General features: G+C 38.9%; 4 protein-coding genes across 11 annotated transcripts; 2 read left to right on the forward strand and 2 right to left on the reverse strand.

The window, feature by feature from the left end:
• The first annotated feature begins 23,631 nt into the window (after positions 1-23,631).
• On the forward strand, positions 23,632-120,027 carry HHIP (hedgehog interacting protein). Of its 3 annotated transcripts, none has more exons than XM_081232938.1 (14): positions 23,632-24,483; positions 30,197-30,389; positions 36,291-36,447; positions 37,155-37,356; positions 81,826-81,977; positions 82,345-82,518; positions 83,361-83,504; positions 87,497-87,618; positions 89,883-90,006; positions 90,960-91,090; positions 94,976-95,057; positions 109,096-109,244; positions 113,069-113,197; positions 114,016-120,027. In XM_081232938.1, exons 1-14 carry the CDS (start codon positions 24,205-24,207, stop codon positions 114,024-114,026), a joined length of 2,049 nt encoding a protein of 682 aa, XP_081089064.1. In that variant the 5' UTR covers positions 23,632-24,204; the 3' UTR covers positions 114,027-120,027. The 3 variants fall into 3 exon arrangements, with proteins under 3 accessions (XP_081089064.1, XP_081089065.1, XP_081089063.1); XM_081232939.1 differs by having other exon boundaries at positions 113,069-113,193; XM_081232937.1 differs by having other exon boundaries at positions 113,069-120,027.
• A 23,861-nt stretch (positions 120,028-143,888) lies between these two features.
• On the reverse strand, positions 143,889-369,037 carry ANAPC10 (anaphase promoting complex subunit 10). Of its 4 annotated transcripts, none has more exons than XM_081232972.1 (5): positions 363,437-363,520; positions 361,666-361,792; positions 349,190-349,280; positions 334,675-334,795; positions 143,889-144,079 (listed from the first exon to the last, which is right to left on the reverse strand). In XM_081232972.1, exons 2-5 carry the CDS (start codon positions 361,778-361,780, stop codon positions 144,056-144,058), a joined length of 351 nt encoding a protein of 116 aa, XP_081089098.1. In that variant the 5' UTR covers positions 361,781-361,792; positions 363,437-363,520; the 3' UTR covers positions 143,889-144,055. The 4 variants fall into 4 exon arrangements, with proteins under 4 accessions (XP_081089098.1, XP_081089096.1, XP_081089099.1 ...); XM_081232970.1 differs by lacking the exons at positions 143,889-144,079; positions 363,437-363,520 and adding exons at positions 283,235-283,594; positions 364,179-369,037; XM_081232973.1 differs by lacking the exon at positions 143,889-144,079 and adding an exon at positions 283,239-283,594 and having other exon boundaries at positions 363,437-363,533.
• ABCE1 (ATP binding cassette subfamily E member 1) lies at positions 363,637-394,058 on the forward strand. Of its 2 annotated transcripts, none has more exons than XM_081232956.1 (18): positions 363,637-363,779; positions 369,050-369,183; positions 370,188-370,273; positions 373,114-373,211; positions 374,215-374,332; positions 374,695-374,832; positions 374,993-375,062; positions 375,281-375,377; positions 376,302-376,391; positions 381,505-381,626; positions 384,242-384,463; positions 385,475-385,534; positions 385,634-385,692; positions 386,947-387,057; positions 387,149-387,291; positions 387,407-387,529; positions 389,779-389,890; positions 391,483-394,058. In XM_081232956.1, exons 2-18 carry the CDS (start codon positions 369,081-369,083, stop codon positions 391,528-391,530), a joined length of 1,800 nt encoding a protein of 599 aa, XP_081089082.1. In that variant the 5' UTR covers positions 363,637-363,779; positions 369,050-369,080; the 3' UTR covers positions 391,531-394,058. The 2 variants fall into 2 exon arrangements, with proteins under 2 accessions (XP_081089082.1, XP_081089083.1); XM_081232957.1 differs by having other exon boundaries at positions 369,077-369,183.
• A 1,910-nt stretch (positions 394,059-395,968) lies between these two features.
• On the reverse strand, positions 395,969-437,415 carry OTUD4 (OTU deubiquitinase 4). 2 transcript variants are annotated; one of them, XM_081224718.1, is made up of 21 exons: positions 437,192-437,415; positions 432,957-433,040; positions 430,046-430,096; positions 424,604-424,650; positions 423,830-423,902; positions 422,605-422,686; positions 420,601-420,733; positions 418,029-418,086; positions 417,661-417,778; positions 417,502-417,566; positions 414,931-415,025; positions 413,761-413,861; positions 413,476-413,662; positions 409,233-409,395; positions 406,846-406,969; positions 406,506-406,561; positions 405,925-405,999; positions 404,844-404,979; positions 404,074-404,334; positions 402,418-402,458; positions 395,969-400,978 (listed from the first exon to the last, which is right to left on the reverse strand). In XM_081224718.1, exons 1-21 carry the CDS (start codon positions 437,348-437,350, stop codon positions 399,764-399,766), a joined length of 3,324 nt encoding a protein of 1,107 aa, XP_081080844.1. In that variant the 5' UTR covers positions 437,351-437,415; the 3' UTR covers positions 395,969-399,763. The 2 variants fall into 2 exon arrangements, with proteins under 2 accessions (XP_081080844.1, XP_081080843.1); XM_081224717.1 differs by having other exon boundaries at positions 404,844-404,982.
• Positions 437,416-576,716: the final 139,301 nt, after the last annotated feature.

Genomic DNA, 576,716 nt, shown 5'->3' on the forward strand with positions numbered 1-576,716 from the left:
CTGGTGTCAGGTCAAGATTACAAACTGAGCATATGAATTTATCTCCTCTTGTTCCTCAGATCCCATTAAAAGAAGAATACACCAGTTGAAAGAAGAGGGGTAAGCACAGAGCAGTGAAAAGAACAAGAGGGAGTTTATCAATGGATGAACTGTTTCAACACAGTTCTAGAGGGTGGAAAGTGAGTGGAAGAGTGCAGCTCAATAAAGAAAGCCAGGAAAAAGCACAGCCCAGAAGAAATATGGAGGGGCTGCTGCTAAGGAGGGAGCCATCCTGCCTTTCAGAGATGGGAGGGTGATAGAGTCAGGATGCCAGGTGTGATAAGCAGCAGGGTACCACACAGGGCTGAAAACAGGAGCAGTTATTGAAAGCCTGCTGCCAATTTCCCCATCCATATATTCAGAATACATGGCAGCCAGGTGTTACCCTCTAGGCAAAAAAAAAAAAAAAAAAAAGTAGAAGAAGGGTTTTTTGTGTGTTTTCCAAATAAATTTAACACACTGTCTAGCATAAACAAAAAAAGTAACTGTTGCTGTCCGAGCAGGAGAATGAAAACATTCTGAGAGTCAGGGTTCCCCAGAGTAACGCAGAGGAGGGAAGAAGGCCTGAGTACTGCTCTAGAAACAAAAGCGGGTGGACAGAGAGGAAAGGGCTTGATATAACAAAAGGAAATGTGAATAGAATTCATTAGGATCACTACTCATAATGAAGGGCAAAATCAGAAAAAAAAAAAAACCCTGCCAACTACTTTGTGAGGGTGTAGATTATATGAAGCAGTAGGTCCAAGGAGGCAGAACAACATGATCACTGGCTGACAAGAAGAAACAGAAAAGAAATAAAAACAGTCACCAAGTATAGGTTATATCCTAAAATTTTAAAGAAATTGAATTCGTTATCCAAAATATCACCAAAAAAAAAAAAACAAAAACAAAAAAAAACTAAGACTTCGGCTTCTAGCCAAGATGGAGTAAGAGGGACCATTTAGACCACCCTTCCTGAAACAACTAAACAGTTAATATTATATTATTTTAACAAAGCTGACAAAAAAACTAGACAAAGTTTTCAGGCATTGCACATCAACTCAGTAAGCAGAGGACATTGGTCCCAGAGAGAGAGAAAACAAACAAGGTGAGCCCTGTGACAGTCCCAGCTTACTGCCCAGACATATTTTCCAGGCTGCAGTGCAAAGAAAGGGAATCCAAATAGAACCAGGCAGTAACCTTGAATCGAGCAGAGACACATGGAGTCTAGTGAGGCCAAGAGCCAGAGTTAAAAAAGCAGAGTCATGGGGAAAGACAGCTGTACAGAGAAAGAGCTATGGAGATCCACGGGCAATACCCCCTCAAGTTTTCATATTTAGTAGCATAGGCCTGTGGAGAAATTATCTGAAGAAAGGGAAAGAACCACTTGAAAGGAGCAGATACTCAGAGCTCAGACAGGTCCAATAATAGTTCATGCTCCAAACAGCCAGAGGGAAAACATCATAATTCAAGGAAAATCAGGCAGAGTATTTACAATGGTATCACCTCCATAGTGGAAGAAATTAGTCTTAGATTAAAGGTGGTTCTGGTTTCACCTAACAAGGTTTAACAGGAGGCTTGAAAAGATCAAACTGTTACCAAGTGATTTAACCAAACTTCAGGGCAAAGTTCAAGAATATTTATAAGAATGTAATATTAAGCATCTAACAAAGTAAAAATCACGAGGTTTGGAATTTAATAAAAAAATTATCAGGCTTACAAAGAAATAGGATAAATAAGCCATAATAAGGCAAAAAATCAATGAACAAACACAGTTCCAGAATCAGCATGGATGGTAGAATTGTCGGATTAGGACATTAAAACAGTTATGGTAACTATATTCCATATGTTCAAGAATGTAAGGTACAGACTTGAAAGATTTTTAAAGGACGCAAATCAAACTTTTCAAGATGAAAAATGCAATGATTGAAATAGAAAATACCTGAGATAAGATAGAGCAGATTAGACATTGCAGAATTAAAGATTAGTGAACTTGATGGTATAGAAACTAAAATAAAATGCAGAGAAAATAAAGACTAAAAAAGAAAAAAATTAAGAGAGCTTCAGTGGACTGTGGGAAACTTTCAAGTTGATTAATAGATATGTAATTAGAGTCACCAAAGGAGGTGGGGAGAGGAAATATTAAAGACATAATGGTCAGAAATGTTCCAAATTTGATGAATCTGTAAACCTACAAATCCAAAAAGCTCAACAAACCCCAAGCACAAGAAACATGGAGAAAATTATACCAAAGCATAATAGAATTAAAAGACGTATACACACTGATAAAGGGAAAATTAGACAATCAGAGAAATAAGGCACATTATACACCAAAGAACAAAATAAGAATGATACCAAGTTCTCTTTGGAAAAATACAGTTAAGCCAGTAGAGCAGCATCTTTAAAGTACTAGGGAAACAACAACAGCAGCAACCCTGTCAACCTAAAATTCTATACCCAGCAAAAATGTCTCTCGAAAACAAAGGCAAAAAAAAGATTTTGTCAGACATATCAAAGCTGAATCATCACACTCAGAATCTTAACACAAGACTACAAGAACTGTTAACATATGTTCTTCAGTCAGAAGAAAAATCATACCAGATAGAAATCTGGAGTTACCACTGGGATGACACAGAGGGATTCAGTTGGGTGCTATGCATGTACTTGGTTGTATTACACTGAGGAACACTGAGTTTGAGGACTCCACTGCTTTTAAAATGAGAGGTTAGCAAGCTTCCTGTCTGTCTGAAGGAGAAACATTACCTCTCTCCCTACAGCTGTTCATTACAAACACACTCCCAAGAAATGGCTCAGAACCCTCCATACTGTTTTCAGTAGTGGCTGCACTAAATTGCATTCCTATGAACAGTGCAGCCATGTGGCCAACAGGGTCTTGCTGTTCTGGCCAGGTGTCAGGCCTAAGCCTCTGAGGTGGGAGAGCCAAGTTCAGTACATTGGACCACCAGAGACCTCCAGGACCCACATAATATCAATTGGCAAGAGCTGGCCCAGAGATTTCCATCTCAATGTTAAGACCCAACTCCATTCAATGACCAGCAAGCTCCAGTGCTGGACACTCCATGCCAAACAAGCAAGACAGGAACACAAGCCCACCCACTAGCAGACAGGCTGCTTAAAATAATAAGTTCACAGACATCCCAAAACACACCACTGGATGCGGTCCTGCCCACCAGAAATACAAGATCCAAACTCATTCACCAGAAAACAGGAACCAGTCCCCTCCACCAGGAAGCCTACACAACCCACTGAACCAACTTTACCCACTGGGGGAAGACACCAAAAACAATAGGAACTATGAACCTGCGGCCTAGAAAAAGGAGACCCCAAACACAGTAAGTTAAGCAAAATGAGAAGACAGAGAAATATGCAGCAGGTGAAGGAGCAAGGTAAAAACCCACCAGACCAAACAAATGAAGAGAAAATAGACAGTCTATCTGAAAAAGAATTCAGAGTAATGATAGTAAAGATATCTAAAATCTTGGAAATAGAATTGGAGAAAATACAAGAAACGTTTAACAAGGACCTAGAAGAACTAAAGAGCAAATAAACAATGATGAACAACACAATAAAGGAAATTAAAAATTCCCTAGAAGGAATCAGTAGCAGAATAATTGAGACAAAAGAACGGATAAGTGACCTGCAAGATAAAATAGTGGAAATAACTACTGCACAGCAGAATAAAGGAAAAAGAATGAAAAGAATTGAGGACAGTCCTACAGACCCCTGGGACAACAATGAATGCACCAACATTCAAATTATAGGGATCCCAGAAGAAGAGAAAAAGAAAGGGACTGAGAAAATATTTGAAGAGATTATAGTTGAAAACTTCCCAAATATGGGAAAGGAAATAGTCAGCCAACTCCAGGAAGCACAGAGAATCCCATACAGGATAAATCCAAGGAGAAACATGCCAAGACACATAGTAATCAAACTATCAAAAATTAAATACAAAGAAAAAATCTTAAATGGAACAAGGAAAAAGCAGCAAATAACATACAAGGGAATCCCCATAAGGTTAACAGCTGATCTTTCAGCAGAAACTCTGCAAGCCAGAAGGGAGTGGCAGGACATATTTAAAGTGATGAAATGGGAAAACCTACAACCAAGATTACTCTACCCAGCACGGATCTCATTTAGATTCGATGGAGAAATTAAAACCTTTACAGACAAGCAAAAGCTAAGAGAGTTCAGCATAACAAATCCAGCTTCACAACAAATGCTAAAGGGACTTCTCTAGGCAGGAAACACAAGAGAAGGAAAAGACCTACAAAAAAAACCCCAAACAATTAAGGAATGATAACAGGAACATACATATTGATAATTACCTTAAATGTAAATGGATGAAGTGCTCCAACCAAAAGACATAGACTGGCTGAATGGATACAAAAACAAGACATGTACATATGCTGTCTACAAGAGACCCACTTCAGACCTAGGGTCAAATACAGACTGAAAATGGGGATCAAAAATGATATTCCATGCAAGTGGAAATCAAAAGAAAGCTGGAGTAACAATTCTCATATCAGACAAAATAGACTTTAAAACAAAGACTACTACAAGAGACAAAGAAGGACACTACATAATGATTAAGAGATCAAACCAAGAAGATATAACAATTGTAAATATTTATGCACCCAACGTAGGAGCACCTCAATTCTTATGGCTAACAGCCATAAACAGGGAAATTGACAGTAACACAATCATAGTAGGAGACTTTAACACCCCACATTCACCAATGGACAGATCATCCAAAATGAAAATAAATAAGGAAACATAAGCTTTAAAAGGCACATTAAACAAGACGGACTTAATTGATATTTTTAGGACACTCTATCTATAAACAACAGAATACACTTTCTTCTCAGTGCTCATGGAATATTCTCCAGGATAGATCACATCTTGGGTCACAAATCAAGCCTTGGTAAATTTAAGAAAATTAAAATCGTATCAAGTACCTTTTCCAACCACAACACTATGAGACTAGATATCAATTACAGGAAAAAAACTGTAAAAAATACAAACACATGGAGGCTAAACAACACGCTGCTAAATAACCAAGAGATCACTGAAGAAATCAAAGAGGAAATCAAAAAATACCTAGAAACAAATGACAATGAAAAAACGACAACCCAAAACCTAAGGGATGCAGAAAAAGCAATTCTAAGAAGGAGGTTTATAGCAATTCAATCTGACTTCAAGAAACAACAAACATCTCAAATAAACAAGGTAACCTTACACCTAAAGCAATTAGAGAAAGAAGAACAAAAAAACCCCAAAGTTAGCAGAGGAAAGAAATCATAAAGATCAGATCAGAAATAAATGAAAAGGAAATGAAGGAAATGATAGCAAAGATCAATAAAACTAAAACCTGGTTCTTTGAGAAGATAAAAAAAATTGATAAACCATTAGCCAGACTCATAAAGAAAAAAAAGGGAGAAGACTAAGATCAACAGAATTAGAAACGAAAAAAGAGAAAAAACAATGACACTGCAGAAATACAAAGGATCATGAGAAATTACTACAAGCAACTACATGCAAAAAAAATTGACAACCTGGAAGAAATGGACAAATTCTTCAAAACACACAACCTTCTGGCACTGAACCAGGAAGAAATAGAAAATACAAACAGACCAATCACAAGCACCGAAATGGAAACTGCGATTAAAAATTTTCCAATAAACAAAAGCCCAGGACCAGATGGCTTCAAAGGCAAATTCTATAAAACATTTCGAGAAGAGCTAACACCTTCTCAAACTCGTCCAAAATGTAGCCAAGGGAGGAACATTCTCAAACTCATTCTATGAGGCCACCATCACCCTGATATCAAAACCAGACAAAGGTATCACAAAGAAAAACAACTACAGACCAATATCACTGATGAACATAGAGGCAAAAATCATCACAAAATACTAGGAAACAGAATCCAACAGCACATTTAAAGGATCATACACCATGATCAAGTGGGGTTTATCCCAGGAAGGCAAGGATTCTTCAACATATGCAGGTCAATCAATGTGATACACTATATTAACAAATTGGAGGATAAAAACTATATGATAATTAAATAGATACAGAAAAAGCTTTTGACAAAATTCAACACCCGTTTATGATAAAAACTCTCCAGAAAGTAGGCATAGATGGGACTTACCTCAACATAATAAAGGCCATATATGACAAACCCACAGCTAACATCATTCTCAAGGTGAAAATCTGAAAGCATTTCCACTAAGATCAGGAACCAGAAAAGGTTGCCCACTCTCACCACATTATTCAACATAGTTTTGGAACTTTTAGCCACAGCAGCCAGAGATGAAAAAGAAATAAAAGGAATCCAAATTGGAAAAGAAGAAGTAAAGCTGTCACTGTTTTCAGATGACATGATACTATACATAGAGAATCCTAAAGATGCTACCAGAAAACTACTAGAACTAATCAATGAATTTGGTAAAGTAGCAGGATACAAAATTAATGCACAGAAATCTCTGGCATTCCTGTACACTAATGATGAAAAATCTGAAAATGAAATCAAGAAAACACTCCCATTTACCATTGCAACAAAAAGAATAAAATATCTAGGAATAAACCTACCTAAGGAGACAAAAGACCTGTATGCAGAAAATTATAAGACACTGACGAAAGAAATTAAAGATGATACAAATAGATGGAGAGATATACCATGCTCCTGGATTGGAAGAATCAATATTGTGAAAATGACTATACTACCCAAAGCAATCTACAGATTCAATGCAATCCCTATCAAACTACCAATGGCATTTTTCACAGAACTACAACAAAAATTTCACAATTTTTATGGAAGCACAAAAGACCCCAAATAGCCAAAGCAATACTGAGAAAGAAAAACAGAACTTTTTTTCGTTCTCAGTATTTCGTTCTCAGAGGAATCAGGCTCCCTGACTTCAGACTATACTGCAAAGCTACAGTAATCAAGACAGAATGGTACTGGTAGAAAAACATAAATATAGATCAGTAGAACAGGATAGAATACCCAGAGATAAACCCACCCACATACGGTCACCTTATCTTTGACAAAGGAGGCAAGAATATACAATGGAGAAAAGACAGCCTCTTCAGTAAGTGGTGCTGTGTAAACTGGACAGCTCCATGTAAAATAATGAAATTAGAGCACTCCCTAGCACCGTATACAAAAATAAACTCAAAATGGATTAAAGACCTAAATATAAGGCCAGACACTATAACAGTCTTAGAGGAAAAGATAGGCAGAACACTCTATGACAAATCACAGCAAGATCCTTCTTGACCCACATCCTGGAGAAATGAAAATAAAACCAAAAATAAACTAATGGGTTCTAATGAAACTTAAAATGTTTTGCACAGCAAAGGAAACCGTAAACAACATGAAAAGACAGCCCTCAGAATGGGAGAAAATATTTGCAAACAAAGCAACTGACAAAGGATTAGTCTCCAAAATATACAAGCAGCTCATGCAGCTCAGTATCAAAATAACAAACAACCCTATCCAAAAATGGGCAGAAGATCTAAATAGACATTTCTCCAAAGAAGATATCCTGATTCACAACAAAAACATGAAAGGATGCTCAACATCACTAATCATTAGAGAAAGGCAAATGAAAACTACAATGAGATATCACCTCACACTGGTCAGATTAGCCATCATCAAAAAATCTACAAACAATAAATGCTGGAGAGGGTGTGGAGGAAAGGCAACCCTCTTGCACTGTTGGTGGGAATGTAAATTGATACCGCCACCATGGAGAACATCATAGAGGTTCCTTAAAAAACTAAAACTAGAACTACCATATGACCCAGCAATCCCACTACTGGGCATATACCTTGAGAAAACCATAATTCAAAAAGAAGCATGTACCACAATGTTCATTGCAGCACTATTTATAATAGCCAGGATATGGAATCAACCTAAGTGTCCATTGACAGATGAATGGATAAAGAAGATGTGGCACATATATACAATGAAATATTACTCAGCCATAAAAAGAAATGAAATTGAGTTATTTGTAGTGAGGTGGATGGACCTAGAGTCTGTCATACAGAGCGAAGTAAGTCAGAAAGAGAAAGACAAATACCGTATGCTAGCACATATATATGGAATATAAAAAAAAAATGGTTCTGAAGAACCTAGAGGAAGGACAGGAATAAAGACACAGATGTAGAGAATGGACTTGAGGACACAGGGAGGGGGAAGGGTAAGCTGGGACGAAGTGAGAGAGTGGCATGGACATATATACACTACCAAATGTAAAATAGATAGCTAGTGGGAAGCAGCCGCATAGCACAGGGAGATCAGCTCCCTGCTTTGTGACCACTTAGAGGGGTGGGTTAAGGAGGATGGGAGGGAGACACAAGAGGAAAGATATATGGGGATATAAGTATATGTGTATCTGAGTCACTTTGTCTTACAGCAGAAACGAACACAACAATGTAAAGCAATTATACTCCAATAATTTATTTTTTAAAAACAAAATAAAGAGCTATCAAAGAAAAAAAGAAATCTGGATCTATACAAAGGAAAAAAGAGCACCAGGAATGGTAATTATGTGGGTAAATATAAAAGGCTTTTATTCCTATTTTTACGTTTAAAAAAGAAATATCCATCCAAAGAAAAAATAGAAATACATACTGAGATTTATAATATATGTGGAGCGTATGCACAAAGTCTGGGAGGGGAAAATAAAAGTATATTGTTAAGGTTTTTATACTACACATGAAGTGGTGTAATATCAACTGAAGATACACTATGATAAGCTAAAAATACTCCAACTCTAAAGTAAGCACCAGAAGAGATAAAAGTTATAGCTAATAAGCCAATAACAAAGAAAAGAGGCACGAGGGGACTTCCGGGTAAGATGGCGGAAGAGTAAGACGCGGAGATCACCTTCCTCCCCACGGATACACCAGAAATACAGCTACACGTGGAACAACTCCTACAGAACACCTACTGAATGCTGGCAGAAGACCCCAGACCTCCCAAAAGGCAAGAAACTCCCCACATACCTGGGTAGGGCAAAGCGGAGAGATTCCCGCACAGAGGATCGGTGCCGAGCAGCACTCACCAGCCTGAGAGGCTTGTCTGCTCGCCCACCAGGGCGGGCGGCACTGGAAGCTGAGGCTCGGGCTTCGGTCAGAGCGCAGGGAGAGGACTGGGGCTGGCGGCGAGAACTCAGCCTGAAGGGGGCTAATGTGCCACAGCTAGCCGGCAGGGAGTCCAGGAAAACTCTGGAGCTGCCAAAGAGGCAAGAGACTTTTTCTTCCCTCTTGGTTTCCTGGTGCGCGAGGAGAGGGGATTAAGAGCGCTGCTTAAAGGGGCTCCACAGACGGGCGCGAGTCACGACTGAAAGCGCGGAGCCCAGTGACGGGCGTGGGACGCTGGGGCTGCTGTTGCCGCCGCCAAGAAGCCTGTGTGCGAGCGCAGGTCACTGTCCACACCGCCCTTCCGGGAGCTTGTGCAGCCCGCCACTGCCGGGGTCCCGGGATCCAGGGGCGGCTTCCCTGGGAGAACGCACGGCGCGCCTCGGGCTGGTGCAACGTCACGCCGAACTCTACCGCTGCAGGCTCGCCCCGCACTCCGTGCCCCTCCCTCCCGCCCGGCCTGAGTGAGCCAGAGTCCCCAAAGAGGCTGCTCCTTTAACCCTGTCCTGTCTGAGGGAAGAACAGACGCCCTCCGGCGACCTACACGCAGAGGCGGGGCCAAATCCAAAGCTGAGACCCAGGAGCTGTGAGAACAAAGAAGAGAAAGGGAAACCTCTCCCAGCAGCCTCAGAAGCAGCGGATTAAAGCTCCACAATCAACTTGATGTACCCTGCATCTGTGGAATACATGAATAGACAACAAATCATCCCAAATTGAGGAGCCAGGAGTCAGTGCTGTGCCTCTGAGGTGGGAGAGCCAACTTCAGGACACTGGTCCACAAGAGACCTCCCAGCTCCACATAATATCAAACGGCGAAAATCTTCCAGAGATCTCCATCTCAACAGCAGCACCCAGCTTCACTCAAAGACCAGCAAGCTACAGTGCTGGACACCCTATGCCAAACAACTAGCAAGACAGGAACACAACGCCACCCATTAGCAGAGAGGCGGCCTAAAATCATAAAAAGTCCGCAGACACCCCAAAACACACCACCAGACGTGGACCTGCCCACCAGAAAGACAAGATCCAGCCTCATCCACCAGAACACAGGCACTAGTCCCCTCCACCAGGAAGCCTACACAACCCACTAAACCAACCTTAGCCACTGGGGACAGACACCAAAAACAACGGGAACTACGAACCTGCAGCCTGCAAAAAGGAGACCCCAAACACAGTAACATAAGCAAAATGAGAAGACAGAAAAACACACAGCAGGAGAAGGAGCAAGATAAAAACCCACCAGACCTAACAAATGAATAGGTAATAGGCAGTCTACCTGAAAAACAATTCAGAATAATGATGGTAAAGATGATCCAAGATTCTATTTCCCAGATCCAAAATCTTGGAAAAAGAATAGACAAAATGCAAGAAACAGTTAACAAGGACCTAGAACAACTAAAGATGAATCAAGCATCGATTAAAAACACAATAAATGAAATAAAAAATACTCTAGATGGGATCAATAGCAGAATAACTGAGGCAGAAGAACGGATAAGTGAGGTGGAAGATAAAATAGTGGAAATAACTGCTGCAGAGCAAAATAAAGAAAAAAGAATGAAAAGAACAGAGGACAGTCTCAGAGACCTCCGGGACAACATTAAACGCACCAACATTCGAATTATAGGGGTTCCAGAAGAAGAAGAGAAAAAGAAAGGGACTGAGAAAATATTTGAAGAGATTATAGTTGAAAACTTCCCTAATATGGGAAAGGAAATAGTTAATCAAGTCCAGGAAGCACAGAGAGTCCCATACAGAATAAATCCAAGGAGAAATACGCCAAGACACATATTAATCAAACTGTCAAAAATTAAACACAAAGAAATCATATTAAAAGCAGCAAGGCAAAAACAACAAATAACACACAAGGGAATCCCCATCAGGATAACAGCTGATCTCTCAGCAGAAACTCTACAAGCCAGAAGGGGGTGGCAGGACATAATTAAAGTGATGAAAGACAAAAACCTGCAACCAAGATTACTCTACCCAGCAAGGATCTCATTCAGATTTGATGGAGAAATTAAAACGTTTACAGACAAGCAAAAGCTGAGAGAGTTCAGCACCACCAAACCAGCTTTACAACAAATGCTAAAGGAACTTCTCTAGGCAAGAAACACAACGAAGGAAAAGACCTACAATAACAAACCCAAAACAATTAAGAAAATGGGAATAGGAACATACATATCGATAATTACCTTAAATGTAAATGGACTAAATGCTCCCACCAAAAGACACAGATTGGCTGAATGGATACAAAAACAAGACCCATATATATGCTGTCTACAAGAGACCCACTTCAGACCTAGAGACACATACAGACTGAAAGTAAGGGGATGGAAAAAGATATTCCATGCAAATGGAAACCAAAAGAAAGCTGGAGTAGCAATTCTCATATCAGACAAAATAGACTTTAAAATAAAGACTACTAGAAGAGACAAAGAAGGACACTACATAATGATCAAGGGATCGATCCAAGAAGAAGATATAACAATTGTAAATATTTATGCACCAAACATAGGAGCACCTCAATACATAAGGCAAATACTAACAGCCATAAAAGGAGAAATCGACAGTAACACAATCATAGTAGGGGACTTTAACACCCCACTTTCACCAATGGACAGATCTTCCAAAATGAAAATAAATAAGGAAACACAAGCTTTAAATGATACACTAAACAAGATGGACTTAATTGATATTTATAGGACATTCCATCCAAAAACAACAGAATACACATTTTTCTCAAGTGCTCATGGAACATTCTCCAGGATAGATCATATCTTGGGTCACAAATCAAGCCTTGGTAAATTTAAGAAAATTGAAATTGTATCAAGTATCTTTTCCGACCACAATGCTATGAGACTAGATATCAATTACAGGAAAAGAGCTGTAAAAAATACAAACACATGGAGGCTAAACAATACACTACTTAATAACGAAGTGATCACTGAAGAAATCAAAGAGGAAATTAAAAAATACCTAGAAACAAATGACAATGGAGACACGACGACCCAAAACCTATGGGATGCAGCAAAAGCAGTTCTAAGAGGGAAGTTTATAGCAATACAATCCCACCTTAAGAAACAGGAAACATCTCGAATAAACAACCTAACCTTGCACCTAAAGCAATTAGAGAAAGAAGAACAAAAACATCCCAAAGTTAGCAGAAGGAAAGAAATCATAAAAATCAGATCAGAAATAAATGAAAAAGAAATGAAGGAAACGATAGCAAAGATCAATAAAACTAAAAGCTGGTTCTTTGAGAAGATAAACAAAATTGATAAACCATTAGCCAGACTCATCAAGAAAAGAAGGGAGAAGACTCAAATCAATAGAATTAGAAATGAAAAAGGAGAAGTAACAACTGACACTGCAGAAATACAAAAGATCATGAGAGATTACTATAAGCAACTCTATGCCCATAAAATGGACAACCTGGAAGAGATGGACAAATTCTTAGAAATGCACAACCTGCCAAGACTGAATCAGGAAGAAATAGAAAATATGAATAGACCAATCACAAGCACTGAAATTGAAACTGTGATTTAAAATCTTCCATCAAACAAAAGCCCAGGACCAGATGGCTTCACAGGTGAATTCTATCAAACATTTAGAGAAGAGCTAACACCCATCCTTCTCAAACTCTTCCAAACAATATCAGAGGAAGGAACACTCCCAAACTCATTCTACGAGGCCACCATCACCTTGATACCAAAACCAGGCAAGGATGTCACAAAGAAAGAAAACTACAGGCCAATATCACTGATGAACATAGATGCAAAAATCCTCAACAAAATACTAGCAAACAGAATCCAACAGCACATTAAAAGGATCATACACCATGATCAAGTGGGGTTTATTCCAGGAATGCAAGGATTCTTCAATATACGCAAATCAATCAATGTGATACACCATATTAACAAGTTGAAGGAGAAAAACCATATGATCATCTCAATAGATGCAGAGAAAGCTTTCGACAAAATTCAACACCCATTTATGATAAAAACCCTGCAGAAAGTAGGCATAGAGGGAACTTTCCTCAACATCATAAAGGCCATATATGACAAACCCACAGCCAACATTGTCCTCAATGGTGAAAAACTGAAACCATTTCCACTAAGATCAGGAACAAGACAAGGTTGCCCACTCTCACCACTCTTATTCAACATAGTTTTGGAAGTTTTAGCCACAGCAATCAGAGAAGAAAAGGAAATAAAAGGAATCCAAATTGGAAAAGAAGAAGTAAAGCTGTCACTGTTTTCAGATGACATGATACTATACATAGAGAATCCTAAAGATGCTACCAAAAAACTACTAGAGCTAATCAATGAATTTGGTAAAGTAGCAGGATACAAAATTAATGCACAGAAATCTCTGGCATTCCTGTACACTAATGATGAAAAATCTGAAAATGAAATCAAGAAAACACTCCCATTTACCATTGCAACAAAAAGAATAAAATATCTAGGAATAAACCTACCTAAGGAGACAAAAGACCTGTATGCAGAAAATTATAAGACACTGATGAAAGAAATTAAAGATGATACAAATAGATGGAGAGATATACCATCCTCCTGGATTGGAAGAATCAATATTGTGAAAATGACTCTACTACCCAAAGCAATCTACAGATTCAATGCAATCCCTATCAAACTACCACTGGCATTTTTCACAGAACTAGAACAAAAAATTTCAAAATTTGTTTGGAAAAACAAAAGACCCCGAATAGCCAAAGCAATCTTGCGAACGAAAAACGGAGCTGGAGGAATCAGGCTCCCTGACTTCAGACTATACTACAAAGCTACAGTAATCAAGACAGTGTGGTACTGGCATAAAAACAGAAAGATAGATCAGTGGATCAGGATAGAAAGCCCAGAGATAAACCCACGCACATATGGCCAACTTATCTTTGATAAAGGTGGCAGGAATGTACAGTGGAGAAAGGACAGCCTCTTCAATAAGTGGTGCTGGGAAAACTGGACAGGGACATGTAAAAGTTTGAGATTAGATCATTCCCTAACACCATACACAAAAATAAGCTCAAAATGGATTAAAGACTTAAATGTAAGGCCAGAAACTATCAAACTCTTAGAGGAAAACATAGGTAGAACACTCTATGACATAAATCACAGCAAGATCCTTTTGGACCCACCTCCCAGAGAAATGGAAATAAAAACAAAGATAAACAAATGGGACCTAATGAAACTTCAAAGCTTTTGCACAGCAAAGGAAACCATAAACAAGACCAAAAGACAACCCTCAGAATGGGAGAAAATATTTGCAAATGAAGCAACTGACAAAGGATTAATCTCCAAAATTTATAAACAGCTCATGCAGCTCAATAGCAAAAAAACAAACAACCCAATCCAAAAATGGGCAGAAGACTTAAATAGGCATTTCTCCAAAGAAGATATACAGACTGCCAACAAACACATGAAAGAATGCTCAACATCATTAATCATTAGAGAAATGCAAATCAAAACTACAATGAGATATCATCTCACACCAGTCAGAATGGCCATCATCAAGAAATCTAGAAACAATAAATGCTGGAGAGGGTGTGGAGAAAAGGGAACACTCTTGCACTGCTGGTGGGAATGTGAATTGGTACAGCCACTATGGAGAACAGTATGGAGGTTCCTTAAAAAACTACAAATAGAACTACCATATGACCCAGCAATCCCACTACTAGGCATATACCCTGAGAAAACCATAATTCAAAAAGAGACATGTACCAAAATGTTCATTGCAGCTCTATTCACAATAGCCCGAAGCTGGAAACAACCTAAGTGTCCATCATCGGATGAATGGATAAAGAAGATGTGGCACATATATACAATGGAATATTACTCAGCCATAAAAAGAAACGAAACTGAGCTATTTGTAATGAGGTGGATAGACCTAGAGTCTGTCATACAGAGTGAAGTAAGTCAGAAAGAGAAAGACAAATACCGTATGCTAACACATATATACGGAATTAAAAAAAAAAATGTCATGAAGAACCTAGCGGTAAAACGGGAATAAAGACACAGACCTACTTGAGAATGGACTTGTGGATATGGGGAGGGGGAAGGGTAAGCTGTGACAAAGCGAAAGAGAGGCATGGACATATATACACTACCAAACGTAAGGTAGATAGATAGTGGGAAGCAGCCGCAGAGCACAGGGAGATCAGCTCGGTGCTTTGTGACCGCCTGGAGGGGTGGGATGGCGAGGGTGGGAGGGAGGGAGATGCATGAGGGAAGGGATGTGGGAACAGATGTATATGTATGACTGATTCACTTTGTTATAAAGCAGAAACTAATAAAAATAAATAAAATTTAAAAAAAAAAGAAAAGAATATGGCATAAATTAAATACTCAATCCAAAAGAAGAGCAAACAAATAAAAAGAACAAAAAATAGATGGGACAATTGAAAAAACAACTGGTGATGACCCTTAAACCCAACTGGATCAGTAATCACATCAAATGGAAAGGATCTAAACACCTCAATTAAAAGTCATAGGTTATCACATTGACAAAAATAAGCAAAACCCAACTATATGCTACCTATGATTGATGCACTTTAAATATAAAGACAGAAATAAATCAACAGTAAAAGGATGGGAGAAAATATGTTAACACTAATCAAAAGAAAGAAAGAGTGGTTATATTAATAAGAAAGTAGATTTTGGAGCAAAGATTATTACCAAGGGTAAAAGAAAGACATTTCATAATGACAAAAGGAACAGTTCATGCAGAAGACACAACAGTCCTAAATGCTTATGTGCTCAGTTAACAGAGCTTCAAAATGAAAGGGAAACAAAGACTGAAAGAACTGCAAGAAGAAACAGGACAATCACTAATACATTCAGAACTGTCAATATTTATTCCTCTCTCAATAACTGATAGAACAAGTGACTGAAACTCAATAAAGATGGAAGACTGAACAACACTATCTAACAAATCAACCTAATCAACATTTATAGAACACTCCACCCAACAACAGCAAAATTGTACACAGAATGTTTACCAAGATAGACCATTTTCCTACCCATAAAAACTCTCAAAAAATTTTAAGCGATTATGCTCTCTGACTACAATGGAATTGAATTAGAATCCACAACAGAAAGGCTTTTTAAAAATCCCCAAGCAACTGGACACTTCTAAATAACCTGTTGGTCAAGAAGAACTCAAAGGGGAAATTAGAAAGTACTTTGAACTGATTGAAATTGAAATCACAACGTTTCAGATTTTGTGGGATGTGGCTAAAAGCAGTACTATGGGGGAAATGTATATTGCTAAATGCCTACATTAGAAAAAGAGGAAGGTCCCAAATTAATGACCTTGGGCTCCATTGTAAGAAACTGGCTAAATCAGAGCAAATTAAACCGAAAGTAAGCAGAAAAAAGTAAACAATAAAGATCAGAAGGGCAATCAACTAAATAAAAAACAGAAAAACAGTTGAGAAAATTAATGAAACCAAGAACTGGTTCTTTGAGAAAACCAATAAAATTGATAAACCTACAGCCACATTGATCAGGAAATAAGACAGAAGACACAAACTGTCAATATTAGGAATAAGAGAAGTAACAATACTACAGATTCTATAGAATGAAAGGATAACAAGGCAATATCATGAACAACTTTATGTCAACAGATGAAATGGACAAATTCCTTGAAAAACATAGGCTACTAGAGTTCACAGCTGCCGCTTCTCCAGAGCATTGTTCTTGGCAGAATGGGACCTGTCTACCTGGGGGCTTATGCCTCCCTAGGGGGCAACCTACAAATAATAACCAATACATGGGTTAAAAAAAATCATTCCACCCCACTTCACCGTTGCCTCAAGTTGGGACCAATTCTGTGGTGCAATTCATGCTCTAGAGGCCCCTGTGGGATCAGACTGAAGGTAGTCTCCAGCTTACATCCTTACTTAGCTTTGTTCTCTTGCCTTATCCTGCCTCCCTCACTCTCCTTCCCTGAGACTACTCTTTCAATAAATTACTTGGCCAAGGATCTCTGCCTTGAGCTCTGTTTATTGGCAGCCTGACCTAAGACAAGGCACAGGAGGGAGGCTGGAAGGCAAAATGATGAGAGAAGGGACTTATTCCTTCCTCCTTCCTTGCCATTCCTGTCTGTATCACCCCAGCGATGACCCCTTATCTTATGTTATGAATTAAATTGTGTCCCCCTAATAGATGTTAAAGTCCTAACCCCCAGTACCTCTGAATGTGGCCTTAACTGAAAATAAGGTGTTGGCAGTTGCATGAGTTAAGATGAAGTAGACCTTAATCCAACATGACGGGTGTCCTTATGAAAGGGGGAAATATGGACGCAGAGACAGACATGCTTGGAGGGAATATGATGTGAAGACACAGGGAGAACGCCATCTACAAACCAAGAAAAGAACTCCCGAGCTTACCAGAACTAGGGGAGAAGCCCAGAACAGATTCTCCTTCAGAAGGAGCCAACCCTGCCCATGCTTTGATTTCAGACCTCTGGCCGCCAGAACTGTGAGAGGATACATTTCTGTTGCTTTAAGCCCCTTAGTCTGTGGTACTTTGCTATGGCAGCCCTAGGAAACTAATGCATCCTGTCAGTGGCAGTTGGTTCCAGTCTTGTTTTCTCCCAGCATGCCCATAATCAACTTCATGTCACCATCTGGGAGGTATCCACACCAGCTGGGCAACGACTGCGTCTCCACAGTTCCACCAGGGCTCTTTAGTCAGCTTCTAGGTTTTGGTAACCCCGACTCCCCTTGTTCCCCAATTCCCAGGGATGGGAGCTGCTTCCTGAAGTCGCTATTTTACTTCAATAATCTTTTTTCCCTTTTTCAGTTTCCCAACACCCATTTAACTAATTCCTTATATTTAATTTGCTCTGTGGAAATAGCTACTCTTTATTTAATAATTAATTAATTAATAGAATTTCTTTATTTCTGACAAGACCCCAGAGTGATAACCATTTCATTCCGAGGAAAAGCCAAAGTCTGTAACACAGTTTATAAAATCCTATGCAATGCGGGACGCCGGCTACTTGTCTGCCCTCATTTCTTGTCATTTCCTCTGTCACCTGCTCGGCTCCAGCTGCACTGGTCTCTCTGCTAATCCTTAAACATACCAAGCATGCTTGCTTTATGGCCTTTGACTTGCTGTTCCCTGTGCTTACAGACATTCGCATGCATGTTTGTAAGTGAGCAGAGGCTCACTGCTTCAAGCCTCCATCCAAGTATCTATGCCCCAGTCTCTGCCCGTACCTCAGGAGACTCCTTTCCTGACAATGTACAGTCGCCCCTGGTATCCACAGGGGATTGGTTCCAAGATGCCTGGATACCAAAATCCATAGTATTTGCATATAACACATGCACATCCTCCCACAGACATTACTTATAATACTCAGTATAATGTAAATGCTATATAGTTGCCAGCATGGCAACTTCAAGTTTTGCTTTTTGGAACTTTCTGGACTTTCTTAAAAATATTTTCAATGGCAATTAGTGGAATCCTGGATGCAGAACCTGGAGATACAGAGGGCCAACTATATATAAAATTACTATTTCTCTCAACCCCTGCACACTTTCCCCTTGACCCCCTTTCTCTACAGCACTCATCGTCTTCTGGCCTACTCTAAAGCTACTTGTTATCTGTCTCTCCAGTGGAACACGAGCTCCATGAAAGAAATTTTGCTCTCTGATGTGTCCCCAGCACCCAGAACAGGATCTGGCACCCAGCAGGTGCCAACTTTTGAAAGAAAGACTGAATAACTAGAAAAACCCCTACAAGCAGCCCTACCATTGTCATCAGCATACCTGAACTGTAACCAGTCTTTTGTTTTTAAAGGATGTGTATTTATTCTTTAGCTTTATTGGCTGCTCTTCCTTGGTGGACTCACACTTCGGTAACAATGTCTCCTGAAATTCCTTGGTGAGAGTGCACTTTAAGTGTGTCTTCTCTTCTGTTTAACAATTAAACATTTTTATAATGCAAATGTTTCCTCTATTTAAAACCTTTAAAAAGTATTAATTCAAACAGGATTGGATAGTCAGCAGCATTTATCGAGAGGTTGGCACTATACCATGCTACTGAACGAGACTGTCGAGATTGTACTGGAGTGACCAAGAAGGAAATGCAATTCCTGCCCACATGGAGTTCACAATTGCATGGATATTCAACTCCCAGGATGAAGAAAAAACCTCAATTCCTGTTAACAATGCACAAATGAAAACAAAGAAAATAAGTGTTGATTAGGTGAGAATCAATGGCTGAAACGCCATTCGAACTAAAATCCCTAGAAGTTGAGTGAAAAGCCAGGATTTAAAGAAAGAGACAAAGATCAATGAGGATAAGGTACTTGCAAAAGGAAATGACAAATGCATGAATATAACTTCATTAATTTCCTAGAGTCTATAAACTACCCTATGAGTTTGGCCTGTAGCCTCTCCTTAGTTATCTGTGCTTTCCCTTAAATGTATCATATTCTATTCTGAATTCAATTGTTTCTGTACTTTAATTTTTTTAATTGTAGTTGATTTAGAGTGTTGTTAGGTTTGGGCGTACAGCAAAGTGATTTAGCTATACACAAATATATGTGTATATATATATATTCTTTTTCATATTACTTTCCATTAGAGGTTATTACAAGATATTGAATATAGCTCCCTGTGCTATATAGTAGGTTCTTGTTGTTTATCTATTTCATATATAGTAGTGTGTATCTGTTAATCCCAAATTCCTAATTTATCCCTCCCCCCTTTTCCCCTTTGATAACCACAAATTTGTTTTCTATGTCTGTGAGTCTATTTCTGTTTTGTAAATAAGTTCATTTGTATTATTTTCTAGATTCCACATATAAGTGGTATCATATGATATTTATCTTTCTCTCTGTCTGACTTACTTCACTTAGCATGATCATCTCTAGGTCCATCCCTGTTGCTGCACATGGCATGATTTCATTCTTTTTTCTGTATTTTAGAAGGCAGGGAGGAGTCACTTCATACACTCCTTCCAGCGCATCCTTGGGTCCCAGCTGAAATGTCATTTTCACAGAGAGGCTTTTTCCAGTCACTTAATCTGAAATCGATGTGCCTTGTTATTCTCCATCTTTGCATTTCTTTCATAGCCTTTACCGTAATTATTCAATCATAAGTTTACTTGTGACCTTACTAGATTGTCTTCCTTACTAGATTATTAGCTACCTAGAGGCAGGGTGTTTGTACTACTTTTCATTACTGGGTACACATCGCTTAGCACAGTGGCTGGTGCTTAATATGTTTGTTGAAATAGAATTAAATAGCACATATTTCTGTGAAGTCCAGAAATCCGTATATAAAACCAATTCGAATATCCAAAATAGTTTTATTTTAAACATTTACCAAATTTAAGTTTTACTAACTTCTGATACACAGACATGTATATCTACATGACTGTTTATATATGCATATATACATACGTAATTCACATCTATGGTAATATTTTTAGCTCTACCTATGAAATTAATTTCAATTTGGGTCAAATATTTCATCTTTTGCAAGAAACCTAATTTGTTTATGAAAATCTTGAATCCATCCGAGGTAAGGAATAGAATCCCGGGTAGGACTGGGATATGGGAGTGGGGTGGTCAGACATGCCACTAGCCCATACAGGGTGCATTGGTGCAGATTAGAAAAAGGAGCCACATCATCTGGGCAGACACGGCCATGCACCAATAAACTCAGCTTGGTAAGTGGAGCAGGCCTTCAGCTCCCATTCCCTGACGCAGCTGGATGCCTTGCCCTGGGTGCAACTGGCATGTAGGTGGCAGTCCTAGAGGGGATGGCTCAGTGATGGTGCAAGCAGAAGATGGTGCTCTGGCCACCCTTGTACAGCTCCATTCCTTGCTAGACTGATTTAATTTGTCTGGAGGAGGTTGGTCGGGTAGGGGTCTTTTCTTCTCACCACTTCTGATGATTTAGCTGAAGGAGATCTCCCTGATTGAAAAAGTCCATTTTTCAGGTTCAAGTGTGCAGATGTCCATGCAGCCTCCAAGTGGGCTTTCATGGTTTAATCTTAGGAAATAGCCCAGTGTTGATTCTTCATTCCTAAAAAAAAAATATGCTGTCGATCTGGCTGTAGATGAGCTTTGCAATTTCCCTCTGCAAAAAACGAATCGGAAGTTAGTTCACTTGTATAACACTGGTTAGTGACTATTTGGAAATTCTATCAGTGGCGCTGAAAATAAATGCAGCTAACTCATCAGTGACCCGATTTATGGACTGTCGTGATGAAGAGTAGATGGGATCCATTCTAGCTCCCATGGATCAAGAAGGAACAAGTCTGTCTCATTTCAATAATCGTTCATAAACTCTATATCTTTAACTTAGGGTCACAGTTTATAACATCTGCATAATTTTTTAAAACCAAAATTAATTTACCTTTAAATGTCCTTAGTCTTTAAGTACGAACCATAAGGAAGGCCTGTTCCAAAACTAAGATGAATTCATCACTTGGGGTGGGAGCTCATAGCACTGAAATAGAATTTTTAAAGGATTTTTTTAGTTTGGAAAAACAACATAAAACTGGTGTTTGGGAATAAAGCTTTAGATAGTGGAAAGCAACCTAGATTGGGTCCCTGGTTTTTAAACTACCTAATTAGATGAGATTGTACAAGTGATATAATCTCGATGGGATTCATTTATAGATTTGTTTATTAAATGAGAGTTTAAAGCCTTAAAGTCTTTATAGCTCTATGATTTTCTTTATATTAAAAAGTCTTCAAAGCAGGAAGAATGTCAGATAAAGCACTCTGTGGGATCAGAAGAAGCATTTGTGATCACAAGCATACAGAAGTCTTGTGTATACAACGGCCCCTGGGAGAAACGTCAAGTAAGTCATAGGGGCCCTACAATGAGCTCAGGTCTGGACTGAATATCTCAGCAGATTCTTCTCAGCTATTCCTCTTTTGGGAAAAACCTAGCTCCACTAGTAAATCCGGGCCCAGGAAGAGAAAGGGGTAGAAGCCTTATCTAGCCACTGCGACCACTTTAACAATAATTAGTTTAAATCAGCTATCCACACCCACGGTCACCAACTTTTACATTAGCTTGGTGAAATCTGTGCCTGAAGAATGAAGCAAATCCAAATATGGTGAACGTTCCTCCATTGCCAAAATGAGAAAATGGCCTTATCTCCTCTTCAGAACGCAGCTACCAGAAAGTCAGCTCCCCTGTTAAATACTCAAGTGGGCAGAAAGCACATTTTGTGATGCAGCGCCATAGAGACTCCTCTTGATGTCAACTTGCGGGGATCCAGCCAATGCCAAGTCACCACTCTTGATAAGGCACAAATCACTTTAGAAACACCTTCTTTGCGCAGACTTTGTCTAGCGGGGGTGGGGGGAGCGATTTAACTGATTTAGGTACCCGGGATACGTAGCGCATCCCCCTCATCGACGCCTGCAAACCCACTACTAATTTTTCCTCCAGAGGTGATGCCTCTGTGTTTACACCCCTGCGGAAATCTCCCCGGGATTTTTTTTTTTTTTCATTTAAAATGAATGTTGATTCCAAGGCCAGCTTCTTCTCAGTTCCTCCACCTGGGGCAGGGGACGCGTTCCTGCATTCCCCGGGGAGGCACCAGCGGGGCCCGGCTAAGTTCCAGGGCACAGGTGGGGCCCCCGAACGGAGCGTCCGGGGCCAGCCCGCCCAGGACCCAGGCGAGAGCAACCCTTCCAGGAAGCCCCGACACCCCACCTCACGCACACGCGCTTGTGCCACTCCAAGAGCGCGCGGGACTTAGGCAAGGATGGCTACATCTTCTCGGCACAGTCTTCAAACCACCTCCACGTACTCAGCGGCTTGCAGCATCTGGGCTGCTCCCCCCGCCTCTCAGTCAGACCCCCAGGAGGAAGATTTTTACCGGCTCGAGCTTCACTTTGGAAATCACCGGGGTCTGGGGAGTCCAAGCGGGCCAGGGGAGGGAAAGGGGCCGGAGAGCTCCCTCCCGCCAACTCCAGCCCACACGGCTCATCCTCCCTCCCGGGAGAGGCGCGGACCGGGACCGGGGCAGGGGAGGCCCTGGAAGGGTCCCATCCCTTCTCGCCTCCCGCAGCCCTCTCTTACTCACTTTCTCTCGGCTCCTCAGCGCGGCCGCCTCACGCCCGGGGTCGCACGGAGGGGCTGCGCGAGGAGCGAGCAGCGGGCGGGGAGCCACCGGGCCGCGCCCCAGTCCCAGGCGGGCCGGCCTGGGGCACCAGGGCCGTGCACGCCCCCACCCGGACGGCGCGGCCAAGAGGGCGCGCGGCGTCCCGCGCCCTCCAGGCTGGCTCCTAGGACTCCGCCGGGCCCTCCCCCTCCGCCCGCCGCCGCCGCCGCCGCCGCCCGCGGCCCCTCCCCACCGCACCCCGGAGGCCGCCGGGGCCGCCCCCTCCCCTCCCCCCAACCCGGGCGGGGGCGCGCGAGCAGCGGTGACGTCAAGGGGCGCGCGGTGGCAGCACCTCCCCGCGCGCTAGTTAAAAAGAAGAAGAAAAGAGGGAACGAAACATGAGAGGCTGTGTGAGAAGCTGCAGCCGCCGGCAGAGGAGACCTCAGCATCATCTAGAGCCCAGCGCTGGCCCTGCCTCCGCCTGCCCCGCCGCCGCCGCCGCCGTTTCTGTTCCTGCCACTACTGTCTCACCTAAACAACTCCCGTTACACGGACAAGTGAACCTCTGTGGCCGTCTTCTCCTCTTCTACCTCCTCCTCTTCCAACTCCTTCCCCTCTTCCCACTCCTCAGCCGCAGCAGAAAGCCCCCCACCCAACTGACACTGGCACCACCGCAAACGGTGTCAACCGCACTTTATCTCGGTCCTCGGGCTCCCCTAAGGCATTGGGCCCATCGCCTCGTCTTTTATTTTTTGCCAAGTTGCATCGCTCTGCATCTTCTCGCCCCCGCCACCTCTCTCTGCCTCTCGAGTGTCCTGCCGCCCCGCAGCCTCCTCCTGGAGCTGCGCCCTAGTGCCCCTGCTGGGCAGTGGCCTTCCCCCCCCATCCTCCCGCGCCCAGCCCCTGCCGCGCGGGGCAGGCGATGCTGAAGATGCTCTCTTTTAAGCTGCTGCTGTTAGCCGTGGCTCTGGGCTTCTTTGAAGGAGATGCTAAGTTTGGGGAAAGAAGCGAAGGGAGCGGAGCGAGGAGGAGAAGGTGCCTGAATGGGAACCCTCCGAAGCGCCTGAAAAGGAGAGATAGGCGGATGATGTCCCAGCTGGAGCTGCTGAGTGGGGGAGAGATGCTGTGCGGTGGCTTCTACCCTCGGCTGTCCTGCTGCCTGCGGAGTGACAGCCCCGGGCTGGGGCGTCTGGATAGCAAGGTAGGCACGCACCCGCCTCGCAGCTGCGAGACTGGCATACTGGCTGGGTGGGGTGCCTTGTGTCTCCGGCAATGCTGGTGACTGGAAGAGGGGCGAAACTTCTCTGGGGAGTTCTTTTCGATAACTTTTCTAAAGCGCTAGCGTGATTCGTTGTGTGTTCCTCTGGGGTGCGCAGATACCTCTCCCGCCCCCAAGAGTCTCCGGTCGGGATGCTGTGCAAAACTGCCTGTCTCAGAAAAGAGAAGCTTATGTGGTACCCGCATTCTGGGCTGGGTAAATATTTTATAAGAATCGCGATTAACGGTGTGTTTTGGATCGAATCGGGCATTGGTTGCGGTAAAGCTGTAAATGAAGGTGGCTGTGGTTTCTGGTTTATTTTTCTAGGGTAAAAAGATTTGTGCAGTTTCTCCACGTGCTCGGTTAGAGAGAGGATTGAATCGTAAAGGATGTTGAAGCACGGTTGGTTTATGATCCCCAGCCCCGTCGGGGGGGGGGTGTCTTGCATTACAATAGTTAAAGAGCGAAAAGGAACTCCTGGTACTCCAGTTTAGAACCCCAAAATTGGCGAAAGATTTTGCTGGGGCATGTTTATCACGTAAAACCGAGGCGATTCTCCTCCTGTCACGTTTTGTAACATTATAAATTCGGGTTTTCAATGGTAGTTAGTTGTCTAGGAAGATCTTCTCCAGAAACTTGTTTTAGGGGTAATGGCATTTACATTTTCCCGATGTTAATAAGTTTAAACAAATATGAAAATAGTGTTGGTTGGGTGTAAAGACATGCTTATATTTGAGTTTGCAACATCTTTCTTGCCCTGGGTTGCAGTAATGTGTGTTCTCGACTGCATTCCAAGGAAAGACTCCCGGGGATCTGTCATTAACAATCCCTGCGCGTGAAATAAACAATCAGGTGTCTTTGCCCCCCCTTCCCCCATTTTAGGTTTAATTAAGAATTCCTCTGTTACAGCACTGCAGTTGTCAAGGTCTGAGAGACTCTTGGAAAACTTGTGCTTCAGTCTTGCTGGCCCAGGCATTAAAAAAAAAAAAAAAAAAAAACCCAGGCTGAATCTAATTTTTATGCTCAGTTCACGGTAGATTTCACTCTATTCTCATGTAAACAGCTCCTACGAATCAACATATGTGTCTGGGTGGTATCTCTCACTTTGTTTTGTAACAAAAAGCCATATTGCATCATTTAATTTGCTCAAGTCATGCAAATAGGAAAAAATCAATAGGACAAAAAGGGGTCGACTTATCCTCTTCCCCACTAAACTGCTGCCCACACACAGAGTCCTGTTGCTTATGGCAAAAGAATAACAACAACACCATTGTGTTTGTTAGTTGGTTCACTAATGGGTGAAACTAGAGAACATCATTCTCTTTCAGTCCCCAGCTCTGTCCAAATGTTCATGCCTTTTGAGGGAGCATTTGTCCAACTCCCTCTATTCCCAGCTGAGTGAGAACTGTCTTGCTGCAGGTTTTCAGCTGTAACTCTCTCTTTATTCTTACCACATGCAGCAGTAGTCTGAGATTCAGGGAACAGATATTCCCGCATTTTGTTCCAAACAATGTCATTAAGCTCCTGTGTTGTAATTGAATTAAAGTACAAAATCGCTACATTCACATCAGCTCCAGGGTTTTTACCAGGAGCCGGACGGAACCAGGAAATTGAGAGAAAGGATTCGAAATATTTGGCATTAAGCCTCCCCGTGTGCGATATACGCTATGAATATACCAATGATCCGCAGACCCCTGCAATACTGAACTCTTCCAGGTACAGGAGGAGTGAAAACTTCTTCTTAACTAAATGTAGTGGGGAGCTGGGGGCGGGGGTGGGTGGAGCTGAGACTGAGGGGAGTTATAACCCTTAAGAGAAATTATATAAATTTTTTTAAAGAAATCATTCTTTAGGAATCATTCTGCCACGTTAGCTATCCACATTCCTTTCCATTTTATGTGCTTCCAATCTCCAACAAACCCCTACTCATTTGGAAAATGTGTCTGAATTAAATCTGGTACACTAGACTTTCCTGGTTCCATTACGAGTGGTTTATAAGCCAACAATACTCAAATTGTTCCAATCAGGGATTTGATATAGTTATGCATATGAATTCTTGACCCATGTTAGTTCTCAAGTTTTAATAGTTTTTAAAACATGTTATTTTATAATAAACTTCAGTGTTTCCCTTTTTTCCCCCTAAGCCTTCCTGGCTTATAATATATGTTAGGGTCTTATTTCATAATGTGTGTGCAGGAGAGATGATGGCTATTTGAAAGGGCCCTTTTTTTGTTCATGAAAAAATAAAATTTTCCCCAGAAAGGTTTCTGCAACTTTTCAAGAAACTACAGGAGTAGCTTTTTCCTAAGTGAAGAAACTTCATAGACAAATAGATAGTAGCAAACTGGATAGAATATTGATCATGCTTAGCTGTACGATTAAGTCCAGTTTCCAGGCTAACCCATTTTCTTTAATATGTAATGAACCATTGAATGTAATTGAGTTCAGTTCTTTAGCCATGGTATTATTCTTCTAAGTTATTCTATATTTTCATTTCTTTGTATATTTTCATAGTTTTCTGTACTGTAACAAGATGGTTAACTACTGTTACAAATAAGTACTGCCAATATCTAGGAAGTTATATTGTCTTAGCAATATTTTTGCAGCTCCTAAATACAAGATGCTAAAAGGATCTAATTCCCATTAGCCAAATTGAATCTGCAACCAACTGAAATACCCCCATTTCTAAAACTTAACTTGTAGCCACAGAGGCATAGAAGCTCTCTCTACCTTGGGTGGTTTCACAGCCAAAGCTGTCAAGGAATGGGTGAAAAGTAATTGTTTTCAAGTGTGCCCTTTTACAATCATTTGTTTGCTCTGGCTCTTTCAGGGACAAAGGCTATTGTTGAACACATCCAACTAAACAAATAACTCATCCTGGGGTCCCTTTAACAGCTGCCTTAGTACAATGATCTATTTACATATTAGCCTAAAATTGAAACTGAACTCTTTAATGACATAATCCAGCACTACAGTCCAGAGACGCATGTGTTCTACCCAACAGCTGAACAACCTTGTAGGCATATGAGTTTTAGAAATAACTTTTTGTGTACCAAGTGATCTTAAGGCGTCATCTTAATATACTGTCCCGTATTTTCTCCTTTTGCCCCTCATCGAACCCATGTGGGTGCCTTTTTATCCTCTCTCTTTAGTTACTTGATAAATAAAGGGAAATACAGAAGGTCTCTGTCACCCATTTTACTATTTGTTGATAAACTGTAGTTGTAGGCCACGCTTCACTGTGTATTCCAGGATTTATCTTACCTTCCTTGTATGGGTTTTACTTGCATGTGGCTGAAGATTAGAGGATGACCTGCCAGATGTTATAAATTAGTCAGCCACAGCCACAATCATTACTAGGCACACTGTAATAATGATTCGAAGTTTTACATGATTTCCAAAGTATATTTAGTTTAAACCGCTATAATTTGATGGTTTCGTATATGGCTTTTAAAAATTGAAACAGGATATTAGCTTAAATTTCTTCCTAAGATTGATGACATTGTCAGACATAAAGTTAAGGGCCTGTATAGACACAGACACTTAGGCAAAAAAGAAGAAAAAAATACCCTACACACAGCAGCACTCATCTGTCTAAAACAGCGCTGCAGCTTGGGCTGAGTCAGTTTAATTGACTTCAGTAAGACTATTGGTTCATTGAAACCAAAGCCAGAATGATGGCTCTATCTATCTTCAAATAGGTATTTACACTGCAGACCTCACACAGAGCAAAATGTTACCATCCTGCTGGGTTGGAACAGCATGAAACTTTACAAAGAATAATATTAGACTTGATTTCAGATAATTTATTGAATCCTATTTCTGCACTTTTGATGAGAGATCTTGTGGCCAGGACACATTCCAAAAATTGTAAAAGACAAAATTCTTGAGGCCCTAAAATCAAGCTCTTCCTGGATAGCAGCTGGGAGAGTATATGGGGATCATTTTGTTTCAGCTATAAAAAAATCGAAGCATGCATGTTCTCCATAAAACCAAAGGTAATTACATTCCAGTTTTTCAGCCAGCAAAAGCGGTGGCTTCAGCATCCTGCAGTTGTTTTGTTCTTAGTGGACTGCTGTATGATAAACAAACAGAACAAAGTTGAACAGTATTAATATTGAATAGATCTGGTGAGGTCTGCCAGAGTATGGACAACAAAAGACATTTAAAACATTCTTGGAATGCAAATTCTAAGTGTCTGGTGTATGTTTCCCCTTAGAAAACTTTAACCATTTAAGCTATTGTCATTTAAATAAATTGATAAAAACCAAAATGCAAACATAATTGTGATTAATAATAACTTTTCTGAATATTGTAGATAGTTACGACTCATCATATTTATACACATATATTTTTTTTTTCCAAAACAGGGTAGCTTCTATTGGACTTTTAAAATTTCAGCATGCCTTGTATTCAACAATTTTTTTGAGTTGCTTTGCTCTTTCAGATCCAAATTTTATGATCACTTAGAGTATCTTTATCCTAAAAAATAGAAGCCATATGATTCACTCAATTTACTCAAATTAGAATCTCAACTTAAGAATGAAATATTTGCTTTAAGCAGTGATCTAGAGTTTAAAATGTTAATTTCAGTTCTTAGTTCTAAAGAAATAATTAAGTATAAACCTAGTTATATAAACTGGGAAAACATAAAATTCAATCCCATTATGGTGTTTTTTAACACCATATGGTGTTTTTTAATATGAAAAATCAATGCTTAATTTAGACAGCACTACATTTCACATCTCAAATATTGTGCTGATATTCTATATTTATTAGAGGAGGTCCTGAAGTCAGGTTCTTAAAGTTAGTACTAGACACTGAAACCTATTTTATCTGCAAATTACTAACCTCAATGAATCAGTAACTCTCAAATTAGTCTTATTGATATAAAAACATAATAATACTGTATAAACAAAGATACAAGTATGCCCTTTTTCATTGAAACTCACTAAATACTATACAAACTCACTTTTATTAAACTCTTGTGTTTTTCATGTATATAACATACCTGAGGAACTAGTTAGAAATTTTTTCCTGGCTAAAATACAATGAATAATAAAAATTGGTCTTAAACCTGTTTGACTCAGCTTCAGGTATTATTTTTATAGAACATGAAAGGGCGATATTTCCCCCCACTTTAGAAAACTTTCCCTATGCAATCTGTATATTGAAAATTAATTAAAATGAGAACAATGTAATTCAAGTAATATCTTTGAGAATATCGTTAGGAATTTCAGAAGTGAAATAGATTTTTACCCAAGACACAAATAAGCCATGTCTTAAAAGTTGCTTTACATACCTTTGGATAAAGGTATCTGGAGTTTTAAAGTTAAATTATCAGTCAGTGTATACTTTGAGGCAGAGTAAGGAAAAGGGTAATTGTCATCTAATTTTTCACACCTGAAGGACAGATAAACAGACTTGGATTTGCAAGAGTAAGAAGCATGTCTGTGCATCCCTACCCTTTGCCCTCCCATCCCAACCCAAGAGACTGCACTTGTGTCCTTATAAAGGCATACTGTATTGTGACTTGGTGATTCTTTGCAGACAAAAGCTAAATGACACTTTTCTCTTTCCATGATGACCAAAAAACATAACTAAACCTAACTTCATGGAACTAAAAAGAAGTTTGTTTCTGATTTATGGCTTTCAGATGTTTTCTGTTACCAACAACACAGAATGCAGGAAGTTACTGGAGGAAGTCAAATGTGCACTTTGCTCTCCACATTCTCAGAGCCTGTTCCTCTCACCTGAGACAGAATCCTTGGAAAGAGACCTGGCCCTTCCCCTGCTCTGCAAAGACTATTGCAAAGAATTCTTTTACACTTGCCGAGGCCATGTTCCAGGTAAAAACAGATACATTAAATCAACTCCTGCAGAATAGCTTTCCAAGATACCTGTTCCTAAATGCTTGCTTAGGAGAGTGTAACATGTATCTGCCTTTCACAGTATCTATTTTTACCTCATAATGAACTGTTCCAAACTTGGAACCTTTGATTGCTGCTAAAATTGCTGCTGTCATTTCAGCCTACAAACAATGCATTGTTTTGTTGAAGTGTTTAACATTTCTTGTTAAATGGATAATACAGCTGGTAATCTTGACACACTCTGGATTATCAGCACAAATTTCTTGTTGGTGTCGTTAGTCATCAGCGCTGATATCAAGACAGCTTCCCCTTCTACACAGCTGATACATAAGTGCAGATTGTCCACCGACTTTTAAGGTAGTTCCTTAAATAAAGGCCCCCAAAAGTAACACCTTACAAAGCACTTTCATATATAATGACTAATTTGCTCTTCATAAACCCTGTGAGGTAGATAGGAAAGGTCTGGTCATTTCCATTTGACAGATGAGGAAAACTGAGCCTCAGGAGAAGTTAAAGGCCGTAACCAAACTTGTACTATGAGGAAGTGATAGGCTAAAAGAAGTTCAAGTTCTTATACTTATAATGTCCCAGATATACCTGGTCACTATCATCCTTTGGACCCTAATAAACATATAGGCTCTTGGGCATTGATTAATTTTACCATCAGAAGCTTGTAAACCTTGGTGGTTGTTGCTTTAGGTTGGAAGAATCAACATAGAGGTAGAACCGAATTTAACGAGACCGATTCTGTTTAGTTAGGCAGTGTCACACACAAACAACTCTACTGAAACTAACAGTTTATAAAACTCAATGGCACTGAAGGACAAGACAAGCTTTAAGAACTGTAGGATGCCCTTGGAGAATTTTTTTTAACTGCCATGCACATTTTACTTTTTTCTCTGACCCAGAAAAGTGTAGATTTTTGTATTTTTTATAGAGCTCTCTTAATAGCCTAAGAAAACATTTTGACTAGGGTTGCTTGCTTCCTTTGGTGTACCATAACAAGTATCTAAACCCATTCAATGTGAAAATATTATTATTGTTTTTTTAAACTATAGCCATGTTTCTAAGGCTTTCCTTAAACCAGCTGTTTCTTTCTCTTTATCACATTCCCCAAAGCAAAGTAGAATAGGTCACGGTTGCCTAGATGGCCTGCCGAGAAGCGAGAACAGATTAGGTCCCATAAAGTTTTGCTGCAAATTTCCAGTCTGGAAGGTTTGCCTTTACCACTATAAATTGAAAATGGTATTGACAGTGGACATTTTTAGCTACCTTTATCTACTTGCGATAAATACCACTAGGCTGGATTTAGAGACTCATGTGTAAGGTGCTTCCTATATTTGAAGGTATTTTAGCTTCCAGAACAAACCAAAAAAAGCAATATCCACTGAAAGAGAGAGCACAGCAAACAACTCAGGAGCCAGAGCTGCAGGCACCTCACTCCCCAGATCAACATATGTGGTGACGAATGACAAATTTATTTTTCTACAAAGTTTGTATATATGTAAAACTGCTGAAGTGCATCAAGATGTCAAGTGCTTTTGGTGGCCACCCAGGCTGCCTTGAAAGATAACCAGATGAAAGCTCCACTCCAGTGGTGGCTGGAGCAGCAAGGGTACTTTTCAGGGCCAGGCCAGCAGTCTTTAGCAACGAGCAGAGGGGGCTTCCTCTGCATCCATCAAATGCTAATAATTGCTCTAAATACTTGTCCCAAAAGTGAGCTGTAATAACACACTCTTTGTGTTACTTAGGTTGATCAATTTGTTAGCCAGACTGATCCTTGGCACGTAGGTTACCATTTTCTAAAGTATGATGAATCAGATGATAATCCTCCCCACAGCCCTGGCCCCCAGCAGAGAAGGCTCTTTAGAATTCTAGAACACTCGTTTTTCAGAAATTGCTCAAAATTTGTAATAATTTCACCTTCTTAAGTCTATTTAATGACATGGATTGCCTTTCTCCGGAGTTCAAATTTGTAAAAAACAGCTACTTCGTGATTCTTTTATTTTTATTTTTTTACTATCCTCATTGTTAGCCTCATCTTTCTGCAAATCAAAAACATGAAGAGGAAGGGACCTTAAGGGTTGTAGTTTGCTAAGAGAAGGGAACTGCTGAAAGGGATTGAAAGAGACAAAATAATTCTAGAGACATCTTCCTTTCTTCCCCCACTGCCCAATACGTAAAGAATTAAACACATAAACGGTCTATCCCTTTGCTTCACCCTCTTGGCTTTAAGGAAGTGCCACTCACTTTGGGATACACGTATACCTGAAAGACAGCTCCTCTCTAGAAACTTTAATTCAGAAACATTCATGGTCTGCTTATTTCCACAAAAATGAAAAAAGGAAGTTAAAAATCACTACAGTGAGGATACACTAGAGTTTTATTAATCATAATATTCTCCTGTTGTGACTTTACTTAGGGAGATAAACTCTTAAAACTTCTAAAAAAAGTACCCAAATTTCATTAAAAAAAAAAACCACAGGAACTCTATTCTCAATACCATGGGTCTTTTGCCTGAATTACGAGGAACAGAGGAGATGCTTTGCTGTTCACTAAACGATGACCTAATAACTACCCTCTGTGGAAAGGATAGGAAAGGACATCTCTGGGCCTTGCTTCTCCCTTTATACTTGTTATCATAGTGATTTTTATCACTCTTGGACCATGATATCTCATCTGTAGGTTATGGTAGTGTGAAATATCTGTCTGTGCACAATTAGTTCAATTGATTTAATCCCATTGCTAAAGAGGCCAAGGTCAAGAATTTGATTCCACTGAGTTTCTCGAGTCCACAGCCACTCCTGACTGAGTCAGATATCTTACACGTGTGTCTCATCAGTGCCCAAGAGAGCAAACCAGAGCGGATATATGAATACACCAATGTCTACTCCCTCTGCTAGAAAATGCTCTCTAGTGCAAGCCTTACAGATGGTAGGGTTTTTTCATTTTTTCCTTATCATGATGAACAGCATATATACTGAGGAAAAAATAACTTTTCTGTAGCATACATGCTCAGAGAAAAGCTAGAGCTTAGAAAACTGCACAGAGAATATTTATTTACATGTCAGTATTTTATAGGGTGCTTTGTGGTATAGTGGGACTGGGTTTATGATCCAGGAGAAGAGTTACAGTTCCAAAACATTTGATAAATTATCAGGAGTTATAAAAAAATTACAGCTGCTGGAATCATCAGTGTACTTCCATTGTTAGTGGGCTTCATCATATTATGATGATCCAGGGTGAGCTGCACACCTTCAGTAAAATGCTCTTCAGTGTTTCCTTCCAAACAGAAGGGTACCATTCGGTAAATTATATCTTCCCTGACAATAAATGTTAGCCCCATGTCCTGAAACCAGATCTCTTTGAGTTCTTCACAGGAAAATATATCTTACTCATCCCTGCTTATAAAATCGGGTCATTTAAGGTAAAGTACTAACAAAAGTATTAGATGTTTCCATTCAAAGTAACATCATTGTCAGAAAAATGCCCGGATTTTTTTGCAAAAGTCTTCTGAGTTGGCTCCCTTCTTCCCACTTAGATTGTTCAGTTTGTCCCAATACTGTAAAAAGCTCGGAATAATTCATTGTTAACATTCTGGTTTTGTTTTGTTTTGTTTTGTTTAATTTGCTAAGAGAGCATAGTATCTCTGGAGCGACAGAGTTTATGAATCTGTACTCATTCATCTTCAGATGTTCCATTCGAAAATGATTTCTCATTTCCTCATGTTTGTCCCCAGCTAATAATTCCTTATAAAATGGAATTAGCCACCGGCATTGTTCATTAATTTCCCCTTAAGATGGTATTGGTTTGCAGACTGTAATGCTGGAAAACAGATATTTTTTTAAAAAGCAAACTCAAAATTTCCTCTGAATTGCACTTTGGAATTTTTCTGTGACCCCTGCAGGCAAATAATCACATTAAAACAAAAGTTCTCCTTCACACATTCAGTTATAAATAGATCCGTAGTATGACAGTCTTCCTGCATGCATCAGATTGACATGGAGAACTCCCTGCATGAAGGTAAATATATATAGATATGTAGATATCTATATATCTCTATATATTTATATATAAAACACCTAGCCCCCCAAAACTTCTAGCCCCAAACTGTGAAAAGTCTGATTTAGCAACTCAGTTTTCCTTCTCTTCTTTTTACCTCAAACAGAATTATTTCACACTACCAGGCAGTTTTCATCTGATGCTTAGCCATTAAAGAATGGAGGAGAAAAGTTATCTTTTGCAAACAGTGAATTGCGGAAGATGAGTAAAAGCTGTTGCAGCCGTCATTGCTCTCCCCAATTTCTAATCCCTGGATTTTTTCAAAGAAAGATGGCCTCCTCCCCAGCTGACAGCCTCCTTGCCTCCTTCCCAGTTCTGCCCACCTCCCCAACAACGCACACACACACACTCCCAAGGACATCTGCTTTTACTTGCCAGTTTCCCGAAGACAAGATGTTTCCCAGTAGTTGAGTCAGATATTGGCCTTGAAGAGTTTGTCTCAGAAATTTAGGGGTGATCCATTTCACCCAAAAGTTAGGTCAAAATGTATATTATATTTTAACCATCTGGGACCCACGGATTCCAAGATTAGCTTTAGGTTTGAGGGGACCTAGGTCAAGCTCACAGAAAATCAACTTTTTAGGGTCTTTCATGTTCCATTGATGTGCCTCACTTGGTTGTCCCCAAATTCTTGTTCTTGCAAATCCTTGCAAACTTGCATCCATTATACAACTTCTAAACCTCACCTGAGTTACCAGGTGCCTTTGTTACAAAACTGATTGGGAGTATAATAATCTAATTTGTTAGGTAAAAATCAAGACCTTGAGCATAATTAAAGGTATGAAACCAGAAGCAGGAATTTTGGACATCATATAAAGTCAACTCTGATAGCAACATCATATTTTAATAGCAAAATCATCAGAATATGGAAGTGAATCTGATTAATTAATATGCCCTCCCCCAATAAAAACCTACCTTATTAATTCAAATTGTAAAAGAAATGTCAAAATTTTTTTTGTAATAGGACCTTCTTTCTTATTCAAATTTTTATTTGATAAAAATTCTTACTATGTAAGAAATGAAGAAAAAAAGGTCTTTCACATCCTTTTAAGTCTACTCTGCACTTTTGTTTTGGCTCGTTTTAATATTTTTTTTCATTGAGGGGTAGTGTGTCAGCTATTCTGCTTGAGAATATTGAAAGGATATCTTAAAGAAAATTTTTGTATTATAAAATAATCATTGTCTCCAGTAAGTGAGCAAGAAAAAGGCACCAACACATTTGAATATAGAGCCTCTGTTACTGGCATCAATTCATTGCTTGATCAACGCAGGGAGTCAGTCATTTACTGTAGCATATAATGAATGACCTTGGGATAGTAGCTAATTTATTATTTAATCATATATGAGTGACAATACAATAAGAATTGTAAAATGAGCCAAACTGCCTCCCGATGGTCTATCTCTTTCCTGATCGCAATTTGTTCTTCTTAGGAATAGTACTGTGGGAGAAAAGTGCTGAATAGTAATCAGATGAGCTTGAAAGTACAACATACGGTAGCCAGGGAGGCTTGAACATAGAGTCAACGCAATAACAAGATTAATGCTGTGTTCGTATCAATTCTGTTTCATATGAGCCTTTTAAGACATCCAATACAATATCATTTCACTTTTACTGCAATTTTTAAATTTTGGTTAAAAAAGAAATGGAAATCCCAAGCCAAAAAATATGTTCTTCTTACCTTTTGGTTTTTGTCTATATATTTCCCTAGAATATTCATATAGTTCCTAAAAAATTGTTTACCTATATTTTGTCTTTCAAATGTGCTGTTTTTACCATGACACTAAATATTTCTAAGGCGTCCTTTTACATTTTTAAAGGTTTCCTTCAAACTACTGCTGATGAGTTTTGCTTTTACTATGCAAGAAAAGATGGTGGCTTGTGCTTTCCAGATTTTCCAAGAAAACAAATCAGAGGACCAGCATCTAACTACTTGGACCAGATGGAAGAATATGACAAAGTGGAAGAGATCAGCAGGTTCATAAAGATAAATGTTCTTTAATCTTAAAAAAAAAAAAAAAAAGAAAAAAAAGAAAAAACCCGACAAGTCTTGTGGTTTTAACAATGAGTCAACTGGCTATGCTCATGTCCAGCAGCTATATCCTCCAGATGCTTTTTGTTTTCTTTTTGGTAGTTTGCTTCTCTAAAATCATATTCGCTTAAATACTTTTAATGCTGAGACTACTAATCTTCTGTTATGAGCTTGGCTTCTCTCTGATTCATGGGAATTTTATGAGTATAGTTTTAAACTTGAATTTTATGATAGTTGTTAGCTTATGGCACTGTGGAAACATTCAGCACAATTAGTAGTAGCAAATCAGAGTTTTATAAATAGATCTTAGAACTTTCTCTCTGAGTGCCTTTCTGTAAGGTTTAATTATTGTGAGTAAAGTCAGTTTTAATTAGAGTCACTGAAAGATGAGATAGTGAGCTTGTGAAATTTTAAAATACATATGTGTTTTGATTCTCTCCTTTACTTCCTAATAGAAGGCTTTTTTGGTGTTTTTTTTTTTTTTCATTGAAAAGAACTTAAAAGAATCAGAGTGTGACCTTGGGTTAGCAGCCCTTCATGATTATCAAAACCGTTGATTCCTAGAGGAAATATATTTTGAAAAGGATGCTAAGTGCATCCCTTACCTCCTTCATCTCAAGAAAAGCTTACTGGTTTTCTTTAATTTGTTTAGAAAGCACAAACACAACTGCTTCTGTATTCAGGAGGTTGTGAGTGGGCTGCGCCAGCCCGTCAGCGCCCTGCATAGTGGGGATGGCTCACACCGTCTCTTCATTCTGGAAAAAGAAGGTTACGTGAAGATACTTACCCCTGAAGGAGAAATTTTCAAGGAGCCTTATTTGGACATTCACAAACTTGTTCAAAGTGGAATAAAGGTTGGCTTTTTAAATTTTATTTATCTTTGCTCTGGCTATGTTAATTTTATTTTAGTGTTCTCCTCACTAAAGGTATTTCTTTGTAATAAAAGAAATAATATAGGAGAAAATAAGGAGACAACATAAGGGAACAATAATTATGGCAACTAAATCGGGACAATGACATTAAATTTTTAATGTTATTTGGTGACTATTAAGCAGTGCAATCAGATTGATATTTTTGACATGGTTTCCCTATGTAATTTACATACTTAATTATTGGTTTTATAAAGTATTTGTTTAAATATTGTTTAACAGGCATTAGAATTGTATATCAGCATTTGCTAGCAGAAACAAAGAGGTCTTTGGGTTACTTTGGCAATTGCAAATCATTCTTTTACCGCATCTGTGTTCGAGTCTGTGTCATAAAAAAATGCTATTTATACTGTGATTTCCTTGTACAATATTTTTACAGGTAAGTCAGATATTTTTATCTATAATTAGCCACCTTTATAATATATAAGCACATCTATTGCCTTCTTTCCCACTTCTCCAATTTGAATTCTCATGTTAAAATAATCTAGTAGGTATATAAATAAAGTTATTGTCAAGTTTATTTCACAAGAGAGTAACCCAGTACAGTATTAGCAGTACTAAGCTATAAGGCCAATTGTGGCATTCTAAATTAAGACATTTAACAGCTCATGACTGTTTTAGAATGAAACGAATTAAGTATGATTGGGGAAGAACCGGTTATCTTTTTCTAAACTGGAAAAAAAAAATCAAAGGAGGATTTATACTCTGCTACTCATATCGAAATAAGCCCCTCTTTGCTTTGTTAAGCTCTATTCAAAGGTAAGAACATCAAAACCAGCAGAAACGAATCAGAAAAAAATATAAATCTATTCAACATCTATCTATTCAATATCTACCACATGAAATAATTAGGGTGACTCAGTTAGAGCACAGAGAATACCTATTGTTGGGACCACCCAGCCTCAAGGCCATGTTGCGACAGGATCACCAAGACATACTGCATAGGAGAAGTTTTTTATGGTACTTGTGGTCCTTTAAGGAAAAGGACTTTGGCACCAAGACACAGATCATTTGGAAAAGCTGTTTAAATCAGTAGTTTCAACTTTCTCCCAATCAAATTTTTCATTACAATTCACGGCAAATATTCCAAAGTCTCTTAAAATAAAGCATTAGTGTTTTGCACATCAGAGTTCAATAAATACATTCTGAAATGTGTTCTGAGAACTCGTTGCAAGGGGTACCTCATGAGGAAGGAATAAAGATGCAGCAGCAAGTGCATTACTCACTACAAGTGTTTTACTTGCCTTGAAAGTTAAACATGCTCTCTATAAAATAAAAAATTGGGGAAAGTAAAGTATTTAAAAAATCACCTATCATCCCATCAATTAAAGAATATCACTATTAACATTTTGATATACTTTCTTTCAGTTTTTATATTAAAATTAAATGAATTTTTCCTGACTACAAAAGTAACACAGGTCCATATTAATAAATGTGGAAACAGAAGAAGAACATGTTTTCTTATAGCTTTTTTCCTAAGAAGTGTTAAAATAAAATTGAAATCAAACCATATATACATCTTTTTAGCCTTCTTTTTTCACCTAACAGTATGTCATGAGTATGTTACCGGATTTGGAAACTTTTCTCAAAAACTTAGTTTTTTATCTTTTTTGAGTGTTCCATTTCCTTATTATGAGATATTTAGGAAGACCCCCAGTATTTTCCTTTTATCATTGTAAATAATGTTATTTATCACTCTTGTATATATTATTTAACCTGATCATGGATGATTTCTTTAAAATTCACTGATAGAAAGAGCATTACTGAGTTGAAGGACATATGCCACAATACACATTGCCAATTTGCTCTAAAAGTTAATATATCTTTGGGTATTTGAGAGAATAATACATAGTTTTCAAATACTATTTTACTTAAAATGTTGGTATTAAAAATCTGTGTATGATAAAATGTAGGTGAAAGAAATGGGCTCAGAATACTTGAAAATTTTGTTGTAAGAAGGAAAAAACTGATGTTCTTGTTACTACTTCAATTTAACTGCCTAAAGCATGCCCTGCTTCTAATTAGAGTTACTTCAGGCGCCCTCTTCATTTACACCCATTCATTGGGATATGAATGAAAGTGTGTCTTCTCTGACTTTGAGGCATCTCATCATGCAGTAAAATTATACGAACTCGGTTATGACAGTGCCATGATTCTGCAGTACGTTCTGCAGGCCTCTAGGAATTCTGCAGAACCCGTTTTGGCCTACCTTTCCTAGGAGAGCTGCAGGGCTTCTGGGGCTTCAAATAAACTTCAAAATCCATTCTTCTACATATGTATTGATAGAATACATATTTCTACATTAAAGACATATTTCAAAGTGCATGTTTTGGATTCCCTTAGCATTTGGCACTAGTGATATCAATAAGATAGGAATCTATCACATGGATATTTGAGTGTATACTGATAAGGGAGTAACAAGACCACATCCTTATCACTTCGAGTAGCTTATACAACAACTGGCCTTTATCTCAGTCTCCAAGGAACTCCTGTCACAAGTCACAGATTGGAAGTGTTAGAAGTGGCTACTGTTGGTTTGATGGGGTGGATGCCAACACATTCATGAGTTGATTAGGATTATGCCATTGATTTTTGTGGTATGCCCCGCAGAGACTTCTGAAGGGAAAACATTATCACAGCTACTTCACAGTCATTTTTCAGGCTTCTTGATATGTGAATAGTTAGTTGTTCATGTTAGTGTACAGTTAGTGTATTCTGTGTTTGTCAGTGATCATTTTGCATTAATAATGCAAATAGGAATTTTCATAAATTATTATGCATATCACTTCTCTAGCCTTTTAGTTTTAAAAATCCTAAGAGAGGGAATAAAGCTGCTTTAACAGACCAAAGTATTGATTGCAATTTTCAAACCACAGAATTAATAATGTATATGAAACCCAACCTTGGTACGTTTGAAATAAATACAGGACAAACCACAGTGATGATCCCCCCATGGTATTAATTCATGACCAGTATGAGTATATTAAATCAGACATCAAAAGGAGCTCTTGATTATAAGAGTTTCTGAAAGCTAGTGCTGGCTATAAGGGAATTTGGAATTCCTTTTCTGCTAATTGTCAGTTAAGAATTGACAGGGATATCTGTCACCTGGTTAAGGACTGGCCTTTTTGTGGCAAAAAGCTGGACTTGGTTGATCTCCTTAAATCTCTACCAGCCCTGATTCTGATACCACCAGCAAAGAGCCAGTCATTTGGGGAACTTGGAAAACTCCTCCCTAAATGTGTCCTGACTGAAGCTAAAAATATGGCATCTGGTTTTTATCTAACACCCAGATTATAGGAGATTTCAGTACCCTGTGAGTGTAACTAAGTTTCACCAAGCAAAAGTTTTATGCAAAAATGCAAAGCACCCGCTAAAGAATTGGCGTCTTTATGCTACAGAAAATAAATTATGGAGTTGGATTAATGGAGTGAACTCTATGCCATATGAATTTAAACTGCCATTTTGGAAGAGGTGATTCCATTCACAACAGCTCAAATCCTAGAAGACTGAGCTTTGTGAAATTGCCAAGAGTAAGTCAAAAATAGGTTTTAAAGCTAGATAGTGGTTTGCTAGATCTTTGGTGCTAGTGCATTGTACAAGCTGACCACTCATACTGATGCTATGAAGAATGGCTCAAGTGTCCAACTGGTGAGCAAACTTTAAAATCTTCATTTTGTATGTCTAGTGTCAGGGGGAGGGCATATACCTTGTTTGTTGTTGATGTTGTTTTTCCCAAAGAGGGAAATTCCAAGATCCTGGTGATTTGAAATCTTTAAATTGAGCTTATATCTGAATTACTAGTCAGAACTTCTGGAAGTACTAGAACCAGCCTCATCCACTTGAAGTCCTTGAGGATGATAGACCAGTGGTTTTCAAAAATGGCTGCAGAGTAGACCCACCTGGGAGCTTTAGAAAATTCTACTGCCCAAATTAAATCAGAATATGTACAGTTAGGACTCGGGCGTTGGTACATTTTTAAAGCTTTTACAGGGAATTTCAGAAGCACTGGTCTAGACTGAGCCAGACCCCTGGATCAGTTGAATAAGGAATGAGACACATTTTCTCTGCCCATCCATGGCCAAGTCATACTACTGAAATGACCACTGAGAGCCAATGGTTGGACACCAGTTGCCATTGTCCTGTACCTTCTGTCATTTAACTGACTTACACATATTACTTGTCCACTCTGAGGGAGGAGATGAGTAGTTAACTCTGTCAGCATTGTAAGATTCTTGATAGAAAGTTTCGGAAAATGACACTTAAAAATCTCAACAATTGGGCTTCCCTGGTGGCGCAGTGGTTGAGAGTCCGCCTGCCGATGTAGGGGACACGGGTTCGTGCCCCGGTCCTGGAAGATCCCACATGCCGCGGAGCGGCTGGGCCCGTGAGCCATGGCTGCTGAGCCTGCGCGTCCGGAGCCTGTGCTCCAAAAAAACTCAACAATTCATTCTAATTGGACAATTGCTTTACCTATTACATTTTCCTATTTTTGTTCCTTTTGGGAATTTGATATTCAGCTAGTTGGCAAAACTGTTCTCATTCCTGTTCCTAAAATATGTAGTTTGCTCTTATATCTGAAAACCCTTGTTACACCAGAAGTTACTCTAGTCTAATCTTACCAAACTTCCCCTGACCACCAAGGATCTGAAAGTCAGCCTTAGCTTTGCATGTGTGTGGCAGTTAAGACAAGCCTGCGCCTGTCACCTACAGGGTGGACCCCCCAGGGAAGCCGACACACACCATTCTCTGCACCCCAGTTCTCAGGGGCAGTAAGAGGACCAAGAGGCTCGCACCCGCAGCAGACAGAGCTAAAGACTTGTCGATCATTGGAACAAGTGTGCCTGGGCTCCTGTCCCTCTCTATCTGCTTGGATCCTCATTTCAAAAGATGCTTTTCGAAGCAGTCCTTTTACCGGGGGAGGAGAGGACGTAAGGCTGAAAGCTGCTGATTGTCCGGGTGACTGAGCCCATTGACGCTGGGGCTCTTGAGAGACAGTGGCCCAGGTGCCCAGGAGCCACAAGAGCATGTGGAGGAGGACGCAGTGTGTGCCGGGGCAGGACCCGGCCGGGCAGCCTCTGATTTCACATGCTTGTAAATCACAGGCATAATTATGAGCAGCGAAAGTTTAGTGAATTCCATTGCTCATCATCCCATTGGGATTGATGTCCTACTTTTCTGAAGTTTGTCAGAGACCCTTCCTTTTACATTTTCTTCTGTCTTTAACTGGTGATCTTATGGCAGCCCATGCAATGTTAGCGTATTTTTTTTCAAGTGAAATGAGTCAGAACGTAAATGAGAAGCAATTTACTTTGCAGAACTGATGTTGGAAACATAGCATGCTTGTGTGCACACATGTACACATGTATGTGGCAGTGATTGGGTCCCATATCAAATGCTTCCTCAGGAAAATTGTTAGAGCTCTGCTTTAAAGCATGCTTTAGGTTGAAAGAAAGTGTGTGTTCGGTTGAAAGGAAACAGCAATATATTTAATATATTTGATAAATATTACAATAGAAGAGTCACCATTCTGGAATTTTTTGTATATGTGATATTTTTAAGTTTGTGACCTATCAAACTACTGCATTAGAATTTATTAAATCTCATCTGAAAGAGAATTGCTGTAGTGGTAGAAATAGCCATTAGATAAATTCATTCTAAAAGTGGTAGAAAGTTAAAAAAGTTAAAAACTTTTAAATTCCTTCTTTTGGGGGTAGTTTAAAATTCTGGTTCCAAACCATTAAAATATAGATCCACAAGTAAAATTTTTTACTGTGTTTTTGTTTTTTTATAGATATATCAAGGTAGTAATGATGTGGCATTAAACCCAAATTTATTTTATTGAGTGTTGCTGATCCTACATCAGAATGCCCTGTACTCTGAGATAAATGTTGTTTTCAATTTTTAAATAAGTCTAATCTCATTTTAAATCTAATACAAAAGTCCACAGAGAAATATTTTTTTTGTCCCTTGGTCATGTGAAATAATCTCAGTGTAATTTCATTTGGTTAAGCTAATTTCATTTCTGGTGCTCTTACTTTTTTACTTTGGCATTTGCAATTCTACTGATAAAGCATTTTAATAAATGTCAATGGACACAGATATGGTGTATGCCAGTATAAACTGGTTTAATCTATAAAGTACTCTCCAGCATGCATCATGTTTTTTTTACTGAAGTCGAAACTGCAGTATGCAGGGTCCCTCCAGTTGAGTAAAGAAAGACCTGCTTTCTCCTACATTTTAGGCCCCGTAAGTCACAGCTGAGGTGAGGAAAGCTTTTACATGAATGTCTTTATATTTATCTAAGACTTGAAGGGCAAAGGAAATAGAGCCTATAAATCTCAGAAGTCCTATGGTAATCATTTAAAACAAGTGAAAAACCAAGAAATCTGCACCCTAGAGAAGGTCACTGCCATCTTTCAAAAGCATCTGTCTGGACGTGGCAGCCATCACCTCGCTGTATCTGACTAGAAAGAGAACAGAGAAGGGCTGCTGGTGATACCAGTTGGCACGACTTTCCAGTGGCTCTATTATCTAATGAAAAGGAAATCACAGGTGTCCCAAAACTGCCTCTAAGTAGTAGAAGGTAGCACAGTACTCCCTTTTAGAGACAGTCAATAGCTTTTCTTTCCCAGTACTAAAGATAGTCTTCAAGCCAGCCATGTTGTTAGCAAGAATACAGTAAGTCCCCTACATACGAACGAGTCCTGTTCCGAGAGTGCGTTCACTAAGTCCAATTTGTTCTTAAGTCCAACAGAGTTAGTCTAGGTACCCAAATAACACAAGCGGCTCTATATACTGTACTGTAATTGGTTTATAATACTTTTCACACAAATAACACGTAAAAAACAAACACAAAAAATAAAGAAAACATTTTTAATCTTACAATACAATACCTTGAAAAGTACAGTAGTACAGTACAACAGCTGGCATACAGGGTCTGGTATTGAGTGAACAGGCAAGAAGAGTTATGACTGGAGGAGGGAGAGGAGGTGGGAGAGGACAGAGCTGAAGGGTCGTCAGCAATAGGAGACGGAGGGCAAGCGGCAATTTCACTCACGCCTGACGTTGATGGAACGCCTGTTTGAATCTTTCAAAATTTGCAACTTGAAGGTTCATATGTAGGGGACTTACTGTACTCTAGTCTTCTCTCTTACTAATCATAACCACCATTCTTTTAAGCCCTTACTTTGCCAAGCCATTACATAGAGTACCTCTGTAATCCTTCTGGTAACCCTGTGAGGCAGGTATGCATAACCCATTTCACAGATGAAGAGACTGAGACCCAGAGGTTAAGGAAACTGCCCGAGAGAACACCACAGAGCCAGTAGCAGAGCCGGATTTTCAAGGCAGTTGTCGGACGCCATGCTGTCAACCACGGTGCTGTGCTGCACTGTGCTTTTGATCAGCAGCCCTTGCATAGGAGGAAAGATTGGGTAGCACGTTTAAGAAGCAGAGATGGATGACGGTTGGTGTAGACATGCTCAGTGCTGCTCGTCCTGGCTCGCAGGACAGTGGGGAGGCTGAGGGCCTAGATCTAATGTCAAGCATACAGACTTGGGTGCTAGTCACTGCATTCATGCCACGTGCTGGTTGTTTGACTCTGGACAAGTTATTTAACCTCTAGGCTTGGTTTCTTCATCTGTACAATAGAGATGACAAAAGGTTGCACCTACGACTTTATGTGTACAATCTCACATGAATCCAAAGTACTTTGTAAGCATTAGCTGTTATCAGCATCTATTACACTAACATGAAAAGAAGAGGAAGGAAAGGAAAAGATGCCCAGCCCTCAGAATGACTTACAAGCTCCTGTGGCCACAGTTAACTATAGTCTGTAGTATTTAACAGTCCCCCTCATATGGGATTAGATGACAATTTATGGAAATTCCATGAGAGTGTTAGCATTTGCACCAAAATTATATGGCAGTCTTATGGAAACAAAGTTATACTGATGTATGTACGTGGGTTTACTTCCATTCAAAAAGATAAACCTAGAATATATTTTTTATCAAAATGTATAACTGGAGGAAGAGAACATCTTCATTTTTAGATCGTCACCTCTTGGCATTAGGTGTAGGGCATTGCTACCTACCTCATTATGCAAAGCCCCCCAGGTCTGGAGTTTCTCAGAGCACATGCCTGACGATTAAGCACAAAGCAGCTGACCCATGAGTACAGCAGCAAGCTTCCTCAGCATTTCCTTGCTTTCAGAGTAGTTTTTCTCAACCTGGATATTATAGTAATGTAGGTCTTTTTGTGTGTTTATTTTGGAACATGGTTTGTGTCACTCTGCCATAGAGTTAATAAATTGTAGGATTTGCAAAGGAAATATACTGAGACTGAAAACTAAGACAGCACATATTTTTGCCCACCAGCAACAATTGCTCAAAGCACAGATTTAGAATCTCAGGATTTGGGAGGGGAGCAATTGGGCAAAGTTGCTCTGAAATTAACATGTAATGTCATGATACAAAGAGTGTATTACTCAACAAAATATTTTTGTAAAAGAAGCAGATGAGGTCAGGGAAGAGAGAAGTTTAAAGGAAGGTTTCAGAATTAAACAACATAACAGACATTAGTTAATTTATCATGAAATGTGCTAGAGGTCAGGTGCGAGAATATATAAATGAAATGATCTCAGTTACCTCCCTCACAGACCCCAGGCTGCAGTAGACCCTTTTCCTATCACATCAACCCAGTATTTTACAGAAAGCTTCCTAAATCTGTAAGCATGTTTGCTCCTTGATTTGTCTTCTTAACTAAGACCAATTTTGGGAGTTTGTTTATGTAGCATTTGCCTTTTAACAGACTTCTTTCATCTTTACATTTATATACTAAATATATAGAGAGATTTTTGTATATAATATATAATACTTATGTAAAATAAATATGTGCGTAAATATGTTATCAATTACTATAATACATTTTAATTTATTTGTTGGTAGTATTCGCCAATTGACATTTAGTTTTGTTTTGTTTTGTTTTTGAAGTCTGAAAGTCTGCAATTATGTTGAACTATCATAATATCAAAGTGGCCAGAACTGAGGACATTTTGAAAAACTGGGTCACTTCTAGAAATTAAAATCATCCTTGGAAATGCTATTTATTGAGACCATTCTGTAATGTTTTATAATGAGAAAAGTTCGAGAACATCTTTTTCTAAATCATGTCATTTTCTATCCCAGCTTTTCTTTGTGATACTAGGTGACAATATATATGGCCACAGTGGCTTTCGGGAATTACCATCCAAAAAGAGTAAAATTTGACTCTTTTTCCTAGTGAATTTTCATTTTACTCTATCTGGGCATGTTGTATACAACTAATTTTAAATTCATCCATTTACTCATTTTAAAATGTTGTGCAGTTCCAGAGGCCTAAATTTCAAATCACAGAAAATCTGTAAAAAATAATTATTTGTTTAAGACAAAAAATATGAGCTAATTATTCTATCATACATATATGTAGTAGCACAAAAACAGAAAAAGAGAACATCAATAAATTTGATCTAAACTAATACCATGGTTGCTTGCGGTTGACATTATATTTAATCTGCTTGTAAAACTGAACCCAATAAGCTGAAACTAATATAAAAATAAAGCATGATGACAAAGGATCTTAAAGGTTTATATATTGTCTTGAGAAAAGAATATTCCTTCCAAATATTCAAATATTGAATATTCTGGCTTTCTCTTTAAGAGTAACTAAATTCTGTACTTTAAAAAAAAAAATTCTAATAAGCTGTTTCCAAACCAACCTCTTATCCTAAAGCACCTTTGATCCAAATGGATCACACAGTTAAATAAAATGACATCTGTCCTCAGGCTATTTCTAGATAGGGAAAACACATCTGTTCTAAGAACTCTTAGCCAACAGTTTGAAACTGTTCAGAAGAATTGCTTAAAAAAAGAAAAGACTATGTACAGAGAGCAAAGGGAAGATGCTTGAGGTTGGAAAAAATTAGGAGAGCACTAACCCTTAAGAGGATAAAAAGATAACCGAATTTAATTCCCATTAAATTCTTAGCCTTTCTACGAAAGATTTGGTGATGAGATTCCCACAGTACAAACATCTTTGTGGATGGATGTGAACACACCTGTTCAGGAAAAGGGAAACAAAACTTGAACTGACTCCCTTCCCACACAGGTCACCAAACATCTGTCATAAGTTATCAATTACTGGCCTAGACTGGACTCAAGCCTGTGACCTGAGGTTGAAAAAGCCACGTAGCTCATTCTGTCTCTTACCTAGTCTGTGGTGTTACCCGGTACCACTGGTAAAGCTTCTGTTTAAATCTCCAGGAGTTTGGAAGACCAGGTTGACCCCGTGACATTAATAATATATTTACGCCCAGGGTTTCCACGCGCACTACCCTGGGGCTGATCTTAGTTAGGATTTTGTGACTTGCAGTAATGTAGGCAGCTCCAAAAAGATTTACCCAATAGTTGGCATAGTTCTTTAATTGCATAAGTTCCTTCATTGCAACCTAAAGACAATGTCTTCTTGTCCAAGGAAGGTTGTGTGTGTGTGTGTGTATTTTAAGATTTTGACTTTGATTAAATGTCAATACATATAAAACTTCTGCATAAAAGCAGAGAAACGAAACAAAGAAAGAAAAACAACCAAAAAAGGCTTATGGGCATGACTAACTAGGTGAGCTTCTTCCCTTGTAAGTATTAAAACTTTGGCGACAGCATCAAAATGTCAATGCTTTTGTTCCCTCCTGTGTCTCTTTCCTGTAATATCCCACCTCCGTTGGGTACGTGTGAGAACTAATCTCTGAGTGGCTATGGCGCTCATGCATGGAGTTGGCCAGTGGTTGTGTGATTTGGAGCAATCTGCTTAACCTTCTGTGATACTCTATGTCTTCATCTTCAAAATCAGAGGACTAGGCTAAATGATACCTTAGGTCTTTTCTAGCTCTAAAATTCTGCGAAATAGAAAGCAGTGCAAGTCTCCAACATTTTCCAAAAAAATTATGGTAAAGAGAAGTGGTCAGTGTGGCTCAGGCATTGGCAACTCCACCACTGCCCAGGCTCAGAGAGCACGGGGCTCACTTTGTTTTATTCTGATTTTTTTCCTTTGCACTGATACAGAAACACAGGCAGAGCCCACTGGGCATCCTACCACACTGACAAATAGGTGCACTCACCTTTCCGGAAGGTCACCATCACTCCAGTTAATTTTTAAAAGCTGCATAACTCAGCATGAAGTGAGACTTCAGGTTCCAGTTAATGGAAGCATGATGTCTTTAATGTGTAGGGATAACAGGGTGGTAAGTTTTCAAACCTGGGTTCGAAGGTAAAGATACACCATGACCTTGAAGTGGGCAGTACTTGGTGTGCTGGGGAGGACATACCATGGAGCTGAGTGACAGAAGAGGAGAGTCATCATAGGAGATAAGATTGCAGAGCGCCTATGTGGTGCTGGTGGGGTGGAAGGTGTGCATCAGATGATGCAGGGTCTTACATGCTCTCCTAAGGTCTTTGGCTTTTCCTGTGAGTGAAAGGGGGAATCACTGGAGGATTTTGAACAGAAGACTGACATGGTCTGACTTAAGCCTTTTTTTTTTTTTTAATAAATTTATTTATTTTATTTATTTATTTTTGGCTGCATTGGGTCTTCGTTGCTGTGCGTGGGCTTTCTCTAGCTGCAACGAGCAGTGGCCACTCTTTGTTGCGGTGCGCGGGCCTCTCATTGGTGGTGCAGTGGTTAAGAATCCGCCTGCCAATGCAGGCGACATGGGTTCAAGCCCTGGTCCGGGAAAATCCCACATTGCCGCGGAGCAACTAAGCCCGTACACCACAACTACTGAGCCTGCGCTCTGGAGCCCGCGAGCCACAACTACTGAGCCTGTGAGCGACAACTACTGAAGCTCGCGCGCCTAGAGCCCATGCTCCGCAACAAAGAGAAGCTGCCGCAATGACTTAAGCCCTTTTAAACAAGATCAGTAGCAGCGGTGTAGAGATAGCCGGCGAGGCGGGGCAGGAGTGGAAGGAGGGACGGAGAGAAGAATACTGACTCCTGATACTAGTTCTGCTCTGAAAGTGCTTTGTGCCAACGGGCAAGTCATTGACCACTTGAGCCTCAATTTTTCTCTGTAAAATGAGCGAATCAGTAATAGCTGAGCTTCCTTTCATTTCCAACTGTCAGTGCGTCAACACTTGGAGAAATATTTAGAAATTTACCCTATTAAAGGTAAGCATTTTTACACATGGTGTTTACCGAAGGTATACATTCTTTCCCATAGTTTTAAAGTGCAGATTTTAAAACTCAGTACGTGAGCAACATAGGACATTTAATTGGTTCTGGTGAAAGGTTGTGAATTACAGGAAAATATCAGTTATGGTATTTAATATAAAGAAGGGGGCTCCCTCTATACCGGTCGTAAATGTTAATTCATGAAAATGGTAACCACAACTAAAGACTATCTGTGTACTCACACACACGTTCCTCCTCGGGAAATGTACATTTACATAGAGGAAGGGGGTCAGGTGATTATTTTTTAAAAGGGTAATTATAATTGGATTTAGTATATCAGAGGCCAAAATCCAGGTATCCTTAAGTCAGAGAATATTAAAATAATGATGGAATACAAAACTATGGCCTTCTAATAAGGAGGGTACACAAATATTATTGTAGGGAATTTCTAACTATTTAAATGATAAAATAATGACCTAAAAAATAAAAATAAAATAAATAAAATAAAATAATGACTTGACTTCTAAAATATCCATAATTCACTCTCCAAAGTAGAATATTCCCAGATATAGTCAGTGAGTTTCTTTTTTGTTTATGCCAATGGAACCTTATTTAACTAATCAGTCTTTCATGCTGTAAATTAAGCTGGCAACAAACAAAAAACAACAAAAAAAAATTGGCTCCTTTTCTACCTGCGTGTGAATCTACAAAAGTTAATTTGGTTGTGTACAGAGTAACTAGATGTGAAAAATTGAAAAGGGAAAGAGGGTATGCTCCATCATTTTACTTGCACGTGTAAGGATTTCAGTGCTCTGTGTTTCCTTGAACGAAATCCCATGGTGCCAATTAACCTAACGTATTCCAAAACAATTCTCTGTTTAGAAAGAATAATTTTCATTGTGGGTGTTCCTTGAAATCGTATGCCTCATCCCCTGTTATTACCAAGATGTGTGCTGGGCGATTCAAAGTACCAGCTTCACTTCCATGCACTGCATAGATTAGAGCTGTATCCCACACACAGTGTCAGATAATCTGTTTTAATTTCGTCCAATGCACACATATTTTCACCTTTAGTAATTTTTTTAATGTGGAAAAGCCCTCTCTACCTAATATTAAACCAAATATTTCATGTCAAAATTATCAGAAACACTCAAAGAAGGAGATTTGTTTTAATCGGGAAATCGCTTTTTCTTGCAAAAACTTTGCAATAAGTCAACTTTCCTGGTTTGGTTTAAATAGCATCTTCATTTTTCTTTGAAATACGTGAATACATTTTTCCTCCACTGTGAGAGAAAACTGGACTAGAAAAGACTGAAAAGGATTTAACTAACTTGGTAAATACATTCTCCATTTTATTAGGCTGTGTTGTCTATTTGGATTTCTGGGGTATTTGTTTTAAACCTAATAAATCAATTAACCAGTATTCATTCTAAGATTTAATTTGGTGAATAGAATATATGTGCTTTTCATCAGGGCACACATCATTTTTAAGTCTGAAACCACCACACACAAAGGATTTAATTCCGACAGACATTTGTTCTCAGCATAAATACTTTAAGGCCAATAGTTGTCCCCACTTAATCATGCTTCTTAAAAGTGAATTCCAGAAGACTTGAGGCCCCAAATGACCCCTGGTAAGGTGAGTTGTCAGTAAATTACTTTTATGATGTGCCCTAGGGAAGCAAGTCTGCTAGAAACTTGGTAGGGAGCTGGCCCCCTCTTGCCTGTAGGGGGATGACCTTTAACTTTATCTAACCTTTGCATTTCTAATTCTAAATTTCTAGGAGGCATTTAGTCACATTGTTGGATATCTTATGAAAAAGGAGGCCTCTCCTGTGCCCATAAGATGGTGTTAACCACACATTTGTTGCTAAACTTCCCAATGAAGCATTCCAGGACACCTTTTTATTTCTACAATTGACTTTTAAATACCAAACATTTAATGAGTTGAAATATAAATGAGTTCAAAATGGACTCATAGTTAAATTATGACTGCCTTGGTGACATTTGGGAAACACTGTAGAAAATTTAATCCCTGTAATTTTGCTAATTTGAATTTATCGTGGCACTTGAAAATTTATAAGAGCCATTAAGGATGATTGAAGATATTGCATCAGAATACATTTTTTTCATGATATATTTAGTTATTGAAAACAAGTCTTGTCAATTTTTGTGTTGTCTCCATTATGAGAGAGTTTTTATTGTGCTTTGGGAGGGTAATTACATCAAAATTATCAAATGTAGGAATTTAGATTCAGTTTTAGATGAAAAAAAATATATCCTTCTTTGGCTGTCTTATACTGAAAACATTGGAAAATAATGCTCTTTTACAGGATATAAAATACAAAGTGATCATTAATTTCTTGTTAATGATCAGGGCATAAGTTATGTAGACCCAGATGTCTATGTTTTAGTTCCATGAATGTCTAATTTTTCTTCTTTTCCCATTAGTTTTGGATGACATTGAAGAGACCAGTATTTTTAATTCTTTCCTAAAGCAAAGTACTTCATTACTCAGTTTTATTGTTTATAAGTGTATTATACATACATGTAAGTATGTATGTATATACATACACACATATATAATAGAACACTGGCTGAATGAAATATTGCTAAAGATAAGCTTTTTCCAAAAAATTATACACCTAATTTTTAATTAGACAATGTTTAGGTATTTAAATACATAGACTAAATGTAGAATATTTCTATAATCACTCTGATTTATATGTCAGATTGTAACATAAGCAAAGCCAAGTGGTCTAAGCTTTGCATGTGATGTCAGCCCTTTGAGGAGTCCAGCGATATGCAGTCGTAGAAGCAATTAGTGTAACTTCAGTAGTTTTTTAGTGGCGAAGGAAAGAGATCAGCAAATTCTTTCCTGTAAACCAAAGGTTCTGGCTCAAGAGCGTATATAAACAAGATGTAAGTTTTAAATATAGTTTAAATGCCACCCAGGAGAAAAACTCAGCGGTGAAGAAGTTGTCAAGAGACAGGGAGCAGTCTTTAAATGGTGAAGAAAATTTTAAACTGGTGGGAATACATAGGCACGTGCTTCCAAAAACTTCAGCACAGAAGGTCCTCTTCCTCCTACCCCACCCCAGTTGTTTATCTTTGGATGTGGGAGTAGTAGCAACAGTAAAGTAACAGTCAGGCAGGATGTAGATGTAACTTGTTGATAACCCTAAGAAGAGTTTAGCTGAGAAAATGGCCATCAAACTCACAATTTTGAAATGAATTCGGAAGCAATAGTTAGAATACAATAAATGGCACATTATGACCCTAAAATTCAAACTATCTTAGGCTGTTTGCTTGTTTTAATCCTACCAAAAGCATTTGTTTGTCATCATGTATGCTCCTACTGAGATATGGCTGGGCATTTTTTTCTTTGTGTGTGTGCTTGTCTTTGTTTTGTTTTGTCAAAAATTCTGCGCGGAAGTATCTTGACGGTTTTGACCGTTACAGCCTGTTCTGCTTTATTATTGCCTGGAGACTTGCCGTTCGATTACCATTGAACATGGACCAGAAGACACATTCCTGTGTTAGGTACTGAACAGGGCCCATCTCTGGAACCCGGCCAAAAAACACAGGACCTGGTGTGTGGAAGGTAGTTCCGCAAAGGAGAATCAGGGTGCTCTGACCAAAAGGAATGGATGGTGGGCGGGAAAAGCAATAGAGATCTGAGAAACTCAAGTTAACAAGGGAGAGGAAACAGAAAAAATTATCTAGTACAGGCTATAACGAAAGTCTGAGCTGAGTATGGGAGATTCCAGGGGAAAGAACAGGGAACTCCATCCATCTGAGGATGGTGGCACCTCACGTAAGGAATGACTCTTTAAGGGTATGGGCAGAAAAGAGGGATGAGGCTTCCATGCAGGAAACATCATGAAAGGATTGAGATGGGGCTAGACATGTAAACTGAGGCAAGAGACAGCCCCCATAAAGGGTCTTGTATACTCAGGGATCCTGAGTTTCTTCCTAGAGTAGACAGCAAGGACAGTTCTGGCCAGCCCCCAGGGATGTATTAGGCTCTCGTGTAACCGGCTGCCTTCTTTAGGCTGCTGTGACCACCCTACTTCCCCTTGTAGGGGATCTGGGAGCTTCTCCTTTTCTGGAGGGCAAGGCAGCTCAAGAACTGAATCTAGAAAGAACTTAAAAATGAATGCAAAGGGAGAAGATCCTAGGGAAAACAGAAACTCAATTCCAATGGGCTTAATCAAAAAACAAAACAACTCCCGGCTTTGCTTTCCCCTGTGTTAGCTTTATTCTTTGCCAGGCTTTCTTCCTGTGGCACAGATTGTGGTAGTTCCAGGCTCATGTCCTTCCAGTTTAGCAAATCCAGGGGAACAAGAGCTGCTTTCCCATAAGAGTTCCATCAAACGTTCCCTAAATGATGCTCCAGCCTTAGGACCCACACCCACCCTGAGGCGAGTCATGTGCTACCATGGTTGGCCTCGCCTGGGTCATGTGCCCGTCTCTGGAGCCAGGGGCAGAGATCAGGACAGTCCAAAGCACTACGCCCCAAGTGTGGAAGGGGTAATACCCCAAAGGGAAATAGGAGTACTTTTACCAGAGGAGGAGGGAGTGGATTCTGGGCAGTCTACACAACAGACATCCACTACTCATTGGGCTAAGAAGGCTACTCTGAATCAGAGTCCAGGCTTATAATATTCAATCCTGCCTTCCTTCCTCCCCATGCTTCTGATTACTGGGCTTTCCTCTGGGTCATATTTCAAGGACATTCAAGGGTTGTAAAGCAGCCCAACTAAAGCTTTCTGTTGGTACAAGATACCTAAGTAGGTGGTATTTTCTTATTGTTCACATAATACTAATTTCTTGCTTATGTCTATGTTTATTTTTAAGACACATAGATCAAGATACTTTGGTTTGATATACCAATAAAATATGCATCAGGAAGCATTGCTAAATCAGCAGAAACAATGAGGCCAAAAAGACTAACTTAATAGCTTTTAAATCACAGAAAATGACTCATCTCCAAAACAGGATAGCTGAGGCCCCATAAGAAACACATCTATACACCCCACAGTCCTGTCCTTATTTTGAAAGGCTTTTGTGAAATTTCTATTTCAGTTTCATCCATTAATCATATTTATTAGTGAGTCACTGTAGAGTTTTCATCCAAGCCTGCAAGAATTCCAGAAGCGTGTAGGGACTGCCTTCAAAATGCTTAAATAGAGAATATGAAACATTTGATGATAATGTTTTGTATTTTGGCAACATGTAACTTTGGAATATTTTGCACCCCATGGCTCTAAAGTTCACGTTTTCTTTCCAATGATGTTGAGCTCATTTTGTGCAATTTAATTAATTTTGGTAAACAAGTATGACGTGTTTTAATTTGTCTTTAGTCATAATGGTGTGATTAATGTGCTGTAGACTACTTAAAGAGTAATATTGTCATTCTTTTTTTATATACTCTGAATATTCTCATGAGTCCGTTAGTATGCCTTTGCTAGGTATTTAATAAGCACATTAAAATCTGTTATTGGGCTTCCCTGGTGGCGCAGTGGTTGAGAGTCAGCCTGCTGATGCAGGGGACACGGGTTCGTGCCCCGGTCCGGGAAGATCCCACATGCCACGGAGCAGCTAGGCCCGTGAGCCATGGCCGCTGAGCCTGTGTGTCCAGAGCCTGTGATCTGCAACGAGAGAGGCCACAACAGTAAGAGGCCCACGTACCAGAAAAAAAAAAAAAAAATCTGTTCTTGTTTACTCACTTAAATGAAAGCAAGAGAAAGTTTGAAAAACACAAATCCTGACTACCCAAGAATGTGCATGGTTTTAACGCTAACATTAGGAAAATCTTTAGTTATTTGTTTTCTTATTGAAAGCCTTTGTCATATTTAAACGTGTTCTTCAAATTAATACTAACTACATGCAATAAGCATTCAAAAATTAAAAGTTAATTTCTTTTTAATGAAAAAAACTAGTTTGTCTTATATATCTGAATTTTAAATAGGAATAGTATTACATAAGTATATGACAGACTTTTCTCTGCCTAAAAACATGCCTATGCCCTCATTATCCCTCACTAAAAAAATTAACTTGTTTTCCTTAGCATATATTATACCATTGTCTGTCATATCCACTCTTTCTAAAACCAGTGTTTAATTTGCTTATGTAGAAAGTGGCAATGACTTGACCCTTCTGCTTTATTTCATCACCCTGACCCCTTGTCAGACTTTTCATTCTGCCATTTGATTATGTCAAATGATGGGAAGGTATTTTTCTTTGAAACTGGCTTTTCACCCACAGAAGGTTCAGGTGGAATCCAGCTAGAGGACTGTTACCCAGAGATGGTAATAAAGCTACCTACTGTTTGATCCAAAGGGCGACAGAGTTGTGGAATTCAGCTCAAAGGAATAATCTGTTTTTCGAAGTTCTCTGTGTAGGAACTTACTGAATGTTTTCCCTGTGTTTTATGGATCTGCAAAAATAACATGGCTCTGCTCCACGTGGGGGAGATGGCTATAGGTGTGTCATCCATTCATTGATCGATTCATTCATCGAGTTAATGTTTATTGGATTTCTTCTATTTGAGCCAGGGGAACTGGGGAAAGTCCGGAAATTCTGTCTTTATATGTTGATGGAATACAATGAATTGATTGTAAACATGAAGATAGAGATTTGTAGAATTAGAAGGAGAGAAAGATGGAGGAAATGAGGGCCTTTGGATTTGTATTCCGCGTTTACTTTCGAAGTAAGTTCAAACATCTCCCCATTTACTTATTCACTTTTTTCTTATGAGATATTCCTAATATTGACCTGAAAAATACTAAAATGCATAAAATTTCTATTTATAACAGGGAATGAGGACTTCTTATTAACTGAATACTTTTAAATTTATTTTATTGAAGTATCATTGATTTACAATGTTGTATTAGTTTCTTAACTATATATTTTGATTAATAATTTAAAAGATACATGGTGAAAATGATCAGTTTTCAAAGAATTTACATGAACGTATCACAAAAAACATATAAATAATGCCAAGAACCATTTATTCTTAGATGCAAAATTTGAAATATTGTAGATTTCAGGTCATCATTAGAAGTACCTCAGGTTCATCATCTCTCATCACCCTTTACACGAAACCCTTGAAGCTAGATAAGTTTCAGAATTCAGGGATTTCCTGACTAAGATTTATACTTAGTCAATATGGTTCACATATTACATTTTATCTATTTTATCTAACAACCCTGATGGGGTCTGGGATAGCAGCATGTAAAAAATATATTAATATATATGCAGAAAAATCTGAATATTCAAACTGAGTGGACTAAAGAAAGACTGACTGTAAACTTCTTCCCAACAGTTCAGATCTAGTTTGCGGGCAAATAAATTTTACACAAAACTTATAAAAGAGCTTTTGCTTATCAAAGCTTTTTGGATTTCAGAACTGCCTAGGAGAAATCCTGGACCCCTTAGATCACAGCACTGTGATTTAGCATATCATTTGTCTGGCGGTGAGTTCAACATCGACTTTTAGGGACAGAGCTGGGAAAGCATAATTAAGCAAAAATGGCTTCTGAGCTTCCAAGAAAATATCTGTCACTGAGTGCCATGTGCTTTAGTCAAAAAATCATAAAACTTTCGTAGTCAAGGAACCTTTGGAATCATTCAACCTAGCTCTTTCATTTCACAGTTGAGGAAGCGAGAGCCTGGAAAAACAAAATCATTTGTTTGAATTTGGTTAGCTACATGGAGCCATGTTGACATTGAATTATAATATAAAATTAATCTTCATTAGTTAAAAAGGCTGGTGTTTTGCTGTTAGTTTTCCCAGAATGTTCACGTTTCTGAGTGACAGTGGACAGTGGATTAGAAATACGAAGGACACACAGAGCACCCTAGAGGCTGATTTACTGAGAAGTGGAGCCTGAGAGCAGGATAGGAAAGCAGCACATTTGCAGGGCAGAAAAAAACTTTATACATTCCCTGAAGGCTAGACAGCACGACCAGCAGATTCATGTCAGGGTGGCGATACCTGTCTCTTGTTCAGGTGTTCTTAAAGGAAATGCGGTGTTTCTCCTTGAACGCAAAGTGAAGTTCTACATGGCAGTTCTTGTTGCCAAACTATTCATCTTGGGTTAGATTTATCTCTTTCGAAACATCCCCCAATATCAAAGTGTAAAAAGAGAATTGCATTGTCTTCTCGATATTTCAGTTAAATGGAGTTTCCTAAGGAAAGAGAGACATGGAAGGGCAGCATTAGCGTTGTTGATAATTAGAGTTATCTTCAGGAAAACAATCTCAATGTGTGAAAACAGAATACAGAGGAGATCATTTTTTTAAAGGAGAACATTAAGATGTTAAGAAAATGTTAAAACTGTATTTACAAAAGCAAGGATGTGTGAAATATATTTTTTAAAGATTATCAGTCAGATTTTTACTAGCTTGATTTTTGTTAAAATTCAGATGTCCCTGAGAAAGCTGACTGTTATCCTTACCAGTCTTTTTGGTTTAGTGGGAACAAATTTCAGCTCTTTTCTCAAATGCAGGTTTTGGTGGTGACAAAGCTTGGGAATCTTTGGGTTCAGAGAAGAAGAAATAGTTTTAAAGAGAGAAAAAGAAAGGGAGAACCTGAGAGAGTTTAGACACTGAAAACAAATTTCTGATTTTGTAATCTGTCCCACATTAAAGTAGTAACTTCCAGAATCAAGCTCTATTGTCAGATCATAGGATTTTATGTTCCTGTCCAAGAATTTTGAAACCTTCTTAATTTGCTTAGATGATTGATATGCAATTCAATGTTTCTCACTTTCTTTTTAAAATAAAGAACCTCGGATCAGAATGACCAGAGCAAGTGCTGTTTACTTTAGTCTTAATTTTTGTAGAAGAAATAAAGAATAAGTGTGATTATATTTATGAGGAGTTTAAGTATAAAAGTTGATCCATGGTTAAAAAAACAGGAGCTAATTACATCATTTTCTTTTTGTTTTAGTAATGTTAAAGAATTAACAAAAGATCACTGTGGTTGTAATGGTTGGTGTTTGGAAATTAAGCTTATAGTTAAATAATTGAATTTAAAGCATTAATAAATTATACCAACTTCCTCTACATATGTGGATATTATACCACTGGCGGGCCAGAGTAAAGTGTACTTAAGACATACTATGTGGTAATGACTTAGATTAGGGGTTGGCAAACTACAGACCAAATCTGGCCTGCTACCTGTTTTTATAAATAAAGTTTTATGGGAACATAGCCACACCATTTCTTTATGTAGTATCCATGGCTACCTTTGTGCTACAACTTCAGACTTGAGTAATTGCCACAGAGAGACTACACGGCCCTCAAAGGCTTAAATATTTACTATATGACCCATTAAGAAAAAGTTGGCTGACCCTGGATTTAGGTGGTCAATTAGTTATTCTCAATACACTCCTCTCTTAGAAGTTAAGCTGCTTTCAATCTTTGAAGACACTACATTCATTTACACAATTATGTTTTAACAAAATCAGGGATATCTTGAAAAAACACGTTTCTCTAAATGCACATTTTAACCTTATCTCGAATCCCAATTTTTTTGTGTGGTTTATATTTCCAGGGCTTTGATTTTTTAGGACGTCATTACAAAGAACTATTTTTGAGAGTTCTGTATTTGGAACTAGTGAAAAGAATATGGTATAGGTGTTTTTGATTACATTCTGTAGCTTTCTACTCTAAATGACTTAGGTAGGATTCCCATTAGTCATTGGCACACCTGGGGCTTATATATATACCTCAAATCCCAACCCATTATCTTGACTCCCTGGATACATTGCTGCTTCCTACCATTAACAGTGCAACCTTGCCTATACAGGCACAACTCATTTTGTTTCACTTCGCTTTATTGCGTTTAACAAATAACAGCGTTTTTACAAATTGAAGGTTTGTGGCAGCCCTGCGTGGAGCAGGTCTCTCGGCCGCATTTTTCCAATAGCATTTGCTCACTTCGTGTCTCTCTGTCACATTTTGGTAATGCTTACAATATTTCCAACTTCTTCATTTTGATTATATTTGTTATAGTGATCTGTGATCAGTGATCTTTGATGTTACTTCTACGACTGACTGAAGGCTAAGATATGATGGTTAGCACTCTTTAGCAATAAAATATTTTAAAATTAAGGTATGTACATTGCTGTTTAAGACAGAATGCTATTGCACACTTAATAGATTCTAGTATAGTGTACACATAACTTTTATACACACAGGGAAACCAAAAAAATTGTGTGACTGGCTTTATTGTGATTTTTGCTTTATTGTGGTGGTCTGGAACCGAACCTGCAGTATCTCCGAGGTCTGCCTGTATATAACTGCAGCCTTCTGCCCTATGCAGAATAGCCCAAGAGCACTCTTCGTAAGTCACACCCTTTACTGTAGCACTAACCACCTTTCACTGACATTGTCTCTCCTGAGGGACAGGGACTCTACTGATAACATCTTCCCGTATACCAGACTTTGGTGGCACCATTTGCAGTACAAAGAGCTGATGTTTTCATCTAAAAGTATACTTTCCAAATTTTCTTCCTCCGCACATGCTCAATAATTGAAGTACATATTAAATTAAGCATGACCATTTAATTTATCATCCAAACTGGGATACCTCTGCGAGTGAAAGGAGAGTTTTATTAGAACATAGACCAGAACTGTGTCCAGGCAAACTAGGACATATAGTCACCCTAAGCTTTATAAATTTTAAAATTACCAAATTTCCTTAATTATACCATGGCTGATCATTACCTCACTCATTATCATAAAATAGACATAAAAATGACCTTGATGATGGCAACAAAATAACTAAAAACAAAATATTTTAAAAATTGAGGGAATATCAGTTAACTTGAACTTGATATTTTGTGCCTGATATAAGCAACATGATAACCGAGCCTCCTTCTTTTTCTATTCTACTTCCATAGTATCTTCTCCTCCGTTCAGTCCTCTTCTTTTTTTTTTTTTTTTTTTTGCGGTATGCGGGCCTCTCACTGTTGTGGCCTCTCCCGTTGCGGAGCACAGGCTCCGGACGTGCAGGCTCAGCGACCATGGCTCACGGGCCCAGCCGCTCTGCGGCACGTGGGATCCTCTCGGACCGGGGCATGAACCCGCGTCCCCTGCATCGGCAGGCAGACTCTCAACCACTGCGCCACCAGGGAAGCCCCAGTCCTCTTCTTTTATTGTCACTTTGTCACTATAGACAAAGGCCAATAAAAGAAGAAGGAAAAAAAACAAACAAAAAAATGAAAACGGGAGTAAGAAGGGAGCTGATCAAGGTTTGTGTCCAGGATTTGGAAGCAATATCTTACACAAGCCATCTTGTTTCATTTTTATTCCTTTTTAATCACTTTTTTTTTTAAAGAAAAAGCATAATGGAGCATGCATTGATCTTACAATAAGCTTTACTTAAACAGTAACATGTGAGCACATGGTAAATTATGCAGGTCACTATATTAAGCCAGGACTTTCCAGTCCACCCAGAGTTTCCAGTAAAGTTCTGTTTGACCTTTGTATAAAAGACCACCTTTGCTAGGTGACTTATTTTTGCTGCCCTCTTGGGTGGTCGAATGAGGCAGATTTCCCTGTTGAACAACATACAACCTTCTTTTTGCCAACTGAACATTACACTGGGATGTGGCTTGGAGGAACAGTTTCTCAATACTATAAACAACGGCTTTCTTGGAACAGCTTGTTGCTGAAGCATAAAGAGAGGTTACTCTTGGTTTCGCCTTTGGTAGCATATGAATTGGTTAAGAAATAAGTGTGGCTGAGCCACCAAAGTACAGTGGCCATAATATAATTAAGTTCCGTATCCTCCCTGGAGGCTCAGAGAAGTATTATTATGACACTGAGCTTAAAGAAAAGGAATTTTTTCAGAGCCAAGAAATTAGTGAGAAGCAGTCCTTGGGGAAATGTTGCAAAGTCAAAAAAAAAACTGAAAGAAATCAGTAGAAACAGCATAAAAGTTATTCAAGGAAAAGGGCTTGTTAAAATACAATATTTTGTTATCTTGTGAGCCTGAGTATATTAAGTCATTATCTTTCAAAAAAGTAGTGTTTGGGGGATTAAAGGTGCTATTGGAGTTAGAATGGGGAAGAAATGGAGGATTAAAGATGTGTTTGAAATATTGAAAACAAAGGGAAAATAGGAAATGTTTCTAGAAGGAATTATTGGGAAGCCTTTTGCTCTCTGCTTATCCATAATAAATTGTATTTAGAAATAAAGTTTTTAATAACAACTTAGACTATTAAGGTATAGACTTAATAGAGACTACTAAAAAGTTATTAAAGATGTGAGTGACTCTGAGTGCAAAGAAGAGGACAAAGAAGTGAGAATGTAGAGCTATTTGCTATTTGCTGCCTCGCCCTAAGGCCACAACACTCAGCAAAGCAGCTCATGTAGTTGTCAGAGCTTCCCTAGAAGACCTTAGTCGGGCCTCCGCAGTCACAGGGACAAAAAGTTTCTCAGAATACATATGAAAGCATAAACACTGAAAAGAAAGATACTTAGCCTGGATTTCTTTCCAAATCATTCCTGTTCAAGGCATCACTCTTTATCTTTTAGGCTCCATGACAGATTGGCTTAAGATAAGCGATCAAGTCTTCAGGGCAAGGGTGATTTATTCTTTGCTAATATACCGCAGCTTTGTCACTCTATAGATGGTTATATTCAGTCAGTCCCTTTATCATTCATTGGTTTTGACTGAATAATGTAGCGGGTAATCCTGCTTGTGTCTGTCTGTCTAGGCATCAGCCATCCGTGCAGTAACTCCTTGGATAGCCTAATAATATTCTCTTCATGTGTCCTGCCCAGGAAAGCTACCTTGTCATAAGCATGGCTTTCATAGAAGTAGAGCGTTTTGGGGTGGAGGAGAAGGGCTGCTGCTCACTATAAAGTACAATCCCATGAATGGTACTGGTCAGACACATCAAGGGCCTGAATGTGGAGCAAATCCATCTCTTATACAACCAGTCTTCTACGTAGAAGTAGAAGAGTTTAGAGTAAACATTAGTGCATTGACTGTAAACAAGTACATACTTAATGATTAATTTCTACCAACCTCAAGGAGGATATTTCAGTCTCCTACAAGTAAGAACCAAGAAAATGTATTAGATATGCTCAAGAATCAGTGAGCATCTCCCAGTTCTTTGGCCCTAGATGTGGAGTAGCCCTAGATTAAACTGATGCTTTGATGTCTTCCTTCTTCACACAATCGGGAATTATCTCCCGACCATAAAGGTGCCTAGTAACTTTTTGGAATCTTTTTGCTATTGGTCTATAGGCCACTTCAGCATTATCAAAGTTGAATATGATACCTTATACTCTATTTACATGCACCTTTTAACTTGATAGGGAAAGGGATGTACCGTTTTGAAGTTTCACTCTATTTCAGAGACTTTTTAAGGTACACTTCCTTTTATTCTGGGTGTTATTAATAGTCCTATAATCTGGGTATTTTTATTCCTATTTTATAGGTAAGAAATTCATGTGCAGAAAAGTTAATAATCTTCTCAATGATATATATCTAGAAACTGGCAGAACTAAGATTCAAATTCCTGTCTGTCTGACTCTAGTAACTGTGCAATAACCATCCAAAAACCAACCTGTGAACATTTGAGGAAATTTTGCTCCAGAATCAGCACTGATTTGCAACTCTGCTCTGTCCACTGAGCATTCCATAATAAACTAACACAAAGCTAGACTCAGATCATGTTCCTGCTCCCATCAGCCTCTGTTCCCAAGTATGGGTAAACCCTGGAACATCTTGTTGAAGCAGAAAAAGAAGCTAAGCTTGATTTGGCCCAGAGCAATATGATTGTAAAGGAAGTTTAGTGTGGCTTGCTAGAAGAGTCCGTTTGATGTTGGTTGACAGAATGTCCTTCTGTAGAATTAATTGGAGATTCTTTTTTTGAAGTCCCAAGCAGCCAACAGGTGAAAATGCATTATTCCTGCAAATCTTGGGGAAAAGGCTCACCTGTGGTGAGATAAGGCTTTCCTTATCTTAGATGAATGGGAAGTTTGATTCTTCTGCCAAAACAAATTGGGAGTCTAAATATTAGAACTTATGGAGAAGGGTTATGCCCGTCTGATGTATTTGAAGAAACCTGAAGCTCTTTTGTTCTGTTGTTTCTCCAAGTCCATTTCGCACACCAAAAGACACATGTCATGGGGAGCATGTTAAATGTCAAAGAGACTGTGTCAAGTGGGTAGACATTAATTAACTCTGCCAGATGAAACAGTTGCAGAATGGGAGAAATGAGGAAATGCGTCATCTAAGAAGCTGTATGCAGAAGTGGAAGAGTTGGGAATTCTTTCTCATATACACAAAACTTCTCAATTCTCCTGTGTCTCCTATTCTGTGTAAGTTGTCCTTACTCATAAATTGGATGTGGTTAAAGGCCATAGACATTTTATGGGTTTAAAGTAAGAGCACCAAAACCTATAACTATAAATGTCATTGGCGCACTTATTTCTCCAACAAGTTTGGTATGTTATAAATGTCATCTAAGGCCCATGCCATACCAGTAGGCAGATATCATTTAGGAGCTTCTTTTAGACACTTAAGCCATTTCAATGACAGATAAATATCTTCCAAAGAGTTAGGGTCACAAAAATGAAAAAAATATTTTTATAAGTTGTTGGATTAGGTCATACAGTTTAAGCTTAGTCCATAGCGTTTAAGCCACTCCTGCACACATGCAATTCACAAAGATAGTTTGACTTCAGAGGGCTTTTAGTAATGTATTTTGTTTCATCTAGAAGATGTTCTTTATAACAAACAGGAAACCTCACTAAATATAACCCAAAGTTTAAGCAATGGAAAGGCACATAGATGATGTCGTACATTATAAATATTTTTTGTACTTGCTGGTTTATTTCTAAGGAAATTATGAGAATGACATCATAATGATGACTGACTTTTATTAGTGTTTTTGCTCTGAAGCTCTAAAGCTCTAGACCAGTAGTTATAAAGAAAAACAAATTGTCTGGCATTATCCCTTAATACTTTACCTGATGTTTTCTAGTGAAATTAATTCTAGGAAGTAATTCTAGGACCACTATATTATCATCAGTTCTCTTTTACACATTTATCATGAAAACCAGCATGATAGAAAAGCACACAATTTCTTAAACTCGTAATGGGAAATAATTACCTTGTATTTTTGTCTGAACGACTGCTTGGATAAGTCTACAACTCGAAGAACAATTTTAGAGTAATATTTTATAGACCATTACTAGTTGCAATTAGAGAAAGGCTTTTCATAACCATCCAATGTAAATTTTAGCAATATGCTCCTTTGTTCTACTAATACCAAGTGGAAGTTAACTTTCTATTTTTACTGAGGCTTTACTCTAATACCTTTTCTAGATAAATCCTCTTAAATGATTTATTTGATAAAATTGAGCCTTAGAAGAGCATGGGGCAAAGATATATGTAATACATGAGATGGAGCTATAGGTCTTATAGTCTTTTATTCATACAGCCAACTATTTGAGTGCCTATTAGGTGTCAGCCACTGGGTTGAGTGTTGGGATACAGTCAAAGAATAATCAGATTTGATTTCCATTCAAGATTTCTTCTTTATGGAATAGGGAGCCTGGTAAGTACAATCAACACCACATAATAGGCTAGTGATATGGTGTCCTAGCAATATGTAGAAGGTGCTAGGAAGAAAAAGAGAGAGGCATGCTCTGGGATCAGAGTAGACTGCAGAAGAGCTGGAGCTGGGTCTTAAAAGATCTATAAGTTCTTCCCCAGCAACTAGATGGGGATGGTCTTCCAAGCAGAAGAAATAACCACCTGCAAAGGCATCAGGATGTGAAAACCTAGGTAGCATTGAGATAGCATGGCAGAAGCTGAGGCTGGAAAAAGAGGTTAGGGCTGTCTTGTAAGGGTCTTGTGTTCCCTGTCTAATCCCTTGAACTTATTTTTTAGGTAATGAGAGTCAGAAAGTTTTGTTTTGTTATTGTTTTAAGGAAGCAAAGTTAAATGATCAGACGAGCTTTTTACAAACCTGTGAGTAGGAAGTGGGGTAAGGTTCTTCTTATCATCAGACACAGCCAACAGAAACAAAAACCTCTCATAGCCGAAGCAGAAAAATGAGCTGTCCTTTATCCTGTCCGTGGTTTTCTTACCTCCGTTTAGATTTATATCAGGAAATTACTTGATTCAAAGAAAACTTAGCTTGATCTGTGTTTTCAGCAGCTCAACAGCAAAGGATGGATGCCAAAGGCACTCCAGCACCAGTAAGGGCAGTTCTGTCTCGGGCCATTTCCTGCTTCTAGACTACTCTAGGATCATGTGTGGTATTATACAAAAGAATGTTCCTTGTATATTTGAGAGTTCTCCAGACAATCTCACATGTATCTGTGATAGTCTGCTGTTTATCACACAATGAAAAGATTACCCATTTTCCAATAAAAGAAATGACTTCCTTTATCATTTTTACAGTGATAAAATGTGGGTTTCTGGATACTTGGATTTCTAATATTCACATCAACATGGCCTTACATTTTGGCTATAAGTGTAAGAAAAAAATCCTTAAAAGGTTTTATATTATGCATATTAATTTTGATTGGTAATTTCACATTTCCTGATTCCCACTCTGCAGGCTTATAGGTGTAACATAAAAGGCAATATATTTTGTGTCTGGAAATATTTAAGAAAGAGCAGAACAAGGCGGTTTGTGGATATTGCTGATGTTTGTGTCCATAATTTGGCTGATGAACTGCTGCTTCTGGAAATTTGCTTTTTTAACCATATGATGATTCTTAAAGTATCTATGTAGTTTTTGCTAATGTGTTTGTGTTTTCTTTTTTTATATTCACACGTTATGTATAAATACAAACATTAAGTATCTTTATTTATGTAATTAAATAAGTATGTAGATTTAGTTTTCCTATATAAAGATGGCCTTTTAAAATTGGTTCCTTAATTTGATTTCACATAATTACAAATATACAGTAAAACAAGCAGCTTTACTGCAGATGCCACACATAAGAAAACCAAAGGCCATCAGCAATGCCCTTTCCAAGGTCCTCACCCTGAAAGTCACTTTGTCACACATGCCATCAAATGAGAAACAAATCAAACATTTTACCCAACCGTAGTTTTCCACCTGAAACCATCAAGACAGAAAAGACAGTTTTCCCTATCAAGATGAAAAAAACTATAAGTGCTTAGGAAGAATAATCAAATTATTTCTTTTACAGCTGATCTTATATTGTACATTTTGGTTTGAGGTTATAGCTCTGTTAGAGTAAATGATGAATGAATAAATGATTATTCATCCCTGGATATAATCCTAAACTCTCAATCCTTCCTTACATTTAAGGATAGCACTCTGTTGCCTACTGTCGTGTACATGAACTACAAGCTCCATCCCTCACGATGAGGGAGAAAAAAGCTAATTAGTGAGCAGCTAATATGGACCAGTTGAGTGTTAGTAACTTAAAATTTTTATTGTAGTTTTCATTAAAAAAGGAAACCTGATGAAGTAGAAGTTATAATTCATTTACAATAGAAAAAAAAAAAAAACCTGAAGTTCAAGTGTGTTAAATTACTACCCCAAAGTCAAACAGCTTGTAAGTCACAAAGCAGGGATTCAAACCCAGCTCTCATATTAAAGACCCACCTTTATTTCACTCTATTCATCCATGACCTCAGATCCCTAAAACTCTTCATGGTCAGAGAGCAGGAATGGAAGGGTGTGTGTACTTTTGTACTCTTTCCTTACATTTCCCTTTTCCCAAAGAATTATACCCAATATTAATGAAGTGTCTCTCTGGGAGATGCTATTCTTTCTTTCCTTGGAATTTTCTTCCCTTTCATTGTCTGGCTCTTGAAGTCTCAACTTGAATGCATGTCTTCAGAGAGGCCTTCCCTGACTCCCCTAGTCTAAATTGGATTCCCCCTGATATGCATTCCAATAACACCCTATTCTTTTCTTTTTAGTCCTCTCCAACATTTAATTATGCATTTGTTTGTAGGCTTACTTGTCTAAAGACTCTTCCCCCAACTAGAATGCAATAGCTGGCCGTGGCATATAGTAACATTGGATGACTTTTGGTGAACATCATCTTGTGTCAGGGCCCACTCTACACTCTTTCAATTAACTACCTCCCAACAACTTTTGAGATAGCAAATGTCCCTGTTCTGAAGGTGAGTCAACTGAGTAACTTTCTCATGTAAAAAGCAAACAAGTGGAAGAGGCAAGTTGCAGACATAGGCTGTCTAAACCCCTGGGCCCATCCTCGACACCAACGAATAGGAATGTGATGCCTAATGACCCGGGAGCAACTGGCTCACCATATTTGCCCCCCGATGATTGAGTGGAGTGCTGGAATCTGAGAGCAAAGCTGTGCAGTGAGTGAGGATAAATGGTAACCACGCTATGGATGATGGGGGGGGGGCGCTGGCAGTTGGGAAAGTGGAACCTTTATAAACACTTCATTTGCCCCATGTTTGAGAACCAGGAACTAGTCTCTGCATGGTGATTCTGTGAATGAAAACGGGGCAATTAGTGTGTCATCGGTTTTGTCCACATTGCTACAAATGTTGAATTATAAACATATTAGAAAACTCTGCTCTTTTTCCTGTTTGGCTCTTCCCTCAGTTCACTAAGAACACTAATTCAGGCAATTTGAATATCAGAAGTTTCCTCAAATTTTGCCTTTTGGTCCAAAATTATATTATCCCTAAATATGTAAAGCAAATTTTCCATTATATTAAGAATTATAGGGAACAGAGCTTCTTTTGCACTGAAAATGGTCCTACTGGTGAAACTTCCCTGGGAAAGGTGAACAGCTAGACACTGTCCTCCTTAGAATAAATCTTCATGTATTTGAAGCAAGTTATGTGCACTCAGATTTTTTTCTTTTGTGAACTTAAGGAATACCGGCCCTCCCTTTAGTCCTTCTTCATAAATCCTATTCTGATTTTATAATTACTTTCATATATTTAATCTGGGCTTCAGATTTTTCAGATATCTGTAATATATAGTTCCCACACTTAATGCCATATAGTGTCATGTTTTCCTGATTATAGAAAACATGGAACGGCAAAAATTTATATTTTAAATTGTTACCTAATTTAATATTCAAGATGCATTTTTCCAGAAATATATATTAATTACTTTTATTCAGAATTACTATAAATATGTAATATATCAAGTTTCAAAAAGAGTTGCTTAATTTGGATATCTGAGGCATAGCAAGTGTTTGTTTACTAAATGTTGATTTGTAACTAATGATATTTCGGAGTAAGAATGATTTTTTAATGTAAAAATGAAGGTTTGGAGTGATCGTTTTTTAATGTTGCTCTGTTGCTAGAATTTGATCATTTTGTAAAATAGTGATGAATGAAAATATCAGATTCAAAGAATTTCATTTTACTATTTTGGTAAATTGCAAGTTTAATTGACATCTAAATCATGTAAATGCAAACTCTACTCAGAAAGTAATTTCAAAAGTACCATAATTTTTATATGACCTTGAAGTTGAAGCAATCTATTGCATAACTTTTCAAGAGAAGTCACATAGAGGAAACCTCATATTTTCTTAAATTTATTAGTGCTCCTTGGTGGTCTAAACTCTTGGGGGTTTTTTCAAGGTTTCTTTTCAAAGCAATAATCTTACTTAATTGTTTAATGTTTGTTCTCATATAAGTCAATTTGAGTTCTTTCGAGTAACAATAGGAAATATATAATGGCAAAGAGCAGTGAAACATGACTAGGAAACTCAAGTATCCTAGTGTTGTATTTCTATATAATGATGTGAAGATAATGCTTTTAGCTGCATGACCATCATATTAGCCACACGTCATAAAAAACAAACTTTATAAAAGCAAGAGGTCAAATTCATTTAAAACAATTTTGTACCCTTAGCTAGAGTGACGCATTAATCCTTAATATTGTGATTTTTTTTCTTTCATTGAAAGGACCCTGAATCTTCCATTTTCTGACAGGAGACAAAAGATTTTTCAGACTACAAAGGTATAAATCAGATGAAAATATCAAGGAAACATGCTTTATAGCCTTGGGTTTAATGTTTAAAATAAAATGGTCAGACTTTATGCCACAAAGATTTTAGCTTTAAAGATGGTAAATGAAATCATATGAGTCCCTTTTATTTCTTTAGCTTTCAATATGAAAATTTAATATTTCTAATAATTTCATTAAAATTTTTACTCTTTTTCTTATTTTTTCTTATAAAAGTTAGTAATCCTTACTTCTGTTAGACCTTTATTAATAAACTATGAAAAGTCTTCCCTGGTGGCGCAGTGGTTGAGAGTCCTCCTGCCGATGCAGGGGACACGGGTTTGTGCCCCAGTCCGGGAAGATCCCACATGCCGCGGAGCGGCTGGGCCCGTGAGCCATGGCCGCTGAGCCTGTGCGTCCGGAGCCTGTGCTCCGCAACGGGAGAGGCCACAACAGTGAGAGGCCCACATACCGCAAAAAAAAAAAAAATAAAATAAAAATAATAAACTATGAAAAATTATTTTTCTTTATGACAGACCAAGTCATTTTAAGAAAGATACTTCCAAGCTTTGAGACAATAGAACGACACTTCTTCTTACCCATTAAGTAAAATACAGTTTTGTGGTTTGAAGGAGTTAAGGTATTTTCTAAATCGTCTTACTTGTTCCAGAGGAATTAGTTGCTTTTCTAACAAGGCTTGCCCAATATTTGTCAACTTAATAATTTTTAAAAAATATTTACACTTTAAGAATAATTCTAAGAAGGAATCCTTGAGGGAGTGAGATAAGTAAAAATTGAAACTCCCCAAACATAAACAAATATTTCCTTTATTTGTAGCATAATCAAATCTTTGGGGATATGTATATTTTTAATATTTTTATGTGTATATTTTTTAATGGATGTACATACTCTCACATACTGTTTGAATTTTTAGATGCTTAGGTCATAACTGGATATTCAAATTTGCGTCTAAATTCAGTGTCTTTTATCTGTAATATTGCTCTGAGGTAATTTTCCCAGCTGTTTGCCAATATCAAGAATGCATATTTTTCTATCATAAATCTTGGAAGTGCATTTTTACTTAGAGTTTGTTTTTAGAGGGGAGAAAATATTGTGACTTGCCATCTGTATTATTAGAGAACAAATATTGGGGTTAATTTGTTTCTCCCATTCCTTTTGCTTGTTTACTAAAGAAATCACTTTATGTTTAACTTCAGAGTATAAAAACACTATATATATTTTTAACTGAAAAAAAAAAGTAAGATTCCTACAGTAGCCAAATATGTATGTTTCAATGCTAGGATAAAAATTCAGATTACCTCGAGTCTTGTAAATCATTCATTAATAAGCCACTGGTAACACATACCATCTAAATCTTCTGAAGAGATATAGACAGATCTTTATCAAAACTATGTGGTAAGCCTGGTGCTAAATATAAGTATAACTGTGCCTTTCCATGCCTGCAATTTTCTGAAGTCCAAAAGTTCTTCAGATGGTAGCCGGCAAGATAATACCCCTCTACATAATTTAAATGCATTCCTCATCTGATTCAAATGTAGGGCTACACATTCTCTACTTCAAAATCACATTCCCTTCCAATATCTGACTGTTTTATGGATCAATTGAGTTTGAGGATGGCTCTTACCTCTCTGTCCATTGTAATAGCTGTATCTTCCATTCAAATTGCACATTGGAATTTTGCATTTATTGTCTTCTTCGATTATCTGAGCAACTTTATGAGAGGGAGGAGAGATTTTTACCAAGGAGTTTTCCTTTGCCTTTCTTGCCCCTGAAATAACCAAGTAAACTCCTTGAAAGGATTGTTGAGCGTTCTACTCTATTTTTTGGTGGTATGCTAGTTTTTACGTATAGTTTCATCTAAAATCCAGTAAAAAAAAGTACCTCCTCCTTCATCTTAAATTAATGATTTATTTAATGTTTTGAACCCCGTTTCAATTCACAAAAAGATTTGAGTGCTTCGCATTGAAAGGAATAGGTTTGATAAAATTGTAAAGCAGGAGATAAAAGATAACAGCACAATACTAGTGGGGAAGAGAATAAAAGAGCCTTGAAGGAGAATAGAAATGTCCTACAGTGGTGGTCCAGGGTTTACCAGAGCTAATTGTGCTCACCTCTTCACACACCAGAGTCAGACATCAAGTTGCCAGTTTGAAATTGGCCATGGCAAGAGTATTTACACCATGGAAATGTACATAAGTCAGGATATTTTCCCCAGATAGTCGGTTTATCAGCACATTGCCTTAAGCCTAAATGAACCTTTGTGTTAAAATAACTGATATATAAGCTTCATTTTATTCTCCTGCACAGCTTTGTAAACTTAAGTAAGACTGTTTCAGTACTGCCTCTGTCCGTGAACAATGGGTGCTGATGAGGGAATACGATCTATTTTGCACTTGTTCATATTTTCATTTAGGAAATATTTGGTGAGGTGGTAGAACATAACAGTTTACATTATTTCTCCTCCAATCAGATAATCTCTGCTTTGCCTCTTCTAGTTGCACATTTGGAGCAAGTTACTCAAATCCTCATGCCTCTGTGTCCCTATCCAGAAAATAAAGATAATAATAAAATAGTATTAAACTCTAGAGTTGTTATAAAGTTTAAACAAGATAATGCTTGCAAATTACTTAGCGTGGTTTCTGGCACATAGTACGAGCTCAATACGTGTTACCTTTTATGACAAGGCTTCCACTGTAAGACACTTTGTCTTACTTTGTAAGACACTAGAAATACCAAGAGGAAGTCCCTGCTTTTAAGAAGCTTACAGTCTAGTGGAGAATTGGTCTAGTTCCTAATTTACATATCTGACATTTTGCTGTGACTAATAATGTAGCTGCCCAATATTTTACTCATTTATAATTCAGTCTAAAAATGTGTGTTTTTAAATTTATTTATTTATTTATTTATTTGAAGTGTAGTTGATTTACAATATAGTGTTAACTTAAGGTATACAGCAAAGTGATTCAGTTATATACATATAATTTTTATATCTCTATATATAATATTTTTCAGAGTATTTTCCATTTTAGTTTATTACAAGATATTTGAATACCCTATTTTATACAGGAAATGTGTACTTTTAAAAATCTAAGGTCCAGCAAGTATTAAACCTGTAGGATGCAATAGAAGAGTTTAAGGTAGTTACAGTCTTTTTAAATTATCATTTTAATTCATTTTTAATTACATGAATATTCTTGTAGTTTTTGTCAAACTTTTGTTAATTTGTTTTCAGATACCCTAAGCATACAGCATAAGAGCTTTGCTTTCTTTAAGTGTTGCCAACGTCTCTATACATTTCCTTCCTCAGAAAAGTGCTTAGTGCTAGGATTTTGTTTTTGTTTTGAATTTTATTTATTGTTTTATACAGTAGGTTCTTATTAGTTATCCATTTTATGCATATTAGTGTATCTATGTCAATCCCAATCTCCCAATTCATCCCACCACCACCACCCCCCAACCCCGCTTTCCCCCCTTGGTGTCCATACGTTTGTTCTCTACATCTGTGTCTCTATTTCTGCCTTGCAAACTGGTTTAGGATTTTGTTTTTAAGAAGAGTTTATTATACTTTTTGTAGCTTTAGTATTTTGTAATCATTTCAAATAGATGTTCCACACTGTTTAGTTTTATTGAAACATTGTTTTCTTTTAGAGAAGATGTTTTGGAGAACTGAACTTTGGAACATGACAGATATTATTAACACTTGACATATATTGAGCCAGATAGTCCTTAGTGCTCAAGCCATTCCCTGATACTATATTGGATTCATTGGACAGCATATATTAAAGGTTCTACAGCAGCTATCTGCTGCCTGGAACAATGTAAAAGGAGGGACAAGTCGATACATTCTCTAATGTGCCCCCCTGTATCAAATATCACAGTTCAAATGGTAAAGAGCCTAGGGAAAAATAGAAACATGAATGTTGATTCAATTTGACAAATATAAAGTTTGTATAAAATAAATCATGTACACCCATACATAAATTATTGTGACCATAACAGTTTTTACATATGTAACTGAATGTGTATATACTTTTTTCCCCATAGGCATGAGATGTCAAAAGAATATTAGTACCTGGAATAAGAAGCAGCTGGGAAGCTGTAAATTCTAGAAGATAACCGCTTCTAGTATCTTCCCTCTGTGTAGGTCATAACTTAAACCCTATGTGACTGATTTATTTTGTTTATGCTTGAAAAGAGTGGGGAAGAGAATTGTTGAAGAGGGTACTGTGACTTTGAGATAGCCGGTCTCCATCTAGGATGTCTTTTATCCTCTCATTTGTACTTTTCTAGTCTGTTTTTGCATTTGCTACCTTCAGAAGATAAATTGTACAATCCCAAATGTAGATTTAACATGGACCAATTGCTGCATATCAGAAGTTATACACCCCATAAAACACTTCCTAAAAGCTCTGAATTGCTGGGTATCTCCTAGCAGCTCTCCAAATTCATTTGAAGCAGGACAGACCTCTTTGTCAGGTGGGTATGGTCGAGGTAAGCATGGGTCCTGCCAGCATTTGAAAATTATAAATACTTTCCTAAAGAACTAGAACAGTGGATAAATACAATTAAGCAGAGAAGAGGCCTTAAAGAGACAAGACAATGCCGTGAAGAGCGTTCAGTTATCAGGAAACCAAAAGAGTAATTAGAATAAGTTACAGACTTACTTAAAAGAAAAGTCAAATGTGGAAAAATAGAGGAAATGTTAAAGAAAAGGGGAGAATTAGTACTATGAGTGATAGGTCCTCAGTATATTGTGGCTGGTTTCATGCTCAGAGAACAGTGAAGGTAAGAAAAGCCAAAAGAGTGAGTAATAAAATGGCACAAGATATTTTATAAAAATGTTCATTTCCAAAGTAAAATTTGAATGGCAGGAAGACTACCAAATTATTCCAAATCTAACTTCAACTTCTTCAATAGAGTTGACCATGACCTCCTTCTCCCTAGAAAGGAGGATGGGCTAAAGAACCTCTTGGATTTTTTCTGGAGTGTTTTATGACACCAAATGACAGAGGTGTTTTGTTTTGTTTTCCTCACATCAACCAATTCTCCAGTACCAACTGGGTGTCCAACCACTCAGTTCAATTCTGACACTATCTGGAGTTAGCCCAGACTCCACAGATTATGGGCTCAGTCCTACAAGACTGTCTTCCTTACAGGTACCAGCTACAAACGGGGTGCCCACGCTACCCACATTTCTGCTTCCCACAAGCTCCCCGTCGGGCTCAATAACTCATAGAAAGACTCACAGAACTCAGCAAACTGCTTTACTTACTATTACAGGTTTGTTATAAAAGCTATAACTCTGGAGCAGTTGGATGGAAGAGATGCACAGGGCAAGGTATGGGAGTTAGGGGGATATGGAGCTTCCATGCCCTCTCTGGGCACCTCCAGCACTTCCACGCCCTCCAGCACCTCAATGTGTTGACCAATGTGGGAGCTCTCCAGACTCCATTGTTTAAGGTTTTATGGAGGTTTCTCAGGCAGCTATGATTGATGAAAAATCATGGCCATTGATGATTGAATTCAACCTCCCGTCCGTCACCCCTCACTGGAGGTTGGTGGGTAGGACTGAAAGCTCCAATCCTTCAATCACATTTTTTGGTTCCTCTGGCTACCAGCCCCCATTTTGAAGCTCTCTGGGGGCCCACCAAGAGTCCCTTCATTAGCATAAACTCAGGTAAGGTTGACAGGGCTCATTATGAAGTACAAAAGACACTCCTTTCACTCAGGAAATTCCAATGGTTTTAGGAGCTCTGTGCCAAGATCCAGGGCCAAAGACCAAGTACATTTTTTGGTATAGCACAGACCACATCATGCAGTCCCTCCCATAAACTAAGTCAGGGGCCTCAGGGGATTGACAACTTTCTGAGACCAAATTAGACTTTTGGAACTATTGAAAAGCAATGCTTCTCATCTTTTCCAGGAGTTGTTGGAAAAATGAATCCCCTACAGTGTGTTCCAAAACTTATGAACAAAGCAAAATAACACAGTTTTAGTGAGTTTAAAATCCTCCATTGCATGGAAATGGTTTGGCCACATTGAATTTTACCTTCTTTGCATCCTGTGATTAACACAGGAGTTTTGCTCTTGACGGAATTCATCTATACCCACATGTTAACAGATGGTCTCTGCCTTCTCCTCCTCCATTCTGAAAAGTGCTTTCATTTCACTCTGAAGGGTGTTGGTTGTTCTTGCAATACTCACAGCTGAGGGAGAGCGCTTGCTGTGAAAGCGCTCTCCTTAGGTATCTCTCTCTGTGAATGTACAGGTGAATTTCAGCAGCCTCCTGTTTCAGGGTGCTCACAGCAGGGCATGGCCAAGATGGCTCAAGTCATCAATGCTTTGGATCCTTTAAAAAAATAGATTAAAATAGCCATGTGGTAGGCAGGAAATGCCCCTCCCCCAAAGATGTCCTCATCCTAATCTCCAGAACCTGTGAATATGTTACTTTACATGGCAAAGGGGAATTGAGGTTGCACTGGAATTAAGATTATACTGAATTATCTGGGTGGGTTCAAAGTCATCACAAATTCTTAAAAGTGGAAGGGGGAGCAGAGGTCAAAGTGATGAGGTATGAGAAGGATTCATCCTGCTGTTATTGGCTTTGAAGATAGAGGGAGGAGGACATCAACCAAGGAGTGCCAGATGGCTTCTAGAAGCTGGAAGGGACAGGAAATGGATTCTCCCCTAGAGCCTCCAGATAGAAACACAGCCCTGCAAACACATTTATTTCAGCCCAGTAAGACCCATGTTTGATTCTAACTTACAAATTTTAAAATAATATATTTGGATCGTTTCGAGCCACTAAGTTCATGGTGATTTTTATAGCAGCAAGAGAAAACCAATACACCTGCTATTCTAGCTGAGCTAATAATTCTCAAACAAACCTATTTGTCATTTCTAAACAGCAAAAGATTCCAGTCTAAGAAGCAGAGGTTTGCATGAGGAGGGGCCCACATTGGTCTCCAAGTCCCCTTGTTCCTTTCCTGAGAGTGTGCCAGTGAAACATAGATGTGTAAATGACAATTAATAAATGACAATTAATAATTTATCTGTTATAAAACCAAGATTTTTTTTCTTTTTCTTACCAAGTTTTAGAGTGGAGAAACCTCAGTGATACTATGTCAGAAGTTACCCAGAGTAGGTATTTACTATCCTTAATACTTGTGTTTGGGCCATACATATTTCTAATAGTGTAGCACTGTTTAAATACCCTCACCCCAAATCAGCATCATAAAGAAGTTATCGGAGGAATGAAACAACTGAAACTCACTTTGTTATCTGCTTCCATGGGTAAGTTCCTGGAAGGCAGGAATTGGTTCTCACTGATTGTCTTATCCCTGGTGCCAAGTACAATGCCTAACACCTAGTAGGTATTCAATAAATATTTGTCAAATGGGCTTGCCTCGTGGTGCAGTGGTTGAGAGTCCGCCTGCTGATGCAGGGGACACAGGTTCGTGTCCCGGTCCGGGAAGATCCCACATGCCACGGAGCGGCTGGGCCCGTGAGCCATGGCCACTGAGCCTGCACGTCCGGAGCCTGTGCTCCGCAACGGGAGAGGCCACAACAGTGAGAGGCCCGCATACCGCAAAAAAAAAAAATAAATAAATAAATAAAAATAAAAAAATATATATATATATATATATATGTGTGTGTGTGTGTGTGTGTGTGTGTGTGTGTGTGTGTGTATATATATATATATATATATATATATATATATATATTTGTCGAATGAATGTTAAATACACAATTGTTTTGACAAGGGGGTAACGAGGAATATCTTTAATTTAGCAGTGCATTATTTACTTTAATCTATGTTTCCTTGCTTTCTCTATACCATAAGGCTGTTGTATAGATCACTGAACTTGAAGCCAGTCACTTGCCAAAGGGTAACCTAGCAAACTACGGAAAAATGAGAAATGATGCTCCCAGCTCAGTGTTGCCCAGTCCTGTTTCCTAGAATACACAAGTCAATTGCCAAATATGAAATATGAAGGCACAGGAATGAAAATGTATATATATTAAGGCAAATTTTAAAGAAGTTGGAAGTCAGAAAAAAATTAACTTTAACCACATTGAAAGTATGAACACACCGGAGTGTTTTCTTTAAAATATCATAATGAAAGGCCATGCCCCACAATTTCTCTTAAAAAAGAAAAACATACTTCTTGTTAGAACCACCTTATGATTCTCTGTGTTTTTCAATAGATGCTTCATTTTCTTCAAAGAGGAATATTCGTAGTCAATTGGTTAGAACTTCCATGTGTTCACCAGGGAAGAGTTTATCTCAAAACTATAGGACTAGATCTGATCTTGTACTTACGTGAAAGTCATCAATACTCTTTGTTTTGGGTTTTTGTCTCTTTTCTGCTGACCCTGTGAAATTGTTCCTGAGAGCTGAATGAGAATTAGAACGGCAGTTAACTACTTATTAAAAGTCTCTAAGGAGGGTTTTATGATTTACTCTGAAACATGGGTTAATCTCAAGGTTCCAAAGTGTATAGGGACATTATTTTCAAATCATTCAGCTACCTGATTTTGAGGAGTCATTGGTGCTTGGTGAGGGGCTGTCCAGAAGTTGATGTGGTATTGAGAGGACTGAGCATGGGGAAGACAGGGGCTCATGGTAGCCTACGATGATGCTTGGTTGAGGCTTCAGTCAGTGAGCTTGAAAAAAGAAAGAAAAAAAGCATTACGCAAACAGAGGAAACCCTAAAGTATTGCTTGTAAATTACTTGTTGCCCATTTGGTTCAGGCAGTGAAATACGCTCCCAGAAGCACGATGTGCACACAAAGCTATCGGTATTAGTAATGAAGTACAAAGTATAATGTGAATATTTGGACACATTGCTGCTTCTCACATGACTAAAGACAACACTTTGGACATTGGGTTAACAGTTTTCAAAAGTATGATGTCAGAAGTCAGTGTCTTTTTGAAAGGTGTGGCTCCCCACACCGCGGATCTTCCATTTGCCATTCTACAAATGTGTCTGTCTCCTTTTTAAGACAGGTTGGCTGAACGAATTAAATTCACTAGAGGTTCATTCTCCCCAAATGCTCAGCAGAAACAATTCAGTAATTTGACATTTCTGGAAGGAGGGCATGGTTTCAAATCCATAAAGCTACACATAATGAGGGGAAAGGATGGGAAGGAATAAGAAGACAGTCTAACATTGACACAAGGGCTTTCTGCTGAGCCTGGGAGAGCTGGGCTGCTGGTCCAATCCTGACTCCAGGGGCAACACTCAGGCTGTCAGGCGGCAATGTGCCAGTGAAGACTATGGTTGAAGCAACCACAGAGGGTCTGGAAGCCTCAAATCTAGTAGTGGTTCTGACATTATGGCCTCTGACCCTGGTCCAAAGTTAAACCTTCTTTGGAAAAAAAAAGAAAAAAGCTTTACCCAAACGGAGGAAACTCTAAAGTATTGCTTGTAAATTACTTGTTGCCCATTTGGTTCAGGCAGTGATGTATACTCCCAGAAGCATGATGTGTACACAAAGCTATCGGTATTAGTAACAAAGTACAAAGTATAATGTGAATATTTGGACACATTGCTGCTTCTCACATGACTAAGGAAAACATTTTGGACATACTTCTCCATCTTTATGATTTGTCAGTAACATACTTTAAATGGACAGCATAACTCTGCAGGCTAATTCAAGCTAAACCTCCTGACAGCAGTCATATATCCTTCCTTCCCAATCTCTGAGCATTTAAGAGTTGTGTTATAGGAGATAATTTTAAAAGCTAGTTTCGAGAGACACTCTAGGATATTTACATAGAATGTTAAATTTTTTCATCAATATAGCTATGAAAGTGAGTATTTCTCTGAAATGATTTGAGTCATGAGTCATGTTTCTAAACCACCCAGAACACTATTTCGCACCTGGAAGTTGACTTTAAAAAAATGAAATCACATGTAATGATTACACAAATGTAAATCCTATGACCTGAAAAATTCAGGACATTTTAGAATGACTTTTTTGATTTATATTCTCGTCATTCAGTTGTCTCATTCTGTTGCCATATTTGGCCCTTTAATAAAAGTCAGTGATGCCCCTCTAAATTCATTCGTGTGATAGGTGAATCTTTAACGTAAACGACTGCCTTCTATCACTTGTGGATTTATTTCAATCTCTTTTCCCATCTGTCTCTCTACAGTGCATGAATTCTATGTTCCTAATTCCCAAAAAGCAACTAGCACAGTTTTAAACTATGTTGCTAGCCAGCTCAAGTTGTCTTTCAGATGATTTGATTAAAAACTACAAAAGAACTACTTTCAACAAAAGCTTCTTATAGTGGAACGCAAACATTTGTGAAGTGGGTTTGCAGTACTTACCCTGCATTCACAGCTTTAGAGGGAAATATATGCAGAGAGGAATTAATCACAAACTAAATCCCCCCTAGGCCTCCTTATATATCTATCAAGGAGGTTTACATGTGCAGTGGCTTTTCTACAATCGAATCTTAGTTACACATCCCTGTTTTCAATATCTCACAAGAAAGGCAAGAGATGTTTATTTGCTGAAGATATAAGAAGAAAAACAGCAATGTTGAGTCAGTATTAAAATCATCATAACAAGATAACCCAAAACACCAAGGCTCATTCATAAATACTAGTCATAAAGACTTACCCTTCTGTGAGCTTGTTATTGTGCTTAAAATTAATCATATCGTGATATGCAAATGAAGACGCTGCCTTTTTTGACATTTGAATAATAATTTGGTAGGTCAGGGATATTTGCATCCACTTTATTATTTACACACTCTTAAAGTTTGGATGTTTTCCACTTTGGATGGCATACCTCTGAAAGTAGTTTTTCTCCTATCTGGGAAATAAAACAAACGGTGTTTATTAAAAGTGAACTTTTATGCCTAAAGCTTTAAATTCACAAATCCTTGGAGCACACAAACTACAAACAGTTCTGTGCTTTGTTAGTAACACATGCTATCCTGGGGGACAGAGGCAGAGAGCGCTTCCGTGATTGAGCACAGCCTTGTGAAGAAATGGCAGCATTAGAGACTTTTTTCCCTCTAACACTTCTAAGGAGTAACTTACAGCTTTTTGCCATAAGAATGTTGTGCTGTTGAATGAAACAGCGTGTATAAGGTGATGTCCTAACGGCATTCGCAACATTCAATTTCTGCCACGTTTTTCGCCGTTGTGCATAACTCAGCAGAGTACAGAGGAAGTGCTCCCTGGCTCACCAGAATCTGAACTTGAAGTCTCTGATCTAGATAATTTTAGATACTTTGATTTCATTATAGAAATTCCTAGACTACTTGTGGGATAAAACAAATGCTAAGACCATATTGAGTTTCATCGAGCTGAATTAGCAGAAAATAAAGATAAAATGCCTTTCTATTTAAGCACACGATGATGTTTTAATTGTTACAGCATTTGGCATGCCTAATGTATACAATTCTTGACATTCATACAATAACAAAAGAAGGTTGTTTGGGATTTTTCTTTTATTTCCTAGTGTCTCCTTTCCTCTCTAGGATTTCTCCCACCCCCATCCCAGCCCTGGCTTTTAGCTCTCCTTTCATTTCTCCATTTTTCTATAAGGAAAAAAACTCTAGGCAGCAAAGGGATATATGTAAAAATACCTCATTTCGATGTAGAGAGGCCAAGGCTGCTTATTACCTAGCTATGATGAACAGACCACCACGGTTGTGACAACTGATGTAGATGCCTCCAGGGTAAAACAAAGGTTTACATATTACACAAGCAATTTAACTGTTTTCTAAACAGATTGCCAAGACAGTGGGAGTTGGCAGCCCACACTGTGTTTTAGGTTTTGGAGACTTGGATTAGAAGTCACTGCTGATTATGAACCTTTTTATTTGTCTTCTGTGAACTACAAGCAACCTAGTAACCCAGCAAAGAATTCTTCACAGCACTTAAACTTGTCTTCCTAGCTTCCCCAGATTACATACACAAATCACTTGACAAAAGTGGTGTAAGGGTCCTGCGTATAGATAACCACACAAGACAATTGTCTTGTTCTAACCCTTAAAGAGTTCCGCAAAGTGAAATGTTTTATAATCCTTTTTGTGCAGTAGGCAAGGAAGAAAAGAAAAGAGTTTGGGCAAAGATTATCCAGGAGAAAGAAAGAGACTCTTTTGGGGGTTCCAGTTGAAACACAATAAAGAACATAATTAACTTCACAATTCTTTGTGTTTTTCATTTGACTGCAGGGAGGAGATGAAAGAGGACTGCTAAGCCTTGCATTCCATCCCAATTACAAGAAAAATGGAAAGCTCTATGTGTCTTATACCACCAACCAAGAACGGTGGGCTATGGGGCCTCATGACCATATTCTCAGAGTTGTGGAATACACAGTATCCAGGTACCACTAAAAGACATTTAATCTTATTTTCTCATTATCTCTTTATAATTTTTTGTTTAGAAGTTACAAATAATTAACCATCAGGTGGCAATCATTAAACCCCAATCTCCATCTGGCTTAAAATCCTGTGTGTGTCTTTAAGGAAAATTGCAAAAAATGGTAGCTTTGGCACCTTTCCACAATTCTCTTTCAACTTAAAAGCCTAGAGACTAACGTCATTTTTTCAGTAATTTTTATTGGCTACAGTTTCAGTATGTTTGCTTATTTACATGCCACGTGTTTGCTTCCCCCTTTGTGCCCTATTTACTTTCTGTGGGTTCACCTTACATCTTTCCCAATCATGGTTTGTTTCCTCCCCACCACCTAGAAAAAATCCCCATCAAGTGGATTTGAGAACAGCCAGAGTATTTCTTGAAGTCGCAGAACTCCACAGAAAGCATCTGGGAGGACAGCTGCTCTTCGGTCCTGACAGCTTTCTGTACATCATCCTCGGTGATGGGATGATCACTCTGGATGATATGGAAGAAATGGATGGGTTAAGGTAAAAAAATAAAACAAAGAAACAGATGCCCCTTGATGGTAAAATGTTTTCAGTGAGTTATATCACTTATGTCTTTGAATTATATCACCTCGGTTAAATATTCAAATTTTATTATCAGCATCTGCATTTAAAACATGGAGAGGGGGCTTCCCTGGTGGCACAGTGGTTGAGAGTCCACCTGCCGATGCAGGGGACACGGGTTCGTGCCCCGGGAAAATCCCATATGCCACGGAGCGGCTGGGCTCGTGAGCCATGGCCGCTGAGCCTGCGCGTCCAGAGCCTGTGCTCCGCAACGGAAGAGGCCACAACAGTGAGAGGCCTGCGTAACACATAAAAAAAAAAAAAAAAAAAAAAAAAAAATGAAGAGGAATTCAAATAAATATGCTGTTATAATATTTTTGAAAGTCGCTCTACTGAGATGTCCTGAAACGAGTTCCTGCTGTGGGGTTTGTGCAATAGTTGCCCTGCACATCCCTGCTGCCTTCGACACTCTACCTAATGGACCAACATTGTCCAGCGGAGCTTCCTGGGGGACGTTAAATATGTGGTTTGGCAAAAAAAAAAAAAAAAAAAATCATTTTAGAGGACGGATGCCAAAAGCAGCGCACCACCAATGCTGCAGGCTTCAGCCACCGTCGAGCTGTCTCGGTGCTGCCACGTGTCTGAAGGCAAACTGCCCCTGGTTTCATTTCCCACGATATGGAATTTGGAACTTTAATAATTTTGTGTCAAATGGGGGGCGGGGGGTGGTTTTGTAGCCGTAGGGCAACTTCCCAGCACTGAGTGCAGACGCAATACGTAACAAAAACGGAAAGCACTTACGTTGTCCTCCGATTCCTCAGCGACTTCACAGGTTCCGTGCTCCGTCTGGACGTGGATACTGCCATGTGCCACGTGCCTTATTCCATACCCAAGAGCAACCCGCACTTCAACAGCACCAACCAGCCCCCGGAAGTGTTTGCCCACGGCCTCCACGATCCAGGCAGGTGAGAGCACAAGCCCGTCCTCTCTCCTGCCCTACAGCAGGGCCGGGATTCACAAAGTGGGGAAAGAAAGAGGGTTTCCGGGCGCGGAACAGCCAAGAGTGGTATCCAAGGTTATGCCTCTAAAATTACACCGGTTCATTATCTTACCCAGTATTTTGCCCTCTTTCTTCTATTAATGTGTGAAGCAGATGGAGAAGGCAGATTAGACAAGGCAGAGGACAAGTTCACAGAGAAATATCGCCTTAACATTTTGGAGAGTTATTATTGGATAAACACTGGTGGACAGGTGTCATGATGAAGACTTTAATCTGAGCAATTCAGACTATATTATTCAGATGATAAACTTGGTCTCCTTAAACCGCTCTAAATGTTAATTTCCTTATAAATACATTAAGTGAGGATGGTAATAGCCACCTTGCAAGGATGCTATAATGATTAAATACAGATCTATACGTGAAGAATCCAATAGAGTATCTGACACCCGTGATGGATTTTAAATAAATTATGGTTCTTATTATCATAGCTTCACTTAACCGATGATGACACGGTGTCATTTGGAAGGAATTGAGCTACATGTTAACATTTTTTTACTTGAAAGAAATTACAAATACTGAAGGAATTCAGATTGACTGTTTACTACAATGAACCATAAAGAAAGGACCGCTAAGAAGAATGTAGAATGAGACATTTGGGGTATACTTGAAAAATGCTAAGAATTGTAATATAGCAATTCTATGATGAAAGCTTTATCTAATCTGTGGTCTGTTATTGATACTAAGGGGTATCTGGCCACATTTATTCATTTACTAGTTATTATCGCTATTTAATATTTATTGAATGTGCACTACATGCAAGGTGAGTATTTCTCGAACTTTTTCTTTTTATAATCCCTCCTGCTCTTCATCTCCCTTCCATCAAAGTCCAAGTCTACAGTTCATTTCCTTTTTGGCATCTCAGCAGATCTTAAAATCTGGGCGACAGGGACTACTTAAGGTGGGTTCAGGAAGTGGATGAAACTGTCACATTCCATTCCTAGAGCTCAGAACCGGCAGATACCACCACAAAGCAGCACTTTGAAGTCAAGCAGCCTGAGTCACCACAATCCCACTGGAGCCTTCATGTAACCTTCCCGGGGGGTCCCGACCCTCAGTGTGAAAACACAGGGCGAGGTGCCTTACAGCCCTTACGTGCGGCAGGATGCCTGTGCTGTGGAGTCTTACCTCTTCCCGTGATAGAGGGCTGAACGGTCTGCCTCCCTCCAAGAGTATTTCAAGCAAAGGAGGATTTAATAAAGCAGAAAGGAAACTAAAATCATTATTGGCTAAAAGTAAAGCTGGCTCTTATTAAGCACCTTGGCGCAGAGTAGCAAACCACGTATCATGTGCCCATCATCTGATTGATAACTGTCAGCCACCACTCTGAGGTAGCTGGCATCAGGAACCTCCCCCTGCCTTTTTTTAAAGACTTGAATCTTTAGATCAGTTTTCAGTTCACAGCAAAATGGAGCAGAAAGCACAGAGATTTCCCTGCCTCCTCACATACATAGCCTCCCCCACCCAAGTGGACCATTTGTTACAATTGATGACCCTACACTGACACATCATTACCACTCAAAGACCATAGTTTACATAGGGTTCCCTCCTAGGGTTGTACATCCTATGGGTTTGGACACATGTATAATGACATGGATCCACCCTTATAGTATCATACTGAGAAGTTTCACTGTCTGCGCTCTTTTTTTATATGAGACTAAAGGTTAAAAAGGCCAAGTGGTTCTTGGTGGATTTGATATTCAGTCAGAGCTAGACCTCATGGTCTCCAGCAAGTCCACCTTTGGGAGACCTGGCCAAAGGTCTCTTTGCTCTTTCTTTGTTAGAAACACAGAGCTTTTTTGGTCAGAGTTTCTCCATTTTCAAAAGAAAAGCAGTACAGGGGCTTCCCTGGTGGCGCAGTGGTTGAGAGTCTGCCTGCCGATGCAGGGGACACAGTTTCGTGCCCTGGTCCGGGAAGATCCCACATGCCGCGGAGCAGCTGGGCCCGTGAGCCATGGCCTCTGAGCCTGCGCATCCAGAGCCTGTGCTCCGCAACGGGAGAGGCCACAACAGTGAGAGGCCCGCATACCGCAAAAAAAAAAAAAGCAGTACAGGAAAAATTTCTCACCCTGTATGGACTTGGTTCCACCTTAAGTCACAGCAGGTCTGTGTCAGGATCCCTGCCAGACGTTGTATTCTGCGAATCTTTGAATTAATGAGGACAAGAAAGTGACTGCGGCCACAGAACCACTAACCCACCTTTGGCAGGTCAGGCTACTATGAATAGGATCATTTGGAGCCCACAGGTTTTGTTTCACTGTTGTTGTTGCTTAAATAATTGCTGCATATGACTCTTATGTCTCTTAAGCTCCAGAATCTACTCTCAGATTTTTATTTTAATTTTGTAATTTATTTAATAGCCCCAATGAATTTGTTTTTGTCATTAGTGTATTTTATTGGCCTAAAACAATGATTCTCAATGGGATGATTTTGCCCCCAGAGGACATTTGGCAATATCTAGAAGCATTTTTCGTTTTCACAAATTGGAAGGAGGAGATCATGTTACTGCCATCGAGTGTATGGAGGTCAGAGATGCCGCTAAATATCCTGTAGTGCTCAGAACAAACCCCTCTTCCCCCACAAAAGAGAGAAATATCTGGCCCCAAATGTCAATAATGCCAAGCTTGGGAAACCTAAAAACAGTGCAAGACTGTTTTCCAAATTTGTGAGAACTTCAAAAATGTTATCCAACTTCATTCTTCCCCCAACCCAAACTCCCCATACCTAGTCACTCATTGACTTAAACATTCAACAAATATTGAGCCCCTCTTATATTCGTGGGTGTGAACTAAGGAGTAGAAATACAGTGATAAAGAGGTCGGAAGTGGTTCCTGTTCCCATGGACTTTACAGTCAGTGGCTTAAGTCACAGAAATATTCTGGCCCCAGATTGGGGGCGTGAACACAAAGTCAGAGTCCACGTGAAAGACCTCAGTGGTTGTGGGGATCAGCTTTATTTTATTCCTTGAATTGGAGCGCATGCTTTCCTTCATTAGAGCAGCCCGCACTTTAGAACGTAGTGATTCTATGTAAGAAACACAAAACCAGTACTATAACTATTACAGGTTATCCGTGACTTATGATGGGGTTAAGTCCCAATGAAGCCATTATCAGTTGAAAATACCGTTAAGTCGAAAATGCACTTAATGGTCCTCACCTACCAAGCCTCTTAGCTTAGTCTAGCCCACCTTAAACGTGCTCAGAACACTCACACCGGCCTACAGTTGGGCACAATCTTCTAACACAGAGCCTATTGGATGTTGAATATCTCATGTCATTTATTGAGTACTGTACTGAAAGTGGAAAGCAGAATGGTTGCAGGGATGTGGAATCGGTGTCAGTGTATCGTTGTTTCCCCTCGTGATGGAGTGGCTGACCGGGAGCTGCAGCTGCCACTGCCCAGCATCACAAGAGAGTATGGTACCAAGTCATTAGCCCGGGAAAAGATGAAAATTCACAATTGCAAGTATGGTTTCTACTGAATGTGTACTGCTTCCACAGCATCATAAAGCTGAGTCATCATTAAGTTGGGGACCAAGTGTTCTGTAGCACGTGTTGCAGATGTGAATTGATGGTGCCCCCATTCTTACTCTTATACTCTACCAGTGTATTACACATGTGCTATTCCTTAACAACAGACTCACAAATGTTCTGAGTCAGTGTGCACATTCATAATGGAGGTAGATACCAAGAGAAATTAAGAAATATACTCCAGAGATCATTAAACTTCAGCAGAGTCAGCAAACAGGATGTTTCCTTCGGTGGTTTTTAGAGGTTCCAAACTAAATCGCCCATAGGATCCTTGCCAGCCCACAAAGGATTCCTATGTCAGGAATCTCTGGTCTGAGCTTAGAAGATACCCCGGTTGGAATTCATGGGTATCACCCCCATTTTGTCACAGATGTGCTGTGGATCGACACCCCACTGACATAAACATCAACTTAACAATACTTTGCTCAGACTCCAATGGAAAGAACAGATCATCAGCCAGAATCCTACAGATAATTAAGGGAAAAGATTATGGTAAGTAGAGCATAATTTGTTGATTTGGCTTTAGTTTGGGCTTTGTTTTATTTTAATATATTAATTGAAGAGAAAAGGATTTCTGCAAAATGAGCATTTGGGAAAGCATCAAAATACTGGCCTAACCATGATGAGGGCGTCAATGGCTCACTTTTTAAAGGTCCAGTGACTCTTACAAGCTCTAGGGGTTCCATGTGGGTAATTACCTTTCCCATGGATTGAATGGTGCTCTGTAGGTCCAAAAATTTAATGGACCTTCAAAAGTTAGCAGTTTATATTTTGCTCATCTGAGAATCGAGATGAATACCTTCTATTTATTTAATATATAAGGGAGAACTTGTCTTAACATCTTATATACAGAGGAAAAAAACAAGTGCTGAAGGTAAGAAATTTCTCAATACCCAACATACGAGTCTCAGCAATTAGGAAAATTATAAGTGTTTCAAATAAGAATGTATTTTCTAAAGGTGTTTATTTTAGAGAAAACAAAGTAATAGACTTATAAAAACATGACTTATTTACCCAAGTCATGAAGATGGAATGTTTAGATCTTATTCTTAATAGCATGATTACTAGAGTATTTAGAGATACATATTAAAATATAAAGTTAATATTTTTCAGTGTTTTTGTATATGCTCCTTTTAGAGGAAACAATGTATCAAATATGATTATGATTCAGGGAATATAGTAGATGAAGATTATTAAATTGATTGCTTCTTCTATTTATTCATTCAGTATGGTTATTTACTTAGTACCAGGAATGAAGCAGCTGTGTTGGTTCATGTGGTATTCAGTTATTTTACTTTATTTTTTTTCAGGTATTCATGTATGTGTGTGTGCATCTTATAAAAGCCAAACCAAAGAATAATGTGGTTAGAAAAAAAATCTAATGAGTCACTAGCTTGTGGGAATTTTGGTTATATTTGTAGATTAAATTCTGCAATCACATTAATTGGGGTCCAGCTGAAACTGGTTATAATATTGATGGCCTTACATTTATGTATTAAACACACAGCCACAGAATCCTTTTACAATGTGTATATATATATACACACACACATATATATATGCACATACATGTATAATTTTATTTGTTAACTGTACCTCGATAAATCAGGAAAAAAAACCCAAATAACCACAGCCACAACGCTTACTACCTGCCAGCTCCTGCAGTAAGCACTTTGCAAACTTCAGTCATTTCATTTACAGAGAAACCCTATGTGGTAGGCACTCTTATTGGCCACATTGTACAAATGAGGGAACTGAGACACAGAAAGGTTGACTGTCACACAACGTAAAGTGACAGGATCTGGATTTGAACCTGACTCCAGAGTTCATGATCTTAGTCTTTCAGTTACGCTGCCTCTCAGTATCCTGTTTTTTTAAAACATATCTGTTCTACTCTTTATAATATCGTATTCACCATAATCACATGGGGAGGGGGGAGGACTTTAGAATTACTGTCTTTCCACAGAAGCTTTTGCCTAAAATACTTCCTGTTGATAGTGACTTATTTAAGTACATAATAAGCAATTTTCAGATTAATTTGCAGCTGACTTTATCTTTTCCATTGCAACTGGCATCCCTTTATTCAAGTACATAATAACATGCCTGGAAAGACTGAGATACATGTCTATCCACATGTAATTCTGAAGGAATGACTGAAATAGACTTTGCTAACCACATGACTCTATAAAAAAAACTCTTAAAACATTTTAAATGAAGATATTACTGGACTAAGTGACAGTGTTTTAAAATATGCAACAAATGTGGAGACCTTTTATGTACCATACCTTTATTTTCTTTAAAGCTTGAACATTTATACATTTTATAAAATTTGAGAGGTCTGGCTCAGTTTAGTAGGCATATGCAAAAGCAGTTCTACAAAAAATTCTATATTAAAAAAATTAAGTATTTTTTTAAATATTTTAGTTCTAAAGTCCATGATTTTGCAAAATATCCAGATTCTAATGTCATTGAAAATTTTATACGTCTTGGCAGTTATAATAACAACAAGCATTTGCAGAGCATTTTTATTTCATTCCGCTATGCGTGGAAGCCCTTTACATTATATTTAATTACATTATATTTAAGCAAAAGGGGTAATTATTTTCACTAAATATCTACAACAAGGATCCATCTTATGCATCATGGAACACATTTCAGAGTTAAATTACTGTAATAATTGTGGTGTGGCCTACATTACCTTTCCTTTATGAAAATACATTTCATTTGATCTAATGTTATGTTTTTTTTATTTCCAGAAAGTGAGCCATCACTTTTAGAATTCAAGCCATTCAGTAATGGTCCTTTGGTTGGTGGGTTTGTTTACCGAGGCTGCCAGTCGGAAAGACTCTATGGAAGCTACGTGTTTGGAGATCGTAATGGGTAGGTTTCCTGATACCACAGTTTGATAGATCAAATGACATATCCATTTATAATTGGGCAAACCATCATAAAATATTCAAATGATTGCCTCCCTTTGGAAATCAGGTGTGGGACACACATAAATATTATTATTTACTTTTAGTTCCACCATGTTTGGTGGGATAATTCAAGAACTTCCTAAAAGATGCTTTTTAAACATACTTGATCAAATTCATAAAATAATTTTTAAGAGCAGAGAGGTCTTCAGATAGACATTTCATATTATTTAGAGTCTTCCCTTCATCCTTAACATAAATTTACCATGATCATGAGTAAATTGAAAACTGTGGTTTTACGTGAGTTGTATAAATATTTTAAAAATTATCTGGAAGGCTAAGAAGTTTTGCTTTTGCCAAACTTTTGGGACTTCTGGCAACAGACCTTAATTTGTCTCTATTCATAGGAATGCTACAAAATTAAATTTTAGCCTAAAGTTTAGAGGTCACATTGTGGATAATTATAAGAAACTCTGTGATGAAACCCAAAATAAGAATCTTGTTCCCCAAGTCACTGGCATTCAGGCATATGGCAGAGCTGATATGCTTGGTCGCTGAAAGGAACTGAAAAAGAGTACTGACCCCATGATCTTCCCCCATCCCTCTCTCTGATTAATAGCACAGCATGGAATCTAGTCCTGGAGAGGAAGTATCATTCTCTGGATGAAGGGGAGGGCTTTTCTCAGACTCAGGTACTTTTAGGACCCCATCTCCAAACAAAATATCATCTTAAGTACTTTCTCTTCACATGGGAATTTCGGCATATTCACACACATTATGGGCTATATTACTTTTCCCTTTAGAAGCCAGGTCTGTGGCACAACAATTATTTATTATGAGTTTTATTTTAAACATTTTATTGTGTTTTTTAGGCAAAAGCATATTTTCATCGTAGGTTTCTGGTATGTTTTGTTGTAGGAATTTCTTAACCCTCCAGCAAAGTCCTGTGACCAAGCAATGGCAAGAAAAACCACTCTGTCTTGGCAACGGTGGTTCCTGTAGAGGTTACTTTTCAGGTCACATTTTGGGATTTGGAGAAGACGAATTAGGTACTGTACAAACTATTTCTGTTGTTTCATTCTCAATCTTTGCCCAAGAGGCTCTGTTCTGCTCTGAAAAATAAGTATAACAATCTCATCCTCCATTTGTTGGAAATGTAACCTACAGCAAAGATGACCAATTCAGTATTCTCTTCCAATAAACTTTCTCTGGGGGTCTTTAAATCATATTCCTCCCCCCCCAGAAATATGAAAGTAATAAAGCAGAAAAATGGGAGTCAGGAAAAAAAGAGAATTTTTGAGTCTTGAAGACAGAGAAAATTTTAAATGTCTACTGATATTTTTGATGCAGCTAAGTCATTTGTTTATATTCTCTATCTGAACCTTTGCACTTATTCATGTCTCTTGGAATAAATTAAAATTTGTTGTAATCTGAATCTCACTTTTTTGTGTGTGTGTGGTACGCGGGCCTCTCACTGCTGTGGCCTCTCCCGTTGCGGAGCACAGGCTCCGGATGCACAGGCCCAGCGGCCATGGCTCACGGGCCCAACCGCTCCGCGGCATGTGGGATCCTCCCGGACCAGGCCACGAACCCATGTCCCCTGCATCGGCAGGCGGACTCTCAACCACTGTGCCACCAGGGAAGCCCCTGAATCTCACTTTATCCCTTATTGTTTTGCCCATTGAGGCATGAAATTTGTGCAAGATAATCTGACTTTGTAGGTCTGCTTTCCAACAGAATGGAAATTATCTTCTCATTGATAATCTCCAGGATAACATACAATTTATTTGTTGGTATGTTATCAAAATGTATGCAGCTTAACAAGCAAAAAGAAGTTGATATTGGAATGTTACCAATCAAAGGGTGAAATGCTACCAATTTTAAATTTCAGAGATAAATGTAGTTTTCATAATGATTCCCTTTAAAGAATAATATCTAAACAAACTATGGCTACCATGCTCCTTTAGCCTTGGGGATAAACTTCTAGATATTAAGAAAAGTTGTGCTTCTATCTATATCAGAATTATTAATATTTTTTTAACTTTTTAAATAAATTTATTTATTTATTTATATTTTTGGCTGTGTTGGGTCTTTGTTACTGCATGCGGGCTTTCTCTAGTTGTGGCGAGCAGGGGCTACTCTTCATTGCGGTGTGCAGGCTTCTCATTGCGGTGGCTTCTCCTGTTGCAGAGCGTGGGCTCTAGGCTCGCAGGCTCAGTAGTTGTGGCTTGCGGGCTCTAGAGCGCAGGCTCAGTAGTTATGGTGCACAGGCTTAGTAGCTCCGCGGCATGTGGGATATTCCTGGACCAGGGCTCGAACTCGTGTCCCCTGCACTGGCAGGCAGATTCTTAACAACTGCGCCACCAGGGAAGTCCCTAAATCAGAATTATTTACTCTAAACACGCAGATTTGGTTTTCCTACATCAAACAGAGAATTCTTCAGAAATACATCCATGCCATTCACTTAGGTTACCAAGGGACTCAGACAAGTTTCCTGAAACACAGCACACAGATTTCAAAGCCACAGGAATATAAGGATTCAAAGAAGAGAAGTCCAATCTATCTTTTTCTTGTTCTAGCATTGAAAGCATCTTGCATTTAATTTTCCCTTGAAATTCTCCTACCCCATTCAAATGAACCAGAAGGATACCTTTTCTAGCTTAAATCTTCTGTAATTGTAATTTAAACGTCATTGGCAAACTCTGATTTTAAAATATAAATTAGGGTCACATTGTTTGTGGCAGAGTTAGAGATGAGTATTTAGAATCATTTTGATGAATCATTTTGATTTCCCCAGACCTTACTGCCAGTGACTCACCATCATTCATGCTATTAGCATCACCCCCATTAAAATATCCAAATATCTGTCCACACTTAATACAGTGTTGGGAGGAGAACCAAGAAATGAAGCATATACAGTTCTTACTGTCCAAAAGCCACAACATAGTGTATATTTCATAATTAAAAATAAATATACTTTCACTCTTTAATGCAAAACTCTTTGGTTTTTAATTAAGAGCCATATAAGAAAGTGAGTTAGAGCTTTCATTTTTTGAAACAAAAAGTGTTGAGAGTATTTTTTCTATGTGTGTGTGTGTTTTTAACTATAAAACTAGGATGGGTTTGTTGTAAGGACTAAATGCGGTAAACTCCATAAAGTACTTGAAATAAATATGATATTTTTAACTTACATTCCTTTGCCTTTTAACGTCATTTTTATTTTTTCTGTTGTGTCTGTGTTTTTAATGTAAATCCCATAACATCCTTCCCAGAAGTGAGAAAGCAGTAGGGTGTGCTTAATACACAATAATAAAGTAGAAAAGAGAAATATAGACTAAATCAAGACCTATTTCATGAATAAGAACCAAATATAAAGGTTAAAGCCTTATAAACATATAATCATAAATACAGCTTCTAATGCCCTATTCATGTGATCAGTTCTATATATTGAATTATATGGAAGGAGTGGTAATAAACGAGAGCGGTTCTCTCCTAAGAGGGTACTCCTTCTGTTGTAGTTCATTTTCAGGAACACAGCCTGGCGTCAGGAATCAGAGACATGGAGCTGGGATTGAGCACAAGGGTCTCTCTCTCTCTCTCCCCCCAGCTATTTATTTTAATATATTTTGTTTAAAAAGCTAAATATTAAAAAGGAGTACCCAATGCCATCTGGCCTCAAATTATCAATTAACAGTAACAACTTGGTAACCAAACCTTTGAATCTTGGGTGGAATAAATCAAGATAAAACTTGCCATTCCACACTCATTCTACAACTATTTATTGAGCACCTATTCTGTGCAAAGCTCTGCTCTAGGAGTTGGGGATACAGGAGCAGATAAAGAGGTAACAATCTAAACTGTTTTCATGAAATTTACATCCTAAAGGAGGACAATAAAAATAATTTTTAAAAAATATATTGTAGGGCTTCCCTGGTGGCACAGTGGTTGAGAATCCGCCTGCCAATGCAGGGGAGGATCCCACATGCCATGGAGCGGCTGGGCCCGTGATCCATGGCCGCTGAGCCTGTGCATCCGGAGCCTGTGCTCCGCAACGGGAGAGGCCACAACAGTGAGAGGCCCGCATACCGCAAAAATAAAAAAAAAAAAAAAAAAAAAAAAAAAAATATATATATATATATATATATATATATATATATATATATATATATAGTACATTAGTTGGTAATAAGTGCTTAGGAGGAAAAATCTAGTTGTAAAGAGGGATAGAGATGGCTTGGGACAAGTGTACTTTTAAATAGAACAGTCAAGAAAGATGATATCTAAGCACAGACCTGAAAGGGGAACAATGCATCTAGTGGTGGTCTACTGACAGGAGCCTGAGATAGGACCTGGGACAGACGCTGAGGTGGGAGGAGCCTGGGACACCAGGGGCCTGAGACAGGAGGCTGGGACAGGAACCTGCCTTGCATGTCCAAAGTCAGGAGGTGAGGCTAGAAACATTGCAGATGGGGTCAGAGCAGTAAGGGGGAACATTGTCGGCCACTGTCAGGACTTACCTTTCCTGGGAGAGAGATTAGGTGCCATTGGAGGGTATTGAAACAGAGGAGGGTGATCCAATTTATATGATCTAACTTGCCTTTTAAGGAATCCCTGTGTCTGGTATGTTGAGAATAAACATAGAAGAATAAGAGTAGGAGCAGGGAGATCAGTTAGGAGGCTGTTGCCATCTTCCAGGTGAGAGATTAATATCTGCTCGCACTGGAGTAATAGTGAGATGTGGGGAGAAGTGACCAGAATTTGCATGCACTCAGGCAAGTGATCTTCTGTGGATGTATGAATATATAATATATGTATATTCATACACATACCTACATACACATACATACATATTATATATATATAATAATCTGCTAGGCAAAAGAAGGTAAGACTTTGTAATACTGTGAATTAACATTGTATTTCTCTCTTCATAGGTGAAGTTTACATCCTATCAAGTAGTAAAAGTATGACCCAGACTCACAATGGAAAACTCTACAAAATTGTAGATCCCAAAAGGTGAGTTTTTTTTAATATTCCATTAAGTCAAGTAATATTCTCTTAGTTATTCCAGTGCATTCAAATTAGTGATGGAATTGCAATTAGCCCTCAACAAAGATGAACATTTCCACCCTGTCCATCTGCTAAGTGCTCTCCTGAGAGACCCTCAGTTCCGGTCTCTGAGGCCTAGACTTGAACACCCTGAACTTTAAAGGCCTTATTTCGATCACGTTCATGGCATCTTTGTTGTCATCTGAAAGCAGCATTATATTTGTGGAATCAGGGTCCTCACTTAAATGTCCGAGGAGGAGCCTGATGTATGAGGCAGCGGCTTCCACTCTCTTGTTGGAAGCAATAAACCCTCCTTCCCTTTCGAGAAAACCAGGAACATTCTGGCAGACCTTAGTATGCTTAGTACAACTTTTGTTAGGTAATCAGGATAAGTTATTTTGGCAGCTCAACATTGGAGCCTCATTTTATAACTGGATGCTCACAGCTTCTGTGACTAAACAAATGAAAACTGAAGAAATATTTTGTTATTTATTTCAGCAAAAGGAAGATGTGAATGTTTTAATCCTTTAGAGAATATAATTATCCCTCTCCTGCTCTTCTCTACCCACCCACCCAACTTCAACACACACACAACTTTCAAATTATCTTGAGTCATCATTAGTCAGTTGTTAACTTCATGGATAAAATCAGAACTCTCAGAAGCTGCTAAAATTATATACTGTCAAATAGATATTAGCCATAATTTTAGAAACAATTATTATAGGACTTCAGTATCCTCACAAATACAACTACTGTGGAATGCCAGTAGTGGTCAGACCCTAGCTTCGCCGTGCTGTGAAGTTCTAATTCTTTCTATGCTAACTTAGCTTCATGAGCCCATTTGCAAATTTAAATTCCCAAACTTCAAGTCCCTTTTAGGAGAAAAAATTCCAATAATCTGAAAAGTTTACTAAGAGCATTCATTTAATTCCACTTTAAAAATATTTGTAGGTTATAAATGGTGTATGTTTTTCTGAAAAATTCACTGACTAACAAATGGAGATTTTTGTCCTTTTTCCATACCCTAAAACACTATCTGTCCTGAGAAAAATATAGGTTGACATTGGTGCTGCAGAACCAGAAGAGACCAAAAATGGTCTCTCTGTGATAGAAGGCATCACATACACACCCACTTATCACACAGTGATAATGACAGTTTTCCTTCTCTATTTAACAGTCCACATTTTCTTTCACAGTAAGAGAAGTACCCATCTACACACTGTAAGGGTTCTTTTCTTCCTTGAGTGTGAAACCAGTGTTCTTCTGTGAGAAGCAAAGTAATGAATGAAAAACAAAATATCAGACACTTCGGTGATTGTTGAAGGTGGCAATATTAAGAACAAAAATAAAACCAGTGTTAATTCATAAAATAGCATTCTAACGATTCAGAATGAGGTCTATGATTTCACTCAGATCTATTGCCATTAGTTTCAAAATAGCCATTGTTATTCCATTATATTTGTCAAAGTTGATGTGCTTTTGCAAGCTTTCTGGTCGTGTTATTAATTCTCACTGCTTCTCACAGAAATGTTTCTCTCTTCCTCTGGATTGTTTAGTCTGTTGGTGGTGAGTTGAGGTGAATTTTACACCTTCAGTCCATTATTAGTGTCTAATTACCAGGGCTGCCATAAGGGACCTTGGCTTTGTGATCATGGGGCCTCCTCTCGTAGGGTGGTCTCAGAGTGACATACCTGAAAGGCCTGACTTCTCATTATGGTGCCTGTTTCTGGTGAGTCGTGTCATGCGTGCGGCCAGGGTTAAGATGTGTGTTTGGTTTTCAGAAGGTGGGGGGATTAACAGAGTCCCAGAGACACAGTCCTTGTACACAGGCCCAGGCATACATTTCAAAATTAAACTGAGTATAAGAAAACAAATGTTTTCATAAACATTTGTTGGAAGCCTCATGCTGTTTCGATTTGGATGCCAACGTTTGTTATTATAGTAGTTCTGCCCAGATGAGTGGAAGTTCTATATAAGCAGACACTTTTTAGTATATGTGAACGGGATTATTTTGGAAACACGAGCTAATTACTAACCTAGCTGTGTTCAGGATGTCTGCTTCAGAGCACAACTGTTTTCCTAAAATGTTTGAGGGAGAGATTGAAGAAAGAGCCTCATCAACGGAAAAAAAATAATACACAGACATTTCTTGTTACATCAAAAAACCTAACTCAAATTAAAATCTTAGATTAACTGTATTCTTGTGAAAGAGCCCCAGACTTGTTAGAATAATGTCTTCAGAATGAATTTCAAACATTCAGTTGACTCATGACTCTAAAAGAGAATAACTACAAATCATAAAATTTTTATATTCTGTATTATGTATCATAGAAGTTACATTCCTATACACCATAAGATTTATGTTTTTTCTCTTTTTTTCCTACACACACACACTCACATATAAGAAAAATGAGGGAGTTTTGCAACGATATGTAATATTCTTTGGTCATTTTGACAAAGGCAGACGAGGTCCCAGCATTACCAGCTCAGTCTGTAAGGGCAATCTGGTCTCAGGCCATATGTTACATAATCATTTACATAAGTTTAAAATCATTTATGGTGGGCATCCTTCTCAGAAAAGGATGGCAAGATAACCTGTTATAAAAAACAAATGCCATTGTTTGCAATCAAAAAAAATGAAAATTCTATGAGAATACAACCAGCTTTCTCTATGGCTTCACTAGAACTCAGGAGTTTTTAAAGGAAAAGCAGAAAAGGGAGGAATTTTGCCTCCCTGTTAGAACAGGGATACCTTCAGAAGTGGAAGAGTCTCGTTTCATGGCAGAGTGGAGTTAGGCGAATCAGTACAGTCAATCATTCAGCTTGCTGGGCCACTTTGCTGGGTCCCCCAAAGCCTCAAGTACTGGGTTCTGCATGCCCTGGTCTGGGATGCTCCTTCAGCCAGCAGATGTCAAGGCATTGAGGACAAGAGCTGGACACTCATTTCAGTCTCACTTAGTAGAGCCATCTGAAGCCTGTCAAGATGAGGAAGTCTATCCTGGCAGCATAGGCCGTCACACGGTCTTGTCTCTGAATCTTCCTTAGTGTGGATGCTGCATTGTGTCACCATACTGTGCTCCTTCGCCTGTCAGTAAAGTACAGGTAATCATTCTGCTTCTGCTTCTGCTTCATTTCTGTAGAGCACTGTGAAGATAAGTAAATATTGTATTTAAAGCATATGCAATTCTTTAGTACCATTGGTGCTCATTCCATGCATTCAAGAATTATTTTCAGGTGATCTCTCAACTTTTGAGGTAGTGTTAGTTTCAAAATTGGGGTCAAGGTGTCCACGGAGTTTTAAAGAGCCCTGAGTACCTAGTTTTCGAATATCAAAGTCATGTCTTAGAGGCTTGCTCTTTGTTAAATCTTTTCAGAATCACACAAACGCTCCTGAGGGATGGAGATGAAAGAATTCTAACAGAGTTTTGAACTTTCCAAGCTTTAGTTTTATAGAACACAAATATTTTCACACTATTGAAAAAGATTCTTTAATTTTTGTTTCAGATGGACTTAAACTAAATGACCTTTTCTGACCTGGAAATGTTTCCAGGGTTATTTCTCCAGGAATTCGTAAAATAAAATCATCCTTAAACATGTCGATTTAATTCCTGTGTACCCAGTCTTACTCTATTTTAACACGTTGCTTATCTGTTAACCCCCTAAGTCACACAACCCGTTCCCTTAAGAGGTTTATACATTAACAGTGCAAATTCCCAGCTTCAGAGGTCATCTTGCAGAAATGTCCTGTCCCCAGACTCTTGTGTGACCAACATCAAAAACTGCCTTCCTGTCTCCTCCCTGCCCCTCCTGTGATGACCCCACTTACTGCTCTTTGTTTATTTATTTGTTTATTTAATATCTTCATCCTACTCCTTAGTCTACTGGATGCCGGAGTGTGCTTTTTTTTTTTTTTCTTCTCAAAAATCACTTCATGAGAGGAAATTGGTTCTGTTTATCCTTTGCATATGTCTCAGGGAGCCAGCAGGCAGCTCTGCCATCCTAAAGAAAGCCATGCATAATGGAGAAGGTTTAGCCCAATAAGCCAGTCTAGTCCCAATTCATCAGTCAAAGTTTTATGCAAGTGGCCTCCCTAGGTTGATAAATCCCCACAGTGCCTGTTGACCCAGCTGCCAAGTCCTCTTGCTGCAGGCGGTGTTTTCATGGCCACCCTGACAGTAATACAAACTGTTTAGCAGCTCCATTGACCTTTCAGCTATTAACAGGGACACAGGCTCGACGAGGGACTAGTTTTCAAACATGACAGAATTTCTTAACACTAGAGGTCATGAACAAGTATATGCCCTATAAAAATTCATTCAGCATGGTGGATTTGAAGTCTAAAAGACAAGGAAGCATGGTCCACACTTTTGCTATAACTTTTCTACACTTCCAATAACTATAAAGAGTATACATTTAGGTGCCAGCTTATATTTTATTCTTAATATGCTATAGTTTACGTGGTAGCGTACAATATTTCTAGGGAACAAATCCTTCCTATGCTGTCAGATACCATCTGAAATTTTAAAGATATATTGCAAAAGAATGAGATAAGATCAAAGTCAAAACTTCTAATGACTGGATGAGCATGCATACATAATATATGGTAATGGCCTAAGTGTAACTGGAATTTTATTCATATTTTACCAAGATTTGTGTGTTTCTGTATATACGCACACAAACACCCTTAAACATACTCAGGTATTCCATACAAGGCTATGTAGAGCCATCACCTATTTCAAAACATACAGAAAATTATTATACCATAATTTATGAAAAAATTTTCTCTAAACGACCGTGCTATTTTAAAAGTCTATACTATAAAGCTTCTTATGTTTATATCCTATTTTCTGAAGATGTGACATATGACCACAGCATTCAAGGGAATTTTCTGCTTTATACTAATTATAGTCTTTCTTAAATTATCAATTTTAAATGTTGGAATATCAGTTCCTAGAGTAATTGTACAGATTGCTATGAAAACTTGATTGAATTGCCACTTATAAATGGCATTTGTTAAAAAGGCATAAAATGGAGAATATGAATAATTAAAAATATATTCTTCAAAAAGAGCCTCATTTTGTTAAGAGCCTCTTAAAAGCATTTCTTTTCAATACCCATGTTTCTCCCCCACCTGGGACATGGTGGAAATCTGATATTATTAGACCTTCTGAATATCTTCTACTTTTATTGTGACAGTGTATCATCAGATGTTACAGTTCTCGAGATAAAGGCAGATTTAATCTTGCATAAAACAGCCACACAAATTTGCAAAAATATGGTTTCTAGAGGAAGATATACTTTTTAAAGAAAAAAAAAAACTACCTTAGCATCACTTTTTTACTAATTCATTTTAGTTGAGTTAAAAAAATCTGTTGCTTAACTGACTCGTCTTTGTCAACATTGACAAATGAATCAAAAGGTGTAACATCAAAATTTGGGAATTTGTCATCCTAATAGTCTTTAAAGAGAATTTAAACTGACATTTTTGTGCTATTTTAGAGGACAGAAAATGATTTCAAATTTTACTTCCCATTTAAAACATTTAGTGATATTTAAAATTTCTGCCTTCATAGAATATAAAATTAAAACACTAGTAGATCTACAGTTTTTTAAGTGGGAAAAAGATTTATTTTTTAGATAGCTTCTAAAAGAAAAATACTATAGGCTTTAAGACTTCTGAATTATGTTGTAATCAAAGTGTTACTTAAAATGTCTATTTTCCCAGTCGCAGACATTTCTTATTTAGTGTCTAACATTTTTATCAATTATGGCTTATGAATCAAGTTTTTAAGTTAAAAAAAAATTGGTTTTAGACGTAAAATTCTGAACAGAATGTGGTTCCTTCTTTATATTAGGAAGCAATGGCATTGGCTTTTTATTGTACCCTAATTTTTCAGTTTTTATTGTTCTATCATATCAAAGTACAGTTATACAAGATTAAGTCATGAGATTTAATCAGTCTGCAGGTATCTTTGGCTTGTCTCCTGTGTTCAAGATATTGTATTATGTGCTATGGAGGGAGAATATACATGAGAATTTAGTCCTTTCCTCTAAGGAGCTTATTTTTATCTTAAATCAGGAGATTGCACACATTACCTAAAACATGAACAATATTATCTGAGATAAATATTGCCACTTTGGGACAACAAAATTATGCCAGAACATTGTACATTACAAATTGCCAGATAATGGTCCAGAAGGCAATGGGTAAAACTCACCATGAGTTGGCTTCTTGGTCCAGTCTGCTCTACCAGGGGGGAACAAGGCCTCAGCCTGACTGCTGTACAGGCAGAAGGAACCTTCTCAGTTGACTGTTAAAATGAGAAATAAGTGCCCACAATGAGTTTCCCTCCCCCAGGAGACATTCCTCCAGCTTCACATGGCTCTCTGCAGGTTTCACTCCCTCCTGAGTTCAAAGCCTCACGTCCCTCACCATTTTGGTTTTGTGTGCTTCAATCTCCCCTGAGCAAATCTCTCCTCCAGCTACTGCCCACCTGCTCCCTGGGCTGCCCTCTCCCAAGGTACCAAGTTTTACTTTTGCTAGTGCTTTAGTTACAGAGTTGCATGGATCTCCAGGGGTCTGCCCCAACTCTGTTTTTCCCATAAGCATTATTTTTAGTATGCGATTTTCTAGAATACAAGATTTTTCAGGAACAAGTCCACTGAATTAAAGTGCAAATGCCTATTTTTCTAATAATTGTAGTGGACCAGTTTCTGAATTAAGGACATTGCAAACATAATACAAGAAACACCTAAGGCAATTTAATAAAATTGGACTTTGTCCTTTTTTCCCTAAAAGCAGACAACCTCATCATCCAGTTTCATTAGTCATTTCTCCTAGGTTTTCCTTTTAAGGAAATACATAACTTTTCATTTCCTAATCTTCACCTGGAAATGTATAAACTGAGGTAAGCTGATAAAGCTGAATGAAGGCGATGCACACACCCTTTTAGATACTTGTGTACAGTGGTAGTGATGTTTGGATAGGGAGATTAATAAGGCCTGAAACACAGGTGCCTGGCTCCCTTTTTCCGAAAAATGACCAGTTGAGAAGAAAGCTATGCTAGAAAAGAGTTCCAGATCATCTGGAATTAGCTGTATGAAAACTATTTCATATCTTCGTCCATGTTCTGATCTTCTAAATTTGGGAATACCAAGGTTGGCCCCGTCTCGTGAGCATAAAGTTTAATATGAAATTACTGGAAAGTGTAAGTGGCTTCATTATCTGCTTTCATTCTGGTTGCATCTTTAACCATAGAACAAAATTGAGCAGGTATTTGTGAAAGTTCTAATAATTTCATTAACACTAGGCGGTCCAACTCACAGCTCCACCAAATTGCCACTGCCTTTGTCCTCTTTGAGTTTAGCACCTACTCAATCCCAAACTGCCATATTAAAGCCAGTCGACACTATTTCTGAGTGAGCGTGTGCTCAGCATTTAAATCAGAGACCTCAAAATGAAGGCAACCTTGGTCACAGAGAAAAGAGCCGAGGCCCAGCCCCACTGTTCAGCACATTTCAGAACAGAGAAATGCAGTGGTTTGAGAAATAAGCTAGAGCACTGCCTTTCCCATTCTAAGTTTGAATTCTAGAAATACACAGTACAAATTTAAAATGTTTAATATGACCCATAATGTATACAAGTTCAGAGGTATTCTTGAATTTGTTTTCTTTTCCTTCACTCTATATATGTTACTGAGGACATATGTAAAAAAAATTTTCTAAGCAGCTTACATATGATATAATGTCAAAGAAGGCATTCCTTAAGAATGAAATGAAAGCAAGTAGCTCTTAAAACGTTTAATTTTTTGGTATATCTCAAATGGTACTTGAAAAATATTCTTAGGAAATGTGTGTTGCTATCTCTGCAGCCACGAAGTCCTGTGAGACCAATATTGCATGGTTACACAGAAGCAGATTCCATTTTCTCTGTTCTCCAACCTGGAATAGGATTGTATTATGAATGTATAAGATTCCTCAGAGCAAAATTGAATTTGTATGATGTTTTATCGTTTTACCAGGTACTACAAAATGGTTATATGTAGTCAGAATCCAAAATTCTACTCCTCATGGGTAAACTGACCCTGAAAAGAGAACTGTCAACATAAGTAAGAAGCATTTAGTGAACATCCAGAATGAAGAAAATTATCCAGACTAAAAGAAAAATTAGTTTGTATGTTGACCTTGGAGAAAGGCACTAAAATGAATTATTTAAAAGATGACATAGCACTAATACACTAGTGCTCATTCCTATGCCTCAAGCTATACAAATGGGAGAAATTTCCCATTTTCTTACTTTTTTGAGGCAAAAGTGCTGAGTAATGGTTTAGGAGCAATGAGTGGTTATGGGCTATGGCTTGTATATCGAATGCTTACCGAGTGAGGAAATCCATGAAACCACAGAATCTGTGGTGGCACAGGAAGGCTGCCCCCTCCTGTAGAGGCCGTACTCCATCCAATCACAAGATCCCAGAATATTCTGTACTTGGAAGCTCCTGACCACACTTATTCATGGCCCCATTAAACACTTTTGGCTGGGCATGGCCCTCATTAAGAAAGGGGCCTCTCCGACTTGAACATGCGTGTGAGTCACTTGACAAACTGACTGAAGTGCAGATTCTGATTCTGTACGTCTGGGGAGGGCCTGAGAGTCTGCATTTCAGATGACCTCCTGCTGGGGCTGCTGCTCTGGGACCACACTGAGTGATGAGGATTTCGATTTATCAGTTTTTCTTACCTCATGACAATAGGGAAAAGCATGGAAGAAGAATCATTTTGCAAAGGTTACAGTTGCAAGGGAACACTTTTCCATGTGTCCCAATGTGACTATGGATAAAGGAATAAGGGAATTCCCTGGTGGTGCAGTGGTTAGGACTCCAAGCTCTCACTGCTGAGGGCCTGGGTTCAATCCCTGGTCAGGGAACTAAGATCCCACAAGACAAAAAAAAAAAGAATAAGACGGTTCTTACATCACGTCCTTAATCACCTCAAGCAGACTGCTGTCTATGAGAAGCTATAGAATTAGCACATCTTCTGAACTTTCCAATGAGTCAGGAGTTTTATAAAAGAGTGTTACTAAAAAAAAAAAAAAAAAAAAAAAGATTATTACTCATGATCGACGTACCTTGTTTTACAATAACATGAATTTAAAATCTGAACCCCTAACAAAAATTTCAGAATGAACCCCTTTACTTTTCATAAAGGACACAATAGATCGAGTTCTGTAACACTCACTCCAAAGATCAGGCCTGCTAAGACAGAATTTATCCCTGTGCTTCCGTGCAAATGCACAGAAGACTTCTCATTTATTGCCTGATTCATTCACTTATTAAGTATCATAAAATTAAAACCATTCTTTAATCCCACTACCCAGAGACATTCACTGTTGGCCTTAGCTATTCACAAAAAGTCATCACAGTATAATGTGTGTTATAAATTACTCAGGCTTCTCAACTTCCTCCTTTATTTCAAGAAAGTATCTAAAGCTTTATGCTACTACACAGAACCAGCCAACGTAGGGTTCTAAGAGAACGTCTTACGTTTCTGAAAACAATGTTTTATACGTTAAAAAATGTTGGGCAGTTTTCTACACTATCCCTTTAGTGTTTCATTATTTGTCATATGTAAAGGGGTTAGAAAATGTGTTTTTCTAATTTAAATTAAGTTTGAGAACTATGGGGATAACTGTCAACAAATGGGCACCATATATTCTTTATTAAAAACCTGAATATCCTCTTGGGTAAGTTTTCTATTTTGAAAGCTATCTCAGACTTCATTCAGTAGACCTAAGAGTCCAAAAGTTTAAAAAGTAATTGTTTAAAAGGAGAGCAAGACCATTTACATAATTTTTATTAGGCTTACATTAAGATGCTCAATTTCCCAGTGTAATAAAAATAAGAATAAAAAATGAGTTCATCTATCACAAGTATATACCCTAGATTTTTGTTTAGATCCCATCTAGGTGTGTATATGTAGTAATTAGGAATATACAAGATGGTTTATTTCAAGGTGACAATATTAATAAAGTTCAAATTTACTTGTTTTATTCCCTTTTCTTTCTCCTCATTCCATGTAAAGGAACCTTACTCTTTTCAGTGGAAAGAAAAATGTCCCTAGAACAAAGAATGAGTGGAGAGGAAAGAGATGGTTGGGATCACCAAAAATCTTTGTCAAACTTTAACAAATGTATTACGAGAAAAATGAATGTTGATATGTTAACTTAATTCCCAGCTGGAGGAGAAAGTAATCCCATCTCTTTATGTCATGCTTACTTCTTAGCCTGTTGTTTATTTATTATGATTATAATTAGTGTGAAAATGCTTTATTTAAAATGAATTTAACTATGCCTTGGAAGAATTTTGTAATACAATATTACAAATTTGTAATTACAAATACTTGTAATTAATACAAGTTAATTTAGCCAATAGAGAGAAATACAGTGAGTGTTTTTAGTTTTATGCTTATGATATAAAAGTATAGTGATTCGATTTTAATGATATTCCTCCCCTAAATAGTCCATATATTCCTAATATTGTCACTCAGTAGCATTTTAAGGAAACAAACACCCTTTTAAAATTCCACTCGTTTCATTCATTCATTCATTCAACAGATTTTTAATAAGGATCTTCCTTCCATGTGCTGTACACTCTTCTGGGTCCTGGAAAGACACAAGAGAAGAGAGGGAAATATTTGTCTTCATGGAATTTATATTCCAGATTTGAAAAAAGTTTCTACTATATGCACTCAATTCAATAAACATTTATTGAATGCCTATGGTATTTTCCTACCTCCTATGACTATAAGTAGTTGAGGAGATAAAATACTTTGGTAGCTTAAATATCATCTTTCTATAACATCCCTCAATCGTAAATTAATTGCACCTTCATCTGTATTCCTGTGATACTTCATATGCACCTGTATCATAGCAAAGATCATACTGCCTTATACTTTTATGTCTGCTTGTCTGTCTTCCCCACAGTGGTCTCCATGAAGATCAGGACCCTGTTCTGTTTCTGTCTTATCCCCATGGAGAGCACAGTACCCGGCAGAGCCAATGACTAGACTTGAAGAGGATTGACTATATAGTTTTCGCCCTCAGAAAGCTTTTATTTCAATGGGGAAGGGAAAGGGGAGATAAGATTACTCATTCCTTAAGAGAAGTGAAGTCCTATAGGTGATGGGCTATGTTTTATGTACATTTTCATGTTCAAGGCTCCCCAATAGAATAACAGCGAGAGAGAGGATTTATTTAACATGCTAAGTGAGGAATGTTAGTTGTCCACTTCATAAAAGAAAAAAAAATTATTTTCCTAGGTAATTAAATAAAAATTTAAGGGCATCATAATGTTTGTATATGACAGCCACACAGTTTTATATAAGCTAAACAAGCCCAAGCATGAAGCAGTCACATCCACCGATAGAGAAGCATTTGCTCAACCCTAGGCAAAAAAAAAAAACAACAACTTAGAATTCCCTCCATAATCTGAGTTTCCACACATTTGAATGTTTGGTGAAAATCAGACAAAGTGTCTAATTGGAGGATCATCCGGGAAAAAAGGATCAGATACCCTGCCCTGAAGAACTGAACTTCCACAGAGAATCTCTATTCGTCATACCCCCTTATCTGTTCCCAGTGTCATCACACCCCCCTTATCTGTTCCCAGTGCACATGAATCAATGTGCCTACACTTTGCCTCAAAGAGGCAACATCTTCCAATGGTAGTTGTTTGATCGAAGTCACCTACGTTCTTAATCCACATGGTGTCTTCTCTTCTTTAGATTCATCTGCTCAGGCATGAATCATATCATCAAGTAGCACGTGAGCTATGTGCCTGCCTTTTTTGCATTGCATATAACACGTAACATATTCTTGACACACTCTGTTTCTGGGCCTCTTTTCTTGAATGAATCAGAAAGAGCGTGAACAAGTGAGTAACAAATAGAATTGGGTAAACAGAATCTCAGTTACCTGTAAAATGGAAACAATACCTTGTTTACCGATTATCACTCAGTAAATGGTGGTGGCCTGTGACTCAGAAGAATGTCATGGCTACAGAGAAACTGCTCTTCTGATGGTCACAAATGCCACCATCGTCTCACAAACAAAATAAGAATTTTATATGAGGAAGAAATAGGCAGACTTGGGCTATTCAACAATAAGAAGGCCAAGGTAATGCCCTCACTTTCCTTGGCATATCCGTTTAACATCTTCACCTTATCACGCTCTGCCTTTCCTCTCAGAAAGACTCCCTTGGGGGCACATAGGAAATATTTGATGGTGTGTTCTGAGTGAAAATATGGAATGTCTCAAGTACCTTTCACATAAGCTGACCATTTATAGATTTAGACAAGAGGTTGAATAGATTTAAGGGACTTTTCTGAATTGTCACGTTAGTTGCAAAACAATACTTTCTTTTATTTTATTTCTTTCAGTTTTTATTTTATATTGGAGTACAGTTGATCAACAATGTTATGTTAGTTTCAGGTGTACAGCAAAGTGATTCAGTTATGCATATACGTGTATCTATTTTTTTTCAAATTCTTTTCCTATTTATGTTATTACAGGATATTGAGCAGAGTTCCCTGTGCTATACAGTAGGTCCTTGTTGATTATCTATTTCAAATATAATAGTGTGTACATGTCAACCCCAAACAATGCTTTCAACAGAGAATGGGATGTTATTGGAGAGAGGAGCTAAAGAAGTCATTAGATATTTTAAATATGGTTTTGAGTCATTGTAGAAACAGCCTGAGGTCAAGCTCCAAATTATTATCACTGTTCATATTGCTACAGGGGCATAACAAGATAACCTGTCTCAAGAAAACTGAGTCTGCAGGGCCTAATTATTTGCTTCTCTTGGAAAGCTATATCATTTACCTCTGTGGTGGTTCTGACCTATAATTATCACCTTCTTTGTTATGGTACTTAAGGACTCCAACTGATTTGCCCATTCTCCTGGTGGTGATTTGACTGGTGATGAAGTGTTTACTTACATTCCTTCACTGAAAAGAGCTTTCTCACCACACTGAGGCACAGGTAGCAGTGACTGATAGCAAAGTACTACTGCACATTTTTTCCCAAAGATTAGGTAATGAGCAGGTGTGATCATGATTCCAGCGTGAAACAACTTGAAAGACACCCTCTTATTCAAAAACATTAAGAACTATAACAACCATCTTCTGAAGGCATCTTGCTCCCTCTCTAAATGATGGCAATTGTAGAGCAATTAAAACAAAGTCTATGACTTTTAACATGACAGATAAGATGTCTTTGTTTGCTACTATTAGTATTATTTTTCTTCATAATGGGACAAAATCAAATTATAAAAATATATATGTACATATATACATGTATATATATAAAATCTCTCTATGTAGATCATTCTTCGAATAGAGTTTAAACTTTGAGTCAGTAGTAAACACACACGTGTTATGACGTCCTTTTAAGAACAGTCATTCTGGAAAAGGTATTTCAAAAGAAATGTAAAAATGAAATAAAAAATGATTCCCAAGCTTTTTAGGCTACAACTGTTCATTCTGATGAGTGCCTTCAGCCTCGTGATGTTGCCAGATATGCCAATAACAAGTGAAACCTATCTCAGGTGCTATTCCTAAAAACTTTTGGTGTTTTGAGGGGGGGAAAAAAAGCTTTAAAATGTCTATTCATCTTTATTTTTTAAACTGTAATTGCTAGGTATTCTTAGCTACCAAAATATTGATGTAACGTAATTACATTTTTAATCAATGAATTTTGATCATGATAAAGTTTCTTACCATGCTTGATCTGTTCCCTTTGGTTCAAAACTGGTTAGTTTGTTAGTTTGTTTCCTCATGGGTGTGTATTTTCTCCTCTTAGAAAGTTGTCGACCTTTCTCTCTGAGTGGCGTAAAAGAAAGTTCTCTTTGGAAAGCAAGAGACGTGCTTTGCAAGCTACGAAATCACTAGATTTCATTCCAATATTGATTTGCAACCGAAATGCACTTTTGACGGTTGTCTTTTGATGCAGACCTCTGATGCCTGAGGAATGCAGGGCCACGGTCCAGCCTGCCCAGACCCTGACCTCTGAGTGCTCCCGGCTGTGTCGGAACGGCTACTGCGCGCCCACAGGAAACTGCTGCTGCAGTCCAGGATGGGAAGGGGACTGGTGTAGAGTCGGTTAGTGTTCCTTCTGTTCCGGGGAGATTGGGCCTGCAAGAACTTAACGTTAGTTACTTCTTCTGGAATGACCTAGTGTTCAAAACTGTAGCCGTTTACAATGGTAATGCTCAGTCTGTTTCTGAACTTGCACCTGAAATCGTTGCCATTTTCCTAATGGAAACAGTTCACGTATATAAGTTAATCATAAACATAATCGAGTTCTTTCACAAAGTCACACATGAAAACAGCCCAACTAGATCATCCCTGTGGACTCTCAGTCCTGGGTTTGAGCTTTCACACCAGCCAATGACCTGGTGCTTGCAAAGGCCGTTTCCGAGTGCCAGCACTTTCCAGACACTCCGTAAAGGCCCTCCCTAAATTTGCTGCTTGCTTTCTTGCTGCAACGTGCTAAAAACAGGGGTTTTCAGTGGGTGTTTTTATAGAAAAGGGGAAAATGCAGTTATCTAGAGGCATATGATGAGATTTTTCCATTCTTTTTGCCACTGCCTTATGGACCATCAGGTGTGTGTGCAGCTGCTCAGCAAGCAAATGAGATTCGTCCCAAGGTTATTCTATCCTTTAACTTGCGACTTCCACAGATACATGTAATTGCGTTTAAATTCTACTTGGTGTGAAGTAAGACAATCAGATTAATTTAGATACCTAGAGTTTAAGATGTGTATATTGAAAGTACATTTTCAACAACCAGTATATACATATTACTTGCAAAAGATTTTGATCTCTGCTATTTCAAATATTAACGTATCTCTTGCCAAAGAAAATTCAAGTCCCATATTAATATTTAACAGTAGCCTTAATTCATAAATGCCTTCTTTCTTTATTCTAAACATGTATTTGTTTCAAAAAATTATAACCATACCTTGTTTACCTCATATATTGTCAAATAAAGTAGACATTTAAAGTCACAGAGACAGTATCCATTTTAAATTAAGCTTAAATTGCTTCAGCACTAATAATATTACATGCTTGATTGATATCATGGTTACATATCTAGGAAAAAGCTATCATAACTGAAACTCAACAGAAATTAAGTAATTACATTATTTTTAAAAAATGCTTACATTCTATTGACCCATTCAGTCTCCTTTTTCATTAGTTGGCCAAAAAATGAGAATCAGTGTTTAAATGCAATAATATTCTAATTCCTGATGATATATCTTCCCTCTGCTTCCTTCTATGCTTGACATTATCTATTCTCTCTGCTTTTACGTGGTGTCCATTCTGTCTTATTCCTTACTTATATTTTGCCTAACCTTTTAAGTCACCTCAAATCATCAGATAACAAATATTTATTGAGTGCCTGCTAGTAACAGTATGTTAAACTGAGGGTAAGCATAATTTTGAATCTAGGTGGCTTAATACATACCATAATAGATATTAATAATGATATATGATATAAATGAAAGTTTATAAGCAGGGGTCCCCAATCCCCGGGCCACAGACAGGTACCAGTACCGGTCTGTGGCCTGTTAGGGACCGGGCCACACAGTAGGAGGTGAGCAGCGGGTGAGCAAGTGAAGCTTCATCTGTATTTACAGCCGCTCCACATCACTCGCGTTACCGCCTGAGCTCCGCCTCCTGTCAGATCTAATGCGACAGCATTAGATTCTCATAGGAGCGTGAACCCTACTGTGAACTAACTGTGCATGCGAGGGATGTAGGCTGCACGCTCCTTATGAGAATCTAATGCCTGATGATCTGAGGTGGACCTGAGGGGGTGATGCTAGTGATGGGGAGCGGCTGCAAATACAGATGATCATCAGCAGAGAGGTCTGACTGCACGGAGACCGTAAGAAATCAATTGCTTGTAGACTCATATCAAAACCCTATGAGTGAGTGGCAAATGAAAACAAGCTCAGGGCTCCCACTGATTCTGCATCATGGTGAGTTATATAATTATTTCATTATGTATTACAATGTAATAATAATAGAAATAAAGTGCACAATAAATGTAAGGCACTTGAATCATCCCAAAAACATCCCCCACCCACCCCACCCCCGGTCTGTGGAAAAATTGCCTTCCACGAAACTGGTCCCTGGTGCCAAAAATGTTGGGACGGCTGTCATAAAGTACTTTAATCTTTCCACTCAATCAACTAAATACTTTGAATATATAAGAGAAACCAGAACCATTTTATTAAAGTAATATATTTGTGGTATCTTTGACCCAAGTAAGAACTTTTGACCCAAGTAAGAACTTTATTCATATACTCACATAGTTTGCTCATCTCCCACAAATTTAAAAGACTATTTTGGTCTATTTTCTCCCTGTTCTTTCTTTCCCATATATCAGCCACAGACCCCTGGATTTTGATTAACGCCCTGGAAAAGGTTAAAATAACTCTGTCCCCTAAAAATATAAGGACATGTATTCAAGGAATTTGATTCTGTCTACAGTGGCTGCACACCTCAGATTCATCCTATCAGTAAGAGAAAATTAAGTTATATACCCGGGCTTCCCTGGTGGCGTAGTGGTCGGGAGTCCGCCTGCCGATGCAGGGGACACGGGTTCGTGCCCCGGTCCGGGAGGAGCCCACATGCCGCAGAGCATCTGGGCCCGTGAGCCATGGCAGCTGGCCCTGCGCGTCCGGAGCCTGTGCTCCGCAACGGGAGAGGCCACAACAGTGAGAGGCCCGCGTACCGCCAAAAAAAAAAAAAAAAAAAAAAAGTTATATACCCAATTTTATGTCTCCATCTCATTTTAGCAATAAATCTTTACATTCCCTACCTATATTATAGTGGTAAACATTCTTTTCTGAAGCAGTCCTGCTCTATAGAGCAGCCCTGTAAAGGATTGCTCAGAATGTCTTTCACTGGGCAACTGCACTGACCCCAAGAAGGGGCTTCAGGGTGTAATCAGAAAGGGGCATATGCACTACACCCCCTGGGAACAAGGAAAGGGAGGAATCCAAGGGAATCCACGTGGTGGATCCTCCCTCCAGCCAAAATCAAAAACTGACCATTTCTTTTCTTTTTTTTTAAACTCTAGTTTTGTTTTGTTTTTAATTAATTAATTTACTTATTTATTTTTGGCTGCGTTGGATCTTCGCTGCTGCAGGCGGGCCTTCTCCAGTTGCGGCAAGTGGGGGTCACTCCCTGCCGCGGTGCACGGGCCTCCCATCGTGGTGGCCTCTCCCGTTACGGAGCACAGGCTCCAGGCGCGCAGGCCTCAGCAGTTGTGGCACGTGGGCTTAGCAGCTGTGGCTCGCAGACTCCAGAGTGCAGGCTCAGCAGCTGTGGCGCACGGGCCCAGCTGCTCCACAGCATGTGGGATCCTCCCGGACCAGGGCTCGAACCCATGTTCCCTGCATTGGCAGGCGGATTCTTAACCACTGCACCACAAGGGAAGCCCAAAAAACTGTCCATTTCTTGATGTTACATTGGTGAGGCTCCAGCCACTGGGCCTTTCTCTCTGGCCATGCCCTTCCCACTGTGAGGTCCTACCCCAGAGGGATGGAAACAGAGCGGTACTTGGCAGGCCCTGTGTTGGAGATGCCCTGGGGAAGCAGAGGTTTTAAAGAACTGAAACCCTCGTTTTCCATGAAGTCATTTCTGCAAGGGATTGAAATTGTTTCCCATGATCTGGATGATCCGCTTCTCTCAAAATGTCTCCCACTGTCTGTTGCATTCTGCCCCCAAATAACTAGAAGTCTGAAAGCCTTCTCTCTTTCTACTTATTAACTTTGGGATCATTTGGGGACTGGCTTCCTCCTCCTTTCCCTCCGTTCCCTTACGCGTCAGATATTTATTGGCCTCATACTCAGTGCTGTTTCCGACTTACAGAATGGAGTGTGATTTTATTGCTCTTTTTTTTCTCCCAGCGAAATGTGAGCCAGCGTGTCGCCACGGTGGTGTCTGTGTTAGACCCAACAAGTGCCTCTGTAAAAAAGGATATCTTGGTCCTCAGTGTGAACAAGTGGACAGAAACCTCCGCAGAGAGACCAGGGCAGGTATTCTTGATCAGATCATTGACATGACATCTTATTTGCTGGATCTAACAAGTTACATTGTATAGTTTCTGGGACTGTTTGACTATTCCTTTCCAATGGGCATTTATTTTTTATCCTATCATTAAAAAGAACGACTGTTATCCTGCTACACACTCCTGTGATTTCATTTTCTTTGATTAATTTAAAAGTCATTTCCAGAAATGTGCAGACCCTGTGTGTGTATATAGGCATGTTTGTTCACATATGCACATACGCACACACGCTCACAACCCCCATGAGCGTGGTTGCGTAACAGATGGGTTTTTTAAATATATATTTCCTTGTGCAGAGTAATTTCCCCAGAAATTCCATTGTAAATTGATAACAGAATTTTTATGTCACCGGAAGAGATTATTTGCCTTCCCAGGAATTTTCTGTCTGTAATCACCAAAGTCAACTTCAATGGAGTTTTAAAACATTACTGTGCAATCTGATGGATTGAATTTTAAAAGGCCATATTTTTATATTAAAGGACTATAATATGAGAGAATGTTTCAGAGCTCCCTGATGAATTTCTAAAAGGGCAACTTGATATAAAATTGTAATCTTCATTTTTATCAATGTATCCAATTGCAGAATGTCAACACACTTACCTTTTTATTGGCAGAGAAATCTGGTGACTCTAGCTTAATTTCAAGATGGTTTTCAAATTAAATCATAACGGCAAAGTCTAAAACCAATCTTCCTAAAAGGTCTGCTTTTATTGTATAGTTTATTTAACAATAGGCACTGGGTTTGTGTTACATATTTATATTTTTTATTTTATTTTTATAATATAGACATCACCTAGATGAAACACCTTTGCCCTGTCCTGTAAAATACTAAAGTTACATTTTTCACCAACTTAATTGGAAAGAAGGGAAGTGAGAAAGCAAACAGTCTTTAATGTGCTGAGGATCTAATCTAGCAAAGTATCATTGTGCCAACATGTAATCCTTACCGACGGATGAGAAAGCAAGAAAACAGCCACTCCTTACAAAATTCCAGCATTAAACATTTGTAAAGTGCTTTCCACCATAGCAAGACTGTCAGAGTATATGTGATGAGAATGTTGCAGGTTTCACACTGAATCGCCTCACTGGAAAAGAGTTCACTCGTTTTTAACAAATCTTGCCTGTGTCAGCTGTCACTTGTACCAATTTTTAATATGATCATTCTTGCCAAAGATGACTTTTAATGTATACGTTCCTTCGGAACTCAGTGAAAATCCTCTCTGGTTCATTTATGAATAAATTTCCTGTAAATGTTCTGTTCGGGTTTTTCAAGAAATGCCACATTCTAACTTAAACTGCTAAAAGTCTGGTACACGTTTTTCTTCATGGTTTTTGAGGCCATCCTGCCACGTTTGGATGATAGCAAAATTATCAGGCCTCTTTGCCCCACTGAAAAAACATCGACTCATGACATGTGGGCACCTACTATAGGTTGCCCTTCTCTAAACATCTGTTCCTCCAGAATCTAAACTGTAGAGTAGGACAGATTATACAGCACAGACTGACTTCCCAAACCTGCTCCTTAGCTTTACGAAAAGGAGCCTCCATTTCAAAAATAAACAAAATCTTGTAACTAATATCTGTCTATTGTTTTAAAGCGAGAGATCTGCAAATAAAGCACAGTGAAAACCCACAACATAGAAAGGTTGGTTAAGTACTCTGCTCTTGTCTTCCATATATGATTACTTAAGTTTCAAGTGACCTCATGCCCAATGGAAATGGGTTGACAAATCTTGGTGCAGTGCTTAGTGAACAATAGCCTGCATTAAAAAGTGCATGCATAATTTTGCACAATTTAGATTTCAATTGACAGTCTATTCAAAGAAGTCTCAGGATTAAATGAGCATGGAGACCAAATTGCCCTCTTACCCCAGAAAAGGGGTGGTCCCTTCTAGTCACACGAACACTTCATTGGCCCAACAGTGTGACAAATCTTGCAGTGAACCCTGTACTAGCCCACATCTGTAGGTTAATAGCAGTCTTTTGTCCTCTTTGCTTTCTCTTCGTAGCCCTTTTACTGAATTCCATCACAGAAAGTTTTACAATTAAAAAAAAAAAAAAATGTCCTGACAACCATTTTTGTAAATGGACCTTAACCATCTCATCGTCTCTTATTCAACGTGGGTGACATTCACAAAATGTGAACTTCTTGTGAGGGAGCCAGCTGTCTAAATCTGTCAAATTGTGCAGTTTTATTACACATTCTCCTGTACATAGTTTCACTGAAAACAATAAGGATACTGCTATATATTCAGCCAAATCTGAAAACGCCCAGCATTTCTTCTTACATCTTTAATCTTTCCATCTTTTCCAAAAGAAATGGTGTTCTATTGCCATTTGTTCTCCTATTTAAAAATATCTAGATTAAATTGATCAGACCCAGCTTTTTTTATACAGACCTTTCACAAGTGAAAGAGTTTCAAATGACTTAGAAAAACATATGTACCCCAGGTATCATTGCCTTTTCTATTGTGAGTCATTAGAATAACAGATCAAAATCTTTTAAAAAGAAAATCACAAGATCCAGGGATATTAAACCCCAGCAAAGACAGTCATTGGAGTCATTTCTCTCTGTTCTTAGGAGAGAAGTAAATAGTAATGGCTAATTAATAGCTACCTTTTTAAAACTCAGTGGTCATTTCAAAAAATCCTTTGACCTTTCCTTTCAAGTAGATTTTTTAAATATGTGACTGGAGAATGATCTTAATTCATGATGAGAGGCAAGTAAGCATTGGTTAAGAAGTATGAGCTAGGGAAAAATGATTGTTTCATCACACGAATGGTAACATCTACTCAGTTCAAAAAGCACATAATCAAAATGGAAGAAAATGGAAGTAAATGTCCTTGGTATGGATGCAAATGTGTGAGATAAGATAAAATAAAGAAACAGAAAAATGTAGATTATTATCCCTTTTTCCATTCTAGAGCTTAAGCTTTGGGTATCAATTTAATGTGAAATGCAGTTACGGTAGTTGTAAAGAGTTGGGAAAAAACTTTCTGCCACTGCCTCTGGCAAACTCTTGTTCTGGTTAATAGAACTTTGTTTTCTTGCTAGTTATTTAAGGTAATGAGAAGATAACTGAATTGGCACATCATTAAAGTGGGAAGGGAAGATTTAAGAAACTTGAGTGACGATAAAAAGTGCTTCCATTCATACCTTTCTTCTTGGTATTTCCTTTCAATGTGGCTATTGTAAAATATACCTTGTATTTTATCACAAAGAACACTCAGTAGTTTTCTCAGGTTAACAGACTGTCTCATAAAGAAAGAGCAAAGAAACCTACCTACACATGCAACATATACATACAACCTAAAGAGAAAACATTCTCTTTTCATTTACATACTTCAGGGCAGTCACTTCTTCTCTATTTATTTCTTTGAAAATAATTACATGATAATGTACTAATAATTTTTAACATTTTTGTGATGTTGTTTTTATCTCCAAATCATAAACTATACAAGAAGCCTACTAGGTTTAGGACTTAAGGTTAGATGCTACATCTAGGGACTTTTAAAGAACACATTAATTTAAACTTTTTTAGCTTGGAAACATAAAAGAGAAACCAAACCTAAATTTTTAAGAGGAAACTAAGGTATATCATAGGCATTTGTAGTTGGCTGATCAATAAATTAGAGTTTCTGGGTGTCTCTATAGAACGTTATCTGATATATCTACCTTTCTTTTTCTCTGTTTCTCTGTCTTTTTGCCTCCCCACCCCCATGTATCCCTCTTCCTCTTAACTTCTCTCTTCTCTATTTCTATTGGTTCTGACTAAACAGACATGTCTTCAGTACACCCATAATAAAGATACCCTGGGACAGGTTGCTATTGATTTTGCTGGTTATGATCTTTTCTTTATTTTCCTGAAAACACCTTCTCCTAGTACCACATTTGCTCAGATGCTATATCGTAAAGAACAATAGACAAATATGAACATACTAGACTGACCTATTAAAATCGTTGAAAGAAGTAACAAAAAGCGTAAATGACTCCCAGCCTGGATGTCCCAGCTCAGCTGGGGTTCCATCTTGGATGCTGAAAAGAATATCCCCAGTCAAGAGCACAAGTTAACAGTAGGGAAAGTTAGTAGCTATTTCCTATTCAAGCAACCACCATCTCGGTGGAGTCTATTTTAAATAAGATTATCTGAAATTGATGAGGAAAAAATAAGTAGTTCCTCAATGGAGATTTCAGAATCTTCTTTCCCCACCCTTGAGACTTGAACTTGCAGAGAACTCAGACCAAAGTTCCATGCCCAGAAAATGTACCTATTTCTTTATTACCCACAGGAAGTTAGTGGGCCTGTTAATGTGACTACTGGCAATACATTTAGAAAGTTCTTCATTAGAATATCCTAAAGAAATAGATGTTTGCTCTCTTACTTTCTTTCTCATCATCACACCAACACAAATCAGTCATACCTCTAATAATTAATATGATGACAAAGAAGGTGGGAAACCTAAGAATAGAAGCATTTTGATATTAAAAATATTAAAAACAAAACCGTAAAACCTGCCAAACACTAATCCTAGCCAACTTCAACACTTCTTTCTCTTAAATAGCTACTCATATATAAGTTTTGAAAATTGTCTTAAAATAACTATTTCAGGGAGTATGATGTACTCATGAGAGTGTAAGAAGGTGTTGTGTTGTTTTCTTTTCAATCATAGTTGTTGTTTCCCTAGTGGCTATGAAGAGACTTACTCACTTATCAGGTTAGCTCTTTTCTTCAATTCTTCATTAGTGAGAGCCCAAGATACACCCATCATTTACCTTGCTTTCTTTTGTATAGGTCATCTATAAGTTGGTTGAAAAAAAAATAAAAAATAAATAATGATCCCTTGTATTAACATAAAGCCTTAGACCTAAATCTTATCACTGCTTTTTTAAGCCAGAAGACAGAGAAACATACCAAAAGAAAAAAAAAAGGTACCAACTCAACATGAATTCTAAAGTTACATCTCATGTATATCACAAACACAGACCTCACATTTCAGTCAGGATTTTTTTTTTGCGTATGTAGATTATGTATTACTTAAAATACATATGTACATATGCAAGGAAATTAACAAACATGTTTGGTGAGTTATCTCAATTGACTATAATCTTTTAAGTTAAAAAAATCATTTTTAGCACATAGGATAGAAAAAATGGAACTTTAACAGTAATGGGAAATTCATAATGGCTAAATAGAAAATACGGTTCATCTTCACAGTTAGAAATTAATTGTTGTACGTTTCCCTTTGCACTAAAAAATAACTAGCCAAAAGTTTCCATTCACATGAACACCGTGTGATCAGATTTGGTAGTCTGTGCCCCAAATGTATGTTGGCTATTTCTTTACTTCATATTCTTAAAATCAGAAGCATGATTTTCATAGAATAAATTAGGAGTTCATGTACTGTAGAACCTAATACTATTAACACATTAATACATTCTGTTCATAATACTATTATTGAGAAATCAAATTGACAACCTTATAAGATATCAGGTATTTCCCACATCTCATTATATTCATAGGACATTTTTGGACGTGCATCTCACCAAGAACCATGTGGTAACAAGATAAATGATACTGAGGTACTATGGAATTTTGGGAGCTTAATTGGAGCGACTTTAGCATGTCACTAGGACATGCTAAAGAAGACTATTTAAGAGAAACCCACCTAATTAAAATGAAAAAATTATCAAATCATTATAATTAATAAGCAGAAAACAAATCAATACAGAAACCTCTGTGTCTTTCCTGGTTTTATCTGTGATTGATTTTATCCAGTTTTAAAGTATGGTTAACTTGTTCCTTCTTCTAACACGTTTTGCTTTTCCCAGTTGTTCATTTTCCTTTAGATTGTTGACAGTTTGGGCAATTTGTCCATAACCTTATTCACAGAGGATACCTTGCTTGGATTTCTATTAGTAAGAGGCACAAATAATTAAAGCAGGTACACGTTTAAGGGAGCAGAGTTAATATATGTACTAGTTGGAATTTCTGTAAATGTTCTTCTGAAAAGTAACATGCAAAGTCGTTGGCTCAGATAATCCTTCTAAATTTGAATTAATCTGACTTACTTAACCAAGTTATTATAATATTCAGTACTCTTTGCTTGATCTATTATTCAACCATCCATCCATTCAATAATTCAACAAAGATTTATTGAAGTGCCCAGCACAGTTATGTACTATGGAAAAGGCAAAGATGTTTATAATGGGGGATTGTGAGCCCCATGGGTATGATGAACACATTTGAAGCAAAAGATAATAATCACACCCATCCAGCTCCAATTCAGTTTAACGTCAAAATCCAGCAATAATAGTACAGATGGCCTAAAGTACATCTGTGTGTATCTGTATGTGTGCACACACCCATGTATATATATTTATCTATCTGTACAAACACTACATATGTATACACACTATCAATGTAATATATAATATATGTATAATGCATATAAATTCTAACAAGTGTATTTGTGTTATCTTTAAAATAGAACAATTGTATCTTGAAGTGATAAATGCAGAGAATTGGTTTTTATTGTTGATCTGTGGATTTAATGATTTTTAGGTGAAAAGGATGTTTAAGTGTATAATTTCTTTTCTTAATTTAATATATTTATGTAAATGCATGCCTGAAATTTGGTTAGATTGGCTGTGTTTTGTGTCCTTTAACATGATCAAATGTATTAAACTTTATCTTATGACCTGATGTACATGTGCTATTTTAAAATTCTTTTTTATTTTGGAATTTTTTAAAGTTTTCCCTAAGTATCCATACTGACTATATAAACACTAATTTTTAAATATTCCGTACCCAAACTACTTGTTCAAAATATTCTTGCCTTTTGTCATTTTTCATGTTCTAATTTTTAAAATTACTCCCCAAAATACAGGCCAATGTTAAGGGTCAGCTTCACTGTGTACAAATATTGACTTAAATGTATTCCAAGTTGTAAATGACTTAAATCTGATCCTTTCAAGTAAGTAAGAATTAATAAGTGAAGAATGCAAAAGAGCGGTTGAGAGTCCTAAGTGCCCACATTGAAGGAAAGAAGCACGTAGAAGGGGAGAGACATGAAAAAAGTGATCGCAGATACCACAAAACCTGGTTGACCTTGCCATTTTGCTTCCAGTTAACTATTTGTACAAGGTCAACTATGTTATTTTGAACATAAATTTTTTTTTTTTTTTTTTTGCGGTACGCGGGCCTCTCACTGTTGTGGCCTCTCCCGTTGCGGAGCACAGGCTCCCCGACGTGCAGGCTCAGCAGCCATGGCTAATGGGCCCAGCCGCTCCGCGGCATATGGGATCTTCCCAGACCGGGGCACAAACCCGCGTCCCCTGAATCAGCAGGCGGACTCTCAACCACTGCGCCACCAGGGAAGCCCCCTGAACATGCATTTTAAATCTGCCAACATTCTTTAGAAGAGCAAAATGCTTTCATCTAGATCTCCTTCCTTCCTGAACAAATACGTCTCTTTGACTCATTGAGAGGAAAAGCTGTTTCCCTAGAAGAGATGATTGTTCTAAGAGAATAAAACGTGTTACAGATGCTAATTCACAGAGTCCCTAAACTCAGGTTACTCTCTGGAGTGTTAAGCAAAGTGACACCATGAAAAGTGTCCCTTAGCACATTCCTCAATGGCCCAGGAAGCACCAAAGGTCTCTCTCCCTCAGCGACTGCCTTTCCAGTTCTGAGACTCTGTCCCTGTGGTTTAGCCCTTAATCACAATCTGTTTTCTGTGCGTGCCTAGTGTCTCCGACCAGATTATAAATCTCCTGAGAACATACCTTCTGCTTAGAATCCCTGACAGATCTAGAACAGCTCCTGCCTACTTGCCATAAGGAAAATAATAATATGTATATAACAGCCTAGAGATGGAAGTGGGTTTTTTTCCTGATGCTAATAATCTCTCTGGGTTTCTCCACTGTCCCTTGATTGGCTTCTCAGCTCTGCCATCACCAGTACGATCAATCCCCTGCATTAAATTCCCTTTGTTGTAAACACGAAAGTGGTTTCTGTTTTCTTTTTTTAGATTCTGATTGATACATATGTTAATGAGTGACTTAGACACAGATGAGAAGAGAGAGAACAGGGTGGCATTACAAAGGGACTTGAGGAGATCTCCTTTAGGAGAACACCTTAAGGAACCACTGCCTAGAATCCCAACGTGATTACAGCAAGATGTAGTCAGAGGGATCCTACTGCCAAACCTGATATATAACCCTTCAATTACTTAGGCAGCTACCAATGGAAAAGGCCATTATTCCCACTGTTGTCACTAAGAATTTTCATAATGCACATTTGTACTATTAAACCTATCAGCTTCCAGTTTGTCCAGGAGTCTGACGGCTAATATGAGAGAGAAGTCTATGAACTTGCTTCTTTACACTCATTTTTTTTCTTTTTTAGAATTGTATAGACTAATCTATTATTTCCAATGGAAGAACAACTTAAAATGGCAGCTACATTGAGTATCTCATCAGAAAAAAATACATTTTTTTTCTATATGGAGGTCTAAAAAGTTCTCTCTGGAGATTAAATTCTGCCATCATTCAAAGGAATGAAAGGATAAAAGAAAGAAAAACAATTTGGATGCAATACTTCTTCTATATTTTCATAATTTGATTTATGCTTGATTTCTCTCTAACATTTTCTATGATTAAAACAAACAGAATTTAAAAGGGTAAAGGAGGAGGCCAGGAGAGGCAGAGAGAAGCCTGGGTAGCCCTTGACTATAAAACTCATTCTTCTTGGGACTATGCCCACATTAGAAACTACTTGAGCTCACTCTTGTAATTTAATAAGATGTCATCAGATCCCTCTGACATACTTGTAGCCTTATAATGAAAACTACTTGATGCAAAATCCATGTGCTTCATGTAAAGCAATTTAGATGATCATAGATGCCCTGTTCTATGATCTACAGCTACCAAATGTCATGTACGCCAGGTGTGCCAGCAGGAGCCCTGGGCTACGGCTGTGAGATGTGGATCCTGGGCTTGTTTCTCCAACTAATTAGCTGGACTCAGTTTCCTTATGTGTAAAATGAGAGACAGGTTCTTTCCAGCTGTAACAGGTATTGTTATTAGATATTCCTAATCCCAGGATCCATGTGAGTTGCAGATTGGAAATTGCAAATCTTAGATAGGACTCCATTGCATGAATTTGAGGTGTCTAAATGATTAGAAAAGACACTCTTACTCATTTTTTTTCCAGTCTCCCAGCCTCCTCTCCTCCTGCCCTCTGTGGTGGTTTGTTGCTTTCCCTGATGTGTTCTCCAAATCACCTTTTTCTGTTCCTCCCATCCCAGTATGGTTCATTCTTGAATAATCCTTTCATGTCTCCTGCAGCTCTTGCTCTAAATATCTAAAGCACTCTCTGATCTATGGCCATTATTTTCTTCATGCTGAAGAAGCGCACTGTTAAAGGGTTAATGGGAGGCTGCCATTCCTTCCAGGGCCCTTAATATCTAGTTTTGCAACTGTTAGAAACATAATTGTCCCTTCCATGATCTGTGTTCCCAAGAGGACTGTTGTAGGCACCCTACCTGACTGATAGATACCACATTCTGGGCAGATACAAGAGGGCAAATGCCTGGTAGATGTCATCTAAAAGGCAGACAATTCATGATACAAAAGAAGGAGTAACCATGTGTCCACTAGGGTTGCCCTTACAAATTACCACAGACTGGGTGGCTTAAACAACAGAAATTTATTGTCTCATAATCCTGGAGGCTAGAAGTCTGAAATCAAGGTGCTGGCAGAGTTGGTTCCTTCCAAGGGCTGGGAGGGAAGGACCCCTTCCAAGACTTCTCTCCTTGGCTTGTAGATGGCCGTCTTCTCCCTGTGTCTTCACATAGTCTTCTTTTCATACATGTTTCTGTGTCCAAGTTCCCCCTTTTATATAAGGACACCATTCATATTGGATTAGGACTCACCCTAATGACCTTATTTTAACTCAATTACCTCATATAAGGACACCAGTCATATTGGATTAGAACTCACGCTAACGACCTAATTTTAACTCCATTACCTCTGTAAAGACCTTGTCTCCAACTAAGAACACATTCTGAGGTACAGGGGGTTAGGACTCCAACACAGGCATTTTGAGGGGGGACACAATTCAATCCATAACACTGTGCCTCAGAAATGGCATCAAATGTACTGAGGTCTCATTTTCAGTGTCTAAAGCAGTGCTTTACAAACTTCAGTGTACCTCCCAACACCTGGGGAATTTGCTAAAACCCAGAATCTGATTCAGTAGGTCTGGGGGTGCCTGAGATTCCATATCTCTAACAAACTCCCAAGTGGTGCTAATGCTGGTTCCTGGGCCACATTTTGAAGAGCAAAGATCTAAAGGATGGTTTATAGGCTGTTCTCACTTTAAGGACAGAACAGTAATATTGGAAAAACTTGATGGAAATAATGGCTTTCTGTCACCAAAAAGGAAAAACTGATACGTCCCATACCTTCATATCAGGCTTGTGCTTAGTTGAGTAGAATGTACACAACACAGGGTAAATACTTGTACCTGGCAGTCAGTTATTCTTGTGATGCTGGGGCTGCTTGCTGTTGTTACTCAGCTGCTGTGATTTTCAGCAGTAGCGTCGTAATCACACAAACAAGCACAATATTTTTAGGTACACTGCAATTCATTTATCTGTTCAGAGTAAACTTAAATTGGATTGCTAAAGCAGTATGCACCATAAATAAAATACATGCTAGTTTTAAGCTGTGTAAATTGTGCCAAGATGGTATGTAGTCATAACAAAACTGTGGAAGATTTCGGGCAAGAGAAAACATTTAAAAAGGAAAATATCACTATGAGCAAATAGATTTAAATGAAGATATAACCCTCGACACAATAGCAAATGAATTCTGTGTTGTGTTGAATTTTTTCATAGCTAAAGTTTCAAGCCTTTATCTTAAAACCAGGATATAATCATGTTACTTAGAGTTGTAAACATATCTAGAATTATGTCCAAAATACCTTGGATGCAACTTTTAATGCTGTTCGCTAAAGAACAATACTTACCATCTGATTCCAACATTCATGTAATTTGAGAGCAGGAATCCTCAATGGAACTTTCTGTGATGGAAATGTACTATATCCGCACTGTCCAATATGGTAGCCACGAGCCACATACAGCTATCAAGCTGAGCAACTGAATGTTTAATTTTATTTAATTTTAGTTAAATTTAAATTTCTGTTGCCAATATAAAAATAAGGTGTCTTTTTATATTATACAAAGTAGGTGTCTACTTTAAAAACCAGAGCTAAAGGCAATTCAGAGAGTTCAGTTAAAACGATTTAGCAATGCGTTTGTGTGATAATCCGTTATACATAATTCACAATGAAATGTTTCACATTCCCTTTAACTTTGTTCTGTTTTGATCCTGTAGCTTATTCCAAATAGCATAACATACATACTCTGCTCTAAAATTTTTTACATTGGCCTTTGACAGAAACCAATAAAATTGTTAACTCTAGGTGTATTTTTATAGTACAGTCAAAATCTATTATGCCTATGTGGAAACTACACACTGTGTTCGTGTGTCTGCACGTCTCTGAGTGTAAACAAGTGAAGAAGTAGCACTAGACACATGAAATTTTTGGTAGAGAGAAGTGGTGGTGGCTGACACTTGTCATGTGCCAAACTGTCCTCTGTATTAGAGGAAGTACAGTCAGAGGAACAGAGGGCATAAATTGCCACTCTGTGCCTTAATACTTAGTTCTAGAAAGCTCTCCTGGAAGAGAAGAATTTTGGAGCAATAAGAAACAATATTTGGAGAGAGAAAATCAAATTCATTAGGCTGATCTATAAGACTCCAGCTCTAACAATTTGACCACATGCAACCTGACATCACCATGAGGGGTAAGTGATAAGGTACAGTCAATGGGAATGCCAGAGGTCCAAAGAGAGAGTGAGGAAATCTCTCTCCCTAAGTGGAAGCAGACATAAAAGGCAGAAGATGGTAGTGATTCAACTAAACTAAATGGAAGTAAGAGGGGGTAATAAAATAGTAATAGTAAAATAGTAATAAAATCTAACACTTACATGGTGCTGTGTGCCCGGCACCTATTCCAAGTACTGTCCAAAACTGTGAAGGGTCTGAGTTTTGTTTTGTTTTTTTTAATTTTTATTTCATATTGGAGTATAGTCCATTAACAATGTTGTGTTAGTTTCACTCTACTTAGTGGAGTATAGGTGACTAACAATGTTATGTTAGTTTCAGGTGTTAATTTCACTCTACTTGGTGAAGTAGACAAGTCAGCCTGCAACAATTTCATGAATGCCGGCAGAAGACAGGAGGCTCCTGGTTCAGACAATGCACAGTTTATTATTCACAGCAATAGCCATGATCAGTAACTGGTTCTCTGAGCTCCAGTTCCCACAGGGTGACGCAGAAAGGTCCAGATGGTACCTGCTCGTGCAGTGGGTTGAGTTTCAGAAGAGGAACTTTGCGCTTAGGGTGACCAAATCTTTTATCATAGACAGCAGGCAAACGCACCTGATCTTTGAGTTACAGGGAGAAGCTACATCTATTTTCCAAGGCCGTTTGCTATGCAAGCATCCTTGATAAGATAGTTTAGAACAAAGGCCTTCAGGGCTTCTTCTTACCAGGGGTGCAGAAACACAAAAGGCCCATGGAGAATTGTCACCCAGTGAGCACTTTACATACTGAGTCATAACCATCTCAACGACCATGTAAGGTAGGTACTTTTACACCATTTTACAAATGAAATGGGAAGCCACAGAGTTCCCACAGCTATTAAGCAGTAGAGTAAGGGTTTGAACCCAATAATCTGGCTCTGAAGCATCAGTGTCCAATAGAAAGATTATGTGAGCCACATGCATCGTTTCAAATGTTCTAGTAGCCACGTTAAAAAAGTAAAAAGAAACAAGTGAAACTAACTTTAATAATATATTTTATATATCTCCACATACCCAGAATATGGTCATTTCAATGTGTAATCAGTATATGAATTATTAATGAAATATTAATAAATACATTCCTTTTGTATACTGTCTTTGAAAACCAGTGTGTATACTACACTTACAGCACATCTTCATTCAGACACAAATTTGTTTTAATCCTTTTTCTCTTTTTATTGAAGTATAGTTAATTTACAACATTGTGTTAGTTTCAGGTGTACAGCATTGTACAGTTATACATTTTTTATATATGTATATTCTTTTTCAGATTCTTTTCCATTATAGGTTATTACAAGATATTGAATATAGTTCCCTGTGCTATAAAGTATGTCCTTATACAGTGGTTGCTTATCTGTTTTATGTATAGTATTGTGTATATGTTAATCCCAACCTCCTAATTTATCTGAGATACAAAATTTTTAACGAAAAAACTTGATAGTTGAAAAAGTAGATTCACACACCCAAGGTGTTCCAAACATACTTAAAAGCTTTCCAGTAATCAAGTATCGGATTTTAAAGGTAAGCTAATGAAAAGTAAGCAATTAAATATTCGTTTCTTCCATCACAGCAGCCACATTTCAAGTGCTCAATAACCATCCCTAGCCAGTGGCTTTCATAACGGACTGAATAACTTTAGAGCCTGTGCAATAACCTTTGTGCTCTCCTGCCTCACAAAGAAAGTGCATTACAAATGTACAGAATTTTTATTTAATTCCTTGTTCTTCTATTTCAGTTGTTTAAAGGGATCACCATTGGTTACTGTGATGCCTGCCCTGGAGGGCTGTTGAGAGGAGTAAAGAGAAGGCAGTGCAGGGTGGAGGATCAGACCTCAGGCTCACGGTCAGACAGACAGACCCAGCCTGATGCATGCTCCATCACTTCGTGTCACTTCTCAGCTCTGTGACCATGAACGTGACCTCCTGAAACCCTAATTTCTTCATCTTTAAAGTAGGTCAATAATAGTACCTCTGAGGATTCAATGAGGCCATTCATGTAAATGCCCTGACACAGTGCTGGGCACATAGTTCATGCTAAATAAATGTCAGTCATTATTTGGTAACTGGACCAAATTTAATATGAGAGACCAAAAAAAAAATTTAATTGTACATCATTTCAAGATACCCATTTCAAGATACTTCCTGGAGAGAGGCCCTGCTCACTTAGCCATGCAGCCCAATGTCACCCTCTAGTGCCCAAAACCTTGAACATCAGGCATCACCGACCGAAACCACCAGAACACCGAATATCTGAAAGGAGGATGTGCTTACTTCTTCTAACTCAGATGCTGTGTCTGACCCAGATCACCAATCCCCAGCACTGTTAAGTAGTACCCTGTCTTTCGGGCCAGTGCTTCTCAAACCTTTAATGTCCTTTCTTACCAGGTATCTGGGGAATCTTGGCAAAACCAGTTTATGATTCACTAAGTATGAAGTGTAGCCTGAGAGTCTGCATTTCTAATCAGCTCCCCAGGTCACTCCAAAGTTACTGCCCCCACAGACCCCTCTTTGAGTAGCAAAATTTTAGGAAATTCTATTTATCATTCCAACTCCTCCCAAAGTAACCTCCAAATGGGTAGAATAAGAAATTACAGGATAAGCTAAATGTTGTCTTCTTTTCCCGGTGGGCATGAGCAAGAGGAAAAGCCCTAAATGGATACTGAGGTTGAAATATACCTGAGCTTGAAGGATGGCCTCAAAGAGAGCAACAGCATTCTTCCAGGAAGAGCCTCAGCCAAAGAATATGGGAAAGATGGGCCAATACGGCCATTCTTATATCCCTTTGACCTCATAATGTAACTCAAGGTCGTGTGCTATCCTAACTAGACAACTATGAATTCACAATGACTATGTAAATTAATCTGTGTTCATAGTTTGAGGCCCAAGACAATTTGGACTGGATAATAGCATATTGGTTGGGTTGCAGGACCAGCAGTGAAAACTGAGTCCAACACTCAGCAGTCACTGATCGGTGGTCTTTCCAATGTCATATTCAACAGACACCAGAAGGCTAACATTTGGAAGAAATTATCATCTATAAATATTCATATCTGATAAAATGAGCATAGGGATAACTGCCACATTTTTGCAAACATCAGAGATAACATAGCGAAAGTGTTTTGGAAATGGTGTTTCATGGATGTAAATACAACTTATTAGCAAGCTGATAGACCACACTGGCCTGGTATCTCTTTGGAATAATAGACCACATTGGTGGTTTCTAGTAAAGAGAAAAGGGGAAGGAGGACATGGAGTTTATTGCCATTTGTCTATCTGCTTTTTTTGAAAACAAACTAAGATTCCTATGACCTAATCACTCCACACTTCTAGGTATTTGGGTTGCCTCCCACAATGTGACTACCAAGTTAATAATAATATTTATTTTCATCTTGTTTTCAAACATTTATTTCTGATGATAAGTTTAATACACTACAGTGCAATCGTGCTTTGTTGGTAAGTTTGCTCATTATCTAGCTTGACTCACTACGTTACCAACTTTGGTAAAAAGAAAGTCCACAGGGTTTTTCAAAGGCATGCTGAATATCCAACACAGCAGGTGTGGAGGGTCTATGCATTTACCTCATAAAAAGCATTGTGATATCATTTTGGACATGAACTCACATTTTTTTTACCACTTTCTGTCCCAGCATGGATATATGTGAAGACTGGCCTCTCTGGTCCATTGTTTTACTGTGAGAAATGACTTGATTTGTTTCTTAGAAGTTTGTTTCAAAGTAGTAGTTCACCTCTGCTTGTTTTGACTTAGGAGCTCATAGTGATGTGCTTCCCCTGTTGATTCCCCTACAATATTCAATTTCAAAAAAAGATACATATCAATGTACTATACTGACTGCAAGTGGGAGGGGAGATAGGGAAGTCTGATCACCAGAGTCTGAGAAAAAACAAAAACAAAATAAACCTAGCCCTACATTTCTATAATGGGAGACAAATCAAAGAATGAAGATGGAGGGAGGAAGGGAGAGAGGAGGGACAAATCGAGAGGTTTCCTTCATACACATTCTCTCTTTTCATTACACAATAAAACCTAACATTAGGACCAGGAGACACTGATGTGTCATGGATAGTGTTGAGAACACAACAATCCACCAATCCATTGATAAGTAATTACTGAAGACTTGTCCAGGCCCTGTTGGGAACACAGGTAGAGCTCAGAATGTCTGTGTCTTTCAAACGAGAACTAAATAGCATGGGAGAAATGTCAGCTTAAAAGGAAGAACGGGTAGGGGAGACTTCCTACTGCTGCTGTGTAGTTACTACTACATCCCTTAGAAAGTGGGTGGGTCAAAGGGGAAAGACCATTTCACAAAGGACGTGTTTTAGTTTCACAAAAGGGTTGAGTTGAAGCATCCATTTATCCTGACATTTGGGCATTCATTCAACTTTCAGCTAAACAATGAATGCACACCCACTTTGGGCTAGTGGTACAAGAATAACCAAACCCTGTAGAGAAGAGGATGCGTGGGCTGTGGCAGTATGAGCAGACACTCATGATTGGGGTTGTGGATGTATGGTCTCTAGATGTCACTGAATTTTGGTTTCCAATGGACGCGGAAGCTTATTATTTGGATTAATGATCATGCATGAAGGGAGCTGTGGCCTGTGGAGAGAAAGCCTTGGAACCAAGGCAGCTGGAGTAATGGGTATGGATTGGGGTTAGCTAGTGGCCTTAAGTCACCCCAGGACTTTCCAATGCACTTAACATAAAACCCAAATTCCTTATCAGTGCCTCCAAGACCTTGTATAACTGTCTCCTGCCTACATTTCCAACCTCATTCCTCACTTTGTTTCCAATACTCCAGCCCATCTGGCCTCCGTGACCATGACCAGACCTTTCCCCCATTCAGGTCTTGGTGTTTTCTTCTGTCTGTGTTGCCCTCTTCCAAACTCTTCACATCTTCCTCCTGAGATGGAATTTCTGTGCCCCTCCCCACCCTGTTTAAAGTAGCTCTTGTTCCCAGTCACTCTCTATGCCATCAACCTGTTCATTTCCTTCTTAACTTCTGTTTATCAATGACTAGGCAACAAATCACTCCAAAGCTTAGTGGTATAAAGCAAAAGCAATCATTTTATTATATCTCTAAGTTTCTTTAGGACAGGAAATGAGGAAAGGCTTAGCTGTGTGATTTCTGCTCAGAGGCTCTTGTACAGTTGCAATCAGGAGGTGACTGGAGCTTCCCCAGCAGGCCTGGCTAAACATCACTCTTCTTCCTGTATTCCTCGTGGTCTCTCCACAGAGGCTAGTTTTAGCTTTTTCACAGCATATTGGCCCCAGGGTTGTCCAACTGCTTACATGGTGGCTGGAAATTTGGTTTCCATTGGAAATCAAAATGGAGTGACCTCAAGAGACAGTACATCCACAACCAAAGTCACCAATTTCTGCTCATACTGTCATGGCCCACGTCTCCTTATCTCAGAGATTTGTACCCTATGATTCTCTCCCACCCCGTGAGATTCTCTGCTGGGTTTCCTGAACCCTCTCAACCTTGCATTCTACTTTTTTATCTTCACATTTATTTCCCCTACAAGGAGGTACATTTTCGTATTTCCCCATAGGCCCTACCACTGAGTATATACTTCTCGAGTGAATGACTTGCTAGAACAAACCCATGAAATATGCACCAAATGTTTAGCCCAATCTGCCCATTTAGTAAACTGTAATCTGCCAACTGTGTCCTTCACTGGATAGTTTGATGGGTACTTCTGCCTGAAGTCCTTTGTGCCCAGGACCTTCAATTTATCTGCCCTGATTTCTGAGGTTTGTGAAGTTTGTTTTTTCAAACAGCATTTGAAATTATGAAGACATTCCTGTCATTTCAGCTCTGTGAGCAAAGAAGGGAGGTGGGGGTTGGAGGGGATGAGTTGGGGGCAGGGTGGACCGGGTGGTCGACTGGCTCTTATCATAACTGTTTAGTTTCATTTACATTTCTCTCTGGGTTGCTCAGGTCCGGGGCAGTGTTATTTGATGTTGAACACCTGTCTTCACACAGGGAGAGCTGCGGCTAGACCTGCCAAGAGAGGCATTGACATTTCTTCTCTATAGAATTGTGCGACAGAGCTAAAAGGTGAACACCCATGAGCTCCCATCTGGTTCAGGGGAGTCTGGCTCAAAAGGAGTCACCCCATTGATGATTTCAGAAGTACAGAGTCTCTCCTTGGGCTTTGGTGCTTGCAGCAAAAGCAAGCTTGTCTGTGTACTGAAGCCATTAGAATTTGTTCATTGGCCATTTTTATAGGTCCCAATTAATTCTTTAATGTAACATGAGTGCGAGATGAGTTTTCTTTCTATTGTGCTAAGCTGATTCTCCTAAAGTCCTTGGTCATGTTCAAGCAGAGCTGTATTCAAATGGAAAGTTATGTGGCTCATAGAGATTTGTGTCCTGAGAATGCAGAACAATTCACAGGTTACTGGCTAGTAACAAATATATATGGGGAGCTTGAGAGTGGTGCTTCTCAAACTTTCATGTCCATACTAATTACCTGGACATCTTATAAAATGCAGATTCAGATACAATAGGTCTGGAATGGGGCCTGAGACTCTGCATTTCTAACAAGCTTCTATGTGATGTTGACACCCTGGTCCAAGACCATACATAGTGTAGTAAGAGTCTAGTTTAGACTCCAGATTCTATAGCTCATGCCCAAAGCATGGTCCCCAGACCAGCGGCACCCAGCATCACCTGGGAACTTTTGAAAAATGCAAATTCTCAGCTCTCACCCCAGACCTACTAGATCAGAAATTTCTGCAGTCATGCTCAGCACTAAACGTCTTAATTTCCTCCAGGAAATTCAGATGCATCCTGAAGTCTGAGAAGGAAGGCACTCTCAAGTTTCACTTAGGTGAACTAAAGAATTTTAGCCACTGTCTCCAAAACTAGATCTAACAATCAGCAAGTCTAGAATCAATAAGTTTGGTGTATTTAACACAAATCTAGACTTTAGCACTTAAATTCATTTCAAAAATGTTTCACTCTTATCATCAAGTTGCAACTGCCATATAAAAATCCTCAGCCTTTTTTCACATTTAAAAAGATTAATCCTTTCAACCTTCATTTAAAGATCTTCTGTTTCAATAATATGATCTTTGGCCAAGTTCAAAACCCTGAAAGTCAAGCTCTTAATACCCTGGTATGGACACCAGGCCAGGAGCACCGGAGTTCCTGAAGTCTAGGCACGTCTTTTTTTTTTTTTGCATACGCGGGCCTCTCACTGTTGTGGCCTCTCCTGTTGCAAGAGCACAGCCTCCGGACGCGCAGGCTCAGCGGCCATGGCTCACGGGCCCAGCCGCTCCGCGGCACGTGGGATCTTCCTGGAGGGGCACAAACCCGTGTCCCCTGCATCGGCAGGCGGACTCTCAACCACTGCGCCACCAGGGAAGCCCTAAGCACGTCTTTGAACATTTCCAGTGGCCTTGGGGTTATCCCTAAAGTGAGGAGGATGGATGGCTCGGTAATATGTCAGACTGGAAAAGAGTGGACTCAAGATTCATTTCTTCTATGTGAACGCAGTCAGCCAAATGGAGGACCTCCTGAAATGATTGGCGGTAGGAATTAGACTACCTTCCCAGAAGAGGCTGGAAAAACATCTATGACCTCAGACCTTGAGGCAAAATTTCCAGGGCTGCCAGGACTCTGTTAACTGTCTATCACCTCTGAAAGGGCCAAAGGGCAGGCAGGCTGCCCCTCAGGTCACCAGAGAAGGTAGAACCTGGAGCCTGTCCAGGCCACAAAGCACTGCCCGGGATGCCTGTGAATCAGGCCTAGAGCCTTCGTTACCTGCTCTGGTTTCAACTTTCACAACTGGGACCACTTTGCAATTTCAGTTTTAAGAGTAATCTTGGGGAGAAATACATAAAGCCCAGACTAATACCTTCTCGACTGTAACTATGCTAGTACAAGAATGTACAGCAATTGAAGAAAGCTGACTAATAATATGTTGGCCTCCTATAGCTCTTTTCATCTGAAGACCTCAAAGCACTACCCACATGACCTCACTAATCCTTAAAATAACGTCTGAGAAATATATGGGAAATATTATTGTCTCCATTTCTCAGGCGGAAAAAAGAGGGCATCAGTGAGTTACCCAGGTCTCACTCTGAGCTCATAACTAGGCTCAAGACTGAGAGCCAGTAGAGAGATTTGGGGCATTGAGGGGTCCAGGAAGAAAGGGGGTGGAATATGGCAATCCAGAGAGAAAACAACTTTGGTTGTAAAGTAAGCAACATGAATCATAGAACCAATAAATGTACTAGGAAACAGAAAGGGGGGTGGCTTGGGGAATTTTATGTTGTCATTGTTTTGTTTCACAATACATACTTTTCTATCTCCATGCTTTGCTTGAGTCTTTCCTCGGGTCAATGTAGGTTTGGGAGGGGCAGTGCTGAAGGGAGGTCGTTGCTCTATCTCTCTCCACATTACTCAAGTTCATCTTCTGAAGCTCTGCCCAAAGGTCAGTGGCTAAGCTTCCACTTAAGACGCTGATCCTTAGTTTCCTGATTGTTCCCTTGACTCCAACTTCTTTTTCCCAATACTGTTTTTGTAATCCACATTTTATTTATGCAACAATTGCAAAAATTTCCCAAAGGGGTCATTGAGAATATTATCAAAGTATCTCAGATTTCCTGAACCGTTAAGTGAATATTTAAAACTTTTTTAGAATGGCACAACTGCTTTTTTTCTTTCTTTCTTCCTTCCTTTCTTTCTTCCTTCTTTTCCCTCTTTCTTTCCTTTTCTTTCTTTCTCTCTCTCTCTCTTTCTTTCTCTTTCTCCCCCTCCTCTCTCTCTCTCTCTCTCTCTCTCTCTCTCTCTCTCTCTCTCTCTCTTTCTTTCTTTTTTCCTATTTTAAAATGTCAAAGTCTTCCTGACATGCTTTGGCCATGGAAATGGAAGATATTTTCTCATTAGGTTAATTAATGGCTCTGCTTGGGTGGCATAATTTGGTGTAAGTTTCCTTTTAGAATTCTGTCATAACTAAAAAGGATCTTATTTTTGTTATGTTTTGTGGTGTCTTTAAATTTTTATGACTTCTACTTTGTTTAGTCTGTGTGTAATCCTTCTTTTGAAACCTAATGTCCTAGAAAATTTACAGTTTTCTCTCAAAACTGGCACTTTTTACATTTTACGGTGATTCCTGTTTCTTTGGTTCTCACTAGAACTTCATTTAAGTCCTTAAGGTGTAATTCGCAGCTCAGGGAATTTATGATTACGTCGTCAAAGTAAACTCCCCAAGTGCAATATATTAAACCTGACAAGACGCTGTTCATTAATCTTTGAAATATAGCCAGGGGTGATGTAGTGAAGTGAGGCTTCCAACTCAGAGCTGCTGAAGAACTCGGAGCTGCCCCCCAACATGGGAGGATTCCTTCCTCCTCACTGCCAAGGCTGCCTGGGTGGGGACCGAGAGGGCCAAATGCGCTTCCTTTGCCAACTGTGGTGTTCCCTGTCTCTGCTGGTGTTCCTTCAGCTCTGCAGCTTCTTACCTTCTCATGCATTTGTTCATTCAACAAGTATTTATTAAGAGCTTACTTTGGGTCAGGCACCAGATGGACCTGGAAAGCCTGTAGTAACCAAAACAGAAACAATCCCTTGCTTCATGGGGCTTATAGTTTGAGGTTCTAGCCATAAGCAAAGGTCTCAAGACTCCTTTACTCAATGCCACCAAAGCCATGTGAAACAAACTACATTTTCTGAACAGGCAGCATTTCTTCTCAGCCCCAGGTGTAGTTTTAATGCTAAATAACTCCCGGTATCTGCCAGTGAGATTGCAGTCCAGCCTGATGAGTGCTCTGATAGAGGTTTGCAAGTGGCACTATCAAGGAAGAACAACCAAAGCCACCTTGGGATCAATCAGTGCTTGGTCAGAAAAGCAGAGTCTACATAGACATAGAGGACAGGCTTGTGGTTGCCAAGAGGGAGAGGGGTGAGGGAGAGATGGAGTGGGAGTTTGAGATTAGCAGGTGCAAACTATATACGGAATGGATAAACCACAGGGGCCTATTGTACAGCACAGGGAACTATATTTAATAGCCTGTGATAAACCATAATGGAAAAGAATACGAAAAAGAATGTATATATGTATGTATAACTGAATCACTTTGCTGTACAGCAGAAATTAACACAACATTGTAAATCAACTCTACTTCAATAAAATTAATTTTTTTTTTAAAAAAAAGCAGAGTCTAGCTAATCACTGAACAACAGCACCTCCAGAACAATGGGGGAAATCCGAATAAAAGGCAATACCTCTTAAACACATTGTGGGTCTTCCCCAGACCCTTCTGTTTGTCTCTATAAAACATGGAGGGCTAAATGCCTTGTGGGATTCTGGATTGGATTCTGAAACAGAAATAGGACATGAGTGGAAAAACAGGTGGAATCTATAGGGTCTGGAATTTAGTTAATATTAATATCCCAATATTGATTTCTTAGTTTTGTCTAACATACCATGGCAATGTAGACATTAACACTAGGGAAACAGGGTGAGGGATATTTAGGAAATCTCTGTGTTTTCTAAATATTTAGAAATCTTTTCTATAATTCTAAAACTACTCCGAAATAAAAAGTTTACTTGAAAAATGTTTGCTTATGAAACAGAATCCTTAAAATGAACAAAAAAAAGCTACTTTTGAAAAAAAAAAAAACATAGTAGGTGCGGGAAAAAAAGATACAGCTCCCAATGACAAGCTACAAATTTTTCTTGAAACTAAGGAGAAATAAATCTAGAAACGCCCAACTCAGAAACTGGTATTCTACTAAAGACAATATTCTCATTGGATTTTCTCTTCTTTCTCTCATGCTACAGTGAGTGTGCTCTCACTGGTTTTAAGATCTCCTTTGAAGGCGTATGTGAAAAGGACAAGTGTGCAGAAGAAGAATCATATGTCCCAAGTTAAGGAGGCAAGATTCCTATCATTTTAAGTTTAAACCCTCTGAATTTATAACACTCATTCTTTCAATCATTACCACCTTCCCTAATTCACACACACACACACACTCCAGATCATTGCTGAAAACAGCTAACGTGTCCTTTCCTTTCCTTGTCTGCATGCTCGCTCTTCATTTTCCTGTATTTGCCTGGCTGTATAGAAACTTCCTTTTAAGTAACACAACAAGGATTCATATGTGCAGACTGAAGATCTTTCTGACTTAGAATTACATTCAGGAAGAGTTGGCTTAAAGGGCAAAGACGGGGGGAGGGTAAATTAGGAGTTTGGGATCAACATATACACACTACTACATATAAAACAGATAACCAACAAGGACCTACTGTATAGCACAGGGAACTCTACTCAATATTTTGTAATTACTTATAGGGGAAAAGAATCTGAGAAAGAATAGTTAAATATCTCTATATGTATGACTGAATCACTGTGCTATACACCTGAAACTAACACAATATTGTAAATCAACTACACTTCAATAAAAAAATTGAACAAAAAAAGAACTGTATTAAGATACTTTAAAAAAAGAGCTGGCTTATGGCATCCAATAAGGGATTCTTGCTTTTGTTAGACTTGCGACGCTGTGAGGTCATTACCCAATATGTACAGGACACACTCCCATTTACATTTTTTTCAGGGAGAATTTTTCATTTCAGAATAGAAATGGTGGTGATGAAAGCTCTAATTTTTTTTTTTTTTTTTTAGCTAGCTGCATGCTTAAAAAGATCATGGTTTTGTAAACCACGTGTAAACCTTTGGACAGACTGCTGGCTGCAGTAAGGGACTTCCTCAAAGAGCAGAGGGAGCCTTGGAACATTCAAATGGTGCCTTGTTTAAGATGAAATTTTCTCCCCACCCAGAGAAATGGCTCGTAGAATTAGAATATTAGTGCTGGGAGGATTCCTAGACATCATCTACTATAATTTTATCATATTAAAGATGAGAAAAACAGGCCCGGGGACTCGTGCCTTATCCAAGGCTTTAATGTCTCAGCTGAGCAAAAACCATACACCGGATGCCAGGTCCACCGTTTCCTCCTCTGTGCTTCGCTGGCTCATCATCCTGGGGCCCAAGCTCTCAGGGTTTTACTACGAATCTTCAAAACTTTTGCTTTGTGTTCCATACTTTCTTTGTTTAAATGAAATAACGTGTGCAAAAAGTCATCTGTAAGCTGGGGCGTGCCACACATGTGTCATTTGTAATTGATGCTTTTCTTATTGTCATTATTAGCTACAACGGGCTACGAGATAGACTGGACACATGCACATTCTACAAATTAGGTGCTGGAAAGAAAGGCAGTTTCTACCTGCTGACGATCGGCTTCTGCTCCATCCCTTCTGTTGCCCCTGCTTTCCCATGGGGTCCCATTCTCTTTAAGAATCCGCTTTTTAAAATTCCTTTCCTCCTTTCGCATTTTCATTCTCTCTTTTTTTTAATATATATAAGCCCACAAGGAGGACTCACCGGAGAACAGAGCCCAGGTTTCTAGAAAGGCTCTGCAAATAGGAAGTAAAGCCACATCACACCATTCATCTGCCAAAAGTAATAAACCCAGCCAGCCTCAGCGCCCTCTAGACTTCGTCAGCAACTAAGGAAAGGAAAAAAAAAATGCCAGGCAAAGAATGCCAGGCAAATCAAACCATGGGAAAAATAACACCTTCAAACTCAGGGCAAAATGCTCCTTTCCAATCCTCGCTGTGGATGCTGTATCCGGTATGCTTGGCAGGGTGTGCCGCTCTTGGAACAAGATGCAGAACACAGGTTAGGGAGAAGATTTTGGCCAGAGAGACTGGTTGTTAATTTTTAATTCATGGTTGTAAAGCCTGAGAAATCTCACTATGATTTAGTTTCATTCAACAATCAAAACAAATCCGTATAAGATGGTTCCTTACACAGCTTTAAGAAACACTCCTCTGATTTCCCACAAATCATATAAATTCATTGCTCTTCAAATCAGTGAGTGTGCTGATCATTAATGAGTAGAATAAATGATAAACTCAAGGTTCAACATTCCAATATTTGCCCCAAACCAAAACTGCTGTGGGGATTCCAACCTGGAAAGGCCATTCTTTTTTTTTTTTTTTTTTTTTTTTTTTTGCGGTATGTGGGCCTCTCACTGTTGTGGCCTCTCCCGTTGCGGAGCACAGGCTCCGGACGCACAGGCCCAGCGGCCATGGCTCACGGGCCCTGCCGCTCCGCGGCATGTGGGATCTTCCCAGACCGGGGCACGAACCCGTGTCCCCTGCATCGGCAGGCGGACTCTCAACCACTGCGCCACCAGGGAAGCCCATGGAAAGGCCATTCTTGATTCTTTCCTTTTTTCCAACTTGAATCCACCTGCCTTTTCTCTTTCAAATCACTTAGAAGATCATTTGAAGGCGAGTAAAAAAGTTCACCTTTTTTTTTTTTTTTTTTTTTTGCGGTACACAGGCCTCTCACTGCTGTGGCCTCTCCCGTTGCGGAGCACAGGCTCTGGACGCGCAGGCTCAGCGGCCATGGCTCACGGGCCCATCCCCTCCGCGGTAATTGGGATCCTTCCCGGACCGGGGCACGAACCCGCGTCCCCTGCATCGGCAGGCAGACTCTCAACCACTGCGCCACCAGGGAAGGGAAGCCCCCACTTTCTTAATATCGGCTTGCTTCTTTCCAGTTGACCAAGGGCAGCAACTGAGAGAAAAAAACAGTTATGATGAAGCCCGGAAATATAAGGCTTTGGATTAAAAATCCAATAATCTGGATTTTAATCCTTTCTCTGCCGTGAACTCACTGTGTGGCATCTCTAGGTTCCCAAATCCCTTCTGGGTCCATCGACATTCTGTTTTCATAACAGGGATAATTTCTTCCAGCTCTAATATTCTTATTTTATGATCCCTGAAATTAGATTTCTATCACACAGGCAAAAATATCTTCATAAATGGCTGACACATGGGTGGAGAAAAGCCATGATTATATCTCTAGAGATGGGTTTGATGAGGAAAACCAAAGTTCTAAGAACAGGGGGAAAAAGTCTTCCTGATTAGGACACTTCTGTTTCTATCCATTTCCCATTCACCAAACACTGTCTTTAACTGTTGCTTTCTGTACTCAGCATTTCTTCCAGGAGAGAGTGAAAAGAGCAGAAAACTCAGGTGCAACCAGGGAAGTTTGTTCTACAGTGATTAAAAAATCAGCCAAGGAGATAACCTTTTGGAGTCATTGCTTCACAGTTACTCCTTGTTTTAAAACAGGCTCTATCACGAATTGTTAGAGGAGGGAGCTAGCATGCACTGAGGCACCCTCTGTGTCAGAATGAGTGCTCCGTGGGTAACGTTCATGGACTCATCTATCACAGCACTTAAAGAGAGACAGTGGGGTATACCCCATCTTATAGAGGTAGGAAACTAACGCACAAAGTATAACGACTTGTCCAAAGTCATTTATATGTAATAGATGCTGGAACAGAAATTTAAACCAAATGTGTCTAATTATCAAACCTTTCTTCTACAACATATGAGCTTGTTTACACAGTGCTTTGCCACTTAGAAAAGATTAGCTTACAAGGACCTACTGTACAGCACAGGGAACTATATTCAATATCTTATAATAATCTATAATAGAAAAGAACCTGAAAAAGAATATATATATGCACACATATATATAAAACTGAATCGTTTTGCTGTAAACCTGAAACATTGTAAATCAACTATATTTCAATCTTTTTTAATTTGAAAATTAAAATTTTTTTTAATTTTACAAGAAAAATTTAAAAAAAGATTAGTCTATTAGTGGTACCTAAGTTAAGTTTCCTTTCTTAAGACAAACTGCAGACTGAGTCATGTCATTATAATGCTTTACTTAAACCATCAGGCACCACTTCTGGGATTCCAGGAGTACTAACATAAATTCAAAATAAAAGAGAAAAGAGTATTTCATATTTTACAAGCACAAAAACCAATGGGTGATGGATCGCCCTTGTGAAAGGTCCAACAGATGTTTCCAAAGCCACCCAAGGGATTACCCAGCAGACTGAGAAGACTTTACACTGGCCGTTCTTTCAAGTATTTCCCTACCTCACCCTGGATTCAACCCGGAGAGTTTCAAGGGGTAAAAGTAGCAGGAAACAGCAGCATGGGGGGTAAAAGTAGCAGGAAACAGCAGCATGGCCGGCTGGGTAGTAGGTCAAAGGCATGCCTTGTAGCATGGAGGGGCCACCCGAGTGAAAACCAAAGAACCACCCCTGAGAGCTTTGTTTTCAGTTGTGAGAGGCATTTTGAAGTTCACTGGTTGGGATTAAACTCCCCAAGCATCCTTCATCCCATCCCCCCTCTATTTGTTTACTTCTCACCACCTCCCATACCTGACAAAACCCAAGGCTGTTAGGGGGACCTGGCAGGAGGAGCTTCCAGGTGTCCTGCCCCGAGGGATTAGAAGAGCTCAGGTTTCAACTCGGGACTGTCCCACCCATTTTCCCCTCAGTACTGCACCCATCACTCACCCTGACAGGCACATCTCAGACCTTTGGCTGTCTTCACAGGAGGAGTTTATAAATAAGGGCACCTGTCTGTGAAAGCCAGACATTCATAGGCAGAGCAAGGAGACAATAGATTACATGTTTGGGGAGTTTCTGTGCCTGAACTTTCCCAACAGCTGGATCTGCACTACAGAGGCTTTTGTGAGGTTTTGTGTTACAGGAGAAAGAGAGAAACAGGTTCCTTATCTTAGTATTAGAAACACATCTGCAAACCTGTCACATTCTCCAGCAAGTGAACCAAAGGTAAACATTTCATAGTACTTGGAACTTTACTCCTTCTCTGTTAAGGAAGGTTAAAACATGTTGGTTAAATGAAAAGTTTGGCTGAAACTAGATTCTTCGCCAAACACCAAAGGAGGTTGCAATTTCAAGAATTTTTCTCCTTGGATTTAATCATGAATATTAAGTATTGGTACCCAAGTGCTAGAGTAGCACACTAAAGACCACCCATCAACTTAATTCCAAAGGCTTATTGCATGTAACTCAAGCTCCAGTTATCTGAGAGTAAGTGATGTTATTCGCAACTGCCCATAACAAAAGCCAAAGGTCAAATTATAGCAATTTGACCTTTTCATTTTTCACTGGTTTATTTTTCAGATAGCTGGGAAAATATTTTCCACTTCTATTTGATGACATGATTTCTAAAGCATGTTGACTAGCTTAATTAGCCAGGATCACCCCAAATGCCACTTACAATGAATCATGGGCCCAAAAGGCCCTTATTCAGTGTTAAAATTAAAGCAAAACATAATTTGAACCCAATATTCCACAAGGTTCTAATTCATATAAGCAATGGACTTTCTCTTACAACTGTAGTGTTTGCTACATCCTAGTATCATTCCTTTCATTTCCTTTCATGCATTTTCATTCTATTCAGGCTCCAACACCCCAACTTTCTTCCACCAGTCCCAGCACTGCATCCTCCTCCCTTGCCATTTTAGATGGCAATGAAAGATTCTATCCTTTGTCATTTCAAAGTCCAAAGTGCATTCCTCTTTCTTCCCCAAAACAGGAAACCACAGATGGTTCAGTCGATGATCTGTGACTAAATCATTCCGCAATTGAGACATGATGCCAAAAGAAAAACATTCTTAACGCATTGTTTGCCTGGAAAAATAAACTGCATAACAGGGAGAAATGTAGAGCAAGGTAATCATAGGAACCCAGAGGCATAATCCAGTTAAATCCCTTGACCTGCATCGGATGTTGACATTTCTAATTTCTCTGTTCCAAGAGAACTTTCTGGGACACATTTGCAGCAGTGCTTAAAAGTCCTGTCACTTAGGGCTTCCCTAGTGGTGCAGTGGTTGAGAATCCACCTGCCAATGCAGAGGACACAGGTTTGAGCCCTGGTCCAGGAAGATCCCACATGCCGCAGAGCAACAAAGCCCGTGCGCCACAACTACTGAAGCCTGCATGCTACAACTACTGAAGCTCGTGCCCCTAGAGCCCATGCTCTGCAATAAGAGAAGCCACCACAATCAGAAGCCCATGCACTGCAACGAAGAGCAGCCCCCGCTCGCCACAACTAGAGAAAGCCCACATGCAGCAGCGAAGACCCAACGCAGCCAAAAAGTAATTATTTATTTATTTTTTTAAAAAGTCCTACCACTACTTAGTGGAAGAATTAAATAAAACAGACCTCAGGTAACCTGCTAGATGGAGAGATCTTGGGAAAAAAATAACTCCTCTATCAATAAGTCTTCCCTTAAAAAAAAATCATACTATGTTAGCGTTAGACCTGATTTTAATAAAGTGTCAAGATGCACCAAAATGGGTCATTTTACTCCTCACTGTTCAAATGCATGACATTCAAGCTAAGAAAGACTTGAGTTCAAGCCCTCAGAACTATGGGCGAAATCCACAAAATAGCTTATGGTAATCGCTCTGTTAATCTGCTTTGGTTGACAGTTTTCAAAATGGATTCCACAGAACTAAGAAATAAACCAAATCCATTCCACCTTTCCCTGGTAGAGGGCACTCAACTAGGCACTTAATCCTGCAAAGGCTCAGCAGGAGGGCTCTTTATAAAAGGGATTTCTTTAGTTGGCTAAGGGAAAATATCCTGTCTGAATAAGCAGGTAGATCATTAGTGGCCGGACCCCCCAGATAGCCCCTAAGTTTCTGAGAAAACTTCCTGATGAGTCATGCTGAGAAGGAACACTCCAGAAAGGCTTGGAGCAAAGTACTATTCTCAAGTAAGATCTACAATGCATGCTTGGCCCCAGTGATAGCAAAGGATGTGTCATGACAGCAATCAGTTCCTCAGTGACTTGAAGGGGTAGGCTTGCCCTCTGCCTACTTGGCCGAGGAAACACGAGAGCTGTGATGCACAGGCTCAGAAATAGTGTGTGATTACAGCACACTACAGATAGATGTGTTTCTATGATGTAAGGCCACCAAACACACTTTCCACGTGCCAAGGCCTACTCTAGATTCTACTTTGTCTGTGATTAAATGGAAATGCTATTAGGAAAATGCCTACTAGTTCTTTCTAAACGTCCAGGGCTATTTGGAGGGAAGAAACATTTGCTTCTGGTAAGAAAATTATGACTCCAGACTTCATTAGTTTTATCTTCGATTCCATCTCCTCTCTCTGGGATAAATAATTTACTGGCCAACACTGGTAGATAAATGATCTACCAGTGAACACTTGTGAGGTTTAAATTAATATGTATAAAACACTTTGAAAGGAGTTATGAAAGACAATCCTACCACTCAATATTCAAGAATTATGTTCTGTGCCTTTATCCAAGCTTTCCATTATTTGTTCAGTTTTTGTGGGGTTTTTTGGTTGTTGTTGTTTTTTTGGGTTTTTTTGCTGCATTGAGTCTTTGTTGCTGCATGCAGGCTTTCTCCAGTTGTGGTGAGCAGGGGCTACTCTTCATTGCGGTGTGCTTCTCATTGTGGTGGCTTCTCTTTGTTGCGGAGCACAGGCTCTAAGCACGTGGGCTCAGTAGTTGTGGCTCACGGGCTCTAGAGCACAAGCTCAGTAGTTGTGGTGCACAGGCATTGTTGCTCCATGGCATGTGGAATCTTCCCAGACCAGGGCTCGAACCCATGTCCCCTGCATTGGCAGGTGGATTCTTAATCACTGCACCACCAGGGAAGTCCCTTGTTCAGTTTTTTAAACAAACACCATTGTTTGCAGGTCCAGATTTGATTTCACAAAGAATTTATTTCATAATTTAAACTGAAGTGCTTTTCATAATTTAATTATTAGTATTGCTACATTCAGGAAGGGTTTTTCCATCGCTCTTATGGAAAAGGTTTTTTTTTTTCAGTTTTAAAAACAAGAGAACTTTTTAAACTGGTTTAAAATAAAAGGACTACAGTATTTTCCTAAGAACATGAAATATTTTCGTAATAAAGAGTCATTATTGTTCTATCATTTTATCAGTCATTTGTAATGATTTTCATAGCCACTCAGATGGTTACATGGTCTTCTTTCTGAAAGAAATAAATGAGAAACCATAAATGAACCTGAGACCTGCCATACAAGAAATACTAAAGAGTATACTAAAATGAAATTAAAAGACAAAAGCAGTGGCAAATCTATATGAGAAAAATAAGTGCCAGCAAAGGTAGCGACATAGGTAAAAATAAAAGACCGAATAAATAAGATTTTGTTTATAACTCATATTTTTCCTCCTATCTGATTCAAAAGACAACTGCACCTAATAACAGCACACTAAAATACATGACACAACAACTGTCAAGATTGAAGGGAGATAGACAGTTCAACAGCAGTTGGGGATTTCATACTCCACTTACAATAAGAGATAGGACAACTAGACAAAACGTCAGCAAGTAAATCAAAGACTGGAATAGCATTATAAGCCAACTACACCTAACAGAGATCTATAGAACACTCCACGCAACAACAGGACAATGCACATTCTCCTCAATTGTACATGAAACATTCTCCAGGTGAGACCATATGTTAGGACATAAAATAAGTATCAATAAATTTAAAGGGATTGAAATCATACAAAGTATGTTCTCTGACCAAAACAGAATGAAATGAGAAATCAATAACAGAAGAAAATTGGAAAAATTCACAAGTATGTGAAAATCAAACAACACTTTCTTAAAAAAAACAATGTTTCAAGGAAGAAATCATGGGGAAATTAGAAAATGCTTTGAGATGAATGAATACAGCATACCCAAACTTATGGAAGTAGTTAAAGCAGTTGTTAGAGGGAAATTTATAGCTATAAGTGCCTATATTAAGAAAAAAGAAAGGTCTCAGATCAATAACCCATCCTTCCACCTTTAGAGGAACAAACTAAATGCAAAGAAAGTTTTCCTTTTTTTTTTTTTTTTTGCGGTACGCGGGCCTCTCACTGCTGTGGCCTCTCCCGTTGCGGAGCACAGGCTCCGGACGCGCGGGCTCAGCAGCCATGGCCCACGGGCCCAGCCGCTCTACGGCACGCGGGATCCTCCCGGACCGGGGCACGAACCCATGCCCCCTGCATTGGCAGGCGGACTCTCAACCACTGCGCCACCAGGGAAACCCGGAAGTTTTCCTTTTGATGAAACTAACAAGCTGATCCTAAAATTCATATGGAATTGCAAGAAACTCAAAATAGCCAAAATAATCTTTCAAAAGAACAAAGTTGGAGGATTTATGCTTCCCAATTTCAAATTTACTATAAAGTTACAGTAATCAAGACTTTGTGGTGCTTGCATAAAGATAGACATAGATCAGTCATCTGGAATTGAGAGTCCAAAAATATACCCATACATCTATGGTCAGTTGATTTAGAAAAGGGTGCTAAGACCATTCAATGAGGAAAAGAATAGTCTTTTCAACAAATGGTATACAGAACACAATGAATTCTTACAATTAAACAATAAAAAGACAAATAACCCCATTAAAAATTTAACAAAGTATTTGAATAGATATTTCTCCAAAGAAAATATATAAATGGCCAATAAGCACATGAAAAGATGTGCAACATCATTACTCATTAGAGAAATGCAAATAAAAACCACACGATATCACTTTACAACCACTAGGATGACTATAACAAAAGACTGATAATAGCAAATATTGATGAGGATGTGGAGTATTAAAACCTTCAAACATTGCTAGTGGGTGTTTAAAGTGATGCAGCCTCTGTGGAATACAGTAAGTCCCCTACATACGAACCTTCAAGTTTCGAACCTTCAAAAATGCGAACGTGGGTTCACATGTCCAATCACGTGAGTTAGCTCACGTCTGGAGTACATTGTCACATGCGTATACCCTCTAAAAGTGGCTGTGCTTTTGTGTACTTTGCCATACAGTACTGTATAGAGTACAGTGGTACAGTATTTTTATTTCAAGCCCAGGATGTCTGGAAGCAAGTGCAAAAGCAGCAGTGACGTAGCTGGTACTGCTATACTTTTCAAGGTACTGTACTGTAAAATTAAAAATGTTTTCTTTATTTTTTGCCTTTGTTTTTTATGTATTATTTGTGTGAAAAGAATTATAAACCTATTACAGTACAGTACTATATAGCTGATTGTGTTAGTTGGGTACCTAGGCTAACTCTGTTGGACTTACAAACCAATTGGACTTAAGGATGTGCTCTCAGAACCAAACTCGATTGTATGTAGGGGACTTACTGTATAGTTTGGCACTTCCTCAAAATGTTAAACAAGGACTTAACACGTGACCCAGCAATTTTACTCTTAGATATATGGCTTCAAGAGTGACACCTCTAAGGTCTGTTCTGTACCCTCTTCCCAGGTCTCTCTTGTGGGAATGAGCCCCAGTTAGTTGCCTACAATGGTAGCTTGCTTCCTAACACAAGTTTTCTGTTTCACTTCTCTACTCCTCTACTATTTATCCAGAAAAACACATCAAGCTGTATATAGGTGTATTAGTCTGCTAGGGCTGCCATAACAAACTACCACCGACTAGGTGGCTTAAACAACAAAAATGTATTAGCTCACAGTTCTGAAGGTTAGAAGTCTGAGATCAAAGTGTTGGCAGCATTGGTTTTTCTCTGAGGCCTTGTTCCTTGGCTTGCAGATGGCCATCTCTCTGTACCTCTTCACATTATCTTCCCTCTGTGTCCTAATCTTCTCTTCTTAAAAGGACACCAGTCATGTTGTATTAGGGCCCACCTTAATGGCCTCATTTTAAATTAATTACTTCTTTAAATGTCCTACTCCAAACACAAACACATTCTGAGATACTGGGAGTTACGAATTTGGGGTGTAGGGATTCAACCCATAATAGTAGGTGTCTGTGTACTGTGTCATTTTTTGTCTTTAGAGGCAAAATGCTTTCCAAATAGTAGACTTCCCCACCTTCCTCTCCTCCACAGATTAGCATAATAGGGACTACAGAATAGCATCCTTTCTTTAAAATTTAAGGCTCGGCATTGTAGAGTGGGCTAAGCTTCCTCTCCCAAAAGAACTAAAGGAAAGAGATTGCTAACAAAGGAGAATGAAAATACCACAATAGGAAGAAATCTGTGAGCTTCCTGAGAAACATGACCATGTTCTTGACAAAGAGTCCTACCACAGTCCTAACAGAGAAGGGAATTATGTCCTAGTTTTGAGTCTCCATGAGAAACACCAGCTAGCAGCTCTGGTGGTCCTCACCTCATCGTCCCTGGAGATTTGATATGACAGACTCACTTTGTATATGAAGATTGCATTACACACTCGTTCCTCTGTGACTTAAATGAGGACACTGAGGTCCAGTGAATAATGCTGGGCTCTCTTCATTCTTCAGATGGACAGGGAGAACGTGATTGGCTCTGTATGATGGGAAACTGTGATGATAGAGTGATTTATGAACAGCAGGGCGGATGTGGTTATTATTCATTGTTATGTTAAAAACACACAGAGAAATACACATATGCCACATCACGAGCCAGTGTCATCTGAGCTATTTGGTGATATTGTGATCCAGGACTCAAGAAAACATTTCATTGAGGAGATTGATGGAATGCAGTGATCAAAGAGGCAATGAAATTTGCTTATTTCTGCCTAACAGATGACCTGTTAGCTACAGAGACGATCTCCGCTCAACTCTGCACCTTTTGTGTTCTGCCATAACAGTGCCATCTTTCCTTACCACTGGAATTTATGGCTCTTCTGGGCTTCCTTCCTGTACATATTTCATAACTCAGAAAGCATGCTGAGATACAGATAGCGATTTCTTGGTCAGGAAGCCAAGACAAGTTTGTTTGCTTCCTGCTGCATGGCCACAGGGTCTTTTTTTTTTTTTAATAGAACTTTCTCTGCTCTCCTGATCTTTCCAGATCCATGGCAATCTGGGTCCTGTTTTCTCTTCCCCAGATGCACTTTCTTCAGTTGTTGCCTTTTTTCAATCAATTTCCAGATGTTGTTGCATATTCTTTTTATTTTCAGCACAGTTTGTCCTTCCCTGAACTTCTGCATAGTTCCCTTCTATACCACCTTTGCTCCCCTCCAGATGAATTCCAGAAACCTGCTGCAATTACACCAAATTTAGTTGGCTCTTCCATGCACCACCTGAGGGTGTCCCAGCCCTGAAGGTGAAAGGGATGATCGGTCTGCAGGTGAAGCCCCTTCTGAGTGAATTCCCAGCTGATAGCCAGATGCAGTTGAGGTCCGGGCCCACAATTGTGTAAAGGTCTCTATAGAGAGGAAGAATGTTCACTGGGGCCCTGCTGTCCAAACTGCGGTTTGTTTTAGAACTTCTTTTCTTTTTTTTTAATACTCTCTTTTTGCAAATATCAAACCAGTAAGCCAGAAATGTTTTTTAAATTATCGTTGAACAATATAAAAATTGTAACGAGGTCTTGCCTTTCTGTAATTGTTCTTGCATTTGGCACGATTTGGAAATAAGAGCTTCCACATAAATTAATTTTTTAGACAATTGAAACATGTCTTTAAGTCCCAAATCATTGCAAATCTTAACCATTTTTACATAAATCTTTCTAGACTGCATTACATTTTAGAGTGTGCTGATCAAAATCTAATGTTTCCCTAATGATTCATGGTCAAGGTTATGAATATCAGCAGCCATGCCCTAAGGTTTATGAGCTGTTAGTCTACTTTCCCTTACACCAAGGTTTCTCAAATTGGTGTTGTTGACATTGGACCGGATAATCCTTTGTTGTGGGAATATGGTCCATTCATTGTAGGACGTTTAGCAGCATCTCTGGCCTCTACCCTCTAGATGCCAGTAGCACACACTGTTTCCCCCAGTGGTGAAAACAAATAATGTCTTAAGGACAAAAAAATACACCATTATCAAATATTTTCAACATTGTTCTGGAGGCCCTAGTCAAGTGCAATAGGAAAGGAAAGGAAGGAAAAGGTATGAGGATTGGAAAAGAAGAAAAATACTCTACTTTTATTTGTAGAAAACATGACTATATACATGGAAAATCAAAAACAATCTGCAAACTATGAGAATAAGTGAATTTAAAGTGTCACTAGAAACAAAATCGATATACAAAAATTAATTGTATTGGGCTTCCCTGGTGGCGCAGTGGTTGAGAGTCCGCCTGCCGATGCAGGGGACATGGGTTCGTGCCCCGGTCCGGGAGGATTCCACGTGCCACGGAGCGGCTGGGCCCGTGGGCCATGGCCGCTGGGCCTGCGCGTCTGGAGCCTGTTCTCCGCAACGGGAGAGGCCACAGCAGTGAGAGGCCCGCGTACCACACACACACACACACAAAAATTAATTGTATTTTTAGGACACAACAAACAACTGGTAAGTGAAATTTTTGAAAATACTACATACAATTTTATTCAAAAATCAAATAACTAGAAATGAATCTATCAAAAGATGTGTATGGGGCTTCCCTGGTGGCGCAGTGGTTGAGTCTGCCTGCTGATGCAGGGGACACGGGTTCATGCCCCGGTCCGGGAAGATCCCACATGCCACAGAGCGGCTGGGCCCATGAGCCATGGGCGCTGAGCCTGTGCGTCCAGAGCCTGTGCTCCACAGTGGGAGAGGCCACAACAGTGAGAGGCCCACGTACCGCAAAAAAAAAAAAAAAAAAAGGTGTATGACCATTACACTGAAAACTACAAAATATTAAAGAGAAATTAAAGACCTAAATAAATTGAGAGACACAACATGTCAATAGACTGGAAGAATTCAAGATCATTAATATATTAATTCTCCCCAAATTTATCTATAGATTCAATGAAATCCAAAACCAAATCCCAGCAGGGATCTTTTTTTTTTTGAAATTGACAAATGAATCTAAAATCTATATGGAAATTTAAAGAACTTAGTAAAACAATCTTGAAGTAGAGCAAATTTGGAGGAATAATACTACCAGATTGTAAGACCTAGTATAAAGCTACAGTAATTAAGACAGTGTAACATTGGACAATGGAACAAAAAAACAGAATCACATTTAAACCCACCCATATACAATCAAATGATTTACCCAAAAAATGCCACTGAAATTCTGTAGGGAAAAGATGAAAGTTTTAGTAAATAATGCTGGAGCAATTAGATATCCATATTAAAAAAAAAAAGTAAAGCTTGATGCCTACTTCATTCCATACACCCAAATTAATTTGGTGTTCTTCATGGACAACAATATAAAAAGTAAAAGCATTAAAAAAAACTTTTGAAGAAAATATAGAATATCATCATGACCTTGGAGTAAGCAAAGATTTCTTAAGCAGGATACAAAAGGCACTAACCACAAAAGAAAAAAAATTGTTAAATTATATTTAATTAATCTTAAGCATTTATATTCATCAGAAGACATCAGTAAGAGATGAAAAAACAGATCATAGAGTGGAAGAAGATATCTACAATACAAAAATCCAACAAGGAACTTTTATGCAGAATGTACTTTTAAAAAGCAATTTAAAATTGAGCCAAAAAAAAAAGACCAGATATGTTATAAAAGAAGACACACAAATGGCCAATGAATATGTGAAAAGGTGCCCCAATTCATTACTCATCAGCACAAGCAAATTTAAACCACAAAGAGAGACATCACACATCCAGCAAAATGGCAACATTGAAAAGACTGATAAACCAAGAGTTAACAAGAATGTGGAACAACTGCATTGCTGGTAGAAGTATAAATTAGTAAAACCTCTTTGGAAAACTTGGCAGTATCTCCTAAAGCGAAATTGGTACAGCCACTGTGAAAAAAGGTATGGAGGTTTCTCAAAAAACTAAAAATAGAACTACCATATAACTCAGCAATTCCACTCCTGGGTATATACCTGGAAAAACCAAAAACACTAATTTGAAAAAGATACATGCACCCCAATGTTCATAGCAGCATTATTTACAATTGCCAAAATATGGAATCAATGTAAGTGTCCACCAACAGATGAATGGTTAAAGAACATGTGATATATATACATGAATACTACTCAGCCATAAAAAAATAAAAAATGTTGCCATTAGCAGCAATATGGGTGGACTTGGAGGGCATTATGCTAAGTGAAATAAGTCAGATAGAGAAAGACAAATACTGTATGATATCACTTATATGTGTAATCTAAAAAATACAACAAACTAGTGAATATAACAAAAAAGAAGCAGACTCAGATATAGAGAACAAACTAGTGGCTACCAGTGGGGTGGGAGGGAAGGGCAATATGGGGGGGGAGGGGGAAGTGCAAACTGCTGGGTGTAAGATAGGCTCAAGGATGTATTGTAGAACACGGGGAATGGAACCAATATTTTGTAATACATTTAAGTGAAGTGTAACCTTTAAAAAATAAAAAGTAAAATTTTAAAACCTAAAGCAACAGAGAGCTGATCAGTGGTTGCAAGGTCACAGGAGGTGAAGGAAGGCGATAGGGAAAGATTCTGACATGGCACAAGGAAGTTTTGGAATTCAAAAATAATGGATGTGTTCATTATTTTGATTGTGGTGATGGTTTCATAGGTGTATACATATGCAAAAATATTAAATTACCAATTTTAAATATGTGCAATTTACTATATGTCAATTATACCTCAACAAAGCTTGGCAACAAAGCTATTTTTAAAAGTGCCAAGGTCATGAAAGATAACAAAAGACTGAAGAACTATCACAGTTTGGAAGAGAATAAGGAGACATAACAACTAAGCGCAATGTGACATACTGAGCAGGATCTTGAAACACAACACAAAAAAGGACACCAGTGGAAAACCTGGTAATACTCACGTAAAGTCTATATTTAATTAATACTGTTGTACCAATGTTAATGTCCTAGTTTTGATAATTGTACAGTGGTTATGTAAGATGTTAACATTAAGGGAAACTGGGTGAAATGTATGGGAACTCTATTTTTACAATACTTCTTTACGCCTAAAATCATTTCAAAATAAGAATTTTTTTAAAAAAAATCTATAGATAATTCTCAATAGGACAAAGTTAAAGAACTATTGAAATGGAAAATGTGGCTGAAGAGTTCTAGCACACAGCAAAGAAATAAAATAAAAGGTTTTTTTAATGAAAAAAATTTGAATGACAAGAATAGATTTAAAAGTACCATCATTTGTTTAGTAGTACTTTCAAAAGGAGAGACTAGAGAGATTGTAGGACCGGCAACAAATAAAGTAATAATGGCAAAAAATTTCCTCAGAATTTAACATCATGAGTCCTCAAATAGAAAAAAACAACAGATTGCCAAGCAGAAACAAGTGTTTTAAAATCTATACTTTGAGTACTGGCACTGAAATTCTAGAATATCAAGGATAAATAGAAAATCCTAAAAGCTACCAGAAACACAGATAGTCTAAAATGGAAGGAAAATCAGATTTATACCCAACATCTCAAAAGTAACATAGGAGACTATTTTTTTGCGATACGCGGGCCTCTCACTGTTGTGGCCTCTCCCATTGCAGAGCACAGGCTCCGGACACGCAGGCTCAGCGGCCATGGCTCACGGGCCCAGCCGCTCCGCGGCATGTGGGATCCTCCCGGATCGGGGCACGAACCTGCGTCTCCCGCATCGGCAGGCAGACTCTCAACCACTGCGCCACCAGGGAAGCCCGGAGACTATTTTTTTTAATGGAGTGATACCTTTAAATATCTGAAGAAAGATAACTTTGAACATAAAATTCTATATCCAAAAAAATATATTCAACAGTAAGAAAAAAATAAAAATATGATCACATATAAAAAGATCCTAATGTATACCAGCTGTAATGTAACACAAGTACATGTAAATGATTTTCCCTAGAGTCATTAAGTGCACAGCCTGGTCAGTGTATGTGGTAACCCTGATCCAAGATCCTGGTTGAAAGAACTCTAAATTCAAGTGTAACCACTAGAAGACCAATGTAATAAAATTATGGAACAAAGAAAACTTAATTGCTTCAAAAGAAGGAAAGAACAATATAATTTTTAAATGTGGTTAATAGAAAACAAAAATATCATGGAAGGGTTAAGAGAATTACCCTCCCACTGAAAATAACAAGAAAACTGGACAAAATATATGAAACAACTCTTTTCAGACATTAGGAAACAGGCAGCATTTGCCTATGGTCCTTGGGAAGAGGGAAGCAAATAAGATAAGCCATATGATTTTCTTGGCTTTCTGCCAGGTGGCAGTTTCTAGGCAGCTAAAGGAGGGAACTATACACACCCCTGTATCTTCAGTATTTTAACAGAGTTAAGAGGACAGAGATTATAGTTCAGGAAGGTCAAGGTGACTAGAACTTACAGAGCAGAGTACCAGAGGCAAGGAAACTGTAAAGAGACAGTTCTAAAGATCTGCAAATAGTCCTCTGGAGCAGCAGCCCCTAACCTTTTTGGCACCAGGGACCAGGTATCATGGAAGACAATTTTTCCACAGACTGCGGGGGAGGGGGAATTGTTCAGGTGGTAATGCAAGCGATGGGGAGCAGCAGATGCACCTTCGCTGGCTCACCCGCCGCTCACCTCCTGCCGTGCGGCCTGGATTCTAACAGGCCCAGGGGTTAGGAACCCCTGCTCTGGAGCATTTGGCAGAATACCAATCTCCACATCCATAGGATAAAACTCCTTGAGGCTGGAAGTAGAAAAGCAGTGGGCTGAAGCATTCCCGGAATGGGGCTAGTTGAACAGTCAGAGCAGAAAAACTTCATGATATGAAGAGCATTTAGTAGGGACCTCAGAAAGATCAGACTTTATACTGGGGCTAAACTAGCACTAGAGTAAAGATTCTTCTAAACCGACCTTAGCAAATCTAAAAGAACCAAAAAGAGCAAACAGCACTGCATAACTTCACTGCTTGCTGGAACAAAGTACAATGCTTGTTAAAGGAAGACAGCAAAATCAGGAGCTCAACAATGTAAATTTTAGTGTGTGGAATCCAATAAGAAAATAATCAGGCCCACAAAGAAGCATGAAAATGCCATTACATAGTCAGGAGAAAAATCCATAGATTAAAATTAGAAAAAGAACTGATGAATATGACACAATTATCAGACATTGAGTTATCTATTTTATTTTATATATTTATTTATTTATGTATTTAATTTTTTTTGGCTGTGCTGTGCGGCTTGTGGGATCTTAGTTCCCAAACCAGGGATTGAAGAACCCATGTCCCCTGCAGTGGAACTGCAGAGTCCTAACCACTGGACTGCCAGGGAATTCCCAGACATTGACTTTAAAACACCAATTATTAATATTACAAACACACTCAAAGATTTAAGGGAAAACTAAATATAATGAGAAGAATGAAAGATATAAAAATAACCCAAATGGAACGCTTGGAGATGGAAAATACAACACAAAGGCAAAAAGATTAGTGAACAAAAAAAGAGAAACTACCCAGAATAATGCACAAAGAGAAAACAAATTTTAATGAACAGAGCCTCAGTGACTAGTAGGACAATATCAAGCAGACCAATATACAAATAACTATAGTCTTAGTAGGAGGGGATGTGAAGCAATGCAAAGGCAGAGAAGATATTTGAAGAACTATTAGATGAATATTTTTCAAATTTGATAAAAATTATAAACACAAAAATCCAAGAAGCTCAACAAACATCAAACAAAATAAACATGAAGAAAACCACACCAAACAACATCATATTAGTATTATTGAAAAACAGTGATAAAGAGAAAATCTGAAATGAAACAAGAACATATTACATACAAAGTTACAAAGATAAGAATTTTAACAAACTTCTTGCCAGAAACTACAAAGTTAGAAAACAGTGAAGTGACATATTTAAAGTATATATGTAAAAAACAAAAATGTCAATCTACAGTGCTATACCTAGCAAAAATATATTTCAAAAATGAAGGCAAAATAGACTTTTCAGACAAATAAGAGCTTAGAAAATACATCACCAGCACACTTGCACTAGAAGGAAATCTGTTCCTCAAATGGGAAGAAAATAATACCTAATAAAAATTTGTAACTAAACAAAGGAGTAATCAGCATCAGAAATAGTAAATGTGGGGGTAAAAATGAAAGACAATTTTCTTGACTTTTTCATTTCTTTAAAAGATCATTGACTGCTTACTTATAGTAACAATGATACAGGAACTATTATCTCCATTTTATAGATGAGGAAAGTGAAGCACACAGTGGTTATTTTCCTAAGGTCATACAAGGTGATAGAGCTTGCATTTGAATCCAGACAATCTGCACATTTAGCCTCTACATTAAACAATAAATAAAATATCAAATATATATATGTGTGTGTATACAATGAAATATTATAGACTAACTACATGAAATAAACTTGATCTTCATGTATTAATATGAATGAATATCAAATACATATCATTGAGTAAAATTAGCAAGTTATAGAAGTTATCATACAGTATGATACAATTTATGATAAAAACACATGCAAGCACACAAAAACAATACTGTGAATTTCACAAGGGCATACACATTTATAAAAAATGTTTTTAAAAATCTGATAAAGATCCATTCCAAATTGAAAGTGCTGATCAAAGGGGATCTTAGTTTTATCTATAATGTCTTAAATTTTTAAAAAGGAGAATGTACTCCTTTGTAATGTAATACTTTAAATGTAATACTTATGTAATCAAAATATTTTAAAAATGTAAGTAGGGCACACACATAGAAGGAAAATGTTATATATCAATAGAGAGAACAGAACAGAAGAAAAAAATTAGTATCCATAACAAAGTATTAGCTTGGTAATAGCCACACAAAGGGGATGGTCTATTTTAAGTACACATAATCATGTGCAGTTAATGAAAATATTTTGTATGTGTCCCTTAGGAGGAGCATCATAGAAGAGACAAATAAACTTGAACCGTAGAACAGATAACAGTAACTAGCATTTATATATCATTCTACAGATTAGTATGAGTTTGTGAATATATGTAAAACTCCCTGAGGCTGGAGATACAGGTCATTAGCAAGTCTACTTTTTATTGATAACAGAATGTGTTAGAGGATAATATTTTTATATATTAACATACACTGTTTTTCTCCCTCTGACTTCTCTTTTACCGTATAACCCTCTGCCATTCAGGCAATAAGACTTTACCATAAGACATTAAGAAAACATTGCATACCATTTGCATTAAGAAAACAAACAAACAAACAAAAATGTCAAGTTTCTAGACTTCTAAGTGAAAGCTTTTAAGAACTAAAGGCCTAAATTTTACATCATGAACAACAGATTCAGAAGAATGCATAATCAATCAGAATTCATTTTTTTGCCCCAGGAAAGATAAAAGGTTTGAGGGATGAGGTAGAAAAGAGTTGAAGTGACAGACATTAGACTTCGGTTGTTTCTCTGATAGAGAGCCCTATTGCTCACCCTCCACCTCTACCAACCCTGGGCTGAGTCTTGGGGGAGGAAGAGGAAATAACAGAAGCCTCAGATAGGTTAGGGGGTGAAATATCAGAGGAAAATGTGCCTCAGTCCTTGTGTGGAGCCCAGAGAAGCAACATGTCTTTCAGAGTTGCCTCAACATAGCACAGAGTAACTAAGGCTGGCAAAGCAGGGGAAAATCACAGTAGTTGCTGAGAGACAGGAGAGCTGGACTCCAGAGATAATTGGGTCTATATGAGAAAAACATGACCATGATTACAATGCATTGATGATCAAAGAGCAGATGGGAACAAGGATGTATCAAAGAATCTTACTAAGATGCGACTCTCTTGACTGTAATTTATATAATATATCAGTTAGGTCTTGCTGGAAAAATGCTGCATAACAAACTATCCCAAAACTCAGTGGTTTAAAATAATAACCATTGAGTTAGCTTATGTGTTTGCAGGTCAGCTGGGAGTTTGCTGATCTAGGCTGGTGTGACTGGGCGTAAATTCTGCTTAATATGTCTCTCACACTTTTCCTGGGGCTGGTGGGCTAGTTCAGGCTTTTCCTTCTCATGGTGACAGTGAAGACTCAAGAGTGAGTAAACCCAACTCTACATACAAGTTTCAAGCCTTTGATCACATCACGCTTGCTAATATCCCACTGATTAAAGTTAGTCCCACAGTCAAGGGCAACACAAAGTTACATGACAAGGGAAAGGTGAAGAATGAGGGCCACCAGTTCTGTCTCTATCACGTTCAATCTTAGATGAAACCCCTGGAAGAGGGGAAAGAAAAGCAATGATTTGATTGCAAGGAGATAAAAATTAGTAATTAAAAATAATATCACATTGCTTGCACATCTAGGCTTTTGAATTGAAATTCATATCTGTGACAGTTAGAAATATTACAATTGGGAGATATACAAAATGCAAAGGAAATCCATCATCTCATTCTGACATCAGAATCACATCACTCATAAGGTGTATGTGAGCTGTGCTATAAAAGATGAGGCTAAGTGAAAGCACAAAATTATAAAAATTAGTTTTTGAAATGGCAGAGATTTCTGTAGCTGCATTGACTGAGTGGAGGGGAACGATCCTCTTCAAGAGACCAGAAACTTGTAAACAATAGGAGTCCGCAACAGTTTTTGTTGTTATCTTTCTGTTTTTCCATTTCTCAGAAGGAAACGATGAGAGGAACACTGCTTGCATGAGATACTTACTGGAGGTCAGGAACTGTGCAAAAGGAAGACTATGTGTGGAGATCTGGAATAGAAAATTTGTTCCCAAATAAAAAGCAGAGAGAAGACATAGTGGAAGCAAAGAGAAACCAGTAAAGCTGGAAAAAGAGAAAAGTCACAGGGGGACACATTTAACCCTAACTTCTGTGGCTTTTCTGATGAAGATGTGGTGCTAATAGTTTCAGAGTTAATCAGAGAGCCATGTATCTTAAACCTCAGCTCTAAGCCAGATGAAAACAGACATCGCACTTAAGTGGTGTTTTAGTGGTACAAAGGCTGAAAGGAAAAAAAAAAAAAAAGATTTGCATAGTAATGACTCTATCTTTGCCCTAAAGCTCCACAGTACTTTCAGAGCCCCTAACAACCACCAAATCAGGAATTCAAACCACACCCTGGGAAGGCTGGGCTTCCTTTTGTTAAAAAGAAAAACTGAGGATCTCTGAGGTCAGTTACCCAGGCAGTGAAAATCAAAAGTCCTGACTCCCTTCTAACCACTGGAATATTTGCCATGTGGAACCACACTCACCTATGACACTGCTGCAAGTACCGTGACTAAGATCCATGTCATTTTCTGGGTACTATTTCTACCGAAAGCTTCTGATGTCTCTTCCCTGACATTTTACAAAATAGAGAAAAAGGAGAGGAAAAGTATGCCCTAGAAAAAGCCAAGTGTGAAGAAAAATTGGATTGTTGGCATCCCATTTAGAAGGTTCTACTTACATCCTCAACCCACGTAAGGTTTATTGTTGAACCAACACCATAAAGAGAAGACAGCTTCAGCTTCTATAAACGATGACACCATAAGCAAAAGCATTGAGTTAATGGATAAATACAATAGCTATAATTATTAAACTCCTACTATGGGTCAAGCACAGTACTAAGATCTTTACATGTAAAACTCATAAGGTCCTGACAATAAGTTTATAAATTTGATGCTTTTATTATCACCATTTTATACATGGGAAAGCTGAGGAACAAATTGATTATATAAATTCCCCAAGGTCAACATGATAAGAAAGCAGAAAGCCAAGATTCAATCTTAGTAGTCTGATTCCAGGGCCCATAAGCTTAAACACTATGTATACTGACTCTTAGAGAAGAAATTAGAAATAACACCCCTCTTTCAATAAATTTTCCCATATATATAGAATTGATAAACAACAAGGTCTTACTGTATAGCACAGGGAAGTATATTCAATATCCTGTGATGAACCATAATGGAAAAGAATGTGAAAAAGAATGTATATGTATATACATATATATGTATAACTGAATCACTTTGCTGTACAGCAGAAATTAACACAACATTGTAAATCAACTATACTTCAATAAAATAAATTAAAAATGAACTTTTCCAGAGAATAAAGAACATTTTTCAACTCATTTTATGAGATCAGAATAACCTTTACTCAAAACCTGACAAAGATATAACAAAAAAAAATTACAAGCCAATCTCTCTTGGGAAGATAGAAGCAAAACACAGTATAAAATATTAGCAAATTGACTTCAGAGAATTCTTATAAATAGATAAGAAAAAGGCAATCTGATAGAAAAATGGGATTTCACAAAAGATATCCAAATGGTAAATAAACATATTTTAAAGTGTTCAATGTCATTAGTCATCAGGGAAAGGCAAACTAAAGCCAAAGCATGTCCACTTGAATTACTAAAATTAAAAAGACTGACAATATCAGGAGTTGGTGAGTATGCAAAATAAGAACTCTCAGGCACCACTGATGGGGACCCGAATTGGTACAATCACTTTGAAGAAGAGTCTAGAAGCATCTGCCAAAAGTGAATGTACACATACTCTGTGGCCCAGAAATTCCACTCTGAGGTTTATACTCAATAGAAATTCCTATATGCACAGCAAAAAGACGCAAATAAAAATATTCATAATACCTTTTTCACGAGTCAAAAACTGGAAACAAACTACATATCTATTGACAGGGGAATGGATACATAAACTGTGTTATATTTATGCCAAGGAGTGCTAAGCAGCAGTGAAAATGAACTACTGCTGTTCACAATAGCTTGAAGGAATCTCACAAATTATAATGTTGACCAAAAGAAGCCAGACACAAAAGTGCACCTGTGATTCCATTCAGGTATTGTTTTAAAATAGGCAAAATAGGGACTTCTCTGGTGGCACAGTGGTTAAGAATCCGCCTGCCAAAGCAGCGGACATGGGCTCGAGTCCCGGTCAGGGAAGATCCCACATGTTGCAGAGCAACTAAGCCCGCGCACCACAACTACTGAGCCCGCGTGCCTAGAGCCCGTGCTCCGCAACAAGAGAAGCCACCGCGATGAGAAGCCCACGCGCCGCAATGAAGAGTAGCCCCCGCTCGCCACAACTAGAGAAAGCCCGCACACAGCAACAAAGACCCAATGCAACCAAAAATAAAGTAAATAAATAAATTTATTTTAAAAAAATAGGCAAAACAAATCTACGGTGTTAGAAGTTAGAACAGTGCTTATCTCTGCCAAGAGGTTGTAGTGATTCAGTAAGAGAAGAAGGAGGGTGCTAGGGATGTGGCATTTCTTGACCTGGTCATTGGGTACATGAGAGTGTTCATTCGATGTTTCAAGTGTAGTTTGAGAAGTAGCATCTTGGTGAGAAAGATGGGATAATCAAATTCATGCTATACATTCAGCGTAAGTGGTTCAACCAGATGAGAGAGACATTATGCAGATTCAACTTCAAAATCAACTAAATATTCATTGCTTCATTTATTGCTAAGTCCTGAGAATAAAAAGATGAAAAGAGAAACGTCCTATCAGCAAATTGTTCACAATCTAACTGAAAGAGAGGTATAAAAATAATCTATTTCAGGGCTTCCCTGGTGGCGCCGTGGTTGAGAGTCCACTGCCGATGCAGGGGACACAGGTTCGTGCCCCGGTCCGGGAAGATCCCGCATGCCGCGGAGCAGCTGGTCCCGTGAGCCATGGCCTCTGAGCTTGTGCGTCCGGAGCCTGTGCTCCGCAGCGGGAGAGGCCACAACAGAGAGGGGCCCGCGTACCGCAAAAAAAATAAAAAATAAAAAATAATAATCTATTTCAAAACAAAGTATGCTATCATGGAATTGTACAAATTGTTTTGAGAGTTTCGAGAAGCCAGGGAAGATGCCCAGAAGGTGGCAACACTGAAAACTTATAAGGGCTTTGCAGGTAAAAATGCTGGATTGGGGGTGGGAGTAGTAGAAGGAGGGTGGTTAGGGAGAGGTATTTGGCTCAGAACGGACAGCATTTGCAAAAGAGAACACAGAGAGACAAATACAATTCAAATATGTGAAATCACTGGAACATTAGATCGTGAGGCATGGCTGGAGTTTAAAATGCCAGACAGAGAAAAGTGGGAGGTGAGCCTGAGCAGGTAAGTCTTTTATTCCATCTTGGATGTTTATCCTGCAGGACTTGGGACCTATTGAAGAATTTTTATTTAATCCAATGTGAAGGGTAAGTGGGAGGAAGATATGACCAGAGACTGGAAGATTTAGAAAGGAGGTTTTGCAAACATTCAGACATATGTGCCAGGTTTTACCACAGAAATAAACAATCCGAAATCTCAGTGGCTTACAAAAACAAATATTCATTTCCTCCAAACCTTTGGTGTCTTATAACCACAAACATTTATTTTTTACTCATTGGGTCTGTGGGTCAACTGTGGGTTGATTTGAACTCAGCTGGGCTTGGTTGCAGGCTCCAGGTGGATTCACATGTGCTCCACGGGTCTTTCATTTCAGGACCCAGGATGAAGGAGCAATGGCTTCTCTACACCATGTTCTCCTATGGATGGATGGCAGGAGTACAGACTCGTGGGCAGAAACATGCAACGTCTCCTGAAGCCTCTGCTCAGGGCCAGCACACTCTCTCTTCTGCCCACATTACACTAGCCAAAGTTGCATGGCCAAGCTCAGTGTCTACAGGGCACAGTAGGATTTCTCCACCCATAGGGTGAGGAAGGGGAGAGTAAATATTCGCCAAATTTATTAACTCAACCTACCATACCAGGCTAAAGATTATGAGCACCCAAACTAAGGTAAACAGAGTAGTAATGGACAAGAGGGGATCAGGAAAGCTAGGACCATAGCCAGAGTCTGATGTCACAGCTAGTTGGGCTGGGTGGAGATGGACTGCCACGTGGGGACACTAGCAAACTAAGCCAGAAGCTTTAACTCAGGGAAGGGCCAGATAGAGCTGGGTAGTCAATCGAGAACCATTCACTGATTTGAAAACATTTGGCCAAGATTAGAAATTCAAGGACACGTCTCTCAAAGGGAATTAAAGAAAGAGAAGAATTGAAATGAGGGGCAGGGTACACGGTCAGTGACAATATGGAGCTGAGCTCAGGTCTGTGGCAGTGAGCTTCCTGGGAGCTCTCAAAAGACAGCCCCAGAACATAGAGAGAAGGATAGAATTGAAGCAGGAGAAAAGGGACAGGAGAGACTTTAGGATCCCTCCCGGTTTTCTAGTCTAAGAAAATGGGTAGTTACTGGTGTCACCTGCTGGATTCTGGGTCACAAAAGGAGAGAGGGTTTCAGAGAGAAGACGGTGAGTTCAATTTGGTTTGGTTTTTAGACTGGAGCCATCTAGATGGACATGCCTAGTAGAGAACTGAATATCAAGCTATCGAGGCACCTCCCTTTTGTCTTTTACATTGTTTTCGCATCCCAAAATGCCCCATCTCTCCTCTCTTACCTAGTTTAAGTCTTAAATTTTCATGATCATTTACATTTCCATGTTGCCTTTTTTCTCTGAGCTGCTTGCATTTAGAATCAGCGTGCCTCTGGGAGTTTGGGATTGACATGTACACACTGCTATGTTTAAAATAGATAACCAGGGAATTCTCTGGCGGTCCAGTGGTTAGAACTCTGGGCTCTCACTGCTGAGAGACCAGGTTCAAACCTTGGTTGGGAAACTAAGATTCCACAAGCTGCGAGGCACGTCCAAAAAAAAAAAAAGCCAGAAGCAAGTTAGGGGCCTCCACCTTGTCGCTGCAGCAATATTCTATAAAGCTCCCAAATAAGGACTAGTTAACACTATTTGAACAATTAGAGATGTCCTCAGCTACTCACAGCTCCCATTCACATGAGCAATTTCTCTAAACTGGAAACCATGTTTCATGATTATCTTTGCACTTAGAGACTTAATAGGTGTCCAACAAAGTCCCTATAAATATTTACTTAAAAAATAATAAAATAAAATAGATAACCAACAAGGACCTACTGTATAGCACAGGGAACTCCACTAAATATTCTGCAATAACCTAAATGGGAAAAGAATTTGAAAAAGAATAGATACATGTATATGCATAACTGAATCACTTTGCTGTACACCTGAAACTAACACAACATTGTTAATCAACCCTGCTCCAATATAAAATAAAACATTAAAAAAAAAGAATCAGCATGCCTCATTTAACACTGATCATTTGTGCTATACCCCCCACACACACATTGATCTTGCACCATACACTAAACTATAAACTGCATGAGGATAAGAACCTTACATGTTTTTAATGTCTCCTATGCAACTTAGCATAGTTATAGGCAAAAACCTAAATTTAAAAAAACTTACATGATCTTTTAAAAAAGTAAAAATGCATTGGATGATTAACCACCTCAGTGAAGAATAATAATTAACAACTATTGTCCTAAGTCATGAAGTGGCATCACTGTAAAGATCATTTTAAAAGGTATCTCTATTTATTTGGAGAGTGCCTCATTAATTTTCTTTCAAATAGCACCATTTTTAAACTGTTTCAACATTTAAGATAATTCTTATTCTTTTTAACATCTTTATTGGAGTATAATTGCTTTACAATGTTATGTTAGTTTCTGCTGTATAACAAAGTGAATCAGCTATATGCATACATATATCCCCATATCCCTTCCTTCTTGCATCTCCCTGACACCCTCCCTATCCCACCCCTCTAGGTGGTCACAAAGCACGAGCTGATCTCCTTGTGCCATTCGGCTCCTTCCCACTAGCTATCTATTTTACATTTGGTAGTGTATATATGTCCATGCCACTCTCTCACTTCGTCCCAGCTTACTCTTCCCCTCCCCGTGTGCTCAAGTCCATTCTCTACATCTGTGTCTTTATTCTTGTCCTGCCCCTAGGTTCACCAGAACCATTTTTTTTTTTTAGATTCCATATATATGTGTTAGCATACAGCATTTCTTTTTCTTTTTCTGACTTACTTCACTCTGTATGACAGACTCTAGGTCCATCCACCTCACTACAAATAACTCAATTTCATTTCTTTTTATGGCAGAGTAATATTCCATTGTATATATGTGCCACATCTTTTTTATCCATTCATCTGTCGATGGACATTTAGGTTGGTTCCATGTCCTAGCTATTGTAAATAGTGCTGCAATGAACATTGTGGTATATGACTCTTTTTGAGATAATTCTTATTTTTTAAGCACTTATCTCCTGGGGTACATCGCCATGACTATATATTTGTTCAATAAACATTGTTAAAATTTTAAGCTAGATGTATGTCAAGTGTCAGTGGTTTAAGAATTAAGAATTAGGCCATAATAATCAAGAGTGTAAAGAGTTCACAGTTTAGATGGTCAATTATTTCATGGTTTCTTTCCAAGAAGATACCAATCAAAAAAAAAAAAAAAAGAAAGAAAGAAAGAAGAAGAATACATGTTAAAAATGTAAAAAAAAAAAACAGCGGAAATGCTATTTTCCAATGACATGATTATGATTCTTTACATAAAGTCGCTGTTCAGTTTATAAGAAGACAAGCAAAAGGGCAGTGTGATAAGCTCAGACTAACACCAGTTTTTGTTTTGGAGGCAAGAATGGAAAACAGGTCTTTGACTTCCCGACCAGGGCTCTAGGACCAACTAAGTATAAACTCCGAACTAACTGCTGGATCCCAGTAGGGTAAGAATAAACGATAGAGTTGGGGCAGCTAAAATTAAAGGGAATGTTTTTAAATCTTTTAGTTCCTTTTTTAAAGGTAGGCTGTGTAAAACTTCATTTTGTGAGGTACTCAATGGGGACCTGGAAAACTGCTCTTAGCATTTTAACATAAATTAAAAATCATTTAAGCAGACCTCTATTCAGCTCTTGCCAACTACACATTTATTTTTCTGGTCAAGGAGGCTTTGCTGTTGTAAATGGAGGGGAAATGAAGGCATTAGAGCTTGGGTATATCAGTTTAAAAAAAAGTGAATGTGGATGCTGGATTAACTTTGCTTGTAGTCATGATTCCATTTATCTGGGCAAGGAATTCGTCCCACCCCGACCCCATACAAACTACTCTTGAAAACATTCTCTGAAAACTTAGGTGGCTGTGTAGAACCTGGACTTGCTGCAGGTGTTTCTTAAAAGCTCGTTAGCCCTCTGGAGAGCTATGAAAATAAAACAGCTCCAGACCTAATGAGAGCTCAGTAAGCAAGGCGGTCAGTTGGAAGAGCTAAGTTGGGAGGGAGATGTTTCCACTGCACCTGTATTAAGAGATGGGTGACCTCCAAGGAGCCTGGAAGGTTAGTTCCATTTTGGATAAGCAATCTCAAGAGTGGGGGAATGGGCAATGGGGAAATGAAGGATAAAACATTACTTGCTAATTCTAAACATATGTAGCCTGCACATTGGTGAACTGAGGTTGGCAGAGGGTAAAACAAAATCTCCCTGAACTGCTTTCCTCAGTGACAGCTCGACTTGTTGATTTTTCCACTGGCACCCATTTTCCTAGTTCGGGAACAACAGAGGCCAGTCATTGCTCATGTCTGAATATAACACTTGACATCCATGTTTTCATAGAGAGAAGATCATCTTCTGTGAACCTGCAAAACATCCGTCTCACTCAGGCAGAGACTGGAGAAATTTATATGCCCACAGTCTGGTGGATTCAAAGTCACCACAGACTGTACCTCTCCCTTTCCTTCTTGGCTTCCTACATTTCCCAAAGCACAACCAGTAGCTGAATAGAATATGGCATAATAAGTTTATTCTCCACCCATTTTCCCTTCTTAATAGAATATGGCAGAAGAAAAACGCTGTGACTGTCAAGTCAACAGCTAACTCAGTTGAAGATGGCCCCAAAATGGAGTCAAAATCAATCAGGAGTCTCTTCCATCAGAAGGAGGAAGGGGAGCTGGGGAGGGATGTCGCCAGTTAATTGTCATGGAACTTGAGCATAACACACACCAGGAAGTTGCACGTACTGCAGGAACTGAGAAGACAGAGTACATCCTATCATAACTAATGTGTCCAAAAAGCTTCTTTTTCACCATGTTGAAGCTAGGACTGGCTAGAAAGTAAAGCAAATTTGTGACTATTTTATTAACTCTTTCTTATGGTTCAACTACTTCTTACAGCAAAGTCTTATTCATGAAAAGTAAGCTTGAAGGAAATAAGTTCATTTACTTATCCCCACACTTCTATTGATCTTGCCCCAGTAAGTTGTGAAGAATGCAACTCACTAATTGTAGCCCCATTTAAAATATTATAAACTTTGTCCTCTTTGAAGGTACAGCACTGAGATATTCTTCAACTTGAGCAGTCTACAAACTCCTTAAAGTGTACCATCCATATTCATCTTGATATTTAGCACAATATCTACTAGAGTGTTACTGGATGTATTTCAACTGGTCAACAAATATTTATTGGGCATACAAGTCTAAAATACGCTATCAGTGGGAATTCCCTGGCGGTCCAGTGGTTAGTACTCCACACTCTCACTGCTGAGGGCCCGGGTTCAATCCCTGGTCAGGGAACTAAGATCCCACAAGCCACACAGTGTGGCCAAAATAAAAATAAAAATAAAATAAAATACTTTATTAGTATTACATGAGATATAAAGGTGACTAAGAAATGACCCCTATTCCCAAGATCTTTGTACTGTAGAAGAAGGTGATTAGTGATGTACAAATATTACAATAATGTCAGGTGAAGTAAGAGGAGTATCATGAGAAAAGTACAAAACGTGAAGGAATTTTAAAGAAGGGAGGAAGCATCTCCTTCTGGAGGTATATTTAGAGCCCAACCTAGAGGAAATGATGTTTGAGACAGCCCTGACAGATCAACAGTATTTCAACAGGCAAAACTTTAAGCTGTGTACCAAGTTCTTCACTTTGCCTGAAGGAGAGATTGAGAGAGGTATGGATTCTTCAGCCATTCGTAGGCAAGAGAATGTGGTTTGGCCAGATGGTCATGGATGGAAAAGGAACAAAATTAGAGAATTTGTTATGAAAAGATCTGGAGAAAAGGCCTATGGGCAGACTCCTCAAAATGGCAGAGAATGGAACAATATCTGTGTTCTACTAAATGTTCACCAAACATTCAATGGGAACCTACTTAGGAGAAGCCTACCTAGTCAGGGGGATGAAACCTGTTCTGTGAATTTCAGTCAGGCTCTTTCCCTGGCTACCCTAGGGCTTGACTGGACCCAATAGCAGAGGTGGAAGTGATGCTCGGCTCAGCAATGTGGACTTTCTCACCAGGGGAGATGCAGAAACTGCTACTGCTGAATGCCTGCTTGCCTCAAGGAAACATGAGAAAACTTTTTCGTAATGCATACATATGTATATATACACATGTATATCAGAATATGTATATATTCTCAGAATGATCTGAAACTATTGCATCAATAAAAGATGTATGAAAAATAATATGAAATTATTTTAGAAATAATTGGAAATTTAAGATGTAATGATTCATGTAAATAATATATAGACTGAATAGGAGTATGGACATAGAGAAACATCAAATATTTTGGCTGTAAGATTGAAATGAAAGTTTATCCCAAAACACAGTACTATAGCACTGTACTATACATGAGCAGAAAAAAATGGAGACATGGAAAATAGATGTAGGAGTTCTAACACTTGTCAAATAGGAATTCCAGAAGAAAGAAAGAATGGAAATAATTAAGTTATTAAAAATAAAAGAAGAAAACTACCCAAAGTAATGAAATCATAGATTTTAAAGTTTTAGAAGTAATGAAGAAAAAAATACCTAAATACATTCTGGTGAAATTTCAGAACTCCAAGCATAAAGAACAAATCCTAAAAATGTCCAGAGTAGAATAAGGAGTTGCTCACAAAGAAATAAGAATCAGATTGGTATCCATTTTCTCATCACCAACACTGGATGCTGGAAGCCAATGGCAGGAAATCAGAAAGAAAAAGAAAAAATGCATAGTAAATATAATAGAAAAAATAAATCCAAACATATCATTAATCATAATATAAAAATACAGCAAAACTCAGAGTGAAGAGACAGGAGGCAGGAACCAGCTATATGATGATTATAATAGATATTTGTAAAATAATATGACACAGAAAATTTTACTGCGAAGAACTAGAAAGATAAATACTAGAAAAATAATTCTGTATAGTATTAATATCAGAAAAAACAGGAAGAAGATAAAAATAATTAAGAAGAACATTTATATTGATGTTGGCATAAATTACATTGATACATTTGCAGAATCTACCAATGATGCAAATAGTGTACAGATCAAAACCTATATTTTGGAGTAGGGGGAAGATCCTGAGACTAAATGAACTAAGTACCAACTCAAGAAGCTAAAGAGAGAGAGAAAGATGGGGGGTAGGAGTGGGGAGGAAGAACAAATAATGGAATAACTAAAAAATAAATTAATATATATGAAAGTAATAAACAAAAATAAGTAGATGACTAATCAAATGAAAAGCTAGTTCTCGAGCAATTAAATAAACAGATTTTGTCAAATGTGATAATGATAAAAGAAGGAAGACATATAATTAACCTTAGGATTGAGAAAGAAAGATGTGGGAAAAGATATTAATTATAAGCAAATCAAATACAAATTTATACCAAACAAATTTGAAAATTAGTTGAAATCAATTATTCTGTAGGAAAAACTGAGTAACCAAAATTGACTCATAAAGGAACTGAAATCCTGAAAAGGCTATAAAAGAAATTTAAGAGGAAATAAAAACCTTGAAAAGGGCATAATGCCCAGACAATCTTCTGGGCACATTGTATTAAACCTGCAAAGAACAGATAATTCCTGTATTATTTACACTGTTAAAGAACATAAAAAGAGATGGAAAGTTTTCAGTTCATCCTACAAATATAGTATAACACTGAATCATAAGCATATAAAAATAGAGGGGAGGGCTTCCCTGGTGGCGCAGTGGTTGGGAGGCCGCCTGCCGATGCAGGGGACACGGGTTCGTGCCCCGGTCCGGGAAGATCCCACATGCCGCGGAGCGGCTTGGCCCGTGAGCCATGGCCGCTGAGCCAGCGCGTCCGGAGCCTGTGCTCCGCAACGGGAGAGGCCACAACAGTGAGAGGCCCGCGTACCGCAAAAAAAAAAAAAAAAATAGAGGGGAAAAAACCACCCACAAACAAAACAAGAAACCCAAAGACAAATAGAGGCAAAAATGCCAAATAAAATACTAGGAAATTTAACTCAACACTACATTAAGAGAATTACGTCATGGATTAGTAGTCTTTTTCACAGAAATGCTAGGATAGTTTAACATTAGCCTGTCTTTTACTGTAATTCACTACACTAAGAGCTTAAAAGAGAAAACTTTATCATTCTCTCAGTACATATGAAAAGACATTTGCTAAAATTATCAATTATTCCTGATAAGAAAAGTTTTCTTAAGCAACTTGATAGAAGATACTACCAGAAACTTACATGATGCCTTAGATGAATCATAAAGAGCATTCCCACTAAAGTGAAGGGTTCCGCCACTCTTGTAACTCTTCAGTAGAAACTATCCTACTGCAAGGCTGAAAATCAAGAAAGGAAACAGGAAGACATATGATCCAGGAAACAGGCGATTCAGCACAGGAGAAAGGCAAAGGAGAGCCCCAGAAATACGGTGAAAAAAAAAAATCTAGGCTGACAGCTGTGCAGCAGATCTAGAGAGTAAAGGTAGGAGGTTGAATGGCTACAGGAAGGATAATTCCAAGAAAAAGAAAAGAAGAAACTGATAGAACAGTATTAGAATGTATTGAGAAGACATGGAGACTTCAGGCAGAGTTTTCATGTGAATTAGTAATAGGAATCTAGAAAATTAAGCAAAGAAAAAAATTAGTTAACTATTAACTCTGGAGAGGGAGAGTTATTTAAGAAAAATAGTTGAATTATAGTACACTATATGACTCAGCTGAAAATAATATATGTCATCACAATAATGTAAAATGTAAACTCTGAATATTGATTCAGCCAAAATTGTGATATAACCTGTTTGGGAGAATGGGGTGAGGGGAGGGATTGCTCATATATGAAAGCTAATTCCTTATCTTTCATAATAGGAAGTCAGTAGATAATACCTAAAATTTAAAAAAAAAATAGTAGCATAAGCATGTTATTTAGAAATATTTATATTTAGAAATATAAATGTGAAAACCAGAAGAAGCTCTAAGAATTGATAGTGGTGCCACTGAGGCGTGGCAGCAGTGGAGAGGGATGTGGCCGGGACTGCAGGGTTTTGTTCTAAGTCTTCTAAAATTCATTCACTTATTTAAATATATTACTTTGATTAAAAATTAATGTTAAATTCAGATTTTAAAAAAGAATGACAATACCCAATAAGGATTGGAGAGATGTATATTGTGTACACTCTGTCAGTGTATATACTCTGACACTACAGGGAGAGAATACAGTACAGTAAATTATTATGAGTTTTCTAGAGAGCATGTTGGCAGTAAATATCAAAATTTCAAATGCTCCTATGACTTAGCCCAACAGTTCCTCCTCCTACAAGTGATTTTGAGGAAAACAACAGCGCAAATATGCAAAGATTTACCTGAAAGTATGTTCACAGCATCATTCTTTAAAATATTGGGACACTCTCATTATTCATGTACGTTAATAAGGGAATGATTAAGTAGATTATGTTCTTCCATACGATGGAACACCTGCAGGCTTTTAAAATAATAGTATAAAGCAGTAGTTTTCAAATCATGATTTTGGGAGTCTGCATTAGTTTCCCAGGGCTGCCACAGCAAAGTACCAAAAACCAGGTGGCTTAGAACAACAGAAATATATTGTCTCACGGTTCTATAGACTAGAAATCTTAGATAAAGGTGTCTGCAGGGTTAGTTCCTTCTGAGGGTTGGGAGGGAGAATCTCTTCCATGCTTCTCTCCTAGCTTCTTGTGTTGCTGGCAATCTTCGGTGTTCCTTGGCTTGTAGATGCATCACCCTGATCTCTGCCTTCATCTCCACATGGTGTCCTCTGTGTATGTGTGTGTGTCTCTCTGTGTTCAAATTTTCCTTTTTTATAAGAACACTTGTCATATTGGATTAGAGCCTACCCTAATGACCTCATCTCAACTTAATCATCTGCAAAGTTTATTTTCAAATAGGGTCACATTCACAGGTGCTGGGGGTTAGGACTTCAGCATCTTTGGGGGCGATACAATTTAACCTATGACAGAGTCTTAGGGTTTCTGAGGAGTACCTCAAAAACCACTATAGAGGAACTGTTGTTCCTGCGATGGTGAATACTGCAATTCTCTTGCCCACTTCAACTAGAAACTTTCCATTTTATATAAATTAGTATTCTGAGCGTTCCTATGAAGGAAGGGTCCATGACTTTAAAATATTTAAGAGCCACCAAAATAAAACTATATTTATTTATGTCCTCAATATATTGTTAATTGAGGAAATCAGTTTTCAAGCATGTGAACCTGTTCCCAGTTCTGTAAAATTACAAAAATCCCTATTTATATTTATATCTACAATGCTTATAATATTTAGATTCACATAATTTTTGATATAACATACCCCAAAATATTCACAGTGCCAACAGGCTACAATTTTATGTGTCCTTTAAATTTGTCTTCATACTTTTCTGTATGTCTTTTTTTTTTTACAATGACATATCTTTGGAATAATAAAAGACTATTTTCTCAAGAGAGAAAGAGGTCACGTAACAGCATTTGGTAAATACATGTTGGTAAACTGATTGATATAGTTTTATTCACCTAGCTTGGCTTACAAGAATTTCAAACCAAGATAATTTGGATGGCTGTTCAGTTCTCTCCAAAAGATCAGTTCTTGCCATTCAAACCCAGTTGGAAAAAATTGAGTCTGTAAACCCAAGTGTCTATGGATGGATGAATAGATAAACAAAACATGGCATTTATATATATATATATATATATATATATATATATATATATATATACACACACACACACACAATGAAGTATTGTTCAGCCTTTAAAAAGAAGGAAATTCTGACACATGTTACAACATGGATGAGCCTTGAAGACATTATGCTAAGTGAAATAAGCCAGTCAAAAAAGGGACAAATACTGTATGATCCCACTCATCTGAGGTACTTAGAGCTCAAATTCATAGAGACAGAAAGCAGAATGGTGGTTGCCAGGGGCTGGGGAGAGGGATGAATGGAGAGTTATTGTTTAATGGGTACAGAGCTTCAGTTTTGCAAGATGAAAAATAGCTCTGGAGATGGATGGGGGTGATCGTTGCACAACCATGTAAATGTACTTAATACCACTGAACTGTACTCTTAAAAATGGTAAAATTGAAAATTTTATGCTATGTATATTTTGCCACAATTTTTAAAATAAACAGTAAAAAAACTAAATATAAAAGAAGTTGAATCTTTAAACACTTCGAGGTAGTGTGCACCTATCTGACATTCATTTTAAATTTCTTAAGCTCATTTATTTATTTTTGATTAATGAATTATTATAATCATAATCAACATTTTTATCATGACTATCATCATCAGACAGGTCTAGGACACCAGTTGTATGCCTTACTCTAAAGATGGTTTTTCATTTTATCATACAAGCAGCAGACATATTTTTTGGTGAAAACACTAGAAGAGCACTGAGAAAGTCCTTATTTGGAATCCTTAGATGGACTCACCTAAACTCAACATTCCCTCCCTTCCCCCACCCAGCACCCTCCACCTCCCAGCCAGAAGAAGACTGAAAGAGAGAGATAATCAGAAAAACCACCCAAGAAAAGAAGAAGGGAGAATCAGTTACATATTCAGCAAGGCAGGGAACAAGAAAACGCAAATCTGTTCCAGTTCTCCAGTTTCACCTTAAAGGCATAGAACTGTAGATGCTTGTGAAGAGCTCTTCAAAGCCTAAATTCACAGCCTCTCCACGCGGGAGGTTACCAGCATCTGAAGAAAAACAACCACTACCAGAAAAGCTCCTCTTTGTTTTCATTCTTTGCAGTCCTTCAGGAAACTCTTGATAATGTGAAATGTTATTACTGCAAATGTTGGCCCAGGCAAGTTTACTCTAGAGTCTGACTATCACTGACTGTTCACAAAATAAAATCATTTTTAAAGCCTGCGAGGAGAGCCAAGTGCAAACCACAAATCAGAAAACCACCAAGGCGGGCTGGCCTCACTGCCAGAGTTTAATGTGATCTAATGGGAGGACAACAAGATGTGAGAATTTGATGCTTCATGTAACATTTGGCAATACAAAGGGGTTGGGCCCAACTTCCCCATCCTTAAGCAAACATTTGAAGTAATGTTTTACTTTCTCATCAGTTTTAATTCTGTCAACCAGGGCATAGAGATTCTGCCTGCCCTACTCATTTTAAAAGTGCCGTCTACTTTGGGTGGTTATAGATTTGCTTAATATCAATTCATATAAATTGACGATGGGCAGGTGGGGAAGGGGCCAGGAAAACAGGATGAAGCTATTTAGTGGCAGTGTATCAACTGGAGAGCAGCTCTCTTCTGCATTTGTGATTTATTCCACGGGTGGGAGGGCAGGGGATAAGGTTTATTGAAGAACATTTTTTCACAAGCAAAAACTAACCCCAGTGAGAGAGAGTCAGATCTGGACTGGATCAAGTTGCCCAGTCTCACACCAAATGGGATTGGAACTCATGTGTAGCTCTATTTCCCATCACTCAATTAAAAAAAGAAAGAAAGAGAGAAAGAAAAGCAAAAAAGAAATAAAATGGTAGCAACATTGAAACTCTTGGCACATGGCAAATTAACAACTGATGGATCTATGGAGTAAGAGGGTCAGTCACGAAATCCCATATAAGGCATATAAACGATGAAAAATAAATGAAAGTCACATTTCATGCTGCTCTTATTTCTGTTGCCAGGACAATAGAATGAGAATCAGATCTCTTTCCCTGTTCTTAAGAATAATGCATTCCTAACAATGCCAAACTTTTACTTACATTGTCATTTTATAGCAATTACAACATTGACCCAGTGAAGAAACGTGAAACCCACAGAGTCAAGTTTCTTAATGTAATAGTTTGCTAAGTGAAATGCAACATATCCCAGGATGCAGGAAGAAAAATTAGAACTTGTATTTCTATTGACATTTCATCTAAACAATAAGAAAGTAAGCCTCACTAACAGTTAAAATAAGAATGACAACAGGTATTGTCACTTGGTGCAGATAGAGACAGACGGTCCCGTATCACCCAGGGGCTGTGAGTCTTCCTAAAGGAAGGCTGAGAGTTCAACAGTGCTGAAGGTGTGGCAAAGAGTGCCTCAGCTCAGGGAGGCTGGGCTGCAGTAATAACGATCAAACATGCAACGGCTCAGCACAACAGACGTTTATTTCTAGCTCAGGTAGCCGTTTGGTGATCAGATCAGCAGAATACCTCAAGTCACTTGGGCTCTCAGGTTAATGAAACTCTGCCAACTTCTGCTCAAGGTCAACATGGCCATCTGCACCTCTACCAGCCGGAAGACGGACAGGACATGGAGAATCAGTCCTAGGAATGTTTTTATGGGCCCAACCTAGAAGAGGTACACATTGTTTCAGCTCACCTTCCATTGGCTATAACTTAGTCTCATAGCCATGCCTAACCACAAGAGGTGCCAGGAAATATATTTGGTTATGGGCCCAAGAAGAGGAAAATGGATCCTGACGAACAGCCCAAAGCTTCCACCACAGGTGCCCTCATCCACTCAGTGTATTACAATATATCACAATCTACATGTTCCTCTTACACAGATTTAACCATTTTAATGAAATTTAATCTCATAAAATGAACAGGTGGCTTACAAAGATTCCTACCAAAAGCCACAAATTGAAAATAGTACTACTAATCCAAGCACAAGCCAATAATAAGAAAAGGCCAGACCCGAAGCGTCTTATATTTTTACCTCTTTATCAGCCATAGTCCGAGGTTTAAAAAAAAAAAAAAAGACTATTAAATTACTTCTGAAAAGAAGCAGATCAAAAATTTTCAAAGAAAGTAAGTTTATTTAAAATGCATGTTTACATCCACTTTTATAATAAGGAACCTCAGTATATATATTTACATATATATACATTATACATATATATAATATAACATTGCTTATAAAAATGTGAACATATCATAATTAGCAAAATATTTAAGTAACTGTAAAATAAACTGGAGACAAGCTTCTATAATTTTATCTGCAGTTTAAAGTCATGCTATACCCAATCTCTAACTTTGAAAAAATTTATTAACCTTGTTGATAGATGTTTAGAAGCCTCTTTCAAGATTTGATTAATAACAAAATACAAAAAGCCACATACTATTGAATTCTCCTCATTTTTTCTTTCCCCTGTATTAAAATGGCAAAATAATATATGTATAACAATCTGGCAACAAATAAAGGTATATTCTTTTGTCATATAGAAAAAAATGCTAACGTTTTAAGAAATAAGAATTAAAATGTGTTGTGCAACGTTGGACTTTGATTTATAGATGAATGAAAGTACTGGTGTTTCCACATATCTCAGGTTATGGTACTTGCTAGATCTTTTTCAATAGTTAAATACAATGATTTGTGTGTATGAGTGTATGCATCAGTGCACAGGCACCACAAAAAATATATATACTAGGGAATGTATAGCAGTCATTCAACCAATATTTATTGAGTACCTATACTCTTACACTCATGGAGCTTTCATTAGTGTCAATAGTAAATTTAGCAAAAACATATTTTAAGAGAAAATTGTGTAGTATATCCACTGATGGAGCAGCTACTTTGACTGGAATATTTTAAAAGATTTCTGGGATGAGTTTACTGAGGTAACACAAAGGTATTTGCTTCATAGGCAAGCTACTTCAAAAAAATGCTAACTTTTAGAGAAACTTATGGAGCCTAGAGCTCACAAAAATGGTAAAGGTTTGGGATTTAGTGACTATAATTTCTGAGGAATTTGAGGAGTCTACAGGGGAAGCACAGCATATATGAGAAAATTGAGGGTTATACATATGTTCTAACCATGAAATGTTGAGGTCATTTTAGGAATTCATACCTTGGTCAAAGGGTGCTTGAAGACTCACCAGTCTTTTCTCAGTACCTAGAGCAAAAGTGGTGTCCTTGCCAGCCAAGTCCTGTGAGCCGAAGCTGGGGTTGAGGGCAATACTCTGCCACAGGGACTACAAATGCATGTGAGTCTCCATTCCATGCTGTCAGTGTCCTGCATATGCTTCTTGCAGACCAGCTCCACACAGATCAGTGCTACTTCATTTCAGTTATGTATTCTTCAACTCTGTTTGGTTGTTCTTTATATTTTCTAACTCTTTTTTAAAAACTTCTTGTAACTTCTTGCTCTGTGCATCCATTCTTTTCCTGAGTTCTTGGATCATCTTTACAATCATTACTCTGAACTCTCTCTCAGGTAGATTGCCTTTCACCACTTCACTTAGCTGTTCTTCTGGGGTTTTATCTTGTTCTTTTGTCTGGAACATATTCCTTTGCTGTCTCATTTTGTTTAAATTTCTATTTGTATTTTTATGTATGTAGTAGGTAAGTCATGTTTCTCACGGAGAAGTGGCCCCCTGTAGGTGATGTCCCATGTGTCCCAGCAGTACACTCCCCTCTCATCACCCAAGGGCCAGGGACCATTAGGTCCCAGGGTAGGTTCTGACCTGTTTTTGCAGACTCAGTTCCGCAGGCTGTGGGATCATAGTTTTCTTGCTTCTGGTGTCTGCCCCCTGGTGGGTGAGGCTGGTCTAGGTGCTTGTGTAGGCTTCCCAGTGGGAGGTGCTGGTGCCTGCCCACTGGTGGGTGGAGCTGGGTCTTGGCCCTCTGGTGGGCAGGGCCATGTCAAGGGGCGTGTCTAGAGGTGGCTGAGGGCTCAGGAAGTCTTTAGGCAGCCTGCCTACAGATGGGTGGAGCTGTGTTCCCATTCTGTTGGTTGTTTGGCCTGAGGCATCCCAGCACTGGAGCCTTATAGGCTGTTCAGAGGGGGCAGGTCTTGGTGCTAATGACCCTAGCAAAATGTCTGCCTCTGGCAAGGGTTCATGCAGATGAACACTCCCTGATATGTCTGCCAACAGCGTTTATGATCCCAGAGAGAGCCACAGCTGCCCCCCAACACACACAAACTACCTCCCCAGTAGACCCTCCAAGACCAGCAGGAAGGTCTGGCCCAGGCTCCTACGAAGTCACTGCTTTTGCCCTGGGTCCCAGTGCACACAAGACCTTGTGTGTGCCCTCCAGGAGTGGAGTCTCTGCTTTCCCTCAGTCCCATGGAGCTCCTGCAATCAAGCCCCACTGGCCTTCAAAGCCAAATGCTCTGGGGGCTCCTCATCCCAAAGCCAGACCCCCAGGCTGGGGAGCCTGATGTGGGGCTCAGAACTCTTACTCCTATAGGAGAACTTCTGCGATATAATCATTCTCCAGTTTGTGTGTCGCCCACCTGGAGGATATGGGATTTGATTATATCTCAAGTGCGCCCCTGCTACCATCTTGTTGTGGTTTCTTCCTTGTTTTTGGATATAGAATACCATTTTTGGTAGGTTCCAGTCTTTACTGATGGTTGTTTTGCAGTTAGTTGTGACTCTGGTGTGCTTGTGAAAGGAGGTGAGTGCAAGGTCCCTCTACTCTGCCATCTTGTGCTCCTCCAGATCAATGCTACTTGATTCAACACCTTGTCCAAGCAGGAAGGAAAACAGTGGCAAGCCTAAGAGATACCCTCAAAAGCTACCCAAGCAGGATCAGCTAGCACCAATGGCTATCAAGACATATCTAATTTGTAAGCTACAGGCATATAAGCTATAGCCCTTAGGAATGGATGAGGTCAACCCAAAGACAGGGAGAAAAGCAGAGGTCACAGATGGCAGCCTGTTTTTGGCTGAGCCAATACATGAGTTTTATTTGCTCTGGACAGTGTTTTTAAAAAAACGGTGTTATCTAACTACATGTAAAAATTGGGAGATTTCATTCAACAAAATCAACTTCCAGCTTCTCTTGAAAAAATTAGAAATTATGATAACACCAGACTCATGTTTCCACTTGGCAATAATTAGAGGGAACTCAGAAGCAATGGCTGCCTTTACAATGACCACGTGTCCCTCAGTTAGCCACTGGTCTCACTGGTTTCACTAATTTTATTTACCTGTCTGTTCCCTGTAGGCATCTGAATTTATGACCCTCTGGGTAAAATCATAGAAGAGGTCTAGAAATGGAAGAATTTGCCTCCTGCTACAGCTCCTTATAAGCCAGTATCTTTTCCCCACTAATTAAAGCTTTATTCATCTTTTTATTCTCACAGTACCCTACTCTTCCCTGGGCTCTGCACATAATGGGTATCCCCTAAGCATTTTCTGAAGGGGGTTGTTGGTTTGTTTGTTTGGGTTTGGTGTTTCTTTTTGGCTCCGGATAAGTCAGTGTTTGTATATAATTGTACCTTTTAAAACCTGAATTTGATGTTAATTTACCCAATGGCATGTTCATAGTTCATTCCCCCTGTTCACTGTCATCACCTTAAAAATCTGCTATGATCAGAGTAATAAAACAGTAATGGCCTATTACATGTCTAATTTACTTAAAATTGGAAGATCTTATAGAATCTTTATTACCTCCTGCTGTGAGTAGCAAGAATTTGCATACCCAGACTTAAGTAATATAAGGAGTTCTGTGTCGTGCAAAGAATATAACAAAACCCCCAAAAATTATGAAAAGAAATTTCCTTTTCAGTTGATTGGGCTTTTCCTTAATTTTCCCTACCAGGCTTCGCTTGGAAAGATACTAGAGAAGAACTGAGATCATATGTTTTGATGACTGGAGAGGTAAGGGAGGTAGAAAGGGGAGAAATTTCCATTCTCAAAGAGAACAAAGACTGCTACCTCATAGGCACTATGGCATCAGAATCTGACAAAGTTCCACTGGTCTTGGCAGTAAGTTCTTCTTGCAATTTGGAAATACAAAAGAACTGTATAATCGAGATCATAGAAATGCCAGAGCCACTTGTCTGCACATCCTCAATCACTGTACTTTAATTTTCTCACTTTTTTCCTGCTAACTGAAGAAAGCAAGAAATGAGCTCATATTAGAAATAAGATACAGCAAGTCTGATATGGAAGTTAGGAGATCAATATAAAACTTACAGTCGAAAGTTTCCTCTCACTTTCAAGGGTTTCCTCAAACCAAAAATAATATACATTTTATTTAATCATATTAGCTCATTAATCACATAAAGGCCCGACTGTTGCCACTTCACCTTTCCCAATGGGGCTGAGAAAGTCAATAAACTAATAAAATAAAATGAAGTCTCTGTCAGAATTAAAAAAAAAAAACCTTTATTAATGATTAAGAATAATGTACCCTTGAGATTCAAGTCAATTCCTCCAAAATTTCATTTTAAAAAATCAGGAATGTTAGATGCACCAAACAAACGGGATTTTTTTGCACTCTCTTTTTAAAAATAAGAGAGATTTTAACGAGCTTCCCTGTTCACCTTGATTAAATCAGAATTTTTAAAAAAGTAACCTAGCAGAACTTCAGAAATGTGAAGTTCAAGTTCAACTAATGAAGGGACAAAGACTTTAATTTTAGCTGAATAGTCCTCCCATTTCTGTGTCAGCTTCGCACTCTATTAGATCCTTTGGAACAAAAGGCTCAGACCCTCCCACTGGGAATCTTTAGCTGGAGCCCTGGGCACTATTGTTGATTTTATCCTAAAGGGCTTGGGAACACATTTTATAAACATGAAAACAAAGAGCAAATAAGTGTGAGAAACATGCAGTGAAAGAAGGTCAATGGGAATAGCTCACATGCTGTCAAAGCCCCACAGGATTTCTTTTAAAATGATGTAGGTAGATGCATTTCTGGTTGGTGTGTTTAGTCAGATAGAGGTTTGAAAATGATATTCATTTGTCTCTTTCCTTACATGTGAAAATAATCACAATTTTTCAGGGAAGAATCTCCTGCTGGGTTACCAGCTGCTGGGCTCATCCTCTCACACAACCAAATACCTTATTTTCAGCCTGAGACTCAAGGATGCTTTCTTTGGACAAATCACCATTAGCTTCACGTACAGAAATTCTCCTTTCTAGGGTTACCCAGTGCAAGTGAAACACTGGAATTCCATGACACCTGCAAACATTTCTGCTTTTCTGAGTGGATTTGGCACAGTGAAGCATGGAATCAGAACTAGGAAGCCAGGGACCTACTTGCCAAATGAATGCTACTTCAACATGTCTTCGATGTTATTTTCCTTTTAAGTAAAAATGAATCACGTGATAACACCTCGATGAACTTTGCATGTGCTACAATATAAAAGAGAGGACATTGTTTCTTGGCTTTCGAGTATACGTGAAACATTTTGAACTGGAACAAACAGCTTGAAAATGTATTACATTCACAAATGGCATCTGAATAGAACAGTTGCTTATGTGACTGTGAAAAAGAGAAACCCCATCCACTGATAGAGGGCTGCCAGAAATGGATACTAAGAAACCCAAAAGCTTTCTCAGTTTGAGCTAAGGAATAAAATTAGTCTCCTACAAATCCTACCCCTAATCGAAAGATGAAAATCACCCAGCTTTATTATGCAGACCTTTCCAACTAACCATACGAATAATTCAGCCTAAGAAAGCCACTATTATCCAGCATGGAATCTCTAATATGCAACTGAAAGTTTTCTTAGCATCTCAGAGGAGTTCCACGATTGCATTTTTCATGACGAATGGTGGTTATGACTAACTAAAATTCTACCACAAAATATAAAGTGGGCAGTAGACTAGAAATCTATTGAGTCGTGAAGCATTTGGTAACCAGGAGCCAGACGGAAAAGACACACCCAGTACAAACCTATATCTGTTCCATCATTGACTCAGTACATATTTATTGAGGGCCTACCACATGCTGGGCATCATGCTGGAAGCTGGGTTGTGAACGAGATAGACATGGGTTCTCCTTGCGGAGAGGGAAAAGGGTTTGAGTCTGTCATCCTGGACTTGCCAAGCTATACATGGTAGTGACATCTCAGATGGATGAAGGTGCTATTATCATTGGTGTCAGAATGAGAGAACTCTTAGTTCCATTACTCTCAAGACCAAGCAATTGATGGGGTACAGATAAAAAATTTGTTCAAATCACTTTTATTAGTAAAAAAAAAATTACATGGCATTTGCTATAGACTGAATGTTTGTGTCTCCCCGCCAAATATATATGTTAAATCCCCACCTCTCATAAAGAAGATGTGGTAATATTACAATGGAATACTACTCAGCCATAAAAAAGAATGAGATAATGCCATTTGCAGCAACATGGACGGACCAAGAGATTATCATACTAAGTGAAGTAAGTCTGACAGAGAAAAACAAATATAATATGATATCATTTATATGTGGAATCTAAAACAAATGATCTTATTTCCAAAGCAGAAATAGACTCACAGACATGGAAAACAAACTTATGGTTACCAAAGGGGAAAAGGTAGGGGGAAGGATAAATTAGGAATTTGGTATTAACATATACACATTACTATATATAAAATAGATAAACAATAAGGACCTACTGTTTAGCACAGGGAACTATATTCAATATCTTATAATAGTCTATAATGGAAAAGAAGCTGAAAAAGAATACATATATATAACTAAATCACTTTGCTCTACACCTGAAATTAACACAACACTGTAAATCAACTATACTTCAATTTTATAAAGGTACTGTGGGACTTCCCTGGTGGTCTAGTGGGTAAGACTCCACGCTCCCAATACAGGGGGCCTGGGTTCGATCCCTGGTTGGGGAGCTAGATCCTGCATGTGTGCCGCAACTAAGAGCCCGCGTGCTGCAACTAAGACCTGGTACAGCCAAAATAAATAATTTTTTTTTTTAAAAAAAGGTATTGTGAGTCATGTTTTCAAGTCTTCCAGTAGTATACTATATGTGTTCTTCTATAACTTTCTTTTTTGCACATTATTGTGTTTGAAAATTTCATTCGTGTTTATCCATGATGCTATAGCTTGTTTTCACTGCTGCACAGTGTTCCACTAATGTGAATAAACCACAATGGTGGATATTTAAAAACAAAACCAAAAAACCCTTACCTCCCGAACTGATGGTATTAGGAGGTGGGGCCTTTGAGAGTTAATTAGAATTAGATGAGTTCATGAAGGTGAATCCTTTGTGAATGGGATTAGTGCTCTTAAAAGAGTCTCAAGAGAGCTTTCTTCCTCTCTCTGCTCTCCTCCATGTGAGGATACAAGGAGAAGTCAGCAGTCTGTACCCTGAAGAGGGCTCTCCCCAGAACCCACCCATTCTGGCACCTTGATCTTGGACTTCTAGCCTCCAGAACTGTCTGCAGAACAGTCTGGACTTCAGAGCCCTCCAGAACAGAGAGATAAATGTCTGCTGTTTATAAGCCATAGCTGTGATGTTTTTGTTATAGCAGCCTGAACTAAGGCAGAGTTGATGTGAACTGTTTTTGTTTTGTTTTATTATGTTTTTCTTGTCTTCTCTCCCTGTAGATCAATTATGAATGGATGGGAGTAGGATTAATGTTACCAACCACAGAACACTGACTCTCATTTAGAGGCTTTGGCTCCGAGCTGATCCAGACAGACATCCCTGTCATCATCATCATCATCGTCACTAATCAGGAGGCCTACAGTGCCTACCCTATCAATTTTATTTATTATATCCATGAAACATGTGTTAGTATCACCCAAATGGCACCAGAGACCTGGTCAGAGAACATATCTCAAGATATATCTGCATGTATTGAAGAGCTAATGGATTTGGTATTTTAGAAATTGCACCCAGCCTGGCAAATGCAGATGGGCTGGAGCTGTATGAAAGTGTAATAAAAATCCAATAAAACATTTGAACAAACTCTCACATCTGTGGGCAGATGGGAGGCATTATGTAATATAGGTCATTGCTACAGCAACCTCTAACCCCCATGGCTACTGCTGCTGGGCCAAGGTTGAGTGTAAAGGGCCTCTGTGAGTTTTCTTTCTCTGTCAACATTCAGGGAAATCATTTTTAATCTCTCTAAAATGAACTATTAAAATAGAAAGGCTTTGACCCACACCCATGAAAATGATTCACAAAATACCCCAAATCTTTGACCCAGGACCCAAGGTCTCACTGCTTGTATTTGTTTGTTTTTTGAAAACATAATATTTCCATGAATACACTTTGCTACTTGCCAGATGTTTTTCTCCCTGATAAATGCACTAGTTGGGAATGTTTGAGGTGGGTTCTTCCACGTAGCTTTGGAGAGTGGTCAATCAGTTATACAAACCGCAAAATAGAATGAGAGATAGGTCTGGAATTTTAAAAAGGCTATACTCACCAGACTATGTAAATAATATGAAATTAATACTCAGAAACCCTCATTTTAAAGAGAATTTAATATATGTGTGGGTGTGGTGTGCATAAATTTTAGTGAACTCCAGAGTAACATTAGAATGTCCTCTTTCTGTCTACTGCCTAATCTTCAACTTGATATTCTAGAATGACTTTCTTCCCTGGATGGAAGTTATATCTCCTAGAGTATTAAACATTTAAGGTGAATAAATCTGGAAGGTAGAGGTTAAGGGGAAGTGGGGAATCTATTTCTACAGCATCTGAGTGAAAAACTGTCAAAGAGAACTTAGGAAAGTGTGTCTTAGAGATGGAACATTTACACAAGCTTTAGGGTCAGCTATACTTGGATTCAGCCCTATCACTTTTTTGGTCATGTGACCTAGGACAAGTTCTTCAACCTTTATTACTCAATGTTCTCATCTGTAAAATGAAGATAATAATAGTACCTACTGGGACTTCCCTGGTGGTGAAGTGGTTAAGAATCTACCTGCCAATGCAGGGGACACCGGTTCAATCCCTGGTCCAGGAAGATCCCACATGCCACGGAGCAACTAAGTCCATGCACCACAACTACTGAGCCTGTTCTCTAGAGCCCGTGAGCCACAACTACTGAGCCCGTGCACCACAACTACTGAGCCTGAACTCTAGAGCCCGTGAGGCACAACTACTGAGCCCACACACCACAACTACTGAAGCCCGTGCACCTAGAGCCCATGCTCCACAACAAGAGAAGCCACCGCAGTGAGAAGCCCGCACACTGCAACGAAGAGTAGCCCCTGCTCGCCACAGCTAGAGAAAGCCCACATGCAGTAACAAAGGCCCAATGCAGCCAAAAATAAATAAAATAAATAAATTTATTTAAAAAAAACTACCTACCTCCTAAAACTGTTGTGAGATTTAAATGAATTACTGTATATAAAGCACTTACCACAGTGCCTAGCACATCGGTAAGCACTCAGTAAATGTTAGCAGTAATTATTGTTGTACTTCAGACCAAGGCAAAAAAAATTCAACTAAAAAAATTATTGTTCAACTATCAGAATCCTGAGTCCAAGCAGCAATGCCAGTGAAAATTAATGACCTCAGAATGCTTAGTAAATGTGCCATGAGTCAGTTCTTAAAAATTTTCATTAGAAGCTGGATCGTTTATCACACACTGGGTTTTTCTACACAGTGATGGAAGGGGTCCTAATGTCCAGATACTTCATGAGGTTTGAGAGGCAGGGCATCGTGTGTCCATTTTGTCAATGTGAATCAATGCAGCTCTGCTGTGGGTCTAGAACTGGCAGGGGCAGCAACTGCTTCCTGATGACATGATAGTCTTCTGATTGTGACAGTTTCTTGCTCAGGGTAGTGGGTGGTTTGGTTCTATGGCTGGCAGCTTCCTGATCATAAAAGAGATGACCTCAGTAGTCCACTCTGTAGTGTAGCTTTGGATGTCATACCTGAAAGCTCAACCGAGAGTCTATTTTTTCATCCTACTGATTTCACTGAATACCCTATCGTTAGAGATGGATTTTTGTGTGTTTTTTATAAAAACTGCAAAAGTACGATATCTTAACTACTATAAATATTATAAATTAAGGCTACTGTCTCTTTCCACTTAAACTTCCCCTCAGTGACGTTTGTCTCCAGTGTTGATGGAGTGGCCTTAGGCATTTTGTGGATCTAGCTAAGAAGAAATTGAGTTAGGTACATATTTAGATTGGGTTAACAGACATAGATTGGTATTTGTGATCTCTCCTAATGCCCAGTGTGTGGACTCATCCAGCTTTGTGACATGAGGGGACAGATCCGGAGGTCACATCACAGTCTGAAGGTGTCTTGCACCTTCAACTTGGTGGTGGGAGAGTAACAAAGTTTAAAATTGACAGAGCCAGAGGCTAATCTGTAGAAAACTTTCAAATCTTATAGTTCATATAAAAAAAAGAGATTTGACAGTGGTTTTCTCAGTCTGACAATAGTTCTAAAACTTTACATGGCATTATCAATAATGAGTTGGAAAGATGAAAGACATTTTCTAAACTATCAATAAAACAAAATTTCAGTTACAACAAAAAGATGGAAATATCTTATTCACTCTATAAAAGTGACACTACAAAATTATTATCAAAAAAAGCAAAAATGTAAAAAAACTTTAACGGTGCATTAAGCATTTGGTTAATAAAAATACTGTATCACTTTGCTAGATTTTGTGATGTTTGTGGTAAATGTCAGCTTTTTAGAATTCGTCATTTGTTGTAATTTTCACTATGAATAAATTTTGAGTTTCATACATAATTTTGTATTTGTAAAGTTGTATTTTTTTCCTAAGGAAGCTGCCAATTTTTATATTAAATTCATGCCCCCCAAACAACTAGATCCTTCTCTGTCAGTAATAGATCGATTGCTTAAACTAGCTAAAGTGAATTCTGTTCTCTGCAGTGGAATTCTACATGATTGGGTAATTAATATCAGGTAGGGTTGCATGCAACAAATTTTCAAGGAAATGAACTCTTGGAATTGGTTATCTCACCTGTGTGGGTATGAAAGCCATGACAATCCCATTAACAACAGATGATAAATTATGCTTCCTGAGAATGAATTACCTATCAAATGGAAGCCTTGTATATCAGCTGGCTACTTGAATAACCACTATGGTGAGAATGAGGGATAAAAGAAATGTGGGGTGAGTTGGCTAATTCTAACTGCGTTGGAGAGTTTAAAAAAAGATAAGAGCAAGCTCCATATTTAAAATTCTTAGCTCAGTGCACAGATCAGAGAACTTTTATAATTACCCTAAAATTATGGTTCTCAAAGTACAGCATGATTAAGAAACCCCTAAAGGGCTTGTTTAAAATACAGACTGCTGGGTCCCCAACCCCCAGAGTTTCTGATTGAGTAGATCTAAGATGGAGCCTGAGAATTTGCATTTCTGACAAGTTTCAAGGTGATGCTAATGCTGTTGGTCCAGAAACCACATTTTGAGAATCATTGGCCTAAATGAATGCTTTACCTCTTACCTGTAGGGCAGATATAACTAACTACAGATGCAACAAGTTGCGGAAATACAACTTAAATTCACAGCCTCACTTGGCCTCTTATGTGAAAGCACATTAATTAGGAAAAAGTGGGACACTATGAATTGGAATAAGGGTATTTGAATGGATTTAGATGACTCTGAGTACCCGAACCTCCAAGTCCACTGAGCTTTCCATTCTAGCAAGTGTAGCCTCTCCCAATTCTATCAGATAAATCTGCCATGTTTACGGACCCAATGTTGACTGCATCTGCAGTAATTACCTTGCAAGAAGATGCCAGTTCTCCTTATGCTATACCCTTCCACACCTCATTCAATCCAGACATGAAGTCAGATCCCAGCAGACCCCAGGAGGTAAGCACAAAATCTGACAGAAGAGGAGAAATCTTATACAAAAAAATAGTCTTAAGATTTTGCTAAGTTGTATTAATAAAAACCTAGATAAATTGTTGCAGTCACTGTAGAAAACAGTATGGAGGCGCCTTAAAAAACTGAAAATAGAGCTATCATACAATCCAGAAATCCCACTCCTGGGTATATATCCAGAAAAGATGACCACTCTAACTTGAAAAGACATATGTACCCTAATGTTCACAGCAGCACTGTTTACAATAGTCAAAACACGGAAATAACCCAAGTGCCCATCTACAGATGGGTGGCTTAAGAAGATGTGGTATACATATACAATGGAATATTACTCAGCCATAAAAAAGAATGAAATACTGCCATTTGCAGCAAGATGGATGGATCTGAGAATATTAAATTTAGTAAAGTAAGACAGAGAAAGACAAATATTATATATCACTCATATAATATTTTTATATAGATTCATTTGTATTATCTTGGAATCTAAAAAATAATACAAATGAATCTATAAAAGAAAAAGCAGAAACAGATTCACAGACATGGAAAACAAACTTATGGTTACCAAAGGGGAAAGGGAGGAGGGAAGGGATAAATTAGGAGTATGGGAAAAACAGATACAAACTACTGTACCTAAAATTAATAAGCAACTATATTCAATTATCTTGTAATAACTTCTAATGGAAAATCATCTGAAAAAATATATATATAACTGGATCACTTTTCTGTACACCTGAAACTAATGCAAAATTGGAAATCAACTATACGTCAATAAAAAATAAACCCATTAAATTTTAAAAAGTTAAATAAATACCTAGAGAATTCTGGTAGCGATAGTTGAGGCTGAATTTATCAACACAGATGCTTTTACCAGAGATTCTGGATTCAGTGTCCCAGTTCACAGAGTGGAAGTAATCTAAAGTGTTCACTCATTTGGTTAACTGAAGCTGAACTCAACAGTGGCCTACACTAAATAAAGTTAGGTACTAGAAATTCCTTGATATAAGGTAGAGAAAAGTTTTCAGAGACTTTGGGAGGTAGGGATGTTGAAGAAAATTTAACACGCTTGACTTACCCACCCACAGCTGTGAGCCTTGAAGGGGCTTGGAGGACCTTCTCTTTACCAAAACATTGAAAATCACTGCAGCCTCATTTTTTGCAGGCTGGGGATCAAGGCAGCAGATATTTCCCCAGAAATAGAATCCTGAGTTAAATAAGGATGAGGCCATCCCAGAATAACAAAGACCATGTAGCAGCAGGTAGCAACTAGAGGTAAAGGAGTAGACTAATTACATAAAAAGCAGGACTTTGGGGATAGTCAGAACAGCTTGCCCTATTCTCCGTACCCCTCAGCAAAGTCAAAGAGCCTCTTTGGCTGATAAATGGTGGCCTGACTTGTGTCAGAATGATAGGGAACCAAGGGTGCTGGCCCAATTCCCAGATCTGAAGACCAGAGTCCCACAAATGAGGAAGCCAGGATCACCTGAAGAAGAAAGCTGAGACACGGCCACAGGTCCATACTATAAATATGCCACCTAGGCTGCCCCAAAGGCACTGGCTGATATTCACTAGTACACCTGTGCCCTGGGAAAAGGGAACTACCCAGATCTCTATCTAAAGAATTATTGGGCTCTGGCTCTGGGTAAATCCCAATCCCTGGGATCCTATATTGCTCCTGTGGTCAACTATTAAGAAGGGAAACTTACTGTGGTCAAGTGATACATGGAATTTTGATCCAAAGTCAATCTCTCACTGGGCCCAGTGTGTTCTTGAACACATCTTGTGGTTATGTCCCTATTCCTGTAAGCAGATTTGAAAAAAAAAAAAAATTGACAACTAGAAGAATCCTCACTTAGCTTCCTGACCTGTGGAGTGATGGCTATTATCTGGTAGGAAAGCCAAAAGGAAGCTTCCGGAACCACCAGATCTTTCCACAACAGCAAACCAAAGGTAATACCACATCTCTAAGAGGAATCACAGAGATCAGTGATTAGATATTAGTAATTTATATTCTGCCAATCAGATGAACTCAACAAGATTTGGGACATAGAAGTGAAGCAGAGCCTGCATTCTGTGCTCTGTGCTCTCTGCTGGCAAGCATGATCATGCAGTGCGTGCTGGCCAAGTCCCAGGGGCTAGTCATGAGCTTTGCAGGTGTCAAGAGCCAGGGCAAGGTATCTGTTTTGTTGGTGTGGATCACAGCAGACATGGCATTGATCTGGATCCAGCAGCGACAGCAGTAGCTTTCTGATCGTGACAGTTTCCTGATTATGACGGTTACTTGCTGCAACAACTTTCTGACTCTGGCAATAGGATTCTGGAGCCAGCAGCTCCCTGATCATAGAAGAGGCAGCAGCTCCTTTGCTGGCCCAGTTCTGTGATATGGGGGAGTTGTTTCTTAAAGCACAACCTAGAGGTTTTAGCCTTCTCGATAATTCTAAAGCCATTAAATAATTTCTAATAAATGCCTTTCTGCTTCATAGTTAGAATAGATTCTTTTCCTCAGAAATGAACCCTGACTGATACAGAGCACATGCATGTAAGTTTCTCCAGGGTATATACCCAGGAGTGTAATTATTGGGTCATGGTATATACAGTCGGCCCTCCATATCCGTGGGTTCCACATCCATGGATTCAACTAACCACAGATTGAAAATATCGCCTCCCCCATTCCAGAAAATTCCAAAAAGCAAAACTTGAATTTGTCGCACACCAGCAACTATTTATACAGCTTTTACATGATATTAACAACTATTTATATTGTATTAGGTATTACAAGTAATCTAGAGTTGATTTAAATTATACAGGAAGATGTGCATAGGTTTTATGCAAATACTATGCCATTTTATATAAGGGACTTAAGTGTCCACAGATTTTGGTATCTGCTGGGGTCCTGGAACCAATCTTCACCAGAACCGAGGGACAATTGTATACATTTTAAACTTTACTAGATATTACCAAAATGTTCTCCAGACCATTGTGCCAACTTATGTACCCAACAGAAAATTCCATCAAAATTTGTCATTGTCATTTTAATTTTTGTTAAATTGATGGGTGCAAAAAATTATCTTGTTTTAATTTGCAATTAGTGATTACTGATTTTTTCATATGTTGATTGGTTATTCAAAAGGGAACAAATTCACTGAACTTGTTCATTTTTGTGTTGAATTGCTTATTTCTTTATTGAGTTATGTGAGTCCTTTATATATTATGGTTACTAAATCTTGACTATGGCAAATGTCTTCTATCTAGTGGCATGCCTTTTCATTTTACTAAAGTTATTTTTGCTATACAAAAAAATTTCACATTAAATGTATCAAGCTTTTCCTTCCTTGTTCATGTTTTTTGTGTCTTATCTAAGAAATCCTTTTTTACATATCATACAGATATTTTCCTATGTATTCTTTTAAAGTCTTGAACTTTTTCATGTTTACCTCTGTAATAGGTCTGGAATTTATTTTTGTAGATCTATGAGACAGAAATGTGATTTTATGTTTTGCATGTGGACAACTGATTATTCCAAAACTGTTTGTTAAGTAGCTCGTCCTTACTGAACTAATTTTAATGCTACTTCTGTCCTATTCCAGGGTTCTATATACTCATAGGTCTTTTTCTGGGTCCTCTAGACTTTGATTGCTTATTTTTCAATACTTGCAGCAGTATCACACTGCCTTAATTTTTATAAGCCTTAATATCTGGTAGGGTAAGTTTCACAACATGGTTCTCAAAAATTGTTTTGGCTATTCTAGACACGCAAGAGGCTATAGTTGTGGACTGCAAAAAAAAGGAGAGAGATTAGAGAGTATCACATGACTGACTAACATAAAATACTGCCTTCTAGAATCTATCAATATGTTTTCCCCTGACTAAATTTATTATTTTACATTTTTGACCTTCAACTTAAATAGCTGTCGTTCATACTGGTTAAAAAGTAATAACTACACATAATTCAACAAGTAGATCAGTGGATACTGAAACCCATTTTTAAAACTTATGTTTTCATGACCATACCATTCTGCCTCAAAGAAGAAGCCATATTACAAAATGACGCTTTCAATCTGTTTATCTGAGTCTACTACTTTCCTTCAGTCCCGAAAAGTGTACGTGTATGGACTTGTGCATATCCAATTCTTTCTATTTGCTTTACCTCCAAGGAAACTATTTTAAGAGTAAGTCTGTTTTTCATTTAAATTTAAGAACGATCCCCCTTTATGCAAAGCACTCCATAGAACTGACTCATTTAATGCTCATAACATCCATATGAAGCAGGTATAATAAATATAGTTTTGGTTTTCATCCTCGGTTTCTGTCACAGAGCTCTTAAAACCTTTGTAATTTCCTGAGTGATAAGGGTGATAAGAGCATCTTTTGTTATAATATTTGGGTTTTGTACAGAGTTCCTAAAACTCCTGGAATTTCCTAAGTGGTAGAAGTGTCTTTTGCTGTTAATAACAAGTCCTTTGATCACACCCGAATCTACATACTTAGCCTCAGGATGGGGCTGGTCACCAGAAAGCCTAAGTTACAATGGTCAGCCTCAGCCACCAATCTTTCAGAAGGGGTGGGAGGTGAGCTAGGGCTGGAAATTAAGACCCTATAAAAAACTCTTTAATGAAGAGACTTGATGAGATACCAGGTTGGCAAACCTCAACTCCACAGGGACAGGAGCTCCTGAATTCAGGACCCTTTCAGACCTCACTTATGGACCTCTTCATCTGGCCATCCCTCTGTTTCCTTTATAATAAACTGATAAACATAAGTAAATGTTTACTGGAGTTTTGTGAGCCATCGTAGCATATTATCAAACCTGCAGAGGGGATGGTGGAAACCCTGATTTGTAGCCAAGTCAGACAGAAGTTGTGGGTACCCTAGGGATCCACCATTTGTGACTGGTATCTTAAGTGGGGGCAGTCTTGCTGGACTGAGCCCTTAACCTGTGAAGTCAGTGCAAACTCCAGGCAGTGAGTGTCATAACTGAGTTAAATTGTAGGACACCCAGTAGATGTCCACCGGAGAACTGAGTAGCCTTGTTATGGGAAAAAAAACCCCACACATCTAGGGTCAGAAGTGACCTGTGTGAGACGGTAGAGAAACACTGATTTCCCAGAAGTAGGTACTATTATTTCATGCTCATTATAAAGAAGAGGAAAAGGAGACACAGAGCTTAAGTAACAGGGCCAGGCCCACCCTGTTAATAAATGGCCAGACTGAGGCTTGAATCCAGGCAACGTGGGTTCACTTTCCCTTTGTAACCAGTACAACTCTATAGCCTCTCATTAAACTAATGGTCACAGGAATTCATAGTTACAACTGAAGACGAGTATTTACAAAGAAGGAGGACAAAGAGCTATGAGAATATTTGGGCTTCCCTGGTGGCGCAGTGGTTGAGAGTCTGCCTGCCGATGCAGGGGACACGGGTTCGTGACCCGGTCCGGGAAGATCCCACATGCCGCGGAGCGGCTGGGCCCGTGAGCCATGGCCGCTGAGCCTGCGCGTCCGGAGCCTGTGCTCCACAATGGGAGAGGCCACAGCAGTGAGAGGCCCGCGTATCGCAAAAAAAAAAAAAAAAAAAAAAAGAGCTATGAGAATATTTAACAAGAGGACAGGACCTAATCTGGAGGGAGTGGACAGGTAGTTAGGAAAAGCGGCTTTGAAGAGAAACATTTAAGCTGAAATCTGAAAGATGAGCAGGGTTTACTTCCATGAAAGTTTTTTTCTCTTTTGACAAGAGTGCGGGAACAGTGGAAAGAACCTTCTAGGAAAAGGGTAAATGCAAGAGTACAGTGGTGCCTTTGAGGAAGCCAGTGCAGCTGGAACTCAGACAGAGGCAGAGTGTGGTGTGAGCTGAAATGGGAGTGGGGGCCTAGTGGCCCAGGTCAGACTGGGCACGGGGGCCCTGGCAAGGGATTTGGACTTGATCCTTCACCTCCACCGAGTTTTAAGCCAGAAGCGATATGAACAATTTGTGGTTTGTAAAAGGTGTGTTGAATACATTAAAGAAGGCACAATACTAAAATTTCACTAAGAAAGGAAAATTTTTAGTAAAGAGCTCCCTAAATAATTACCTTTATTAAAATTTATCTGAGGGCTTCCCTGGTGGTGCAGTGGTTGAGAATATGCCTGCTAATGCAGGGGACACGGGTTCGAGCCCTGGTCTGGGAAGGTCCCACATGCCGTGGAGCAACTAGGCCCATGAGCCACAACTACTGAGCCTGCACATCTGGAGCCTGTGCTCCGCAACAAGAGAGGCCATGACAGTGAGAGGCCCGCGCACTGCGATGAAGAGTGGCCCCCGCTTGCCACAACTAGAGAAAGCCCTTGCACAGAAACGAAGACCCAACACAGCCAAAAATAAAAATAAATTAATTAAAAGAAGGCTCAACATTAAAAAAAAAAAATTCTCTGAGAGACTGTAAATGTATCATCAAAATTTAAATTTCACGTGGAACCAGAACAACAGAGAACAAAGAGAACAGCCTTGGGAGAATTCATATCAGACTTTCATCCTAGTTGTCAGATTACTCACTACATGATTCAAGGCAAGTTATGTCATTGCTATGGGTCTCAATGTCCTCATCAGTGAAATAGGAAGAGTGTTTACTTGTAGGCTTTGGTTAGTACAATTTGTCTACCAACAGGAGCCCTCTAAGACTTAGAAATCTGGTTGAATTTGGCCCAGCTCTTCAGCCTGTGACCACTGAAAGCCCTTCCCACAACTTCTTATAATTTTCCATGGCTCACGGCCATAATTCTCTCTACTTTGATATTTCTGCACCCACCAGGCAACCTCAGCAGGTCAATCTGGAGGGAAGCCCAGCCCCTTTGCAGGCTCACCAAGTTTCCTGACCCAGACGTTGCATCAATTTCACAAATGTACTTGAGATTTGGAGGAAAGGGCTCACAGGGAGGGCTGACTACATTGAGCCCCGTGGTCTCCCACCATCTCATTGGTTCTGCCTCCTGTCTGCCTCTTTTCCTAGTCCACTTTTCTCTCCGGTTCAACAATAATGACCAAACCCAAACAAAACAAAACAAAACAAACCCTCTCTCCACTTACTAAGAGTAGTTCCGCCCACCTACATCCTGTCACTGTCTCACCTTACCAGTCATTGAAGTATTTTTCTAGAAAGACAGATTTTTCAGAGGAATTCTGGTGAATTACATTTTCTTAGTGAACTACATGAAAATTTCAAAATCACTAAGTATAGATGGTAGCTGCTATTATCAATATTTTTATTATGATTATTCATTGGTGCAGATATTCTGTTTCTTATTTTAAAAATGCCTTTAATTCTTTAGTATTTAGGTTTAGGAACCATCCTCTTCTCAGAGTCTCTCTGATGCAAACCAGAGGATGAGTGCATTAGTTAGCTTTGTTGCCTAAACAAGGAAACTCAGTTGATAATGGCTTACAAAACAAAGGTTTATTTTTTTCATTGACATTTCACGGGAACCCCAGGTCCACCACAGCTGTGTTTTTGGCAGTGGGTAGGCTGTGGCTCTGCTCTGTGAGTCCTCACATTCTGGAGCCCAGGCTAAAGCAGCAGCCCCTGCATCAGACATGTCAATCTCACAGCAGAGGGGAAAGAAGTCCGGAGTCAAACACACAATGACTCTCAAGCCTTCTGCTTGAACATGACATATGCGATGCCCACTCACATCCTATTGGCTGAAGAAGTCCCACTGCTAAACTCAATGTCAATGAGATAAAGTGGAGAGACTGAACACACAAGTGGATAATGGCCAGACCTATGCAATAAAGCTCTGACCTCCAACCTCGGCAGCAACCAGCCCAGGAAGCCAAACCACAACATTGTAGCAATTGGCTTCACATGGACAGCACTTGGTCAACGACTGCCAGAATATTTTTGCCCCTGCTTCCAACTCAGGATTAACCAGAGAAGCCAAATGTCCTCGCAAACCAATCACATAACTTTCCCCATTTCCGGTGAGCCTGCCTCCAGCTTCTCCCAGCCAACAACCTCAGTCAGCATACCTGAAGCCTTCCCTTTCTTTCACCATAAAATAGCCCTCCTACTCCCCTGCCAGCCCTTGACTCTCTGCCAAATGCAAGTGATGGAGGCTGACTGCCTTGCTATGTAACAAACTCTGAATAAATAGCCTCTGTTTGTTCGTTCTCCTCTGGGTGGTCTTTGCTTATTTCCACAAAATACACCCCTCCTATGGTGGCAGGGGAGGCTGGGAAGGGTTCCTGCGAATCACACGGCAATGAGTGAGGATGAATGAATCATCTTCTTTGAGGAAACGGAGAGTAAATAGAGGGGGGACAATGGCACAGTCCACCGCAGTTTAACCTCTGAATTACAGAGAGTTGCCTTCCTCCTCGGCACATGCACAATTCCATCCAATTGTGAAGCACACTTGAAGGCCAGAATCTCCTAATACTCTCTATTCCACATCTGGTATGTCTAGTCTTTCTTCAGAGACATGGACCAAAACACAAGTTAACGTACATAAGACATAGTGGTAGCTCAGAAATAAGATAACAGTAAGAAACCCTCTTCAGAAAGACAGGGAGATACATAGCAGTCACTTAGCAGGAGCAATGCCACTATCCAGGGCAAAATGTTGCAAAGGCCTCCTCCTCCATGGGGAAGCAGTGTTCCTCGACTCAACACTAGTTCTACTTCCTGGGAGTCATTCTCTGGTCCACTTTCTCCATGGCTCTTGCCTCTGTCCTCCCAGAGGACTTTCTTTTGTCACTATCCTCCTTGACTACATCTGCAGAGGCCACCGGGCAATCTGTCCCCCTTTTGTGGCTGAGCATTGCTAAAGAAAACATTATTCTGACACTGGTTAAAATGGTGAGGAAGAATTTATTTGGGACTATTTCGAGAGTCGTCAAGACTGTTGCAATAGGGGAGAGAAACTGGGCTCAACCTGAATACAGCAAGGACAAGTAGGGACTTACAGTCAATAAACAGAATGAGGGGGGTCAGTGGGTGGAAAATACTAAGAGGAAGACAGCAAGGTAGGGGGATTCATGCTAAACCGACTTAACAGGGTTCTTGCTGAAGGCAAGCCAGGGTGATCAGATATCAAGGGTAGGGGGATGAGGAATTATTTGATCCAGATATTGAGGGCGATCAGATATCAAAAATGGGAGGAATTCTCACTAGAGTTGCGGGTGGGGAGGGGAACCAGTCAAAAAGAGAGGCTCCTAAGGGTCTTGGTCAGCATCCTTCTCAGCCTGCTTTCTGCCTGTAGACATTCAGGGACCCAAAGGTTTGCTTTTATGTCTTGAACAGTCTTTTTTTTTAAATTCAAGCTGGTGGCCCTTTTGACAACCTGTTTGTTTCTGTCTCTGTCTCTCTCTCCCCCCCGCCACACACACCATACTGTTGGCTTTATATTTATTTGATTCCAGTTAGATCCATATGCCAGCGGCCTCACTTACAGTGTTTTGCAAGACCGCCCCCCACCTGCCCTTACCAGCGGTTTGAGCTTACCGATCTTTTATTGGAGAGACATGCCCTTATCTCTTTTCTCTGATCCATTCTGTCCAGTTGAGAGAATTTATTTGCGGGGTGGGAGACGCCATAATACATTTAGAGGTTTTAACAAGGGATGTGGTAGCCATGCCCCTTGGTTTATTCTTTGACCCAAGATTAAGTTTTAATCGGCTGCTGTTACTACTCAAAGCATTTCTAAATTTTATCTTTTTTTTTTTTTTTTTTTTTGCGGCATGCGGGCCTCTCACTGTTGTGGCCTCTCCCGCCGTGGAGCATGGGCTCCGCACGCGCAGGCCCAGTGGCCATGGCTCACGGGCCCAGCTGCTCCGCGGCACACGGGATCCTCCCGGACCGGGGCACGAACCCGTGTCCCCTGCATCAGCAGGCGGACTCCCAACCACTGCGTCACCAGGGAAGCCCGTCTAAATTTTATCTTTTACGGTCAATGGGAGAAACAGTTACATCTTGCAACCCTGCCAGTCTCAACACTTCTAAATTCTCTTTTTCCTCTCATCCCTGGTTGGCCAATTCTTTTCTGAGCCCATTTCTTCTTTACAGTTACTTGTCAAATGTATCTACTAGCAGCCATGGCACTTCAGTGACATTCTGTTTCACCACATCTTAACCGAATGTCATAGGTACATTGAACGTCTGCCTTCAAATTACTGTGGATAGCCATTACAACACTCCTTATCATAGACTGCCATTTTTTTCCCTGTCTTTAATTAAAATTTCCTGGCTACACATTGGCCAGAAGCCAATGCCACAGAAGTAGAGATTGGACTTGAGGACACAGTGGAGGGAGGGGGAAGCTTGGGCAAAGTGAGAGAAGCATCGACATATATACACTACCAGTTGTAAAACAGATAGCTAGCGGGAAGCAGCTGCATAGCACAGGGAGATCAGCTCGGTGCTTTGTGACCACCTAGAGGGGTGGGATAGGCAGGTTGGGAGAGAGACGCAAGAGGGAGGGGATATGGGGATATATGTATGCATATGGCTGATTCACTTTGTTGTGCAACAGAAACTAACACAGCACTGTGAAGCAACTGTACTCCAATAAAGATGTACAAGAAAAAAAAAAAAAGAAGTCAATGCCACTTCTCTTAGGATTTTTGTTAGGCAGCATTTTGTGGTTTGTACCTAGTCAGGTTTGCTATAATAACAAATGATCCCTCAAATCTCTAAAATATAAAATATTTTTATAAAATATTATAAAATAAAGGCATATAAAATAAAGGTTTATTTAGCACTAGTGTTACATGTAGGCTGCAGATAGGTTGTGAGTCTACTCTGAAGACTTCTCATTCTCTGGCCCAGGCTGGAGAAGCAGCCCCTATACAGGATATGCCATCCTCTTGGTACAGGGAAGACCAAGTTATAATTGCTGACCATTTAATGACATTTAGCACATCTGCTCAAGTATAATATGACCAGCCAAAGGAAGTCACGTGGCCAAACCTAATACCAATGGGACAAGGAAGAATACTCCTTGATGAGTGGGAACTTCAGCGTAAAAATGTACTATCTTCTCACAAGGAAAGGAGACTAAATAATTGGAGAAATCAAAAAATGCATCACATTGGTAAAGAAGAGAATTTTTTGAGAAATGTGTTTTCACTCTTGATATTGGCAAACCAAAAGAATTAATAAAAGAGTTAAAAATCACCACTAAAACTTTGATAAGGAGAAGAAGAAAAAGAAAAAAATAGACTCTGTGATTTCCTTTTGCTCTTGATTGCTTTGTTTTCACTCCCTCCCTAGTCATACATAAAGTGTAATATGTCATATGGAATAAAAGAAAAAATGTTCCCTATCAACTCTGCTCACTTTGCATTCCTAAGACTATCAAGACCAGGGGACACTGGGTGGCAATGGAAGTGTAAGATTATAGAGTTCATGTTTTAGGGACATAAGCCTATTCTTCCCTCCTACAACTTATTAACTTTCACCAGCAGACCAGACCAATTCCTGGAACAGCATGCAGATAATAAGGTCCTGTCTACCCTTCAAAAATAAAAGTTCTCAAAGTATAAGTGTAATCTGCCTACAGATCAGTAGCTAAGTGCCCAATTGCCCTCTGTGTTAGTCTTTTCCTATGGTCCAATTTTGGGAGCAGACTCAATCTTCTTGAACAGGGCAGCTGTTAGTTTATATGTGCCTTTGTGCCAAAGAGGGGAAAAAGGTGTCTTCTCAAGGTGGACAAATTAGAAAAAGCACCATTTTTTTTAAAATTCCCCTCTTTCCCACCTGGTGAATTAGTAAAAGATGCTCCTGTGGGAGAGCACATGGCTTAGCTGAAGAAAGTACATTTGTGGGATGAAAAAAATGCACCCCTGGCTCCCAGCAAATGCAGCCCTCAGCCAGGGTTCCAGCTTGGCAAGTGCATCGTGGCTTTGATTGCAACCCCCACTCACCTCCCAGAACAGGCGCCTTTGTTCAGTGCACAAAAACACAATTATGAGTGACAGTCCTGCATTTGACATTAAGCATGGGATGCAAAACTCTCATGTAAAACTTGTCCAAATGAACATTTTCCCCCAATAAATTTCATTCTCAGCTTTTGCAGAGCAGCGTTGACTGGTTTAATTAAACTCCCCACTGACATGAGCTGGTCACTTGCATCCATTCTCTTTTGAGAAAAGGAGCCTTGGGTAACTTAGTGGTGTGGGCACGATAAGACCTTTCTCTTCCATGGAGGTAACATGTCGTGCTTAGAGCCTTCTAATGGAGTTATTTATATGCTTCCTTAATGCAGAAAGAAGCTGGTAAGCTGGGGTTTTTAGGTTTTCTTTTTTTTTCTCTCTCTCTCTTTCATTATTGTTTTGCATTTTCTTCTCCTTTCTGGTTTGATCCTCCATGTTCAGATCTTTACCTTTTCTTGCCAACTGCCAGCAACAGTATACTTGCAAATGTTGCAGGATTTTCTCCAGACACCTGCTTTCAAGGACCACGTGTAGACTTGTCCAGTAAACCACCTCTCATCAGAGAGATTTGCCATATGCTATTATAAAGAAGTAATTCTTCAACCCCTTTGCTTCACACAGCATCATACTCAGCAGGGCAAATGTACAGATTATTTCATGTTTCACAACATTCACAAATGGAGTTTTAACAAAAAATGATCAACAAACTCAGACTATTTACTTTTGGGAGAAGCCAGTGTCAAAGCATTGCAGCAGCCTGAACTGTAATGTGAGTTCTAATTTTTCACATTTGAACAGTATCCACTCTGGCGATGTGTGTGTTCAAAGTGCAGAAAGAGTGGCTGGTGACTTGTTTCTCTTAAAATATACCTCTGCACAGTAGAAGCAGTCATGAATAATCTAGCGCCACTCATCAGAAGCCACACAAAGTATGTAAAATGGAAAATACAAATAAATCAATCAATGTTTGAAAAGTCTGCTCAGTTCCCAGATTTATCAGTGTAATGTGAAAATTTATTTTTTAAATAATACCTTTTTGGAGAAAACTGTTAAAATTAAAGAAATTCATTCATTCACCTAGTGGACTAGAATCAATGTGGTTGGCTATTTCAATGTAACTAAACTGACTTTCTATGGCTTTAATAAGGTAGTTATAAATTCCACTGCACTGTGATCCTTTTTAGGATTCTAAGAGCAACTTAGGTAGAGACGAGCGGTCTCCAGGTCTCGTCCTTCTCAACTTTATTTGGTGTGAAGATAAAAGAGAAGGATGTTTTCACTTACAAGTAACAGAGATCTCAAATCAGACTAGCCAGAATACTAAAAAATAGAAATTATTTCACATATTAAAAGGTCCAGAAATCGGGAGGTCTGTAAGATTGGTTAAGTCAGTGGCTAATGATGTTATCAGTTCTCTCCATCTCTCCACTATCGTTGGCTTTATTCTCAGGCTGGTTACAAGATGACTTAGGCAGATCTGGAGTTTGAGTCCTCATAAAATACAGACGACGATTTTTCTCTTCTGTGGATCTCTCTTAGGAGCAAGAAAATGTGTCCTAGAAGTTTCCCCAGAAGCTTCTACACCTCATTCCTAACCCACCACTGGCAAAAGGAATGGGATTACCCTTCAATAGACCAGACCCACTGTTGGAGCTGGAGAGGCATCAGTTATCCCCCGGCTCATGGCTCCATGGTTTTGGGGGCAATACTTTCACAAAATTGGGTTCTGATAGAAAAGAAGGAAAAAAATGGATGCTGAATAGCTAAATCTGCAAGTAGCTTAATTAATCTTAGTAAAAGTGCCTCTAAAATCTGATTATGAAAACAAAAACTCTATCTTCTCAAGAGGTTGTCTAGTTTCTTCATGAGGTTTAATACTAAAAAGAAAAAAGAGAAAAGAAAAATCCTATAAATTCTTAGAGATGTACTTATCGAGCCTGTCAACCTCAAAACTAAGAAATTGCTCACTCATTATCTTTAGAGTAGATATTATGACTCCTTTTAATTGCTGGATACTCACCACAGAGAAAGCTAAGTGGATTTATGGTCTATATGAACACTTACTGAGAGTCTAAAAAATTATGGATCTTCTCAAAAGATAAGGGAAACATTTCCAGCTTATTGTCATATGCGATTTTTTCTGACACTATATCTACAGACCCACATATTTTTGGATCAACGTGTAAGTAAGTACTCTACAAGTTTTTTAAATAGTCTAACATCTTGCTACTCAAAATATATTCCTTGGATCAGTAGCACCAGTGTCATCTGGGAGGCTGTTTGAAACGCAAATTCTCAGGCGCATCCCCAAACCTACAGAATCTACATCTTAACAAGATTCCCGGGAGAGTCACTGGCACATTAAAGTTTGAGAAACACTACCCCAGGCTGGGCCTAGAGTGGAAGTTACAGTATGTAGCTCTACTAGGGTAAAAAGGGTTTTGCTGAGAGAATTTCCTTTAAGGGTCTTTTATTCCTAAAGGAGATTAAAGTACTATATATATTTGGGCTCAGCTTTGAAGATTTGAGACAAACCCTCCCTTAGTGGGCAAATTCAGAAGAGCCAAAAAAGGAGACAAAGGAGATAGCAATGTTGAAAAGGCAGAAGAAAAGCAAGAATATTTACAGATATCAAGGGAAGAGAATGCTTCAAAACAGACTTCATTAAAAGTTATAGAGAAGTCAAGAAGGGGACATTAAGAATTGATGATTAGATGACTATCTGTGTCTGTAAGAATGCAATACTGGTATAGGGGTGGTATAGGAATTGGATGTTATGGAGACAAACTAGACAAAGTAATAGCAATGCAGAGGTAGTTGTTTAGTGTTTATGAGAACCAGAGCTCCAGAATCAGATTGTCCAAGTTTTAACACTGATTTCGTCCTTTAAAAGCACTGCAACTGGGACTTCCCTGGTGGTGCAATGGTTAAGAATCTGCCTGCCTCAGTGGAACAGGATAGAAAGCCCAATGATAAACCCACACACATATGGGCACCTTATCATTGAAAAAGGAGGCAAGAATATACAATGGAGAAAAGACAGCCTCGTCAATAAGTGGTGCTGGGAAAAATGGACAGCTACATGTAAAACAATGAAATTAGAAAACTTCCTAACACCATACACAAAAATAAACTCAAAATGGATTAAAGACCTAAATGTAAGATCAGACACTATAAAACTCTTAGAGGAAAACATAGGAAGAACATTCTTTGACATAAATCACAGCAAGATCCTTTTTGACAAACCTCCTAGAGAAATGGAAATAAAAACAAAAATAAACAAGTGGGACCTAATGAAACTTCAAAGCTTTTGCACAGCAAAGGAAACCATAAACAAGACAAAAAGACAACGCTCAGAATGGGAGAAAATATTTGCAAATGAAGCAACTGACAAAGGATTAATCTCCAAAATATACAAGCAGCTCATGCAGCTCAAAATCAAAAAAACAAACAACCCAATCCAAAAATGGGCAGAAGATCTAAATAGAAATTTCTCCAAAGAAGATATACAGATTGTCAACAAACACATGAAACAATGCTCAACATCACTAATCATTAGAGAAATGCAAATCAAAACTACAATGAGGTATCACCTCACACCAGTCGGTCAGTCACTACTGGGTCACTACTGGGCATATACCCCAAGAAAACCATAATTCAAAATGAGTCATGTACCACAATGTGTATTGCAGCTCTATTTACAATAGCCAGGACATGGAAGCAACCTAAGTGTCCATCGACAGATGAATGGATAAAGAAGATGTGGCACATATATACAATGAAATATTACTCAGCCATAAAAAGAAATGAAATTGAGTTATTTGTAGTGAGGTGGATGGACTTAGAGTCTGTCATACAGAGTGAAGTAAGGCAGAAAGAGAAAAACAAATACTGTATGCTAACACACATATATGGAATATAAAAAAAAATGGTTCTGATGAACCTAGGGGCAGGAGAGGAATAAAGATGCAGACATAGAGAATGGACTTGAGGATGCAGGGAGGGGGAAGGGTAAGCTGGGACAAAGTGAGAGAGTGGCATGGACATATATACACTACCAAATGTAAAATAGATAGCTAGTGGGAAGCAGCCGCATAGCACAGGGAGATCAGCTTGGTGCTTTGTGACTACCTAGAGTGGTGGGATAGGGAGGGTGGGAAGGAGATGCAAGAGGGAGGAGATCTGGGGATATATGTATACATATAGCGGATTCACTTTTTTATACAGCGGAAACTAGCACAACATTGTAAAACAATTATACTCCAATAAAGATGTCTGAAAAAAAAAAAGAAGAATCTGCCTGCCAATGCAGGGAACACGGTTTCGAGCCCTAGTCCAGGAAGATCCCACATGCCGTGGAGCAACTAAGCCCATGCGCCACAACTACTGAGCCTGTGCTCTAGAGCCCTCGAGCCACCACTTGTGCTGCAACTACTGAAACCTGCGTGCCTAGAGCCCATGCTCTGCAACAAGAGAAGCCACCGCAATGAGAAGCCCGCAAACCGCAATGAACAGTAGCCCCCGCTCACAACAGCTAGAGAAAGCCTGCACACAGAAACGAAGACCCAATGCAGCCAAAAATATATAAAAATTTTTTTTAAAAAAACTTCAATATTACTTTAAAAACAAAACAAATAAACAAAAAACAACACTGCAAGTTTGGGCAAATTGTTTAATCCTTCTGTCCCAATCAAATAAGGATAATACAATAATAACTACATTATAAGTTGTTCTAAAGACAAAGTAAAGACCTTGTCACATAGTAAGTGTTCAATAAATATTAGCTATTATTAAAATCACGAAAAAAAGTTTGAGAAGCACGGCTATAAGGTATATACAGTCACTCCCTTGGCTCCTGGTGCATAGAGGATACATATACAGAATATGAACTCTAGCAACTACAACGTACTATAACCCACATCATTTTAGCTTCGAACTTGAGAAACCAAGAAATGAATATCATGGGCTCAGACAACAAAATTCTTTTTCATCTCTTATCTCTGTTCCATTAATCCAAGTATCAAGATTCCATTTAAACTCACTGACTTATACGTGAAAGATGCCAGAAAAATGCCTGATCCCTTCTTCTGATCACATAAAAGTCTGGACATTTGGACATGGGTTTAATGGTCCACAGTGGGAAGACTAAAAGATCAGAACTTGCTTGGAATCATTTATATAAATGTTGGCACTATTTCCATCAAATATGGACTCAGGGCAATATGGAGGCCAACGCATGGCTGGTGCCCAGTAAAAATTCCCCTATTAATTTTTTTAAGTGATAATAAGGCTAAAGTTACAGACTGAAGTTTGTTGCTACTGTTTGATCATTTGGACAAGTACAGTATGTTCAGAGGTTTATCTACCCCACAGTTAGCACACTCCCCTTCTTGGCATTTCTCTCATTTCCTCGAAAAGCCTTTTCTAGAGAAACTTTAGATCAGAAGCCAAAGAAAATTCAGCTCAATTTGCCCTGCTCCCCATGGAGCTCCCAATGACTGAAGGCTTTCATTCCCTTCTCTCCCACATTAATGCTGGCTGTGCCTTAGCCACTATTGGTGTTTCCCTAGGTTTCATGGTGAGAAAGCAGTGGATTTGCTGGTCTGGTCTAGACTAAGTTAGTAGGCTGCTGTTTCATTTTCATGGGCACTTATTTTGCTTTTCTTTGTTTGATGTTGTAGCTGTTTTGTTTTACTGCACTCTGTTGATGAAAAATACAACCAAATATGAATAAAGGTATGGTCAAATCTACAAGTATAACATCTACAAATATGTAGTCCCCAACACCTTACCTCCCCATGCCCCTTTGCCTTTTATCTGTTCTTTGTCAACTTTTCCCCCCACATCCATGGCTTTTATAATATTTCATTTTTCTCCTACCCTCAGTCCTATCCCTACTGCCTTTCCTCTGAACAATGACCTTGTCTCCTGCTTCATAGAGACATGTGAGGCTTCCAGGTGAGAATTCTTTGGGCTCTGACCCACCCACTCCAATTTCTATACATCCCTATTTAACTTCCTTTCTCCAGTTTCTTCATATCCCATTTTCAGACTCATTCTTTTACCTCTACTCTTGATAGTTTCTGTAGTAGGTTGAATGGCAGCCACCTAAAAAGATATGTCCATGTCCTAATCTCTGGAAGTGTGAATGCTACCTTATTTGAAAAAAAAAGGGTCTTCAAAGATGTGATTAAGTTAAGGACCTTAATATGGAGGTTCCTCAAAAAACTAAAAATAGAGTTGCCATATGATCCAGCAATCCCACTCCTGGGCATATATCTGGAGAAAACTCTAATTTGAAAAGATAACTGCACCCCTATGTTCACAACAGCACTAATTACAATAGCCAAGACATGGAAACAACCTAAATGTCCATCGGCAGATGAATGGATAAAGATGTTGTATGTATATATATATATATATATATACACACACACACACACACACACACACACACATACATGAACATTACTCAGCCATAAAAAGAATGAAATAATGCCATTTGCAGCTACACATATGGACCTAGAGATTATCATACTAAGTGAAGTAAGTCAGAAAGAGAAACACAAATATCATATGATATCACTTATGTGTGGAATCCAAAATATGACACAGATGAACTTATCTAGGAAATGGAAACAGACTCACAGACATAGAGAACAGACTTGTGGTTGCCAAGGGGAAAGGGGGGTCTGGGAGGGAAGGATTGGGAGTTTGGGGTTAGCAGATGCAAACTATTATATATAGGAAGGATAAACAACAAGGTCCTACTGTATAGCACAGGGAACTATATTGAATATCCTGTGATAAACCATAATGGGAAAGAATATGAAAAATAATGTATATATATATGTATAACTGAATCACTTTGCTGTACAGAAGAAATTAACACAACATTGTAAATCAACCATACTTCAATAAAATAAATTTTTTAAAGAGTTAAGGATCTCAAGATGAGGGGATCACCCTGGATTATCCAGGTGGGCCCTAAATTCAATAACAAGTGTCCTTGTAAGTAAAAGGTAGAGGGAGATGTGAAACCAACAGAAGAGAAGACACAAGTGCACAGAGGAGAAGGCAATGTGAAGATGGTGGCAACTACTGGAGTGATGAGGGCACAGCCAAGGAATGCCAAGGAAAGCCTGCAACCACCAGAAGCTATTGATAGAAGAGATGAGGTAGGACTCTCCCCAGGCTCCAGACAGGGGCACCCTGCCAACACCTTGATTTCAGACTTCTGGCTTCCAGAACTAGGAAAGAATAAGTTTCTGTTATTTTATTATTATTATTATTATTGTTGTGCGGTACACGGGCCTCTCACTGTTGTGGCCTCTCCCGTTGCGGAACACAGGCTCCGGATGTGCAGGCTCAGCGGCCATGGCTCACAGGCCCAGCCTCTCCGTGGCACGTGGGATCTTCCCGGACCAGGGCATGAACCGGTGTCCCCTGCATCAGCAGGCGGACTCTCAACCACTGAGCCACCAGGGAAGCCCAAGTTTCTGTTATTTTAAGCCACCAAACTTTTGGTAATTTGTTACAGCACCCACAGGAATCTAATATATATTTTTTGCCAGAGGAAGATCTTGCTGTATCAATTAGTTCTTCTTTCTCCTACATTTTCAATCCTTCTACTGCCTCTTTTCCCTTAGTCATATATCCTTGAAATTTTCTTCTTTCTTAAACAATCTCTTTTTAAAATTTATGTTTTACTCTGTACCCTTTTCTCTTTCAAGGTAAGCACTTCAAAAATTGTCTGCATGCTTCGTTCTCTCTCCATTAGCTCGCTGTCATGTTTCATACTGCTACAGTCTAATTTCTCTACCTACCACTCCACTGAAATGCTCTTGCAAGAGTCACAAACTGCTCAAGCCAATGGACTCTTTTCTACTTTCATCTTACTTGACCTCTTTGTTGTATTTGATACTATTGCTTCCTCCCTTCTTGGAATGTATCCTCTTCGGGAATTCTAAGGTATAACTCTCTCCTAATTCTCTTTCTTCCCTCTGACCATTCCTTCTTAAACTCCTCTGTTGCTCCTGTTTTCCTATCAGGTAAACATTGCTAATTCCCAAAGTTCTTTCCACTCATGGCCTTCTTCTCAGTTATATTCTCTCTGGATAACCTCATCTTCTCTTGTGGTTTTAACTGTCACTCATATGGATGAAAATCTCATCATTTTCTTGACACAGTTCCTTTCCTGGGGCTCAAAGTACATATAGCCAACTGTTTACTGGCTATATGTTAAGGGGTATCTACCTTAACACCCATTAACACCTCAAATTTAATATTCCCTAAATTAAACTCATTGATTCCACCCTCAGAAATTGGTGGAAATGGGAGTTATTGTTGGGAAGCAATTATCCGTGGCATTTTTAGCCACACATCTCAGATTATCTTTTCAAGGATATTAGTACAGCAAATAACCTTAGAAGATAAATGCAGTGCCTCTCGCTGCATCAGAAGGCAGCTAGGCTTCCTAACCAGGAAAATAAAGATAATTTCTCCCTCATGGTCCAAGAATGGGCAGCTTTGCTAGCAGCTCCTTTAAGATTAGGGGGTTCCTTTGTGCAGAGTTCTTCGTCTCTGACAGGCCACTGTATGCTTGGCACTCACTGGGTCTGCTCCACATTGTCCATAATACTTGGGGAATAGAGGAACTGATGCAAACGTGAAGCTTGTACTCCTGCTGTGCCATGAGTAAGCAACTGTCTAACTCAGTTTGATTCATTGTCTCCTTATCGACTGCATTTATGGAAGTGCGGCCAGCCAGCCTAGCAGCAGCAGTAGTCCACCACTTAAAGACTGCTTGACCATGTGATAGCTATACGCCTAGCTAGACAGAGAAGGAGAGAGGAAATGGCCAAGATATTGAATAAAAAGTTTGGCATTGGGTTAACAAAGGCTGGAGCTGGAAATGTTTGGACAGAGTACAAGTCTGAGGGCTTCAACTGGAGCCTGGCCGAGAGCAGAGGTAGCAGAACCTACAGATCTTTGGGTACTTAAATCACTGAGGAAGTCACAAGTTCTCTACCTCAAAGGGCACAGCAGAAATCTATCTACAGGGTGTGACCCACAGATGCCTGACTCACATCCATCAGACTCACTTCCTGTTGCCATAGTGGAGGCTCTCATTATCCAACAAGGTGTACCATTTGTGTTGGGCATAGGCAAACACTCAAGATCAACCAACAATAAACAGAAATGATCTTCCTCTTGTATTAAGGCACTACAGTATTTGCCATCCCCCACCAAAACCTCGGAATCATTTTAAATCCTTCTCTTCCTTTTATCTTCTCTGTTAACCTCCCACATCACATTGATGACCAAGTCCTGTCAATTCTATCTCTGTAACATCTCTCATATATGTCCCTTCATCGTCCTCTCCACTTATGGCTTTAGTTCAAGCTGTCATCACTTTGTACCAGGACTCTTGCTATAGTCATCTAACCCATCCTCTGCCTCAAGTCTTGCTTTCTTCAATTCATTATCCACTCTGCAGCTAAGCTGATCACATCAGCCCCCTGCCTAAAACTCTTTGGGGGTTCCTGACTATCTACAAGATAAACTCTGTGCTGAAATACAGTATACAAAGCCCAACACAATCTGGCTTCTACCTATATCTCTAACCCTCCTACCACACCCCCAAAGACCCCAAGATTGGAACATCTCCCTTTCACACCTCCATGCCTTTGATCATGCTGCTCTTCTGTCCAGAATGCCCTTTCTCTTTGAACATTTCACTCAGCTTCAGGAAATTCTTCAAATGTGACCTCCTCTGTGAAGTTTTCTTGACCCCCTTTCCCCCATGGGTTGGGGCCTTAACTGTAAACTGTACACAATTCAATCATAGATTTGATAGACTTTGTTATGAGTTTCCATGTCTATCCCCCCCCACTAGATTATTAGATAATTAAAGAAAGAATCTGTCTTCTTTCAGTACTTTACACAGTGCTGAACACAGAGGAAGTACTCAAAATATCACTTGCTAAATATGTTAATAGGTGAGTGTATAAAAATGTGAATTCTCTGCTGCCTTAAAGCCATGCTGAGTGTGCTGGAGTGGAACAGAATGAACATAGCACCTCTTCCTATTGCACCAAATTTACACAATGGTAGGTCATTTAAAACATTTTAAATTAAAACAAGCAAGGATTTGTTATGAATCATAGTATAAACATTGCATTAATATTGAAGGTAAAGTATTCAAAGAAAGTTTGAATATGATTTGGATCACTTTGGGCTAGACTTCCCCAGGGCAGACGAATTTAGAGTTCATGTTCATGTATCATTGAGGGTACTTTAGTGTAAAAGTTTCCAAAGTCATGTTAGAGGATTGTATATGTATTGTAAGTACTAAAATTCACAATACAGATATTACTAGCTGTGAGGCAGGGAGTCTGCAAAAGAGGAGTGCCTCACCTAAGCCAGCAAGACAGGAAGGTCTGGATCTGTACCCAAAGTGGATTCCAAGACAATTCTTTACAAAAAAGAAAAAAAGATTCACCATAGAATTCTTTTAAATATCAAATTCTATAGCATTTTAAATATAGCTCAAATTATAACCACATGATCCACCAAATTTCCTAAATGCTAACATTTTTATATCCCCGGATTTCAGATCAAGTTTAGAGTCAGTGATGACAATTCAGAGACCTAAGTTTGTCCTGGAGACTTGGGCTCTGCCTGCACTCTTGCTTCTAAACTGTAGATAATTATCACACAAACTAGGGAAGAAGTTGAGCCCTAAAGTTTCTGAAAATCCCGAATTGAAATAAAGATTAGGTAAATTTTTAAAATGGTTGACCATATTTGTACAGCACAAAATACTTTTAAGAAAAAAATTTTAAGGTTCATCTACTATACAAACTTTTTAAAAGTTCTTTTTGTTATAAGAAAAAATGGCTAAAACAAGTTTAGCTCCACTAGACCAACTATGGGTTCTCTCCTGTCACCTTAGAATCCATTCAGAGATCAATTTATGTGTGAGTGGATGTGGGTATATATTTTCTGTGTGTGTGCGTGTGTCAGTAATTATGAATGTCTAGCAAGTAACATTGCTGCTTTATGACACTTCTTCAACCATCAGTAAATAACTAAGTGGCCACAAGAGTTCAAAAACAAAGCAATCCAAAAACAGAGGGTGGAGGCAGCTGAAAAATTATAAGTTATTCAAAAGACTATCTTGGGTCGATGTAAGAGGAAAATCTGAGAACATTTTCTTAAAAAGAAAAAAAAATAATAAAAGGAAACAGAGCATGGAACTTCAGAGCTCAACTTGTGCCTAATCTCTTTGTGTGGGATTTTTTCATTCCAACACGTATCTCCCAGGACAAGCACAACAGCAATCCCCAAATCATGTTCATCTTCTGAGGATACTATGTAATAAACATGGCCTTCCTTAAGAAGACATGTGAGTCAGGGCAAAACACAGTGTGTACCTCCCATCCTGCAGATCTGAAATGTTTATACAGATAATACCTAGTGGAAATCAACTCTGACGGCCACCTTGCTGGGGAAAAGAAAGGATGCAGATGTAACCAAAGAACATGGGACTTAGGAAATGTGGAAGGAGTAAGGGGACCCTCTATAACTGCTTGCAAATTGTATAGACTTTATGTGTGGCTCATTCTCTTTTTCACTGGGTAGTAAGCACCACCTCCTTTGCCTGCTCTCATTACCTCACTGAGAAAATTCTGGTGCCTGGTCCTCCCAGTGTCAGCCTAAGAACACACCAAATGTCAAGTCCCTGTTAGAGCAACATCAGAAACTATTTTTGCAGCAAATATGGCACGCGAAGGACCCCTCAGATTTCTCTTCCTATTCCATTCTACATGTTTGGGTGACAAAATCTTTTAGAATTAGAGAGGTGCATATAGAGTAGATGACGTTGTCTTTGAAAAGAGTATTTAAATATCTAGAATAACAATCTTTTGTAGTCTGCTTTACCTTCTTTTTATCTTTTTTTAATGCATTTCCAAATATTTCAGAGCCAAAAAGAAGGGAACAAAATTATTAATATTGTGCTCTCCCTTAGAGGAGAGACAAAATACTGATAGAAACCTCCCTTTCCAGCCACTAGGTGTTATAGCAGCCCTTCTGTAGTCTCTGGAAATCCTCTCTATGTGGCATGTATTTGAAGCTGTAAGGTGTAAGTGCTGGAGAAAACCCAGCTCTTTTCTCAGTGAAATGACCTGCTATTCTGTGAAAGGAAAGGAGGTGTTTCTCTGAGACCACCATTACACCTGCTATGCTTTACTGAAATTCAAACCACCCCCCATCCACCCCTCCCCCATCTCTCCACTACTCACACCTCGGAGCTGGCTAGTGAAAACATGATTGGATCAGGTGTGGGGGAAGGGTTAAAATAGAACCATCTTGGTTCCTGGGTAAAAAATTCTTGCCAATGTCTATGGTTTTCTGTGTATAATTGAATTTGTGTCTTACTCTACGACAGAAGTGTGCAAACACTTGTGCTTTAATTGACACACACCAAAAAAAATTTTTTTAAGCTATTTGGCAAGGCATTTTGTTTTTAACATTAGTGCAATGCAGCCTAACAGTGTTCTTACTGTAGTCCTGCCCGAAAATGATTACTTTTCTGTACTTTTCTTAAGACAAATTTATTTTCCCTATATGCTTTTGTTGGCTAGCACCTCTGGCATGACTTGACTGACAATGAGCCAGAAGATCTGAGTTTGGGGAAAATGCACAGCTCTCAAGGCCTGGCACATGGTAGATAAGTGCAGAGCAAACGCTCTGCATTCAAGCAGAGCCCTGTGTGTTGGCCTCATCAGCTCACCAAGGGCAACACAGATATCAGATGGAAAATGATATACTCCACAACCTTCAGGATAGGAATCCAGTAAAAAAAAAAAATTAGCTTTCGATGTTAAAACAATTAAACAATTGCTAAAGCCTCCATTAGCATTATTAACTAAGCAATAGGTCATTATGTTTCCAGTTTTATTGATTTCACATAATTGCTGTCCTATACAAGAGTTGACAAAATTCCCCTCTGATTGTTTGCTTTTTCTCTGTGAAGTAGGAGGGGAGGTGACCAGCTCAAAGTGGGGATGCAAATGGATTATGAAGGTATTTTAATAGCAAATTCTTCAAAGAAAAACATATGTAACATATGCAATCTGCAGTGTCAGTCTGATTAGGTAGGGTACTGGCATTTGAAATTCATCTTTTAATCTAATACTCTAGCATTTAATTATAAGCAATGCACAGAAGACTTAACTACTACATATTCAAGGATATCAAAGATATGTTAAGCATATATCTAGAAAAGAGATCCAAAGATTTCCAGTTCAATTGACAAAAGTGTGCATGGGCATGCACACATACACCCATGAAATGTTTTTTCGTTTGTTTTTGTTTGTTTGTTTTTTGTTTTTATTCCCATTCTAACAAAAAGTTGTCTTTGTCAGAATCTGAGTAGTTACAAGCCTCTTAGATAGGCTCTTCCACCAGAGGGCAGACAGCAGAAGCAAGAAGAGCTACAATTCTGCAGCCTGTGGAAGGAAAACCACATTCACAGAAAGGTAGACAAAATGAAAAGGCAGAGTACTTTGTACCAGATGAAGGAACAAGATAAAACCCCAGAAAACAACTAAACGAAGTGGAGAGAGGCAACCTTACAGAAAAAGAATTCAGAATAATGATACTGAAGATGATCCAGAACCTCAGAAAAAGAATGGAGGCAAAGATCGAGAAGATGCAAGAAATGTTTAACAAAGACCTAGAAGAATTAAAGAACAAACAAACAGAGATGAACAATACAATAACTGAAACGAAAAATACACTAGAAGGAATCAATAGCAGAATAACTGAGGCAGAAGAATGGATAAGTGACCTGGAAGACAGAATGGTGGAATTCAGTGCTGCGGAACAGAATAAAGAAAAAAGAATGAAAAGAAGTGAAGACAGCCTAAGAGACCTCTGGGACAACATTAAATGAAACAACATTAGCATTATAGGGGTCCCAGAAGGAGAAGAGAGAGAGAAGGACCAGAGAAAATATTCGAAGAGTTTATAGTCGAAAACTTCCCTAAAATGGGAAAGGAAATAGCCACCCAAGTTCAGGAAGTGCAGAGAGTCCCAGGCAGGATAAACTCAAGGAGAAACATGCCGAGACACATAGTAATCAAACTATCAAAAATTAAAGACAAAGAAAAATTATTGAAAGCAACAAGGGAAAATGACAAATAACATACAAGGGAGCTCCCATAAGGTTAACAGCTGATCTCTTAGCAGAAACTCTACAGGCCAGAAGGGAGTGGCATGACATATTTAAAGTGATGAAAGGGAAGAACCTACAACCAAGATTATTCTACCCAGCAAGGATCTGATTCAGATCCTTGAATCAATGGAGAAATAAAAAGCTTTACAGACAAGCAAAAGCTAAGAGAATTCAGCACCATCAAACCACCTCTACAACAAATGCTGAAGGAACTTCTCTAAGTGGGAAACACAAGAAAAAAGGACCTACAAAAGCAAAACCATAACAATCAAGAAAATGGTAATAGGAACATACATACCAATAATTACCTTAAACGTGAATGGATTAAATGCTCCAACCAAAAGACACAGGCTCGCTGAATGGATACAAAAACAAGACCCATATATATGCTGTCTACAAGAGACCCACTTCAGACTTAGGGACACATACAGACTGAAAGTAAGGGGATGGAAAAAGATATTCCATGCAAATGGAAATCAAAAGAAAGCTGGAGTAACAATACTCATATCAGATAAAATAGACTTTAAAATAAAGAATGTTACAAGAGACAAGGAAGGACACTACATAATGACCAGAGGATCAATCCAAGAAGAAGATATAACAATTATAAATATATATGCACCCAACGTAAGAGCACCTCAATACATAAGGCAACTGCTAACAGCTATAAAAGAGGAAATCGACAGTAATACAGTAATAGTGGGGGACTTTAACACCTCACTTACACCAATGGACAGATCATCCAGACAGAAAATTAATAAGGAAACATAAGGTTTAAATGACACAATAGACCAGATAGATTTAATTGATATTTATAGGACATTCCATCCAAAAACAGCAGATTACACTTTCCTCTCAAGTACACATGGAACATTCCCCAGGATAGATCATCACATCTTGGGTCACAAATCAAGCCTTGGAAAATTTAAGAAAATTGAAATCATATCAAGCATCTTTTCCAACCACAACGCTATGAGATTAGAAATCAAATACAGGGGAAAAAACATTAAAACCCCAAACACATGGAGGCTAAACAATACGTTACTAAAAAACCAAGAGATCACTGAAGAAATCAAAGAGGAAATCAAAAATACCTAGAGACAAATTACAATGAAAACATGACGATCCAAAACCTATGGGATGCAGCAAAAGCAGTTCTAAGAGGGAAGTTTATAGCAATACAAGCCTACTTCAAGAAACAATAAAAATCTTAAACAAAAAATCTAACCTTACACGTAAAGGAACTACAGATAGAAGAACAAACAAAACCCCAAGTTAGCAGAAGGAAAGAAATCATACAGATCACAGCAGAAATAAATGAAATAGAAACAAAGAAAACAATAGCAAAGATCAATAAAACTAAAAGCTGGTTCTTTGAGAAGATAAACAAAATTGATAAACCTTTAGCCAGACTTATCAAGAAAAAGAGGGAGAGGACTCAAATCAATAAAATTAGAAATGAAAAAGGAGAAGTTACAACAGTCACCACAGAAATACAAAGCATCTTAAGAGACTACTATAAGCAACTGTATGCCAATAAAATGGACAACCTGTAAGAAATGGACAAATTCCTAGAAAGGTATAACCTTCCAAGACTGAACCAGGAAGAAATAGAAAATATGAACAGACCAATCACAAGTAATGAAATTGAAACTGATTAAAAATCTTCCAACAAACAAAAGTCCAGGACCAGATAGCTTCACAGGTGAATTCTATCAAATATTTAGAGAACATTCTAACTTCCATCCTTCTCAAACTCTTCCAAAGAATTGCAGAGGAAGCAACACTCCCAAACTCATTCTATGAGGCCACCATCACCCTGATACCAAAGCCAGATAAAGATACTACAAAAAAAGAAAATTACAGATCAGTAGCACTCATGAATATAGATGCAAAAATCCTCAACAAAATACTAGCAAACAGAATCCAACAACACATTAAAAGGATCATACACCATGATCAAGTGGGATTTATCCCAGGGATGCAAAGATTCTTCAATATATGCAAATCAATCAATGTGATACACCATATTAACAAACTGAAGAATAAAAACCATATGATCTTCTCAATAGATGCAGAAAAGGCTTCTGACAAAATTCAACACCCATTTATGATAAAAACTCTGCAGAAAGTGGGCACAGAGTGTACCTACCTCAACATAATAAAGGTCATATATGACAAACCCACAGCAAACATCATTCTCAATGGTGAAAAACTGAAAGCATTTCCTCTAGGATCAGGAAAAAGACAAGGATGTCCACTCTCACCACTAGTACTCAACATAGTTTTGGAAGTCCTAGCCACGGCAATCAGAGAAGAAAAAGAAATAAAAGGAATATAAACTGGAAAAGAAGAAGTAAAACTGTCACTGTTTGCAGATGACATGATACTACACATAGAGAATCCTAAAGATGCCACCAGAAAACTACTAGAGCTAATCAATGAATTTAGTAAAGTTGTAGGATACAAAATTAATACACAGGAATCTCTTGCATTCCTATACAGTAACAGTGAAAGATCAGAAAGAGAAATTAAGGAAACAATCCCATTCACCATTGCAACGAAAAGAATAAAATACCTAGGAATAAACATACCTAGGTATGTTTACCAAGGAGGTAAAAGTCCTGTACTCAGAAAACTACAAGACACTGATAAGAGAAATCAAAGATGACACAAACAGATGGAGAGATATAACATGTCTTGGACTGGAAGAGTCAATACTGTGAAAATGACTATACTACCCAAAGCAATCTACAGATTCAATGCGATCCCTATCAAATTACCAGTGGCATTTTTTATAGAACTAGAACAAAAGATCTTAAAATTTGTATGGAGACACAAAAGACCCTGAATAGCCAAATCAGTCTTGAGGGAAAAAAACGGAGCTGGAGGAACCAGACTCCTTGACTTCAGACTATACTACAAAGCTACAGTAACCAAGACAATATGGTACTGGCACAAAAACAGAAATATAGATAAATGGAACAGGATAGAAAGCCCAGAGATAAACCCACACACCTACGGTCAACTAATCTATGACAAAGGAGGCAAGGATATACAATGGAGAAAAGACCGTCTCTTCAATAAGTGGTGCTGGGAAAACTGGACAGCTACATGTAAAAGAATGAAATTAGAACACGCCCTAACACCATACACAAAAATAAATTCAAAATGGATTAGAGACCTAAATGTAAGACAAGACACTGTAAAACTCTTAGAGGAAAACATAGGAAGAACACTCTTTGTCATAAATCACAGCAAGATCATTTTTTGATCCACCTCCTAGAGTAATGGAAATAAAAACAAAAATAAACAAATGGGACCTAATGAAACTTAAAAGCTTTTGCAAAGCAAAGGAAACTACAAACAAGATGAAAAGATAACCCTCAGAGTGGGAGAAAATATTTGCAAACGAAGCAACTGACAAAGGATTAACCTCTGAAATATACAAGCAGCTCATGCAGCTCAATATCTAAAAACAAACAACCCAATACAAAAATGGGCAGAAGACCTAAATAGACATTTTTCCAAGGAAGACATACAGATGGCCAAGATGCACATGGAAAGCTACTCAACATCACTAATTAGTAGAGAAATGCAAATCAAAACTACAATGAGGTATCACCTCACACCAGTTAGAATGGGCATCATCAGAAAATCTACAAATAACAAATTCTGGAGAGGGTGTGGAGAAAAGGGAACCCTCTTGCACTGTTGGTGGGAATGTAAATTAATACAGCCACTATGGAGAACAGTATAGAGGTTCCTTAGAAAACTAAAAATAGAATTACCATATGACCCAGCAATCCCACTACTGGGCATATACCCAGAGAAAACCATAATTCAAAAAGACACATGCACCCCAATGTTCACTGCAGCACTATTTACAATAGCCAGGACATGGAAGCAACCTAAATGTCCATCAACAGAGGAATGGATAAAGAAGATGTGGTACATGTATACAATGCAATATTATTCAGCCATAACAAGGAATGAAATTGGGTAATTTGTAGAGATGTGGATGGATCTAAAGACTGTCGTACAGAGTGAAGTAAGTCAGAAAGAGAAAAATAAATGTTGTATATTAACGCATATATGTGGAATCTAGTAAAATGGTACAGATGAACAGTTTGCAGGGCAGAAATAGATACACATATGCAGAGAACAAACGTATGGACATCAAGTGAGGAAAGTGGTGGTGTGGTGTTGGGGTGAACTGGGAGATTGGGATTGACATATATACACTAATATGTATAAAATAGATAACTAGTAAGAACCTGCTGTATAAAAAATAAATAAAATTAAATTAAAAAAAAAGAATCTGAGTAGTTTCATGCAATAGGTGAATGGATCTAACATCTAGTATTTGATTAAGCCTATAGCTAAACCAATAAGGAAGGCAACGATTTATAAAGCTTTTCCAGACCACAACTGTCTGAGAACCGCTAAGTGCTAAAAGTTCTTCCCGGAAAAACATAAACACACACCAAATTTTACACAAAGTTTAAGTGCATTCATAGACCCCCATAAAACATATTACTACAGTTAGCTATTTCTGACTCTGTAACAAACCAACCTAAAGTTAGTAGTTTAAGACAACATGATTTACCTGAAAGTTCTTTGACAACAATTTAGGCTGGACTCAGCTGAGCAGTTCTTCTGGTCTTGTGTGGCTTCCCCACTACCTCTTTGGTGAGCCATAGGTCAATTATGGGCGTTGCTTATGCTTCTGGGTGCTGGCTCTTAGATGTGAGGATGCCTTGGCTCCACTTCATGTGGTTTATCATCCTCAACAAGTTGCCTGGACTTATTCTCATAGTGAAGACAGGTGTCCAAGAGAGAGTTGAAATTGTCAAGGCCTCTTAAAGCCTAATTTCATAATAGGTGCTACTGCTTCATTCTTTTGACCAAAGCAAGTCACAGGCACAGCCCAGATTCAAGGGACTCTTGATGTAAGATGTTATAAAATCATATTGTGAAGGGTATCACTACAAGAAGGGATAGAGAATTGGGACCAATTTTTCCATCAATTTACCATACCGATCATGAAACTAGGTTAATAATTTTCTGCAATGAAAATGAAGTAATAGGGGTTAAAAGAAAAAGCAGATTATTTTTACTGTGATATACAAGTGCAGAAACCAACGACTGTTTGCCATTCCAGGAAGTGTCCTCATGTGAAGTCCAGAGCCAGTAGAATACCTTTTTCCTAGTGGCAAGCAAGAAACTGTCAATGCTTTTCTTTTCTGAAAGGTAATATCTTAGAAAATAAATATGCTCCACATAGCTGAAAGTGCCCACTTTGTTATTAAAACAGGATACCATGCATTTCACATATATTTAGTGGGATGAATGTTAGCAATATTGATAGACTAGTTGAGGAAAGTGACACTGGATATTCTAAATGTCTGTGTCAGTTTTTATGCCCAACTCTACTGAAGTGGTATAGGACTTCATATTTTTCCATAGGTGTCATTTCTTGGGGATCTTATAGTTAACACTGTTTCCCACTAAACCAGAATCCTAGAAAGCAGTATTTCTATAAAGCACAGGAAAATTTCAGGACAACAAAAATTCCAAACAGGAAATATTGAATTCATATTGTACCCTGAGTGCACAACGACTGATCCATTGATTGCTGTAGCATCATCAACAATCAGCTGTCAATATGTTGAATGTGATCATATTCCTACCTACTAGAAAAAAAAGCAAAAAAAATTTTTTTTCTATTTCCTGACTATAGGAAATTCAGTATATAATTGACAATAGTTGATTGAATTTAGCAAAATTTAAGTTCTTTATTCAGATACATTTAGTTTACATCAGACTTTGCCATTACCAAAGGCTATATGTCTAGTTAGAAGAGATCTTCTTTGATACTCCAATGCTCTAATTCTTCTTACATATTTTTTTCTCTTAAATTACAAGAGAATTGGCGTTATGGCAGAATCCACTTAGATGAATCCTCCATCCGGTCCCAACTCCCTCTCTGTAATTCTATATCAGTTTTCTGTTGCTACGGTAACCATTTACCACAATTGTAGTGGTTTAAAACAACACAAATTTATTATCTTAAAGTTCTGGAGGTCAGACATCTGAAATGAGTCTCACTGGGTTAAAATAAGGGTGTCTACAGGCTGCACTCCTTTCTGGAGGCTCCAAGCGAGACTCATTTTCTTGCCTTTTTGAGATTCTCCAGCTTGCTTTTGTTCCTTGGCTCGTGGCATCCTTCCACCTTCAAATCTAGCAAGGGCTGGTTGAGTCTTTCTCACGTTCCACTGCTCTGACTTCTCCTATCTCCCACTTGCACACTTAAGAGCCCTTGGGATTACAACAGACTCACCTACTTTAAGATCAGCTGAATAGGAACTTTAAAATTTGTCTTTTACCTTAATTCCTCTTTGCCCTGTAGCATATTCACAGGTTCTAGAGATAAGGGTATGGACATCTTTGGGGGCCAAATTGTGCCTACACAAAACCAAGGCCATCTCACTTCTTTTTTCAGGCTACCTTAGATATTGATGCCTAATGATATGAGCCAATTCTTCCCAAGAGAGGTTTTGCAGCACATGCCTATGATATCAAGGAGAGTTTCTTTATGACAGCAAATTGTATCTTCCCAATGCAAATTCTAGAAATATCGACTGAAATATCAATCATCACTAAAATGTACAAGAATATATCATGGTTTTTCAATTACAAGAAGGGTCATTTAAAAGAATGTAATTGGATTATTTTATATAAATAAATTACACCCAGAGTCCATTCAATGCATCATGCTTGATTATTGATAGGTTCTTTGATTTACTACAAATCCTCTGCAGGTCCACCGCTTATTTTACACATTCTCTTATCTGTTAAGTGTAGGATAGTAATTGCTGCCTATTTTCAGGTAGGTGATCGATGTCTTGGTTTAATTTTTTTAATTACCAAATAAAAATGAGCAAGATTAGTCTTTGCTCTCAACTTAAAATAAAATGTTACAAAAATGATTCTGCCCACCTGCAAACAAACATGAGGATTATTTATGATCTGTGATCTAATTTTTTATCCCCTTAGAAAACAGCAAGCATAGCCTAGTCCAGTATATAACAAGATACGGTAGGGTGAAGGTAGGAGATCTAAGGCCAGAGATAAAGAAAGAATGAATTAGAAAATAAGAAATGAGAAAAGAAAAAAGATGTAGGAAGAAAAGAGAGCATAGCTATTGTGAATAAATGAAAGAGAGCATTAATTTCCTTGGGATTTAAGCAGTGGTTATATACTGGCTACCTTTTTTTTTCACTAGGTATGACAATTAAAAATATTGGTATAAAATAGCATAATGTGGTATTATGGTATTATTATCATAGGGAAATAGGGGAATAAATTAATTCTGATTCCAAAGTCAGCATTATGTCAGGCAACAACGTTTTTGCTGATATCCCTTTAGAAAAACCATCTATGTCTCCATTAAGAAATATCCACTCAAAAACAATGTGGCAATTTTTAGATATTCCCATTACCAGTAGAAACTTGGGAGGAAAAAACAGTCATGAGCTGCGGCACTAACTATATTTATATAAATCATGGGTGGTCTATATTCAGTGTTTCCTCCTCAATTTATTTCCGATGAAAGAGGAGAATTTTCCATCTAGACTGAACCATTTGAGTTTCCCCAATCATGCCTTCTTGCATTCCACTCTTTTCACCTGGAATATCTTTCCCACTTTTTCTCCAGAATAATTCCTACTCCACCTTAAATTCTGAATTTAGACAGCATTCTGAGAAGCACTCCCTGGTACCACCTCTCCTGCATATTCCTATAATAGAATATAGGAGTATATCACCACATATGGCACACTGTAGTATAAATAACTGTTCAATTGTCTCCCTCACCCCACTCCCCAAATTAGTCTTTCTGCTACTTGAAGGCAAGGTCCCTACTGTTTTCATCATTGTGTTCTTAATGCCTGATACATAGTGAGTAATCAGTACTTGTTAGTTGACTAAATAGGTCAATGGACAATAAATAAATGAAAGAAGAATGGGAGGGATGGAAGAAATCTGGGGGAAAAGATGCTTGACAATGCTTATTCATAGCCCAACCATAAAGGTTTTGTGTGTCTATAAGAGAAGTGCCACTTCTCACCATCTGTGATTTATAAAAAGTGTGCTTTTGACAGATGTTGGCCATCCTCAGCATACTCCATTTTCACAGAATAGCACAGACTATACAGTGCTCTCCTATGTAATCCAAGAGTGATTCCACTCAATCACTAGCAAGCAACCAATGTGACTGTGTGAAAAAGAAACTTTGAGAGACAATTATTTGTTTCTACCAAAGAGATATGGAGTAAGTAGAGATGTAATCTCTCCTGATTTTGATAAGGCATTTTGATTGTTTCACAAAACAAAGTTAAAGACATTTAGAAAAGTTGGCTTGGGGCCATGTGTATATTACAGAAGTGAATGACTGATTTGGGGGTTGCATTCAAAGGGCAATTACTAGTGATACATTATCAATTTGGAGAACACTTCTAAGCTGTGTTTGACAGGGATAATCCCTACATTTCTTACCTTTACTAATGTTCAAAATTAAAAGATTGAATATATGCAGTTGTTTGTATTCTGTTAAAAATAAATTTCAAATGACTTTGATGAAATGGGTAAATTTCTTATAATATGAGGTGACAAATGAAGACAAAATATGTCTACTTAGAAACGAAAATAAATCATTCACATGCAGAATAAAGTACAGTTGACAGGTAAACATTAAGAACAAAAGAAAAACACCTGGGAGTAATGGTCAATACTAGATTTGACTGTGAGCAGAATGAGTTAGCAATAGAATGCCCTAAACTAGTCGTTTTCAACCAGGGATGATTTTACCCCACAAGATGCATTTGGCAATTTGTCTGGAGACATTTTTGACTGTCATGATTGAGGAGGGTGCTACTGGCATCTAGTGGATAGAAACCAGGGATACTATTATACATACTACACACAACAAAATCTCCCCACAACAAAGAATTATCTGGTCCAAATTTTCAATGGTGCTGAAGTTGAGAAAAAATCAAGTATAATAAAAGCATTATGTGATATAAGAATGTATTAAAATGAATGGTAATAGGCATTTAAAATTCCCCTCAACAATACTCTGTATCAAATCCTTATTAGAATATTGTGTCCTGTTTAGGATGTTACCCTTTAGAAAGTGTAGGCTATGAATGACTGGAAATAGACGGTATCATGATTGCCCAAGTCTTGCTCTTCTGCTGATGCAAGGAACATTATGCTATTACTCTGTCTCTCACCTAATAGGATATCTGGAAGTAATTCATGTCTGTTTTGAAGCTCAGTTCTGTGTCTTGGGTTAGCATAAAGAAAATCTAAGATTCCTGGATAAAATGTGCCCATAAATACACTGTCTGATAAACAGACTGAAAAAGAAAGCTGAATAAAGTTTAAGTTGAATGTTCTGGAGAATTAAGCCAGTTCTCAATTATGTGCTAAAAGAAAATCTCTAAAAGTTAGAACACAGAAAAATATCAAATATACGAATACAAATACCACAAAAGTCTAAATGAATGAGCCAAAAATCTTACATTACCAACATCAAACTATCCCAAAAACTTAACATGTTTTAATATGCATTTTATAGTTAGAAATGTGGTAAAAATGAAGAATGAGGGATTCCAAAGCCAAATAAACAAATCTTCAAATCACTTTAGAGTAGACAACGGTTAGAAAAGGGATAAGGTGCTGGAAATGAAGTTAAAAGTGATCATTTTAAAAAGTGGGAAATGACAAGCAAGTTTTTGTGGTGAGAAGAGTTTATTTTCGTGAAGCCACATTGAACAAAATGACACAGTGGAACCGTTTTGTGTGGTCCTGTTCATATTTCCATTGGATAGGCACTGTGCTGATTCTACCATATGCTTTGCAGCCAAATATGACAAAATGTGACTTTAAGCAAAAATATGTATAAAATATTGTTTATTATTTAAATTCCAAAACAAGTATTACATTCAGAATAAGAACCATGTACTAGTTAAGCACTGTAAAACACACCCTAAGAATGTATGGCTATAGCTTCAGTCTAAACGTTTTCTAAATTTTCTTTAAAGAGAAAGTTGAACTTAATATATTATTTAATTCATTAACCTGCTCAATAACACAAATGCACTAAATTCTACTTTGATAATGGATCGTTCAATGACTAAAAGGGCATAATTTGTATTATTTTAATGTAATGCAACTTGGAAATGGAGAAAAATGTAAGAAGGCTTCAGATAAGTCTTTTTACTTCATAGCCAGTAGTTTCAACCTCTTCCACAACAAAATGATTTCCCAGAAATACCAACACAGAATTAAACATTTTCCTTAGTGTTTCCTTACCTAGGTGAGTGGGACAAATGTCAACTCTTGAAATAATTAGGAATTAACCACAGTTGGCATTTTCTAAATCAATGCCTTTCTCAATTCTGAAAAAGTCTCTGCCTTTATCTCTTCATATACGGGAATTGCTAGTTCTCTCTATTCCTCCTATATTTTTTGGAGCTCCTCATGAAGCAAATGTTAGATCTCCTCATTTTAACTTTTAAATTAAAATTAAATTAATTTAAAATTAAAATTCATGTTTTAACCCCTCTTTCTTACTCTTTTCTTTTCTTACCTTTTCCCCCCATTTATCCTCTCTGTGCTGCATTATTGTTACCTTCTCAGATTGATCTTTCAGTTCACTAACTCTTTCTTCAATTGTGTCTAACATACAGCTTAATGTATCCATTGAATTTTGTATTTCCAATGACTATATTTTTCATTTCTAGAAGTTCTCCTAAGTTATCTTTCAAACCTACCCTTTCTTTATTGCTAATATCTTTTTAAAATTTTGTGTTCCTTCTTTTATGCCCTTATTAATTTCTTTTAAAATATTAGTTGATGATTCTTTTTTAATTTTATCACCATTTAAATCATGGAAGAAAAAATTCCAGCCAACTAGTGGATTGTACTGATGTGGGACATTGCCCCCTCACTTCAAATATAAAGTGGTATGCTGAATAAAATAGTACAATCAAACAAAATTTAATAGCTGAGTTATAAATTTAAAAATGAGAAATATGCCGGTGCTAGAAATGAAGAAGGAACTTGAAGAGTAGTGTTATGGGTTGAATTGTGTCCCCCCAAACACTCATACATTGAAGTCCTAACCCACAGTACCTCAGAATGTGATCTGATTTGGAAATAGTTTCATTGAAAATGTAAGTATTTAAGTTAGGATAAGGTCATAACTGGAGTACAGCAGGCCCCCAATCCAATATGACTGGTATCTTTATAAGAAGGAGAAGTTTGGACATAGACACACACACACATGTAAAAAGATATCATGTGAAGATGAAGGCAGAGATTAGGGTGATGCTCTTACACACTGAAGAATACCAAAGATTGCTAGCAAAGCAACCAGAAACTGGGTGAGAAGCACAAAACAGATTTTTCTTCCTAGCCCTCAGAAGGAACCAACCCTGCTGACACTTTGATCTCAGACTTCTAACCTCCAGAACTGTGAGACAATAAATTTTTGCTGTTTAAGCCACCCAATCTGTGGTACTTTGTTACAGCAGCCCTATCAAACTAATACAAGTGGTAAGCTGAAGCCAAAAATATGGGGCTCACTAGGTAATCAGGACTAGTGATGAGTCTTACTATCTAGGAGCTAGAATTTCAAGCCTGGGAAAGAAAAGAAATTCAAGGATAGACCTTTACCCAGGGAGGTAAAACTGAGCTACAGGCATAACATCAGGGATCCAGGAGTGCTTCTTTATAAGTAAAAAAAAAAAAAAACAACTAGAGAAATTCTACTTACTGAGTTAGAGAAGTAAAGTATATCATCCTAGAGCGCTGGGCAGAAAAATAATCTACATCTACAGAGATAATCTTACTTCTTCCTTTCAAATTTGGATGCCTTTTATTCCTTTTTCTTGTTTAATTTCTCTGGCTAGGACATTACTATGTTGAATAGAAGTGGCAAAACCAGGCATGCTTACTTTTTTCCTGATCTTAGAGGAAAATAATTCAGCCTTTCATGATTGAGAATGATGTTTGCTGTGGATTTTTCATATACTATTTTTATTATGTTTTAGGGTAGTTTTGTTCTGTTCCTAGTTTGTTGAATGGTTTCCTCATGAAAGGGTATTGAATTTTGTCAGATGCTTTTTCTGCCTCAATTGAGATGATCATATGGATTTTTTTCCTTCATTCTGTTAATGTGGTGTATTACACTGATTGATTTTCATACGTTAAATTATTCTTGCACTCCAGAAATAATCCCACTTGGTGATGGTGTATAATCCTTTTAATATACTGTTGAATTCAGTTTATTAGTATTTTGTTGACAATTTTTGCATCAGCATTCATAAGATATTGGTCTACATTTTTTTTTTTCTTGTAGTTTCTTTGTCTGGCTTTGTTATCAGGCTAGCTTCATAGAATGAGTTAGGAAGTATTTCTTTCTCATCAATTTTTGGAAAATTTGAGGATTGATATTAGTTCTTATTTAAATGTTTGGTAGAATTCACCAGTGTAGCCACCAGGTCCAGGGCTTCTCTTGTTAGGAAATTTTTGATTAATGATTCAATTTCATTACTAGTTATAGGTCTATTCAGATTTTCTAATTCTTCATGATTCAGTCTTGGTAGGTTTTGTGTTTCTAAGAATTTGTTTGTTTCATCTATGTACCCAATTTGTTGGCATATGATCACTTATAGTACTCTTTTATAATAGTTTTAATCCTATAGTCAGTAGTAATGTTCCCACTTTCATTTCTGATTTTAGTAATTTGAGTCTTCTCTCTTTATTTTTTTTAGTCAATCTATCTAACAGTTTGTCCACTTTGTTGATCATTTTGAAGAACCAACTTTTGGTTTTGTTGATTTTTCTCTATTGATTTTCTAGTTTCAATTTAATTTATGTGTGTTCTACTCTTTATTATTTCCTTCCTTCTTCTAACCTTGAGTTTAGTTTGTTCTTCTTTTTTCTAGTTCCATAAGTTGCAAAGTTAAGGTTATTGATTTAAAATATTTTTTGGGTTTTTAATGTAAGTGTTTATAACCATAAATTTCCCACTTAGCACTGCTTTCACTGCATCCCATAAGTTTTGGTATGCCGTGCTTTCATTTTCATTTGTCGCTGTCTTAGTCTGCTTGGGATGTTGTAATAGAAAATCATGGATTGGGTGGCTTAAACAACTAAAATTTATTTTCTCACAGTTTTGGAGACTGGAGATCAAGTGCCAACAGAGTTGGTGTCTGGTAAGAACTTTCCCTTTGAGTTGCAGACTGCTGCCTTCTTACTGTGTGCTCTCACAAACTCTTCTTGTGCCCGTGGAGAGAGAGAGAGAGAGACAGACAGACAGACAGACAGACAGAGGCAGGCAGAGCTCACTGATGTCTCTTCTTATAAGGACACTAATTCTATTGGATCAGGACCCTATCTTTCTTACCTCATTTAACCTTTGTTGCTTCCTTAGAGGCCCCATCTCCAAATACAGTCACATAGGGATTAGGGCTTCAACATATGAATTTTGAGGGGACACAAACATTCAGTCCATAACATTATGCCCTCAAAATTCATGTCCTTCTCACATGCAAAATACATTCATTCCATATCAAGAGCCCCAAAGTCCAAAACCCAAAGCCTCGCCTGAAAATGATCTAAATCACATATGGGTGAGATTCCAGGTACAGTTCATACTGAGGCAAAATTCCTCTCCAGCTGTAAACCAGACAAGTTGTTCTTCCAAAATATAATGGTGGGACAGGCATAGCATAGACATTCTCATTCCAAAGGAGAGAAATTGGAAGGAAGAAAGGGGCGATGGCTCCCAAGCAAGTTCAAAACCTAGCAAGGCAAATTCCATTAGAGCTTAAGGCCCAAGTATAGTCCTATTTTGTTTGATGGTCTGCCTTCTGGACCCACTGGCAGAAGGTGGCTCTCCCACCTTCTGGACTCACTGGGGCAGTGGACCCATCTCCACAGCTCTACTGGGCAAGGGTCACACCCCTGCAATTCTGCCAGGCAGGAATCTTGTCCCCACAGCTCTGCTGAGCAGAGGCTGCCTGGCCATTGAAACTGAGGCCATGAGCCTGATGATCTCTGAATCACCTTCAGGATCATTCTTCCCTTTTCTTGAAGAATAGCACATGTTCACAGCCAAATAGCCCTACTGTCATTTTCTCTTGAATCTAAGAAGTCCAACAGCCTTCTTTCATTTAGTTCACCCCTGTCCCCTTCAGTTCAAACTGGCAGGGTTTCTGATCCTATAATCCCATAATCTTTTCATTGAGTTGCAGTCCAACCACACACTTGGTGTTCTCCTTACTACATGCTTTTCTCATTTTTTGCAATATGGAGGGGCTGAGAATTTTCCAAATCTTTAAGTTCTGGTTCTGTTTTACTATAAGTGGTCAAGAGGCCCTGGTTTCACCTTCAACATTGTGCTTAGAAATCTCCTCAGCTAAATATCCAATTTCATTGTTCACAATTTCTATCTTCCACAAACTACTAGAGCACAAGTCAGCCAACTTCTTTGTCACTTTATAACAAGGATAGCCTCTTTATCAATTTCCAGTATCCTGTTCTTCATTTCCATCTGAGGCCTTTAACATCTATATTTCTACCAACATTTTCTTTATGATTATTTACATATTCCCTAAGAAGATGGAGGTTTTCTCTCTGGCTCTCCTCTTTGCTTTAAGATCCCTCACCAGAATCCATATGTCTACCAACAGTCCCTTCATGGCAACTGAGGCTTTTTTTTTAGCAGGTATCCCCCCAAATCTGCAGCCTCTACCCATTACCCAGTTCCAAAGCCATTTCCACATTTTCAGGTATTTTTACAGCAGCAACGTACTTCATGGTACCAAAATCTCTCTACTAGGGCAGCTGTAACAAAATACCACAAACTCTGTGGCTCAAGCAACAATTATGTATTTTCTCACAGTTCTGGAAACTCGAAAGATCAAGGTGAGAGCTCTCTTCCTGGCTTGCAGATGGTCACATTCTCAGTGTGTCTTCACATGGCCTTTCCTTGGTGAGGGGAGAGAGAGAGAGAGAGAGAACTCTCTGGTGTCTCTTCTTATAAGGATACTAATCCTATCAGATCAAGGGCCCATACTTACTACACCATTTAACCTTAATTACTTCCTAAGGGTCTCATGTCCAAACACAGCCATACTGGGGGTTAGATTTTCAACAAATTTGAGGGGGACACAAACATTCAGTCTATCATAGTCTCTGAGTACTTTCTAATTTCCCCTGTGATTTTTTTCTTTGATCCATTAGTTGTTTAATTTCCACAAATTTGTGAATTTTCCAGTTTTCATTCTGTGATTGATTTTTAACTTCATTCTGTTGTGGTCAGGGAAGATACTTTGTATGATATATCTTTGGATCTACTGAGAGTTCATTTGTGACCTAATATATGTCTCTCCTGGAAAATATTCATTACATGCTCACTTGAGAAGAATGTGTATTTTGTTGTGATTGAGTAGAGTGTCCTGTATTAGACCTGTTAGATCTAGTTGGTTTATTATGTTGTTCAAGTCCTCTACTTCCTTACTTATATTCTGTCTGGTTGTTCTATCCATTATTGAGCGTCAAATATTGTAGTCTCCAAATATTATTGTAGAAATGTCTCTCCTTTCAATTCTGTCAATTTTTGCTTCATATATTTTGATGGTCCATTATTAGGTGCATAAGTGTTTATAATGGTAATATCTTCTTGCTGTATTGAACCTTTTATTAATATATAATGTCCTCATTTGTCTCTTGTACTTTTCTGATTTAAAGTCTATTTTGTCTGATATTAATATAGCCACCCCTGCTCACTTTTGGTTACTATTTGCATGGAATATCTTTTTCCATTCTTGCACTTTCAATCTATTTGTGTCTTTGGATCTAAAATGAGTCTCGCTTGTAGACAGCATTTAGTTGGATCTGTTTATTAACCCATTCTGCCAATCTCTGTCTTTTGATTGGAGAATTTAATCCATTTACATTTAAAGTAATTGTTGATAAAGAGGGATTTCTGTCATTTTGCTATTTGTTTTCTATATGCCTTGTAACTTTCTTGTCCCTTGTTTCCTGCATTACGGTCTCTTTTGTATTAGTTAATTTTTCTGTAGTAAAAGGTTTTAATTCTCTTCTAATTTCTTTTTATGTATACTCTATAACTATTTTCTTTGTGGTTACCACGATGATTACATTTAACATCCTAAACTTATAACACTAATTTGAATTCACACTGGCTTAACTCCAAAAACATTCAAAAACTCTGCTCACTTATAGCTACATCCCCACCCCTTTCAGTTACTGGTGTCACAAAATTATATCTTTTTACACTGTGTGTCCAAAACTTACACTAATGTTTTGTTTTTTTAAAGGCATTAGCCTTTTGAAATTATGTAGAAAACAAAATGTGGAGTTACAGACAAAAGTTATAACAATACTAGCTTTTACAACAATAAATTTAAAAAATGTATTAGTCTCTTAAATCATGCAGAAGACAAAAAAATGGAGTCATAGACTATTGGTACAGTAATACTAACTTTAATAACTGCCCATATGTTTACCTTTACTAAGATCTTTATTTCTTCATAAAGCTTCAAGTTATTGTCTAGTGTCTTTTTGTTTCAACCTGCAGGGCTCCCTATAGGAGTACTTGCAGGGCAGGTCCAGTGGTAAAGAACTCGCTCAGATTTTGTTTATCTGGGAATGTCTTAATTTCTCCCTCACTTTTCAAGGACAGTTTTGCTGGATATAGGATTCTTTTTTTTTTTTTTTTTTTTTTTTTTTGCGGTACGCGGGCCTCTCACCATTGTGGCCTCTCCCGTTGCGGAGCACAGGCTCTGGACGCGCAGGCTCAGCAGCCATGGCTCACAGGCCCAGCCGCTCCGTGGCATGTGGGATCTTCCCGGACTGGGGCACGAACCCGTGTCCCCTGCATCAGCAGGCGGACTCTCAACCACTGCGCCACCAGGGAAGCCCCTGGATATAGGATTCTTGGGATTCTTAGTTGACAGATTCTTTCTTTTAACACTTGAATATATCCACCTACTGCCTTCCTACCCCCAAATTTTCTGATAATAAATCTGCTGATAATCTTATTGAGGACCACTTGTGTGTGACCATTTGCTTTCCTCTTGCTGCTTTTAAGATTCTCTTTGTCTTTGAATTTTAACAGTTCGATTATAATGATAGCAGTATGGATATCTTTGAATTCATGCTACTTGGATTTCATTGACCTTAGGTTTTTTGTTTTTTGGGTTTTTTTCTGTATGCGGGCCTCTCACTGTGGTGGCCTCTCCTGTTGCGGAGCACAGGCCCTGGATGCACAGGCCCAGCGGCCATGGCTCACAGGCCCAGCCGCTCTGCGGCATGTGGGATCCTCCCAGACCGGGGCACGAACCCACGTCCCCTGCATTGGCAGGCAGACTCTCAACCACTGCGCCACCAGGGAAGCCCAGGTTTGTTTGTTTGTTTGTTTGTTTGTTTGGCTGCATTGGATCTTCGTTGCTGCCTGCAGGGTTTCTTTAGTTGCGGCAAGTGGGGGCTACTCTTTGTTGCGGTGAGCGGGCTCTTCACTGTGGTGGCTTCTCTTGTTGTGGAGCATGGGCTTTAGGCACACAGGCTTCAGTAGTAGCAGCACATGGGCTCAGTAGTTGCGGCGTGCGGGCTCAGAAGTTCTGGTGCATGGGGTCTAGGGCTTGCAGGCTCCAGTAGTTGTGGCACGTCGGCTCAGTAGTTGTGGCTTGTGGGCTCTAGAGCACAGGCTCAGTAGTTGTGGTGCATGGGCTTAGTTGTTCCACGGCATGTGGGATCTTCCCGGACCAGGGATCGAACCCATGTCCCCTGCATTGGCAGGCAGATTCTTAACCACTGCACCACCAGGGAATTCCCAACCTTAGATGTTTATCTTTTTGTCTCTCATCAAATTTTGGAGGTTTCCAGCCATTATTTCTTCAAATAATCTCTCCTTCACTTTCTTTCCTTCTTTTCCTTCTGGTACTCCCACATTGTGTAAGTTGGTCCACTTGATGATGTCCCACAAGTCCCTTAGGCTCTGTTTACTTTTCTTTAATCTTACTTTTTTTTTCTGTTCCTCAGACTTGATAATTCCAATTATCTTATCTTCAAGTTTGCTGAATCTTCCTTCTGCCTGTTGAAATCTGTCTTTGAATCCCTTCAGTGAATTTTTCACTTTGGTTATTGTACTTTTCAGCCCTAGAATTTCTTTTGGGCATCTTTTTAAATTTTCTGTCTCTTTAATGGCATTTCCATTTTGTTCATGAATTGTTCATATGACTTTCCCCACATCTTCCTTTAGTTCTTTGAGTATTTTTACAACAGTGGTTTTTAAAATCTTTGTCTAGTATGTCTATCTTCTTGTCTATCTCAAGGATAGTTTCTGTTTGTTTATTTATTTCCTTTGAATGGGCAATACTTCCCTGTTTTTTTATATTCCTTGAGATTTTCTTTTGTTGAAAAATGGATATTTGAATCTAATAATGTGGTATCTCTTGAAATAAGATTCTCCTCCTTTCTCAAGGGCTTGCTGGTTTATGTTTTTGTCTTATTTTGATTGTTTTAAGCTTGCCCTGAGGTGTAAACTTAAGGTCTTTGCAGGTCTTTTCTGAGCCTGTGCCTTTCCCCGGGCATGTGTAATGACTTTCTAATTTCCTCTGTATATACAGCTGCTTTTGAATGTCCTAGTCTTCAACATCTGACTCCCAAAAAGGGGAAAACAGAAAAACGAAGGAGGGTTAAAAAAAAGGGGGGGGGAGTGCCAACTCACTACCTCCCCTGGAAGTCACTTGAACCAGTGGGGGGAGAGCTTGCAACAATGGAGGGTGGTGGTGCAAATAATAGCTGGCCACCTCTGTGTCTGCACTTCCATGATCAGAAGAAGCAATCGGAACACAGATCTTCAATATTTAGAGGACATAGTCCTCAATGCCTACCTTGGCTCCTGCAAGCTGCATGCAAGCTGCTCCAAGATCAAGTACACAGCTGTCTGCCTTGGCTGGGGAGCTGCTACTGTGCTGAATTGAAATTGATTAAAATTAACTGCAATTTATTGTCAAAGACTTTCCCTGGAAGCTGCAAGCCTTTAACAGACTCCAGAGTTCCAAAATAATTGCATCTGCCAGTGCAATTGTTGTCTGGGTGAGAGGACAGATTTCTGGTGCTTTCTACTCTGCCACCTTCCCAGAATCTTCCTCCCTAGTTAAATATTTTTAAGAAATATAGAGTCTGCAAATATCAACATTGCTGTGAACTGAGGTGTTTTCTTTCTTTTAAAGTAAAAAAAGAAAAAAAGAAAAAGTTAACATAACCACCTGTTTTTACTTGGAAGAAACTCTAGAGTGCAAATTCATTTATACTAAATACTGCATGGTCTGACTTCACATGATTCCTATAAACATACAAATATTATTCCTAATGATGGCAAGATTTTGTGATTCAAAATGTGGACTGAAAGGGGAGAGAAATGAGATCTTTAGGAGAAACTTACATGCATATGAAATCTGGACTCTGAGAGAGCTGAAGTTCACGCTATATCTTGGAACACAAATGGAATGTAATTTACTCCTTCACTTCTTTATTCATTCATTCATTCATTCATTCAATGAATATTTACTGTGTGTCATTATGTCCCAAGCAGTATCCTAGACATTAAATACACAACAGTGAACAAAAGGACAAAGTCCCTTTCTCATAAAACTTACATTCTCACAGACACAAAAATAGTAAACACAACAAGTAAATTAGACACTATTTTCGAAGGCAATGCTCTAGAGAAAATATAAATCAGGGAAAGGGAACAATGAGTATCAGGGTGGGGAAAAGCGCTGCTATTTCTTCTGCAGTGTTTAGGGAAGCCCTCATGGTAGTAAATAATCCTATATATTTGAATTATAGTTAATTCAGTTGGTAGTCAAACCTTCCTTTCAATCAGTTAATATGCAACACCCATATTAGTCTAACTTTCTCCACCTGGAGATACTTTTGATCTTTTTTCCTTATTAAATTAAAATGTTCCAAAATGCTGTGCTTGTGGCTTAGTGGATCAGGCGTGTGATGTACAAAAACCTGAATAAATACCCCTCTACCCCCCACCCCAGAGGTGTATGCAATTATTAGAGTGATTCTTTAAAGGATTTGTTAAAATGCCAATATAGTGTCACAGAAAACACGTCAAATACATTGAAGTTTACTTTATGAAAAAAAAAAGTGTTTAACAAGGGTTTATGGGGTTTTATAAAAACACCTTAACACCTTACAGACCTAAGGGGGAAAAAGCTCTATTTAAGTATCATGCACCAATAGCAGACCACCCAATGCTGATGACTAGAATCCTCAAACAGACCCATCCTTGGGAGCCCATGTGGAGACCATAATTTTATGGTCATTTTAATTGTATTTGGGTTATTACCTCATGCCCCAGCAAACACCTACAGTATTTAATAAAAATGAGTACAGAACGCTGTTCTCGTTGAACTATGTATTAACCAAAGTCATAAACTAAGTATGCTTTACCATAAATTAACTGGGTGTTTAGTGTTTCTTTGCTTTTAAGTTATATTTATTTTTCTTATAACATGGTGTATGCTTCACTATGTACCAAATCAATGTTAATTGACTTAGCATTTAGACACAGTCTCCTATCTCTAGCTCATAGAGCCACAAACACACCTGCCCTGCATATTATAAAGTGATAAATACAGTTAATCAACCCTCCAGATATTCAAAAGAGTGGCTACAAAAATCATTGGGAATTTTTTTTTAATTTAAAAATTTTTTAAATAAAAAATAAATCACTGGGACTGAAAAGCAAACAAACTTTTTCTTTTTTTTTTTTTAAGAACAGGGGGGAAAACACTTAATTTTGTATTTGTCTAGAGTCTAGTTGTAGTACTACTACTTACATCAAAGTTGATTCACATACAAAAAGTTGTGGTCTCCCTCTGCAGAACAAAAGGAAGTATCCTGAAAAACTAAATTCCTTCATTTTATGTTTGTCTAGAGTCTAGAAAACAGATTCTTAATTTTTTGCTTCAGTGCTCTGCAGAAAAAAATTAACAGATGAAGACAACATACAGAATTTAGAATTGATGTTCTTTACCACCACCACTGTCTGACTAGATATTCCAGCAAAATTCCCTTAATTACTAATTTACAGCTTCTTCTATTTCCTTACCTGGTCATTCCATAACCTATTAAATTTAGATTTGTGCACTCCTCCCCCTACAACATCACACTGATGGAATTCTTATTGAAGTCCCCCAGCATTTCCTAATTGCCAAAATTGCTTGTCTCTTTTCAGTCCCAATTGATTTGACTTCTCTGTAACTTCAACCTTATAGAGCAGAGGTCCCCAAACTTTTTGACACCAGGGACCGGTTTCGGGGAAGACACTTTTTCTATGGACTGGGTGGCAGGGGGAGGGGAATAGGGGGATGGTTCAGGCAGTAACGTGAGCGATGGGGAGTGATGGGGAGCAGCAGATGAAGCTTTGCTCACTTGCCTGCTGCTCACCTCCTGCTATGCAGCCTGGTTCCTAATGGGCCATGGACTGGTACCACAACAGGGGTTGGGTATCCCTGTTATTGAGCACTCCTTCCTCCATGAGGAAGCCCTCTCCAACTTGGGTTCCCACACCATCACCATCCTGGATCCCATCCTACAGTCTTGGAGCCACTTCTCAGTCTCCTACGCTGGCTTCTTTTTCTCTGATCATCTTTTAATTACCAGTGATCCTATAACATCCTGGACATTCTTCTCTTTTAACTCTGCAAACGTTCCCTGAGTGATTCTACCAATCTTAGTCTACTGACTATACGGTTACAATTCAAATTGAATGTGTGACATCCCCCTCCTCCAAGAAGTGTTGGAACACTCCTCCCCCAGTGTTTCTAGTCTCAGTAAGAACAGATATTACCTACCAGGTGCTGGCGAGAGAAACTTAGACGTCAGAATTCTCTTTCCTCTACCCTCCATGTAGAGTTACCAGATTTAGCAATTAAAAATACAGGACCCTCAACTAAATTTTAATTTCAATAAACAATGAATAATTTTTTGTATTAATATTTCACAAGTATTGAAATTTCACTGTATTTTATTTGGCAATCCTACCCCTGCATCTAATCAAACATCAAGCTCCTAATTATTTCTCAATAATCAGGAGAAATATTGTCTCAGTGGACAATTTCATGTCCATTTATTTCCCATTGCCATCATCCTAGATTTAGCTGCCATTGTCTCCTGATTAGATCTCTAAAATAACCTCCCAAACAGACTCCCTGAATGCTCCATGACCCATTAACATCTCTACACAGCACAGTAATCTTTTAAAAGACATGAATTATATCATGACATCCTTCTCCTTATTTCCCCTCAACAAATTCCTTACTATTAATACCTCAATATTGGCCTCTGCCTACACCAATAGGCAAAGGCAAGTAGTAGAACCTACTTTTTAGTGATTCTATTAAGTTTATTATGCTTTGGCCACAATTATCTTATTTCAATGCTTCAAACTCTTTTAGAGCCTTCCTGCCTTCACACAGATAATTTCCACCACCCTAGGCTTTATAGATCACTGATAACAGAATTTTTAAAGTAATTTATTGAGGTGAGATTCACATCGAACAAAATTAACCATTTTAAAGTGAACAATTCAGTGGCATTTAGTACATTCACAGTGTTGTCCAGCCTCTACCTCTATATTTTTCCAAAACATTTCCATCACTCCAAAGTAAAACTCTTTAGGGAATTCCCTGGTGGTCCAGTGGTTAGGACTCTGCACTTTCACTGCTGAGGGTGTGGGTTCCCTGGTCCAGAAACTAAGATCCCACAAGCTGTGGGGCTTGGCCAAAAAAACCAAACAAAAAAAGTCAAAGTAAAGCCCGTTACCCAGTAAGGAGTTTCTCCCCTTCCCCCCTCTCCTCATCTCCCAGCATCCATTAAACTGCTCTCTGTCTCTGTAGACTTGCATATTGTAGACAATTCAAATAAATGAAACCATACAATATGTGGCCTTTAGTGTCCAGCTTCTCTCATTTAACATGTTTTAGAGGTTCATTCATGTTGTGGTAAGTATCAGTTCTTCATTCCTTCTTTGTGGCTGAATAATATTCCATTGTATATCTATGCCATGATTTGTTTTTCCATTCATTTGTCAATGAACATCTGGGCTATCTCCATCTTTCGGATATCATGAATAATGCTGCTATGAATGTGCTTGTACATGCACTTGCTTGAATACCTGTTTTTAGTTTCTTTTGGGTATGTATCTAGGCATGGAATTGCAAGTCATATGGTAACTCTGTAGCTTAATTCCTAACTTTTTGAAGAACCACTAAATGGTTTTACACAGCAACTGAACTATTTTACTTTCTTATCAGCAATGTATGAGGGTTCCAATTTCTCCACATCCTCATCAATACTGGTTATTACCTGACATTTTGATTATAGCCATCCTAGTGGGTATGAAGTGGTATCTCATGTGGTTTTGATTTGTATTTCCCAATGAATAATGATTTTGAGCATTCTTTCATATGCTTGATTGCCATTTGTATATCTGTTTTGGTGAAATGTCTGTTCAAGTCCTTTCCCTATTTTTTAAACTGGGTTGTTTATCTTTTTGTTGTTGAGTTATAAGAGTTCTTTATATATTTTGGACAGTAAACCCTTATCAGATATGTACTTTGTCAATGTTTTCTGTCATTCTGTATGTTGTCTTTTCACTTCCTTGATAATGCCCTTTGATGCACAGAAGATTTTATTTTTAATGAAGTCTATTTATCTATTTTTTCTTTTGTTGCTTGTGCTTTTGGTGTCATACCTAAGAATTAGTTGTCAAATTCCTGGTCATGAAGATTTACCCCTACATTTTCTTCCAAGAGTTTTACAGCGTTTAGTTTTTATGTTCAGGTCATTGATCCATTTTAATTTTTATATATTCCTATCTTCTTCCCCATCTCTTCCCACCTCTCCTGTACAGCCCCTGTATATCTTTCAGGGCTCAGCTTAAATGTTACCTTCCCTCTCTCTCACAGTAAATAAGGTCTCCTATTAAATATCCGCATTGCACTGTGTACTTAACTTCTGTCCTCTCTGCTACATTGTAAGTTCCAGAAGATAAGGCTTATGTTTGTCTGATTCACAGCTGCATCCCCATTGCCCAGTAGGGTGTCTGCCATGTATATTCAGAAATGTTTGTGGAATCACCCACTTCCCATAATTTATCTCCAACTCAGGCCTCTTCTCAATCATACTTATTTAATGAATACAAATTTTTTTCCCCTTGCCTCCAAGTCTCTGTCTGAAATAAGCTGTGCTCATTGTCTGCCTATCAACTACTATGTATCCTTCAAAACTTGCTCAAATGTCACCTCTTCTATAAAGATGTATATGACTTCTATAGATATTTATTCACTCCTTGATGGCACCCTGTAGCTATTTCCATAACAGCACTCAACATATTGCATTACGGTTAATCTTTACAGGTCTGGTCCTACACTAGGCTATAAACTCTTCAATGGCAGGGAATAACCACCTTCTAATTTCTTTAGTGCCTCATACAGTGCCAGATACATAGTAGGAACCCAACAGATATTTCTTAAATAAATCAGTGAATGAATATGTGGACAGTGAAAAAACATGAATCAAATTAATAATTATTTTTCTGTGTCCCCGTAAGTGCGAAGACCTGAAAGTTGCCTTAGAATGATGTAGTAATTGCTCAGGAGTCCATCATAATCACCAGGCCCTTTGTGGATCTGCCCTTCAAATTTGCTGTTTAACTACACAGAAATTAAATTCCTGGGTTAATGAGCTTGTAAGACAAGTCAATTACCAGAGTTTTAAAAAAATTTTTAGATGCTTGGTACTGTGCTGGGTACTATGGGACAAAGACAAGAAACATAAGGCATGATCTTTGTCCTTACAATCTAGATTAGCGGAAAAGATGAACTAAAATGAAATAATGAATGAATTATATAACAACTAATGCATAACATAAGAATAGTCTATAACTAAGTACTAATTATCTGACAGTTTAAAGCTATAAATGCAATGGAATTCAGAAATAAACAAATAAGCTTTACTTATGTAAGAAATCGGTATTGCATACCTATTATTATAACAGGCTCTGTGCTAGATGCTGGGAATCTACATAGAAGAAGACATCCCCTTCTTCGTCAAAAGTGCTTTTGAGCATCTGAATAAAATCATGCTCCTCTCTCTAGGAAAATGTTGACATAGCCATTTAGTCAGAAGCACAGGTTAACAATCTGGACTTGCGACTGGCATCTGAAGTGAGGGGCAGTCTTGTGGGCCAGAGCACTTACCTGTGGGGTCTGCACTAACTCCAGGTAGTTAATGTCATAACTGAATTATAGGACACCCAGGTGGGTGTCCAGACAACTGGAAAATTGCTTGGTGTGGAAAACCCACAGGTTTGGTGTCAGAGTGTCTACGTGAGTAGAGGAAACAGTTTTTCCTTTAATAGTTTAATGGTTGGGGCTTCCCTGGTGGCACAGTGGTTGAGAATCTGCCTGCCATTGCAGGGGACATGGGTTCCAGCCCTGGTCTGGGAAGATCCCACATGCTGCGGAGCAACTTGGCCCGTGAGCCACAACTACTGAGCCTGCGCATCTGGAGCCTGTGCTCCGCAACAAGAGAGGCCGCGATAGTGAGAGGCCCGCGCACCGCGATGAAGAGTGGCCGCCGCTCGCTGCAACTAGAGAAAGCCCTCCCGCAGAAACGGAGACCCAACACAGCAAAAATAAATTAATTAATTAATAAACTCCTACCCCCAACATCTTCTAAAAAAAAAAATAGTTTAATGGTTATACTAACATATTGTTCTTTAGGTCAACACTATGCTATTCATCTCTAATAGGGTTGGCTATCTATCTCATAGAATATGTCTAGGAAAATTGTTTTTTCAAATAATTTTTAAGTATATCACTGACAGTGGGGATCTTTGAGTTACTAATGTTATCTTGTGCTGATGACCTCAGACATATATATAAAATGTCCTGAAATAATATTAAGTATTTTCCGAAGTAGGCAGTGGATGATACAAGTAAAGTCTAAGAAAAATCTAATGGTGAGACAGAAAGACTGGAAAGGAGGAGGGTCATGGTAAGGCAACAGGCCTTGATCTAAATGCGAGAGGGCGAGGATTTGAATTCTGGCTGGCAGCAAGGATGCAAGGGAGATATTAAAGAAATTCACATTTTAAAGTTCAGGATTTGACATTTGAAAACAAGAAAGGAGCCGCAGATGCTAGTTATCATGGAAAACAGTCACATCTTGATAAAAGTAAAGAAATTGGGAGGGACATATGATGAACCCAAACTTGGCGATGTTGAACTTTAAGTAGTGACACAACATTTGGAGATTGGAGGCTGGAACTCTGAAAAGAGATTCAAGCTGGAGGCGCATTTGGGTGTCATTAGCAAAATGTTAATTGCTGAAATCAGTAGCATGTACACTCTCTTTGATGGAGAAATTGCAACAATGAAAATCAGAGAAATAGGGGCCACAGAGGGGGAAAGACTTAGAAATAGGCTCTTCTCATACATCTATGCACAATTATTACTGGAAAGCGTGACCACTTTAGTTTAAAAATCACAGCAGGCAACTTTTGTAATGGTTCCTGCTTCTCAGTGATCTCCCATCTCTAGGAATGTCTTATGGCTATAGGGATGGCATCCAGTGTCCATGCTGCAACATGACCCTGCACCTTGGTCATTGATCAAGAGACTAAAAACCTAACTTAAGCAAAAAAATTCTCTTTCTCTCCCCCCACCCTCTCTCTCTCCCCCTCTCCCTCGCCGCCTCACCCCGCTTTCTCTCGCATGTGCACATTTAAAACTTAGAATGGAAAGACATTGCAACTGGGCATAACGCTTACAGTAGAGCCGCACAGAAAAGGTCAACCGGGTCCCATTTCTAAGGTCCCTTAGAAGCTTAATCCCTAAGGTTTGGTTTCCAATACACCAGTCTCTTTCTAACAAATGCTATTACTCCTGTTTCTGCTTTAAGGTACTTGGAGTCAGTTTCCATTGCTGTGAACAAAAGACTCAAGTAATAGCAGTGCCTTAGTCTGTTTGGGATGCTATAACAAAATACCAGAGACTGGGTAGCTTATAAACAACAGAAGTGTATTTCTCATGGATCTGGAGGCTGGAAAGCCTAAGATCAAGATGCCAGCAGATTCAGTGCCTGGTGAAGACCCACTTCCTGGTTCACAGATGGAGGGCTCAGCCCTGGGGACCTAATCATCTCCCAAAGACCTTCCTCCAAACACCATCACATTGGGGATTAGGTTTCAACATATGAATTTGGCAGGGACACAAACACCATAACAACAACAAATACTTAATGACCGTTCCCTCAGTGCTACTCAAACTTTAGTGTGGATATGAATCACTTAGGCATCCTGTTAGCTGTAGTTTCTGATTCATAAGGCCTGAGGTGGAGCCCTGGAATCTGCATTTCTAACCAGCTCCCAGATGATGCCATTAAGGCTGGTCTGAAGACACACTTGAAGTAGCAAAGTACCACATAACGCTAACTCAGTCCTCAAGGAACTCATAGTCTCTGGCAAGGCAGACGAGCCATACACACATGAAATAAATATTTCAGGGTATCACTATACAGCAGAAAGTACCCTGGAGTGATGTGAGCCTTGGTTCTATTTAAACCCGCTGTGTTTAAACTTGCAAATCACTCAATCAAATCGGACCTCAATTTCTGCATCTGTAGATCGAGGGTGACAGGATGACTATCACATCCCTCGCAACCCTTAAATTCTCTCCATGATTAGGGTTGAAATGAATTATACAAACAGGGTGGAATACCAAATTAGACCACTGTCCCTTATATGTGTATAATAAGAAAAGTTATTTCTAATAAAAATATACATTTAATAATTTTTAAAATGTACACAAAATATTGGGTGGAAAAACAGTTTAATAAATAATATATGCAATATTGAATTATTTATACATATGTGTGTGTATATACATGTGTATTTATACACACACACACACACAAACACACACACACACATAGAAAAGCCCGAAGTGTTTAAATTCATTGTTAATTCTAAATTTTCCTCTTTATCCTTTTTCGTATTCTCCCCTAACAGGTATATTTTTATAAGAAACCCCAAGTCCATGACAGATAGTGCTCATCGTTGCCAATCCCTGAGTGTCCCAGCCCTACCCAGCTGCTCCCCATCTCAGCCCTGAGCTGGGAATGGCTCAGTCAGTCCATATGTTAGAAGCTTCCTTCTCATGAGTGAGCAGAATCTGGAAGCAGTTTGTCCAGTGTTCCTGGAGGTGAATTGAGACTCCTGGGAATGAGCTACCATTTGATCTGACTGGCCTTCTGCCCAGCTTCTGGTTTTCACCCTAGCTCCCTGCTGGGATAGGAGCCCAGCCTTGAACCTCAGCCAAAGAAGCTGTAGCCCTCACTCCACTTAATTCTTGCCAGCCCAGGAGACAGACACTGCTAGGGGTATCACCACCACTACCATCCCAACTTCCCCAGCTACTAGATTGTCCGAATTAGCCCAGGGAGACCTCCCAAGACTGCAGCTCAGATAACAGCTCAGATAACAGCAAATTCTCCCCCAGGCCTGAGACATTAGCCTGCCAAAAGCCTTTTACAAATGACTCCTTTACATTCACAAGTAAGCTAGAAACACCGCAACACGTTTTGCAGGTTAATTCACTGTACAGACAAAATAGCAGCTATAGTTTAAGAGGTGAAATGTCTGTGCTATTCAATCACACTGCAATCACCCATTTTAATTTTTATCTGTGCTTATATTATGGATGAATTGCGATCCTATAACTTCTTTGGGACTTGGTTTCCTCATCTGTAAAGTGATTGGACAACCCTTCAATTAAAATTCTAGATAAGTTTCTTTACCAAGCAATTACACTCACTTTTTGGACCTCTTCTGTTTCTCCCATAGTGTTCATACTGCTAAGTATGAGCGATCTCAGACTATTTTGTGGTTAGTTGTACACGTGTGTTTTTCTCCTGTGAGTTCCTTGAAGACAGAGATTTTGTTTTACTTGGTCATGGAGGCTGAGTTTCTTGCATGGTTATCAGCTCACAGTGGGCCTCAGTAAGCATTGACTGAATGGCAAACATTAATATCTAAGGCACAACACAATACCCAAGATACTCCGCACTTGAGCAAAATTTGCAAAATAAGTTTTCTTTATAGTTCTTAACCGTTCCTTACATCCGGAAAATGTCATTTTCAGATAAAATTAGTCATGTTCAACTTCATCAGGGGAACCTTCAGTTCTTTGGGCTCTCTGATAGTTGGAAAATGGAGGGGGGGAGGGGAAGCCATTGTTTTATGGATTAATATAATCCACCTTCTTCAAAAAAGGATTTAGGGCAGTTTGCAACATACAGGAAGAGGCAGGAACTGGCAAGCTTTGCCTTATTGACGCTCTGAAGCCCTGAAGCTACCTCTCCAGAGAGGGAACAAGCCTAAAAGAATTTGGGGGAGGAGGGAAGAACAGAGGCACCAGGAAAGCACCAGAATGTCAAGATAAACGATAAAAGTGTCAGGCTAGGGGTAGAGCTTTAGCTAGGCTGGAATAATTTTCTTCTTGACAGATTTCCTTCAGAGATTCCTTGGGTCACTTGAACATTTTGTAAAACGTGGAACTCTTAGTGTCCCATTTACCCCTCGTCGAGAAATAGTGCTTTGAGAGTCTAGCGGAAGAGATGGTAAAAGATAATTTTCAGAAAAAAGTAAAATCGTAACTCCCAAAGAGCTATGAACATGTGTTAAAGATTTTTTTTTAAACAAATCATAGGATATGAGGGAACCAGGCATATGTTTAACCGTTTAAAGGAAAAGTCAAAACACAAATTTATAAGGTGTAAACTAGTCCCTAGTTTATAGGGACAAAACTCGTTTTTCCATGTGGGAGAGGAAATAAATTAAAAACACTAGTAGATCAGACATAATGTACATATCTATCAGTTACATAAAACTCACAGAGTCGTAAAATAGCTCCATGGCAACGAACCAGGCTAGAATCTGATTACCTAGAAGTGTAGGCTACAGATGAGACATAATTTTCTATTAAAACACAAATTGTTTTCTACTTGACCCTCGGCCCTAACAGATCTTTTAAACCTAACAGATATTCCAGCCATGCTTTGATGAGCAAATTGCTATCATTTCATAATTGAATTCTCTACTGGTATCTGAGATGTTGATATTCCATGGTGCTCATTAAAAAAGAGCCCCATTTTTGACATCAGGGATCCCTGTGTGACAGAGCTGACCTTATGTTTTTAAAATTCTTAAGAACCTGACATTCTGTACTAGACAGTCTCTACCCTGGTGCAGAAATGGGACATGGGGGTTTTCCTTATAAACAAAGCCAAATTATTTTCTCAAAAAGTAATGTTGACTCTGCTCAAATACTCAGGTGAGTATTCAGTTGAGACCCTAGGTTTCTGTATCATGAACACAGAAGATAATTTGGGCCTGAGACATTCTGAAGGCTGTTACCTGTTCCCTGGCTTCATACTTTGCAATAATTTCTTCAGGAGCAGAGAGCAGCATGTCCGATGTACCTGTGGTTCTTCCATAGCTTGAGAGCCAGTCTCGGTGGTGTCTGTGCTCTTTTACATCAGTTGCCCAATTGGTAGAAGCAGTGGTTTCTCCCTGTGAGTTAGACCCTAGATCCAAAGGCAGAAACAGGTTGGGTAGCTGAGCCCTTTAAGGAACCCTCCCCTGACACACGCACGCAGTGGGTCATCCCTGGGCTGTCCTCCTCCATCACCACCCTGCTGGTCTCCCCTTGTTATCCTATCTCGACCCAGGCGCTGAGCAGCCTTTGTTCCCCTATCTGAACTTGTTCTGTGGGTGTATCTCTTCTTTCGGTTTTATCCCCTCGGCTCCCTCCAGGAGCTCCACTCTGTTCCCTGATACCTCAGGCCACTCCCTCTTCTCAGGACTGTTTCTCTTATCTCTTTTCCTGTCAAGACAGCTGGCAGTTTTATTCAGAATCTCAAGACTCCTGTAATCTTGAGCAAGCAACAGGCTGGGAGGAGGGATTAGGATCCCCTTGGCTAAACGGGGAGGAGGGGAATTTCCTCCCGCCCAGGCACTCTTAAAAACCACCAGTTGGCTGCCCTGACCGTAAAAGCAGTTCAGCCTAGCCTTTGGTGAATGTCTGATTTTTTTTTTTTTTTTTAAGTAGAATTGTATCCCCACGGACCCACCCGGGTAGGTTGGCTGTAAAATATACATTCCAATAGCTGAATGAGTTGACCTGTTGTATGGGGTTACTTAGTATTGTTCATTTAAATACTGGAGAATGTCTGTCAAATACAATGGTTTTTGTTATAGCACAGTTGATGTTAAACTGTTCTGACAGTAAATAGGCAACAGGTTCTGCAGCTTCTAAAGGAAAATCCTGGTTTGTGTTAATCAAACCATGTCATCAGCCTGGAGAGGGGCGCATACTCTTACCATTTACTACGCCTTGCAGCGTCCTCCCTGTTTATTTAACAGCTGTATCAAGTTATATATGAATGCCGAATTAGGACAATACCCTGTTTTATACATTTAGAATTGAAATTTTATCCTACCCAGAAGAAACTCAGAATGGACACCAGGATTATAGAACTCAGTTCACAGATTCATCCAAAAGACATTCATTGAGTGCATCACTGTTCTATGAACTGGAGACACACAGATGAGTAAGACATGGTCTCTGTCCTGGGAGAACTTAAGATATAGTGGAGAAGACAGTGCAAATGAATATTACAACATTTTCACAAGGTTGACGTGGCCGTGGGTCACCGTTGTATTCCCGATGTCTAGGATTCCTAAAAACTTATGCATTTGAATAGAAATGAAATTCAGTGGCGGTATTATGACGTATGGTCTTATGGGAGCACTAACAAGGGATCTGATCAGAAAATAAAATCACCATAAAATGTCATTGTTTTGGTTTTTATTTCTGGTATTTTAAAAATCGAAATAATAAAAATAACACAGGTTTATTGTAAAAAAAATCATCCACAATCCCATGACTTCATTATTCTTAACTATTTTGTTTCTGAATAATAAATACCTAAAACCTGCTCATTCTTCAGATAAAATATATCTTGAGAGCTAATTAGGAAAAAAAGGGCTTGCCTAAGCACAGTGGCCTTTGTTTTGTTTAAACTATAAATGATAATAAAGAGTTACTAGAACCCAACTTAGTAAATGACTTGAATCTGTATCATACATAGAGATCATCATATGACTCTAAAGGTGAGGCAGACAACTTCTTACATGGTTGGATATTAGTACAACAAGCGTTCTTTTCAAAGAAGACTTCCATGGACAACACTTTTCCTACATTCATATTCATTATTGGTTCTGTCAGTTCAGCCTAAAGTCTTTCACTGAAGTCATTCATAACCAACCCTTCCCCTCAACAAAGACAAAGGAGTTATAAAATTATCTGCACTTAATAAGTCCATGTATCATTCCAGGTAAGCCATTTAAATGGTTGTTTTACAAAATTTGAAGGATGTATTTGACTCTCAGAAGTCTTTCTTGAACCACATAAAATATTAAAGATCAATGTGAAAATTAAGATTTGTAATTTTCTTTTAATATCAAAAGAAATGAGTGCAAGTCTTTTTTAAAAAGGGCTTCTCAGGGCTTCCCTGGTGGCGCAGTGGTTGAGAGTCCGCCTGCCGATGCAGGGGACACGGGTTCATGCCCCGGTCCGGGAGGATCCCACATGCCGCAGAGCGGCTGGGCCCGTGAGACATGGCCGCTGAGCCTGCGCGTCTGGAGCCTTTGCTCCGCAATGGGAGAGGCCACAGCAGTGAGAGGCCTGCGTACCGCAAAAAAAAAAAGGGGGGCGGGGAAAGGGCTTCTCAGGACTAGCACCTGAAAATTCAACACCAGGTTTTTCTCTATCTTACCTCAGTCTCTGACTTTGGCCAAGTCATCTCTTGTACCTAAGGTTTCTCACCCCAAATGTCATATCAATCACTAGAAGGTGATGAAAACCAAATCATGACTAAGGATTAGAGAGGATAAATAAGTTTATAGTTTTAAGAAAACAATAAGCTACAGATACCAAATTCCTTTAAGACAGCAAAGGCAACACAAATAACTGTGCCTTCAGATTTTTGACCTATAATTTCTTCACTTCTAAAGTGAAGAGTTGAGTTAACTAATCTCTTGGGTCCAATGTGGTTTAAAAGTCTATTACCATGTTATTCTATTACTGTAAGAATTATGTCCAGAAAAGTAAGAAATAAAATAGCAGAGAACAAAATAGTACATCCATAGTAAACATCTCTAAAATGCTTCTAATTTAGCTTCTTCAATAGGAAAGTGAAATCTCAAAGAGGCTTAGATGGTGGTGAAAAGATACTCTGGAAACTTTAGCCTGATTCAGGCCCGAGGTCAAGGAATTAATATACTCAGAACCACAACAAAGTAACCATAGTGGCAGAGGGAATAATTTAGAGTAGATTGGAAAGGAATTTGCTATTTTCTCCACTCTGGTTTTATTCAAAGGCATAGAAAAATTACTTCCAAGGCAATTTTAAAACTTTATTTAATAATGAAGTATCAAAGTAGATACAGCACTAGACATTTCTTTAGGCCATTTATATGTTTCTTTGGGTGGCTGTAGGTTCTCAGCTTCCAGCATATTTGAGGTATGTATTAATGGCTTAGTACAATGAAGAATCTTAATGGCATATTTACTGAAGCACTTAATCTATTCCTTGGGGGTGAAGAGATCAAGTGCATCCTTGTTAAAGCACAGAGAGAGGCTTGGTAGAGGCAGTAGAATGGCTGCTGCAGCCTGGGGTCCATAGACTCACCCTGTGTCTTGTTGATAACCTCAACTTGTCAAAGTTATAATTCGTCACCAGGCATTTTGAATTAGAACCTAAGACATTTCGTCAATACCTGTCAATCCACACCCAGCAAAGAAAGCAATACAGTGTCAAGCGAAGGATTTAATTTAACGAGCTGGCCATAAAGCTGTCACGGGTTGTTTTTTCTCAGCCTCCCTTCTTTCACCACTTCTGAAGCCAAATACAACCAAATACACTGGGTGCAACAGAATCATTCTGAGTTAAGAGAAATCCCCACAGACGTCCCCACTACCCATCTGTATAACCAACTAGAGAAATGGCTGGCCAATAAGGCCCCAGTTTCTTTGACTGTTAAGTAAAGATATTAAACTAAATGGTGTTTAGAGCTAACATTCCATAATTCTATCTCATTTTTTCTTTGGGTAGCTAGTAGTTTGAAGAACCCTGTGTAAAACCAGATTTCCAATTTTTGCCTCAAGGAAATTTGATTTCATTTTTCTAAAATAAAATCTCTACGGTACAAAAAAGCTGAAGGTACCTATTTTAGCTTTGCTCCTTAGGGTGGTATTTAAAGAATGAAACCAGGAATGGCTGCTATTTAAAGAAGCAGTCATAAAAAAAAAAAAGAATAAAAGTTATAATTTAGAATGAAATTGTTCTCAATGAAATAATGCCACATATGAGTGCATCTTCTTTTTAACCTACCTATGTAGGTATAAATACCATGCCAGTGTCCCTATGTTATAAGTGGGCTCACAAAAGAAGGAGCTCTTATAAATGAACTGCTTTCTTTCTTTTCTGATTTTTTTTTTATTGGAGCATAGTTGATTAACAATGTTGTGTTAGTTTCAGGTGCACAGCAAAGTGATTCAGTTATACATATACATGTAACCATTCTTTTTCAAATTCTTTTCCCATTTAGCTTATTACAGAATATTGAGCAGAGTTCCCTGTGCTGTACAGTAGGTCCTTGTTGGTTATCTATTTTAAATACAGTAGTGTGTACATGTCAATCCCAATCTCCCAATCTATCCCTACCCGCCACCATTCCCCCGGTAACCATAAGTTTGTTCTCTAAGTCTGTGAGTCTGTTTCTGTTTTGTAAATGAGCAAATGAACTGCTTTCATTGTAGTTAAGGGTTTTGTTTTGTTTTGTTTTTTAAAGGCTAGTTCTGAAAAGGACCTGGGAATTGAAAAATCACTCCTAGAACTATCTAGAGGAAAATGTAACAAATAAAACTATATTCAGCTTCACTGCTGGACACATAATTACTAATCGTATAATTACTAACCCTGTTATTGCCAGCATTTCCAGTTCAAATGACAGAAAGATTTAAATGTTCTTAAATGGTGACCATGAAACTGAAATGAAATAGAGTGTAAAGACCAGCTTTCCCTATAAACAATGACTTAGAGGACAACACAGTCGATCAATAACTTCTGGATCAGGCAAGGAGAGGTAGTATACAAGAAACCTGGTTTTATAACAAGGGTCTAATGTGGAGATAGAATGACAGATAAAAGAGTGGCTTCTTTAACCAAGTTGAGCTACTTAACTTTTAATCTGCAAAGGACAGTGGAGTTTAGCTAAGTCATACAGAAACAACTGAATGCCTTCTCCATGAAGTGACCTACACTTTGGCTGCAGTAGGATGAAACTAGTTATTTCTAAGTTCCTTCAAGTCTCTTTTTCAATGATTCCTGGAACTTTCAAAGACTTATCCAAATGAAACACATGCCCAGTTTGAAGGCAAATCTACCACAGAAAAAGCTTCCTTTCACACCCAGTTCTATCTCACCTCGGCCAGTTTATCCAAGATTCTGGCCTTTCAGCTTTCTGAGCTCAAATTTTCATTTCAACTACTCCACCTCCTAGAAATACCTAATGGACTATTAAAGAATTGGCAATGAATAAAAGAAATATTTCATAACTGGTATTTTTATTTTGGTTAGAAAAATTCACAGGTTATTTCAATTCACAGCTATAGTCCTTAGCCCATTTTAGAAGAGCAGTTGGGGCTGGAATTTTTTTATTTTTTTATTTAGCTTTTCCCTACTACCTGCAAATCATTAAAAATGTATCCCCAGTTGGATCTATGGTTAACTAACTGTTCTTTGCAAAATCCATCTGTAAAGATTCAGTATAAGACACATTTTGTTTCCCATTTTGCTGTGATCCTAAATTATTTGGTGCCTCTGCTTAGGCTAATCTTGACTTAACTCTCATAAAAATAAACACAATGGTGTTAGAGTTCACAACCTTTGGGCATCACAGTTGCATACTTGGAGCTAACACCGCTCTCGTGGGATGACACAGGAATATCTTGAGCATCAAAGTTCTAGAAAGAAGTGACCCAAAGTGTGTGCAGCCCCACGTGGCTCCCATTAATGAAGGTGTTTACATCTTATAATCTCGAATTAAGAATCTCCCTCTGTATCTGTATCATGAAATGTTCTTTGAAGCTTCCATTTATTATATGCTTACCATCCAGCAGCAATCAGTTAAGTGTTTGTTTAGTGACAAAGGCTTCCCCATACTCCATTCACACTTGATCTTGTACTTCTGAGACCCAGAACAAACACAGGAAAAGAAAGCAAAGTCAGTTAATGGAGGTAGACTGTCATCAACTATTGCTTGTCCCTCAATTAACCCTTATAGTTCTAATGACTCCGTAAAGTTTCAAAAAGTTAATATTAGGGCTTCCCTGGTGGCGCAGTGGTTGAGAGTCAGCCTGCCGATGCAGGAGACACGGGTTCGTGCCCCGGTCCGGGAAGATCCCACATGCCGCGGAGTGGCTGGGCCCGTGAGCCATGGCCGCTGAGCCTGCGCATCCAGAGCCTGTGCTCCGCAATGGGAGAGGCCACAACAGTGAGAGGCCCGTGTACCGCAAAAAAAAAAAAAAGTTAATATTAGATATGAAAACCCAAGAATCCACATTTAAATGGAAGCCTTTCATTGGCAGTTAGTCAAGGAATAAATTAAAATAAGGAAAGAGTGCAAGGTGAGGAGTCAGAAGCCCTGGGTCATTTACTACCAGTGGTTTCAGCTTCATCTGTCTCATGGGGCGACCCACCTTAACTACCTGACGAATTCGCTTTAAACATCTAAATGAGGCAATGGGCATGAATGTGCTTTGTAAACAATAAAGTGCATTACAAAATATTTGAATAATTCACTTTCCTGTTCTATGTACAGAAAATGGAATATATTTTTTAAGAGAAATTTTTATGAAAGAGTTTCAAAAGGACTGTAAGATTTCTAATAAAATTTTCTACTGCTCTCATCAGAAACATAAGGGAAGGGGTAGTAAGGTAGCAGCTGCCCAAGGAATCAGACAATAGAGAGCTCAAAATCTGGCATCAGGGAGAGTACTGAAAATACCTGAGTCTTTCTAAGAAAGTTTGGAGAAAAGAGATTCACAATTTTCCACAAGACCTCATTTTAGTTTAATTGCGAATTTTTAAAACTACAAAACAGCAAAACATTCATGCAAGCAGAGCTCTTTATTGGTCATCCCAGGGCACCTGTCCTTAGACTGGCCCCTTCTTGCATCTTTACAATGTTTTTGGACACCTGTGAAATTCTGAAGGCAAAAGAAAACATCTGCTCACACCCATAATCATGCCTCTGGGTCTTATGAGCCAATGTTTTAATAATTTATTAATAATTATTACAATATCATCATAGGATTTTTTTTAAACTTGCTGCTATGTTGCATTTATTTTATTTTTTAAAGATTTATTTATTATTTACTTATTTTATTTATTTTTGGCTGTGGCGGGTCTTAGCTGCGGCACGCGGGGTCTTTGTTGGGGTGTGCCGGCTCTTCGTTGTGTCACACGGGCTTCTCTCTAGTTGTGGCGTGCAGGTTTTCTCTCTCTAGTTGTGGTGCACAGGCTCCAGGGCGTGTGGGCTGTGTAGTTTGTGGCACGCAGGCTCTAGTTGAGGCGCGTGAGCTCAGTAGTTGCCCTGAGGCGTGTGGGATCTTAGTTCCCCAACCAGGGATTGAACCCGCGTCTCTTGCATTGCAAGGCAGATTCTTTACCACTGGACTGCCACGGGAGTCCTGCATAGGAGGATTTAGATTCGATCACATAGATATCAGTGGTAAATTGGACAGAGGAACTACTATTTTAATTGAGATTATACTTACTCGTTTATGATTTATTGCTAATCCAATGAAGGGCCTCTAAATGTCTAAGTGTCCCAGGCCCAGAATTACTGAAACAGTGCAAAATAAACACAAGCCTCAGTATGAAATAGAAACAATAGTTCAAGAAGAAATTTGGAGATATGTGAGTTTCTCTAAGAAAGCTTGGGGGAATGAGATCCCTTGCTATTTACAAGGCTCTGTTAAAATGAAATCAGTTGATTTCTTTTCAAAGTTATAAAGTCGCAAAAGAGTCATGCAAGCATCTTCTTCGCTAATTAACAGAGAGAAATAGAAGTGAATAATTTTCTCCGTATTTAATCCATCTTTTCTCCTCTCCATCTCTCTATCTCTCCTTCCCTCCTTCCTTTCTTCCTTCTTTCTTTCTCTTTTTCTGAAAAGCAGTGAGCTTAATCTGTAAAGAAATAGGATGTTTCCTATAGCCTGGGCAACTTTTTATATTTTTTAATCTTTGTGTCTCCATCCTGCACCACCCCCTCTCTCCTAACAGTAGTGATGGGGGGAGGGTTTTATTTGATTAGGTCAAAGGTGAGACTCCCAGGACAATATTATCCTTTTAATAGTCTTTGGCATGACAGAAAACATAAAACCAGAGGCCACATACCTGTCTTATCCACACATACCATCAGCATCAATAGGTATTTTACCATGGCCTGAGGCAGTTTATTCTTACAAGTATTCTGCCCTCCAACCACCCCTGTACCCTGATGAACCATTACTTGTCTTTTCCTGTTTCAAATTTTACTGCTTGTAAATAGAAATCAGCTAAATCCTACATTTCATAACAGCTACATCAATCTTTCTGATGCTCAAGTAATATTAAGTTATTGCTATGTGGTTTCCAAACTAGATGATGTAATATAGAACAAAAGAAGCTCTCTCTCTCTGCATGTTTCATATATATTATATATTTGACAGAGAGAGGAGAGCTACTTCAGAATTACTTAGAATATTCAACTTAGCTTTAGTAACTGCGCAATTTAGTAAAACTAATCAACCTGTTCCCTTCATTCTAAAAAGGGGATAAAGCTAAGTATAGGAATATTGTGGGATTAAATACAATAATACATAAAGAATGCTTTAACATAACAACTAGCACAAAGAAAGTGCTCAGTTAATGTTAACTATTTTTAAAAATTAATTAATTAATTAATTAATTAATTAATTAATTAATTAATCAATTTTGGCTGCATTGAGTCTTTGTTGCTGTGCACAGGCTTTCTCTAGTTGCGGTGAGCAGGGGTTACTCTTCGTTGTGGTGTGCGGGCTTCTCATTGCAATGGCTTCTCTTGTTGCAGAGCATGGACTCTAGGCATGTGGGTGTCAGTAGTTGCAGCATGTGGGCTCAGTAGTTGTGGAGCATGGGCTTAGTTGCTCCATGGCATGTGGGATCTTCCCGGACCGGGGATCAAACCCGTGTCCCTTGCATGGGCAGGTGGATTCTTAACCACTGTGCCACCAGGAAAGTCCCATGTTAACTATTTTTAATTTTATGAGGACAAGAGGGAGTCTGCACAAGGAATCAAGTAGAGTACCAGGCCTCAGTAAACATTGGAAAGAACCTGGGTCCCTCTATATGCCAACCCTTCCTTCCTCCTTCCTATTTCAGGGTTAAGAGATGTGAGTGAACAAGATCACTAAACAGTAGCGCTTGTAATCAACATGAACAAGGAAAGTCGGCAGAGGATTTTGTTGCAAAAACACTTAAAAAGGCCTTTTTAGCACAGAAGATGCTCCAGATTTATCCTGTTGTTCTGGATAACACTAGAATTACTCCCCAAGTTGGAAAGAGCATGATCACTGGACATGTTAAAATTTATGGTCAGTCATACCACAGTTTTTTAAAAAATAAATTTATTTATTTATTTATTTTTGGCTGCATTGGGTCTTTGCTGCACGCGAGCTTTCTTTAGTTGTGGCGGGCAGGGGCTACTCTTTGTTGCAGTGTGCGGGCTTCTCACTGCGGTGGCTTCTCTTGTTGCGGAGCATGGGCTCCAGGAATGTGGGCTTCAGTAGTTTTGGCATGTGGGCTCAGTAGCTGTGGCTTGTGGGCTCTAGAGCGCAGGCTCAGTAGTTGTGGCCCACGTGCTTATTTGCTCTGCTGCATCATATGACATTTTTAACAGGCATGAGGAAACAGTCTAATATGGAAATGACTAAATCTTAACAGTAATTGAAGTAACTTACTCTTTAACCTCGTGAGGATGGAAAACTATCTTTTCACTTGACAAATGCACGTGACAATGACAAATGCCCCATGTATCTTCCATTGAACGAAAGAAGATATGGTACAATTTAATTATGGCGATAATTCCTTTTATAATCATTTTTTATTATGAAATGTTTCAGATATATATTTTTAAAAATATAAAGAATATAATAAGTCCCTGGGTATACACTATTCAGCTTAAGAAAGAAAACATTACAAATGTAATTGAACCCCCATAATGATCTCATTTCTCAATTCCTCTTTCCCCTGGGCCCCAAGGTAATCACCATGCTGAATTTGGTGTTATTTATTCACATGGGATGTATTCTCAAGGTTACTTTCTCAGACCAAGATAAAAGAGCTAGTCTTCTATCAATCTTCAGTTAATTATTCCCTTTGTGCCTCTGAGTAGAATTTATGATGTCGCAATGTCTAGTAATATCAGAATTAGGTACCATTTTTTAAATTCAATCAAAAGACGGAAAGTATGCCATTTTAAGGCCACTCAAACTATGAAAAGTAAAGTCAATGATATTTTTTGAAAACTTTATAGATGTGGAAAGAATTCAAGATTCGAGTTTCAGCAATATGGCAGATTATACATTAAAAACCCTCCTGCTATATCAACTGGAAATGCTGGGAAAAGTTACACACACTTTTAAAACAAATGCAAAGCTAAGCTCATAGAAAAGAAAAATATCCAGGTGCCAGGAATAATGAAGCAATTGAAAACTTGACTGACAATGAATAGGTTACCCTGTGCTTGCCTCAATGGTGGGTGGTGAGGAGTGTCTGCAATCTAGGAGTTTGGTTTCTAAGGGAAAGCAGAGGATAGACAATAACTTGGCTCTTGCAAGATGGAGAACTGAAACTAAGATTCCCCACATAAAACTGGAAGTGCTAAACTCTCGGGAGAAAAAAAATCTGTCCACCAGCAAATGAAAACAAAAGACAATAGGGAAACTATCTTACCTGTGCTTGGGCTCTGAGTGGAGAAATACATCTCTTGAGAATTCATAATACGGGCCTGCACAACACAGAGGACTGAATTTATGTCACATGTCGTCTAGGAAGCCACAAGTCAAGAAATTACAAAAGACGAAGTTCTAAGCCAGGGATCCCCTAAGCATACAAAAGTAAACCCCAAGCTATCCTGGCATAATCTTCTTAACCCAGATTGCACAGGAATTTATAGGTAAAGCCTTGCTGAAGATAAGCTCACAATCCAAGATTTAAAAACAAAAGAAAACATATATCTATAGGGAAAACATGTATCTATATCTATCTATCTATCTACACACTATAGGTAGATTCTGTAACCCCAAAACAGCAGATTAAAACCCAAGAAGTTAACACAATAGAAATAGCTGTTAGAGACTACTAAATAATTATAACCAAGAGAATTATCATATAACTAATTAGTCTAAAATTCCCCCAAATTCTGATAACTATTACAAATTCTGCATTCCTTAGCACACATAAAAATGAAAAATGGGTGAAGAGCTGTTAAGGGAAAGGTTAATAACTGCATTCTGAGGAAAGATCAGAGCAAAACCAGAAATATAAACATTGAATTATTTGCCACTGAATTACTTTGAAACCATGTAATAATATAAAGTTGTGAATGCACTTAAGAGTTAGCTACTGTGGGGAAAAATGGTCTCCTTTTGGAAATGTGTAAATTGAGGCTCCTTCCTCAAAAGTACCTGCAAAAACATTGATGTAGAGCAAGAAACTACCTATATAGGATCTGGAGAATATTGGCCTACATATCAAAGCTAACAGGGTAGTTTGAATGTTGGGAGAGGTGGTGGTGAAGAAAAATGTTTAACTCATCTTAATAATTTTCCCTATATGTAACCATTTGTAATGCTTTATAAATTAATGATCAGTATATTCACCATTGTCTCCTTACCTAATTTATTCTTCTGAGGCCCCCATACAGTAGACACCTATATAAACATCTTAGCATGATATCAATATCTGTTTGTTGATTATCTTTAACCTAAACTTAAACTTTCTGCCTAGCCACAGGTAAATAGACAATGAATCTTGTCTATTTTATATTTCCAGTCATTTTTGCCACTTCCTATTTGGCCCATCATCACATCACACCTGGGTTTATCATTTAGTCATTAAATATTTGACTAAAAGCTTACCATGTATCAAGTACCATTGTTCTAGGTGCTACATTATTTAAAAGGTTTCAGAACCTATCTTTACTGCCTCCAGTGCTTCCTGCTCCAGTTGAATATTACTAATTTAATCTTCTTAAAACACATATCACTCACCTATCTGTTCAAAATCCGTCAATGTTCCCCTGAAAGAAGGTACAGGCCAAACCTTTTACTTTGTTTTAAAAAACCCTCCAAAATCTGGCCCAAGAGTATCTTTCTAAAGTTTTCTCTCATCTCTCTCCAAGATGTTTACTTGCAATGGTTTGGGAGGCAATATCTTCCAAAAAAGCTGTATAGATTTCTTCCTAGCAGAGAGTCAAACTGAGTGGGGGAAGAAAAAAACACCCAATTATATTATATTTACAGAAAACATGTAAGAAATATAAGGATATGAATTGGTGGAAAGTTAAGGAATGGAAAAAGATATAACACTCAAATACTATCAAAAGAAAACTAGCATAGCTTTATTAAATCAAACAAAGCAGACCTTATGACCAAAAACATTACTAGCGACAAAGAAGTACACTTCATAATACATGGTTTGATTGATCAGAAAAATACAATAATTCTAAGTGTGTATGTACTTAATAACGCAGCCTCAAAATATATAAAGAGAAAATTGACAGAATTATTAGAAAGAGTAGACAAATGTACAATCATGTGGAAGATATTCATACAACTTTCTTATTAAAGGATAGAATAAGCAGACAAAATAATCAGTAGAATATATAATATCGGACAACACAAATAATAAACCTGACCTAATTGACATATATATGGAGGATTGCACCTAAAAAACTACAGAATAAATATGATTTGTATGAAACATGAATAAAAATTGAGCATACGCTGGGCTATTAAAGCAAGTTTCAATGAATTTCAAAACATGTTCTCCTTCCACAGAGTAATTGTGTTAGAAATCAATGATAAAATAATACTCTGAAAATCCCATTTGAACAGAAAAGTAAGAAATGTACTTCTAAATAACCCATGGACCAAAGAGAAACCTTCTTACAGTAATTGGAAAATATTCTAACTGAAGATAATGGATAATTATGTATTAAAACATATCAAACCAACTAGAGCTGTGCTTGGAGGGAAATTTACCACTCTAGATGCATATTTTAGAGAAGAAGAACGCTGCAAATCATTAATCTAAGTAAACATCTCAAAAACTTAGAAAGATAAGGCAAATTAAGCCCAAGAAAATAGAAGAAAATAATAAAGATCAGAAATTATGAAATGAACAAATATGCACAATAGAGAAGATAAATAAAACTCAAAGTTAATTCTTCAAAAAGACTAACGGAATTGATGTTTCTACTGAGACTGACAAGAGGAAAAATGAGACACCACAAGTAACCAAAAAGTCAGGAATGATGAGAAATCTAACACTACAGATCCTTCAGACAGTCTAAATATCATAAAATGACACTATGAATAATGTTATGCCAACAAATTTGAAAATGTAGATAAAAATGGATAAATTCCCAGGAAAATACAAATTATTAAAACTTAAAAGGAAGTGCAAAAATCTGAATAGTTCTCCATCTATTTAGAATCAGAAATCAAACCTAAAATTATGTCTTCACAGTGAATTTTATAAATAATTTAAGGAATTATTCTAATCTCACACAAACTTTTCCAGAAAACAGAAAAAATTTTAAACTGTCCCGTTCATTTTGTGAAGCCAAAACAATGACAAGGACGGTACAAAAAAGGAATATCACAGGTCAACTCACTCATGATGAAAAAGTCTTAAACTAATTTTTAGCAAATCCAGTGAGTCATAAAAAAGGATAATGCCTATATTAAAGTTGGATTTATTCCAGGAAAGATGGTTGATTTAACAGTAAAAAAATCATCCAATATAATTCAACATACTATAAAATAAAGAAAAAATCTTATGGATATTTCAACAGGTGCTAGAAAATCCTTTTATATACTCAATATTCATTCATGATTTAAAAACGAACAAAAAATTTTGGTAAACTAGAAATTCAAAGGACTAGCATTAATCTTATTAAGAGTTTCTAAAACAAACAAACAAACAAAAACAACCTAAGCAAACATCATACAAAAATGGTGAAATCTTGAAAGCTTTTTCATTGGGATCAGAAACAAGATAAGAATGACTGCTCTCAATGTTTTTAATTTAACATCTCAGACTTCAATACATTACAGGAGGACGTAGCTAGTACAATAAGGAAATAAAATAAATAAAAGGTACAAGGAAAGGAAAAGAAGAAATAAAATAGACATCATTTAGAAATGTAAAAAACATCCAAAAGAATCTACAGAAAATTCTAATTAAGAGGTAAATTAGAAAGTTGCTAGATATAAAGTCAAGATAAAAAATCAATTTTATTTCAATTTACCAAAACAAACTTTAAAAATAAATTATCATCCATAATAGCATCAAAAAATATCAAATTCCTAGAAATAAATCTACAAAAGATGTACAAGATGTCTCCCTAGAAAACTATAAAACATCATTGAAAGAAATTAAAGGCAAATACATGGAGTTTTCTGTAACTTAGAAGACAATATTGTAAAGGTGTAAGTTATCAAATTGATCTATAGATTCAAAGTAATCCCAATAAAAATTCTATCCAGTTTGTGTGTGTGTGTGTGTGTGTCCACACGTGCATGCATGTACCCTGAGAGGCTGAATTTAAAATGTATATAAAAATAATGAAAAATACCAAGAAGAGTTGAGACTGTTAAGGAAGAACAAGAAGAACTTGATATATCTGATATAAAAATATATTACAGAGGAGACCTTCAAGATGGCAGAAGAGTAAGATATGGAGATCACCTTCCTCCCCACAAATACTTCAGAAATTTATCTACATGTGGAACAACTCCTACAGAACACCTACTGAACGCTGGCAGAAGACCTCAGACTTCCCAAAAGGCAAGAAACTCCCCACGTACCTGGGTAGGGCAAAAGAAAAAAGGAAAAACAGAGACAAAAGAATAGGGATGGGACCTGCACCTCTGGGAGGGATCTGGGAAGGAGGAAAAGCTTCCACTCACTAGGAAGACCCTTCACTGGCAGAGACTGCGGGTGGCAGGGGGGGAATCTTCGGAGCCGCAGAGGAGAGTGCAGCAACAGGGGTGTGGAGGGCAAAGTGGAGAGATTCCCGCACAGAGGATCGGTGCCAACCAGCACTCACCAGCCCGAGAGGCTTGTCTGCTCACCCGCCAGGGCGGGCGGGGGCTGGGAGCTGAGGCTCGGGCTTCAGAGGTCAGAACCCAGGGAGAGGACTGAGGTTGGCTGCGTGAACACAGCCTGAAGGGGCTAGTGGGCCACGGCTAGCCAGGAGGGAGTCCAGGAAAAGGTCTGGACCTGCAGAAGAGGCAAGAGACCATTGTTTCGGGGTGTGCGAGGAGATGGGATTCAGAGCACCACTTAAACGAGCTCCAGAGACGGGCGCGAGCTGCGGCTATCAGCGCAGACACCAGAGATGGGCATGAAACGCTAAGGCTGCTGCTGCAGCCATCAAGAAGGCTGCGTGCAAGCACAGGTCACTCTCCACACCTCCCCTCCTGGGAGCCTGTGCAGCCCACCACTGCCACGGTCCAATGATCCAGGGACAACTTCCCCGGGAGAACACACGGCGCCTCAGGCTGCTGCAACGTCATGCTGGCCGCTTCCTCCGCAGGCTCGCTCTGCATGCCGTACCCCTCCCTCCCCCCAGCCCGAGTGAGCCAGAACCCCCTCATCAGCTGCTCCTTTAACCCCGTCGTCTGAGCGAAGAACAGACGCCCTCAGGCGACCTACACACAGAGTCGGGGCCAAATCCAAAGCTGAACCCCAGGAGCCGTAGGAACAAAGAGAAAGGGAAATCTCTCCCAGCAGCCTCAGGAGCAGCAGATTAAATCTCTACAATCCCTGCATCTGTGGAATACCTGAATAGACAAAATATCATCCCAAATTGAGGCAGTGGACTTTGGAAGCAACAATATATATATTTTTTCCTTTTTCTCTTTTTGTGAGTGTGTATGTGTATGCTTGTGTGTGTGATTTTGTCTATATAGCTTTGCTTTTACCATTTGTTTTAGGGTTCTCTCTGTCCTTTTTTTTTTTCTTAATAGCTTTTAGCACTTGTTATCGTTGGTGGATTTGTTTCTTGGTTGGGTTGCTCTCTTCTTGCTTTCTTTTCTTTTTTTTTTTAATTAATTAATTTATTTTTGGCTGTGTTGGGTCATCGTTTCTGTGTGAGGGCTTTCTCTAGTTGTGGCAAGTGGGGGCCACTCTTCATCACAGTGCACGGGTCTCTCACTATCGTGGCCTCTCGTTGCGGAGCACAGGTTCCAGACGCGCAGGCTCAGTAGTTGTGGCTCACAGGCCTAGCTGCTCCACAGCATGTGGGATCTTCCCAGACCAGGGCTTGAACCCATGTCCCCTGTATTAGCAGGCAGATTCTCAACCACTGTGCCACCAGGGAAGTCCTGTTTTTCTTTTTTTTTTAAATTACTTTTTAACTTTTTAAATTTTCAATAATTATTTTTTATTTATTATTTTAATTATTTTCTTTCTTTCTTTCTCCCTTTTCTTCTGAGCCATGTGGCTGACATGGTCTTGGTGCTAGGCCAAGTTCAGGACACTGGTCCACCAAAGACCTCCCAGCTCCATGTAATATCAAATGGTGAAAGCTCTCCCAGAGACCTCCGTCTCAACGCTAACACCCAGCTCCTCTCAACGACCAGCAAGCTACAGTGCTGGACACCCTATGCCAAACAGCTAGCAAGACAGGAACACAACCCCACTCATTAGCAGAGAGGCTACCTAAAATCATAATAAGGTCACAGACACCCCCAAACACACCACCGGATGTGCACCTGCCCACCAGAAAGATCCAGCCTCACCCACCAGAACTCAGGCACTAGCTCCCTCCACCAGGAAGCCTACACAACCCACTGAACCAACCTTACCAACTGGGGGCAGACACCAAAAACAACAGGAACTACGAACCTGCAACCTGTGAAAAGGAGACCCCAAACACAGTAAGTTAAGCAAAATGAGAAGACAGAGAAACACACAGAGGATGAAGAAGCAAGGTTAAAACCCACCAGACCAAACAAATGAAGAGGAAATAGGCATTCAGAGTAATTCAGAGTAATAATAGCAAAGATGATCCAAAATCTTGGAAATACCATGGAGAAAATACAAGAAACGTTTAACAAGGACCTAGAAGAACTAAAGAGCAAACAAACAATGATGAACAACACGATAAATGAAATTTAAAATTCTTTGGAAAAAATCAATAGCAGAATAACTGAGGCAGAAGAAAGGATAAGTGATCTGGAAGACAAAATGGTGGAAATAACTACCACAGAGGAGAATAAAGAAAAAAGAATGAAAAGAATTGGGGACAGTCTCAGAAGCCTCTGGGACAACACTAAACGCACCAACATTCGAATTACAGGGGTACCAGAAGAAGAAGACAAAAAGAAAGGGATTGAGGGCTTCCCTGGTAGCGCAGTGGTTAAGAATCTGCCTGCCAATGCAGGGGACATGGGTTCGAGCCCTGGTCCAGGAAGATCCCACATGCCATGGAGCAACTAAGCCCATGTGCCACAACTACTGAGCCTGTGCTCTAGAGCCCATGTGCCACAACTACTGAGCTCACATGCCACAACTACTGAAGCCCGTGCACCTAGAGCCCATGCTCCACAGTAAGAGAAGCCACCACAATGAGAAGCCCGCACACCACAATGAAGAGTAGTCCCCGCATGCCGCAACCAGAGAAAGCCCGCGCACAGCAACAAAGACCCAATGCAGCCAAAAATAAAAATTAATTAAAAAAATAAATTAAAAAAAAAGAAGAAAGGGACTGAGAAAATATTTGAAAAGATTATAGTTGAAAACTTCCCTAATATGGGAAAGGAAATAGTTAATGAAGACCAGGAAGTGCAGAGAGTCCTATACAGAATAAATACAAGGAGAAACACGCCAAGACACATATTAATCAAACTATCAAAAATTAAATACAAAGAAAAAATATTAAAAGCAGCAAGGGAAAAACAACAAATAACACAAAAGGAATCCCCATAAGGTTAACAGCTGATCTTTCAGTAGAAACTCTGCAAGCCAGAAGGGAGTGGCAGGACATATTTAAAGTGATGAAAGAAAAACCTACAACCAAGATTACTCTACCCAGGAAGGATCTCATTCAGATTCGACAGAGAAATTAAAACCTTTACAGACAAACAAAAGCTAGGAGAATTCAGCACAACCAAAACAGCTTTATAACAAATGCTAAAGGAACTTCTCTAGGCGGGAAACACAAGAGAAGGAAAAGACCTATAAAAACAAACTCGGGCTTCCCTGGTGGCACAGTGGTTAAGAGTCTGCCTGCCAATGCAAGGGACACGGGTTCGATCCCTGGCCCGGGAGGATCCCACATGTTGCGGAGCAACTAAGCCCACGCACCACAACTGCTGAGCCTGTGCTCTGGAGCCTGTGAGCCACAACTACTGAGCCCACATGCCACAGCTACTGAATCCCGTGTGCCTAGAGCCCGTGCTCAGCAACAAGAGAAGCCACAACATGAGAAACCCGCACATCACAAGAGTAGCCCCCACTCGCCGCAACTAGAGAAAGCCCACGCACAGCAACAAAGGCCCAACACAGCTAAATAAATAAATTTTAAAAAAATAAATAAAAAATAAAAACAAACTCAAAACAATTAAGAAAATGGTAACAGGAACATACATATAGATAATAAGCTTGAATGTAAATGGATTAAATGCTCCAACCAAAAGACACAGACTGGCTGAAGGGATACAAAAACAAGACCCATATATATGCTGTCTACAAGAGACCCACTTCTGACCAAGGGACACATACAGACTGTGTGTGAGGGAATGGAGAAAGATATTCCACGCAAATGGAAATCAAAAGAAAGCTGGAGTAGCAATTCTCATATCAGACAAAATAGACTTTAAAATAAAGACTATTGGGACTTCCGGGTAAGATGGCGGAAGAGTAAGACGCGGAGATCACCTTCCTCCCCACGGATACACCAGAAATACAGCTACACGTGGAACAACTCCTACAGAACGCCTACTGAACGCTGGCAGAAGACCCCAGACCTCCCAAAAGGCAAGAAACTCCCCACATACCTGGGTAGGGCAAAGCGGAGAGATTCCCGCACAGAGGATCGGTGCCCAGCGGCACTCACCCGCCCGAGAGGCTTGTCTGCTCGCCCGCCAGGGCGGGCGGCGCTGGAAGCTGAGGCTCGGGCTTCGGTCAGAGCGCAGGGAAAGGACTGGGGCTGGCGGCGAGAACTCAGCCTGAAGGGGGCTAATGTGCCACAGCTAGCCGGCAGGGAGTCCGGGAAAATTCTGGAGCTGCCGAAGAGGCAAGAGACTTTTTCTTCCCTCTTGGTTTCCTGGTGCGCGAGGAGAGGGGATTAAGAGCGCTGCTTAAAGGGGCTCCACAGACGGGCGCGAGTCACGACTGAAAGCGCGGAGCCCAGTGACGGGCGTGGGACGCTGGGGCTGCTGCTGCCGCCGCCAAGAAGCCTATGTGCGAGCGCAGGTCACTGTCCACACCGCCCTTCCGGGAGCCTGTGCAGCCCGCCACTGCCGGGGTCCCGGGATCCAGGGTCGGCTTCCCTGGGAGAACGCACGGCGCGCCTCGGGCTGGTGCAACGTCACGCCGAACTCTGCCGCTGCAGGCTCGCCCCGCACTCCGTGCCCCTCCCTCCCGCCCGGCCTGAGGGAGCCAGAGTCCCCGAAGAGGCTGCTCCTTTAACCCTGTCCTGTCTGAGCGAAGAACAGACGCCCTCCGGCGACCTACACGCAGAGGCGGGGCCAAATCCAAAGCTGGGACCCAGGAGCTGTGAGAACAAAGAAGAGAAAGGGAAACCTCTCCCAGCAGCCTCAGAAGCAGCGGATTAAAGCTCCACAATCAACTTGATGTACCCTGCATCTGTGGAATACATGAATAGACAACAAATCATCCCAAATTGAGGAGCCAGGAGTCGGTGCTGTGCCTCTGAGGTGGGAGAGCCAACTTCAGGACACTGGTCCACAAGAGACCTCCCAGCTCCACATAATATCAAACGGCGAAAATCTTCCAGAGATCTCCATCTCAACACCAGCACCCAGCTTTACTCAACGACCAGCAAGCTACAGTGCTGGACACCCTATGCCAAACAACTAGCAAGACAGAAACACAACGCCACCCATTAGCAGAGAGGTGGCCTAAAATCATAAAAAGTCCGCAGACACCCCAAAACACACCACCAGACGTGGACCTGCCCACCAGAAAGACAAGATCCAGCCTCATTCACCAGAACACAGGCACTAGTACCTTCCACCAGGAAGCCTACACAACCCACTAAACCAACCTTAGCCACTGGGGACAGACACCAAAAACAACGGGAACTACGAACCTGCAGCCTGCAAAAAGGAGACCCCAAACACAGTAACATAAGCAAAATGAGAAGACAGAAAAACACACAGCAGGAGAAGGAACAAGATAAAAACCCACCAGACCTAACAAATGAAGAGGTAATAGGCAGTCTACCTGAAAAAGAATTCAGAATAATGATGGTAAAGATGATCCAAGATTCTATTTCCCAGATCCAAAATCTTGGAAATTGAATAGACAAAATGCAAGAAACAGTTAACAAGGACCTAGAAGAACTAAAGATGAATCAAGCATCGATTAAAAACACAATACATGAAATAAAAAATACTCTAGATGGGATCAATAGCAGAATAACTGAGGCAGAAGAACGGATAAGTGAGGTGGAAGATAAAATAGTGGAAATAACTGCTGCAGAGCAAAATAAAGAAAAAAGAATGAAAAGAACAGAGGACAGTCTCAGAGACCTCTGGGACAACATTAAACGCACCAACATTCGAATTATAGGGGTTCCAGAAGAAGAAGAGAAAAAGAAAGGGACTGAGAAAATATTTGAAGAGATTATAGTTGAAAACTTCCCTAATATGGGAAAGGAAATAGTTAATCAAGTCCAGGAGGCACAGAGAGTCCCATACAGAATAAATCCAAGGAGAAATACGCCAAGACACATATTAATCAAACTGTCAAAAATTAAACACAAAGAAATCATATTAAAAGCAGCAAGGCAAAAACAACAAATAACACACAAGGGAATCCCCATCAGGATAACAGCTGATCTCTCAGCAGAAACTCTACAAGCCAGAAGGGGGTGGCAGGACATAATTAAAGTGATGAAAGACAAAAACCTGCAACCAAGATTACTCTACCCAGCAAGGATCTCATTCAGATTTGATGGAGAAATTAAAACGTTTACAGACAAGCAAAAGCTGAGAGAGTTCAGCACCACCAAACCAGCTTTACAACAAATGCTAAAGGAACTTCTCTAGGCAAGAAACACAACGAAGGAAAAGACCTACAATAACGAACCCAAAACAATTAAGAAAATGGGAATAGGAACATACATATCGATAATTACCTTAAATGTAAATGGACTAAATGCTCCCACCAAAAGATACAGATTGGCTGAATGGATACAAAAACAAGACCCATATATATGCTGTCTACAAGAGACCCACTTCAGACCTAGAGACACATACAGACTGAAAGTAAGGGGATGGAAAAAGATATTCCATGCAAATGGAAACCAAAAGAAAGCTGGAGTAGCAATTCTCATATCAGACAAAATAGACTTTAAAATAAAGACTACTAGAAGAGACAAAGAAGGACACTACATAATGATCAAGGGATCGATCCAAGAAGAAGATATAACAATTGTAAATATTTAGGCACCAAACATAGGAGCACCTCAATACATAAGGCAAATACTAAGAGCCATAAAAGGAGAAATCGACAGTAACACAATCATACTAGGGGACTTTAACACCCCACTTTCACCAATGGACAGATCTTCCAAAATGAAAATAAATAAGGAAACACAAGCTTTAAATGATACATTAAACAAGATGGACTTAATTGATATTTATAGGACATTCCATCCAAAAACAACAGAATACACATTTTTCTCAAGTGCTCATGGAACATTCTCCAGGATAGATCATATCTTGGGTCACAAATCAAGCCTTGGTAAATTTAAGAAAATTGAAATTGTATCAAGTGTCTTTTCTGACCACAACGGTATGAGACTAGATATCAATTACAGGAAAAGAGCTGTAAAAAATACAAACACATGGAGGCTAAACAATACACTACTTAATAACGAAGTGATCACTGAAGAAATCAAAGAGGAAATTAAAAAATACCTAGAAACAAATGACAATGGAGACACGACGACCCAAAACCTATGGGATGCAGCAAAAGCAGTTCTAAGAGGGAAGTTTATAGCAATACAATCCCACCTTAAAAAACAGGAAACATCTCGAATAAACAACCTAACCTTGCACCTAAAGCAATTAGAGAAAGAAGAACAAAAACACCCCAAAGTTAGCAGAAGGAAAGAAATCATAAAAATCAGATCAGAAATAAATGAAAAAGAAATGAAGGAAACGATAGCAAAGATCAATAAAACTAAAAGCTGGTTCTTTGAGAAGATAAACAAAATTGATAAACCATTAGCCAGACTCATCAAGAAAAGAAGGGAGAAGACTCAAATCAATAGAATTAGAAATGAAAAAGGAGAAGTAACAACTGACACTGCAGAAATACAAAAGATCATGAGAGATTACTACAAGCAACTCTATGCCCATAAAATGGACAACCTGGAAGAGATGGACAAATTCTTAGAAATGCACAACCTGCCAAGACTGACTCAGGAAGAAATAGAAAATATGAATAGACCAATCACAAGCACTGAAATTGAAACTGTGATTAAAAATCTTCCATCAAACAAAAGCCCAGGACCAGATGGCTTCACAGGCGAATTCTATCAAACATTTAGAGAAGAGCTAACACCCATCCTTCTCAAACTCTTCCAAACAATATCAGAGGAAGGAACACTCCCAAACTCATTCTACGAGGCCACCATCACCTTGATACCAAAACCAGGCAAGGATGTCACAAAGAAAGAAAACTACAGGCCAATATCACTGATGAACATAGATGCAAAAATCCTCAACAAAATACTAGCAAACAGAATCCAACAGCACATTAAAAGGATCATACACCATGATCAAGTGGGGTTTATTCCAGGAATGCAAGGATTCTTTCATATACGCAAATCAATCAATGTGATACACCATATTAACAAGTTGAAGGAGAAAAACCATATGATCATCTCAATAGATGCAGAGAAAGCTTTTGACAAAATTCAACACCCATTTATGATAAAAACCCTGCAGAAAGTAGGCATAGAGGGAACTTTCCTCAACATCATAAAGGCCATATATGACAAACCCACAGCCAACATTGTCCTCAATGGTGAAAAACTGAAACCATTTCCACTAAGATCAGGAACAAGACAAGGCTGCCCACTCTCACCACTCTTATTCAACATAGTTTTGGAAGTTTTAGCCACAGCAATCAGAGAAGAAAAGGAAATAAAAGGAATCCAAATTGGAAAAGAAGAAGTAAAGCTGTCACTGTTTGCAGATGACATGATACTATACATAGAGAATCCTAAAGATGCTACCGAAAAACTACTAGAACTAATCAATGAATTTGGTAAAGTAGCAGGATACAAAATTAATGTACAGAAATCTCTGGCATTCCTGTACACTAATGATGAAAAATCTGAAAATGAAATCAAGAAAACACTCCCATTTACCATTGCAACAAAAAGAATAAAATATCTAGGAATAAACCTACCTAAGGAGACAAAAGACCTGTATGCAGAAAATTATAAGACACTGATGAAAGAAATTAAAGATGATACAAATAGATGGAGAGATATACCATGCTCCTGGATTGGAAGAATCAATATTGTGAAAATGACTCTACTACCCAAAGCAATCTACAGATTCAATGCAATCCCTATCAAACTACCACTGGCATTTTTCACAGAACTAGAACAAAAAATTTCAAAATTTGTTTGGAAAAACAAAAGACCCCGAATAGCCAAAGCAATCTTGAGAACGAAAAACGGAGCTGGAGGAATCAGGCTCCCTGACTTCCGACTATACTACAAAGCTACAGTAATTAAGACAGTGTGGTACTGGCATAAAAACAGAAAGATAGATCAGTGGATCAGGATAGAAAGCCCAGAGATAAACCCACGCACATATGGCCAACTTATCTTTGATAAAGGAGCCAGGAATGTACAGTGGAGAAAGGACAGCCTCTTCAATAAGTGGTGCTGGGAAAACTGGACAGGGACATGTAAAAGTTTGAGATTAGATCATTCCCTAACACCATACACAAAAATAAGCTCAAAATGGATTAAAGACTTAAATGTAAGGCCAGAAACTATCAAACTCTTAGAGGAAAACATAGGTAGAACACTCTATGACATAAATCACAGCAAGATCCTTTTGGACCCACCTCCTAGAGAAATGGAAATAAAAACAAAGATAAACAAATGGGACCTAATGAAACTTCAAAGCTTTTGCACAGCAAAGGAAACCATAAACAAGACCAAAAGACAACCCTCAGAATGGGAGAAAATATTTGCAAATGAAGCAACTGACAAAGGATTAATCTCCAAAATTTATAAACAGCTCATGCAGCTCAATAGCAAAAAAACAAACAACCCAATCCAAAAATGGGCAGAAGACTTAAATAGGCATTTCTCCAAAGAAGATATACAGACTGCCAACAAACACATGAAAGGATGCTCAACATCATTAATCATTAGAGAAATGCAAATCAAAACTACAATGAGATATCATCTCACACCAGTCAGAATGGCCATCATCAAGAAATCTAGAAACAATAAATGCTGGAGAGGGTGTGGAAAAAAGGGAACACTCTTGCACTGCTGGTGGGAATGTGAATTGGTACAGCCACTATGGAGAACAGTATGGAGGTTCCTTAAAAAACTACAAATAGAACTACCATATGACCCAGCAATCCCACTACTAGGCATATACCCTGAGAAAACCATAATTCCAAAAGAGACATGTACCAAAATGTTCATTGCAGCTCTATTCACAATAGCCCGGAGCTGGAAACAACCTAAGTGTCCATCATCGGATAAATGGATAAAGAAGATGTGGCACATATATACAATGGAATATTACTCAGCCATAAAAAGAAACGAAACTGAGCTATTTGTAATGAGGTGGATAGACCTAGAGTCTGTCATACAGAGTGAAGTAAGTCAGAAAGAGAAAGACAAATACCATATGCTAACACATATATACGGAATTTAAAAAAAAAAAAAGTCATGAAGGACCTAGGGGCAAAACGGGAATAAAGACACAGACCTACTTGAGAATGGACTTGAGGATATGGGGAGGGGGAAGGGTAAGCTGTGACAAAGCGAAAGAGCGGCATGGACATATATACACTACCAAACGTAAGGTAGATAGATAGTGGGAAGCAGCCACAGAGCACAGGGAGATCAGCTCGGTGCTTTGTGACCGCCTGGAGGGGTGGGATGGGGAGGGTGGGAGGGAGGGAGATGCATGAGGGAAGGGATGTGGGAACAGATGTATATGTATGACTGATTCACTTTGTTATAAAGCAGAAACTAATTAAAAAATTAAAAAAAAATAAAATAAAGACTATTACAAGAGACAAATAAGGACACTACATAATGATCAAGGGATCAATCCAAGAAGAAGATATAACAATTGTAAATATTTATGCACCCAACATAGGAGCACCTCAATATATAAGGCAAATGCTAACAGCCATGAAAGGGGAAATCGACAGTAACACAATCATAGTAGGGGACTTTAACACCCCATTTTCACCAATGGACAGATCATCCAAAATGAAAATAAAAAAGGAAAGGCAAGCTTTAAATGATACATTAAACAAGATGGATTTACTTGATATGTATAGGACATTCCATCCAAAAACAACAGAATACACTTTCTTCTCAAGGGCTCATGGAACATTCTCCAGGACAGATCATATCTTGGGTCACAATTCAAGCCTTGTTAAATTCAAGAAAACTGAAATCGTATCAAGTATCTTTTCTGACCACAAAGCTATGAGACTAGATATCAATTACAGGAAAAAATCAGTAAAAAATACAAACACATGGAGGCTAAACAATACACTACTTAATAACCAAGAGATCACTGAAGAAATCAAAGAGGAACTCAAAAAATACCTAGAAACAAATGACAATGAAAACACGACGACCCCAAACCAATGGGATGCAGCAAAAGCAGTTCTAAGAGGGAAGTTTATAGCAGTATAATCCTACTGCAAGAAACGGGAAAAATCTCAAATAAACAATGTACCCTTACACCTAAAGCAATTAGAGAAAGAAGAACAAAACAACCCCAACGTTAGCAGAAGGAAAGAAATCATAAAGATCAGATGAGAAATAAATGAAAAATAAATGAAGGAAACAATAGCAAAGAGCAATAAAACTAAAAGCTGGTTCTTTGAGAAAATAAAATTGATAAACCATTAGCCAGAATCATCAAGAAAAAAAGGGAGAAGACTCAAATCAATAGAATTAGAAATGAAAAAGAAGAAGTAACAACTGACACTGCAGAAATACAAAGGGTCATGAGAGATTACTACAAGCAACTATATGCCAATAAAATGGACAACCTGGAAGAAATGAACACATTCTTAGAAAAGCACAACCTTCCGAAACTGAACCAGGAAGAAAGAGAAAATATAAACAGACCAATCACAAGCACTGAAATTGAGACTGTGATTAAAAATCTTCCAAAAAACAAAAGCCCAGGACCAGATGGCTTCACAGGCAAATTCTATCAAACATTTACAGAAAAGCTAACACCTATCCTTCTCAAACTCCTCCAAAACATAGCAGAGGGAGGAACACTCCCAAACTCATTCCACGAAGCCACCATCACCCTGATACCAAAACCAGACAAAGATGTCACAAAGAAAGAAAACTATAGGCCAATATCACTGATGAACATAGATGCAAAAATCCTCAACAAAATACTAGCAAACAGAATCCAACAGCACATTAAAAGGATCATACACCATGATCAAGTGGGGTTTATCCCAGGAATGCAAGGATTCTTCAATATAGACAAATCAATCAATGTGATACACCATATTAAAAAACTGACAGAGAAAAACCATAGGATCATCTCAATACACACAGAAAAAGCTTTCAGCACCCATTTATGATAAAAACCCTCCAGAAAGTAGGTATAGAGGGAACTTACCTCAACATAATAAAGGCCATAAATGAGAAACCCAGAGCCAACATCATTCTCAAAGGTGAAAAACTGAAACCATTTCCACTAAGATCAGGAACAAGACAAGGTTGCCCACTCTCACCACTATTATTCAACATAGTTTTGGAAGTTTTAGCCACAGCAATCAGAGAAGAAAAAGAAATAAAAGGAATCCAAATCAGAAAAGAAGAAGTAAAGCTGTCACTGTTTGCAGATGACATGATACTACACACAGAGAATCCTAAAGATGCTACCAGAAAACTATTAGAACTGATCAATGAATTTGGTAAAGTATCAGGAAGCAAAATTAATGCACAGAAATCTCTTGCATTCCTATACACTAATGATGAAAAATCTGAAAGAGAAATTAAGGAAACACTCCCATTTACGATTGCAACAAAAAGTATAAAAGACCTAGGAATAAACCTACCTAAGGAGACAAAAGACAGTATGCAGGGGCTTCCCTGGTGGCGCAGTGGTTGAGAATCTGCCTGCCAATGCAGGGGACACGGGTTCGAGCCCCGGTTTGGGGAGATCCCACGTGCCACGGAGCAACTGGGCCTGTGAGCCATAACTACTGATCCTGTGTGTCTGGAGCCTGTGCTCCGCAACAGGAGAGGCCACGACAGTGAGAGGCCCGCGCACTGCAATGAAGAGTGGCCCCCACTCGCCGCAACTAGAGAAAGCCCTCACACAGAAACGAAGACCCAACACTGCCAAAAATAATAATAATAAATAAATTAATTAATTAAAAAAAAAAAGACAGTATGCAGAAAAGTATAAGACACTGATGAAAGAAAGTAAAGATGATACAAACAGATGGAGAGATATACCATGTTATTGGATTGGAAGAATCAACACTGTGAAAATGACTATACTACCCGAAGCAAACTATAGATTCAATGCAATCCCTATCAAACTACCAATGGCATTTTTCACAGGATTAGAACAAAAAAATTCACAATTTGTATGGAAACACAAAAGACCCCAAATAGCAAAAGCAATCTTGAGAAAGAAAAACGGAGCTGGAGGAATCAGGCTCCCTGACTTCAGACTATACTACAAAGCTACAGTAATCAAGACAGTATGGTACTGGCACAAAAACAGAAATATAGATCAGTGGAACAGGATAGAAAGCCCAAAGATAAACCCACACACATATGGTCACCTTATCTTTGACAAAGGAGGCAAGAATACACGATGGAGAAAAGACAGCCTCTTCAATAAGTGGTGCTGGGAAAACTGGACAGCCACACTTAAAAGAATGACATTAGAACACTCCCTAACACCATACACAAAAATAAACTCAAAATGGATTAAAGACCTAAATGTAAGCCCAGACACTATCAAACTCTTAGAGGAAAAGGTAGGCAGAACACTCTATGACATAAACCACAGTAAGATCCTTTTTGACCCACATCCTAGAGAAATGGAAATAAAAACAAAAATAAACAAATGGGACCTAATGAAACTTCAAAGCTTTTGCACAGCAAAGGAAACCATAAACAAGACAAAAAGACAGCCCTCAGAATGGGAGAAAATATTTGCAAATGAAGCAACTGACAAAGGATTAATCTCCAAAATTTACAAGCAGCTCATGCAGCTCAATAGCAATAAAATAAACAACCCAAGCCAAAAATGGGCACAAGACCTAAATAGACAAGAAGATATACAGATTGCCAACAAACAAATGAAAGAATGTTCAACATCATTAATCATTAGAGAAATGGAAATCAAAACTCCAATGAGGTATCACCTCACACCAGTCAGAATTGCCATCATCAAAAAATCTACAAACAATAAATGCTGGAGAGGGTGTGGAGAAAAGGGAACCCTCTTGTACTGTTGGTGGGAATGTAAATTGATACAGCTACTATGGAGAACAGTATGGAGGTTCCTTAAAAAACTAAAAATAGAACTAGCATATGACACAGCAATCCCTCTACTGGGCATATACCCTGAGAAAACCATAATTCAAAAAGAGTCATGTATGACAATATTCATTGCAGCTCTATTTACAATAGCCAGGACATGGAAGCAACCTAGGTGTCCATCAACAGATGAATGGATAAAGGAGATGTGGCACATATATACAATCGAATATCACTCAGCCATAAAAAGAAACGAAATTGAGTTATTTGTAGTGAGGTGGATGGACCTAGAGTGTGTCATACAGAGTGAAGTAAGTCAGAAAGAGGAAAACAAAAACCATATGCTAACACATATATATGGAATCTTAATTTAAAAAAATGGTTCTGAAGAACCTAGGGGCAGGACAGGAATAAAGACACAGACCTACTAGAGAATGGACTTGAGGACACGGGGAGGGGGAAGGGTAAGCTGGGACAAAGTGAGAGAGTGGCAGGGACATATATACACTATCAAATGTAAAATAGATAGCTAGTGGGAAGCAACTGCATAGCACAGGGAGATCAGCTCGGTGCTTTGTGACCACCTAGTGGGGTGGGATAGGGAGGGTGGGAGGGAGACGCAAGAGGGAGGAGATATGGGGATATATGTCTATGTATAGCTGATTCACTTTGTTATAAAGCAGAATCTAACACACCATTGTAAAGCAATTACACTCCAATAAAGATGTTAAAAAATGTATTACAAATCAACAGTAATAAAGAGAGTATGGTTTTGATGCAAGAAAAGACAAATTGGATAGCATAGAGAGCTCAAAAACATACCATACACATATAGACACTTGATTTGAAATAAAGGTGACATTGTAGAGCAATGGGAAATTATGGTCTTCACTGAATGGTGCCGGGTCGATTGGATATCCATATAGGGAAGAAAAAAATTGAAATATAAGTCCTATCATCTAAGGTGGACTGAAGATCTAAATCTACAACAAAGCAAATAAAGCTTTTAGAAGATAATGTAACAGGATATGTTCATAATGCTCAGGTTGCAAAAGACTTCTTACTGGGCTTCCCTGGTGGCGCAGTGGTTGAGAGTCCGCCTGCCGATCCAGGGGACACGGGTTCGTGCCCCGGTCCAGGAGGATCCCACATGCCGCGGAGCAGCTGGGCCCGTGAGCCTGCGCGTCCAGAGCCTGTGCTCCGCAACGGGAGAGGCCACAACAGTGAGAGGCCCGTGTACCGCAAAAAAAAAAAAAAAAGACTTCTTACTGCACCAAAAAACACTTAACATCATGGAAAAGATTAGTAAATCGGTTTACATTAAAAATAAATTCTGTTCATTAAGAGATCCCATCTTTAAGAGAATGAAAAGGCAAACCACAGAGTAGGGGAAAATAGTTACAACATTTATAACTGTCATTGCATTTATAACCAGAATATGTGAAGCACTTTTATAGACCAATAAGGAAAATAAAGACAAAGTTTTTAAATGAGCAAAAGACTAGAATACTTCACAAAAGAGGCTATCCAAATTGACAACAAACATATGAAAATTGGCTTGACCTGATTAGTTATTAGGGAACAGAAAATTAAAACTACAATAAGGTAACACTACATTCACCAAAGTGGATAAAATTTAAAAGATCAACAATCCAAAAGATTGGTGAGTACGGGGAGCAGCAGGGCTCTTACTCCCTACTGTTGACATCTGAATGGATACATACACTTTGGAAAGTGATCAGGCATTACTTACAAACGATGGGCATACGTGTACCCTCTGTGCAAGCTACTATATGGCTCTTATATACATATCTAATGGAAATGCACATATGATATGAGTCAAAAGACAGGCACTAGAATTTCATAACAGCATTATTTTGTAATAGCTTCAAATGGGAAAATACAATAACCAACATCAGTAGAGTGAATAAATAATGGTATATTCCTACAATACGCTACTAGATATATAGCAGTAAAAATGAACAGACTATAGCTACATGCTACAGCAAACATATATTACAAAAATCATGCTGAGTAAAAGGAAACCAATACAAAAGAAAATAATTGCACATTTGTATATACATATGGATATAATGTATATTATTGTACATTAAACATAGGTAAAACTTAGCTACACTCTTTGATTAGGGGTAGAGGGTAATCTTGCAAAGGAGGAAGGGAATAGTGGTTGAGATGTGACATGAAGAGGGCTTCCGAGAAGGTATGTTACCCGCTGGCATGGACATGGATGTCCACTTTGACCTTACTCATTGAGCTAGTGTTTGGTGCATTTCACTGTATATACGTTATGCTACACACACACACACACACACACACACACACACACACTTAAAAAGAAAAAGGCTGGGCTTCCCTGGTGGCGCAGTGGTTGGGAGTCCGCCTGCCCATGCAGGGGACACAGGTTCGTGCCCCAGCCCGTGAAGATCCCACATGCCGCGGAGCGGCTGGACCTGTGAGCCATGGCTGCTGAGCCTGCGTGTCCGGAGCCTGTGCTCCGCAACGGGAGAGGCCACAGCAGTGAGAGGCCCGCGTACCGCAAAAAAGAAAAGAAAAGAAAAGAAAAAGGCTGATAAAATTGGCCAAAGATTACATAGATAGGATTCAAGTGCTCATATAATTCCCATATTACTGAGTCACTTCCTTTTAGCTTGCAAATAATAGAAAATTTCACACACACGCCCCTTCCATTAAAATAATATTTCCTCTTACTATATTCACTAGCTACACAAAAAGCATATGCAAAATGGTTACTATTATTTAAAACAAGAAACTGTGCTTACACTATATTGTTTCTTCATATGATTAGTATATTTCATGATTCAGTTAACATATCTTTAAAAGGGATTATAGTATGAATTAATACTGTTTCAAAGACTTCATTTCTAAAAGAAGTCTTTCTTGTTTTTGAATCCAAAAGTAATTAGATGTAAGACAAGCACAAATTGGACCCAAAGGAATCAAGTTGTATTTCTACTAATGACTTTGTTTAAACACATAACACGCCATATTCCAAGAACTCAAATTTTTTATAATGGTCACTTGAGAGCCTTATTTGGGGCTATGTATGTATGATTTCTGATGGTCTTGCTTACAAGTGGATTTTTCTAAGAATTTCCTTTATTATCTAAACCTCTGGAATGTAAGGAGGGAACCTGGAACAGTGCATCCAAATTGGGTGGACATTTCCATGATTCCACAAGCATCATCCTCTGAGGAATGCCCTTTGGAAAAGCACAGATTTCCACCCAACTGTTTATCCAGGCAAACTTCTGATAGTCTTCTCCAAGGTCCAATCTTAATTATGTAAGACAAATATTAACTAAATATTTTGACTTAGATAAAACTAGTTTCAAAAAATAGTTTTTAATTCCATAGTCTCCTTCACAACTTATAATGGTGGTGGGTGTTAGGCTGCCCACATTGCATCTTTTCTCCTCCAAAGCTTTAATATAGCATTAAATATAAGAGGAATATAAGGGTATGGGTATAAAACTATAGTTACCCTATACATAACAGGGTAAGATTAAACTTTGACCCCACACTGCCCTACCTTTCTTCCATCTTATAACTTGATGTTACATAGTTACTAAAGTTAACACCCTGCTTACTGTATTCTGAATATAACCTCCTCATTCCTTCACAAATGTGTACAGCTTTCCATGCCTAAAATGCTCTCCCATTTTATCTCTCCCCACTTAAATCTACACATTGTTCTGGAACCAGAGTGGAAATTTTGGAACACTTCTTCCCCACTCCTGATGATTCCCAACTAAAAGGAAACTCAGTTCCTTTACTCGGAGCCTCTCTCCACCCCTTTACTCCATCCCCAAGGAGGTAAATATTTCATTTGTAAATACAGGAAGAATAATTGAAGCTACATGGCTCAGTTCCATTCTCCTTCTAGGGAGCTCCCCGACCCATTCAGTGCAACCAGCTATGACATGAATCTTATGGATTCATTATTAGAAAAGCCCATATTAGCTAAGACTTAAAAACACATCCCTCAATTTGTTGTCTATTAGAAAAGGTGATACTTTGACCTTCATCTTCACTATTTCTCATCTTGTACATAACCTAAGAAGAAGGCCTCTTCAGATACCCCTATGTACATGAATTTCTCTCTCTTCCATAAGAACCTTACTGAGTACCCTGGGCATTGGTGATATTTGTCCTTATTAAAATAATACTTATCTGTTTCAGTCAATATTACCTTTTGTTAAGTATGTGTGAATGTCTCTGTGTTCCTAGCTATCATCAGCTAGACTGTAAATTCTTTCTGAATAGGAAACATGTTTTCTACTTATTTGTATTCTACACAGGATATAAGGCATTCAATCATATAGGTTGATTGTTTGAAAAAACATGCAATAATTTTCTCCTGGAGACTATGTGCAGCACAACTGATCACAGCATTGTAGAGTCAACAACTTTATTTAATAGGGATGAGTAATCAAGTATCCTTAATAATGACAAAATGACATGTGGATTATTCCCCTCTAAATATTTCTTTATAAAATGTATTGCATGCTTTCCAGCCTTGGTAAATGTCATATGCCAAACTGTATTTATCTTTCTTCATTGGCACAGTTACTAACATGATCAGCTATGTTATTAGGATAGTATAGGATAGAGAGTACTATTCAGTTGATCAAAATAAAGAAAACTTACCTAACATGGCTTAAGGAAACAACACTGAGGGGAGACAAGTTTGGAGCTACAAAAATAGTCCTTATCATGAAATTCCAAAGGGCCAAGAGAGAACAGAATAAGAAGTAGCTACCAGCAGCTAAGGGATTCAGAACTAGAATTAGGAGTAAGAGTGGGTCTAGTAGACTGGCTTAGAACTAGTTGGACAGGGTAAGAGAGCACTGGAGCTTCTCATTTAGTGTGATACTCATTTCCTACCTCTGGAAATGTGCATGTGTATTAAAGAACTTACAGGGCAGTTAGCATCTATTCCAGTTTGCAACATTAGAAAGTTTTATCCGGTGTCGTTTCTTTTCTGGTAAGACTGAACTGACCTAGAATGATGTGAATGGGGTGAAACCAAAAGTGATAATTAATGTGGAAAAAGAATCTGCAGGGCTTACACTTACTGAGTATGTAAAGATGAAGGAGAGGAGTCAAAATTACACCCAAGTACCAGTCTAACAGTTGAACATTTCAAGAAAGAAATGATGAATTTTGTTCTAAACAGCCTGGATGATGGAAAAAAATGAAAGAAGACTTCTGAATTTCATGATAAGGACTTCCTTGCATCTCCTATCAGTTACTGAATGCTACCTTAAAAATAAGCACTGTTTTAAGATAAATAGTAAAATTCCTTTCCTTTGTCTTGGTAGACACCTGAGTGTGTTATAACTTAATAGCTGCATGGCTTGTTATCATCCTCCTTTTACTGAGCCTACCCTCTATTTCATTATGTCTCCATATTCATTTAACATGTGATTCTTATAAATTTTAACAGTTGAAAAACAAACAGCTGGCTGAACTCTCTACTTCAGTGTTTTGGATACTTTGCTTCTTGGTAAGTGATCAGTATTTTGATACTGCTATAGTAATAACAGGAAATGATCTGTTAAAATCTGGATCTCTAGCTATAGATGAATGCCAGGGTACAGAGGAGAGCTGGTCTCAGAATAAAGTCTATAAAAATAGTTGGGGGAGTTATTTCTAGGACCACAGGAAGAGAATCATAATTTGCTCTCAACACCGGAAAAGCAAATACATAGCGGAAAAACATCTTATGGTCACCACTGAACTGCATCAGTGGAAAGCTTACGGCCACAAATGCAGTCATTAAAACAACTGAGATGATAAATACTAGAGCTTCAATTACACATGATGTGAACTACCATTTCCTGAAATACCAATTCACTCAGAAAAAGATTTCATAAGCAGATAGAATACCTTTAAGTTGGTGTAATTGTAATTTTGCTTATGTTGGCAAAATAGTAAATTGGTTCTTTTAACCAGAAAGGACAAGAGAAGACAAACAGTGGTAGCAGGATTACCCATAGAAAAAAGGGAGGGTACTTTCACATAAAACTGAAACACAGACTGGTTAGTATTACTAAAAAATAATTTCAACTTTTCTTACAAAATTGCCATGGGTTATAGACATTTTCTTAGATTTATAGTGGGGGGGGTGTTGTAATTAATTAGCCTTAAGATATGTCCTGTTGGGGGCTTCCCTGGTGGCGCAGTGGTTGAGAGTCCGCCTGCTGATGCAGGGGACAGGGGTTCGTGCCCCGGTCCGGGAAGATCCCACATGCCGCGGAGTGGCTGGGCCCGTGAGCCATGGCCGCTGAGCCTGCGCGTCTGGAGCCTGTGCTCCGCAACGGGAGAGGCCACAACAGTGAGAGGCCCACGTACCGAAAATAAAAAAAAAAAGATATGTCCTGTTAATAGAATAAATCATTATCATGGATAATTAATAAACTAATCCCCGAGGCTTTTTCCTTTGTTGTCTTCCTCTCTCTAACGCTTTCTAGACACCATTTCACAGAGCAGGCCCAACTAAATGGCAAGAGCATGAAGCACAGAGAGCTTCCTTGTAGATGGCTGGCAAACAGCCTTGTCCAGAAAACACTTCCAAACACCATACTCTAGGGAGTCGTAGTAGAAGTGGGGAAAGTCAAAACAATGTGGGCAAGAGAAGATTAACTTGGTTTAAAAGCTCCACAAAGCAAAAGTGTCTCCAAGTAGCCACAACTACAAAGTATTTTCCCTAATGCTTTAATTTAACATATTTTGCAACTTTTATCATTTTTAAAAGGTAATTGAACCAAGAATTCAATTAAAAATGACATATGCCAACATTTTATTAAGAATTTTAAGTAAAATTTTCTAAAACACTAGAAACATCAAATATTTGAGTTATAAAATTTTATACTCATAAAAATTTATACTGTAGTGTATTAATCTGTACTAAACTAGTAGTCATAATGGCTAAAAGAACAGAAGGCATGGTGTCTAAAATTACTTTTCAAGATTGGTCTGTGTTTTAATTGTTGGAACCTTTCAAACGAGAGCAAATGTACAAAACATGACTGGATTCCTAACATACAAATCATCTGTTTCAAATTAATTGTTATTCATGTAAAAACAATGATAGTTTGGATTCGAGAATAGGCTTAAAAAGTGAATAACTAGCTGATATTACAAATAGTCTTTCTTTCTAAAATTCCACCTCCTCCACAATGCCTTCTTTTAGCTTCACCTCTAACTTCTGAATAGGAAGTAACTCTCTCTTTTCCGTCCACCAGTTAGAGATCTTACCAGTCTAACTTCTGATCTGGTTATCGGAGACCTATTATTTCCCCTAGTAGACTATAAGCAACTGGAAAGCAAAGTCTGCATCAGATTTACTTTGGTTTCCTTATTATGTCTAATTCAACATTCAATATCTATTAGTCTTTTTAGAGTTGGGTATTTATTAGCCTTCAGTGAACTGCTGTATTTTAAAATTCCACAGTTTTATACAGAGAGTTCCTTGTGACAGTATTTCCTCAGGTAGTAAGCTGATTTTTAAAGTGTCTAATACTTCAATTACATGTATAATTTAAATATTTAAATCTCATAACTGCAGTTTGATCAATACTCAAAAAGTATACTGATTACGGATGAATCCATGAATTTGCTGTCATTGTTTTATTAACTGTTAAAATGGCTTTTCAGTGTTAGTTTTTTATTCTCAGATCCTATACAGTAAGAAATATAACTATGTCAAATCTAGCCTCTTTGGGTGATTCCTATGTGAAACAGGTAGAATAAGCTATTTTTAAATCAGCTTTATTAAGGTATGATTGCCATGCAATAAACTGCACATATGTATGATCTGATAAATTTTGGCATATGTCTATAGCCATGAACCCAGTACCACAGTCAGGATAATGAGCATTTCTGTCATCCCCCCAAATGATTCATGCCTTCTTGCTTCTGTCTGCTCCCCATCCTATGCAACCACTAACATGCTTTCTATCACTTGATGAGTTTGTACTTTCTAGAATTAAAAAAAAAAATCATACACTATATACTCTTTTTTGTGGTTTCTTTCTTTCAGCATAATTATTTTGTAAATGTATCCATGTTGTTGCATGTGTTAACTGCTCATTTATTTTTATCGCTGAGTAGTATCCTATTATATGGATTTACCACAATTTGTTTATACCTTCTCCTATTGATCAACATTTGCATTGTTTCCAATTTTTAGGTATTACAAATAAAGCTGCTATGAACATTCATGTGCAAGTCTTTGTACGGACATATGCTTTCTTTTCTCTTGGGTAAATACCCATACACAGGTATATGTTTAACTTTTTAAGAAATTACCAAACTGTTTTCCAAAGTGGTTATACACTAATTACATCCTCATCAGTAGTTTGACATGAGGTCCATTTCTTCCATATCTTTGCTAACACGTGTAACTGTCTTTTTTTTAACATCTTTATTGGAATATAATTGTTTTACAATGTTGTGTTAGTTGCTGCTGTATAACAAAGTGAATCAGCTATACATAATATCCCCATTTCTCCAACTTTTTTTTTTTTTGCGGTACGCGGGCCTCTCACTGTTGTGGCCTCTCCCGTTGCGGAGCACAGGCTCCGGACACGCAGGCTCAGTGGCCATGGCTCACGGGCCCAGCCGCTCCGCGGCATGTGGGATCCTCCCAAACCGGGGCACGAACCCGTGTCCCCTGCATCGGCGGGCGGCCTCTCAACCACCGCGCCACCAGGGAAGCCCCTGTCCTCCCTCTTGCATCTCCCTTCCACCCTGTCTATTCCACCCCTCTAGGGGGGGACACAGAGCACCGAGCTGATCTCCCTGTGCTCTGCGGCTGCTTCCCACTAGCTATCTATTTTACATTTGGTGGTGTATATATGTCCATGCCACTCTCTCACTTCGTCCCAGCTTACCCTTCCTCCTCCTTGTCATTTTAACCACAGTCATTCTAGTGGCTGTGAAATGGTATCTCATTATGATTTTAATTTGCATTCCACTAACATCCAATGAAGCTGAGCATCTTTTCATATGCTTATTTGCCAATCATATGTCTTCTTTGATGAAATGATTGTTTAAATCTTTTGCTCACTTTAATGGGATTGTTTGTCTTCTTCCTGTTAAGTGATAAGAGAAGTTCTTTATATATTCTAGATACAAACCTTTTGTTGGCTATATAATTTGCTCTTTCAAAAGAGAAATGAAACTGTTTCAGGTAATTATGTGTTGTTAATGTAATACATGGTCTATCAGAACTTCAGATAATCCTTAAAATAAGGGGAAGCATTACCTCCATAATCCTGGGCTACCAAGTTTTCCCATGCCTAATGAGGTGCTCAGCTGGCTTATGAAAAACAGGGAAAGGGAGTAGAACTAGAAAACATACTGATTTTCCCAACATTCTTCTTAATTCTTCCTAATTTTAGGAGTTTTTTCACAAACTATTAATAGTAGGAAATAACAGACTGGATCAGGTAAATGATAATTAGTCCTCCTCCTTTTTTCTTTTAAGCAAATTTTTAAAAAGCAGTTAGCAAGTAGTAACATTATTACTAATAAAACTTCCTGTACTTTTGATTAGATTTCTCTGCCTCTTAGACTAAGACCCTGTTGTTTACATGAATGTTTTCCTTATCAGACTAACGCAGAACATCAATACAGTGCCAAGTATATATTGCTCTTCTTATTTTCTTGATTCTCTCCTTTTCTTTTAATTCCTATCCATCTGTTTTTCTCCTATCCTTCCCAGCATCTGACATCTACACTTGGGAATAATTCACTGATCTCAAATGAGTTTTGGTTACAGACTTTTTGGTAATCATACAGTCACTTACCATGCTTCTTACTTTAAAGACAACAGAATGAAAATTACAAACTCTTTGTGGAACTCATAGAAAAAAGAGCTGAGATTCTGCTGAGTGAAAAAAATGAAACCTTCATTTTTTATAGCATCCATGTAAATTAGTACTCTGCCAGAATAAATCAAACACATAATTATTTCCTAAACTTTGCTAATTTAAGACTTCAGTCTACCCAGTAATGCAAGAACCTCTGAGGAATCTTTCCCAAACAAGAGCCAATATGGTGGGAATTCCCTGGCAGTCCAGTGGTTAGGACTCCATGCTCTCACTGCCAAGGGCCCGGGTTCGATCCCTGGTCGGAGAAGTAAGATCCCACAAGCCATGCGGCACAACCACAAAAAGAAAAAAAAAAGAGCCAATATGGAGAAGTTCTGTCTCCCCCAAAGTAAGGATATGGGGTAGCGGGTGGTGCCAGGGGAGATATACAGAATCAAATCGACTCATGTTAAACCATGGAAAGAAAACTCATTTAAGGGACTTTAAAATATCTTTATATGTAAAGAACAATTTCATATATTTTTAAAATTTTCATGAGCTACATTATCCCTTAGGGAATGCTTCAGTGTCAGACACAAATTTGAAACTAACTATTCTATAAACAGCATTAGAATTAGGATAAACAGCAGATTATATTGGCAATCGCTGACGTAATATCAGGATATAGACAACCCTAGGGTTAAAAATATTTCATGGGAGTACAATAATTATGACACAATTAATTACATTCCCCAAATCAGAATGGTGCTCATCACACACTGAATGCTAAGCTTATTTTGACACAGTTTTTAAAAAGGCTTAGTATTAATAGAAGAAGCTTCCTCTGGACAGAAAAAAATAATAATTCTGGCCTATTAAAGATAATATCTATTGGTAAAACATAGTTTTGTTCCCAAACACACAGTAAATCATTACTGTAATGCATGATCACTATATGAAATAATTACATAGTTAGTAAAAAATTGTGTATATCTTAAAAATTTTCAGTTCAACTAGTTTTCTTTTGATATAAGGAAAAATTTAATGATTGGCTCAAATTCATATTAATAATTATAAAATATGTGTGCTTTATTATATGTTAAAGAAAATAAACATAGTATGACCCAAAAGTTATTTATTAAAGTTACAATAAAATACTTTTCAATGCATAAAAAATTGCAAAATAATTGATCCATTTTTCAATAAAGATACCAGATTTAATATTTACTGACAAGATAAAGAGATGTTTAATGACTTTTGTTCTATTTCAAGGTCACCTTATTGAGCGATACATCATGAAATCAATAGTTGTACATCTAGGAAATTTACCAATGGAGCTCTCTTCCACGGGTGTGTATATTTTAATTTGTCTCATGTGGGTATCTCTTCCATTCTGATGATTGGCTAGAACAGCAATCTGTATCATGAATGTGCGAGTTGGCTTCTTATGATTATCAGTTAAAGGAACGTGAATCCAGCCACTTGGTTCCACCAATTCAAGTTGCTGCCAAGAAAAGAAAAGTCAGATTATGTTTTCACCCAATGAATATAATTTATTATAATGAATGTATTCTAAAGTTGACTTATAATTAACATTTTTCTCACTGACAGCATGACAATATAATAAACATTATCAGTTACTGGGCACTTTTACCATGGTCCATTTTTACAGTTGCTAAGCACTTTACATGTACCATTCTTGTAGACAAAATAAAAATAGAATTAGTATTAGTTTTCCTTATCAGACTAAAATACTATTTGTAGAAACGTGTATAAGATTTAGACATGTATAAATGTATAGGGCCAATGAAAAACCATGCTGATACAAGTAAGAAAAGACTCTAAATGCTTAGAACATAATGCTTCTGGTATATTTTATTTCAAGAACCATGCCTAATATATCCAAACTCACATAACAATAAATCAGATTCTATATAAACTACAAGAATATTAACAAAAGAAAATCAGTCATTGCACAAGTATCAGACAAAGCTTTTTTTCTTGGAAAATAGTAAGTGATTTATCTATCTGAATGACAATCTAAACCTAAAATCTAGGTTTTAATGTTTTTCAAAAAGAAATGCCAGATAAACTTTAAAATTTTTTTTCATTTTATTGGGACTTCCCTGGTGGCTCAGCGGTTAAGAATCTGCCTGCCAATACAGGGGACATGGGTTCGAGCCCTGGTCCGGGAAGATCACATATGCCACAGAGCAACTAAGCCCGTGCACCACAACTACTGAGCCTGCACTCTAGAGCCCGCGAGCTACAACTACTGAGCCCACATGCTACAACTACTGAAGTCAACACGCCTAGGGCCTGCACTCTGCAACAAGAGAAGCCACCACAATGAGAAACCCGCACACTGCAACGAAGAGTAAGCCCCTGCTTGCTGCAGCTAGAAAAAGCCCGTGTGCAGCAACAAAGACCCAACGAAGCCAAAAATTAATTAATTAATTAAAAAAAATTTTTTTTCATTTTATTTTTAACCAAGAGTCCAAACTATCCTTCCTTAACAAGGGAAGAAAAATTGTAAGTAAAAAAATAAACCTAAATTTCTAAAATTTTTCCTTAAGTTATGAAATAGTTTTTAAAAGATAAATCTTGATTTTTAAATTGTCCTAAATATTGGACACAGATGAAAAATATGCATTACAGAAAATACAGGTTTATCTTATCAACCCAGCCCAATGGCAATGAATATCAAAGAAACTAAATCTGGATTCCATGAGTTACTCTAGAAAAACAAGAGACAAGAGACAGAGAAATGGAATACTAAAAAAGGTAGTTATTTTTAAGAAGGAATAATTTCCTCCTTTCAATTACAAAATATAAGAATAAATGAATCTCTACCCTTTATGGTACTGTCAGTCAGTGGCTTTTTATAAACTTCTATTAGCACTAGCTTAAAATAACTGAGTCAGAGACCAGATATAGCTGGTTTCTATCACTAACCTTTTAATCATTCAGGCAATAAAGTTACTGAGTACTTAAAATGTTCAAGGTATTATTGTAAGTATAGTTAGGCATACAAAACATAAGTTAGGCCTGATTCACACCTAAAGAGTGCTTAGAGGCAGACAAACAGCCTCTGGTTTCATTCAGCTTCTTCATGTGTAAAGTAAAGGGATTGGACAAATTTTCATCCAATGTCCTTTTCAGCTCTGACATTCAATGATTCTAAATGAAAGAAGAAAGATGTGGTAGGCAGAATAATAGGCCCCCAGAGATGTCCATGTTCTTCCCCAAATCCCCTGAATACATTAACTTACAATAGCAAAGGGACTTTGCAGATGTGATTAAGTTAAAGATTTGGGGATGGATAGATTATCCTGGATTACCTGGGTGGGCCCAATATAATCACAGGGTCATTATAAGAGAGACAGTAAAGGAGACGTGATGATGGAAGCAAAGGCTGAGTGATGCAACCACAAGCCAAGGGATGTGGGCATCCTCTAAAAGCTGGAAAAAGCAAGGAACAGTTCTCCCTTAGGAGCTCCTAAAAAGAATGCACCTTGCTGACACCTTGATTTTCATCCACTGGATCCATTTTGGACTTCTGACCTTCAGAATTGTAAGATAATAATTGTGTGTTGTTTTCAGCCACTAAGTGTACAGTAATGTTTTGTAGCAACAACAGGAAACTACTATAATAGATACACACAGGAGTTCAGAGGAGGGGGCAAGCAGCTCTGGTTGGGATAATCTATTCTCCAGGTAAATGTACAATAATGAATCTCAGTAATGACCAAAAAGTAAAACTAAAATTCTACTCAACTCCTTACTAATAGAATGTGTTTGACAAATTCAACCACTATTTCTGATAGACCCAATGTTATTTTCAGAGTATTTTTTAAGTGCTTCACTGTACTGGAAGTTATACTAAGATTTTACAGCATATGATTTGGAGCATGATATGTACAGAATTGTAAATGTAGTAAATTATTCAATAAATACTATCAGTAAACTAGTTCTTCAGAACATAAAAAGTTTACTGATCTCAGTCACTAAATGTACATTACAAAGTATGTGTAGCTGTTAACATCTCTCAAATGGCTTCACAATCAACTACATTGCCCAAAAGTCATAAACACCAACTTATGTGTCTACTTCAGTTCTATTGTGCCCTGTTTAAAATTCTAAGTCAACTCTAAATAAAGTTATTATTCTGATACTGCCATATTTTAACTTATTTCATGGATTTAAAAAAATTCAAGTACACATGGTAGACATAATTTCAATGTTTTTTTCATAACAGTTTGATTAAAAGGTTAATATATTTTAAGCAAAATTTATTTACATGATTTTTTATATTTTTAAACAGAAAATTAATGAGAGGTAAAATTTTGCCAATTTAACTTTCTTTTTCTCCCCCATATGTGATCTGGACCTCAATAAATAAAATTTTCATCACCATTAAAATGTAAATTTTTCTATATTCCTCCTTGTTCTTTCTTTTTACCATCTCCCTTTTTGGCTCTTTCCTCCATATATCCCCTCGCTTAACACTTTTTATTGGCATGTCTACTAAATACCAAAAATTCTGCTGACTATAGATGAAGGATAGGGGTTGGCAAACTTTTTCTATAAACTCAGGTTCTTTCTTAGAGTCAAAAAAACCCCCCAAATCATGTGGAGACATTGGAACCTTAAAGCACTGCTGGTAGAAATGTAAGTTGTTCAGCCACTTTAGAAAACTGTCTTGCAGTTCCTCAAATGATTAAGCGCAGTTACCATATGATCCAGCAATTCCACCCTTAGGTTTATATCCAAGAAATGAAAACATGTGTCCACACAAAAATGTGTACACAGATGTTTGTAACAGCATTATTCATAATAGCCCAAAGATGGAAACAACCCAAATGTCTAGCAACTGATAAATGGATAAAAAAATTGGGGTATATGCATACAATACAAATACTATTGTATTTGGCAGTAAAAAGAAATGAAGCACTGATGTCTGTAGAACATTGATAAACCCTGAAAACAAGTGAAATAAGCCAGTCATAAAGGACCACATCGTACATGATTCTACTATATGAATGTCCAAAGTAGGTAAATCCATAGAGACAGAAAGTGGATTGGTAGCTGCTTAGGGCTGAGTCCTGGGGAGCAGGATGGGAAGTGACTACTAATCAGTACAGGGTTTCTTTTGGGGGGTGATAAAAATGTATACATCTTAAATCAGTGAATTGTATGGTATGTGAATTATATCTCATTAAAGCTGTTACTTAAAAAAACCCTCAAAATCTAAGTAACTATATATTATCTTAAAAAGACAAACCTGTGTGTTAACGCAGTGATTAAGAAATATTCTAAAAACAAGCAGATGGTAAAAATACATTTGACAGATGAAACCAAAAAGAAAGCAGAGATAGAAATATTAATTAAGTTTTTCTGGAAAAAGAGGGTGGGGTAGGAAGAGTTAAAATGTGAAAAAGAAGAATGGGGATGAGGAATAGGGCTGATAATTCCAGATACTAACATCTAGTATAAAGCTATATTAAATAAATGGTATGGTACTGCATTTCACATTGCAGGTGTATCAGAATGCATTTGGCTGCAAGTAACATAAAATCTAACTCAACGAGGCTTGAATGATGAGGACATTTATCACCTTACACAGTTCAAATACCTGAGTTAACACAGTCACAGGAGAGGTTAATTCAGAAGCTCAAAAATGCTATCTAGGACCAAGGTGCTATCTTCTTTTATTCTTCCAGTGTGGGTAAGCTAGCATTGTCCCAAACTTAATTTCTCCTAGACTTCTTCTCCAGAGGAAGAAATCAAGTACTGTTCCTCTCTTGGTTCCCTTTTTTTAAGAACAAGCACATCTTCCTTGAAGCTCTTATTAAATATCCATCCCTAAGTCAATCAGGAGAGGAGTGGAATCACCATGATTGGTTTGGCTCAATTAGGATTCACTTCCAAGGGTTGGGGAAGGTGGCAGCACATGGCTACTTTCTGCAAGGTAGGGAGCCGAATAAAATTGGAGTTCTAACAGGAGAAGGTTAGGGAGAATGGATATTGAGTAGAAAACTAACATGTACAGTGAAGAAAGGATGGATTGATCAAAATACAGCACTGTAGGGCTTCCCTGGTGGCATAGTGGTTGGGAGTCCGCCTGCCGAGGCAGGGGACACAGGTTCGTGCCCCGGTCCGGGAGGATCCCACATGCCGTGGAGCGGCTGGGCCCATGAGCCATGGCCGCTGAGCCTGAGCGTCCGGAGCCTGTGCTCCGCAACGGGAGAGGCCACAACAGTGAGAGGCCCACGTACCGCAAAAAAAAAAAAAAAAAAAAAAAAAACAGCACTGTAACACTGGTTGATTAAATGAAAAGTTTAGATATTAACTTTATACCAAACACAAAAGTAAATTCTTAAATATTTAATTTTAATACTATATAAATTAATAATCACAACAACAAACCTACAAGAGTATCAGAAAAAATATACAGGAACATGTTTATAATCTTTTGGTAGGGTTCACCTTCCAAAGCAATTCAAAAACCCAAATATGATAAAAAAAAACCAGACGATTACATGAACATCAAAAATATCTACAAGACTGAAATAAAAGAAAAATACAAATAGCAAAGTGAGAAAAAAACACTTGTAAATTTCACAATGAAGAACTAATATCTCAGTAATAATATAAGAAAAAAATCAACACAAATAGAGAAATAGACATACACCATGCACACGCCATTCACAAAAAGAAAAGAGAAATGCAATGGACCAACAGACACAAGGAAATTGTTCAATCTCACTAATAATTAAATAGATATTATATCTATCTATCTATCTATCTATCTATATCTATATCATCTATATCTATATATATAAAATATCTATCAGATTAGCAAAGATTAAAGTAATTACAAACACTAAGTATTGGTGAGGGGAATGTATACTCTCATAGACTGATCTGGAAATTAAATAGGTATAATAATCTTTTTGAAAAGTAGTTTGGCAACTCCACTTCTGAAACTACAGGGAAATACTTAAGACAGGGCACAGAGATGCTAGGTATAATAATATTCCTTGGAAACAAGTTAAAGAAGCCACCAGTAGAAGGGTGGTTGTGGTGACCAGCCCCTAGGATGATCACTGGTAATTCACGGCCTTGCGTAGTCCCCTCCTACAATGAATCAGGGCTGACTTTGTACAACAAATAGAATATGTCAGAAGTGACTATCTGCAGATAGGTCACAGCAGGCATTGCAACTTCTGCCTGCATCTGTTGGATCATTCTTTCTGTGGGAAGCCAGCTACCATGACAAGAAGAAGCCCCATGGAGAGTCCCATGTAGAAAGAAACCAAGGCCTCAGCCAGCAATTAGCACCAACCTGCCAGCCATATGAGTGAACCACTTCAGAAGTGGATCCTCCAGTCTCAGTCAGCCTAGCTGACATATGACTGCAACTGCATGAAAGACTCCAAGAGAGAAATGCCCAGCCAAGCTCTTTCCAAATTCCTGAACAGAAACCATGCAATTATAAGTGATTACTATTGTTTAACACCACTAAGTCTTAGTGTGAATTTGTTATGCAGCAATAGTAAAACAGTGACTAATTACGGTACATCCATACCCTGGAATACCTGATAGCAATTCAGAATGATGTATCTCTTCATACGTTTGCAGTTATTTGCAGCTACCTCTGGTTAGTTTTAAAGAGCAAAGTACTAAATAACATGTATTGCATGATCTTATATATATGATTTTTTTATATGGATACAAAAGTCTGAAAGGATATTCACCAAAATATAATTAGGAAATATCCATAATGGTGAGAATATGGATCATTCTCATTTTATTAAGTTTATGTCTTTTAACTATGCTTTTCTCAATAAACATATCTACCTTATTTAAAAATCTGTTTGTAATTTGGTGGTGGTTGGGAGAGGAACTCAAAAGAGGAATAGTTTCAGAAAGTTTCAGTACCTGATTTTAACATGTCATTGACTGTATTCCATTGCTCCAGTAACAGAATCCTCCTTCTTGGTGATTTCAATATCCACAGAGACGATCCATTTAATGATCCAGATTCTCCTCTTCAGCTTCTTCATTTCCAATAATTTTTATCTTCATTCCACTTCAGTTATCCCTCCCCCAACATCATGCTCTATATTGGATTATGGGCAGTAGCTGCAAGATCGCTGACATCTTGACTTCAAGCATCCCCATCTCTATAGCCCAAGTCACCAGCTTTCTCAAGTGACTCCACTGCCACAGCATCAACCCTAGCCAAACAGCCAGACTACTGATTCCATCTACTTTTTTACTGTTCGTTAACCCATTCAATATCTTCAGTTCCCATTTTTCCTCAATGATACCCCACAATTCGTTACGATAATCAATCCCTTTATATACTGAAATCCAATGTTCCCCTCTTTCTGTTTCATTCTTTTCTGAGGGAGAACACAACAATCCTGGTTAAACCTAACTCTCTTCCTGTTCAATGCCTATTGGAGAAAAATAATCAACATGCTGACTGGTTCTCACTTTAAATTTAAGACAAGTATATATGCAAGTATATATGTAGCACCATGCAAAATTCTTACTATATTCCTTTAGAAAATTTGCTTTCACTGTCTCTGGAATAGCTGTTTCTGAGCTTCTCCTCAAATCCTAACACCTGCTCTAATCTTCTCTCTCTGAGCTGATATCTGATTTCACTAAGAAAATAGAAGCAATTAGAGAAAAAAATTACCATCTTCCCACCAGCTGTTATACTGTAGTTGAACTGCCCCTGCATCTTTGTGAGAATGGTTCTTCCATTTGCTCAGTAGATCCCACCCTTTCTTTCCCAGCCAAAGACTCTGCTCCCACCGTAGTCACTACCTCTCCGAATCATTTTCTCTTGTCTCCTGGATCACTGTCCTCAGCATTACAAACGTGCCATATCTGTCATCTTAAACATTAAAAATAAAACCCTTTCTTAATCCTATGTCCTCTTCCACATACTGCCCCAATTCTATTTCTTTTCACAGCAAAACTCCTTTAAAAGTTTTTAAATTTTTTCACCTCCTAGTTATCTTTATCCCACTTCAATCTAAATTTTGTCCACACAGTGAATCCATCTTGTCAAAGTCACCAGTGACCACCCCCCACCTTGCCAAATCAGTTCTCTCAGAAGAATTCTTTGATATATTTTATTATTAAATTCTAGATTTCACCTAACTGTATGCTTGACCATGATTTATTTATATTTTAAATTGTAAGGCTTTTAAAGCTTTATATAACATCATCATTTAAACACTGTTTTGTACACAAAATATATAACATGGTTTATTAAACACAGCAAGAGAATTTGAAAGTGCCAGAGAAAATAACTGGTAATTCAGTAAAGATAGATAAGTTTAAGGTTTAATAAAGTTAAGACTTATTAAAACTCAGCTAAAAAGGGTACTTGAAATTATGTGCTTAAAAATACATCTACCTGGGCTTCCTTGGTGGTGCAGTGGTTAAGAGTCCGCCTGCCGATGCAGGGGACACGGGTTCGTGCCCCGGTCCGGGAAGATCCCACATGCCGCGGAGCGGCTAGGCCTGTGAGCCATGGCCACTGAGCCTGCGCATCCAGAGCCTGTGCTCCGCAACGGGAGAGGCCACAACAGTGAGAGGCCCGCGTACCACAAAAAAAAAAAAAAAAATACATCTACCTGAGTGAGCTTGGAAGTGGATCTTCCCCAGTTGAGCCTGTGATGAGACTGCAGCCCTGGACAACAGCTTGACTGCAACCTTGTAAGGTCCTGAGCAGAGGATGCAGCTAAGCTATGCCTAGACTCTTGACTCACAAAAACTGTGAGATAATAAATACGTGTTGTGTTAAGCCACTAGGTTTGTGGTAATTTTCTTACACAGAAATAGAAAACATTAGTTTTTTTTATTTGCAAGGGTAGCAAATAAATAATAAATATTGAAAATTTTATATAAGACTGGTGAAAATTCTGCATAAAAAACACTGCTTTACAGGTGTTCATAACTAACCCAAACAGCTATAATAAGCGGAGCCAATTCTTAGTGTTAGTTTGAAATAAATATTTCTTCAACATTTCATGTCACTTCATTACTTGACCGTGATCTTGTTTGGTCAATTTAATTAGTTACTTATAAAACGTGTGTTTTAGGGGCAGCCTACATAGTAGGTATTCCACCTAGTGTCAGGACAAGCCATGTGATGGCCCACAAGGTCAGCACTGCTGCCAGCCCAAAGCCCACCAAGTCCCTTCTGCATAGGAGCTACTACCCTTCCTCAACATTCCTTCCTTGATGTCAGCTGCTATCAGTGAAAACTGTATATAAATACAATCCATTAGAGTTTCTCTATGAAGCGATCTCTCCGCCTGGCTCCAGGATCTTCTGCTTCCTATCAGCAACCTCTAAGTCACAATTCTACTCTGGCTTTGATTTATTTAAGGGTATCCTCTAAGGATATATATAAGTATTAACTCCACCATATACAAAGCTTACCTTAAAAAAAAAAAGAAGTCATGTATTCATAAAAATAACATCAAATATTAAGCACAAAGCTGTTCATATGTCCCTTCCTACTGCTAATCACATATCCCTGGGAAATAAATGGAATAAAGAACAGTGACTTGAAGGTTGCTTCAAGAAAGCTGCCCTCTGCTCTCCACCCTCACTACCTCCTGCTCCTTCATTAACCGTAGCTGGGACTTGATGAAATTCTACAGAACCTCAATGTGAGAACTGTTACCACAAGAAGCAGCAGATCCTGGCACGTTAACCATCCTTTCACTTAGGAAGGAACAGAACCAGTTAACAGCAATCATGACCTACTTGCAGCAAAAGACAGTCTAATATGATCCAAAAGAAACTTCAGAAGTTCCAGATGTGTTTAAAGTAAGGATACCACAAAGGCAGCTTAACAAGAAAGGCAGAATCCAACTCAAAGAGCTCCCTATGGAAAGCAAGCTCTTTTACCCTAGTGAAGCAGGGACCACCTCAGAAGGTCAAAATCAGTCACTCTATTACAGAGGGTCAAGATATTAATTCTGGACTTGTAAGCCTGAAAAAGTTTCTATGTAGAGAACCTTCCTCCAGAAAGAGTTCCTGGAGAGTTAAGACTACATAGTTTAACTGGTCTTAAAGTTACCTGTTTAAAAAAAAAAGAGGCATAACAAAAAGACAAGACCTACAGAGAGTGTTCTAATCTACATGAACAATTCTGAATTACATTTGAAGTCAGTGTCAATTAAAAACAATAATGTCATCAAAAGCCAAAATGGTAAAGAAATATTAAGAAGAAACTGCAGAAAATCTGTGGAGGACAACAACAACAAGTTAACCAGACTTAACTATCATTTAAAAGAAAAACAGGGCTTCCCTGGTGCCGCAGTGGCTGAGAGTCCGCCTGCTGATGCAGGGGACACGGGTTCGTGCCCTGGTCTGGGAGGATCCCACATGCCACGGAGTGGCTGGGCCCGTGAGCCATGGCCGCTGAGCCTGCGCGTCCGGAGCCTGTGCTCCGCAACGGGAGAGGCCACAACAGTGAGAGGCCCACGTACCGCAAAAACAAAAAAAAAAGAAAGAAAAACAGATAAGATAAATACGTGCTAGGGATGTAATGTACACCATGACAACCATAGCTAACACTGCTGTGTGATACCTAGGAAAGTTGTTAAGAGAGTAGGTCTAAGAGTTCCATCACAAGGAGAATCTTTTTTTCTTCTTTTCACCATCTATCAATACATGAGATGATGGATGTTAACTAAACCTATGGTGGTAATCATTTTACAATATAAGTAAATCAAACCATCATGATGTACACCTTAAACTTATACAGTGATGTGTGTCAATTATTTCTCAATAAAACTGGAAAAAATAATAATGTCCCTTTAAGACAAAGAAAAGAAAAATAGCCAATATAAACAAATACATGCACACATAATAAAATTATGATTTAGTTTTGTAAAATGAGGGAGAAAAGACTTATCTAAGTAATGAATAATTAAGAAATGATAGCAACAGATAAAAATATGTAGTGCAGTGAAAAGGACATGAGACCAGATGTCAAAAGAAGACCAAGATTTGAATTTCATGTCTACTCTTGAGTTTAAGCAAATTATTTCTCTTTGGTAAACCTTTACTTCTCCATCTATCAGGCTGAATCATATGAAATCGTCATTTTTGCAGATCATAAATAAGATTAGGATAAATTTTATTCCCATATAATTTTTATGCTTTCTTCATAAGAATGTTGTAAGGTAATAAGATAATATAAATTTCATTACTGCTAAATCCACAGGGTCCTTTTCACTTCAAACTTTTTTACCCTTTCTACATAATTTGATGCACCCTCTTTATTGAAATGTTCTCTTCTTGTGGCCTCTGTGATTTCACCTTCTTCTTCCTCCTACGTTTCTCATCTCTTCTTTGTCTTTTTGGAGACTCCTCTTTCTCTTCCTTAAGTGTTGCATTCCTCACAGTTCTGACCTAAAACTAGTCTCACAATACAGAGTTTAATCTATACAACTGTCCTATACGATCGTATCCAGAGCCCTGACTTCAGATACCTTAAATGGCTATATGCTGATGATTCAAAGTTTTATATTCTCTTTTTTAAGAGGTAACTTTTAAAGGTTCTAGAGCAAAGGATAGCATTATCTACAGAAGGCAAGGCAAGGCAAGGTAGAAAGATTCCACGATAGAAGCCACACCAGAGAGGTCTGGACTTTAAGTATATCTCTTTTAAACCCAAGAGAATGAAGTAGTTTGAAGCAGACAGTGTTCCTACTGAGAATAACTACAAGTAAAAATTTTTAAATCATCACTTTAGAGTTATCAGAGAGCCGCTAAAACAAAGAGGACTAGAGGATGCCAGGTTCTGGTGAGGAGAGAACCTCAGAGGGGTTGCTGGTCTTCCTGTACCCACTTTAACCATGGGGGCATTTGTTGATTCTAGGATGGGGTAAGATGCTGCAAATCATGGTTTTGCCCAGATAGAGGGTTGCTTCTTGAAGTCAGAGAACCATGCAGAGCTATGACTAGTGGTCTTTCAGAAAAGATGTAATTAGAGACTTCAAGAGCTTTAAGCACATGGCCTATTTTCCCCTCAAAATATTTGCCACATTGTGAAGTTGTCTGGAATGGGAGGCTGAAGGGATAATCAAGGGGTCTCTCGGAAGAGCGGAGTTTCTAGCAATCTCTCAGGGGTGAGGAAACAAGCCTGAGAGTCTAGAATTTGCCCAGTGAACACACCAGGGTGCTAAATGACAGCCTTGAGTGGCCATGACATAGGGGTATTACAGAACAGAGGTAGATGGAACCTTACCAAAGCTGCAGTACAGCCGCAAGTCAACTCAACTTGGAGGCTGAGAGGAGTAAAGCTTCTCAGCCCATCTGCCTAGCTCTGGAAGATAGAACTCTCTAGAAAAAGAAAAGAGCATCTAGAGTGGCACTGTCCTATAGAAAAAGTGTGTGGGTCACAAATGTGAGCCATATATGTAGTTTTAAATTTTCTAATAGCTACATTTTAAAAAGCACAAAGAGCACAAATTAATTTTATATTTAGAGTATCCAGAATATCACTTCAACATGTGATCAATATAAAGTTACTGAGCTATTTTACATCCTTTTCTTTTTTTTTGTACCAAGTCTCCAAAATCCAGCATTTTACACTTACACCACATCTCAATTAAGATTAGCCAAAAGCCACATGCAGCTAGTGGATACTCTACTGAACAGCACAGATCTAGAGTCTAGTCTAGCAATCAATCAAAAATTACTATTACTAACAGAGTTAAGAAATAAGAGGGAAAGATGAATAAATGAAATAATTTCATCTGAGAATTGGAATATACTTTTTAAATGGAAATGGTAGAGCTGAAAATATCTGCAATTAGAAATTTGTCAGATTGAACAGATCATATATATCAGAAGACAGAGTCAAAAAATTCCTTGAAAAATACAATTTATCAAGGCTAACAAAAAGGAGAAATAGAAAATCTGAATAGAACTATATCTATTAAGGAAACTGCCTCATAATTTAAAACCCATCACAAAACTCCAGGTCCAGATGGCATTACCATTCAATTCTTCCAAATATTTAAAGAAATGATATCAATTCTGCACAAATGCTTAGAGAATAGAAAAGAGAGAGACATTTTAAAAATGTCTTTATGAGGCCAGAATACTTTGTTTCCAATAGTTGGAAAGTATATTATAAGAAAGAAAAATTACAGACTGATCTTTCTCATGAAACACAAATGAAAAAAATCTAGAACAAAATACTAGCAAATCAAATCAAACCAGGTGGAGTTTAGTTCAGGTATGCAAGGTTGGATTATCATTTAAAAATTAATCAATGTAATTGACTTTATTAATAGAAAAAAAGGAGAAAAATTGTATGATCATCTTGATAGACACAAAAGAGGCATTTGACAAATTCAATACCCACTTATGATCTTAAAACTTTTAGCAAATAGGAACAGAATGCAATCTCCCTAATATGAAAAAGAGCATCTTTCAAACAAACAACCTATAGTACTCATCGTATACAATGGAGAAGTATTGAAAACTTTCATAAAGAGATTATAAACAAGACAATCATCCACTACGACCCCTTCTATTTAACATTGTACTGGAGGTCTTAAACAGTACAATAATTCAAGGAAAATGGAAGGGAACAGAGGAGAGAGGGACAGAAGGAAAGAGAGAAGATGAACAAGGATTGGAAGGGAAGAAAAAATAACATTATTTGTAAATTATATGACTGCACATCTAGAAAATACAAAAAGAATCTATAAACTATTAGAATTAATAAGAAAGGTTAATTAGCAAGTCACTGGATATAAGGTCAACATAAAGTTATAACTGAAACAGTGTAGGATTAGTGCAAAGACAGACTAGTGGACCAGTGGAACAGATTAGAGTTCAGGAACAGACCCACACATTTACAGTCATCTGATTTTTGTCAAAGATGACATTGGTGCAGTACGGAAAGGATGGTCTCTCCAAGCAACGCTGATGAATTGGATTTCCATTTGGGGGAAAAAATAATAATCTTGACTTCTTCACTTCTCCCCATAAACAAAAATCAGCTCCAGATGAATCTGGATTTAAATGTCAAAGGTAAAATAATAAAACTTCCAGAAGAAAATAAAATATCTTTAAACTTTGGAGTAGATAAAATTTTCTTAAACAGGACACAAAATGCACCAATCAACAAATACTGATTAACTATCTTAGAATTAAGAACTTTTGTTCATCAAAAGATACCATTAAGAGAGTGGAAATAATAAGCCACTGATTGGGAAATGTATAGAAATGTATATATGTATAGAAAAGGACACCTATCTTGAGTATTTAAAGAGCTACTACAAATCAAAGAGGTATATACCCAACAGAAATGCATACATATATTCAACAGTGTGTATACTAAAATACTCATGGGAACACTAGTTAGCCAAACCATCCAAATATATACCAACAGTCAAATGAATAAATTGGAGTATATTCACAAAACATAATATTCTATAGTAATGAAAATGAACAATCTACAACTACCCAAACATATGACTCTCACAAACATGGTGAGTAAAAGAAGCTAGACCCAAAAGAGCATATGCAAAATACGATGCCATCTCTTAAAGTGAAAAATTGAAAAATAAAAACAAAAACCAAACAGATTAAAAAAAAAAACCCAGGTGAAAGTAATCTATATTGTTAGAAGTTAGAATAATGGTTAGCCTTGAGGGAGCATAAGAAAGCATAAAGAAGGCTTCTGGATTTTTATGTGTTTCTGGATTTTTATTTGTTGATGATTACTTAGGTGTCTTTATTTTGTGAAAATTCAGTGAGCTGTTCACTTATGATATGTCGACTTTTTGTATCCATGTAAAAATAAAAAGTTAAAAAAAAAAGGCCCAGACCTTTCTGCTCTGTCATGCTCTGTTGTGTCTGATGTCTGCAGCAGCTGCAAGCGTCATGTTCTCATACAACAAATGTCCAAAAAGCCTTTCTCTTCTTTTAATTAAGGAGGAAAATATTTTCCAGAAGCTATCAGATTTCCCATTGGGCATTTCTGGATCACATGCCTCTGCACTAACTGAAAGGGGAGTTAGAAATGGAGTATCAGGCATTTTCTGTTTTTACTGTGAAAAGCGGTCTCTATGGGCAAGGAAGAGAGATGGAGGAATGTGGCACAGGTATTCAGCAATATCCGCTGCCGAGGATTATTAGTGACCTCTCAACTAGTCTTGCCATGGCCACTTCCGTCTTCCTCTAATCTAAGCTCAGATTAGCAGCACAGTCATTTGACAAAAATGTTACCTTGAAAAACCTTTCGTTACTTTCTCATTATAGTAAAAATAAGTCCATGATCCTTAACACGGTTGACAATGCCCTGCGTGATCTAGTCTCTGCTTACCTCTTCAGCCTCATGTTGAGTGGCCCTTGACCTACATTTTAGCCATATAACCTGCAGTAAGGCAAAAGCAAATATACACTGTGCAAGAAACTGACTCTGAAAATATTCCAAAGATCAAGAGATGGCAAAGAGACATTAATTGTATGTCATTCAAAATGCGTCAAGCATCTTAGATATGCTCCAGTTTAGTGAATTATTTTTATGTTTGTAAATATAAGAATAATAAAAGAACTTTTGGTTTGTCACATGAGATCCTGGTCCCCCTAACTAATTTTTCTTTAAGTCTGAAGTTCAGTAACTACTTAATCTTCTACCAAGATTTTGTTTGTTTCATTTTCAGAAACCTAGCACTCATGGTTAATGAGGACAACTGTTCTCAACTCCTTTGCCTCCACTTTCAAATCCCCCCCACTCTATCCCTTAAATGCTAACTGTAGATTCCAATTAGGTTTATACCTTTTTTCAAATCTCTCTTGACACTAGAAAACACACAAGTACATAAACACATACGAAGTACTTTTACCCTCAAACTTTCCAAGCAATATATTAAAATGCCATCACACTACAGCTTGAACCCAGTAGTCAAATCTGTTCATCACTCAACAAACTGTACACTTACTATGTACTGGATACTGGAAACCGTGACAGGTGTAGTAAGAGAAAATGATCAATTTATTGGAAACTAATGTATTTTATGTTCAGGAAATATATCTAATCACCCATCAATTCTTATGCACATACCATTTTGACAAATATAATTTACAAATGCTTTGAAAAATAGTTTAGGAAATAATGGATTCCCAAAACCCAACGAAAATGACAGCTGAAGAATCTGAAAAATGAATAAATCCACAAATGCAAAGGGAATAGGAGAGGTTAAGAAGAAGCAAGGTGCATTGTACCCTAATATCTCTGAAACTGAAAGCACCAGGTAGTTCTGAAGGTAGGGGTGCCAAGGTTAGGTTAAAAATGAACAAATAAGCAAACAATAAAACTAGCTGAAGTCCATATAAGGAATAGTTTGATGCCAAGATTCTCACCAGTCCCCAGTTTAAGCAGGCAGGTGACCATCCCTTCCCTACTCCTACAGAAAACTACAAGTTTATACTATCAGTACAAGTTAAAGAAGGGAGGCTCTAGATTCAGGTAAAGCAAGACTAGATGGCAGCACCTTATTATTTTTTTTTTTTAAAGTGAGTGAACATCTACATACTTAACAGTGAACCTCAGCTCCCTTCTTCTTGCTCAGCTATAAGGATGCTGACTCCCAGGCAGATCACCCTGAAGCTCCTTCCACATCCCACCTCCTATCCCCTGCCCCATGCCTCCAAGGCCGGAGAATGAATTACTATTTTCTGGAAAAAATCATACTATAAGGAAAAGAGAAAAGCTGAAAAAGAAAAAGTCCATAAGAAAAGAGTTACACATAGTGTTGAGTCTCCCCAATTTAATAAATATTTATTGAATGCCTATTTTGGGCTGGGCACTATTCCAGATGGTTGGAAGATATCAATGAAAATAAAAATAATAAAATCTCTGCTCTCATGGAGCCGATGCTCTAGTGGGGGAAGACAGAAAAATGAACAACAAATATAATAAATAAGGTATTATATATTAGGTAATAAAAGTGCTATGAGGAAGAAAAAGAGCTATGGGAAAAAAATAGAGCAGGGAAAGAAGGATCAGAAGTACCAGGGGGCAGGTGTGTGCATTTTTAAGTAAGGTGGTCAGAATAGGCCTCACTGAGGAGGTGGCATGTGTGCAAAGAGGTGAGGGTACCAGCCTGACCACATTGCTGTAAGGCCTGGTAAGCATCAAACTCTATCATGAACACAAACTGCTTCCAAACTGCTAATTTGTGCCTCTCTCCTAGGCTATGAGAAAATAGCCAAGGATCTCCAGGCATGTAAAAAAAAAAAAGAAAAAGAAAACAAAAACAAAAATGGAAATTAAACAAGCAAAAACAAAAAGGAACTCTCAAGAGAAGCAGTAAAAGGAGGACAAGAAACTTAAAAACAAAACAAAGCATTATTAATATTCCCCGCAACATAACAGAATGCATCCTTAAAACAAGAACGGAATGCTTTTTTTTAAAAGACCAAGAAACAAAAAGAGGTCTTAGAAATATATATATACGTACATTTTTAATTATACAAAGTTAAATGAATTGCTTGGAATATGAGAAAACAAAAGAGAAAAAAATGAGAAAATCAGTGGCTCAATGCAGGAAGTATCACAGCTAACAAATGTAAATTCAGAAACAGACAACAGAGAAAATAGAGGAAAAATATGAAGGAACATAAGAGCATCTCCCAGAACTAAAGGACAGGTGTTTCCACATTGATGGGAACCACTGCGCACTCAGTAAAATGAAGGAAACACACACACACACGCATACACACACACACACACACACCCCCCCCATGTTATAGCCATCGTAAAATTTCTGAACATCAAAGGTACAGAGATTTTAAAAGCCTCTGCAGAAAAAAATAGGTCACATGCAAAGCATCAGTAATCAAAAGTGGCATTGTATTTCTCAACATTTACACAGAAAACTATGAGGCAATGGAGAATGTGCTTAAAATTCTGATGAAAAATTATTTCCAAACAAGAATTCCATACCCAGCCAAATCATCCCTCGAGGGTGAGATTAAAATAAAGGTTTCAGTCATGCAAGGTTTCAACATTTTTACCTTCCATGTGGAGGATGCATTTCACCAAAAGAGGAAGTAAATCAAGAAAGATGAAGACATGGGGTCCAGGGAAAAAGGAATCTACCAAAGAAAAAAGTGAAGGAAATTCCCAAGATGATGTTGAAGGGATGTCTTAAGAAGATGGCTGTTAGTCCAAGTCCTCCGAAGAGACACCAAGACATGAACAGATATACAAGAAATTTATTAAAGGAAACATCTGTGAAAGAAAATGGGGCTGGAGCCAGGGGAGGCTGGAAGAGCTGTCAGACACCATGCAGGTCTGGGCCCAGGAGGAGACGGGAAGGAAGGAGGGAGGGGTGTATGTGTTAGACTGCAGTGCAGTTCTAGGGAAAGTTTGGCAAGGCTGTCAAGAAGTCCTTAAGCCACGGCTGCCTGACAGAAGACTCCAGAGTCCCCAGGAATGAGCCTCCGTTAATACCCCTGCTGTGCTCACTCACTGGCTGGGGGCACAGACGTGGTGATGGATACCAGAAAGCAGCAGCTGGGGCCATCAGTCAGTTACTCCCTGTGGTCAGAGATCTGAGAGGAACATTCTCAAGGCCACCTGTGGTGGCTCTGTAACGTGCCAACTAGGCTAACCTAAACTACATTTCCCAGAATTCCCTTCCTGGCATGTTTCTGGTTAGGTGAGACAGAAGAGATATTTGCAGGCAAGATTTCGAAGGCAGATGTGAAGCAGCAGCCATTCTGTGCTTTGATGTAGGTGAGTCCACAAGTTTTGTAGATCCCCAAACTAGTGATCACACACGTTGTCACTATCTGCTGGCACACCCCACTGTCATGGGGCAGCAGCCAGGCCTACAGTTGCTCCACCTTCCCCTGGGTCTTCCTGCAGCTTCTCTGCCTCCCAGGCCAGGTATGTGTCTGCTCCATGACAAAGGGTATTAGCTCCTTCTGCAGGTCGCTGGCATCACAAGGTGGGAGGCGGTGAGAACTGACGTGGATCCCAGTTCCTCGAATTGGTGCTCCTGGGTTCCAGCTTGCCATTGCCCTTCACCGTTACACATCCGTCTTCACTTTTGACTCCTTGCCCCGTGGTGTCAAGCTCTGGCATCAGATGTGAAAACAACCAGCCTTATAGAATTTATTTAACCAACTCCTACTCATGTAAGGCAAAATCCTTGAAACAAATCTCTTACGATATACCAGTCCCCATACACACACACACACACACACACACACGCGTGCTCTGCTTCCCCGAATGAACCTCCACTGACGCACGGACACAGTAGCTGGGCTGAAGGTCCAGGAGGGATGTTTCCATGAAAAAAATGTGAAACCGAAAGAGTATGTATGTTTCCAGAGGTTTCTGACAGATCCGTCAGAGAATTTAGGGATATATCAGTAACTGATAACATTTTTTAAATTCAGGAAAAAATGAGGCAATCATTAATTCTAGGAAAACAAAATTATGGCTGAAAAGGAAATTTAAAGCATGACTCAGGTATAAAAACAATACATGGTCATGACAGTGAAAACATGTAAAATGATTTAGCAAGTAGCATGAAAAACTATATTAGGAAGATAAAGAGAAGTATATAAGAGAAGAAACAGGATTATAGGGCTAAATCCTGATATTTCATAGTAAGACATCATTAGATCATGTCTTTATAGATATGTGCACACATGCTATGTAGAACTGCACATAACTACTATAGCTATCCATACACATATGTCATGGAGAAATATGAAAGCAAATATCAAAAAGAACCCCCCAAATGGCTAAAATAACTAAGAATAAGAGAACTGCTCCCGAGGAACAGGATGGGGGTGTGGAACAGAGAGAGAAGTGCTGTTGCAGTCCTTTCAGACTTTCAACCTATGTACATACTTTACTGTAGCAAAAATACACTTAAACTTAAAAAATCAAACTGAAAAGTTAAACTGAAAAAAGTTAAAGTCAGTAGAACTGAAAATTAAAGAATAAGACTCATCAAGTTGGAAAAAAAAATACGGAGGAGGAAGGGAGAAATCTGACGATACCAAGTCTAAACCATTTAGAGTTCAAAAAGAGGCACTAATCTATTGCTTAGGGATGCATGCAAAGGTGGTAAAACTCTTTTTTAAAAAACTAAGAAAATTATCATAAAAGGTTAGGAGTGGTTACCTTTCAAAGGTACGGAAAGGACTGCGATAGGGAAGGGAGGAGGTATACTCCCAGCTCTGGGATGCTCATAAAGTTCAATTCCTTACATTAGACAGGTTATATACACACATAAACTATATGTGTGCTTTATGGACTTTGGGGAGGAGACGGCACTAAGCACCCAACAGAAACAATTGCAGCAACACCAGTCTACACTTGCAGTACTCCTCCTGCCACGTATGAGGCTTAGCTTTTTCCCAGTAGTTAGGCTTCCAAGTAAATTATGATTTGCTATTAAATGAGCTCTAAAATCAACAAATGCATATTTCATTTACATTTTACATTCATTTATCTTTTATCCTAGAACAAAAATGAGAAACAGAATTTGTATGCATGGTAGATATGATAAAACTTTATGTAAACACTTACAAATTTCGACTTTTCACATACCTTAGTAATTTTTAAGGTACAGCAAATTTAAAACGTATACTGTTATCCTATCACCGTAAATCTTAATAGTAAATAAACTCACAACAAGGAAAGGTTAAAGATAGCCTTTAAGTATACATGGCAGAATTACATCTAAGGAGAAGGCTGTTTGAAGGCCTACTGCTGTATTACAAAACACTGGGAAAGAGATGGGGGAATCGGCAACTTAAGATACCAAAGAATCACTATGAAATACTTTTTATGTAAATCATTTAACCACTAAGTGAATAATTGCTTATTTAAAAAATCCAATTGAAGCAGAAGGACACATGGAGACCCAATTACCTTTTAAAAAATAGTTCAGAGAAATACAAATACAGTATGTTCTCATGTGGAATGTAAAAATGCCACACTCATTGAAACAAGGAGTACAGTGGTGATTGCCAGGGGCTGGGGGTAAAGGAACTGGGGAGATGTTGGCTAAAAGGAACAAACTTCCAAAATGAATAATTGCTGGGAAGCTAATGTCCAGCACACTGACTAGAATTAACAATACTGTATTATATGCTTAAAAGTTGTTAACAGACTAGATCTTAAATGTTATTACCACACACACAAAATGGTAATTATGTGAGGGGATAGAGGTGTCAACTAACTTTATCCTGGTAATCATTTCACTGTATATATGGTGTGTGTGTGTATCAAATCATCACACTGTACACTTAAACTTACATATATGTCAATACTATCTCAATAAAGCAGTAAATAAATAATAAGTATACAAATAAATAAGAAAAAAGATGTTTTAGTATCTCAATGAAGCCTTCAAAAAGTCTTTTCACAATCAAGCTGCCTTCAGAAGGACTGTTAAAAAGCTAACTAAGGCAAGACCTATAAGAAGCAGGTGATAAACTTAACAAATACTTTTTGATCAAGAGACATGTAAAGACTTTTACTGCAAGGATATCACAATTCTATGGAGGTAATGACTAAAAAGTAGAATTCTGACTGCAATATAATCCTAAATACACTTTAAGGAGATATGGAGCTCTGAAAGGGACTGGAAGTCAAGGTAATGGGAATTATTTAGGAGTGGATGAAAGAGACACCCATTAATTAAGGCTGACTCCATTCAAGTTTTCTTGGCTTTGTGACTTTTCCTCTTCTATGAGATAATAACAGTTAACAGCAAATAACGTGTTTGGAGCGCTTACTCTTTGCCAGGCATTGTTTTAAGAATTTTACAGGTACTGAGTCATTCGAGCCTTGCAATAGCCCTATGAGTTCACTATTTTCATCTTCCTTTTATACACAAGAAATCTGAGGCCCAGAGACACCAACTTTCCAAGGTTCAGAGTTAAGTGGCAGAACAGGAACCCAAACCCCAGCAGATGACTCCAAAGCTCATGCTCCTGGATCTTCATCAACCCAAAGATATAAATGTATATCCAATAGCTATATACAGCTGAAACTCCCAAGTTCATGAGATTCTATAGAAAAGCACATGCTTTTACAGCCTATGAAAACATTACCAGTTTTCAAGGCTTTGCTCCTTTCAGCTACCATTTAGTGAGCTGCTACCATGTGCAAGGCTCTTAACTGACACTTGTTTTAATCATCCCAACACCGCAGCCCTAGTTTACAGCTGAGGAACCTGAAGTTCATAGAGAGGTTATATAATTTGCCGAGGGTCACCTAGCTGGTGAAGGATGAAGCCAGGACTTGAAAGTAATTTCCCTGCCAAAACTCTGAACATTACAGAAGTAATAAAGCAGTCTTGACGTATGTCTCTCTGGAATAAAAAATGAGGCAAAAATATATTCTGAGATGAGTACAAGTGAATAATATTTGCAATTCAAATGTAATTGAAATACATATGCCTTAAAGAGATGTGGAACTCTGAAGGGGATTGGGAGGAAAAGAAGAAAGTAACTCAACTCTGTGAAAGTCTCACAATACTCATTGTTTCCTATTAGTTACGGTGCCTAGAGGTAAAGCATGACATTGGGAACAAATGAAGTTCTTGTTATAGGCCCAGGCAGAGGTGAAAACCCAATATACACCTCCAGTTATATTGGAAATTAAAATGCAAACATCTCTAGTGTTCTCAATAACAGGTTTTCAAAACAACTGAATTAGTCCCACACACACTTTGCTTGCAAGGTCTGTGATTTCCATTGGTCCTATAATTCATATATATAACAGATTCTGTTTACAAAAGTACAAAAAAGAACCACCTTATAATTTAGTTTCAAATTGTTTATCCAAATCTAGAACATCTGTCTAGAATGGTTAAGGTGGATTATACAAAATGAGTATTATGGAGTATGAAGTAATGAATTTTATTTTACATGAATTTTAAAAGCATTGAACTAACTCTACTGCTTGTTGCTTAGATATTATGAAGTTTGACTTCACCTTGGCGTGAATTACTATCATTTTAAGAAAAATGTTAACTAGTTTCCTAAAGCTGCAATCAGTGACAACTGAGTAGAAAAAGCAAAGACATTTCTGTTCTATTCACAAGCACCAACAAACAGCCCAGTGGGGAAATGGCAGCGTGCCAGGCTGCCCCGTGAGCAATTAGGCTTCGTGGCAATCAGGAGACCCAGGCGTCTTAGGCCCTTAGAAAACTAGTATGTTAAGGACTTGGTGCTTTTACTACCCTTTCCTGGAGGCATGTGTGAGACATATCTTGTTTAGATGACAATCTCTTCCATCTACAGGACCAAAAGAAAGGTTAAGACAACTAAGTAATAAGAAGCAAATTGAGGAGAACATGTGAGAGATTAGCAAGCATCACTGTTTACTGGACCTACTGACTAAATGTAATAACTGATCTCAGATAGACAGTAATCTCATTCTAATAATCAGAAGAAACAATAATTAAAAGGCTCATACAATTATTGTAAAATGTAAAAGTGCATTTTAATTGATGAAGAAACGCAGTGAAATTCAGAGGCAAACCAACCTGAAATTCTCTCTCAATGAACAACAGTTGAAATGGATAAAAATTCAGTTTCAGCCAAAACATGTGTATATTTACTCCTTTACTAACTTCTACATGGAAGGTTTCTAAGAAAAAAACAAACGACATTGAATGATTCAGATAAACCTTATGCCAGACTGTGGGCATCAACTTCCATTTCACCAAATTTAAACCTGAAGCTCCCTATTACCTGGTAAATGTTTTCTCTTTTTGATATTTTATGAGTCTGAGTGAAAGGTTGAGGCTGTCAACACACTGGATTACATTTTGTAAATTTGCTGTCTATGTCTAATAAGATACCCAACAGCATAACAAGAATAATACATTCCTTGAATGTATTCCTTTCTAATAAATTCCTTGATTAGAGTAATTACGTAGGGTCACTTCAAAAATTTTACTAACTCAATATTGTCAAGAATCCATCATATTTAAGTATCTGAATTTCAAATATCTGAATTTGTCCTGAAGTACAGGACAAATTTATGATATTTTTATATTCATCTAGCCAAGATACACTTTACTTTATAAATAAAATAGATTTTAGAGGGCAAAAGTCAATATTTAAATCAATCCTTCATATATATCTTCAACAAAAGCTCATTATTTCTCACCTTTAATACTTTATAATTTCATTTAAAGTTTTTTATTATTTTATAGTATATAAACATACAAGCCTTTTCTCTACTTCTTGATGTGCCGGTAACAGTTGTGTAATATACATCTATGACAACTTAGCCTATAAACAGAATTCCTCACAAATTTAAAACCTAAGGACCAACAAATGTTTCACTACACTCAGAAAACACAGAGTCTTTATTCCGACAGGAACTTTCAGTAAAAAAGTGACGTGTGAACAGCAGACACTGATGTTCACACAAGCATACTGCAGACAACCCAGCAGGCGGTTTTCTATTTTTTTTGGATTATGCTCTGGAGGTGCTGGCACAATGGAATTTCAATACCATAATTGCTTATTTCTCTGTGTATTTTTAAAATAATAGGTAAAGAAAAAAATCAACTACGAAAATAACAAAATATTTTTCATTCTTCTTTTCAAAGGATGTAATTTATAACCATTACACAAATAGAGAAGAAGCACAAAAGGGGGGAAAAGAGAAATAAAGTAATGTTCCAAAGGTTCAGTTTACAAGGACCTCACACTAAGTTTTTTTTTTTTCCTGCAACTCTTACTAGAAACAGTATTATTTGCTAAAAATGCACTAGCTGCCAAGAGCCATGGTCCATCTAAAGCAAAATGCTTAAGATGGAAATAGAGTGTTAAGACAGAAAAAAGGGGCAAGATTCAGTATACAAATTTCTGTAAAATCTATTTTAAAAAAAGAATAAGATGAGGTTTTAATTTTGATATTTTCTGCCTGAAAAATAAATGCAATACTAAATAAAATACTAAAATATATAGCAGTGTATTAAAACAATAAGATGTAATCAAATTCCAAACTTTCTAATTAAACCTTTCTCTTTTTTTTGTAAGTTATTGGGAATTCAACACTAGCCTTGGTTCACATGATAGAACAATGGGAAAATTTTCCGAGTGGTTGAACACTAACCCTGACAAGTGTGGAGAGCCAACTACAATACATTATATGGTAGCATAACCTGCCACCCACGTTGCTGAGAGAACAGCTTTCAAACACATGCACTGAGCTGTAAAACCACAAAATCCCTTATTACACATTGTCTTTCTTACTCTAGGTGAAATATACCACCAATTCTTTCCCATTATAAATCTTTTTTATTACTATTTTTGAAGCCCACTTAACATTTTGACTGTCTTATTCTTACAATGTAAAAGGTGTCTTTTTTTAAACAGGAAAATGAAACAGGACTGTTATCACCCTCCTACAGTATTACAATGAAGGCTGATACCTGCCACACAATTTCTCAGAGCTGATTTTGGAAATCCATATTACCCAAAATGAGTTTTAAGCTAAAGTTTTTTTTATTCCTTTAAAGACCAAGGTTCACTAAGTTTCTTAAAGCATTTGAAAACACTTGCATTCTTTAAGAAAGACTGATATATTGCTTTGGGGATTCTTTTATAAAATACATGGTCTTCATCATTACCCGCCCCCCCAAAAAGAAAAGAGAGAGAGAGAGAAAACCAAATCGTCAAAATCTGTCATGGAATGAGTGTTCTTTCTCATTCTGTGTCTCTTCCCAACATTCCTCCCTTTCCCCACTCTGGCACAAATCAAAACCTGTACCAAAAAACAAACAAACAAAACCAGAAAGCTATTTTAGAATCAAGGATATAAGATAATATCCATCTTATGTTGGTAAAATATTTAAATAAAGCAAGACTGTAAGATGGCAAATATGCTTCATCCTCATTACGGCACTGTGCTTTGTCAAAGATGTGTTTTTACTGTTCAGAAAAGAACTCACTGCAATGACTATCAAATCTGTACAAAACAGCTAGAGATACAGAACAGGAAGGGTGAAGAAAACAACTTAAAAGACACTACTTTTATAGAAATTCAAAGACACTACTTTTTAGAGATTCAAGATGGTAAAAATCATTCTAAAACTGTGTGTTTCTCTCTACATTTGCCTAATTAATTTCCCTCCGAAATTCTCCTATCCTTTACATCCCCCATCTCCCCAACTCCCACCCACCATGACCCACCTCTGTCCACAATCTGCTAACTGAATCACAGCCTTCCAGGACAGTTACAGGACATAACAGTTTCTTCTGGGGTTTTCATTTGCAATGTTGCTGGCACGGAGAATTTTATTTGTGAGTGTTTCTATTATACTGACAAGGTCAATTAGTCCCGTCAACTATTGGTCTTTCTGCCTGATAGCTTGGTGGATTATTCAAGTGGGACCATTCATAACCTATAACTGAATGCACCCAATTAACATCAGAAACATGACAATACTGTTATCTAATGGGATTTTAAGTTTATCTTAATAACATGCCATAGTAATGTCATTTTCTCCAAACTGGTGGTTTAATATCTGATAGAAACTCTACATTTGCCTCAAATTGAATTGATTTGTAAATTATGATATACAAATTACATAGAGTAATTTCTATTTTATGGAAGTTTATTATAAAAATGTTGAAGCTTTTTTAAAAACAATAATCAGCTATTATGCCTACATTTGCTTATATGGTTTATACAACGAAATAAAGAATATGACAACCCTTTAGTATGCAATATCCAGTACTCTTATCAAGATTTCTCCCAAGGTGCAGAAAGCACTACTACTCTGCCAGAAGCTATTGTGGAAATTAGTTTGTATTTTACTTCAAATATTCAAAAAATCTTTATGCTGTCAAATATTATTTTTAAAAAACACAAAAGAGAATTTGCATCATTGGGTGTTTGCTCTGTGACAGGCAATATGAATAAGTACTTTGCAAACTTTATCTTACTTAACTGTCTCAGGAACCCAATGAAAAAGCATTGTTATCCCTATTCTATGCATGAGGAACCTAGTAAGTGGCAAAATTGAGATATGAAACCAGATGTGTCTAGTTTGCCAAAGTGCGGTCTTTCAACATCACTCGGCCTAAGAAATATGAGATAATCCCCCATCATCTCACAGTATCATCTTGTAATAACTGGACCATAGAGTACTTTCAAGCTTCAAAACTATCCTGTAAAAGAATGATGCCCAATTATTACTGAGCAACAACTAGAAAAAGATGAATACGGGTGTCTGGTATCCATTTAATTATATCGACACTAAAGTTTTATTAACAGTAAGACAATACTCCAGTTTTTTTCGTTTCGCTTCCAACCCAAATGTACCCTCACATATATGAATGTACATGTGATCTCCCACACACAGGCCTGCCCCCATGTATTACCTGCTCATACACACAAACTCATCCAAACTGTCACACCCAATACTCCCAGTTTCTAAGCCAAAAGTATTGTCTATTATTCTGGGCCACAAAGAAGTGAAAAGCTATCTTAACACCACGTATCAAGGTATCAATTTTTTGCAAAGAAGGATTTTTAAAATAAGTTTTAAATAACTTTTTCATAAAGTAATTTTTAAACTATCTGAGCTAGTGAGTCAATTTAAAATATGTTCTAGCAAAAATTGTATTGTGATTATCTCTATCTTTGCTTTATGAATTTTAAACAGAAGCAATTCATTCAACTGTTAGGCCAAACTGCCCTAAAAGCAAACGCCTACCAAGAAGAGCACACTGTACATTTCCCAAACTCAAATACTACTCCCAAATTCTCTGCTCTGGGTGCCTTCAGACTGGCTAGAGTGACTCTCAGGGCTCCATTCACTGCTTAGTGGAAATGTCTGTAAAAATATTTGTGCAGTAAGGATAGACAAACCTTTATGAAAATACTGGTTTGGCTAAAAGTTGTGGCAGTTAAGATGTACATAAATAATTTTTTTAAATGACTGTTTATACCCCTTACTCTATAAATGTATTACTATAAATATTATATTAATTCAGAAGAATACAGCCTCCAGAGAAAGTACAAAGACTGAGAAGTAGAATTCAGAGTCATCAGTATGAAGTCAGCTTTGTTTATTTTTTAAATACATCAAAATAAATCTCTCATAAGCACAAAAAATTTAAGAACAGAGTACAAAATCAAAGGAAGTATCCACTTTAGTAAGCTGTTACCTTAGTCAAGAAAGATCCAATATTTTGACACAATGGTCCAACATGTGATCCAACAGATTTTATGCTATTAACTGGATCATATCCGAAAGATTAAACTGCTAAACTATTCCCTTACTAAAGTCACAAAATAATGCCACTGGTGCTGTTGTTTCAAAGGATTAAATCTATATGTTTAATCCAATGCCAATGGAAATTTCATTAAGGTTTAAAACAACAACAACAACTAGAAAACCTGCATGGAATGTATGCTCTATCCAACTGTGGACAACTGATACTGAAATGCCAAATATCAACATTAATTTTTTTTTTTTTTTTTTTTTTTTTTTTTGCGCGGTACAAGGGCCTCTCACTGTTGTGGCCTCTCCCGTTGCGGAGCACAGGCTCCGCGACCATGGCCCGCGGCCCCAGCCGCTCCGCGGCATGTGGGATCCTCCCGGACCGGGGCACGAACCCGTGTCCCCTGCATCGGCAGGCGGACTCTCAACCACTGCGCCACCAGGAAAGCCCTCTCATTTTTTTAAGTAAATAAACAGAGGCTCCAAAAGGACAGAGAAAATGCCCTGTATTATAAAATAAAGAAGTAATAATAGTACCAAGACTTCAACTCTGATCTGACAGACTCCAAAACCTACAATTAAAGCAGCATGTGGCAAAGACAATCTAGAAACATGTTCCTTCCTCTGGCTTAAGTCTCATCCTCTGTCCCACTTTAAATACAATACTTAAAACCCAGACTACAGCTTACGAAACAGACTGGGTTTTTGCCCCTGGAAGCCAAGGTTAGAGAACTATGCGTTCAAGGGCAAGTACAATATGACTCTGGGGGAATACCAGCAAGTTTCAAATGACTACGACTTCAGGTTAAATGGAGTTCAGTGAGTCATGGTAATTCCAGGCTACAGATAATCCTGATCTTAGTCAACAGAAAATTGTCAAATTTGAATTCCGTATCAGCGTTCAACAATTCTCTCTCAACATAAGGCAACTCTTCATTCAAAATAAGTCATTTAAAGCCAGGAACATCTCTCAGTGCCTTTCACTATTCTTCCACAGAGAAATGATAAAAATTTTAAATGGATAAAGCTAACGTTTAACAACCAGATTTTACAAACTAGCTGAGAATAATTTTGACTTGATTTTTATCTTTTTATTATCTTAAATGTGACGCAGCTACCTAAATACTATGGTTGAAGGGTGAAGGCAGGCAGAGAGTTCTTTTCATTCATCAGTCTGTTCTGACTCCCTAAAGTGCCTTCTTTATCATACTTAACCTGAGCTTATCACCATTGGGCCAGGAATAAGAGGCAAGTTATAAGTCTCCTAGATTCTCCCAAAGTAAATTATATTCCCTTTAGTCATTATCTTCTCTAAGATCTTATGCTTACACCAGAAAGTGGGGCTGCCAGGGTAGAATCAGTTTAAGAACTAATCTGCCTAGAACGCTTTTCTTTAGCAAAGTAAAGCTAAAACAGATGCCCCTACACTATCTTTAAAATAAATACAACTGCCATTGCAGAAAAAAAAATTGCACAAATATTAACTGAGCACCTACATGCCAGGTACTTAGGCATGACGGTAATTGACAGATACTGTTCCTGTGCAAGTGGAGGCTATCAAAGATTTGTGGCAGCTGATAAGAAATATGGCACAAAATTCTTAAATAAATGGCAGAAGGGTAAGATTAGGGTACAGAAATATACATAGAATTGTTTATAAGTAGGTCACAAATTTGGCTCCACAGTTCCTGACAGTCAAAGCAAAGTGAGTATCATTACTGGTTCTGACAGTACGGAGGCTCTTCTACTTAGATTAGATTCCAAAGAGCTATCGTTAAGTCCATTTAATCCCATGTGCAAAGTTTTAACTATAGAAGCAACTGCTAATACCACCTATTGGTAACTAACAGAGCTAACATACTTCTCCCCGGACCCACTGCCCCCTTACAACAGGCAGGTTTTCATATCTACCAAAGTCCTTAAGTTGAAAGTTCTTTTTTTAAAAATTAATTAATTAATTAATTAATTTTGGGCTGCATTCGGTCTTAGTTGCCGCGCAGGGGCTTTCTCTAGTTGTGGCGAGCGGGGGCTACTTTTCATTGCGGTGCGCGGGCTTCTCACTATGGTGGCTTCTCTCGTTGCGGAGCACGGGCTCTAGGCGTGTGGGCTTCAGTAGTTGTGGCACACAGGCTCAGTAGTTGTGGCTCTCGGGCTCTAGAGCACAGGCTCAGTAGTTGTGCCGCTTGGGCTTAGTTGCTCCACGGCATGTGGGATCTTCCAGACCAGGGAACAAACATGTGTGCCCTGCATTGGCAGACGGAGTCTTAACCACTGCACCACCAGGGAAGTCCCAAGTTGAAAGCTCTTAAGCAGAGGAACTTGTGTGTGTGTGTGTGTGTGTGTGTGTGTGTGTGTGTGTGTGTGTGTGTGTGAAAAATAAAAACCAAACTGCTTTTCCTGAATTCAGATCTGAAGGAAATCTTTACTCTGGATATGTACAAAAAGGCCACTTTGTGATATAGTAGACTACATTCTCAACAATATTCCTAACAGAATTACAACAGCAAATTTCATAATGTCTTAGGTGTCTCAAAGTAGGCCTATTGATTAATAGTAAAGATAAATTCTATAAAAGCAATTTTATAAAATAATGCAGCCGAAGTATAATAGTTATAAGAGCTAAAGAACATGTATGTCTCCAAGCAATTCCCAATTTAAAAAATATATGAAATTCGACTCTTAGAAGATTAGTCTGAAGATCTAAAAATAAGCTTTTGAGACTACTGGCATCACAGTCATTTCTTACACAAGTTTTGTGTGTGACACCTCTTTACTATAATTCCTAAAACATAGGAAAAGAAAGCTTTCAGATTAACTTTTGAGGGTTTAGCAATTATATATAAAATGAGTATAATACTTAGTGGACAATGAAAACGGATGCAATCTGGTTTTTTTAAAGGGCTATTCATTTTTCTCATGAATCTCAAAGAAAGTGCAATTAGGGAATAAGTCAAAGGCCAGTTATCACTGTATACAGTTAGTGTCAAAAGAGACACCGTGTAAACAACATATCGTGTTTGGCCAGATTCACTACAATTAAGTGAAGTGAGAAAAAAAGCAAAAACAGGATCTCAGGTGCTTCCCTGGTGGTCCAGTGGTTAAGAATCCACCTTCCAGTGCAGGAGACTTGGGTCCAATTCCTGGTAGGGGAACTAAGACCCACATGCCGTAGGTCAACTAAGCCCACACACTGCAACTACTGAGCCCACGCGCTCTAGAGCCTGCACGACACAACTAGAGAGCCCACGTGCCACAACTACTGAGCCCGCACTCTGGAGCCCGTGCGCCACAACTAGAGAGAAGCCCGCACGCCACAGCAAAGAGCCCTCACACCACAACGAAAGATCCCGTGTACCACAGCTAAGACCCAATGCAGCCAAATTAATTAATTAATTAATTAATTTGTAAGAAAAACATAAAAAACAGGATCTCAAAGGATGATGTAATCTGCGTGAAAAACTTAATTTACTCTCAAGGCACCATCTACCATCAAATACTCACAGAGTACCTTTTCCTCAACTTCAGAGGAGTTTACCAAATCTGAATACTTCAGTTAACTCATACAAAACTGAAATACAGTAAGTTAAAGAATATAAGACTATTTTAACTGGGATTCTTTAAGAATTAGAGTAGAAACACTATTTAGTCTAAACATTTTACAGAGTTAGAATCTATGTACTTTCAAAGTTGCTTTCTAAATACAGATAAGTAGATATACTAATATACTAAAATAGAATTTTAGTAATTACTGGCTATAAGTCTCTTTTATAATTATTTTATTGATTTCTATTATAAAATTAGAGATGTTTTCCTACAGAAAAAAATCAGGGTACTTATTATTACGAAATCTCATTTGCTTATTTAGCAAGTACGCTATTTCAGGGAAGAAGTAGGGAAAACAGGAGTTGTCACTTTGTTATAATCATTATTTTTTTTTTGTTTTTGCAGTACGCGGGCCTCTCACTGCTGTGGCCTCTCCCGTTGCGGAGCACAGTCTCCGGACGCGCAGGCTCAGCGGCCATGGCTCACGGGCCCAGCCGCTCCGCGGCTCCCGGACCGGGGCACGAACCCGTGTCCCCTGCATCGGCAGGCGGACTCTCAACCACTGCACCACCAGGGAAGCCCTAAAATCATTATTTTATGTGAGTCAATGTGCCAGTTAAACCCTAAGAAAACTGCTTACCCTCAGTGGTGAGGAGATAGACAGTATATTACATATTTTCTTTTTTTTTTATAAAGACTTTATTTTTTAAAGCAGTTTTTGATTCATAGCAAAATGGAGAGGAATGTACAGAGATTTCCCATATACCCTCTGTCTCCACACATGCATAGCTTCCCCATTATCAACATACGCCACCAGAGTGGTACAATTATTACCAAGGGTGAACCTACAGTGACACGTCATAATCATCTGAAGTCCAAAGTTTACATTAGGGTTCACTCTTGATGTTGTACATTCTATGGATTCAGACAAATGTACAATGACATGTACATCATTATATTGATAGTATCACACAGAGTATTTTCACTGCTCTAAAAATCCTCTCCGCTCCATGTATTCATCTTCCCACCACCCCCAGTTCCTGGCAATACCTAATCTTCTTACTGTCTCCATAGTTTTGCCTCTTCTGGAATGCCACATAGTTATAATTATACAGTATGCAGCCTTTTAAGATTGGCTTCTTTCACTTAGGAATATGCATTTAAGGTTCCTCCATGTCTTTTCATGACTTGAGAGTTCATTTCTTTTTAGTGCTGAATAACATTCCATTGTCATTGTCTAGATGTACTACAGTTTATCCATTCACCTACTGAGGAACGTCTTGGTTGCTTCCAAGTTTTGGCAATTGCGAATAAAACTGCTATAGACATCTGTGTGCAGGGTTTTGTGTGGATATAAGTTTCAACTCATTTGAGTAAATATCAAAGCTCATGACTGCTGGATCATATGGTAAGAGTATGTTTAGTTTTGTAAGAAACTGCCAAACTGTCTTCCAAAGTGGCTGCACTATCTTGCATTACCACCAACAATGAATGAGAGTTCCTGTTGCTCCACATCTTCGTGAATACTGGCCAATGTAAGTGTTCTGGATTTTTGTCATTCTAACAAAATGTGTAGTGGTATCTCCTTTTAATTTGCATTTCTCCGATGACAAATTATGTGGAGCATGTTTTCATATGCTTATGTGCCACCTGTGTATCTTCTTTGGAGAGGTGTCTGTTAAGATCTTTAGCCTATTTTTTTTTTTTTTCCAGTACGCGGGCCTCTCACCGTTGTGGCCTCTCCCGTTGCGGAGCACAGGCTCCGGACACACAGGCTCAGTGGCCATGGCTCCCGGGCCCAGCTGCTCTGTGGCATGTGGGATCTTCCCAGACCGGAGTACGAACCCGTGTCCCCTGCATCCGCAGGCGGACTCTCAACCACTGTGCCACCAGGGAAGCCCTAGCCTACTTTTTTTTAAATCAGGTTGTTTGTTTTCTTACTGAGTTTTAAAAGTTCTTTACACATTTTGGATAACAGTCCTTTATGAGAAGTGTCTTTTGCAAATCTTTTCTCCCAGTCTGTGGCTTGTCTTCTCATCCTCTTGGTATTATATGTTTCAATCTGAGGTATCTGTAACCATGTGATAATTTTGTCCATTGGGTGGCAAAGAATGGGAACCTACAGATTATATAAAACCCAGAATAAGAACTTATAATCTTCATTATTAAAAATAAGCAACAGTAAATTTACACAGCTACTTAGGAAACACCATATTAATTTAAAACAAGATAAAAGACTTCGGACAATTAAACTCGTTAGACAGCTAATATCTACACGATTTCCCTACTACTGCCTCAGAGTTATGGTACCACGCAGTCTGATTCTAGATCTTCTTTTCTTATCAGAAGTACCTTGAGGGTCTCCTCTGCTTAGTCCCTCTGTCCTACTTAATGAAGCACCAGAGATCAAGACTAGCTATAGACCATTTAATTAGCTAATTATCATTCTTAAGCTAATTCAAACTAGACAATTTGTTCTGAAAATGGCACTGGGATAGTTGGACTAATGTTTCTCTTTTCTACCATCAACTATAATTGCAAATAAAAGAGGAAAGGTCCCCCGCCACCAAAAAAACCTACAAACCCTTGTATTATGATTTTTCTTGATTCGATTATGAAGGAAAAGGACCCCAGAAGAAAGTATCTATTGGCTTGTATTCCCAGTGTTTCTACCCCAATATTCTCACTCTTTTATTCTGAAACTTGGAGATTTTTTTTTTCCTTAGAAATTTTATTCTCTAAATTACCCTGTTTAAAGCTCTTTATAAAATCATTAAGCGAACGCAATCAGCAAAAAAGAAAAACAAATATTTATAAACATTTATGCCGACAGCATGAGCATTGCAAGTAGCAATCAATTTTCAACAGGATAGATCAAGGGAGTAAACAATTTTTAAATACATTTTGAAAATCAATAGTTAATCTATCCTATCACTCACTAACTAGCTCATTTCCCCAGCTACACACTTCAATTTTTCTGAAAAACTTGAAGAAATGTTTTGGTAACTTGTAATCTAATGTGATTTTTTTTTTAAAGAAAAAAAATGAAAGGAATACGTATTGTACGTTGATTCCCAGCTAAAGCACTGCCTTGCTGTGTGACATCGGGCAGCTTGCTTCACCTCTTGGTGTCTCATTCGTAAATAACGGCATCGTACTTGATTAGGAGCTGCTAACTGGTGGCCACACCCAGCAGTGGATATACCTTGTTTGCCTAGCATGTTTTTAAAATTGGGAAATTTCATATTCAAATCCAGATTTCTGATTTCTCTTTAAAAATTAAAAGATTGGCAACCCTGCGCCTATATTCCCTGTGGCAAGAAAGGCTGCAATTGAATAGCAGCTGTCCCCCTTTGGATAAGGCATGGATTCTTGGTGTTGTGTTACCTGCCTGTACGCTCAGCATTTGAGCTTCTGATGAACTAAATTACCTCTAAAGTTTCTTTCAGTTCTAACGTTCTCATGTTTAGAGTGAGCCACACAGCAAAAGATCCATTTCACCTCTCTAAGCCTCAGCTTGATTTGAATATGGGGATGATAATAACATCTAATTACCACGTGAGCTTTGGAGACAGAATGAAATAGTGAGTGGTGACTGCCTAGCACAGTGACATATATGTAGAAAAGTACTTAATAAACAGCAGAGGTAACAATAAACACAAATAATGGTGAACACAATAATTCAAAAATGATTGGTCAATCCAATCTAAGTCAAAATTGACATGCTGATTCTTCTCTTCTGAATGCAACATTGGTACCATCAAAAAACCACCTATTTGCCTCTAAGTTTTGGAGATTACTAGTTCTTCATTTACCACATGTAAAATAAGAGGCTGATGAAAAAAATGGAAGTTCTTGAGTAGGCTCATCTCAATTCGATGTATTTTTTAATTACGATAAATATTTTCAGCAGGTATTTTTCAGCAAGATATGCTGCAGCTCTTTCAGTTGCAACTACTGTTCCATTCAGGGTCATTTTAGTTGCCAAGAATAAAAATTCACTCAAAAGTTTCTACAGGAAGCGGGGGCTTACCGGAAAGTTTATATATCCATGGGAACCCAGGGGAAAGTAAACAACCAGGTATGAGAAAGGTCAGGAAATGAAGCATGTTGGGGCACCAACCACTTGTTCCAGCCTATTTTTCTTTCCCCTGGTTGTCTCTGTCTTTACATCCACTCTATAGTCATTCTACACCATCCTGCCTCCTCCCATACCTCACACTTTATATCCTTCTAACTTTAAAGCTTCAGTTGGCAAACGTCCTTCACCTTACCCACGCTCTCCAAAACACTATCTTTCCGCATCAAGTCTTGCTGCTAACGTGCCTGTTTCTTGTGAGTCATAGTTCTGAGAGAGGTAAAAAATTAAAAATAGAACTACCATGTGATTCTGCAATCTCACTTCTGGGTTTATACTCCAAAGAACTAAAAGCAGGGTCTCAAAGAGATATTTGCCCACCCATGTTCATAGCAGCTTTATTCACAATAGCTGAGAGGTGGAAGCAACCTGAGAGTCCATTGTCAGATGGATGGATAAACATACAATGGAATATGATTTAGCCTTAATAGGGAAAGAAATCCTATCACATGCTATAACCTGGATGAACCTTGAAGACATTGCGCTAAGTGAAATAAGCTAGTCATAAAAAGACAAGTACTGCATGAGTTCACTTATATGAGGTATCTAAGTGTAGTCAAACTCAGAGACAGAAAGCAGACTGGTGGTTACCAGGGGCTGGGGGAAGGGAAAATGAGGAGGAGTTGTTTAATGGACATAGATTTGCAGTTTTGCAAGATGAAAAAGTTCTGGGGATCTGTTATACAACAATATGAATATACTTAACGCTACTGGACTGGACCGTGTAATGCTACTACACTCAAAAGTGTTAAGACAGCAAATCTTATGTTATTTTTTTTAATCACAATTAAAATTTTAAAAAAAAATTTCTGAGAGAAGGAATCGATCAGATTTATTCAGATAAGCCTTTTGAAGCAAACTACATAAGCAAGGGTCAGTGACAAGCCTATGGACTGACCACTGGTATATTTATTTGACAACTTTTCATTAAATGCCTACTGTTTCCAAACTGTGCTAGGTTCTCAGCCAGATGCCCACCCGTGGCCTGTTTGACTGGTCATACTAAGTAGGCTTTCCTTATGTAACAGGGGTTGATGAGCCATATCTCATTTTCACATTTGTAAGTAAAGTACCTATTTCTATTGTACTACATCCTGCCATAGGGTTAATAAAGGGTTTTCTAATTCTGTTTGTTTGTTTTCTTTGCCCTTGGCTGTTACTACTGTCACTCTGCCAAAAAAAAAACCCCAAAACAACAACAACAACAAAAAAGAGTGCAGTTCTTCCATAACTGCTGTGAAAGAACACCTGAAAAGAGCAACCATACGGCACAATGCTCTTGAAAGGATCCTCATCAATTTCATAGTTCCCTTTAAGTATGCATCAGCAGTTCAAAACCTTCCAATTCAAAGAATTATGAAACAAAATAAGAATACCCATCAGAATCTTCTTACTTGGCACAAATAGCATGATAGGAAAAGTTGGAATTCTTGCTATGAAAGCAAATAACTTAATTAGTCTCAAATCTATAAATTTAGAAACTATCACTCCAAAGAGTGATTAAACTACTTGCAAGAATTGTCTTAGTTCAGAACTGCATTAAATAAATTGCCTATTACAACATGTCACACAGGCTTAGGAAGGAAACTTTTCAGTCCCTATCTAACTGGATTCCTGACTATTATCAGCTTCTGTGACATCATATTCTCTTGATTTTTTTTCCTCATCTCTGGCAGTTCTTCTCAGCTTTTTTTCATTGGATGATCTTTTTCTACCCTTGAATATTGGCATTTCCACAGTTCCAGTCCTGGTACTCTTCTTTCCAACTATACACACTCCCTGAATGAAATCCAAACTCACACCAGAGCTTCTACTTACACATGGATGACTCCCAAATGACTCCCAAATCTACACCTCTAACCTAGACTTCTTTCCTCAGGTTCAGATCCATATACTTGACTACCCACTGTAAAGTCCCTCCATCTGAAAAGATACCAGAAGTCAGTGGCAAAAATAAATCTCATTAGCTTTAACTTTCTCTCTATCCCTACCCCCAGTGTTCCTTAACTCTGCATTTCATTTCTGATTAATCACAACATCCAACCAGTTGCCAGACATGAGGGGAAATCTAGATGCCCCCTCCTACCTACTTGAACCACCTGCCCGCACTCCCATTAACCCCAGGTAGCAATCAGTCACAAGTCCTTTTGATTCTACTTCAAACACATCCCTTCCTCTTGAACCCAAGTGCCATCACCTTAGTTAAAGCCTCATAATTTGCACCTGGATACTACATACCTGGTCTTTTTTTTTTTTTTTCCTGTGGTATGCGGGACTCTCACTGTTGTGGCCTCTTCTGTTGCGGAGCACAGGCTCCGGACACGCAGGCTCAGCGGCCATGGCTCACGGGCCCAGCCGCTCCGCAGCATGTGGGATCTACCCAGACCGGGGCACGAACCTGTGTCCCCTGCATTGGCAGGCGGACTCTCAACCACTGCGCCACCAGGGAAGCCCCATACCTGGTCTTTACACTGCTCCAGCCCCCTCATTCCCAAGATTTAACCTGATTAATGTTTCCTCATTTAAAGTCTAAACTCCCTAGAATCCTGAGGGCAAGCACAATCTGACTTTCGCCTATATATATTCAATGGAACAATTATATACTTATTCCCTACAAGAATGTATATTCCTTATGTACAGAGGCCATATTACCATCACAGTAAATGTGTTGAATGAATAAACACTTCTCCAGTCTTTCTTGCGGCTTCCTCGCACCTACCCAGCTTCCAAGCACACTACATTACTGGCAGTTCTGCCATTATGCCAGGTCCTCATGCTCCCATACCTTTATGTTCACCATGCCCCCTTTAAGAACACCTCCACTTTATTCTCCACCTGAGTAGGCTTTATATCTATCCTTCAGATTCAGTTGAACCACCACCTCTCTTAGAAAAAAAAATTTTTAACTAATATTCCTAATAGTCCACTGTGTTCCCATACCCCCTGCATGTATTTTCTAGACTATATTGTAATTGTTGACTTATTTGCCTGTCTCTTCCACCAGACTATGAAGTGCTTAAGGGCAGAAACCATGCCTATCTCTGCTGTATCCCTGGTGCCTAACACAGTGCCTGGCACTTAGCAGCCCCTAAATAAATATTTACTGAACAAAGCATGAATCTGTCTTATATAGGAATGCCAGGCTAGTCAAAAAAATCTATAGTCTAAGTTGATGGTCAAAAAAAAAACAAGAGACCCCGGAGGAAGATGGCGGAAGAGTAAGACGCGGAGATCACCTTCCTCCCCACAGATACATCAGAAATTCATCTACACGTGGAACAACTCCTACAGAACACCTACTGAACGCTGACAGAAGACCTCAGACCCCCCAAAAGGCAAGAAGCTCCCCACATACCTGGGTAGGGCAAAAGAAAAAAAGAATAAACAGAGACAATAGGATAGGGACGGGACCTGCACCAGTGGGAGGGAGCCGTGAAGGGGGGAAGGTTTCTACACACTACAAGCCCCTTCGCGGGCGGAGACTGCAGGTGGCGGAGGGGGAAAGCTTCGGAGTAGCGGAGGAGAGCACAGCAACAGGGGTGCGGAGGGCAAAGCGGAGAGATTCTGGCACAGAGGACCGGTGCCCTCAGGCACACACCAGCCCGAGAGGCTTGTCTGCTCGGCCGCCGTGGCGGGCGGGGCTGGGAGCTGAGGCTCGGGTATCGGCTTTCAGTCGGAGCGCAGGGAGAGGACTGGGGCTGGCGGCAGGAAGAGAGCCTGAAGGGGTTAGTGCACCACGGCTAGCCCGGAGGGAGTCCGGGGAAAGGGTCTGGAGCTGCTGAAGAGGCAAGAGACTTTTTTCCCTTTTGTTTCCTGGTGCGCGAGGAGAGGGCATTAAGAGGGCTTCTTGGGGAAGCGCCGGAGACAGGCACGAGCCGCGGGTAAGGCACGGACCTCGGAGACGGGCGTGGGCCGCCGCCGCCGCCGCCGCGGCCCGCCGCCGCCGCCGCTGCCGCCGCCGCCGCGGGGCCTGTGTGCGAGCGCGGGTCACTGTCCGCCCCGCCTTCCGGGGGGCCTGTGCACCCCGCCACTGCCGGGGTCCCCGAGACCCGGGGACGGCTTTCCCGGGAAAGCGCACGGAGCGCCACGGGCTGCTGCAACGTCACGCCGGCCTCTGCCGCCGCAGGCCCGCCCCACACTGCGCGCCCCTCCCTCCCCTCTGCCTGAGTGAGCCAGAGCCCCCGAATCAGCGGCTCCTTTAAACCCGTCCTGTCTGAGCGAAGAACGGACGCCCTCCGGCGACCTACGCGCAGAGGCGGGGCCAGGTCCAAGGCTGAGACCCGGGAGCTGTGAGAGCAGAGGCAGGGAAATCTCTCTGTGCAGCCTCGGAGGCAGCGGATTAAAGCTCCACGGTCCATTTGATGTGCCCTGCGTCTGTGGAGTGCATGAATGGACAGCGAATCATCCCAAATTGAGGAAGTGGACTTTGAGGACAAGATTTAAGACTTTCCCCCCTTTTCCTCTTTTTACAACGAATTATTCCAAATTAAGGAGGTGGACTTAGAGAGCAAGATTTCAGACTTCTCGCCCTTTTCCTCTTTTTACAACGAATTATCCCAAATTGAGGAGGTGGACTTGGAGAGCAAGATTTTTGATTTTTCCCCCTGCTCTCTTTTTGTGAATGTGTATGTGTAATCTTCTGTGTAAGATTCTCTCTGTATAGCTTTGCTTCCACCATATGTCTCAGGGTTCTATCGGTCCGGTTTTTTTTTTTTTTTTTCAATAATTACTTTCTAATTTTAATAACGCTACTATATTTCATACTTTATTCTATTTTACTTTACCTGCTCTTTCTTTTTTTCCTACTCTCCCTTCCTCCCTCCCTCCCTCCGCTCCTCCTTTCCTTCTTTCTTTTTCTTTCCTCCCTCCCACCCTTCTTCTTTCCACTTTCTTTTACTTTCCTTCCTCCCTCCCTCCTGTCTTTCTTCCTTTCCTTCCTCCCTCCCTCCCTCCTTTCTTTCCTTCTTTCTTTCCATCCTTCCTCCCTCCCTCCCTCCGTTCTTTCTTCCTTCCTTCCTTCCTTCCTTTCTTCCCTTCTTCCTTTCTTTCCCTCTCTCTTTCTTTCTTCTACTAATTCTTTCTTTCTACTTTTTCTCCCTGTTACTCTGAGCCGGGTGGATGAAAGGCTCTTGGTGCTGCAGCCAGGAGCCAGTGCTGTGCCTCTGAAGTGGGAGAGCCAACTTCAGGACACGGGTCCACAAGAGACCTCCCAGCTCCACATAATATCAAGCAGCGAAAATCTCCCAGAGATCTCCATCCCAACACCAGCACCCAGCTTCAGTCAACGACCAGCAAGCTACAGTGCAGGTCACCCTATGCCAAGCAACTAGCAAGGCAGGAACACAACCCCACCCATTAGCAGAGAGGCTACCTAAAAACATAATAAGGCCATAGGCACCCCAAAACACACCACCAGACGTGGACCTGTCCACCAGAAAGACAAGATCGAGCCTCAACCACCAGAGCACAGGAATTAGTCCCCCCCACCAGGAAGCCTACACAACCTACTGAAACAACCTTAGCCACTGGGGTCAGACACCAAAAACAACGGGAACTACGAATCTGCAGCCGGCAAAAAGGAGACCCCAAACACAGTAACATAAGCAAAATGAGAAGGCAGAAAAACACACAGCAGGTGAAGGAGCAAGATAAACACCTACCAGACCTAACAAATGAAGAGGTAATAGGCAGTCTACCTGAAAAAGAATTCAGAATAATGATAGTAAAGCTGATCCAAGATTCTATTTCCATGATCCATAATCTTGGAAATAGAATAGACAACATGCAAGAAACAGTTAACAAGGACCTAGAAGAACTAAAGATGAATCAAGCATCGATTAAAAACACAATAAATGAAATGAAAAATACTCTAGATGGGATCAATAGCAGAATAACTGAGGCAGAAGAACGGATAAGTGAGGTGGAAGATAAAATAGTGGAAATAACTGATGCAGAGCAAAATAAAGAAAAAAGAATGAAAAGAACAGAGGAGAGTCTCAGAGATCTCTGGGACAACATTAAACGCACCAACATTCGAATTATAGGGGTTCCAGAAGAAGAAGAGAAAAAGAAAGGGACTGAGAAAATATTTGAAGAGATTATAGTTGAAAACTTCCCTAATTTGGGAAAGGAAATAGTTAATCAAGTCCAGGAGGCACAGAGAGTCCCATACAGAATAAATCCAAGGAGAAATACACCAAGACACATATTAATCAAACTGTCAAAAATTAAACACAAAGAAATCATATTAAAAGCAGCAAGGCAAAAACAACAAATAACACACAAGGGAATCCCCATAAGGTTAACAGCTGATCTCTCAGCAGAATCCCTACAAGCCAGAAGGGAGTGGCAGGACATAATTAAAGTGATGAAGGAGAGAAACCTGCAACCTAGATTACTCTACCCAGCAAGGATCTCATTCAGATTTGATGGAGAAATTAAAACCTTTACAGACAAGCAAAAGCTGAGAGAGTTCAGCACCACCAAACCAGCTTTACAACAAATGCTAAAGGAACTTCTCTAGGCAAGAAACACAACAGAAGGAATATACCTACAATAACGAACCCAAAGCAATTAAGGAAATGAGAATAGGAACATACATATCAATAATTACCTTAAATGTAAATGGACTAAATGCTCCCACCAAAAGACACAGAGTGGCTGAATGGATACAAAAACAAGACCCATATATATGCTGTCTACAAGAGACCCACTTCAGACCTAGAGACACATACAGATTGAAAGTAAAGGGATGGAAAAAGATATTCCATGCAAATGGAAATCAAAAGAAAGCTGGAGTAGCAATTCTTATATCAGACAAAATAGACTTTAAAATAAAGACTATTAGAAGAGACAAGGAAGGACACTACATAACGATAAAGGGATCGATCCAAGAAGAAGATATAACAATTGTAAATATTTATGCACCCAACATAGGAGCACCTCAATACATAAGGCAAATACTAACAGCCATAAAAGGGGAAATCGACAGTAACACAATCATAGTAGGGGACTTTAACACCCCACTTTCACCAATGGACAGATCATCCAAAATGAAAATAAATAAGGAAACACAAGCTTTAAATGATACATTAAACGAGATGGACTTAGTTGATATTTATAGGACATTCCATCCAAAAACAACAGAATACACATTTTTCTCAAGTGCTCATGGAACATTCTCCAGGATAGATCATATCTTGGGTCACAAATCAAGCCTCGGTAATTTTAAGAAAATTGAAATTGTATCAAGTATCTTCTCCGACCACAATGCTATGAGACTAGACATCAATTACAGGAAAAGATGTGTAAAAAATACAAACACATGGAGGCTAAACAATACACTACTCAATAACGAAGTGATCACTGAAGAAATCAAAGAGGAAATTAAAAAATACCTAGAAACAAATGACAATGGAGACACGACGACCCAAAACCTATGGGACGCAGCAAAAGCAGTTCTAAGGGGGAAGTTTATAGCAATACAATCCCACCTTAAGAAACAGGAAGCATTTCGAGTAAACAACCTGACCCTGCACCTAAAGCAATTAGAGAAAGAAGAACAAAAATACCCCAAAGCTAGCAGAAGGAAAGAAATCATAAAGATCAGATCAGAAATAAATGAAAAAGAAATGAAGGAAACGATAGCAAAGATCAACCAAACTAAAAGCTGGTTCTTTGAGAAGATAAACAAAATTGACAAACCATTAGCCAGACTCATCAAGAAAAAAAGGGAGAAGACTCAAATCAATAGAATTAGAAATGAAAAAGGAGAAGTAACAACTGACACTGCAGAAATACAAAAGATTATGAGAGATTACTATAAGCAACTCTATTCCAATAAAATGGACAACCTGGAAGAAATGGACACATTCTTAGAAATGCACAACCTGCCAAGACTGACTCAGGAAGAAATAGAAAATATGAATAGACCAATCACAAGCACTGAAATTGAAACTGTGATTAAAAATCTTCCATCAAACAAAAGCCCAGGACCAGATGGCTTCACAGGTGAATTCTATCAAACATTTAGAGAAGAGCTAACACCTATCCTTCTCAAACTCTTCCAAAATATAGCAGAGGGAGGAACACTCCCAAACTCATTCTACGAGGCCGACATCACCTTGATACCAAAACCAGGCAAGGATGTCACAAAGAAAGAAAACTACAGGCCAATATCACTGATGAACATAGATGCAAAAATCCTCAACAAAATACTAGCAAACAGAATCCAAGAGCACATTAAAAGGATCATACACCATGATCAAGTGGGGTTTATCCCAGGAATGCAAGGATTCTTCAATATACGCAAATCAATCAATGTAATACACCATATTAACAAGTTGAAGGAGAAAAACCATATGATCATCTCAATAGATGCAGAGAAAGCTTTCGACAAAATTCAACACCCATTTATGATAAAAACCCTGCAGAAAGTAGGTATAGAGGGATCTTTCCTCAACATAATAAAGGCCATATATGACAAACCCACAGCCAACATTGTCCTCAATGGTGAAAAACTGAAACCATTTCCACTAAGATCAGGAACAAGACAAGGCTGCCCACTCTCACCACTCTTATTCAACATAGTTTTGGAAGTTTTAGCCACAGCAATCAGAGAAGAAAAGGAAATAAAAGGAATCCAAATTGGAAAAGAAGAAGTAAAGCTGTCACTGTTTGCAGATGACATGATACTATACATAGAGAATCCTAAAGATGCTACCGAAAAACTACTAGAGCTAATCAATGAATTTGGTAAAGTAGCAGGATATAAAATTAATGTACAGAAATCTCTGGCATTCCTGTACACTAATGATGAAAAATCTGAAAATGAAATCAAGAAAACACTCCCATTTACCATCGCAACAAAAAGAATAAAATATCTAGGAATAAACCTACCTAAGGAGACAAAAGACCTGTATGCAGAAAACTATAAGACACTGATGAAAGAAATTAAAGATGATACAAATAGATGGAGAGATATACCATGCTCCTGGATTGGAAGAATCAATATTGTGAAAATGACTCTACTACCCAAAGCAATCTACAGATTCAATGCAATCCCTATCAAACTACCAATGGCATTTTTCACAGAACTAGAACAAAAAATTTCAAAATTTGTTTGGAAAAACAAAAGGCCCCGAATAGCTAAAGCAATCTTGAGAACGAAAAACGGAGCTGGAGGAATCAGGCTCCCTGACTTCAGACTATACTACAAAGCTACAGTAATTAAGACAGTCTGGTACTGGCATAAAAACAGAAAGATAGATCAGTGGATCAGGATAGAAAGCCCAGAGATAAACCCACGCACATATGGCCAACTTATCTTTGATAAAGGAGGCAGGAATGTACAGTGGAGAAAGGACAGCCTCTTCAATAAGTGGTGCTGGGAAAACTGGACAGGGACATGTAAAAGTTTGAGATTAGATCATTCCCTAGCACCATACACAAAAATAAGCTCAAAATGGATTAAAGACTTAAATGTAAGGCCAGAAACTATCAAACTCTTAGAGGAAAACATAGGTAGAACACTCTATGACATAAATCACAGCAAGATCCTTTTGGACCCACCTCCTAGAGAAATGGAAATAAAAACAAAGATAAACAAATGGGACCTAATGAAACTTCAAAGCTTTTGCACAGCAAAGGAAACCATAAAGAAGACCAAAAGACAACCCTCAGAATGGGAGAAAATATTTGCAAATGAAGCAACTGACAAAGGATTAATCTCCAAAATTTATAAACAGCTCATGCAGCTCAATAGCAAAAAAACAGACAACCCAATCCAAAAATGGGCAGAAGACTTAAATAGGCATTTCTCCAAAGAAGATATACAGACTGCCAACAAACACATGAAAGAATGCTCAACATCATTAATCATTAGAGAAATGCAAATCAAAACTACAATGAGATATCATCTCACACCAGTCAGAATGGCCATCATCAAGGAATCTAGAAACAATAAATGCTGGAGAGGGTGTGGAGAAAAGGGAACACTCTTGCACTGCTGGTGGGAATGTGAATTGGTACAGCCACTATGGAGAACGGTATGGAGGTTCCTTAAAAAACTACAAATAGAACTACCATATGACCCAGCAATCCCACTACTGGGCATATACCCTGAGAAAACCATAATTCCAAAAGAGACATGTACCAAAATGTTCATTGCAGCTCTATTCACAATAGCCCGGAGCTGGAAACAACCTAAGTGTCCATCATCGGATGAATGGATAAAGAAGATGTGGCACATATATACAATGGAATATTACTCAGCCATAAAAAGAAACGAAACTGAGCTATTTGTAATGAGGTGGATAGACCTAGAGTCTGTCATACAGAGTGAAGTTAGTCAGAAAGAGAAAGACAAATACCGTATGCTAACACATATATACGGAATTTAAAAAAAAAAATGTCATGAAGAACCTAGGGGCAAAACGGGAATGAAGACGCAGACCTACTTGAGAATGGACTTGAGGATATGGGGAGGGGGAAGGGTGGGCTGTGACAAGGCGAAAGAGAGGCATGGACGTGTATACACTACCAAACGTAAGGTAGATAGATAGTGGGAAGCAGCCGCAGAGCACAGGGAGATCAGCTCGGTGCTTTGTGACCGCCTGGAGGGGTGGGATGGGGAGGGTGGGAGGGAGGGAGATGCATGAGGGAAGGGATGTGGGAACAGATGTATATGTATGACTGATTCACTTTGTTATAAAGCAGAAACTAATTTAAAAAATAAATAAATAAACTTAAAAAAAAAAAAAAAAAAAAAAAAAAAAAAACAAGAGATACAAGAATGTTTTTCTCTCTTAAAAATATATATGATACTCTACTGTGTAACATATTTTAGTTTCAAGAGAAAATGTACCCCAAATGCATAGATACCTCAACTCCATTTTAGAATTAAGTAATGTTTATAATTATGAATATTTTTTTAAATTGCATATGTTACTCTTAGAGAGGGATAAGAGACAACATTTCCAGCCTAAAAATTATGTGTACCTCACCAAAGCATTCCACACTCATTTCAAAGATGTCCTAAAGTTAGTTATAAAAATTAATTTTTAAAAATATTTTCTTTTAAATTGGCTAAATTCAATAAAAACTATTTTTTCCAAAGGCTCAATAAATTAAACACTCTGTCTTATCAAACCAATTTATGTTTGTAGATACTGCCTAAATCATTCTACTTTATAACAAGTTGTTTAAAATAGGCCCCTCATAAGAAAGTAAATATAAGTAGATTTTAAGATCAATGGAGAGAGTCAGAGCCTTTGTCTGCATCTCCTTACTCTACCACACACATTAATGGAAGGCAAATTATAATAGTAAATGTTATTTTAACAGAAGAGCTGACTTATTAACCACTTCTGTCAAAGTACCATATATGGACTCCCATAGCCACACTACTGATTTAAGACACAAGGTAGAGAGCCAAAATGCTCACCCACATGGAAGAAAAGGAAAATATCATTACAGCTCTCTTAACATTGAAGACTTGTTTCAAGCCTCCTCTTAAAAAAAAAAAATCACTTGGTAACAGCTTGATTATCTGAAGACAAAAACAAGGCTTAATATTCACTTCAGTGCTCAATCTTGTGCTCCATCAATATTTTATCCTTTTGTGGCTACAAATTTTAGAAGCAAAATGCTAACAATGAACCAAAGGACAGCTTTCACATATGCTGAAAACATCTGCTTAACCTTAAGTTACCAAGGTGTTTTTCATAAACTGTATAGAAATAATTTTGAGAGCTGTCACTATATGTCTAATAAATGACTTTGGTTTTATATTTAAGAATAAAAATTTCTACAACAGTTTTTTAAAAGAGAAATAACTAGTTAGAAAATTAAAAAAGACTTTAAGTTTTCTCGGATTTTAGCTGGAGATGTATTCTAAAATGTTAAAATGGGCACATTTAATATATAGTATTGTTTTGGTTCCTCACTGTAAACAACAAAAAATTTCCTTCACACATATTTTCCCTTCTGAGAGCAAAGGAAAAGAACAACATCAAACCAAAACATAATGCTAAAATACAAATGATTTAAACATTTAAAAGCAACTATATCTTTATTCAAAAACATCTCCAAAATAACTTCCTGGACAACATGAACATGATTTCTGGCATAAAAATAACACAACAGAGATGAAATATTTTGAAAAGATAATGACACAGACTCTGAAATGCTAAATTCTCACTTCTATATAGAAATAGTCTCTTGTGCAGAAGCAATAAATTATAAACATATTATAAAATGTTCTTAGGTTGTTGGTTTCCAATTTGCATAGGATAGATAATTTTGAAAACAAGAAAGTAGAATGAACAGCGTAAATAAATTCAACTCTGGTGCCAAAAATGTTCTAATTGGCCAAACCCAGTGTTGGTATCTTGCATCCATTAGGCAGAAAAGTCTAAACTTCATTTCTGTTTTAATTTTAAGTCCCCCCTCAGGTATAAAAGTTAAAATAAGCATTCTAGAATAGTAAAGCAAGGGCCTGATCTTTTTGTAGAGATTTTTCAACAGAGGTAACAAAGATCTAGATATATCATGTTTCATAGCTGAGATGAAGGGAAACATATGATAGAAAACCAATAATTTTTGAATAAATAGGGTAACCTGTTAGCTTTCCTCACCCTGAACTATAATTTTTTAACAGTTGCTATTTCAAATCAATAATAAAATTAAAGAAAGTAGGTTTTAGAGTGTTTCAAGTAAACAAATCCAGAATTTCTAGTAAAAAGGGAAAACCTATTAAAATACTCCAGTACACACTACACCCTCCAGTGGGCAAGCATCCATGGAAAAATATAAGAAGATTTCGTTGGATTTTCCACTCAGTCAATCAGGCCTATAACTAATAAAATGATGGTTCTAAAAACCTCATAAGAGTTCACACTATTTTAATCTCTCGTCTTAGTATATAAGTTAGAAAAAGCAAAGACTTTTCTATAGTAACAATTTAGATGTTATAGGAGAATAATGTTAGAAAATAAAATCATGATCTGCTTATCTTTCCTTAAAAAACAAAGTGCTATCAGATTCTTAATTTCTTAAACTTATAAAAGAAAAACGGTACACAGAGTAAATCACATATAAAGTTGTATAATTAAAGATAAAAGTATTCTTTATACCATGAGCTGCAAAGGCAGCACTAATATTTTAAAGCAAAATCCAAAAATTATGGTTCCTTAGTGAGAACTGTGGCAGAAAAGCAGTAGGTTCATTAAGTTTTTCAGGAAAACAACTTACATTATCACCTGGTAATATTTAGTATTACTGGTCTCATGAGGCTATGTGGTCACTACACTTAGAATAAAATTAAGAGACTATTTAAAAGAGCCCTTATTCTATATGACTAATGTTTCATGACTTAAATAATAGAAGCAAAGACTAGATTAAAAGTATTCTACAATGGTCCAAATATCATTTAAAGTTTCTCTAATTTACAAAATACAAACATATATTTAATACATAAATTTAATACATAAATCTGATCTAAACCTAGATCAGATATGAAGATGTATAGTTCCCAAAATGAATTAAAGAATTTTTGAATATATATACTCTAGGAAAAACTAGTACAACTAAGACTACTTAAGGTCTTGAACTTACCACTAAGCTTATGAGACCAGCAGTTACAGGACAATAGTGACATCTAGTGGACACTACAAATATATACCACACATATCTTGGAATAAAACCTTTTATTTCTAGTGTTTCACATATTTCAACCTGTCTGAAGAAGTATATGACAAATCTTTAGTTGTAAACCAAAACAAGCTGACTCTGCGCCTTAAAAGCTTCTCAATATGAGTGACCCAATCATGTGATAAATATAAAATGTTTAACAATTAAAGTATAAGAAGTAAATATCTCAAGTCTTTAAGCACTAAGCACTAATTAAATGTATCAAATACATGACAAAAAGAAGGTCTAGCAAATGGTCCAGTATGATTATGATAATAAAAAGAATTTAAAAGATTCTGAACGAAACAAGTGAAAAATGAAAAAAAAATAAAGAAGGAAAATTAAGAGCTGATCTATTTATGAATTTATTCAAGCATGGGAAGAACATATTAACCAGTATAGTCTGTCAGACAAAATAAGAAATGTTTTTAAACTAGAAGATTATCTTATTTATGACAATGTTTCAAAACCAGATTAGTTCTCAAGAAAATTTATAGGATTATTCTTTAAAAGTAAAGGAAGATAACTGGAAGAAAACCAGCTAATCCTCTCAAGAAGTGATGAACTTACCTCAAAGAAGGACAAAAAAACAAACAACAAAAAGTACTTGTGGACAATGTCCTTACTTATTATTTGTTCACACATAAGCAGATTTCACAAGAGAACGGACACTGCACTTAATGAGAAAGCAATGAAAGTATATGTGATTTTTATTAAGCATTTTATCACTAACTCAGGGAAGAAATACAAATATTTAGAACCTAGAGATAGGATCTAAATATAAACACTAAGTCAAATAAGAATCCAGGCCACAAAGTAACTGGAAGTCTTTCAAAAATCACACATCCTTCCCAGATCTCTCAGAACCATCTAATTTAAAAGATTTTAATGATTATTTGAGCTCAATGATTTTCTGAAAAGAAAAAATGCTAAGGGCCAGAACTTTCCAAGTATACAGTTCAAAATCATTGAAGATATCTCTGAAATGTAAATATTTTGGGATTAATAAAATTCAGGTCACAAAAACACTGTCTTACTGTCTTCAAAAAGTTATCAGAGGATAAATAAATTGTGATATATTCAAACAATGGATTACAACTCAGGAAGCAAAAAGAATGAAGTACTGATACATGCAACAACATAGATGAATCTCAAAAAAATTAGGCTGAGTGAAAGAAGTCTTACATAAAAGTATACCCTGTATGATTTCATTTATATGATATTCTAGAACAGGCAAAACTGATCTATGGAATGAATGAATGAATGAATAAACAAAATCACAACAAGAGTTACCTCTAAGGCTAGGATAAAGATGGAGATTGACTGGGAAGGAATATGAGGGAATTTTCTGGGGTAATGGAAATGTTCTAAATTTTAACAAGAGTTGGGGTTACACAGATGTATGCATTTGTCAAAACTCACCAATAATATACTTAAGAGTTATGCAAAATTTATATAAATTTTACCTTAAAAAATAAACCTTAAGCAAATATTAATAACTCCAGTTATCATATACCATGCTAAAGCATTTGGGGTGATGTGTATAAATATCTGCAACTTATTTTGAAATGCACATAAAAATTAGATGATGGACAGATTATAATAAAGCAAATATAGCAAAACACTAACAACTGTAGAATCTAGGATAGAAGTATGTTGAGGTTCTCTATTTAATTCTTTCAGATTTTCTGTATGTCTGAAAATTTCCATAATAAGATGTTAGGAAAAAAATAAAGATGACAATCAGAATTCAAAAGAAAATTAAAAATATAAAAATTTAAAATATGTTCTCTAAAATATTAACAATTTTCCTTTTATATATTAACATTTTAATCTACTTAATGTCAAAAGTGACCATCTTCTAAAGAGCAAACATTACAGGACAAAATATTTAAAAAAATTTTAAAGACATACCCGAATTTCTTGAAGATTGTGAAAATTATTTCCTACTCTGACTGAGATCTTGCTTGGAGTATAGCTTTCATCAGATTTGTAGTCCGCATAAATACATAATGTCTTCACTGTTGTTTTTCTTCTAAAAGCAATAAAGTAAAAACAACAAGCCTTTTATCATGTGGAAAGATTATATACAAAACATGTTATCTTCTGATTTTAAAAGTCATATAGTTTGCTAAAATGAGTATTTGAATGAATAATTTCCATGTTCTTTAATTTTAACAATGATGAAAATGAAGAACATGTGATAAAATAGATACACATGTTATACTTTTACAGACATCTCTTACCTAGAACGTGGTCAAGAAACAGATGTAAGCAAAAAAAGAAACAGTTAAGCCAAAATAGGTACCTTAGACTGCAAACAAGCATTAAGAGTTTTCAGTTCTCATTTGTATTTTAGACAAAGAAATTATTCTAACAGCTTGTTTTTCTTTACTAGTTAATTACTTAATTTCCTATGTTAATACTTGAAAATAACTAGCTAAGTGAGAAACTAATTCTAGCAAAAAGAAAAATGTTTAAAAAAACAGAAAGTGTAATCTTATTACTTAATGCAAGAAATAAAATTCTACTGTTTTTAAAACATACATATCTTAGAAAAATAAGCAAAGACTACATAACAAAAATTAACCTCAGAAAACTGCAAGTGGCCAGAAAATATGTTCAACCTCCAATAATCAAAGAAAGAGAAATTAAAACATACATAGACATTAGTCTTTTATCATATTGGGAAATATGAAAATAACTGATAATACCCAAATTTGATTAGAAAAAGGTATTTTCATAGACATTTAGTAGGTACAAAGCCTTTGACTCACAAATTCAACTTCTAAGAATGCATTAAAAGACAATAACACAACTACTCTAAAGCAGATGAAGAGAAATCTTTATTCTTCTGCAGTTAAATTACTGAAAAATTATAAACAACTTAAATGTCCATCTCAATACAGAATTAAACAGATTACAATATACCCAATTTAATGAAGTACTACACAACTATTTAAGATACACATAGATATGTAATTACAGTAGGGAAAAAAAGCAGATAACAAAACAGAATATAAAAAAGGATTGCATTTGGGGAAAAACAAAAAAATTTTTAAAGTCATATAAACCTACATAGGTATAGAAAAAGGTCTAGATAGAATCATACAAAAATAGTAAAAGTGACTATTTTGATGCTGTGAAACTTATTTTCTTCTTTATGATTTTTATATTTTCTGATTAATCTTTTAAAATAAGCATGTATTATTGTGGTCATCAGGGAGGAAAAACAGACAATTTAAATATCAACCAAAAAAACCATAAAGAAGTCTATTTAAACGTGCTTTACAAGTCAAGATCTGATATAAACTGGCCCTCACTTAATAACGAGCTCCTTGAACAGAAGTAGCCTGTGTCAAAAGTCAGTCTATAAAAACAGCAGGGGATCTATAGCTCTTAGTGAGGGGACCAAACTTCTATAGCTCAAGCTTTTCATCAGAAAGGAATGGGGAAAGTTAAGGACTTTTCCTCAAATAATAAAGACAGATCAAGATGTAAAACGCTAAATACTCAGGAATTGCTGACAGGATAAATACCATCACCAGATTTTCAAAAGAGGCCAGCGGTATCAAACTGACATCCTTCTCTGTCTGCTGCGCCAGGAAGGAGACAGGAGGGGAAGCGCCAGAAAGAAGGGGAAAGTTTGAAGGGCTTACAAAAGATCTTTGCCCTGATGCACCAGCCATAAACAGGCAGTGAGAGGCCTTTCTTATCATGGAGAGATCAAAGATCATGAAGATTACCCTTAAGGATTTCTTTCTTTTTTTTTTTTTTAAACAAAAGCAGATCTAAAGGACCAAACTTTTTGCTCAGAATAATTTCATCTCTAGGTTATTAAATTCAGGATAACTTAGTCGCTGAACCTACAAGATAACCAGGGTTAGGTTAGAAAGGCAAAGAATAATAATAACACTAATGATTATAAACACAACAGCAACAGCAGAAATAGCAAGTGAACAAGTGAATACTCTGTGTCTGGCCCAGAAGCAATGCTTTATATGTATTATCTCATTGACTCCTTAACCTTGTGATACAGGAACTATTATCACCTCTATTTACTGATTAAAAAAAAAAAGTAACACTCAGGTTAATAACTGGCTTAAGGTCACAAAGCTAGTAGGTGGGCAGTGTTGTAGTTTATGCATGTGTCTGCCTGCCTCATATGATATTAACTACTATAACCTTCCTATTAATTAATCGTACTTAGCTTATCCAGCATTGTCATTGACACCATTTAACAGATGTAGATGTTTATAATTCTTTAAATTTGAGCTACATCATGGGTCCTTACCCTTGGGTCTATGTAGCCCCAGAAATCATATATATAACTTATGCTATATATGCAGTTTCATTAGATTTGAGAAGGAAACTGTGACCTCCCATAAAGTTAAAACTGTTACTCCATAAAGCCTTTTAAAATTATTTATAAATTTTATCTCATGGTAAATTTTAAAAATAATATTGCTTAGAAAATCATTCTGCTTGTCCAGTGGCAATGTATGTGGGAAGGAAGCACATACACTGTGCTGCTACAGGACTTGCCCTCCCACCATAAACAACTAGAGTACCAGACAACATATATGAAACAATCGTCTGCAGACACTGAATGACTAGACGCAAAGGCCTGTAAGTCCTGAGAGAAAGGAAACGAATGAGGTGAGCCCTATGAACAACTGGGCTTTCTGACTGATGGCAATTTCTCAACTGCTATGCAGGCAGAGAAAAGCCTAAAAGATTCTCACAGTCTCATTGAACTGAGGAAGGAGCTATACTGAGAAAAAACTCCAAAAATCTGCCTGGAGTCCCCTTGAGTCTTTGAACACCAATCTATACAGGCATAGATAGGGTGAAACTCCACAAAGACATGCAAAGAACAGTTGCTGGGGGAAAAACAATTACTGAGAAACAGTAAGCCAAACAATTCCCAGAGCTTTGCACAGAGTAAGCAAACATTAGAGTTCCCAGTAACCAAAGTGGAGAATCCAAATAGCTCCTCAAATGTCTAGGACATTCATTTGAGATCCCAGAAGGATCAAGCCTTTGTATTCCATGAGGCTAATCTTGCCCAAGAGAAGTGACCTTAAAGAGTGGTCTGGGGGCTTGCATGGTGGCGCAGTGGTTGAGAGTCCGCCTGCCGATGCAGGGGACACGGGTTCATGCCCTGGTCCGGGAAGATCCCACATGCCGTGGAGCGGCTAGGCCCGTGAGCCATGGGCGCTGAGCCTGCGCGTCCAGAGCCTGTCCTCCGCAATGGGAGAGGCCACAACAGTGCGAGGCCTGCGTACTGAAAAAAAAAAAAGAGTGGTCTGGGGATCTATGGGGGATCTGTACGTGATTTCAAGATCTTTTCAGGGCATCAACAAGGTCACAACTATTTTCCTAATAACACTAAGATGTTACTTGCCTTTTTCAGAATCATTCTTTTATGAGTATACAGTGGAGTTTTCCAGATGTGATCTGACACGGGATACTGTAAAAGATTTAATAAAGAAGCGTATGTGTGACTCCAGCTGTCTCCTCTGAAGCCAGACACTAAAGAGATTCACAAAAAAAGTAAAACAATAACACTCTTCTCACTATTTTTTGTTTTGGAAGAGACAGTTATTTTTCATCTAAAAATGTTATTTATGTTAACATAATAGGTTAATTATTTAACTTTAGATGAATAAATAGATACTTTAAAATTCCTCAGCTATAATTTCCAATATGGTAAATACTGAGAGGATATAAAAAGTCAACAGAAGATCTTTGGAGACCTCAATAAAAGTTTAAAGTGGTACTGAAACCAAAAAACATTGGAGGCTTGCTGCCCTTGAGCAGGGATCAGCAAACCACAGCTCAGAGGCCAAATGTGACTGACCACTTATTTTTGTAAAAAAAGTAATACTGAAGCAAAGCAACACCCATTCACTTACAAACTGTCCATAGCTGCCTTTGCACTACAACAGCAAAGCTGAGCAGTTGCCACAGCTTAAAACATAGTTTGTGAGGTCTAAAATATTTACTATCTACCCCATTACAAAAAGTTGGCTGACTTCTACCCTAGAGTAAAAGGTACTCTAGACCACAGTAAAGGGGCTTAAAATGAAGCCTCAAAAAGATCAAGTTGATTCTTAAGAACTTATCTGCCTGCCAGAACAAAGTCTAATCGTCTTTAAAAAACAAAATCCAACCAATCCAATCCAATCCATTATTTTGTTTATGAATTTGGAATTTGGGCAGGGCCCAGAAGGGAAGGCTCCACACAGCATTGGGTGTGGCTATTTGACTTGAGAGGTGAAGGACCTGCTTCCAAGATGGCTCACTAATACGGTGGTAAGCTGGTGATACTTGTCAGCTGGGAGCCTAGCTGAGAGCTTGGGTTTTGATTCACTTTTTTTATGGGCTTCTCCATTTGATGTGTTTTCTCACAGCATTGTAGATGGGTATCAAGGGAGAGAATCACATAAAAGAGAGAACAAGGCAGATTGCCTTTTATGATCAAGCCTTAGAAATAACCGTATCATAACATTCATACTCTATTAGACAAGAAATCCACAAAGGCCTGACCAGTTTCAAGAGGGAAGACATAGATGTCATCTCTTGATTAAGTAGTAGCAAAGCTGAAGAAGAGCATATGCAATAGGAAATAATAATGTGAACATACTGGAAAACATTGTCTCCCTTTCCTGGAAATCAGGGGGTGGAACTGAAAGTTCTAACCTGCTAATCACATGGCTGGTTCTCCCCACAACCAGCCCCCACCCTTGAGTGGAATCCAAAAGTCACCTTCCCTAAAGTGTTTTCAAGAGCCTGAGAGCAAGAAGTCAAATATTATCCCATTGCTCTTAAAATTCAGGAAATTCCAAGGGTTTGGGGAGCTGTGAGCCAGGAACTATGCATGAAGACCAAGTATATATGAGACATCTGAATAACCATGTATTCTTCTTATAAATCACAATATTGTAATAATTGAATACTAGTAACAACTTTGGGTCAATAAATTAGATAATTTTGATAAAATGGACAAGTTCTTTGAAAAAACAAATTATCAAAACTGATTCAAAAAAAAAACAAACAACCCAATCAAAAAATGGGTGGAACACCTAAATAGACATTTCTCCAAAGAAGACATAAAGATGGCCAATGAGCACATGAAAGGATGCTCAACATCACTAATTATTAGAGAAAAGCAAATCAAAACTGCAAAATTGCAGAAAAGCAAATCAAAACCTCACACTGGTCAGAATGGCCATCATTACAAAATCTACAAACAATAAATGCTGGAGAGGCTGTGGAGAAAAGGAGGGAAACCTCTTACACTGTTGGTGGGAATGTAAATTGATACAGCCACTATGGAGAACAGTATGAATGTTCCTTAAAAAGTCTGCTCCATTCTTTCTCTCCTCTTTCTGAGACTCCAACACATACATTAGGCTGCTTGAAATTTTGCTACCACTCACTTTTTAAAAACTGTTTTTCTCTTTGTTCTATGGATTAAATAATTTCTATTGATCTGTACTTAGGTTTACTGGCCATTGTTCTGCAGACTCCAGTGTCCTGTTAAACCAATTCAATGAGTTTTCCATTATAGATATTATAATTTTCAGTTCTAGAATTTCCATTTATTTCTTTGTTATCAGCTCTCTCCTGATAATTCCCATCTATTCTGTCATTATGTCTATCTATCATTTCCTAAGTTCTTAGACATATTTATTATCACTGCTTTATAAAGTCCTTGTCACCTAATTCATCATCTGAGGAATCTCAGTATCTATTTCTTTTTTTTTTTTTTTTTTTCTTTTTGCGGTATGCGGGCCTCTCACTCTTGTGGCCTCTCCCGTTGCGGAGCACAGGCTCCGGATGCGCAGGCCCAGCGGCCATGGCTCACGGGCCCAGCCGCTCCGCGGCATATGGGATCCTCCCAGACCGGGGCACGAACCCGTATCCCCTGCATCGGCAGGCGGACTCTCAACCACTGCGCCACCAGGGAGGCCCTCAGTATCTATTTCTATTGACTGCTTCTTTTCTTTGACTATGAGTCACAGTTTCTGACTTCTTTGCACACTTTGCTCAGTAGATTTTTATTATAAGCTGGACAACTTAGATGATCAGTCATAGGGAGACTAGAATAGGTTGTCTTCCTTTAAAAGATGTCTATATACTTTTTTTTTAAAAGCACTTATTTATTATTTATTTTTTTGGCTGCATTGGGTCTTTGTTGCTGCACACGGGCTTTCTCTGGTTGCGGTGAGTGGGGGCTGCTCTTCGTTGCAGTGCGCGGGCTTCTCATTGCGGTGGCTTCTCTTGTTGTGGAGCACAGGCTCTAGGTGTGCAGGCCTCAGTAGTTGTGGCACGTGGGCTCAGTGGTTGTGACTCGCGGGCTCTAGAGAGCAGGCTCAGTAGTTGTGGTGCACGGGCTCAGTTGCTCCACGGCATGTGGGATCTCCCCCGACCAGGGATCGGGCCCGTGTCCCCTGCATTGGCAGGTGGATTTGTATTCACTGCACCACCAGGGAAGTCCCTATATACTTATTTAAAAATGCATTTGAAAGTACAGGGGAAAAGAAATTATCAACTTGTTCATAGGCCAATGTAAACATTTTTAAAATAACTATTCATCTAGCAGACAGTGTTTTCCATCATTCTACCATAAGTCAGTCTCAAGAGCTGGTTTCTTTATGTTGCTGGAAACATACTCAAATGGAACTGACTCCAAGTTGCTTGTTAAAAAGATAAATGAACAAATGACTTGTAGTTGTAAATTCCAGGGAAAGACTTGAAGAAAGGTTAGAATTTGGAAAAGGTTATGCTAGGCACATGGGGCATAAATGCATATACTCAACAATAAGTTCCATATCTTCTTGACACTATCAAGAAATAATGTTTTTTGTTTGTTTGTTTGTTTGTTTTTTGCGGTACGCGGGCCTCTCACTGCTGTGGCCTCTCCCGTTGCGGAGCACAGGCTCCGGACGCGCAGGCTCAGCGGCCATGGCTCACAGGCCCAGCCACTCCACGGCATGTGGGATTTTCCCGGACCGGGGCACGAACCCGTGTCCCCTGCATCAGCAGGCGGACTCTCAACCACTGCGCCACCAGGGAAGCCCAGAAATAGTGTTCTTATTTCATCCTTTTCCACTACCCTGTTGACAGCATTCAGAAAAGATATAATATGTTCATAGATCTCCCTTTCACGGGTTTCTTGCCACTTTACTTAGTCTTCTCAACGGCCGTCAACTATTGCTTTATTCCAGGATCTGACCCAACTCTTTTGCGTTCAGGGATCAGGGGCACAGCACTTGAAATACAGATAGACAGGTGGTTTACTGTGACAGCTACCCTTCAGCTTCATCCCTGTGTTCTTCCTGCCCTGCGTCAGCACTGCTGTCACCCTCCTTGACTCGAGTGGACTGTCTGATATCTGAAAAAGGTCAATTTCTGCATTTCTAGTTCTGTGAGCAGTGGGTCACAGTGGGAACAGCCTAAAATGGCAGCCCTAGTTTACCGGCAACTTCTTAACTTAGTCCAATTTTTAAATTCTTCCTTTCCACTAAGCCCATTTTCAGTCCCACCACCCTACCCCATTCCTTGCTCCTGTTTTTCCTTCCTTTTAAGAGCAAACAGAGCCTGCCAGTCAAAAGTCCTGAAGTCCTATACATCTTGGACCCTTCTAAGCCTTCAGGCCTCTATGCCTTCTGGGAGGTGAAATGGGAATAGCTAGAACATGAGATTAGACCAGACATTTGGTTTTAATATTTAAATGCCGGGATCATGTTTTCTGGAAGATGCTTAGTTAAGTATCCACTACCCCCTTTCTTCCTTGCTAACAGAACTCTATTTGCCTTGTGTTGGCAGTGTGTTCAGTCCCAGGCTTTGGCTCATAATTGTGATGGTAATGCTCACCTCCTTTGCAGCTAGTTGTGGTCATTTTCCCAATTCTGACCAATGAGATGATAGGAAATCTGTTATAGTGGGATGTTGTGGGAAAATGTTTGCTTTTCTCATAAAAGAATAGTCATGTGGGCATTGACCCTTCCTTCTTCTACCCTGCATTGAATATGAATGTGCCAGGAGGAAGAGCATCTGTGTGACACTGAGGAAAAGTCAAGGATGAGCAGAGATGCCATAGAATCTGTCCCAGCAGGTATCTCCCTCAAGCTTCTTATTAAAAAAAAAAAAAAAAAAAAAAACTGATTCAATAAAATAGATAATCAACAAGGATCTACTGTATAACACAGGGAACTCTACTCAATATTCTGTAATAACCTATATGGGAAAAGAATCTGAAAAAGAATGGATTATATATATTTATAACTGTGTCACTTAGCTGTACACCTGAAACTAACACAACATTGTAAATCAACTATACCCCAATATAAAATAAAAAATAAATTAAAAAAATAAAAAATAAAAAAATCCGCTGACAACTGAGGCATAAAAAAACTATATTTTTCTGGGGGGAGAAATGTCTCAATGAACATGGGAGAAAAATTGGTAATTAAAGAGAAAATCTGTGCTACGGCAAAAAAAAAAACTGATTCAAGAATAGAAAATCAATTAAAGAAATAAGACGTTGTATGTTTAATTAAAAAACCCAACAACTTCACACAAAGAAAACTCTGGGAACAGAGAGCTTCAATGGTGAATTTTATCAAATATCTAAGCACGAAATAATAGTGATTCTACATGAATCCTTTTAGACTAAAAAAAACAATAGAAAAGATGAATGAAACTAAAAACTGGTTCTTTGAAAAGATAAACAAAATTGATAAACCTTTAGCCAGACTCATCAAGAAAAAAAGGGAGAGGGCCCAAATCAATAAAATCAGAAATGAAAAAGGAAAAGTTACAAGTGACACCACAAAATACAAAGAATCATAAGAGACTACTACTACAAGCAACTATACACCAATAAAATGGACAACCTAGAAGAAAAGAACAAATTCTTAGAAAGGTACAATCTCCCAAGACTGAACCAAGAAGAAATAGAAAATATGAACAGACCAATTATCAGTACTGAAATTGAATCAGTAATTTAAAAACTCCCAACAAGCAAAAGTCTAGGACCAGATGGCTGCACAGGTGAATGCTACCAAACATCTGGAGAAGAGTTAACACTTACCTTTCTGAAACTATTCCAAAAAATTGCAGAGGGAGGAATACTTCCAAACTCATTCTATGAGGACACCATCACTCTGATACCAAAACTGGACAAAGATACCACGATAAAGGAAAAGTACAGGCCAATATCACTGATGAACATAGATGCAAAACTCCTCAACAAAATACTAGTAAAGAGAATCCAACAATACATTAAAAGGATCATACACCATGATCAAGTGGGATTTATCTCAGGGATGCAAGGAGTTTTCAATATCCACAAATTAATGTAATATACCACATCAACAAATTGAACAATAAAAACCATATGATCATCTTAATAGATGCAAAAAAGCTTTTGATAAAATTCAACAACCATTTATGATAAAAACTCTTCAGAAAGTGGGCATAGAGGGAACATACCTCAATGTAATAAAGGCCATATATGATAAACCCACAGCTAACATCATACTCAATGGTAAAAAGCTAAAAGCTTTTAAGATCAGGAACAAGACAAGGATGCCCACTCTCACCATCTTTATTCAAAGTAGTTTTGGAAGTCCTAGCCACAGCAATCAGAGAAGAAAAAGAAATAAAAGGAAAACAAATTGGAAAAGAAGAAGTAAAATTGTCACTGTTTGCAGATGACATGATGCTATATACAGAAAATCCCAAAGACACTACCAGAAAACTACTAGGGCTAATCAATGAATTCAGTAAAGTTGCTGGATACCAAATTAATACACAGAAATCTCTTGCATTCCTATACACTAACAATGAAAGATCAGAAAGAGAAATTAAGGAAACAATTCCATTTACCATTGCATTAAAAAGAATAAAATACCTAGGAATAAACCTACCTAAGGAGGCAAAAGACCTATACTCCAAAAACTATAAGATGCTAATGAAAGAAACTGAAGACAACACAAACAGATGGAAAGATATCTTGGATTATAAGAATCAATATTGTTAAAATTACCATACTACCCAAGGCAATTTACAGATTCAGTGCAATCCCTATCAAATTACCAATGGCATTTTTTTACAAAACTAGAACAAAAAATTTTAAAACTTGCATGGAAGCACAAAAGACCCCGAATAGACAAAACAATCTTGAGAAAGAAGAATGGAGCTGGAGGAATCACACTCTCTGACTTCAGACTATACTACAAAGCTACAGTCATCAAAATAGTATGGTACTGGCACAAAAATAGACATATAGATCAATGGAACAGAACAGAAAGCCCAGAAATAAACCCATGCACTTATGGTCAATTAATCTGCGACAAAGGAGGCAAGAATATACAATGGAGAAAAGATAAGTGGTGCTGGGAAAACTGGACAGTTACATGTAAAAGAATGAAACTGGACTATTCTCTAACACCATATACAAAAATAAACTCAAAATGGATTAAAGACTTAAATGTAAGACCAGATACTGTACAACTCCTAGAGGAAAACATAGGCAGAATACTCTTTTTTTTTGCAGTACGTGGGCCTCTCACTGTTGTGGCCTCTCCCGTTGCAGAGCACAGGCTCCGGACGCTCAGGCTCAACGGCCACGGCTCACAGGCCCAGCTGCTCCGCGGCATGTGGGATCTTCCCAGACCAGGGCACGAACCCATGTCCCCTGCATCGGCAGGCAGACTCTCAACCACTGCACCACCAGGGAAGCCCAGGCAGAACACTCTTTGACATACATCGCAGCAAGATTTTTTTGGATCCATCTCCTCAAGTAATGGAAATAAAAACAAAAATAAACAAAAGGGACCTAATTAAACTTAAAAGCTTTTGCACAGCAAAGGAAACCATGTACAAAATGAAAAGACAACCTACAGACTGGGAGAAAACATTTGCAAATGATGCTACCAACAAGGGATTAACTTCCAAAATACAAACAGTTCATATGGCTTAATAACAAAAAGAAAAACCCAATCAAAAAATGAGCATAAGACCTAAACAGATATTTCTCCAAAGAAGACACACAGATGCCCAACAGGCACATGAAAAGATCCTCAATATCGCTCATTATTAGAGAAACGCAAATCAAAACTACAATAAGGTATCACGTTATACCAGTTGGAATGGCCATCATAGAAAAATCTACAAATAATAAATGCTGGAGAGGGTGTGTAGAAAAAGGAACACTCCTACATGGTTGGTGGGAATGTAAATTGGTGCTGCCACTATGGAGAACAGTACAGAGGTTCCTTAAAAAGCTAAAAATTAGAGTTACCAAATGATCCAGCAATCCCACTTCTGGGCATATATCTGGAGAAAAGTGTAATTCAAAAAGATACATTCTTCCCAATGTTCACTACAGCACTATTTACAATAGCCAAGACATGGAAGCCACCTAAATATCTAAAGACAGATGAATGGATAAAGAAGATGTGGTATATATACACAATGGAAAATTAGTCAGCCATAAAGAAGAATGAAATATGCCATTTGCAGCAACATGGATAGACCCAGAGATTATTATATTAAGGGAAGTAAGTCAGACAAAGATCATATGATATTACTTATATGTGGAATCTTAAAAATGATATAAATGAACTTATTTACAAAACAAATGGACTTACCGACATAGAAAACAAACTTATGGTTACCAGAGGGGATAGTGGGGTGGGGGGAGGGGAGGGCAGATATATTAGGAGTTTGGGATTAACATATATACACTACTATGTATAAAATAGATAAACAAGGGCCTACAGTATAGCACAGAGTATATTCAATGTCTTGTAATAACCTATAATGGAAAAGAATCTGAAAAAGAATATATATATATATATATATATGTAAAACCGAATCACTTTGCTGTACACCTGAAGCTAACACAACATTGTAAATTAACTATACTTCAATTTTTTTAAAATGGTTAAAAAAAAAGAAAAAGAAAAATAGACGCAGAAACACTTCCCAACTCATTTTATCAGGCCAATATTATCCAGTAACAAAATCAGACTAAGATATTACAATAAATGAAAATGATAAACTAATATCCCTCAAGAATATAAACATAAAAATTTTCAACAAAATATTAGTAACTCAAAACCAGTAACTTATAAAAAAAGGATTTAAAAACTAAACAAGGCGGGCTTCCCTGGTGGCGCAGTGGTTGAGAATCTGCCTGCCAATGCAGGGGACACGGGTTCGAGCCCTGGTCTGGGAAGATCCCACATGCCGCGGAGCAAGTAGGCCCGTGAGCCACAACTACTGAGCCTGCGCGTCTGGAGCCTGTGCTCCGCAACAAGAGAGGCCGCGATGGTGAGAGGCCCGCGCACCGTGATGAAGAGTGGCCCCCGCTTGCCACAACTAGAGAAAGCCCTCACACAGAAACGAAGACCCAACACAGCCCTAAATAAATAAATAAATAAATAAATTAAAAAAAAAAAAAAAAAAACTAAACAAGGATATATGACAACAAAGGCATAAAAAATAGACAAAATGAGTTCATCAAAATTAAGCACTTTTATAAAAAGGCAATCCACAGAATGGGAGAAAATATTTGGAAATCATATATCTGATAAGGGACTTATACCCAAAATACATAAAGGACTCCTAAAAATCAACGAAAAACCAAAACACCCAATTCAAAAATAGGCAAAGGACTTAGCCATTTCTCCAAAAAAGATATCAAATGGCCAATAAGCACATGAAAAGAGGCTCAACATCACTAATCATTAGAGAAATGCAAATCAAAACCATGAGATACCACTTCACACCCATTACAATGGCTATTATCAAAAAATAGAAAACAAGTGTTGGTATGGATGTGCAAAAATCAGAACTCTTGTATATTGCTGTTCAGGATGTAAAATGGTGCAGCTGCTGTGGAAAACAGTATGGTGGTATTTCAAAAAATTAAACATAGAATCACCATTTGATCCAGCAATTCTACTTCTGCATATATGTGCAAAAGAACTGAAAGCCAGGACTCAAATAGATATCTGTCCATCATGTTCATAGCAGCATTAGTCACGATAGCCATAAGATGGAAACAATCCAAATGTCCATTGATAATAAACAAAATGTGCTAAATACATACAACGGAATATTATTCAGAAGGAATGAAATTCTGATATATGCTACAACATGGCTGGACCATGAAAACATTATGTTAAGTTAAGCTAGAGACAAAAGGACAAATATTTTATGATTCAACTTAAATGAGATACCTAGAGCAAGTTACAAGAGATTTATCTAAATCTCTGCTTCTAAGACTACAAAATAAAGATAAAAATAGCTGTAAAGGTTAAATGAAATAAATAGGGAAGGCATTTAGCAAAATATCTGGTATTTGAGGTCTTTAAAAAATATTAGCTGTTATCTTCATTTCTGGTGTATACATATTTAATACCCTAGGACAGGAATTGGCATACTACAGCCAACTGGCTGAAACCTGCCTACCACCTACATTTGTAAGATAAAGTTTAATTAGAACAGCTAAATTCAGTCATTATGCATTGCCTACAGCTGCTTTCATGCTATAATGACATTAATGAGTAGCTGCAACACAGACCAGCTAGCACACAAGGCCTAAAATATTTGCTACTGGGCTTTTTCATAAGAAATGTGCTGGTCTGTATCCTAGGACAATAAAAACAAACTAGAAATACAATGCTACAGAATGTTAAAATAGATGGTGTAAATGGAGCAAGATAAGCAAGTTCACTGGTTTCCATCTGTCAATAAATTCAAAGCAAACGACAAACATATGGCGGTTTTCCATTTCCCCCAAAAGTAAGCATTTCAAAACTGAAAGTGTCCTTAGAGGTAATAAGTTAGAATAAATTTTTTATCATCACTCCTGGTGTACTTAACACAATGCATTAAGGCATTGCATTGGGTCATAAGCAAAGCATACTTTTCTAAAATAAATCATATTGAAAAGTATATATGAGAAATATCTACATAAAAGGAACTGTGTAAAGTACCACAAAGAATTCATAAAGGAAACAACAAGGTCCTACCGTATAGCATAGAGAACTATATTCAATATCCTATGAACCATAATGGAAAGGAATATTTAAAAAAAAGAATTATATATATGTATAACTGAATCACTTTGCTGTCCAACAGAAATTAACATAACATTTTAAATCAAGTACACTTCAATAAAAAAATGTAGATTAAATAAAAAAAGAATTCATAAAGGATAAGACAATAAACTTAAAACACTTATAATCTAGTTGAGTCGAAAAGTAATCTCTAAGGCTTATAAAAAGCAGAGTTAAGTGCACTTCAATATAATTTCTATATTTCTTTAAATTTTATGTAAATAAAATCAATTTCTTTGTCTACTTATAACCTATACAAATTGAAAAATTCAAAAATGTATTACCTGAATTGGATGTTCACTAAATGAGGCTGGGAGCCATCTGACTGCCAATAAGTTTCTAGATTGTCATCTCGTAACTGATCCACTCCAAATCCTGAAAACACCACGAGTGACAATAAATTCTCATGATAAAGAAAGAGCCATATATTCAAAATACAAAATTACCACATATATTTGTCCAGAAAGTTTGATAAAGAGGATAGTGAGTACTGTGAAATTTAAATTAACCAAAACTCTTCAATCCTCTTAACCAGACCTCACTTCTCAGAAGCATAAAAAATTAATAAACAGAAATCTCAATTAAATAGATTTGGGAGACCAGAAGGGGAAGTTCTCATACCCTGTGACCATAACAGAGCCCAAGAAGAAGAAGAAAGTCTCCTTTCTTGGCAAGGACTCAGCCAATGAAAAGCCACGGCCTCTCTGTTTACTATAGCCCTCCCAGCTTCCTTTTCCTCTCTGTAAAAGCGTGCTACTTCTCTTCAGCGTGGAAACTTGCACTTGGCTTGCCATGGTTGCAGACTCTGAATTGCAATTCTCTGCTGATCCTAAGTAAACCCATCTTTGCTGGAGAAATATCTGGCAGACTATTTATTTCAGATCAACATGTTGGTGGCCTCTACGGGGACCAGAAAAGACCCCCAATGGTTCCAAGGCTGGTAAGCAAACAGGTGCAGTACCCACCATTGAACCCACTGGTCACTCACTGCTTTCTCGCTGACCCTGGAGTTTGAAAGTAAGTCTTTCTCTTGGATCTCAGCACACGCCCTCTTTGCATTTGAAGCTCTCCAGGCTTTATTCGGGATCTATTTTAAGGTTTCATCTTTTTGGTTAAGGCTTTGTTTTGTATGTGAGTACTCATTTGGCAGGTCAGTCTAATTTTGAGATCAGACTGTTTCAACCAAATCTGACTGAAAACACCTTTGGCCCATTCATTCGGGAACACGGGCTGTTTCTCTGAAACTGTTCCAGTTTTCTTCATCCTACTCCTTTGGAAGGGGCTGTCCTGTGGAAATTGGCTGTAAAAGTCTTTGGCCCGGCTCCTTCTAAAACCAAGCTGTCTTCTTCGAACTGGCTGGGATTAGCCTGCAAGCTGTTTGAATTGAGCAGTTTGTGCTGTAAGCTGTTTGGAAATTGTTCTTTTACTCCAGAGAAAAACTTCTGAGAAATGGGATGCTAGTTATCTAAACACTTTGAGGGTACCCACCCCCTAGGAGGACTCCAGATGATTTTGTTTAAAAGCCAAGGTCCTTCCTCAGACACATTTCTAACTAAATGGACCAACTTGACCAAAGGCAATTTAGAAGAGAAATGGCTATTACAAAGAACTTTTGAAATCCCTAACTTAATTTCCTTAGAACTGAATTGGACTACAATAGCTCAAAAATTTCCAGAACTGAGTGTAATGCTTCTTTTGATTGGTATTTTGAAGCTTCTCAACATTACCAGGGGTCTAAAATTGCCTCTCTGCAAAATAAAATTTTAAGATTAACTGAGGCGAACAAATGATTAAAGAAAGATACAATGGCTTCTGGAGCCTCAGGCTCTATCTTCCTTGGCTGTCTTAGGCGCCACCTCAGGCATCGTCTTCTCTCCCTCCCTCAGCTGCTGGGGGCCAGACTCCACCTCTGGTGCCATCTTCCTCCTTCCCTTCTGTGCTGCCTACACCTCCTCTATTACTTCAATTCCCCCATACTAATTCTCTCACCAACCCTCCCCTTTTCTCTTAAACTTTCCCAACTCCCTTTTCCTCTGAACTTGTCAGAACCTGCCCCTTTAATATTAAGCCTTCTAAGGATCCAGAGGCTAGACCCTTAATTTCTTATTTTCCTGGACCAAAACTGAACTGCAAGCCATATTCAAAATTTTCCCAGAGTAACTAAAGATCCTCACATATTTGCTGAGGAATTTAATACAGTCATTAAAACTTATCAACCTGGTTTCTCTGACTCCTATCAATTAGTTCATAGCTTTTTGGTGACGGCCAGGCCCAGCAACTGAAAACTGCTACTTGGAAAAATCCTGAACGTTCTCTAGAATTACAACTGGGAGACCAGTCCACCAACTTATATCATATGACCAGGCTTGAACAATCGCTAGGCAGCTTCATCGAGCAATTCCTGAGGCTTTTCCAAAGTCTGTTGATTGGAACATAATTCAGACTTGCAGACAAAAGTCTGATGAACCTGTTTATGATTATTACAATCAACTTCTAATTGTTTTTGAAGAAAATTCTGGTCTTCCTTCAGATATTGATTCCACCCAGGTCGTTTTTAACTATGTTTATTAATGGGCTGAACTGGGACCTTTCCCATCTAATAAAAAGGACCAGGATGGAATGGGAAACTATGTTCACTCCAGATTTAGTTAATCTGGTAAACCAGTTCTCTTGCATTTTAGATGAGTCACCTCAAAGGAAGACTGCCTAAATTCTTAATTTTCAATTCCAGCAAATGAAGACTCCTAAACAGAACCAAAACCCTCCTAGTTTCTACTATTATTGCGAAGAGTCAGGACATTGGAAAAAACACTGTTACAAATTTAAGCGTTTCAGGTGCCTTCAGCCCTCTAACCAGCCTCTCCAACGTCCTCCCAATTCTCAATGACAGGGCTCTGAGGAACTATACGGCTCTTCCCAAGGCTCTCAGTCAGTTGGGAGAAACATTTCTCCAGACTGGGAAGGAATCTCTTCCAGTCCTGACACTGGAGCCACACTCTACACCCCACTACTATAAAACAGCCCCTGCCTCAGAGAACTAAAACAATTCAAATAGTGGGAATCTCTAATGATCCTCAAGAGGTTCCTGTCTCTGAACTCATTCCCTTTTGTTTAGGCCCTTTGAGAGTTAGAAACTTTTTTTTTCCCCTCAGTTCCTCCACCCCTATTCATTTATTAGGTCGAAACTTCTTAGAGAATTATCATGCCGGAATTTCTCCCAAAAGGGGAAAATAATTTTAGAAACTGACGGTAGTCATCAGAATAAACAACCAGGTGAACTAAATGACCCTCTGACATCTTTTATTTGTTCCATCTTTGATGGTAGTAGAGCAGATTCCAGAAACACTGATCATTTGTCCCTATTATCAACTACCACCCTCCTTATGGGCAAAATCTCCAACTGACGTTAACAAAATTCACAGCACACCTCCCATCAAGATTCAAACAGACCCCTCAAAACCTCTTCCCGGAATTAATCAATACCTTATATGTAAGAAAGTCTTTCAAGCCATAAAGCCCATAATATAAGATTACAAGGCTCAAGGCCTCATTATCCCTTTTACTAGTCCCTGTAACGCTCCCATTTTACTGGTGAGAAAACCTAAGGGTGGACCTACCAGCAATAAACAACATTGTTATTTATCCCTGGACACCCTGTTGTTCCTAACCCTCATATGTTACTAATGCCCATTGCTACCATGAGTAAATTCTTAACTGTAATTGATTTATGCAGTGCATTCTTTAGTATTCCAGTTGAAGCCCACACGCCTTCACTTGGAAAGAAATACAATTCACCTAGATAGTAATGCCACAGGGTTTTACTGAGTCCTTCTGTTTTCCCACAAATGCTAAAAGCTGACCTGGACGATATAAAATTCCCTAGGGGTTCTACTTTGTGGCAATATATGTTCTCCTTCTAGAGCTTCCTCACTGGAAAGCAGCATCCACCTGCTAAAGATTTCAGCCTTAATGGGACGTAAGATTGCCAAAGAAAAATTGCAGTTGGCCCAAATTCAGGTTTGATATTTTGGGCATCTGATATCAGAACAAGGGCTACACCTACATCCCAATAGATTTCATGGTGTCCTAAGTTTCCCCAAACCCTTAAGTGCCAACTGCAAGGTTTTCTCAGGCTAGTTGGTTATTGCTGAAATTGGACTCCAAATTTCTCTTTCATGGCCAAAGCCTCTATATGTTTTACTTAATGATAACAGCCCTGACCCAATTTTATGAGAAGAACAGGAGGACATAGCCATCAAGGCCTTATGGGAGAGTTTGATAAACCCACCTGCCTTTGGGCATCCCAATTATCAGATTCCCTTTTTGCTTTTTGTATATGAAAAGGGGAAGAGAATGCCCTTGAGTTACCCAAAAACATGGGGCCCACCATTGACCCATAGGGTATTATAGCCAGCAACTGGACCTTGTGACATAGGGATGCCCCCCTTGCCTTAGAACCAGTACAGCCACTGCCCTTTTAGTTAATGTCACCAAGAAAATCACTGTGGAATCCCCTTTAACCACTTTTGTACCTCATGAAGTAGAAGCTCTCCTGAATTCTCATCACACTCAACATTTCTCAGTCAGCTGCCTTACCTCCTATGAAAGCCTTTGTTAAATGTTCTTCACACAACTCTTTTACACTGTAAAAGCCTGAATCCACCTACTCTTTGCTCCTCAGCAAATTTACCTGGAATCCTATATCATCCAGCCATTCCAGATAACGGAAAACTATCCGGTATTGTTTTTCCTGATTAAAATCATAATAATTTATACTAAGTAAAAAAATAAAGTGTGGGTGTTTCAAAAAATTTAAGCAAAACAGATTTAATTTATATTTTATTTTTGGACTAAGTAGTATATTCATTTTAGATCAAATTCACAAGGTACAAAAAAGAACATGGTGAAGTCTCTCTCCCCCCAGCATCTAGTTGCCTTCTCCAAATATAATCCAAGTTATCAGTATCTTACATACCCTTGCACAGATGTAAGCAAATATATATATATATATATATTATTTTTTCCTCTCTACACAAGTGATGGCATATTATACATACTTCTACATTTGCACTTTCTTTTCATTTAACATATCTGAAAGATTAACCCATATCAATAAATTAATAATAATAGCAAACACTGATATCACATTTAATATGTGCCATGCACATTTCTAAGCATTTTATATATATTAAATCATGAAATATTTATTAACTCATATAATAACTCAGTTAACCTAAACATCTTTTAAAAATTCTGTATCAGATCATCTCACTCCCCTGCTTAACACCTCTAGTGATTTCTCTTTGTACTTAAAATCCAAATTCTTTTCCAAGGCCTACCAGAGTTCACATAATCTGACCCATGTCTAATTATATCTCCAAGGTCATCTTCTACCACTTTACCTCCTTACAACTCTCCAGCCACACTAGCCTTCTTTCTGAGCTTCAAACATGCCAAACTAGTTAGCTTAGAGCCTTTGAACTAGGTGTTCCCTGTGTCAGGAAACTTCTCTGAAATCTTTGCATAGTGGATTCTTCTTAACATTTACATGTCAGCGCAAATTTCACTTCCCACGAGAGGCCCTCCTTGATCTATTTGTTATATTGCTGTTTTATTTTCTCCAAAGCACATGTTGCTATTCAACTCAGAAATTCTTTAACTCAATGATCATAACTGTCAGTTACAGCATGAAAAAAAAAATAAAAATTTAGTCAGGTTTTTTTTTTTTAAGAAAAATAGAACTTACACCACCCAATTATGCCTCTCAAAATTAACTCATAAAGGCAATGTCTTGGTAGAAGATACGGATCAAGTGGAAAGCATGTTCTAGATATTCACAAAATACAGCTTCATCAAATCCCTTATTTTTGTTGGCTTATAAAGTATCACATATAGAGTCAAACATAGAAAATGTACCTATTTCCCCCTAATCTTCTTTCCCAACATGGTATGAATTTGATGCTTATGAAATTAAATGATTCAATTATTACAATAAGACTCTGTTATAATGCCAGCAACCACACAAATCTGACCTTTAGTTTTTCCAGTCTCTTGGGCAGAGATTGACAATTGTGCTGAACTGTGGGATTGTTTTCTGATGTGTATTCAATTAAGCTGAATCTACTAAATACATTCCAACTTTAATCTGAGTGAAATATTGAACCACTATTTCCAAAGATAAAATAATAATTTTGCAAAGCCATCCACCACCAACCATACTGTAGCAGTGAGGTACATCTGTATCTCCCAAAGACTGATACTAACATTTTGAAAGTTTATTAAAATTCTCCCTTATATCAGTGCTCACCTGAATTACTGCATATCTCCTAACTCATTTCCTTACCTCTAATCTTGCCTCACTTCAGTCCATCCTTCACAATTCTCAAATGTGAACAAACACTGTTTCATTCTGCTACTTTAAATTGCTCAATGGCTCATACTCTCTGGACAATAAAGTATGAACTTTTTTCTTCTAATTTTATATTTTTGGCCATGCTGCGCAGCTTGCGGGATCTCAGTTCCCCGACCAGGGACTGAACCCAGGCCACAGCAGTGAAAGCCCAGAATCCTATCCATTAGGCCACCAGGGAACTCCCAGGTATGAACTGTTTAATAAAGCCCCCTATGATCAGGCCTCTTCCTAACTAGCTAGTTTCACCTATGCCACTTCCTTCTGTTCTAGTCTTACTGACTACTCACAATTCTTTGAAAGAACCATGTTTTGCTAAGCTATACACCTTTGCACATACTGTTCCTCTTGCCTTTATGTCCTTCCCCAGTGAAATTCTACCTTGCCCCATCATGCCAGATACGCATCATCTCCATGAAGACTTCCCTGATCCTCTGAAGCAGCGTCAATCAGTTTCTCCTTTGGCCCACTACTGCACTGAGCCCATGCTTAGAGGGAAGCAGTATGACCTAGTGAAAGCCTGACTGCCTTGAGTCCCAGCATTCCCACTTATTAGGTGATATTTGCCAAACTGCTTAATCTGTCTGTACTACAGTTTCCTCATTTGGAAAATGATAAAAAATAACAGTAAATACTTCACATGACTTTTGGAGACTTTACTGAGACAGTTATTTTATACATGCAAAGTACTTACAACAGAACCTCGTTTAGTAAGCACGAAATAAAAGTTATAAATTATTACATTGTATAATAATGACTAATTTAAAGATATAATTCCTCCATTAAATCGTGAACTCCTTGACAACAAGGTCTGTGTGTCTTTTTTATTTTTTAATCTCTAACAGTGTTACAGATTTCAGCAACTGTCTGCTGACTTGAACTGAAAAATATCTGACCATAAAGAAGTAAGGTTAAGTAAAGGTTAAACAACTTTCTCATGCTGTTTCGCATTAATAAAGACTATTCAGTCACTCATAACATGCAAAATGATAATCATATAATTATATTTCACTGATGAACACAAAGCTGAAAATCACAGAAGTAAAATATATGACAGCACAATGATGAATTTCATGACTTTCATACCCAACACATTTTTAAGTGATTCCCACCATTCTTCTGGTAGTGTCAACCATTGTTCTCTTTTGCACCTCCAAGATGTCAGAGCAGTGGGGCATCTTCAGGGGACCAGTGACTTCTATGTGTTGTCCTCTGCCAAGCCCCACAGCATAAAAGAATGTGAACTGGCACTGATTCTTACCCTGTTACTGACATCAGTATGGCACCAGTTGAATTATGCTACTCAGTAAAGCAATAGAAGATACTCAATTTGAGCAAATTCACAGAAATATTTGGTGCTATAAAGAATATTAGAGGGCTTCCCTGGTGGCACAGTGGTTAGGAATCCAGCTACCAATGCAGTGGACACAGTCTCAAGCCCTGGTCCAGGAGGATCCCACATGCCGCGGAGAAACTAAGCCCATGCGCCACAATTACTAAGCCTGCGCTCTAGAGCCCGTGTGCCACAACTACTAAGCCCGCGTGCCACAACTACTGAAGCCTGTGCACCTAGAGTCTGTGCTCCGCAACAAGAGAAGCCACCGCAAGGAGAAGCCCACACACCGCAAGGAGGAGTAACCCCCACTCGCCACAACTAGAGAAAGCCTGCGTGCAGCAACGAAGACACAACACAGCCAAAAATTTAAAAAAAAATTTTAAATTAAAAAATAATAAAAAAAAGAATATTAGAAACTTCTGAAGCAGTCTAGTATACATGAAGCTAGAAAAAGGCACCATCCTCACTCAAGCAACAAGAAAAGGCTAGATAAACTACAAACTCATAATTTTTCTTGAAAACATGGGTGCTTAAAATCACGCAGCAACCAAATATCCTGAAATCCAAGAAGGGTCAGCTCCCAGGTTAGGAGAGAAAGGATGGGCAGCCTGTCCCAACTGTGGTAGAGCATGGAAGGAAGGATCAGCGACCAGATAAACATAGAAGAAGAAATCAGGTAGAATTTCAACAAATTGCTAAAGGCTAAGCATGGGCTATCATAAAAGTATAGCAGCCCTGGGAGTCGCAAACACAAGGTGAACTCAGTCTGACTCTCAGACTCTTTTCTAAGGGCCTCACTGTACACATTAGAGGACATTTTTGGGGGAAAGCAAGAGATTGGAAAGCCTACGTCAGTGGTACATGCCTGGAGGAGGGGACTGACTGCCACTGCAGGAAAAGCAAAAACCCCAACCGCACAGACCCATCCTTGCTGGGAGAAAAGTAAAAGAAAAAATTCTCTACACTTGGGGAAGAAGCAGAAAACACTCCTTCCTCTGGGGACGGGGCAGAAAACTCTCTCCTAGGAAAGTCCAGAGTTTCACTATCATAGGTAGGAGGGACCAGAATGCTGAGAAAGTCCCAACGTGGAGGTCAGACATGCAAGGGCTGTCTAGGATTGAAGCTAGAGCAGGAAAACAGAGAAGAAGTCCTGCCTCTGATCCCCTGCACTGAGTTACAACCATCGCATTTTACTGCTGGAGGCCTGGCAAGAGGATGGAGAGAGACACCCTCTGAAGCACAGGGATACAGAGATAACTAAAAATGATCGTGGAGGAGGAACACTAAGAAAACTCCTCTGGCACACAGCCCCGCCATAAGTACTGGGCATCTTTAGAGGAATTTGAAGCCTGTGATATTGAAAGTAACCAAAATAAAACAAACAAACAAACTCAAACCCAGCTCAATTCCTAACTAACTCAACCCCCACTATAAAAGGCTGACAGAGGAAAACAGGTATCCATTTCAAAGTATAAATACCATTTTTCTCAGTATCTACTAATCTATATGTGATGTTTGGCATTCAGTAAACATTTATGACACACAAACAAGCAAGAGAAACAAATATTATCAAAAGATAAAGCAATCACTAGAAATAGATTCAGAGATGAACCAGATGTTGAAACTCATAAATGGGGACTTTAAATAGCTATGATTAATATGTTAAAGAATCTAGGGGAAAAGGTAGATGAAATGCAGGAAAAGACAGGGAATTTCAACATAGGAGAAAACTCCTTTAAGATTCAAATGAAAAAGCCATAATAAAAAACACCATATCAGAGATGAAAGATTCCTTAGACAGAATCATTAGTAGACTCAATAATGCCAAAGAAAGAAGTCATAGACTTGAAGCCAGGCCAATTAAAAAACCCCAAAGCAAAACACAAAGAGAAAAAAAAAAAAGAAAAAACAAAAAATAGAGCACCTAAAAGCAAGGGGATAAATACCAAATGGTCTAGCAAATTAAATGGTCTAGCATATGTATAACTGGATTCCCAGAAGGATGAGGATGGGGCAAAAGAAATACTTGAAGAAATAATGGCCATGAATTTTCATAAAGTAATGCAAGACATTAAACCAGAAGATCCAAGAATCTCAGTGGATCTCAAGCAGGATTAAACACACACACACGCATACACATGGACACATAATGTTTATATTGCTGAAAATTAACGATAAAATCTTAAAGCCAGCCAGGAAAAAAGCCACATTAACTACAGCAGACTTTTCTTCAGAAACTATGCAAGCCAGAAGATACAGAATGACATTTTTACAGTAGTAAAAGGAGAAACCTGCTAACCTAGAATTTCATGCAGGGAACATATATCACGGTAATAAAAGCAAAATGAAAATTTTTTCAACCAAACAGTGCTAGCAGACTTGCACTACAAAAAATGTAAAGAAAGTTCTTCAGGCAGGAGGAATATGATACCAGACAGAAACCTGGATCTATTCAAAGAAATAAAAAGCTCCCCAAATTGAAAAAGTTAAGGTAAGCATAAAGTTTGTTTTTTAATCACTCCAAAATATAACTGACCTTTTAAAACAAAAATAGCAACAATATATTCTGGGGGTTTAAAATATGCAAAAATAAAATACATAACAAAAATGGCATAAAGCATGGGCATAAATTGGAAGTCTACTGAAGGATTTGTATACCATATCTATAGTAGTATAATATTACTTGAAGGTAAACTGTGACAATTAAAGATGTACAGTGTAATCCTTAGGGCAATCCCTCAAAAATTTCAAAAAGGATGTATAACTAATGAGTCAATAGTGGAGATAAAACAGAATCATAAAAAATACTGAATTTATCCAAAATCAGGTTAAAAAAAGAGGGAATAAATGGACAAAACCCCCCAAATTCCAAGGTAGTAGTTTTAAATCTAATTACATCAGTAGGTACATTAGGTGTAAATGGTCTAAACACTCTCAATTATAAGATAAAGAATGTCAGACTGGATTTTAAAAAGCAAGACCCAATAATATGCTCTCTATAAGAAATCCACTTCAAATAAAAAGATATATACAGTTTAAAAGTAAAAGGAAGAACTTCTAGTTTCCGATGTGACATGTAAAGAGCTTGGACAATGTCACTCTCATTCTCACAACAACAACAAAAATGCTGAACTAACTGAAAACCAATAATTTTTCTTAGGTCCCAAAGAGGTCACAGGGCAAATCACCACCCAAAAAACCGAAGAGAACAGAAAACAGAGAATCACATCTTACCAGGGGCAGAAACCACCACTAGAGTTAGCAACTGGTAGGAAAACTTAAAGAGTAATTGAGTAATTGTTAATTCACTAATTGCTAGAAACTGAGTACAGACTACCTTGAGAGATTAAAAGCTCCTGGAAGCCCAGCCTTAGAGAGGACTCCACATTTTCATGAATTTTACCTCTAGGAGCCCCACCAGGTTCTCTTCAGGGTAAAGATCAGAAAAAATTAGGAGGGGGCAGAAGACGGACTACAAAGGGACATGAGGAAATTTCGTTGAAGGATAGAAATATTCTATATTTGTGATGTGTTTGTTAAAATTCACAGAACTATGGGACTTCCCTGGCAGTTCGGTGGTTAAGACTCCGTACTTCTACTGCAGGGGGCTTGGGTTCGATCCCTGGTCAGGGAACTAAGATCCCACATGCCACGTGGTGCAGCCAAAATAATAAATAAATTAACTCTTTTTTTTTTTTTGCGGTACACGGGCCTCTCACTGCTGTGGCCTCTCCCGTTGTGGAGCACAGGCTCCGGACGCGCAGGCTCAGCGGCCATGGCTCACGGGCCCAGCCGCTCTGCGGCATGTTGGATCTTCCCGGACCGGGGCACGAACCCGTGTCCCCTGCATTGGCAGGCAGACTCTCAACCACTGCACCACCAGGGAAGCCCTAATTAATTAATTTTTAAAAATTAAAAACAAAAAAATTCATAGAACTATAAACACAAAAAGGGTGAGTTTTTCTGTATATCCCCAGCGACTCATAAAAAGAGAGAGAAAAGAATCTTAAGGGGAAACAGAAGCGGCTTGAGTGGGAAGACACTACAGGAGACAACGTGTAAATAGTAGAAGTTTCTGAGGGAAAAGTGACTACAAAATCAATAACATTATCATTAACGTTCCTCAAGCTAGAAAACTTTCTCTGAGCTTGATTCTACAGATTGAAAATACCCATCAAATTATAGGTTAGACAGATGAGAAAAGGTACACATGTATCCTGGCACATCCTGGCAAAAGTCTTGAAGTCTAAGAATAAACAGAAAAAGCTTAAATGCTGCCAGAAAGAAAGAACAAGTTACTTAGAAAGTAAGAGAGACGGGCATAGCCTTCTTAGTTGCAACATGACACAAAAGAAAATGGTAAAACAGGATCCACAAATTTTTGAGAGAAAGGGACTGCCACCCAAGAGTTCTATCCCAACCAAGAGTAAAATAAAGTTATTTGGGGATATGTAATCACTCAAAAAATGTATCAACCATTTATCCTATCCAGAGAAATAGCAAAAAAAAGAAAATGCTAACCAAATAACTGAATGATACCAGAGAGAGGGTAAAAAGAGAATTTATGAGGGACTTTCCTGGTGGTCCAGTGGGTAAGACTCCACAGTCCCAGTGCAGGGGGCCCAGGTTCGATCCCTGGTCAGGGAACTAGATGCTACACGCATGCTTAACTAAGAGTCCACATATTGCAACTAAGGCTGCATGCCACAACTAAAGATCCCGAGTGCCACAGCAACTCTGCCACTGTACTGCAACTAAGACCCGGCGCAGCCTAAATAAATAAATAAATATTTTTTAGGAAAAGAGAGGGAGAGACCTTATGAGACATGTGCAGTTAAACTGAAGCAGATAGTAGTAAAGCAATTGAGAAGATACATAACAAATGAAAATCCAGTTAGATTTATTTTAGAATTATAATAAAGCATCTTAACAGAAAGAATATTAAAGTTAGTCCAGTGCACAAGACAACTTTCAGCAGTTATTATGAACAGCATTTTTGTTTTGTTTTGTTTTACCTGGTTTGCAAGATGAGAGTGACCAAACAGCTTGTGACCCAATTTCCCGTACTGTTCCAGTCCTTTCCAACTGCTTAGGGTCAGCACCAGGAGGTGTCTTGTTTGGTGTGGTCATTTTAAAAATATTCTATGTAGAAAAAAAAAGAATATCCACATTATACCCAGACCTGAGCATCTTTCTACAAAACGTAAAAGTAAAAATTTAATAGCCAAATCGATCACTAATATACCCTGGATATTAATCATCTACTTCTCGAAAGCAGTTGACATAATCAATGTAATTAAAAACTCTTGGGAATTCAGTTTTTGTTTCTAAAATATAACATATTATAACTTACAAGTTGTGCAAAGCAGCAAACTATAGTAGTCAAAGAGCACAGGATCAGGGTGTCAACTTCAGCCTCGCCTTTAACTAGCCTAGACTTTCGGCAGGTCTGGGCTTTATTTCCTTTCCTGTCAAATGAATTGATTTGATCTATACTCCTAAAATGCTATGCAGTTGTATACCTCTATGAGTAAAAATTCCAATCCAAATGAAGTTTTTCCCTAGAAAAGTCAGACTGAAATACTCTTATTCCAGGAATATGTAAATATTGGTCTACATTTTAAATAATTCGTTAAGTGATGCAGAGAAAAATCACATCTTCTCATTAGTTGTCAAAAGCTCCATTTAGGGGCTTCCCTGGTGGCGCAGTGGTTCAGAGTCCGCCTGCCGATGCAGGGGACACGGGTTCGTGCCCCGGCCCGGGAAGATCCCACATGCCGCGGAGCGGCTGGGCCCGTGAGCCATGGCCGCTGAGCCTGCGCGTCTGGAGCCTGTGCTCCGCAACGGGAGAGGCCACAACACTGAGAGGCCCGCGTATCGCAAAAAAAAAAAAAAAGCTCCATTTATATGTGCTCTTACCATAGTACATAAAGTCAGAAAAATGCCTTTAAGGTCTAGAAGTGAATAACTGGCCTATTCTAAACCACAAGTTTACTTCATCTTTCACATCTTATGTTAATCTTGGTAGGCATATCCAAACGTGGAAAAAAAAATAGTGGATTGTGAACAACATGTAAAACTGCTTCGGTAGTGCAAAGTTACAGCTATTGAACATCGTTATACGTAAATGCTGTTATAAACCTGTGCCAAAAGGTCTGTATACCATCTCCTTGACACCTCCTGTCAGATCTCAGTTGTTCCCCAATCTTCACACAAGCAGTTGATACTCTTTAAATAATAGTAGACACTGGACTGCAAACTTTGGAAAGGCCTGAGGTTTAAACGCTCCATTAGCAATTTACTGAATGAATAAATGGATGAATGAATAGCTTCAATCGTAAAGTATTTGCCACCTGCAAGTTAAGTAAGGTCTGGGATGAGACGATTAAACCTGTGGCCACATTGCCAAATGTCCAAAAATGTCAAATTGTCCCCAAAAAATGGCCCATCTCTATTACTGGAGCAGAATTCAACCGCCGAACTTGGTACTGGACGCCACCAAGTGGATAAAACACGGAACTCGGAGCAGAACGGGTTCGTGGCCGCACCGTTCAGGAGCTGAGGCCAAGGAGAGAACGCCACCACGAGCAGTGTCTGGACCAGACTCTGTGGGTTATGCTTGACACCTCTGCCCGAAGTGCGAGAATAGGCAGCGGCTAAGGATCCATTCCTGACCCACCAGCTTTGAGGAAATCGGGAGCGTAAAAGGAGATTGGCATTGGGGAAGAGAACCCGTCTGCTTAAGCTAGAACCATTCGCCACTTCGGGGAAAGCCCACGCACTTACAGCTCGCAGACCCGGCTTGCCGCCACTCAGGTTTTCAGGAACCGCTGCAGTTCCGCGCCACTCCCACTCAGCTTCCCAGGCCCGCCTCGCTTCCCCAACAACGTCAATTGGGGTCGCAGCACAATGACGTCAGCCCCGCCGTCTCGCCCTCCCTCCCTCCAGGGCTCCACCCAGCGCGCCCTGTCGCGCACGCGCACTACGTCCCTGTGGCATGCGTGAGGCGGCGGCTGGGCACCGCCATTTTGGCCGGTGGCCGTAGGAGCACGTTGTGTGGCTGAGAAGTGCAAGCAGGAACTGATTTGGCTTCTGCGTTCCCCTCCGCAAGGGGAATCTGTTTCTCCAGGTACGTGAATAGCCTGGAAGGGTTTGGCCTTTAGCTGTAGTCTGCCACCGTCTACACACCGTAGGGACATTCTCCCAGAGCCTTTGGTTAGGCCTCAGGTGGCGGCGGTGGAGACGGTAGCGGCGCGTGGCAGCCGGCTTGGGCGAGACAGCTGGAACCGCCGGAGCGCGGGCGCCGCCGAGAGCTGGGGACGCCTCGCGCTTCCCTCCAGCTGACTCGGCTCTCTGCCGCTGCGGCCCGCCACCCCCGCCAGGGGACACGAAGATGGCCTTAGCTGCCATCCCCTCAGCTGTCCAGCCTCCACTCCCCCCTTTCCCTCGCTCCTGCCCTAGGGCTGAATCTTACAGCCGCCTTCAGACCGTAGAGCGTCCCCTACTACCCCCACTCTTCCCCTGGCACCTTTGCAAGCCTTTTCTTCCACCGTTTGGGGATTGTGGAATGAGTGAATTATCTTTGCCGCCATGAAGTCGAACCCTGCTTGTCCACTCCCCGTCTGTAGACATGATGGCCAGACGTCACTGTGCTCACAGCAGCGTGTACTCTGCTGTAACCAGGGTTAGCTCAAATAATCTCCCAGGTGAACATCTTTAACATTTTGGGTGCGCTTTTATAGCACTTTCCCCCTTGGTGACTTCTCCGTCTTCTCCTTTATCATATCTTAAAGTCCTTGAGATCAGGTCTTTATTGAAAGGCCCTTTATTTTCCCTTCAGTGGTTCGTGCATTGTAGGCACTGCGGCTAAAGCCGATTCCCACATCCCAGAAATTACGCAAGCCCGGTTTCTCATTTTTTACGGTAAAATCTTAAGAGTGAGAAGTAGCCTTAAGAACAGTGTGTTTTGTTTTGCTTGAGGGGTTTTCGCCTTCTCTTCCACAGGACTGCTTACTAGGCATTTATGACAGTGGTATGTGTGTTGCAGTCCTCGGTACTTTTGTCCGTGATACTGAGTATATTCATTCTATACCATTTGCTTGACGATAATGCTTTGTCAGTGTTAATCAAGGGCTCTTATCTGTATCTGAACCAAAGAGGGTTGTTTTCGTTTTAGTGAAAAGCCTTGTTCTCCCCTATAAACATTTTTTTAGGAAGAATATTTAATATAATTGCTGGGGTGGGGTAAGGAGAAAGCAGGTATTAATTTAGTGTCCCTTTTAATTGTCTTCAATTTAAGACTCTGAAGTCAGAGTTGTGCACCACTCCCAACTTACATTTTTTATAAAATTAATGACCTGCAATAGCATAGGTTAGAATATCTCACATGACATAAGCATCATTCGTTAACAGCAACCTTTCAAATGTTTTCACAGGGTGTTAAAATAATTTTGGTCTTAGACTGCAGATGGTTTCCATATCTCACTTCCTTTTTTCCTCTCAGCTGGAATAATGACAGTGAAGGTCATTGAGTACCTATTTTTTAAATAAGTTTTTATATCTATATATCTGTTTATTTATTTATGGCTGAGTTGGGTCTTCGTTACTGCGCGAGCTTTCTCTAGTTGCTGCGAGCAGGGGCTACTCTTCGTTGTGGTGCGCGGGCTTCTCATTGTGGTGGCTTCCCTTGTTGCGGAGCACGGGCTGTAGGCACGCGGGCTTGAGTAGTTGCAGCATGCAGGCTCAGTAGTTGTGGCTCTCTGGCTTAGTTGCTCCACAACATGTGCGATCTTCCTGCACCAGAGATCGAACCCGTGTCCCCTGCATTGGCAGGGGAATTCTTAACCACTGCGCCAGCAGGGAAGTCCCTTGAGTACCTATTTTGAGCACAGTTTTCAGATTTGAAATATCTTCAAGGAGTCAGTTACTACAGTCTTCCCCTCCAAGCTTTCATGTGCTATGTCTTTCTCATTGAAAAAAAAAGGAGGGGCTCTTTCTTCCCAATTCTTGAAACTAACATAGAAATTTAATTAATAATAGTGTTTACACTGTTAATTAACAGTTCTACAAAGAATCTGTATTCATTTTTCTTAAATGCATTATAATGTATCACTTTTTAATATAAATCAGCTTATTAACCATCTCTGGTAGGTTTTTATTTTATAAAAATCACCTTTTACAGTCATTTGGTTTTTTAAATGGTTTGAAATAGTAGGTGAAACATTTTAGTAGTTTGGCAGAAATAAACTTTAACGTAAGCAGTTTCATTGATAAATCAATGAAGATTTATCCCCTATAGGGGAATTCATCATGCTTATTCACCATAATTAATATGGTGTCCAGTTTTATTTTAATAGCTAACTAAAGAATCTTCAGTTTCTAGGGAGTTGTCACTTCCAGAATGATAGCTTTTTTGTAGCAGTTCAAAAGTCATTTATTTTCTTCTTATTCTAATCTTTAGGAGGTCTGCCTGGACCAGTTTCTAAAGGTTATAAAGGGGTAAAGTGAGCCTATCAGCGTAACTGTTTATTACATAAAATTTTAGTCACCTTTTGGGTGATTTTTTTTTCCAATAATATACTTTAGTGGATAACTGTCACTGTAAAATATTGGTAACTTCCAAGACTCCTGAAGTTGTTGTAACCTACAGGAAAGTGATTTACTATGTCTAAATTCATTTTCTCATTTCATTCAACAGAAATGTTTGAGCTCCTACTATGTGGTAGGCACTGGTCCAGCCACTGGGATAAACAGACAGACAAAAATTCCTGCACTCATGATGGAGTACATTCTGCTTGGAGAGGGAAAAATATTGTCTGTGTGTGTAGAGAGAGAATATATAAATGCATATATATACATACACACAGTAAACGTGTACGTATACCATATATGCACATATATATGAAATATATACTATGTTATATAGTAGAAAGAGCTAAGGAGAAGAATAAAACAAGAGAGTTTATATTTTTTGGTAATATAGCTGGAGAAGTCTCAACTGAGAATAAACATTAAAGACTTGAAGGAGTGAGCCATGTGACTCACTAGGGGAAATAACATTATAGGCAGAGGGAGCAGAAAGTGCCAAGACCCTGAAGCAAAGATTGACAACCATTTGCTTTAGCCATGTGAGAAACAGTGATAACCTGACAAGTTGTTTTGATAGAATGATGGGCACTAACGGCTGGAATGGATTCCAGAGAAAATACCTAGAAAGAAATTTGAAACACTGACTATAGGCAACTCTTTTACGTAGTCTCGCTATAAAAGGAAGGAGAAATGAAGCAATGGAGGAAGATGGGGTCAGATAATGTAGTGTTTGAATGCTGATGGGAATAAGCCAGTGGAAAGAATAGTTGATGATGTGAAAGACAGGAGAGAGAATTGTTGGAACATTCTCCTTAGCAGATATCTGTTAGTTTGCAAAGGGACTTAGCTATGGAAGTACATGTAGTATGGTTGCTGGTTGGCATAGTTTCACTTGAGATGATACTAGTCAGCATGGCTTTGTTTTTTCTCTTCCCATTTTCTGCTGCATGTGTGCAGGTGAAGAGTTGTGCTTAACCAGGATTATAGATAAGGGTGTAAGTGATTGACAACGGAATTTTAGGTGGGTACAGAGATACAAAGATACAGAAAGCTGAAGGACAGTGGAAATGTGGTAAAATTGAGAGATTGTGTTAGGTCTGAGGAATGGGGGAGTTCAAGGGGTTGTTGGATTGTTGTGTATGAGAGAGGTGAACTGAAAAGATAGGGATGGTGGCTGGAGAATGGGGTATTTGAAAGGTAGGTTATGGAAAAAATGCAGTTATTTGTAATGACAAGGTGAAGGATTTGACCAAAGGAATGAGTGGCTATGGTAGGGTGAAAGACAAGATCACTAGAGGAGAGAGGTTAATGAACCGAGAGGACAGGCTGTTAATAGAAGGATCATCTGTGAACATATTGAAATCACCAAGAGTTATGACTAGAGTTGTTCGAGTGAACATTAGCTAAGGGCTGAAATTTCAAAGAATGGGAGGGTGTGATCTGATGGTTGGTAAATGACTAAAGCGGGTGGATGACCTAAGAGGCAGAAGTGGCTGTTTTTAGTGAGAAGGAGAGAGAATCGTCTGGGAGCGGTACTGAGGAGCAAGATCTTTTATTCCCCTCCAAACCTAATGATATTGAGGGGTTATGGGAAGGACTGGAGAGTTCTATAAGAGGAAGCAGTCTGTCAAGAAAAATCTAGATAGAGGATCACAGCCATTGATAGAAAAAGCCAACAGAATGTCTTTGTTGGTCAGTAATCTTTTGGCTTCAGGTTCTTCCATTACATATTGGAATAAACTGGAGTAGTAAGGCACTTTTTCGAATTACTTACTTTAATCACATTCTAAGAAAATTACTGTCTATCACTAAGCCCAATATTATAAAAGATTAAGCTAACTTTGACCTCAACTACATAATTGATGGCACTGTTAAATATCAAAGACTTTTAAAAAGCTCCAAAAGTGAGTATATACATATAGTTACTTGGTCTCCTTTTCATTTCAGTGCTGTTAACATAAAATTCGTCATGGCCATATTGTAAATTCCCAGGTAAAGCAGTTTTTACTTCTTCCAGTTCACCAACATGATGGCTACACCCTTAATAATTGTTTGCCATTTCCATCAGTAGTGCATTGTAGTCAGATGGCTAAGCCATGAAGTGATGCTTAGTTTGAGGGAGGAAGTAAACACCTTTATCATATGTATGTTTTGATGTCAAGTTTTCCTATTCTGTTTCATTGGTCTGTGTTCATACACTGGTATCAGCATCAATTTCTGAGGCCTTATATCATTTTTTTCATATGTCAAGTGTAGGTTCCCTCTTCCCCCTTGCTCTTTTCCATTTTCCTGGCTACTACTACTTTTCTTTTTGTATAAGAGCTTTAGATTTGATTTGTCTGATTCAGTTTTTTTTTTCTCCTTGAGATTGGATTAAATATATAAATTCAGGGAAGGTTGAAATCTCTGATATTAACTATTCTTTATGGTGAAAACTGAGACAGCATGTCATTCTACTTGTTCAGGTCTTTTGTGTCTTTCAGTGGTATTTTGAAAGTTTCCACGCATGTGTATATATATCTTGTTAAGTTGATCCCTAGATCTTTTTTTTTTTTTCTGACTGTTGAAAGTGGTATTTTTTCCTTCTTTATATAAATCTTCTGATGAATGGAATATATGTAAAATTTTGTTTTTCCAACCTTACCAAATTATTTTATTGCTTTTACTAGTTTTTTTAAACTAGTTCCAGGTATTAATATCTGAATATAGTGGTAACTTATTTCCTCCTGTCTAACTTTTTATGCCTGTGACTTATTTCTCTTAACTAATTGCATTGACTATGCCATAATTTTGTTAATTTTTCTTTAATAGAGGAACTGGATATTCTTACTTCCTTAGAATTATGGCGGATAAATTAACAAGAATTGCTATTGTCAACCATGACAAATGTAAACCTAAGAAGTGTCGGCAGGAGTGCAAAAAGAGTTGCCCTGTGGTTCGAATGGGTAAGCTGTTCTGTGGATCATTTAAGGATAAGAGAAGGTTTTAAAAGGAATACACTGTCTTCATGGTTCTCCAGGCTTTAGTATATACTTTTCTCCCCCGTTGGTTTCTTTAAAATGTAAAAATAAGACCAGATTTTGTGCTAAATTTCTTTTAATGCTTTGTGACTAAATGATCCTGTTTAAGTTCATTGAATACAAAATCAAACCAGAGTTCAAATTACTGAGATTCTTACTGTCCTACAAAATCCTATGGTTACTTTAAGTCATGAAGAAAGGACTGCCAAGATGTTTGTATTGGTATTTGATAGTATCCTCCTTAAAAAAAAAAAAAAAGCTTAATATGAATGACTATTCATGAGGTTTTGCTATATTTTCAAGATTAAATAAATTTACGGCCATTCAGAATTGATGAATTGTTGGTAGTCTTTAAGGGCTAAACTAAATAATTTTTACTTTAAATATACTAGTGATGTATAAGCTTACTAAATCTTAAAAGGAAATTTAGATGTCATGTGTTACAATCTACCGTGCTATTCAGAAATTCCATTATTAATATCCCTAATGCCAGGTTTAATTTTGTTTGTGTATTAGATGTCCACATACCTTTGGGGAGCTTCCCTGATTTAGCTAACGTATTTCATTCCCTTATCTGGTGTACATTACCATTTTCAAGGCATATTTTATGGATTATATATTCAGTCAGTCAGCTTAAAAGTAAAGCTGTTTTAGGATCTGCCGTATTTTTATTAGCATATTTTCTTCCCATAGTAGATTAAACAAATAAGCATATTAGAGTCATCTCTGCCTTGCCTGACAAGAGTATTCATATAAGTAGTTAAGTTCAGTAATCTACCCAAAGCACTGATTTATATTTCTTTCTGTGCCCTTTGTTTTTGAAAACTTGATTCTATATGGAAATTTGGAACCAGAATTGCCGAAATAACAGTGTTCAGAAAATTAGAACATCAGGAGAAATGACTTAATTCTATCTTTTCCTTTGCCAGGAAAATTATGCATAGAGGTTGTCCCCCAGAGCAAAATAGCATGGATTTCTGAAACTCTTTGTATTGGTTGTGGTATTTGTATTAAAGTAAGTGATATTTTATTTATTGGATCAAATTTGTAACCTAAAAATGAAATCTAAAAATTCTAAATACATTATAACTATTTTTAAAGAGCCAAATATAAAACATTGAATAAAGAATACAAATTCAGAAAAATAGTGTTCTTATATCAATATTATTATTGCTTTTTCAATTAATTAACCACCCCACTTAACAGTTACCCTTAAAAAATAATAATAAAATAAAAGTTATCTTTGCTGTATGCAACTTCGTAAAGCCATTTCCAACCAAAATTAGTTTTTTTTCACCCTTTTATGAGAAGGACATTCTCCAAGTCTTTACCAGAACTTTTTTGAAATATAAATACAAAAAATGTGAGTCATATTACATACATTTTTTTCAAGTCTGTGTTTAATTTTATTTTTTTCATTTATTTATTTCATTTATTTATTTGGCTGTGCCGGGTCTTAGTTGCGGCTCGAGGGCTCCTCAGCTGCGGCTCGAGGGCTCCTTAGTTGTGGCATGCAAACTCTTAGTTGCGGCATGCATGTGGGGTCCGGTTCCCTGGCCAGGGAACAAACCTGGGCCTCCTGCCTTGGGAGCGCAGAGTCTTAACCACTGCGCCACCAGGGAAGTCCCTGTGTTTAATTTTAAATTCACACTTTTAAATAAAAATGGACACAGCCAAAAATTTTTTTAATTTAAACTAATCCTTAAGTACTGCTTTTGCTGTGTTATACATTCTTCTATTGTTGGATTTATCCCAATAGTGTAATTTTTCAAAATACCTCAGTTTTTGTTATATTGAATGGTTTGAATAGGGCATTTTACTAAAGAATGGTGGATTTCCAACTTTAGTTCATAAAAGATACTTAGGAGCCAGTGTATAAAGTTCTCAAATTAGTTATTTTTATTTACAGATAATATATTTTAGAAAGGAGATTTCCCAAAATATGGATACCACCTGTTATTTTTTCTAATAAGGTTCGTGTATTTTACATTGGTTTCTTTTTTTTTTTTTTTTTTTTTTTTTTTAAGAAAGAAATAGTTTTATTTGAGCCAACCTGAGGACTATAACCCAGGATACAGTCTTTCAGAAAGCTCTGAGGACTGTTCCACCTGTTAGAGGTCAAAGCGCAGTCATATAAGTTTTTGAGACAAACGATATACATCGAAGGGCTATACGTCAAAGTAATATATTGACAGTTTACATAGTCCAAAAAGGTGAGTAGTGATCATTGTGATCCCTTATAAGATTAAGGAAGGAATGTTATCACCTAAGGAGTTACTGTAACAGGGAAGAACAAAATCTGAGTCCATGTTGGATCTGTTTCTTTTTTTTTCTTCTTTTTTTTTTTTTATTAGTCTCTGCTTTACAACAAAGTGAATCAGTCATACATATACATCTGTTCCCACATCCCCTCCCTCCTGCGTCTCCCTCCCTCCCTACATTGGTTTCTGAATCCTCCATTAAGTATCCAGAAGTACCAAGCTTGGTACCTGAAAGCGTTTTTCCTTGTTTTGAAAATATAAACAGGAGATATTTCTTCCAGCAAATACTTACTAATCTTTTATTATTTGCCTGCCAGTGTTTTGGGTGGTGGAAATATTATTTTGAACAATATATTCGATTTTATTTTCTTTCCTCACTGCTATAGAAAAATGAGATTCCAGAATTTGGGGTATGCACTTCAGTGGCTGAAAAGAAACTGATGTGATGAATTGTTTGGGGGAGGGGCGGGTTGTGTATACCCCCTGAACACAAGATACTTGTAATGCACCACATATATGAGCAATGTGGCTATTTTTTTCTTTGTAGATTATGAGAAGTTTAAATTACTTCCAGCCTGTAAGCATTTTATGTACATTGATGGAGTAATAGAGGATTTTGTAAATGGAGGTAATTCCATTTGCAAAAAAAATCTCGTGTAAAGAATTAATAATTTTTGTTAAAGGTTGGTGATTATTTTGCTAGAAAACAAACAAGAGTTTTGTTTTTTAAACCTCTATGTTCTTGTAACTTAGGAAATGGGAACTCCCTGAAATCTATATATACAGAGACTTGAATTAGTCCCCTGAGCTCATTGAACAGTTCTGCCAAACAGATTTCTAATCTGAGGTTATACTCTTTGGTTGTACCTCTATAGTTGTCTGTACTTCTGAGAAATTTTTCTAGCCACGTTACCACTCTTAAATCACCTTCCAATTCTTGCCATTCTTGTTCCTTGGGCATTTATCTGATTGATAGTCACTTATCATTTGAATAAGTTTTTCAATGAGGTTGTTTTTTTTTTAATTGAATTTTCTGAATTGGAACATGAAGTATCTTTTTCGTATGGGATGGTTACAAATCACAATGGAAAGACATTAGTCCTTGCTCTGTGCAAATACTATGCTAGCTGTTGTTGGGACATAAATAGACCAAGAAAGGTACAATCCATGACCTTAAAGGACTTTACAAGGTAGAAAATGAAGCATACGGAGACAGGAAGAAGGAGATAAAGGGAAGGCATTTCTCATTGACTGAATATGGAACTGTATGCTCAATAACTGTGTTTTATCTTGCTCTTAACCTTCTCATACAAAAGCCTCCAGTTCTGTAAGGTTTTTCGGTAAGTATTAAACACATTAAATGTCCAGGATTATACCAGTCACTAGGGGGAATACAGAATTATTAGATATGATTCTTGCCTTCAAGGAACTTAACATTTTTAAGCAAAGGATAGGAAATGAAACAATACTTTACGTCTGTGTGAAACTCCCACTTTTGGAAGATAAATTATAAAAATTTCTTCATCTGTTCATTTTAGTCATGCCTATATTTCTAAAAATTAACAGAAAACTAATTCTTTACTTTAAATAACAGAAGTGCCCCTTTGGCGCCTTATCAATTGTCAATTTACCAAGCAACTTGGAAAAAGAAACAACACATCGATATTGTGCCAACGCCTTCAAGCTTCACAGGTATATTTCCAAGTCAACATTCTTCTTTACTTCAGTCAAGAGTAAATCCATTTGGAATTTTGAGAGAAATAACAAAACTGGAAAAAAAGTGGTATTAACTTTTACATCCACTAAAGCAAAATATAGTATTATAACATCATGCAGAATCATATTGTATATGTCAGTGGTTCATTCTAGCTAACATTAAAATTACCTGAGGGTCTTTTTAAAACTACTAATGCCCAGGTAGTTTCAGCCCAGTTGAATTACATCTTATCTCTGGATGTACAGTCTGGACCTTAGTAAGTTGAAAAGGCTCCCAGTGATTCTAATGTACAATTGGGGGTGAGAATCACTGTTGTTGATAATATCCTTATCCCCAAAATACTTTTAGGGGAACTCATCTTGATTTTATTTATCTATTAATCTCATAACCTACAGAGAATATTACTCTGGACTTCGACATATATTGTTAATGACACGTTCTTTGAGGTTTTTAATCTGCTGAACACTAATATTTTGAATCTAGGAGTCTAGATTTAACTAATAAAAAGGTATTCCTCAACCTGCCAGCTTTAAGGGGCCTACTACAGCAGGGAGAATGAAGTGGAATATTTCTGGTTGATGTGGCACTTCTCTCCGTGTAAGTAAATGGCAGGCCAAAAAAAAGAAAGACAGTGTGAGGTTGCACCTGCTGTGCAATTTTCTACCAAAGCATTTTATTATACATTAAAACTGAGCCTTAGATGGAAAGAAAAATTGTTACTTTAGAATAGACTTTGAGTGAAAGTTGAATAAATAAAATTTGGAGTGATATTAGTCATGGATGCATTTCTAACAACAGTTTAAGTTAATCTTGGCTGCTGTTTTTTCCTAATAGCCAATAATATCTGGCATATATCTCTTTTGTCTTATTAATGAATGTGTGTGGAGTGCAAGCGCATTAAAATACATCATTCTGGTATTACGTCGCTTTTGCTACATAAGTCTGAGTTGTCTTATTATTTTTGTACACTTATGACAGGTTGCCTATTCCTCGTCCGGGTGAAGTTTTAGGATTAGTTGGAACTAATGGTATTGGAAAGTCAACTGCTTTAAAAATTTTAGCAGGAAAGCAAAAGCCAAACCTTGGAAAATATGATGTATGTATTACCACCTTATAAAAATGAATATCTTAGTTCAGTTTTATAAGGCTATGAAGGAGAGAGTATGTGTGATTTTATTTTTTAATGTTCTTATTTTCAAGATTATTTGAGGAATTAATGCTGAGAAACTATAAATGAAACTCCTTTTTAGGTAAAATCTGTTAGTGCTGCTTAACTGATAATTCTCAGCTTTCATAAACTGTTATGAGTTGGTGTTTTCTTGATTTGAAATTAAATCCACCTCTAATATTATCTTAGAAGCAGAGGTATTCTGTTTGGATATGTGTTCTATTTTGTATAACATTCATCCTCTTTGCAATTGTATTATTAAATTCAGAAAATTATACATATATTTCTAGGACCCACCTGATTGGCAAGAAATTTTGACTTACTTCCGTGGATCTGAATTGCAAAATTACTTTACCAAGATTCTTGAAGATGACCTAAAAGCCATTATCAAACCTCAGTATGTGGACCAGATTCCCAAGGCTGCAAAGGTCAGTTGCTTTTTAGGAGAAATTTAGTGGGTATTACAAATATTGGTGGACATATAAAAGATAAATCAAAGTAAACTTGTTTTATTTTGTGACTCTTTTTAATAGTGAAGGAATTTTAGTATTGAAGGAAAATAATAGTATTTCTGATATATTATGGCAGGGGACAGTGGGTTGTATTTTGGACCGAAAAGATGAAACAAAGACACAAGCAATTGTATGTCAGCAGCTCGGTAAGTCTTTATTTTGTGTATGTGTTTTAATAGGCCCTGAACTTAACTCATAAAGATAGGTATCTTTATATGGATTACTGAAATACATGGAAAAATCTCTAGTAGTTGTCGTATTTTCAACAGAAATATTCAAATGCAGAATGATTTGCAATATACATTTTACCTTGAAGAGGTAAAATAAAATAACATTGAACACAATGCCTCTATGTTCTTTGTAGATTTAACCCATCTAAAAGAACGCAATGTTGAAGATCTTTCAGGAGGAGAGTTGCAGAGATTTGCCTGTGCTGTCGTTTGTATACAGAAAGCTGATATGTAGGTTACTTTATACTTTTTGTAAATCTTATCCTTACTTTAGAGTTTTTATTTATAATGCTGCTAATAGAGCAGTGGTTTGAGAGAAATTAATAGAAAGAGTATCTAATGTTCTAACTTTGAGGTCAGATGTTGAAGCAGTTGTGCATCCATTGCCCATTTCCCTGTTATTCCATCAGGGGTAAAAAATTCGTTTAGGTAAGTACCTTACAACTTACGGGTTCTAGAGCTCTTTAATCTGAAGTCAGCTGTTTATTTTGTAAACTCTCTTTATACGTTAAGAAGGACATTTTTTTAAGATGAGGCTCTCCTACCAGGCCGGCAAGGTTTTCCATAGCTCAAGTGGAAAATCAGGTCTTTTAGGTTATCCTAAATCAGGGTGGCTTGCCATGTGAGAGAGAAGAAAGAAGTGAAAAAGGCGGGTTTCCTTTCTACCTTGTAATGCCTCTCTTCTCCCAGATATTTTTTGCTCTCATCTTTTTCCATACTTCTACTCTGGCATCCAATGCAGGCTAGTTTTTCTCCATAAAGTATTCTGTCATTCTGGGCAGAGCCCTCTTTTCCAAAAACTCTGTTTGCTTTAGTGCAACCGACTTTAGCCAATTAAGAGAGCCCTCTGAATTACTTCGGAATATATCAGAATATTTTTCATGAGGAGATAACAGTTTGTAAGTTAGACTAATCTAGGAGTCTCTCCCCAGACTTGATATGCAATCCTGCCTTTCGTACTTTATTTTCTTCCTTCTACTTAGGAACAGAATACAGAAATGTTTACCATTACGGGGTGGGCTCCTTATTATTATAAGGGGGTTTTTGTTGTTGTTAGATCAGAAACCGTATCTCAGTGCTTTAAAATAACATTCAAGATAGAATTTTATCTTACTTGCCTCTCAAATTACTTATGTTTGCTTTTCTTTTTCATAGTTTCATGTTTGATGAACCTTCTAGTTACCTAGATGTCAAGCAGCGTTTAAAGGCTGCTATTACTATACGATCTCTCATAAATCCAGATAGGTAAGTACAGATTTGGTATATGCCTGTGCTGTTCTGTTTGAGGAGTTTCACAGATGTCTAAAGTTTAAACACTGGGACCATCCATGTCACATACATGTGCGTGTTTTCCATCTTGGTTTTTGGAGCTATCGCTTGAACTTACCTTCCTCTGTCTAGAAAAGAGATTCTTAATGCAAGATCCATTTACTACCATACCTGTTTCCAGGGAGCCTAAGAATACTCTGTAGTGATACGCAAATTTTGGCATATATGTATGGATTTCTGGGAAGCAGATCCTTAACTTTTACCAGATCCTCAAATGGATATGTCACTCATACACACAGTTTTAGAACAGAGTAATTCGGGTTACCCAGGTCTTACTGAGCACAAGGGAGTTCTTAAAAACTTCTGTTAAGTAATCACAACATTCTGTAGGGTGCTTTTGTAGTTTGCAGAGTTTTTATATCCATTATCTCATTTGCGCCTCAGTAATCTTGTAAGTAAGAATCTTTAGGTGGTATTCCCATTTTGCAGATGAAGATGTTTTAAGGTCAGAAAAGCTAGTTATTTCTAGGTTTCAAGTTTATGATATGGCAAGAACCCAAGGCTTTTTTCTGTTCCTCTCTTTAGTAGCTGATTTAATTCATAGCTGATCTTACAAGAGAGCAAGAGAAATCCCTAGGGATCAAAAAACCAAAGAGAGAACTGTAAATTACAGGGGAAAAACAAGGATGAAGCCTTTCTTGAGGGGACGTTGCTTGTCTCTGTAGTAAGTCTTGAGCTTTAACAGCCACTTGGGGGCAAGAAGCAAGGCCTTGTATTGAATTATCACACAAAATGCCGGGACACTCAAACGACTGCTTTCTCAGCAAAAGAGCAAACACAGGAGGATGTCAAGGAAACATATACCTGTCACTCACTGAGATCCTTGGAAATGGAGGGCTGGCTCCCCTTCAGATCTCTTTAGGGACTGGCAGCTCACATGGATATGGAATTGAAATTTATGTGATCAGGGGAGTCTAAGAACCATCCATGTTAAAGTAACATAACAAGAGGGCCCTAGAATCTTTAGTTCTATGGTACCTAGATGAAACATATAAAACCACTCGGGAAGCATATGCCCTCAACCCTGGTCACACAGGATTTCTACAGGTAAAGACTCAAGAGCTTTAAGCCCAGGGTTATAAATGATAGGAGGAAACTGTCTACAAATGAGTCAGTAGATACAACAAACAGCAGGATTTAGACTTTCAGGAACTTCGAGTGATATTCTCAAAGAGACTGTAAAATATTTAAAATAAAACATGAAGATTTAAAATTCTAAGAATATGCTACTACAAAAAAGCAACAAGTAAATGTTTAAAAAACCCAAACAAATCTAGAAATTAAAAGTATAGTCATGACATTGAAAACTCACTGGACACATTAGACAGGTTAGGTACAACAGAAAAGAGTGTGAGAAACTTGAAAAGTTGGTCTGAGCAAGCTACCAGAATACAGCAGAGAGAGAATGAGATTGAAATACAGAAGGGAGATTCAGAGACATGGAGAATGGGATAAGAGAGAATAGAATGAGAAGATGCTTTACATATATCTTAATAGGAGTCTGAAAAATAAAGCTATGAAAAGGTCATGGCTGGGTATTTTCCAGAATTGGAAAACTTGACTCCATAGATTTAAGGAGCAAATGATCCATGTACGTACCTTGAAGTAAAACTTGGAATATCAGTGGTAAAGAGAGAGTCTTAGTTGAGCCAAACCGTAGCCATAATTTTCACTTCATATATAGACCAGGGCATTATGATAGCCTCTTTGGGGGAAGTAAGAGTATAAAATGTCCCAATATTCAGGGACTTCAGGATAAGGTAAATTAAAGAATACACAAGCAGTCAAGTCAGTAGTTCTCAACACTAATACCTTTTTTTTTTTTTTTTTTTTGCGGTACGCGGGCCTCCCACTGTTGTGGCCTCTCCCGTTGCAGAGCACAGGCTCCGGACGCGCAGGCTCAGCGGCCGTGGCTCACGGGCCCAGCCGCTCCGCGGCATGTGGGATCCTCCCAGACCTAGGGCACGAACCTGTGTCCCCTGCATCAGCAGGCGGACTCTCAACCACTGCACCACCAGGGAAGCCCCTCAACCCTAATACCTTTTTATAAAACATTTTTATATTCCTTTGTTTTACTGAAATGAATATCATAGATACTATCTACATTTACACATATTTTTTAATACTATATAATGCTTTAACCATAATAAAAAAGCTAAAAGGGTAATAATTTACAACCAGGTGACATGTATTTCAATATTCAGCCAAATCACTACATTCTATATTATGAGAGGGCAGTAACCATAGTTGTAAAAGGGATAACATGCCAAATCAGGTTAGATTGACAAAGTGAAGAAAATTATTGTTAGACATTTTCTCAGATGTCCTGGGTCTCATTTTTATAGGTATAGGGTCAAAATAATCTCTTTGTAGTGATAGACTGATAATAAAAAGTTACAGGAAGTGTATCTGCATCCTGAAATTATACAACATATCAACGCATACATTCAGTCTTTAATGCTGTAAAAAGATTTTGAAGATCATATCCTCCGATAAACAACAAGAAATAGAGGATGGATTAGAGAGGGGAACAGTAATGCGAGAGGAAGATTAAAAAACAACAGATAGGGCCTCCCTGGTGGCGCAGTGGTTGAGAGTCCGCCTGCCGATGCAGGGGATACGGGTTCGTGCCCCGGTCCGGGAGGATCCCATATGCCGCGGAGCGGCTGGGCCCGTGAGCCATGGCCGCTGAGCCTGCGCGTCCGGAGCCTGTGCTCCGCAACGGGAGAGGCCACAACAGTGAGAGGCCCGCATACCGCAAAAAAAAAAAAAAAAAAAAAAAAAAAAACAACAGATAACCCAAAATTAGGGTGTAAATTTTCATAGCATAGATTTCTCATGCTGCAGATTATTGTTTCTTCCCAAACCCTCAGAAAATAGAGTGGCTCCCCTCAATCTTTTTTAACATTTTGGACTTCTGCATAAGCTCCATTTGAAAGTAGGGAAGGCAGGAGGTGTGACTTATTTTTTTCTTCTTTTCAAAGCACATTAAAAGCCACTAGATAATAACTATGCTGCCTTATACTGGGCCTTGAAGATTTTAATGGTAAAAAAGCAGAGAATTATTCCAAATAATGGAACGTTGCCAATAAAGATACCAAGGCAGGATAAGTATTGGCCCAGTTGGGTGATTTGCCATTTTTATTGATGCTCACCATGTTCAACAGTGGGCAAAAGTTTATTTGCATATTAAGAAGGGTGTTTCCTACTGGAGGTAGAATTGGAGGTGAACCATGAAAGGGTTATGTGGCATTTCAGCAGGTGAGGATTTTAGGCAGGATTTTAGACCATTGAGATGATAGACCACCCTTAGACACACAGGGATAGAAGGGTAGATTATTCAGGAAACAAGGGAAGAGCCATTTTTCAGTGTGTCCTATATATAAATGAAATAAAAGAAATACAGATGCTGTGGTTCAGTTGACCAATTTTTTGACTTTACAATATTGTGAAAGCAATACACATTCAGTAAAAAACTGTACTTCAAATTTTGAATTTTGATATTTTCCTGGTCTGGCGATAGGCAGTACGATATTGTCTTCTAATGCACGCCATGCTGGGCAACGGCAGCAAGCCACAGCTTCAAGTCAGCCACGTGAGCACGAGGGTAAACAGCTGGTACCCTTACAACCATTCTGTTTTTCACTTTCAGTACAGTATTCAGTACATTACATGAGACACTCAACACTTTATTATAAAATAGGCTTTATGTTACATGATTTTGCCCAACTGTAGGCTAATATAAGTGTTCTGAGCACATTTCAGGTAGGCTAGGCTAAGTATGATGTTTGTTAGATTAGGCATATTAAATGCATTTTCAAATTATGAAGGGTTTATCAGGGTGTAACCTTGTAAATTGAGGAAGATCTATAGTAGCTAAAGTTTTGGAAGGTCTTAAAGTCTGAAGATGTTATGTGTTTCATTTGGAACTGAGAGCCACATCTGGGGACCTGAAGAAAATGAGGTTTGTTAAAAGCCTATAACAATATTGATAGAAATGACAGCCTGAATTAGAATCTAGATAAAGAAAAGAATGAATTAGACATGCTTGACAATTTAAACAATACATGGTTGCAAATAAAATTGAGTCTGTTTTTTAATGGGAGTAGTGATTCCATCACTAAAAGTATGGCTGGTTTTTATTTGTACAGGAAGCTGATAAATTAAATTAGAATTTTATATAAAGCAGAAATTAACACACCATTGTAAAGCAATTATACTCCAATAAAGATGTTTAAAAAAAAAAGAATTTTAGGTGTCTGTAGGACATTGCTTTTTGAACATCTTGAGCTAAGTTGAATAGGAATAAGATGCTGTATAAAAGCTTTATGATTATTATTTGCCTAATAGTTTCTATGCTAGCAATACTTTTTTCTTACCACTTGAAAAGTCATGTCATAGCCCATCCCATTTATAAAGTGCTCCACTACACACACTAACCTATTTTCTTTCTTACCGTCAGTAGATTTTTATTACCTGTAAAAACATTTTGCTAACGTAGTGTTTTTTGGTATTGTTTCATATCTATTCCTTGTCTCCACAACTAAAGTGAAAATTCTTAGGTTGAGGATTCTGTTGAATTCTCTGTGCATTCCTTACTACAGCTAGCATGAGACAGGACAAGTAGAAGGGTATAATGCATAAGTTGAAGAGCATAATAAACAATTTAGAATAGGTCTGATTTAAATCTATTATAATTGTTTCTGCTTTGTAAAGTTTATTTTAAAATATGTTTTTTATTAGCAAAACATTTATTTCATATATTCATACACTATTTCATGTTAAGTTTTTTCTTTTAGTTTAGGAAAACAATTTGAAATACGAACGTTGATAATGAGTCTTAAAATGTTTTATAACTTATGCTTAATATGGTCTTTACGGTTAGTTTTTTTTAAATATATCTATCTTCCTGAAATTTACACTGTAGTTTTTTTTAAAAACTATGTGAAAGTTTTCATTATAATTAAATATAATTTTAATTATATATATCATATTACATTTTAAAATAAAAATCTATATTGATTTTCAGATATATCATTGTGGTGGAGCATGATCTAAGTGTATTAGACTATCTGTCTGACTTCATCTGCTGTTTATATGGCGTACCAAGTGCTTATGGTGTTGTCACTATGCCTTTTAGTGTAAGAGAAGGTAACTTGAAAAACTTGTCACAATGCTGTATTCTCTTTCACTCTAATGCTTAGAAAATGTATTGCTGTTGATGCTAAGTAGTTAAGTGTTGCTGTCATATTACTTATCCAAAACTCTGGCCTTAAGGAATTTAATCTCGCAATAGAGTATACATATATAAGGTTATATACATCAGTTGTTAAACATAACCTGTGTCTTTTTTGTAGAAGTTTTTGTTGTGGGTAAAAATGCTCTTATCAATTTCACTATTTATTTGCTATATTAAAAGTTTCTTTTATATTTTGGCCTCTGCAGCATCACTGTACTACTTGTCACGTTCAGCTTTATCTTTGACGGGCCAATACTAGTAGGAAAACTCTTAAAATTCTTTTAGTGCTCATCTTGTTTTCATGTTTCAAATTTATCTGTAATCTGTATCCTAAGTTTGTGAAACTAAGACTATACAAAAGTCTAATAAGATAGTTAAGTATATTATAGTCTAGTAAGTGACTAAAATTCTAATAAAATAGCTTAGTAAGTGTATTTTCACTTATTCCTTCTACTTTGAGGAAAGAGGGACTCTCTGGTCTCTTTTCCATGTCTCTTCCCTAAGCAAGTTAGGCAAAAGTAAAAACTAGCCTACCACTAAGTGGCTCTTGAAACAGAATCAGTGCACTCTCTGCCTCATACACCTTCTTCCTTTTAATTTCCTTCCTGTTCCCCTTCACTGCTTCCTCATTCCTATTTTTACTTTTCTACATTTCTTCTCTCCAGCTATGCCTTAAGCTGGCAATCTAGAACACCTAAAAGAACTACTTAGTCCATATCTTGAAAAAATACCATATTCTACAAGAATAGTTGTTCATGTAGCCTTCCTTATAGCTCCCTAGGTTGAACAGGCTCTTTTTTTTTTTTTTTTAAGTTGTCTCTTCAAAGAGATTGCTTTTGAGTTACCTAAGAAACTTTTGGAGAAAGAAATTATATTGCATCATACTCTGCATAGAAAGGCGGTGGTATCTTCTTTAATTTATAAAAAGTGTATAAATAGTTTAAGGTGTGGGGAAGGAATTGCTCTCACGTCCCTATCTATACATTTGAGATAGGTAGGTATTTTAAGGGAAAATTTGTGAGATTGCCCAGTTTTCTTTCCAGTAGTCTTAAGAGATGATATCAGAAGCAATTAATGTTTTATTCTCCTCAGTTAGCAAGTATTTATTGAATACCTACTCTGCCTAAAGTAGTTCTAGAATCGCATTGATGATAATGACATGGGTACCTGGCAATCACTTTTCATAATTCCATTTATAGATGCCATGTCTAAAGCCTATGCCAAGAAGTAGTTCCTGGTGAGGTTTTTAATGTACCCTATCTGTTAAAACAATTCAAGTAACAAACTGCACTTAATCTTTCTGCTCTCCTTTAATATACTGAAATTAACACATTATATGTAAAAGCTCTTTATGAACTGTAAAGGAATTTTAGCTTGAACTCATTTTTAAATTGGCAAGAGAGACGTTGCAGTATTAATGTATAAAGCTGACTTGTTAGTGTTTTTTCCACAAAGTCACTTCTCTGAGCTTTCATTTTCTTACCTGATGAATTAGGCACTTGGACTAAATGGCCACTAAGGTTCCTTCAAGTTTATATTTTTATTTAATTTTTGGTTTTAATCTTTTTAACCCCACATTTGTAATTTTTAAATAGTTTAAGATATAAAAATGCTAATTTGGGCAGAATAAACATCTATTTATTCTGTCAATAAATATTTGTTGAACACCTGTGTTCTAGGCTGAAAAGGCCTAGATGTGGTTCTTAATTGCAGATGACATGAATAATATCCTTAGACTTTCTTTCAAGACCTTCTGAAACTTCACCTACTGTCCTTCTCTTATAAATAGTAAACACTTTAAAAACAGATCTCTTCACTGTTTCCCAAATAATCCACTTTTCCATTTCTGTGCACCTGCCATTGTGGTTCTTAACAACTTCAGTATGGAGGAATTTTCATGTACAGTATGTTAGTTTACTTTCAGTTATTAAAATCTGTTTAGATAATGGTGTTTGTACAGTGAAGCCAGAAAAAGGTTAATGAAATTAGTTTGTTATTATAAATTTCTTTCAAACCTGCGAAGTTAATCTGAAAACAAATACAGTAAATCATAGCTTCAGCATATGGTTATGTCTCCCATGAAAATGAATATTCGTAACTGAAATCGTCTTTAAAAAATTATTGCTTGAACTATTTTAATTTATTTTATGTCAATCTGAAAATATTCCATTTTATCTACTTGTCAATTTGTAGAGAAAAATTACAATTTTTTATTTTAAAATACAGAAGAAATGGCATCATAGGCTTTCACATAAAATCTGATGGAAAAAATCTTATAAAAATCATGTACTAATGAAAAGTTATGCTTTGTGTATATAGGCATGCATGAATTATTTAAACTTGGCATTAGGTACATGAAACACTGTTGTCGCACTGCATGCTGTAAATGCACAGAAATTTAAATCTATGCATAGATTGCTCACAAGAGAGCCTAGGGTTTTAGCTTTTATATGATCATTTATTTTTTGTGGAAAAAGTTTAGTCTTTAAGTGATCTTTACTAATTTATTTCAATGACTTTCCAACAGGCATAAACATTTTTTTGGATGGCTACGTTCCAACAGAAAACTTGAGATTCAGAGATGCATCACTTGTTTTTAAAGTAGCTGAGACAGCAAATGAAGAAGAAGTTAAAAAGATGTGTATGTATAAATATCCCGGAATGAAGAAAAAGATGGGAGAGTTTGAGCTAGCAATTGTAGCTGGAGAGTTTACAGATTCTGAAATCATGGTGATGTTGGGGGAAAATGGTAAGTTTTCCTTATTTTGTGATATTCGGAAGTTTGTTCTGTTTATCCAGTAACTGAGTGTTAATTACTCTGTGAAAAACTTTGACTCAGTTATACGTCTGGGAGCTGGATTGAATTCCTACATTTCTCAGTGTAGTTCACATTTTGTGACAATGTATGATATAATCTGTCATTTAATCGAGTTCATATTTCTTATTTTGTTTTCATAACCTTCAGTGAGAATAAGATTTTTTCTAAGTTGGTTTTTCTATGTATAAATTGATATGAATAGCACTTATTCATCTTAGAAACTGACTAGGAAGGAAAGGATAAATTGTTGGTTCTGAAACAGTCTAGTTTAAAATGTTTTCCTTGCATTCCTCCACTTGGAACCTTTCTTAATTTAAATTTAGGCTAATCTAACTTTGTAAATAGTTGTATTACCAACACTTTTTAGTGTAATAGATTATCATCATAAATATAGTTATGAGATGAATTTGAGTGCCAAATATCTGGTATTGCTTTCATGATTTTTAGAAAAAGATTTGAATGGTGTACTTACAGCTTACAAAACTGGAGAAGAAAAAAATTTTTATGAAGCTTGTTGCAATGTATCAGTTTTTAGTTAACAGGAATTTTGAGCTTGGTTGCAGTTAAATATTTCATGTAACTGGCCTTTATGATGATGGTATCAATCATAACAATTATTGTCCTGTCTTAATAAATTGTGTGCATTGATATTTTAGCTCAATAAGTCTTTCAAGAACTAACCCAAGACTTTATAGACCCACTGTTTGTTAAAATGGCCGTCATAAGCTTTAAATAGTCTATATTCCTCCTAATTAGTTTAGAATGATACTTGAGAGATGAATCATGAAAGTTCAAGTATTTTTCTATATAACCTTCAGAATTCAGTAGTGTCAGTGTATTTGTTCAAAACTAATTTCTCAGCTAAAACCCAGTAGTACATTAGTGATTTACTGTAAATGTGAAGCATCTTTCAAGTCAATTTCTTGTATGTTGTGTTGCCAGGTACTGGTAAAACGACATTTATCAGAATGCTTGCTGGGAGACTTAAACCTGATGAAGGAGGTACTATTGTAATATTGAGTCTTTTTACTCTGTTCCACATAGTAAACTTTAAAGATCTGGACCATTTTCAGTGTCTTATTTATTTGCATTACTTTGCAGGGGAAGTACCAGTTTTAAATGTCAGTTATAAGCCACAGAAAATCAGTCCCAAATCAACCGTGAGTTATTCTGTTATTTTGTTATTGAAGAAGAGTTTATATGTATATATACCTAGAGCATTAATCTTACACTATATCAAAAATTTTCTCCAAATTAGTTTCTGTACAGGTGTAATAAGGTAGCTAAGGAAGATCTTAGGACTACTACAGTCCTTTATTCATTTCCACTACTAGGAAACTCTTTTAAAGTCTGTTTGGCATCTTTTTCCAAAATAAATCTTCAAAAACTTAATGTGTTTTGGTGCTGCAAATGACATCAAGAAAATGAAAGGCTACCCACAGGACTGGAGAAATTATTTGCAAATCATATATCTAATAAGGTACTCGTATCCAAAATATATAAAGAACTCTTACAGCTCAATTTTTAAATGGGCAAAGGATTTGAATAGACATTTTTCCAAAGAAAATATACAGGTAGCCAATAAACACATGAAAAGATGCACAGCATCATTCGTCATTAGGGAAATGCAAATCAAAACCACATTGAGATACCACATCACACCCACTAGAATGACTTAAAGCAGAAAGACAATAACAAGTATTGCTGAGGTTGCAGAGAAATTAGAACCTCATACGTTGCTGGTGGGAATGAAAAATGGTAGAGCCACTGTCATTCTGCCATAAAAAGAAATAAAACACTGATACATGTTACAATATGGATGAGCCTTAAAACATTATGAAATTAACCTCCTTTGATTTCTGCAGGTGTTGTAATGAACTTACTAACTACAGTATCTATGCTCAGTACCTCAGTACTCACTCATGTTGGGAATATTTGAGATGGCGTGGCTTACAATGAAAATTTTATCATTGATGCTTTCTATAAGCTTAGCTTTTAAGTTCTCAAACTCGGCCCTCTTCTCAAATAACAAGTTAAAAGACATCTTAAATTCATCCCTGTCATTATCGAGCATTTTGTGTTAGCTCACAGATTGCCTAAGATTACTTGATACCCATATTAACCTTTAGAAGTATTCCTAGTCTCTAATGATTTCTTCCCTGAAACATTCATCATTTACTACTTTCAAATTTTAAGATTTTGGTTTTGTTTTGTTTTTTAACTTGGACATGGTGGGTTTTTAATTTTTAAAATCTCAAAACATGTCATAGCTGATGGATAAGCATCAAAATACTATCGATATCTGCTAGTGGCAAATTGACATACTTCTGCTGTGTAGCTTAACTTTCTCAAGATTCATAATTAGAGTAGTTCTGTACTGAAATAAAATTTCAATACTTTTCCATTAAAAACAGGGAAGTGTTCGCCAGCTACTACATGAAAAGATCAGAGATGCTTACACTCATCCACAATTTGTGACTGATGTAATGAAGCCTCTGCAAATTGAAAACATCATCGATCAAGAGGTACTCTAAAAAAATTTTTGTTGTTTTATCATTTTATTATTTTAAACTTCGGATGTCTCTACATGGTTTACTGAACTTCTTTTGCAAATAGGTGCAGACATTATCTGGTGGTGAACTGCAGCGAGTAGCTTTAGCTCTTTGTTTGGGCAAACCTGCTGATGTCTATTTAATTGATGAACCATCTGCATATTTGGATTCTGAGCAAAGATTGATGGCTGCTCGAGTTGTCAAACGGTAAATGTCCCGCTCCTAAGAGTACTGCCTGTGATCATGTGTAGTGGCAGACAGAAATGCTTAGTATAGTGTTTGAATATGATGATATAAAGCTTTTCAAAATCATGTGTTTTAGTTTCATACTCCATGCTAAGAAGACAGCCTTTGTTGTGGAACATGACTTCATCATGGCCACCTATCTAGCAGATCGAGTCATTGTTTTTGATGGTGTTCCATCTAAGAACACACTTGCAAACAGGTAAAACTATTTTCTAAACTAAGTTCCAACACTTAGAAACTTACTTTATTTAGTTATTTATTTATTTCAAGTTGGCTGGCTCTTTTTTTTTTTTTAATCTCTGTTGGAGCATAGTTGCTTTACAATGTTGTGTTAGTTTCTGTTGTACAACAAACTGAATCAGCTATAAGTATACATATATCCACATATCCCCTCCCTCTTGAGCCTCCCTCCCGTCCTCCCTATCGCACCCCTCTAGGTCATCTCAAAGCATCGAACTGATCTCCCTGTGCTATGCAGCAGCTTCCCACTGGCCATCCATTTTACGTTTGGTAGTGTATATATGTCAGTGCCACTCTCTCACTTCGTCCCAGCTTCCCTTTCCCCCCACTGTGTCCTCAAGTCCGTTCTCTACGTCTGTGTCTTTATTCCTGCCCTGCCACTAGGTTCATCAGTACCGTTTTTTTTTAGATTCCATATATGTGCATTAGCATACGGTACGTGCTTTTCTCTTTGTGACTTACTTCACTGTATGATAGACTCTAGGTCCATCCACCTCATTACAAATAACTCAGTTTCATTCCTTTTTATGGCTGAGTAATATTCCGTCATATATATATGTGCCACATCTTCTTTATGCATTCATCTGTCTGGACATTGAGATTGCTTCCATATCCTGGCAGTTGTACCACAGTGTTCATTGCAGGAATATTTACATGTATCTTTTTGAATTATGGTTTTTTCAGGGTACATGCCCAGTAGTGGGATTGCTGGGTCATATGGTAGTACTATTTTTAGGTCTTTAAGGAACCTCTGTACTGTTCTGTATAGTGGCTGCATCAATTTACAATCCCACCAACAGTGCAAGAGGGTTCCCTTTTCTCCACACCCTCTCCAGCATTTACTGTTTGCAGATTTTTTGATGATGGCCATTCTGACTGGTGTGAGGTGATACCTCATTGTGGTTTTGATTTGCATTTCTCTGATAATTAGTGATGTTGAGCATCTTTTCATGTGTTTCTTGGCCATCTGTATGTCTTCTTTGAAGAAACGTCTCTTTAGGTCTTCTGCCCATTTTTGGATGGGGTTGTTTGTTTTTTTGATACTGAGCTACATGAGCTGCTTGTATATTTTGGAGATTAATCCTTGTCAGTTGCTTCATTTGCAAATATTTTCTCCCATTCTGAGTGTTGTCTTTTCATCTTGTTTATGGTTTCCTTTGCTGTGCAAAAGCTTTGAAGTTTCATTAGGTCCCATTTGTTTATTTTTGTTTTTATTTCCATTACTCTAGGAGGTGGGTCAAATGTACAGCAGAGTTAAAAATGAATGATTTTACCTCCTCCGTCCCCTTTTTTCTCTCATTTTTCCTTATTGGCTTGATTGAGAGTACTTGTAATATAAAGAAGTTTCACATTAGTTTATGAGAAATTTTTTTTATGAGAAATTTTTTACTTTTAGTGCTGAAACCTTATTAGGTTGAACTGTATGAAATTCCTGATATTCAGCCATTTGACCTGTAAAAACAGCAAGTTCATGTGATTCCAACATAATGTTTCCTGGTTTAGGGAGGAATGGATTTGCTATTTGAATAATTCATCCAAGGAATAGAAGTACTAAACTTCTTAGAATTCCTTTTTTTTTTTTCTGTTTAAAATTTATGTATCAATTATTGAAAATAACATAACTTCTTTGAGAGTTAGGGAAATTTCTTAGACTATATAAAGCTATTCAAATAGTGATCCTCCCTTTGTATTTACAAAATGCTTAAAATGTTCCACATGTATGATATGACTTAACATGATTTAAGAACTAGTTTGGGTGAGGAAAGATGAATAAAGTATAGAAATTTTAAAAGGTGTTATTACTAAACACCATTATGTTGTACATATTGCTTTGTGCCAGATTTCTAACATAAACATTACCTTTTCTGTTAAATTCTCTTCTCCCCTAAATATCTTAGATTTGAAATTCTTCAGTCAAATCATTTTTCTAAAGCAGTACCCTTCTCGCTGACTTTCTTTCCAGATCAGAAGCACTTTAAAGTGTGTTTGTTTTGCATAAAAATATAGCCAAACAAACTACATAGTCCAAGCAAAGACATTTCTGAATATAGACTTTATAATGTCCTGTGACTATACTATTATCCAGATGACTTATGATTGGGGAATTGAAGGGAACAGGGATTCGTAATACTCTTCATCCTCAAAAAGTAATTAAACTGTGGGGGGGTAAAATTCAATCACAACTGATAGATTTTATTTTTCCCCTAGTCCTCAAACCCTTTTGGCTGGCATGAATAAATTTTTGTCTCAGCTTGAAATTACATTCAGAAGAGATCCAAACAACTATAGGCCAAGAATAAACAAACTCAATTCAATTAAGGTATGTAGAAAAATTACCTTAAATCACGGATAACTTGTCAGTGTAAATAATTGAAAAGCATGTTTTAAATTGAAGGCTGTGTCATTAATATCTTATGTCATTTCATTAATTCTATGATTCATGTTTTTCACATTTTAGTATCTGATGGCATACTTCAGTCTGATAGGCAGCAATTGTGATGTAGCTGCCATTGCTGCATTGTCAGTTTGAGTTGCACCCACTGTTGTACTGCTTGTGTTGAGTTTGCCATTTAATGTCTTCAGAAGGATTACACTTGAAACAGAAGTTTTTACAAATACCTTAATATTTCTTACATTTTTTTTGTGCACTCAGAAGAGCAACACATGATTAAAATGCATATTTTAAGAGTCTAAACAGACTTCTTCAATGAGCATTAAATTCTAAACAATGAAAAAACATTTTGTCAGTTAAGTTGGAAGTGTTTTTTTTTCTTTGTAGTATGTAAAATAATTTTGTACCCTACACTTGATATAGTCTGTGAAATATGTGGTTTTTAGAAGGCAGTCATTTCTTCATCTCTCAAAAAAAGAAAAATGAATGCTAAAACAGCATTTCCGTGTTTCTGGTGTCCCTGCAGTGCCCCTTTAAACGCTGCTTCCATTGCATGGCCCTCTAGCCACCATCCTTAATACTCAGAAGCTTTAGATAAAGTATGTTACACATACCTGTCCTTTCATACTTGTACTCCTCTAGCTTCGCTACTAAAATGTGACCTCTTAGAAATCAGAGACATGGTGCACATCATGTATTCTTAAGCATCTAACATAATATCTGGATGCCTTTAGCCTTCACTGTATATTTTGTTTATAAATGTTTACTCTCTGGCCAGGATAATGAAATGGCAAGTTTTAAATTAAATTTGAAGAGTTTTCTCAGTTCTGAAAAGCATATTAAGCAGAAGAGAGGAACTAAATGTTAGAACACTTATTATGCACAGCTTAATTTTCATAAGAATTTCTTCTGAAGCATTACAAACACTGTGTGTTGTAGTTTTCTTGGGTAGAGACTTAGTTCAGTCCCCAGGTACACTTATCATTTTCTCTATATCCACTCATCCTAGACTGTCAAACCTCAATCTTAATAAGGGAGCAAGCAGCTAGGCAAGTAGGTAGATGAATCATTACTGGCCAGTCTGTAAACAGTGCTGGGAAAAATTATTTTTATATACTTTTTGTGTACTAGTTCTCAAACTGACAGAAACTAACTAACTAACTAAAAACTAACCTTTTTACCAGAAGCTTAAAGTTAAAATGATGAAAATGGAATTTAGTAGTTTTTCTGGAAACAATATTTTATATAACAAGAATTTATATGTTTAAGTATTTTGTGTAATGGAATTGTGTGAGGTGTGCAGCGGGAAGGTGTCCAGGCAGTAGGGACGGGTAGCAGAGGTAGTAATCTTGCCTTTAAGCAGTGGAACCAGGCATCTCCAGAAGCAGCCAGTGAGTGCAGAGGAGGGTGTATAGACACTTACAGACACTGCTAAGTAATCCTGCAGGTGAAAGTCTACCCTACCCTTACATATAGGAGAATGGTATTGATTTTTGTTGCTTCTCTATTTTATTTTTTAGGATGTAGAACAAAAGAAGAGTGGAAACTACTTTTTCTTGGATGATTAGAGTGAATCTGAGAATATCGATAAGCCATTTATTAAAAGAAACATTTACTGGGATTTTTGTCATATAAAACTTAGATCAGATTTTATGCCCCACATGCTCTGGAGATTGAAGTATAATTTACTTACTGTAACATAAAGCCAGTTGTGTTTTAAATTGTAGTCTGAGTACGGCAAATGCCACTTTTCTGTTCTTGATGATAAGGCCCTTTTTGTGCATAACATTCTAAAATGAAGACATTTCAGGCTATACAAATTACCTCCAAGTTTTCATGATGTATGGGAAGATATTCAGTAGGTGTATTATATGTTCAGGTACCAAATGCTGAGCAGTGTTGCCCCCTTTTAAAAATCTTGGAAAAGGTTTCTATACTTATATGGTTTGCCAGGTATGCCACTATAATGAAACTGCCCTTATTTTAAAAGCTGGTCGATGACGCCACTGATGAAATTTGATAAATAAACATCAGGATTATATATATTTGTTTTCAGTCTTTGCATTAAATTGTCACTGTGTTTAGACTTTCAAAGGAAGATTATCTGCTGCAGAACACCACTGCTGGGAAAAGACTATTACCAGCTTAAGCATTGTTGACAATGTTTTTGGTGCTTTTGAATATCTTTAGCAAAAAAATCATTGCAACACCCCCCCCCCAAAAATCCTAACTTTACTCTGAATTAGATGTAGCATTTCATAAGATTCTATATTCTGTAATTATTCTCAAGGTAATGTCATTTCTATAAACATATCTTTATGTAATCACTGATCAAGATTTTGGAAAAAGCATTTTAAAGAATATCCGTTTCCTTTAAAAATACAGTACAGGTTCAAAATCTTTAGAGTTGGTCCCTAAGCATCTGTGTATTTTTAAACTTCCAGAGATTTCTGATGGGCAGCCAAGGACTGTGAGCCATTTACCTAAAGGCAACATTAACGCAAAGTGGTCCCCAGATAGCAATACAGAGTGTCCCTTGGTACCAAATATATTCATTTCCAGGTTTGGATATAAAGGATATTATCTATTTGACTTTTTTTTCTTAGTTTTGGATAGTGTGTAGCTAGAGTTCTAAAGACATCCAAATTTCTTCAACGGTGGGATACCTGTAGTGTAAAACCACTTTCAATTATACTTCTGCCTAATGTGCTGAGCTGGAACTAACTTATACTACAAGTGAGGTAAAGAGTTTAGGAAAATTAGAAATTATTGAACAAACTTTTAGAGCTTCTTGCAACAATAGAAGCTTTAATTAATATGCAAACAGTGGATAGAATGTATGGTTTAACTAAGCCCCATTAGGCCTTTTAAAAATATTGCTTTTATCTGAGTAATCCATAAATACATGTCTATTGTGAAATTTTCAAATATTATAGAAATATATGGAATAGAGTTATGATTTCCCTTTATTTTACCCTCCCAAATGTTACCAGTGTTTATGTTTAATAATATATATCCTTTCATGCTTTTTTCTGTGCACTTAACTGTGAATATGTAAAGGGTTTGTTTTGTACATAAGTGGGATTATACTAAAATAAGTATTGCCTATTTTTAAAGGTAGGTTAAATTTGTGAATCATTATTTCAAATGAATTGAATAAAATAAGACAAAAGCTGTTTTTATTTACTGATTCTGTATTATGCCTTTAAAATATTTGTATTATAAGAGCACAGTTCTTTCTACTTATTGCTGATGATAAAATATGTATCAATTGTATTATTTTTCATGTAAATGAAAATTTTAAAACAGATTTACATGTTACTTAAAGTTTTGTATAGCAGTAGAAAAGGACTTAGAATTGTTAACACAAGGAAAAGGTTTCTTTTTATAAAATCTGTTACCAACTCAAATACATGAATGCAGATGTTAGCTATTGAAAATAATGAGACTGCTCAGTATATCCTGATTAGAAAAAATCTCTAAGCAAAAAAGCATGGTGCAACATAATTTATTATAATTCCCCACTGTTTATATGAAAATATACAAAATACTAAAATACACAAAAGGATACTCAAGAAAGTTAATGCTTTTGGGAAGGATAACTTGATGGTTAAGAACAGGGAATAAAGGAGACATATATTATACACCCATTACCTTTTGAATTTAAATTTTGTACATATGAATTGTTTACAGTCAACCTAGTGTGCAGCAGTCTTTACAAAAAGTGTTCTATGTAATTTAAGTTTAACCTAATTTTACACCATAGCAACTTGAAGTCCAGTGCTTTCTCTCTTGCTTACAGATTCAATGTGCAGTATGGTGTCTGGCATGTAGTTTGCCTACCGTATTGAAGGAATGAATCTACTTGCCATAGAGGTTCTCTGTTTCTGTAGAAAGAATGGATAACTACTTAGTTGATTCTATAATTATTTCACTCATTCATTTAGATACACATATGTCAAGCCCTCAACCCCAGTGCCTGGTGTATTATGAGCACCACGTGGTTCAGAAGAGAAATAGTCCTGGGTGGGAGAGTCAGAAGGGGCTACATGAAGGAGGCAGCTCCCAGGGAAAGGAGCACCTATAATGATAAAAACGGTAAGAAAATGCCTGTGAACCAGAACACAGGTCAGAGACACGTGAGCATGCGCACTGAAGAGCTTCGTGAGAGGAAAGCATCCTACAGGCAGGTTGTAGTGGATCTTTCCAGCTCCCAGCCCTGCATGTGCCCAGGTCTGTCTCCCGTATCTACAAGTTTTCAGCTGATGAGACTGGCAGCCGTGACCATCCGTCCCTTCTCGTGGAGCAAAGCGTTCATGTCCCTTCATGTCTGCGCCTTCTGGTTTCTGGTCTCCATTTTTGGCCCCTGATTTCTGAACGTTATCTTAGAACATTGCCAAGAACTAAGTTACACAGTAACAGGCACAGCCCTAGATAGGCATAGCATTACTTTGTTTCTTACTCTACCTGAAGGCGTTTAATCCAAAAGCAAGGTTTTCATTTAAAAGAAACTAGTGGACTTCGCTGGTGGCGCGGTAAACAATCCACCTGCCAATGCAGGGGACACGGATTGGAGCCCTGGTCCAGGAAGATCCCACATGCTGCGGAGCAACTAATAAGCCCATGTGCCACAACTACTGAGCCTGCACTCCTAGAGCCCGTGCTCCACAAGGGAATCCACCGCAATGAGAAGCCCGTGCACCGCAACGAAGAGTAGACCCTGCTCACCGCAACTAGAGAAAGCCTGCGTGCAGCAACGAAGACCCAACACAGCCAAAGATAAATTTATTTTTTAAAAATGAAACTAGCTTACTACACAATTTTTTTGAACTTGGAGGATCTAGAAAACTCTTAACTTGATGTTCATACCAACAACTGTAGCTTCACTATTCTGAGGAGTGCATGATTCTGGAAAAGCTTATAAATTATGGTCTGCGGGAAGTTGTGGTTACTTTCTCTTTGGCAGTTTATTTACATCCTCATATCATTGCGTCAACAAGTGAAAGTAAAACAAATACACTCAAAATGAAAAGTGGACCGTTCTGCTTTTCTCTGAAAACTTTTAGAGAAACCTGGCATGGGACACTTCTTGTGACCCACTGGTCAGCCAGTCTCACCTTCTTATCCATCCGCATCGAGTGGCCAGTTCTGCAAGGGCTTCAACCAGCATCAGCAGACATCTTGCGTGCTTGCTTCCCTATCAATCAACTCCGTGGGAAGAGGCGCTGGCACTCAACACAGCCAACAGAAATGCTTCCCCCTTTTCCTCCTTCCTTTCTCCCTCTGATCCCTCCAAGGTTCTCTGATAGTTCCCTCACCTTCTCAGGCAGCCCCAAACTGGCCTATAGGACTTGGGATTCCCCCTTCACAGCTTGCTGCCCCTGCACCTACGTCACCTCTCTCTCTCAACCCCTGTGCTGAATGAAGCTTTTGTTTCAGGCTCTGCTTCCTGAGAAAGCCACTCTAAGATGAGAAAGTCCAGAGTAGGTTAAATGAGTATCGACTAGCAATATTCTTAGGCGACTTGATTTAATGAAGAAACACAGCCTTAAGAAACTTGGGTTTTCAAAGTATTTAAGTATACTTGCTACCTCAGTTTTCAAATAAAACTTTCAAACAGTGTTTTAACTTAAAAAAGCTGAGTCATTTAATCTATAAATTATTCTTAGATATTCTACACATCCCCATTTCATTTATTGACTGCTGAGAAAAATGACAGGACTAGCTCTCAAACCACTCAGAGCTAGGTTCAAATTCAAATTCTACCACTTAACTAGTTGCGTGACCCCCGTTTTATTACATACGTAACGTAGGTTGAAGAACAGCACTTACCCAAAGATGATAAACCCCGGGTGGTGGTTAATTGCACACACACTAGATTTTCTGACTGGGTAAAAACCATGGCAAACAACTCTCAATTTTAGGAGTTTACTTAAACTCCTCTTAAGGTTTATATGCTATATTTTACTTGGTTAAAGCCCTAGAACCAAAGAATCACAAGCAGAATCAAGAGACAAAATTTAATATATGCACACAGTTTTATATATAATGCAGCATCACACCATGTAGGGCATTTACTCTTATACATTCAGATATGTTTGAAACACTTCTTAAGGCTACAAAACAGAACATAGAAAAATAAACAGGAATATATTCAACACTTACAAAAAGTGATATGATAAAGAATATAAAGTACTATTTTCCTTTCAACACTTCAAAAGATGTATATATACTTTTTTTTTTACAAGTAACATCACAAATGATCACATCTTCACATGCTTTAAGTATTATTTGTACTCAGTGTAAGGCTATTATCATTTTTCATACATAAAGTTTTTTCTAGCTCTGTAACAATGCAATTTTTAATCCATTCAAGTAAATTCAACCCCAAAGTTGCTATTTCCCAGCATTAAGACATGCACCCACCCCTCTTGTAGGATTTTTCTAAAATTTGTATTTCAGGGGAGAAAACCTAAATTAGTGGGAAATCCCAATTAGTGGGAGAGTAAGTGGCTGCCACTAGTAGCAAAACCTTAGTTTTTTGAAACTGATACACTGGAACTGAGCCATTAAGATTGGAAACAACACAATAGCATTTAGACATTAAATAGGAAGCAAAATACAGTAAACAGAAATAGTGTAGCCAAGTATGCAAATATGTAGTCTCTTCAGCTACACTAAAATGGACCTTGCTTAGTACCCATAAGTGAAAGACTAAGGTAAAATAAATGAGGCATAAATAAATATTGCTAGTTTCTAGGATGGCTGAATGTTTTCTAAACCAGAAATGGTTAGAAAGGAACTTTATTGCACCAAGTCAATCATAAGCAAGTTTGCAGTTCACAGGCATTATTCAACCTTGAGTCACAAAGGAAACACACTGCAAGAATATATACAGTCTGCATCAAATACGATAATGTATCCGTAGGGAAAACCTACTCCTGCCAGGCCAAGGCAGGGTCTGAGCTTAGGTCAGCCATGAAAATGAACATACAGGTTACCAGGAAACAGGACGAGGACTACACAGATGCTAGCATCCTGCCACCAACAGGTCCGTGGAGCAAGAACTGAAGATTTATCTGAGAGGAAATGAAAAAGAGAAATATACACAATGCTAAAAGGAAAGGGGCTGGAATCAAGTTGAGCAGAAGCAACTAAAATGAAAAGAACAGGTGAGCTTTGGTCATTCTAAACATTTGTTCTTCAACATGTGTATCATAATAGAGTAAGTTCCATAATTTCCAACTCAAAATACAAATGATTCTCACTTCTAAGCTTCTCCTTTTCTCTGAAACATTTTATCTCACGTCAACATACCATACGACTCAGTTAAAACGGAGGAGGACAAAAGCTTGCTTGGCCCTAGTGTGAGCTCAGCGTAAGGCAAAACCCCTGGACTGATATATTGATAACCAACCTAAAGGAAAAAAACAAAACTGACCCTCACGTGAAGACAGATCATTTTAAAACTAATGATCAAAAGTCAGTTCTTTTATTCTTATTCCAGAGGTCACTGAGTAAAGTACCAACTGCTCAAGTTCTCTTTTCAGCACTGTTTCCATCACGTCCTGGAGGTAAGTATGGGAAACAGGAAGCAAATCGGCATTTCCTTCAGGAACTACAGAGTATTCTGTTACTCAACTGAGGTAAGACAGAGCGACAATGAAGAAATAAACAGTATTCTTTCCTATCCAATTTTTCAACATTTCGAGAAGAAACTGGGACGATCAAATCCCAGTTAATAAAACAAAAGACACAGGAAACGGCGATTTCTTTTGGACTCCTGAGATCAAACTTACATTGAACTTTTAAATCTGGTCATTATATCTAATGTAATTTTCATTAAAATTATCAGGTAAGCTAATCCTACATATACAAGCATGAGCTGAAAGTGGAGGACCCTCTCATCGTCTCATTCCGTAACAACTGTTGATGTTAAGAAAAAAATTGCTTAAGCAGCACCTTCCCCAGTTGTTCCAGCTTAGAAGGTGGCAACAGAAACTCCTTTCAACAGGTTCGCTCAAGAATTTTTTTCTTTTCCACACAACCATCCCAGTCTTTACAAATTTTTACCTAGCACCATCATAATAAAATGTTATCTTTCAAAGTGCTCTCTAAAATCCTATGTTATATCTACACACTAATCACTACTCAAATCAGCAGTTACAAAGACATTAGGTAATTAAAACAACACAGAGGTAAATAACCATTATTACAGTACAGTGGAGATTCACTGAGCCTAGCTGGCATCCAAACATTCCCGTAGGTTATCAGAGAACCCAGAAAACTCGTCTGCTTCAGTTTGTCAAATTCAAGTGAATTGTATTTGCTTTTAAAGTAATTGCTTTAAAAAAAAAAATCTACTTTTGGCTAGGTATGTGACACGTGGCATGCAAAGAGAAATTCCTACATTATTTGCATAGCACTCAAAACTTCCTGATGAAAGCAGAACATAAAAAAGGGTAGAACTTCACATTGGTATGTACAAATAAGAAATACAAGCTACAGTTATTTTTACATAGTAACCCAGATGAATGATTACTGTGTTAATTCAGAGAATCAAATCTCCAAATGGGAACAGAGTGCAACATGCAAAGGGAAAGTCTAGTGAATACTGTAAGAGACTGGAAGGAAGCAGAATCAGAGACATGTTACCGAAGGGGTGACAAGCTATTAAATGCAAACAAATCCACTGTCTAGCAGCATCCTCTAGAAAAGAATTCGAAGTCACAATCACCCTTTTTTGTACAATAGTTCCAGCCGTGACAAATTGAACATGCAAATGTAAAGTGGTACACATAACTGAGTGTGGTGCAAAGGGAGAAATGAAACACAGTAACTCTATAGAAACCTGTCAAGCTAAAAATTTTTAACATTTCTTCTCACAAAATATTTAAATCTGTCAGTGCATTAGTGTTAAAGTGGCATTAAAAAACTTCTGCAGTTTTAACAGATGCAGATTATTTTCAAAATGCATAGCATCTACATTTCTTTCGAGTAGGCACCATGATATTTACACCAGTGCTAAGAATTCTTGGTGGGAACAGCCATTTCATTAGATTTCCTATTATTTCTTAAACATCTATTCTTGTATGCAATCTCAAGTTCAACAAATACTCACCAAAATTCAAAAATATACCCTATGAATATTAAAAGAACTATATACAACATTTCTAAGACACAGGTTAATAGGCTGCCTTATGTGTAATATTAAAGAGAAGACATTATTCAAGTTTGACAGATATTGAGATGAAAGGCCTTTGGGTTGGAAGCATTTCAAAAGACAACAGTGTTTTAGGCTAAGAATTGTTTGAGCCCAGTTTATGACTAAGGCATTGCATAATAAAATATACATTTCTATTTGGTGCAATGTTATGTTTTGGAATCTATAGTGTGTCAAATGATGTATTTTGTCACTTTAGTAAACACTATAAAGCACACATTTCCAACATTTGAAAATTAAACTTATATAAGGAAAAAAAATCAAACACTAAATCTATAATGTTTTATATTAAGCTGTTTATAAAAAATACTTTAACAAACTTATTTCTTACTTTTTATGGGGGCAGTCACCCGATAAATAGACAGATTTTGAACGAAGAAAAATGGCAACACCAGGAATTCACCTGCCCCCTTAAACGCATATCCAAAATCTCTTGTCCAGAATGAGAGTGAGGGTCAAGGGGGAGGGGAGGAGAGAGTTCCAATTTGGGTTTTTATGTTAACGTAGTTCTTTTTAAAGACTTCAGAAACATTCCCCCTAAGAAAGGGCTTCTGCTCTAAAATGCCGCAGCCACACCATCAAGTGTGCTGTCCCCGGTGGCCATCTCCCATCCCTGACCTCCTCCTATCCCCCCTGTAGGGCCGTCCTCTGGCACTCCGATGGTACTGGTAACCTTCCTCTCGGCCCCTGCCTGGCTGCCCTTTCCAGGACTCCTCCCCTCTCGCGTGAGGGTAGCCCCCGCCCCTACCAGAATAGCCCCAATCACTTTTGTACTTCCTGCCCCCGTAAGTCTGATTATAGAACTGCTTGGACCGACCACTTCTCAGGATGTCAGACACCTCGCTTTCATCCTCTGAGCTCTCTTCTTTTGGTCTCGGCACCCTGTTGTCCACAGAGCTGGCCCCACTGACCGCGTCGGCAGCAGTCTTAGGATCTTTCACTTTTTCTGGTTTTTCTTTCAGACTTGGAATGGTCCTTTTAGGCTCAAGTTCAACAGGCACAGTTTCTCTCTCTCTGTTTAGAAGCTGAGTGGGAAGATGAGCCTTTCCCTCTGCTCCAGGAGGGGTGGGAGCCAGTGCCAGAGCTGCCTTAGGTGTCTGGGGTGACTGCTCCGCCTGGCCTTTGTGCTCGCTCACGCTGGCTTCAGGGAGAGGATGGGTGTCTTCGCCTCCAGCCTCGGGAAACTCGTCTGCTGCTGAAACTGAAGCACATTCTTTAGAAAGATCCAGGTTTTCCAGGGGCAGATCCAATTCTCCTTTCTCATCAGAGGGCAGAACAATATTCTGCCTCATTACTGGATTTTCTATGAATCCCTGAAAAGGGTACCCATACCACACATGAGGAAAGAAAGGAGGTGCGATGGGAACCGGGCCTAAGAACGGGTTCGGTCCAAACGACGGCTGCGGGAACATGTTCTTGCCGCTCAGCGACTCTTCATACTCAGCGTGAAGAAGCTGCCCAGAGTTTTCAGATTCCAGGTCGGCCTGGTAAGACAACTGTCCGTGACTTTCAGACACCTGAGACGGAGGGATCACCAGGGTTGAAGAAAACGTCGGCGGTCCCATCTCTGCCTGGGGCATCTGACCGTTAACACTGGCCTCAGGCTGCACGGGGAAGTGAGCGTCCGGACAGGCACAGTCACTTTCATTCTGAGCAGACGGAGCTTCTTGGAACCAAGGGTTCTGAGGGTACACGGGGACAGGGACCTTTGGGTACATCCTGCAGGCTGCCAGGTACGCCTGGTGCAGAGGGTACAGGTAAGAATGCGGGGCCCACATAGGGCAACTATATGCCTACAAAAGACAAAGAAAACCACTAAGATAAACAATACGGGGGGCGGGGATAAGTTCAGAGCGGGCTCAAGACAAGTTTCTCATGCCTGCAAAGACCATAAACCACAGTCCAAATACTAGGATCACCCTGATACACAACATGCAAAGGAATTACAAAATTAAGTCACGGCTATGAGACTCCATTCCTTGTTCCTATCCTGAAACCAACTCCAAGTCCCGCTACAGAGGTTTGAAAGGAGACAGTCATGACCCCACCTACAGGTTATCATGATCACTGATTCCGTCCTTTAGATCTAACTGCACACAAGTAATCTGGGGTGACCCAGACCTCCAAAACCACCACCAGCCATCAAGCACTTGAGCCTCCAACTTCAGGTCTCTCGATCCCCGGCTGTTTAGCTTGACCTGCATTCATTCATGTTCTGGCTCTACCACTAACTCAGTGTGTGACCCCGCGCCAACTAGTTACCTAGTCTAGACGTGTTCTACCATGAAAACGCTGGTACAGAAGTAGGTGACCCCCAACACCTGGACTCCACAGTCAGAGGAGATCCCAGAGCAATCCAACTGCGAGGATTAAAGTCAGACCTCTAGTCAGATAAGGATAAATACCGAAAATGAAATACTCCAAATCCTTCCCCTGCAGAAGGTTCAGCTACACACCGAAACGCGAAGAAAAATTTACCAGACAGCTGGCTAATTAACCAATCAGCTACAGCCAACATTAACTAGATAAATATAAACTACGCGTGAATGCAGCAGATGGAGAAATTAATCAGGTCTCCTTTTATGAACTGGTCCATAGGCCACACACGGTAGGGCACTTCATTTCATGTATTAACAGTCTAGAACCCGCAGAAACGAATCCAAGACAGCAGACAACACCGCACTGACGAGAACAGAGTTCTCCAGCTCCTTCTAAGACAAGCCATCTCCAGGCTGATCACCTCCCACAGGGAGCTCTGCTCTGCTAGTGAGCTCCACCTTCCACGGGTGGCCTCCTCTCAGCCTTTCAAGCGACTGAGGCAGACAGACGAAGAGCATCACCCCCATTCCATAAGTGAAAACAGCCAGGCTCAGACACCCTCAATGACTTGCCCAGGGCCATATAGATAAGAAGTGCAGGGAGAGAATTTCAAACCCAGACCTTTCACCTAATTCCCCACAGGGGCACTTCCACTAGGCTGTTTCCCGAATACACTCACAGGGTTAAACCACTGCCAATTAAAAGGAAAAGCAAGCAAATAACTGGAGCCGCAATCACCACCAAAAACAAACTGCATGGTACTGAAAATGTTACTTCTTAAAATAATGAGATTTAGTAAACCTTAGGGTATTGACCAACAGGATAAGAGTTAAGATTATTTAAATGGTAATAATGTAAAACCGTATTAACTTAAATAACTTAAAATGACTTCAAAATGATAAAATGTAAATACCTTTACACCAAGATTGAAGAAGAATCGAAGAATGTTCTTATCTGAAAATAAGTAACATCGTCACTCACTAAAAGTATACATTCACAAAAAGCTTTTGTTCATTATCCTCAAATGATAGACAGTTCTAAGGACCATTTTGCCTACTGGAATTGTTTTTCTCTAGCCTGTGATATAAAACATATATTAAAAATTGTAATATAACCAAAACCAGACTCTGTTACTGCAGGGTAATTCCAGATTCGACATGCTTTATCTAGTCTAACATCCATGCCCCAAAATGGCTTAAATTGAGATTTTTATGACTACACTTAAATCTGTGCAAAGAAAACTCAGGTGCTCACTGCATTTCTTTTTCAACTTCTCTGTGGGGTTTAAATTATTATGAAATAAAAAAGTTGGGGGTAAGAGTAAAAATCGACATAAACCTAGATCATTAACAAGATTAGTAGGATAATACTAGCTCAGGTATTCATTGGACATTAGCCGGTTACCCACAGACACAAACATCAAACCACTGACTAATAAAAGAAAATTATCCACAAAAATCCAAGTAAAGAGCACAGAGAGTCACTACATTACTCCTTCAGTCTTTCAAATAGGAAATCTTGCAAACTAAACTTTCTTTAAAAAAAAAAAAAAGACGAATTTAAAAAGAATTCCTTAAAAAATATACACTATTGCATGCAGTACTAGAATGACAGCTACTATGTTTTCTATTCATTCTCCTCTACAGTTTTTTCATGGATGAAGTAATATGAGGAGTTCCAAACACCAAACCACTGATGTGAAAACTCAGTACTGTTTAGTTATCTGGTTAGTAACACTATTAAGATTTAATTCAAAGTGGTTTCACGGGGGCTTCCCTGGTGGCGCAGTGGTTGAGAATCCGCCTGACAATGCAGGGGACACGGGTTCGAGCCCTGGTCTGGGAGGATCCCACATGCCGCGGAGCAACTAGATCCGTGAGCCACAACTACTGAGCCTGCGCTCCGCAACAAGAGAGGCCGCGACAGTGAGAGGCCCACACACGGCGATGAAGAGCGGCCCCCGCTCGCCACAACTAGAGAAAGCCCTTGCACAGAAACGAAGACCCAACACGGCCAAAAAATAAAACTAAATTTAAAAATTAAAATTTGGGCTTCCCTGGTGGCGCAGTGGTTGAGAGTCCGCCCGCCGATGCAGGGGACCCGGGTTCGTGCCCCGGTCCAGGAAGATCCCACATGCCACGGAGCGGCTAGGCCCGTGAGCCATGGCTGCTGGGCCTGTGCGTCCAGAGCCTGTGCTCCGCAACGGGAGAGGCCACAGCAGTGAGAAGCCCACGTAATGCAAAAAAAAAATAAAATAAAATAAAAAAATTTAAAAAAAATGGTTTCAGACTGTTTTTGAAAAAATGACGGGCAGGGGAGTAAGGGGAGGGGCTGCTGCTATAAATAATAGTTTATATAGTGCTAAACATATAAAGGCACCCCCCAAGCAAACAGAAGCTGAAACAGGAGCGATGAGTGACCAGCAGCTGAGCCTCCGCTGTCCTCCCCAGCACGTCCTCTGGCTTTTACTCAGCAACGTGACCTCTCCTGTCCTCTACTTACATTTCTCACTGAACCTGTATCAGTACTTGATCAATAAAATCAACTTGAACTCAGAGAAGGCGCTCACCTTTAGGCAGGTCCTCCCCAGTGTGACACAGTGAATAAGGTGGTGCAATGGCTCGATCTCCCTTTTCGTTACAAGGAAACCCAGGATAGAGTGGGTCTTGGTAAAGGCTCAGTGTCTGAGGCAAAGGCATCAAGGGCTGGTTAACGGCCTGTATCGACACAGGAACTGGAGAGGGTGTTAAATGAGCTTGGGACACAGCAGAATCAGGTCCAGTGGTCAGAGTCTGTGTCACTGACAAAACAGGAATTTGAGCAGGGACACCTACAAAAGAAAGGGAAAGGAATCAAAAGCTATAAAGGGGTAAAAATAATTCTCTACAAATGTAAGTTTACATTAAGCTAAAAGGTGAAGAATGCTATAAAACTGTATAGCTAGTAAAACGGTGTGTGTTTAAGCAATCTAAAGAAGTACTGATGTCAAGCAAACATGCTCCTGGACACAAAGGAGGAAACAAGCGCCCAGAAAACAAGCCTTGAGTCAGTATCTTCTAATAACAGCTCTTATGAACAAGACACGGAGCCTGGCAGAGAGCTGGCCCACGGGGGTGAAAACTGTGCTGCCAGCACTGGGCAACCAGGGCTCACACACCTGCTCCCGAGACTGTGAGGGCGCACCTCAAATGAGCGCCACAGGAAGCTGGAAGCAGAGCCGTGCTCTGGGAGGCTCCGCACACCGAATCCTGCTCGGAGGTCAAGCTCACACTCAAGAATGTCAAGACTTGGGAGGCTTTTGCTGGTTGATTCACTGAACTTTTTAAATTTTTATCTAACCTGTTGGTCCAAAAGTTGTAGGTTCACTTGGCCAGGCTGGCACAGTGGCTGGTAAAGAAGGCACGGCAGGAGTTAGATGTACCTCTGGAGACACGAGAAGGGGAGCTGGATTGGACAGACACACGTGTTCTGCTGGCTTCTTCAAGAAGAGGGCGTGGAAAAAGACAAGAGTTCATTTTGCTTCACGCTAATTCAACCACCACAGGTCCCTTGAGTTGCCCGCCTTTTACACACCTGTGGTTTCTACATAAATGGTCTTTCTCTGGTCTTAGAAATGAAAGAAAAAAACACAGTAGCTAAAAATCCCGTACTAACAAATGTGATCCTAACCAGTGATTGCCCACCAAAAGTCACAGAAGTCACTGGCGGGGTGAGAAACAAGCTACAAAGCAACTTGAACACAAGGCGTTTAAGGCAAGAAAGCGAAATCACCCTGAAATTCATGAGTTTAGAAGCGCCTCACACAAAGACTTAGCATAAAACGGTACGCTTCCTACCTCACATGAAGGATGTTAACTGAAAGGCAAAGGATAAGAACCTTCTCTCCTCCTGTATCAGATCAAGAACCAAAATAATCTGCTAGAACTCAGGTTCCTTCATCATTAAATCTGTAAATTGGTGGTACTGCACTTTAGATGTATACTTTTCTAATCTCTTCAATCATTACATTGCCTCCCTTCTGTGAAATAACTGTGAAGCATGCAGAGTTGTCTAACTCTCTTTTAAAGTTTTGAAATAAAACAGAAATTCGTAATTTCCCTTCAAAAATCTCATGTTCAAGCCAACTCACCACAAAGGCAACACAAGGTGCCAGGTACAAACTTATTCAAAATCAATTCAGAAGAATGGCTTCTAGGTCCAGACAATGGTGATTATAAAAACAACATTCCATTAAAACTTGAGAACATTCTAGACTAACCAAGAACAGAATGAGAGAAAAATCATAATTGTATTCCAAATTATGATACTAGATAGAGTAAATTCTCCCATTTCCTGTATTTTCTGTTTTTTAATGATGACAGTAAGAGTTAAGAAACCCAGGGAATGGAGCAGTCAATGTCAAACGCTACCATGTACTTACTTGTTCTGTAGGAGGTGGGCACTCTAGTTTCTTTGACGGTGATGTAATTCTTGAACATTTATCATTGCTAATATTCTTTGGAAGCACAAAAAAAAAAAAAAAAAGCAGACTTTTGCATTTCAAAGACCCACATTCTGGGGTAACCATGGCTGCCCCTACCCGCACCTGCCTGAGCCCTCTGACGACCAACTACTCTTTTCCATTGTACCTGGGCTCCAACAGGTAGGGCGTTGTGCCTCCACATCTTCATCACATCAGACTACTGGGCAGTTTTTATCGGGAGCATGGTTTCAAAACAGCACTTTTCCCATAAAAATCTCAATCTACTCTAGAGTAATGGAAAATAAAAGCTAAGCTATGTTCCACCAATTCAGATAGGTCATCGTAAGGTACCCTTGAAGAAACGGTTATAATTTGTGAGTGAATTCTTCTCAAGCACTGTAATGTTTTCTCAATTTTCTTCTGCTTCTCTACTTCCCTAACACTTTGTTATAAAATGATGAAATCATCTCCATCTCCTTCTACACTATCACAATGTTAAGGAAAAAGAAAGAGACGCAGTTAGTGTTTAAAACATTTACCTCCAATGTGCCTGGCTCGGGCTTTTTATCCAAGGGAGTATGTCCATGGACAGAGTCTACAACAGATCAGGATAAAAAAGACGGCATCATTCACTAGTTAGGTGCGAAGACACAACAATAAAACGTGAAGACAGAGAAAGCCAAAAGTACCATGTGAACCATGTCTAGTCAGCGGATAATAACACAATGTGCTTTATTTAGCTTGAGTCAGCGCCTCCCTACAACAGTGAGCCGTGACAGTACGCTGCCTGATCCTTTAAAAAGTGAAGTTCTTTTCCCCACGTCTGACTGTAAGCCAGAAACAGATCTCTCGCATCTGACAAATGAGGAAATAACATACCTTTCTCTTTCCTTTCTTCGGTGTCCATTCTCCGCCTGCTTCCTTTTCTATCGCTTCCATGGGATGATTTTCTCTGGACGCCTGGGTTGCTACTCTGAGAAGCTGACTGGCTGACTGATGAGCTCTTACAATAAACAAAACCCAACACTTTGGGTTAAAGATTTACTCACAAATATATGAACAAAATCTTCTAATTAACCTTACTCTTCACACATCTAACTAAAACTCTCAAAATTCATAGCCCTATCCTTCTACTTCCCAAACTACAAAAAAATAGGACCCAGGGTTCATATTATATACTCTATAGTAATCGGCTTACTAATAAGGCACTCAGACGCTTGGCCTAAATTAGTATGAAGGCTTCTTCATATGCCCGTATTTCAGGAAGCCACCCTGACCAAACCTTCACTTTGCAACTTACACTTCCATTCTCTGCACAAAGCCTTCAAAAGCAGCCATAGCTGAGCCACAGCCCTTGGTGGGGGAAAAACACCCAAGTGCAAACGGGCAGATACAGTGCACTAGGACGCTTACCACTGACATGCTACTGACTGTCAACAAATCACCCAAGCTCCACGTGAGCTCCAACTTCTAACTGGTGAAACACGGGGATTGGAATAAGTCTGGCTTCTCAGCTAAATCACCACTGAAGGTCTCTCCTCTTCTAGCATCTGTGAGTAAATGCTGCCCACGGCTGAGAAGACGACCTCAGCCCCCCTGTGGCAGGCGTTTTCTACAAGACAAACCTGAGTCGCTATCAAGTCCAAGACAGGATCAAATGCCTATTTAAAGACAATGAGTACGAAGACTCCATTTTTAACAATCAAAAAATTTCACCATCTATTCCCACATTACAGTAGTTGTTTCTCCCCACTCACTAACTGAAAAAAGGACAAAGAGCTGAGTAGAAGCTTAAATGATTTGTAGTTTTTTATTTTCTAAATATTATGGAAAAATAATATATCACAGAGATAAATATACTGAGACTAAAGACCATGCCTAATTCACATATGAATTTGGGCACTTCTTCCAGTAATTCCTAAACTCCAATCCCTGTGCCAGACTGAACTATATATATACTGTTCCAGGTCAGCTGTTTTCAACTGAGCATCACCTCTGAAGGATCCCACGGAGGCCAGAGTACAAAAAATTGAGTGTGTGGGGCTTTAATGTTTTAGACTGGTATAAACATATATACCTATATACATATTATACATATTGAGATATATATATACGCCAATATATGTGTCATATATATGATATATATATTGGGTAGCATCCTGTAACATTCCATTTTGTTTGTTTAATCCACTGTTAAGAAAGTGTTCCAACCACCACTCTCCGTCACAGGTCATTTGGTGTCACTTACCGATATTTCAGACCATAGGCACAGGGCGCCCAGTGCCCCCAGACTCAAGTAGCTCACCCTTGCCCGGTGCTGCCAATGACCCCTCCTCACAGAGCATTTACTTCATTCTACACAAGAACTGTTTTCCCTTCTGACTCCCCCAAAAGAAGTAAGAAACTTAAAGGTAGGGAACACTTGTCTCATCAGAGAAGCATCCATCACAGCCCAGCGTCTGACACAGGGAGCCCAGCGTCTGACACAGGGAGCAAGGGCAAAGCCCCAGGGCTGCACGTACTACCCCCTCCAACAGTGACCGCTCTGAACAACAGCTCTTATTTACATGTACCAGGTTAATCTTGTCCTGGTATGTTTAATAAGGGACACTGAAAAGAGTCGCCTGGTTTTACAGATGTATCTCGTTAACCAAATCATGAACCTCTACAGCTTAGGGAAAGTTACTGGTTTTGGCTAGCAAAAACAAATGAGTTTTGGTTCAAAAGAAAATACTAGGGCTTCCCTGGTGGCGCAGTGGTTAAGACTCAGCCTGCCAACGCAGGGGACACGGGTTCAAGCCCTGGGCCAGGAAGATTCCCACATGCCACAGAGCAACTAAGCTCGCGAGCCACAACTACTGAAGCCTGCGTGCCTAGAGCCCGTGCTCCGCAACAAGAGAAGCCACGCAATGAGAAGCCCGCGCACCACAACGAAGAGTAGCCCCTGCTCACCACAACTAGAGAAAGCCTGCGCCCAGCAACAAAGACCCAGCGCAGCCAAAAATAAAATAAATTATTTTAAAAAAAGAAAATACTAAAGTGAGATAACCAATTTATTACTTGCCTCAACTCTGCCACCAACTAGAAATATCTTTAGACCCCACCTTACTCACGAAGATGAAAAGGAGGGGGAGCTGCATAATCACCACGGTATCTTTCAGTTTAAAAACTACCAGTCTAGCATTTAAAACTATGGCTTAATACAAAAACTGTATTAAGGAAGACTTCTGAAGGATAACTTTTAAAATCCCTTTTTATATACATACGGAAAGGGCTGGGAAAGCCTGTTCATCCCTGTTCTGAATCTCATAGAGTAAACGAGATTCTTCTATAGCTTGCTTCTCTCTGCGCTCTTCTGGAGAGAGGCCGAAATAGTTAGATTCTCGAGTCGTGGCATCAAAATCCTCAGCTCTCTCACGATCAGGTTTCCTGTCAAACAAAACATTCTTGTCATGAAAAAAAAAAAAAAAAAAGACAAAAGGTACTGAGTACCTAAAATAATATAAAACAACGCTTTGAGCAATTCAAATATTTGACCAGTTTAGCTACACTGTGAGATTACAGAACTTTTAGCTGCCTGATTAATAAATGTTTAGGAAACAGAAGCCCCTGGAGCATTAGGCTACATTTCAGAGTCAAGAAGACAAACTTAAAATAGGGTGGAAAGAAAAGAAAAATATAACTCACTTCCAAGTGATACAGGAAGGCATAAATGTAAGCACTGTATATTTTCTTTACGCCATATTCCAATACTTTCGTAAGAATTCTCTTTCAAAGGAAAGGGAAGGTTACTAGTTTAGGCCTCAAAAGCACTCTAATTTTCTGTTCTAAGTAAAGGACAACGTTCAAAGAGACACCACGAGCATCCTCCTGCTTTTTAATGACACTCCCAAGGGAGGATGAAAGGTGAAAAGAAGAAAAAAATGCACCAGGCTAGATACTAACTGCAGATAAGACTGCTGTCAGGAGGGGTGGGATAGGGAGGGTGGGAGGGAGACGCAAGAGGGAGGGGATCTGGGAACAGATGTATATGTATGACTGATTCACTCTGTTACAAAGCAGAAGCTAACAGACACACAAAAAAAGAAAAAGAAAAATTCTGAAAACTGGGTCATTAAGATTGTGTGGAAATGGTGTGTAATTAAAACTTTGAGACTGTTTTTCACTCTCAAAACAAAAAGACTGCTGCCATTTCAATAACTTTGGTCAAAGAAGGCGACAAAAAATTCATGAATAGAGTCTAGTAGCCTATAACATAACCCTAACATTTGTATATGAATTAAAATTATGATAGGCAATATGAATACTATTTCCATACTTTGTCTAATAGTTCCACAACAGTGGGAAATGAAAACCCAAAGCCAACAGAGAAAATATACTGAAGAGATGCAGCTCCCTAAAAAGAGTGGGGAAGGACGCAACTGATTCCACCTGATTCTCCTACCTCTGAAATAAAGAACAGCCATTTCATGTCCTCAGTCCCACTTAAAATCACACCCTAATTCCAATGGGGCACATGTCAACCCCAGAGGTATTAGGGAAAAAGACGGGGAGCAAACCTGGACCCTCACTCAATCTTAGACCAGTCCTTCTCAAACCCCAGTGGGCAAAGACTTCAGAGGTGACTCAGCTAGTGCCAGGAGTCTCCAGAAAGTCCACACTCCCTAACCTCCGCGCTCCATCACCCGAAGCCCACATCTCACCCTCACACACCACAGAGAACCGTCCTATCTGAGCCTAGCAGGAGGGGAAATATTCAGCACGGACACGTCTATCATTTTCGGCACCTGCATAATGAAAGCATACATGGCAATCCTGCTTGGTTTTTGTTACACTTTGTTTTGTTTTCTCCAAAGGAAGAGACAATATCAATGAGAAAGAAACTTAAAAAGCGAGAGGTCATGAAGGTCTCACACCCAACATCACCGCTCTTTTTATTCTATGAGAATTCCAAACTAATGTGTTAAATATTAGAAATAAAGTCAAGATAAATTCTTCTAATGGACTTAAATCAACAGGAGTGTTAGCTATAAAATTCTAAATTTTGACTAGAATTCTTTAGAATCTTACTTTTAATATTCAACCATCAGCAGTCTCTAAATTTAACACACTAGTAAAATTCATTCTCACGCCCACAGGCTAGAAGGCTTACTAACTGCAAGTACAACTACGTTCGTACATAATCAATCACAGTGTCAAAATTCTCCAAAGCTACATTTATGTCTATGTTCTCTCCACTGCCTTCTGCCATCAAGTGTTTTATACACCAAGTAATAGGTAGCTAACACATAAACAAGAAAAGGACCACGTCCGTCTGATCATTCTAATTCCTAACAGACTGGACAAAACCCTAGAAACACACTGGATAAAAATTCAGTTTGTGGTAAACAAAAGTGTATTTAAATTAGTCATTTGGTAGTCTGTGTATGTTCTTTTTTTTAAGTTTTAAGACATTAAAGAGTATCCTCTGTTCAAGAGAAAAAAAGGGTCTTCTAGTCTATTAAAATATGAGAACTTTATTTTTTTAAAAAAATCTCACTTCTGTCCATGACCTTCCTATATTGACTTCACATTTTTAGGTTTCCAAAGCTAATATTCAAAGTAAGTTAGTCCTCTTAGGTGCTTTGCCTGTACTGGGTAAGATACCACCAGATGCTAGTGGAGTCTGGTCAGTGTCCGCACATCAGATATCAGCCACAACTAGGTGATTTAGCGACATAAGTGCCATCTGTTGGGGGAGGCTAACGCACCGTGGGCCCCGAATGCCCCTGCACACTGTTGCTGGGCGTGCCAAGAACACACGGCCCTGATTACTCTGTACCCAGGCCATTTCTCAGGGTTGTGTATCTAGTGACCACCCTTGAGGGATGAGGGAATTCTTTCTTATGATTGATTTTTAATCATCTGTTCTCATTAGAACTTTTGGATAACTGGATTATGAATACATATGTACTTTTTACGCACATATAAGCATCCCTTCAAGGATACACAAGAATCTGTTAACACTGGATGCCTCTGCAGAGGAAGCTAGACAACTGGGACAACAGCGATAGGAAGGAGAATTATCAGAACAAACTTTTCAGTGTTTCGGATTTTGAACAATATCAATTAATTTGCTATCCTGAACAGTTGGCTCAATTAAAAAGAAAACTGTAATGGATGGGAAATACTGGTATTTGTTATGAATTGAATTGCATCTCCCAAAAAAGATACGTTCAAGTCCTGACCCCTCGTATCTGTGCATGTGACTTTATAAATAGGGTCTCTGCAGAAGTAATCCCATTAAGATGGGATCATAGCGGAGTAGGGTGGGCCCTAAACCCACTGTAACTGGTTCCTTACTAGAAGAGACACAGACACCCAGGGAGAACACCATGTGATGATGCAGGCAGAGACTGGAGTGATACATCTACAAGCCAAGGAACGCGGAGGACTGGGGACAACACCAGAAGTAGGAGAGGCCTGGAACAGACCCTCCCCTAGAACCTTCAGAGAGGGCACGGCACTACTGACACCTTGATTTCAGACTTGCAACCTTCAGGACTGTAAGAGAGTACACTGCTGTTGCTTTAAGCCAGTCCGTGGTACTAGGCTACCACAGCCCCAGGAAACTACACAGTATTGGTACCATGTCAGCCTAAGAACCTGCAACTCTGTCTTAAAGATGTTACATAAACTGTCTTTAATGACAAAATGTTAAGTACGTTCCCAAGAAAGGGGAATGCCCAAATGCCAAAAAGAAAGAAACTAAAGACCAGAGCTTAGCAAGCACATAAGCAGATGCTGGAGCTGTTCAGATGATCGGGGAGATCAAGCTTGGATGGGGAAGGTGAGCCACAGGCACCCACAGGAGACGCGGCCAAGTTCACAGGAAGAGGACAGCCTCCACTTAAGACACACCTTCTCAAATAAAGCTCCTCCAAAGAATATAAACTACTCTGTAACTACTACTCCAAGGAAGGGCAGATTAGGGAAAAATTTAAATCCACGGCACAGGAAACCATGACCCTGACGTTCATCTGCCTCTGAATATTCAGTCAGAATGCTGGCAATTTGTGATCACAGCAACCTGTTCAGTATTAGACACATTACAACAAACAATCCAAACTTGTCGGAACAAAGTAAGCTGACCATTTGGGTTGATTTAAGTTCCTAGGTAAAGGGGAATAGCCTCACCCTGCAAGGAATTCGGGCTGCAGTTTGGAATTCAGTATTTAACACATTTACAAGCTACCGGAAAACTCTTGAGGTGCCAGGTTACGATCTAAATCATTTGAAAAAAGTTATTCAGAAACAAAGATGTCTGACCCTACCAAATTACTCTGATTTGTTTCAAGAGAGCTATAAAGAACTGAAATCCTCACGTTATTCTATCAACGATACTTTTAATGTCACGCTGTAGACAAGTGTACGCACAAAAACTGTAACTTTTTAAAAGCATGTGACACAGAAAAGTAAAAGAGATGCTTCTCACTTAGTTTCTAGCTCTCCTGCCTTCGGGACGGTTACCTTGTGGCCTGTGTGGGTGTCCTGCTCAGACTTCTGTGCTCACTGGAGGGCTTCTGGGACTGCGGCGCTGCAGGGTGGCCGGGGGGCGCACGCTGCCTCAGCCCCGGGGGGTGCTGCAGGCGAGGTGGCAGCATGGGCGGGGCTTTTCCTGGCTTCGCCGGGGCCTTGGGTGCTCTGTAGTCCGCGTCTGTGGCAAGAGCCAAACTGCCTCGTCATCTTCCCATTATAGACACCCCCCAAGCACGGTCCCCTCCCCAGAGAAAGGGTAACCTGGCGTGCTCCTACCACAATGGAAATTCTGTCCGGAAGGAGGTTTTTTCATCTTCTTCCCTGCCACCGTGTTCCAGCTTTCCGAGGAAGGCGGTCTGAGGTTCTTCGGGGAGACTCTTTAAAAGGAAGGAGAAGACTTGCAGTAATTTATCGTGCTCCTCCCCCCAAGACCATCCACTTAAGTATTCTGCATAAATATTTTACTTTCCATTTACCTAAGAATTCCCAGGTTTAGTTCTTATATTGAAAACACAGTAAAGTACAAAGCATTCAGCAACCCAGATGTAACTCTAATCAAATAAGACAACGTAAATCAAAAGCATATTTTCTAACCTACAAGGACAGAAGACTAAAAGGCCGTAATCATAACCTAAGCAAAAGATTAGATAAAGAAGGGAAGACTATTACTCTGTGGGATGTGATGAAAGGACTGTAGCTAAGGACGGGGAAGCGAGGAGTCTTTCCTGTGTTAGAGACACACAGAGGTATCTATGTGTCTGTGAGCAACGGTGTGATGTCTGGGATTTGCTTTCAAATATTCTAATTCCACTCGCATCTTTTTTAAAGGGGTTAGGGAGAAGAGATTAGAAAAGACTGCCAAGCCTGCTGTTAGTTGTTAAAATAGGGTGATAGTTACATTGGGGTTCACTGGACTATCCTCCTCACATATGTGTATGTTTGGTATTTTCCACAGTAAAGTTTAGGTGTGATTTACTACCTTTTCCTCTAATAAAGGCAGCAGCAACTGAAACAAAAGTTGCTCTAAGTAACACTGCATAATAGCAAGTATTTCACTCCTCCATCAGATAACCATTTACTGAAGACTGCACGCAAGGCAGCAATGAATGAAATTAGAAATGAATGTGGTCCCTGTCCTCCAAAGTCCCCACTTCACAGCTACAATACGGTTGATTTTCCAAATGGCCTTAGTGAAGAATGGCACATTTTAAACAGTAAGCAACAAAACAAATACTTTTTATTTAAAATACCTTAACACGGATAACACTAAATTTGAACTCAAACTATTTTTCTATAAGATCTACACAAATATATTTCTCTACACACAGGCAATACATTTAAATGAATTTGCAAATACACAGGGACATTTAGAAATGCTCATGATTATACATTAGGCTAAGTGGAAGAGACGGTGAATGAACACCTTAGCTGAAGAGCAGTACATACTTCTTTCCAAGTTCTTCGACCAAAACTGGCCCGTTCTCAGAGTGAACCCCTTGAAAGTCTGCATTAGAAAATTTTCCATTGTGATCCAACCTAACCTGTTGAACGATTCCGCAAAGAAAAATCAGTCACCTGATTCTTTCGCATCAACCATCAGTTTTTAAACTGTTATTTCATTTTCAACTAAAGAGAAAATGAACATACACAGTTAAAAACAAAACAAAGTTCAAAAGGTACACAGTAATATTGCCTCTGACCTCCCAGACCTATGTACCTCCATCCAAAATACTTTTGTTTACTCTTCCAAGTTTTTTCTAAATTGTCTTGGTTCTGAAGGCAGGGCTGTGGCACCACACACACCAGGATTCCAGGCCCCGCTTTTCTACTTACCAGCAATATGACCTTGGGCAAGTGACTTATCTCATGCTCCAGTGTCCTCATATGTAAGATGGGGCTATTTATAGTACCTACATCATAGGACCCATGGAGGTGGAATGAGGTACACATGATATATATATAAAGGACACCAGCCTGCACACGGCAACCACTCAACAAAGGAGAACAACTATTATTAAAATCACTATTGTCTTCTCACTTTTCCAATATTTACAATATTGTCACATGTAAATGTGACCTTTTTCTCCCTAAAAACAGATCCGTCACCTCTTCTCTGACATACAATTGGTTATTACACAACAGCAAATCTTAACAGGACGATAAGCCTTCAGGTCTCCTCCTGCAGTCAAACGGCACACGCAGCACAGGGCGCCGCTAACCACTGCACTGGGAGCCCGAGGGACACAGCCCTGCGTGAAGCCACCTCCGCCTTTTTCATCAGTACAGTTGGCCCCCGGCATCCGCGGGGGACTGGTTCCAGAACCCCTGGATGCTCGACTCCCTTATGTAAAGTGGCACAGTACAGTCAGCCCTCCACACCCAGACGCAGAGGAACGGCCAACTGTGGATCAGTCCTCAAGCCGAGGTTTCGTCCTTCAGTCACAGCAGGACACTGCTTTTTCTCTCTTCCAGAGTTTAAGAATAAAAAATATTTTTCTGAAGTTAGTTTTTATTAGAAGTTTAAACTACATTCACAAGCTTGCTTGAGTAAATAAGAGTCACCTTTGAGTCACAGCAGTTTCCGTAATAAAATTTCAATTTAATTTTATCCAAGTGAAATAGTCAAGGGGTAGAAATAGAAAGTACTCTAAAAAGGAAAAAATTAAAACAAGTACCTGCTTTACCATCTACCTTATCAACAGCATCTGCTTTACAAAAGCAACCGAAATCTCAAAGCAAATATGCTTGACTTAAAATAACAAGTAACATAATTTTAGCGATGCAGCATAAAACAAGCAATCTTCTCTACTGAGTGGGGTTAGGGAGGGAGGGAGTGCCCTAAGCCCTGGCTTTACTCTTCTCTTTTGTTCTGTTCCAAGTTCCCCAAATCTCTATAGTAAAAGGTTCCCCAATTCTGTTGTGATTACGGCACATTTCTGACAATTGTGTAAGGAAGAACCTAAATGAATCATATCCTCTTCTTCCTCTCCTTTAAAAATCCCCCCAAATCAGAACACTATTGAAAGTTCTTAAGGTAAAGTCTGTCACTGACCTCCAGAAATAATCCTGGTCCCCCAGACACTTTTCACAAACCACTTTATCACCAAGGAACAAGTGTTTCCTCCACAAGTCAAGAAGAAATGTGTGTCAATGGCTATTTTAACACAGTTTTAAAAAGGCAACACTTTTTGATGAAGACCATTTTTGATGAAAATTACCTTCCAAATAGCAATTATTATTTTTGTGTGCGTATTGTTTTTGTTTTAGAGAGAGTAATATTTTTTCATAAAGGTTTCTCCAGTCTTGGCATTATTAACACTTGGGACTAGATGATTCTTTGCTGGGGTGCCGTCCTGTGCGTTCTAGGACGTCTGGCACCATGCCTGGCCCCCACCCACTAGATACCAGTCACACCTTCCCTGCTATAACAATAAGAACGTCTGCAGACATTGCTAAATGAGAGGTAGGGGTGCAAAATCACTCCACGTAAGAAACACTGATCTAAGTGTTTCTTAGTGAAACACAACTTTCCCCCTTAACAATCAACAGTTTTAAGCCCAAAGCAGCAGCTTATTCAAAGTAAATGGCAAAAACTTCTCTTACTGTTCACTTTCTTATCTCAATCCAACAAAAAACTGTATTATCAGAATCTTCCAGGATGCCTTCCATAAACCAAATTGACCTATAATGTCAAGTTTGAATCAATTTCAATAAATTATTTGTCAACTGTAATGAAAATATCTAAAAATCTAAAACGTTACTGTTACTTCTTTGAAGCAAGTAATATCAAAGACTGAATTATTTTAAAGATCATGTGATGGGACGCCATGGTTTTAGATATATTTGACTTTGGTAATGTATTCAAAAGCTAAATATTTATAACTATTAAAATGTACACACAATATATTCTGAAATCCCAAATTAACAACACATCCAAACTTGAGCTGTTTTCTTGATTCCTATTACAATAAATAAGATTTCAAGTAAAGTCTTCTCTTCCTCTGCATAATCACTTACTTGGCATTTGTCTCCAACTTCATACTGTAAGCCAGCAGCAATGGAATAATCATGTTTTTGTTGAGCTGTAAAGAATATCAGCATTACAGTAAGTTGACATAATCATTTTCAAGGGCCTCAAAGCAAATTTATGGAAAATACACAGATTTTTTAACTCACCTTGTTTAGACTTCAGCCAAATTTCATATTCCACATTTCTATAGACTGCTGGACTGAGTGACTTAAGAACCTTTCTAGACAAAGGAAGGCTAGGAGAGTTCCCGTTGCTTTTCGGGTGCTAAATAAACAAAGTCAGGAAGTCCAATCAACAGAGAAATGCTTTTAAAACATGTTTGAGATATGTATAAGAGTAAAATCAAATGAAGAAGAAAACTTTAAAAATTTAAGAGGTCACCAAAAAATGTCTTACTAGTAGATGATCCTGACTCTATTGAAAATGTACCAGAAAAGAGAAAAAAAATTAAGACTATAAATTCATATACTTTCTTATATTGAAGAGGTAGTTAAAAACCATTAAATAAAAATACCTGATCACTTGACAAAGATTTAAATCCATTCACATCATTAACAGTGGTAGTTTTACTCCTACAAAGGAAGAAATACAGCGATCATTAGGAGCACAAAAATGTTTGCATGCAGTTAACTTGTTCTAATGTCATATGAAATCCCAGTTATATTCCAAAAAGGCAAACCTATATATATTCCAAGGAGCTCAAACAAGTTTTAGTATAACTGTGCATATATACATATACATATGTATATGCATATACGTACATGTGTGTATGTGTGTATGTATACAGGTCAAAGATTTTTATCAGTAATTCTTACTGACTCGATCATCAAGAAGAGAGAAACAGAAATAAACTACGAAATTTGGGTTGGTAGAATAACTGAGTTCATAAAAACATTTAATGTAAAAATTTCCTTTCAAAATATAGATGAGGCTCCATTAAACAAAATATTACTGCTACAGTCAGGTAAGAGTAGACACCAACTAAATAAGCAATCAGTATGTTAAATGCTGCTAAGTGCTTTTGGGGGAAAAAAGGTAGGAAAAAAATAGTTTTGAGACCTAGGATCAAATAATAAAAAATGGGATGAAGGAAGATGTCTTTTTGAATAAAGAATTAAATGTGATGAGACAAGCAAACCATACGGCTATTTAGTATTGCAAGCAGAAGGGATAGCAAGTGCAAAGACCCAGGGGTAGGCAAAAGGCTGGACAAGTTGACAGCAAGTTGACTGAGGGATGAGGTGAGAGGCTACCTGTACTCTTCTGTCGTATAATTCCTCCTCCTTAATAAACCAATCTCTAGTCTTTAGGACAATCTCCAAATCTATAACCCTTAAATGCAGCAACATTTAAGAGACCCCAAGTATTTAGAGTCTGGACTAAAAAAGCACCCTAATTTCTAATACTTCAGGATTGATCGATATGAATGTGAAAAGATCCAGGCACAGGAGCATAGTGCCTGGATATTACACACTATGCCTATCTATCTTGCCATGATTATGTAGCATTCTTCCCTAAATGAAGCTTGGTCCTCCCTAAGCCAGACATGACACAAGTAAAAGGAAATCCTAATAATGCAAGAAAAAATTAATTACGAAGGCTTCCATGTTCCAAGGGCTTCAATACTATAGTATAAAAAGGAAAACTGATCATTACGATGAGCACACCATCCCTGGGAAACTTCTCCAGCTTACTAGCCTCTACACCACACTTTGCCTACTTCACCTGCCAGCTGCCATCCCAGACCCAGCTGTTGCTAAAACTGCAGCAGCAACCAAAGGGCATCTGCTGGAAGTCCCCACACACCAAGTAAAGTTAATAAGCTACAACAAGCTAGTTATTCATTCTCCCTCAAAATTCCCCTATGCTCAATGACATGCCTTAATCACACTAGGCACCTGGAGAAAGCCATGCAGCAGAATTTCCATCTGTGCAAAGTTAATTAGTCTATTCTAGGATTAAATTTACAATGGGAGACCCAGATTTTAATCTGACATTTCTTTCTTATGTAAAAATGGTAGTCAACCAAATTTTCAATCAGGATCTCCAATTTAATTCAAGAAATGCTGGGAATTACAAATAGAGATATATTTAAGTGTTTAATAAAGAATTAGATATCCTGAGGCTTAATTTCATTTTTCTCTAGTTTCACAGTATGTGACGCCAAGAAGGGTACTTTCATACTCTCATACAAAAGGAATGATATACTTTTAGCTTCACCAAGAATGAAATAGGTCGGTTCTTATAAAATACAGAGTAAGCTTCTTAACGTCACTGATAAAAACTAATTTACGCTGGATACTATACCTAGGAACTAGGCTGTGCATTCTACATGTTGTCTCATTTAATTCTTATAAATTCTCCACTTTAAAGAAATACTAATATATCCTCATTTTATACCTATAGAATTGAGGCTTCTCAGTGAATTTAAGTAACTTGCCCCAAGTTCAGTTAGTTGGCAGGAAGCCAGGAATGAAACCAGGTTAGGATGTCCACAGCCCAAGCTCTTAACCACTACCCTATATATCTTAAGTGAAAAAGAAAAATAAGCTGCAGACTCTAAGTTAAAAGGTGTTTATTCGCAACATAAACAAAGGAATTATCCAGAGCTGTTCACATACTTATACCCCAACTTGGGATTTTTATTATATAAAAAGAAAAGGAGGCGGCATTATCTAAGAAAGAAAACAATAAAAGAAAGTCAAGGAAATCAAAATGGCTGTTTTCATCACTGGATATGTAAGCAATTGACAGGTTAACCTTAAAATTTTAGAATATACACACATATAGGCAGGACCAAATCTATTTCAGAGGTATGTGCATCACGATTACACAGAAATAGATGCTTAGCAAAAATAAACAAAGAAACAAACAAAATCAACTTTCAAAAGAAACAGTCCTATAATAGAAATGAGATAAAATTAGTGGCAGGAAAAAAGAAACTTACTGCATAAGTTTCTGTATTGCTGTATTTTAGGAATACCATAATACCTCAATATGTGAGGCTACTCCACGCAGAAACATTTACTGAACTGTTTCTTTGTATGGCACTACAAGGATATTTCAGGACTGAAATTCACTCTTACTTGCAACTGTCATCCTCTGAATCTGATATTTCACTGTTGTTTTCATCAGCTACTTCAGAGGTGTCTAGTCCCATCAAGATTTTACTAACATCAGTTTTAAATACCTTCTCATACAACAATTCATAAAGCAGAGCTGCAATTAACAAAAGAGAGATGTTACACAATATTAACTCACTTTACGTTTTAACATTAACATTGAGATTGCCCAGGCTTCCAAATCCTAACTAAATACCTGTAACACCTTATGAGCAATAACACAATTTAGTCAGAAAGTTACCTAGATAGAGAGGAACTAGATTTCTGTCTTTGCAGTTTAGTTCAAAAATCATTATATAATATACTGACATTTTTAAAACTAACACAAAAAGGTATCACAACTTTGAACCAAGTATGATAAAATTAAACGTGCACAGTGAGCAATGACTACATCCCACACTCTGTGCTAAGCCTTTACATACCACCTTCATATTTAATGCCAGCACAGTGAAGTGTTCTTATTCTAACTGTACACATGAAGAAACTGAGAACTAGAGATGTCACACAACCTGCCCAACCTAAAGAGGCTTGGATGGAAAACATAAGGAACATTAAGATTGCTAGAAAGAAGATAACATTTCATGATGGACTAAAAAGAAACCATTGTAAAATGTATTCTCAGCAGCCACTGAAGCATATTTAGACAACTTCTTTGCTTTAAAAAAAGAAGAAAAAAAAAAAAAAAACTCCAGAAAACATAGAAATATATATGAACAAACATTCAAAACCTACACATGGGAATTCAGGACTCTCCCTTGGTTTAATTAGTGAACCTTACCCAAACAAGTCCACGAAGAATTCATCGACAATGGTGCCCACCCCCTAAACAAGTCCCCAAGAGACCCCCTTTCTCACAGACCACCTTGCATCCATCCCAATACCATCCGAACCACAGGTTCTGAGAAGTACAGGAAAGGTAGGTGCCATGAGCTGTCCTTCCCAAAGCTGAAATGTCCAGATTTTGACTAGCTGGGACAGGCGGAGGACACAGCCCAGGATACAGACAGCTAGACTCCCATATCTCAAATAGATCAACTTAAAATTTTACATTACACATGTCTTTACTGGTCACCCCCGGCTAAAGAACAGAGGAAAAATGTCCATCACATGCCCAGCACCACTGCTTTGTATGAGTCATGTGCACTTTGTCATAAGAGATGATAAAGGAGATAAAGTAAGAAGGCAGGAAGGAGCTACCACAGCAGTAATGCTCAACTGGGGAAGGAAGGGGTATTTTATCCTCCCAGGAAATACTTGGCAAAATCCGGAGACATTTTTGGTTGTCACGTGGGAGAGAGAGCGCTACTGGCATCTACAGAGTAGATACTACTGAACATCCTACAATGCACAAAACAAAGAATTATCCGGCCCAAAATATTAAGAGTGCCAAGGTCGGGCTTCCCTGGTGGCGCAGTGGTTTGAGAGTCCGCCTGCTGATGCAGGGGACACGGGTTCGTGCCCCGGTCCGGGAAGATCCCACATGCCACGGCGCGGCTGGGCCCGTGAGCCATGGCTGCTGAGTCTGCGCATCCGGAGCCTGTGCTCCGCAATGGGAGAGGCCACAGCAGTGAGAGGCCCGCGTACGGCAAAAAAAAAAAAAAAAAGAGTGCCAAGGTCAAGAAACCCAGGTCTAGAGCCAAATACGATCAAATACCTGATTTCCTCTGTCATTTAGATTTTCAAGCTATACACTAACAGCTTTAAAAACACATACAAATCCTTATTACTGAAATTAATTACTGCAAGAAAAAATAACTTTGTATTTATAAGCTAAACTCTAATCTATACTAGTGACTTTTTTTTCCTACTGAAATAAGTTTTTATTAAAGTATTAACATTTTTGGTAACCTAAGGATCTCAGAAATATATTTTTACAATAAAACAGTGTATTTGCCCTGACTTGTTTGCATTAAGACTGTAATGCTTAGGAAGAAAATTTCCTATGTAAGCACAAGGGTGATTACTTACACTGACACATAGCAGAGCTCTCTTTATACTTTATCGGATAGACAATATCATAATGATTGCCATTTGAAAAACACAGTAATACCTGAAAGGGAAAAATAAAATACACTTTTTAGCCCTTCATATATGACATTTACATAATAACTTACATCTCTAATATCTCTGAATTACTAGTAAATAAATTTCCTAGTAGGAAGTGAATATTTTAGAAGTAACCTAAAGCTCCAATGTGGTCAACTATGATGCATCCATATGCTGAAATGTTACACAGCCAATGAATCAAAAGTTCATAATAACTTGGGGAAATGCTTATGGGATCAAAAAATCACACACAATATATGAAAACAACGTGATTTCAACTACCTAAAGATGAGGGTTAAAAGACTGTAAGAAAATATTCTAAAACCTTACTTTAATGATGCTTACCTCTAAGAAGCAGAATCAAAGGTAAATTTTTTCTGCTTTACAGTTTTAAGTACCTTCTAAATAGTCAATCACTCATGTGCATTGTATGTGTATATGTAAGTCTTATGTGTATTAGCTATGTGTATTAGCATAAGTCAATCACTTATGCTAAGAGAAATACACACTGATTTTGCTTAGATTACGTCACATTCCAAAAATTATACTGGAGAGGCCAGATCCAGAGCCAAGCACCTTGGAAACGTGCAAGTCCTTATAAAGGTCTATTTCACTCAGTTCCCTGCCCCCTTACCACCATTTGCATGGTGATAAGACACTTCAACTTGGCCTGGATGATACCAAAACAAAGTTCTCTAATAATGAATCATGTTTTTGTCCCCTTTCTAGGTTTCACATCATTTTTCAGTTGTTACTGCTTTGTGACTAAATAATGGCACCTTAGCCAGTAAATTATCTTTACAATGGGAAATACATCACAATTACCAAAGTATTTGTGGATGCAATCGCAGAGCCCATTTTCACAAGTTATTTTTCTATTTAATGTTTATATTGATGTAAAACAGTAATAGTCTAATTAATCACATACACTAGTATCTCAATTTTTTTCTCTAGTAAAATGTTATGATAGAGTTCAACATAGTGATTTGTGGGAAAAAACAAATACAAAATAATGTAACTCATGGATGATTAACAGGAACTTAAAAAAACTCAAAAAGTCACTTAAAAATTATAGCTTAGGCAGTCAAGACGGCAACTGAGTGGTTCTTTACTTAGATCCTTTAGAAACACTTAGAAAAATTCTTACCTTTTCAGGAAAATTATTTTCAGTTACTTGTGAAGGAGAAACATTTGGTTCCCGGTAAATTATAAAATCTTTCCTGAAAATAACATGTAGAAATTACTTCTGATGGAATATATTTCATGAATTGAGATTTAATCACTCATTCATTCATTCACTCAAGAGCCCAGTATACACCAAGCAATATTCTAGGCACTGGAAACAGAGCAGTGAACAAAAGATAGTAATGGAATAACTAAGCTGTAACATACTTATATAAAAGTATCCTCGTAAAAAAATAAAATTTTAAATGTAATTTGCATATATGTAACTTCAGATATAATTCTAAAAGTAGACCTCAAAACCAGAGGAATTGTGAAGGTGATATTTATAAGGACATTTCAAAAAGAAAAAAGAGAGCATTCACCTGCTCCGCTAATGGGCAAAAGTTGTAAAATTGACAATAGTGTTTTGCCTTTGTTCTAGTGGCCACTCAATGCTACCAGCCTTCAGAGTAGGAAATCATTTCTCTAGAAGGCTGATGATGATAAGTGATATAGTTTATAGGCCTGGAAAAATTTTTATATTCCATTCCAAAAATATCTGGAAAATTAAAATCTCTATACATTGATACCTAAATGTCAAAATCTAACTGATGCAATTAAAAAAGCAAAACATTAGAAAAGATGCTTTTACAACCAAGGCATAAAACTGCTTTGCTATTTTAACAACTTGACTACAATGGAACGTTAATTTCCCACTGACTTTATTTTTGTTTACCTACATTATTACAGTGCTCACCTGTACATAAGAGAAAGGGCACTTATTTCCACTTGTCCAACCCATTCCTGTATTGAACAAAAAAAGTTGGCACATAAATGTCTCCTACTTTTTACAATACCTTAATACATATCTTTATATGATATACCTAATTAGCTAGAAAAGCTCATTAATATTGTTGGTATTGTGAATACTATAAAAACATTTCTATAAAACAGGCTATAATAACATATACTAAAAAGCAGCCCAAGTTTCTGTCGCAAAAATCCTTAGTAACAGAGCTAGAATAAGAGTTCCTATTGATGCGGCAAGATGACGGAGTAGTATCTCTAAGTTGAGACCTTGTTAAGGCAAAGACTCTGCCCTCCAACCTAGCACCCAGAACAGAGCCTAGCACAGGATACGTGCCCAGAAAACGGGATGTGGACCCGAAGCAGAACTCAAGAATCAGGAAGGATGAAAAAGGGCAGGTCCCTTCCCTTCAGGAGGATGGAAGGTACCAAGAAAGCAGTGTCCCAGCCATCACTTTAACATGTGGTAGAAGTTCTAGTACTAAAGGAGTCGCTTTTAAGTCCTTAAGCTTTTCAGAAGGAAAGGGCCAGTATATATCAAAAATTTAAATATCCATTTACTCTTTGACCCAGCAATTCAACTTGTATAAATCTATCCTAGGGAGTTCCCTGGCGGTCCAGTGGTTAAGACTCCGCGCTTCCACTGCAGGGGGCCACAGGTTCGATCCCTGGCCAAGGAACTAAGATCCTGCATGCTGTACGGTGCAGCCAAAAAGAAAAAAAAAAAAAAAAATCTATCCTAAAGAAATATTTCATATGTCCACAAAAGTGTATATAAACAAAGATGTCCACTATAGCTATTTGTAATAGTTTAAAAAAATTTTAAAGATAGCCCCAAGATTCCACTAATAGATAAGGAATAATTAAATAATTTTGTGGTTCATCCAAACTATGTATGGAAACATCATGCAATCATCAAAAGAATGATGAACTGACTTGGAAAGATCACTCAGACTATCATGTGTAAAAAGTAAGTTGGTGAAATAATCCTATTGTGCAAAACAAGAAATACATATATTCATAGAAAGAGGTCTGGAAGGATATACCTAAGTTGACAGTGGAGACAGGAAATTCAAGATGAGGGAAATGTAAAGATTTTCACTCTTCATTCTGTATTAAATCTTTCACCATGAGAATGTATTCCTAAACTACTTGTGAAATTAGTAAAGACTTAATACCAAGAGTTACTAAAAATAATGAGCTATGGTAAATGAATGCTGCTACTTTCTCCTTCAAAGAAAACAAATTTGAGATACGGAAAGATTTTAAGAGGATGGTTTGATCTCTCAGAAAAGAATCATCTTTCCCCCAAAGACTCTGCACTTCAATAGTTCTCAAAAGTTGGCTCTGTTTTTCAAAATGAAATGGGTGCCATATATTATAATAGACTTCTTAAAATAGGCCTCTGCCTAACAATCCCAGCTTCTCATAAACTGCTACAAAAGACACCCTCTGGTATAGAGGAAATCCTTCCCTGAAACCAGTCTGCTTAGATCATAAACACAGGCTATATCCACTTTATGCAGAATCCATAGATCCACTTTAGAAAATGGAAAATTATTCTACTAGTGTCAACAAAATACCACCTCTCAAATAATGTATCATTTTATAAATATTTAATCTTCAGAATAAATTCTGTTGTAGTCTGGTTAAGTACACATACCTATCATATGCGATATATGATGTATCTTCTTGTCTATCGTATCTTCTTCTCTAACCAGGGTCAATTTTTAATTATTAAAAAAAAATCTATGTTCTATCAGTATCTTCTACCTTAAGGCCATAATTTTATTTACTCAGCACTCTGTATGATGTTTAATCTACTTCCTCACTGTGGGTAAAGAGCACAGTGTGTCTACAAAATCTACTTTAACTAAAGAACTATACTATATCAAAAAAACGAATCTAAATGTTCTTAAATAGTCATCAAAGCAAACTTTTGTTCCTCAAAAGACACTATTAAGAACACTAAAAGACAAGATACAAACTGGAAGAAAATACTGAAGAGTATATATCCAGTACAGAATTTACACTCAATATAAAGTACTCTTATAATTCAATAAAACCAACGTAATAAAAAAAAAGACAAAACCTATGAATAGACATTTCACCAACAAAGATATATGGATGGCAAATAAACACATGAAAAGATTCTCAACATTACTAGAGAAATGCAAGTTAAGATCACAATGAGACACCACTATACAACCACCAACACAGCTACAATTTAAAAGGCCGAGCATACTGAGTATTGAGGGAGATGCAGAGCAATTAGAATTCTCATATATTGCTAATGAGAAAGCAAAATGGCATAGCCACTTTGGAAAACAGATTGGCAATTTCTCATTAAGCTAAACATAAATTTACCATATGATCCAGCAATTCCACTCCCAGTAGTATTAATCCAAGAGAAAAGAAAACATATGCCCACAGAAAGACTTGCAAGCAAATATTCTTAGCAGCTTTAATCATAACAGCCGCAAACTGGAAAGAACTCAAATATCCATCAACTGGTAAACTGCTAAACAAACTGCAGTACATCCATACAGAGAATGACCACTCAGCAATAAAAAGGAACTACCGATACACACGACACGGATGAATCTCAAAATGTTTCCATTATGCTAAGTGAAAGAAGCCAGCCATATAAGACTATAAAGTATATCATTCCATTTTTTTCGTCTAGAAAAGGCAAAACTTAATACATCAGTGGATATGGGGGAGGGGGGATTAAGTGCAGAGGGCCTGAGAAACTTTGTGGAGTGATGCAAACGTCCTATACGATGTCTGTGGGCGGTCACACAACTGTATACATCTGTCAAATTTCATCAAATTATAAGCTTAAAAATGTATCGTATGTCAATTTCACCTACGTAAAGCTGACAAAAATATATTCTTGCAAAAAGTTTGAGGCATTTTTCAAAAAGTTCCACCGGTACTTTTAAGTAAAAGGAGAAAGATGCTTTCTCTGAGAATTGGATGAAGCAATGGAGTTTATCCATCAACTATATTTCTCTTTTCATTTCATACATTCCATAGATCAGGGAGAAAGAGAAACAAAGGAAGACATAAATATTTATTGCTAATAATGAAGAACAAACGACTGTCCTGTTTGGCAGGTACCCGAAACACCTGGAGGAGGTTTGACCGGATTGGGGAGGGGTGCCCTAAGGGTAACAAATCTGGCTGGCCAGCACCCTGGCAAGGAGACACCTGTCCCAAGTGCTCAAAACCGCAGCAACCTGCCCTCCCCCCTCCTGCAGACCCCCCCATCAGTCTCAATTCGGTTCACACCGCCTCATTTCCTCCCTTTGTCCCCTTCTCTCCACTCCCACTATGTCTCTGCTATCCTTTCTCGGACCCTCATAGCCCAAGAGCCTGAACTGCTGTACAAAGATTACTATAAAATGACACTGTGGGTTTTTTCTCATGAAAAATTAATAAACGGTCTTTGTTGTTTCCTTCATATTCTACAAAGGAAACAAAACTCACCAGTAGTACTACTACCTAGAGAGAACGGTTAACATTCTGGTGTTTAATCTTTCCTACCTGTTACATATAATGCGATACGGCTTTAACATGCACTCAACACACACAAACTGATCAATTAGGCACCCCAAACTGACAGGTAACCACGGTGAAGTCCAAAAGCAACAAAATATGTAATTCTTGCCTTCAAAGAAGCTTATAAACTAAGAGGAAAAAAACTACAAACTTCAGGAAAATGAATTTGTGCCCATTTTTTGTGGGCAAAACTCAGTTTCAAAATCACGGAAATAAAAATGTAGTCTTGAGCAGATTTAGAGAAAAGATCTTCAGAGGGTATTTGTCACCAAAACTGGAGTAATACCATACTTACTTTCCTTTTTTTACACTTACTATAGTGTGCCCACTTCTCCGTGTATTAAACAATTTTTTCAAAACCACTGGAACTAGTCTTCCTGCCTCTGGTCTAATCCACCTCCGAACGACCTTTACACGAGATTCTTTCATCCATCCATCCATCCATCCATCCAGTTAACAAAAACACCAGGCACTATTCTCACTTCAAAGCAGTGAACAAAACATAGCTCACTTCCTGCCTCAAAAAACTTGAAAAACTTCCCAATGCCAGATTCCCAGGCCCCAGGCGCAGAGACTTTGATTTGGGTCTGGAATAGAGGCCAGGGATCTGCATTTTTCCTGATGCAATGGCCTGTAGGCAATGCTTTGAGAAATGCTGGCCTCAGGTATCAGCTCCAAGCTAATGAGGCTGGCAGTGATGCTCTCCCGTGAGCACACCACAGCCTGCCCTCGGACATTTCTCACCACCTCCCACCTTCGTGTGCTCCGTGCTCCACACAAACGCAACTGCTTTCTTTATCTGTCTTGTGCACAATTTTCACTACTTGGAAATGCCCTGCACCCTAGGCATTTCTTATCCAGAAGCTCTTCAGAGTTCAAATGCCCTCTTACTCTCAAACTCCTGCTTTGCCTACCCAGCCAGGAATAAAACGGAATGCCTATAGCATCATACCTATACTTCTTTCGACACATGTACCTTCTCACTGGTATTAGATGTTCTTCCCTACTGTAGGGAAACTCCTGAGAACAGCATCCAAATCCCAGTTACCTCTGCCTCCCGGGTGCCTGGCCATTCTTGGCCCACAACAAGCACTCAAATTAGAGTTAGGGAATTGAAGGGAGACACCAAACATTGATCAAACACCTTATTCCTATGTTATTATTCCCTTTCCTCCCTATCTGACTCCTTCTCGTACCTTTTTCCTTTGCTAATGTCATTTTAAACTTAACAGTGATTACCCCTGGGGATGAGGGAACATTCTACATGGCGTGCCATTAACATTTGGATTTTTACACAAAGAACATTAGTTTTGACAGCAGAAAAAAAAAAAAAAAAGAAAAATTCTTTTAACTTCAAAATGACTGAGGAAGTGCTGGCAATGGGACCCGGTGGGGAAGTGCTGTCCTTTTACTCCCAACGGTCTCGTCCTACTTCTCACACTGACCATTTTATGGGGAATGGAACCTCCATAAAAGAAACTGTCTTCTCAGTTGCCTAAGGAAGCAATCAAATATTGCCCTTGCCCGATCCACCAAGCCCCATACACATACCAACACAGCACCCTGGAAATCATCAGCACTGTTATTTTAGGTCTTTTATGCCATTATGACAGATAAAGAGAGCACGACTGTCTTTCGTGAGGCAAGAGTGCACAGTACACAGCTCCAACTGTCTTCCACTTAAATGCTGCATAAAACGTGCACCTAAGATAGTAAATGTTTATAAGGAAACCCCTCCATACACTGTAATATTAATCTCTCGTAATGAATTTTGAATAGATTATTTAACATATAAAAAACAGAAATACGTCAGAAGATTACTGCATACCTGTGGATTTTCCAAACGTTTTAAATATTCTTCAAATGACCCTTCTATAAACTGCAAAAAGAGAAAAAAGTCTATTACAAATACATCGAAGCAAAAGTTAATCTCTTCACTGTGAATTACTGAATTTTTACACAAACCTTGGATACATCAGTAATACTAAAATATATATATTATATATACACACACGCACAGATAAAATCTAATTATGAAAATACATACATCATCAAGAAAACATCATAAACACACAAAAGAATTTAAAGAAGGAAACACTGTCCGGAAACATTTCCTGGACAGGATCTGGATGGGCACAGGGACAGCATCATAAGGAAGCGGTGGACAGCAAGCACCGTGTTGGGAAGACAGGAGCCACCTGGCCAGCAGGAGCAGGGCCACTCGGTGGGGTGAGTGCAGTGAGAGAGGAACTCAACTGCACACCTATTCACAGAGGGCCTGGGGCCCAGGCAGGACTATCAGACTTAGGGAGAAGACAGTTCAAGGTCCCAGCAGGTGACACTGTGAACAGAGAAATTACATGATAAAAGCAGCACTTAAAGACTAACCTGGTAATGGCCAATGCTTAGAAGATAATTAAACATAGATGCGCTAGCTAAGAAATATTAGTTTACTAATAGATATGAATATTCATTCTCTCTTAGGTCAGTTATACTAAAAACAAGGACGAGAACTAATAATGCTAAAGATCTTTTGAAGAATCAACAAGATTTTTCTAATATGGCCTGCTTCATTGCTACTTTAACATATTAAAAAAATTGAGTTTATTCAAGCTATATAATAATGTTTTTTGCTTTTCTCATAGCAATTCCACTAATGTAACTGAAAGATCTAAAAAGACATTTGTCTGAAACACCAAATTCAATTTTATTTAAATTACTCTCAGTTAATGTAACAAAGTGATACACTTAAAACCATTAAAATACACTCCCCGGTCTATAAAAATCTTTTAAAAGCCCATGGATTTTTTTAAGACGGAGATTAATTCCTTTATAGATTGTATACTGTCAGATTTCCAAAAGTATGCTAAGTTTCAACACAGACTCGTAATAAAATAGCCACATATTTCAAATATCCCACCAATCAGAGGCTACTGTTCTGTATTAGTTGATTATCTATAGACTTAAAAAAAATAAAACCACCCCACAGAACCATTTAAAGTTGCAAAAGACCTAAGCCGTGTTCTGACACAAGCCTGCATCCAATCTGAGATTCTACTTTCTAATCAGAAAGTATTCATCTAGGCCCCAACTAACCATGGTCAGTAAAAAGGCACACCCTTCTTCCCATGAGAGCCTTTTCCAATTCAGGCCAATAGAAGCTGTTAGAGGTATTCATTATAAGGAAAGCAAAACTTCCCCCCTTGGAACTTTCAACCTCGGATCACACCTCCTGAGACCGTACAGCTAAATAAATATATGCAAAGCACTTAAAACAATGCCTGCTGGCAGAGAGTAAATGCTCAACCAATGTTAGCAATTTCCACTGTTGTCAACAGTAGCCAGTAACAGTAATAACTAATTCACCTGTAATTTCTTCAAATAGTCCAGGACCACTCCACTCCCCTGCCCTCTTCTCTGCTATAATACTGTCTTATCTAGCCTCCACACTACCAGCTTTTTATTAATAAAACAAGTTTTCAAATCTCCTGATCAAGCAGGTATCTCTCCTTCCTGGAATATATTACTGTCCATCTTATAACATGGCACCCAGAAAAATGTCACCAGTAATAAAATTTTGCTTGAAAATAGGAACTCCAACCCAAGAACACATCTAAACACTATTTACCTATTAAGTCTTGGAACTGAGTTATATGCAAAGTGTCAATGTTCTGGCAGTCAACGGGGGGGGGCGGGAAATACCATTGAAAGTTGTCAGATGATAATTCTAGTCATAAAACCAATAACTAGTAAATCCTATAAGGCTTTCAATGTAAAATGAAAATAGGTCACTGTGGCATTATTTCACAGCCTACTACACACTACTGAGAAAATTACAGTAAGTTGATATTCTGTTAACTACTAATTAACTATACTACATTCTATTAACTACTAATCATTATTTACATAGTTACAATGTTCTGATAGGTAGTTCACAATGATGAACCCTGAAAATTAAAAATTTATAAATGCCTCCTGATAAAATCAAAGGCTCAACTCTAGCTATGCTCAGCATATTTCTTATACCCTAAGTGTGCAATTTTTACAACTCACATGGGGTCACCGATCACGGAAAACCGTTAACCACAACACCTCACTCCCTGATCACATCAGACAAAGCTCGCTCCTAATACGCAAGGGTCCTGCCTAGGTCAGCCTTCCAGCCTCCACAGCTCAGTGACCCATCCGTCACAGAAGCTTTCTAAAAGTCTGAATAAATGAATACCACAAAATGGCCTTTAAAAAAAAAAAAAAATCACAGCTGTAACTGGATTTGGATTCAAAAAAGCAGGGTTTTTTTTAGTTTTTATTTATTTTGGGCTGCATTGGGTCTTTGTTGCTGTGCACGGGCTTTCTCTAGTTGCGGCGAGTGGGGACTACTCTTCGTTGCGGTTTGCGGGCTTCTCATTGCGGTGGCTTTTCTTGTTGTGGAGCACGGGCTCTAGGCACGCGGGCTTCAGTAGTTGTGGCACGAGGGCTCAGTAGTTGTGGTGCACGGGCTTAGTTGCTCCGCGGCATGTGGGATCTTCCCGGACCAGGGCTCGAACCCGTGTCCCCTGCCCTGGCAGGCGGATTCTTAACTACTATGTCACCAGGGAAGCCCAGCCGTTGTTTTTTATAAGGGTTATTTTCAAAACCTGCATTAAGATCCAACCCTTGAAATTCCCATTAGACCATTCTAAAGGCTAAAATGTAAATGTAAGTCAACACACCATTACATGTTTAAAATTACAAATTACCGCTTCAAATTTCTCTCGGTTCTCTCGAAGATAATGAATACAGGCCATTCTGACTTCAACATGGCGAGACTGAGAGTGCAGCACCTGCAAAGGAAAGAGCAGCACACTATCAAGCGCTGTGTTAGAAGATTCAAGCTACGACCTAGTGCCTTCTTTCACACCCAGCGTAACCTCACAGCCAGCAGACATCAGTCTCCCTTTCCCTTTCTATCATTTCTAGCTCTTTATTCATTCCCACCTCTTCCACTAACCAGAGAGATGACACGACACATACAAACTGCAGTACTTAAGCCAGATGTCACTCTATAAAGAGCTTATTACCATTTCTCCTTTAAGTCACTGAAATTACTCCTTTGGGGAAATCTTTGCAAACTTAAGACACTTTCCTCTCCTGGCCAGCCCTCTACTGTAACTTTGCTCTTCACAAAGCAAGGCTAACAGAATTCCTGCAATGCAGTGCTTAGCCTCATCCTATGCTTGCTGCAAAAGAGAACAAACAGGAAACTTCAACAAAAATCGTCTTTGAGGCTTTATGCCCATAAGAGATAAATTTCTTTTTCCCGGTAATTTTGAACTATTTGCCTTATGTATAAATTTAAGTCCACCGTGGTTTCAGAAAAATTAAGGCACTCATTCTTAAATCCTTTAGCTGTCAGGCTTACATGATTCTTGAAAGAACATCCAGGGAGCAACACACAGGATGCAAACGTGCCCCTGTGTGCTGCCATCCCAACAGCCTTGAAACTTGCTCTTTTGCCCAGAATCTTAAAGCACCACCTGAAATAAGTCATACTACAAAGATGATCCAAATCCTCCCACTTTGTAGCTTCTGTTTTCTTCTGTTAAACAACTAGTTCAACAGAAGAATAACTTACTACCATGCTAAAAAGAGTAGATTATTTTTTTTTCTATAACTAGGTGTCTCAAACGAAGGTGTTCCTGGTACTCTACAAGGTCAAGGTAGGAGAAAAAAAGCTGACATATAAAATAATGACATCTCCAACTACTGTCAAGGCCTCTTGAGAATTTCTATTATTATAAAGTAACTTTAAGAGTTATAGTTCCAACTAAGTGATTCTCCCTTATGTTCAGGGTGAGCAGAGAATTCAGGAAAAGGGAAGCTCCAGCTGCACATTCTACAGGTCACTGTGGGCAACAGCCAGGGCTCACTTATACCCACAGAACCAAAGGCACAACTGTTTAGACAGTTAGCAGGTCCCTGCACACTAAGACACACTGAAGATGCACTAGCTGAGGTGAGCAATGAATTTGTCTTCAGCATACTAGCTGGTTTTCAGCTTAACAGAGTATGCCGACATTGTTGTCTTGGGTACTACAAAAAAGCATCCTTACGTATTCTAAGCTTCCAGCACTGGAAGGACTACCCAAATAGTAGTAGATTTGAGTAGCAGAAAAAATAACCACCACACAATTTTTTTGCCAACTCAACAAATGACATTTAGCAACACTTCCTTCACAGAAGCTATGCTAGACACTATTATGAATCAACGTATTAGTCTGAGTAAACCACAGTGTCATCCGATAAGGCTTTCCTGCCATCAGTAAAGTGGAGCTAGTCTTAAAGCCATTTACCTAGCAACAGGTGGCAGACATAAGTGAATAAAGCTTATTTTCCACCAAAAACAATGACAGGCATATCTCTTGTTTTTTCCCCTCTTTTAACAAAGATTTTATTAGCACATGAAATCTGAACCTGTTACTCAGAAGCAAAACTCTCAGCAACTTCTGATCAAGTGCAGGGGGTGTCGGGGCTTTACAAAGCCAAGCACTGTTAAGAGAAGCAAGGTTAAATGACAACTGTTTAAAAAGCATAATATTGTGCCAGTTCAAGGACACTCAGGAAGAATTCAAATGGTATGACAAATATCTCTGCAAATCATTATATACATGAAAATAAGCTAGAAATAGGAGGCTTTCCAATCTTTACTTAGGGCAGACGGTGATAAACACTGAGAAAGGCCGAGACACACTGCTTCTCCAAGTCCTCTAAGAGCGCCCTATTTTTAGCTCTAGGGCCACAGAGCTGATTCAGGTCAGGCCTCCTGTAGGCCCACGTCCAGAACTGTAAAAAGGGAAGGGCCTATCTAAATCAGGTAATTTGGAGGGAAAGACTCCTGCTAATTCAAGTCTCTCCCTCTCCATTCCCCCCACCAAAGGCCGCCATTTAGATTACTTACTGTGACTCCTTGTTAGAAATTATAATTATTTTGATATTATTGGAGAAATCGTTGGCAAAAAAGTAAATCCTCTGTACACATTTTTAAAGGGCAGCCTGAGGCTGCTGTTGCTGTCCTCCGCCTCCCCCTGCAACGCACACACTGCCTTTGGCCATGAAGGCTATTACCTTTGGTCCTTGTCTACTGAAGAACTGAGCTGCCCCCAAGAGTCACAGTATTAAGCTTTCTAAAAGCTCAGTATACTAAAAGTCAGAATCATCTAATTGGAAGGGATAGTCTCTTATGCCTAACTTAAATCCCATCACAATAAGATACAATAAAAATGTGTTAGCTGATGTTAGCAATGAGTTCTTAGTGTAACCAGCTAGCTCTTGCTCCTTTCTACTTAAAAATAGAGATTCTGTATAATCAAGTTTGCCAGTTATCTACAGCATGTAGTACTGAAACCAGACACACCTTTCTGCTTCAACATAAACTAGGATGTAGATAATCCAACTCCAAACAAGCACCGTACTTCCCTTATTGCTATTTGTTTCCACCTCCTTCCTTACCAAATTCTTGCTAGAGCTAACAATATGCATCAATAGGGACTGAATTCACTTCCACCTCTTCCTTCTGCTTCTGGAGGTGCTAAGGAGTCCAGGCAGGCTGAGTGGAGATCCAGGAAACTCACGAATGGGACAGACTGTTCACCTACTGATAGTAAAGCCTGGGATGTGTTTGTGTGAACATATCCCAAAGCAACATTAGAACATCCTAAAAATCTAAAAATAAGAGACATCTATTGAACTAAAAAAGAGCTCGATTTGGGAAGCTTTGAGAAGAATGTTTGAATGACAATGCCTGCGACAAACTGCAAAGGTTTGGACCTTTGCTAAATCCATTTCTTGTTTAAAAAAAAATGATGTTATGCTACTGTTGTGAAAACGAGGGCCTTTGGAAAATAAATGGCTGGCCTTTGGATATTGAAAAAAATACGAATAGACTGGTCTATAGATGTTAAGTAAAGCATTTACTCACAAATAGAAATTGTGAAAGCTACTTAGCATTCAAAAAAGGTGAGAGAAAGAGAAACAGAAAAACTCCAAAGGCGGGGAGGAGACGGGAGGGGTGGACCTTAGGCCAAAGGAAAGCAAACTGTGAACGGTAGGAAATACACACCAGGGCAGTAATGTGAAACTTTTGTCCAACTATTTCAACAGCTATTTTTCAATACAGGATGGGTTTTGCTGACTGCATACCTACCAACTACAGTATTATATAACAGGGAATAAGCTCTCTTACAAAAAAAAAGAAAAAAAATCAGAAACATCCTCCCAAGAACTGTGTTAGGAAGTGATTTTGACCATTAAGGGGGAAAAATTCGGCCAAGGGCCTGAAGAACTCCAGATATACCCTGCCTTCCTACTACCAACTCCAAAACAGACTTTTTTTAAAGTCAATTATTTTTAGTACACCTACACTGCCTTGCAGAGCATTAAAAAAAAAGAGTGGAATCTGCTCAAAGACAATTCTTTGCAAACATTCTACCTTTTCCAAAGTCTGGCTTTCCCAAACTGTTCATTTTCCCCCTTCTGATTCAGGCGGACATCGGCGGGCTTGGCTATCCCGCGTTCCAAAGTCCAGCAACAGGAAAAAAAAATCATGTTCCGCGAGTCAAGTCTGGTGCACCACCTCCTCTAGGAAACATTCGGTTTACTGGTGGGAACTCTGTGCTTATAAAACCAAGAGGAGGGGAAAAGAACATTTCTCCCTGTCGCCAGCCATCAAGCAAGGGTACAAGGCTCTCCGCAGGCCTCACGGGTTGGCCTCAACTCATTACCTCTTCGCCAGGAGGGACGACATCCAGATAATTTACAGGTTTTTAAGTTTCGATTTAGAGCTTCCAGACCCGGAGCAGCGTCCGGTTCCGGCGCGACAATGGGCCGCTGTGGCGACGCCGGGGCCACGCGCAGCCCGGGAAGTAGGCGGCCCGGCCCGCCCGCCGCTTCCCACCCGGCCCCGCCGCTTTCCCCCGCCCGGCCCCCGCCCCATTACCTGCTCCGCCACGGCCCGGAACAGGCACGACCCGTCCTTGGCGACCAGTTTCCGATACAAGCCCAGTTTCCGCAGATAGGCGTCCATGGGCGTCGCGTCCTCCCGGGGCGCCGCACCGCCCTGGTCGCCGCCGTCTGGGGCGCCGACGGCCGCCTCCATGTTGCCGGTCGCGCTGCAGGCCCGGCGCGGCGCGGGCTAGCCCCACATGGCCGCGCCGCCGGCTCCTCGACGCCCCGGCCTGGGGCGGGCGGCGGCTCGGGCTCGGGCTGGGCACGCGACGGCGGCTGCAGGCGGCGGCCCGAGGCAGCAGTCCGCGCGCATAGAGGAGCCCTGCCTAATGCATGGCCGGGCGCACGCGGCCACCTCCCGAGGGCCCACGCGCCCAGGGGCACCGGGGGGGAAATTCACGAAAACCCGAGAGCGAGGAGTCACTTCCCGGCGGCCTCGCCGCCCGGCTCAGAAACTGCGCCCGGGGGTCGCCGCCCCCACAAGTTTCCTTGTCCCGACCCGGCGGAGGCGATGAAAGCCCCGCACCTGAGCGCGCGCAGAGCCGGCTCAGGTAAAGCGAGGCCTGCGGCCCAAACACCGGGAGCCGAGGAAGCCGAAAGAGAAAGACGCGGCCTTTCGTCTCCCCACCTCGCAGGAGGGCGCCGGAGGGGCGGGGAGCGGGCGGGGGCGCCCAGCGGAGGGCAGCACGCTCGCAGCCCAGATTTTGTTTTCGCTTTCAGCCAGACAGCGGAGAGGACGGCGGGAAGTGTAGTTTGGCCAGCGGCAGGAAGTCAGCCTGCGGCGGGCGGGGACGCGCGGCCGGCCTACCCGGGGGAGGCGCTCGGGAGGCACGGGGACTACAAGTCCCTACAGCGCGGGCGCCGTCGCCGCCGCAGCCACCCGGAGCCGGCTTCGCGCTTCCCGGGCACAGTGTTCGCGAGCAGGCCGAGGGTCTCAGCCAGCCGACGCGCAGCAACCTGCGCGCGCCGCCCCGCCCGGCCGGCCGCCCACTGCGCCGCGGGGCCGCGGGAAGTGCGCGCGCGCTGCATGCGTGGAGTCGCCCGGGACACTGAGGCTGCTGGGTCGGGCCTTTTGTGTATTTCCAAACAGAGGGCGCACCTGTCTGCTCCCCTCCCCGGCCTCTTCTCCTGGCGTTTCCATGGAGGTGGCTTTAACGGCTTAAACAGAAAATAGAGCTAATTGGCGAAGGCTCCTGGAACTGGCACCGTGCGGGGCTACACAGGCTGTCCATAAATCAACCGTGGCCTGCTGATTCCTATTAGAGATTAGATGTACAGCTCGTGCACTATAGCAAGATGATGCCTTTGCCACAGACATTTTGGTTCACCGTGCCACTGTAGCTGCCCACCCCGACACAAAGAGATGGTCGCCGGTCGGAAAAACTTAGATATTTTTTCTTGAAAAATTCATCTCGTAATTGCTTGGTAACGTGCTGGACTTGCCCTGGGCTCCAGCAGTGCTTGCTGGAGGATTCCCGTTCAACTTCCCACCCTACGAAGTTGAATGACAATATATGCTTTAGAACCTAGAATTTATCTAGCATGTTTCTGTGACACCAGAATTTTATTTATACTAAAGTACAATAGCATCTGGTGTCCTAATCATTTAAAGACATGGTTAACCATAAAATCTACTCCAGCCTTGAGGCCATGGTGCGCCAGGATGGGGCTGGGGGGACTGGAGAGTTTCTGTAGGTTTAGACATGTGGTCAGACAGACTCTTTGGAATGGGGGCAAGGCAGGCCAGATGGTGAGAGCCCAGTGCAAATTACCGAAAGTTCTATTTTAGAAATTTGTTTTCGGTACTTGATGCAAACAATGACTCCCATATTCACTTTCCTTTGAACTTCTAAATTTGATTTCTTAAGTTTAAAGATTCAATATCCAATTTTTTGCATTAGAGAATACAAAAAAAGTATTCTAACCTAAATGAATTTTCTTGTCCCATTATTAAATTTTGTACATTTTGTAGAGAAATAAACACTTCAGAATCACTTTTAGAAAAATCTAGTTTCAAGTCAAACCTGTTGCTTTTCTTTCTTTAAAAATATATACATTGCATATACTTCTCATTCCACTCAAAAAGAATTATGCAATATTGCTACTACCTACAACATGGCTTGCTTTTCTTTTTTTTTAAAATATGGCTTGCCTTATAAACCCACAGAGGAATTGAAAGTAAAGTAATATCTAAACTATAGAGCTTAAATATTGAATTCTTAAAATGAGTAGATTCTGTAGTATTAATAAGCAACAGACTTTCTGATATGCCAAAAGAAAACTATGCCTTTCCTAATATTTATGTTACTATTCCTTCAATAAGAATTCTGAAGCTTATCTCATATTCAATATGTATTTATGGGAAATCTGTGCCTAGCATGCTAAGATTGCACTGCTAATTGTCTTGAGGATATATTAGAAACATATTTCCAGGGGCTTCACGTTTGAGAATTTATCAAACCTTACTTTGTAATTGAAATGTTCATGATTACATTTGCTCTAATATTTTTAGAAGTCATTCAAAAAGCTTTGCTCATTTTTTATATGCACAATAATTTCATTTTGAGTGGCTAACAGTGTTTCAAGCATGTTTTCCATTTTAAGCCTTATCCATATTTTAATCTTATTTAAATGTGCTTACATGCACCCATATATATATATATATATATATATATTTTTTTTTTTTTTTTTTTTTTTTTTTTTTGCGGTACGTGGGCCTCTCACTGCTGTGGCCTCTCCCACTGCGGAGCACAGGCTCCGGACGCGCAGGCTCATCGGCCATGGCTCACGGGCCTAGGCGCTCCTCAGCATGTGGGATCCTCCCGGACCGGGGCACGAACCTGCGTCCCCTGAATCGGCAGGCAGACTCCCAACCACTGCGCCACCAGGGAAGCCCCATATATTTTTAATAACGTATATAACATCACCATTTTCTAAAGCCCCCAAATTCCTTTGAAATACTCTGAAAAGGAAACCAAATACATCATTAACACTACAATGTCTCTATTTTCCATTGCAAAAATGTAATTCACTGATAATAGTATAATCAAATGGATACGATCATTTAAGTATTCTGGCTGGGGTTTCCCTGGTGGCACAGTGGTTGAGAGTCCGCCTGCCAATGCAGGGGACACGGGTTCGAGCCCTGGTCCGGGAAGACCCCACATGCTACGGAGCAACTAAGCCCATGCACCACAACTACTAAGCCTGCATGCCACAACTACTGTAGCCTGCGCACCTAGAGCCCGTGCTCCGCAACAAGAGAAGCCACTGCAATGAGAAGTCCGAGCACAACGAAGAGTAGCCCCCACTCCCCATAACTAGAGAAAGCCCGTGCGCAGCAATGAAGACCCAAGGCATCCAAAGATAAATAAATAAATAAAATAAAATAAAATAAATTTTTTTTAAAAAAGTATTCTGGCTGGCACTAAAGTTGATTTTTGATATTTTTAAAAATGAATTATTAAGTACTAAGAAAACAGAGGCCTTTATCAGAATTCATCGCAATTCTTTGTTATCTTGTAAAAATGTGGTTTGTTATCAGAAGTATTAGAAGAATAACACATTTCCAGTCTTTTCTACACATGAGGTCTTGGCAAAATTACTTATTATCCTCACTCTTACTGAATGAGTGCAGAACAGCCTCACTCTAAACTGGCTGCTTTGGGTTCCAAAATTAGAAGTAAAACACCTGTTGTATCTGACCCTGGGCCTGTTTAAGGAAATCCTTTAGGTATTTTGAGACCTGATCCAAGACAGACCCTCTGTATGCCAAATCCCCAAATATAGCTCGCTGTTTAGGCAATGTTAAAGGATCCCATGACTTTAAACTGGACCAATACTTACAGAAATTCACTTGCTTTCAAATTCACTTGTTGACATTAACCTCTGAAACTTTTCAAGAAACTACATCTGATTGACGATGTTCGCTCTGAGGAAGCCATTTCTGATTAGCAAAAGTGAAGAACAGACATTTTAATCAAATATAACCTGAAGGATTCAACACTCCTTAGAACCTAACGGAATTAAAGTCATCTTATGCAAGTGTGTCGACTTTTTTTCTTGTACACAGTTAAACACCTCAAGTCCGTTTGTTTGCTCTGACACACTGGAGATAATTGTATCTGGTGGAATTTTTTTGTTCTAAAAAATGGTAGATTTTCTGCAGATTTTTTTCCAATAACAGGTTAGGTGTTATGGTAGCCACCCTCAGAGATGGCCCCCAATGATCCCTGCCTCCTGGTATTCACACTCCTGTATAATTGCCTCCACCTTATAGCAAGATTGGTCTGCTTGATCAATAGAATAGAGCAAAAGTGATGGTACATCATGGCTGAAATTAGGTGATAAGAGACCCTTTTGGCATTTTGGTGTTCTCTTACACTCCCTGTCTTGTGGGGGACTCTGGTGGAAGCTGGTTGCTATGGGTCCTGGACAAACTTACAGAGAAGTTCTCTTGGTGGGGAACTGGAGCCTCAGTCAACTGCCATGTGAGTCACCTTTGAAGTGAGTCCTCCAACCCAGTCAAGCTTTCAGACGACTGCAACCTCATGAGAAACCCTGAGCTGGAACCATCCAGCCAAAGTCTGAGATTCTTTTTTTTTCCCTGACCGGGGATTGAACCCAGGCCCCGCCAGTGAAAGCATGGAATCCTAACCACTGGACCACCAGGGAATTCCCCAGGTCTGAGATTCTTAATTCTGAGATTCTGAGATTCTTGACCTCAGAAACTATGTGAGATAATAAATGTTTGTTGTGTTAAGCTCCTAAATTTTGGAATAATTGGTTATACAGCAATTAGTAAGTAATACAGATATAAGACTCCATTGTTTCTCTTTACTAGGTAGACATATAACGTATGTCAATAATTCATTAAAATAACCACTAATTTAATATCCTTATGGTTTTACTATTTCTCTAAGTTGCCAGTAAGTGGAATTTTTTTTAATTTATAAAATCCTTTACAAAAATAGAAAAACCTGAAATGTCTGGGCTTCATTGTCCCATAGCATTTTGGTTTGTTTTCTATAAAAATTAAAGTAATTAAATCCTACAAGAAACCTATTTTATGAAGAAAGACCTATTTCTTTCAGATTCTATGTGCTAGACTGCTAACTGTCCTCACCTTTGCATTTCATTTCTCCTGAATGGCCATGCACACATTTCCCAGCCTACCTTTGAACTAAATGTGACCATGTGACTATTGTAGGCCAATGAGATGTGAGCAGAACTGATGAGTTTGGGACTTCCCTGGTGGTGCAGTGATTAAGAATCTGCCTGCCAATGCAGGGGACACAGGTTTGATCCCTGGTCTGGGAAGATCCCATGTGCCATGGAGCAACTAAGCCCGTGCGCCACAACTACTGAGCCTGCGCTCTATAGCCTGCGATACAGAACTACTGAGCCTGTGTGCCACCACTACTGAAGCCGGCATGCCTAGACTAGGGCACATGCTCCACAACAAGAGAAGCCCCCGCAATGAGAAGCCTGTGCACCGCAGCAATGAATAACAGCCCCCACTCGCAGCAACTAGAGAAAGCCCGCGCACAGGAACAAAGACCCAAAGCAGCCAAAAATTAATTAATTAATTAATTTAAAAAAATAAAAATTAAAAAAAAATGATGAGTTTAACTTCCAGGTCATCTCCTTAAAGACGAAGGCTCCTGCCCTCAATAGTCTTTCCTGCTCCCTTTGGGCTCATTTGAAAACATGGTTGAAACAAAGCCAGCATTGATTACAAAGACAACACCCTAAGAGAACAGAGCAGGTAGATGAAGGAAACAGGGCCCCTGAATGCTTCAAGGCAATGAAGGCTTGGGCGATTTTGTGAGAGAAAAATAAATTTATTTAACCAACCATTTTTTGTTGTTGTTCTTGTTATAATTACTTAATCTATGTATTCTAGCATATTTTTCTTTCAATATTAAATAGGTAGTGGTATTTGGGGCCAAATAGAATTTATGTACAAGAGTTACTTCCTTAGTTGCACAGAACATTCTTTTTTTTTCTGGAAAGTTCAGAAAAATTGTTTTTTCCAGAAAATTTGGGAATCCCAAATGTTGAAGGACTTCCATAGAGGTTTTCTGATGTTATTTCAACCAGTGACTTTTTCATCACCAATCTGCATTTCTCCTTCAGCTGCTACATTGGCACTGTTGGCTACCTCCTCATTTTGAAACTCTCCTGGGCTTCAGGGGATGAACTAAGTAAATGGAATCAAACTATAGTGTAGTTTCTCTTAGCAGCTGTCACTTCCTTGTGAGGTCAGCACATTGCCATGCGCAAACTTGAAAGACTAAAAATCTCACAGTAGACTAAGGCTCTTATACAAACAGCTAGTCAGAGTCCACCGTCTCTGCAAATAAACCCCACATACTTCCAGGTCTTACCTCTCTTTCCACTACCATCTCTCGATTCCCACCCTGAGAAAACTCACAAAGTTGCCTTACAAGGAATTGACTTTAGCGCCCCAGTGTGGGATTGTAAACTCTTTGTAGGTTTATAGAATTTAAGATTATCTTGTATTTCCCAAGCGACTAAGAATGTATTCGCTTTTGTGTATTCAGATTAGCAATTCAATAAATATTCATTTAATATGTTCAGGTATTTCCAATAAATCTCTCAATGAGAAAAATATTTAGAATGAAGATGTATAATTATGGAACCTATAGTTGTGGCATAAGTATTTGGCCAAGACTGTGTATCAGGTTATACATCATATTTTTCTTTATAAACAAATAATTGAAGTTAATGTAAATGTTCAACAGTAGCAAATTGATTAACTACATTTTAACATGAACAAACAGGGGGCTTCCCTGGTGGCGCAGCGGTTAAGAATCCATTTGCTAATGCAGGGGACACGGGTTCAATCCCTGGTCCGGGAAGATCCCACATGCCACGGAGCAACTAAGCCTGTGCGTCACAACTACTGAGCCTGTGCTCTAGAGCCCACGAGCCACAACTACCGAGCCTGTGCACCACAACTACTGAGCCCACGTGCTGCAACTACTGAAGCCCACGCACCTAGAGCCTGTGCTCCGCAACAAGAGAAACCACCGAAATGAGAAGCCCGCGCACCGCAACGAAGAGTAGCCCCCGCTCACCGCAACTAGAGAAAGCCCGCGGGCAGCAACGAAGACCCAATGCAGCCAATAAAAAAGCACAATTAGAATACTACTGATCCTTTTAATGATGTGTGTGTGTGTTTGTGTGTACGTTGATCACAATCACGCAGATAACTTCTGAAAACTACAGATCACTGGTATTGAAGGGAGAGGATGGGGATAGATGAATCAAAGATTGGGCCATGAGATAATTATTGTTGACATTAGGTGAGGTATATATGGGTGCTCATTATACTATTCCTTCCACTTTGCACATGTTTGAAATGTTCTATAATAAAAAACGTTAGTTTTCTGAATCCCACTCCAGTTTTCTTGAATCAGAATAACAAGGGATAGGGCAGAGGAATCTGTGTTTTATGAGTCTCCCCAGGGAATTCTGAAGATCATACCTGGGAACATCTGAAAATTCGGACGGCAGCAGAGGGGCAGTGCATACCACCCAAGAAAAGGAAATTATGGATTTTTAAATTAATGTGAGAGGAGGAAATAGACAGTTGACCTGTCTTCCAAGTCCATAATCCCTGTTCTAGATCATCACAAAAAAATTCTTAAAGATTGCAGTCTTTACGTTGTACTCATGGTTTTATATATATAAGCATACTTCGGAGATATTGTGGGTTCAGTTCCAGACCATTGCCATAAAGCAAGTCACATGAAATTTTTGGTTTCCCACTGCATATAAAAGTTATGTTTATACTACACAGTAGTTTATCAAGTGTGCAATAGCATTATGTCTAGAAAAAAAAGTACGTACCTTGTTTTAAAAATACTTTATTGCTAAAAACTGCTAGCCATCATCTGAGCCTTCAGTCAGTTGTAATCTTTTTGCTGAAGGGTCATGCCTCAAAAATATCTGAAATATTGTGAGAATTATGAAAATGTGTCACAGAGACATGAAGTGAGCAAATATTGTTGGAAAAATGACGCCAAAAAACTTACTCGATGTTGGGTTGCCACAAATGTAATTTTTATAAATTTATTTATTTATTTTTGGTTACTTTGGTTCTTTGTTGCTGTACGCGGCTTTCTCCAGTTGCGGAGAGCAGGGACTACTCTTTGTTGTGGTACGTGGGCTTCTCATTGCGGTGGCTTCTCTTGTTGTGGAGCACGGGCTCTAGGCGCACAGGCTCAGTAGTTGTGACTCACGGGCTCTAGAGCACAGGCTCAGTAGTTGTGGCGCACAGGCTTAACTGCCCTGCGGCATGTGGGATCTTCCCGGACCAGGGCTCGAACCCATGTCCCCTGCACTGGCAGGCGGATTCTTAACCACTGTGCCACCAGGGAAGCCCTGCCATAAATTTTTGATTTGTGAAAAACACAATATCTGTAAAGCACAATAAAGAAAAGCACAATAAAATGAGGTATGCCTGTAATACCATTAGACAAAGACATATAAAGACAGAATTATATTGCTTAAGATGACTGCAATATAAAATACCAATACTTTAAAATTAAAGTAAGAACATATAATAAGGCATTGTTAATTAAAATACAAAAGTGTACCATCATAATTAAAACTAACATAGACGTGGAATATACTACTGTTCCATAGATATGGAACATAAAACTAACATAGATTTGGAAGAGCACTGTAAAAATTAAGTGAAATAATTTTAATAGCTTTATTGAGAATGTAAATGATACACAATAAAATGTACATATTTAAAGTGTACAATTTGATAAGTCTTGACGTATGTCTATATGTATGAAACCATCACCACAATCAAGATAATGAACATATCCATTACCCTCACTGTTTCCTATTCCCTTTTATTATATAATCTCTTTACCCCATCCCCCCCCCAACCTTCAATTCTTCATGTAACTACTGCTGTTTTCTGTCACTGTATTAGTTTGCTAGGGCTGCTATAATAAAATACCACAGACTGCGTGGCTTAAACAACAGAAATTCATTTTATCACAATTCTGAAGGGTAGAAGTTCAAGATCAAGGTGTCCTCAAAATTGATTTCTTTGAGTAATCTCTCCTCAGCTTGTAGATGGACATCTTTTCCATGTGACTTCACATGGTTTTCTCTCTGTATCCATCTGAGTAGAAATGTCTTCTTAAAAGGACGCCAGTTAGATTGGATTAGAGCTCACCCTCATGACCTCATTTTAAATTAATTACCCCCTTAAAACACTATTTTCAAAAACAGTTACATTCTGAGGTACTGAAGGTTAGGACTTTAACAGATAATTTTGAGGGGATCCAATTCAGTTCATAACAGAAACTGGAGATTAGTTTGCATTTTCTAGTGTTTTATATGAATGGAACTCTTTCTAAATGAACTCTTTTTTGTTTGACTTTGTTCACTCAGCATATTTATCTTAGATTGATCCATTCATGTATCAATAGTTCATTTCTTTTCATTCCTGAGTGGCATTTCATTGTCTGGACACACACATTGTTTATGCATTCACCTGTTGATGGACATTTGGGTTATTTCCAAGTTGAAGCTATTAAAAATAAAGCTGCTGTGAACTCTTTATTTCTCTTGGGCAAATTACCTAATGGCTGGGTCATTTGATAAGCGTGTGTATAACCTCATAAGAAACTGCCTGTGATATTGGGATTTATAATAAGAAATATACATATATAGTCTTTGTTCCTCTCAGTTCCTGGCACAGAGCTCCTAAACTCTTGGAATTTCCTAAATGAAGAGAGTGATAAAGGCCCCTTTGTTCACAAGTGGCTTTTTGGGAAAACCCCTCAGTAACCTAAGGATGGGCTGGTTGACTGGAGAACCAATTATGAATAAAGGGTTGGAACTTTTAGTCCTACCGCAGCTTCCTGAGAGGAGAGAGGGGCTGAAGGTGGAGCTCAATCACGGATGGCCAGTGATTTAATCAATCGTGCTTATGCAATGAAGCCTCCATAAAATCCCACAAGGACAAGATTTGGAGAGCTTCTGGATTGGTTAACACAGGGAGATTCGGGGGGAGTGGGGCGCTCAGAGTGGGTGGAAGCTCCATGCCCCTCTCCCCATACCTTGACCTTTGTAAGATTTTGCCTGGGTTCTCTCTCTCTGTACCATGGCCTAAAACCTCTCTCCAGACATTAAGCTGGGGTAATAGACTCACAACATCTGTTTCCCATCTTTCAGTGATCACTGTCCTTTGTTTTCTAACATCCATTGTCTTGAAAACCATTGTTTCATATATTTTGCCTGCATTTTTGGTTATTTCAGGAGGGACGGTAAATAAACTCCCTGTTATTCCATCTTGAGTGGAATAACAGAAGTCTGAAGTAATAATTTAAAAACAAATACAAAACAACATAATGAAACAACAACAACAACAACATAATGAGTGTTTCTATAGATTTTTTTTCAGTGAGGATCACGAAATAAGTCTAGATTGCCCTGATTTTGTCGCCGTCTGCAGCACTATCTTGACTCCTACTGGAGATTCTCTGATCCCAGTCATCACTGTATCTTTATCTCTCATGTCTTGTTGAGCTAGTCAATCTAACCTTTAGAAAGGTTAGTGCCTTCTTCCCACCATGTGGCAATGGACAATCACAAACTGATATATACAAAGATCATTCTTCATAAACATTCTAATTTTGAGAAACTGTTTGTCTCATTACTTTTATATGCGGATCTAGATTTGTTAATCTGCTTGTGTGAATATACTTTTATTTGAAGGTTTGTTCAGCAAATCTTTGCAGTGGCTAAATTTACAAGTTACAGAAATAGAGAGGTACTATCAGAGGAGCAAGAGTTTAAACAAAAGCTGACAATAGAATTACACATGAAGAGAAAAGTTTTTCTAAAAGTAAAGGAAGTACATATATGAAACACATACCAAAGATACATTTTCACTGAAAAAATAAAATGGAATCCACTAGAAAACTTTAAGAATTAATGAACAAGTTCAGCAAGGTTGTGGGATACAAGATCAATAAAAAAATTATTTCTACACAATAGCAATGGACGATCTAAAAATGACATTAAGGAAACAACTCTATGGGCTTCCCTGGTGGCGCAGTGGTTGTGAGTCCACCTGCTGATGCGGGGGACACAGGTTCGTGCCCCGGTCCAGGAGGATCCCACATGCCGCGGAGCGGCTGGGCCCGTGGGCCATGGCCGCTGGGCCTGCGCGTCCGGAGCCTGTGCTCCGCAACAGGAGAGTCCACAGCGGTGAGAGGCCTGCGTACCACAAAAAAAGAAAAAGAAAACAACTCTATATACAATGGCATCACAAAGAGTAAGATCTCAGTAATAAATTTACAAAAGAAGTTCAAGAACTTGGGCAAAACTGCATTGCTTGTTGAAAGACATTAAAGAATACATAAATACATGGACAGACATTACATATTCATGGATCAGAAGACTTAATAATGTTAAGACAGCAATTCTACACAAATCTACAGATTGAACATAATCCCTATTTGTTTCTCCAAAAAATATACAAATGATCAATAAGCACATAAAAAAATGTTCTTTATTAATTATGGTTATATAAATCAAAAGCACAATGAGATACCCCCTGCACATCCACTAGGATGGTTACAATCAAAAAAGACAGACAACAAATTTTGGTAAGGATGTGAAGAAATTGGGACCCTCACACATTGCTGAAGGGATTGTAAAATGGTGCAGCCACTTTGGAAAAACAGTTTGCCAGTTTCTCAAAATGTTAAACATAGAGTTACCATATGATCTAGCAATTCTACTCTGAGGTACATGTTCAAAAAATTAAAACGGGGAGGGGAAGGGTAAGCTGGGACGAAGTGAGAGAGTGGCATGGACATATATACACTACCAAATGTAAAACAGATAGCTAGTGGGAAGCAGCTGCACAGCACAGGGAGATCAGCTCGGTGCTTTGTGACCACCTAGAGGGGTGGGATAAGGAGGGTGGGAGGGAGACGCAAGAGGGAGGGGATATGGGGATATACATATGCATATAGCTGACTCACTTTGTTATACAGCAGAAACTCACACAACACTGTAAAGCAATTTTACTCCAATAAAGATGTTTAAAAAAACCCACAAAAATACATGTCCACACAAAAACTTGTATTCTAACGTTCACAGCAACATTACTCATAATAACCAAAAAGTAGAAACAACCCAAATGCTCATCAAATGATGGAGGGGTAAATAAAATATGGTATAGCCCTTTAATGGAATAGCATTCAGAAATAAAAATGAAAGAAGTACTGATACACACTACAAAATGAATGAACCTTGAAAACATTATGCTAAATGAAGAAAGCCTGTCACAAAAGTCCACATGTATAATTCCATTTATACGAAATACCCAGTATAAGCATATTTATAGAGACAGAAGGCAGATTTATGGTTGACCCAGCCTGCAGGGTGGAAAAAATGGGGAGTAACTGCTAATACATACCATTTTTGAGGGGGGATGGAGATGTTCTAAAATTAGATCATGGTAATGGTTGCACAACTCTCTGACTATACTAAAAACCATGAAATTGTGCAATTTAAAACAGTGAATTTTATGGCATGTGAATTACACTTCAGTAGAGGTTATAAAAAATAAATAAAATGGAGTGCAAGTATTTGAAATAAACTTAAAAGCCAAACATGAATGCATTTTACTATTTGCCTTGAAGTCCACTACAAGGTTCAGTTTTATAAAGCGAGTACATTTTCTTGTGCCAAAATCTATTATGTTTTCAATCAATTCAATTAGTGTTGTTTTCTTTTTCCTCAATTAGCAAAAACAGTTAAAATATTTAGTCTGATTAGTTTCATAATATAATAAGCGTATCGGTTAGTCTTCTTCTAGGAAAAACATCTGTAACTTTACTAATAACACTTTTAGTCTTTTAATTATCTGTTTTTATGAAAATCTTATCCATAGTTAATCTCAGATGTAAAAGAGGAAAATAGAGTGGCAAGAAAAGTTAAAACTTAATGCCAGTAGGATGAGAAAAATGTAACAGGTATGAACTTTCTACTTCTTTTAATATGTTTTCTTTCTTTGCAATAAACCCATTCTAGGGAAGAAGGCACTTCCACTGCCACTCCTGAGAACAAATAAAGTATTTCCCTAATCTGTGTAAAGACTCGTCACAAGCCCATAGACTATTGAGCTAAGCATGGCTTTTAACAGGCTATCAAGGTCTGTTGTGAAAGAAATTTAAGAATAGGACATTTGAGGGCTTCCCTGGTGGCGCAGTGGTTGAGAGTCTGCCTGCCGATGCAGGGGACACAGGTTCGTGCCCCGGTCCGGGAAGATCCCACATGCCGCAGAGCAGCGGGGCCCGTGAGCCATGGCCGCTGAGCCTGCGTGTCCGGAGCCTGTGCTCCGCAATGGGAGAGGCCACAACAGTGAGAGGCCCGTGTATCACAAAGACAAACAAACAAACAACAACAACAAAAAAGAATAGGACATTTGATTTGTGTGCCACTATATAACAAGAAAATATATGTATAAGGCTGAAAGCATGTGGAGAGAGGTGAAATAGGGGCTGATTCTTGGGATATAAACGTAGGAAAAAATGTCAGAGAAAGTACAAGCCTCATGCCCAAAAAATGCCAGATGAATGGACTAAGGATTACTGGGAGGCCTTACTGGCTGGCCAGCTCCCCCAGCCTTCACAAAGGTTAACTCCAGGCCCCTACACACACCAAGTCCCTTGGCAGGCATGCTGGCAGACCCCCAGCTTGACAGCTGACTACCAGCTGAGTACAGAGGTTTCACTCAATGGCTTAAGTTTTGTTAAGGTCCCAGTAGGGCCTTCAGACACCTACCAGAGTAATGAGGGTGCTGAACTAAGAAAAAGCCACATTCCCCACTCCACTGTGACATGTAGTGATGGCCACTCTTTCCCTCCCTAAAATATGAAAAGACAAAACAAAAAAGAAGAAAAAAATTCTAAATAATGCCCTTCAGCTAGCTCACGGGACTCATTATTTAGCTATAGGCCCTCAATCCCAAACTGACCCTTTTATAGCTTCTGTATTGACGCCAGGACTGGAACTTTGTGAATTACAGTTCCCAGACTCCTTTGCCGGCTGGCTGTTAAATTCTGCCAATAGGAGGCGCTAGAGGGAGACTAGAAGTGCAGAGGAAGAGCGAGGGACTTCTTTCCTGGTTTTTTTCCTGTTCCTGCCTGTGTTGACCCAGCTTCTTTCAGCACCCCCAGCTTCTCCCTCCCTCCCCCTGCCCCCCCCCCACCTCCAGGTAGCCAGGCAGCGTTCATTTCTCAGATGCGGATGGATACCCAGTTCTAGAAGGGCCCTTCCTCCCAGGAGGTGAATGATAATCCCAGGAGCCTTCCTTCCGTTTCCCCAGATCTAGAGGCAGCTGTTGCTTCAGCTGTCAGCTCTGAGTATCTCCCCTGTTAAAATACCTAGTGTTTTTCTTTTTTCTTTTATCTTTCTTTTCCTGACTGATACAATACTAAGCTCTGCTAGCTGTAACATGTAAGGGCATCCAACACTTCCTTTACAAAGATATGGAAAGGCTGAACCGAAAAAGAAAAGAAAAACTGGTACGTTTTGCCCCTTAGTTAGTTCAACCCATATCATCTTCCTAATTAAATTTTGGAGTCTCTAAGTATGAACATGCCATATTTGTTTTTCAACATGCCTAAACACCACCTGTATAGCCTCTTCTACCAGTGAATGAATTCCCATATAAAATAAATATTTGAGTTTCTTTTTCTTAGCGTATGTCACATATTTTTATAAAAGTAAAATTAACTTTAGCTGTACGTAGTTTCCATTGCATCTGTAGAGCTAAAGGTCACTTAGTAATATATTTCCATGCCATTCCCCAGATCAAAGTAAGAGACTACCAAATTCCCATCATCAGTCATCTATTCTGAACCAAAAATCTCTTCTCGTGATTGTTGCATTGTTACAGGATTTGTAGAGCTTCCTGAGACTCTATATGCTCTCCTCCTTCTCTGGCTAAGGTGTATTTGAGTAGAGCAGAATAAGGTTGATGGTATTTCTTCAAGATGGGTATTTAGGAAAATCCCATAAATACTCTGTGCCAGTTACTGATTCATTGTCTCTCAGTTCCAAGTTCACCTTTCACTGCCTGCTCTATGATAATGAAGCTGGACTTCCTCCTTTGTCGGTTGGCATGATGCTAAGCTTTGTCAGTAGAGGGGGTTGGGAGAACGCTGGAGGAGAAAGGAGTTTCTCTTGCTGGTTGAAGTCCAGTCTTCTCCTCAGGCTCTTGCACTGGTTAGCAGCACCCAGGACCCTTAGCATATGGCACCTCCCTATAAGCAGCTTCTCATGACACCTCTTGGGTGACTTCACAGCAGAGTGCTGGAGCCAAGGTGTTTCCCCATGAACAAGTTCTCCCAGCAATTCTGGGAGGAGGTTTCCAGCAAGTTTCACCAGTATGGCACCACCGGAAACTTTGCCATCTGGTGAGCAAAGGCCATGCTATTTCCAATGAGCTCTGGATGTCTGCACTAAGGGGTCACTTCCTTGGTGCTGTAGGTCAGCCTTGTGGGGAGTGACCACTCCCTAAATCTGCTATTTGCATATCCTTTACAGTTCTCTTTACTTCTTACCAGTCAATCTCTTTTCACTCCAATCCCATTATATTTAATAATTCTTTATGTTGAGCTTTCCCTGTTCAGATTACTATGTGGTTTCTCTCCCCTGATTGCACTCTGATGATGCATACTCATTTGCTATGCTTTGCCTCATTCCATCTGTTACCAATACAAAACTAAGCAAATGGGCTTCCCTGGTGGCGCAGTGGTTAAGAATCTGCCTGCCAATGCAGGGGACACGGGTTCAAGCCCTGGTCTGGGAAGATCCCACATGTTGTGGAGCAACTAAGCCTGTGTGCCACAACTAGTGAGCCCACATGCTGCATCTAATGAAGCCCACATGCCTAGAGCCTGTGCTCTGCAACGAGAAGCCACCACGATGAGAAGAAGCCCGTGCACCGCAACAAAGACTAGTCCCCCCGCGCCGCAACTAGAGAAAGCTCACGCGCACCAATGAAGACCCAACGCAGCCAAAAATAAATAAATTAGATAAATAAGTTTAAAAAAAACTTAAGCAAATATCAAGCATCTTCTATGACCAGTGAAACTCAGGAATCACAGCATAAATATATATTAGAGGGGGAAGTGAAGTTTTTAAAAGGCTTGATTCATGTTAGTGTAGATTTTTAGCCCTTGTCCTATCCCATTCCTGCTTTGATTAGACAATTATAGACTTAGCTAGCTTTTTTTTTTAACTTTCCATTTAAGATTCTTTTATATACATATTTAAATTAGTACTTAAATGCTCATTAAATGGTAGCTGTTAATTCAATTATAAAATTAGTTTCTAGTATCTTTGAAAAGCCATCACATTTTACTGTTGTTTTATTTTTTATTGGAGTATGGTTGCTTCACACTGCTGTGTCAGTTGCTGCTGTACAGCAAAGTGCATCAGCCGTACATATACATAAATCCTGTCTTTTATTATTTTCTTCCCATTTAGGTCACCAGAGAGCACCAAGTAGAGTTCCCTCTGCTGTACAGTAGGTTCTCATTAGTTATGTGTTTTATACACAGTGGTGTATATATGTCAATCCCAATCTCCCAATTCATCCCACCCTCCCCTCTTTCCCCCTTGGTATCCATACGTTTTTTTCTCTACATCTGTGTATCTATTTCTGCTTTGCAAATAAGATCATCTATACCATTTTTCTAGATTCCACATTAGCTGGCTTTTAAACCTCAGGTTTAGTGTTGCACAGCTGTTGTCCTGTCTGTCCTGCACTGCCGCCCCCTCATTTTGGAAGATGCAGTCATTTCTTTGATGGGTCTGCTCCCTTCCATTCCCACTGACTCTTCTAAATGTGTGATTCTATTGGAGGCTGCAAGTACCCACCCTGTTATAGGATTGGGCACAGGACATGAGTCAGAGACTTTGCTTAGGATTTTTCTGGATTGGAAGTTAAAGAAGTCATTTCCTCTCTGGCCAAGCTAGGAAGCTGTAAACTGGGACCTAGTGGTAACGATGGGTCCAGCTTTGTGGAAAAAGTCAATCTAAGAAAATGAAGTTGATATACAGAAAAAAAAAAAAAAGGCAACAATAGGAGGAAAGAGAAAAAAAAGTGTTGGAGTTAGAGTGCTTGGGTCTTGTATTATCAGAGGCACAAGTGTGCCTGTGCCCTTCCCACAAGTTAGTTAGTTGAACCAACCAGCTCATTTTTTCACTAAGCTACTTTGAGTTAGGTTTCCATCACGTTTCATTAAGAATTCTAAAGTGTTATCTTTCCTGAAGCCCCCTGACTACATTCTTACTTCCATTCTTCAATTCCTTCAGCGTACTTTATCTGTACTATTTACTGTGCTAACTACTTTATACTGTGCTTTTTCCCTAACTGCCCATATGGTACAACTTAACATTTAGCTAATAGTACATAAGGCCATATTTGTGTATATACATTCTGTTCTTACCAGTTAGATGGTGATCTTCACATCTTTTACAGCGCCATGCACATGGATTGCTGATTAGCTGATGGATGGGAATTCCCTGGGGCTATAAATGTTGTTATCTGTTTCCCTTTTGGGGTCTTGTTTAACTATATATTATGGTAAACAGTGCGTAGGAAATATTTAAATAGCATACTGGGATAACAATAGTCTCTATTTATTTTAAAAATTTACATGCTTTATTTATAGATATATATTATTGAGATATAGTTGATTTATAATATTATATTGGTTTCAGGTGTACAACATAGTGATTCAATATTTTTATAGATTATACTTCATTTACAGTTATTATAAAATATCGGCTATATTCCCTGTGTTGTATAATATATCCTTTTAACTTATTTATCTTATACCTAGTAGTTTGTACCTCTTAATCCCTTACCCCTATCTTGGTCCTCCTCCCACCCCTCTCCCCACTGGTAACCACTAGTTTTTTCTCTATATCTGTGAGTTTGTTTCTTTTTTGTTATATTCACTAATTTGCTTTATTTTTTAGATTCCACATATATGTGATAACATACAATATTTGTTATCAAATGAAGTTTTGCCATTTGCAAGAACATGGATGGACCTGGACGGTATCATGCTTAGTGAAATAAAGTCAGACAGAGTAAGACACGTGCATTATGTTAGATTCTATTAAGGCTCTGTTATACTTAAGAAACTACGTTTTGTTACATGATCTTATTTACTTGAAACACTAGGAAGTATTTTTTCCATTTTAACTCTGAGAATACTGAAGGTAAATTAACTTGACAGAGTTAAGGTTCACCAAGTCTTAACTGACACCAAGTTTCATCCACTGTGCTGTGTTGCTTCACCTGTAATGTATGTTCTCTATATTTTAAAAGAAAGACCTCTAAATGTATATTGCATATATTTTTACCTTTAGCTATAGGAAATGGTTTAGGAAGAATAATGGTTTATGGATTCTCAGGGTACCAAATAGTCATTACTAAACGTTGGACATCATAAAGACAACTCTTTTTTTCCTTTAAAAGTTCTGAACTACTCAAGATTTACCTGCCAGTTTAATGGCGTACACACAATAGGATGGGGCAGTGTTAGGAATGTGGTCTCATCAGCCTGATTTACCTTGGATGTTACTCTATTTTGCAGTAAAGAGAAACCTTGACCACAGTCTTGAAATAAAACTAGTGGCCATTTAAAGCTAGTTTTATTCTTCTGAGAACATTATAAAACAGATACATACAAATAGGCCTGTAGTTGGCCTAGCCTTAATATCCCCTGATCAAATTGCCTTCTCTTATTTTTGTTTAACTTGTTCTTGATATATAGGAGACCATTTCGATTTTTATATCAGATTAAGTTTACACATTGATTAAGATACACAGGGCAGGGCTTCCCTGGTGGCGCAGTGGTTGAGAGTCCGCCTGCCGATGCAGGGGACGCGGGTTCGTGCCCCGGTCCGGGAAGATCCCACATGCCGCGGAGCGGCTGGGCCTGTGAGCCATGGCCGCTGAGCCTGCGCGTCTGGAGCCTGTGCTCTGCAACGGGACAGGGCACAACAGTGAGAGGCCCGCGTACAGCAAAAAAAAAAAAAAAAAGATACACAGAGCAGCATTTTCTCAATAATTAGCACATCTTGGGTTGTGGGTTTATTAAACTCATAGTCAAAATTACTTTTAAAGAGTTTTTTTGGTAAATCGACCCAACTAATTCCCTTTTTTCCTAAGCTACTTTGAGCAATTACCCGTAAAAATGTACTTGCTGGAGTTTTTATTGCTAGTGTTTTAAAAAGGACTATTGTTGATGTAAGTAAAGTAATTGCAATTCATTTGCTGTAGTTCACATTTCAGTTCTACATCTGCTCCTGGAGAGAAGCATGAAAAGATTGGTGGAGCTGTATTGACTACTTGCAGTCAGAAAATGTTTCGGTAGCTCTATCTATAATGTCAAAACAGATAGAAGAAAAGCAAAACGTTTGTTATTATCAGTCAAGTTTTTGTTCTCAAGTGTGGCAAATAACTGATCTGTATTATTATCACACAATAGACTAAGTTTTGCTTTTATTTTTCTCTATCTTTTAACTGAAGTTACAAGTCATCCAGAATTCAAAGGCTAATTTTGTACCAATTAAGAAGGAGCAAGGATAAAAATTTCCCTCTGAAAAGCATCATAAAGCTGGACCAATTAAATCAGGCCTCACTGAATGCTGAATCTGACTTTAGAATCAACACTGTTAAAGGAGATTCTAGTGAAAGCTCAAACCCTTAGAAGCCTTTTGTTTTAGATACATTCCTATGATTTGGCCCACATGCAGAAGACAGTTAATCTACAGATGGGCACACATTCATGGGTGGACTGCTCGGTGCTGCAAACACGCACATTCAATCAAAACCTTTCTGCAACTGGGCAGATTTTCACATATGGACCCCAAGTGACAGGAACACACACTTACATACCTCTCTGATGTTTCTGAAGGACATCTCAGAGGGACTTTTTCCCTGTGACTGATAACACTAAAGGATTGTATGTGTGTTTATGTCTGACCTGTGAGATTTTCCAATAGCTCAGTTGAATTCTTTTTTTCTGATTGCTGCTGAAATGAAAAAGAAAGTCAGACCAGCAGACACATTTTTGTCCTTGGAAAACACTCTTTATTACAATCTTAACTCTTAATAGCAAGAAAGAAATTCAAATGCATTTAAGTCATCAAGGGCCACCCCAGAAAGTAGAAAACTTTTCTGCTCGGAGGGGCTGAAAATTAAAGGCAAATCTATAACTTCCCCTCTCCCACCCTACCCTGTCTCCATGTTCTGCCAATAAAGAAAACAAATCAGTCTCTGTCTCAAAAGCTGGAGGGGAACATTGAAGAGAGCCTCAGAGAGCAGAAAAATATACCCCCAATAGGCACTAAGAAAATGTCTAAATCGAGCAGTCCCCAGACCCATGAAGCAGTGTGTGTACCACTGTTTCCCTACGTGGATTTTTCTTATCTCTTTCCTATTTAAAACATAGAGTGGGCAGGATGTTTTAATCCAGAGTCTCTACTGTTGTAACCTAGGAACAATAATTTGAGGTTTCTAAGTATGTAAGTGTCACCATGGAAACAAAAAGAAATCTCTCGGAGATATGCTTCTGCCTGGAGCTTATCACTAAAAAAAAAAAAAAGAATATCAAACTCAAAGTGTATGTAGATTCATAGACTGTTGAGCTAGGTGAATCTTTGGTCTGTTACTAGCTCTGAAAATGGAGTTTTAAATTTTTATTTTTTATTTTTTATTTATTGAAGTGACATTGGTTTATAATGAAAATAGATTTTTAAATGTCCAGATACATTGTTAGTTGGTTATAAAATGGTGTAATGTCTATGGGAACAATTTGCTAATCATCACCTAAATTACAATTATACATACTCTTTGACCCAGCAGGTCTTCTTCTGGAAATTTATCCTACAGTTATATGTATAGCATATACATCTATGCTAAATAATGCATACATGAGGTTATTTATAGTAACATTATTTGTGATAGCAAAAGCCTGAAAATAGATGGCATTTCTATTAATAGGGCACTGGTTAAAATAAAGTATGGAATACTATGCAGCCATACTGATATGGAATGATATACAAACTATACTGTGAAGGAAAAATAACAAGTACAGTGTAGAGTACCCCACTGTTTGTGTGTGAGGGAAGGGTAACATTCATATTTATTTGTTTGTATATGTATAACATATCTTTGGATGGATTCACCAGAAAGTGCTAACATTGGTTTCCTCACAAGGAGTGGAACTCGGTAACTGGGGGTACAGGGGTGGGAAGGAGTCCTTTCACTGGATACCTTTTAGTACCTTTTGAAATTTGATATTTGAACCATGCAAATGTGTTATTTGAAAAATAAGTAAATTTAAATAAAACAAACATGTATGTATACATATATACACATATACATATATACATATATATACACAGGTGAACAAAACTGTTCACTGACCTACAAAAGTTTCATTGGTCCCACCCACATTCAGAAATGCCTTAACATCTCTGCCTTTCATCTTGTATAAAAAGATTTTCTAACATGGAAAAAGTATGTTCTGGAAAATGTATTAAAATAGTAATAGCTAATTGAACATATGCTATGTGCCAGGCAGGGTACTCAGCCCTTCACATATGTGTTCTCATTTAATTTTCACAACTCCATGAGATGGCTACCCTTCTTATCTTCCTGTTACAGAGGAGGAGATTGATGTAGCACAGCTACAATCCACACCCAAGTCTTACTGACTCAAAAGCTTGGGTTTAATCACTCTGCCATGCTGTTGGTCTTAATTTCTTTCAGTATACTAAAACTCGTCAAACACCTTTGGCTGTACATCAACTCACTAAAATTTGGTAAGTAGAAAAAAATGTATAGGCATTATGTGGCAACTGGTTGTGTCATTTGATCAGTGAAAAAAACATTGTTCCAGAATAAAGGCCAAATATATTGGCCGCATTCTTGCAAGCCAATGTAGTGTAATCTTGAAGACATCTGGTCAAAATCGTAAGTCATTAAATATAATTTGTGATTAAATAAGAACTTTCAACAAGGGTAGAATTAATCGTTTAGAAAACACCACTCTTCTTTGGTGGCTTGGTATCAAGAGCCAGATGTGAAAACATCAGTTAGCTTTGGGTTTGTACAAATTTAAAATTTCTTAGGTTCATTGGACTTGAGTCTGTGTGGTTCAAGTTTCACTTAGCATTGGAAGTATTCAACTTTGGTTTTCAAAGGATAAAGATATTTGAAAAGTATCATAGGACTTCAAATGTTTTATACCAAACAATGTTGATTACTTATATATAAATGAATCAGTACCATCTGGATTATTGGCAACTTCACATACAATTTTAAAGGGAAAAAATTAAATGCCTGGAAAAATATATTGAGGGCTTGGTCAAATGTAAAATTTGGGAAATAGACTTCTTTGGGTAGGTTTGTAGACTTTCCTCCAACAAAAGATTATCTACATTCATTGCGTAAATCAAAAGACTGAAATTTAAAGGGTCATTTCTTTGCCATATTACAAGAAAAATACTCAACAATATTCAAATATTCATGTAAAACATAACACCATCTACATTAAAGAGCTTTGTTATTTACAAAAGGACAACGTTTTTTCTTTTACATTTTATAAAATGAATAACTGTGACTTTTGAAAGAGATCACTGTGATAAATTTTCAAGTATTTAGATGATATTAATATCTTTTTTTAAACTCCTCTTTACATCCCAAAGAGCTTGAGGTAGTTTATAATGAAATATACATATTGTTTCTATCCGAGTCCAGGCAAGAAAACAGACACCACTCAAAGTCTTTCACAGAGGGAATTTTAATTCAGAGAATGATATGGTCACAGACACGTGATGGAAAAGCTGAAAAGGCAAGCATAGGACACTGAGGCGACCCAGGCATTAGCAACACAGGACGCTACCACCAGCCTAGATCAGGAATACAACCAGAGGAGGCAGACTTACTAAAGTCTAGAAAATGGGATAAAGTTGGGGGCCAGTCCCCACTGAGCTGGGACAGGATGATCTGCCTGGCAGAAACTGACACCAAGAATGTGAAGCAACCACCCCTGCAGGTGCTGCCTGAGACAGTTATAAATAATTTGCCTTTTCCCCTCCTCCACTCCAGTCTTTTGCCAGGGCCTCTTATCAGCTGAACCTACCTGGAAGCTAAGGAAAAAGGGACTGGGAGAGGTAATTCCCTCTGAGGTAGAGGAGAGCACAGGAAAGGCAGAGAATGGATTCCAGAGTTTAGCTTTTTTGCTGTTCAGCATCCATTCTTACCCTTAGACCAACTCAAGAGCAACTTCCTGATTCTGCCTAACATGAGGCCACTATCCATCCAGAAAGGATACTGACATCTTCAGAAGACACAAAGTCCTATCAGCCATTGTGTCCATCTCAAGGTTCTCCAGGTGATATGCAATCCTCCCTGGGTGTGGCTCCTTGTCGCCCTGGTGTCCTATGAACTCAACTGCAAAACTAAGCTCTACGGACTCTCATTCAATGTAGTGGGGAAGAGAAAGGGGAAAAATTTGAAAGATAAAGAAAAAATCTGGTGTATGTATATACATACAGATTATGTATATATATATATATATATATATATCTTATGCATGTGCGTGTGTGTGTGTGTGTGTGTGTTTTAAAAAGGCATAGCTGTTACAATCGCTATTTCTGTAACTATCACAAGGTCAAGGGTGATATTTATTACTTCCTTCACCATCCATTTTATAATCCTCTTGTTCTCATCCCTCACCTTGACTGGTTGGGATTCTTTACCTGATTGGGGGACTAAAACCTTTATTCCATAATAGTCCAGACTTTATTGGGTTGTTTTATATTAGCTCTATCTCCTCCTGGATCAGACAGACCTTGCTATTTCCTCCCTTGGGCATGATGGCATCTGCCTCTAGTTATGGGCTAGGAAGGAATATAGATGAAAGGCAGGAAAGAATCGGTAATTCAGCCATGCAGGATGGCTGTTTCTCTCTGCAGCTCACATGGGATGCTCTCTCGCTGGAAGTCTTGACAACAAGGCCCTAGGTCCTGTTTAGCTTCTTCTCCACTCCTGAACTGCAGCCACAAAGGCTGGCCTTATTTTATACTCCACACTGGACCGTGTGTACCTCTCAGGCTGTTCTCACAAATGACCTCCTCTTTCTACTTTGAGTACACCTCATCTGTACTCTGGGGTTCACACTAGGTCATTCTAGTTACCTCTAGTGTCTCCTACAAAGTCACTAACCAGCCTCTCTACCCCAATGGTTGAAACAGAGTGCTGGCAGAATGAAGCACAGAGGTCAAACTTGGGGATCATAATTATTCGGGGAGGCACAAAGAGGCAAGGATTAACCTGTACAAGACAGATTCCCTTGCAGAATGTCCCTTGCAGAATGGTCTTCCAGAAAAAGAGTTGGCTTTCTGCAAAGTTGCACTGAAACTGATTACAGCTTAGTGAATAAAAGCCCTGGCTACTGACAAGTGTTGGACCCAGGCTCCCTCATCCTGATCACACCAAGGAGTGGAATGTTGCTCCCCCAACTGTGAATGTTAACGGGCTGAGTCATGCAACCAACTCACCACATCACAGAACTTCAAGGCTTGGACTTTACCCCCCATTTCACGTCAGGAGATAAGGGAACTATGCTGAACTAGCCGGATAGAGCTAGAACCAAGTTTCATATTGCTGTATTGTCCCAGGCTCTAATCATGCCCAGTGGCTGGGTGAAAGGCTGATGTTTCCCTAATAATGCAGCTTGAAAGTCTCATAACCCAAGGATGGGGGTCCCTCTCCCACAGGTTGATTCAACCAGAAGTCTCTGCACTGCCCTAGAATGGATGGGCTATCCATGGATCTGTACTCCTGAGACTTCTGGTTCCATGATTCTTCCCTTATGAATGCAACTATCTGTGTGTACTGCGTGGTCCTTTTTCCTTGTTTGCTCAGCACCCATCTTGAGGCCCTCTGTTCTGATTTGCATACTGTTTTGTTAGAGTTATTCCTCAAGTATTTTTCTTAGATTGAATACAGGAGTGATGTATTCTCGGAATCTTTGATTATAACTTTCTTTCCCAGTTAGCCAATTTGTTTTGATCTATGTAAAGTACTGAAGAGTTTCAGTTCTTTATATAATAATGTTTAGATGGTATTCTACTAATTTCTAGCCTCTGATGTTACAGATTTGAAGTCAGATCGTGCTTTGTCTTTCTTTGTAAGTAAAATATTTTTTCTGACTGGAAGCGCTTATGATTTTCTTAAATTTTTGGAGTTTCAGGTTTACCAGAATATGCCTAGGAATGTATCTCTTCTTATTAAAACCATCTGGAATTCAGTGAGCCCTTTCAGTCTGCATATCTTTCTTTGGCTCAAGGAAATTTTCCTCATTAGATTTAATTATTCCCTTTTTTCTATTTATTCTATTACTTCTTTTTATTCCCCTATGGAATGCCTATTATTCATACGTTGGGTCTTCTGGACCTATCTTTCAAATCTCATCATTTCCCTAATGACTTCCATCTCTTTTATTTTTGTTCTATGCTTTGATATCTTTTACTTGACCTTCAGACCAGTAATTTGGGTCTTAACTTTAAACATTTTCTCTTTGTATTAGTATGCTCAATTCCCAGTCCATTTGTGCTGCTCATGAAACTCTTTTAAAGAGTTTCCATTATACTTTTAATTCTCTTCCAGTAGTTCTCTTTGAATAAGGAATTATTCTAGTATCCTGTTTATTCATCCCCTCCCTGGCTGCTGGACCTAGTTATATTGACTTTCTTCCCAGGAGTCTATCTATCTTTGAGAACTACATTTTCCACAGGAACAATAGATTTCAGATGCTAGCATCTTCTCTAGTGCCGGTCCTTAGGCTCTCATCTGGGTCAGAAAGCAGAGGGACCTGCAGCCACTCCCTCCCAACCAGGGGATATGTTCATTATTGGCCTCACTTCTTCATTCCTCCCTATGTGCCCTTGTGGCATGCAGGTACCTTCCCATACTGGATGGGATTTTCTGCCTCAGTCATATGACTTGATTTGACCAATGGGATGTTTTCAAGCAGAGGCTTGAAAAAGTGCATGCACCCTGCCACTTGCTGTGTGGTTCCTTTGCCTTCACCCCAGGAATGTCTCTGGGCTAACCTATGGAAGGATGAGACACATGGAACAGAGATATGTCATCCAGCTGACGCTCCAAATGACTTCCTAATCTCATTGCAGGGTGTTCATAAAGACTGAAAACATAGGCTAATATATATAATGTTATCAAGGACATCTTTAATTTGTAAAAAGTAAAATAACATAAATATTTATGTTTTCAGGATTCATGGGCATTTTTAAAAATTATTTATTTATTTTATTTATTTATTTTTAGCTGTGTTGGGTCTTCGTTTCTGTGCGAGGGCTCTCTCTAGTTGCGGCAAGCGGGGGCCACTCTTCATCGTGGTGCACGGGCCTCTCACTGTCGCGGCCTCTCTTGTTGTGGAGCACAAGCTCCAGACGCGCAGGCTCAGTAGTTGTGGCTCACGGACCTAGTTGCTCCGTGGCATGTGGGATCTTCCCAGACCAGGGCTAGAACCCGTGTCCCCTGCATCGGCAGGCAGATTCTCAACCACTGCGCCACCAGGGAAGCCCCCCATGGGCATTTTTGTCCATTATAATTCAAAGTCCTTATAATGATCTACAAGGGGGCCCTCTATGAGCTTCTACTTTCTCCATCTCTCTGACCTCTGAGAATCTCTGGTTTTCCTTCTTGCTTATTCTGCTCCAGGCACACTGGCCTCCTTGCTATTCTTTCATAAAGGGGGGCACTCTCTTGCCTCAGAGCCTCTGCATGTATCTGGAATGCCCTTCAGCTTTTACCCAAATATCCAAATGCATGCCTTACCCCGCCTATTCCTTCCCATCTCCTCAGAGGTCACCTTCCCTCATTGTCCTACTGATTTTCCTCCCACACTCTCTATTCTTTTTCTGTCTATTTTTCTCCATAGCACTTGTCATAATCTCACGTACACTATTTTTCTTACTTTGTTAGTTTGCTCCCTTCCTCACTAGATTGTAAATTCTCTGAGGGCAGGGATTTTTGTTCTGCTTCGTTCTCTGCTGTATCTAATACCTAGACAGTACTTAGTAAATACTCATTGAATTGAATAAAGCAGTCAATATTTTAAAAAATTATTTTTGGCCTAGAGCTAAATGTTTATTTTTATTGGTAACAGAACAAGCATTCTGTTAATCGAAAAGTTGCATCATGTCATTTAAGTTCAAGCAAAATCTACTGGTGGCTGAAGAGAGGTGGTCATTTTAGATACAATTTATTTAATCTATTAAGGGCCTATCACTGTTCTCATAGTGGTAGATATGATGTGAATGTTTAATAAATTTGAATGTCCAAATAATTGTTTTCTGTGAAATAAAGGGCTGATTATGCCTCCACAAAAGCTTTAAAAATTCTTAAACATTCTCAACAGATTTCTCATCAAGTTAAAACAGAATATAGTTTTGGTCATTAGTGTAATGTGACATGAATTATTCTGAGGCTTGGCTTAGGTAAAATAACCTCATAATGTATTTCAAATAGAGAATTAATTCGGCTTTTTCATCTTCACAAATTGTTTACACACATGTTTTTTTTCCCAATTAACCGTGATAAATGTTTATAATAGAATATTTATAAAATATACAAACAAAAATAAATCAAACAAGAATTCCCTTTTTATTTTTACTTAATTCACTTAATGTTATTAAGTATTCTTCATAAATGTGGTTATAATTGTAACACTCCAATCTATATGGGTCTTCTATAATTTATTTATCTATTCCTCTGTTATAGGACTTATAAGCTGTTTTCTACTTTTCTCTATTATAAATAAGGCTTTGATGATCATCCCTGTACATAATTCTTTGAATGTATCTCTGTTTTACACATTTTGGATAAAGTCCCAAATATAGAACTAATAAATCAACATTTAAGAATTTCTTGAGGGACTTCCCTGGTGATGCAGTGGTTAAGAACCCACCTGCCAGTGTAGAGGAACATCCAGGAAGATCACACATGTTGCAGATCAACTAAGCCCGGGTGCCACAACTACTGAGCCTGCATGCTGCAACTACTGAAGCCCGTGTGCCTAGAGCCCGTGCTCCACAACAAGAGAAGCCACCGCAGTGAGAAGCCCATGCACCGCAACGAAGAGTAGCCCCAGCTCGCCACAACTAGAGAAAGCCCGTGCACAGCAACAAAGAACCAATGCAGCCAAAAATAAAATTAAAAAAAAATTTCTGGCTACATACTGTCCTATTATTTTCCAGAAATATCACATCACTTTTTACTTCCATCAGCAGTGTGTTAATGCATCTCATCCCTCTCCCCCAAGCACTGAATTTTTTTCTATTGTGGTAATAAATATATAACATAAAATTGACCTTTTTAACCATTTCAAAGTGGACAGTTCTGTGACAATCAGTAGATTCACACTGCTGTGCAACCATCACCACCATCCATTTCCAAAACTTCCATCTTCCCCAACTGAAACTCTGTACCCATTAAACAATAACTCTCTCTTTCCCCTCTCCTCAGCCCCTGGCAACCACCATTCTACTTTCTATTTCTATGAATTTAACTACTTTAGGTGCATCATATAAGTATTAGAATCATACAATATTTGTCCTTTTGTGACTGGCTTATTTCACTTAGCATAACGTCCTCAGAGTTCATCCATGTGGTAGCACGTGTCAGAATTTCCTTCCTTTTTAAAACTGCATAACATCCCATTGCTGGTATATGCCATATTTTTTTCATGCATTCATCTATCAATGGACACTTGTGTTGCTTCCACCTTTTGGCTATCCACCATTAAATTTTAAAGACCCTTCCCTATGTAGTTTTATTTATATTTATTTGATTTATTGTGATGCTGAACACACACAGACATTTTTCCCTCTTGATTAGTTATTTGGATTTTAATTTTGCTTATGCTGGATTTTGGGGAAAGAGCTTCATTGACTTTAATAGATATTATATAAAATCAATACAGGAATGTATTAAGCTAAGAACATCTCATTTATGTTTGTATCCAGAGCGAAAAGTTTTAATATTTAATTTTTTTTTTGCAATTTGCCACAGCTGCCTTTAGATGGCATTAGATCCTTGGCGATGAGTTGTGGAGATTTTTGGATATTGTATGGAAATTGTGCATGTTTTGACAGTGTGACAGATTTAAAATCTGGTCCAAATGTTATTTGGGGTCTAGAATGCAAGAGAAATCAATATAGCATCTGGACATCCTGAGGCCGTATTCTAACTAAATTCTGGCCTCTTGCTTTTTCCTAGCAGCAAATTTTTCCAGGTCTTTGCCTTAGATTAGATAGTTTTAAAACAAAAATCTTAAAAATGTTTTGAAGTTCAGTGTGAGGTCCTAAGCAAAATAGAGACTATCCTCTCTCCCACACATGGTGAAAGTTTGGGTTGAAAGGGGGTTCTTTCATATATGTAAGGAATCCCTTACATTAATTTTTCTGAACCAACACTTCAGATGTCAAAAGTTCTGCTTGGCAGAATGGAAGCTTAAATGAAATATCTAGCAATGAAGGCTGAAGGGAGTTGCCACCTCCATGATTCTGATGTTTGAATTTTGACGTGAAGCAAGGATGTTTGTAGTCCTATTTTCTGCTACTACTTTTCAGAGTTCATTTTGCTGAAAGATACTTTTTGTCTTAATTCTCAAGTTGCTTTAGTTTCCTGAGAAGATGCTTTATTCTCAGCAAAAGGGAACCTGACTCTAACACATTTCACTTTGTTGGCATGGATTTGAAGGGGGTCTAGAAGGTCAAGGGATTTGTCCAGAGTCTCAGGTTAGTGGCTCTGAGGCTAGCCTCCCCTCCACTGTGTTGGAATCAGCTGGGTCCAGGATCCCGGTTCTCCAGGATCCGGTCTAGCCACTAGACCACATGGTCTTCCAAATGAAACCGAAGTGCTACTGCAAGCCGGAAGGAAGCTCTTCAAACTCAGTAGAGTGTTTGCACAAAGACTTCTTTTAAGGCAAGGGGGTGGGTGGAGGCATTAAGAAAAACCTTTTCATAAGCAAGTGCCTTGGATCATCTTTACCTTTTGAACCATTAGCTCTTTCTTTAGTAAATGATTGCTAAAAACACTGTTCCTGTTTGTAACAAGCAACGACCTACATCATATATGTGATGGTACTTTGCACCCTTTTTAAAAAAAAGGGTATTTCTATCATATCTAGGGTGGAGAGCTAACAAATTTTGAAAACCTGTTATGTATTAGGTGCCTCATGTTCGTTATCTCAAATAACATTCACAATAACCCACAATAACTTCACAATAGGTATGATTATCTCCATTTTACTGGTACAGAACTGGAAGTTAAGGGAGATTAAAAAAAAAAAAAAGAACTTGCTCTCTGCCACTATGGAAAACAGTATGGAGGTTCCTCAAAAAACTAAAAATAGAGTTACCATATGATCCAGCAACCCCACTCCTGAGCATACATACAGACAAAACTATAATTCAAAAAGACGTGCACCCCTATGTTCATAGCGGTACTATTCACAATAGCCAGGACATGGAAGCAACCTAAATGTCCATTGACAGATGAATGGATAAAGAAGATGTGGTGTACACATATGATGGAATATTACTCAGCCATTGAAAAGAATGAAATAATGCCATTTGCAACAACATGGATGGACCGGGAGATTATCATACTAAGTGAAGTAAGTCAGACAGAAAAAGACAAATACAAATTACAGCACTTATATGTGGAATCTAAAATATGACACAAATGAACATATCTACAAAACAGAAACAGACTCACAGACATTGAGAACAGACTTGTGGTTGCCAAGGAAAGTGGTGGGGGAGGGAAGGATCAGGAGTTTGGGATTAGCAGATGCAAAGTATTATATATAGGATGGATAAACAACAAGGTCCTATTGTATAGCATAGAGAAGTATATTCAGTATCCTGTATATATATATAAAACTGTAAAGGGAACCACTGACAACCACCTATGGATGGCCAGGCACCATAGTAACCACTTGCATGAGTTATCTTACAACAGGAGCTCCTGGTAAGGAATGTGGAACTAACAAGCTACCACCAACTGGAAGAATTCGGGAAAGGTCAAAAGGATAGAGGAGACTTCAGTCCATATATCCTACCAATGTCCCAGAATCCTTCTAGCTGGAATCCATCTTGGCTGAGTGATGCACGCACCACCAGGAAGGACCCTGAGTCAGAGTGATTGGCCAGAGACAACCGGAAACTAATCCTATCACCATAAAACACGAGGCTGCGAGCCACATGGCAGAACAGTTCTCCTGGGTTCCCTTACCCTCCTGCTCTCCGCCCGGATGCCCCTTCCCAATAAAGTCTCTTGTTTTGTCAGCATGTGTGTCTCCTCAGATGATTCATTTCCGAGTGTTAGACTAGAGCCCACTCTTGGGCCTTGGAAGGGGCCCCTTCCCCCTTCCTGCAACATAACTGTATCACTTTGCTGTTCAGCAGAAATTAATACAACATTGTAAATCAACTATACTTCAATAAATTTTTTTTAAAAGGCTTGCTCAAGTTCTCATAATCTGCAAATGACAGAACCAACATTATGGTCCATTCCCATTGAATATATGGTGGATATAGAAACAACTTATTTAAGTTTGAAATGTAATTTGTTGTGTCAACTGAAGTATAATGCACAACATAAAAGTTGAGAATTACGTTTTATTCAGCAGACTCACTGCGGACTGTAGCCCGGAATGGCAGCCTCTCAGATCACTCTGAGGACTGTCCCAAAGAGGTAAGGGAGGAGCCCGGATACATAGGAGTTTTTGCTGGAAAAATAAATGTACTCAAACATCAAAAGGTGACTGCTAATCACAAAAACAGATGTCTCCATTAATGAGTTTAGTGCTTTTCTATCTATGGGCAGGTGCAAGGGTCTGGGCTCATTGAAGTTTTTCCTTTGATATACATCTTAACTATGTAGGGCCAGTATCCTGTTTTTCTCCGTTCTGAATCCCCTCAGGGTGTACCATCAGGGGCGGCTGCAGTGACTGGTGGCTTTATGGCCACAACATCCTTTGCTTACTGAAATGACAGGTGACATTCTTTGTCCACAGTTGCTCAGCCCAAATTGACATCTTTTGAATCTGTAGAATTCCCATACCTTTTCTCTCCTTAATCGTCTCCAATTGCAATAAATAAATTTTAGATGTATTTCACAGTATTTCTTTCTTAGTTGTGTTTTAACCATAATTGGCATCATTGTGCAATTTTTCCACTGAATTTGTAATTAGTCTTATAGGGCTTTGAGAGGTGTGGGTCTGATCAAGGGAAAGGATGACCAAGAAAGATAGTAACACACACGCTTTATTGGATGGCACTTGAATAAGGATGCAAGAGAGGGGAATTCTGGGACTTCCCTGGTGGTCCAGTGGGTAAGACTCCACACTCTCAATGCAGGGGGCCCGGGTTTAATCCCTGGTTGGGGAACTAGATCCCACATGTATGTCACAACTAAAGGTCCTGCATGCCGCAACTGAGACCCAGCACAGCCAAAAATAAATAAAATAAAATAAATAATAAATAAATACATACAAAAAAGAGAGAGGGGGGACATCTATCACAGCACATGACCATTCAGAGGCTTACCACAAGGAGCCATCATCTAAAAGGGGAGTAAGGCAAGAGTACTCCTAGGGGAAGGAGGGATGAGAGAAGGGGCTTACATGGAGTCTCTGGGTGAGAGAGCTCCGAGGGCGACATCAGCTTTGGGGCTTTTTATTGCAAGTCTCTGTCTTACCCATAGGTAACAACTGTTGGGTGATGTTTTAGAGCAGGGGTCCCCAGCCCCCAGGCCGTGGACCGCTACCAGTGCGTGGCCTGTTAGGAGCCGGGCTGCACAGCAGGAGGTGAGCAGTGGGTGAGTGAGTGAAGAAGCTTCATCTGCCGCTCTGCATCACTGCATTACCGTCTGAACCACACCCATTGTGGAAAAATTGTCTTCCACGCAACCAGTGCCTGGCGCCAAAAGTGTTCGGCACCTCTGTTTTAGAGGTATGCAAAGCAAGCAGGCAATAAGTGGCTAAAATTTGGATTGTTTAGGCTATTTAAAAAATAATTGGACGTGTAAAAAGTTGAGTTTGGCACCAGTGGGCTTTTGTGCTAATGGAGCTCAACCTTCAGTGAAGAAAATCAGAACCAAGGGGCTAGCACACAGAGACCGTCTTTGACTCGTGTATAGAACAATCTATCTCAAGGCACCAGAAGCACTTAATTGTTCTGGGAACAGAGAATAGCTTCCTTCGATCACAGAAAGTATCTGCTTCAACGAAACTAATAGTTTATGAGTTCAATGATATTACCCTCTATGGTTTTATTTACCTACACTTGTATAAAGAAAAAAAAATTGTTTGTGCTAAGTGGAAGTAGGTGACCCTACCTTCAAATATAATTGTATTTCAAAGAATCATATTATTTGAATTTCTTTTTTTAATTTGAACTTCTTATGATTAATTTCTTATGATTACAAATTTTGGTGTCACTTTGTAACATATTGAAATATTTCTGCTTCCAGCTAGAACCACCTAAGGATTTATGTTTAATTCTTCTTATCCATATATGTATGAAATGCATAAACATTGATGAGAAGTCCAGTGAAACCCTACACTCCCCTTGCATCTTGTAGGTGCATATGCATTTATCTTGAGTTTATGGGGGCGATTCTCATTCTGATATAAGCTACTAGCTTTATTGCAACTCAATAACATTTACAACTGGCATACACATTGACTGCAGGCCTTCTCCTGTCTTGCTTCCTGGCCCTGGCATTGCTGGCAGCTCTAGCCAGCCTCCTCTGCTGAGGCTCATCCAGGTACCAGCCTCTGTGCCCTCAAACTCCAGGGGACACATGACAAGCCTTCCTAAGAATTCTTAGTCACTATACCTTGTATTGCAGCCCTGGGTGTAGGCAACCGCAGCACTCTCTGCTTTCAAGTTTTCCATGGAGGAAATCTCTTTTCATCTGAATCTCTAGGTTCTTGGTGGATGCTGGATATTGGACCAGCTTGGCCATCTCCAAGGTGATGTGTCTAGTTTCTCTCTTTGAATGTACAGGCACTTTTCCCACTGGCCTCAACTTTAAGGCCTCATCTAGCACTCCAAGATTACCTGAAACATCCTATTTGCCTTCCTATTACCTGCAATAGCAGATTATTTATGGGTATTGAAGAGCCAGCTTAGAAAGAACAAGGGGAAAGGAACTAACATTTTTTGAGTACTTACTATACGATAAATACATTATATGAATTATCACATTCACTCTTCATGACAATTCTAACAAGTAGGCACCATTTTATCCCTTTTTATTATTGAGTGAACTAAAACGAGGCACCTTTACCTACGATCAAAGCAATGATTCAAATTCAGATCTGTTTGATTTGAAATATGGGCATCAAAATTACGAGCATTTAGAAATATATATCAATAAGCATTTCCTATCCAAGTAATTCTAAGATAGAATTAAACCAATTAGAGATTGAGAAATATCTGAGAAGGGCAACAAAACTTACAGAATAACTCACTTTTCCATTTGTAATATCAATTTCTACCAATCTTAAGTCAGTGGTTATCTTGCAGGAACTTTATAGATCTATCACACAAGGGTAATATGAAAAAACAAAAGATGATTTGGTGACACAGTATTTGTTGAACTAGGTAGTTTCTTGTTAGTGGTGAGCATCTTGTTTAGTACAACAGACCTTATTTGTGCCCCTCACTTCCTTTACATAAAATAATCATACACATATATTCACTGAAAACCATAAATTGCAAAGTTGTATGTCTTGTGTTGTCTACATTTTAAATTGCTTTATTCAGATATAACTGACCTATGATAAACTGCATATTTTAGGGTGTACACTTTGATAAGTTTTTTTAATTTTTATTTTGTATTGGGGTACAGCTGATTTACAATGTTGTGTTAGTTTCAGGTGTACAGCAAAGTGATTCAGTTATACATATATCTATTCTTTTTCAAATTCTTTTCCCATTTATTATAGAATACTGAGCAGAGTTCCCTGTGCTATACAGTAGGTCCTTGTTGGTTATACACTTTGATAAGTTTTATACCTGTGAACTTATCACCACAATCAAGACAATGAAAATATCCATCACCCTCAAAAGTTTCCTTGTGCACCTTGACAATATTTCTCTTGCCTCTCTCTCCCACCCAAACAATCACTGATCTGCTTTCTGTCACTAAAGATTAGTTTATATTTTCTAGAGTTTTAAGAAAATCAAAACATTTAATATATTCTCTTTTTGTTATAGATATCTATATCTATATAGATATAGATATAGTACAATTTGTTTATCCATTCACCTGTTGATGGACATTTGGATTGCTTCCAGTTTTAAGTTATTTCAAAGAAAACCTTCTATGAACATATGTCTTTGTATGAACATATGCTTTCTTTCTTTTGGGTAAATACTAAAGAGTGGAATGCTTGGATCACAGGGCAGATGTATGTTTAACTTTTTAAGAAACTGTCAAACCATTTTCCAAAGTGACTGTAGCATTTATACTCCACCAGAAGTCTATGAGAGTTCTAGTCTTCAAATTTTGGCCCACACTTGGCATGGCCAGTCTTTTTCATTTTAATCATTCTAATAGGTTCATGGTGGTATCTCATTGTAGTTTTAATTTCCTTTTCCCTAGTGACTAATGCTGTTGAGCACCTTTTCATATGCTTATTCGCCATCCATATCTGTTCAAATCTTTTGCTCATTTAAAAAAAATGTAGTCTTTGTTTTTCAAAAATAAAAAGAAATAAAATAATATTGGTTAGGGTATGTCAAAAAAATGTTTAGAGGACCACTCCCCAAACCAAAAAAAGTAGATATTTGTGGATATTAGAATTAAAGGAAAATTTAAACTTATAAGTTATGCATTTCTGAAATGTTTAAATATTTTTTCAATGAGCATGTGTTACTTATGAGGAAAAACAATTTATCTTTCTCTCTTTTGCAAATGTACATTTAAGACAATCTTTATGCACTTGATGATTTGGTTCAGAAGGTCCAGAGAATGATTTTGGAATAATGAGAATTGAGCTTTCTACAGCTGCTGCTACCTCTTCTCACACAGCATTATAAGGAGGCTTCCTGAGAACAGAACATCTGGGAACAACAGGTGGAAGAAGGGTATTGCTAGACAGAGCGCTAGAAGGGTAGTGCTTTGACTAGTTTTTATTTTGCTCTGCAAACATGGCGGGTCAGGCAAGAGTCTGAGTCAAGCATCTGGAAAGACAGGTGAGTTCTGGAAAAAGATGAGCAGATGAGAAGGCTGCTTGGGGAGGAACACTGGGAAGTCCAAGGAGGTGAATTTAGGGGGAATTGTCTTGTGAAAGGGTGATATAACCCTCTTCTTCATCTGCCCAAGAAAACCTCTTGAAAATCGACATTATTCATTAGTTCTTTTTGGAGGTCAACTTATGTTTTCTGGGTATCTCCAGGTTGATACAGAGAGAGAGCGGGGATGGACCTTAGGACCTCAGCTCACAAAACTCTTAAACTGGTGAAAGAAAAGAGAAATGATGAGCAAGTACAAATTTAGTCTTAAATCACTTAAAATAATTTTTAAAAATCGTAAAGATAATTTTTAAGAGCCATTTTAGGTTTCCAATAAAATTGAAAGGGAGGTACAGAGATTTTCCGTATATCCCCTCTCTTCACACATGCATAACTTCCCGCTTTATCAACATCCCCCTTCCTCAACATCAGTCACCAGAATGGTATATATTTTTACCAAAGGTAAAATATATAGTCACCCAAAGTTCATTGTTTACTTTAGGGTTCCCTCTTGGTGTTGTCCATTCTATTTCCCTGCCTTAAGAATCTTCTTTGCCCTGCCTATTCACATCTTCCCTCCCCCCAGTCCTGGGAACCACTAATAATTTTAATTGTCTCCATAGCTTTGCTTTTTCCAGAATGTCCTACAATTGGAATCATGCAGTATGTAGTCTTTTCAGATTGGCTTCTTTCCCTTAGGAATATACATTTAAGGTCCTCATGTTGTTTCATGGCTTGATAGCTCATTTCTTTTTAGCACTGAATAATATTCCATTGTCTGGATGTACCACAGTTTATTTATCCATTCACCTACTGAAGGACATCTTAGTTGTTTTCAAGTTTTAGCAGTTATGAATATAGCTGCTATAAACACCCGTGTGCAGGTTTTGTGTAGACATAAACTTTCAGCTCCTTTAGGTAAATAGCAAGGAACATGATCGCTGGATCCTATGATAAGAATATGTTTAGTTCTTTAGGAAACTCCCAAACTGTGTTCCAAAATGACTCTGGCATTTTACATTCCCACCAGCATTGTATGAGTGTTTCTATTGTTCCACATTCTTATCAGCATTTGGTGTTTTCAGTGCTCTGAATTTTGGCCATTCTAATATGTGTGTAGTTGTATCTCATTGTTGTTTTAAATCGCTTTTCCCTGGTGACATATAATGTAGAGCATCTTTTCATATGCTTATTTACCACCTGTTTATCTTCTTTGGTGGAGTGTCTATGAAGATCTTTGGTTATTTTTAAATTGGGTTCTTTGTTTTCTTACTATTGAATTTTAAGAGTTCTTTGTATATTTTGGATAACAGTCCTTTCAGATGTCTTTGAAAATATTTTCTCCCATTCTGTGGCTTGCCTTCTCATTTTCTTGACATTGTCTTTTGCAGAGCAGAAGTTTTAAATTTTAATGAAGTTCAGCTTACTAATTTCTTTCATGGATCAAATCTTTGGTGGTGAATCTCACTTTTTTTTTTTAAACCCATTTTTAAAAAGTCCTCTTGACTAGGTAAAGTGAAAGAAGAGAGGTAGCCTCTATCCATCAGAGTCTTCATAGAAAACACAGTCAAAAGGTCATTGAAAAGATTATAATGAAGAGACTACTTCCTGAGATGAGGTCAAGGTTAAGGGAAATAAAAGATGTTGACCTAGCGGGAAACAGTTGCCAGCCCTAGGCCTAAAGGGGCAATGGGAAGGGGCAGCTACTGGATGCTGAAAGAGAGGAGCTGCTGGAGAGGAATGTGGCCTTAAGTAGAGGAACCAAATGGGAGCCAGAAGGCAGGGAACCATGATGTATTCCACACAGGTCAGTGGCCAGAGGCTCAAAGAAGAGCTGGGACAGAGTGAATCTCGATGGACCTATGAAGGACATCCTCGCACAGACTCCCAGCAAAATCCTACTCTTCCCATCCATTCACCCCTTAAACCACCCACTTCCATCTAGAAAGTCATAAAGAACAGTTTCAACCTAGAGGCTGGTGATTCCTAATTCCTTTTGGCTCACAGACTCCAAAAAGCACTTATAAGCACCTTCATAAATTATATACAATATTTATCCTCCTTACAAACAGGGAGCCCTTTATTAAGCAAGTAGTTAGATCTTTCTCACTGATATTCTTGCAAAAAATAGCAGCCAATACCTGAGAAAAGAAATAAATCCAGATTTTATATTTAAAATAAAAAAAATTCAGGAGGAAATTTCTGCTTAAAAGGAAATTTCAAAGGTACATGGCTTTTTTTTTAACTTCAATAAGCACTTTAGCTTTATTTGACATTCTACACATGTCAATTCTAACTCTGATGGCAGTAAGTTATGAAATCCTTGATTACAAGGGTAGATATTACAGATGGAATGAACATTTCCATTTCTTGCCTTTGCAGCTAAGGGTTGGTTTGACTGAGAAAAATGTCAGAATTCTCTAACACGCAGTGCGTTGGATTCCTTCTATATCGTGTCTTTGTCTTTGTTCTCCAATCATTGAGGTCATCTTTGTTTTTTGTTTTTGTTTGTTTGTTTGTTTTTGGCCATGCCACGGCGGCATGCGGGATCTTAGTTCCCAGACCAGGGGACCAGGGATCGAACCCATGGGCCCTGCAGTGGAAGTGAGGAGTCTTAACCACTGGACCACCAGGGAAATCCTGAAGTCATCTTTGTCAAGATCTGCTCCATTGACACTATCTGGTATTTTGAGCAGAGGTAACGTGCAGATTTCTGCAGTGTTTCCCGATTCTAGAGGTATTTTCCTGACAAGGAATTGGCACCCTGGGTTATAGCTGGCAGGAAAACTTTTCCCCGGATCTATAAACTTTCCCTAGCTGTCTACCTCCAATCTTCCAGAGAGGTAGCCTCATCCAAAGAGTAGGTAGTTTTCTAGCAATTCCCCTCAGAGTGAGCAAGGGACTTTGGAGTGTGGGCCCCAAATTTAGACTGCTTGAAGATTGGAACCACTCTTTAAAACCTTGAGAACTTAAGCAAGTTACTTGACTCGATTTCCTCATCAGTGGATAATAACAGTACCTATTTAATAAGATTGTTGTGAGGATTAGATTAATTCAGATAAAGCTTTATAATAGGGGTAGCCACATTTTGTTATTATTCTAATAGCCACATACATCTAGAAAGCTGTGGAAGAATTCTTTCCTGTCATTCATTCTTCTGTTCATTCGTTCATCTGCTTCTGAATATTTACTGAGCTCAGCACTGTGCTCTGTGCTAGAGATAGAATTATCAACTAAAACAGAATTAGTCCCTGGCTTCCTTGAGCCCATAGCCTAGTAGGGAAGACAGATGCTAATCAAATAATCATAACCACAAATATAAAATTATTATGGAAGAAAGGTACATGGTTCTATGAAAACCAATAATGGAGAGCTATGACCCTAAAGAAGTGTTGTTTAATCTGAGATCTTAAGGCTGAGAATGAGTTCTCTACCTTGCATTCAGTTAAGTGCTGATAGAGTTACTTTTCAGACAGCTGGGCTTTCTATATAGCAGAGGAGAACTTCAAAAACTTCAGAAAAGACAGAAATTCAAGGCTCTGACATTGAATAGGTTGATGACTTTTGGAGTAGTAAACAACATTTTAATCAGGGTTTGTCTCTGACATGAATGCAAGACAGTCTGGGATGGAGTGAATCTCAGTGATGTGTGGAGTTTCTTCCTTCACCAAGCCAGAAAGCCCAGAGGCACTGCCAAATATGGCTGGGTCTCTGGCTGTGCCCAGGATCAATGTCTGAGTTGAAGTTTTGTTTGGCAAATAAAGTTTTTACAATTTCAAAACCACAGGAGGCCTCTGAACTCTCCAGAAGGGCTCCCAACATAGGGATCCTCCTTTGATACTGTCTTCATACAAGTAACATGGGAACCAGGACTTCGCTCTGCTAAGAGAAGTCAATACCTTCATGATAAAGAGAAATGGCCCCCAATGTTCATAGCAGCACTATTCACAATAGCCAAGACGTGGAAGCAACCCATGTGTCCATCGACAGAGGAATGGATAAAAAAGATATGGTAGATGGAATTCTACTCAGCCATAAAAAAGAATGAAATAATGCCATTGGCAGCAACATGGATGGACCTAGAGAGTATCACACTAAGTAAAATAAGTCAGAAAGAGAAAGACAAATATCATATGATATCGCTTATATGTGGAATCTAAAATCTGGCACAAATGAACTTATTTACAAAACAGAAACAGACTCACAGACATAGAAAGCAAACTTACAGTTACCAAAGGGGAAGGGGGGTGGAGTCAGGAGTAGGGGATTAACAGATACACACTACTATAATGACAAGGACCTACTGTATAGCACAGGGAACTATATTCAATATTTTGTAATAACCTATAATGGAAAAGAATCTGAAAAAAAATTAAAATGAGGATAATATATATTTTTAAAGTGCTATCCAAAATAAAAAAGAGAGAGAGAGAGAAGGGCAATTCTTCAATGATCTGCTCCAAAATACTGACATAGATTTTACTGATTCTGGAATGGATGAGAACATTTGACAGGGTATTGTCTGAGTTTTAAAATTTTCCTCCAAGGCATAAATCAGCTTAACCATTTCCAAGACACATTGCTTCCTCAAGGTCTTTTATCTGGTAACAGATAAAACTGCAGTATGCAGTTTTGTAGGATGACTAAAGACAACATTCTTTGTGTTGAAGCAAATCCAATTTTGGTTACATTTTAATGTCTTTCAATTGAGCATTTTACTTAGGCAAAAACAGCAGACCATGCAGTGAACTGTCAGGGTGTAAGGGACCACTTCAGCTCTGTTGGCTTCCTACTTCCATAGGTAAGCATCTTGCCACACAAGATGCCCTCTGACTTTTGTGTTCTGCTGATACAAATAAAACCCAACCACATATATATATATATATATATATATATATATATATATATATATATATATATATATATATATGTATATATATATATATGGTGATATTTCCTAGCCTAAGCTGGTATCAAGTTATAGATAGATAGGTGATAGATGTTCATAATCATAATGACATGAAACATTTGCAATTCATATCAAAAGAAGGCCTGATAGATATTATAGTTGGTCAATGATGACAGCTACAAATTACCAAATGGTACTTTGCTTTACAGGCTGCCTTTTACTTTAGTATGAAACAATGCTTTAGTAACAAATATAAGTTATACAAAAGGTTTTCTCCCCTAATTATAATTTTAAATATTGGAGAAGACGTAAAAGAAGAATATCTTTTCCCACAGTTTGGATCTTCTGAAAGCCACCAGTGGGTGCTCTGGGTCAGAAGGCCCAGGCTAACAACCTCACTTATATAATCTTTAACCTTACAGTACTAACCTCTCTCTGTTTTTTCTTTCCTCTCTCTTTAATTTCAATTTCACCTTTACAGTACTTTAGGTATTAAATACAACTGTCTGAAGTGAGATAGAGAATCATTTAAATAACTTGGAGCAGCAATTTATAAACTGTGGTACAAAGGATCACTGATGCCCACTGAAAAAACCTAAACACTTTTCCCAGCCTTCCCTGGCCTTTGCAGTGTCAGTCGTTTTGCATCTCCTCCCCTCTCCTCAGACTTGTTTTTAACCCCAATGTTTCTCTGAATTATGATGAGTCTCTCAAGAGTTTTTGTGTATCAAGATTGACCATGTGCACGTCTCAAAGAATATTCCCTTCTCCTAGCAGGGTTTTTTGACCTATGTAGGGTCTGTGAACTCTTAGGGGATTCAGAGATATCCTTTAAAGGGGTCTGGCACAAAAACCTCCACGTGCATTTCCCTATTTGGAGTTTCATGTACCACAATTCTTTTCTTCCTATGACTGTTTTTCCTGACTTCATTCTTATTTTTCTAGAAGACTCATTACTTCAGCCGATCCATTCATGATCACTTTCTCTTGTTTGTATTATTTTCCTTTCCTCATTCTAAATCCTCATTCACTTCAGCATTTGAATTTGCAGCCTCCCCGTTACCCTAAGTCTGGCCTTGTAAGGAGAGCCCTTCACTTCATGCCCCCAGCAGGGGTCACCCTAGTTCCTTCCCAGAGAGCCATATAGTCCAAATGTCCATTATCAAGTTAAAGGACCCACCTTCTAGTCTTGGAACTGTAGTTCCAGTTTCCATGAAACATTATAAATACTTAAAGCTCAACATTCACAATGTTCTCATCTCCATTCTTAGCTAATAGTGGGTAGCACTTTAAGCTCCCTTTTAAAAAATTATTTATTTATTTATTTTTGGGTGCATTGGGTCTTAGTTGCTGCCCGCGGGCTTTCTCTAGTTTTGGTGAGCGGGGGTTACTCTTCGTTACTGTGCACGGGCTTCTCACTGCAGTGGCTTCTCTTGTTGCGGAGCATGGACTCTAGGCACACGGCCTTCAGTAGTTGTGGTGCAAGGGCTTAGTTGCTCCGCCGCATGTGGGATCTTCCCAGACCAAGGCTCAAACCCATGTCCCCTGCATTGGCAAGCGGATTCTTAACCACTGCGCCACCAGAGAAGTCCCTAAGCCCTTTTCGAAGTTAGTAATTTTATTTTGAAATCGTGTTTGCTTATTTATTTTTGCTATAATTCCTACAGGAAAGAAAAACTCAAAACCATGCCTTACACTGTAGATCAAATTTTCTCAAAGTATACCACAAAGTAAAATTATTGTACTTTTTTTTCTCTGTAACTCATGCTTTCTCCTAATATATTGGAGATTTTTGTATGTATGTATTTGAAGTACTTAGCAGCTAAATGATATAATATAAATAAGATTGAATTAGGATGTCTTCTTTTTTAAAAATATTTATTTATTTGGCTGTGTCGGGTCTTAGTTGTGGCACGTGGGATCATTGTTGTGGCAAGCAGGATCTTTCACTGAGGGGCGTGAGCTTCTCTCTAATTGTGGTGCGTGGGCTTAGTGGGATTTTATTTCCCTGATCAGGGATTGAACCCTCATCCCCTGCACTGGAAGGCAGATTCTTAACCACTGGATCACGGGGGAAGTCCCAGGATATCTTTTCATTGTTTTTTTTTTTTTTTTTTTTTTTTTTGCGGTATGCGGGCCTCTCACTGTTGTGGTCTCTCCCGTTGCGGAGCACAGGCTCCGGACGCGCAGGGTCAGCGGCCATGGCTCACAGGCCCAGCCGCTCCGCGGCATGTGGGATCTTCCCAGACCAGGGCTCAAACCCATGTCCCCTGCATCGGCAGGCGGACTCTCAACCACTGCGCCACCAGGGAAGCCCTTTTCATTGTTTTTTAATCAAACATTCTCTTTAAAATTCTTTTCTGTAATTATTTATGCCATTTAAAAAAATGTGTTGAGTTTATTATACTAAATTAAAAAGAACCAGGAAAAATTAGCAACATAACAGCTAGTTACGAAGACATAATAATGTGCCAATTAAAGTGATTACTAGAGTTGAGCTCAGGGAACAACTTGATTTAAACAAAAATATCACACCAGTGATTCTACCTTCTCATTCTTGCATCATTAAATTAGATCATTCCCACAAGCATCAAACATGTTATTATTTTTCTCCTCTTAAAACAAACAAAAACTTTTTTTGAGCCTACTTCTCCAGCTATTACCCCAATTCTCTGCTCTTCTCTGAAACAAAACTATTTAAAAGAGTTGCTTGTATTTTCCATCTTCCTCTCCTCTCATTCTGCCTTTTGTCCATTCAAATCAGGCTTTTTCCCACCACTCCTCTGAACTTGCTCTTGTCCAATGGGTCACCAGCAACCTTCATGTTGCTAAATCCAATGGTCAATTCTCAGTTCTCATCCTACTTGACCTATGAGTAGCATTTGACAATAATCCTTCGTACTACAAACATTTTCTTCAGTTGCTTCCAGGACACCACACTGACCTGGTTTTCCTGTTACGTTGCTGATCCCTCATTGTCAATCTCCTGTCCTAGATTCTCATCCTCTTCTTATGGGTGTTAGAGTTCCATAGGCTCTGGTGTGGTCCTCTTCTGTTCTACATCTCCACTCATTTCCTAGATGATCTCTTCCAGATCCGTGGCTTTAAATTCCTTCCATGATTCTCTAATGAATCATGTTCCACTGCTGATAACAGAGATTCAATGACAATAGCGTAAACACAGACAAGTTCACTCTCTCACATTACCAAGGGTCAGAAGGAGCCTGAAGAAGCCAGTCCACAGCTGATGTGGCAGATCCATGAAGTCATCAGAGACTCAGGCTACTTCTGATTTTCTGCTCCATCATCCTAGTGTGGGGCTTCTATTCTCAGGTCCACCTCATGATCTGAGATGGTTAAGTTAGCTCTAGGCATCATCTACAGATCAGGAGGAAGGGAAGGAGAAAGGAGAACCATCAGCAGACCAGCAATTTTAAAGGAGCCTTTTTGGAAGCCCCTGGCCCCAACACACATATACATTTGCAAGTTTATCTCATTAGTTCAATGGCTAGATTCAGTCATGTGCTTATATCTCGCTGCAAGGGAAACTGGTAGTTGTGGCCTTTATTCCAGGTAGCAATATGTTCAGCTAAAGTTGACGTTCTATACTAAAGAGGAAGAGGAGAAAGAATATTTGATAAGCATCTAGTAATCTCTGCTATAATATCAATATACTGAAAGTCCCATATTAATGTCTCTAGCCCTGTACTCTTCTCTGAGCCTCAAGACTACTTATTCCTTAGCTCTGCTTGGATGCCTCCTTGGCAAGTCAAACTTAACATGAGTAAACACTCCCTTTACAATGCAGTCTCAGCCATGAATGCCTGATTGGGATGAGTTGAGAAAAGAAGGAGCAATGAGAAAGTGAAGACAGTGAATAGAGAGAACTGTTTCAAGGAATTTTGATATAAAAAGGAACAGAGGGGAAATCATTGCAGTAGTGAAGTCCTCAAGAAGACAAGAGTGGGAATTCCCTGGTGGTCCCATGGTTAGGACTCTGCATTCTCACTACTGAGGGCCCGGCTTCGATCCCTGGTCGGGGAACTAAAATCCCACAAGCTGTAGGGTGTGGCCCAATAAATAATAATAAAATAAAATAAATAACAATAGAAGACAAGTGTGGGTGGAATGCAATGCACAAGCGAGGAGATTGGCTTTTGATGGAAACCGGAGTTTACAGGTACAACTTTTAGTCAAGAAGGCTCACTGAATTGAAGCTTTGATAACCCACTCTGCACCAAATGAATGACGATAATAGGTCAAACCTAAAGGGAGAAAACAATAAATATAAATCCAGGTTCAGAAATAAGACAAACAGCCCCTCGGTGGAAATAGAACAAAAATGTCAAAGCAAGTAGGCTGAAGCCACAACGTTTATGGGAAATCCAGAAAGCACAGAGCCCTGGCCAGGATTTCAGCTCCTGAGGCATAGAGGACACTAAAATTGCTCCATGAGAAACTAAGTTCAGCCTTACAGCCTGAAAACGCCTGTCTTCTCAGGAATGAGGCTGAAAAAATATTAAAACTCTAGGTAACTTCTACTAGGAGACGTGGCTTTCAGACCATAGACCCAGGAAGAAGGGGTTACCCAGATACAATCTTACAGTCAAACATTGAGCCATCCTGCCTAATTGCTCTGTGATTGGAGCTGCGGAATCCACAATATTACCTTGGGGCAGGAATTCCAAGTTACTACTATAATACTTGGCTTTTGGTCAAGGGTCTGCTGACAGAGAGAGGTGAGCTCGTCGTTGAAGGCATGGGGAGAGACACAAAGAAAAATGTTAAAACCTTTCAAAGGCTTCAATGTGAACGTGCAACCTCACATTCAAAACATGTGGATAGGTTTAATGCTGAGGAAGAAAGCCAACAACATTAACAATTAGAATGTGAGTTGACGACAGATAAAATCAGTTTTATGTCTGGAGTAGTTTGATAAGATTTTAATATGAATATGATTGAAACGATCAAAGAATTAAAGGCATAATTTTACCAAAAAGAACAAGAGATTATGGAATAAAAATAAACAAAAATGAAACACAAAAGAGATGATCCAAAGTTTGTATATAAAAAATACAGTCGTTGCAGTACAAATGTATTAGATTTGAATTCCAAAACAGTCAAAGGGAAAATTAGTGACTTGCAAGATTGTAAAATGGAATAGCCCAGAACACAGAAAAGAGAGCAAAGAGAGAGACACGGGTATGGACAGGGTAAGATGGTGTATTTAGTCGTGGGAGACCAGGCAGTTCTTTTTGTATTGCTTCTATTTTCTCAGTAAAATTAGAGGTGAGATCATCAGCTGACATGGAGGAGGAGATGTTGAGTGTTAGAAGAGAAAGGAAAAGAAATGACAGTCCTTTTAGAGAGTGGGGAGTAAATTAAGGAAATATGGAAGGATTACCAGGAAGTGCTGGTGGCCCTCTCCAGTCTATTAGGATTTAGACCCCCTAAAAAAAGTCTGTTGCCAATGGGCCAGATCCTGGGCAAGGGCCAAGAAGCAAATTGAGTGGAAAGACATATGTTAGGAACACATTCAATTCATTGTGATTATTTACTTTCATAATTGAATGAAAAAATGGATTCTGTCTATAAAAAGACAGATTTTCAAGTGAAAGTATAGAGAAAAGAGGAAACAGATAACCTATGAGGAAAGAAGAGCAAAGAGAGAGAAAAAAGAAGAAAGCAGTAGAGGTATGTCGCAGTCATGTGTATTAGAATCAGGTACAGTGACACACTACTATGTGTAAAATAGATAACCAACAAAGATAACCAACAAGGACCTACTGTACAGCACAGGGAATTATACTCAATATTTTGTAATAACCTATAAAGGTGAAAATCTGAAAAAGAATATACATATATGTGAATTACTGTGCTGTACACCTGAAACTATAACACTTTAAATCAATTACACTTCAATTAAAAAAAAAGAAGTAGGTATAGTGAGTAGCAAATACTCAGAAAGTAGAAAGAATAATTTAGAAGACAGACTAAATTAGTTATTGGTGGGGGATTGAGAGGGAATCAAATAGCCACTCCTAGTACATTGATCTTCAAAAGTTTTTTTTAGTATATTTTAGAAAATTTTCATCAAAATAAATGGAAAGTTTATAATCCAGTCTTTTTTTTTTTTTTTTTTTTTTTTTTTTTCTTTTTGCGGTATGCGGGCCTCTCACTGTTGTGGCCTCTCCCGTTGCGGAGCACAGGCTCCGGACGCGCAGGCCCAGAGGCCATGGCTCACGGGCCCAGCCGCTCCGCGGCATATGGGATCCTCCCAGACCGGGGCACGAACCCGTATCCCCTGCATCGGCAGGCGGACTCTCAACCACTGCGCCACCAGGGAGGCCCTATAATCCAGTCTTTTAAGGGTTAAGTGTCTATCTGGAAAAGTCTGCCCTTGAAAGTTCATTTCTTGATGATAACAGTTATTTGAGGTATGGGAAGTTTTCTTTTTCCTTTCCTTGTTTAGAAAATAATAATATATGCCATCAGAATCTGGCAATGTTCTAACTACTTGCAACATAGGGGTCTCTATATGTTCATTCATTCAGTCAACACATATTTGTTGCCTGTGTACTTATGCATATCACTGGTTTAACTACAAGGACATGTCAAGGCATGTCAATTCTATTACCTGGATTCCATTCCAAGTTCCACTATTCAGTACATGGTAAACTGGGATTGGTTGAGTTGCTTAAACTCTTTGAGTCTCAGTTTCCCCTTCTATAAAATAAAAATGAGGATAATGCTACCTTCCCTCAGGTAACATTACCCTCCCTCATCAGGTCCCTATAAACATTAAATGATATAAGATATTTAAAGTGTTTAGATTAGTGCCTTATAAGTGCTCACAACATGGTAGCTGTTATTCTACTAATTAAATTTAATTCTACTAATTAAAATTCCAAGGAGAATATTATACTCTCTTAGAAGTGATACTAAAGCTAAATATTTTAGAGTGAACACTGTACGTTTTATTAGGTATCCAATGCACCTAGTATCTTGCTAGGTACTCTGTGGATAGTCAGTAAATGATATCTACCATTATTACTAATAATACTAATACTTTGGATTTGATAGTACCTCACAATTCTCAAAATGCTGTCATAAGCATTACCTGGTTTGATGCTCACTGCACCTGGAAAAGTAGATATAGGACAAATATTATCTTCTCAGTTTAACAGATAAAGAAGCAGAGACATGGAGAAAAGCTAAGTGACTTGACCAAAATCACATGGCTTATAAACCGAAGATTACCATGATTGTTAATAAGCATCATAGAGATTGAAAGCATTTATTAATGCAATTGTTGGTTATCTTAATAACTACACTAATCATTTCCTCATTTTGATATAGAAATCATTTTCATTTACTTGTTCGTTATTAATATATCTAAGGGTATCCACAAAGTAACTTCATTAGTTCATATCTGTATGAAGCATAGTTTTCCTTATACATTTACAGTGGGAAACTTTTCATTTTTTAATAGAACACATAGTTCTTTTGGTCAGAGTTTAAAATTTACATTTCCAGCAGTCCCTTTCCAGTGAAAATGTAACTATTGCTCTTGTTCCATATCTTTTTAGTCATTATCTTTCTCTTATCCTTTCCCTCTTCTGTTTCACACTGAAGATCTGTGAGCTTTGTGATGCTTGTTACTTTTGCCATATGGTGCCATGTGAAAGTAAATTATTAATATGTTTTTCTCCAATACTTGTATCATTTATTAAAGGTGGGAAGTTGCTGGCACTCCCTATGAAGCTATATGTTAAGCACTTGCCTAGAGTTTGGCCTTGTTGTGATTTGCCCTTTGTTAGTCTCCCTATACTTTTGTTTAAGAAGGAAGGTCCTTTCCTGCTTGGGAAGATGGATGAGGCCTTTGATGTACTGGGAGAAATGTGTCAAGCTTCGGACCTACAGGAGCCTGGAAAGGGGCTGAATGGTTCTACATAAGGACATGGGATGTCTCTTCTGGAATAGGCAGGAGGGATGGGAAGAAACTTGTGAGGACAGAAGCTACCATGTGATGTGGGACTGAGGAAACACAGGTGTGTTATTTACGGTAAAGTCTCTTAGCTGCTCCTTGAAGATCTACATTTTTCTTCAAGGCCCTTGGAGTTGAATTTGTACATTCTTCAGATGTGTCACTGTGGGTGCTATGAGCAGAGCAATGCTATATTTGGATTATACAATCGTACCCACAAAATTTATTTAATTAAATATACATTTGTATATAGCCCTGTACTAGATGCTTTTTTAAGAAAAAAAATGTGTTTTGATTAAAAGGCAGAAAAGTTCAGAACCCGCACACTAAAAGCTTCCTTTTGAAGACCTACTTAAACAGAGTCTGAACTAATTTTTAAAGATTATTTAGAAAACTACTAAAACTTCGTTAGTAGTCTTTAAAACTAGGTGAATGAGCTTCTCTGGGAAACTAACAAGTATTAATGTTGGTATATGTCACAGACTATGGGCTTTAGTTTAGAAATTTATTCAGAAAAGCTCTTAATTTTTTCTGGAAATGAGATAGCAACATTGTTCCAGCAATTTTCCTGAATTGTCTATGTGGTTGGCTTCACTACCCTGTTTGCTAGGAAAATTTGGCCTGCAGTTCTCCCAAGTTAGCAGAATCAGTGAAATTTAGTATAAAGCTGTCATTTTTTCCAGTTAACCAATTTTATTGTCAAGTGAGTGATTCTCTGCTGATTGGCTCCACCACAGATTTGATTTCCAGCTTCAGCTTGGTGTTCAGTGCTGTTAGGTAATCATTCCTGTGGCAGAGTCCATGGATGAGCTCTCCAAAACAGTTTCCAATCCCTGTCTCCCTTATCTTCATTTACAACTTGAGCTAGAAAACAAGAATCCCCTATTTCCCAGACTCTTTTGCCACTAAGAGCTGGCCATATAGCATAGTTCTGGCCAAGGAGGTAAAGCGTTTCACTTTGCAAATAGAAAGGAAATAGCCCTTTAGGACAACATTTTTTTCCATTTAGACTATTATTTGTCCCTTTTCCCTTTTTCCTGCATTGAACTTGTATGGGATACCTAGAAGTGCAGCAAGCCATCTTTTGACCACAGGGTAATAATCATGAGAAAGGAATCCAAGTTCCAAAGAGCATCACTGAGCCACTACACCAACATTTGATGGACACGCTGTGTTTCACTGAATGAAATAAATACCACCACCACCCCATCCCCCCCCCACCGTGGTCCATTTGGTCCATGTTAGACTTCTGTTGATCAATTACACTTTGGACTAAAACGCTCTTTAGACCCACCTGGCTCCTCCCTTTTTCAACAGAGGCAGTTTTGTTACTTGAGTGGATGCTTCTTAGTGGCCTCTCCAGCCATTCCACAAAGCTCTAATTTCTTTTCCAGAATCTATGTGGTTTATGGAAAGTCATTCCATTCCTGTATCTAGGGATGACGCACTTCACCTAGGCTAAGCCAGTTGATGCATTCCATATTCTAGCCATAATGTTCGGTTCACAATTGATTATATGCTTTACGACGGTCCAATCAGAATGAGTCTCAGGACTTTTAGTGAAAACTCTGGATCATGGTCCCTCTCTTTCTTCAGCAAATGTGGTGTACAGATGCAATGCCAGGAACTGCTGCAGTCATTTTGCTACCATGTGACAAGGCAGCCTGAGTACACAGTTGGCATACTGAAGAGGACAGATCTTACACCCTCACAGAGAGCCAGCCTCCTGATGTGACTGAAGCTGAAGCCTGTCCAGTAATTCCTCTTTATTGTTTAATCATTTCAAGTAAGCTGAAGTCTTACTGATACACAGTTCTAGTTTGGCCTGTACCTCTTAGCAGAAAACTTCATGCATAAGATATCTTCCATTTGTTCCTCCAGATTCACTCTACCCCTTTGCTCCCTGTTCTGTGCCTCATGAGGCTGAACTGTTTTGACCACATCAGTGGGTATGCTTGCCTCTGACTTTCAGTTGGATTTGGCTAACAGGAAGCACCAGCAGGTGATCAGAGGGAAGAAGGGAGTGGAGAAAAACCAAGGTATATATTTTCCTGGACCCCTCCTTGTGGGGTCACTGCAGGCTGGCTGTGTCCCTTGGCCAAAGGCCAGAGCTCCTGTCAAGTAGTCTCTCTGCACAGACTTTTCTCTTCTTTTTCTAGTAACCACACCCTCCTCTTGCCCTTTAGTCCTACGTGTGGTAATGGGTCCTCACTGATGCAAACTAGAGGATTGCCCTCTGTCTGTGGTTTCCCTACACTCTGAGCACGTGTCTTTAAATAGTCCTCTTATTAGCATTGCCTCATATCATCCAATTTGACCATGACATCTGTTTCCTGCTGGGGCCCTGACTGGTACACCTCATTCTCTACTCCACCAAGGAAAAAGAGGTCACACCTCGCCATATCTTCAGTCATCCTGTGCAGTACCCACACATACTTCAGCTCTGTGTTTTCGAGATTGCTGGGGAAGGTGCAACAAGTCTGTGCCTCTTTTCCTTCTCATAAGCATGGCAAAAATCATGCTTTTCCTGCATATCTTGCCAGGAATGTTGTAAGAATTAAGTCACGTAATGGATGTAAAGGTACTTAGAAAAGCCAAGTGCTAGACATAGACAAAGCATTGTTACCATTATCGCTACTACTATAGAGATAGGTCGACCCAAGTTCTAACTGTAGCCTACTGAAAGATGTTTGAACACTCTCTTTCTCTTTCTCTCTCTTTCTCTGAGTTTACGTGGTATATCTAAACACATACATGTATTTCAGTGACAACTGCAGATACCTCTAATTCCTGGCCACATACTCCAGTCACCATCGTTTGGGTACAAGTCATACTTGTCCTTCACATCCTTTCCTCTATGGGTGGTTAGGTGACAGAAAGAGCATGAGCTTTGGAGCCTTCCAGATTTAGCTTCAGGTTTTCTTCTGTCACTTACTAGTTCTTGGTTAGCAGGGAAATCACTTAGCATCTCTGAGCCTTAGTTTTTTGTCAATGAAAGACGATGATTGGAAAGACTGGATAAAATAATTTATATGAAGGGCCTGCACGGTTGCCCTTACCTTTTCCTTACCTAGCTCCAGGAAGAGATGTTGAGCATGGTGCAGCTCGCGTTTCCTGGACCTGGAACAGGCAGGCCGTGGCTTATCTTATGCACGAGGGACAGAATGTTCGAATGTCAAAAGATGGACTTTGCGCTGATGGTGGCAAAAGGCCTGGGAAATGACAGCTCAGGTCAGGGAGGGGACACTCTCTTTGATTGAAGCTTACTGGAAACCACACACTGTGGGTGGGACTAACCAGCCACAGAAACCCTTCCCAGAAGTAATCCATGTGATCTGAGGACATTTTACTGATGTGATTAAGATGCTAAGATGCCATCATGGAGGAGCCGACCTAAAGCACAATTAATGCCTAACCAGCTATAAACTTGGAAACTGTAATAATCTATGGATGTCGATTGAAGTGGTGAGGGAAATAGTATTTACAGAACATCTACATTGGGCCTGGCAGCTTATACACATTATCACACGGAAGCCTCATATTAACCCCACGGAGTGGACATTAAAACCCTTATTCGACGGATGGGGAACTTGACATTCCAATGGCACATAGCATGTAAGTAGCTCTGGATCAGCTTCTCAAACTCACAGCAGGCTGAAGTATATAATATATAGAGTGAGTATGAATCTAAGGCCACAAATTTAGGTGCACAAGAAATGTATTAACTTTATTCTTATGTAACTCAGCTACATTTATATTCTGAGTCACCACGCATCAGAATGGCAGAAACTTAATCTCTGCCAATTTGAAATCCTGCCTCTTCCCTTACATGGCGCCTTACCTGAGTTCTGACTTCATCCGGCTTACTGAAATTTATTGGTTATATGTATTCTATGCTTCCAAAGCATTGGTAGAAGCAGTTAGGGTAGGAGGAAATCTGGTCTTCACTGAGGGGGTCAGGGAGGAATCTCTTCCTCCCTGATTGGTCCATGCAGGTTGTCATGGAGACATCTTTTGTTCTCATCTCTGCAACCCTTCACATCTAGTCAGTTCCTCTCAATTATTCCTTTGCCTCCCTTGGATGTATGAGACTCATCCTGTTGCTACTCCATAATGATGGTTTAGACTTTAGACTTTTCTATCTGCCTACACAGATCACAGAGCTCTCTCTCCTCCGATATTATGCTACCTCCCCAGGATTCTACCCAGTTTTATGGGCACAGGTCTCTTCCACTATTGGATTCCATAATCCCATCTGGGGGTTTGGCCCTGGCTTACATCCTAGTGCTCCAGCTGGAGAGCACCCCACAGACTCCCTATCTCAGGTCACACTGCTGTCAAACTCATCACTTCCCCTTTAATTCTTTTCTTTCACCAGATGTAGTGAATCCTTTTCTAGTGGTAAGAAAGGTGGTCAGGGAAGGCCTGCTCTTACAGCTCTCAAAGCTTGCCATGATCCACTTTTTAAAAATTCTAAGGAGCTAGCTTTTGAAGCACAAAGCTAAAAGAGTTTCTATTTTTTTCCTGTTTTCTGTTGTCACGTACCTTCCCTGAGCCAATGAATATCTAATGGTTTAGCTGTCTTCTTTTTTTTTTTTTTTTTTTGGCCACACTGTTTAGCTTGCGGGATCTTTGTTCCCCGACCAGGGATCAAACCCCAGCTCACGGCAGTGAAAGCGCTGAGTCTTAACCACTGGACCACTATCTTAATAGCTGTCCTAATAGAAGGAAATTCTAGGAAACAGATGAAAACTCTTTCAAAACTATTACCTTGTCTCTGTACAAACGGCTTTATTTTTTAATTTATTTAAATACAGTAAGAACTATAACTGCAACGTGGGTCTGAATCACACGTTAGTCCTGCCTCCCTCTGCTGACTGGGACATATTTTCTCTGTGGGCAAGACACATGGCAAGCCAAATGATCATTAGAAACTTTCTGTCAGAGCAATTAGGAAGATGTTGCCTCACTGTGATGGGCTGAAATGGCTTCCAGAACTCCTCGGGAAAGACCTGAATGGGACACAGACTTACACTGACCTTGGGAGCTGTCTCCTGAGTGGGGCTAAATTCTTGATTTCCAACTCACATTTTCCGTGCCTCCACCAAGCCCATCTCTCTTTCAGTTTTCCCATCACCCTTTCCTTACCTCTCGTGTTGGCCCTCAGATCTCTCCAGGCAGGGCACAGTGGAGTTGTTTGGGCCTTAATTTTCTGAAAGTTGTACATCTGTTCCATGCCTACTAATGAGAGACTGCAACCAAGGTAGCTTGGTTGAGCTCGAGTGTGCCCCCAAACACCTGAGCCTTGTAGTTCTGGGCAACCTCATGCATTCCCGTTTTGTTTTGAAATGAAAATACATGCACGTGATTAAAACACACACACATACTCACACACACGGAGAAAGAGAAAAGAGTATACAGCATAAAAGTCTACTCTTCACCTTTGATCTTCACCCTCAATTTCAACTTCGTACTTCCAATCCCATTTCTCAGAAACAATCATTCTTTTTTGTTTGTTTTTGATTTTTAAATTTTTTTATTGAAGTAGAGTTGATTTACAATGTTGTGCCAGTCTCTGCTGTACAGCAAAGTGACTCAGTTATACACATAGAGACTTTCTTTTTTTATATTCTTTTCCATTATGGTTTATCACAGGAGATTGAATATAGTTCCCTGTGCTATGCTTTAGGACCTTGTTGTTTATCCATTCTAAATGTAATAGTTTGCATCAACCCCAAACTCCCAGGCCATCCGTCTCCCTCCCCCATTCCTTGGCAACCACAAGTCTGTTCTCTATGTCTATGAGTCTGTTTCTGTTTTGTAGATAGGTTGATTTGTGCCATATTTTAGATTCCACATATAAGTGATATCATATGACATTTGTCCTTCTCTTTTGGACTTACTTCACTTAGTATGATAATCTCTAGTTGTATCTATGTTGCTGCAAATGGCATTATTTCATTCTTATTTATGGCTGAGTAGTATTCCATTGTATATATGTACCACATCTTCTTTACCCATTCATCTGTCGATGGACATTTAAGTTGTTTCCATGTTTTGGCTACTGTGAACAGTGCTGCTATGAACATAGGGCTACATGTATCTTTTTGAATTATAGTTTTGTCCAGGTATATTCCCAGGAGTGGGATTGCTGGATCATATGGTAATTCTATTTTTAGTTTTTTAAGAAACCTTCATACTGTTTTCCATAGTAGCTGTACAAACTTACATTCCCACCAACAGTGTAGGAGGGTCCCCTTTTCTCCACATCCTCTCTAGCATTTGTTATTTGTAGACTTTTTAATAAGGCCATTCTTACCAGTGTGATGTCATTGTAGTTTTGAGTTGCATTTCTCTAATAATTAGTTATATTGAGCACCTTTTCATGCGTCTATGGCCATCTGTATGTCTTCTTTGGAGAAATGTCTATTAAGGCCTTCTGCTCATTTTTTGATTGGGTTATTTGTTTTTTTTGTTGTTGAGTTGCTTTTATGTTTTGGAGATTAACCCCTTGTCTGTTGCATCATTTGCAAATATTTTCTCCCATTCTGTATGTTGTCTTTTCATTTTTTTTTTTCTCTCGGTACGCGGGCCTCTCACTGTTGTGTCCTCTCCCGTTGTGGAGCACAGGCTCTGGACGCGCAGGCTCAGCGGCCATGGCTCACGGGCCCAGCTGCTCCGCGGCATGTGGGATCTTCCCGGACCGGGGCATGAACCCGTATCCCCTGCATCGGCAAGCGGACTCTCAACCACTGCACCACCAGGGAAGCCCGTCTTTTCATTTTTTAAAATGGTTTCCTTTGCTGTGCAAAAGCTTGTAAGTTTGATGAGGTCTCATTTGTTTATTTTTGGTTTTATTTCTACTGCCTTGGGAGAGTGACCTTAGAAAACATTGGTACGATTTATGTCGGAGAATATTTTACCTATGCACAGAGGCAATCATCCTTACCAGTTTCTTGTGAGTATTTCTAGAGACATTTATATCACACATACACTCTACAGATGGTAATATATTCTGTCCATTGCTCTGCCCCTTGCCTTTTTCACTTCACAGTGTATCTACCCATTATGGGTTTTTTTTTATTTGTAAATTTTCTTTTTTTAAAAAAATTTTTATTGGAGTATAGCTGCTTTACAATGTTGTGTTAGCTTCTACTGCATAGCAAAGTGAATCAGCCATATGTATACATATATCCCCTCTTTTTTGTTTCCTTCCCATTTAGGTCACCACAGAGCATTGAGAAGAGTTTCCTATGCTATACAGTAGGTTCTCATTAGTTATCTATTTTATATGTGGTACCAATAGTGTATATATGTCAATTCCAATATCCCGATTCATCCCACCCCTCCTTCCCCCTTGATATCCATACATTTGTTCTCTACGTCTGTGTCTCTATTTCTACTCTGTAAATAAGATTGTCTCTACCAATTTTTTTCAGATACTACATTATGTGTTAATATACTATATTTGTTTTTCTCTTTCTGGCTTACTTCACTCTATATGACAGTCTCTAGGTCCATCCACGTCTCTACGAATGACCCAGTTTCGTTCCTTTTTATGGCTGAGTAATATTCCATTGTATATATGTACAACATCTTTATCCATTCATCTGTTGATGGGCATTTAGGTTGCTTCCATGACCTGGCTATTGTAAATAGTGCTGCAGTGAACACTGGGGTGCATGTGTCTTTTTGAATTATGGTTTTCTCTGGGTATATGCCCAGTAGTGGGATTGCTGGGTCATATGGTAATTCTATTTTTAGTTTTTTAAGGAACCTCTATACTATTCTCCTTAGTGGCTGTATCAATTTACATTTCTACCAACAGTGCAAGAGGGTTCGCTTTTCTCCACACCCTCTCCAGCATTTATTGTTTGTAGATTTTGTGATGATGGCCATTCTGATGGGTGTGAGGTGATATCTCATTGTGGTTTTGATTTGTATTTCTCTAATAATTAGTGATGCTGAGCATCTCTTCATGTGTTTGTTGGCTATCTGTATGTCTTATTTGGAGAAATGTCTATTTAGGTCTTCTGCCCATTTTTGGATTGGGTTGTTTGTTTTTTTGATATTGAGCTTCATGAGTTATTTGTATATCTTGGAGATTAATCTTTTGTCAGTTGCTTCATTTGCAAATATTTTCTCCTATTCTGAGTGTTGTCTGAATGGAATCCAAATTGGCAAAGAAGAAGTAAAACTATCACTGTTTATAGATGACATGATGCTATACATAGAAGATCCTGAAGATGCCACCAGAAAACTACTAGAGCTAATCGATGAATTTGGTAAAGTTGCAGGATACAAAATTAATACACAGAAATCTCTTGCCTTTCTATACACTAACAATGAAAGATCAGAAAGAGAAATTAAGGAAACAATCCCATTTACCATTGCACAAAAAGAATAAAATACCTAGGAATAAACTACCTAAGGAGGCAAAAGACCTGTACACAGAAAACTATGAGATACTGATGAAAGAAATTAAAGATGGCATAAACAGGTGGAGAGATATACCATGTCCTTTGACTGGAAGAATCAATATTGTGAAAATGACTATACTACCCAAAGCAATCTATGGATTCAATGCAATCCCTATCAAATTACCAGTGGCATTTTTCACAGAACAAGAACAAAAATTTTTACAATTTGTATGGAAGCACAAAAGATCTCGAATAGCAAAAGCAATCTTGAGAAAAAACAATGGAGCTGGAGGAATCAGGCTCCTGGACTTCAGACTATACTACAAAGCCACAGTAATCAAGACAGTAGGGTAGGGCTTCCCTGGTGGCGCAGTGGTTGAGAATATGCCTGCTAATGCAGGGGACACGGGTTCGAGCCCTGGTCTGGGAAGATCCCACATGCCGCGGAGCAACTAGGCCCGTGAGCCACAACTACTGAGCCTGCGCGTCTGGAGCCTGTGCTCTGCAACAACAGAGGCTGCGATAGTGAGAGGCCCGCGCACTGCAATGAAGAGTGGCCCCCGCTTGCCACAATTAGAGAAAGTCCACGCACAGAAACGAAGACCCAACACAGCCAAAAATAAATAAATAAATTTATTAAAAAAAAAAAAAAAAAAAAAAAAAAAAGACAGTAGGGTACTGGCACAAAAACAGAAATATAGATCAATGGAACAGGATAGAAAGCCCAGAGATAAATCCATTCACCTATGGTCACCTAATCTGTGACAAAGGAGGCCAGAATATACAGTAGAGCAAAGACAGCCTTTTCAATAAGTGGTGCTGGGAAAACTGGACAGCTACATGTGAAAGAATGAAATTAGAACACTCCCTAACACCATACACAAAAATAAACTCAACATGGATTAAAGACCTAAATGTAAGGTCAGACACTATAAAACTCTTAGAGGAAAACATAGGAAGAACATTCTTTGACATAAATTGCAACAAGATCTTTTTCGACTCACTTCCTAGAGTAATGAGAACAAAAACAAAAATAAACAAACGGGACCTAGTGAAACGTAAAAGCTTTTGCACAGCAAAGGAAACCATACCCATTATATTTGAGTGTCTCACGCTCAGTCCTTGTGTTCGGACCACTCCACCATTGCTACACATCTAATTGCTGCTCCCAACTTTCTCTTTACCCTCCATTCATCATTACATCCATCTTCAGATGAAGTTACCTTCCTTCCTATTTGAAGTCACCATTGTCTGAGGACAAACCATTTGATGCATACCATTAACAAATCACCTGAAAAAAGTCCCAGTAAACTGAACAGTACCACAAACATGTGACTCTTTGTAAAGTGTTTTCTTAATGATGAGCAGAGCATAAAGGCACTCATATCTCTTGAAAAGATAGAGACCTATATTTGTCCCATGTTTTTATTTCTGTACCTGTAATCTATGACCAGGTATAGCACACCAAAATAACGTCTATTAATCTGCTATGACTACAAATTAGACTATCCCAAGTTCTGGAAATGGATGTTTAAGTGGCTTATACCTTATGTTTAAATTGTTTCTGCTCTAATAATATGAATTGTTTGTAAACTCACACATCAGGATGTAAGCCCTTGTTTTAAAGAGACATTTATTTTAAAATTTATTTACTTATTTAATTTTGGCTGTGTTAGGTCGGGCTTTCTCTAGTTGTGGCAAGTGGGGGCTACTCTTCATTGTGGTGCGTGGGCTTCTCATTGTGGTGGCTTCTCTTGAGCACAGCCTCTAGGCACACGGGCTTCAGTAGTTGTGACACATGGGCTCAGTAGTTGTGGCTCGTGGGCTCTACAGCACACCCTCAGTAGTCGTGGTGCAAGGACTTAGTTTCTTCACGGCATGTGGGATCTTCCTGGAGCAGGGATCGAACCTGTGTCCCCTGCATTGGCAGGTGGATTCTTATCCACTGTGCCACCATGGAAGTTCCAAGAAACATTTCTCTTTAGGAAATATCATGGACTACTCTTTATGGCATAGAAAGAAGGAGATCTAATTGTCTGGAAATAACCTTCGAATACCTGATTTCTCATGCTAGAGATGTTGTGGGACAAGGGTGGTACTTGGGGGAGGGTGGTCTGGAATGGTCGCCACACCTCCCTGCTGGCCAAGAGAACCCACTACTGTGTGGGCCCTTGGCATCTCCCTAGGAGCTGGTGAAAAAGCCAGACTTTAAGGATTTTGTGCTTCTTCTGAAAATCTATGCAGATTTTGCATGAGAAAGCCTTATTCTTGAGAGCTTTATATTAAGATTTGATTTTATTATTATTTCTTCCTTCATGTCCTGCTCGATGCTCTATTTCACTCTAAACTTGGCCTTTGGAGCCAGACACACCTGGATTTGGATACCAGGTCTGTCACTGATAACTGTGTAACCTTGGACATGTCACTCAACATTTCTGAAGCTCGTTTTGAACCTCCATGATGATGGGATTAATGATATTGACCTCATAGAAATTGTGTGAGCACTGAATGAGATAATGTACATACAATTATTAACAGATAGTACATACTCAATATTTGGTATTTCTTCATTCAACACATATTCATTCAGAGCATAATATGTGTCAGAAATATAGTTCAGGAAGAAGCTGAACCTTGAAATATAAATAAGAATTAGTTAATGAAGGTGGATAGGAGGGCCCCAGGAGCAGGGGGAAAAGTATTCTTCCAAACAGAGGGAACAGTGTGTGCAAAATTACAGAACAAGAGTGAGTGTTGTGTTCTAGAAATGGAAAGAGGACTAGCATGCCTGAACCAAGAAATGCAAGACAGGAGATGGCCAGGGGTGAAGCTGGAGATCATCATACAGGGGATGATAGCTCAGGCTAAGATATTTCTATTGTATATTAAAAGCAGTAGCTAACCATTATTAAGCCTATTCTTCAAGGGGAGAAAGAGATCCAAAGGAGGTAAATATTTTCCTAGCACAAAATATCTAGTGAGTGGCAGAGTACTAAAGGGTTTTAAGTAAAAAGTGACATGATCAGATTTTGCTTAGAAATATCACGAAGGCTGCAGAATGGAGCCTATGTGTGTGGGAGGGGTGTTGTGGTGGGTAGGAAGGCTGAGAGGCAAGGAGGCTATGGAGTAATTCCTGTGAAAGAAAATGAGATGAGACACTAGGAATTAGAGGACCGGGAAGAGTCAAAGTGTGCCTTCCTCCCCGAGGAGATTGATGATCCTGGATCCCTCACTGGTGACACATCCATCAATGTCCCAGGCTTTAGAGACTTGCCTGTAGACTGATGGATTCAGAGCATGGGCAGGGGGTGAGAATGACAAGGTGAGGAGAGGGAAAGACTAAGCCATAGACACCCTGTGGCAGGTCGAGCAAGAGGTGGAGAAGAGGGGAATGCATCATAAAATCCCAAACATGTAACCATCTTCCCCAGTGAATGGAGGATGGGTAAGCTAATTCCAGGTGTCTGTGTACTTGTTTAACATAAAGTCATGGAAAAGGAAAGTCAACTCTCCTGTCCATACAGAGGCCAAGGAGAGACCATTTAGTCTAGCCTCTTTGAGTCAATGACTTGGGAGGTTGTATTTTTGTGTGTATTTGATCTTGGCCTTATTTCATTGCTCTCAATTTTCTTATCTCCACAATGTCTATTGAGTGCCTGTGTGTGCCAGATATTTTACATGTGTCTATTCATTCTCACAACAACACTGTAAAGAAGACATTATCTCCATTTTACAGATAAGGAAAATGTTTGGAGAGATTAGATGGTTTTGCTATGTATAATTATATAAGAAGAAGTTGTATTATTGATTTGGGTTTGGAGGAGACATTCCTAAGCAAAATTAAAGCCCACAAGCTTTTCGGAAAATAGTTACAGATTACTCTCCATAAAAAAGGTCTAATTCCTGAAATTTGAAAGACAGCAAAAGACAAATTAACAGGCAAGTGACAGGCTGAGAGAAGTCATCTGCTCATATATATCGAGCAACATATCAACGTACAAAGAGCAGTCAAAAATAAATAAGAAAAATTGCAAATAACTCAAGGGGGAAAAATGGGCAAAAAATATAAACAGACTGTTCACAGAAACGGAGCTATAAATGGTCAAAAAAACATGAAAGATGTCCAACATAACTAGTAACATAACATAACTAGTCACAGAAACGGAGCTATGAATGGTCAAAAAAACATGAAAGATGTCCAACATAACTAGTAGTCAGGGAAAAATCTTATTTTTAATATTAAAGAAGGTTGAAATGTTTTAAATTTAGATAATCACATTTTTAATTTCCAAGAACAGCCAATAGACAGCTTTTTCACAGTCGCCTATTCTGTTTCAATGGTTACAATATTCTCTTAATTTCTCTTAAGATAATGATGATTTGCTTTTAAAATTGTCTTTCAAAAAAAATCGTCTTCCATTTTCTGTATTAACTATTTTCTCAGAGGTTAATCCAGAGAAATGAAATAATATAACAAAATTGAACAATTCGGTTTTCTTCCAATGTTTGGCAGGTTTTCATTGTCTGTTTATAATGTTTGTAAAACAGATCTAGACTGGCTGATGTGTATTTGAAGATATTTGCTCTCCTGGCAGTGAAGGCAGATTTCTATTCCTATTATAGGAACCAGCTATGGTGACTAGGGGGAAGGGTGGGCCAGGGGAACTGTCTTCTGCATGTGGGGTTCCTTGTCCTTCAAGCTACTTGTCAGATATTAGGGCTATTGACTGTCTTCTCTAATCCCAGTGCTCACAGTGGGAATCTTACTCATCAGAACTCTAGTTTTATTTGGCTATATAAAAATGTTTTGTGGCTTTCCCAGGGGCTGAGACCAAGTCAGTGGCTCTGGGACTTGCAAGCTGATGATGCAGGTGTTCCCCAGATCCTTCACTACATGCCAACCTCTCAGACTCAGTTTCCTACCAAACCCAGCTACTTCTGATCAGGACTTATTCCCATCCTCTCGTGGAAAAATTTCCCTGAAAATCTCTTCTTTCACCTATATGGGATTTCTGGTTCCTTGGCTCCTTAAGTTTTCTCCTACCTGGATTAAATCTAGAAATCCCATACTCTTCTAGTCTATTGGTGTCTTTCCTGTTATGGATTTATTTGTATGGCTGTATTTCTTTCATCATTTCACTAGGACTTGGGGAGGGAAGAGGGGTAAATGTATGAGTTTAGTCAGCCATCTTAAACTGAGAGTCCAAATAAGTATTTGGGTCCATTTGTGATAAATCCTTTGAACGAGAAATACAATATGGTGTGGAGGTATACACCAGAGAGACCTAACCTAGTCTAGAGGGTTTAGGGAAAAGCCTTCCCTAGAGATACATTTTAGAAGGTAGACCTAAGGTTGAAGTTTGAGTTTACTTAGAAGCAGAGAAATGTGCTAGATGGTCTTGAGAGATTTCCCTTGTATTTATGATTTGCCAAGTTTGTGTTCATAGTTGAGAATTTTTTTAAATGAAGTAAAAATGAAAGAAAATAATAAATTCCTTTTCAAAACAGGAAGACTCAAAAATCTGACATTGCAATGGGCTGAGCTCAGCGTTTCAGCTGGCACCTCTGTCATCACCTCGTTGGACTTGCTCACTTAGGCCTAAATGAGCTTCTCAGAAAGTCAGAGCTTTTACTGGAAACTGGAAGACTTATCAAGGGGTTCCCTTCTTGTGGAGAAGGAAAGCTCACCTTTTGCCTCAGCAATTATTTTCTTCTTTATTTAACTCTCTAGTTTTATGTGGGAAAAAAGCCATTAGAGAAACTGTTAATGAAAAAATTTTTTAAAATACCAAAAAAATTACAAAAACCAACTGATCTTTCCTTATGGAATTTAGAGTTACCAGAATTGATGTTGCCTTTTTAGGTATAATTGGTAATTATTTCACTACCATGATCATACCTTGGCCTTCAGCATTAGGGTCAAAGCTATTATTACCCATATAATATTGCTAATAGGATAAACTAATGGTTAAATTCTAGTGGGACCAAGAAGGGATGCTTCCTGTCACATCAGTTAAGTTTGAGTTTTAGAAACTTGTACTTGAAAGACTTTCTCTGGCATTTAGAAACTTGAACAAATCATCTGAGTCACTAAGTTAAGATTGCCAGAATAGTCATTTAATGATACCCCACTTACCTTGTGAAGAATCTCCAAGTATGAGCATAAAATGTCAGAAAGTCTACTTGAAATGCATTGGAAGCATGGATTTGGTGATCCTATGGATCAAATTCTACCTCCTGGGGGTGGGAGAGGGATAAATTAGGAGTTTGGGATTAACATATACACACTGCTATGTGTAAAATAGATAGCCAGCAAGGATCTACTGTATAGCACAGGGAACTATATTCAATATTTTGTATAAGGGAGAAGAATCTGAAAAAGAGTAGATACATATATGTATAACTGTCTCACTTTGCTGTACACCTGAAACTAACACAACATTGTAAATCAACTAGACTCCAATAAAATATTCTACCTCCCTATGTATGTAGCAATATTCACCAAAATACTAAAATTATAGCCATTTATTATATGGTCAGCCATGAATTGACTGCTGTTTAGCTTTTACCAACACTTCAGCTGAAAAGTTTGTTATTTGAGAGTAACAATCAAACGAATGTATTTGCTTCTATTTCTCTTACTCTCTATGCTTGATCCCTGAGGAAAATTATATCCCCAGGAAGCAATATAACTAGAATACATAATCTTAACTTCCCACAGAAATAGCATTTTTGAGATATAATAATTTTCGAGATATAGTAATTTCGAGATATAATAATTTTCGAGATATAATACTCTCTCAGCTTTTTATAGAAGTTTGCTATATGAAGAACTCTTTTCTTTAAATATATATATATATATTTATTTATTTATTTGGCTGTGTTGGGTTTTAGTTGCGGCACATGGGCTTCTCTCTAGTTGTGGTGCACGGGGTCTAGAGTGCATGGGCTTAGTTGCCCCATGGCATGTGGGACCTTAGCTCCCTGACCAGGGATTGAACCCGCATCCCCTGCATTGGAAAGTGGGTGCTTAACCACTGGACCACCAGGGAAGTCCCACAAATAACTTTTTTTTACAGGAGTCTAATGTTAAAATATAGTCCAATTTGTACCCTATTGTCCCTTATGAAAATGTTTTTTTGGTATTTAATGAAAGGAAATTTCTCTAATAGACTTTTTGTATATGAAATTTTATTACTACCATGTTTGCATCATCAAAACTTATCATCTTGGTTTTTTCTTCTTGCCTTTGCATAAGGCCAAGAGAGAGACATTGGCTACTTTGACAAATTTAAAGTGGACTCCACTAATGTCACCAACAGCATGGCCTTTTGCAACCAAATCCAGCAACCAGAACGTCATCGTTTTCTGCAGTAAAGTTCCAGCAACCGTCATCGGGTAAGAAAGCTGTAAGCTTCTTGCTCTTCATGATCAGCTGGCCCCTGAAACACTTCCCGATGGCAGAATTTACCTGTTTGGCTTCAACTCTGACATTTTCCAGCAAAATTCCCTTTGCATATGAAGTGCCTCCAAAGGGGCTGACCTTCAGGGCTGTCCCCAAATGGGCTTTCTTGTACCATTTATCATGCCACTTCTGGTCCTAATGGTGGCTGCAGAGCTTCCTGGCAATATGATCTTGACCCTTGCCTATCCCATTGGTGCTGCTGGCCTGAGGGAAAGATTTAACAGGCTTTTTTTTTTTTTTTTCCAATTGTGGTAAAATACACTTAACTTAAAACTTACCATCTTAAAGTGTAAAGTTCAGTAGTGTTAAGTATATTCACATTGACACTCAATCAATCTCCAGAACCTTTCATCCTACAAAACTGGAACTCTGTACACATTGTGATGGTTAATTTTTTTTTTTGCGGTATGCGGGCCTCTCACTGTTGTGGCCTCTCCCGCTGTGGAGCACAGGCTCTGGACGCACAGGCTTAGCGGCCATGGCTCACAGGCCCAGCCGCTCCGCGGCATGTGGGATCTTCCTGGACCGGGGCACAAACCTGTGTCCCCTGCATCGGCAGGTGGACTCTCAACCACTGTGCCACCAGGGAAGCCTGTGATGGTTAATTTTATGTGTCAACTTGACCAGGCACATTGTGATGGTTAATTTTATGTGCCAACTTGACAAGGCACAGTGCCCGGCTATTTGGTCAAACACTATTCTGGATGTTTCTTTGAGGGTGTTTTTGGATGAGATTTACATTTAAATTGGTAGACTTTGACTAAGCAGATTGCTCTCCATAATGTGGGTGGACCTCATCCAATCAGCTGAAGGCCTGAATGGAACAAAAGATTGATCTCCCCTAAGAAAGAGGGAATGCTATCAGCAGACAGCCTTCAGATTTAAACTGCAGCATTGGCTTTTACCTGGGTCTCCAGTCTGGTGGCTGACCCTGCAGATTTTGGACTTGCCAGCCTCCATAATTTCATGAGCCAATTCCTTCAAATAGATCTCTCTATATATAAACATCACATTGGTTCTGTTTCTCTGGAGAACACTAATTAATACACCCAATAAACAACAACTACCTCTTTCTGCCTTTTCTCAGCTCCTGGCAACCACCATTCTACTTTCTGTTACTGTGAATGTGACTACTCTAGGTACGTTATATAGGTGGAATCATACAGTATTTATCTTTTTGTGACTGGGTTATTTCACTTAGCATTATGTCCTCAAAGTTCATCCATGTTGTAGCATGTGCCAGGGTTTCCCTCCTTTTTAATGCAGAGTAATATTCCACTGTGTGTTTATACCACATTTTGTTTATCCATTCATTTGTCAAATGGACACTTCGGCTGCTTCCCTCTTTTGGCTATTGTGAATAACACTGCTACGAACACGGATGTACAACTATTGGTTTGAGACCCTGCTTTCAATTCTTCTGGATATGTATATTCAGAAGTAGAATTGCTGGATCATATGATAGTTCTAGTTTTAATTTTTTGAGGAACCATCCTACTGTTTCCGTAGCGGCTGCATCATTTTACGTTCCCACAAACAGTGCACAAGGATTCCAATTTCTCCACCTCCTTGACAACCACTTGTTATTTCCAACAATAATAATCCTGCAGGAACCCAAAATAATCATCAAGAGGGGTCATTTTTGTTATGGGATAGTATTTTGTATGTGTGTGGCAGGGGGAATGCTGATATAAACTTGATTTTAGAAACTATGATGTTAAGGCTTGATCCATACATAATGTAGGCAGAATCTACATAATATGAGAGCAATTATTTAGAAGTGAAAAACGCTGTCAAAAATTTACTTTGCCCTGTAGTACTAAAGGACTGCAGTGGCAGGTTTTGTTGTTTAGAATTTGCACTCAAGCAGTCTTATTCAAGATTTTTCTACAAAACATGTACATAGATCATGATAAATGTCACCAAGTCATTTTGAGTGGTAAGCATTTTTAAATTTGGGGGAGTTTTTAATGTAAAGCAGAAGGTACAAACTGGCCGGCCGCAGGCCAAATCAGGCCCGCAGACTTATTTGACTTGGCCTGCACATTTGTTGGCCCACACAATGTTTTTAGAGATTTTGAATTAGTTGACAACTTTTTAAATGGAGAGATTTCATGCAAAAAAAATTCTTGATTTCTAGCTTTTCGGGAAAAACTAGCTGACCTGGCGAGACTGGGCCTTCATTCCCACATGGTAACAGTTGGCTGGGGCTGAGTAGCAACTGCCCTTTCCTCTTGAGCTTGTGCCCTCCAGTTCCCCATAGTCCCCACCCGCCTCGAGACAGGAGAGCTTGTGGACACCCAGGCAGCAGACTTCGCGGTTTCTTCAGGAACCACTCATAACTTCCTGCAATGTCCAGTGGGATGTGAGGCCCATGGTAGGCGCTTAGTAGTTGCTGAATTGTTCACCGAATCTGATTCTTCACGTGCTAAAATTGTTTAGGATCCTTTGCTTTCTCTCTTGGTGGAAAAAGAGATGGTAAGACAATGGCTTTAAATAAATGGAATACAAAAGGAAAAGGATTTAGACAATGCAGGTACAGAGAAACACCTGAAAAGAAAATAATCATGTGAATGTAAGTTTTTACTAAGCAATTTAGCCTTGAACTCTTTTTCCCATGAAGGAAACAGCACCCAGGAAATGTTTCAGGCTAAGCCCTCTGTTTAATGCAAGAGAGAAAAAAGGGGCAAAAGGTTAGTCAGCTGCCGTACAGTGGCAGAATTCTTGAGTTAACATAAATAGAAATAGATACAGAAAATGAGGACCATATGGTTGGCTAGATCAGAGTTGCTCTGTGTGTGTGTGTATTTGTAAGGCCACCCACTGAGAAAAATATTCAACTTATTGTGTCTTAGCATATTAACTCCTTGTTTTTAATTACTGAGGCACTTGGAGAAGTTCTTTTACACTTTCAGGTGATAGCAAATGAAAAATGTGTTAAAGAAAAATGCAAACAGCGTCTCTCTCTCGCTCTCTCTCTCCCTCTCTCTCTCTTTGGTGATTGTGTTGACTGAGAGAAACATGAAAGTCTTCTGGAAGGTGTGCCTTAATCTCCAACCCAAAACATCATTTCAAGAAAACAGTTATTTAAACCTCTGTTTGCACCATATTTGCTATTATTCTGCTGGTCAAAGTAAGTCATACAGCCAAGCCCAGAGTTAGCCTGGAAAGAGACTAAGGGTGTGGATTTAGTGGGGTGTGCTCTCAAGACCAAGGAGCTGTTCTGGAATGGATAAATAGAACCTGGGTCAGCACCTATTCTGAAAAATATAGTACTTGACCCTTATTAAAATTGTTTTAATATTTTTATCCTTTCTATTGAAAATCATGTTCATTTAAAATATGCAAGAAACATAGAAATTACCAAGAGGAAAGAGAAAACTCACCCAAAGCCCACAAGTCTAATAAAAACGGTTCTTAAAATTTGGTATGCACAACTCCAGAAACCTCTCTGCATATCTACCTCTGCACTTAGAAGTAGCTCTAATCCACTTAGAAGCATCTCCATAGACAGTAGAGGATAGTAGCCTGGACTGAACCTGAATCATCCTCTACTCTCCTAGAATAGTTTTTTTAATTAAAAAAAAATTTTTTTAATTGACATACAGTTGATTTACAATATTACATTCATTTCACGTGTATAGCATAGTGATTCAATATTTTTACAGATTATACTCCATTAAAAGTTATTACAGGGCCTCCCTGGTGGCGCAGTGGTTGAGAGTCCGCCTGCCGATGCAGGGGATACGGGTTCGTGCCCCGGTCTGGGAGGATCCCATATGCCGCGGAGTGGCTGGGCCCGTGAGCCATGGCCGCTGGGCCTGCGCATCCGGAGCCTGTGCTCCGCAACGGGAGAGGCCACAACAGTGAGAGGCCCGCATACCGCAAAAAGAAAAAAAAAAAAAAAAAAAAAAGTTATTACAATAATGGCTATAATTCCCTGTGCTGTACTACATCATTGTTGCCTATCTATTCAATTCTTTGAACACCGTGTCTGTTTGCTAGTGTTGCCTTGACTCACCAGAGTTGGTGAATCTAAGAGAGCTTGGAGAGGAGGGAAAGAGACAACCTATATCCATTGAAAACATCAGCAAGAAAGGAAGAGAAGGGCTTCCCTGGTGGCGCAGTAGTTGAGAGTCCGCCTGCCGATGCAGGGGATACGGGTTCGTGCCCCGGTCCGGGAGGATCCCACATGCCGCGGAGTGGCTGCGCCCGTGAGCCATGGCCGCTGAGCCTGCATGTCCGGAGCCTGTGCTCCGCAACGGGAGAAGCCACAATAGTGAGAGGCCTGTGTACTGCAAAAAAAAAAAAAAAAAAAAAAAAAGGGAAGAGAAGAGAGAAGAAAGAACAACAACAAAATCTGTCCAGGGTGGAGAAGAGAGAGCGCTTTGATATATCAGTGGAGATTTTGTGATGCAACAAGGCCGACTTATCAATGCTGAGGGCCCACAGTACTTTTAGGGGCTCGTGAAGATGTTTTCATTCCTTAAACATCAGAAGAAAAATAAACTCTTAGGTCAAGGAAAATGTTTCAATTTATAATGGTAATATATTTATCATTATATCAAGGCAGTCATACAATAAATCTTATAAATATCTTTTTGTAAAGGAAGGGACCATGAAGGCAAAAGTGCCTAGGTCCCACAAAAGTCATACACAGCCCTGGATCCCATGGCATGTCCCAACCTATTCAAATTTATTCAACATGTATGTGCCATGCATTCTAGGATTTTTTGCCATTAATGATATTACTATTCCAATTTTACAAATGAAGACTTTGAAACCTGGAAAGAAGTCAGGAGGAAGAAACTGATGGAGTTGGGACTGCCCCAGAAATCCTGATTTTCAGTTCAGCTCTCCCTGCACAAATGTGCCATGGGGTATGGCAGATATGGGGTGGAGATCAATATAGGAGAGACTGCAATAGAAATTAAAAATATAAGAGGCTTTATAATTGGCCAAGTATTTCCCCAGGCAGCAAACTTCCTTCCTGAGGTGACTCATAGGTGCCAAAAAGAAGATTAGGCAGCTCAAGAGGGCATGAGGGAAAGTGAGTAGACATCGCTGGGTACCCAACTAAAGACAGCTTCATCGACAACCTACTGAATGAGAGGAAATATTTGCAAACATATATATGATAATATCCAAAATATGTAAAGAACTCATACAACCCAATAGCAAAACAAACAAACAACCTGATTTAAAAAATGGGCAGAGGATCCGGATAGACATTTTTCCAAAGAAGACATACAGATGGCCAGCAGGAACATGAAAGGATGCTCAGCATCGCTAATCATGAGGGAAATGCAAATCAAAACCACAATGCCATTATCACCTCACACCTGTTAGAATGGCTATTATCCAAATGGAAAGAGACAACAAATGCTGATGAGGATGTGGAGAAAAGGGAACTTTGTGCAATGCTGGGGGGAATGTAAATTGGTGCAGCCATTATGGGAAACAGTATGGAGGTTCCTTAAAATATTAAAAATAGAACTACCACATGATCCAGCAATTCCACTTCTGGATATTTATCCAAAGAAAAGGAAAACACTAACTCAAAAAGATATATGCACCCCCATGTTCATAGTAGCATTATTTACAATAGCCAAACATGGAAACAACCTAAGTGTCCACTGGCAGATGAATGGATAAAGAAGACGTGATACACACACACATAACACACACACACAATGGAACATGATTCAGCGATAAAGAGAATGAAATCTTGCCATGTGTGATAGTATAGATAAACCTCGAGGGCATAATGCTGAGTGACATAGGTCAGACAGAAAAAGACAGATAAAATGCCATATGATCTCACTTATACATGGAATCTAAAAACAACAACAGCAACAAAACATCAGGTTCATAGATACAGAGAACAGATTGGTGGTTGCCAGAGGTTGGGGGGCGCACGGGGTGAGTGAAATGGGTGAAAGGAGTCAAAAGGTACAAACTTCCAGTTATAAAACAAACAAGTCATAGGGATGTCACGTACAGCATGCTGACTACAGTTAATAATACTGTATTGCACATCTGAAAGTTGCTAAGAGAACAGATCTTAAAAGTTCTCATCACAAGAAAAAAAAATTCTGCAATTATGTGTGGTGACGGATGTTAATTAGACTTACCGCGGTGATCGTTTTGCAATACATCTCACAAGATAATGATTCGAGGGGCCTCCCTGGTGGCGCAGTGGTTGGGAGTCCGCCTGCCGATGCAGGGGATGCGGGTTCGTGCCCCGGTCCGGGAGGGTCCCATGTGCCGCGGAGCGGCTGGGCCCGTGGGCCATGGCCGCTGAGCCTGCGCGTCCTGAGCCTGTGCTCCGCGGCGGGAGAGGCCGCGGCGGTGAGAGGCCCGCGTACCGCAAAAAAAAAAAAAAAAAAAAAAAAAGATAATGATTCGATATTTATATATTTCACAAAATGATTTGCAATACATACAAATATACACCCGAAACCGATATAATGTTGTATGTCAATTATATCTCAATAAAAAATAATTTAAAAAAAGAAAAAAAAAGCTTTATCAAGTGGTTTATTATTAGATGTTTCACTTTCTTTTGTAATCATGTTCTGTAAAGATAAATAAGACACTAGAAAAACAAGGTCAGTTTAGGCCTTTGGCAGAAGTTAAAGTCTCTTCATCAAATTTAGTAAACTTGCTTGCTGCTGAGTTGTCACTGTATTTAAAGGAAGGCTGCAATAAAATTTAGTAATGGGTTAAGGTTCTCAATTGATAAATGTGTGCTTTCTAAAAAAATAGTTTCTCGCATAAAGATTGCTTTTGTTTTTTATAAAACGTATATTTATGAATATGTGTATGTGTGTTATATATGTATATGTGTGTATATACATATATTATACATATAGCCCCTTTTTGCTGTTTATCTATAAATTAATTTTACTCTGAATTTGGACTTGTAGTTAGATAGGTAGTGCCAAATGAGTCATTCAAACAAAAAAAGGCATGATCTCATGACCATTATTTTAAAAGTTGACTCCATTATTCAAAAGTCTTCATGATTTTAGAAACAGCAGTCTCTGCCTCCCAAATGGCCAACTGAGGAACATGAGATAACTACCCCTGCAACGGCGTGAGGAGAGGATAGCCCCTCTGGGAGTCAAGATCCCATAATCACACCCCCCAAATGTCATGATGCTCGAATCCAAGACAAAGACCATCCCAAAGTCTAACTCTCCAAATGTCAATTATCGGGTACACATTAATTTGGACTAGAATTACCCCATGATTCACTTTATGTAGATCTAAGAAAGCAAGAACATGAGTTAGCTTACAACCAACGCAGCAGCATATTTTCCTTGTTAGCTGCAGGGGAGAATAATGTACAGGAAAAGGTGACGTAATGATTGTCTCACTTTCATTATTCTCTCCCAAATGAATAGCCTTCCACACCAAGGATGAGCTCACTCACTATTAGTGGAATAACATCTGGTGAGCAAGAGCCCCAGCCGAACATGCTGTTGGTTTGGGACTATATTTAACCAACAGAAACCCAACCATTGTTGCATATATCACATACGCAGCCCAATTATACTGTGAAAAAAAATGTTAAGGGGTAAGGAAACACTCCTTCAAGTATTTTAACATGCAAGATTTTTCCTTATGAAGCAAGGCATTAACCTGCTCCAAAAGAGATCCTAGGCTATTATTAGAGTGGAATATCTTAGACATGTGACAGATGCCTTGTCCCCTTTGGCTGAGGCTCGGATGCTTGCCATAGCTATCTAAGTTTAAATTTCATATCACGGATAGGAATCTCTCTCCTTCAATTTCCCTTCCCATTCTTAATTTCCAGGCAGACCTGCCACACTGACGATGGTGAATTTTGCAGTGTAATTTATCTAATAGATTTACTGTAAAATGATGAATCACCCTAGTATTTAAATCTAATGAGTAATGCCGTAAGTCAATTTTGGTTTTTAAAAGTGCATCATAGCTAAGGTCATCAGTTAAATGTGCTAATACAGAGTAATGTGGATGTTCAGAACATGCACAGTTGGCCCTAACGGTCATGAAGCTGGAATACTCTGGAATCTGCTGTGTACCAAAGCCTTTAGGGGAGGTTGCTCACAAAATCTTGACATTTGGAAAAAGAGATAAGAATTTCATTCCATCAGGACTTGGGAAACTCCCACAAGTTTAGGCATCTCTCATTGTTCACCCCATAAGATGTAGTAACACTTTAATGTGAAGAAGCTAACAAGCTATTTTTATTTGTATTTAAAAGACTGATTATGAAAATAATGCCTATTTACTGAAAACATATGAGAAATTCAGAGAAGCACAAAGAAAATACAGTTCATTCTGATTCCAACCACCCAGACCTCTTTGTGAATGTTAGTCATTTTCATTTGAGTATATGTAAGCATTTTCTTAAGTTATTAATTATTTTTCTACAATTTCATTCTAAATGGCCATGTAATATTACATCATATGGCTATACCATAATTTATCAAATCAATTCCCTATTGAACCCTTAGTATACTTCTAATCCTTGTTATTATAAGAAGACTGTGATAGCTAAGTCTGTGCACACAGGGGTAATCATTTCCTTAGAATAAATTTGCAGAAATAAAATTGCTGAGTCAAAGTGAATATGTTTTTAATGGTTTTGATTCCCGTTGAGAAAGCCTTAATGAGGGAATAAGAGATTTGTTTCCTTCTCTGTACAGGATGTCCCCAAGACCAGGGATGCTATCCCAGTCTCTCTGCTTCAGTCTACCTCTGGTTCCTCATCTACAAAACAACAGGGCTGGAACAACAGGAAAACAATGATGCTTATCCTGCTAAAGGACTTATACCTATTTCCTCATTTAATCTGCACAGAAATCTTGTGAGATAGGTCCAAGTGATTTGGTGAAGTCCAGATAGTTTGTAAATAAAGGAGCCAGAATTAGAACCTGGATTTGCTATCTCAAAAGACCATGCTCTAAACCAGCAAGCTACACAGTTTATTCCAGGTCTATCACTTATCCATTCATGTTTTCAGTAATTCAGTATACTGTGTGAGAGCTATTGTTCTAGGTCCAGGAGGTATAGTGGTGAACTGAACAAAATCCTGGACCTCAGGGACTTTCTAGTGGGGGAGATAGTAAGTTATAATAAAAGGTAGCAATAAGTTCTGTAAAGAAAGATAAAGCAGGGAAGAGGGATAAAGGATGACAAGGAAACTATTTTATTTGACTTTATTTTATATTTTAAAAAATATTTGTGGGCTTCCCTGGTGGCGCAGTGGTTGAGAGTCCACCTGCCGATGCAGGGGACACAGGTTCGTGCCCCGGTCCGGGAAGATCCCACATGCTGCGGAGCGGCTGGGCCCGTGAGCCATGGCCGCTGAGCCTGCGCGTCCGCAGCCTGTGCTCTGCAACGGGAGAGGCCACAACAGTGAGAGGCCCGCGTACCGCAAAAAAAATATATATAGATATATAGATATATAGATATATAGATATATATTTATTTATTTATTTGCCCCGGGTCTTAGTTGCGGCAGGCGAGCTCCTTAGCTGTGGCTCTTGGGCTCCTCAGTTGAGGCATGGATGTGGGATCCAGTTCCCTGACCAGGGATGGAACCCCGGCCTCCTGCATTGGGAGTGCGGCGTCTTAACCACTGCACCACCAGGGAAGTCCCAAGCAAGCTATTTTAGATTAGGTGGTGTCAGAGAAAGCCTTTCTGAGTGGATGAAGTGAGTCAGGCTGTCATGGGGGTGTATGGAGGACAAACTCTCCAGGCAGAGAAGCAGCAGTACCAGGGCTCCAAGACCAGAGCCTCGTGTGTTTGGGGGAACCGCACAGAAGTATTAATAGTTGGGGCTGGAGCACAGTGAGATATGGGGGAAAAGGTTTACATTGAGTCTGTGAGTCAGTCCAAGCAGATTCGGGGGTGGGAGTTGTTAGAGAACAGACACAGATGAGCTTGCAATACCTGGAGAATTGATTGAGATCGCCTCTGCGATTCTGAGGAGGAAAGATGGCCAACTACCCATTATTCTCCTAATCTTTTTTTTTTTTTTTTTTGCTGTACACGGGCCTCTCACTGTTGTGGCCTCTCCCATTGCGGAGCACAGGCTCCGGACGCGCAGGCTCAGCGGCCATGGCTCACGGGCCCAGCCACTCCGCAGCATGTGGGATCCTCCCGGACCGGGGCACGAACCCATGTCCCCTGCATCGGCAGGCGGACTCTCAACCACTGCGCCACCAGGGAAGCCCTATTCTCCTATTCTTGAATTGCTTTAGGTAGCTGGGGGCTTAGGCCATAGTATTAAAACTCTAGCCTTTTATGCCCAGGATCATATTTCTAGACTCAAAGGAAGAATTCAAATCCATGGATCATTCCACATATTCATTACCCACTCTCTCCAGGGGAGGGGCGATGCCTGTTCCCTATACCACTGCCTATAGAAAAGAAACAAATTCTTTGACTGGAATGATCTTGTGGAATTGGGAAAACAGCCATTTCGAAGTTCCAAATGATGTGGTTAATAATCAGTTTAGGGGATAAACATGTCTATCCGGAGACCAGCTGTTTCCTGATGTCATTTAAATTCTTCAGTCCCTCATGTTCTGCTGCAGGAAGGAGTCTAACTTCCTTTCCATTCTTGTGAATGTGTCTTTTGAAATTTAATTTGGGATTAAATTAATTTATTATGCATTATTAAAAATCTAAATGTTTTTACAGACCAGTTTCCAAGAGTATAGTATCATTGCTTAGTAGGACTTACCTGCAGCAAAGGAACAGGGTAACACAATGCTCTTCAGACATGAGAGATGGGAAGTAAGTTGAGAGCTTTTATTGTTCCAGTGTAAAAACCCATGAAATTTAGTGCATGAAAAAGCTAGAGTGCTTTTAGAATTGTCCAGTTTCACAATTTAATTCATTCTATGTATACTATGGGGAAAAAATCTTGACAGCTGGGACGAGAATCTGTTTTAGGTAAATACTCCGTAAGCTACTTGGGTGTCAGGTGCATCCTGAAGGCCTGGGTAGCTGGAGACAAAGGAAGAACAGTCATAGCTATGCTGCTCTACAATAAACACCTGAAAGTGGGGAAAACTGAACAGATAGGGAGAATGGGAGAGCAACGGGTGGATCAATACAGTGATATATCTTAAAATCTTTTCAGATGTAGTTGATGCAGCGTTCCATTTTATGATCTTTTTATTTCTGTGATGTAAATCCTACCTTCACCATCCCAAATCTTCAGTGAATTCTGCTATATACATAAATGCTTTGTGTGAATGCACTGCATGTGATCATGTGTCCTGTGGGAATAATGGACTGAGCTCCGTGTTTGGGTCAATGCTGTGCAGAATAGGGACAGCATGTGCCACATGGCAAGATAATCTGTCAATTACACTAATCAGCGGAAACAGCATTCAGAGCCAGAAACAACAATGAGAATGAAAGTCCCCTGGGAATTTTCAGAAATCTGGGGTGGGGGACACTGGACTTTGGAGACATATGAAATGGGAGTTTGAACCATTTTAAGAGGCAAAGGGTTACATGTTAATAACTCATATTGCTTTTGAAGCCTAAGATATAAAATTTAGACACTGAAGTTTCTCACTTTTTAATAACAACTTGGGCCTTGGGCTGATTGTCTAGAAGTTACTCAGCTCTCTCTGGTTTAGCTATTGGTAAAAACTTCACCAGATTCTACATCTCCCAGTATTTCTTGATTTCTATGGCCCTAAAGTAGTTCCTCATAGGGACAGAGAGTTTGTGAATTGACACAGAAATCTTGCAGAAGTTATATGCTGTTGTAATATTCCCAAAGAAAACACTTGCAGCAAAGCATCAGGAAGTATCAGTCTGGGGGATATTTGTTGAAGGCAGTACCTTGAGGCTCCCCAGTTCTTAACAGGAGATGGGTCTGGGTTAGTGGCAGTGGCATTCTGCATGACCATAGTTGTCCTCTCAGGTAATAGGAAGCCCCAATTAGAGGCCTACAAAACTTCTCATCAAGTATGCGACTCTAAAACTCTATCCTACTTATTATAAATTTGAAAGAAGAGAAGAAGCCATTAGCAAGCTTTATCACTTGGATAAAACAGATTCCACGTACAGTTCTGAGTATGCTACATCATCATTTTGCTTCACTGACGATAGGTTACCCAATAATTACTAGACAACACGTGCATAGATATTTTGCAGTTACGTGTGAAGACAAGAACAAGTGAAATTGGTTCAATACTTAGGAGGGGCTGGGCCCAGCAGGACTGGCCAGGGCCTCCCACAGAGTTCTATTTAACAACTGGTTGATTAGGGTATACAGGATCTGTGATATCATGTTAACATGGTCAGAAATCCTTTTCCAAGGGGCCACAGTTGGTTTTACGTAGACAAATGCCATGAGCCAGAGAAGGACTTTCTGATTGCATATGTAGGATTTGCTTATGTTTACTGGAAGAGTAACTTTTCCTATCTTAACTCCTACCCTTAGGGAAGTTGATTTGGTTTGGACAGGGTATAATCTCAGGAGCATTCTGTTTGCAAGAAGAGAAACTCAATTCAATCCAATTTAAGTAAAATGTGAATTAAATTAAAAGAATACTGAAATAACTCAGAGTTGAGGAATGATTCTTAGGAACTGCAGCAATTCTGAAGACCTCAGTGACTGGAACCAAGCACTCAAACAATAAATAAAATACTCTTCTGAATCTCACTCCTGCTTCTCTATGCATATTGATTTCATTCTGTTTTACTATAGAAAGTAGGTTCTTTCTTTGTAGTGGGAAACAGAGTTTTAGTCAGTCCTGGGCTTTCATCATTCCTAGAGGAAAGGGGCTTCTCTCATCCAACACTAGGTTAGAAAATCCTGGGGCAGGAGTCTGATTGGCTGGGCTTAAATCATGTTTCCAATCCTGGGATGAATTCTTATGGCTGAGAATAAGAACCATGATTGGTTCAGGCTGGTTGCATGTCCATTGCTGAGATGAAGGAGGTTGATTCTCTTACCCTAATGAAGAGTATGGGGTCACTGTGTACCAGGCAGCTGTACCAGTTTTTGTCATTTACCATCTTTCCACTGTCTCCCTTACCCTAATGGAGGTCATTGAGAGGAAAAGGACTACCCATGAAGTCAACCGGGCCTAAAGAAAGAACTTTGAAAGCTTCTTCTTCATTTTTTAAAAAAATTATTTATTTATTTTTGGCTGTCTTTTGGGTCTTCGTTTCTGTGCGTGGGCTTTCTCTAGTTGTGGCGAGCGGGGGCCACTCTTCATCGCAGTGCACGGGCCTCTCACTGTCGCGGCCTCTCTTGTTGCGGAGCACAAGCTCCAGACGCGCAGGCTCAATAGTTGTGGCACACGGGCCCAGCCGCTCCACGGCATGTGGGATCTTCCCAGACCAGGGCTCGAACCCATGTCCCCTGCATTGGCAGGCAGATTCTCAACCACTGCACCACCAGGGAAGCCCTCTTCTTCATTTTTATGTAACTCATGTTGGCCATCAGGGTCGATGGTTCTGTTACTTGGCAAGGTACTATGGTAGGCTTTATTTCTGAAGCACATGTAAGCCTATGGAAGTTGCCTGGAAGTAGGAAAAAGAAACCAAAACTTCTTGGAACAACTCTGTAAAGTGCTATTTCCATTGTGAGCAGGGGAATACATATAGGCAGAGAGCTTCACATTTAGAAAAAGATTATCTTCTTTAACATAAATTTAGAGTGTACTATCTTTGAACAGCATTATTTCTACTAGAAAAGGTATGTGGGACATGTTTAGACCCACAGTTTTCCCAGACCTACTGGGAAAACTGAAAGAATGATGAGGGTGCATAAGTTCACATTGGACTGGCATGGAGACTTCAAAGGAGAGATTGGACTTGCAGTGCAAAGGTCACCTTGGCTGTCCTCAGAGTCTCCCAGTTAAAACAATGCATTGTTATGGCTATTGTGTCCTTTAGTTATCCAAGTAGGGGTCAAGGACAAAGGATGGGGTTATACAGTAGCAGTAAGTATTTGCATTTGGAGGACTGAAGAACTAAGCCACTCTTAGAAAGGGCAAGAGCAGGCTGAACTTCAAACAGTGGAGCAAAGTTAGGAGCTAGGATATTTTCACAAGAGGACACCTGTAAAGGACTTACAATTCTTCCCCTTGGGCTGTGAGAATTGTCATATTTGTCATCCCATTTTTTTCTCCTTTTGCATTATAAATCTCCCTAGTTTTCACCAACCATTTAATTAAGCCTATGGTATACACACAAGTTCTGTACTAGTGTTGTGGGAAATTAAAAAGAAGAGCCACAAAAGGAAGTGGGATCTTATATCCTTCCATGCAGACCATCATCCTATCATGAGAAAAGGAATCCCAGATCATCCAGGTGGGGACCAGGATGGAGAATCAGAGCAGAACTGAGGGCAATGGCGAGGAGTAAGTGACTCAGAAGCAGCTGCAGAGGGTGACTCAGGAGCAAATGTGAGGCCAACATCCTTTTTCTGAAATAGCCCAGAGGAAGGTGATTCTCAGAGGTTGAGAAATGGGAATGGTGGTGGGGGGGGAGGTAAACAATGATTTTATTCTCTGCTATTAGATTCTTCCCTCCTCTTTTTCCCCTCTGCTCTCTTCCTCAACAGTTATTAAATTAATTCCTCCTGCCAAGATGGCCCAGACGCACTTTGCTTATACAAGCATTATAGGGTTCATTTTATTACACCATGACTTTTTATTACTTCATTATGTCTGTTGTCCCCATGAGATTGCAAAGGCAGTAACTATGACCTGCTCATGGGGGAGGGACAGTACCTGAGACAGTGTTCTGCATACTGTAGGTCCTTAAAAAATGCTTCTAACTTGATTTGAAAATGGTTTGCTGAGTTGATGTCCTTTTGCTGAGTTGATTTCCTTTTTTTGCAAGAGCCATCTAAGTTCAGGTCTAATCCTGTCTGCACCCTTAAGTTTCCATATTATCTATAATATTTTAACAACTTTTACAATTTTGAAATAATATTAAATTGAACGAATCTCTTGGTAAGCTTCTCAAGGAAGCAAAATCACAAATGTTTCAGGTGTCAGAAAATCAAAGGTACACATTGTTCTTCTGTGAAGGGAAAAATAACAGCGAGGTATTTGCTCTTTAGGAAAATTCTTGATGCTTTTAGGATGATCTCAACTTCCCCTTAGGAAGTTAGGCTGTTTTAGGAAAAGAGTAATTGTTGGGTGAAAGGGGAGTCATGTTTTCTAGCGGTCCAACCAGAAGGGTCAATTATTGAGAAATTGATACTTTAAAAAATTTCTGCTTGGCAAACTGTAACTCCAGCCTTTTCTTTATGATTTTTTTCTAGTTTATTAAGATATAGTTGACATGTAACATCATGTAAATTTAAGGTATACACATGTGATGATTTGATATGTGTACATATTGCAAAATGTACCACAATAAGGTTAATTAACGCATCCATTCTCTCACATAGTTACAATTTGTGTATGTGTTCAGAAGTTTTATGACCTACTCTCTTAGCAACTTTCAAATGTACAATACAGTATTATCAACTGTACATAAAGTACAATACATTACCTCCCCAGAACTTATTTATCTAATAAATGGAAATTTATTTATTATTTATTCCTTTTTAATTGAGGTATAATTGACATATAACTGTATTAATTTCAGGTGTACAACATAAGGATTTGATATTTGTATCTATTGAAAAATGATCACAAGTTTAGTTAGCATGTTACCTACATAGTTACAAATTTCTTTTACTTGTGATGAGAACTTTTAAGAATTACTCTCTGTTATGTTCAAATACGCAAGACAGTATGATTAACTATAGTCACCATGTTAAACATTACATCTCCATGACTTATCTTATAACTGGAAGTTTGTACCTTTTGACCACCTTCACCATTTCACTCACACCCTACCCCCCACCTCTGGCAACCACCAATCTGTTCTCTCTATTTATGAGCTTGGTTTGTTGTTTTGTTTTTCTTTAGATTCCACATGGAAGTGAGATAGTATGGTATTTGTCTTTGTCTCACTTATTTTACTTAGCATAATACCCTCAAGGTCCACCCATGTTGTAGCAAATGGCACGATTTCATTCTTTTTATGGATGAATAATATTCCATTGTGTGTATGTATGCATACACAATGAAATATATATGCCACATTTTCTTTGTCTATTCATCCTTTGATGTACACTTAAGTTGTTTCCATATTTTGGCTATTGCAAATAACGTTGAAATGAACATGGGGGTGCATATATCTTTTTGAGTTAGTGTTTTCATTTTCTTTGGATAAATACCCAGAAGTGGGATTGCTGGATCATATGGTAGCTCTATTTTTCATATTTTGAGGAACCTCCATACTGTTCTCCATAGTGGCTTCACCAATTTACATTCCCCCCAGCAGTGCACAGAGGTTCCCTTTTCTCCACACCTTCACCAACACTTGTTATCTCTTGTCATTTGGATAATAGCCATTCTAACAGGTGTGAGGTGATATCTCATTGTGGTTTTGATTTGCATTTCCCTGATGATTAGTAATGTTGAGCATCTTTTCATGCACCTGCTGGTCATCTGTATGCCTTCTTTGGAAAAATAGCTGGTCAGATCATCTGCCCATTTTTTAATCTATTGAACTGTGAGTTCTTTATGTATTTTGGATATTAATCTCTTATCAGATACATGATTTGCAAATGTTTTCTCCCATTGGGTAGATTGCTTTTTCATTTTGTTGATTATTTCTTTTCTGTGCAGAAGCTTTTCAGTTCGATATAGCTCCACCTATTTATTTTTGCTTTTGTTGCCAGTACTTTTGGTGTCATATCCAAAAAAATCATTGCCAAAACCAATGCCAAGGAGCTTTTCTTCTAGAAGTTTTATGGTTTCAGATCTTACATTTAAGTCTTTAATCCATTTTGAGTTAATTTTTGTGAATGATGTAAGATGAGGTCCAGTTTTATTCTCTTGTGTATAATATCCAATTTTCCCAGCATGATTTATTGAAGAGACTATCTTTTACATATTGAGTATTTTGGGCTCCATTGTCAAATATTAGTTGACCATAGATGTGTTTTTTTGGGGGGGGAGGGGTTACCAAATTACTTTATTTGAAGGAATGGTACTAAGGAAGGAACTTAAGGATCATGGTGTATGATCCTTTTGATGTACTGTTGAATTCAGTTTGCTAGTAGTTTTTTGAGAATTTTTGCATCTATAGTCATCAGAGTTATTGGCCTGTAGTTTTCCTTTCTTGAAGTGTCCTTATCTGGCTTTGGCATCAGGGTAATGCTGGACTTGTACAATAAGTTTGGGAGTGAACCCTCCTCTTCAATTTTTTGGAACAGTTTAAGAAGGATTGAATTTAAATCTTCTTTAAATGTTTGGTGGAATTCACCTGTGAAGTCCTTTGGTCCTGTGCCTTTCTTTGTTGGGAGGTTTTTGATTACTGATTCCACCTCCTTACTTGTTATTGGTCTGCTTGAATTTTCTTTTTCTTTGTGACTCACACTTGGTAGATTACTTCTGTCATTTTGTTATTTGTTTTCTATATATACTTTATAGCATTTTTGTCTCATTTACTGCATTACTGTCTTCTTTTTTGTTTAGTGGATTTTTTATAGTGAAATGTTTAAATTCCTACAGTAGGGCTATAGGCAGGACTCTGCGGCTCAGTGGTACTGTGGATTGCCCGGGGTCACTGTTTAGGCCTCCTGGTTATGCAGGGCCAGAGGCTATGCTCAACAGTTGGGTCAGTCTGCTGACTTGGCTCCCTGCCCTAGCGGGTCTGTAGGTTGAGCTCTGTGACTGCCCAGGCTTCCTGGACTGCCAGGGACTGGAGGCTATGCTCAGCAGTTTAGCAGGACTGCCAATTTGCTTCCCTGTCTAGGCTGGGTGGTAGGATGGGGTCCAAGGCCAGTACAACACATTGACTGGGAAACCAAATCAACTGAGCTCCCAGGCCAGACATGGCTACCAGGTCAGCCCTGCAGATTTATAAAGCTGCCTGCTGGAGTCTCTGTTCAGGGGCCACTGCAAGCAGGAACATGGTTTGCCAAGATCTGAGCACTGGTTGCTGTAAGTTCCACTCCCTTCTATATCTCTATTTGATCCTCAAGTGTTCAAACTCTGCAGATTCCCTAAGTGATCTCTGAGAGCTGAGACCTAAGTAGGCTTCCTGGGAAGCACCCTGCAAGTGCTGGGAATGCTGGATATTCACTGTGGGCTCTATTTACCCGCTGGAGAAACAACAGACCCCATGGGGCCCTCTCCATGCATCACTGTGCTGACCTGTGGGGAGGGGCGATGCAATCAGTGTAGCCACACCTTTTACTTTCTAATGTGGTCCTTCCGTGTCTCTGTGATCCAGGGGTGCTTCAGCCGTACCCCGGGGCTCTGGAATTTTCACAATGGTGTCTTGTCTATGGATAGTTGTTAGTTTGGTCTTCTTGTGAGGGAAATAAAGTTGGGAATGACCCATGTCACCATCTTGATGATGTCACTACCTTCAACCTTCTCTAAGGTTGTGGACACAGCGGTCATTACATAAAGAGATTCTCAAAAAAAAAAAAAACACAAACTTTTGTGCCTTGTACTAATCTTCTGTGAGTGATTTTATTTTCTGTTTTAAAATAAATGAAGATAATTTTGATTCTGGAACATGGTCATGATATGGGAAATGAAAATAACAGAGTGCAAAATACCATGTTCACTGTGATTGCAGCTATTTAAAATGTTGATACTCGTGGAAGATAATATTGCAGAAATGAAATAGTTGTGTTGGAAAAAAGCAAGAAAAAGAAAGAAGCTGTATTATCTGGGTCAAAGGCAAACCTGCTGTTAAAGAGACACCTGGCAATACAGTGGTTTATTTTTCTTCACATCAGTCCAGGGCAGAAAGGCAGGCACCTCTGTTCCACGTGGCCACCCAGGGACCCAGGATCCTTCGCCTTATTCCCATGCCATTCCCTAGAGCATTGTCCTTATCTGCTGGGTTGCAGTCATGCCTCTTTTCAGCTCAAAGAAAAGGGACAGTGTGGAGGAATTTCTGCAATATCTTAGGGTCCAAGCTTAGAAGCAGCACTCATTATTTCTGCTCACATTCCTGTGGTGAATACTGTCATGTGGCTCTACCAGCAAAGAAGGCTGGGAAATATGCAATCTAGGAGGGTAGCCTTGCACCCTGAAGAAGGTAGAGAATGGATTTTGGCTGATAATCTCTTGCTGTTGTACCTTGAATCAATGAGAACTGTGCTTGATGATTTACAAATAGTGTCTCATTTAACCTACACAAGTCCAAGTCCCAGGCCCCCTCCTTTGTAATAGTTATCAAACATGTACACCTACTGTACATGTGTAGTGTGAGAGTAGGGATTGTGTCTCATTTGTTTAATCTTCAATACCGGGCATTAGTCTGGCACCAGATAGACACTCAATAAATATTTCTTGGAGAAAGGACAGGAGGATGAAGAGTCTTGACATCAACTCTGCCCTCATCTTTCTTCAGAAGAAGTGATAAGGAGTATCCGTTTACAGTGACGTCAACCTTTATTGAGATCGCTGAGTAGTAAAATGAACAACTCAGGGCTCTCTGACTAACAGAGATGATGGAAGTAATTGCTTGTCCTCGCTGCTGGAGCCCATAAATAAGTTGAATGAATCATGGTTATGTTCCTGGTATGGATGCCACAAAAATGGTCCGAGGACTCCTGGCAACACTCTCAAAATTAAGTCAAATGTCAGGGTTGGCTGCTTGAAGTGTTTTCTGGCATCTGTATTTCCAAGCACCACACCTGGCAGAAAGATAGTCTCATAAAATTGAACCTGAGTGTGCTGGACGAGTAAACTGTGCTTTTGGTCATTTAAACATAGCGGCTGCCTTTATAGGCTCCTTCATTGAGGTATGTAGTGGTGACTAATGAAGACATATCTGAGATGGGTGTGAGTCTAGGGCAAGGTTGGGGCTTAAATTTGGCTGCTGAATATATGGTCGTTGACATTTTCAGTATCTGGCAAACTCTATTTTGAAAACAGGTTTGATCTTTAAATTATGACTAGAAAAATCTTAGCCAGGCACAGGTTCCCACCCATTGCCCCACTACCGAATAAGACAATAATGGTCTCTGTCTTTAAAAAAAATTATAAACTGTCCTCTGAAAAGGTAGGTTCCACATGACAGATAATTTTTTAATCGCCAGAGCCTTCACTTAGAAGTGACTGTGTCAGTTAGGGATTGAGTTCTGTTGTGAATACCAAAAGATCTGAATAAATAGAGGCTTCAACAAACCGGGGCTTTATTTTCCTCATGTCATAAGTTCAGTGGTAGAAAATCCAGAGTTGGTAAAGCATCTCCAGAAGGCCATTGGGACTGGTATGGATTGAATTATGTCCCCCCAAATATGCTGAAGTCCTAACCTGCAACAGTGATCTTATTTGGAAAAAGGTTCTTTGCAGATGTAGCCAAGTTAAGATGAGGTCATTCAGATGGGCCCTAATCCATTGTGACTGGTGTTCTTACAAGAAGAGAGAAACTTAGGTAGAGACATGTAGGAAGACGGCCACATGAATATGGAGGCAGAGATCGGAGAGATGCTGTCGTAAGCTAAGGAACACCTGGGGCTACCGGAAGCTAGGAGAGGCAAGGAAGGATCCTCCCATAGGGGCTTTGAAGGGAGCATGGCCCTGTTGATACCTTGACTTCAGACTTATAGCCTCCAGAACAGTGAGAGAATAAGTTTCTATTATTTTAAGTCACTTGTTTGAGGCTCTTTGTTATGGGAGTCCTAGGAAAGCAATACAGGGCTCAGGCTTCTTGTACTTTTCTGCTCAGCTGTGCTTGTTGCCTTGCTTTCCCATGATGGCTGCTCCACCTCTAGTATCGCATCCAAGTTCCAGGCAGGAAGAAGAGAAAAGCCAGCGAATGAAAGACAACTGCAGGGGAAGTTATCCGCTTTGAAAGAGCTTTACTGGAAGTCTCACCCAGCAACTTCTGCTTCCATCTCATCATCTCCCCATCAGCAATGGCATCTGAAAACCCAGTGTTTTAGCTGAACGCAATATTGGCATACATTAACTCAGACTTCTCTTAGTAAGGAAGAAGGGAAAATGGACATTGACAGGGCAGTAGTGTTGCAAACTCTTTCTCCTTTACTAAATTAGAGGTTCATAAATAAATTTAAGATGGGGTAAAACTAAGAGATCCTAAATTAATAGAATTTCCTGTGCTTCTCTCTAAAAAATTAAAAATTATAGAATCTAAAAGCTAGAAGTACACTTAAAGGCTATCCATTCAAACCCCCTCATTTTGTACATAAAGAAGCGTCAGAGATGTATAAGCAGCACAACCAGAGTTTACAAAGACAGTGGTAGCAGAGCCCTTGACTTTCATGTGAGCTTTTGACATTATACTTGCTTCAATAACTAACACAGTTGTGCAGTTACTTCAGGAGTTAAGAGCCTAATAATTTCTTTACCAGGCTAAATGCTAATACTCTACCAGGCACAATAAATAAATAAATAAATAAATAAATAAATAAATAAACAAACGAACAAATCAATCAATCAATAAATAAACTGGCCCTAATAGCTAAGTATGGCATCTACTCACTTTACTTTTTTTTTTTTTTTTTGGTGGTACGCAGGCCTCTCACTGTTGTGGCCTCTCCCGTTGCGGAGCACAGGCTCCGGACCCGCAGGCTCAGCGGCCATGGCTCACGGGCCCAGCCGCTCCGCGGCATGTGGGATCTTCCCGGACGGGGGCACGAACCCGTGTCCCCTGCATCGGCAGGCGGACTCTCAACCACTGCACCACCAGGGAAGCCCTCACTTTACTTTTTATGTCTTATTTCCTTGAAGCAGAAAAATGACAGGTGGTTTTTTTTTTTTTTTTTTTTTTTTTCAGTACACGGGCCTCTCACTGTTGTGGCCTCTCCCGTTGCGGAGCATAGGCTCTGGACGTGCAGGCTCAGTGGCCATGGCTCACATCCCCAGCCACTCCGTGGCATGTGGGATCCTCCCGGACTGGAGCGCGAACCCGTGTCCCCTGCATCAGCAGGCGGACTCCCAACCACTGAGCCACCAGGGAAGCCCAAATGACAGGTTTTTAACCCTAAAACTGTTGGGGCAGCATCCTTGATGACGATCAATATTTGGGTAAAAAAATCGCAACCCCAAAACCAACAATAGTTTTCCTGTGAATCAGTCTATTCAGCTTTGTCTGTGATTAGATTTCTAGACTGATAGATGTAAAATGTAAACATTCAGCTGATTTTAGATCCCACAAAAAGGTGAGGAGAGTAATTTATTCACTCCTTTCCAAAAAAGTATTTGTTAAAATCTTGAAGTTTGGAGAGCTTCACAGAAGCCCTTTTGGATTGATGTATGTCCTTGAAATTGGTCTCTGAGTGTTAGAAGTTCAGATGACTTTCTGATTAATGTGTAAAAAGTGCACTGCCAAGTTAATGGAGCTGGGCTGAAATGGCATGAAATTTTATATAAAATAAAATATGTTTGTCATTCAGACAAGATGTGCTCATTTCATTAATAAAAGTACTCCCGTAATATACATGGTGGTCATATAATGAAATCTAACTTGTTCACTCAGAGCACTAGGATATAAACCTATCCGTTAGTTTAGGAAAATAGGCCACCATCCTAAACCAGACGTTAATAGTAGTTTATAGATCCAGTGCAACTCGCATGGAAAAATTTGCTTCAGAATGATATATGCTCTAATGCTCAGGGGTACTATTCTCTGAGTCATTCTGATGTTGGCTTATATTTTGCTGAATTAAGCATTGCCTCAGAATGAGCAGTCATGAGCCAACCTGAGGCCAGCCGGAGATCGGAACAGGGAGACTCAAGGAGAAAATAATCAGCAGCTTGTCTTCTGCAGAAGGGGCTTCTTCTATGCATCTGCCAAGGCAGTTTAACAATTTTTATTGTATTTATTAATAGACAACACATTTCAATGGTTTGACGTTTGAAAGATACAAAAGAGGTGGCAGGGCAGAATCCTCCTTATTTCTGCTCCCAGCCACCCACTATCTTAAGGGAACTAATGGTATCAAGTTTAATGTATTGTCATTAGATTATATTGATCTATTTGTGTATTTATTTGTGTATGTATTTACTCTCTATTATGCAAAACTTCTACACACATTAAAGTCAAGAGAACAGTAAAATGAATAATAATCCTCCATTTATGATCACCTTTCATTCCTCCACTGGATTATGATGAAGTAAATCCTAGACATCGTATTTTATCTATAAATATTTCATCATGTGTCCATCAAAAATAAGAACTCATTCTTTAAAAGCTAACTGTAATACCAGTATTGTATCCCCCCAAATTCACAATAATTCCTTAACATTATCAAATGACCAATCATCAAACAAATCAACGTTTACATTTCTCTGATTGTCTCGTACTTTTCTTCTGTTTTACAGTTGGATCCAAACAGGGTCTACACATTGCATATGACTGATATGTCTCTTAAGTGTCTTTTAAGCTATAGGTTCACCTTTCCTGTTTGTTTGTTTTTCCTTACAATTTATTTATTGAAGAACTTGGATTTTTCATCCTGTGGAATTGCTCATATTTCGAATTTCACTGATTGCATCTTTCTAGAGAATGTTTTATATTTCAAATATAAAGCAACTTATTACTTGGCTTTTTCACTTCTGGATTTAACTATTCACTATTTTTCATCTTGTCTAGATAAAAATAATTAATTGGTAACAATGAAAGGTGAAGAGAATTTACTATTTGACACAAGACAAAAATTGGGAGTTAACATTTATTTCCTTCCTTGCATTTAATAGCTTCCTTCCATCCTTTTACACCCTATATCAATCCATCCCAAATCCTACTGGCCTTCTTTTCAAAATATATCCAGAATCCAAATACTTCTCACCATTTCCACTTCTACCACCCTCGCCCAGCCACCGACATCTCTCACCTGGACTATTTGCAATTACTTCCTAGGGCTTCTCTCTGCATTTCTCTTTGCCGCATTCACCTTTAGAACCAGAGTGATCCTAATAAAATCCAAGTCAGATCATGTCACTCCTCTGCTTAGAACCTTCCATGGCTTCTTCCTTTACTTAGAGAAAAGCTGAAGTCCTTACATGCCCTACAAGTCCCTTTATGATCTGCCTACTATGTCTCTTTGACCTTATCCACCAACTACTTTCATTGTCTCTCATTCTGCAGCCACACTGGCCTTCATTTTCCTTAAATGCATCAACCACACACCTAGTCCACTAGCTGTTTCCTTTATTTGCAACCGTCCTTCACCAGATACCCATACATCTTTCCCCCTCAAGGCCTTCAGCTCCTTACTTAACTGTCACATTCTAAGTGAACCCTCCGGACCCCCCTGTTTAAAATTTCAGACTTTGCCCCAACCCCTGCATTCCCCATTTCTCTTACCCTGTCTTGTTTTCCTTCATAACGCTTGACACCCACTAAAGCACTATATGACTTATTTATTTCATTTTTTTTCCTGTCTCCCTCCAGTAGAATGTAATCTCCATGAATTCAGAGATTTGTGTCCATTTTATTCACTTTTGCTCAGTGCCCAGAACAAAGCCCATTAGACATTTGTTAAATGGATACATTTCAGACACAAGGAAATGTTCCCACCTTCTTCTGCATACAATATTTCTTCTAAATTATCGCTGTCTAGAACAGGTTCAGACCAAAGTTTATAGTACTTGAGAGCTGGCTCACTTTCACAATCACTCTGTCCATTCTTATTGTCATTCCGTAGATAGAAGTAAAGTTGCTCAAGTGTCCATCAGCAGACGAATGGATAAAGAAGATGTGGTATATATACACTACGGAATATTACTCAGTCATAAAGAAGAATGAAATAATACTATTTGCAGCAACACGGATGGACCTAGAGATTATCATACTAAGTGAAGTAAGACAGAGAAAGAAATACCATATGATGTCATTTATATGTGGAATCTAAAATAGATGATATAAATGAAGTTATTTACAAAACAGAAATAGACTCACAGACACAGTAAAGAAATTTATGGTTACTAAAGGGGATAGGGGTATAAATTAGGGGTTTGGGATTAACATATACACACTACTATATATAAAATAGATAAACAACAAGGACCTACTGTATAGCACAGGGAACTATATTCAATGTCTTATAGGAACCTATCATGAAAAGGAATCTGAAAAAGAATATATATATCTGTGTGTGTGTATATTTATATATATATATATATATATATATATATATATATATATATATATGTATAGTGGAATCACTTTGCTGTACACCTGAAACTAATACAACATTGTAAATTAACTATATCAATAAAAAATGGTTTTAAAAAATAATAAAATAAAATGTTACAAAAGAAGTAAAGTTGCTCTATTTGTTGGGCAAAGGGAATTGTTGCTTTGGAAATATGTCCACTAAGGACCTGTTGCAGATTGAATTGTGTTTCCTCAAACTTCACATGTTGGGGCTTCCCTGGTGGCGCAGTGGTTGAGAGTCCGCCTGCCGATGCAGGGGACACAGGTTCGTGCCCCGGTCCGGGAAGATCCCACATGCCATGGAGCGGCTGGGCCCATGAGTCATGGCCGCTGAGGCTGCGTGTCCGGAGCCTGTGCTCTGCAGCGGGAGAGGCCACAACAGTGAGAGGCCCATGTACCACAAAAAAAAAAAAAAATTCACATGTTGAAGTCCTAACATTCAGTACCTTAGAGTGTGATCTTATTTGGAAACAGGGTTGTTGCAGAGGTAATTAGTTAAGACCGGGTCAAACAGGAGTAAGGTGCATCCCTAATTCTACATGACTACTGTCTTTATAAAAAAAGGGAAATTTGGACACAGACATACATCCAGGGAAAATGCCATGTCAAGATGAAGGCCAAGATCTACAAGCCAATGAAAGCCAAAGATTGTCAGCAAACCAGCAGAAGCTAGGAGAGAGGCATGGAGCAGAAGCTCCCTCAGAAGGAACTGACCTTGCCAACAATTTGATCTCAAATTTCCAGCCTCCACAGCTGTGAGACAATACATTTCTGTTGTTTAAGTCATCAAGTTTGTGGTACATTGTTATGGGAGCCCTGGGAAACTAATACAAGACACATGAAACCATGGCATCTTTCTTTTGGTTTGCAAGTGGTTCACATAACTGGTGCAGATTAAGCACTCAACAAATATATGTTGAATGAGAAATGGTAAAACGATGTCATGAGGCTGCTTCAAGGAGAGCAAGGTAGATGAGAGAGAGAAAATCATCACCAGATGGTAGCTCCCACCAAGGGAGTGGTCATGTCATCTAATTATTCAGTTCCTAGCACAGAACCTGCTTCTCAGTACGCATTTGATGAACCAAATTGAAAAGCAGGCAGAACAGGTAGATCACTTATGCCATCAAGTGATCTTAGGTAGGAGAGGTTGGGTGGGCTGATGCATGCATGAAACTTAACCAACCATCCTGATTTCACACTGTCAAGAGTCTCGGTGCTGATAAATCAGCCTGGTTCTACATTGTTACTTGATTTCACCATATTTAGTTATATAGTATATGGTCTTTAAGATGTATTTCTAGGACTCTCGGTAGATACACATTTATTTTACCTTTAATCAGGTGGTTCAGCATTCCCTCAAACTTAGTTGTGTTATTCTGTTGTTAAAGTACTATGTTGTGTTTCTAAAAAATTCACTTTATTAAAGGCTGATATGAATACAAAACCATTCTTTCTTCATAAAGGTTGTTTAAAGCCACAGTAGGTATTCCTAAAAGATTGCCTTTCTTGGTTGGTTATTTTACATCAAAAGAGAAAATAACGCTACTGTTGTGGATTAACATATCATGTTGTAAATGTTGTTGCTATTAAATATCAAGGACATAGAATGCCAAAACGGTAGTGGCAAAGATATAGGATAGAAGTAATGGGATCCAATAAGATAGTTTTGAAATGTGCCTATTCATATGAGTTCAGAATGGGTGTAATTGGCCAACTCAGGTAAAATTTTTTTCCCATCTGGAATATTTTTTTAAATAAATCATGATTTTTTAAATGCCCTCAAATTTCAAATGTCCCTATTACTCATCTGTGGTTGACTAAAAATGGCCACAAATTCCTTGATACTCTGCTTTTTGAAAGGTATGATCTAGTTTCCCTCCCTTGACCCTGAGCTGAGCAGAGATGCTGAACCAGTCTTGGGTCTAGACATTAGGAGACTAGAAGCTCTGATCTGGTTTTCTTGGACTCTCAGTTTTCATGGAAGTAGTTTGATAGCCCTGAGGCTAACACACTATGAGGAGACCCAAGGCAGCCACATGGAGAGGCTATGGGGAGAGGTTGAGAGAGAGAGAGAAAGAGAGAAAGAAATTGGGCGAAAGAGAGAGAGATACCTAGGCTGTCCCCTTCCCATCTCTTCAAGCCCCCAGACTTTTGAGTCATCTCAGCTGACTCCCCGGACACTGATGAGCAGAGACAAGTTGTCCCTACTGTGTTCTCTCCAAATTCTTGACCCACAGAAGAGTGAGACATAATAATAATAAATTGTTGTTTTAAGACACTAATGTTTGGAATAATTTGTTATGCATAAGTCAGTAATTGAAACATCATCTTTCAAGTATAGATAGTTTCAGGTTATACCTTATAACTTCCTAGGTGTTTTCTTTATGGCACCTAATAATACCTCCAATCTTCAAACTTACAATTCCTTCTTTAGTCATATTATGCTTCCCAACCCAGTATATACTCAGTAATCATCTGCTTACACCACTATCACTCAGTAATCATCCGTTCAAACTAGTGTGCCATTTACTTGGAACAAAAGGGCCCAAAGCACTATTTTGTGCCCTTTTTTTCTGTTGGCATCACATGTGCAATTAGGCTCACTAAATTATTTAAAAGAAAGAATTTGTGCCTCTGCTCATGGAGATTTTCTTTAATTGATATCAGGAAAAAGTAGACTTCTTGTTAGCACCAATGAAATGTTAAAAACATTGATGCTGGCTTCCAAGCAGTACAATATAATATGTATTTTGATAAGTCTGATTAGTTACTGGACTTACTACCCTCCTTTGTGTGGCTACCAGAAACTATATAATGTGCCTTGAAATTGATTGGCATACGAAATTTTCAGTAAATACTATGTATCATCACCCCTCCTTTTAAAAAATTTTTTGCTGCTATGTCATATATAAACTTTTAGAAACCTAATGCCAGTTAAAACCATAGTCTATTACACACATATATTTTAACCATTGGCAACGTGCCCTTAACAAAGCAACTGCTTTAGTGGCTAGCAGTTAAGGAGAAATTGGAAGTACAGTAGATTGTTGGTAAGGTTTCTCCAGCAATTTGCATTTAAAGGGCTTGTATTAGAAGCTTCCATTGAAGGCAATTCATTTTCCTTTTAAAAGAGGTATATTTAGCACATGAAATCAAATTTACTTTTAAAATTCACTCTCTGTCCCCAGAATTATGTCAGAAACATGGTAACAGTTGTTTAATGTGCCAACAAACTGGGGTGTTTGTATTTAGTATAAACAAATGACAAAATCCACATGAATATGTGAAAAAAATTCTCTTTAGATGCAGTCAGTTGTGCTCTGTATGCTTAAGGGTCTCTTTTATTAAATGAATCTCTGATGCTTTGACAAAACAAAGGGTGAGGAAATTCCACACAAGGAAAAGTGCTGTCGTTTAACTTGAATATAAATTGAGTGGTAGGAGAATACCAGATTATTCCATGTCTCTTAAAATGGTATAATGAAGGGCTTATGTGTACTGCATGCCTCAAGCAAAAAGAAGTTTATAGCCCTGATTTCAGCTGCATTTATTTTCAATCACAAAACCACTACAGGCTTCAGCACAACTTATAATAAGGGATGCCCAAGAGGAAGTTGAAGATTGGTGGGCTGGCTGGGCTAAGAGGCAGGTGTAGTTACCAGCAACCTTCATGGGGCTTTGCATCGTATGTGACTCAAATGTTGCCACAAGTCACAAAATTCATACTCACAAATGACTGTGGGACTTTTAGTAGGAATAGAAAGGGTTTTGTGGGAATTTACCATAGTTCTCTAAGCTTCCACAAACTTTGATTCTGTTTTACAAGATAAACTATGTCCAGACCCCAAGGAAACTGCTGTGTAGAGTGTGTCAGGCTTTTAGTACAGTGGTCAGCTTTAGACCCACTTCGTCACCGGTATACTCGAAGAAAATTTATGGAGACATTTCTTCCTATTCCTGAGACAAAACAATTGGCCCAAGTTCTTTCCTTTTAAATACCTCTGACCTGGAGCGAGACAATTGTTATCTGTCTAGAGATGCTGTTGGAATTACTCTTCTTCTATGGATTTTAGATGGTGCTATTTATGTTAGTGCTCTGGTGCGACGCAGTATATATAGCTGCAAAGCTATCTACAAAGTGACACAGGAAATTTGATTCAGAGTGATGGCAGCTGATCTAAATCACTTTTTGTTTCTCATCTTAGAGGCCGTCTCATAAAATCTACGTGCTTTGGCCAAGCTCTTCCAACAGTCTTTTAGCCACCACATGAGTTAGCTCCTGCCTCTGTGCCTTGACTGATTGCTCTGCTGTGGTTACGTGGGTGTTTCAGAGTTGTACTGCGGGCTTTTATGTGGTTTTTTTTTTTTTTTTGGCTGATGGGCTGTTTCAACTGCCTTGTCCTTCCGGGTAGCATCTCCAATTTGACTGGCTCTGATGAACACATCTTCAGTCATTCGAGAGAAATCTTTAGTGAAAATTCTTTGTGATAGAAATACAAATTTGTCTCCCTCTCCCAGCATGGAAAATTTTCTGCCTCAGAAAGCGGCAAAAGACTTGGAGGAAGTAGATTATCTCATTTTAATGAACAAGAAGCCAACAAAAACCTCATCATCCTTGCTGCTTTCAAGTCCCTACAAGTTTGATGAATTAGAAGACAAAATTCAGAAAAGAAGACAAGAAATTCTGTTTGCATCCGCCATGTTACTTGACCATGACGAAGCGCATAGTTTATTACAGGCTGCAGTAGACAGTTCAGCCCTGTTTGCCAAGTATTTATTGAGCACTTGTTCTGTTCCAGGAGCTATACAAGGTAATCTGGTTACAAAAATGAATAAAACATGGGTTGCTGGTGGGGTTCTCTGGAGAGCAAAGACTGAGATGGAGTGAAGAGTGCAGAAGCTTTTTGCAAGAGAGTCATCCCTGGAAGGAGAGGGTCATCAGACACGTTGAAGACCTGACGGTATGTCGGCCGGGCCAACAGGAAGTTCCAGAGCAGATTGCTGTTGGAGGAGTGCGTGCAAAGGGCTCAACCTCCAGTGCTGGTTGAGGGCCACTTCATGGACAGTTGGGCCTCTTGTACCACTGCCTTGCTCAGTCATGAACTGGCGTCTTCTCAGAGGAGAGCATGAATGCCATCTCAATGCTAAGGGAAATCCCAAAGAAGCTAAGAGTTGGAATCTGTCAGGTAACCAACTTCCTCCCCCTGGTCAGCAAATCCTTTCTTGAAGAGGAGCTGAGCATCACATCTCCAGGTCTGCCATGTTCCACCCCTTGTGCCACACAGATCTACTTTTCCATGATATATGGAAACAGCTCCTCATGGCTCTGATGGGCCTTGCTTCTGGAGGGGAAACTTGGATAGAGGGAGGTTAGTGTGACAAAATAGAGCCCCCATCTCTGCAGTTGACTCAAGGCCACAACTGGCACCCATCATGTCCCTCCTCCTCTCTGCATTCTAAATGTTCTTCGCCCTCAGCTACCACCTATGTTGGTTTTAGTTCTTTCCGAAGAGTCTGACTCTCTACGAAACAAGCGTCTCTGCCCAGGCTTGTTGCTTGTTCCCATTCCTGTGGGCAAAGAGTGCCAGGAGGTGCACCCACTGGGTCCCCTGAGCTCATACGTTCCTCCTTGTTTCTCCTGGGTATCAGGAAGCCTTCCTTCTCAGGCTGTTCAGGGTCAATTAGTCCTGACAAGATAGCGACTCCTTGCTTGCTGAAGTATCCCAAAGTGCTCAGGGGGTAGCTGTAAACCTGAACTTCAATGAGACCCTCGCTGTGTCCCCTGGGGACAGCCTGCCCCCTTTGGGAGCAAGGGCATCTCATCCTGCAGAGCCCAGAGTTGTGGAGACAGGAATCTACAGAACACCCAAGTAGATCACTGGGAGTAATAGTAAGTGGGGCCCATTCTACTTCCATCCCTTGGGTCCAGACCCATGTATTCTTCCTGATGGGAGCACAGCCATAGAGAGGTCTCTGATTCAATGCGTGTACTGCTTCTTGGAGGATGGGTTATATCCTTACAAGGCATTGCCTCTGAACTGGTGCTTCAGCTGCCACTTCAGCAGGTTGTTTATTACTCAGGCTGGCAGTTTCTGGGTGATATGGGTAAAATAGTATATGATTTTAGTAGTCAATCCTATGGTCCTGGGCCCACTTTTTCACTCCTCTATCATGATAAAATGTGTTCCCTGGTTGGATGTTATGTTACATGGAATCCCATACCTGTAGATCAGGCATTCCATAAATTCCCACATGGTGGTGCTTCCCTGTGGGAAAGGAAGCAAACCCCACCAGGAATAAGTGTCTATTCCTGTCTATAACTGCTGGAATTTCCAAGATGGGAGAATCCCAATGAAGTCAGCTTGCTACCAAGCGGCCAGTGGGTCTCCTGACTGAACACTGCCATAACAAGGGGTTAGCATTGGTCTCTGATGTTGGCAGGTTGGACATTGGACGTCGTTTGACAGTATTAGCTAGATTGGCCTTGGTTAGTGGGAGTCTGTGCTATTGGGCCCATGCATAATCCCTATTTCAGCCAGCAGCTGTGGTCACTAGGCGTGTGCATTTTGCCAGCATTGTAGTAGATACTGATAAAAGTTAGCTAGCAAAAACAGGCCAACTCATTTTATCTACTTGGTTATTTACATGTACTTATCCCATTCCTCTATCCCCGAATTCCTTGCTTTGATGATTGAACTCCAATCTTTCAATCTTTTTCCTTCTAGGTCTCCAACAAACCAGACAAGCCATTTTCCACTCACAGGAGTCCATCTATAGTCCATCTCAGGCTATTTTTCCTTTCACACAAAGTGAATATGACCAGGTATGCCACATAATACCCATGGAAAAGACTTTCCCTTTGTAACTGTCTCTCAGGACCACTCTGGAGTGGGAATGTAATACAGCTGCCATACCATTTTTGACTTGCACGTGCTGAACCAATCCATCTGTAAACTAAGTTTGGACATTTTCCTCCTCTTTCATTTGAACAAATAGGACTCCCTCTCTCTCCCCTGATACAACCAGAGGTATGAGCTGGGGGCAGGATGCTGGTGAAACTGTGATGGGTGACACGGTGGTCTGGGCTCCCTGCTCATGCAGCTTGCGGTGCCCTCTCATCCTGCTGATGCTCAAGCTGGGATGTATATTTCCATTTTATGACGAATTGCTGCTGGACTCTCATGACTTTCCAATTTGGCAGGTTCAATAGGCTCCAGTTCATGTTGTACAGTTTGGGATACATAATCACTTTGGTGTCCCTTGCTCAAACATTCCAGTTCTCTACCATGGCTCAGTAGCACTCTAAGACCCACTTTTCAAAAAGTGTGTATATAATTCTCTATTGCAGATGCTTCAGAACTCTGCACTGAGATTCTCCCTCTTGGGCGTCATAAACTCTACCCTGTATCTCCTTTTCATCAGTGATATCTCCATCATCATGATGTCTGCCAGATCCTATGGCCCCAGTGGCAGAGCAGTGCCTTCTAGAGCTGCTGCAGAGCCCCGTCTTGCTCTTGATCCCACTCAAATATGGCAGCATTCTGCGTCACCAAGTTAATAGGCTAAAGTACACCTAGGTGTGGAATATGGTACCCTGGAACCACAAGAAGCCTAGTAAGTGTTATGACTCCTTCTTTGCAGTAGGAGATATTAGCTACAGCAATTTAGTTTGGAGGGCTATCATAGAATATCCCTGACCACTGGATCCCCTAAAGACTAGACTCAGGTTGCAGGCCTCTCAATCTTCATGGGGTTTGTTTCCATCCTCTGGAGCATAAGGGTCATAGCAAAATCTCCAGTGTGCTAGTCACCTCTTGCTCATTATGCTCTATCCACATGATGTCATTGACATATGGATAGATATGATGCTCTGCAAAGAGGCCCAAATGGTCCAGATCACTCCAGATTATATTATGACTGAGGATGGGAGAGTTCACATAGTCTAGGGGCAAAACTAGATATTGTTGTCCTTTCCATGTGAATGTAATGTGTTTCTGATTCTCTTTCCTGAATGGGATATATAAAAATGAGTCTTCCGAGCAAATAGCTGCATAACATGTTCCTGAGGCCATATTAAGCTACTTAAGTAAGGAGACACCACAGCTGGCACAGCAGCTGCAGTTGGGGCTGTTACTTAGTGTAGCATGAAGTAGTTTATAGTCAGTTTCCAGAATCCATCCAGTTTCTGCAGGGGTGAGACCGGCAAATGAAACTGAGATGTGGTAGGAATCACCAGCCTGGAATCTTTTAGATCTTTAATGGTAACATTAATCCCCAGTGCCCCCAACCCCACCCCAGAATGCAACATTGGTTTTGATTTGCTCTCTTGGCTGTAGGGAGGTTGGTGTGGCATTTCAGAGATTTCCACTTGGCCTTCCCCACGATGATAGTTTTAGCCCACAGGCCAGAGACCCAGTAGAGCCTGGGATTCCAACTGCCAGGTGTATCAATCACAATCATTCATTCGGGGACAGGAGAATTAAGTCAGACTTTGGCCAGGTCTTCATTTATTAACTCCCCGCATTTGCCCCCCACACTAAAGTGTGATGATGCTTCAGGTCTCTGGGAGTCAATGTCATCTTGGACTCTGTGTCTCACAGACCTTACAAAATCTGGATATTTCCATTTCCAAAGTATACAGCCCCTCAAGTACATGGCCAAAAGTTACTTTGAGGATGGACTCGGGGAATCTATATAGGACATGTTTGCCATGGTGTTTCAGGGTAATTCTTCCTGGGGACCTAGACACTTCTTCAGTCAATGGGTCGCAGATCTGAAAACTGGCACAGGCAGGGAACTGAGCAAAGGATCATGAATTTTTATTTGGATGGATATCCCCATTTTGTGGCTTCTCCATCCTTGCTTTCTTCTTACTGTAGATGTTAAGCAGTGCTTTTGTTGGCTGCCTGTCTATTTTGCCCCTGGGGGACAATTAGCCATCTCTACAACTCTCTGAGAGTCAAAGGCCCTTGGCTGTCCCTCTTACCCGGCTTGTAGTGACCAAGTACCATCACATGGCCTCTACTGCTATGAAGGAAGCCTGCTCTGTGACCACCTTCTGTATCACCAGCCTTGGCCTTCTAGTGATGCTGGTAGCTCTCTCTCACCAGAACATTCCTGTTGCCTTGTTGAATGGTGTGTTCTCTGGCAGTTCTCTTGTCTTCACATAATATATCCATTCCAGCATATCCACCTCTCTCTGCCTTTTTATTCTTCCCTCTGTTGTTTCTCACAGAAGTTCAGAGATTTCAGCTTTGCTCAGGGCAGGCAACCGCTGCCTTCAGGCCACTAGAGGTCACATTAGCAGTGAGTTTACCCCTAGGGTCCTTTCAAAGGTACCGAATCCCATGTCCCGAGGAAGTGCCCCAAGTCTCTGAATTGTTGCTAATACACTCTTTTTTTTTCTTTAACATCTTTATTGGAGTATAACTGCTTTACAATGTTGTGTTAGTTTCTGCTGTATAACAAAGTGAAACAGCTATACATATACATATATCCCCATATCCCCTCCCTCTTGTGTCTCCCTCCCACTCTCCCTATCCCACCCCTCTAGGTGGACATAAAACACCGAGCTGATCTCCCTGTGCTATGCGGCTGCTTCCCACTAACTATCTATTTTACGTTGGGTAGTGTATATATGTCCATGCCACTCTCTCACTTCGTCCCAGCTTACCCTTCCCCCTCCCCGTGTCCTCAAGTCCATTCTCTACGTCGTCTGCGTCTTTATTCCTGTCCTGCCCCTAGGTTCTTCAGAACTTTTTTTTTTTTTAGATTCCATATATATGTGTTAGCATATGGTATTTGTTTTTCTCTTTCTGACTTACTTCACTCTGTATGACAGACTCTAGGTCCATCCACCTCACTACAAATAACTCAGTTTCGTTTACTTTTATGGCTGAATAATATTCCATTGTATATATGTGCCACATCTTTTTTATTTTTTAGCATCTTTATCGGAGTATATTTGTTTTACAATGGTAAGTTAGTTTCTGCTGTATAACAAAATGAATCAGCTATACATATACATATATCCCCATATCCCCTCCCTCTTGCATCTCCCTCTCACCCTCCCTATCCACCCCTCTAGGTGGTCACAAAGCACCGAGCTGATCTCCCTGTGCTATGCGGCTGCTTCCCACTAGCTATCTATTTTACATTTGGTAGTGTATATATGTCCATGCCTCTCTCTCACTTCGTCCCAGCTTACCCGTCCCCCTCCCCGAGTCCTCAAGTCCATTCTCTACATCTGCATCTTTATTCCTGTCCTGCCCCTAGGTTCATCAGAACCTTTTTTTTTTAGATTCCATATATATGTGTTAGCATATGGTATTTGTTTTTCTCTTTCTGACTTACCTCATTCTGTATGACAGTCTCTAGGTTCACATATTCTTTATCCATTCATCTGTTGATGGACACTTAGGTTGCTTCCATGTTCTGGCTATTGTAAATAGTGCTGCAATGAACATTGTGGTACATGAGTCTATTTGAATTATGGTTTTCTCAGGGTATATGCCCAGTAGTGGGATTGCTGGGTCGTATGGTAGTTCTATTTTTAGTTTTTTGAGGAACCTCCATACTGTTCTCCATAGTGGCTGTATCAATTTACATTCCCACCAACAGTGCAAGAGGATTCCCTTTTCTCTTCACCCTCTCCAGCATTTATTGTTTGTAGCTTTTTTGATGATGGCCATTCTGACCAGTGTGAGATGATACCTCACTGTAGTTTTGATTTGCATTTCTCTAATGATTAGTGATGTTGAGCATCCTTTCATGTGTTTGTTGGCAGTCTATATATCTTCTTTGGAGAAATGTCTATTTAGGTCTTCTGCCCATTTTTGGATTGGGTTGTTTGTTTTTTTGATATTGAGCTGCATGAGCTGCTTGTATATTTTGGAGATTAATCCTTTGTCAGTTGCTTTGTTTGCAAATACTTTCTCCCATTCTGAGGGTTGCCTTTTTGTCTTCTTTACGGTTTCCTTTGCTGTGCAAAAACTTTTGTTTCATTAGGTCCCATTTATTTATTTTTGTTTTTATTTCCATTTCTCTAGGAGGTGGGTCAGAAAGGATCTTTCCATCCTCTCTCCTCGGGCACCCCAAAACAATGTTCTCTTGCCTCTTAGGCAGGTCCAGACTTTTCCCCGGACTCCCTCCCGGCTAGCCGTGGCGCACTAGCCCCCTTCAGGCTGTGTTCACGCAGCCAACCCCAGTCCTCTCCCTGGGGTCTGACCTCCGAAGCCTGAACCTCAGCTCTCAGCCCCCGCCCGCCCCAGCGGGTGAGCAGACAAGCCTCTCGGGCTGGTGAGCGCTGGTTGGCACCGATCCTCTGTGCGGGAATCTCTCTCCTTTGCCCTCCGCACCCCTGTGGCTGCGCTCTCCTCCGTGGCTCTGAAGCTCCCCCCTCCGCCCCCCACCGTCTCTGCCCGTAAAGGGCCTTCCTAGTGTGTGGAAACCTTTCCTCCTTCACAGCTCCCTCCCACTGGTGCAGGTCCTGTCCCTATTCTTTTGTCTCTGTTTTTTCTTTTTTCTTTTGCCCTACCCAGGTACGTGGGGAGTTTCTTGTCTTTTGAGAAGTCTGAGGTCTTCTGCCAGCATTCAGTAGGTCTTCTGTAGGAGTTGTTCCACATGTAGATATATTTCTGATGTATTTGTGGAGAGGAAGGCGATCTCCATGTCTTACTCCTCAGCCATCTTGAAGGTCCTCCGCTAATACACTCTTCAGGTCAATAAAAACAGTGCTCAAGGAGCTGCATTCAGGGAAGTACATCTGAGAAACTTAAGTACACCTAGATCTGATTTAGATGGATTCTGAGCCTGATTCATAATGGCATGAGAGTTTGGGGAGTCCTTGAGAGAGTGTGAGTGTATTTTGTATGTGGGAGAGATGTAAGTAATTGTAAATAATAGTACTGAGGCCAGAGGGCAGACTTTGGTGGTTTTGAAATATGCCTGAAGATGTTTTGATAGTCTTCCCATCAAATGGTGGAATCTAGTCCCCTACTCTTACACTGGGTGGGCCTTTGTGGCTGCCTAGGCTCATAGAGCATGGTGGAGATGATGCTATGTGATATGCAAGGTTTGGTCATAAAAAGCCTACCCACTCCCTTCTTGGCCTCCAAGGATCTTAGACACCATATTGTGAGGAAGCCCAAGCTAGCCCAGGGGGGAGAGACCAAATAGAGTGGCCACCTGTAGGTCTTCTGAATAAAAGATCAGCTGACGTTTCAGTCAACAGCCAGTAGCAAGTACTAGACATGTGAGTGAAGGCACATCCAGGTAATTCCAGCCCCCAGCTATCAAGTCACCAGCAGTCATTGAGTCTTCTCAGTTGAGGTTCCAGATAACAAGAAGCAGAGATAAACCATCCCCGCTATTCTCTGTCAGAATTCCTGACCCACACAACCCATGAGCAGACTAAAATGGTTGTCTTCATCCACTAAGTTTTGAGTGACATATTTTCCAGCAATAGTAAATAGAGAAAAGATCGAACTGACAAATATCAAGTATGTTTCTCTCTATCAACAGCAACTAACTAGAAAATATAATGTAAGGTAAAACATCCAGAATAGCAAGAAAGAAACCAGGAAAGAGCTTGGCAATGAATGTACAAGATCTTTACAGAAAGAAAAAGTGTTGAACTCTAATAGAGGACATAAAAATTAGATCCAAATTAACCTGATTTAAAAGCAAAAATTATGCAGTGAAAGAGGACTGGATTTTGTGTGTGTGTATGTTTAAGAGCACTGGATTTGACTATATAATATTAAAGATTTCTGTTCAGAGAACTACATATGACAAAGTTAACAGATAACAGAATGGAAGAATATATTTGTGAAGTCTAAAATTGACAAGGGTTTAATATTTATATTCTCCAGCACACTTCTATGTCAGCAGCAAAAACATAAAAAAAAAATAAGCAAAGGAGATATAGTAGAAAGAACATGAAGCCTGAAGGAGTAATAAATTTATGAAGAAAAACTAAAACTCTCTAAGAATCAGGAAAAAAGCAAATTAAAACCAAGATGAAATAACACTTTATGACCCCAGATTAAGACAGTGGATAATATTAAATATTGATGAGAATGTGATGGGCTGGGACCTCTCATTCACTGACGAGGGAGTGTAAGTATGATAGCCACACTGGTAAAGACTTTAGAGGTATTTTGAAGAAGTAAGTGTGCATATTTCCTATAAACCAATGATCCCCCTCCTCTCCCTAAAAAGATTGCACAGGGCGGTAGAAGATGAATCAGTCAGGATCCAAACTAGAAAATAAAAATTAAGCTAGCATTTCAAATTGGGGTATTTAATACAGGCAGTTGATTAAACAGGTGCTGGAAGGATAAAAGAGGTCAGAAAACACTGGGGTAACTCAGAGATTAGTAGCTGTGGGTAGCAGCTGCCATTTCTAGAACTGGGGGAACAAAAGGAAAAAAGTCATGTGGCACAACATAGGGGCTTTGAGGAAGGGCTCTTCAGGGTTGGTGCCGAGACCCCTGAGAAGAAGGTGCCATAGGCTGGTGCACGGACCACTGGAGGGGTACCAGCTGCTGCTTAGCGTGCTCATCTTCTGCTCCCAGGAGGTGTGATGCTGCTGCTAAAATCTCTGATAAAAGCTCTGGGCTGAAGCCCTAAAGGCCGGCTGCTGATGGAAGAATGCCAGTAGAAGCTGTAAGCAGGAAGAGAGGCCCTTTACCCCTCCTCATGCTTTGTGTGATCTCCTGCCAATACCTTCTATTGGAAGAACATAACCAGAAGGCAGCTGGCAAGGGGATCTGGGAAATGCAGTCTGCAGAACCCAACCTTCAGAAGTGTTGGCTAGAGTGAAAGGCAATAAGTGAAAGATTTACATCCCAGTATCACTGTGGTAGCAGCAGATTGCAGCCAAAGTAGGTGTCCATTGCTAGGGGAATATTAAATCAAATGTTGTGAGTGCAGAGTATGGAATACACAGCTGTGAAGAGCAGACAAGTACATGTGAGTAAGCAACATGGATACATCCCAAGAACACTGTTGAGAGAAAAACATAGGAAGAAGCATGAGATTTAAAGTACTCCACCATGTATGTACATTTAAAATCATAACAGGAGCTTCTAGGTGGGTGAACTCAGGAAGGTGCTATGAGGGTGGGGCGCCTGGAGAGGGTATGGAGCTCATGGCGCCCTTCCCCCTTACCTTGCACCGTGCATCTCTTCCATCTGGCTGTTCCTGAGTTGTATCCTTTCATAATCAAGTGATAATCTAGTAATAAATAAATAAATAAATGTTAAAAGCCTAACAAAACAATACTACATATTTAAGAGGTTGCACACATATTTGAAGATACAGATATTATGTATTAGAAGAGGTACCAAGGCTGCTGTGTACAGCACAATTCCTGGAATTATGCAGTACAGTAGCCCTGCTGGTGGCCTATGCTATGGAGAGAGACAGATGTGGGAGTTAAAAAGAAGGGCAAGAAAATAAGTAAAATAAAAGAAGTCATTAATAAAGGGGGAAAAAATAATGTGCTATGAATCAAGGAACGTAAGTCTCTATATTGAGGGCTTTAAAGTAAGCTTTTATTAATCCTATTTATTGCAGATTTTTTTTCTCATTTTGTCCTTTATTTTATTGTTTTACAAGGCATCTGACATTCAGAGTTTTTTCCTATCATTTTAGTCATTGATCTTTTCCTTCCTTATTTCGGTTAGTGATGGATTAAAGATGCCATTCCTCCCACTGAGAGTTGGTGTCTATTTCTCTTTCCTCTCCCCTAGGATCTGGGCTGGCCTTGTGATTTATTTTGACATGTAGCATATAGAATATAGGGAATGATATCTCGTAACTTTCAACATTGGGCCTTAATAGATCGACAATTCTCATATAAAATAAATAAGCTACAAGGATATATTGTACAACACAGGGAATACCACCAATATTTTATAATAACTATAAATGGAGTATAACCTTTAAAAACTGAATCACTACATTGTACTCCTGAAACTTACATAATATTGTACAGCAACTATACCTCAATAAAAATAAAAAATTAAAGAGATCTGCAATGCTCACCTTTATTGATTCCTTGGAACCCAGCTGCCATGTTGTGAGGTGCTGAGCCACATGAAAAACCCCATCGGGGAGAACTGAGGCACTCCAGTTGACAGCCTTAGCTGACCTCCCAGCCAGCAGCCATCACCAACTGCGAGCCCCAGGAAAGAGACAACTTGGAAGTCCTGGCACTGTTGAGCCTTCAGATTTCAGCAGGTTTAGTCAACACCACTTGGAGTGTTAGAACTACCCAGCTGATCCCAATCAACTCAGAGACTCTCGGAAGACTGTGTTTGTTTTAAGGCACTAAAATTTGAGGTGGTTTGTTAAATGGCAATAGATAACTGAAACACTCCATTGCTTTGATACTGAGAAAATCCAGATATCAATTAAATGTTTTATCTATATTTTCTTCTAATTTTTTAAGAGACACGTAGAGTTTTGCCTTAAATATTATGTTTCCAGTCAGCCAATTGACTCAGCTCCATTTTTTAAAAATTTGAATAATTACCAATTTACTGTTTTCCTTATGGACTATAAGCTCGTATATGCAGATTGAGTCGCTGAACCGTCAGCACATCGCTGAGAGGTCAGAAAAAAATTTCTTTAATTTTTATCTTATATTGGAGTCTAGTTGATTAACAATGTTGTGTTAGTTTTAGGTGTACAGCAAAGTGATTCCGTTATACATGTATGTATTCTTTTTCAAGTTCTTTTCCCATTTAGGTTATTACAGAGTATTGAGCAGAGTTCCCTGTGCTGTACAGTAGGTCCTTGTTGGTTATCTATTTTAAATACAGTAGTGTGTACATGTCAATCCCAATCTCCCAATCTACCCCTACCTGCCACCATTCCCCGTGGTAACCATAAATTCGCTCTCTAGGTCTGGACTCAGCTCCACTTGTTAGATAGTCCATTTGATAGTTTATTTATTCCCTCAGTTTTTGTTCTTTTCTAAGATACTGAAAAAAAAGGTTTAGTTTAGTTTTTTTCTCTTTTAAGTTAATATATGCCTATTCTAGGAAATGGGTAGTCCACAGAGCTAGAGTCTGCTGTGAGGACAACCGCTATTACTTGATGCATTTCCCACAATGTTTTCTCTCTATTTTTACATAAATGGTAGTATCCAGTATATCTCATTCTATAGATCAAGGATACTACATACATTGTACAGTTTATTCACTGTACATGAGTACCCTACAGAGAAGGTAGATGGGTACTGAAAGCAGGGCTGCCCCATACCAGGGGAAAATGTGCCTTTAGTGCCAACAGAGATTCTATCAGTTTATCAAGCCCTGTGCCCTGGGGCATTTTTACCCAATGGAGGAGCCTTTTTCAACTTTGATTCTGTTACTGATCTGTTTGCTCTGTTGTTGCTTAGCACAAGCCTTGCCCCAAGTTACTAAAGTCTGAGAAATGTTTTGAAGAAGGAAACCACTAGATTTGGGCACAACTGAATACAGGAGTGTCCCCTTCTCTGCAGTTTCCATGGTTTCAGTTACCTGCAGTCAACCTCAGTCCAAAATAGTAAGTGGAAAATTCCAGAAATAAAGAACTCATAAATTTAAAATTGTGGGCCATTCTGAGTACTGTGACGACACCTTGCACCTTCCCTTCTGCTCTGTCCCACCGGGACGGGAATCATCCCTTTGTCGAGCGTATCCCACCCATTGGTCACATCTCAGTTATCAGATCGACTGTCACAGCATCACAGTGCCTGTGTTCAAGGGACCCTTAGTTTACTTAAGAATGGCCTTCAAAGCATGAGAATAGTGATGCTGGCAATTTGCATATGCCAAAGAGAAGACTCAAAGTGAAAAACCTCTAAGTGAAAAGGTGAAAGTTTCGACGTTGTACGGAAAAAAAAATCATATGCTGAGGTTACTAAGATCCAGAGTAAGAAGGAATCTTCTATCTGTAAAAACATGAAGGAAAAAGAAATTCATGCTAGTTTTGCTATCGCGCCTCAAACTGCAAAAGTTGCTGCTACAGTGCATGATAAGTGTGTAGTTAAGATGGAAAAGGTATTAAGTTTGTACAATATTTTGAGAGAAGAGAGAGAGGCCATATTCACATACCTTTTATTACCGTATATTTTTATAATCATAGTTCTATGTTATTATTATTGTTGTTAATCTCCTACTGTGCCTAATTTATAAATTAAACTTTATTGTAGGTATGTATACCGGAAAAAACAGTATATGTAGAGTTCAGTACTGTCTGTGGTTTCAGGCATCTACTGGGGGTCTTGGAAGGTATCCCCATGGATAAGGGGTGATTACTGTGTAAGAAATATGGGGAGTGAAGAGACAAAATAACTCTGAGTTGTTTTTGGTTTTGTTTTGTTTTCTGTGGTACGTGGGCCTCTCACCGTGGTGGCCTCTCCCGTTGCGGAGCACAGGCTCCGGACACGCAGGCTCAGGGGCCATGGATGACGGGCCCAGCTGCTCCGCGGCACGTGGGATCTTCCCAGACCGGGGCACGAACCCGTGTCCCCTGCATCGGCAGACGGACTCTCAACCACTGCGCCACCAGGGAAGCCCAACTCTGAGTTTTTAACATTGGTGTTACCAGTATCACTGAAAGGGAAGAAGGAAGGGCTCTGTACTGGGGTTGAATAGTATCCCCCCAAAATGTATGTTCACCCAAAATCTCAGAATGTGACCTGATTTAGAAAAAGGATCTTGAGATGAGGTGTGCTCTAGATCAAAAGACAGGTGTCCTTATACAAAGAAGGAAAGACACACACAGAGACACAGGGAGAACACCCTGTGAAGATAAAGGCAGAGGCTGGGGCATCTACAAGCCAAGGAATTGCAAAGACTGCAATGTGGTACATATATACAATGGAATACTACTTGGCCATAAAAAAGAATGAAATAATGCCATTTGTAGCAACATATGTGGACCTAGAGATGGTCATACTAAGCAAAGTAAGTCAGAGAAAGACATATCATATGATATCGCTTACATGTGGAATCTAAAAAAAGGGTACAAATGAACTTATCTACAAAACAGAAATAGAATTACAGACATAGAAAACAAACTTATGGTTACTAGGGGGTAAGGAGGGGGAAGGATAAATTGGAGATTGGGATTGACACATTACACACTACTATATATAAAATAGATAACTAATAAGGACCTACTGTAGCACAGGGAACTTGACCCAATGCTCTGCAATGGCCTATATGGGAAAAGAATCTAAAAAAGAGTGGATATATGTATATGTATAACTAATTCACTTTGCTGTACTCCTGAAACTAACACAACATTGTAAATCAACTATGTTCCAATAAAAATTAAAAAAAAAAAAAAGGATTGCAGGCAACCATAAGAAGTGAACACAGAGTCTCCCTCAGGACCTCTGGAAAGAACCACCCCTGACAACACCTTGATTTCAGACTTCTGGCCTCCAGAGCTATGAGAGAATAAATTTCTATTGTTTTAAGCCACTAAGTTTGCAGTCATTTATTATGGCAGCCCTAGGAAACTAATACAGATAGCTATAACCTATTGTTCATTTAGAGCTTACTGTGCCAGGTGAAGTTGGACTACAGGAAATGGTGAATATCTGACCATTCAACCTAACAGTTTATATATCTAGCTTATTTAATTTTCTCTGCCACACACACACACAAAACACTTTCTTGGATACATTTGTAACAACCACTTGAAGTATCATTATCCTTATTTTACACAGAATTTGAGGTTCAGAGAGGCTAAGTAATTCACTCATGATCTCACAGTCAATAAATCACAGAAGTGGAAAACAAACTCAATATTGTCCGTCTAAAACCCATGTAGTCTAGTTCAGTGCTTCTCCAATGTCAATGTGTAAAAAATTACCTTAAGGTTCTTATTAAAATGTAGACCATGATTGAGTGGGCCTGGGATGGGGCCTGAAATTCTGCATTTCTAAGACGGTCCCTGATAATATGTCAGCACTGCTCATGATCACATCACACTTTGAGTACTGAGGGCAAGCATCCTGCCTTCCTTGACACTTGAAGGCAGGATAGATTACCTGATAATGTGATTTCTTTTGGAGTAATAATTATGAGTTCCTATCATACCCAGGTGGAGTCATAGTGCAGATGGTTGAAAATATGGGGCTGGACTATTTGGGAGAAATGAGTGTTGGAGGCATAGCTGTGGAGTCATCAGCAAAGTAGATGGTGGAAAATGTGAATGGATATGTATAACTAATTCACTTTGTTACACAGCAGAAACTAACACACCATTGTAAAGCAACTATACTCCAATAAAGATGTTTAAAAAAAACACGTGAATGGATGAGCTGAAAAACAATTTATTTGGTTTAAAATGTTTTTTTCATAGTTCATACCTTTTTGAAGGAATTGATTAAACAAGGAAGGAGAAACCTAGGTATTCTCTGCATAATAATTTAAAAATATTTTCTATTCATAATGTGTATTCTCAAAGCATCACTTTAAAATGTCTTAACTGGATAGGTTTAAGTGCTATAAATTAATGTTGCCTCATGGTGAATTCATGGGGACCCACGTGCCTAATTAATGAAATTCTTAGGACCAGAAGTTTAAGTGGATGCTTTAGTAGTACTTCTCTCACAATAGAGTTTTGGTTTAATGGAGCCACTGAAAGAACTAGGAAGAAGCTAAGGTTACTCTCATTTTTTATGGCCAAGAATGAATCTGAGCTCAGAAGTGTCCAGATATCTGGGATGTTGCTAAGGTGCAGCAGCAATGTCACAGGAGAAGAAATGAGAAAGTGGAGGGGGAAAATATCTTTAAGTTTTTAAAGAAATTTTTTCTTGAACACTTGCATAGAATTCTGGGATTAGTCTGTCTTTGTGAATCAGTAATGAAACTCACATTACCTTCACATCTACTATAAAGGATTTCTTTAGTTCACTTGCTATATGTTTTTTATACAGCAGTTTCTTATTAGTTATCTATTTTATATATATTTCATTTGCAATATTTTAAGAGCTAATTCGTAACATCTGCTTAAGTAAACAGAACTTATTTGAAAAGTAGAGAAGCAAAACCATGTGTCTGAAAAATTGAACACAAGTACTTGAGAGATTAACTAAATCAAACCCAGATGGACATGTGGCCCTGTAGAATCTCAGGAGTTTCCTTCCACACCATTTGACAAAGGCCACACTATTAAAGTCAAGTAGAATCTTCAAGGCCAAGGAATCCCTAGCATTGAATATATGATTAAGAAAATAACAGATGGTTTCCATTGCATTAGCTAAAGACACGTAGAGACATTTTCTCTGAATCCCATGGCTCAGAGGTTTCTTAGAAGAAACTAGCCATAGTACCTTGGCTTCTGGCTGACTTAGAATACTGTTATTTTAGAAGGGCCTAAATTGTTCATTTGTGAGTAGTTTTTCTTGGAGATCTCATGCAAGTATCAAACATTTGAGCTCTTTTCAGATCCTGAAATCCATTACCACCAATTATGACTTGATAGAATTATTTATCTTTAAGTAACAAGTATTTACAACCACAGATGTTTTTATAGAATATATATGTATATTTTGTTCAGTAAATCAGAAGGGGAAACAAATGTGGGGAACCAAGATAAGAATGATTTCTTCATAACATATTCTAGGGGAAATCCTTCAAGGTGATTTAATAGTTCAATTCAAAGGGATCTTGATAGTAGCTAATTAAGATTGATCAAATAATGAAGGTCACTGATCTCCATCTTAGTGTGCTATATTGTAATTATTCAATGATAAAAAAAGTTATTGTCAGGAATTGTGATCTATTCAGTAAGTAGATTTGAATGCTTAAGCCAGTGATTCTTCTACACATGTAAGGTGAAGCAAGATGCCCAGATTGAAATGAAGTTAATCAGAAAAATATGTGGGAATTCACAAAACCAATATTCTTCCTCTAGAGGAGAAATGATATGTTACTATTTCTGTAATAGGGAAGAACAAATCTGACTCCCTATTGTATCTGTTTCTTTTACTTTAACCTTTGTATTCTATTGCTTTTGCTACAAGTAAATCACTAAAAGAACATTGCCTTCAGCCCGATATATACAGGATAGCCCACTCTCCAGGCTCTGATCTTTAAAGGTATAATACTTTTCCATTCATATAGAGATTAAAAGTTGCAGAACAGAGTATAACATTTATCTTGTTGGAGGTTTATAGGAACATGGTGACCAGACCTACATGGACAGCTGTAAGGCCAAAGGACTCTGGCACCAGAAGTTTGCAACCACCAACCACACCTCCTCCCCTTTCAGTATAAAAGAAGCCTGAATTCTAACTCCTGTAAGATGGTTCTTTGGGACACTAGTCCACCATCTTCTCGGTCTGCCAGCTTTCCAAATAAAGTCACTATTCCTTGCCCCAACAACTCATCTCTCGATTTATTGGCCTGCTGTGCAGCTAGCTATATGAGCTTGGACTCAGTAACATTTCTGTATTATTATCTTTTTTTTTTTCTTTAACTAAAGTATGTTCTTATTCTGTAATTTAAGAATTCCAATCAAGGAAAAAAGGTCAAGTAAGTTTATAATGACTCTAGCAGTTGCATTTTGAAGGAATAGATCAAGAGTTTTTCTACATGATGGTTTATCTAGAGGTTACAATGATTTATTGACTATCCCAAACTCAAAATATATTCCACAGTAACGTTTCTTTCTGTTATAAGGACCATGCTAAGCCATCATAGTCTCGTGATAAGAACCTTTTGATGATTGTTTTAAAACCTATTACACCCTTAAAATTGAGTAAGCATAAAGCATTCTACACTAAGACATTTTCTTGGCTTTCTTTTATAACTCCATGAAAAATCAAACTAGTTTTCACTTTGGCTAAATACTTCACCATTTGTGGTTGGAAGATGCCAAACATCATTTTAGTTCTTTTCATTTAGGGATTAAAAGATAAATTGACCCTCTGTGAATGCACTTATATACACAGTATGGTCTTATTTCAATCTTGCAAGTTGACATGCTAACTAAGGGGGATAAGAAGATGACCAAGATCCTGATAATTAGTCTTGATTAGAGTCTTCACTCCTACTTTATCTCACCCATTCACTCCTCCACTTAGCTATGAGGAGTTGGCCCTGTGCATTGTGCATACCACACTGAATAGAAATCATATGCTATATGGCTATTTCCCAAAGCAGAATATAAGCTCAGGATAAGAACTGTATAGTGGCAAATACAGAGATATATAGCTCAGATCCTTCAAGAAAGGACTCACTACAGTTAGCTCCTTCAGGATCTAGCTCAGCATTTAAGTCAAGGTCACCCTTTCCTTGGGGCAGCTTCTAGCCACTGACTGAGCAGAACAGAGTGGCTGAGCTCTCTCCTTGGGCAGCCCTTAGCTTATGACCATATTAGGAGGTGGTAGAAGGGTCCAGCCATTCTCAGGACTCCTCTCACAGGTAATCTTTGCTTTGGAGCTCAGACCTCACATTGGGCTGGCAGATTTGTCATATCTGCATTGCGGTTTGATGTTCATCCTGCTTAATTCTGTTTTCATCCCTTATCTTTCACAATGGTTCCACCTCATAAACTTTTGTACTCCCCAATCAAGCTCACATCTCTTTTCTGAAGAATCCAACCCATGACCCTTGGTGCCAGAGGTGGTCCAAGAAAGCAGATAGTGGGGTGGGGTGTAGGAGCCAGGTCACTCACTCCTTTGCTGTAATGAGGAACAAGGTGGCAGGCTAATTGATAAGACTTTCCAAGGTAGAGCTGGGATGTGCCTGGGGAGGGAAATGCAGTAGTCTATGATTCAGGCATTTGAAATGTATGTGGAAAATGAGAAATACAATGATAGTGGAATTGGCTGGTTGTTCTTAAATTGCATTGAAACTCTACACATTGATATTGAAAATCTGAGAGCAATTTTCAAATTGAAAACTAAGTGTAAAAGCCAGAGGGTCTCTTTGGTAGCTTTCAAGGAGGTCCTCATCTCATGCAATTGGCTCACAGAAATAAACTGAAGATCATGCCCAGGATTTGGTTTTCAGACTGGCTAAACTTCAGAGATGGTTGAAGGCTCAACCAAGGTAGTCGTGACTCTGGCTGGGGAAATCTGAGTCCCTGACACAGGAGATGAGGATGTCTAGATGGATGCCTCGATAGATTTTGACTCCTCAGCCTACTCTGAACTTTATAAATGTACAGCAGTGTCTTCCCCTATTTGTTATGAGCTGGCACACAAGAGTATTGACTGAGTGTTAGAATGGTCTGCTTAAAGGGTGGCTGAAGTGCCAGCTCATAGGCCATACTGTGGCCCTACTTCTCCTCCTTCACCCTCACCCTATCATTATAATTACATCATTTTCTTTGGCTAAAATAATAACTTTTGTTTTACAAGTTATGACTGTCAGTATTGTTTTCTAGAGAGCCAAGTAATGTAATATGATTATATATTTTCTTTCATAATCTATTGTTTTTTCTGGAGTTACTACCTAGCTCTTTACACACACACACACACACACACACACACACGCACACACACACACATCACCATGTTGAGTATGCACTGTAAAGCTTACCCCGGTCTTTCCCCGGAGACCTACAACCATTTACTTGAGTAAGAGTATAAGGGGAAAAGGGAATAACCAGACATTGTGAGGTCTTGTTGGACATAGAGCCCAAGTCAACAGAGACACAAAACATCATCATAGGCTCTCCCTGTTAGAGAAAGGGCACATGGAAGGAATTCAGGTTATAGATAAAGTTCTGACCAAAGTCTGGCTTACAGTGAGGGTCCATAGACCCACCAAGTGGTCATTTCTTTGGTTTCCAAATGCATAATTGGGACTGACATACTTGGCAACTAGAGTAACCCCCACATTAAGTCCTTGGCCTCGTTCTTCATTGAGCAGCAGGGAGTGCCAAGAGCTAGTGATGTGTCTGCATAGCATTTCCACTGCTCCATTTTCAAACCTTCAACCCATAGCTTTATATGTTACTGTTCTTCCTTGTCCTCTGTTAGACCAAATACTTGCAAGTCCTTTTGAGCCTCTCAGAGCTTTGGCTTGTTTTTAATAAGGTGCCCTTTTGTAGGCACTTTAAGCTGTAGCTAAGTCAGTCACCATTCTTTGATTTAATTTATGTCTTCCAAAAATTTGTTTAACTCTCTCATCTGCAATATCTCCCAGTGCAATCCATTTCATTTGTGTTTGCTTTTGAATTTCTTCAACTTTAAAATCCACTTATTATCATTTTAGCAGTCTTGGAGAGAAAAGAAATTCTCAATCTCTAATATTTAACTAAGCATCCTGCTTTTTTTTGCATATGTAGAGCAATTACCTCTCTCAGCTTCATCAATTCAAATTTGTATTCTTATGCTTCATGTTACTGTACTGTTCTTGGAATCCATGCCACTTAGAAGGCTGAGGTGTTTGTAATTAAGAAATAATTGTTTCAACTTAAGAAATAGTATAATACTGTTGTGTGTTCTATTTGCATATTCATTTTAATTTTTTAATTTAATTTTTTTAATTAACAAAAAATAAAGTTGGAGAGTTAAGGTGTGGTTGGAATATAAAGGTCTTCACAGTTGAATTGGACCTTGAAAGACAAGTAATAAACAACAGCTAATAACTAATAAGGACCTGCTGTCCTTAGAACAGGGAACTCTACTCAATACTCTGTAATGGCCTACATGGGAAAAGAATCTAAAAAAGAGTGGATATATATATATATATATGTATAACTGATTCACTTTGCTGTACACCTGAAACTAACACAACATTGTAAATCAACTAGACTCCAATAGAAATTTTTAAAAAATAAAATAAATAAAATAAAAGAGAGGCAAGGATAAAAAAACCCAAAAAAACAGCTAACAGTCACTGAGAGCTTACCATGTGCCAGACACTGTGCTAAGTGCTTGCTATTCACAGTGAAAGAGGAGCTAATATTAGCTACATTTTACAGATGACTATTACAGAGACTGAGTCTCAGAGAGATTATGTACTTTGCCTAAGACTACACAGCTAATAGATGATGGGGGTGGACTGAAGGCAAATGGTCTGGCTCCAAAGCCAGTGATTTTGATTATCATACTGTGCTGCCTTCTGGGGGAAACCTAGGTGTCCTGGAGTTTGGGAAGCTCTGTTGTATTCCACCATAAATCATTCATTGCATGTGTCACTGGGTGGTAATTATTTGTATACTAGTCTTCCCCTTCCACTAGACTTGTGAGCTCCTTTGAGGTTATACACACACATGTCTCAATCTTTTTTTGTTCACTTCAGTGCAATACACACCCTAGAATAAGTGTTCAGAAAAATGCATGCTAAATGAACATTGGCTCTTGATTTCAAACATTAGGAACAAGAACTATTTGAAACAAAATATAGTTTTGTAGGATGGGAAATAAAGGGACTTCTAACTTTACTTCAGCACTTATGGGAAAAGGAACAGGAGAACTTTACTCTGAGCTTGTGGAAAAATTTATTCTTAACTTAGGGTATTCTTAACTGGTACCTTTAAACAAACCATCAAAGTCTGGCTGAGTATCAAGAGAGTCTTGCTATAACTAGCCATGAACTATGACCAAAAGACAGCTCTATATTTAAAAACTGTGGTGGTTGATGGGATGGGTAAAGGAGGAGAAAATGGAGGAAGTGAAGTTTACAGTTTTGTAAATTACAGGCTGTGGCAGGACCAAGATGCCTCACCAATGGCAGCCGCAGGGCGAGTCTGTCAATGGACGGTTACTCACACTTGTATAATTAAGGTTGCATTTTGGTGTGATAAGAAGGCTTACTTTTTTTTTCTTCTTAAACATAATTTATTTAACCTATAACTTATGTAGCCCTTATTTTCAAATATTTTAAGTGCTCTAAAAGTGCCTTTGGACGTTTCTTATTTCTTTTTTTCCTCTGAAATTTACTGTTTAAATTGAACTATAGTTGATTTACAATGTTGTTAATTTCTGGTATATAGCAGAGTGATTCAGATATATATATTATATATATAATATATATTTATAATATATTATATAAATATATATTCTTTTTCAGATTCTTTTCCATGATAGGATATTACAAGATATTGACTATAGTTCCCTGTGAGATACAGTAGCTCCTTGTTGTTCATCTATTTTATATATAGTAGTGTGTATTTGCTAATCCCAAAGTCCTAATTTATCCCTCCCCTAAAAAACCTTACATTTTGGTTTGCATTTCCTTTATTAACAGTTATGCTAACAAACAATTTATTCCAAAGGGCAACTGCCAAGACAAGCCCCTATCATGGGACTACAATGACCCGACTCTAAAGATGGGGAAAAACAAACAAAAAATACAACTGAAGATCTAAAGCTTTTTTTAGAGAGAAAACGGAGAGTTAAACACTGAGATATAAGACCTTCTACCTTTACCCTTGCCATTTGGAATTATTTACTTGTCAATAGCAAAATTTAGGGGAGACATCAAGAAATCCTCTCTGATACTTTGAACATTGGACCCAAAATAAAGTATAAGACTGCCCACTCCAGGACCTTTTAAAGAAGATGACCTAGTTGTCTCTTAGGGAGTTTGGAAATACATGGATTTTTCTAAGATGTATGTTCCTGGCCCACAAAAGAAAAGCTGGGTAATAGATCTTCATTAGGTTATTGACTAAAGTAAGCTAAGTGAACGAATATATGTATGTATATATGTATATATACGTGTATGTGTGTGTGTGTGTCTTCATCAAGGAACATGGCTTAGTGGAGATATATATGTATATCTTTCATTTGGGACCATGACCATCGATTGGTCAGTCTCTTGGAACTCTGGTAGCCTCTGGTGAGCAGCAGTTAGGCCTATAAAAACTTCTCTGGAAATTCCTTGAGAGTAGGACCTATATATATTACCACTGACCTAAGTCCATTGGTCAGACACAATTCTTAGTTTCTTTCTGAAAGGTAACAGTAGCCACTGAAGAAGTTGAGGTAGATGAAGTGTAGTTACTCCTCAACCTTGCTACTAAATCATAATGAAAGCAAGTCTCAAACCAAATCCCACCACAGCTACAGACATTTATTAGCCAAACACTGATTAGCAAGGAGGTTCAAAACTATTTAAGCTGTTCTGTAAGTTTAAAAAATTCCCAGATTGCTGTCGTCTTAGGTGCTCTGAAAGCTACCTTGCCTGCTTAGAGGCTGACACAGCTCCAGGGTCGGGAATCTTTTACAGAAGCACTCACAACCAACAGCTAGACACAAGACTCCTTAGGGAGCAAAGCTTGAGCTCCACCTCTAGGGGTAAAGGCTGAGTCTTCATTTGCTTCTTACACCCTATTTATGCAAGAGTCGAGGAAGTATTAGTAACCAATACTAGTTGGTTAGTATTAGTAACCAATACCAATATTAGTAACCAATTCATGTGTCGAGAATACTTTAAATTTCACCAAGGATCTCTGATATCCAACACTGAATATTCATCATGCCAATCAGCACTTAAAAACCCACTTAGTAGGCTGATAAGTAGGGTGTAGATTGTTGATCTCGAGATACAGAAAACAGCCCCCTCTGGAATGTGGGCTGAACATCCCTGAGTTGATATATTATTAAGATGCTACAGCTTAACCTAAGAATATTTTAAAGTATATGACAGACCATTTTAAAATATATGACAGACCATTTGTGCTTGTTCATCAAGCACAGCACTTGGCCTAGAGGAACCACTCAAAGTTTGCTGAATAGGACAGTTTGAAGAGCTTGTAAGTTGGAATATGGGTATGTCAACTGGGTTACTTATTCATAAGCAGTTAGGGTGTTCAGATTATTGCAACTCACAGGATTTATTTTTATTTTCCAGTTCTCTTAGGGCACTCTGGAGAAAACCCTTGGTTGGCTTCAGACCCCTGATGGGAACTTGATAAAATTTTGTCACGATTCCAATGCGGAGACCTCAGGAGATCACTTTTTTTTTTAATTCACTTTTGGCTGTGTTGGGTCTTCGTTGCTGTGTGCGGGCTTTCTCTAGTTGTGGCGAGCAGGGGTTACTCTTCGTTGCGGTGCACAGGCTTCTCATTGTGGTGGCTTCTTTTGTTGTGGAGCACGGGTTCTAGGCGCACGGGCTTCTGTCGTTGTGGCACGCAGGCTCAGTAGTTGTGGCGCATGGGCTTAGTTGCTCCGTGGCATGTGGGATCTTCCCGGACCAGGGCTCGAACCCGTGTCCCCTGCATTGGCAGGCGGATTCTTAACCATTGCACCAACAGGGAAGTCCCAGGAGGTCATCTATTAATAGACTTTGTGAACAATTACTTTGAAGGGATGGTTAAAATTGTATGTTTTAATAATTGCTCATATATCTGTAGGTAATATGTTTAATTGTTTATGAAAGGGTGAGACTGTTTTTTTTTTGGCTGGGGCAGTATCCACCCACCCCCGAGAGATGGGCCAAACCATCCCTATGTCACTGTCTTCCTCTGACTTGCCTTGAGAATCCAAAGGTGGGAGCCGTAAAGCTAATAATGGTCCAAGTGCACTGTAGACAACCGCACATGCCCTTTTCTGAATGATATTAGGTGAAATCACTAAGGAAGAGGCATCCCAAAGCTCCCACCACAACCTTAAGCTGATCCGTAGAAGTCACACAGAGAACTCTGTCAGCAACAGAAAAGTGAAGTTCTCAAGGTGTAGTTCAGAGTAATGGAAAAGTAGAAAGCCGCTTAGATACTCTTGTAAAACTAACTTCATTTAAAATTGCTTTCAAAAAATTCACAAAGTCATAAGCTATTTGCAGTCATCTCTTATTTCCAAACTCGCTTTAGGTTGAAAACCTCACTCTCAGGAAGGACAGTAATGTCTCTTTAATTAAACAGGCTGTCCTGATAAGCATCAATTCCATTTACCTCCTCCTCACCATGGAACACATATTTTTCTTCCCACACCCCTGTCCCTGGAGAAAAATCTGTGACTGCACCTGCACTGATATGTATCAGGTGTTCCCAACTAACGAATGTTTGGTTTACCAGCTTGGAATGTCCCCTTGGTTTTCGCCCCCTCACTGAAGAGAAAACAAGCATCTCTGCACTTGTGCTTTGATTTCTTGCAGTCTGTGGCTTACTGGAATACCATGTGTGCTGGCTCAATGTCCTTAGTTTGCCAACAAAACGCCCACAGTCTCAATGATATTTTCAACCCCTTGTATCGTATCCTGATGTCTATTTATATTGACATCCACACATTTTCATTTCACCACTGGCACAGCAATGACATTTTTGTGCCTAATTATTACTGTGATAAAGTAGTGCAATCTCTCTCCAGACACACCCCCTTACTGCTAGCCACAGCTCAAAACTTTCCTCTATGAAAGATTTTTCTGATAATTATCTTTGGCTTCTAAGAAACCATCCACTTAATACTGTGTGATTTCAGGAGCTTCTGAAGAGCAGGGGACCAACCATTGCTCTTTATAGCTCAATGTTTGTACCAGCCATGATATGATGTGAGTTATTAATCATGGGACAAACACACTATTACTGCTATTACTGGTTTATTGAGGGATCATATATACTACCATAGAATGTAGAATAAAAGCAAATCTACAATGATTTTTAAAACATTTATTTGCCTCTGCTCTTAGGTAGGAGCTTAGGATATGGGTCAGGGAGACAAGCACAGAGGGCTATAGTAGAGTAAAACCCCATGATGCACAGGATAATGCAAATTTGCATGTAATCCAAGTAGCTCCTGTCTTCTGTCCAGTGCCAATTTCCAAATGCAAGTAGGTTCCTATTATGTTCTGGGAAGTAGGCTGAGACTATGTGCGGTGGTGGGGGGGGGATGAAGTTTGATGGGGAAATGGCAGGCAATCCTGCCTGGGAAGCAGGAAAACAGAGTTTAGGTCTACAGTATTCCATTGGTTCAGTCTTTCAAATGGAAGATGGTTGGGTTGACAGAACACCTTTCAACAGAGCACTGATTCCTGGAGTCACTCTCACTGTCCTTGAAGCCCCAGCCTACATGAGACCCAGAATCACCCCCATTGATATTTGGCTAGTGAGGGGTGGGGGCAGGAAGAACTCCCACCAAATGGCTCCAAAATGCAGCAGGGATCTGGATGGATATGGATGACACTAAGAATCCCCTAGGATAACTCCTGGCTGGCAGGCTAGGTAATTTTTATTAAGCTTGCACTAATGTAACTCCACAGCCTATAGTAAGTCTTTTTGGACCCCACTTGTCATATTATGGTGGGATTCTACCATACCTCCCTACTTTCTATTAAAATGTGATTGAGGTTTCCTTAGCACCGTGGGATTTAGATATGTGTATTGTAACATTAGTTCTTCTGCTCATAAATATTCTCCCTACTCCTGAAATATATTCTATCAAATAAGGTTAAGATCATGCTTTCTGGGCAGCTTTGCAAAACAAAGGCAAACCATATTTCAGACTCTGGCACTGGGATATATATCAATAACATGTGGGCGTGTGCGCACACACACGCATGTGTATTCATATATTTAAACATGCTGTCATTTTGACTGATTGAAGGCAAAGGCATAGGTGCATTCGGTTTTATACTTAATATGCAGAACTGAGAAGCTAACACAGGATGCAAGTGAGAAGTAAACTAGCAAAGCATCAGGGCATCTGTTATGGATACCATATCAGACTGATGTCCCACTTGCAATTAAATCTGAACATCTTAATTTTTTCTTCCATTTTCCAAAGCAGAAGTTGGCAGCTGTTTCAGTATATAATGAGTGTAGGGCAGAAAATGCAGTGAAGTGGATCATTATTGTTTGGGGAAGAATCCCATAAGTGGTCTCCTCACTTACGTAAGTAGGGTGTGAATAGGCTCCATTGTCCTGGTGGGCAGTATCACTATGAAAAGACATTCCTTGTTCTGGGAAGAGTCACTTAAGTGCCCTTACTGAGTCATTTAAGTGTAGGGTGAGCTGGATGTTATTCTGGGAGAGAAATGTAGCCAGAACTTTGATGTTCTAAGTGTCTTTAAAAAGTTGTGAGGTCATCGCTGCAGAAAAAGGTGGGAACTTCCTTGGCCAAGCTCTCCTGGGCCCATGTTGCATTCTGAGAAATGAGTCTGAGGATGAATGGAAAGAGTTTGACCACTGAGAGATCTTTGGAATCAGGAATCAAAGGGCACGAGGCTCCTGTAATAGGCCAAGATGCTGGGGGTGGCCTTTTTTCCATAAAGAACTTCTATGGAAGGCCTTGACTTTGAACCAGCAGTTATGGCAGGAATAGAGAATAGTGCCTCCCCCAGTGAGCTCTAGCACTGCCATGGAGATGGCTTCTAGGGTGTGGGCATCTCTTCATCTTCTTGCTGTTGTCCCAGAGGACTCAACACAAGTGCTCTGAGGTACCTCTCACCCCAGATCTCTCAGCCTTCAGTGCACTGCTTCTCTGGAGCCAGAATCTGTAAAGCCTCAGCTTTGTGAAGCAATGGAGCAGTAAGAGGGCTTTGAGCAGACAGGTCCCAGCTAGTCTGATGGAAAGCCCCTGCACTGTAAGTAACACGGACCCACCCATAGGCTCCTTGACTACTACAAGAATGAAGTACTTCCCCCAGCTCTGCCTTTTGGCCATGAGTGAGTCCCCAAGATGAGCTTCCACTCAACAGTCAAGGCCCCTGTGCCACAGACCTTGGTGTCACTTCAACTTGACCCTTCTCCTCAAGCCACTTCTGTACACTGTGGGGTCTCTGAAGGCCTAATGAAGAGGTGTGCTGGAGGAGAAAGGATGGATCTCTGGACTTACACTCATGAGGAAGCTCAGGGATTACACTCAAAGAATAGACTAGGACAAGCTCATGGGCTGAGGGTCACCCCAACTCCACATAAGGGGCAGAAATAACATGCAGAGAAAGGCCATGGTTCCATACTATTAATGGAAAAAGAAAGAGACCGAAACATGCTAAGGTACACACACACACACACACACACACACGTATGTGTATCTATTTATTTATATATACTACTTCTGGTAGCATAAATCTTAGGAAAGTAAGCAGTAAATACCCAAATGAAGTTAAGATTGAAGTAAAGAAAAGGCCAAAGAATAATTTCTTTTAGGAAGCAGACCCAGAGCAGAGTAAAGCAGCTAGACGGTCAAGCCCATACAAGAGATCTATGTCGACGGCAGAGAGAGATACTTTCTCACTGGCCAAGCCAGTGGGGTTTCCCTGAGTCATACTTGGCTTTGTCATTAGAAGAGGTCAGTTAAAGTTAAGGTAATGGAAAGTCTATGACCTTATTTTAACATTAAAGACCCAACCTCTAGGCAGAAAATGGTGATTCCTTTCTCTGTGATCCATTACCTAGAAGCCTCCGATTTTCTGGACATCTTTAAAAATTCTAATTTTTTTCAGCAATAACTATTATACACCACAATTTTGGATAACACATTTCTCTTGCAGACGGTGGAATTAATCCTCTCAGTATTAAAATAAAGCTGTTTGTTTTTTGTGTCCCCTGCCCCAAGTAGCAGTGATCCAGGTTATTTCTGAATTGCATAACAATGTAATAATTGGGACTTCCCTGGTGGCACAGTGGGTAAGAATCTGCCTGCCAATGCAAGGGACACGGATTCGATCCCTGGCCTGGGAGCAGCTAAGCCCGTGCGCCACAATTACTGAGCTTGTGCTCTAGAGCCAGTGAGCCACAACTACTGAGTCAGCGAGCCACAATTACTGAGCCCGCATGACACAACTACTGAAGCCCACATGCCTAGAGCCCGTGCTCTGCAACAAGAGAAGCCACCATAGTGAGAAGCCCACTCACTGCAACGAAGACCCAGTGCAGCCAAAAATAAATAAATAAAATAAATTTATTTAAAAAAAAAAAAAAGAATCTGCCTGCCAATGCAGGGGATACGGGTTCGATCCCAGGTCTGGGAAGATCCCACATGCCGTGGAGCAACTAAGCCCGTGTGCCACAACTACTGAGCCTGCGCTCTAGAGTCTATGAGCCACAGCTACTGAGCCTGAGTGCCACAATTACTGAAACCCACGTGCAGCAACAAAGACCCAATGCAGCCAATAAATAAATGTGCACGATTTAAAAAATGTAATAATTATTTTATTCTGTATGTTTTTCTTTTTGCAAAGTTGTATTCTTATTGTTATTTTGTTGTTATAGCTACCATTCACTCATAACTATTAATTAAATATTACTATGTGCAGATATGTCTAATCCTCACCACAGTATGGAAAAGTGGGGATTATTCTTCCCATTTCACAGAAGAGAAAACACTGAAGATCAGAGAGCTTACATAACTTTCCCAAAGTCAGACAGCTAATAAAAAACCAGTCACTTTCTGCTAAACCAGAACAAATCTTGAAAACTTTTTCTCGTTTTTTTCTGTTAATCTATCAAAAATTTTTGTTGTTACTCTATATTGGTTATTACTGCTGGCACCAGTTGTTCAGCTGGTCAATATCTAATTTCCTTCTATTTATTTCATAAGCAGGGAAACTTTGATACTCAAGTACTTCACCATCTCCCTTACTCTAGGAAAGTTCCAGCGAAAGCAAACTCAACCTTCAGTGGGAGAGAGACCTGGGAAGACTTGATCAAAGGACTTTGGAAAACTAAGACGTTTTGGAATCAGATCTTCCTAGTAAATATTCACTATCATCTTTGAAATAAATTCAAATAGAACTTAGCACTAGGATACAGCTAGTTCTACTGCCAAGTGCCATTCCAGAATATATTTTGAAGTCAAATATAAATAATTTCAAACTTGCCGTTTAAGGTTACCCATAGATCTACTCCATTTAGCACAATAATCATGATGGCCATAATTAGGTCAGTGTACACAGCTCCTTGTAACTCATTGGTTTGCTGGAAAGATAGGCAAGAGGTTATTTATTTATTTATTTATTTTGGCTTGGTTTCGATTACTGGAGACTCAGAACTCAGCAAAGACGGGTTCAATAAACAGGTTCAATTCTTTGTGGAGGCAGGAACAGGACTTGATTGGCCATAGGGTCATAACTGGAGGAAAGTATCATGACAGGAAGGGTAGCAGAATACACCATCCCCAAATATGACACTTTGGCCTAAGGATTATTTTGAGCTGAAGGCAATTGAGAAGAAGCAGATACAAGAAAAGTTCTCTGCCCTCCCTCTACTTGCCTAAAAGCAGGACATAAATTTGTAAAAGGGTACCCCCTTTCCTCTCTCTCAGGAAAGACAGAGGTTAATCACCAGAGATAACTCTAGACCCTTATCAGCCCAGCACCAGAGGAATCTACATAACAACCTTTACTAACTAGCTTTTATCTTCCTTTAGGTCCCCTATATATTTACCTTCCCACAATTTGCCGCCCTAAATACAGTCTTTTTCCTTTGTCTTGCCACTTCTCTAAAAATGTATTTTTCTTTTTTGAAATGATATATAAGCCCAAATTCTAACCACCCCTTTGAGTTACTCATTGCTACGTATCCCTGTGTGTAAGTGAGATGCATGTGTTAATAAACCTCTGTTTGTTTTTCTCTTGTTAATGTGCCTTTTGTCTATCTAATTTACAGGGTCCCAGGCAGAGAACCTAAGAGGCAATAGAGAAAAAGATTTTTCCTCCCCAAAGGCCATGAATGTCACCTGGCATGTGTGCAAAAGTAGAAAAAAGCTTTTGACCTCCTTTGGCTGTGTTTTCATAATAAGACTTGAATCTGACTCTGGTTGAGAAAAAGGTGCTCCAAAGTAAAAGCAGTTTTAATAAATTGATAGTTTTTGGGTCCAGAAGGATATTCTTTCCAAAGCACATGGTTATCAGCCCCCTTCCAGATTCAAGATGGATAACTTGTCAGGGCATTCACATATTAACTTAAAATATTCATCAAGATATTCATGTTTATGCCAAGCAGAAATATAAAAAAACCTTTCTTGCCCTGTATTATTTGTAAAATAATCAGACCTTTGGGATGTAAGACCCCACTTATTCTGGCTTCCATCTTCCATTCAAGTTATGTTTGGGTAGTATTATATGCATATGTGACACCGACATTCTACTAATTATTATACTATTAACCCAATTTGCAACTATACAGATCTAAGAGAACTAAACGAGAGAGTAGCTAGTGGCATTCAGTGCAGTTTGTCTGGGAACCATATGAACTCTTGGTGGGTGAGATCATCCAAGCCTGACAATAACTGTGTGTTATTTATGTTTGCATTTCTAGCATTTATCACAGTGAGACAGGAAGGGAGCAGGGCACAGCCTTTAAAAGAATGACACAGACATTGAGGACACAGCACAAACAGGTTAGAACCAACTAGGTCGAAGATGATGGACAAGTGGACTTCCACTAGACCTTGAGCTTCATTATACGCTCATTGTATTACATTAGCATAGGCTAAATGACACATCCTCAGACGCCATGACAGTTCCAAGGTTGACCATAAAAGGCCAAAAAGTGGGTGGTGACCCAAGTCCTGGAAATCTTCACCTCTTCCCCAATATAGTTGGAATAATCCTCATTATTATTTCATTAGCCAATGAAATTACCCAGCCCATAAAAACTAACTACCTCATATTTCGGGGCTGCTCTCACTTTCTGAGACAGACCACATTCTGTCTATGGAATGTGTACCTCTCTAAATAAACCTGCTCTCAATTTACTATGGCTTGCTCTTGAATTCTTTCCTGTGCGAAGCCAAGGACCCACACTTGGTGGCCCGTCCCAGGGATTCACCTGAGACCTGGGACGTGACCATCCTCTTGCACCCCATGTTTTCCTGCAACAACAGGATCTACAATATCGTTGTCATTCACCAATGTTGCTAAATATTAAAATACTGATAGCAGCAGTGGTATGGATGCCTTCCTTCTCTTAGAGGGGCTTCCGTGCCAATATCTGCACATCTGGCCCATTCAGGCAAACAAGGATCTCATCTGTGGGATTATCCTGAGAGCTTTCCCTGGTTGCCCTGGATATATCTGGGTTTGCTCAGCAAAACCTACATTCACCTCTGTAGATTCCTCTCAACTTTTTCTCTCTTTCTTCCTCTCTTCCCTTTTCTTTATCTGGTTAAAATTTTGAGAACTAGTTTAGATACTTGTGCCTGGGGCCAAATAAGACTATTTCCCCCCGTGAAGGAGTTTAACTTCACCTTTGAGATTTGTGAGGGGGAGGGCCATTCAGGCTTTGGGCCCATGACCACAGGGGTCATCTCACCTCATTGTCTAGGAAATTCTCTCTCCCTGGAGGGTCAGAGCACGAAGTCTTCACCATTGTCTTTGAGGATTAAGTCGGGGGTGGGGTGGGGGGATTTAGATGTCAACTTTTGGTCTTTCTGCCAAAGACAAGTCACTGGATACTTCTTGATATGTCATCAGCACACTGGTCATCATAGAGTCAAGGAAAGAGGGTCTGCTCTTTATTCCCAAGGGCCATTCACCTTTGGCTTTTGATACAAGGACGGTTGGGGACCGTGGCTCCCTCACCTGCTTCGGTTCTTTGCTTCAATGCTGTCTACCCAGTGAGGCCCTCCTGGACTATGCTATTTAGGGTCACCACCTCCCCTCCCCAAAATCCCCATCCCCCTTTAGTTTGTCCATAGTACCCATCATCATCTGATCTGCTATAAACGTCATTTACTTCTTTATTGCTTCTCTTTCCATGAGACAGTATAAATTCCGTAAAGGCAGGGATTTGGGGTCACTTGTTCACCCTTGTGGTCACAGTGACTAAAACACTGGTTCAACACTATTTGTGGATGGAAGGAAAGAAGGAAGGAAGGAAAGGAGGGAGGGAGGGAGGAGCTAGGAGTTGGAGAACGGCAGCTCAGGGCAGGGAGCTGATAGCTTCCGAAAAGCGTTAATGGGAGACGGGATTGTTGCTTTGGGCTTCTCTGAAGGTCTGAGTCTATGTTTAGAGAGACATTGATAGACATGTGGATAAGAACCTAGGAGTTTTTAAGACAAATCAGATGAGCAGATCATAGGAAGAGCCACAGAAACTGCTATTATACATACATACTCAAACACACACTTAACTCTTTGCATCACATGTATATTTGTGTGTTTGTGTCCTTTCATATATGTTTCTTTATGGAAAGGTTCAGGAACATGATATATATTTACGTAAAGAGCTTTATTCACTAGAACATGATGTTGATGAGGTCATGACTGCAGGCTCAGTCTTCAGATAGACCAAGTATACTGATCTTTTCTAAATGTGTGTACCCCTCTGTCCGGCCATTGCTTCAAAAATGCTTTTAATGAATTGTTTTAACACAATGGTGATGGGGCAAATGCGTGAGTGTGGGACCATAGGTGGAGGGGTGCAAATCCATTACTGCTCCTGGAAAAGCAGCTCAAAATTCCTGATCCACTGCTCCTGGATGAAAAGATCAGTAGATCTTTATTACCAAAGGCTAGTATGCAATTCCCAACTTTCTTTCCAGATTTAAAAATACAACTTGCTTTTCAAAACAGCTTGCTGAGTGCAGAAGTCAATTCAGAAGAAAATGACAAAAATATTTAACTTTCACATAAGGACAAAGCTTCTGATTATCAGTTCCTTTTCTTCTAATATTGAGAGGCAGATAGGCAAGCTTATAAAAATGATACCTTGGTAGGGATAGCTCCTGTTTCACGCACTGTTGGCTAAAAGCTAACAACCTTGAGATACCCGTGGCTTATTTTTTCTTACTAATATTATTCACCTAGTTTATAAACTTTTTGGATAACTTACTGTTTGTAAGGTATGGAACTCATCTTGCAAGATGCCAAAAATGAGTCAGACACAGACATTGCCTTTAAAGAAACTTATGGACCAATAGGAGAGATAAGATAATAAAGTCTTGTCGAAGTCCTGTTGTTTTGCCACATTTACTATGTGATCAAAAGCAATAAGAATGACTTTGTCTTTGCTTTCTCACTCAGCATGCACAAATATGCTGCTGGTTCTTTGAACAAAGAAAAACTGGGAGCATGCCTTGCAAATTATTTTGCTTCCCCAAACAAATTCATACACCTCTATACACCACACTCAAAAATCTAAAATCTTGCAGCAGCTGTGCTGTAGTCAAAGCTGTGAGGCTCACAGAGATCATCCAAAAAGTCAGAATGAGGCATTACAAGGAGGAATCCCAGCACTTAATCTCAGAGTTCTCTAAATTTAAGATAAACTTTAACATGCCTGATGTGAAGAGAAGTGGAAAGCTACGCCTGGAGCAAACTGATGCAAAATTCCTGCAGAATTTTTATTAGCTTATCAGCTGGGAGAGCCAGTGGTAGAAGATGTAAAAGGTGAGGCTGATTTCATTTTTTAGAAGTCTCAGAAGTTACTCTGTTATAAGGGAACACGGCTATGCAGGTAGAAACAGAGTCCCCATTGGGGTTCTCCTGAGGGCCTTTGCAAGCATGGTAGAGATATCTATTCCCCTTATTTTATTTAAAATTTTTATACAATTTTTAAAGGTCACTTTCCATTTATGGTCATTACAAAATATCAGCAATTCCCCATGTTGTATAATTCATCCCTGAGCCTACCTTACACCCAATAGTTTGTACCTCCCCCTCCCCCTCCTCTGTATTGCCCCTCCCTGCCACCAGTAACCACTAGTTTGTTCTCTATGTCTCTGAGTCTCCTTCTTTTTTGTTATATTCGTTAATTGCTGTAATTTTTTTAGATTCCACATATAAGTGATGTCATACAGTATTTATCTTTCAGGGCACCCACTCTGCTAGCTCTGGCACCAACACAAACACACACACACACACACACACACACACACACAGTGTGGAGAGAGGGCCTCAAGTTCTGTAAAATTTATCCAGAGTCCCAGGCCCCTTTGAACCTGGCAGTCCTGGTTGCAGAGCCCCTGTAAAGCAGGAGCAGGCAGCTTTCAGCTTAAACAGCCCTTGGGGAGTTTCCACAGGGGCGGCAGCAAAGGCAGGAACTGGTCCCTGTGGGAAGGCAGCCATCTCCTTTACACCTTTCCAACCGGCTTTCACTTTCCAAGCTCTTGACCTTTTCTTGGCATGTGTTCTGGGTCCAAATGATCAGGGTATAAAGATAATTACTTTTCTCAGCTCTTCTGGAAAGAAAACTCCCTTCCCATCATAACCCTTAACGTTTGCTCTTGATGTTTCCGCTGTAGCTGAGTATGGTAGGAGCTTTTAGGCATTGTTGTGGTGTCATTTGTTTAATTGAAATACTGTTTGGCCTTTCAAATGACCTGAAATTCCTACCTGAAATATTGATATTGGTGTCTTGGAAGAAACGAATAAAGTGACCATCAATATGATTGAGAAAAATAATTACTGACAGACATCCTGCCAGATGAGTCAGCTTGGCAGACTACGGTGTTTAGATTTTTCTGAATGTAAAAACCTTCCTTTTGCATGTATATGTATGTGCATATGTATATGTAAACTCTCCCGAATCTTTCCTTTTCGACCCCAGATGCACACATCTGTTTTTCAAGTTCTTAAAACTAGTTCATTTCAACAGAATTTATTGTCAAAAACTGGGGATCGGGCTTGCCTGGTGGCGCAGTGGTTGAGAGTCCACCTGCTGATGCAGGGGACACGGAATTGTGCCCCAGTCCAGGAGGATCCCACGTGCCGCGGAGCGGCTGGGCCCGTGAGCCATGGCCGCTGAGCCTGCGCGTCCGGAGCCTGTGCTCCGCAGCGGGAGAGGCCACAATAGCGAGAGGCCCGCGTACCGCAAAAAAAAAAAGCAAAAACAAACAAACAAAACTGGGGATCAAGAAGACGAAGGCATTTTCATTCCTATCCCTTATGCCTGGTCCTCCTATGTTCGCTAAACACCACCTGGTGTTTCACACTCCACACGTCTTGTCCTGTGACTTCCCTCTGCAGGAACACCTTTCCTGCCCCACGCACCAGCTGAATCCATATCCCTGTTTTGAAGTGCCCTGCAGACAGGAAACAGGCCTCCTCCCCTTCCTGGGTGGTGGGCGCTATCAGCCTTATACAGGCTGGCAAGTAGATGGCACTTGGCCACTGTCATTTTGTACAGTCAGGAGAGCGCATTGTGAAAACCACACAGCACAGAGGCACAGCAATGCTCAATCCCTCCACCCCTCTAGAACTTTAGTCTTGCTTGGCCAAATCTATGTCCCCTGCTCAAAGGAAATGAAGAGGAAGTACTCTTGTGTGTGTGTGTGTGTGTGTGTGTGTGTGTGTGTGTGTGGTACACGGGCCTCTCACTGTTGTGGCTTCTCCCGTCGCGGAGCACAGGCTCCGGACGCGCAGGCTCAGCGGCCATGGCTCACGGGCCCAGCCGCTCCGTGGCATGTGGGATCCTCCTGGACCGGGGTATGAACCCGTGTCCCCTGCATCAGCAGGCGGGCTCTCAACCACTGCGCCACCAGGGAAGCCCGGGAAGTACTCTTATAATTCCCCACTGAGCATAGCCCAGGCGACATAAAAAGCATTCAATAAAAATATGTATCTAGTGCCAGAAGGTCATCATCAATAATTAACTTAGCTACTCTTGGGTGTTGATATCTTATCTTATGCCTGTCCTGACCAAGACACTAGTTAGTAGGAATGGAGGGCCAAGTCCATTTGGGTGTAAAGCTGGGTAATGAAAGATATGACCCTCACTAAGACTTGACATTCCTAAGGAAAAACATAATGTATATGATGTAAATATGCAAAATACAAATATCTTTTGTGGTAAAATAACATAATAAAATATTTGTCATCTCAACCAATTCTAAGTGCACAGTTCAGTGGTATTAAGTATATTCACACTGCTGTGCAACCAATGTCCAGAACTTTTTCAGCTTGCAAAACTGAAACTCTTACCCATTAAACTACAATTTCCATTTCCCCCTTTCTCCAGCACATGGCAATCACCATTCTACTTTCTGTTTCTATTACTTGACTACTCTAGATACCTGGTATACTAGAGTCAGATAATATTTGTCTTTTTGTTACTGACTTATTTCAGTTAGTATAATATCCCCAAAGTTCATCCATGTCCTAGTATGTGTCAGAGTGTCCTTCCTTTTTAAGGCTGAATAATGTTCTGTTGGATGTATACACCATGTTTTGTTTATCCATTCATCTGCCAGTGAACATTTGGGCTGATTCACCTCTTAGCTATGGGGAATAGTGATGGGTGTGCAAATATCCCTTTGAAATTCAGAAGTGGAACTGCTGACCATAGGTAATTCTATTTTTAATTTTTTGAGGCAACTTTATATTGTTTGCCATAGCTGCACCCTCATTTTACGTTCCCACCAATAGTGCACAAGAGCTCCAGTTTCTCTACATCCTTGCCAAGAGTTGATATGTTCTGTTTTTTTGATAGTAGCTACTTTAACAGATATAAGGTGATATATCATTATGGTTTTGATTTGCATTTCCCTAATGATTTATGATGTTGAGAATCTTCTTATATACCTGTGCTTTGTATATCAGCTTTGGAGAAATGTAATCCATTTTTAAACTGGGTTACTTTTTTGGTTGTTGTCGTTGGGTTTTAGGAGTTTTTTTTTTAATATATTCTGGATATTAATCCCTTAACAAGCATATGATTTGCAGATATTTTCTTCTCTTCCATAGCTTGCCTTTTCACTCTGTTGTGTCAAATATTAAATTTGAATACAATTACAATAAAAATCTCAAGGGTTAGGATTTTAAATTTCCTGGAGATTATAGAAAACAGATTCTTTCCTCATACAAACAAGACTGTTTCTGAATTTCCTAAAAACTCTGGAACATTGAGATTAGATTAGATGTCAGGGTTTTGGAATTTTCAACATATGTAAAGCATGGTGCATTCTCCCCCAGAAAGAGCATGGTTTGCTTGATAAAAGAGAAGTGGTATGTAAAAGATGTAAGATAAACAAGCCGGTGCAGACCCAGAGGCAGGTGGGTACCTAGAGTAATGAAGAGAATGCAGAACCAACCATCCACATGCTGACGGATAAAAATCAGGATTCTAGTCTGGAAATCCAAGGTGAAAAGAGAGGACCCTAATCAACTTACACAAAGCTGTGAAGAAGAAGGACAAGACTAAAACAGCAACAGAAACTCATTCAAGATTTAAATTTGTTCAAGTAATGATAATTCCAGATCACAATGAGGTAAGCCAGGGACGTTTAGAGTACAGTCCCTTTAAGACTAACAGGAAAGCTATAGGCTCCTGGATGACTGCTTTGTGCCTCTAAAGGAACTGATGACAGTAAAGATCATGGGAAAAAAAAACACCCAAGAAACCTTATTTCATAATCTTATTTTATTTTTAAATTTACTTTTTTAATTTTTGGCTGCATTGGGTTTTTGCTGCTGTGCGTGGGCTTTCTTTAGTTGTGGTGAGCAGGGCTTCTCTTCGTTGCGGTGCACGGGCATCTCATTGCGGTGGTCTCTCTCGTTGCGGAGCACGGGCTCTAGGCACGCTTCAGAAGTTGTGGCTCATGGGTTCAGTAGTTGTGGCATGCGGGCTCAGTAGTTGTGGCTTGTGGGCTCTAGAGTGCAGGCTCAGTAGTTGTGGCACATGGGCTTAGTTGCTCCACGGCATGTGGGATCTTCCTGGCCAAGGGCTCGAACCCATATCTCCTGCATTGACAGGCAGATTCTTAACCACTGTGCCACCAGGGAAGTCCCTATTTCAAAATTTTAAATTTTAGCTCACAAAACAAAGCCTTACTTTAAAAATTCAAAACCTAAGAGTTTTGGGAACTGGACTTCTTCTTGACTCTTGACCGCCAGGCCCAGCACATGCCCACTGGCAAAGATGCTGCCCAGAATCCTCTGTGCTTCTAGCTGGAGAGTTAGCCTGGAGCCTCAGGTGACCCTGGCTGTGCAGCAGGAAGATGGAAAGCTAATAATAATCTAACCCTGTTGCCACATTTGAGGCCTACCCAAGTCAAAGGGCAGATGCCAGAGCAAACAGAGACATCAGATATTGATTTTGGAAACTTATCCCAGAAAACTGACCTGGGCCAAAGGGAGCTTAGCATTCTGGATATAAATGAGGAAGGTAGCAGCCTGCCAGAGGACTGCTGACATCCATCTACCCAGCAGCTCGAGTCAGGGAGACCTGGAGAGAGAGATTTCCAAACTAGCAGAACCTGGTCCAGTGCACCTGGTGGACACTGTACATAATGATTAATGAACAGACCCTAAGGCACAAGCAGAAACCGACTCAAATTTCTATTAATCTTTATACCAATAAAAAAGCCAACTTAAGCAAATAAAATGGAACACTTAACTTCAGGCTGTGCTGTGTGGGAGAATCAAGAAAGTACAAGTCACCTAATTTTCTACTGCAAAGCATTCCTAGAAACACCTGCAAAAATAGATCATTATACAGCAGACTGTTCTTTCCTGTAGGGATGAGATTGTAATTTGGGATTGACTTCCTAATCCAGCAATAAATTATAAGGCAAACTCCATGTATAAATTTTTATACTTTTAAAATAAGAAAAGTGTGCTCCAAGTTCCTATAAAATGCATGTTACATACTGATTATATAGAAGCCCCATGAACTATAAACTATCTATTAAGTACATAAAAATATAACTGTCATTTCAAAATTCGTTTATTTTTTTAAATGTGCTGCTGTAATACAGATACAATTGCCTGCATTTATTGAGCACTTACTGAATACCACCACATACTAAGAGCTTTACCTGCATTATGTTATTTAATCCTCTCAACAAACCTATGAGGAAACTGAGGCTTAAAATGGTAATACCACTTGTCCAAAGACAATTCTTTAGTAAGTGACTGAACTGGGATTTCAATCCAAGGCATCTACTTCTAGAACTGGTGTTCTTAATGCTGTAATATACAACCTAAAACAGTAAAATTTAAGCATTTCACATACTCATGGAATTTGAGAGCTGGACAAGGCATCAGATAGCATTTAGCTCAGTTCCTTTATGTTATAAATAATGAGCAGTAAGATCAAGAGAAGCGAAGTTGCTTATAGGGGTTTCTTAGTGACAGATCCAAGGCCAGAATTTTACTGATTTCTAGTTCCAAATTCTTTCCACCTCAGCCAACGGACTCAAGATAGCCCCTTCTCCCTTTAGTCAAACAATTTTAAGACATGGTATGATTTCCATATACAAAATGAATACTCAAGTTCCCTGAAGAATACCAGTAGTGATTGGTTACCTAACCTATTAATTACCACTGACCTTAAAACTTAGTGATTTTAAAAAAACAAATTTTTTGTGGGAAGGAGTTCAAGAGTTGGGCCTGGGTTGTCCTGCTCAGGACCTCTCATTTATTTGCAGTAAGGCTGTGGGTGGGGGCTGCAGGCACCTGAAGGCTTCACTGGGGCTGGAGGATCCACACCCAGGTTGGCACACTCACATGGCTGCTGGCAGGAGGCTTGAGTTCCTCACCATGAGGGCCTTTCCACTGGCTGCTTGGTGGCATGGCTCTCAAGTGGAGGGGAATTGGGTTCAGATCTTGAAAGGAGAGAAGTATCAAAGAATTTGTGGACAGATTTTAAAACCATATCGACCTAGCAGAACTCTTCCTCTCCCTCCCTCCCTCCCTCCTTCCTTCTTTCTTTCTTTTCCTTTGGCTAACAGTGCCTTTTTTGCCTGGCGTCCTTCCCTCCTCCAGTGTGACTCAGAGACAAATCCTGATTAGTCTCAGTCAACTATGGCAATCACATTCCTCTGAAGAGTGACTGATTTTTTTTTTTTTTTTTTTTTTGCGGTACGCGGGCCTCTCACTGCTGTGGCCTCTCTCATTGCGAAGCACAGGCTCTGGATGCTCAGGCTCAGTGGCCATGGCTCACGGGCCCAGCCGCTCTGCGGCATGTGGGATCTTCCCAGACCGGGGCACAAACCCGTGTTCCCTGCATCCGCAGGCAGACTCTCAACCACTGTGCCACCAGGAAAGCCCCAGTGACTGATTTTTAAAGGGACATATGACCCAATCTTGGTGAGACTACATCATGGGAGGTCTGTTGGAGGCTCTATGAGAAAGATTTCCTTCCTCTTAAAAAGAAGCAAGAGGAGGAGATGTTATCTTCTGTTGTGGGACCTTTTCAGGTGTTGATGCGACACCTGGAGCTGCTGCAGACATCTTGCAACCATCAGGAGAGCTAGTCTGAGGACACAGGTAACCTGCTCAGGGGACAGCAGAGAGGAACATTAAAGAGAACCTAGGTCTTGATGATGTTGTCAGGTTATTGCATTTACCAACCCTGGAGAATATTCCCAACCTCTGCAGTTCTTGTTACATGAGATAATACATGTTCTTTAATGCTTAAGCCATTCTGAGTTGTGTTTTCCGTCATTTTCAGCCAAAGGCCACACCACCTAATAGCCTGTATAGGACTAATTCATGCCCCAAAAGGTGGAGGTAGTGTTTTCCTTGACATAGTCCCAGGCCAGAGCCACAAAGCATTTAGTAATTCGGAATCTACAGTGAGTAACACAGACTCATAAAGACTTTCCAGAACACGAGGACAAAAATACTTTTCTCCATTCAGTCAGAACGATACATCCCCCCAACTTTTTCTAATTATTTTCCACTATTTTCTGATCATCTCTGGAAATTTAGAGTTGGCTAAAGGGAAGGAAGGAAAAGGATAAAAGCTTGACCTCCTTGTATTCCCTTGCTCACTCCGGACCTATCACCTAAACCATCCTCTCCCCTCTCCTCTAACTAGCTAAATCCTACTTCCTTTTCAAGGCTTTTCAAGTTACATCTTGTGCAAGAAATTTGAGCGCACTGCAGTTCATTTAACTTTGATCTGTCGTTCCTCTGGCGTCATGGTAACACATTTGCTAACCACCCGGAGACATCTCTTGGGTTATATATTCTATAGGGCTTTTTCTCTTGTGTATTTCTTGCATAAGTACATTCTAAACTTCCCTGAGGTCAGGGACTCTTTGATTCTTTAAAGATTCATATGGTGCCTACCTGCACATGGTGGGTGTTTATAACTAGGTCTTGATATACTGATTTAAAAGATAAGTAAAAATATAAGGGTAGAAAGAAGAGAGAAAGAGAAAAAACCAGGAACGTGTGTAATCTTGATTTGGCTTATCTTAGAAGTGGTCTAGGTGCAGTGTGATTTGGACGGCCCTGGATTCCTAACATAATCATGTTATTTTCTCTATCATTCCTACACCTGGGTATCAGAGAGGGAGGATGGGGAAGCTGAATGGGTTTATGGATGTTGATTTGCCAGGCTTTCAGAATGAGCCCATGTTCTCCAGTTTTCTGTAGTCCCCGATGCTTTTAGTCATGGCCTGCTTCACTCAAATGTGTTTTCAACCTGGCCCCTGTAAGCACTTGTGTTTCCAGCTACCGCTCTTCAGGGTACAAAATAGCAGTAAAAGCAGCTGATACCACTGTAATTTTTGTCAAGGAATTTTTAAGCAAGTTCCAAATGGACATGATGAATTCCCATAATACAACACAAGGTAATTTCCAGGGACAGTAGCCTCTGTGGCACTTCCTTCGGCCCTAAAAAAAGTGCCATTTATCCTATAGGCCGCTGCTGAATGCTGCATTGCTCCCTAGAGAAATGTAAATTTACCTTCAGAGTTGTAGCCAGCGCTGTAAATTCCATGTTTGCAGTCACCTATTTTCAGAAGGTCCTATCAAGGGAATGTCTCAGTAGAAATATCTTTAGTGTATCAGGGGACTCCTTTCTAAAAGTTTTCCTTTGTGACCCAGATTTTCAATTTAAACCATCAGATATACAGGATGTGGGAAGACAATTCAATCAGATATCTTAGAGTTGTTTCCTAATATACAAAAAAAAAATAGATGGGGAATTATTTAATTAAAACATAGAATCATAGTTCTTTCTGGACAACTGTTTGTAATTATGTGTTTAAAAAACAAAAATCTCTAAGCAACCAGGTTTTCTTCTTTGTTCTTTGATTTTCCTAATCTTTATCCCCCTGTGTTTTTCTCACTTTGTACCTTTTTCTCAACTCCTTTACAAAAATACACTCTCTGTCCCTCCTTTTGTCCCTCCCTTTATCAGCAGTTTTACTACCCACTAATGACCCAACAATGAAGAGATGTGTAAACAAGTAACATGTCCCTTGTTTCAGCTTCTCTATCTCAGTCAGGCACTTGAACTCCCTTTAGAAACCATGACTGTATGAGCACATACATTGTTTGATGTTTCTTCAGAACATTGCGTGAGGACAACTGATTTCATTCTGTTTTTTCATGAACCCTCAAATTCTCCCTGATCATGATCCTGATGGGCACCCCTCGCAGGCTAAGAGAATTTCCTTTCTTTGAATGGTGTGAATGTAAACCCATGTATAATCAAACTCTAAATCTGATGTCAAGAACAGCCATCATTTGAAAAGTAGCAATTACTGCTTCTTAACTCTCAGCAGTGGCTCTCAGATTTTAGTGTCTTTTGGAATCATCCGAGGATGCTTGGTAAAATGCAAACTCCTGTGTCCCACCTCAGAAAACTGAAACCGACTGGGAAAGTGATTTCCAGGAAACTGTATTCTCAATAAGCACCCCCAGGCAATCTCAATGAAGGAAATGTAAGAGAGTAGGCTGTGAAACAGTGTCGTAGAGATATATTTTCCTGGTTCTAATAGGAAAAACATGCTCATTTTAATAACTGTTCATTTCATTGGGAGATCTTATTCATCCAATAAACTCTATGCCCGCATTGTATTCTGTACTGAATACCATTTTCATATATATATATATAAATCCTTACTCTTTAATTTTCATTCAGTTCATCTCACAGGCATTAGAACTTCAGTAAAAGGACATTTGTGGGCATATATACATACTTATGTATCAACTTACTGCATTAATGTAGAAATTCATCATCCTGGAAAAAATTAGAAGCTAGTTGTCTCTGTATAATGTTTGCCCACACTAACAAGGTAAAGAACTTAATATATATAAAGCACTTGGAATAATGCCAGAAGATAATAAATGCCTTATCTTCATCAGCATTATTAGTATTATAATGAGTTGTCCATATTTTAATATTCATTACATCATTTTTGATACAGGTTTTTTGTTTGTTTGTTTGGTTGTTTTGGGGGAGGTTTTGGCCGCACTGCTCAGCCTGCGCGATCTTAGTTCCCCAACCAGGATCGAACCCCGTGCCCCCTGCAGTGGAAACACGAAGTCTTAACCATTGGACCGCTAGAGAAGTAAGTCCCTGATACAGGTTTTTGACAACTCAATAATCCATTCTAAATTCTTTTATCTGTTGATGACAGATTCCATGATTAATATTGAAATGAGGATTTAAAAAATGTCTGTGATCACTTTGGTTAAATGGATTTTAAAATATTCAGTGTAAATTGGAAATTTTTTTCAGGCAAGCTGGTCACATCTGACTTGGATTTCTTTAATATTTTCAGGAGATAGGACCAATTATTATCTGTTTAATACTTATCCTCTTAAATACAGGTATTAGTACAGGTCTTCTGAAAAGCGGACACCAAGACAGTATCAAACGCGCTAGGATTTTTTTTTTCTTTTTTCGGGAAAATGCCTGAAAGAAAGAAAATGGGAAGAGGCTGGGAGAGGCGTCAGAATACAATGCAAGGCGCCCCCAAGGGAAGGCGAGAGGGGGACGGTCAGTGGGTGGGTCTTAGCCCCAACGTCTGGGGAGCCCCTGAGTCAAAGTCAGAGGAGCCCCGGGTCGCCCTGGGTGGGGCTGCCTTAGTCCCCGGTTGGCTGGGAGCCAGCGGCCGTGGCAGCGCGGCCTCTGCAGACAAGCAGCGGTGGAGCCCGGAGAGCAGCGCCCAGAGTTCAAGGTCAGCCAGGCACAGGTTCACGGCTGCACGCTGCCTCCACAAGGCCTCCGGAGAGAGGCCCTCAGTCTGTTCTTAAGGTGTAAAATGGACGTCTCATCAGGAGGATTCTCCTTTGTCAACGAAGACGTTTCAACACCCACGGCCTGAGTTGCTGGAATCACTAATTCTCAGGCCGCAGAAGAGGAGGGTCGTTGCCGGTGGGAGTCTGAGCAGGTCCCCGGCGCCTGAGAAAGGAGGATGTTATCATTTCCTACCAGCGTCAGGAACAGACTCACTTCAGGTTTATCCCTCTGCTTCCAAAGAATGTTCT

The sequence above is a fragment of the Mesoplodon bidens genome (assembly GCF_964165515.1).
Source record: "Mesoplodon bidens genome assembly, chromosome: 1".
Classification (NCBI taxonomy): Eukaryota; Metazoa; Chordata; class Mammalia; order Artiodactyla; family Ziphiidae; genus Mesoplodon; species Mesoplodon bidens.

Coding starts and splice junctions, on each gene's coding strand:
- HHIP (XM_081232937.1), top strand. CDS start 24,205: ATGCTGAAGATGCTCTCTTTTAAGCTGCTGCTGTTAGCCGTGGCTCTG. Junction 30,390..36,290: donor TTGCCGAGGCCATGTTCCAG/GTAAAAACAGAT, acceptor ACATTTTTAAAG/GTTTCCTTCAAACTACTGCT. Junction 36,448..37,154: donor AAAGTGGAAGAGATCAGCAG/GTTCATAAAGAT, acceptor TAATTTGTTTAG/AAAGCACAAACACAACTGCT.
- ANAPC10 (XM_081232970.1), bottom strand. CDS start 361,780: ATGACCACACCAAACAAGACACCTCCTGGTGCTGACCCTAAGCAGTTG. Junction 349,281..361,665: donor ACTCTCATCTTGCAAACCAG/GTAAAACAAAAC, acceptor TGGTGTTTTCAG/GATTTGGAGTGGATCAGTTA. Junction 334,796..349,189: donor TTAGTGAACATCCAATTCAG/GTAATACATTTT, acceptor TATTGCTTTTAG/AAGAAAAACAACAGTGAAGA.
- ABCE1 (XM_081232956.1), top strand. CDS start 369,081: ATGGCGGATAAATTAACAAGAATTGCTATTGTCAACCATGACAAATGT. Junction 385,693..386,946: donor AAATCAGTCCCAAATCAACC/GTGAGTTATTCT, acceptor CATTAAAAACAG/GGAAGTGTTCGCCAGCTACT. Junction 387,058..387,148: donor AAAACATCATCGATCAAGAG/GTACTCTAAAAA, acceptor TTTTGCAAATAG/GTGCAGACATTATCTGGTGG.
- OTUD4 (XM_081224717.1), bottom strand. CDS start 437,350: ATGGAGGCGGCCGTCGGCGCCCCAGACGGCGGCGACCAGGGCGGTGCG. Junction 424,651..430,045: donor AACGTTTGGAAAATCCACAG/GTATGCAGTAAT, acceptor TGTTCAATACAG/GAATGGGTTGGACAAGTGGA. Junction 423,903..424,603: donor GCCCTTTCTCTTATGTACAG/GTGAGCACTGTA, acceptor TGTTATTTTCAG/GAAAGATTTTATAATTTACC.